Source organism: Hemitrygon akajei, chromosome 7, assembly GCF_048418815.1.
Source record: "Hemitrygon akajei chromosome 7, sHemAka1.3, whole genome shotgun sequence".
Taxonomy (NCBI): domain Eukaryota; kingdom Metazoa; phylum Chordata; class Chondrichthyes; order Myliobatiformes; family Dasyatidae; genus Hemitrygon; species Hemitrygon akajei.
Window position 1 is genome coordinate 116,312,190 of NC_133130.1, and position 486,736 is coordinate 116,798,925.

The 486,736-nt window shown below is 43.3% G+C and overlaps 4 protein-coding genes across 10 annotated transcripts; 3 read left to right on the forward strand and 1 right to left on the reverse strand.

Annotated features, from left to right (window-relative positions):
* The first annotated feature begins 11,035 nt into the window (after positions 1 to 11,035).
* Positions 11,036 to 53,082, forward strand: krtcap3 (keratinocyte associated protein 3). Its single transcript, XM_073051814.1, has 7 exons — positions 11,036 to 11,139; positions 28,300 to 28,484; positions 31,063 to 31,122; positions 33,948 to 34,148; positions 35,771 to 35,905; positions 40,810 to 40,907; positions 49,963 to 53,082. The coding sequence occupies exons 1-6, from the start codon at positions 11,127 to 11,129 to the stop codon at positions 40,897 to 40,899; spliced, it is 684 nt and encodes a 227-aa protein (XP_072907915.1). The 5' UTR covers positions 11,036 to 11,126; the 3' UTR covers positions 40,900 to 40,907; positions 49,963 to 53,082.
* A 7,002-nt stretch (positions 53,083 to 60,084) lies between these two features.
* Positions 60,085 to 334,874, forward strand: LOC140730856 (kinesin-like protein KIF13B). Of its 2 annotated transcripts, none has more exons than XM_073051815.1 (40): positions 60,085 to 60,405; positions 117,928 to 118,021; positions 184,538 to 184,550; positions 193,337 to 193,397; positions 197,794 to 197,886; positions 198,214 to 198,394; positions 205,727 to 205,814; positions 216,319 to 216,453; positions 219,914 to 220,026; positions 222,781 to 222,892; positions 229,957 to 230,169; positions 242,330 to 242,440; positions 243,428 to 243,562; positions 248,076 to 248,206; positions 250,230 to 250,316; positions 252,421 to 252,605; positions 252,750 to 252,957; positions 256,144 to 256,306; positions 257,297 to 257,443; positions 261,587 to 261,736; positions 268,056 to 268,196; positions 269,969 to 270,142; positions 271,258 to 271,415; positions 272,368 to 272,500; positions 281,786 to 281,932; positions 282,400 to 282,429; positions 283,406 to 283,505; positions 287,799 to 287,925; positions 289,695 to 289,750; positions 291,188 to 291,312; positions 294,930 to 295,106; positions 298,253 to 298,345; positions 300,600 to 300,752; positions 305,508 to 305,585; positions 308,918 to 308,971; positions 311,720 to 311,837; positions 317,891 to 318,024; positions 321,227 to 321,283; positions 322,540 to 323,692; positions 330,565 to 334,874. In XM_073051815.1, exons 1-40 carry the CDS (start codon positions 60,351 to 60,353, stop codon positions 330,870 to 330,872), a joined length of 5,991 nt encoding a protein of 1,996 aa, XP_072907916.1. In that variant the 5' UTR covers positions 60,085 to 60,350; the 3' UTR covers positions 330,873 to 334,874. The 2 variants fall into 2 exon arrangements, with proteins under 2 accessions (XP_072907916.1, XP_072907917.1); XM_073051816.1 differs by lacking the exon at positions 60,085 to 60,405 and adding an exon at positions 100,255 to 100,386.
* Positions 334,875 to 340,077: 5,203 nt separating this feature from the next.
* Positions 340,078 to 410,234, reverse strand: hmbox1a (homeobox containing 1a). 5 transcript variants are annotated; one of them, XM_073051822.1, is made up of 11 exons: positions 410,030 to 410,234; positions 402,109 to 402,254; positions 385,272 to 385,424; positions 383,103 to 383,582; positions 379,896 to 379,981; positions 376,108 to 376,218; positions 373,323 to 373,476; positions 371,147 to 371,229; positions 370,408 to 370,503; positions 357,529 to 357,623; positions 340,078 to 353,885 (listed from the first exon to the last, which is right to left on the reverse strand). In XM_073051822.1, exons 4-11 carry the CDS (start codon positions 383,570 to 383,572, stop codon positions 353,745 to 353,747), a joined length of 1,236 nt encoding a protein of 411 aa, XP_072907923.1. In that variant the 5' UTR covers positions 383,573 to 383,582; positions 385,272 to 385,424; positions 402,109 to 402,254; positions 410,030 to 410,234; the 3' UTR covers positions 340,078 to 353,744. The 5 variants fall into 5 exon arrangements, with proteins under 5 accessions (XP_072907923.1, XP_072907927.1, XP_072907926.1 ...); XM_073051826.1 differs by lacking the exon at positions 402,109 to 402,254 and having other exon boundaries at positions 357,529 to 357,617; XM_073051825.1 differs by lacking the exon at positions 402,109 to 402,254 and having other exon boundaries at positions 357,529 to 357,620.
* Positions 410,235 to 410,371: 137 nt separating this feature from the next.
* On the forward strand, positions 410,372 to 477,935 carry ints9 (integrator complex subunit 9). Of its 2 annotated transcripts, none has more exons than XM_073051828.1 (17): positions 410,372 to 410,486; positions 423,478 to 423,605; positions 426,034 to 426,094; positions 430,339 to 430,401; positions 436,913 to 437,052; positions 438,571 to 438,657; positions 442,169 to 442,289; positions 443,614 to 443,748; positions 447,848 to 447,959; positions 450,172 to 450,352; positions 452,706 to 452,766; positions 455,685 to 455,856; positions 459,497 to 459,621; positions 460,921 to 461,088; positions 468,125 to 468,223; positions 474,356 to 474,493; positions 476,616 to 477,935. In XM_073051828.1, exons 1-17 carry the CDS (start codon positions 410,478 to 410,480, stop codon positions 476,790 to 476,792), a joined length of 1,977 nt encoding a protein of 658 aa, XP_072907929.1. In that variant the 5' UTR covers positions 410,372 to 410,477; the 3' UTR covers positions 476,793 to 477,935. The 2 variants fall into 2 exon arrangements, with proteins under 2 accessions (XP_072907929.1, XP_072907930.1); XM_073051829.1 differs by lacking the exon at positions 410,372 to 410,486 and adding an exon at positions 412,499 to 412,517.
* The last annotated feature ends 8,801 nt before the right edge of the window (positions 477,936 to 486,736 follow it).

The window sequence follows — 486,736 nt, forward strand, 5'->3', positions numbered from 1 at the left end:
TCTGCATCGTGGGCACTAGCCTTCCCACTATTGAGGACATCTTTAACATGGGATGCCTCAATAAGGTGGCGACTGTCATGAAACACCCTCACCATCCAGGCCATGCCCTCTTCTCATTGCTGCCATCAAGGTGGTGGTACAGAAGCCTGAAAATGCACTCTTTCTGCTTCAGGAACAGTTTCTACCCCTCCACCATCAGATTTCATGAACACTACCTTACGATTTGCTTTAAAAAATTTTTTATTGTAATTTATTTTATGTATTGCACTGTATTAATGCCACAAAGCCACAAATTTCACAACATACGTACATGATAATAAACCTGATTTTTATCCACACATGCAGTCTTTCGCAATTATAGCAGGGATTCCGCTGCACTTCAAATCCCGTAGTTTTATTTATCAAGTGATGTATTGATAAAGTTGTGGTAAGTTCAACTGTTCAAATTTCTTTCTTAAATTCCATTGTTTGAACATGTTGCGGAGCGACATTGATTGCAAAGATTCAACCTTGTGGAGTTTAGAACAATGATGGGCACTGATAAACTCATTGGCAAAAAGAATACCTTGTCTTACCATGGACCATTCTATTTAACCACCACTCCCGTGCTTTTTAAGCTAAAGTCAGGTTTAAATTTGACAACACTTTAAGTTGACAGTCGTATTGTGGTTTTCGGATACCTCTTTTCCTCCCTGGAATGTCATTCAACCTTCTAACTCTAAAATACAGTATCTGGTCTTGCTTTACACAGGGATATCTCCTTCCCTCTGCAATTCCCCTGTTCATTCACTCCTCCCCATGAATCTCCCTCCTGGCACTCATCCCTTCAAGAGGCCTAAGTGCTAAACGTGACCATTCACTTCCTCCCTCACCCGCATTCAGGAGCCTCAAACAATCACTCCAGGCGAGGTAACTCTTGACCCGCGAATCGGTTGGGGTCATCTATTGCGTTTGTTGCTCCTCTGAAACCTATCGTAAATTGGGGGACCACTTCGTCAAGCACCTCTGCCCAACAGCCACTGATGAAACTCCCCACTGGCCAAACATTTTAATTCCAATTCCCGTTCCGATGTGTCACTCCATGGTCTATTGTGCCAAGATGAGGTCACTCTCAGAATGGAGGAGCAGTACCTTGTGTTCCCATTGGGTAGCCTCCAACCTGATGGCATGGAATATCAACGATTTATCCTTCTGGTTTAAAAAAAAAATTACCCCCCTCCCCAACCACTATTCCACATTCTGGCCTTTTACCTCTTCTCACTTCCCCGTGGGTCCCCTCCTCCTTCCCTGGTCCACTCTCCTCTCCTATCAGATTCCTTCTTATCCAGCACTTGACCTTTCCCACCCACCTGGCTTCACCTATCACTTTACATCTATCCTCTTTCCCCTCCCCCACCTTTTTACTCTGGAGTCTTACCCCTTCTCAGTCCTGAAGAAGAGTCTTGGCCCAAAACGTGGACTGTTTATTTCTTTTCCTAAATGATGTCTGATTTGCTGAGTTTGTCCAGCATTTTGTGTGTGATACTGTTCACACAGATTGGTTCATTACACAATATATTGAGGAAGTACAGGGTAAAACAATTCAGAATAAAGCACAACAGTTACAGAGAAAGTGTAGTGCAAGTAGACAATAATGTGCAAGAACAAGAAATAAGGATGTCCGTAAGGCACAGGAGCAGAATTATGCCATTTGGCCCGTCAAGTCTGCTCCATCATTCATTCATGGCTGATCCTTTCCTCCCCCTCCCCCCCCCCCGCACCCCTCAGCCTCATTCGCTGGCCTTCTCCCCATAACCTTTGATGCAATGATCAATCAAGAACCTATCAAGCCCTGCCTTAAATACACCCAACGACCTGGCCTCCATAGCTGCCTGTGGTAATAAATTCCACAAACTCACCACGATCTGGCTAAATAAATTTCTCCACATCTTGGTTTTACATGGACGCCCCTCTAGCCTGATGCTGTGCCCTCTTGTCCTAGACTCCCCCATCATGGGAAACATCCTCTCCAGATTGACTGTTCTGACCTTTCAACATTCAAAAGGTTTCAATGGAATTACCCCCGACCCCACCCTTCTAAATTCCGCAAGTATAGCCCCAGAGCTATCAAATGTTCCTCGTATGACAACCCTCTCATTCTTGGAATCAACCTTATGAACCTCCTCTGAACCCTTTGCTATGCCAGCACATCATTTCTTGATGAAGAACCCAGAACTGTTCACAATACTCAAGGTGAGGCCTCATCAGTGCCTTATAAAACCTCAGCATCACATCCTTGTTCTTGTGTTCAAGACCTATTGAATGCTAACATTGTATTTGCCTTCCTCACCACTGACTCTACCTACAAGTTAACCATTCGGGTCTTCTGCACAAGGATTCCCAAGTCTCTTTGCAACTCAGATTATTGGATTTTCTCTCCATTTAGAAAATAGTCTGCTCATTCATTTCTTCTAACAAAGTGCACGCCCATGCATTTTCAAACATTGTATTTCATTTGCCCATTCTCCTAATCTAAATCCTTCTGCAAGTCTTCAGTACTACCTGTCTCTCCACTAATCTTCATGTCATCTGCAAACTTTGCAACAAAGTTATCTATTCCATCATCTAACTCATTAATATACAGCATAAAAAGAAGTGATCCCTGCAGAATACCACTAGTCACTGGCAGCCAAACAGAAAAGGATCCCACTCACTTCCTCTTACCAATCATGTCAGTATTCCTCCTACCAATCTAACCATGCAAGTAACTTTCCTGTGATACCATGGGCTCTTAACTTGGTAAGGTGTTGCACTTTGTCAAAGGCCTTCTGAAAGTCCAAATATACAACATCCACTGCATCCCCTTTATCGATCCTACTTGTAATCTTCTCAAAGAATTCCAAGATTTTCCCTTAAGGAAACCATACTGACTTTGTCCTATCTTGTCCTGTGTCACCAAGTACTCCATAACCTCATCCTTAACAATTGACTCCAACATCTTCCCAAACACTGAGGTTGGGCTAACTGGTCTATAATTTCTTTTCTGCTGCCTTCTTCCTTTCTTAAAGAGTGGAGTGACATTTGCAGTTCTCCAGTTCTCTGGCACCATGCCAGAGTCCAATGAATTTTGAAAGATCATTACTAATAGATAGATAGATAGATACTTTATTCATCCCCATGGGGAAATTCAACTTTTTTCCAATGTCCCATACACTTGTTGTAGCAAAACTAATTACATACAATACTTAACTCAGTAAAAATATGATATGCATCTAAATCACTATCTCAAAAAGCATTAATAATAGCTTTTTAAAAGTTCTTAAGTCCTGGCGGTTGAATTGTAAAGCCTAATGGCATTGGGGAGTATTGACCTCTTCATCCTGTCTGAGGAGCATTGTATCGACAGTAACCTGTCGCTGAAACTGCTTCTCTGTCTCTGGATGGTGCTATGTAGAGGATGTTCAGAGTTTTCCATAATTGACCGTAGCCTACTTAGCGCCCTTCGCTCAGCTACCGATGTTAAACTCTCCAGTACTTTGCCCACGACAGAGCCCGCCTTCCTTACCAGCTTATTAAGACGTGAGGCGTCCCTCTTCTTAATGCTTCCTCCCCAACACGCCACCACAAAGAAGAGGGCGCTCTCCACAACTGACCTATAGAACATCTTCAGCATCTCACTACAGACATTGAATGACGCCAAACTTCTAAGGAAGTACAGTCGACTCTGTGCCTTCCTGCACAAGGCATCTGTGTTGGCAGTCCAGTCTAGCTTCTCGTCTAACTGTACTCCCAGATACTTGTAGGTCTTAACCTGCTCCACACATTCTCCATTAATGATCACTGGCTCCATATGAGGCCTAGATCTCCTAAAGTCCACCACCATCTCCTTGGTCTTGGTGATATTGAGACGCAGGTAGTTTGAGTTGCACCATATCACAAAGTCCTGTATCAGTTTCCTATACTACTCCTCCTCCTGTCCATTCCTGACACACCCCACTATGGCCGTGTCATCAGCAAACCTCTGCACATGGCAGGACTCCGAGTTATATTGGAAGTCTGATGTGTACAGGGTGAACAGGACCGGAGAGAGTACGGTTCCCTGCGGCGCTCCTGTGCTGCTGACCACCGTGTCAGACCTACAGTCTCCCAACCGCACATACTGAGGTCTATCTGTCAAGTAGTCCACTATCCAATCCACCATGTGAGAGTCTACTCCCATCTCCGTTAGTTTGTGCCTTAAGATCTTGGGCTGGATGGTGTTAAAGGCACTAGAGAAGTCAAGGAATGTAATCCTCACAGCACAACTGACCCCCTCTAGGTGAGAGAGTGATTTGTGCAGCAAATACGTGATAGCATCCTCCACTCCCACCTTCTCCTTATACGCAAACTGAAGAGGATCCTGGGCGTGCCTGGTTTGTGGCCTCAGATTCTGTATTATCAGCCGCTCCATGGTCCTCCATACTTTCTATTGCTACCTCCTTTAGAACCCAAGGGTGCAGTTCATCTGGTCCGGGTGACTTAAGCACCCATAGGTCTTTCAGCTTTTTGTGCACCTTCTCCCTTGTAATAGTAACTGCACTCACTTCTCTTCCCTCACACCCTTCAACACCTGGCACACTGCTAGTGTCTTCCACACTGGAGACTAATGGAAAATACTCATTTAATTCATCAGCCATTTCCCTGCCGCCGCCCCCCCCCCCACATTATTTCTCCTGCCTCATTTTCTAGTGGTCCTATATCCACTATCATCTCTCTTTTATTTTCTCATACTTGAAGAAGCCTTTATTATCCACTTTGATATTGCTGGCTAAATATTTTTCATCTTTTCCTTCCTAATGATTCTTTTAGTTGCTTTCTGTAGGCTTTTAAAAGCTTTCCAATCCTGTCTTTACACTAATTTTGCTTCGTTTTATGCCCTCTTTTGCTTGTATGTTAGCTTTAACTTCCTTTGTCAGCCGTAATTGTACTATTTTGCCATTTGAGTATTTCTTCATTTTTAGAATACATCTATCCTGCACCTTCCTCATTTTTCCCAGAAACTCACACCATTGCTGTTCTGCTGTCATCCCTGCCAGCATCTCCTTTCAAATTACCTTGGCTAACTCCTCTCTCATACCGCTGTAATTTCCTTTACTCCACTGAAATACTACAACAATGGCAGAGCAGACTCGATGAACCAAATTGGCCCAATTCTGCTCTCTGTAATTGAATTGACTTTATTACTTTCATCCTTCACATACATGAGGAGTAAAAATTTTTAAGTTAAATCTCTGTCTAAATTTGCAATTTATAGTAATTTGTAATAAATAGAATGTAGAGCAGGACAGTCAATATAGCATAGAAATACAATTGCATCAGCGTGAATTAATCAGTCTGGATGAAGAAGCTGTCCCCCTGTTGGTCCTGGCTTTTATGCTGCGGTACTGTTTCCCGGATGGTAGCAGCTAGAACGGTTTGTGGTTGGGGTGACTCAGGTCCCCAATGTTCCTTCGGGGCCCTTTTACACACTTGTCTCTGTAAGTATCCCGAATAGTGGGAAGTTCACACCTACAGATACGCTGGGCTGTGTCGTGGTTTCTCGTGCGCCACAAATGACCAGGAGATGGAGAAGATTCTTCAAGAAGGGTTAAACTTTAATTTGCAAATCAAAGCTGAGACAGTCATTGAACTAGTCGCTGATTGCCCACCGATCCTTTGGACGCAGCATTTTTTATAGCAATCTCCTGGTCCAGTTGCATTAGCATATGTAATCGGTCTATAGTTGTGTATCACAAGTACATCCTGCCACTATTGTTTCTACCCATTGACTTAATCATGTTCTAATCTACATCTCTTAGCTACCTCTCATTAACACACCATTGTCTTCTACATTCTTAAGATTTCATTCTCCTACTAAATTGGGTACATGCATAGCAAATAGCAATTTTCAAAACTGACTACATAGTTTTGATTACACAGCAAAATTTATACTTTTATACTCCAATAGCTGTCCGCACCACTCTCTGCAGAGCCCTGCAATTGAGGGAGGTACAGTTCCCACACCAGGCAGTGATGCAGCCAGTCAGAATGGTCTCAATTGTGCCCCTGTAGAAAGTTCTTAGGATTTGGGGGCCCATACCAAACTTCGTCAACAGTGCCTCTTTCATTTCAGATGGTTGTGCCATTTTCTCCCGCACATCTGGTGTGTACAGACCACTTAAAGTCCTCAGTGATGTGGATGCTGAGGAGCTTAAAGCTGTTCACCCTGTCAACACCAGATCCATTGATTTCAATAGGGGTTAGCCCGTCTCCGTTCCTCCTGTAATCCACAACCAGCTCCTTTGTTTTTGCGACATTGAGAGAGAGATTGTCCTCTTGGCGCCTCTGTGTCAGGGTGATGATCTCTTCTCTGTAGGCTGCTTCGTTATTATTTGACATAAGGCCAATCAATGTAGCAGCGTCAGTGTGGTAAACCATGTAAATCTGCCTGGACACGCCCCTCTGCTGACTGCTCCTGTGGCTCCTCCCACAGACCCCTGCTGACTGCTCCTGTGGCTCCTCCCACAGACCCCTGCTGACTGCTCCTGTGACTCCTCCCACAGACCCCTGCTGACTGCTCCTGTGGCTCCTCCCACAGACCCCTGCTGACTGCTCCTGTGGCTCCTCCCACAGACCCTGCTGACTGCTCCTGTGACTCCTCCCACAGACCCCCTGCTGACTGCTCCTGTGGCTCCTCCCACAGACCCCCTGCTGACTGCTCCTGTGGCTCCTCCCACAGACCCCTGCTGACTGCTCCTGTGGCTCCTCCCACAGACCCTGCTGACTGCTCCTGTGGCCCCTCCCACAGACCCCTGCTGACTCCTCCCACAGACCCCCGCTGACAGCTCCTGTGGCTCCTCCCACAGACCCCTGCTGACTGCTCCTGTGGCTCCTCCCACAGACCCCCCGCTGACTGCTCCTGTGGCTCCTCCCACAGACCCACTGCTCCTGTGGCTCCTCCCACAGACCCCTGCTGACTGCTCCTGTGGCTCCTCCCACAGACCCCCTGCTGACTGCTCCTGTGGCTCCTCCCACAGACCCCCCGCTGACTGCTCCTGTGGCTCCTCCCACAGACCCCTGCTGACTGCTCCTGTGGCTCCTCCCACAGACCCACTGCTCCTGTGGCTCCTCCCACAGACCCCTGCTGACTGCTCCTGTGGCTCCTCCCACAGACCCCCTGCTGACAGCTCCTGTGGCTCCTCCCACAGACCCCTGGATAAAGGTGATTGTGTCACTGCTCCTCCCACAGTCCAGGGCGGTCATCCGGAACGGACGTGGTCTGTTTTACTGCTAATAAAAGCCTTTCAGTATTTACTCTACTTCCAGTATTTTGGAGTTATTGATAGTGCATCAGCCAGCAAATTTAATTAGCAGATTGGAGCTGTGGATGGCAACACAGTCATGGGTATACAGAGTAAAGGAGAGGGCTTAGGACATAGCCCTGAGGGGTGGAGTTGAGGGAGCCCACTCTTGCCACCTGCCAGCTATCTGACAGGAAGTCCAGGATCCAGCTGCACAAGGCAGGATCAAGGCCGAGGAGACTGAGCTCAAGGGTGTTACTGTCTAGGAGACCATTCAGTAATCCAACAGTGAGGTGGAAGCTGTCCTTGAGGATGGTGGTACATGCTTCCGGGCTTTTGTAACTTTACAAAGTGGGAGAGGTGAGAAGAGAGGATGTCTGGGGTGGGCAGGGTGAAGATGAGGACCAACATACTGTAAATTATCGTGAACTTCAATCAGCAAGTTATAAATAAATTACATGGGCAAAAAAAAACAGCAAAATAAACATGGTGACAGATTGAGAGAGAGAAAGGGTGAAAATAGTCTTGAATAATGACCAGGTTTTGCAGGTCTGTTCTCGATCCTGATGGCAGTGGGGAAGAAGCTGTAGTTGAATCCTGAGGCGTGGGTTGTCAGGCTCCTGTACCTCTCGTTATCTAACTCTCACAATGCTTGGTGAAGCCTTTGACTACCTATCTTGGTATCTTCTGGGGCATGGTGTGAGTTTTTGTTTGATAACCCTCTTGCAAAGGTCTCTGGGATGGTTTTGTTTTGCAATATAAATAGTGATTCATATGTATGAATGAAAGGAACGCTTGTGACTGCTTCATTATATCTGTTTTAACATTAGGTTGGGCTGATATCTTTAGTGATGCCTCCATACACAGCCAAAGTTCACATGTACAGTGATAAACCTTGGGCAATTCTGGTAAAACAGTTGCACAGGAAATAAGCTGAACTGGCAAAACATTAATAAGTTAAAAGGAATGCTGTGATTATTTTTTTTGTTGCAAAATTCCCATGGGGGGGGGAGCGATCTAACCTGTCACTAAAGGGATTACTGGGATACACCTGTAAGTTGGTGATGAGCTGAGCCATTAGACTGTGTTTAGCTCGGAGTCCAGAACTGAACATTATGCATCTTACTGACCGATCCTTGTATAGATTTATTATTGCCACATTGTACTGAGGTACAGGCAAAAACTGTACACTGAAAAAAAAGTCATTTCAACATCCATTGAGCGAGAACAAAGGAAAATAGCAGAACACAAAATAAACTGTTACAAATTCAGAGGGCGTGCAGTACACGTCAATCTTGATGGGCTGGGCCATTGCCTGGGTTTAATGCTGGGTAAAGGTGAGTTATGATGAATGTAGTTTTTTTTTGCTCACACCCTCTCATTCTCCCCAGTACAACCACTCCTCTTCCTGGCTCGTTTTGCAGGCACACGAGGTCAGAGACTATTGAGTTAGCATTAACTGGTTCTTTGTAGTCCTTCCTCCTCTGGCACAGAACTCATGTCAGCACGGAGCCAGTGCAGTTCAGAGGGGGTGCCGCACTGTCGGACGTATTTACAGGTCTGGCTTTGTGCTCAGTTACAGCAGCAGAGTGTTCTGCTGTCAAGGATGCCATTGCATCATTAAAAGGGCTGAGCTGTTCTCTCTATCTTGTGTGTTGACTCACTTCACAAAGATGTCACCTGTCCATTGTCACGATGCTGTGTGCTACCTGACTGCCAGCAGAGACACCCTGAAGTCATAAACAGTCAACACTTCTGCTGAATGTATCTCGTTACTAAGGGCTGAGTGAGATCGGAATTTATAATCCATGCAAGGGAAGGTCCAACCAGATAAAAGGGATGTGCTTGATTTAAGCCGCATTTCATGCATTGGATCACAGTGAGCATGCCGAAATACAAATTTGCAGTGCTTTTCAGTTGGAGATTATTTGTTTAGGATAGGTTAATATGACTAAATCTACTGAAGACCCGAACTTAATGCTACGTACTCCATCTACTTACTCAACTGAATGAGGAGGAACTCATGAAAACTGCGAGGCCTCGATAATGGGAGAGTCTAGAATTAAAGGTCAGAAAGATGTCACTTAGAACAGAGCTGAGGAGAAATTTCTTTAGGAATTTCAGAAAGATGTCACTTAGAACAGAGCTGAGGAGAAATTTCTTTAGGAATTTCAGAAAGATGTCACTTAGAACAGAGCTGAGGAGAAATTTCTTTAGGAATTTCAGAAAGATGTCACTTAGAACAGAGCTGAGGAGAAATTTCTTTAGGAATTTCAGAAAGATGTCACTTAGAACAGAGCTGAGGAGGAATTTCTTTAGCCAGATGGTAGTGATTTTGTGGAATTCATTGCTGAAGATGGCTGTGGAAGCCAGGCCATGGGTATATTTAAAGCAGAGGCTGATAGATTCTTGTTTAGTAAGGGTGTCATAGGTTATGGGGAGAAGGCAGGATGATGGGGTTGAGAGGGATTAAAACAAATCAACCATGATCAAATGGAGATGACTCGATGGGCCAAATGGCCTAATTCTCCTCTTATGTCTTATGGCCTTATTCCATTTAATAGCCGTGTAAAATAAAATAAACTATATCTTTTAATGTAGATTAGACCAACGGAATCAGTCCAGTCTGCTGCACCTTTCAATATGATATTCAAAGTTCAAACAAGGATATATTTACCATATGCTACCTTGCAATTAGTTTTACAAATTGTATTGCAGAAATACAATAAAACGTTATGGTGAGCACTGTATGAATAGGTAATGACTGACGAACAACCAATGCGGAAAAGAATGAACACAGGAGATTGTGTAGATGCTGGAAACCCAGAGCAGCTGGAGGGACTCAGCAGGTCAGGCAGCATCGATGGAGTGTGCAAGGCAACCTTGTCATTTGGTATTAGTGACAATAATACACCAATACCCTTAGGATTTTGTGCTTCCATGAGATTACCCTCATTCTTCTAAGCACTTATATAAAAACCATTTATGATGGGGGAGCCCATCCATCCTAGGAATTAGCCTTGGTGGACTGAGAACAGGTGCTTGATGATGGCACCGGGTGGAGGAGAGAGGGGAGTGGAGTGGGGAAACAGAAGCAGATGACAGCAGACAGCCAGTGAGTAAAGTAATGGGAATCAGATGGAGAGGGTGGGTGAAGGTTGCTGACAACTCCGGGATTTTGTGGGAGATGAGCAGGAACTGAAAGGGCTGCTATTACTAGATAGCAGAGATGTGAATGGGATGGGGGGTGGAAGAAGAGTGACAAAGATTGGTGGTGATGTTTTGGGAGGCACGGGTGGGGAAGGTGGTAGTAAAGAACATGAGGTGGATCAGAAGAGGAGGGTTATCTGAAACTGGAAAATGCAGAGTTGGTGCCACTCGACCGCATTTTGGACTCCCCTTCTCGTTGCACCGGACACCTCCCCTCTCAGTTCTCAGTCCGATGTAGGGTCCCAATCCCAGATGTGGACAGTTCCTTTGCCTCCACCGACGCTGCTCGACCAGCTGAGTTTTTGTTTCGATTTCCCGTATCTGCATTTTGTCTCTTGACTTCCATCTGCGTCAGCTTCAATTCTGTTTCTGCCTTTAGAATTAGATGGGGTGATGTTTTGCCAGTGCTTTTCCGCCGGCCGGTGTCTCCCATTCCACCGCCTTGCTCTGCCAGTACTCCGCTCTGCCAGTACTCCGCTCTGCGGAAGTGGCTTCAGGCTCTCCGGGGTCACTTCCGGCGTCGCGGTGAGCGGTGACGTCAGCACGGTACCTACCTGGTCAAGGTGCGGCGGCGACCGGCGGCTGTTCCCTGGGGTCGCGGCTCGGAGCAGTGGCGACATGTGCGGTTTCGGTGAGTACCCTGGAGGGAACGAGGGCAGGCTGAGCCACTCCCCCCTGACTTCAAGCCCGGCCCTCAACTTTTGTATGCGGAGCAATTCCTTCGCCAATGTAACGAGTTACTTTTATAAATACGACAGGGGGTTAAAGAGCAGAGTTTCTGATCTGTGGTGCTCGAAACGTAACCAAGCGGCTGACAGTGTGAAAGCAACAGCGAGAGGCTTCACAGTTTTGTTTACAACACAGATCAGCTGCGCTCTTCGTTCCCCACTGGGAAATTTTGCTTTGTGTATCAAGTTGTTTGATCAGGAATGGGAGAATATTCCGTGTCGCCCGGCTTCCTTTGTCACTGGGTAAAACTGTTGCGTTTCCTAAGATTGGGTTGATGAGGGTGCTTTGACACAAACCTCACCTCAGCAAGATCTTGCATCTTACTGTTATCTGTGTTGCATGTTCTATGTAATTCTGCAACCAATTCTGTTTTACCTTATTCTAGTTCGATGTCCTGTGTCGTAATCTGCTCTGTATGAACATTATGCCAGAGAAGCTTTTCACTGTATCTCAGTACATGTGACAATAATTAACCAATTCCGTTCTGATCCTGTAGGATCCAATTTTGCGGTAACACCTGTCCAGGTTACCCACCCCTCCCCATTTTAGTCTTTACTGTCACGTAAATCCACATGCTTCTCAAATGCCTTTAATGTATAAAAGGAACAAGATCTGCAAAGCTGCCCCATTGCAAAAATAAGCTGCAGTAAAGTCTTCTTCAAAGGAAGGATAAGCAAAGGCCAGAACATTTGGGAGAACGAGGTGCGGAGGGCCAGTGTCACAGTGGACCCTGTGACATTTGGGAGAACGAGGTGCGGAGGGCCAGTGTCACAGTGGACCCAGTGACATTTGGGAGAACGAGGTGCGGAGGGCCAGTGTCACAGTGGTCCCTGTGACATTTGGGAGAACGAGGTGCTGAGGGCCAGTGTCACAGTGGACCCTGTGACATTTGGGAGAACGAGGTTCGGAGGGCCAGTGTCACAGTGGACCCTGTGACATTTGGGAGAACGAGGTTCGGAGGGCCAGTGTCACAGTGGACCCTGTGACATTTGGGAGAACGAGGTTCGGAGGGCCAGTGTCACAGTGGACCCTGTGACATTTGGGAGAACGAGGTGCGGAGAGCCAGTGTCACAGTGGACCCTGTGACATTTGGGAGAACGAGGTGCGGAGGGCCAGTGTCACAGTGGACCCTGTGACATTTGGGAGAACGAGGTGCGGAGGGCCAGTGTCACAGTGGACCCTGTGAAGTTTGGGAGAACGAGGTGCTGAGGGCCAGTGTCACAGTGGACTCTGTGACATTTGGGAGAACGAGGTGCAGAGGGTCAGTGTCACAGTGGACCCTGTGACATTTGGGAGAACGAGGTGCGGAGGGTCAGTGTCACAGTGGACCCTGTGACATTTGGGAGAACGAGGTTCAGAGGGCCAGTGTCACAGTGGACCCTGTGACATTTGGGAGAACGAGGTGCGGAGGGCCAGTGTCACAGTGGACCCTGTGACATTTGGGAGAACGAGGTGCGGAGGGCCAGTGTCGCAGTGGACCCTGTGACATTTGGGAGAACGAGGTTCGGAGGGCCAGTGTCACAGTGGACCCTGTGACATTTGGGAGAAGAGGTTCGGAGGGCCAGTGTCACAGTGGACCCTGTGACATTTGGGAGAACGAGGTTCGGAGGGCCAGTGTCACAGTGGACCCTGTGACATTTGGGAGAACGAGGTGCGGAGGGCCAGTGTCACAGTGGACCCTGTGACATTTGGGAGAACGAGGTGCTGAGGGCCAGTGTCACAGTGGACCCTGTGACATTTGGGAGAACGAGGTGCGGAGGGCCAGTGTCACAGTGGACCCTGTGACATTTGGGAGAACGAGGTGCTGAGGGCCAGTGTCACAGTGGACCCTGTGACATTTGGGAGAACGAGGTGCTGAGGGCCAGTGTCACAGTGGACCCTGTGACATTTGGGAGAACGAGGTGCGGAGGGCCAGTGTCACAGTGGACCCTGTGACATTTGGGAGAATGAGGTGCGGAGGGCCAGTGTCGCAGTGGACCCTGTGACATTTGGGAGAATGAGGTGCGGAGGGCCAGTGTCACAGTGGACCCTGTGACATTTGGGAGAACGAGGTGCTGAGGGCCAGTGTCACAGTGGACCCTGTGACATTTGGTAGAACGAGGTGCGGAGGGTCAGTGTCACAGTGGACCCTGTGACATTTGGGAGAACGAGGTGCGGAGGGCCAGTGTCGCAGTTGACCCTGTGACATTTGGGAGAACGAGGTTCTGAGGGCCAGTGTCACACTGGACCCTGTGAAGTTTGGGAGAACGAGGTGCTGAGGGTCAGTGTCACAGTGGACCCTGTGACATTTGGGAGAACGAGGTTCGGAGGGCCAGTGTCACAGTGGACCCTGTGACATTTGGGAGAACGAGGTGCGGAGGGCCAGTGTCACAGTGGACCCTGTGACATTTGGGAGAACGAGGTGCGGAGGGCCAGTGTCGCAGTGGACCCTGTGACATTTGGGAGAACGAGGTTCGGAGGGCCAGTGTCACAGTGGACCCTGTGACATTTGGGAGAACGAGGTGCGGAGGGCCAGTGTCACAGTGGACCCTGTGACATTTGGGAGAACGAGGTTCGGAGGTCCAGTGTCACAGTGGACCCTGTGACATTTGGGAGAAGGAGGTGCGGAGGGCCAGTGTCACAGTGGACCCTGTGACATTTGGGAGAAGGAGGTGCGGAGGGCCAGTGTCACAGTGGACCCTGTGACATTTGGGAGAACGAGGTGCGGAGGGCCAGTGTCACAGTGGACCCTGTGACATTTGGGAGAACGAGGTGCGGAGGGCCAGTGTCACAGTGGACCCTGTGAAGTTTGGGAGAACGAGGTGCGGAGGGCCAGTGTCACAGTGGACCCTGTGAAGTTTGGGAGAACGAGGTGCGGAGGGCCAGTGTCACAGTGGACCCTGTGACATTTGGGAGAACGAGGTGCGGAGGGCCAGTGTCACAGTGGACCCTGTGACATTTGGGAGAACGAGGTTCGGAGGTCCAGTGTCACAGTGGACCCTGTGACATTTGGGAGAAGGAGGTGCGGAGGGCCAGTGTCACAGTGGACCCTGTGACATTTGGGAGAAGGAGGTGCGGAGGGCCAGTGTCACAGTGGACCCTGTGACATTTGGGAGAACGAGGTGCGGAGGGCCAGTGTCACAGTGGACCCTGTGACATTTGGGAGAACGAGGTGCGGAGGGCCAGTGTCACAGTGGACCCTGTGAAGTTTGGGAGAACGAGGTGCGGAGGGCCAGTGTCACAGTGGACCCTGTGAAGTTTGGGAGAACGAGGTGCGGAGGGCCAGTGTCACAGTGGACCCTGTGACATTTGGGAGAACGAGGTTCGGAGGGCCAGTGTCGCAGTGGACCCTGTGACATTTGGGAGAACGAGGTTCGGAGGGCCAGTGTCACAGTGGACCCTGTGAAGTTTGGGAGAACGAGGTGCGGAGGGCCAGTGTCACAGTGGACCCTGTGAAGTTTGGGAGAACGAGGTGCGGAGGGCCAGTGTCACAGTGGACCCTGTGACATTTGGGAGAACGAGGTTCGGAGGGCCAGTGTCGCAGTGGACCCTGTGACATTTGGGAGAACGAGGTTCGGAGGGCCAGTGTCACAGTGGACCCTGTGAAGTTTGGGAGAACGAGGTTCGGAGGGCCAGTGTCACAGTGGACCCTGTGAAGTTTGGGAGAACGAGGTTCGGAGGGCCAGTGTCGCAGTGGACCCTGTGAAGTTTGGGAGAACGAGGTTCGGAGGGCCAGTGTCACAGTGGACCCTGTGAAGTTTGGGAGAACGAGGTTCGGAGGGCCAGTGTCGCAGTGGACCCTGTGACATTTGGGAGAACGAGGTTCGGAGGGCCAGTGTCACAGTGGACCCTGTGACATTTGGGAGAACGAGGTTCGGAGGGCCAGTGTCACAGTGGACCCTGTGAAGTTTGGGAGAACGAGGTTCGGAGGGCCAGTGTCACAGTGGACCCTGTGAAGTTTGGGAGAACGAGGTTCGGAGGGCCAGTGTCACAGTGGACCCTGTGAAGTTTGGGAGAACGAGGTTCGGAGGGCCAGTGTCACAGTGGACCCTGTGAAGTTTGGGAGAACGAGGTTCGGAGGGCCAGTGTCGCAGTGGACCCTGTGAAGTTTGGGAGAACGAGGTTCGGAGGGCCAGTGTCGCAGTGGACCCTGTGACATTTGGGAGAACGAGGTGCGGAGGGCCAGTGTCACAGTGGACCCTGTGACATTTGGGAGAACGAGGTTCGGAGGGCCAGTGTCACAGTGGACCCTGTGACATTTGGGAGAACGAGGTTCGGAGGGCCAGTGTCACAGTGGACCCTGTGAAGTTTGGGAGAACGAGGTTCGGAGGGCCAGTGTCACAGTGGACCCTGTGACATTTGGGAGAACGAGGTTCGGAGGGCCAGTGTCACAGTGGACCCTGTGACATTTGGGAGAACGAGGTTCGGAGGGCCAGTGTCACAGTGGACCCTGTGAAGTTTGGGAGAACGAGGTTCGGAGGGCCAGTGTCACAGTGGACCCTGTGAAGTTTGGGAGAACGAGGTTCGGAGGGCCAGTGTCACAGTGGACCCTGTGAAGTTTGGGAGAACGAGGTTCGGAGGGCCAGTGTCACAGTGGACCCTGTGAAGTTTGGGAGAACGAGGTTCGGAGGGCCAGTGTCGCAGTGGACCCTGTGAAGTTTGGGAGAACGAGGTTCGGAGGGCCAGTGTCACAGTGGACCCTGTGAAGTTTGGGAGAACGAGGTTCGGAGGGCCAGTGTCGCAGTGGACCCTGTGACATTTGGGAGAACGAGGTTCGGAGGGCCAGTGTCACAGTGGACCCTGTGACATTTGGGAGAACGAGGTTCGGAGGGCCAGTGTCACAGTGGACCCTGTGAAGTTTGGGAGAACGAGGTTCGGAGGGCCAGTGTCACAGTGGACCCTGTGAAGTTTGGGAGAACGAGGTGCGGAGGGCCAGTGTCACAGTGGACCCTGTGAAGTTTGGGAGAACGAGGTGCGGAGGGCCAGTGTCACAGTGGACCCTGTGACATTTGGGAGAACGAGGTTCGGAGGGCCAGTGTCGCAGTGGACCCTGTGACATTTGGGAGAACGAGGTGCGGAGGGCCAGTGTCACAGTGGACCCTGTGACATTTGGGAGAACGAGGTGCGGAGGGCCAGTGTCACAGTGGACCCTGTGAAGTTTGGGAGAACGAGGTGCGGAGGGCCAGTGTCACAGTGGACCCTGTGACATTTGGGAGAACGAGGTGCGGAGGGCCAGTGTCACAGTGGACCCTGTGAAATACGTGATGCGGATAGGAATGTAGCACAGGATTCCGGAATTTGGATTTATCTGTCACACGTGCATCAAAACATAAAGCGGAATCTGTTCAACCAACGCACACAAGGATTTGCTGGGGGCAGACCCCAAGTGGAGGGGAACATGAGGGGAAACTTCTTCACTCAGAGGGTGGTGAGAGTGTGGAACGAGCTGGCAGTGGAAGTGCTGGATGCGGGTTTGATTTCAACATTCAAGAGAAGATTTTATACGGAAATGGATGGGTGAGGGTTTGGAGGAAATTGGTCAGGGTGCAGGTCGATTGGGACTAGGCAGATTAATGGTTCAGCATGGGCCAGATGGGCCGAAGGTCCGGTTTCTGTACTGGAGACAGCCTGCAAATGCCCCTGTGCTTCTGGCACCAACAAGCATGCCCACAACTTTCTAACCCTAACCCTAACTTGTTTGGAATGTGTGAGGAGGCCCACACAGCCCTGGAGAGAATTACAAACTCTTTTACAGGCAGCCTCAGGAATTGAATCTCCATCTTACAGCTGGCTCTGTAAAGCATTGTGCTAACTGGGTCAATTCAGTCATTTCTTCCCCCTCCCTCCCCCCCCACCCTGGATTGTAGGAGGTTGAAGGGTGACCTCAAAAACTTCTATAGCTGTACCGTGGAGAGCATTCTGACAGGCTGCATCACTGTCTGGTATGTGGGGGCTACTGCACAGGACCGAAAGAAGCTGCAGAAGGTTGTAAATCTAGTCAGCTCCATCTTGGGTACTAGCCTACACAGTACCCAGGACATCTTCAGGGAGCGGTGTCTCAGAAAGACAGTGTCCATTATTAAGGACCTCCAGCACCCAGGGCATGCCCTTTTCTCACTGTTACCATCAGGTAGGAAGTACAGAAGCCTGAAGGTGCACACTCAGTGATTCAGGAACAGCTTCTTCCCCTCTGTCATCAGATTCCTAAATGGACATTGAACCCTTGGACACTACCTCACTTTTAAAATATATATTATTCTGTTTCCGCACATTCTTTAATCTATTCATTATAGGTACACTGTAATTGATTCACTTATTTTTGTTCTTTTATACTGCGTCTAGCATCGAACTGCTGCTGCTAAGTTAACAAATTTCGCGACACAGGCCGGTGATAATAAACCTGATTCTGATTTCAGTGTTTAACATCTTGAGGGTGTACTACAGATAAGATGGATGATTAATTTACTTACTGCCAGTTATGCCTGGTGGCATTTAGGGCAGCAATGATGGTCCTCCATCTCTGTCAGTGTGTTCATTGTGCTAGTCATGTCCTTGGTTTTCACTATTGTCAGTCGTGCACGTCCCGGGTGGAGACTCAGGAATACCGTCACACTCCGATGAAGAAAGGTTCTTCATTGTAGTTTCCGTAACAGTTCTGTTTGAGCAGTCGGGGTTGTTAGCCCCGAGCTGAACCTGGACAACCGATGAACCACTCTTCATCTGGCCTCTACCCTTTGACCTGTTTGGCACGGGTGACCCTACCAGGAGCCCTGACTCCAGCCAGTGTAGCTCATCGGGTCATAGAGGCACGCAGGCCTCCGTACCACGACAAGGTTGCTGTCCTGGTCTTGGCAAAACTGATCCAAAATCAAAACAAAACAGTTGCTGCTTTCCTTGCGATGGCTACAGTGTTGTCATGCGCGATGCACCCTCCGCTCCAATCAAATGATTGCTCCGAAGAGTCGATTCTTTAGCAAACATACAACCTGGGAGCGATACGAAGTGGTCAGCAAAGATGTGTCCTCTGCTGGTCCCAAGCCATGAAGTGAGCATGATTACGTAATTTATTCCCTTCGCTTTTACCGCTCCCCCGCTAACGTGACTGGCTAACGTGCAACACAATATGCAAAACAGATAGAAAAGATGCATGCCTCCTACATTCCAGCCCCCTAATTATTATACTATATTAATTACAGTTAGCTGTTGCGTGAAGACACAAGACGTGAAATCTCAACATTTACACATGCCCCCTATGGTAAGCAGGTGGATTGTGATCCTCCCCTGCCAAACCAGATTGCCCCTCTTGAATGCATTCAGGAAGATCTGTCTTGAATCCAAGCACAACACTGCAGTCCCGTTAACTGTCAGCTCTGGCTGGGCGAATTTTCTTCCCGTCTCCTTTCAATGGTCCAACCCACCATTGTTCTGGTTGCATAGAGTCCAACATTAACACTGCAAGTCAGTTGCAATGGCTCGATCTTTGACACATTCACCCCCATCAGTGGCTCGATTTTGGCAAATAAACATGCTTCAGGTGAGACCATTCCTGAAGATCTCTGATGAGGAATGTTCTCCTTGCTCCTGTGTGTAGACATCAGGCAGTTCACTGCGGTTTTCATTGTCCCTTCCAATCCTGAAATGAAGTAGCTATTTACAACTTTCTCTTGGCCCACGGTGCATAAGAGAATGAATGGGTGTTCCTTTTGCTGTCAGGTTGAGCTTGTTCATGAGGCTCACTGTGCAGAACACTGCTGTACTTCCTTGATCTAGAAAAGCATAAGTTACCATTGTCTCGTTACTCTTCTTAGACTTCACCTGAACTGGAAGTTTACAATCATGATCACCAGCCTCTCTAAGGCCAGTAGATACCAGGGTGGTACTCGCTGCTGTGTTTGCTTCATTCATGGTTTATAATGAATCTACATCAGCTCCAGGCTCAGTTTCAGCTTCACGTTCCACAGTAGCCACAGAAGTGGCAAAACAGCTTCCTTTAGCTTGAGAATCAATTAGTGATCCAGTTCTGTGCACACCTTCACTTACTGTCAGTGATGTAGCTTTGTATCTTTTTCCAAACACTGGGTGTGTAGCAATCCTTACTTGCCTTTCGATAAAATCCACAATGTCAGTGACGGTAACCTTATGGTTGTACCTTTCTTGCAGTTTATACACTGCCAGTCTCCATTCTTTTCGAAATTCATTGGGCAATTTATTTACGACCATCTTAGTGTTTGCACTTTAACTCTTGCCTGTAATTTCTTCCTGCAACTTCAGCTGCTCCATCTGCCTTCGAAGTTGCTCTGCCTGTTCTTCCTGGTTTCTCGGAAGCTGTTCTGACTTCTTGTCCGAGTCGTGCTTATCCCTCAAACTCCAATGAATTGCGTCTAACTCAGCGAAATCGGCCCCCATTCTAATGTGGTATCAGACACGCGGATTGCTCTGCCAGCGGCTGCAGAACATACTTCACGTGTATTAGGCACACTGTCTTCAGCTTTGTGTGCAGCCACAGCCTGTTCTCCCCCCCAGGGAACTGACCATGATGGTTTAATTTCTCTCTCAGTCTTGGCTTCAAGGTCACTGCTTCCAGTTGAACTCATTTTGTCTTCCAAGTGCACAAACAAGACAAAATAATGGAAGTTTCATTTCAGCTCTTTAACAAAGGAAATTCAATTCCTCAGTTCTTCAGCTTTTCAACAGGAACAAGGGTTGAATAATTCAGGCAAACACCATTAGAGATCTCTCTATCCAACTCAGTTGGACACAACAATGTTGACCACCTCAGAACTGTGTTTCAATTCTAAATACATAGGGTGAAATAATAAAAAAGGTTGTTATTTGCCTCAGGCTCCTCCAGGCCGGTACTTCCAATTTCTCGGACACATCCGAGTGCTGATGTTCATTTGGTATCATTGTCACAATCTCTGCTGACAAAATGTAGTGACAAAACTGATCTAAAATGCAAACAAGACAGTTGCTACTACCCTGCGACCGACACAGGGTTGTTACACGTGACACGGCCCTCAGCTCCAGTGAAATGATTGTTCCAAAGAGTCAAATTTCTTATTTCGATCCTTTATTAGCAAGTGTACAATCTTGAAACGAAAGTGGTCAGCAAAGATACGACCTCTTTGGGTCCCAGGCGACAACCTGCCATGAAGTAATCGAGTACTTGGCTTATTCCCTTCACTTCTACCACGACCTCTGTAAGGAGACTAGCTACTGTAACAAACACACAACACAATACCTGGCTCCTTCAGTCCTCTTGGAGGAGATAAGGCGATGTTCACTGTCTTTTACCCAATTTAAGGGAATCTAAAATGAAAGGGCACAGTTTGATGGTGAGAGAGGAAAGATTTATAAGGGACATGCTTTTTTTTTAAAGATAAGTTGGTGGATATGTGGAATGAGCTGCCAGAGACAAGTATAGTTATGATGTTTAAAAGATACTTGGACATGTAGAAAGAGAAAGAATCATATAGTCTGGATAGAGGCTCTTGGGCCCAACTGGACCATATCAGCAGGGTGCCCACCTAAACAAGTCCCATTTGTGCATGTTAACTATACTGGAAACCACTGTTTTTAAAAATAGTATGTTTTATAAGATTTGTCCTTCCTAACAAACTCAGGTACTTTTCACAGTACGTGGTGGTTCATCCCCACTCATTGGCAGAAAGCGGTACAGCATCTAAACTAACGGTGTATCACCTTTCTCTTTTTTCATTGGCTAAGTATTAGCACGTTACCCACGTGATGTAATTGTTTTAATTGTGTAGCCTATTAACTAGTTTATTTCTATCTAAGCGATTTTCCTTATTTTTCAGAGGTGCCATCTTTTGTCTTCACATTCTTTGCTGTTCATTCACCTGTTAGCTTAGTTTTCCAGCTCTTTATTTAGTTTGCTTACTATTTGTATGTCTGTTTGTATTCTAAAATAAGCGGTAATTAGAATTAAGACTGTTAGTCGTTGCTGATGGGGATGACAGCAGAGCAGAGATCACTCAGCTTACCCTCTCGATGGAGAAACGAGGTTCTGCAGATGCTGGAAATCTGGAGCACACACGATGCTGGAGGTCAGGCGGCATCTATAACCCTGATGACGGAACTTGGCCCAACGTTGACTGCTTCAAGATCAAGTTCAAGTCTAATTGTCATTCAGCCATGCATGAATACCACCAAGTGAAAGAGTGTTTCTCTGGGGCCAAGGTGCAAAACACAGTGCCAACAGCACACAGCACAAAGCACATATAAGGTAACACGGACATATGAGATAGCAGTAAAATACAGTCATACAAAAAAAGTATAGTCCATGAATGTTGCTGCAGTCTGCAGTCGGCCTTCTGCCGAGTGACCAGTGGGGCCAGGGCCAGCACCGACCCCAGTGTGGCCGCTCTGGCACTCGGTGTCGCGCCCAACTCCAACACCTCCCCCCACGTGGCTGCAAACAGGCGACACCGCGTCCTGAGGCCTGGTACCCGCTCCGGCCGAGGTCACGCAGCTCCCCCGTCGTTGGCCGATAAACCAGTGAGCTGGACCTGCAGGATTCCACACCACCGGTCTTGCGATTACAAGAAAGCAACTAAGACAGTCTCTCGCTGTTAGACATGCCCTGTCACAGACAGCATCACGGTCCGCAGCAAGACCAGCTCCTTCAGTCTCTCTGCCAATGAGCTACTGGCTGATGCGGTAGCCCCTGCACCTGCAGTACTCTACGTTCTTTATGTCCAGCAGTCATAAGAGATACAGTAGCACCTGCGGTTGACCCAGTCGAAGCTGCTGCATTCGAGTGCACTGGAAGTTTATGTCTCTCCATAGATGCTACCTGAGCGGCTGAGTTCCTCCAGCATTCTGCATGTGTTGCCCCTCAGTGCCCTGGTATTTAAATTACCTGGGGCAAATTCAACAATCATCTCTTCAGTCGATCATTCCAAAGATTCACAGCCCTCTGAGAGAATAATTCCTGCTCCTCACCTCCTTATCCTGAAGCTAGGTGCCCATTTCAAGACATCCGCATCAGGGAAACACGAGAGATTCTGCAGATGTTGAAAGTCCAAGGCGGCACACACGCAATGCTGGAGGAACTCAGCAGGTCAGCCAGCATCTATGGAGGAGAATAGCAATTGTCTTTTTAGGTTGAGGCCCTTCCTCAGGACCATGGTGTCTCCCCATGAGGGATACGCCTTCTCCACAACCACCCGGTCAAGACTGCCCAGAATCTTGCAATTCATTGAAATCACCTCTCATTGTTCTGTCCTTCAATAAGAAATACACTCAGTGGCCGCTTTATTAGGTACACCTGCCCATTAATGTGAATATCTAATCAGCCAATCATGTGGCAGCAACTCAATGAATAAAAGCATGCAGACATGGTCAAGAGGTTCATCTGTTGGTCAAGACCAAACATCAGAATGGGGAAGAAATGTGGTCTAAGTGACTTTGACCGTGGAATGTTTGTTGGTGCCAGATGGGGTGGATTGAGTATCTCAGAAACCATTGATCTCCTGCGATTTCCACACACAATAGCCTCTAGAGTTTACAGAGAATGATGCAAAAACCAAAAATAAACATCCAGTGAGTGGCAGTTCTGTGGGCGAAAATGTCTTGTTAATGAGAGAGGTCAGAGGAGAATGGCCAGACTGGTTCAATCCGACAGGAAGGTGACAGTAACTCAAACAACCACACGTTACACCAGTGCTGTGCAGAAGAGCTTCTATGAGCATGCAGCACATCAAACCTCAAAATGGATGGTCTAATAGAGGCCACTGAGAGCAGGGTCCAACCTGCTCCACTTTCCTTCGTACTTCAACACGTTATCCTGGGGAATTAACCTTCACACTGTTGTTGGCAGAGCTGAAGGAGGAAGACTTTGCTCCTTGAACTTAGAAGCAGGAATGGTTAGAGCGAAGGCTCCCTTTACATCATAGACACAAGAGATTCTGCAGATGCTGGAAATCCAGAGAGTAACACATACTAAACACTGGAGGAGCTCAGCAGGTCAGGCAGCATCTGTCGAGGGAAATAAACAGTTGAGATAGCACTGAAGTAGGCTCTTAGCCCATCTGGTCCGTACCAAACTGTTACTCTGCTGAGTCACTTCGAACCACACTTGGAACATAGTCCTCTATACCCTTCCTATCCATGTACCACCCTCTCCATGAAGAAGTTCCCCTTTGGGTTCCCCTTAAATAATTTATCTTTCACTCTCAACTTCTGACCTCTAGTTCCAGTTCTCCCCCCCCCAAAACATCAATGAAAAAGGCCTGCTTGTATTTCCCCTATCTATCCCCCTCATAATTTTATGTCCTTCGATCAAATCTCCTCTCGTACTCCTGTGCTCCAGCAATGGAGTGGAGGTGGAGAGGATGTTGCCATTGGAGGAAATGTCTAGGACCTGAGGGCACAGCTTCAAAATAGAGGGACGTCCCTTCAGAACAGAGGTGAGGAGGAATTTCTTTAGCCAGAGGGTGGTGAATCTGTGGAATTCATTGCCACAGGCGGCTGTGGAGGACAAGTCATTGGGAATATGTAAAGCGGAGGTTGATAGATTTGTGGTAAGTAAGGGCAGCAAAGGTTATCAGAATCAGGTCTAATATCACCGGCACATGTCTGAAATTTGTTAACTTTGTGGCAGCAGTACAAAGCAATACCTGATAATATAGGGGCAAAAAACTGAATTGTATCTGTGCATATTCAATGGTTAAGCTAAAGTAAGTAGAGCGAACATGGAAATCAAAGTAGTGGTGAGGTAGTGTTCATGGGTTCAATGCCCATTCGGATGGCAGAGGGAAGAAGCTGAGTGTGTGCCTTCAGGCTTCTGTACCTCCTTCCTGATGGTAACAGTGAGAAGGGGGCATGTCCTGCTGATGGGGGTCTTTAATGATGGACGCCGCCTCCCTGACGCACCGCTCCTTGAAAGTATCTTGGATTCTATGGAGGCTCGTACCCATGATGGAGCTGACTAATTTTACAACTTTTTGAAACTGGCTTTGATCCTGTGGAGTAGCCCCAGCAAAGCAGATGGAGGTGCAGCCAGTCAAACTGCTCTCCACAGTACATCTGTGGAAGTTTCCGAGTGCTTTCGGTGACAAACCAAATCTTCTCAAACACCTGGTGAAGTATAGGCGCGCTCTTGCCTGCATCAGTATGTTGGGACAGGTTAGATCCTCTCAGATTTTGACACCCAGGAACTTGAAATTGCTCAGTCTCTCCACTTCTGATCTGTGTGTGATGACTGGTGGGTGTTCCCCTGTCTTACCCTTTCTGAAGAAAGGAAGGAAAATGGGTTTGAGGGAGAAATTAAATCAGCCATGATGGAATGTTGGAGCAGTGTTGATGGGCCAAATGGCCTAATTCTGCTCCTCTAACTCATGGTTGAATGAAGTCTAAACTATTAAACCTTTCTCAACAACTTGGGTCCTGCAACGACAACTGTTGCCTTTGTCAAGTATTGACATAGTTTACCACTATTCCTTAATTAACCCTGCCATGGCTGATTAATATCCCCAATCTCCTGCCTTCTCCCCATGACCTTCGACACCCTGACTAATCAAGGACCTATCAAACACCGCTTTAAATATACCCAGTGAGCCATCAAAGAGCGGAAATGACTTTATGCATGCTCAAGTTCTGAGTGCATCCAAAACTCATCCTAATATGGTTTCATCACCAAGAGAATTCATGAAGAAGGCACGTCAGTGCTTGTATTTCACTTGGATTTTGAGATCTGATGTGTCACCAAAGACATCAGCAAATTTCTACAGAGTACTGTGGAGAGCATTCTAACTGGCTGAGTAGGTTTTTGCAAATAAAATGATGTGAGGTGTTTTATGTTTAAGAAAAACCCTAACAACTCATTTGTGGTGTTCCAGAACCTGAACATGAACTTTATATAATTACATCGTGATGTCAGACCAGCCTCTTAAATTGAACCCCAGCTGCATGTCGGTGGTTGTGAATGATGTACATTTCCACCATTTTCATAACCCTACGCAGGCCCCTTGCAGCTTCTCCACCTCTGCCATCAGAACACAATGAACACTACCTCACTATTTTGCTCTCTTTTTGCACTACTTAATTAATTCTTTCTCTCTCTATCTCTCTTTATCTATCTCTCTCTCTATCGCTATGTGTGTGCGCACGCGCCCTTAACTCCTGGTGGAGTCGTCGGGGCGCCGTCATGACGAGCTGTTTGCACCAATCTTTTTGGTGATTGTTCATCGTACGGCGTGTCTCGGGCATCAGAAACCTGGCAGAGCCCATCCCTCTCCAGGTTTTTTTTTAACGAGGTTCGCGTTGCTAGCTCGACACTCAACCCAGGCACGGATGGAGAGCGTGCAAGGGAGCCGGCCGGATTCGAACTCAGGACCTCTCACCCCGAAGTTCAGCTACACCAGCAGCCAGGTGTGTGTGTGTGTGTGTGTGTGTGTGTGTGTGTGTGTGTGTGTGTGTGTGTGTGTGTGTGTGTGTGTGTGTGTGTGTGTGTGTGTGTGTGTGTGTGTGTGTGTGTGTGTGTGTGTGTGTGTGTGTGTGTGTGTAAGTTGGGGAGTTGGTAATGGGGCAGCAGAATGATTAGGGCTGTTAATCAGGCATATAAACTGATCTAATGAACAGTGAAACCTTCCTCCTAGTACTTGTGTACCTTGGATTATAGTCAATAACCTGTGTTATAAAACATGGTGACAAAGGTTCTTCTCAGGAGTGTAATCAGCAGCAGAAGGCCATGAACACACACTCAGCTCAGTGGCTACTCCTGTGCCTAATAAAGTGGCCATTGAGTATATTCCAGAGCCTATAAAAAGTATTCACCCCTCACCCCTCATGTTTTATTGTTTTATAACATTGAATCTCGGCAAATTTAATTTGGATTTTTTTTAACACTGGCCAATGGAAAAAGACTTTTCATGTCAAATTAAGTGATCTAAATAATTACAAATATAAAACACAATAATTGACTGCATAAGTATTCACCCACTTCAAGTCAGTATTTAGTAGATGTACCTTTGGCAGTAATTACAGTCTGAGTCTGTGTGGATAGGTCTCTATCAGCTTTACACATCTGGACACTGCAATTTTCCCCCATTCTTTTTTTATAAAACTGCTCAAGCTCTGTCAGATTACACGGGGATCATGGGTGAACAGCCCTTTTCAAATCCAGCCACAAATTCTCAATTGGATGGAGGTCTGGACTCTGACTTGGCCACTCCAGGACATTAACTTTGTTGTTTTTAAGCCATTCCTGTGTAGCTTTGGCTTTATACTCAAGGTCATTGTCTTGCTGGAAAACAAATTTTCTCCCAAGTCACAGTTCTCTTGCAGACTGCATTAGGTTTTCCTCCAGGATTTCCCTGTATTTTGCTGCATTCATTTTACCCTCTACCTTCACAAGCCTTCCAGGCCCTGCTACAGTGAAGCATCCCCACAGCATGATGCAGCCACCACCATGCTTCACGGTAGAGATGGTGTGTTCTTGATGATGTGTGGTGTTTGGCTTACACCAAACGTAGCATTTAGTCTGATGGCGAAATAGCTCAGATTTGGTTTCATTTGACCATAGAACCTTCTTCCAGCTGACTTCAGAATCTCCCACATGACTTCTGGCAAACTCTAGCTGAGATTTTATGTGATTTTTTTCCCACAGTGGCTTTCTCTTTGCTACTTTCCCATAAAGCTGTGACTGGTGAAGCACCCGGGCAACAGTTGTTGTTTGTGCAGTCTCTCCCATCTCAGCCACTGAAGCTTGTAACTCCTCCAGAGTTGTCATAGGTCTCTTGGTGGGCTCCCTCACTAGTCTCCTTCTTGCACAGTCACGGTCACTCAGTTTTTGAGGATGGCCTGCTCTCAGCAGATTTACAGTTGTGCCAAATTCTTTCCATTTCTTGATAATTGACTTAACTGTGCTCCAAGGGATATTCAGTGACTTGGAAATTTTCTTTTATCCATCTACTGACTTGTGTTTTCCAATAATCTTTTCACGGAGTTGCTTGGAGTGTTCTTTTGTCTTCATGGTGTAGTTTTTGCCAGGATACTGACTCCCCAGCAGTTGGACCTTCCAGACACAGGTGTATTTTTACTACAATCAATTGAAACACCCTGACTGCACACAGGTGATCTCCATTTAACTAATTAACTTTTAAAACCAACTGGCTGCACCAGTGATGATTTGTTATTTCATATTAAAGGAGGTGGTGAATACTTAAACAATCAATTACTTTGTGTTTTATATTTGTATTTAATTTAGATTACTCTGTAGAGATCTTTTTTCACTTTGACATGAAAGAGTCTTTTTCTGTTGATCAGGGTCAAAAAAGCCAGATTAAATCCACAGTGATTCAATGTTGTAAACCAATAAAACATGAAACTTCCAAGGGTGGGGGGCGGGGTGGGGAGGTGAATTCTTCTTACAGGTGCTGTATATAAATATATAGTGCAAAAAGAGGAACTATTCGTGAGTTCATTGTCTGATAGCAGAGGAGTAGAAGCTGTTCCTGCAGTGTTGAGCGCGAATCTTCCTGCTCCTGTACCTCCTCCCTATTCTATTTATTCATTCTGTTACTAAATGTATTCTAGTTGTAGCTCTGCATTGGGGGAGAAATATGATTGGTGTTGGCATGCACTCTTCTCTCCAGCATCCAGCTGCCATTTGGTATTTGCATTGCACTTTCTTGGCATCTGACCCGTCCCCACATTGTGCCGATGGTTGCAGTGGTCAGTGTGGATAGGATGAGCTGAGGGCCGGCTTCCAGGTTGTAGTAACAGTGCGAGCACTCGAGTTGAGTAAGACGTTCTCCTCGGGTGCCCGCACGGGCCCAGCCAGGACCCACAGTGTGGGTAAGATGATGTGGTGGCCGGGTCTTTTGGTTGTTCTGTCCTACAGCTGCCATTTGTGCTCTGTAGAGTGGCGGAGGTCGCTGTCATGTAGTGCAGCTCCCTCTCGGACAGATTTCCTCCCAGGGCATCTATTGAGTGCAATGCCCCCACAGTTTTTAGATGTGATGTTGAATTTCTTCAGGCTGATTTTGATGTTGTCCATAAAACATTTCCGTGTTGTGTGGCTCTACAACTGAAGTGGAGGTTTCTTATGACCCAACAGATAAAGAGAGTGGGCCCCGACAGCTGATGAGGAAGGGCATCGCCCTGATCTTCATTGGGCACATCAACTTCATCATTGGCGCTATTGTCCACGGTACAATCCTCAGGCACATCTCGAAGCCCAAGGACCAGGTGACCGTTGAGTACTCTGTGGCCAACATCATTTCTGTCATCTCTGGTTTGTTGGTGAGTCATTCTGTTTGCTCTCCCAATGCAAGTAACATCTTCCTGCCTGGGGTTTGGCTGTTGAATTTCTAAGGAGAATTGGTGTATTAGAACCTCCAGACGTTTTCACGAGGTGAGAGAATAGAAGTGCATCGGTATTATTTCTTGCAGTGACCCCACCACCATGCAGTCCCCTTTACGTTAGCCTGGCGGAGACTAATCTGCATCTCGCCTCGTCCGGCAGTGGATGAGGCCGTGGACAGTTGTGTTAGAGGGAGAAAGGAAAGTGAAATTAAACTGGCTGGCAACCGGGATATCCAAGCTGGTACAACAGGCACAGCAAATGTGCTTGAAAAAGCCGTACCCATCTGGGGACATAACCTCTCCTCATTGCTATGATCAGGGAGCCTGAAGATCCACGCTCAATGTTTCTTCCCCATAGCCATCAGATTTCTGAACTGTCCATGAGCCCATAGACACCACCTCACTGTCCCTCTTACACACAACGTATTGGTTTCATTTCATATTGTAACTTAGAATTTTTTTTTTGGTCTTGCCACAAAAGAAGTTTCATGACATGCCATTGAAGATGAACCTGATTGTGATTCTGTACTGGCTGTTTCTGGAGCAGCTTAGGGGACCGGTTTGTCGAGCACTTTTGTTCCGCCCGCTGTGCCGGCCGCAATAATTCCACTTCCTGTTCGCACTGTGCTGTGGCGGTCCAGGGCCTCATCCGCTGCACGTAGAGCAGCACCTCAAATATTGCACTTTGTGTGTTGCTTTGGATTTCCTTAAATACAAATAAGTAAATAGTAGCTTTACTTTAAACATGAGAGATCCTGCAGATGCTGGAAATCCAAAGCAACGCACACAAAACGCTGGAGGAGCTCAGCAGGTCAGGCAGCATCTGCGGAAAATAATAAACAGTCGATGTATCAGGCCGAGACCCTCCTTTAGGACTGGAAAGGAAGGGGGAAGATGATAGATGAAGCCAGGTGGGTGGGAAAGGTGGCTGGAGAAGAAGGAATCTGATAGGAGGGGAGAGTAGACTGGAGGAGAGAGGGAAGAAGGAGGGACTCAGCAGGTGGTGATAGGGAGGTGAGAAGAGGCCAGAGTGTGGAATAGATGAAGAGGGAGGGAGTTTTTTTTTTACCAGAAGGAGAAATTGATATTCATGCCAACAGGTTGGAGGCTACCCAGATGGAATATAAGGTGTTGCTCCTCCAACCTGAGTGTGGCCTCATCGTGGCACACGAGGAGGTCAGAACGGGAATGGGAAAGGGAATTAAAATGTTCGGCTACTGGGAAGCCCTGCTGGTGGAGGACGGAGCGGAGGTGCTCAACGAAGCGGTTCCCGCTAATATGGAGGAGCACTGGACACAATAGACAACCGCGGAAGATTTGCAGACAAAGTGTTGCCTCACTTAGATGGACTGTTTGGGGTCTTCACAGGGACAAGGGAGGAGGTGAATAGGCAGGTGTAGTACTTCGAACACTTGCAGGGATAAGTGCGGGGAGGACGAATAGACAAGGGAAATGAGGAAGGAGCAATCCTTGTGGGGGTGGGGGGGGAGGTAACGATCGGTTTGGGAGCAAGATCCCTTTGGAGGTGGCAAAATTTGCTGAGGACAGTGTGTTGGATGCAGAGGCTGATGGAGTGGTAGGTAGGGACAAGGGGAACTCTATCCCTGTTAAGGCGGCGGGAAGCTAGGAGCAAATTCCCACTAGCATCAACTTAATAATAATGGCCTTTTCAATTTTAGTGATACTCACTCTGCTAACTGACAAATGCTGACCGGGGCACTGGGAAAGGTTCTGGGGAGAAGGTGAGAGGATGGGGTTGAGAGGGAAATGGATCGGCTATGATGGAATGGTGGAGCAGACTTGGTGCTAAATGGCTGAACGGCCTACATCTGTTCCCCCGTCTTATGGTCTTTTGGAGTTTGTATGTTCTCTCTGTGACTGTGTGGGTTTCCACCGGGTGCTCTGGTTTCCTCCCACAGTCCAAACGTGTACAGGTTAGCAGGTTAATTGGTCACATGGGAGTACTTGAGTGGTGCAGGCTTGTTGGGCAGGGAGGGCTTCTTACTATGCTGTATCTCTAAATAAATATCCTTGCTGTCTTTTCAGTCCTCTCCAACATCAGCTAGAGGTTGCAAAGATAACTCCTTGAGAGGATAAAGGGACTTGTCCTGAAACGTTAACTTTTTATTCCCCTCCATAGATGCTGCCTGAGCTGCTCCAGCATTTAGTGTGCGCTGTGCGGAATCCATGCATGTCTGGGGGTACACATTCCAACGCGTTGTCGGGGTTCTTGCATGGTCTCACATCATTGCTGCAAAGCAACTCTTACAAGATGCTGAAGGAACTCTGCAGGTCAGGTAGCATCTACGGGCGTGAATAAACAGGACTTGGCCTGAAATGTCGACTGTTTATTCATTTCCATAGTTGCTGCCTGACCTGCTGAGTTCCTCCAGTATTCTGTGTGTGACGGTTTGGATTTCCAGTATCTGCAGACTTTTCTTGTGTTTTTTTGATTTGGGTTGGGGTTTGGGTTAACTTGAGGCATGGCTAACTTTTATTCTCTTTAATTGAACAGAGTATTGCAAGTGGGATCATTGCGATCTTAGTCTCACGAAACCTGCTCAAAGTAAGGCTGGTAAGTGCAAAGTTGTTTCCTGTGCACTCTGAACTGAAACTGTGAACAGGCCTTCTATAAATAGTGTGATATTGATGGTGTCATTATCCCAGCCATATTGCACAACAAGTCTGGTGTTTGCATAAGGTGTGGTCTCCTGCATCTGTTACTAATCCGATGAGTTAATGCCTTATCTCTGGCAGACCTCTGCTAAATTATACCCCTTAATACTTCAATAACCAGCAGAGCTTATTCTATTCCTTTTATTAGTTCCCGGTGCCCATTGTCATTGTCCTGATGTCCATTTTTGTCTTTAGATTTTGGAAGGAATGACTTATTGGGTATGATCGGCTGTTCCAGATTTGGCAACTACTTTTAAAGGACTGAATGCTCCATTGTGACCTGACTGTTCAGCCCAGCGGCTCTGTGTCTCATCTGTGCTGACGTCTTCACTCTTTCTCGGGTCATTCTTGGTATTTCCTCTCGAACACTCAGTCGTAAAATCCTTTATTCTACTCCAGCCTACCTTGCCCGATGTGTCCCCTACAAAAAGCAGGATCTCCCAGTGGCCACCCCTTTCAACTCTGCTTCTCATTCCCATTCCAACATGTCAATCCTCTACTGTCGCGATGAGGCCACACTCTGGTTGGAGGAACAACACCTTATATTCTATCTGGGTAGCCTCCAACCTGATGGCATGAACATCAATTTCTCGAACTTCTGTTTATTGCCCCCTCCTTCACCGTTTCCCCCATTCCTGTTACCCTCCCTCACCTTATCTCCTTACCTGCCCTCCACCTCCCTCTGGTGCTCCTCCCCTTCCCTTTCTTTCTTCCATGGCCTTCTGTCCTCTCCTATCAGACACCCCCTTCTCCAGCCCTTTATCTCTTCACCAATCATCTTCCCAGCTCTTTTCTACACCCCTCCCCTGTTTCACCTATCACCTGTCTTCTTCCTCCCTTCCGCCACCTTCTTACTCTGACTTCTCCCGTTCCTTTCCAGCCCTGATGAAGGGTCTCGGCCCAAAGTGTCGACTGGTTACACCTTTGCAAAGACGTTGCCTGGCCTGCATTTTGAGTGTGTTGCTTGGATTTCCAACATCTGTAGATGTTCTTCTGTTTGCTTAAATCCCCTACAAACTTGAAAACTCTGCAAAAAAAAAAACTAGTGGATACGGCCCAGTCCATCACAGGTAAAGCCCTCCCCACCATTGAGCACATCTACAAGCAGTGCTATCCCAGGAAAGGAGAATCCTTCATCTGGAACCCCACTGCTGCCATCAGGAAGGAGGTACAGGAGCCTCAGGACTCACACCACCAGGTTCAGGACCAGTTATCACCCCTCAACCGTCAGGCTCCTGAACCGGAGGGGATAACTTCACTCCATTTCAACACTGAACTGTTCCCACAACCTATGAACTCACTATTAAGGACTCTACAACTCATCTTCTCAATATTTATTGCTTATTTATTTTGTTAATTTATGATTTTCTTTTTTTTTTGTATTTGCAAAGTTTGTTGTCTTTTGCACGCCAGTTGTCCGTCCTTGCTGTGTGTAGTTTTTCATTGATTCTATTGTGCTGCTTTGTATTGACTGTGAATGCCCGCAAGGAAATGCATCTTCGGGGTAGAATATGGTGACATACGTGTACTTTGATCATAACTTTGAACTTGAACATTTTTTCACAGACTGAAGGCACTCTTTCACCTCACCCACTACTCTTTCAGATCATAGATCCATCGCTGTCACATTGCAATATTCATGTCCTCACACGTTGTTCTCTTCCACTGAACCTACCGCTCTAGCTGATTGTACTTCACTTCACTGTGTCAGTTTACCTGCAGTCTACGTCCATAGACCCCTCAAGCTGACAGGCTGGCTAAGAAGCTGTTTGGTGTGCTGGGCTTCACCTGTCGGGCGATGGGGTTCCAGAGCCACAAGATAATGTCGCAGCTTTATAAAACCCTGGGCAGACCACACTTGGAATATCGTGTTCAGTTCTGGTCACCTCATTATAGGAAGCTTTAGAGAGGGTCTAGAGATTTACCTGGATGCTGTCTGGACTAGGGAGCATGTCTAGTGAGGATAGGACAAGGCCTTTTCTCTTTGGACCAAAGGATGATGAGAGGTGACTTGATAGACCGCACACGATGATAAGAGGCATAGATAGAATGGACGGCCAGCACCTTTTCCCCAGGGGAGAAGTGGTTAATACAAGGGAGAATAACTTTAAGGTGTTTTGAGGAAGGTGGAGGGGGAATATTAGAGGCAGGTTTTTTACACAGAGCGTGGTTATTACATAGGACACACTGCCAGAGGTAGTGGGAGAGGCAGATACACTCGGGACATTTAAAAGGCTCTTGGGTGGGCACATGGATGAAAGGAAAATGGAAGATTATGTGGGAGGGGAAGGTTAGGTTGATCGTAGAGTAGGTAAGAGTTGGCACGACAACATGGGCCAATGAGCCTGTACTGTTCGATATCATCTGTTTAGCTGGATGGTGGTGAATCTGTGGAATTCTTTGCCACAGATGGATGTGGAGGTCAAGTCACTGGGTATATTTAAAGCAGAGTTTGATAGGTTCTTGATTAGTAAGGGCGTCAAAGGTTACAGGGAGAAGGTGGAAGAATGGGGAAAATAATGTGTAAAGGAGGGAAAATAAATCGGCCGTGATAGAATGGTGGAGTAGACTGAATGGCCTAATTCTGTACTGATGGTCTGTGGCTTTCTGATGAATGCTGAGGCAGGTGAGCTGTTCAACTGGTCCCTGAAACGTCATGGTAGGGGTAATTATTGGAGTCCTGTGTGTACTGATCTTGCTAACTTTCTGATTTTCTCTCCACAGCACTGGGGACTGTTGGTGAGCTCTCTGTTAAACACGTTGACGTCACTGGCCTGTGCTGCTGGGCTGATTCTGGCCATTGTACTGACCGTATCTCAAGGAGGCAGGAACCTGATCTCCGGCTGCAACTCCACCATGGTGCCAGCTGTTTCTGGCAGGTCGATGACAATCGACAACTGCCCCTTTGATACAACCCGCATCTACGTAAGTAACTGACCGTTGCACAGTGGTATGTAATATGAAGATAAGAGAATGGTGCTTGACCCTCCAAGTCTACTCCCACAGCGGTCATCGACTAACTACAGCACAGACAAAGGCTCTTCGGCCCATCTCATCCATGCTGAACTGTTATTCTAACTGACCTGCACCTGGATCACAGCCCTCTATATCCCTCCTATCCACATGCGTCTCCAGAATTCTCTTAAATGTTGCAAGCAAACCCACGTCGTCCACTTCTGCTGACAGCTCGTTCCACACAAGTACCCCACCCTCTGACTACAAAGCTCCCCCGTAAGCATTTCACCCTTAACCCATGACCTCTAATAATCCCACCCAACCTCAGGGGGGAAGCCTGCTTGCATTTACCCTATCGATACCCTCATAATTTTGTATACCTCTGTCAAATCCCCCTCATTCTTCTCCACTCTAAGGAATAAAGTCCAACCTATTCATCCTTCCGTTATAACTCAGGTCCTCCAGAGCCGGCAACATTCTTGCAAATTCTCTCTGCACTATTTCAACCTTATTTACATCTTTCCCATAGGTGGGAGACCAAAACTGCGCACGGTACTCCAACTTGGGCCTCGCCAATGTCTTATTCAACTTCAACAAAACATCCCACCTCCTGTATTCAGGACATTGGTTTATGAAGGCCAGTGTGCTGAAAGCTTTCTTTACAACGCTGTCTACCTGTGACACCACTTTCCATTCATTATGGACCTGTGCTCCCAGATCCCTCTTGTTCTACCACAGTCCTCAGTGCTCTGTCATCCAGTGCGTAAGACCTTTTCATGGCTGGTCCTGTCGAAGTGCAACGCCTCACACTTGTCTGCATTAAATTCCATCTGCCATTTTCCAGCTGGTCCAGATCCCTCGTATTGACATCTTTCCTGTAGGTGGGTGAACAAAACTGCACACAGTACTCCAAATTACACTCACCAACATCTTACACAACTCCAACAAAACATCCCAACTCCTGTATTCAATACTTCGATTTATGAATGCCAAAGTGCCAAAAGCTTTCTTTACAACCCTGTCTGCCTGTACCTACACTCCAGGGAATAATGTTCAACCTTATACGATCTTTCTATATAACTCAGGTCCTCAAGCCTCTGCAACGTCATTGTAAATCTTCTGATTGCTCTTTCAATCTTATGGATATCTTTCCTATAGGTAGGTGACCAGAACTGCACACGATACTCCAAATTATTCCTCACCAATATCATACACAAACTCAACATAAAATGCCAAATCCTGTACTCACTACTGTGATTTATGAAGGCCAATGTTCCAAAAGTTCTCTTTATGACCTTAACTACCAATGACATTGCTTTGTGTTGCTAGACCCCTCTGTTCTACCACACTCCTCAGTACCCTACCATTTGCTGTGTGAGCCCTACCCTAGTTTGTCCTCACAAAGCATAGCACTTGTCTGCATTAAATTCCATCTGCCATTTTTCAGACTGGTCCAGATCCCATTGCAAGCCTTGATAGCCTTCATCACTGTCCACTGCACCCCAAATCTTTGCTGATCCAGTTTTCTATGACTGCTGGTAAGTCTTGTGTTTTGTTTGATCTGACAGCTCTCCCTCTCTGTCCCTTTCCAGGATACCACTCTGGCGTTATGGATCCCATCAATGATGCTGGCCACAGTGGAGGGTATCCTCTCCATCCGTTGCCTCGTTGTGGCAATGATTCTTCGTGGGATTGGCCCCTGTGGGCAGAACGACATGGTGGACCGGGTGAGTTGGGTATCGGGGGCTGAGGAGGCATGTGATGTTTATACCCTCTTCCCCTTCTACACCACGACTGTGCCGTAGACATTCCTCATAAGGTGGGAGGAGAGAGATAGGATATTCAGCTGACTGGCAACAAAACTAAAGAGCTGGTTATTGACTTCAGGAAGGGGGGGGGGGGCAGTGCATATGCTCCTGACCACATCAAATTTTTAAATCTCTCTCTCTCTCTCTCTCTCTCTCTCTCTCTCTCTCTCTCTCTCTCTCTCTCTCTCACTCACTCACTCACTCACTCACTCACTCACTCACTCACTCACTCACTCACTCACTCACTCACTCACTCTCTCTCTCCCCCTCTCCCCCTCTCCCCCTCCCCTCTCCCCCTCCCTCTCTCCCTCTCTCTCTCCCCCTCTCTCTCCCCCTCTCTCTCTCCCACTCTCCCCTCTCCCCCTCCCTCTCCCCCTCTCCCCCTCTCCCCCTCTCTCCCTCTTCCCCTCTCTCCTTCTCCCCCTCTCCCCCCTCCCCCTCTCCCCCTCTCCCTCTCCCCCTCTCCCCCTCTCTCCCTCTCCCCCTCTCTCCCTCTCTCCCTCTCTCCCTCTCCCCCTCTCTCCCTCTCCCCCTCTCCCCCTCTCTCCCTCTCTCCCTCTCCCCTTCTCTCCCTCTTCCCCTCTCCCCATCACATCACATCACATCACATGCTTAGGGCAGCAGTAAAGACCCTCCCTCTCTGGCGTGCTTCCCTCACTACTGTGAGTCACACAGGTCCTGGATGGAGGCTCGGGAATACCGTCACGCTCAGACGTAGAAGGATTCTTCATGCAGTTTCCCTGACAGTTTGGTTTGACCAGTCAGGGTTGTTAACCGCGAGCTGCAGCCCTGAACCTGGAGGATCAGTGGGCCACTCGTAGTCTGGCCTCTGCACTTTAACCCGTTTGGCATGGGTGACCCTACCAACACCAAAGGACAAAGCCCTGACTCCAGCCAACACAGCTCTCTGGGTCATTGAGGCCCGCCAGCCTCCAAACCATGGCAAGGTTGTGGTCCTATCCTTCTCCAACCATATGGACCCTGTGGCTAAGAAAGCTTACCAACTTCCTCAGGAGTTGGAGGAAATTTGGCATATTCCCTTTGACCTGCAGTAGTTTTTTATTGTCGCTCAGCGGCCTGGTATGCCAGCTGCAGTGGTCGAAGTGACAGGAAACTGCAAGAGGATTGTGGACACGGCTCAACACATCACAGAAACCAGACTTCTTGCTGTCTTGGGAAAGCAGTCAGCGTAATCGAAGACCCCTCCCACCCTATACATTCTGTCCTCTTCCCCCACCCCTCCAATTGGGCAGAAGATAGTGTAGGTTTCTGCAAAGAAAGTAAAGCATGTTTAACAAAACCCATGACACATTTTATCTGTAAAACCCACACAACAAAAGCGTGCTAAAAACCACAGGTGAGCCACCAGGCCCGGGCCCTGTGTTCTATGGGTGGAGGAACCGCAGGTGCCTCTGGCTCGTCTAGAGGGGCCTTGACACGTTCATGGTCATGTTGTAATGCCAGGGGCACGGCAGCGGAATGATCCAGATCTCGGTCTGCAGGACCTCTTTTGGAGCTGCAGCAGGACCCATGGGAGACGCTCGTATTAACACTCACCAGTCAGGAAGGCCCTCAGAGCTGCCTTTAAGGAACGGTGAAACCACTCACATGGGCCTTTGGACTGTGGGTGATACGCCGCGGTGTGATGTAGCCTAACGACAAGGTTCTGGGCCATCGCAGCCCGGTGGTCCGAAATGAATTGGGGACCGCGGTCAGAGGAAATATCAGCAAGGGTACCAAACCGGGCAACCCAGTGCCGACGAAAGCCCGAGCCGTGTCTGGTGCCATCGTCGATGCTAGAGGGATGACCTCTGGCCTGCTGGTAGTGAGGTCCACCATGGTAAGGAGGTGCGTGAAACCGTGGGAGAGGGGAAGAGGACCAATAAGGTCCACGTTGACATGGTCAAACTGTCACTCAGGGACTGCAAAAGGTGCCACTGATGCCTGAACGTGAGGGTTAATTTTTGCCTCCCGGCACTCCACACAGACTACAGTCCAATCAAGCACGGCCTTTCTAAGGCCTTTAGTGCAACCAGCTTTTGTGAGGCCTTCTGGCCCAGGTGCGAGAGGTCACCTACGCAGTTGAAAACAGTTAGTCTCCACTTTGCAGCCACAATGGGACGAGGGCACAGGAGAAAAACCCCACCTTCCCCGAACTTAACGTCAGCCAACTGCAGGCCTGTGACTGCTGTTTGGTAAACCCAGATATCTGGATCAATAACTTGGTCGGCTGCCATGTTGTCATGGTCAACCCCCATGTGTATGGCCTCAGTGGCTGGCCGTGAGAGGCAATCAGCCAAGGCATTATTTTTTCCACATTGATATGTTGTACATCAGTTGTGAACGCAGATATGTAGGCTAGGTGGTGTTGCTGCCGTGCAGACCAAAGGTCTGATATTTTGGCCATCGTGTGCATGAGGGGTTTGTGGTGAACAAATGGCAACCCTCTGGACGAAAAGGAAGGTGGCAGACAGCCGGACGGAGACCGAGAAGCTCACAGTCAGACTTCCCTTCGGGGGATAGAGTTGCCGGCTGAAGAAGGCCAGTGGTTGCCACAGGCCTCCGACCAGCTGCTCATGCGCAGCCACGACACCACGCGAGGTGTCAGAAGCAATGGCTATGGGTACGTTGGGGAGTGGGTGTGCCAGTAGGGTCACGTTAGAAAGAGCTCGTTTGCTATCATCATGTCCACTGACCAGTCAAGCACTTGATTAGGGTTATTGCTTTCAAGCACACTGTACAGGGGAGCATAAGCTCAGCAGCACACGGAATGAAGTGGTGATAGAAATTCACCTTATGTAAAAACTCCAGTAGTTTTTTAGTAGTGCGGGGCGGTGGGAAATCCATAATAGCCACTACTTTTGATGGGAGGGGTTTCGCAGCTTCTGTCAATGGTTGACAGCTCCCACAGGCATTTAGCAGGGTTAATAATCATCCCGTGTTGGCTTAAGCAATGGAAAGGTGTGCGGAGATGAGATACGTGTTCACATTTCGATGCACTGGCAACCAGTATGTCATCAGCTAAGCATAAAGCAAATCTCAGTCTTTTAACACAGAGCCCCATTGACTTTGGGAAAAAATTTGACTTTCTGTCTGAATGTGTTGGAAAGACCTGGATGTGTGGGACTGGGTAACGATGAGGGGTGGTGGCCTCGTTAAGGTGTCTGTAATCGCCACATGGGTGGCAGCCACCATCGGACTTGGGGACCTTATGGAGGGGTGAAGCCCAGCGGCTGTTGGACCAGCGTACAATGCCAAGCCTTTCCACGTTGGCAAACTCAGCCTCGTGGTTGCCAGCTCTTCTGGGTCCAGTCTACGCTCGCGGGCACGGACTGTCAGGCCAGTTGTGGGAATGTGGTGTTCAACCCCTTGTTTTGTGATGGTAGTGGAGAATGTGGGCTTGGTGAGGTTTGGGAGTTCACCCAGCAATCGAGTAAACTCCGATGGGATGGAGCATGCACTTGACCGAGTAGTCGAGGGGAATTTTCTGAGGGAGCAGGGTAACGACCCAAAGTCCTTGACAGCCACAAGCCGGCAGTTCTTCAGATTGACTAACAGCCCGTGGGTACTCTGGGAATCTGCAGTGAGCCAGGATGAAATCCCATGTGTAGTGTTTCCCACTGAAGCAGAGTGTCACCCATTGTGTCCTGCGTCTGGATCCTGCTGCCACTGGCCTAACCAGCGAGGTTTGTCACTCTTTGCCTTCTCATCAGTAGGTGATGCTGGCAGCACACTCACTTGAGCACCTGTGTCACACAGGAAACGTTGCCCTGAAAGGGTATCTGTGATGAACGGTGGATGACCGTGGCAGCTGGAACCCACGGTGTTCACAGACCTCCGATGTCCCGATGAGCTGGCACTGTCGAAACTTCAAAGTGGTCGGCACTTCCTAGCGTTCGTACCGAAGTGAGGCGTGGTAAAACCACAGGCCTGGCGTCGTCTGCTTTGTAGTTGCATGTGCCATTATGTTGGGGGCCTTGCTGACTGGGCTTATTGAGGTAGAGAAAGGAGGGGGAATGATGCATCGCTGCCTAGTTGAGTGTAGACTGTCAGCCATTTTACAAGTTCCCGATAGACCTTCTCAGGTACATTGGTGAGGGATGTGTGAACTTCATCAGGCATTTGCTGCATGAAGAGTTCTTTAAAAATAAAACAAGGGTGGTGATTTCCCAGGAGAAGCAGCATGTGGGCCATCAGCTCTGACAACCTAGCATCGCCAAGGCCAGGCAAGGAGAGCAACTGTTTGGCGCGGTCAGACTCCGATAGTCCGAAAGTTTGTAAAAGGTGAGTTTTCGGTGATCGGTAATTATCGTGTCTAGGTGGGTGTTCGAGTGGCCTCACCACTCTCACAGCCGTAGAGTTACTGAGCGACGTTACCACATAGAAACATTTGGTGTTGTCAGCAGTGATTTCTCACAGCGTGAATTGGGCCTCCCATTAATCCAAAACCAAGTGACGGCATTTTGCTCCCAAAACTCCAGCAGTTTCAAAGCGACTGTGTTGGTCGACATGTTCATTAACTCCAGAATCATCCTTCAAAAAGGCGGCATCCATCATGAAGAATCCTCATCATCCAGGACAAGCCCTCTTCTTATTGCTACCATCAAGGAGGGGGTACAGAAGTCTGAAGACGCACTCTCAATGTCTTAGGAACAGTTTCTTCCCCTCTGCCGAAAGAGTTCTGAATGGAGCTCACTTTTCCTCTCTCTATTGCAATCTAGAGTAGTTTTTTCAATGTCTTACACTGTACTGCTGACATAAAACAAAAGTTTCAAGTCGTGTGTCAATAAACTTGGTTCTAATTCTGGTTCTGGTTCTGACAGATTGAGGAAGAAGATCCATCGAAAAGGAAGAAATACAGAGAATTGGAAACTTACAAACTCATCAGTGAGAGCAGAGAGGTTCACCTGTAGAAGTGTGGGTAAGTGGTGGCCCCTCACAAGCATGATTCGTTTCATTTTAAAATCTTTTTATTAATTATTATTGAAGATTAACAAAAAAAAGATACATTAAGTCAATATGTCATTTTATACAATAAGGAATTAAATTGGCAAATAACTGATACAAATACAAATACTTTATTGTCACCAAACAATTGATACTAGAGCGTACAATCATCACAGTGATATTTGTTTCTGCGCTTCGCACTCCCTGAAGTACAAATCGAAGTAAATGTAATAAAAATTTAAATTATAAATCATAATTAGAAAATAGAAAAGGGAAAGTACGGTAGTGCAAGTCAGGTCCAGATATTTGGAAGGTACGGCCCAGATCCGGGTCAGGATCTGTTCAGCAGTCTTATCACAGTTGGAAAGAAGCTGTTCCCAAATCTGGCTGTACGGATCTTCGTGGTCCTGAACCTTTTCCTGGAGGGAAGTGGGACAAAAAGTGTGTTGGCTGGGTGGGTCTTGTCCTTGATTATCCCGGCAGCAAACAAAACTAAACAATATATCAATAATAATAAGAGAAAATAAAGTGTTAAGAATATTTTTTTGAAAAAAAAGAAGGGAAAAGAAGAACCACTACTAACTAAAAAAACCCCAAAAAAACCCCCATTGGGAGCACAACCCCGGAGCTAATCATCATACAAGCTTCCATTAAAAAAAACATCAGTCCGCCAACTGAAATCCACTTAAAGAAAAATCGGAAGGAAACCATATTAATTAACTCAAATCAGATGATAGTGGCGGGTGAATGAACCCCACCTTTTCTCAAAATCAAATCGAGGATCAAACGTTCGACTTCTGATTTTTCTCCAAACTGAGACATAACATCACCTGAGAAAACCATCGTATCAAAGTAGGAGCAGAACATCTTTCCATTTCAACAAAATAGCCCTTCTGGCCAATAATGTAACAAATGCAATTACATGTTGGTCTGATGGTGAAATACTATGAATATATTGAGGAATTATACAAAATAAAACTGTCAATTTATTTAAACACTTCATTAAGTGATCGTACCTTTCTTTTCTGGAGGGAATAAAGGAGTTTATTCCTTCATGGATCTGTTCCAAGATGGCCGATTGATGTCTTTTGAGAAATTAGTAACTAAATACTCTCTTACATATTCACATTTCCCGCAATATCTTCAGGTCAGACACTTCTTACAAAAATACTTAAGTAATTTTCCATATATACAAGATTCTGACCTGTTAGATATTATTTTTAAAATGAATCCTTTAGTGAAGGGTTTTATTGGGAAAATTTATAATTTATTGTTACAAAAGCACTATTACCCTTCACTTAAGATTAAGCAAGATTGGGAGAGAGAGTTTAACATGACCCTGATAACAGAAGATTGGTTGCTGATTTTGAAGTTGGTTAACTCTTCTTCGATCTGTGCCAATCACTCTTTGATTCAATTTAAAATTGTACATCGTTACTATTTGACAAAGGAGAGACTGTCTAAAATGTTTTCTAATGTTGGTAGTCAGTGTGACAGATGTAAAACTGAGACAGCCACATTGACACATGTGTTTTGGTCGTGTTCTGTACTGAAACATTTTTGGAAGTCTATTTTCTCAACAGTTTCTAAAGTTTTAAAAACTTAATTTACAACCTAATAAATTGACAGAAGCACGATCCATTGAAGTTATTTCTCTATCTAAGCAATATTGCAAAATTGACCTTTATGTTTCTTTTCCTCATCCCGAATTAATCCAAAATTGGGGGATTGGGTACGTAAAGGAGTTAAATTTGTAGATCAGCTAGATTCTAGCGTCTACAATCTCCTATGTCTCTAGTGGCTGTTTAACTTCTGTTTTTAGCTCAGAGTGTTCTGCAGGATTCTAGTGCCGAACAGGAAAATTTACAAGGCTGTTGCTGGGATTTTCAGGCGACCTCTTCAAAGCGAGTGGCTATACCTACCAGTAGGAAAGATACCAATAAGTTTATAGGAGTACAGAGAAAATTTACAAGGCTGTTGCTGGGATTTTCAGGCGACCTCTTCAAAGCGAGTGGCTATACCTACCAGTAGGAAAGATGCCAATAAGGTTTATAGGAGTACAGAGAAAATTTACAAGGCTGTTGCAGGGACTTGAGAACCCGAGTTACAAGAGAATGGTTGAATAAGTTAGGACTTTACTTCCTGGAGCGCAGGAGAACAAGGGAAGATCTTAAAGAAATGTACAAGATTATGAGGCATATAGATAAGGAGAATGCTCGCAGGATTTTTCCACTGAGATTGGGTGAGACTAGAACTAGAGGCCATGTGTTTAGGGTGAAAGGTAACATGTTTAAGGGCAACATGAGGGGGAACTTAGAGGGTGGTTGAGAGTATGGAACGAGCTGCCAGTGAAAGTGGTGGATATGGGTTCAATTATAACACAAGATAAGTTTTATAGGATGTGGATGGGAGGGGTTTGGTGAGATGTGGTCCCAATGCAAGTAGATGGCACTGGCAGAAGATCAGGTTGCCCTGGACTAGATGGGCTGAAGGGACTTTCAGTGCTGTAGTGCTTCATGAGTATCAACTACCGGTAATTTGTACTTTATTTTAAATGAAAGTGACTCTGGGTCTGATTTCACTGTTTAAATGTGCACAGATAAAAAATGTTGCTGTTCGGAACAAGGATTGTGCTGTGTATTTAATATTTGAGCAATATTGTAAATATACTGTTTGATTAAGTATTCCTGTTTGTTTAAGTAATTAACTACAGCCTATATATGAAAGTACATGAATTGCTTTGGGCATGACGCTCCCCAGTAATACATGTACGCCTCACTTAAATTAAAACGGCACGTTAAACTCACATTTCAGACTTCGGTGACTTTCTTTTAATTAGTTTAATGTTTTGAAGTTACAAAACATAACAGTGGCAATGGGATATTTTTAAAATGAACCTGAGACGATTGCCTACTTCTTGTAGTGCAAGCAACAGATTCAGTGAGGAACAGTTGAGTAATAAAACAGAGTAGTCCTTGCAGAGACAGTCGCGTTTTTAAAAAAAGCAGAAAGCAGAAGAATTCACAGGTTCATAAACAGCGAGTACCGGGTGAAAGTAATCATGAATAAAAGAGCAGAAATGGCTGGCTACATCAGAAAGATTGCCGAGTTTGATTACAAAACGGATAACTGGCTCATGTATACTGAGCAAATTGAGCAGTAATTTAAAGCAAATTAAATCGCCAATGACGAGTCGGTGCCAATTTTGCTGTGTCCATGGGTTTAAAGGCATACAGTTTGCTTCAAAGTGTAACTACTTAAACCAAGCCAGCCAAAATGCAGAAATATTTAAAACCAAAACCATTGATTGCAGAACACTTTGGTTTTAAGAGAGGAATCAAAAGTTAAGGGGAGTCCATTTCAGTGCACGTGGCTGAATTGAAGAGATTGAGCATTATCAGTTCATTAATGGGCTTAATGGTGCACTGGGAGATCATTTAGTTTGTGGACTCTTACAAGAAAGCATTCAAAAATGGCTCTTAACTGAAGCACAGCTTAGATTTAAAAGAGCAGTTGAAATCGCTGTTTCAGCGGAAACTGCGATTGAGTTGCAGTCAGGAATGAAACTGACTGTGAACAAAATTGCAGCAACTAAACTGAAACCAGTCTGGCCCAAATAAATTGTGTTACCACTGTGGCAGGGGCTCATATACACCAGACCAATGCAGGTTTAAAGCTGAAAATTGATATATAAAGAGCATGGCAGACAGACAAAAATAAATGGACTGTACAGGGAAGAGAAAAAGTTAAAAAGTCGCGTTGCAGTTTCAAATCTGCATGCTGTTGATGAACAATCTGATAATGATGAGACCAACACAGGACTGCAAGGTCTTGAGATTTAAAATGTGGAAATAGTAATAGACAAGCAATATGGCTGACACCAGAAGTGAATGACAAATTAATTAAAAATAGCTTGTTTCAGCCATTCCACAAAATGAGCTTGAACGGCATTTCAAAGATACTGAGGTGAAATCTGCAGGTGTCCAACTAAGAACTTATACCAGGTAAAAGACGATTCCCATGAGAATGACATTTGTAACAGTGAAATACAACTACCAACAAGCCACATTGGTCTAGTATATGGTAAAAACAAGACGGCAAGTAATAAAGGGCCAAGGAGACAACTACAACTTGGTTGGAGGTACATCCACTATTTGCATGCCACTTCGCCTGCTAGAGAGTCAACTGAAAGAGAACTAGGAAAGGTGCTGGATGATCCACAGCAGCATTCAAGGATGCCATTGGAAAACTCAAACATATCGAGGGTAAAATAGAGTTAAATGAAAATGCCCCACCCAAGTTCTGTAAAGCCCATCCAGTTCCTGATACCATCTGTGATAAAGTAGCCAGTGAGCTAGGTCACATGGAGGCTGAAGGAATTTATTCCAAGGTTGCTTGGAGCCCATGGGCAATACCAGTGGTCCCAGTGGCCAAGAAGAATGGTTGTGTCTGGATCTGTGACGATTTTAAGGCAACCGTCAACCTAGTACTGAAAGTAGATCAATACCCTCTGCCTGGGATCGAGGATGTCTTTGAACACCTTTCTGGAAGAAAACCCTTCAGCATGGGCTTAGCTGAGGCAGACCCACAGTTGGGGATGGAGGAAGAGTCCGAAGTGTTTCTCACCATAAGCACTCACAAGGGGCTTTGTCACTATAATGCATCTGCACGTGCACTCTGGTGGAAAGCTCTGGACCAGGTGCTGCAAGGCCGCCCAGCCACTCAGTATTACCTGGATTCGATCATTGTTAGCAGTAAGGATGACGAGGACATCTTCAGAACCTCAGGAGAGTGTTAAAAAGATTAGGAGATGATGGGCTCAGGCCACAACACAACAAGTGTGAATTCTTTAAACCGAGCATCACTTACTGCGGTCATAACATTGACGCACAAGGATTACACAAGCTGAGAAAATTTAAGCAGTGGCGGATGCTCCAAGGCCAAAGGACGAGTTATAGTTGCAGTCAGTTTTAGGATTTGTCAACTACTGGTTCCTGCCAAACCTGGCTACTGTGCTGCAGTCCTTGAACTCATCACTGCAGATCAGGAAGACGTGGCAATGAGCAAAGCAGTGTGAGGTGGTTTCAAAAAGGCAAAGGAAATGGAGACGTCAGACACTACACTCACACATTATGATCCACATCGTAAAGTGAAGTTTGCCTGCGGTGTCTCGCTTTATGGGATTGGTGCGGTCATGTCACATGTTCGAGTAATGGAAGTGAATGCCCCATAGCCTTTGCATTGTGTTCCCTTCCCACTACAGAGAAAAACTAGGCACAAACTGACAGACAGGGCTTGAATCTGGTGTGGGGTCTAAAACCTTTCAACCAGTACTTGTATGGGAGAGAGTTTAGCCTTGTCACTGATCATCAACCACTGGCGTCCATTTTCAATCCACAGAAGGGTGTTCCAGTAACAACAGCAGCATGAATCAGCTCTGTTTCTTGGAGGACACAACTAAAAGATTGAATTCAAGATGATGACTATTGATGGAAATGCTGATGGATTGTCCCGTTTGCCCTTGGGAAAGGAAATACTGGAAACATTTACAAAAGAGGATATTCCTCTGGACGTATTCTCCATAACACAAATGGGAAATCTCCCTGTAGCAGCAGAGATGGTCAAAAGGGAAACCAGAGAAGAACCCAAGATGACTGGAATGTGCAGCAGAAACTCCAGTTCCCCCATTTTTACCGGCACCCTTGATGAAGGTTGCTTTCTGTGGGAACTGAGAGTTTTTGTAGCATGAAAGCTCAGAGCTAAAGTGTTGGAGGAGCTACGTGCCAGTCACCTAGGTGCCATGAAAATGAAAACACTGGTGCGAAGCTTCGTCTGGTGGCCTGGAATAGATCAGTAGACTGAGCAGCTCGCCATGCCCTGTTCAGGATGTCCACACATCCAGAAGATGCCAACAGCAGTGCCTGTCCATCCCTGGGAATCGCCTACATTGACCTGCCCGAGGATTCATGTGGGTTTTGCCAGACCATTCATGGGCACAAATTCCGAGGTGGTCGTGGATGCAGCTACGAAGTGGCCGGCAGTGTTCCCCGTAGTCTCCGCGACATCCTCGCACACTGCTGATGTGTTGAGACGCCTCTCTGCCTTGACAATGGACCACAGTTTGTGGTGGAACAGTTTCAGTCATTCCTGAAATGGAATGGAATAAGACATATCTACGTTGTATCACCCAGTTGGTCCAGAGTCTAAAATCAACTCCTGCAGTCAGCATGGAGGAGACTCTCGATCCTGAGATTGTTTCACAGCCACGAGTCTCACTTGCCAAGCAGAGTGACTCCCCCTTGTTGGGAAAGATGTTGGTCCACAAGAGTAAGAAATCCTCCACAGCGATTCATTCTTTAGACCTGAATGGGACCTCGGGTCAAAAATGATGAGTTCGGAGAAGGACATAAAGATACGGAAGGCGCTGGCGAGGAGGGCTGTGAACGACATGAAGGAAATCTGGAGGTTGAACCTGACCAGAGGCTCAAAGAGGATCTTCATAGCAGTCATAGAGTCCGTTCTCACATACGGATGTGAGACGTGGACTCTCACCAAGACCATGCGAAAGTCACTAGATGGTTGCCATACACGAATGCTCCGGATGGCTCTTGACGTGAGTTGGCAACAGCACACGACAAACGTCGAGCTCTATGACGACCTATCAATGCTCACTACTAAAATCGAGGCAAGAAGACTGCAACTCGTGGGGTACCGTCTATGCCACCCTGAGCTACCTGCCAGCCTAGTCATCACATGGGAGCCCAAGCATGGGAGGAGGAGCCCCGGGCGCCCTCCCAAGACTATGGTCAACACGCTCCTAGAAGATAGCGGCACGGCTAATGTAGATGAGCTGAACACACTGATGAGGGAGAGGGAGGAGTGGAGAGTCCATCATCGTGTCCGATGCTGGCCCCCTAGGCCTGAGTTGATGTAGTAGTAGGATTAGGGACAACTTAAAATTTACTATGCTGTGGTGGTGATATTTTGTTGTATTATATAGTATACAGTGCATTAGTTTAGATGAATCCTATATTGAGTTGGTGTTTATAGCCAAGCAGAGGTTAATATTTGTGTTTTTAATATTTCAGTAATATTTGACTAATATTGTAAATATATTGTTTCATTAAGCTTTCTTGTTTGTTTAAATAATTCACTACAGGTTATAAGTAACAATACGTGAACTGCACACGTCTTGATCACTACCACGTGATATGTGTGTGCCTTGCTTAAAATAAAATACGATATTAGACTCACATTTCGGACCCCATCTTATTTTTTAATTAATGTAATGTTTTAGAGTTACAAAACACTAACAGTTTGTATCAATATTTATGTAAGATCTGAAGGCCTGATGAAAGGCCTCGGCCCGAAACGTTTACTGTTCATTCATTTCCATTGGTGCTGCGTGACCTGCTGAGTTCCTCCAGCATTTGGATTTACGGGATCTGCATAATCTCTTTGCTTAGGCCTTTCATTGCGATGAGTTTCATAACTCATCGGGGTGATTGATAAGTTTGTGGCCTAAGGTAGAAGGAGATGAATTATTAACTTCAAACTTTCTGCATAATGACTCAGAGTTTACCTGCACGTACATGTAACAAGAGCTGGATATCTCATCTCCTTCTACCTTAGGCCACAAACTTGTCAATCACCCATTTGTGGACACTTTCTGGAGGTCCAAGATCCGTATGCTCCACGACCGCTGGACTAAGTGTGTCAATGTAGGAGGGGATTATGTTGAAAAATAAATGTGCTGGGCTTTCTAAAACGGACTCCTTCTACCTTAGGCCACAAACTTATCAATCACCCTTCTTATTCCTGCATTCAACCACCAGTCAGTATTAGGTTAGGTTTGCCAAGTTCCTGGCATTTGACTGGTTTCATTAAACCCCACCAAGTGAGATGTTTGTGTAGTAAAATTTTACAAAAACTATTGAAAATACTCAACAGGTCAGGCAGCATCTGCAGAGACTGAAGCAAAGTTAATGTCTTTACATCAGAACTTATCTTTAATGAAAGAACAATAAATATTGGAGCATTACTATGGCGTGTGGCCCCTCAAACCTCCTGCATGATTCATCTAGATTGTGGGTGGTAAAGATCATGAACAGTTGGGACCCAAATACGGATTCTGGTCACTGATCAGCAGCGGGCAAAGGCCCTCTTTGCTTGCAGTCCAACAACCAATCCTTGGCAGATGCCAGTATGTTCCCCCAGTTCTGCTGGCTACAACCTTTTCTCCCAGCTTCCAAAGCCTTCTGAAAATCCAAATATGCCACATCTGTTGGTTCACTCTTTATCGGTTCTATTAATCACATCCACAGAGTACTTGGGGGGGTGGGTGGGGAGGGAAGTAGTACAGTCAGTGCTTCGGCTGTGTGGGAGGGAAGGGTTAGATTGATCTTGGAGTAGCTTAAAAGGTCAGTGCAATATCGTGGGCTGAAATGTTCCGTGTTCTGTGTTCAAAAATGATTTTCCTTGCTAAATCTGCTAAATATTATTTTCATGATCAACTGTTAGCACAAGCTGGTAACTCCCTGGTTTTCATCCCTCCCTTTTTTTTAAAATAGTGGGATCACATTTTCTACCCTACTGATTCTGGTCAATTCCAGAATCTTTGAAATTCTGGAAGATGACAACAAGGGCATTTGCTTTCTGTGTGACCATCCCTTCCAAAGCACTACGATGTAGGTTATTGCTGAGACTCGCCAGGTGCGGGAGGGGCTCAGCAGGTCAGTCCCAATGAAGGGTCTTGACCAGACATCAACTCTTCATTTCCCTCCAGAGATGCTGCCTGACCCACTAAGTTCCTCTGGTGCTCCAGGTTCCAGCAACTCTGCCCCGACGTAGATTGGTATTGGTGCTGGTTCGTTATTGCCTCATGTATTAGTTCCCTGGGATTTATTGGCTTTTATTCCTACCAATTTCTCTTTTTCCCCACATTCTATTTCTGTCCATTGCTCATCCCAGCTCAAGGGGCTAACACTCACTAACCTGAAGACGTGTTAACTCTCTTTCTCTCTCCACAGATGCTGCCTGACTCGCTGGGAATTTCCACCTTTCCGTTTCCTCTTCAGACTTCCAGCAACATTTCATGTTTGTACAGTTTATGTGAGATAATTGACGTTGACAGTTCTTGGATATTTTTAAGGGGAAGGGGATTGTCAGAGTTTTTAATGTATTCTTAAAAAAGCCTTTGGTTTCCTATTTCGCTTTTTAAATGTGTTTTTGAAGAAAATCTACGGGTGAGACATTTTGAGGGATCGTTGTCCAAGCAATCGGACTTTGGTCTAGCAGTATTACCTCATCACCTGCTGTCATGATGAAGCCTGTGGATACCTGTTTACGCTGATGTTAGTTCCGTGGAGATGCTCCTCGATGAATTGCCCTTGCAATTTGGTCGCCAGTCTTGTAGGATCTATTCTCCTTCCCCCATCCACGATTGTTCCACCTCCCTCTCCCCAACTTTCTCAGGCTCCCCTGCCCTGCCCTGTCTCGGTTCGCGTGTGGAAACAGGTTTGCTGTTGCTCCTGTTGTGGCCTTTCTAGTTCAGATTCAAATTTATTTATGTATCGGCTGTGCGTGCAGCGAAGTGCGTCGTTTGCGTTAACAACCCACACAACCTGAGGGCGCATAGTGGGCAGCCCGTTTGTCACCACACAGTCTGGTGCCAACACAGCATGTCCACAATGTTCAGCAGGACAACAGCAGCAAAGCGAGCCCCCTTCCTCCCACTCCCACTCACCGACAGGCCTCCTACCCCCAGGACCTTCTCACTGTAACGTTACACTCACCGACAGGCCTCCTACCCCCCAGGACCTTCTCACTGTGACGTTACACACACTGACAGGCCTCCTACCCCCAGGACCTTCTCACTGTAACGTTACACTCACCGACAGGCCTCCTACCCCCAGGACCTTCTCACTGTGACGTTACACTCACCGACAGGCCTCCTACCCCCCAGGACCTTCTCACTGTAACGTTACACACACCGACAGGCCTCCTACCCCCAGGACCTTCTCACTGTAACGTTACACTCACCGACAGGCCTCCAACCCCCAGGACCTTCTCACTGTAACATTACACACACCGACAGGCCTCCTACCCCCAGGACCTTCTCACTGTAACATTACACTCACCGACAGGCCTCCTACCCCCCAGGACCTTCTCACTGTGACGTTACACTCACCGACAGGCCTCCTACCCCCAGGACCTTCTCACTGTGACGTTACACTCACCGACAGGCCTCCTACCCCCAGGACCTTCTCACTGTGACGTTACACACACCGACAGGCCTCCTACCCCCAGGACCTTCTCACTGTGACGTTACACACACCGACAGGCCTCCTACCCCCAGGACCTTCTCACTGTGACGTTACACTCACCGACAGGCCTCCTACCCCCAGGACCTTCTCACTGTAACGTTACACACACCGACAGGCCTCCTACCCCCAGGACCTTCTCACTGTAACGTTACACACACCGACAGGCCTCCTACCCCCAGGACCTTCTCACTGTGACGTTACACTCACCGACAGGCCTCCTACCCCCAGGACCTTCTCACTGTAACGTTACACACACCGACAGGCCTCCTACCCCCAGGACCTTCTCACTGTAACATTACACTCACCGACAGGCCTCCTACCCCCAGGACCTTCTCACTGTAACATTACACTCACCGACAGGCCTCCTACCCCCCAGGACCTTCTCACTGTGACGTTACACTCACCGACAGGCCTCCTACCCCCAGGACCTTCTCACTGTGACGTTACACTCACCGACAGGCCTCCTACCCCCAGGACCTTCTCACTGTGACGTTACACACACCGACAGGCCTCCTACCCCCAGGACCTTCTCACTGTGACGTTACACACACCGACAGGCCTCCTACCCCCAGGACCTTCTCACTGTGACGTTACACTCACCGACAGGCCTCCTACCCCCAGGACCTTCTCACTGTAACGTTACACACACCGACAGGCCTCCTACCCCCAGGACCTTCTCACTGTAACGTGAGATTCTGCAGGGGCTGGAAACCCAGAGCAGCTGGAGGAACAGCACGTTTCCAGCCGAGACCTGTGATCAAATCTTGGCCCGAAGGGTTGACTGTTCCCCTCTGTGCTTACTGTTGAGTTGGGCAGGTGGTGACAGAGCGCTAGCGGTCTTGACACAAACGACGCATTTGGCTGTGTGTTTCGATATACACGTGATAAATAAAACAGAACCTGAGTTTTTCAGCTTCTGGGTTTCAGGCGGACCGAGACCCAGAACTCTCGGTGCTGAGTTGAGGCAGCAAAAGCCTGATCCATTTGTTCTGCGGTTCTACCATCGGGATTAGGATTTAGTCTTCACTGGAAGAATTACCAGGATGGGGGGGAGCCTTTTTTATAATTGTACAAGGGTTTTGGGGAGACTAAACGTGGAGTACTTAGGTAGCTGGAGGAACTCAATGGGTCAGGCAGCATCTGTGGTGGCAGATTAGACATTTTGGGTTGAGAATCTTCATCTGGACTGAAAAAGTAGAGGGGGGAGGTAGCCAGTATAAGAGGAGTGAAACGGAGGAGTAAGAGCTGGCATGGATCCAGGTGAGGTGCTGGTAGGCTGATGGGGAGGGCTCTCTGTACCTTGGTCATTGTGGTTCTAAGTTTACTGGGTTGCTTCCTGGGCTGATGGGGGTTGTGTTATAAAGGAAGGATTAACCAGTGGATACACCATCTGGGTGGATATCAAAACCCCTGCAATTGTTCCTTTAAGACCAGCTGGTGAGTCACCGGACGGGCTTGCTTGGCAAGGGAGCAGTTGAGAAGTGGTCGAGCAGGTTCCTGGGTTTGGTGCACGCTGACTTGGCTAATCGAAGAGCAGTGAACCTCACCGCCTTGGGGTAGGGAGGGGAGGGCATAGCAGTCCCGGTGGGTGTCATGGTGACAGACTATGATAGTACTACGTCAGCTAAGACTTGGGACCAAGGCATGAAGTGATTCCAGAGGTGATGCCAAATTCATATATATTTGACTTTATATGAAACAATGTAGGAATTTTATGAAGCAGGTGCAGATATTAAATGTTAGCACTGTTCATTTTTGTTGTGAATGTACAGTTAATTCATTGTGTTAAATGTCATTGTTTCAAATAAAGATTGCTAATGGATATTCTGTGCAATTTCAAGTTTTGCTTGGTTTGATTTCAGATTTTAAGGCAAGATTGAATTAGCTCTTTTTCTAAATTAGACTGGGAGTTGGTTTTGATGTGATGGTGGAGCAAAGACTCAGCTCCAGACCTGAGGTACTTCTGAACTAACTGCTTCCCTTGGTTGGGAGTTATTACTGTGGGGTCTGAAGCCGCTTCGACCAGACAAAGAATCAGAATTAGGTTTATTATCACCGAGGCCCGTTGTCTGGGAGTCCAGTGGCGAAGTCAATGTCTGCGAGTCTGCTGGAGGCTGGAGGACTCTTTACTTGCACGGGTGGGAGGGAGGAACGGGGCTTGATTCGCTGGGGTTGCTTTGTTGTTTGTTGTTTTCTCTGTTCTCCTGCCGGGCATTGTGGAATGAGTGGCCACACTCGCGGGCTGCCCCGATCATACCCTTGGTTGCTGACGCCAAGGACACACTTCAGTGTATGCTTCGATGTGCACGTGAGAAGTAAATCTGAATCTTGCATCCGGCATACGTTGTGAAATTCATTGTTTTGTGGCAGAGGAGGAGAAGATAGTCCCAAAACGTTTGAGTGTGCATCTTCAGGCTCTTGCACCTCCTCCTTGGTGGCAGTAATGAGAGGACAGCATGTCTGCGGTGGTGGGAGGCATTAATGATGAATGCCACCTTCTTGGAACACCACCCTTCAGAGATATCCTCGATGACTTGTGCCCAGAGGAGCTGACTGACGCTCTGCAGCTTTTCTCAATCCTACACATCGGAGCCTTCGCACCAGACGGTATTGCAACCAGTCAGAATGCTCCCCACAGTACAGCCGTAGAAATTTACCAGAGTCTTTCGTGACTTACTAAACCTCAAACACCTAATGAAATAAAGTCCCTGGCGTGCCTTCTTCGTAACTGCATGAATATGTTGGATCCAGTATAGATCTTCAAAGGTGTTGACCCCCAGCAACTTGGAATTTGCTCATCATTTCTACTGCTAACCCTTCAATGAGGACTGGTGTGTGTTCCCGTGACGTCCCCTTCCTATAATCCACAATAAATTCCTTGATCTTCCTCGCACTGAGTGCAGCTTACCTCCCTAACAAATCATTGGATGTAGTTAAGGTAGAGATTGATGGTTCTTGATTGGTGAGAGTGTTCTGGGTTCTGGGTGGAAGAATGGGGATGAACAAAAATCAGCCATGATTGAATGCAGTCGATGGGCTGAACGGCCTCACTCTGCTCCTAGATCTTGTGGTTCTATGGTCTTTTTTTCACTCTGTGAACGAAGCATTTAAGATTTCAAGGGGATATTGTGGTTCCTGGCATAACCACCAGATGGCAGAGAGGTCACTAAAACAATTCCCGTGCATATTGTAATCTTACCCAATTACAGAAATCTATCTGACTGAAACCTGACTATGGAAATTAGTCTGTAAATTTTAAAAGATTTTTTCAGGATAGTAATAATGATTAGTGGTATTCATTAATGAGTTTACAGAGGGTATATTCCAATGTACGGGAGCAAGATATCTTTACTATGCACTGTACCAGCAGTTATGGTCGAAATGACAATAAAAGTGACTTGACTTGATATATCAGCTAGGTGAGTGGTGTCAAAGCAATAAACTTGTACTTAAGTCAGTAGGACCAAAGAACTGATTGTGGACTTAAGGAGGGGCAAGATGAGGGATCACAACCAATCCTCATAGAGGGTCAGACGTGGAAAGAGTGAGCAATTTCAAGTTCCTGGGTGTCAACATCTCTGAGGATCTATCCTGGGCACCTTTAAGGAGTCCTGTATACACAAAACAAGTAATCCAAAAGGGGAGCAAAATAGAAACTCTATATATTTCTTATTGTAATTTATAAATTTTTAATGTATTGCACTGTACTGCTGTTGCAAAACAACAAAAAAACTCAGGACATGAGCCAGTGATATTAAACCTGATTTTTGTTTCCCTGCGTGTTTGTGTATCTGTTTACATAACAGGAAGTAAAATATGAGATGGATAGTTTTACAAAATTTAGCTTGCGGACAGCTTTCAGGAAATAACCCTTCTCTAACCTTCCCACTGCCTCAGTAAAGCAGCCACCGTAATCAAAGACCCCACTCACCCCTCTTCTCCCCCTCTCCCACTGGGCAGAAGGTACAAAAGCCTGAAACTACATGCCACCAGGCTCAAGGACAGCGCCTAATCCACGGTTTTAATACAAGATAGAGGCCTGTCCCCACAGTCTGCCTCGTTATGACCTTAAACCTTATTGTTCACTCGCACTGCACTTTTCTGCAACTGTTCTGCATTCTGTTATTGTTCTTCCTTACTCTACGCTGTGTAGTGATGTGATCTATATAAGCAGTGTGCAAGACAAGCTTTTCAGGGCATCGTGGTACAGGTGACGACAATAAACCAACACCAATACCCATCCGTGCATTGTCTTTGCTGCCCTCTAGTGATAAGTTCCACCATATGCAAGTACAACTTTTCATTCAAAAAGTTTTGGATTTAAAAATTAAAAGATTTTTGGTGAGTATGGAATTCCTTCTCAAATTTGTCTTTCTCTGCCTTTTGCCTGATGATGTTTCTGAAAAATTCTGTGGATTAGTTAGCTTCATTTATTGCCATATTACCCAGGGTCAAATTAAATCCCTTGCTCACATGAAGCTGACAGAATGAAGAGTTTACATGTTAAGAATGTAAGGATGAGCACAAAACAGAATGGTGCAAAGTAGAGGAGGAAAAGCTCCATTCATAATGAAGTCATAGAAAAGTACAGCACGGAAACGGGCTTTTTGGCCCATCTAGTCCATGCCAAACCCATCAACCTGAACCTGGACCACAGCTCTCCATAACCCTATCATCCATGTACCCATCTAAACTTCTCAAACACTGAACTTGAGCTCTCCGTATCCCTATCATCCATGTACCCATCTAAACTTCTCTTAAACACTGAACTTGAGCTCTCCGTATCCCTATCATCCATGTACCCATCTAAACTTCTCAAACACTGAACTTGAGCTCTCCATATCCCTATCATCCATGTACCCATCTAAACTTCTCTTAAACACTGAACTTGAGCTCTCCATATCCCTATCATCCATGTACCCATCTAAACTTCTCAAACACTGAACTTGAGCTCTCCGTATCCCTATCATCCATGTACCCATCTAAACTTCTCTTAAACACTGAACTTGAGCTCTCCATATCCCTATCATCCATGTACCCATCTAAACTTCTCTTAAACACTGAACTTGAGCTCTCCATATCCCTATCATCCATGTACCCATCTAAACTTCTCTTAAACACTGAACTTGAGCTCTCCATATCCCTATCATCCATGTACCCATCTAAACTTCTCTTAAACACTGAACTTGAGCTCTCCATATCCCTATCATCCATGTACCCATCTAAACTTCTCTTAAACACTGAACTTGAGCTCTCCATATCCCTATCATCCATGTACCCATCTAAACTTCTCTTAAACACTGAACTTGAGCTCTCCATATCCCTATCATCCATGTACCCATCTAAACTTCTCTTAAACACTGAACTTGAGCTCTCCATATCCCTATCATCCATGTACCCATCTAAACTTCTCTTAAACACTGAACTTGAGCTCTCCATATCCCTATCATCCATGTACCCATCTAAACTTCTCTTAAACACTGAACTTGAGCTCTCCATATCCCTATCATCCATGTACCCATCTAAACTTCTCTTAAACACTGAACTTGAGCTCTCCATATCCCTATCATCCATGTACCCATCTAAACTTCTCTTAAACACTGAACTTGAGCTCTCCATATCCCTATCATCCATGTACCCATCTAAACTTCTCTTAAACACTGAACTTGAGCTCTCCATATCCCTATCATCCATGTACCCATCTAAACTTCTCTTAAACACTGAACTTGAGCTCTCCATATCCCTATCATCCATGTACCCATCTAAACTTCTCTTAAACACTGAACTTGAGCTCTCCATATCCCTATCATCCATATACCCATCTAAACTTCTCTTAAACACTGAACTTGAGCTCTCTATATCCCTATCATCCATGTACCCATCTAAACTTCTCTTAAACACTGAACTTGAGCTCTCCGTATCCCTATCATCCATGTACCCATCTAAACTTCTCAAACACTGAACTTGAGCTCTCCATATCCCTATCATCCATGTACCCATCTAAACTTCTCTTAAACACTGAACTTGAGCTCTCCGTATCCCTATCATCCATGTACCCATCTAAACTTCTCAAACACTGAACTTGAGCTCTCCATATCCCTATCATCCATGTACCCATCTAAACTTCTCTTAAACACTGAACTTGAGCTCTCCGTATCCCTATCATCCATGTACCCATCTAAACTTCTCTTAAACACTGAACTTGAGCTCTCCATATCCCTATCATCCATGTACCCATCTAAACTTCTCTTAAACACTGAACTTGAGCTCTCCGTATCCCTATCGTCCATGTACCCATCTAAACTTCTCTTAAACACTGAACTTGAGCTCTCCATATCCCTAACATCCATGTACCCATCTAAACTTCTCAAACACTGAACTTGAGCTCACATGGACCACTCGTGATGGAAGCTCATTCCACACTCTCACCACCCTCTGAGTGAAGTTTTCCCTCAAGTTCCTCTTAAAACTTTTCACCTTTCACCCTTAACCCACGATCGCTGGTTGTGGAAAAAAGCTTGCTTGCATTTACCCCATCATAATTTTGTATACCTCTATCAAATCTGCCCTCAATCTTCTATATTCTAAAGAATACAGTCCTAACCTATTCAATCTTTTCTTTTAACTCAGGTCCTCCAGATCTGGCAACATCCTTCTGAATTTTCTCTGCATCCTTTCAACCTCATGCCTTTCCTGTAGTTAGGTAACTGAAACTGCCTACGATTCTCCAAATTAGGCCTCACCAACATCTTGTACAACTTCAACATAACATCCCAGCACCCGTACTCAATACTTTATGAAGGCCAGTGTGCCAAAAGCTTTCTTCACGACCCTACCTACCTGTGACACCACTGCCAATGATTTTACACCTGTATTTCCAGATTGCTTTGTTCTGCCAGACTCTTCAGTGCCCTACCATTCTCTGTGTAGGATCTACTGAAGTGCAAAACCTTGCATTTGTCTGCATTGAATTCCATCTGCCATTTTCCAGCTGATGCTGATCCCTCTGCAAGCCATGATGGCCTTCCTCGCTGTCCACTACGTCCCCAATCTTGGTGTCATCTGCACGTGTGCAGAAACGGGAAGAACCAGCAGAGAGTAATGAGTGTCGAGTCGTGGTTCAACGGAAGGTCAAGGCTCATCCAGATTGGGAGCCTGGGATGTGTTGCTACTCAAATGACAGGCAAGTAATGGCACGTGTGGGTGAAAGCATTGGGAAGTAAATGGTAGACTGTGAGGTCTTTGTTTTGGCAGTCTTCAACAGATAAGAAGCAGTCCCTTTGTCCCTCGTGTCCCTGCTGATCATCAACCAACAGGCAGAATACATAAAGACGGATGTTCTTTACTTGGATTTTCATTAGTCCATTGACACGATGCTGCTTAACAAGATAAGAGCCCACGATATTGCAGGGAAGATGCAAGACAATTGACTTGACTAGCAGGAGGCAAAGAGTGGGGCTAAAGGGAGCATTGTGAACAGTTTGGGACCCTTGTCTAAGAAAAGATGTGCCGGTATTGGAGAAGGTCCAGAGGAGGATCACGAGAATGATCCCAGGAATGAAAGGATTAATATATGAGGAGTGTTTGATGGCTCTGGGCCTGTACGCAGCAGAGTTTAGAAGACTGAGTGGGGGAACCTTATTGAAACCTATTGAATATTGGAAGGTCTAGATGGAGTGGATGTGGAGAGGATGTGTCCTATAGTGGGAGAGTCCAGGATCAGAGTAGAGGGACGTCTGTTTAGAACAGAGATGAGGAAGAATTTCTTTAAGAAGAATTCTGTGGAATTCGTTGCCCCAGGCAACGTGGAGGCCAAGGCAGAGGTTGATAGATTCTTGATTAGTCAGGGCATGAAGGGATGGGCCGAGAGGGAAATGGAGCAGGCTCGGTTCACCAAGTAGTCTAATCCTGTCCCTATACTTGAAAATCATCTGATTATCTGGCATTCTGCTCGTAGCCCCCTACGCTGGTGATTCAAGAATCTGCACGTTGTGAGAATGCCCACATGCCCTCTCGTACAGCGTTCCAATTTTCAGTCGCATCCGAGCAAAACCAGTCTTCTTCTGCGCGTGGAAAAGAGTAAAGTGTCCATGTGTCAGATTCCCTCCGTTGTCTTTAACTTAAAAGTCTTCTGCCTTCTGGTTATCGGCACTTTTGTTAAGGGCAATGTTTTGTTGCTATTTACCCTGTCGGTGCCTGCTTCCCGGTCCAAGCCCAGGCTGAATAACAGGGAAGCGGATTTTATGAACAGATAAAGGAAAATAAGAATTGTTAATTTACTGGGTAAGTGGACAAAGCGGGGGATGAGATTTATTCTGCTAGATGCTTGTACTAAGTGAATGGGCTGAATAGCCACCTTCATGTTTGCAAGCCTATGATTCACATCCTGGAAAGCTTGCAGAAAGAAAATCGCCCACAGTATTTTTTCCCATTTTAAACGCCGTCAACCCCCAATACACGTACATAACCCAATAAATGCCAATGCATTTCTAATCTCCGGAAATTACCGAACGGTGTCGCCCCAGCGCTTCATATCCTCCGGAAATAGCCGATCCCGGACTCCCCTCCGGAAACTGCCGATCCCGGGACTCTCCCCGGAAACAAGCTGATCCCGCGTTTTCCGCTCGGAAGCGTTGATTCCACGCGTCCCCTCCGGAAACAGCCGATCGCACTTCTCCGCCCTGGAAACGGCCGATCCGGAGACAGCCGAGCCCGCGCCTCCGCTCCGGAAACAGCCGAAGCCTTCGGTCCTCCGGAGATAGCCGAAGTCTTTAGCTCGGCCCCTCCAGCCGCCCCTCCTCCCCCCTCTCTCTGCCGCCGGCCTCCGGTTCGCCGCCCGCTGTCATGGCGAAGGGTCACGGCTTAAAACTCGCGCAACGGAACAGGTGAACCGGAGGAGAGGAAATAAAATCACCTCAGGAGGCAAAAGTTGGGAGTTTGCCGCCGCCACGACGTTTAAATCATTGGTGGTCCAGTTTCTGTACAGTTTTATATTTTATTTTAAACTCAGTGCGGTTGCTTTGAAAGAAGGGCTGAAGGAAAAGTTCTGTCTGGAGTGGGAGCTGTGAGCCTCATATCGTGCCAGCCGCGACATGTCCGAGTCCAACGTGAAGGTGGCGGTGAGGATTCGCCCCATGAACAGGAGAGGTAGATGTTCCACGTTATCACCGTCGAGAATCGTTTGCCCCGCTTTATATCCTCCTCTTGGCTTTGATTTGTTCACGTTAGTAGGAGGAAAAGCCAGGCTTAGGCTTATAAGAGTGTCCTTCACCATACAAAGTTTGCCCTCTCCTGATGAGTCCGCGTATAATTAAAATATTAAATGACTTTCGGTAATCTTCATAAATATTGCATTGAATGTAGCTTGCAAAGACGATTGCGTTGCTGATTTTTTTTTAAATAGGAGAAACGAAGCACTCGACTAAAATTACTGCCTCGATTCACAAAGTCACACTTAAATGTCTGAAATTGCAATAAGTTAAATAGTTTCTGACGTATCAATTTATTGTTTGGGGGGGGGGGAGGAAGGGTTTTATTTTAAAAGTTTGGGTGGAGGAAGAAAAAAACCCGAAGGTAAGCTGAGTCAGTGCATGAATAGAAGGTGTTTCTGTTTCTGTTGATCACCTGCTGACTGGATTCTGGCTATTAAACTTGAGGGGTTTGTGTCCTTTGAGTTCTGCCCTGCTAAAGTTCCTTTCCTAGTGTTGAAATTATGGAATTGAAACAATTGTTAGCAGTCGTATGAGCCAGAAGTCCATGTTGGTTTCAGGATCTGCTTTCTTATATTTATCTGTACATCTGGAAGCTTTTCACATTTGGCTTTGATCATCCCCGTTTTTTGTGTTTGTTTTCTGTTTAATTTTTAACAATGCGTAAAAGAAACAGGATTTCTTCCTGATTGCAACACTTTTCCTTGTGAATGGAAAAACTATACAGTTCCTCAGCTGACTAAGTTGCTTTTGTGCTTTGACCAGAGATTTCCTGCTGAAGCTTTTGTCTCTTTTAATTAAAAATTGTAAGGAGGAACGATGTGTCACAGGCCAAAAATCCAACAGAAATTCTCCTTTATGGGAGACGAGCCAGTAGTCAAAAGCAAATTCCAAAGAAGTGAATTTTAAATCAAAATATATTTCCACCTGTACTCCTTGTACCGAAACAAAAATTAGTATTTACATAGTGCTTTAGTGAAATCCTTCAAGATATTTGCAGGAGTGACACTTGACAGCCAAAACTGTGGTCCTTGCCTGCTTTAAAGGCCTTTCGACTTCTCCTTATTGCTCATTCTGAAGCTTACACAGCATCACTTCCACTTTGAGTGTACAACAGAAGCATTGATTTTTTTTTAAGCCAAGCCATCCCAATGTACTAAAGCAGGTTATGGAGCCATACCAGAATATGTTGTGAATTTGTTGTTTTGTAGCAGCAATACATAAAATAGACTAAAGATTACTATAACAATGTATATACAAAAACGATTAGTGCAAAAAGATTAGAATAGTGGGGCCGTGTTTATGGGATCACGGACCATTAAGAAATCTGATTGAGGAGTGACAGAAGCTGTTCCTAGATCACTGAGTATGCACCCTCGGGTTCCTGTACATTCTCCCTGATGATGGTAGTAATGAGAAGAGAATATGTCTTGGGTGATGTGGGTCGCCGCCTTGGGGCTTTGCTTTTCGATGATGGGGAGGCTTGTGCCCATGATGGAACTGGTTCAGTTTACAAACTCTGCAGCTTTCCTGATCCTGTGCACAGAGTTCTCGAACACTGCACCATGACAAACTATTGATCTGCCTAGTCCAATTGGCCTGCCCTCACACCAACCAAGTACCTATCCAAATTTCTCTTAAATGTTGAAATCAACCCCGCATCCATCACTTTCATTGGCAGCTCGTTCTACACTCCCACCACTCTTGAGTGAAGAAGGTCCTCCTCATGTTCCCCTTAAACATTTCACCTTTCACCCTTAACCCATGATCTCTAGTTTTAGTCTCACTCAACCTCGGTGGTAAAAGCCTGCTTGCATTTACCCTATCTGTACTCCTCATAATTTTGTATACCTCTATCAAATCCTCCCTCAATGTTCTTTGTTCTCGAGAATAAAGTCCTAACCTCTTAAACCTTTCCCAAAAGCTCAGGTCCTCAAGTCCTGGCAGCATCCTTGTAAACTTTCTCTGCATTCTTTCAGTCTTATTTACATCTTTCCTGTAGGTAGGTGACTAGAACTTTATACAATACTTCAAAGTGGGTCTCATCAACGTCTTCTACAGTTTCAACATAATGTCCCAACTCCTGTACTCAGTAAATTGATTTATGAAGGCTAATGTGCCAAATGCTTTCTTTATGACCCTATCTACCTGTGATGCCACTTTCAAGGAATTGTGACTCTGTATTCTGTTCGACTGCACTCCTCAGTGCCTTAACATTCCCTGTGTAAGATCTACCCTGTTTGGTCCTACCGAAGTGCAATACCTCACAGGTTTGTATTAAATTCCATCTGCTACTTTTCAGCCCATTTTTTCCAACTGGTCCAGATTCCACTGCAAGCTTTGATAGTCTTCCTCACTGTCCACTACACCTCCAATCTTGGTGTCATCTGTAGATTTGCTGATTCAGTTTACCACATTATCATCGAGATTATTAATATCAATGACAAACGGCACTCCACTAGTCACAGACCTCCAGTCAGAGAGGCAACCCTCCACTACCACTCTCTGGCTTCTTCTGTGAAGCCAATGTCTAACCCAGTTTTCTACCTCATCTTGAATGCCAAGCAACTCAACCTTCTTGGCCTATCTCCTATGTGGGATCTTGTCAAATGCCTTGCTGCAGTCCATGTAAGCAACATCCACTGCCTTGCCTTCTTCAACTTGCCTGGTAACTTCCTTGCAAAGCTCTAAGCTTTGTTAGACATGACTTGCTGCACACACAGCCATGTTGACTCTCCCTAATCAGTCCCCACCTATCCAAATACGATTATGGAACAGTACAGCACAGGGACAGGCCCTTTGGCCACAATGTTGTGCCAAACCAGCTAAAAAGTAAATATAAAACCCCAAAAAACTAATCTGTTTTGCCTTTTATTCCTCACTAAGACGCCTTACCACCTGCCGTTCACCTCCCCTTGGATCCCTCCTTCCTTTCCTCCTATTGTCCTCTCTGCTCTCCTAACAGATTCCTCCGTATCCAGCACTTTATCTTTCCTGCCCACCTGCCTTCACCTATCACCACCTAGCTGTCCTCCTTCCCCTCCCCTCACCTTTTCATTCTGGCATCCAGCCTCTACCTTTCCAGTCTTGAAGAAAAGTCTCGACCCAAAATGTTTATTCATTTCCATAGATGCTGCCGGACCTGTTGAGTTCCTTTAGCACTTTGTGTGTGTTGCACATGTATACAATGTCTCGCAAGAATATTCAGCCGCCAACCCTTTGTACACAAATGAGTATTACAACTAGGGATTCAGATCAATTTAACTGAGAATTTTTCTTTGTGAATCACATGCTCCTTTTTATCCCCAGAGTAGAGGCCCAAACAACAGGGGAAAATTGTAAAGCTTTACTTAGTTGAGCCACCTTCTGTAGCTGTTAAATCCGGTAGTCTTTTTGGATAAATCTCTTATTAACTTTGTACAATATGATGTTGCAAGATTTGCAGATTCCTTCTTGCAAAATTGCTCAAGCCGGGTTAGTTTGCGAGTGGCAGAGGACAGCAATATTGAGGTCTTGCCAGAGATGTTTGATTGGGTTAAGGTCAGGACTTTGACTGGTCCACTCAAGGACATCAGTTTTCTTCATTTGAAGTCATCCTGTAGTTGCTCTGGCAGTGTGCTTTGGGTTGTTGTCCTGCTGAAAGATGAGCTTTCTCCCCAGTTCATGCTTTTTGTCAGAGGCGAGCATGTTTTTATCCAGGATCTTTCTGTATTTAGCAGCATTGTTCTTCCCATCAATCCTGACCAGATTTTCAGTTTGTGCTACTGAAAAACATCACCATACCTCCTGGCTGATGCAGAATACATGTCCAAAATGTTCCAACTTAGTCTCATCCGACCACAAGACCATTTTCCACAACTTTATAGTATCTTCTAAGTGATGCTTTGCAAAGTATTTACTGGCAAGGATATGCTTGTGTACCATAGTGCTTCGTGGGAATCCAAATGCTGGTTAAATGCTGTGAGAATACCTGCTTCCAGGAATTGTATTCCAGGTTTCAGACAACCTCTGGGTAAGAGGGAATGTTTCTCAAGTCACCTGTATATCACCTAACCTTTAAACCTATGGTCTCTGGTTGACAACTGTACTAAAGGAAAATGCTTCTTGCTCTCTACTTTATCTTTGCCCCTCACAATTTTTTACACCCCAGTTTTATTAGACTGTAAGACCATGAGATATATGAGCAGAATTTGGCCCATTGAGTCTGCTCCACTATTTCATCATGGCTGATCCATTTTCCCTCTCAGCCCCATTCTCCTGCCTTCTCCTCATATCCCTTCATGCCCTGACTAATCAAGAATCTTATCAACCTCTGCCTTAATTATATATAAAGACTTGTCATCCACAGCTGCCTGTGGCAAAGAATTCCAAGATTCACCACTCTGGCCAAAGAAATTCCTCCTTGTCTCCTTTCTAAATGGATAAATGGATGTCCTCTGGTCTTAGACTTCATCCACTATAGGATCCACATCCACTCTTTCGAGACCTTTCAACATTCGATAGAGTTCAATGAGATTTCCCACCCCTTTCACTCCAGAATTCCAGTGAGTACAGGCTCAGAGCCATTAAACACTCCTCATATGATATGATATTGTGGTTTCTCTTCTGCCGTCATCAATGATGCCCTCACTCGCATCTCCTCCATTTCCCGCACTTCAGCCCTCACCCCATCCTCCTGTCACCACAACAGGGACTGAGTTCCCTTTGTCCTCACCTACCACCCCACCAGCCTCTGGATCCATTATATTATCCTGCGCAACTTCCGCCACCTTCAACAGGACCCCACCACTAAGCACATCTTTCCCTCTCTGCTTTCCGCAGGGATTGTTCCCTCCGTGACTGCCTGGTCCACACGTCCCTCCCCACAGATCTCCCACCTGGCACTTACCCCTGCAAGTGTAATTGCTACACCTGTCCCTATACCTCCTCTCTTACCACCATTCAGGGCCCCCAACAGTCCTTCCAGGTGAGGCAACACTTCACTTGTGAGTCTGTTGGGGTAATCTATTGCATCTGGTGCTCCCGGTGCGGCCTCCTCTACATCGGTGAGACCCGACGCAGATTGGGGGACTGCTTCGTCAAGCACCTCCACTCCGTCCATCACAACAGACAGGATCTCCCAGTTGCCACCCACTTCAACTCTCCTTCACATTCCCATTCGGATATGTCCATACATGGCCTCCTCTACTGCCGTGATAAGGCCAAACTCAGGTTGGAGGAGCAACACCTCATATACCGTCTGGGTAGTCTCCAGCCCCTTGGCATGAACATTGAATTCTCTAACTTCTGGTAATTCCCTCCCCCTCCCTTCCCCCATCCCACTTTCACTCTGTCCTCCTCCTCCAGCTGCCTATCACCCCTCTCATGATTCTGCCTTCTTCTACTACACATAGTGCTTTCCCCTTACATTCCTTCTTCACCTTTCCTGCCTATCCCCTCCTTGCTTCCCCTCCCCAACCCCTTGATCTTTCCCCTTACTGGTTTTTCACCTGGCACCTACCATCCTTCTCCTTCCCACCTTCTTTATAGGGCCCCTGCCCCCTCCTTCTTCAGTCCTGACGAGGGTCTCGGTCCGAAATGTTGACTGCTCATTTCCACGGATGCTGCCCGACCTGCTGAGTTCATCCAGCTTGTTGTACGTGTTGCTTTGACCCCAGCATCTGCAGTGTACTTTGTGTGTGCTTCATATGATATGCCTTTCAATCCCAGAATTATTTTCGTGAACCTTCTTTGGACTCACTCCAATGTCAGCACATCCTTTCTTTGATAAGGGCCCAAAACTGCTGACAATACTCCACATGAGGTCTCACCAGTTCCTTGTAAAGCTTCGAGATTACACCTTTTCTTTTAGATTGTCCTCACGAAATGAATGCTACCATCACTTTTGCCTTCCTCACCACAGACTCGATCTGCAAACTAACCTTTAGGGAATATTGAATTTTCTCTCCATTTACAAAATAGTCTGTGCTTTTGTTTCTTCTATTATAGACCATGACCTTAAACTTCCTGACCCTGTATTCCATCTGCCAGTTCACCTAGTCTGCACAAGTCCTTTTATAGCCTCTCTGCTTCCTCCATACTACTCGCCCCTTCCTACTATCATGTTGTCCACAAAACCATCAATTCCATCATCCAGATCATTGACATACAATGTAAAAAAGAAGCAATTCCAACACGAGCCCCTGTGGAACACCTCTATTACCAGCAGCCAACCAGAAAAGGCTCCTTTTATTCCTACCCTTTGCCTCCTGCCAATCAGCCAATGCTCTATCCATGCTAGTGTCTTTCCTGTAATATCATGGGCTCTTAACTTATTGTTCCCCTCTCATTCCTTACCTCTGTACTCTAAGAAAACAATCCCAGCCTATGAAATTTCTCCATCCCAGCGAATTTGCGCTGCACCTTTTCCGGAGCAGTCCTTCTGGCAGTGTGAAGACCAGAACTGTACACAGTCATCCATTTGTGGTTATGGTTAAACTGTTATGCACAGTTGAACTATAACCTTGTTGCTCTTACATTCCCTGACCTGGCTGACGAGAACAAGGATCCCGTGTGCCTGACATCAAGGAGTTTCTTTTCTACACTGCCGTTTGCATCTGTGATAGACCAATATATATTTTGTACTTTCACAGACACGCATTCTAAACTTTGTTCCTCGCAGTCCTTCCTAATTTGAGTCACAGGGACATTGAGAGGTACAGCCTGGAAACAGACCAATCAGCCAATCATTGACACCAATCTTGCATTCAATCCTTTTCTTAATTCCTCCACATTTTCAACAGCTTCCCTACACGGTAGGGGCAATTACCAGATTTAGATCCATTTATTTATCATGTGTACATTGAAATAGACGGTGAAATGTGTCGTGTGCATCAACGACCAGCAGTGGGGATGACCTGCGAGTGTCGCTGCACATTCCAGTGCTGGCATAGCATGCCCACAGTGTTCAGCAGAAGAGCACAAGGAACCACCCACCCGCACACAGAGACCATTTTACAGTGACCGAATTAACTTCTGAACCCACATGTCTCCGGGATGTGAGAGGAAACTGGAATAACAGGAAGAATGTGCAAACTCCGCTCAGATGGTACTGGAGGTCGGGATTGGGCCCAGGTTTCTGGCACATTGAGACAGCGTCTCTACGAGTTGTACTGCCCTCTGCTCCACTCAGTATGATACTCCTACCTCTGTACCAATTTCACTCAGCAGAGATTAAATCAAACTCAACTAGTTGCTGTCTGCTTTGGCTTGTCACAAAGGAGTGAAAAAATATATTAATTTCACTTCTTTCTCTCCCTCCAAATGTAAAGATTAAAGATTAGTCACATGAAATGCATTGTTTGCTTCAATGACCAACACAGTCTGAGGATCGTGTTAGGGGCAGGGCTCAAGTGTTGCTATCCCTCTGGCACCAACATAGCATGCCGGCAACTCAGTAATCTTAACCCTAATCGTACATCTTTAGAATGTGGGAGGAAATCGAAGCAACCCAAAGGATCACACATACAATGAAAAGCGTTGTTTGTATCAACGACCAACATGGTCTGAATGTGTGCTGGTGGGCAGCCCAAAAATGATGCCGTGCCTCGGACATAGCACGCCCACAAATTCCTAACCCTAACCCGTACATCTTTAGAATGTGGGAGCACCCAGGGGAAATGCACAGGGTCACGGAGAATGTACAAACTCCTTATAGTCGGTGACAGGAATCGAACCCTGATCTGTGACTGCAAAGCACTGCAGTAATGACCGTGCTACCAAGGATTACAACATCTCTGATTGAAGAGTGCTTCCACTACTATTCCTGTGTGCTCTGTATTCTCAGGCCAACTTTGCTTAAATCTTCTTCAATCACACGCGTGAGCTTTTCAGAGATACAGTGTGTGCTTTTGAAGAAGGTGCCTCCTACCTCAGAACTGTTCACTAAGAATCTAAAAGCCTCCAACTATACTGTGCTTCACAACAGCCATTAATTCTCCTCAAAGATATACAAGGAAACGGGCCTCTTGTCCCAACTTGTCATAGAGTAATACAGCACAGAAATAGGCCCTTTGGCCCAGCTCATTCATGCCAACCAGGTTGTCTACTTGAACTAGTCCCATTTCCCCACTTTCAGCCCTTATCCTTGTAAATCTTTCCAATCCATGCACTGTTATAATTGCACCCATCTCTACCACTTCCCCTGCCAGCCCATTTCATGTACCCACCACTCCCTGTGTGGAAAAAGTTGTGCTCAGACCTTTCTGTTTTTACCCTCACTGGTACTGATGTTGTCCTTGCTGAAATCTTTAACTAACTGTCTCAAAACAGATTAAATCTGCATCCCGCAACTTCACCTGAAGGGAAACGTTTCTCACGTTGCTTCTTAAAACTTTGTACACCTCAGTTTTGTTCCCTTTCGCTCCCCACCCTCGCCCTTCTCCGTGTCTGGATGAGTTCTGCGTTAGGTACTAGAAGTCAATGAGTCATTTTACAATATTGTAATAAGCTTTAAAAGGTTTAACTGACTTTTTACTACCTTGAAGCATTTGTTTATAGTATGATCTGTCTGGATACTTCTCACTGTACATGTTGACAATGATAAATTAGTGCCAAAGTTAATTTTATTCACTTTTATACATTTATTCCTGCTGCTCTCTGTAAGGAGTATGTTCTCCCTATTACCACATAGGTTTCCTCCAGATGCTCCAGTTTCCTCCCACTGTGCAAAGGTGTACTGATTCAAAGGTTAATTGGCCATTGTAAATTGTCCTGTGGTTAAATTAGGGTTTGTTGGGTGGCACAGCTCGAAGGGCCTGAAGGTGGCATTCTGCAGTGTATCTCAAAGTTCAAAGTAAATTTATTATCGAAGTATATATGTAACCTAGAGAATCATTTTCTTCTGGAAATGCTCAGTAAATCTATAGAATAATAACCATAATAGGATCAATGAAAGACCACCAATCTTTGGCTAGATCAACATCTTCAATACAGTAACACACACAAAATGCTGGTGGAACACAGCAGGTCAGGCAGCATCTATAAGGAGGAGCACTGTAGACGTTTCGGGCCAAGACCCTTCGTCAGGACCTCAGCAGTGCTTCTCTCTATAGATGCTGCCTGACCTGCTGTGTTCCACCAGCATTTTGTGTGTGCTGTTTGAATTTCCAGCATCTGCAGATTTCCTCATGTTTGCTCTTCAATACAGTATATATCAGAAAGAAAAGATTTGCGAATCCATGTTTCATCTTTAATACCATCAAAATGGACGTAACTTCTGAAAGAGTTCTGAAGTGTTTGCAGGTGTTTGCAGATGACTCCCTTCATAGAAATTGACAGAGAATTTTGTATATAAACTCCATTTAAAGCACTTCCTCCTGCATTCGAAAGTTTGCAAAGATGTCAGCCTCTACACTTTTCTTCCTTATCTGCAGCCCAGCCAAGGAAGTTTGTACTTTTCCAGTAACGTCCATACAGTGATTTCAGGGCCTTGAATTGAAAGATTTATTTCATTGATATGGTTTAAAATATCTGCCAGGTAAGCCAACCCATGGATACAGTCCTTATTTTCAAACTGTTCCAAGAATGGGTTTCTTTTTCTTCTGTCCTTAGTTTGAACAAGCCCTTCAAGACTTGGCCTCTGGAAAGCCAGCAAACTTCTGTGTGGTAGAGAAGCACTTCGTATTCTGCACCCATTTGTTGACAAAAGTCTTTTAAAACTGTGATTATTCAGAGACCTGCATCTTAAAAAAAATTGATGTCTTTTATGGCTGTGGACAAAACTTCTTTCAAGGTTGTTGGAAGAGTCTTTGTTACCAGTGCACGTCTGTGTGTAAAAAAAAAATAAGAGTGACGGCGACGTGAGGAGCTTCCTTTTTCAGTAAAGTAGCAAAACCAGATGCAATACCAAGCATCGCAGGAGTTCCATCTCTGCAGGGTATGAAGTTTTTCTTTACAGTCAAAGTTTTGTTTGGCAAAAAAAACTTTACCATTTCTGAAACATCGACGGCCTTTGTAGTTTCCAAAATAAGAATTCTTTGATGGCGTCAGCATGCGCATAATGAACAAAAACAAGGAGCTGACTACATTGAGATATGTCTGTAGTTTTCAACCAGTTGCATACTGAATGGGAATTGAGGCTGTTAATGCCTCAATGATCTGATCCAAAATGTTAAAGAAATATTAACTATTCTAGATCGTATCATGTTATTTGATATGGGAACTGCTTCCAGTTTTTCCCTCTGTTCCAGTCCGCAAACCAGCTCCACCATTTTCAGTGCATATGGCTTTACTAAAGTCTCACCAATAGTGTGTTTAAAGAGCAAACACGAGGAAATCTGCAGATGCTGGAAGTTCAAACAACAACACACACAAAATGCTGGTGGAGCACAGCAGGCCAGGCAGCATCTATAAGGAAAGCACTGTCGACGTTTCAGGCCAAGACCCTTCGTCAGGACTAACTAACTGAAAGGAAAGATACTAAGAGATTTGAAAGTAGTGGGGGGAGGGGGAAATGCGAAATGATAGGAGAAGACCGGAGGGGGTGGGATGAAGCTAAGAGCTGGAAAGGTGATTGGCGAAAGTGATAGAGAGCTGGAGAAGGGAAAAGATCATGGGGTGGGAGGCTCCTCCCCCCCCCCCCCCCCCCACTTTCTTTCTCCCGAGGCCTCCTGTCCCATGATCTTTTCCCTTCTCCAGCTCTCTATCACTTTTGCCAATCACCTTTCCAGCTCTTAGCTTCATCCCACCCCCTCTGGTCCTTTATCATTTCGCATTTCCCCCTCCCCCACTACTTTCAAATCTCTTAGTACCTTTCCTTTCAGTTAGTCCTGACGAAGGGTCTCAGCCCGAAACGTCGACAGCGCTTCTCCCTATAGATGCTGCCTGGCCTGCTGTGTTCCACCAGCATTTTGTGTGTGTTCCAATAGTGTGTGGCTTCTTTTGCTTGGCAATCTGATAAGCAACTTTATAGGATGCTTCAAGATAATGTTTTGTGAAATGGCAGATTCACAAGTTTTGGAAGTGTCCCAACATTGTTGAATTGAAATTTCTTCACAGAAGTAAAACAGAATCTAGATCCTTTTTCAGAATGGACTTGTGTGAGGTGCTCTTCCAGTTTTTCTGGCTTCATACCTTTTTCGCAAGAATTTTTCTGCACAGAAAACACTGCTGTTTGTCCTGTTCGGTCCATTAATGCATATGAAACCATAGTTGTCATCATACTTCCTTTTCTTCAACATTTCAGCTTCCATTGGGTCGGCAACAAATATAACATAAATAAAGCTGAAATAAAATATTTGATTCAAATGACATTTTTTGAAACTCAGTATTTTTGTATGATTTTTAAGTAATTTGATAAATCTGCAAAGAACTAAGTAACCTGTATGTTAACTAAGTGAAGTGTAAGATATTCAAGAAATTTGTATGCCACATAAGTAAGATAAGACAGCTTTTATAAATTATCCGAAGTTTTAACACTTCTAATGGCTTTTAGATACTCAGATAGACTCGAGGATTACAGCAGTAGCTCGGGTGTCATGCCCTGCCTGGAATTTGGCTATTGTTGTATGTGGAGACTCTTGGTATTACAGAAGGCTGAGTGGCCTTACAGAGTGTTAAGAATTCTCAATTGCACTGTCCTGTTTTGCAAAACATTAACAGACAATAAAAATGACTCACCACTTTCTACACGTTGACCGACAAGCAATTGTAGATGGGGAATAATGGAGAGCAACATGGGTGTCTGGGTCATAAATGAGGGAGCAGGTGACTTCACCGTTTGGTGACTGAACGACTACCTGGTGCAGGGCTGCCCGATCATTGTCCAACTACGTTGTACAAGACAGTCAGAGAGATTGTGATTACATTTGCAGGTCTAACAACTGCCTTAATTTTGAAGTAGTGACGAGCGTGCCATAAACAATATTTTGTGTTTACAGTATTGATATGAAAATATCTGCAATTTTTATTGGTGACAAAGTCACATGAAGCGTGGTTTGTTGTCTACATTCATAATTGATGGAAAATCTAAATTTCAGTTTGAGGTTGGTGAAATTAAAGATGTAAATTTCTTCCCATCAAAGTGCACAGACTCTGCCCCCTTGGAATCTATCCACAGACCCCTGGTTAAGAGCGCCTGCTCTAGGGCTAATGTGCAAATCACACTACATCCAGCCGCACACAGCACATGCTGTCACTAAATAAGGTTAGCACAAGTCTCTGAATGTCATGGCCTGAAGACTGATGGTTCATGGGATGTTATCCTGGAGCTAAGTTTCTGCAAGAACAAGCATGCAGCAGTCCTCCTCTTGCATTGGGTCAGCCGCAAATGCTGACATATTCTCAAGCTGGTAGTGGCATACGTTGGCATCAAGATTTTATTTAAATAAAAATAATACAAAATATTCTGGATGATCTTATTTATGTGGAAAGACTGTGCTGCAGGGGCATCATCTCAAAGAGTTGCTGGAGACGTGCAGGGAGAATACAACAGCTTGCAAACAAACACTGTGGTGTTTTCAGCATCAGAAACACCAAGTCAGCAACTTCTTGACAAAAAGTTGACTGTGATGTTGCCCAACTGCTCACATTGTAAACACTCTTCAGTTCAAAATGAGAGAGAAAGAGATGGCATTAACATGTTTTTTCACTTCTTTGTGATATGCCAAAGCATCTAGTAACTGAATGAGTTTGGTTTTATTTCTGCTGTAGTGAAATTTAGTATTGATTTGGGCACGTCAAACTCCCACACGTACAAAGGTGAGACTAAACTGCATTTTTCTTGCACCATCCATGAGCCAAGAGTTTCTAAATACTTCACATTAGTTGAACTACTTTTTGGATAAACTGTCACAATTATGATGCCGTTAATTTGGGTAATCTGTTGTGATTGAGGATGACTTTATCTCCAGTGTTTTTGGTTCTTAAGTGACTGATGAAGTCATTGTGGGATAGATGGGGCAGAAAGTGCCTGATGGGATGGGTGGATGCGTGAATAATTGTAAGTTGGTGGCTTCCAAGTACTGTGAATGAATAAAATCAAGATCCTTGGTAATGCTCCTTCTCCTCTGAACTTTCATGGGCCAGACAATGCCAGCAGGTACAGTGGGGGTCTTACATTTTTTTCCCCCAAGGTGGCTTTGCGGACATCCTTGAATCTTTTCCTCTGACCACCTGGTAATCTCTTGCCTGGTGTTGGGTTTCTGAGCAATGTGCTTGCCCGTTGCACCCAACTGAGTGTAACTGGGGCTTTGGCACTGTGTATGTCCGTGTGGGATGTGTCACTGATAGTGAACTTGGAGAGTTTTGTGGCAATGATGTTGGTGCAGATATCTTTCTAGTGCCTTGAAGTGCTTTTCATTGTTAATACAGGTCTCACAAGCCTATTGAATGGGCGGGATCAAAGCTACTTCAAGGCCATGATTTTTGTGCTGGGTCTGAGATCTTAACCCTCAAGTAACTTTCCCTCAGTTAGCTGATGGCGTGAAGGCACTGGTAAGATTTACCATTAACATTCGCTGTCACCGAGAAATTGCTCTGCAGATACAATTTGAATTCCACGTTTTTAGCATCTTGTTGTGAACCTTTGTTATTAAAGGTGCAGTGGGGGCAGATAGGTAGAGGGTATTTTTCTTGTAGATGTGGAATGTAAGGCCCATCCCATCGTATACTTCAGAGAACGATGACCTGGCACTCTGCAAAAACAGAAGCATGCTCAGAATGCTGCTGTGCGCATATGGAAGTAACTCCCTCCGATCTAGCGGAGTGTGATAATGACTTGGCAGTTTTCTGATGGGTTGTTGATTAAAGCTGGTCATTAGGAGTAACTCCTGGTTTTTCCTCAAAGAGTTCCTTCACATCTTTTCTTTATCTCGTTGAGCAAGGTTGAGGATGCATTGCTTTGGTCCAAATCTTAGCCCTGTGGTGATAAGGCCTAACCATGCTGCAGATTGATAAGACAACTGGATGGTTGGCTTGCACTGTTATATGCTGTTACTGCATGAATTTCATCTTCGAATGACCTTCCTGATGTTCAGGATCATCTTTGCTTGCCCTTCCGCATATTAGACCATAACAGCATAAGCCATAGGAGCAGAATTAGGCCATTTGGCCCATTCAGTTTGCTCTGCTATTCCATCATGGCGGATTGATTCTCCTTCTCAAAACCATTCTTCTGTCATCTCCCTGTAACTTTTGATGTCCTGACTAACAAAGAACCTATTAACCCCTGCTTTAAATATACCCAATGACTTGGCTTCCACATCTGTCTATGGCAATGAATTCCTCAGATTCACCACCACATATTCTGAGACTGTGCCCTCTGGTCCTAGACTCGCCTACTACAGGAAACATCCTATTCTCATTCACTATCTTGGCTGTTTAATATTCCCTCTCATGCTTCAAAATTTTAATGAGTACAGGCCCAAAGCCATCAAGTGCTCCTCGTATCCTCATTCTCATGAACATCGTCTAGACCCTTTCCAATGCCAGCATATCTTTTCTTAGATAAGGAGTCCAAAACTGCTCACTATGCTCCAAATGCAGTCTGATCAATGCTGTATAAAGCCTCAGCTATTTGTTTATTCATACTCCTCCGTATTCCAAGATGATAGATTTCCCCTGAGATTTTGAGAATGTCCTTGGGATGTTTTCTCCGGAGGGTTCACCGACAGAGTTCATAATGAAGTCCTCATTTTACAGGTCTGGTATCAGAATCAGGTTTATTTTCACTGGCGTATATTGTGAAATTTGTTTTGTGGCAACAGTACAGTGCAATACATTAAAAAGTTACAGAAATAAATAAATAACGCAAAGGACGAGAAATTAGATGGTGTTGATGGACCATTCAGAGATTTGCTGTAAATGCCATTGTAGTTTAACTGAGCACTCATTCTGTATCAGTTCGGTGAACTTTTCTCATCTGACTTAAAACTCTTCATCTGTTGAGGCAGGACTGTGAGCAAAGGTGAATTACTTTGCTTTGACTGGTGATAAATCTGTATTAATTCTTCACAATGCTCTGCATGCACAGAATTTATTTCCATTAATAGTTGCCTGGAAACTCTTTGTCATCATTACATTGGGATTATTAGCCCTTTGCCGTACATGTGCATCATGAAATCTTGAGCATTCCACACAGACACTCAGGGAATTTATTGAAATATGAGTTAATTTATTTGCATACATCTCCCATTGCTCTTTATAACTGACCTTGACATTCTGAATCAAGATTCACCTGATTCCTCTGTGACAATAATGTTAAAAGCTGCCCTTTTCTATCTGGTAATCCAACAAATTTCAAGCTGGTCAAATTAAAAAAATAAGTAACAAGTGTAAAACAACTTATTGCATGACGGTCTGAGTGTTTGAGAGTCTGATTAGCAAAGTAGAATTGACATTAGATGTCCCTTTCTGAATATCCAAAATGTGGTCTTGTTAAGCGGGAATTTGTGTTACTTGTCATTTGTGCTTGCTGAGTTTGAGCAAGAGCTGAAAAAAAATTAACAAGTAAAAGTTAATAAGTCACATATAAGGTCATAGATAAGGCATTAGGGTTTATTGATGTAGAGGCAATAATGGAGGTATTTATGGAGAAAAGAAGGATGGTTCCTTCACGATTTTACTATTTCATTGATTTTAATCTGAGCCCAGATACTGAGATTAGAGTGTTTCAGTGGTGAGGATGATATTTTTGAATGCAAATTAGTTTCAGTGAGGGATTAATTTAAAGCTTCGGCCCTTTGTCAGTTCCACCTGTCACCTTCCAGATTCTGACTTCAGATTTACTTGTTACAAGCACACTGAAACATAGTAAAATGTGTTGTTTGCATTAACAACCAATACAGCTGAAGATTGTGCTGGGGCAGTCCTCTTTCTTTTCATCCCCCCCCCCCCCCACCCATTGGCTTATGACTTCCCCCTTGCATGGATCCACCTGTTACCTACCAGCTCTTACTCCACCCCTTCCTTCCAACTTTCATACCAGCAATCTCCCCTCTTTCCAGTCCAGGTAAAGGGTCTCAACACAAATATCGATTGTCCATTTTTCTCTGTGGATGCTGCCTGATCCACTGAGCTCCTTCAGAGCTTTGTATTTAGCTCCAGATTCCAGCGTCAGAAGGCTCTTGTCTCAGAAGTGCAGTCTTGTTAAGTATAGGCAGCATTCCTGTACTGTTATCAACACCACAAATCAGTGCTGGTGAAATATTTATTCCTTTTTCCCCCTCATGTTTACCAGTCTTAACAGGTTTCTGATACTGCCTATGAACTACTGGCTGAATTGACATTAGTTTTATTTTGTATTTTCCTCCTCCTACCCCCCACCCCACCAAAGCCCTCAGCTGACTGCAGCAGTTATTTTCTTACCCCATCAGCTGCATTGTGTACAGTAGTCTTTAGTGGGGTAAATGGGAAATGAACTCCAAATCATCCAATTGCACTTTTAAAAACTCTTCCTTGCAACAATGTGTTGGGAATTCTGTTAATGAGGCTTGTTTCAGTTCTTGATAGTTTCCACCAAATATCTGACATTTTATTGTTGTCCAAGTCGAGTGTAATATGATTAATGCAATAATTTTACAATGCAGCAGCCTCTAGTCGGGGTTTGATCCTTGCCATTGTCTATAAGGAGTTTTTATGATCTCCCAGTGGCCATGTGGGTTTCCTCCTGCATTCCAGATACTCTGCGATTAGTGTCGGTGAGTTGCACTCAAGTGTGGCAACGTGATGGCTGCCCAATACAGTCCTCACAGATTTGATGCAAATGACACATTTCACTGTATGTTTTGACAAATAAAATCTGACAATTAAAGCTGATTTTTAATGGACACACAGACGCAAAGAAAACCCTCCCCTCAGCAGCATCGTAGACATGTAGCATGAGATAAGCAGTATTCACAGGAAAAGTATAAATATGAAATTGAAGCTTGGTCTTCTGGTTCTATACACCATCGTGGCTGGAAAATGTGCACTAAGCTTTTTTTTTGACTCCACTGTTCAAGGACTTGGACAGAAGAGATAAATAATAATCTAATTGATTTTCTTTGTTAGTTTTTCTCCGCCCTTCTTTCTTTATGATGATCACTGATTAATTTTGCCTCGAACAAGATATTTTGAATATCGGTTACTGAATATATTGTATTTAGAAATTCAGCATGGTTAACAGAGTTCAGGCCCAACGAGTCCATGCTGCCCAGTTAAGCTACTAACCCGTACCACTTCGGGATGTGGGAGGAAACCCACAGTCGCGGGCAGAACATATAAACAATTACAGCCAGTGGCAGCAATTGATGACAGGTTGCTGGTACTATAAGGCATTGTCCTAAGCTCTATGCTACCTTGCTGCCCAATATTGGTGGTACCTTCAACTACTGAGGGCCATCAGTGTAATTTTTAATGGGCTGAAATCCAAAGAATTAGCAAAGGTTTGGGAAACATCATATACAAGTTTTATTATTCAGATTTTTTTCAGCAGGTAAGCTGAATTGTCAGTAAATGTGCTAATTTAAGGATGTTAAGGAAATCACTCCTGCATTGTAATTATTCTGGGTTTGACTGATAATTACATGATGGGAAATTATGAGAATTGTGTAACTTGTTTGATCAGTTTAACACAAGCAGGATTCTTTCATTATGGCAATAATGTGGAACATTTCTGAAGCTACTAATAATGAACAGTGGGATTTAAAGGTGCAAATTACGACGTGTGAGTTGTTATTACTGCTGTGTTCTTCAGGAAGGTGGTTAGGCTCAATTCCAAGATGAGGATTAGCTTTATTTTTCACATATACTGTGCATCAAATCATTAAAACATATAGGGAAATGCCTTATTTTGCATCAACAACAAACACAGTCCTAGGATACGTTAGTGACAGCCCACAAGTATCGCCATGCTTTGGACTCCAATGTAGCATGACCAAAACTTCTGGACCCTAACCCAAACGTTGTTGGAGCTCCCGGAGAAAACCATAGTCACAGGGAGAACGGGCAAACTCCTTACAGATAGTAGTGGGAATTGAACCCTAGTTGCTAACGTTGCAAAGCATTACTCTGATACTGTGCCGGTTCACGGCTTTGTATCATTTTTTCAGAGATCACTGCGGGGAATTTCCATGGCCTAATGGGTAAATGGGTTGGCATTGTTTAAACTTATCCCTCACTCACCCTTGCTAAAAATAGATTATCTGGTCATTGTGGGAACCATTTGTATAAATTGACTACAAGGTAACAAACCTTCAAAACATATTTCATTGTTTGTAAGGTGTTTTTGGATGGCCTGGTACAGATCTGGAAGGCAGCATATAAATTTAAAACTCTCTTCAAAAATATGTGGTCAGGAAATTGACAGTGATTATTGGCCAGTGACTCATGCTGAATTTGTGTGGACTTTGCAATAGGTCTGCTCATGCCAATGCCATACCAGAAATCAGTTATGACCCTCGTGATAAATCAAGAAATCTGGGGTTCCCCAGAGAGCAAGAGCTCATTCATTAAGAGGGGAGGGAGGGAGGGAGTTGAGGCACAGTAGCGATGTTAAGATACTGCTTGATGTGCTTGAGTACTGCTTCATAAATATTTTATTTCTCTGGTTGTGAGTTGCTAACAAACACAAATACTGGATGCCGGGAATGTGGAGCAATAAACGTTAAGTTTATTGTGCAAGGTTGACTCTTTACACATCTTTATAGATGCTACTTGATTTGGTGAGTTCCTCCAGCATTTTCTATGTTGCGAAAGACTTGCAGCATTTGCAGAATCTCCTGGATTTATGTGTCGCGTTTATTGCTATCTACACAAGTACATGTATGCACAGGTGCAAACAAACGCAGCAGCATCATAGGCACAGAACATCAAATAAGCAGCATTCTCAAGAAAAACATCAATTCATAATTATAAACCATTTTTACAAGAAATAGCAAAATTAGAATTAATAAAGCAATGGCCATTTTAGCGCAAAGTGGTGAAATTGGTCAAAGTGTTGCTGCACTGTAGTTCTCCTGAATTGGTTGTTTCAAACACCTAATGATCGAAGGGAATTAACTGTTCTTGAACCAGGCTTGGGACTTCTGGTTTCTGTACCTCCTGCCCAATAGCAAAGAGGGCATTCATTGCCTGATGGTGAGGATCTTTGATGATAGACATTGCTTTCCTGTAGCTATTACCAATAATGGGGAGAGACGTGCCCATGATGTATTGGGCAGAGTTCAGTACTCTACAGTTTTCAATGTTCCCGCACGTTTGAATTATCAAACCAGACCATGTTGCAACCAGTCAGGAGACATCTGAACCAGGGAAGGTGCAGAAAAGATTTACCAGGAAGCTGCCTGAATTTTGTTGAGAACCTGTCTTATGAGGATAGCTTTGAATCAAAGGAGGATGAGAGGTTAGAGGTGTAAAAAATGATAAAAGGCATAGATTGAGTGGAAATCCAAGCAACATGCACAAAATGCTGGAGAAACTCAGCAAGCCAGGCAGCATCTATGGAAAAAAGTAAATAGTTGATGTTTTGGGCTGAGACCCTTCTTCAGGACAGGAAAGGAAGGGGAGCTCAGAGTGAGAAGGGAGGAAGAAGTACAGGGTGGCAGGTGATAGGTGAAACCAGTAGAGGGGAAGGGGGTGATGTAAAGAGCTGGGAAGTTGAAAGAGGTAAAGGGTTGGAGGAGGGAGAATCTTGATAAAGGAGAGAAGGCAATGGAAGAAAGGGAAAAGGGAGGAACACCAGAGGGAGATTATGTGCAGTTAGAGATAAGGTGAGAGAGGAAATGGGAAAGGGGAGTGCTAAAGGAGAGGGGAAGACAGTTACCAGAAACTCAAGAAATTGATGTTCATGCCATCAGGTTGGAGATTACCTAGACAGAATAAAAGGTGTTGCTCTTCCAACCTGAGTGTAGCCTAAATGCAACAGTAGAGGAGGTCTGACTGATGAGTCAGAATGGGAATGGAAAGTGGAATTTAAGTGGGTGGTTACAGGGAAAATCTGCTTTTCCTGGCAGACAGAGTGTAGCTGCTTGGCGAAGCAGTCTCCCAATTTACGTCGGGTCTTACAGATATACAGGAGGCCACACTGGGAGCACCGTATACAGTAGGTGACCCCAACAGATTCTCAGGTGAAGTGTCACCTCACTTGGAAGGACTGTTTGGGGCCCTGAATGATAGTGAGGGCACTCGTGTGGATCCCAGCTATGTTTGCCTTTTTGTCGGCTATGTGGAACAGTCCGTGTTCCAAGCCTACACTGGTATGGCTTCCCAACTCTTCCCATGAGACATCAATGACTACATTGCTGCTGCTTCCTGCTCCCATGATGAGCTCATTGACTTCATCAAATTTGCCTCCAATTTCCACCCTGCCCTCAAATTTACGTGGTCCATTTCTGACACTTTCCTCCCCTTTCTCATTCTCTGTCTCCATCTCTGGAGACAGTCTATTGACTGACTGATATATTTTGTAAACCCCCTGATTCTCACGGTTACCTGGGCTATACCTCCCATTCTAACACATCAGTCCATGGCCTCCTCTACTGCCTTGATGAGGCCATACTTGGGTTGGAGGAGCAACACCTGTCTGGATAGCCTTCAACCTGATGGCATGAACATCAATTTCTTGAATTTCTGGCAATTGACCCCCACCCCTCACCATTCCCCATTCCTGTTTCCATCTTTCTCCTTATCTCCTTACCTGTGCATTGCCTCACTTTGGTGCTCTCCCCCCCGTCCCTTTCTTCCATAGTCTATCTTCGATCACCAATCTCTTATCTCTTTCACCAATCAGCTTTCCAGCTCTTTTCTTCACCCCTTCCCCCTTTCCCAGTTTCACCTATCACCTCCCAGCTTGTACAACTTCTTCCCCTCCCTCTGCCTTCTTACTCTGACTTCTCCCCTTCCTTTCCAATCCCGAAGAAGGGTCTTGGCCTGAAATGTTGAGAGTTTACTCTTTTCCAGAGATGCTGAGTTCCTTCTCCATTTTGTGGGTGATGAATCACTTCTCTAAATGACTGTTTAACTAAATCTAACAGCTTTCAATCACTTAATTATATTCAATGAGTCTGATAGTTTGTGGGCAGACACTACATTAGTGACACCACCTAATTTTCCAACAATTGAAATCTTGGGTTGCTAATTTAGTATTTAACTGTGTGATGACTAGAGGAAATCTAGAAAATTAGATGACCAAATGAAAGGAAAACTGAAGCTCAGGTAATTTTTGTAGTGTACATTTTTTCCCCCATTCAGTTTCTTTCTTCACTCATAGGCATTAACAATAAGTAGGAATAGAAGAACACACCTTTAGAACAGAGCTGAAGAGGATATTCTTCAGCCAGAGGATGGTGAATCTGTGGAATTCATTGCCATAGATGGCTGAAAAGGCTAAGTCATTGAGCATATGTAAAGCAGAAGCTCATGGGTTCTTGGTTAGTAGGGGCAGAATGGCGGGAATGCCCCTGTGTCTTATGGTCTTGTTTCGAGGCTTCGAGATAGTGAAGTTATATACCTTCACTTTATGCCTTCTATATCTACATTACATGCTTTCTACACCACGTTACAGTACTGTGATGTTATGCTTTATATTCCATACCTTTTAATGAACATGGCAGTACTTTGTGAATCATCAGCACAAGGCTCATTGTTTGCATGATATTTTGCATGTGAATCAAGATGGCAGCTTAAGCCTAAAGTATTTTGCAATATTTGGCACCTTGCCTTGTCCGCTGTAATTGGAAGCGAGTGAGGTCTCAAAGCTTGTATATTGAGTATTCTGGTCCCTCAGCTGGAGGAAGGATGGCATTAAGCAGGTAAAGGTATTGTAAAAATTTACAAGGACATTTCTGGGATTGGAGGGCTCACTTTGTGAGGAGCGGCTGGATAGGCCAGATCTTTTTCTGTGGAGTGTACGATGTGAAGGGGTGATTTTATAGTATAAAGTTATGAGGGGTGTAAACAAGTTGGACAGTAACTGTCTTTTTCCCATGTTAAGAGAATTTAAAATCAGAGGGCGCAGATTTAAAAAGAGAGAGGAAAGAATTAGAGAGACCTGAGAGGCAACTTTTTCACACAGGTGGTATGAGGAGCAATCCGCTGGAGGAAACTGTAGAGGCAGGTACAATTACTACATCAAAAAGATATTTCAGCAGGCACGTGGATGGGAAAGGTTTTAGAGGGATTATGGGCAAAACACAGGCAAATAGAACCGGCTCAGATAAGCATCTTGGTTAACCTAGATGAGTTGGATTGAAGGGCCTGTTTCTGCGCTGCATGGTTCTCACTATTTCTTCCTATCTTTTATTTAGAGATACTGCATGGTAACAGCCCCTTCCAGCCCAGTGTGCCCACACTACCCATGTGACCAATTAGTCTACTAACCTGCATGTCTTTGGAATGTGGGAGGAAACTGGAGCACACCGGGGAATCCCACACATTGCCGGGGGAACATACAAATTCCTTACAGACAGCGGTGGAATTGAACCCTGGTCACTGGTGCTGCAATAGTTTTACGCGATTGCGGCGCCCCAGATAATCACACGTAGTGAAGTTGAATTATGTGCCTTAGTAGTAGCTTAGTTGTGGAAGTTGTTGCTTTGGTCAATGTTTGCTGATGGAATTGGGTGATTTTCCATGTTTACATTTCTATTAACTACTTTATCTCAAGACTCTGTGGCTGAACACAGCTGAAGTGCTATCTATAAATTTGTCAATGATTCCACTATAGCTAGGATCTCAGATGCTGATGAATGATGTAGAGGAGTGAGATAGTTCGGCTAGTTGAGTAGTGTTGGAACAACAACTTCTCACTCAACATGAGCAAACAAAGGAAATGGTTGTGGATTTCAGGAAGGGGATGTTGAGGGAACACACACCAGACCTCAGTGAGAGGTCAGCACTGGAAAGGCTGAGCAGCTTCAATTTCCTGGATATTAGCATCTCAAAGGATCTATCTTGGGGCCCAAATGCATCAGTGCTATCTTGAAGAAGGCACGCCAGTAGCTCTACTTTGAGAAAATTTGGTATGACATCAAAACTCGCAAATTTCTACAGATGTACTGAGGAGAGCATCTGGTATGGAGGCTTCAAATGCACAGGATCGCAGGAGGCTGCAAAGGGTTAGAGAAACAGCCAGCTCCATCATGGGCACAATCCTCCCCAGCACTGAAGATATCTAAAAGAGGCAGTGTTTCAAGAAGGTACCATCCATCACAATGTCATGGTCTCTTCCCATCTTGGGGAGGAAGTACAGGAACCAGAAAATCCGTACAACGTGACTCAGAAATAGCTCCTTACCCTCCCCCTTCAAATTTCTGAATGATCCATGATTCATTATTTCTTTTTCTTGCACTACATTTTAAAAATATTTTTAATAAGTATCTCACTGAAATGCTGCTGCAAAACAGCAAATTTTCCATTGTACGTCAGTGTTAATAATTCTGATTTCTCCAGAACAGGTTTAAAATATTTTATCCTCAAGTATGACATTATGGACACTAATAGCTTTTGGAGCATTCCCTGATTTGCTATTTTATTAGCTTTTGAGATTGGGCTACATACCTCAGCCCAAGGATTAGACCTGGAACTATTGTACTCTATTGTTTGGTTTAAAACTGCGTGAAGTCTGCTGTTGCAGATTGAGTGTCCCCTGCTACAAACAATTCAAATGAGGTCAGGTGCCAAGAGTATTTTACAGATGAAAAATAAGTAGCAGGGAGAAATGGAGAGAAATAAAGATATCATATACAAACTAAATTAGAGGCTTAAAATGTGAAAGTTAATGATCACGATGTTGCAAAATGATCTGTCCCTGAATTTTTCCACTTGCACTGATGATTGTGGCATACTCAATGAGGATATCTATTCCACTAAACACATTAGTTCAGTCCAATATGTTTCAATGCACAGCTTACAAAAAGTAGTGTATACAGCCCATCCCATCACAGGAGAAGCCCTCCCCACCACTGAGCACGTCTACAAGGAGCACTGCCACAAAAAAGTAGCATCCATTATCAAGGACCCCCACCATCCAGGCAGTTCTGTCTTCTCACTGGTGACATCAAGGAGGAGGTACAGGAACCTTTGGTCCCATGGCGCCAGGTTTAGGAACAATTATTACCCCTCAACTATCAGGCTACTGAACCAGCGTGGGTAAGTTCACTCACCTCAACACTGAACTGATTTACTTTGTATTTAGAACAGCAGTCTTCACTGCACTCTACTATTACAGTTGATTTTGCTGTGGAGCCAGTGTAGCAAGGCATCTTTTAATGAAGTTGCTGAGTGTGATGTGAGATTCCAGGGAATTTTTCCAGGCAGAATTAGACAGTTTGCAAAGAAATAGACTGTTGTTTTCTGTGCTGAAAAGACCAAGTCAGCTTCAACAGACAAAAATTGATTGATCTGTGCCCAAATGCTGACAGAGGCATTAAGCTCCCATGCATTACGAATTTCTAATTTCTTGGCTATAACATTACACTTGAAGAGGAATGAAATTGTGTTTGTTCACTCAGAGTGTCGTAAATCATTCTCTAAATGAATACTTTGGTGGTATGGTCATTGTTGTCATATAGTAGCACACAAAGTTGTACAGACTCCTTGAGATTGAGCCTGTATTTCAGTGATGCTAATTAAGAGATCAATATGAAACTATAGACGAGGAGAGCACTACTTCGACTAGTGCCATGGAACATTCTCATATTCGATAGTCTAGATATCAGAATTTTTATAATTACTCTGACAGTGTCTCTCACCTCAACACTGAACTGATTCCACAACCTGTGGCCTCATTTTTAATGACTCAACATCTGAGTTCTCAGTATGATTGATCTGTTTGTCAGAGTGTCTCAGTTGTTTTCTTTATTTGCACAGTTTTTCTTTTGCACATTGGTTGCTTGTCAGTTGTAATTTAAGTAGTTTTTCATTGATTCTATTGTATTTCTTTGTAGTGCAAATGCCCACAAGCAAATGAATCTCTTGGCAGTATATGGTGATGTATACTGTTTGTACTGAGATAATAAATTTACCTTGAGCTTTATAGTCCTGCAAAAGCTACAATAACTTCTGTGTAACACACGCAAAATGCTGGAGGAACTCAGCAGGCCAAGCAGCATCTGTGGAGAAAAAGTACAGTGGAAGTTTCAGGCTGAAACCCTTCGGCAGGACTGGAGAAAAAAAAGCTGAGCAGTAGATTTGAAAGGTAGGGGAGGGAGAAACACAAGGCAATAGGTGAAACTGGGGGTGGGGGGGGGAACCAAGTAAGGAGCTGGGAAGTTGATTGGTGAAAGAAGGGGGAGTCCGATAGGAGAGAACAGAAGGCCATGGAAACAAAAAAAGGTGGGGAAGAGCACCAGAAGGAGGCAATGGACAGGCAATGAGATAAGGTGAGAGAGGGAAAAGGGGATGGGGAATGGTGAAGGGGGTAGGGGCAGAGCCATTAGCAGAAGTTTGAGAAATTAGTGTTCATGCCATCAGGTTGGAGGCTACCGAGTTCAGAATATAAGGTGATGTTCCTCCAATCTGACTGTGACCTCATCGCAACAGTAGAGGAGGCCATGGATTGACATATTGGAATAGGAATGGGAAGTGGAATTAAAATGGGTGGCCACTGTGAGATCACGCTTTTTCTGGTAGACAGAGCGTAGGTGCTCAGCGAAGCAGTCTCCCAACGTATGTCACACTACGGCCACACTAGAAGCACCGGACACAGTATTTGACCCAACAGACTCACAGGTGAAGTGTCACCTCACCTGGAAAGACTGTTTGGGGCCCTGGTTGGTAGTGAGGGAGGAGGAGTCGAGGCAGGTGTAACACTTGTTCTGCTTTCAAGGATAAGTGCCAGGAGGGAGATCAGTGAGAAGGGGTCTCTGTGGAAAGCAGAAAGTGAGGGGTGGGAAATGTGTTCTTAGTGGTGGGATCCCGTTGGAGAGGCAGAAGATTCGGATAATTATGTGCTACAAGCGGAGGCTGGTGAGATGGTAGGTGAGAACAAGAGGAGCCCTATCTCTGGTAGGGTGGCGAGCGGATGGGATGAGGGCAGATGTGCATGAAATGGAAGAGCTGTGGATGGGGGCAGCGTTGATGGTGGAGGAAGGGAAGCTTGCTCTTTGAAAAAGGAGGTACCGGTAATCTCCTTTGTTCTAGAATGAAAAGCCTCATCCTAAGAGCAGTTGTGGCGAGACGGAGGAATTGAGAGATGGGTATGGTGTTTTTACAAGTAACAGGGTGGGATGAGCTATAGTCCAGGTAGCTGTGAGAGTTTGTGGGTTTATAATAGACACCAGTAGATAAGCTGTCTCCAGAGATAGACAGTGAGATCAAGAAAGGGGAGGGAGGTGTCCCTCCTTTTAAATCTACTCCTCATCTTTTTACTTTCTCCAGTCCTGCCGAATGTTCTCAGCCCAAAACGTTGACTCTACTTTTTTTCCATAGATGCAGCCTGGCCTGCTGAGTTCCTCCAACATTTTGTGTGTGTTGCTTGGATTTCCAACATCTACAGATTTTCTTTTGTTTGTAATAACTTTTGTGTTACAGTTGCTGAACTCCAAAGCAAACTGGACAACGTTATCACTTAATTGGTATTGTAATGGTGATGGTATAATCAGTTATATTCTGTGCTATTACATCCTCTACTCTTCATGACCTTTAACCTCCTTTACTGAGTCTGTAGCCATCACTCAAGCTGCTTGTCTTGCCCTGCGCTGGGGGAAGGTTCAAATCAATGGAAATGGGTGGATCTATCTCTAAGTTTAGAATTTCACATACTATAGAACTAGCAATTAACTCTGACTTCGACTAATGCTGAGCCTGAAGTGGGTTTGAGCTAATATGGTCATGCTAGATGATGATATGTGGCCTGTTTCTGCAAATTTCACCATCTGTTGTCTTCTAATTACAAATCTCTTCAGTGCTTGATGAAACTTCAGTGTTTTGGTGAGATACTGGACACACACAAACCAAATACTAGCATCGGGGCACCTTCAAAACGTGGTGCCTTAAAGAGGCAGCATCCATCATTAAGGACCTGTTTACCCAGGATGTGCCCTCTTCTCATTGCTACCATCAAAGAGGAGCTACAGGAGCCTCAGCATTTCAGGAAATGCTTCTTCCCCTCCGCCATCAGATTTCTGAATGGACAATGAAACCATGACACTCAGTATTTTTCCCCCTCTCTTTCTGAACTACTGTTTAATTAATATTAATAATTAATAATTTAATACTGTCTGGGGTGTCCAGGGAGGGGTAGCACCTCTGGTGAAGAGGCTAGTTGTGTCCATTCCAGGGCAGCTCCTTCACCTTTGGTCCCCACTAGACACTCTGGTCTCACCTGTGGCTCCAAGCCGCTGTTTGCATGCACTCAGTACGCTGCTTCGCCAGGTGCGCTAAACCTGGTGAGGACAGCTGGTGGGCCTCAGACCCTGGTGAAATAGGGACATTTCTGTTCTAGCACGTGAAGTCTTCTCCACTGGACTGAGCGGGTGAGATCCAGTGCCATTAAGGCAGCTCTGCGGCACTTGGAGAGTGAAGGGCATGTTAAGGCACAGAAGTAGAAGTCATGGTTATCCACCGCAACCAAGGAAGACCCCAGATTGTGACGACTACTCATACCGCTGGAGCTGGACTCGAACTGTCCCATGCATCAGCTTTTCCACTTTTAAAAACTCTCCCATACAATTTTCACTATCGTTGTTGGATACAACAGACAACCAACACACTGCCATGTTTTTTTTGATTGACTGTAAATGAATAAAATTAGCTTTCATACAATACTTTCGATGGTTCAAGTTTATTGTCATATGACTGCTTACGACCAAATGAAACAATGTCCCTCTGGACCACAGTGCAGCCACAAAACCTATAATATCGAGCACATAAACAGAAGTGTTACCATAAATAAGTTAATAAAATCTATTTCAAACTGCACACAGTACGGTGCAGGTAAACTGTACAGTATGCAGTAGGCAGGTCGCTGACCTATTGATGAGACCTCAGTGGTGGCAGGGCAGGGTGTTCATTAGTATAACAGCCTGAGGGAAGAAGCTGTTGCCCAGTCTGACGGTCCTTGCCCTGATTCTTCTGTACCTCCTTCCTGATGGTAGTGGGGATCCTCAGCAATGCTTTGGGGCCCTTGGTCTGCAGTGCTCCAAGTGAATGTCACAAATAATGGGAATGGGAAAACCTCCCTGCGGTTTTTACTCTCCTCTGTTGGATGTTGCCATGCAGCTTTCGTACCACACAATGACGCAGCCAGACAGGACACACTCGATGGTGCACCTGTTGTTGGAATGGGGGCAGGGAGCCCCCATTTCAGTCTCCTCAGAAAGTGAAGACGCTGCTATGCCGTGTTGACTAGAGAGGAGGTGATGTGGATCCCGGTGGGATAGTCTATTACCTGTACACCAAGGAACTTTGTGCCTTTCAGTCTTGGCACAGCAGAACTATTGATGTGCAAGCAATGGAAGGTGGTCAACTTGTGCCTTCCTGAAGTCCAGAATCATTTCTTTTATCTTGTCAATGCTGAGACTCTGGTGGTTGTTGTTGCTTCTCTCTATGCAAACTCATCTTTGTTGTTGATGAGGCCAGCTACTAACATCAGTGAACTAGATGATGTGGTTAGAGCTGAATCTGGCAGTGCAGTCGTGAGTCAACAGAGTGAACATCAACAGACTGAGCACACAACCCTGAGGGAAACCAGCACTCAGCGTGATGTTGCTGCAAGCTCAGACTGACTGGGGCCGTTCTGTTTTTTAAAAAAAATCCAAGATCCAATTACAGAGAGGTGAGTTGAGTCTCAAAGAGGACAGTTTACCCACCAGCCTCTGAGGGATGATTGTATTAAATTCTGATCTGAAGTTGATAGACAGCATCCAGGGCTATGAGGCATCGTTTTCTAGGTGGCGCACGACAGAGTGGAGGACCGAGGCTATGACTTCATCGGTGCACTGGTTTGAGTGGTAGGTGAACTGGAAAGGGTCCATTGCAGCTGGAAGATGGCATTTTATATGATCCTTTACTAGCTGCTTAAAGCATTTCATGATTTCATTTCATTGCTGCTGGGGTGATAATTGTTTAAGCCAGTTACCGTTGTTCTGTTGGGCCTCGGAATGGTGGCTGCCTTGAAGCCTGCAGGGACAGTGGACTGTTTCAAAGAGATGTTAAAGATGTCAGTTAATACTTCTGTTGGCTGATCCTCACAGTCCCTCAGCATCTGACCAGGTAAGTTGTCCGGCCCCGCAGCTTTGCTTGGGTTTAGATAGATAGATAGATAGATACTTTATTCATCCCCATGGGCAAATTCAACTTTTTTTCCAATGTCCCATACACTTGTTGTAGCAAAACTAATAACATACAATACTTAACTCAGTAAAAAAATATGATATGCATCTAAATCACTATCTCAAACAGCATTAATAATAGCTTTTAAAAAGTTCTTAAGTCCTGGCGGTTGAATTGTAAAGCCTAATGGCATTGGGGAGTATTGACCTCTTCATCCTGTCTGAGGAGCATTGCATCGATAGTAACCTGTCGCTGAAACTGCTTCTCTGTCTCTGGATGGTGCTATGTAGAGGATGTTCAGAGTTTTCCATAATTGACCGTAGCCTACTCAGCGCCCTTGGCTCAGCTACCAGCTGCAGCCAGAGAGTGTATCCATTCCTCAGGGAGAAGAAGGGGCTTTCCTCAATGTCACATCGTTCAACGCATTAAATCGTGCATAGAAGACATTGGTTCTAACAGAAAGGGGTGTGCCACTGTCATTGACGTGCTTGGTGGGCAGGTAGTCTGTTATAGTTTGAATACCCTACCACATGTGCCATGTGTCTCTGTTGTCACAAAGGTGTTTGAATTTTCTGTGCATACTCGGGCGTTGCTTTCCTGATGGCATGGGAGAGTGCGGCTCTTGCTGACCTTAGAGATGTTCTATCTCCTGATCTGAAGGCAGTGTCCCGATCCCTAAGCAGTGCATGAACCTCTACAGTCAGCCATAGTTTCTGGTTTGCCCTGACAGTGTAGTGTTTAATTACAGTAACATCTTCGATGCATTTTCCTATGCAACCAGTCACCGATCCTGCATATTCGTTAATGTGATGATTGCATCTTCCAAATCTTCACTTTCATTGTAACATTCAAGATGATTATCGATACCTTCAAATTCTTCATAATTCCTACTTGTTGAAGTAGTGAAATAATTTTATTTTCACTCCTGGCCTATTCGGTCATCTCCAAGCTTGAAACCGCAGTGAGCAAAACAGTTCTAAATTCTCGCTGCTGATTTCTCACCAACTAAGTGACAAGAATTACATTTTTTTTAACACAAACATGCAAATGATGCTATTTAAAATAGTGCTTTTTATATTTATGTGTATATATTGTAATTTATAGTTTTTATTATGTAATGCTGCCGCAAAGCAACAAATTTCATGACATGCAGCATACCGGTGATATTAATTCTGATTCTGAATCCCCCCCCCCCCCCCCCCCACCTTTTTCTGAACACCAGTGAATGAGTACAGGCCTAGTGCAATCAAATGCTCCTTATACATTAACCCTTTTGTTTCTGTGATTTTTCTTGTGAACCTTCTCTGGAACCTCTCTAGCAATCTCAAAAGCTGGTGGAGCAGTTTCTGTTTTTACTTTTGCTCTTCATAGCCAGGGAAGGTTTTAATGTTCAGTGTGGTTATCCTCTTTTTTTTCCCTGTCATTCTGCCCCATCTGTTCAAAGTTCAAAGTAAGTTTATTATTGAAGAACATGTATGTCACTATATGCAATCCTGAGATTTATTGTCTTGCGGGTGTACTCAATAAATCTATAGAATAATAACCACAGCAGAATCAATGAAAGACCACACCAACATGGTTATTCAACCATTGTGCCAAAGACAACAAAATAAATAAGCCATAAATATTGAACACATGAGTTGAAGAGTCCTTGAAAGTAAGTCCATAGGTTGTGGGAACATCTCAGTGATGAGGCAAGTGAAATTGAGTTAAGTTATCCCCTTTGGTTCAAGATACTGATGGTTGAGGGATAATAACTGTTCCTAAACCTGGTAGTGAGTGCTGAGCTTCCTTACCACCTTCCTGTTGGCAGCAGTGAGAAGAGAACATGTCCTCGGTGGTGGGAGTCCCTGATGATGGATGCTGCTTACTTGTGATCCGTGTATATGGGCTCAGTCATGGGATGGGCTTTACCCATGATGGACTAGACTATATCCACTACTTTTGTAGGGTTTTCCTTTCAAGGGGATTGATGCTTCCATACCAGGCTGTGATGCAACCAGTCAATATACTCTCCACTAAACATCTATCGAAGTTTGTCAAAGTTTTAGTTGTTATGCCGAATCTTTGCAAACTCCTAAGGAAGTAGAGGCACTGCCATGTTTTCTTCATAATTGCACTTGCATGTTGGGCCCAGAACAGATTTCTGAAATGATAACACCAAGGAATTTAAAGTTGCTGACCCTCTCCATCTCTGATCCTCCGATGAAGACTGGCTTATGGTTTCCTCCTCCTGAATCAATAATCAGCTCCTTGGTCTTGCTGACATTGAGTAAGAGGCTGCTGTTGTGACACCAGTCAGCCATATTTTCAGTCTCCCTCCTATATGCAGATTTATCACCACCACTGGTGTCGTCATCAAACTTGGCATTGGAGTTGTGCTTAGCCTCACCGTCAGAGTTGTAATGTGAGTAGGCAGGAGACTAAGCACACAGTCTTATGGTGCACCATAGCTTATAGAGATTGTGGAGAAGATATTGTTGCCAATCTGAACTGACTGGGGTTTGCAAGTGAGGAAGTCGAAGATTCAATTGCACAAGGATGTATTGACGCCATGGTCTTGAAGTTTATTGATTAGTTTTGAGGGGATGGTAATACTGAGCTGTATTCAATGAAGAGCATCTTGATGTATACATCTTTGATATCCAGATGTTGCAGGGTTGAGTGAAGAGCCAATGAGATGGTATCTGCTCTGGATCTGTTGTGTCAGTAGGCAAATTGGAGCCGATCCAAGTTGCTTTACAGAGAGGAGTTGATATGTTTCATCACCAACCTCTCAAAACACTTAATCACAGTGAATGCGAGTGCTACTGGATGATAGACATTGATGCAGGTCACCACATTCTCCTTCAGCACTGGTATAATTGAAGCTTGCTTGAAGCAGGTGGGTACCTTAGTCAGCTGAAACAAGACGTTAAAGATTTCAATGAACACTCCAGCCAATTGATCAGCACATGGTTTTAGTACTTGGCTAGGTTCCCTGTCTGGGCCAGATGATTTCATAAGTTCAGTCTCCTGAAGGCTGCTTGCATGTCAGCCTCAGACTGGAATCACAAGGCCATCAGGGGCTGTGGAGTTTGTGTTGGTTCCTCCATGTTTTGACTGTCAAAACAAGCACAGAAGATCATTGATCCCACCTGAAAGTGAAACCTTGTTCTTGCCTCTGTTGCTTGATTTTACTTTATAAGAGGTGATAACAATCAAGCCCTGCCACAATTGTCGAGCATCCTTTCCAATGTAGGAGCTAACATCTACTCTGGCCGTTGATATCTGTGCATGTGCCTTCTTTCCTCTGCTGGGAATACTTTGTTGTTGCAACTGATTAAATTGTTAAATTTAATGAAGCTGTTTTAGAATACTTGGTGCATATGGAATACAGTATAGATCATTTAACTCAGTTGGGCTTTATACTTTATTAGAAAATAGCTAAATCAGTGCCAGGCAATAGAAGTATATTTCACACTGGGTCTTTAAAGTCAAACCTTCTTGAAACGTCATCACTGATTTTGTGTGCTACTTGTGTACTGCTGTACCACTAACAGCATTAAGTTCCCTTAGCTGGTGTACCACAAACACTAGCTTAGGAAACTTAACATCTCAGTGCGTATCCTGATGAGTTTTTACTCGGCCATCATTGAGAGTGTTGTGACCACCTCTATCACCTTTTGGTTTCCTGTTACCTAATCCGTCGACAAGTCCAGGCTGTAGCAAGTGGTCCACTCAGCGGAGAAGATCAGTCGTTGTCAGCTATTGACATTAAAAGACCTAGATTCATTACCAGAGCAAAGAAAACAGTTGAAAAAATTGCTGCTGTTTCCACCCACCCTAGCAGTCTCTAAATTGCCATCAGGGAGACGCCACAAGTCCCATCACCACCAGGACTACGTCATCTCTGATGCTTCTTTCCTGTGGCTATCCAGCTTCTTAACAAAACTCATTCAGATGTAATAGCCCAACTGTTCCTTGACCACATCCATTAGATGGTCTTTCCTGCTTTCCTTGTTCTGCTGATAATTATTGAATCTGTTCATGTATTCACATTTATTTAAGTTTGATTATTGACATTTGTGCATGTGACCGTTCTAATTGTTGATTGCTCAAGGCTGTTTGCACTACTGTCTTGTAAACTGTTGCTCGCTGTTATGTTGTCCTGTGCTTTGCGTGAAACCACAGTAAATTCTGGTATGTATTACATACTGGCAATAACGTGATAAGTGACCATTTAGTTTGCTTTGGTGTGTGTTTGAGGAATAAACATAATTAAGGACATGAAGAGAATTTCCTGTTAGGTAAAAAACTATGGTACTGAATCAGTTACATTTCTTTCTGTGAGGCCTTTGAGTTGCAGTTTAATCTTGTCTGAGGCATGACACAACCAACAATAGCTACACAGCTATGCATTACCTCCATGCTAGAGGCAACCCCTCCTATTTAACCTGATCCTAATCACAGGACAAGTTACGATGATTGAATAACCTACTAACTCGTACATCTTTTGGATTGAGAGGAAACCGGAGCACTGGGAGGCAACCCATGCGTTCACGGGGAGGAACATAACTCCTTGCAGATGGTGTTGGAATTGAACTCTGAACTCTGACGTCCTGAGCTAACTGCTGCACTGCCATGGCACCCTAGTTTACCAGGATGCTTCCTGCATTAGAGCGCATGAGCTAGAACGAGGTTGGACAAGCTTGGGTTATTTTTTCTTGAGTGTTGAAGGCCTGATTGGATTTTATTATTATGAGAGGCATAGATGGGGTAGAGAGAGTCATTTGCCAGGGTGGAAATGTCAAGCATTAAACACAGAGGACATGTATTTATGGGATCAAGTGGAATGTTTAAAGGAGATGTATGAGATGAGTATTTTTACATAACCAGTGGTAGGTGACTGGAACAGGCTACTGGGGGAGTGGTGCAAGCAGATATGACAGTCTTGTGTAAGAGGCTGTTAGATGCATGAATATGCAAGAATGGCGGGATGTAGATCATGTAGAGTTGGAAGAGAATTAATTTAATTCATGGCTGACATTGTGGGCTGAGGGGCTGGTATCCATGTTGTGTTGTTCAATGCAGAGTTGGTGTTTAGGTCAGTGACTTTCCCTACTATACACAAAGGCCAATGGTTGCTGAGAAAGGTACCTGCAGACAGAGTTTAAAAAATAAAAAGTGGAGTGCAGGAGAGAGTGAACATGCGAGAGATTTTTTTTGAACTTAGTCGCTTTTAATGCTTTTTCATTTATATTGGGAAAGGTTATCAAGTTCTCTTCTAACTCCAAAATTTACCTGTCACGTAAAATAATTAGTTGCCATCTTCAATTCCTTTTTGTTTTTCTTTTTTTGTAATATTTCTTTTGTTGAACTTCATCGTCAAACATTTCCATAAGATGTATTTCAGACATAGTACATATATATCATATAATCATATATGTCACAAATCTCCACAAAGTATTTATCTGAGGTATACACTTGTAGAAAAGAGTGGAAAGAAAAAACAAGCAAAAGGAAAGAACTATGTACAAGTAGGGAGTAATTTTTTTTTACAACCGATTCATTGATTTGTGAGAATAAAATCAGGCCTATGAGGCATTATGTACTTAAACCATTTTACCCAGTATGAATCAAATTGTTCCAGCTTATGATTAACAGATGCTGTTATCTTCTCCATTTTGTAAATGTCCATTGTAATGTCCATCCATGTATTTAAAGTTGGGCTCTCCTGTGATAACCATTTCTTAGTAAGAGTCTTTTTACCAGCCACCAACAGTATATTCATTAAATATTTATCTCTTTTCAACCATTCTTGAGGTATATATCCAAAATATATGGTCTTACTCTCTAAGGGTATTTCACATTTAAAGATGTCTTGTAGGGCATTGTGTATCCCCCTCCAATAGTTTTTGATAACAGGGTAATCCCAAAAAATATGATAATGATTTGCATTTTGATTTCCACAATTTCACAATATGGTCAATTATCAGGATGCAAGATCAACATAGATAAAACCCAATTACTTTCATATTACTATAGCCCACCAAGAGAAATTGAAAGTCGATACCCCTGGGCATGGCACACAGAGTCTTTCAAATATTTGGGCATCATTATGCCAAAAGATTTGGCAAAATTATCAGAATGTAATTATCAGCCTTTATATATAAAAAAAATTAAGGAAGACGTGGCAAGATGGAACCTGATTCCTTTTTTCAGTCTCAGTTCAAGGATTGAGTCTATTAAAATGAATATACTGCCCAGACTGTTATATCTCTTTCAGACCCTACCAATAGAGATTAATCAAAATCAATTCAATGAATGGAACAAGATGCTATCAAAGTATATTTGGCAGGGTTAAAGGCCTAGAGTTCATCTCAAAACTTTGCAATTAGCAAAGGAAAAGGGGGGATGGGGCCTACCTTCTCTTAGAGATTATTATTTTGTGGGTTAAGGTTTTGATGAAGCATTGTGGAACGTCCAGGTGGTCTTTTGCAAACTTGAGGCATGCAGCAATATTTTCTTTTGGAATGCAGTGGTTTCTTTCTTGGTGTCCTTCCAAGAATACCACTCTTGTTCAGTATTTTCTTACAGTGGACATACGAACAGAGGTTTTAACAAGTTCTAGAGATTTCAGCAGGTGTTTTTGCTATTACCCTTGGGTTCTTTTTCACCTCCTTCAGCCATGGATGTTGTACTCTTGGTGTGATCTTTGCAGGACGCCTACTCGTAGAGAGAGTAGCACCAGTACTGAATTTCCTCCATTTGTAAACAATTTCTCTTACTGTGGTCTGATGGGCACTCAGGTCTTTAAAAATGCTTTGTTTTAGCCTTTTCCAGCTTCATGCTTCTCTACAAATCTAAGATCCTCTGAAAGTTGTTTTGATCAAGTCATGGTTCGCATAAGCAGATCTTTCTTTAGAAGAGCAGGTTCTATTAGTAATCTGACTTTGTGTGTCTGTTTTATAGGGCAGGGCACCTCTACAACCCACATCTCCAATCTCATCTCCTTGATTGGACGCCAGACTCCAAATATCTTTTGTAGAAGGCATTATCCCAGAGGTTCATATACCTTTTTTGAACCTAGACTGTGATTGTTTAAATGGTGTACTCAGTATTGATGAGAAGTAGTACAATTGTTTTTATGTTATTAGTTTATACAGATTGTGTTTATCTATTATTGTGACTTAACTGAAGATCATATTTTATGAGTAATGTAGAAAACAGGGTGATTGCAAAGATTCACAAACTTTTTCTTGTAAGTGTTATGATGTTTGCTCTATCAGTATGTAACCCCCTGGGTCGCCTCAGGCTCGCTCAGCTCGTTCTTGTCTAGGGGGAGCAGCCTTCGGCCCTGCCAAACTGGGTAATCAGCTGGTGTGGATGCTGTGTGATGTCCCCGCCTCGCCAAAGAACAGACAGGACACCATATGTGATTAAATGAGTACAATTTATAAAGGTTACTATAACTAAGTGATTAATAACGATACAGTGTATATGAAGAAAAAAAATAAAGAAAAGGCGCCAAACTTATCAAAGTCCAAACCACTTCGTGCACAACCGTTGGAGCTCAATTACTGAAGTCTTCTGGCCACCATTCGATCCCCTCCAAACCTGTTGACTCGCAGCTTAGGACCATCAGAAGTGGTCAACCAAGCACATCTAGCTTCATCTCCTCTCCTCGGGGTACATCCTGGCCTTGGACCCCTGCTTGGGGTCCGTTCCTCGCCCAGTTTACAGCATCGTGTCCTCTCTCTCTCAACCCCCTGCGCCGATCTCCCCAAAAGCCCGCCAACAATAGCTTACAGACTCAGCAGAAAGAACAACATTAATCCCAATTGGTTTACAAAGGAATACAATTCTCGTTATTAGTAAATTTTAATCCAAACAAGCTTCCTGCACTCTCTCGCAACAAAGAAGCATTCCTACTTTTAACAAAACAAAGAAGCCATTTTGATTACATACACAGTAACAAAGAAAAAGAAGAAATCCCCTTTACAAGTACAAGGTTCATGGATCTTTGAGTATTTCCAGTGATTGTGTTTTTATTTACAGCAGAATCTTGAATGAGATGAAGAGATTGGGGTGTGTCTGTATTGAAGATATGCTGAAAGTGGTAGTTTATTCATTTCCATAGATGCCTCCTGACATGCTGAGTTTCTCCAGCATTTTGTGTGTATTGCTCTGAAGGTGGTGTAGTTCAAGTTCAGTTTATTGTCATTCAACTGTACACTTCTATCACCAAATGAAAGAACGTACTTAATGGACTAACATGTACAATATAGTCAATCTATCTCTCACATAACACAAAGTATTATTACCACAAATAAATTAACAAATAATAAAGTGGATTTACAGACAAGTTTAAAAAGTAAATAGTATAACACTACTGGCTCTTCATACTTGATTAGTCCTGGGTCATGGTAGGGAGTTCATTAGTCTTATGGACTGGAGGAAGAAGCTGTTTTCCCATCCTAACTGTTCTTGTTCCAGTGCCACGGTACCTCCTGATAGTAAAGGGTCAAAGAGACTGATGGATGGAATGGTTCATTGATAAATGCTAAGGACCTTGTGTATGCAGTGCTCCTGATGAATATCTCCCGATGCGTGGAAGACAAATCCCAGTGATCCTCTCAGCAGTCATCGCCATCCTTTGTAGGGACTTGTGGTCAGATGTCCTGCTATTCCTGCACCACACAGTGCAACTGGTCAGGACATCAATGGTGCTCCTTTGAAAATTAGATGAAATGTGGTGCTGGCAGGGGGCCTCAATTGCTTCAATCCTCTGAGGAAATGGAGATGCTGCTGAGCTCTCTAGACCAAAGAGGTGGTGTTGAGGGACTGTGTGCACTCCCTTGATGCTCCTAACTCTTTACATGGAGTGAGGAGCCTGTGCCTTCCTAAAGTCTACAGTTATCTCCTTGGTCTTGTCCATCTTGAGTTGTTCCCTCACCATTGTACCAGATGCTTTACCTGCTCTCTGTACACTGTCTTCTCATCGTTAATGACACCACAGTGGTTGGTCTCATCAGCAGTGAATTTGATGATTGGGTTTGAACTGAATCTAGCAGTGCAGTCATGTGAACACAGCAGACTGAGCAGCTATGCTTTGGAGGGACACCATAGAGAGATGGCAAACGGTTTTGGGTAAGTGAAGTTGGAAGTAGACTGCGTTATTTGATTCTTGCATTGTACAATACTTTGTATATGTCCTTTTCTCTCTTTCAGTTGTCTTGTGAGGACTTTGTCCTCGTTTCAACAACAAGGCAAGTGAAGCTCATTATTTGCTTAGTTAATAACAGAACAATTTGCATATTGTCATGAGGAATGCCATACAAAATAGCTGAGGCCAGTTTAGTGTAACTTGAGCAGGTAATCATGTGAAGCACAGAATGTTAGTTTAAATGCCATCAATATTTGACTTTCAAAATAGGTACCTATTATTTATTGTTTTTCTTTTTATTTACATGAATTTCCTCATTCTAGTAATAATTTCATCCTCTTATTTCTGATACTGTTCTAGAGAATCTTTGTTATATCCTTTTTGTTAAACTTAGTTCAAGTTTATTGTCATTTGACTGTACATACATACAACTAAACGAAGAAGCATTTCTCCAGACCACAGTGCAGCCAAAAATTGTATATTGCGTACAGTGCACAAAACTAAATATTACCATAAATAAGTAAATAAAATACAATTCAAAGTGTGTGTAGTGCATAGCACAGGTGAACAGTACAGAAAACAGCTTGCTGTCCTTGTGATGAGACCTCAGTGGTGGTGGGTTATTCATTAGTCGCATGGCCTGAGCGAAGAAGCTGTTACTTAGTCTGACAGTCCTGGATCTGATGCTCCTGTGCCATCTTCCTGATGGTAGTTGGGCAAATTTATTGTTAGATGGGTGGTAGGGATCCTCAAAGATGCTTTGGACCCTTCTACAAAGGTCCTGATAAATGCCAAAATACAGGTAAGGGAGACCCAGGTGATCCTGTAGGAGATTTTTCACTCTCCTTTGTAGGGTCTTGTGGTCCAATACCCTGTAGCTTCCGTACCACACAGTGATGCAACCAGGCAGGACACTCTCGACAATGCTCCTGTAGAAAGTTGTTAGAATGGGGGTGGGAATCCTCAAAATTCAGGCGCTGCTGTGCCTTCTTGACTAATTAGGAGGCGTTGTGGTCCAGGTTAGATCATCCATTATGTGTACATAAAGGAACTTTGTGCTCTTCACTTTATCTTTGGCAGAGCCATTGATATGCAATGGAGGCAGATCAAACTGTGTCTTCCTGAAGTCCACAATCATCTCTTTTGTCTTGTCCACATTGAGTTTCAGGTTGTTGTTCTCATATCACTTCACCATTCTCTCTACCTCCTCTGTATGCTGACTCATTACTGTTGTATCATCAGTGAACTTGTGATGCGGTTTGAGCTGGATCTGGAATGGGAGCTGTGAGCCAGTGGGGTGAACAGCAGCAGGCTGAGCACACAGTGTTCGGTGTGATGGAGCTTGAGATGTTGCTGCCAACTCAGACTGACTGGGGTCTTTCCATCAAGAAGTCCAAGATCCAGTTACACAGAGGGTTGTTGAGTTCCAACGAGGACAGTTTACCTACCAGCCTCTGAGGGATGATTGTATTAAATGCTGATCTGAAGTTGATAGGCAGCATCCAGGCGTCTGTTAGCTGCCATAGTCCTGGACTGCAGACAGTAAGTTGTTTTGATTGTTAAGACAAATATTGCTTTAGCAAAAACATTGTCTCCTTGATTTGCTTGTACATACTAAATACATTGATCGTGACTCAAAATTTAGCTAGATTGCCTTACAATGTCAAAGTTGGATTTCTCTATTGAATAAGATGTACAATTTTTCAGCTTTTCATTCTTCAGCAATTCCTTCTTTAAAGATTTTGGAGTGTATTTAATGTCTCATTTTGATCTTCCTGACTATCATATTCTTAGATGCATGTCATCTGGATCTGTGCTGCTTCACTTCCAGTTGCAAAACTTCAATTGCAGATGTCATTCTGTTTTGAAATGGCTTCGTTTTGATTCCAGACTAAGTTGGTTTTTAGCCAGGGATTCTGCACAATCTAAAACACAGATTCTGCTAATGCTAGAAATTCCAGAGTAACACACACAATGCTGGAGGAACTCAGCAGGTCAGGTAACGTCTATGGAAAAGACTAATTAGTTGACATTTTGGGCTGAGACCCTGCATCATGAAGTTCCTCTGGCTTTTTGTTTCTCTGCTCAATCCAATGTGGTTTGGCAGACTTGGCTTTGATTGCAACATTGGTTTGTAACAACATAATACATAAATGCTTCATTGAATCAGTGTTAACCTACAGCATCCTGGCATGGTTCAGACTAATGGGCACTATCAACCTCAGCCGACTCAACAGAATTGTTGTAAAATAAGAATAAGTAGTAAAATCGTTGGCCAGGAACAAGAGTCACTCAGCAGCATCCACATGAGACGGACAATAAAGAATGCTCAGCAAATAGTAGAGGACATTATACACACACACTTCACACATACTACACTCTCAAGCCATTTGGATACCACTACAGGTCCCTGCCCATCAACACCAGAACAGACTTAACCAGTTTTGTGCCTTCCTCCATTCGCTGCCTCAACACCCAATTTTGAATATATAGTATGCATAGCACCTTAGACAGTAAAAACAGTCAGGTTTATTATCTGTATTTGTATTTTAAATTACATTCATTTTTAGTATTATTTATTGTGAGTATTTTATATTGTGTTTTAACTATAATGTAGTGTGGTGTTGTGCATCTTAAGATCTGTGATGTTGTCTTTATCACCGCACAAACAAAGTTCCTCTTGGAAAATAAAGTGAATTGAATTGAATAGCACCGAGACAAACTGAGGAATGTGGATCTATAGAACGTGATTCCATTTTCTACTTTTCACCAAATTAGTTGACTGCAGGTAAAGTGCTTGATCTCTCTGCAGTTGGATTGAAGAAGGGAACCTATGCAGGTCCTTCCCAGGTTACAGCAGTGTTCTGGTCTTCTGAGCTGTTTGTGACCAGGACAGTTTGCAAGTCAGAAATGCAGCCATGAGCATTGTTCCCACAAGGCTTTAGGTCTCCCACACGCTCACTTGTATGTATAACCGGTACCTTAATTGGCCATTTGTAAACAGTGGAGGGCCTGTTTTGGTTTCTAGATTGCTACCCAGTGTTTGGACCAAGGTGGCCAGCATGAACCTGTATATTGCTTTAATATTTTTCAGATCCTGACTTGTGTTCTGCATGGAATTGGTGTCTTCTGAAATGTCCAAATAGGAATGTGAATTAGAGACACGAGAGTGCAGATGCTGGAATCTGGAACAGTAAACAATTTGCTGGATGAGCTTGTGGTTTGGCAGTATCTGTGGAGAGAAATGGTTTTCTCAATCTGAAACGTTGACTGTTCATTTCTCTTCACATGTGCCAACTGACCATCTGAGTTCCTACAGGATCTTGTGTGTTTCTAGGAATGTAAACTGTTCTTTAATTTCCAAGTCCTGCTTCTAAGTAATCATAATGTAGATTAAGTTGTGCTAGTTGGTTACAGAACCGAATGATTGAAGGGAAGAACCTGTCAGCATTGGTCCAAGAGCCAGTTCATGAAAAGCTGAGTATGAAATTTGAGTTGAAAGGATCTTTTAACAATGTACAATGTAACTTTTAGTGAACTTTATTTATTTTTAACCTCTCCCTTTTCTGTGCTATTGTGTTAAGCTCTGAGAGAGCATGGGTGAGGGAGAAAACTTACTACAAAGTAAAATACCACAGATGCTGCAAATCTGAAATTTAAAAAAAAACAACTGGAGCTACTAGGGTCAGAGATAAACAGAAATGATTAACACTGGCGGGTCAGGCAGACAGAAGAACCTGCTTTCTCTCCATGGTTTCTACGTTAGCTGTTAAACATTTCCAGTAAAATGTTGGTTTTATTTGGACAAAGAGCCTATGGGTGAAGAAATCCATTCTACCCATCAAGCGTAGAAGTGAGAGCCAATGTTGCTGGCTCTCTGCAATGGTCACTCCCTTCTCCGTGGCACTGAGGCTATGAAGACTGCCCCGATGCCTGTTAATACGATGAACTACTGAGCAAGGCTACTCCGGGCTGTTGTTCTCTTTAATTGTTTGCAAGATTTGTTTTTTTCCCCTTTCTCTTGCGCATTGGGTGTTGGTCTTATTTTTTTCTTTAATTGGGTTCTTTCAAGTTTCTTGCTTTGTGGCTACCTGTATACAAACAAAAATGTATACATTCTTAATTTGAATGAGTAAAGCATAGTTCAATGTAATTTTTACCCCTTCAGCAGATCCATCATCCTATGTTTGTTTCCCCCCCACCTCTTTATATGTATTTCTGTTTCTGTTCCACCCCCCCCCCCCCAAATTTGTTTGTCTCTCGTGCTCCTTTTTTTCCTTCACTGCCGGGGGTGGTGTAGATGCAGATACGTTAGGAGTTTTTCAGAGACATTTAGATAGGCATGTGAATGTGAGGAAAGTGGAAGCATATGAATATTGTGTAGGCAGAAGAAATTAGTTTGATTACTAATGTAGTTGGTTTGCCACAAGATTGTGGACTGAAGGAGCTGTGCCTGTGCCGTACTGTTCTATGTAAAAATCTGAGATGTTTTAAGCTATTGGCCACTGCCTACAGAAGTAGCAGAAATTGGCACAAAAATATTCCAGTTGCATCATTGCAGTGTGTTGATATATCAAATACTTATGCCCTCGGGCTCTGAGTTTATTTATTCACCTACAGCATATCCTGTACATACCAAAAAAATTCTTTATACTTGGCCTCATTCTCTCTCTATTCTCTGTGCTCCCCCTGTGTCAATTGTCAATTGGATTAAGTTCTGTTGGCCATGAAATAAAGATAGTTTTGCGTGCTGCATCTGAAAAACTCTGGTCAAGGACATTTTTTAGCAAATTACTTGGTGATCAATTGTCTCGCTACTAATAGCTTATCGCACACAGTGTACTGTCTAGCAAATGGGCAAATTTGATAATTGAACATTACTACCCATTTGCAGCATGATGCTCATCCCCAGATATTGAACAAAACCCGTCATTATACGTTCTATTACTGGAGAATGAGATAATATGTGGAAGAATTCTCAGGCTGCCGGAGTTGGGTTTTGTAAGTGTAATCGGAAATTGGTAACATTATTTTGCTTGTTTAAAAAGTTTATTTTTGTGCTGTTTGCTGGTCTGGTGACATTTACAAATAGCACATGACACCATAATACATAGGAACAGAATTAGACCATTCAGCCCATTGATGGAATGGCAGAGAGGCTCAAAGTTAAGTTCAAAGTAAATTTATTATCAAAGTACACGTATGTCACCATATACAACCCTGATTCGTTTTCTTGCAGGCATTCTGAATAAGTCTAACAACCATAATAGAATCAATGAAAGACTGCAACAACTGAGTGTACAACCAGTGTGCAAAAGACAATAAACCGTGCAAATACAAAAAGAAATAAGAAATAATATTCTTAATAAATAAATTAGCAATAAATATTGGGAACATGAATTAAAGTCCTTGAAAATGAGTCCTTTTGAGGTTGTGGGAACATTTTGGTGATGGGGCAAGTGAAGAAGAGCGAAGTTATCCCCTTTCATTCAAGAATATGATGGTTGAGGGGTAATACTGTTCCTGACCCTGGTGGCACGAGTCCTGAGGCTCCTGTACCACCTCCCTGATGGCAGCAGCAAGAAGAGAGTATGATCTGAGTGGTGGGGGTCCCTGATGAGGGGTGCTGCTTTCTTATGACATCGCACTGTTTAGATGTGCTCAGTGTTGTAGAGGACTTTACCCATGATGGACTGCGCCACATCCATGACATTTTGTAGGCTTTTCTCTTCAAAGGCATTGGTATTTTCATACCAGGCTGTGATGCAACCGGTCAATATACTCTCCACCACACATCTATAGAAGTTTCTCAAAGTTTTAGAAATGCTGAATCTTTGCAAGCTCCTAAGAAGTAGAGGTGCCGTCATGCTTTCTTCGAAATTGCTGTTGCCTGCTGTGCCCAGGACAGGTCTCCCAAAATGATAACACCGAGGAATTTAAAGTTGCTGACCCTCTCCATCTTTGATCCTCCAATAAGGTTTGGCTCCTGGACCTCCAATTTCCTCCTCATGAAGTCAATAATCAACTCCTTGGTCTTGCTGACATTGAGTGAGAGGTTCTTGTTGTGGTACCACTCAATCTGCCTCCTATAGGCTGATTTATCATCACCTTTGATTCAGCCTATGACAGTCAGCAAACTTGTATATGGCATTGGAGCTGTACTTGGCCTCACAGTCATAAATGTAAAATGGGTTGACAGAGGAGGAAGAGTGGCACTGCTGGTAAAAAAATGAAATCAAGGTAGAAAGAGATGGCAGAAGATCAGAAGATGTATAATCCTTCAACCAAACATAAATAATGGAAAAACCTGCAAGGGTAAGAAGTCACTGATAAGAGTTATTTACAGGCCTCCAAGCAATAGCTAGGATGTGGCTACAAATTGCAGTGGGAAATAGAAAAAGCAATGTTACATTAGTCATGGGGATTTTCAATATGGAGATAGACTGCAGAAATCAACTTAATGCTGGATTCCAAGAGAGAATTTGTGGAGTGCCTCTGAGATGGCTTTTTGGAGCAGTGTATGGTTGTGCACACAAGGGGATCAGCAATTCTAGTTGGGATGCTCTGTAATGAACCAATTATTGATTAGGGAGCCTAAGGTAAAGGAATCCTGAGGAAATGGTGATCATAATGTGATCATGTGCTGAGTAGTTATGTGGATTTTTCCAGCACATTTTCAATCTGAGTCTCGGTCTGGAAAGGACCCAACTGTGTGGTCCCAGTACCTAAGAAGGGCCAGCTGGAATCCTTGAATGACTATCGACGAGTGGCCCTGTCCTTGCACATCATGAAGCCCTGAGAGAGGCTGGTCCTGGCTTGCCTCCAACCCCTGGTCAGATCAGCCCTGGATCCCCTGCAGTTTGCCTACCAGGAGTGCAATGGGGTCAATGATGCTGTCATCTGCCTGCTGAACAGAGCCTACTCCCATTTGGATAAGCAGGACAGCACTGTGAGATCATGTTTTTCGATCTCTCAAGTACCTTCAATTCTATACAGCCATCATTGCTGGGGGTAAAGCTCCAACCAATGCAGATTGGCACTTCCATTGTATCCTGCATAATGGACTGCCTGACTGACAGACCACAGTATGTGTGGCTTCAGAGCTGTGTGTCGGACATGGCTATAAGCAGCACTGGGACCCCCACATAGGGCTGTATTGACTCCCTTTCTGTTTACCCCTGTATACCTTTAGATACAACGCCGAGTCATGTCATCTGCAGAAATTCTCTGATGACTCAGCAGTGGTTGGGTGTATAGAAGGAGGATGGGAGGATGAATACAGGGTCCTGGTGGAGGACTTTGTCAAATGGTGCAAGCTGAATCATCCACAGCTCAATATCAGTAAGACAAAAAAGATGGTGATGAACTTTAGGAAGACTAAGCCGATACTGCTCCCCATTACTATTGATGGTGAGGATGTGGATGTGGTGAGACAAGTACCTGGGGCTGCACCTGGATGACAGACTTGAGTGGAGCACCAACCTAGACACTGTGTACAAGAAGGGCCGGAATCACCTCTACTTCCTGAGGAGACTGAGGTTGTTTGGAGTATGCAAACCTGTCCTTCACGTGTTCTACCAGTCTGTTGTCACCAGTGCAATCTGCTATGCAGTGGTGTACTGGGGCAATGGCATCAACAAGTTTGGTGCCAACAGGCTCAATAAACTGATTAGAAATGGTGGCTCTGTAGGAGTCAAACTGGACACACTGGAGGCTGTGGTAGAACAAAGGATCCCACAGAAAATCCAGACAGTGTTTCTCACCCTCTACATGCCACCTTGGCTGAACAGAGGAGCACTTTCAGTAATAGACTAAGACAACTGTGCTGCTCCAAAGAGCGCTGTATGAGGTCATTAGGCTCTATAATGAGTCAACTTTAGCCGGGGAAGTGATGACCCCCTCCTGTTCGACTGTTTGTGGTAACTTATTTTTATTCTTTCTTACTTCTCTTCTAATATTTATCTCTGTGCACTTGTAATGCTACTGTGATGCTAGTTTCCTTTGGGATCAATAAAGTATCTACCTAGAATTCACCCTGCAATATCAGAAAGAGAAGCTAAAGTCAGATGTATTGGTAGTACAGTGGAGTAAAGGGAATTACAGAGACATGAGAGAGGAACTGACAACAAACTGATTGAAAGGGCATACCAGCAGTGGTTGGATATTCTGGGAGCAGTTCGGAAGGCATAGTATAGATATATCCCAAAGAAGAGGAAGTATTCTCAAGGAAGGATGACGCAACCATGGATGATAAGGGAAGACAAGGCCAACATAAAAGCAAAACAGAGGGCATACAATAGAGCAAAAATTAGTGGGAAGTTGGAAGATTGGGAAATTTTAAAAAACCAACAGAAGGCAACTTAAAAAAAAATGTTATAAAAACCATGAAGATGAAGGTAAGTTGGCCAGTAATATCAAAAGTGATACCAAAGTATTTTCAGATATATAAAGAGTAAAAGAGAGGTGAGAATAGACATTTGGACTGTTGGAAAATGATGCCGGAGAGATAGTAACAGGGGACAAGGAAATGACGGATGAACTGATTAAGTATTTTACATCAGTCTTCACTGAGGTAGTATGCCGCAAGTTCGAGAGTGTTAGGTGGCAGAAGTGAGTGCAGTTGTTATTTCTACAGAGATGGTGTTTGGGAAACTGAAAGGTCTGAAGGTGGATAAGTCAGCTGGACATGATGGACTAAATCCTAGGGTTCTAAAAGAGGTAGCTGAAGAAATTGTAGAGGCATTAGCAATGATCTTTCAAGAATCATTAGATTCTGGCATGGTTCTGGAGGACTGGAAGTTTGGAAATGTCACTCCACTCTTCAAGAAGGGAGAGAGAGACAGAAGAAAGGAAATTACAGGCCAGTGAGCCTGACCTCAATGGTTGGGAAAATTTTGGAGTTGGTTTTTAAGGATGAGGTTTCAGGGTACTTGGAGGCGCATGACAAAATAGGCCAGAGTCAGCGTTGTTTCCTTAAGGGGAAATATTACCTGACAAATCTATTGGAATTTTATTTTTTTATTTTTAAAATTTTTTTAAATTAGTTTTTTCTATACATTTTACAAATTAAAAAACCCCAAATCACAATAAGGAACATTAATACAGTGCAAAATTAAGCATACAATGACAATATGCTACAAAGGAAGAGAATTTAACAAAAAAGCACCTAAATTAAAGACAAGTAAACTTGGTATCCTCCCCAAGCCCCACAACACAAAAAAAAACTCCAGACCAACCACAACACAATATAGAGAATATAAATCAGGACAATCAAACTCCCAGACTGTGAATACACTTAGCAACAGAGGATAGTAATGCCTACTACCAGAAAAAAAAGGGAGTTGAAAGCAAGGGACTGAAAAGAAAAAAAAACCCTAGTCAAGAGGAAGGTTATGAAAGTACTCGATAAAAGGTCCCCAGACCTTATGGAACTTTAGATCCGAATTAAGAACTGAATAATGAATTTTGTCGAGGTCCAAGCAGGCCATAATGTCGTTAAGCCATTGAGCATGGGTGGGCGGGGCAACATCTCTCCATCTAAGGAGGATCAAGCGTCTAGCCAGGAGAGAGGCAAAGGATAATATTCGGCACTTGGTCGAACTCAGACGTAAATCTGTCTCGCTCCAGAAACCGAACTAGGCAATTAAGGGGTTTGGTTCTAGGTGCTGATTCAGAATATACGATAACGTAGTGAAGACATCTTTCCAAAATTTCTCCAAGCTAGGACAGAACCAGTACATATGAATGAGAGAGGCCACGCCCCTCTTGCATTTATCACAGAGCGGACTAATGTTAGGGTAGAATCGAGATAGTTTAGATTTAGACATATGGGCTCTATGAACAATCTTAAACTGTAAAAGGCAATGGCGAGCACAAAGGGAGGTTGAGTTAACCGATTTGAGAATCGAGTCCCAGCTCTCATCAGATAAGGAGGTATTTAAATCCTGCTCCCAGGCCATTTTAATTTTATCCACAGGGGCCCGTCGTAAGGCTGCTAATTTATCTCGAATAATTGATATTAAACCTTTACCTAGTGGATTAATGGAAAGAAATAAGTCCATAGCATTTTTCGCAGGCATTTCAGGAAAGTTAGGAATTAAAGGAGCAATAAAGTGTCTATTTTGGAGATATCTAAAAAAAATGAGCATTGGGCAGATTGAACTTAACAGAGAGCTGCTGAAAGGAAGCGAAGCGATTATCAATGAAAAGATCTTCAAAATGTCTAATGCCCTTCCTATACCAAACATGGAATGCTGAATCGTACATAGTAGGTAAAAAAAAGGTGATTATGTACGATAGGGCTGGAAACGGAAAAGCCATGGAAACCATAGCATTTCCTAAACTGAGCCCATATACGCAAAGTGTGTCTAACAAGAGGATTAGCTATTAATCTGGACAGACTACTAGGGAGTGCAGAGCCAAGAAGTGCAGAGACAGATAATTCTTTAGTGGAGCTCAACTCCATTGTCACCCAATTAGGGCACTCAGGTTGGCCGTGGAAGAAAGACCAAAAGGTAGCACAACGTATATTAGCTGCCCAATAATATAAACGAAAGTTAGGTAAAGCCATGCCACCCTCTTTTTTAGATTTTTGGAGATGGATTTTATTAATTCTAGAGTGCTTATTCTTCCACAGATATGACAAAATAATAGAGTCTAAGGAATCAAAAAAAGATTTAGGAATAAAAATTGGGATAGATTGAAATAAGTATAAGAATTTGGGGAGAACATACATTTTAACAACATTAATACGACCTACCAAAGACATAGATAGAGGTGACCATTGTACCAGACTCTGTTTTATAGTATATGAAAGATTGGCAAAGTTTTCATGAAAGAGATCTTTAAACTTCCTTGTGACTGTAATTCCAAGATAAGTAAATTGATTATGGACTACTTTAAAAGGGAGATCACGAAATGTTAGTTCTTGTGCTTCTTTATTAATTGGGAAAAGTTCACTCTTATGTAAATTAAGTTTATGGCCAGAGATCTGGCTAAACTAGTCAAGAAGTGAAAACATTAGAGGTAAGGATGTAGATGGATTTGAGAGAAAGAGTAATAATTCATCAGCATAAAGAGGAACTTTATGCTCAACACCCCCTCTCCAAATCCCGGTCAATTTAGGACAATTTCGAAATGCTATCGCCAAAGGTTCTATAGCCAAATCGAAGAGAAAGGGACTTAAGGGGCATCCCTGACGGGTGCCACGTTTGAGATTAAATACCTGGGATTTCTGAAAATTAGTTAAAACAGAAGCAGTAGGACACAGGTACAGCAATTTGATCCAAGAGATGAAACTTTGACCAAGGTCAAATTTTTCTAAGACTGCAAAAAGGTAGTTCTACTCTATACGATCAAATGCTTTCTCCGCATCGAGGGAAATAACACATTCAGGAATCCCAGTTGGAGGTGAGTATAAGATATTAAATAAACGCCGAATGTTAAAAAAAGGGAGACGGTTTTTAATAAAACCTGATTGGTCATCAGAGATAATGGAGGGAATAACGGTTTCTAATCTGTGAGCCAAAACTTTAGCTAAGATCTTTACATCAACATTGAGCAAAGAAATCGGCCTATACAAGGAACACTCTGTTGAGTCTTTGCCCTTTTTTAATAGAAGAATAATAGATGCCTCATTGAAAGAGGGTGGCAATTTGCCGTAATTAAACGAGTCAGATAATACTGAAAGTAACTGAGGAGAAAGAAGTGAAGAGAATGATTTATAAAATTCTACAGGGAACCTATCGGGTCCAGGAGATTTTCCTGAGGATAGTGCAGAGATTGCAAAAGATATTTCTTCTGATGATATAGGCGCATTAAGTTTGGCTTTAAAATCAGATGAAAGTGAGGGAATATTCAGATTCTTTAAAAATTGATCAACAGAGATATTGTCATTCAAAGATTCAGAGGAATAAAGCCGAGAATAAAAATTTTTAAATGCGTCATTAATTTCTAAATGATCCGATGTAAAGTCTCCGCTCTCCTTCCGGATCTTTGTAATATGTTGTTTGGCTTTGGAACGCCTCAGCTGATTGGCTAGAAATTTACCAGACTTATCCCCATGAATGTAAAAGCGACTCTTGCTTTCGAGAAGTTGGCGTTCGACAGGTTGAGTAGACAGAAGATTAAATTTAGTTTGGAGTTCAACATGCTTCTTGTATAGTTCAGGGTTCTTAGTTTGAGCATATAGTTGATCCAATTCTTTTATCTGGTTAATGAGGTCTAATCGATCTGCACAGGATCTTCTGTTGAGATTTGCTGTGTAAGAGATTATTTGACCCCTCAGATATGCTTTCATGGCATCCCAGACAATCTGGGATGACATTTCAGGTGATGTATTAGTGTTAAAATAAAAGGTTATCTTGTAGCGGGGTGCTACGCGCAGCGCTGAAATTACGACACGGAGTCGATTAACTGCAGCCACAGAATCAGTTTATTTCAAAAACACAGTCTTGCTTTAAAGCCTGTCTCCCCCACCTGATACTTCGAGAGGCACGTAACTGAAACCCCTTGAGGCTATCTCCCTTTGTCTCTGGCTCTGGCTAATTGTCAGCCGGTTCGAGTGAGCTAGTAATTGGGTCGCCACAATCTGATCCTTAATAAATTTTAGAAAATCATCATCCGATAATAAAGTTGAATCAAACCACCAGTGTTTATTCCTCTGAGAGAGACCAGGAAAGTTCAGAGAGAGAGTAATTGGGGCATGGTCAGAAATCAGTATACTCTGATAGTCACAAGAGTAGGCAAATGGAATAAGTTGGTTGTCGAGTAAGAAATAGTCAATTCTAGTGAAGGTATGGTGAACATGTGAAAAAAAAGAATAATCTCTCTCAGTAGGATGAAGGAAACGCCATATATCAGAGATACCAAAATTAGAGAGAAACGATTGGATAGCTAAGGCAGATTTAGTAGGTGATCTGGTAACAGAGGACGATCGATCCAGATTAGGATCTAACCAACAGTTGAAGTCACCACCCAGTATAAGAGAGTATGAGTTTAAGTCTGGTAGTGAGGAAAAAAAACGTTCAAAAAAGTTAACATCATCAAAGTTGGGGGCACACAGGTTTGCTAGTGCAACTTTAGTGTTATATAGTTTACCAGAAACAATAATAAAACGGCCATTTGTATCAGATATTTTATTATGGAGTTCAAAAGGAATATTTGAGTTAATAAGAATGTAGACTCCCCTAGCTTTAGCGGCATAGGATGAATGAAAATGCTGACCCGCCCACTTTGACAGAAGCCAGGAGTTATCAAAACAACGAATATGAGTTTCTTGGAGGAAAGCAATGTCAGCTTTGAGTTGTTTAATATGTGAGAATACCTTCCTCCTTTTAACAGGGTGATTCAATCCCTTTACATTCCAGCTCACGAATTTAAGTGCACTAGCCATTATCAATTACTAATGCATAAAAGGCAGCAGGCATATAAAAAGTCAAGCAATACAATAGCAGTCTGGGAGCAGAAATGTAAACATAGATTCGTAAAATCAAAACATAAACATGTCCTGAGCAATAAAGAAAAACAATAAATACAGTGAGTGATGTTGGAACTGGAAAATCCACCTCACCCACACAACCCAAAACTAGGCGGCTACCAAAAAAAGCAGCTAGCTCTACCAAAAAAATTAACCCAAATATAACTTCCAGATCTGTGTCATTAACAGCAGTTCCGTATAAATACTATAGCAAATAGTAACTAGTTTATGCACTAGAAAACATAACTACAAATTGGAACATCTTCTGCAGAAATATAAAACTTAATACAGAGAAAATCGGAAGAAAACCAAAACTAACCTACCCACGAAAAATTATGGAAGAATAAAGTAAGAGAAAGGGGAAAAAAAAGGGAGGAAGGGGAAAATTATAAATTCAAGAAGAGTACTTATCAACCATTTACAGAGAGGAGAAAAAAAATCAAAGATTAAAAAAAGGTGAAAAGAAAAAAAAAGTAAATAAATAAAAATAAAAATAAATCAGCAATTAAACTGTGAACCAACAAACAGGGAGGCCTTCAATAAAGACTTCAAACCTCCAAAACAAGTTAGAGTCAGTTGTAGAACTCTATAGATAAAGTTATACAAGAATAAAATAGATTACACAAGTACTATTTAAACGTCCATAGGGAAACATTAAGCACAGAATGTCTATTTAAAAAAGACACACCAAATCCAGGGAGAGATTGTCAACAGCCCTTAGAGTTTCAATGAATAATGTCTGAGTGATTCAAGTAAAGTCTGAGTCCAGAAAAAGTAATTTTACTACGAGAAGTACTTATCCACCATTTTAGGAGGTCCGATCGGGTTCCGAAGATGACTGGATAGCCGGAAGACTTGCCACAAATGCCTCAGCCTCCTTCACTGACTTAAGCCACTTATATTTTCCAGTATTAAGCGTGATTCGTAAATCGGCAGGAGTGCGAAGAGACGTTTAAAACCACAATCATAAAGCACTTTCATTACGCCTTTAAACTCAGCGCGCATCTTTAAGGTCTGGGGTGCAAAATCTTCCACAAAGCGAATTATTGTATTTTGGAAAGTAAAAGTACCTCTGCGACGTGCCTCCATAATCAGACGGTGTTTTACCTGGTATTGATGAAAGCACAAAATTACCGGTCGCGGGCAGGAGCCCAGAATTCCGGGGGAAACGTAGACCCTGTGTGCCCTTTCGAGCTCAGGTGGGTTCGGAAGCAAATCTTACCTGAATATCTCACAGAGAAACTCGGCGAAAAAATTCACGGTTGATCCCTGTTCGGTGGCCTCTGGCAACCCAAGAATTCGGAGGTTACAACGTCTGCTGCGATTTTCGAGATCCACTATTTTGGAAAGGAGTTTGTTACATTTTTCCTCTAGGCTGGAACAGAGAGTCTCCAAGTATCGAACACGACTTTCTAAATCTTCAGAAGTCGAATCGATGCGAGATAAGTGTTCAGCATGTTCGTCCACTCTATCGTTGATCCGATCCAGTTTGGCTTCCAGCTGTTTGAAAGCGGTTCTAAATTCCTTTAAAATATCGTCTCGGAGTTGTTCCAGCGCAGCGAGGGTCTCAGCCGACAGAACCGGAACTTCCTTTCTCCCGGATTTAGAACTCTTGCTAGACATTGTAAGGTAGATGTGTTCACAGGCAAGTAAAAGAAACCAAAAAAGTTCCTAACTAAGGTTTAAAAAATGGAGACATTTAGTGCAAAGATAGCGACAATATCGGAACAAAAGTTCGGAGCAGCTAAGCAATCGCCATCTTACCGGAAGTACCCTATTGGAAATTTTTAAAGAAATCACAAGCAGGTCTTTTGTACTTGGTCTACAACTGTTTTAATAAATCCGTGGCAACCATGGTGTATTCATTCAGGTTCATAGAACACGTTAAATGATATTGGCCATTGACCCATTGATTTACATAGAACAGTACAGCATGATGTTGTGCCGACCCTTTAACCTACTTCAAGATTAATCGCACCCTTCCCTCCTGCATAGCCCTCTGTTTCCCTTTCACCCATGTGCCTACCTCGATCTCTTGAATATCCCTAATGTATCTGCCTCTCCCAATACCCCGGCGCCCACCACTTTGAGTAAATTACCTGCCTCTGGCATTTCTCCTTATACTTTCCTCCCAACACTTTAAAATTATGCCCCCTGCAGATTTGATGGTTACCAATGCATGTTTACATATGTCTATGAGTTTCCAGATTTCCAAGAAAAACTTGCTCTGAGCTTAGGTAACTTAGGTTGAACCAGTCAGAAACAGTGGATTGTGGGTTTCCATAGTGGCACTGTTGCACCCTGGATTGATAACTTGTACTTCTGTGTTCAGAAATTTTAGGAATGTTTTCAATGTTTCCAAATACCCAATATGGGCAAATAACTAATGCCAGTCACTTCCCCACAAACACGAGAAAATGTGTATATGCTTGACATCCAAAGCATCACACACACAATGCTTTAGGAACTCAGCAAGCCAGGCAGCATTTCTGTGAAAGAGTAAACAGTTGATGTTGTGGGCCAAGACCCTTCATCAGTCCTGTAGTCTCGGCCCAAAATGTTGACCGTTTAGTCTTTCCCATAGATGCTTCCTGGTCAGCTGGGTTCCTCCAGCATTTTGTGTGTGTTGCTCAGCATTGCTTCCTTGGTTTTGTATTCTAAATGAATGCTAACATTGCATTTGCTTCCCTTACCACCCATTCAGCCTGCAAGTTAACCTTTAGGGAATCCTGCACAAGGATTCTCAAGTCCATTTGCATCTCTGATTTTGAACTTGCTCCCCATTTACAAAATAGTCCACCCCTTTACTCCTTCTGCCAAAGTGCATGACAGTGCACTCCCCTACATTATATTTGATCTGCCACTTCTTTGCCCATTCCCCCAATCTGTCTATGCCCTTCTGCAGCCTCCCTGCCCTTTCACCTATCTTTATATTGTCTGCAAACTTGGCAACAAAGCCATCAATTTTATCATCCAAATTATTGACATACAACGTGAAAAGAAGCAGTGCAGACATTAACCCCTGTGGCACGTCACTTGTCACCAGCAGCCAACCAGAAAAGGGCCCCTTTATTCCCACTTCTTGCCTTCTGCCAGTCAGCCGATCTTTTATCCATCCTAGTACCTTTCTTGTAATACCATGGGCTCTTATGTTGTTAAGTACCCTCCTGTGCAGTGCTGTCTCAAAGGCCTTCTGAAAATCCAAATAAGCAAAATCCACTGACTCTCTTTTGTGTATCCTGTCTGTATTTTCCTCAATGAATTCCAACAGATTTGTCAGGCAAAATTTCCCCTTGAGAAAACCATGCTGACTTTCGCCTATTTTATCATGTGCCTTCAGGTATCCTTAAACTTCATCTTTAATGATAGACTGCACTGCCTTCCTGGCCACTGATGTCCAGCTAACTGGCCTGTGATTTCCTTTCTTCTGTCTCCCTCCCTCCCTTCTTAAAGACTGGAGTGACATTTTCAGTTTTCCTGTCCTCAGGAACCATTCCAGTATCTAATGATCCTTGAAAGTTCATTACTAATGCTTTCACAATCTCTTCAGTCACCTCCTTTGGAACCCTGGAGTGTAGTCCATCTGGTCCAAGTTACTTATCTACCTTCAGACCCTTCAGCTTCCCAAGTACCTTCTCCCAAGTAATAGCAACGAGACTCACTCCTGTCTCCTAACATTCTCAAATTTCTGGCATACAGCTGGTGTTTTCCATAGTGAAGACTGGTGCAAAATACTTAAGGTTGTCTGCTATTTCTTTGTCCTCATTTTTTATTTACCTCTTCAGCATCATTTTCTGGTGGTCTGGTATCCACTCTTGCCTCTCTTTTATTTACTTTATGTATCTGAAAATACCTTTGGTACCCTCTGATATTATTGGTTAGGCTGCATTCATAATTCATCTTTTCTCTCCTAGTGCTTTTTTAGTTGCCTTCTGTGAGTCCCCTTAACTTCTGACTAATTTTTGCTATATTGTATGCCCTCTGTTGCTTTTTTACTGTCTTTGACTTCCCTAGTCACCCACGGTTGTATAGCCTGGATGGTGAGGATTCTTTATTTTTAAATATAAGGACAGCCAGAGTGATCTGCCCAAATGTCTTTGAAGTGTAATTGTATCTGCCTCAAACACTTGCAGTTTATTCCATATGTGAAAAACTTTTCCTTTAGGTCTCTTAAGTCTATCCTGTCCCAGTTTAAATCTATGCCCTCCAGTGTTTGAATGAGTTTCCCTTAGAAAATGACTGTGTGCATTCACCTTATTTATGATTCTCATGATTTTGTACTTGAAGGTGATGCCGTTGATCCTATCCTCAGTGAAATCTAAATGTGCATCTTCATCTTAAGTGCAAGAGGCCTTGGAGTTCAGGAGTGCAAACCCATTTTCAATTTTTCATTCCATAGCCAATGTTGCATTGGGACCTGTATTAACTCTTGCATCATTGTTGGATGATCCCAGCAGAGGCTGAATGCTTTGCTTTGCTGCTAACAGGATAAGTTTGGTGCTGCATTTGAAAGAGTACTGAATTTTCTTTCAAAGTCAAATGAAATTCAATGCAAAGTACATATGTGTTACTGTACAGTACCTTGAGATTAATTTTCTTGCTGGCATTTAGAGATGAACAAAAGACAAATTGTGCAAATAATAAAAAAAATACTGTGAACATGAGTTGTAGAGCCTTGACAGTGAGTCCATAGGTTGTTGACTAAGTTCAGTGTTGGGGTGAGTGAAGTTATCCCTCCCAGTTCAGGAGCCTGATGGTTGTAGGGTATTAACTGTTCCTGAACCTGGTGGTGTGGATCTGAGAGTCCTGTACCTTCTGCTTGATGGCAGAAGTGAGAAGAGAGTATGGCCTGGATGGTAGCGATTCTTTATTTTTAAATATAAGGATTGTTATAGACCTCTTGTGTGCCTCTAATCTCGTAAGGTCCCAGAAATTTATCAAGACTAGAAATTGTACAAAAAACATGCAAATTAGGAATAGGAAAATCAAAAAAGCATGAAGACTAAAGATGTGGTTAAGGTGAAGAGATGAGGTAGGGAGTTTCAATGAGCTGAATGGAATATGAGTCAGTAATAAGGACACAGTGTATTCTGCTGTGAGAAAGATGGAGATAAAGATTAGTTGTGTTTGTCACATGTACATTAAAAAATCAAAACATGCAGTGAAATGCTTTGTTTATGTCAACAAGCAACATAGTCCAAGGATGTACTGGAGCAACCCACAAGTGTCCCTGTGCTTCCAGTGCCCAGATAGCATATCCACAACTTACTAACCCTGTCTAACTCCTTGTAGACAGCAGCAGGAATTGAACCTTGATTGCTAGTACTGTAAAGCATTACACTAACTGCAACACTATCATGCCACCCCAAAGAGCGTAGGAAGTGCATGCGAGAACATAATGAGATGCAGATCATAGAATGAAGTGTGGTCACATAATAGGAAAGTGATCACCTGCATTTATAGAATACATTTTAGATCCTTTTATGTTGGGGATTCCTTAAAATACCATTACCAAAGATTGAGAGTCTATCCTTTGGACCTCAAAGAGTTTTATTTCAGTCTCACATCTGTTTTAGTAAATAATGCATAATTTTTCTTCATTTTAGAGATTGATTTGAAGACCAAATGTATTGTGGATGTGGAAGGCAATCAGACCATCCTAACTCCAGCTAATGCAAACCTCAGCAAAGGAGATGCCAGGTAAGGTCTAATCCATGTTTTGGATAAGTGCTAGTTTGCTTGCTGATGATATGTTTTCCAGTGTACTGCGGGTTTAAAGAGACTTCTGAGTCACCCAGTTGTTAGATGAGAGCAAAATTTTGAAATACTACTTTAAACTGTTGCATGCAGCATCTTAATTCTCAAAATGAACTCTTTGGGATCAGAGCACTTTTCCTTCCAACTGCATGTTAGTATACACTGATTGCTATCTGCCTGTAGACTAATTCTGTTTCTAAACTGAATTAATCGAGCTGTATAAGTGTTCTTGTAATTTCTTCCTATTTTCAGAAGTTGAGAATTTTTAGAAAGCCAAAGGTTTTTGAAGGTCAATGCATTAGATCTGCATCTCTTGCTGTTCCAAGAAAAACAACCCAGTTTGTTTAATAATATAATTGAAAATAATATATAGCTTAAAGTGATATTTGAAAGCTGTATTCTTTATAACATAATTGTGAATTATGCATCATAAATCTATGAACTCTGATATTACCATTGCTGTATTTGTTAAGTTCTTTTCAAAACTGCTTAGTAAGTGGAGCACCCAGACCTGCACACAATACAACTTGGACAGCGTTAAGGCAGGAGCTCACAGTGGCTGTGATACTCACAGCACAGAAGTGCCAGGTGGTCACTTAATCTTGACTTGAGTCCCCATTCGTTAATGTCTTGGGAGTCAGCAAATCAATTGGACCAGCTGAGATCTGAGCAGGTTGGCAACTGACTGTCCTGTGGCCAGTGACTTGCTTCCCAACACCCAAGGCACAAATTAGGAACAGTTTCCTCCAATTTACTGGATCAGTGTAGTGCTATCAGTTCTCAACTGTATTCAGAGCAAAGCTGTCCATTGATTGGCATCCATCAAGCATTCCAAGCATTGATTTGCTCCACCACTAGTGTATTTGGCTGTGGTCTGCAAATGATCTGTAGTACTTGCCCATTACTCCCTCCTCCCTAACCTGTGAGTACGATCATCAAGAAGAACAAAGGCAACATGGGAGACGTGTAGGTTCTCCTCCAAGTTGCACATAATTACAACTTAGCCCTTCATCAGTGGGTCTAAATCCCAGCGTCTCCATGCAAAGACACCGAGAAAACTTTAGTCAGAGGAACTACAGCAGTTCATGGAAATGGCTGACTACCACCTTCACAAAGCCATTTAGGGATAGCTGGTGATGCCCAGATCCCAAAATGAATAAAATAGCAGAAGAGATTATGCAGATGTTGGATATCCAGAGCAACACACAAGAAATCCTGGAGGAACTCAGCAGGTCTGTGGAAAGCGACCCTTCATCAGGATTCAATAAAATAAAAATTAATCCCTGCTATCTGTTACTGTGTACTTTTGAGCAAGGGATTCACTTGTGTGATGATGGACACAAAGGTTGTGTCCATCATTAAGGACCCCCATCACCCAGGTCATGCCTTGTTCTCATTGCTGCCATCAGGAAGGAGGTACAGAACCCTGAAGGCACGCATTCATTGATTCAGGAACAGCTGCTTGCCCTCTGCCACCCAATTTCTAAATGGACATTGAACCCATGACCGTTATATATTTTTTCTGTTGCATTGCACTGCTACTGCAAAGACGACAAATTTCACAACATATGCCAGGGATATTAAATCTGATTCTGATGTGAACATCACTCTGGAAAAAAATCTTTAAATATCAGTGCTTTTCTGTTCATAATCCAAAGATTAGCTTTGTCAATATCTGATACATTGAAGCAGAGTCTCATATTTGGTATTAAAAAGTGCATAAGTTATAAACCAAAGAGAATGCGAAATAAATAATTGTGTCAAATTATAACTAATGTGTGAGAAATTTGAAAATGGTAGAATTGTACACTTTACTAAATCTATTGGTTTGTTCTTTTATTTATTGTTTTTTGGATCTTTTTTTAGATCCCTGATTTAGAAAACAATTCAAGGTATCTCTCACTATTCTTGCCTATAATGTTACATCAACATGTTTATGCCCTACAGTTACATATGTTTGGTTGCTTAGTTGCTCCCTGCTTCTAGTTTATTACCCAGTTACCTTGTTGGCTCGTATGTTTTGTCATCCACTCTTTTTCCTATCTTGAAGCTCAATGTGCCTTTTGTGGCTCGGGGAGGAGTTGTGTCCAGCTGGAGACTGATCATTGCTGCTTGTAGATCCACATGAGAGTGCAATTGTTTTAGTTCTGCCTCCCTAAGGAAAAACACTTTCATGTAACTGAGTTCAGAAAGTAGCTGTGTGAAACCTATTAAGACCAGTCCATTTTCTTGTAATTTATCACAGAGGTCAGAGAAATTTCTGAGTGGTAGTCCCACCGGGCTAGTTTCCCAGGATCACAATAGCAGTGAAAAATTAGAGCAGAAAGAAACTATAAATGTTGGTAAATTAGTACAAGACTTAATTAAAGCACAACACGGTATTATTGCATTTTTTTTTCAATTTGGATTTCATGCCTCCAATTTATAATGATTGCTCATTGCCTTGAGTACAGCCGTGTTCCTCTGTAAAACTAATGACCACACGTGGTTTTCTTAATTTTATTGTTATCACTGAATGTGCAATAATGGTTGAGGTCCAGCACAATAATTGTTTTGTACAGGATATTCAGTGTTGGCTTTCAGAGGAGTCTCCTGATCTGAGGGAGTTGGAAGGAATGCATGTTAGGCTTATTATTGAGATGTTTTATTTTAATTTTTAAATGTCCTAGCTTGGCAAGATTACTGAGAAATTCAAGCAATATATTGTAAAATAGAATTCAAATAATTAAAAATGCTCTTATTAAGACCATAATACAGGGGAACAGAATTGGAACATTCAGGCCATTGAATCTGTTTGGCCATTCCATCATGGCTGGTTTATACTGTAAAGCCCATACTGTGAAAGGGATGGATGGTTTGGAGTTTGTAAAATGTGTGCAGGATAGTTTTTTGCAGCAATACATAGAGGTACCAACTAGAGAAGGGGCAGTGTTGGATCTTCTGTTAGGGAATGAAGTAGGTCAGGTGACGGAGGTATGTGTTGGGGAGTACTTCGGGTCCAGTGATCATAGTGCCATTAGTTTCAATATAATTATGGAGAAGGATGGGACTGGACCCAGGGTTGAGATTTTTGATTGGAGAAAGGCTAACTTTGAGGAGATGTGAAAGGATTTAGGAGTGGATTGGGACAATTTGTTTTATGGGAAGGATGTAATAGAGAAATGGAGGCCATTTAAAGGTGAAATTTTGAGGGTGCAGAATCTTTATGTTCCTGTTAGGTTGAAAGGAAAGGTTAAAAGTTTGAGAGAGCCATGATTTTCAAGGGATATTGGAAACTTGGTTAGGGAAAAGAGAGATATCTACAATAAATATAGGCAGCATGGAGTAAATGAGGTGCTCAAGGAATATAAAGAATGTAAGAAGAATCTTAAGAAATAAATTAGATAAGCTAAAAGAAGATACGAGGTTGCTTTGGCAAGTAAGGTAAAAATAAATCCGAAGGGTTTCTACAGTTATATTAATAGCAAAAGGCTAGTGAGGGATAAAATTGGTCCCTTAGAGAATCAGAGTGGACAGCTATGTGTGGAGCCGAAAGAGATGGAGGAGATTTTGAACAATTTCTTTTCTTTGGTATTCACTAAGGAGAAGGATATTGAATTGTGTAAGGTAAGGGAAATAAGTAGGGAAGTTATGGAGACTATGATGATTAAAGAGGAGGAAGTACTGGCGCTTAAGGAATAAAAGTGGATAAATCTCCAGGTCCTGACAGGATATCCCCTAGGATCTTGAGGGAAGATAGTGTAGAAATAGCAGGGGCTCTGGCAGAAATATTTCAAATGTCATTAGAAATGGGATGGTGCCAGAGGATTGGTGTATTGCTCATGTGGTTCCATTGTTTAAAAAGGGTTCTAAGAGTAAACCTAGCAATTATCGGCCTGTCAGTTTGGCGTCGGTGGTGGGTAAATTAATGGAAACTATTCTTAGAAATGGTATATTGTTACGAACCCCGTAACTGGGTCACTTACCAGCAAAGATGGAGACGTCCGTTGAAGTCTGATGATACTATTTTTAACAGTATTTATTAGTAAAAATACACAAAAATAATATCAATGCAAATATACAGATAATATACGTCGTCAATACTAAATCTAAAACTGTGGGTATAATAATAATCAATAAGAAATAAGCTCTATCATTTTCTAGGGGATAATGTATTGTCCGATGGAAATATAAAGTTCAGTCAGTTCATGCAGGCTGCAGCCTTTGGGGACCGCTGGGTTGCAGTGGTTGGAGAGAGAGAGAGATTTGGAGAAAAAACTTGCCGGCTTTCCTTTTATGATTTCGATCCGTCGGAGTCTCGTTGGTGTGGCCGTTCACTTGTGGCCTCTCCTTTAGCTAAATCGTTCTTCCGTGATAAGCCCGCCACCCTGGCAAGGGAGGACACACACGAGCCCCCACCGGCTGTCGCTATTAAACGCTGTCACGGGATCTCTGGCGTTTCTCCTGGTGCGTCTAAAGGGGTTGTTCCCCAGACCCCTCTTTTATCCTTACTCACAGGGTCTCAGATGTCAATCAGGTTGGGATGATGCAATCCCTCAACCAGCCCACTCTGGTTGTCCCCTGAGGGGTTTCAATGAATAGTTCAGTACTCAATACACAATTCCGTCTCCAAGAGACAATGGCCGTTATCAGTGGTTCCGTTTCGCTGAGGTCAGGACACATTCCAAACCTTGTGTATTCTGGACGTCTCTCTCTCATTTCCTGGGTCTCAGACCCGAATTAATAGCGATCTTGCGATTCTCAAAAAGGAGGGGGTGACTTTGTACCCTTCGGCCCCTCAGAGTTGCGTCACATTCGTAACACCCCCTTCCTTCTAAGATTTTTACCACAGGTAAAAATTAATTAATACAGAGTCTTACAGGATTTCAGAATCTAACACAATACAAAAGAGTTTTTTTTCACTACAGAGTAATACAGTTATACATTCCAAACGTAGCCCATTTGCTGAATTTTCACCCAATTCTTTATTTTTAAGCAAGTCGTTAGTTTTATCTTCAGGACCCTTCATTCTATTAGTTTTCAATTTAAGATCTGTAAGTGATCCCTCTTTGTCCAAACAGCATTTCAAACTCTGCTTCTTCACAGCACACTCTTGAATAACAATCGCGTGTGGGGCACCTTTACATTCCAAATCAACCTGTAATTGATTCGCAGGCACCGTGTTAACAGGCCATTGTCCCTTCAGCCTGGCTACTGCTTCTGACACCAATCCAGACTTTAAATTTTCTTCATTCAATTTCGGAACTACACTTTTCCCTTTTCCTTCAATAATAATATTCACCTCACCACCTTTTATCTCCTCACTAACTTTTAACACACCTTCGAACACAAACAACTGGGAATTCTCACTTCCCACTAGTACCAAGGCTAACCCTTTTTTCACTGAACCAAGTCCATCTGACCCACAAGGACTGCATTCCTTTTCAACTGAATCAAATACCTCAAGACTTTTTCTGAGTTCCATTACTAGGTTCAGTACCACGTGCATCCACATCTTGAACACACTCAAACGGGACATCTGCCTCTTCCAGGCTTTCAATACCCGTACCCTTTTCAAATTCTAAGTTCCCCTGATCCTCCCAGTTATTCTGTGGGCAACTCCCTTCCGGAGTAAACTCCACCCTGCGGGCTGAGACAACCTCATCTGCCAACCCAGCAGACTTCTTCAAGGTAATGGCATCCTTTTCATCTAGGACTGCCCTCATTTCATTATCGGGAACACATTTAATATTTTCAACTTCTTGAAACTGTTCTGTCAAACCAGACAGATCATCCATGTCCAACCCTGGACCTTCTAACAGCCTTATCCGTTTCTCATTTTTACTCTGTGCCTCTATAAATTTCCTCCTGGCTAAGGGCAGGTCTACCTCCTTTCCCTTACTCTCTTTCACCTCCCTATTCTCTGTTTTACCATCCCCTAACCTCTCTTGGTACAGGGTCGGTAAAAACGTCTCAGCCAAATCGATACTGATCTCTTTCTCAGCTGCCTTTCTCGACATGCTGCGAGTGGTCGCGCATGCGGGAGAGATCTTGGAATCTAGGGGTGGGTCCTCAACACTTACAGGCTGGCTCGTCAGCTCCATGGCCGACCAAACGTCACCACCAGCTAAATCGTTACCCAGAAGGAGGTCTACGTCAGTTCTCGGGAATTCTGATCGCACCCCTATTTCAACTGGTCCAGATACCAGCTCTCAATTTATAATGATCCTATGCAAAGGCACAGCTTCTGTCCCTTTTCCTATGCCTCTCAAAGCTACCTCTCCAGTCTTGAGACCAAAATCTAGTACCGTACTGCGAATCAATGACAGCTCAGCTCCAGTGTCTCTCCAGATCCGCACTGGAACTGGTGTGTCTCCCTCTTTCACAGACACGGTTCCTTCTGAAATAAATTTCTCAAGCCCCTCGCGTATTCTGTCTACCTGGGGCTTTCTCGTCGATTTACTGATCACCACAATACATCCTGTAGGGACTGCTGCTCTCCCTTTTCCTACCTCCTTCCTCGGAGCAAGGCACTGAGATGCCATATGACCCACCTTTCCACAATTAAAACAGGTCAAGCCAGGACCTCTGCTGCCGTCTTGCCTTTCCTCCTCCTTAATTTTACCGCTAGCTCCTGGCTGAATCTCTGCCTCAGCCGGCGGGCTTTCTCTACCGTTCCCACGGTCTTTCTGGTAACTTTTATTCGAGGAAAACTTTGTCTTGTGGGTTAGGGCATATTCATCTGCGAACCTAGCAAATTCGGATATGGACTTATTCGGCTTCTCATTCAAATACATCCGGATATCATCCGAAACACAACCTTTAAATTCCTCAATCAGAAATAACTCCCTGAGACGCCAAAAATCCTCTTCCACCATTTCTGCTGCACACCAGCGATCCAAGAGCACAGCCTTCTCATAGGCAAACTCTGCATACGTCTGATTCCACCCTTTCTTTAAATTTCTGAACTTTTGTCTATAGGCCTCAGGTACCAATTCGTAGGTCCGAAGAATGGCCTCCTTTACTTTCTCATAATTCTCAGACGACTCCTCCTTCATGGACAACGCCGCATATGCCCGTTGTGCCTTCCCTTTTAACACACTTAGTAACAACGCCACCCACTGATCTTTGGGCCACTTCTGACTCATTGCCACCTTTTCAAAATGCAAGAAATAACTATCAACATCTGTCTCCTGGAATGGAGGTACTAACCTAAACTCCCTACTAACATTAAATCTCTCCTCTCGGTCTGGCCCTTGAGCTCTTCGCTCTTGCCTTAACTTCTCCAGGTCCATCTCATGTTGCCTCTGTTTCTCCTTCTCCCTTTGGTTCTCAGCTCTTTCCCTCTCCTTTTCAGCCCTTTCCTTCTCTTTTTCAGCTGCTTCCAGCTGTTTTAACTTAATTTCATGCTCCCTCTGCTTCTCAGCTCTTTCCTGCTCTTTTTCAGCTGCTTCCAGCTGTTTTAACTTAATTTCATGTTCCAACCTTAATTTCTCCAACTCTAACTGAGCCGTCCCCCTAGCTGGTACCTTTTCAGGGATATTTTCCAATACCTCAGCCGAAAACACATTCTTCACAATATAATGCTGAATTATGGCCCTCCGCACCTCCCGCTTTTTCATCGACAACCTCACCTCTGCGAGATTTAGTCCTTTCGCAATATTTATCAAGTCCGACTTTGTGGCAGCCTCTAGCGCCTCCAGAGTCGGGTTTTCTATGAATTCGTCTACGTCCATCTTTGCTGGTTTCCCGTCAGGTTACCCGCGCAACCAGATCCAAGTTTGGACTTAAAAGCCCGATTCACTGGCCCTCCAATTTGGTATCAAATCCTGAGACGAGGCCCCACGTTGTTACGAACCCCGTAACTGGGTCACTTACCAGCAAAGATGGAGACGTCCGTTGAAGTCTGATGATACTATTTTTAACAGTATTTATTAGTAAAAATACACAAAAATAATATCAATGCAAATATACAGATAATATACGTCGTCAATACTAAATCTAAAACTGTGGGTATAATAATAATCAATAAGAAATAAGCTCTATCATTGTCTAGGGGATAATGTATTGTCCGATGGAAATATAAAGTTCACTCAGTTCATGCAGGCTGCAGCCTTTGGGGACCGCTGGGTTGCAGTGGTTGGAGAGAGAGAGAGATTTGGAGAAAAAACTTGCCGGCTTTCCTTTTATGATTTCGATCCGTCGGAGTCTCGTTGGTGTGGCCGTTCACTTGTGGCCTCTCCTTTAGCTAAACCGTTCTTCCGTGATAAGCCCGCTACCCTGGCAAGGGAGGACACACACGAGCCCCCACCGGCTGTCGCTATTAAACGCTGTCACGGGATCTCTGGCGTTTCTCCTGGTGCGTCTAAAGGGGTTGTTCCCCAGACCCCTCTTTTATCCTTACTCACGGGGTCTCAGATGTCAATCAGGTTGGGATGATGCAATCCCTCAACCAGCCCACTCTGGTCGTCCCCTGAGGGGTTTCAATGAATAGTACAGTACTCAATACACAATTCCGTCTCCAAGAGACAATGGCCGTTATCAGTGGTTCCGTTTCGCTGAGGTCAGGACACATTCCAAACCTTGTGTATTCTGGACGTCTCTCTCTCATTTCCTGGGTCTCAGACCCGAATTAATAGCGATCTTGCGATTCTCAAAAAGGAGGGGGTGACTTTGTACCCTTCGGCCCCTCAGAGTTGCATCACATTCGTAACAATATATAATTATCTGGATAGACAGTGTCTGATTAGGAACAGTCAACATGGATTTGTGCATGGAAGGTCATGTTTGACAAATCTTATTGAATTTTTTTGAAGAAGTTACTAGGAAAGTTGACGAGGGTAAAGCAGTGGAAGTTGTCTATATGGACTTCAGTAAGGCTCTTGACAAGGTTCCGCACGGAAGGTTAGTTAGGAAGGTTCAATCGTTAGGTATTAATATTAAAGTAGTAAAATGAATTCAACAGTGGCTGGATGGGAGATGCCAGAGAGTAGTGGTGGATAACTGTTTGTCAGGTTGGAGGCCGGTGACTAGTGGTGTGCCTCAGGGATCTGTACTAGGTCCAATGTTGTTTGTCATATACATTAATGATCTGGATGATGGGGTGGTAAATTGGGTCAGTAAGTATGCAGATGATACTAAGGTAGGTGGTGTTGTGGATAATGAAGTAGGTTTTCAAAGCTTGCAGAGAGATTTAGACCAGTTAGAAGAGTGGGCTGAATGATGGCAGATGGAGTTTAATGCTGATAAGTGTGAGGTGCTACATTTTGGTAGGAATAATCCAAATAGGACATACATGGTAAATGGTAGGGCATTGAAGAATGCAGTAGAACAGAGTGATCTAGGAATAATGGTGCATAGTTCCCTGAAGGTGAAATCTCATATGGGTAGGGTGGTGAAGAAGGCTTTTGGTATGTTGGCCTTTATAAATCAGAGCATTGAGTATAGGAGTTGGGATGTAATGTTAAAATTGTACAAGGCATTGGTAAGGCCGAATTTGGAGTATTGTGTACAGTTCTGGTCACCGAATTATAGGAAAGATGTCAACAAAATAGAGAGAGTACAGAGAAGATTTACTAGAATGTTACCTGGGTTTCAGCACCCAAGTTACAGAGGAAGGTTGAACAAGTTAGGTCTTTATTCTTTGGAGCGTAGAAGGTTGAGGGGGGACTTGATAGAGGTATTTAAAATTATGAGGGGGATAGATAGAGTTGACGTGGATAGGCTTTTTCCATTGAGAGTGGGGGAGATTCAAACAAGAGGACATGAGTTGAGAGTTAGGGGGCAAAAGTTTAAGGGTAACACGAGGGGGAATTTCTTTACTCAGAGAATGGTAGCTGTGTGGAACGAGCTTCCAGTAGAAGTGGTAGAGGCAGGTTCGGTATTGTCATTTAAAGTAAAATTGCATAGGTATATGGACAGGAAAGGAATGGAGGGTTATGGGCTGAGTGCGGGCCAGTGGGACTAGGTGAGAGTAAGTGTTCGGCACGGACTAGAAGGGCCGAGATGGGCTGTTTCCATGCTGTAATTGTTATTTGGTTATTATGCCTCTCAATCCCATTCTCCTGCCTTCTCCCTGTAATCTTATTATCAAAGTACGTATATGTTACTACTTACTATCTTGAGATTCATCTTCTTGCAGGCATTTACAATAGAATAAAGAAATACAGTAAAATCAATGAAAAAACTATGCACAAAGAAAGACTGACAAACAACCAATATACAAGAAGACAAACAGTGCAAATACACAATAAATAAACAAACAAACAAACCTAACAAGATGAGTGTGAAATCCTTGAAAGTGAGTTCATAGGTTGTGGAATCAGTTCAGAGTTGAGGTGACTGAAGTTATCAGCTCTCTTCCATCCATTTATCAGGAATGCTATGTATGACCTTAGTATTGTTAAGGATCGTTCTCACCTATCCAACAATCTCTTTGACTCCCTACCATTAGGCAGGAGGTATTATAGCATTAGGCCAAGAGCAGTTAGTTTGGGAAACAGCTTTCTCTCCCAGGCTGTGAAAGTACTGAACTTCCTACCACCACTCAGGTCTTATCACGTGGGAAGCACCAGTAGCGTTATATTGTTTACTTTTTGACTTGTGTTGTCAATGTATCTTGTGTTTAAATGCAAATCTTCTGGAATATATTTTGTAATTTGTTTTTTTTGTGTGGTAATATTAGTTTGTGTTGTGTGTGAGTGATATGTACTGTGTTGTGCACGTTGGTCCAGATGAACGATGTTTTATTTGGTGGATGTGTACGGTTGAATGACAATAAACTTGAACTTGAGTTATGTGTGCCCTCATTGAGGGGTGGCTCCTGAGTTTTGCAAAGCAGTTGTATTTTCCAGAGTCTCATTGTGGGAGAGCTATGTTGTATAGCGGTGGTAGATTGATGGTTTTGCAGTTGGTAGGTGTACAGTAAGTGCAATGTTCTGTATGGTTCAGTAAGGGAGTTGACCTTTATTTGGAATTTGGTTTCTCTGCGCATACAAAAGCTCTATTTGCATAGCAATGATGATTTAAGTCTGTGTGAATTTGATTATGAAGGGGCGATGATCAGATTCCCATTAGTTTTTTTTTATTAGCTGTACTCTAGTGGTAAGTTTGTTCATGAGGTGTGAGAAAAATGTTTGTCGAGAATGAGTCTGCAATCCTGGCAAGACACTCATAGCCCAAGTGATTCCTGCCACCTTTTATGCTTCTGGTGGACATAGTTCTTTCATGCTTCTGTCCTTCATGGACAACTACAGCAGACACCTCGGGACACTGAAGAAATACCAGCATCACTTTAAATAAGAGAACCAGTATTGGAATCCCTTCCCAGACAGCTTGCGTCATACCCATTTCATTCAACTGCATGAGCTACTTTGTTTACATGCCTGACACTAGACTGCTGAAATGACCACCCACTTCTGCAATATAACATGCAAGTGATTTGAGAGGCAAATATTCACAAATACATGCAAATATATGCTGCTAAACTACCCATACACCTGCCCCAGCTCCTGCTTTGTACCTGCCCCAGCTCCTGCTTTGTACCTGCCCCCACCCAAACCCCACCCCTTGCGTTCTCCCACTCCTCTTCTCAGCTGGAAGACTATGAATTCCATTCTGGCCTCGTCAGCCATGCCAGACCCTGCAGCTAAGAGGAAGAAGTTGTAAGCTGATTTGCTCATCTGTTTGTAGAATTGTGAATTACACTGAGAAAATGAAGCCAGTTTTTAAATATCTAATGCAGCTTAGTATTTGCTGATACTAAGATTGATTAGATTAAGATTAGCTTTATTTAAGTTATTAGTCAGCTGGGGAAAGAAACAAATTTGTATATTAAAGCTATTTTGAATTCCATGGAGCATGTGGGGATCTTCCGATATCCAGGCAGTCTTTCTTTCTTCTTTCTTTCCTTTTAGTTAGGGATGTTAAGGGGGGAAGGGTTAAGGGGAGGGGGGGTGGGCTGATATATATAATTTTTCCACTATTCTATTCTATGTAATTATCTTAAAAAATCGAATAAAGAGAATTAAAAAAAGATTAGCTTTACTTGTCACGTGTAGATTGTTTGTACCAGATCAGTGACGGTTGTGCTGGGGGCAGCCCACAAATGTTGCCAGGCCACCGGTGCCAATGTAGCATGCCACCAACACACTAACCCTAACCAGTAGGTCTCTGTCTGGGTTTGGTAGGTTAATTGATCACCATAAATTGCCCCGAGTATGTTGGCGAATGGTAGAATTAGGGTGAATTGTTGAGAATGTGGGGAGAATTAAAACAAAAAGCATTAACATAGAATTAGTGTACAATACTTGATCAGTATATGGGATGAAGGGACTACTTCCGTTCAAGATTGTTTGTTGTCATTCATCAGTGTAAAGGAGACTGAAGTGATTGTTACTCTGGATCCAATGCAGCACAAGTATACAATAACCATAAAAACACTACATTTAAATATAAAATCAATCCTATAAAACACAATGTACAAGTAATTGTTTTGTACATGGACCTATTGTATGTAGAGAAAGCAGGTGATGGGGGTTAATAGGTGGAGGTGTTGATCAGCCTAATGGCTTGGGGGAAGTCACTGCTTTGACCCTGTGGTCCTGCCTGTAGATGTGACGTAGACTCTTCCTTGATGGGAGTGGGATAAACAGTTCATGAACATGCTGTATCTCTCTCTGCTTCTGACTACTCACAATAAGAGTGGGGAAGAAGAGTTGTTTCACAAAACGGGATGACAAAAATGCAGAAATATTTTTAAAATTTTGCAACTGTTATGAATGTACCACAGCTCTGAGGGGCCGAAGGGTGCGGGGTAGCCCCCTCCTTTGTGAGAATCGCAAGATCACTATTGAGTCAATTCAGGAGACCCAGGAAATGAGAGAAAGACATGCAGAATCCACAAGGCGTTAGAATGTGCCTTGGCCTCCGAGAGGCGGACCCATTGATGCCGGCTATTGTCTCTTGGAGACGGACTTGTGTATTGCATCCTGTACGATGCAATCAAAGCCCCAGGCAATGAACCAAGGAGGAGGTTGGTGGAGGGATTGCATCATCCCCAACCTGATTGACACCTGAGACCCTGTGAGTCAGGATAAAAAGAGGGTCTGTGGGAACAGCCCCTCAGACGCACCAGAAGAAACGCTAGCAATCCCGTAATAGCGAAAGCTGGTGGAAGGCCACGTGCGTCTGCTTCCATTTGCCCGGAATCGGTGACCTTTGCCACGGAAAAACGGTTTTTAGCTAACAACGGGAACTCAACTCTCAACGACTCTCGAAGGATTGACATCATAAACAGAATGGGCAAGTTTTAACCCGTTTCTCTCTCTCCATCTCCAACAATTGCCACACAGGGTCCCCAACGGCGGCAGCCTGTATGAACTGAACGAACTATATATTTCCATCGGACAATTCATTATCCCCTAGACAACGATACAGCTTATTTCTTATTGATTATTATTATACCCGCGCTTTTAGATTTAGTATTGACGACGAATATTATCTGTGTGTTTGCATTGATATTATTTTTGTGTATTTCTATCAATAAATACTGTTAAAAATAGTATCATCAGACTTCAATGGACCTCTCTATCTTTGCTGGTAAGTGACCAAGTTACGGGGTACGTAACACAACATAACGTGGATTTAGCAATACACCTATTTGTATATTTACATATGCAAACAAGCCCCCATGTAAGACCATAAGACATTGGAGAATTAGGCCATTTGGTTCATCAACTCTTCTGTACCATTCCGTTATGGCTGATTAAATATCCATCCCCTTTTTCCTGCTTTCTCCCTGTAACCTGTGATGCCCTTACTAACCAAGAACCTATCAGCCTCTGCTTTAAATGTACTCAATGCATTAGCCTCCACAGATTCGCTACCCTTTGGCTGAAGGAATTCCTGTCTTTGTATTCTACATGGAGATCCCTCTTGTCTGAGGCTGTGCCCTCAGGCCCTAGACTAGCCCAGTATCAGAAACATCCTCTCGGCATCCATATACCCAGACCTTTCAATATTTCTTTGAGACCCCCCACCTCATTCTTCTAAACTGCTGCGAGTACAGACCCAGAATCATCAAACACTCCTCATTGGTTAACCCTTTCACTCCCAAAATTATTTTGTGAACCTTTTCTGGACCCTCTCCAATGTCAGCACATCTTTTCTTAGATAAGGGCTCAAAGCTGCTCTCAATACTTCGTGAGGCCTCAGTATTACATCCTTGCTCTAAAATTCCAGTCCTCTTGAAATGCAGGCTAGCATTGTATTTGCATTTCTTACCACCGATTCAACTTGCAAATTGACCTTTAGCAGGTGATCCCAACCTGCAACCCATTGGTTAATGCTAGGGGTCAATGATGTTTAAAAAGGTTGGGGACCCTGCTTTAAGAAATCCTGCGCAAGAACTCCCAAGTCCCTTTGCAACTCTGATTGCCTTCCTTGCCACCAACTCAATCTGCAAGTTAACCTTTAGGGAATCCTGCAAGTTGACCTTTAAGGACTCCCAAGTACAGTACTGTACAAAAGTCTAAACCACATGTATAGCTAGGGTGCCCAGGACCTTTGCACAGTACTCTATATTGGTTAAGACGTGAAGGTGTTTGGGAAACAGAAGTAAGAGTACTTAGCTTTATATTGGCTCAGTAGTATTAAGTGTTGTTTGGTAAATGGAAAGACATAATATACAATACTGTGCAAAAGTCTTCAGCACCCTGGCTATATAGATGTGTCTTAGACTTTTGCATAGTACTGCATATGGAAACAGCATAGAAAACTAAATTGTACAGATACATGGATGATTAAAATCAGTCATACATTTTAATGGGGCCATAATAAAACCAATCAAACATCTGCCTTGAAGTTAAAAGGTTGTCCATGCCCAAGAGAAAAACACCTGACACCAGAATGAGGCAGAATGTACATGGATGCTCAGAAGCCAAGTTTGACCTGAATTAAAGGGGGTCACATCAGAAATTCATTCTTTTTAAAAAAAATGAAGATTTGCTCGTAATACAAAACTGAAGTTTGGAAGTGTGAAGTGAATTTCCTGTTTCTTCCCCTCCATCACCCCTGATGCTGTGACAAAGAACATAATCATCAAAAGAAGTGCATTACTGCCAAGCTCTTAGCTGGAAGTCATTTAGCTAATGACAGTAAATCAAAGGGCACGGTTACTAATTGTGAGCAGGTCTTTTGTGGCTTGTGTGTATTTGGTATCAAAGCATTGTCATATCAGTGGTGTTTGTCAGCGTTCAACATTTACCTTAAACAGGTAATGCCCATTACTCACAGGGCAAAATTATTTTTGCAAGAATTCTTTAGTGTTCCTAACTCTTTAAAATTAAGATGTAAAATGAAAATTCAGACTTTGAATTACATCTCTCATTCTAAAGCAGGTCCGTCAAATTTAGACAAATGTACATGATTAGATTTTTGTGTTTAATGCAGTTTTATTTGATTAGAGATGTATAGGACACAATGTTATGGAATGATGGAATCTTAATCACTGATCAAAGATACAACTGTACAAATTGTTACTCAGTGTTTTTAGGGCAAATGTCAGGAAGTACTCTGCATACAATGATAAATATTTAAGTGGTCAGGTGGGCTAATGGATGCAATAATTTGGAATCAATTCACAGGAAAACGTTTTAATGAGTCTATTTTAAGTTTAATGGCACTAGGGAATTAAATAATCTTATTTCTCTGTGCAAGTTGATAGGTGTTTTTTTATATCATATGATTTATCTATATTCTAAATAGTTTGTGTCAGGAACAAATCAGAAAATCTGCAGATGCTGGAAATCCAAGCAACACGCACAAAATGCTGGAGGAACTCAGCAGGCCAGGCAGTATCAATGGAAAAAAGCACAGTCAACATTTTGGCTGGAAACGTCGACTGTGCTTTTTTCCATAGATGCTGCCTGGCCTGCTGAGTTCCTCCAGCATTTTGGGTGTGTTGCTTGGGTCATGAACAAACAGCTTTTATAGTGCAACAGTGCTTAATTTGTATTATTTGTAGAATTGGTTTGCATCAGTTTTTTAAATTGTTGTAGTCAAGGCCCTAAGACATGGGAGCAGAACTAAGCCATTCGCCCCATCAAGTCTGCTCCACAATTTCATCATGGCTGATCCATTTCCCTCTCAACTCCATTCTTCTGCCTTCTCTCCATAACCTTTCACATCCTGACTAGTCAAGAGCCTGTGCCTTAAATGCGTCCAGTGACCTGGCGAAGAACTCCACAGAATCACCACTCTCTGGCTGAAGAAATTCCTTCTCATCCCTGTACTAAACGGACGTTCCTCTATTTTGAGGCTGTGCCCTCTGATCTTTGACACCCTCACCAAAGTACAGTTCTTTACGGGAATGGGACCCCCTCTTGGGGTTTCACAACTGGCCGTTGTTCGGCACGCCAAGGGCTCGGCCTAAGAGCACAGCTCGCCTTCGTGGGTTGAGATCTCATGGCTCTGGTGACGGGTGGATCAGAAGTCAGTGTCATGGCAGGAGATGGCTGTGTCGTCAGAAGATCTACGGCTGTGTGCCCAGAGACCCGAGATCTTTGGGCACAGAGCTTGAAAGACTTTTAACATCGTAAACCAGCGAGTTGTTTGTTATGTCTCCCTTCTTGCTGGAAGAACTTCTTTCTCCATTATTAGGGGGAGAGAGCGAGCCTGTGGTATGTCGAATACCGGGTGAACAGTGTAGTCCTTGGAATACTGCAAGTCTGTGTCTTTGCTGTTGCCTTGCACGCTTGAGTGCTCGGTGGTGGGTGCTGATGCTTTTTTTTAATGCTGGTGGGGGGAGGGGGGATTGTTTGCTGCCACTTATGCGTGGGAGGGAGGGGACTTTAGGGTTCTAACATTTAACTGTCGTTCATTCTTTGGGGGCAGTCTGTTTTTTGTGGATGGTTGCAAAGAAAAATTTCAGGATGTATATTGTATACATTTCTCTGACATTAAATGTACCTTTTGAAACGTTTGAAAGGAAACATCCTCTTCACAAGTATTCTATCTAGGCCTTCCAATATTCAATAGGTTTCAATGAGGTACTCCCTCATTTTTCTAAATTCCAGTTTGTATAGGCCCAGAGCCTTCAATCGTTGTGCATATGACAACGCTTTAATTCTCGGAATCTTTCTTGTGAACCTCCCCTGAGCCGTCGCCAAAGTCAGCACATCTTTTACATCCTGCAAATTAACCTTTAGTGATTCCTGCACAAAGACACTCGAATCCCTTTGTATCTCGGGATTTTTGAATTTTCTTCCCATTTTGAAAATAGTCTATGCTTTTTTTCCTTCTACCAAAGTGCATGACCATACACTTCCCAGCACTGTATTCCATCTGCCACCTCTCTGCCCATTCTCCTAATCTGTCTAAATCCTTTTTCAGCCTCTCTGCTTTCTCAATACCACCTGCCTATCCACCTATCTTTTGTATCGTTTGCAAACTTTGCAACAAAGCCACCAATTTCACCATCCAAATTGTTTGCATACAACAAAAATAAAAAGAAATGGTCCCAACAGTGACACCTTTGGAAGACCACTAGTCACCGGCAGCCAAGCAGAAAAGGCTCCCTTTATTCCTGCTCTTTGCCTCCTGCCAATCAGCCAACACTATTCATGTTGGAATCTTTCCTGTAATACTGTGGCTTCTCAACCTGTTAAGCAGCCTTGTGTGTGGCACCTTGTCAAAGACCTTTTGAAATTCCAAGTCCACAACATCTACTGATTCTCCTTTGTCTATCCTGCTTGTTAATTTTTCAAAGAATTCCAACAGATTTGTCAGACAGACAAGATTTTCCCTGAAGGGAATCATCCTGACTTTGGCTTATTTTGTCATGTGCCTCCAAATATCTCAAAACCACATCCTTAACAATTGACTCCAGCATCTTCCCAACCACTGAGGTCAGACTAACTGGCCGATAATTTCCTTTCTTCTGCCTCCTTCCCTTTTTGAAGAGTGGTGTAACAGTAGCAATTTTCCAGTCCTCCTGAATCATGCCTGAATCTATTGATTCTTGAAGGATCATTACTTGTGCCTCCACAGTATCTTCAGCTACCTCTTTCAGAACCTTTCAAGTCCAGGTGACTTATCTACCTTCAGACCTCTTCCCAAGCACTCCCAAGCACTCACTTCTGCCCCCTGACATCCTCAAACTTCTGGCATACTGGTAGTGTCTTCCACAGTGAAGACTGATGCAAAATACTTAATCAGTTTGTCCACCATTTCCTTGCCCCCCCATTATATGTAAAAACTTTTGAAACAATTTTTGATATTATTGGCTAACTTACCTTCATATTTCATCTTTTTACCCCTTTATGGGCTTTTTAGTTGTTTTCTGTTAGTTTAAAAAAAATTTCAATCCTCTAACTTCCCATTAATTTTTACTTTATTATATGCCCCCCTAATCTGCTTTTATGTTGGCTTTGACTTCCTCTGTCACCGACAGTTGTGTCATCCTTCCTTTAGATTACTTCCTGTTCTTTGGGATGTATCTATCCTGCACCTTCAAAATTGCTTCTAGAATCTCCAGACACTGCTGCTCTGCTGTCATCCCTGCTAGTGTCCCTTCCAATCAGTTTTCTGCCACTTCACCTCTCATGCTTCTGTTATTCCCTTCACTGTACTACCAATACATCTGACTTTAGTTTCTTCCTCTCAAATGGCAGCTATCATACTCTGATCACCGTTTCCTTTACCTTGAGGTACACCCGTTGAAGGGTTGGGCGGCGGGAGGGGAAGTGGTCGGTGCTTGTGCGTGGCGGGGGAGTTGGAGGGACTTCGGGGTTCTAACGTTTTAACTGTCATTCATTCCTTGGAGCACTCCTCTGTTTTCGTGGATGTTTGCAAAGAAAAAGAATTTCAGGATATATATTGTATACATTTCTCTGACATTAAATGTACCTATTAAAACCTGCCTATTGGAACCTAATCGTATTGAAGCCAAATTACACAACACCCAATCCAGAGTTGCTGATCCCCTAGTGGGCTCAACCACCAGCTGCTCCAAAAAGCCATCTCATCGTCATTCTGCAAATTCTCTCCCTTGGGATCCAGCATCAACCTGATTTTCCCAGTCTATCTGCATATTGGCTAACATAACACGGCTTTTTGACGTGTTTTTTCTATCTCCCACTGAAATTTGTAGCCACATCCTAGCTACTGTTCGAAGGTCTGTAAGTAATTCCCATCAGGTTCTTCTTACTCTTGGAGTTTCTTAACTCTACCCACAAGTGTTCCTCCAGCATTTTGCTTTCTGGTGCATAACTTTAGGTAATCTGAATGTGGCTAGAGTGGTTGGGAAAGTTGTATGGAAGCTGTATTGATTTACAAAGAAACCAGGAGGCCGCGTTGAAATTTTATGAAATGTGGTTAGACCACAGCTGAAGAATTGCTTTGATTCTGACTGGCACTTTAGGAAGGATGTGACGATTCTAGATAACATGTAAAAGAGATTTAAAGAAAGAGTTCCAGGGATGTGGAATTTCAATGAAGAGAAGTTGAGAATGTTCCATTTGAAGCAAAGAAGATTGGGAGAAGAAAATCAAAAGAAACTGCAGATGCCAGAAATCTGAAATAAAAACAGAAGATGTTCAAAACACTCAGCAGCTCAGCAAGCATCTGTGGAAGGTAACCACATTGAGATATCAGTTTGTGAGGAGATTTGAAGGTGGTCTCTTGTCTTGATAGTGTAAATAGGAAGAAGTCATTAGTAGATGGTTCAAAATTTGAAGGGCAGTCATTTAAAGTGAAGAGCAGAGTGGTTGGAAAAACTAAAAGAAATTCAAAGAATGGTGATTACTAGAAACTTGCTGCCTGAGACGATAGTGAAACACAGTCAGAGCTTTAAAGAGGATTGGGAGGGCATTTTGAGGAGAAAAAACATGAATTTGGGGACCGAACAGAACTAAATACATTGCTCCACAGGATGCTGGCATAGTTTCAGTGGACTTGAAACTCTCAATTCCTTATTATTTTCTGAAATTAACATTTTACACTTTTGAAAGTCATTTACTAATCTGGGGTTACAATGGTGCGTTTATGGATGGATTAGAACTCTTGAAGGTCAGGTTTTGTTATTCTTGAATGTTGGTCCATTGCCTCCTCTACTGCCACGATGAATCCTCTCAGGTTGGAGGAGCAACACTTCATATTTCATCTAAGTACCCTCTATCTTCAAATGGTTTTGTTGCCTTTCCAGGTACACCATTGGAGTCTGACACTATATGATAGGGAAAGTATTCTGGAGACATGAGGCTGCAGACACTGAAACTTGGAGTAACAAGCACAGTGGTCGAGGAACTCAGCAGAGCAGACAGCATCTGTAGAGGGAAATGGACACGCAACATTTCAGATTGGGATCTTTTATCTGGGAAATAACAGTGGCATAAGTCAACTTTGAGAACTCACCAAGAATGTCATTCAGTTGATGGAAGGAGTTGATTTATTAACTTCACTCTCTATTCCATATATTACCATATTATTATTTTCTCCTCAAATCCAGTCCTACTATATTGGCCAGGCTCTTGTCTAGTCTATTTCCTCACCCTGCTAATGTGTAGCCAAAGAGCAGCCTGTGAACTGGTTGTTTGTGAATTTCTGTTGATCAGCCTGAAGGGCTTTAAAAATTTGTATTTGGGAATCTGGATGATCCACTTGTCCTCAAATCTTGAAGTAATTTTAAGAAAAAGGTAATGTGGTATTGCTGTCTATTTATTTGAATAGTGTTTGAGTGGAAAGGCAAAGAGATGGAATTTTAATCCTGCCACAATTGTATCACTAGTTACTGAAACTCCATAATGCAAATTGCGGGTTTGAAATTATTAACTCATTTGTCTCATCTTATGCAAGTTACCTCCTGATGCATTTGATCAGGACTCTGAATTCACCTACTACTGTCTGGTGCAGGCTACTTAATTATCATGGATTTAACCTGTGTCCAAATCAGAATTCATGTACATCAGAGAGGCACGGCCTCAGGAAAAAAAATGTAACTTCAAAATGTTGGAGGAACTCGCAAATCAGGCAGCATCTGTGGAACGGAATAAACAGTCAATGTTTTGGGCTGAGACCCTTCATCAGGACTCTGTCAGAAACTTCGACTGTTTATACTTATCCAAAGGTATCGCCTGTTCTGTTGCGTTCCTCCAGCATTTTGTGTGTGCTGTACCGGATTTCCAGCATCTGTAGAATTGCTTGTGCTAGTAACCTCCATTTCTTTTGGCAATCACTTGAGAGCAGGGAACAAAATGTGTCTGAAATACTTGGCTCTAATTTGTGTTTTGATGTCTGCTTTGGGAAAAGTTAATTCCTTTGGGTTTGCTGGTGGCTGGGGGAGCAGTGATTGGGAACTGATTGTATTGGTTATTAAATAGATGAAGGGGGTGCTGAGGACTAACAATGAAATCTGGAGCATTAAAGAAATGATGTTTGTATATTCAAAGATTCCAATTACATTTATTATCAAAGTCTGTATGCAGTATACAACCCCTGAGATACGTCTTCCCATAAATAGTCACGAAGCAAAGAAAGAAAATCATGGAATCCATTCAAAGAAAAACATCAAACCACCCCCAACCCCTAATGGGCAGAAAAAGAACAAGTAGCACAAAATGGCAAAAAAGGAGCATAAAACACCAAATCACAAACCATCGAAACACATACAGTTCAGTTCAGTCGAGCTCTGTGTCGTTTATTATCTTTAGGCTGCAGAGCCCAAAGTCTGCGCTGATCAATGTTGCCCAAAGTAGCAACAAAAAAAAAGAGCAGCCAGAAACACATGATAATGTCCAATTCACAACTGCGTCAATTAAATCTTGCCCAAGACCCAGGACTCGGCAGCATCAAACTAGAGATCAGCGAGAAGTGGTCAGTGGTGGGCTTGCACCCCATCTCCAGCCCACACACTTTGCGCGAACCCCTTCGGAGACAGCAAAGCGCCAGATTGCTCAATTGGCCTGAAAACACACCATCAAACTACATGCCTCTGTTGCTTCTGGCAGCTTATGTCATAAACCTATCACTTTACGTGCGGGAAAATGTTGCCTTTCGGGTTCCTCTTTAAATTTGTATCCCTCTTAATTTAAATCTATGTCCTCTGGTTTCAGACTCCCCTACTCTGGGAGAAAAAGACTGTGACCATCCATGATTTTATAAACCTCTATAAGGTCACCTTTCAGCTTCCTATGCTCTCAGGGAAAACTACCCCTGACTATCCAGCTTATCCTTATAACTTGAGTCCTCCAGTCCCAGTAACATCCTTGTGAAAATTCTCTGCACCCTTTCCAGCTTAGTGATATCTTTCCTTTACCTAAGCTACCAGAAATGTGCACAATGCACACCAACAGCTTGAACAGTTGCAACCTGATGTCCTATCTCTTATCCTTTGGGTGATGAAGGTATGTGTGCCAAACACCCCCTTTATTGCCCTGTCTAATTGTCTGAACACTTTCAGTGAACTATGCACCTGTACTCCTAGGTCACGGAGTACTACAGCACAGAAAGAGGCTCTTTGGCCCATTGAGCTGTGCCAACCTGCTATTTTGCCTAGTCCCATCAACTGGCACCCTCTATACCCCTCCCATCCATGTACTTCTCCCGATTTCACTTAAATGTTGTAATCAAACCTGCATCCACCACTTTTGCTGGCAGCTCATTCCACACCCGCCCCATCCCCTGAGTGAAGAAGTTCCCCCTCATATTGCCTTAAACATTTTACTTTTCACCCTTAACCATTGAACTTTAGCTCTAGTATTATTGGTCTTTGTATTACTTTATTATAAAGTCTTGACAATAGAAGAAAAAAGAAATAAGCAAGACCTTTGTTCAAAAACTGGAAGTAATGTCAACATTGTGTGTGCTGTGTCAACAATATAAAATTGAATTTCTTTACATATTACAGCAAAGGTTAGGGAAATAAGATTTATGTCAAGGAAGGGTGGGGAAAAATTTGGAAGTAGTTGGCTGATCATCAGAGAAAAATGTGAGATATCCAAGCTGGCCTGCATTGGAGAGATGACATGAAAGAACATGATTATAGGGTGGTGAATTGTACTATTTCTCTGCATTAGTGACTGTTGGAATGTGATTACTAACTTATTTTATTGAGACAAGAATTAATGCTTATCTTAAGCAATGTGTTTGTAAGACACTTTCCCAAAGCTGTCATCCTTGAGGCAAGATTTGACTTGTAAATTGCATTTGCAATCTACTCCAAAATTTTTGTTCCCTGATTGTTGGGTCCCCTGGAGGGAGGGAGGGATGGATCCCAACATCGCATTTCAATATAATTTATTGAATTTACAGATGCAGCGCAGTAGCAAGCCTTTCTAGCCCCAGGAGCCCATGCTGCCCAGTTCTACCCGTGTGACCATTTAACCTACTATCCTGTATGTCTTTGGAATGTGGGAGGAAACCCATGCAGTCATGGGAGAGCATGCAACCTCCTTACAGTCAGCAGTGGAATTGAACCTGGGTCATTGGCGTTGTAATAGTATTACGCTAACTGCTACACTACAGCGCAACCCCGCAAGCACGCCAGTTTACTGCCCAGTGGTACAGTTCAGTTTTGGGGATTGGACGTAGTTTGAAGATCTCAGGTTCTCAGTCATGCTTTAATGAAAAGTTCTTAAAATCTAAATTGTGTAATATCCAAGGGATCCTATCAGCCCAATTAATCTGTTGGAAAGGAAATCCTGATCTTCTACTCTGGTGGACATGATGTGTCTTGCACAATTCCATTCTAACATGCTTTGATCAGTTGATATTTGCCCAATAATTTTGTCCCAGATGAACCTTTACCACAGATAATTAATTGGTAGGCCTGTAGTTGCCTTGTTCACTTATTGCTCATTTCTGAAATAATAATGTGCTTTTCTTTCCTACTTTCAATCTTGATCCTGAACCAAGAGAGCTTTGGAAAATTCAGACTGGTGGCTCAGTTAAACACAAACCTTTTAATTTTCTGTTCAGATTTTTGCAAACAGGCATAAATAACCATCAAGTTTTAAAGATTTGTTTTTTTCATTGTTTTCTCCATTTCTACTTTGTGTTGAATCAACAAATTTCCTTTTTTTGCTCCCAGATTGTTGTGCCTGAACAAGCTTGACATGTTTCATTTCCTCCACTCTCTCCCCATTTCCCTGAAAATACTTTCCTTCAGCTATGTCTTGAATGCTGCAGTTGATTGAATTTACCTTTATCCTTAGCAGCATTTTATCAAATCTCCAAGAGCTTCTATCAGCATTTTCCGACTTAGATAGCTGATGAATTTCAGTGCTGTAGGTTGAGGACAGAGCTGAAGTTTTCATGGAAATCTCTGCTGAATCTTCTCCTAAAGTGCGGTACTCTGAATTGGATTTCATTTCTACTAATATTCTTTTTCTTCTCAGTTTGTAACATTGATCATAGATTGGTCAGTTACATTTACAGGTATTAATTTGCCTCTCATCACTTGGAAGTTTACGTGAATTTTAAAACTGTTCTATGATTTTTTTTCCTCAGTCAGTATCTTAGGTTCCTTCATTCAGATGATGGACGAGACATTTAGATATGTTGCTATCTTATGAAGTGAGTTTAAGTACTGTACTAATTGGACATAAATGATAGTTTTGCCAAAATTACCACTCTTGGATGTTTGAAGCTTTTAAAAGCACAGGGATTAGTAGGCATGAAGAGTCGTGTTTCCTTGAGTAACTTTGCAGACATTTAAATAATTAGCTGACTGTATATAGTATGAAGGTTGAACCTTGCAGTGACTAAGCTAGATATTTTTTTAAAAATTATCATTTGGAAAGATAGTAAAATGTAATCCCTCGGAAATCCTTAGTTGTGATATTCGCAATTTTGCAAATAAAGAGGTTTGATATTGAACAGGCAGTGTATCTTGTGTGCCTAAGCATCTTCAACATTACAGCATCCCTGCAGGACAACCCTACAGAGTCCTCCTTTATCAGTTTACACTCAGGCTTGTGAGCAATGCTTTCTGCTCCTTACAGCGTGTCACCAGTCAGGCTAAAACCATGGTGTTCTGGTTTGCAGTGAACTGCAAAGTTTGAGGTTATTCTCCCACAACAGATTTTCGATCTGAGCTCCTCCATTGATCATGGATATTGAGTCCCAGGTGTTTAAATTTCAGTCGATGCACAAGCCAGGGCAGTACTATATAGGGAGCAAGCTGTTGTCCACACGGCAGGTTCCTCCTCTCCATGCAGCTGCTGAACAGCAGAGACCGATGCAGTTTGGCACCAGTGGCGTCAGTGTTGAATTCAACGTCGGTCTGCCTTAGTGATTTCAGCTCTGGCTTTTTCCTTGGGGTTTAGTCACAAGGCGTTTCTTATGAGTGGGTATAGCCGTGATGTAGTGGAGGCTTGAGATCAGAGTTTTCCGTCTCCGAGATGGGCTGACATCCACTGCTGCCAAGCCTCCATCTGACCGAAGTGACTGCTTTTAAGGCTGTAGTAACTAAGCCAAACATGAAGGCTAGGAGGTGGACTTAGTTGTCAGAGGCTATTTGAGATGCACGCCATTGGGAGCATTTAATAGGTAGTGGGAGCTTGTCCCCACTACCACCCCTGCATATGACAACCTTAAGAAAACTAAGAATTTGATCTAGCAAAGAGGAATCCTAGATTGAACTGATCCTCTCACTTGAGTGAGAGATGACTGACTAAACCAGGCGAGTTTTTGCTAGTTTTGAAACCAATGACAATGCAGCAAGTTCTATTTTCAGTTGTTTTGTGGTCAATGTTAATTGTGTTGCACCAATTCTACACTGTAACATTGTGATAGTTGGTGCAGTTATCACATTTGACCTGCTCAAGCTATCACTTGCAAACTTAATACTTTATGGGTAGGTGTTTGCAATGAAAACTTCAATAAGTCAGTAGAATACTTTAAGACGTTGAAGCAGAATTAGGCAATTTGGCCTGTCAAACCTGCTGTGCCGTTTACAGAAAAAAAAGATGTAAAAGGAGGAATACGAAGGTAGTGTTCATGGTCTGATGTTGGAGGGGAAGAAGCTGTTCCTAAAATGTTGAGTTTGGGTCTTAAGACTTTTGTGCCTTTTCCCTGATGGTAGTAATGAGGAGGGCATGTCCTGGATGGGTGAGGGCCCTTCGTGAAGGCTGCCGCCTTGAGGCACCGCAACTACTTATGAGCAGCAAAAGAAAGGAAACTACTAAATACTTCCTTTCTAAATAGCAATCACTGCTAGCAATGGAGAGGCGAGTAGAGGCAGAGGTGAGAGATGAGAGAGGGGCGTGGTGGCACAGGAAAGGCATGGTTGGGGAAAACAAACGTAGATCCACTGTGATTCTAGTTAGGCAGTGATAAGATGACTTTATAAAATTGCAGTTCAACTCTGCTCTTTGGATGAGCTAAATTGCAATTTTGATTCGCTGTAACTCATTTATAAATCTATCTCATGGAGATGACCTGATAGAGGTGTATAAGAGGCATTGATCGTATGGGTAGTCAGAGGCTTTTTCCCAGGGCTGAAATGGTTAGCATGAGAGGCACATGTATAAGGTGCTGGGAAGTAGGTACAGAGGAGATGTCAGGGGTAAGTTTTTCTTATGCAGAGTGGTGAGTGCGTGGAATGGGCTGCTGATGGCAGCGGAAACGACAGGGTCTTTTAAGAGACTCCTGGATGGCTACATGGAGCTCAGAAAAACAGAGGGCTATGGGTAACCCTAGGTAATTTCTAAGGTAAGGACATGTTCGGCACAGCTTTGTGGGCTGAAGGGCCTGTATTGTTCTGTAGGTTTTCTATGTATTTCATGCTCTCAGGTGTTTGGAGGTGTTGTGATCTTATCCAGATCAGTGTACCTGATCATTTTTCTTTGAAGTTGCCTGAGTTGGGGCTTGAAGTTGCCTCAGTTGGTGCTCTCTCTCTACAGCAATCTCTGCTCTTGCTTCAAGCATGAGTTAGTTCCAATTTGTGAAGCCTTAGCGCTCATATCTGTGAAGCTCAGCATAGAGAGAGAGGCAGCAAGGAAACGAGTCTTTTAGCCCACTGCTCATGCTGAACATCTACACTAATCCCATTTTTTTATTTGCATCAGTGCCATACTTTCCCATCAACACTATTGTTCTGGATTTCTACCAATCACCTATATACTGGGGAATTTGCAGCGGCCATTCAACATACACGTCTTTGGGATGTGGGAGAAAAACTGGAGCACCCATGAGTTCACAAAATGTGCGAACTGCATATGACAGTACCCACGGCCAGGATTGAACTTGGGTCTTTTGTACTGTGAGGTAGCAGCACTACTACCTGGAGCTCATGTACATACATGGGTATAATTCAAACGTAATTTCTGTCATTTGTAGATTTCAGTTTGCAGAATTAAACTTTTAAAACACTCAATTTGTTTACTTTATGAAGGCCATCCAGCCCATGATACTACCATTTGGAAGGAGGTACAGGGGTCTTGGGTGCCATTCCGCAGGTTCAGGAACAGTTATTACCCTTCAACCATCAGGTTTCCTGAACCAGTAGGGATAACTTCACTCACCTCAACATGAAGTTGTTCCACAACTTATGGGCTCACTTTCAGTAACTCTACAAACTCGGGTGCTCGGTTTTATTTATTTATTTTTATTTGCACCATTTGTCATCTTCTACACATTGGTTGTTTGTCAGACTTTGTTAATGTACTGAAAACTCCATCATACTTTATTTTCCTGTAAATGTTTGCAAGAAAATGAATCTCAAAGTAGTATATAATAACAAATACCTACTTTGATAATACATTTGCTTTGACTGTTGCCAGCAAATTTCTGAAGAAGTGAATAGTTTGAGAAGGCGTTCTGTGCTTTTATACTTGGGGAAGGGGTGAAAGACAGTGAAATGAAGAAGATTTGTGGGTATTGAAATTGTATAATCTGAGGGTGAATGAAAAATTCAGCTCTTATGTTTGTCATTGCCAATTGTCATAAACTGATCCAGTCTTCAGCTGCTGCATTTGAAGTTTTGTTCTTCCATTTTCTGACTGCCAAGTGCCACTTCCTCTGCCGAAACTCTGTTGCCTTGGTTACGATGCCAGCTGTCAGCACGTTGGGAGCACAAAGAGAGGCTGGATACTGAGGCTGTAGATTTAGAAACATTAGTTTGAAATCATTTAGTCACTGTAAACTTAATGTAAATATGATTAGTCTACTGTTGAATATACCTGGCTCACTTAGTGCTTTTTTTTTGAAAAATAAGGGCCCAAATTAAAATATAACATAGCAGCTCACATTTGCTAGGGCCACCTGCTGTGCTTATGAAAATGTAGAGCTGTGTGCTTTTTGTTTTGTAGAGATTAGGAGACCAGTCTCTCAGTCCATTAAATGCAGCACCTCTAGGGAATGTGAGCATTCCAGTTTCTAGGTATTGTGGTAAAAGGATTAGAATAAATAACTGAAATGTAATATTAGTCTTTGGCTCATGATTTTATGCCAACTTTTTAACCTACTCCAAGATCAATCTAACCCACATAGTTCTCCATTTTTCTTCATTATTTGTCTTAAGAGTCTAAAATGCTCCTAATGTATCTGCCTCTACCACCACCCTTGATAGGGCATTCCACGCACCCAACGCACTTTGTGTTTAAAAGAAAGATACCTCTGACATGCCCCCTATAGTTTTATGCAATCTCCCTAAAATTGTCTTCTCTTGTATTACACATTGCTGCCCTACATGTTACGCAGTCTTTGAGCACAATAGGTGTACTGTGTTCAATTTTGAATTGATGGATGAAGAATGTTAGGTAATAGTAGATAGTGAAGATATATAGTTAGGATGTTGCCTATTATTAAAATTTTGAATTACGGTGTTGAATTATGAATATGAAAATACAACCTGAACATTTGAGGCCTTTAGTTAGTTGATAACAGGGTGAATTTATAGAAATGTTTAAAATTATACAACAGTGGATAAAAACAAGTGGCTTCCAATAATTCCTTATTTGGATTCAATTATTCATGGATGGTGGCTGTTGAGAGAGATGCTGGCATTTTTACTGTCTACCTCTAATTGTCCAAGCCCTTTCCTCTAGATGACAGATTTCCCTGAAAGAATTTTTTTTTCCTTTTTTGGGACAATAATCCAATCATTTCATGGTAGCATTACTGAGATTTGATTTTTGCTTAAGATTTAAAGATTAGTTTTATTTATTGCATGCATATTGAAACATACAGTGAAATGCATCATTTACATCAATGACCAACATAATCAGAGGATTGTGCTGGTTGCAGCCCGCAAATGTCGCAGTGCTTCTGGCATCAACACAACAACACAGCAAGCCCACAACTTCCTAACCCGAGTCCGTCCATCTTTGGAATGTGAGAGAAACTGGTGTGCTGAGAAGAAGCTCACATAATCATGAATGCCTGATTACATTTGCTTCAAGATCACTGACGAGCGCAGAATGCAACTACACACAGATCAACTGAGAGGCCCTTAATCTCGTATGGAGAGTACCCCTACCTCTACAGACACAAGTTTACTCTAGTGACAAACCACCAGCCCCTTGTGTCCATCTTTAATCCCAGGAAGGGAATCCAATGATGTCAGCTACAGCTTGCCACATCTTCCACTGTTGTCAACTGAAGAAGAAAAGTCTTCATTTTGTGACCCAGTGGAAGAATTCCACACAGAATTGGTGGACCAGCTACTAGTAACAAATTCTGAAATACGAGGAATGATCTGACATTGTCAAAAGTCTATGACATCACCATGCAAGGATGGCTAGCTCATGGTAATCCTACGTTTCCAAAGTTCTCAGTGAGATAAGACCAACTGTTGGTATGTCAAAGAACGCTGATGTGTGGATCTCGTGTGATGGTTCCCTCTAAACTGCGCATCAGAGTTTTAGAGAATCTGCATGAAGGACACCTAGGTACAGTCAAGATGAAGAGTTTCGCCCGGTGCTACGCGTGGTGGCCAAGAAAGGTTCGACAGTTGAAGACTTGACCAAAATCTGCTTGGGATGCCACAAAGTTCAAAATACACCCCCAAAGGCACCTTTACACCCATGGGAGTGGCTGTCTTCACCATGGCAAAGAGTGCATGTTGACTTTGTTGGGCCATTCATGAACTCCATGTTTCTGAATGTTGTGGATGCTCATTCGAAATGGCCTGAGGTCATACCAGTGAAGTCAACTACATCAGAAAAGATTGTTTCTGCTCTAGGGACTATCTTCTCCAGAAATGGCTACCAGAACAAATTGAGTGACAGTGGACCACAATTCATTTTTGAAGAGTTCAGCCTATTCATGATGAAAAATGGCATCAAACATTTCAAGTCAGCTCCTCACCACCCAGTAACAAATGGGTTAGCTGAAAGGGTTGTCCATATGTTCAGGTAGTCCATTAAAACTAGGGACAAGGAGGAGATTCCTCTACAGCACAAGGTGGACAACTTCCTTTTTGTGTATTGGAACTCTGTTCATATGATGACAAATCAGACCGATGTGGTTCATGAGCAGGAATCTGAGATTTTGCATAGACCTCCTGAAACCAAATTTATGGGGAATAAACAGTTCAGTCAGTTGCCAGGTAAATCAGCAAGGAGCTTTGAGGTTGGACAGGAAGTCCTAGCACGTGATTATCAAGAAGAAAAGTGGACATCCGGTAGGGTAGCTCCAAGAACTGGACCACTGCTGTATACAGTGGATGTTGGAGATCATACACGGAAACATCATGTGGACCAGATACTGGATGCTCAGCCAAAGAACACACCTGAGTCAACTGTATCCAACAAGACAGACACATACAGCCACCGAACTTGCCTCTCAGTGATGATCATGTCACCAACAGCAACATGACATCTGCAGCAGGGAAAATTGTCTATAACAAGACACCTGCCAAGCCTGATGCCACTCCGCTGGTCCAGCGGCACTAACCTGAAAGAAAGTGCCATCCAGAAGACTGGATCTTTAGTATAGTGAAGTTAGTCATACAAACATGCTTTCACAATAACAAGCAATACACACAAAATGTTGGTGGAACGCAGCAGGCCAGGCAGCATCTGTAGGGAGAAGCACTGTCGACGTTTCGGGCCGAGACTCTTCGTCAGGACTAACTGAAAGGAAAGTTAGTAAGAGATTTGAAACTAGAAGGGGGAGGGGGAAATGCGAAATGATAGGATAAGACCGGAGGGGGTGGGGTGAAGCTGAGAGCTGGAAAGGTGATTGGCAAAAGTGACACAGAGCTGGAGAAGTGAAAGGATCATGGGACGGGAGGCCTAGGGAGAAAGAAAGGGGGAGGGGAGCATCAGAGGGAGATGGAGAACAGGCAGAGTGATGGGCAAAGAGAGAGGAAAAAAAGAGAGGAGGGGGAAAAAAACTAAATATATCAGGGATGGGGTAAGAAGGGGAGAAGGGGCATTAACGGAAGTTAGAGAAGTCAATGTTCATGGCATCAGGGTAGAGGCTACATTTCCCCCTCCCCCTCCTACTTTCAAATCTCTTACTATCTTTCCTTTCAGTTAGTCCTGACGAAGGGTCTTGGCCCGAAACGTCAACAGTGCTTCTCCCTATAGATGCTGCCTGGCCTGCTGTGTTCCACCAGCATTTTGTGTGTGTTGCTTGAATTTCCAGCATCTGCAGATTTCCTCGTGTTTGCTTTTCACAATAACACTATGGTTTGTTAACAGGGAATTGAATGTTTTGTTACCTATGCAGTGTTATGTTACATTAATCTAAAGAGAGGGAAGTGTAATGTTTGGATCTATTTCTTTTGGTGCAGTGACTCCCCTTTAGCACTAATTATTGACTGGTAACTTACTCATGCCCATTGATCTGTTGTTCTCTCTGCAAAGTGAATATACATGTTAACTTCTTCAAGTGTGTGCCTTAATTGATGTGTCGTTGTACAGACACAACACTTCAGTCACCTTTTTCTTGATTAGCTGGATGATGAATTCCCGCAGGGAAGAGTCAAGGATGAGGATGGATGATGATGCTGTCATAGAAGTGGATATAAATCATGCAAATGATGGAGGGAAGATTAACATCTGAACAGAGGTCCCAATCAAACAGAAGGCCTATGTCAGCTGGATTTGGGATGGTCTGTAGAAAGATAAATGGGATTTATCTTTCCCAGATTTATTTTGGTTGGACAAACTTGGGTTGTTTTTTCTGAAGTGGAAGAGGCTAAGGGGGGATGTGATAGAGTTTATAAGATTATGAGAGGCATAGGTAGAGCACCTTTTTTCCCCAAGGTTAAAATATCTAATACTAGAAGGCATGCATTTAAGGTGAGAGTGAGTTAATTTCAAAGGAGATGTGAGGGGCAAGTTTTTTTTACACAGAGTGGTGGGTGGCTGGAATGCACTGCTTGGCGTGGTGGTGAAGGCAGAAACAGTAGGGATTTTTAACAGACATTTTGATAGGCGGTTGAATGCAAGAAAAGTGAAAGGGTATGGACATTGTGTCAGCAGAAGAGTTCAGTTTAATTGGTTTGGTACATCATTATGGGCCAAAGTGCCTGCTCCTGTGCTGTACTGTTCGATGTTTTGTATGTTCTATTTTGTAATAGCTGTGAGAAATCTGAACTGAATGCAAGACATGGAATCCACAGCACTGACTGTTAAGGTACTGGGGAATGTGATACAGCTCAGAGTCAGATTTGGTAAAATGCATTGTTTGTGTTAACAACCAACACAACTTAAATATGTGTTCGGAGCAGGCTGCCATCCATTCTGGCAATATAGCATGGCCACAATGTTCAGCAAATCAACACCAGCAGCAACAACAACAGCAAAACAAACTCCTTTCTTCCCACACAGACAGTTCTACAACCCCAGAAAAGGCTGTCACTGGGATTCCTGCTTCCAGTGGCCTCTCGGACGTTGGGCCTTTAACTTCTCCAGTAGATGCGCAGACCCAGTGATTGAGGCTCAGGGCCTCAACTTCCATTCTCATTGACTTTGCTCTTTGACCTTCTGGCCTTTGATCTTTGGTATTGAATCCCAAACCCCAGGCCTCAAACTCTGTCTAGATTAATTATTTTACCTAGAGAAGTATATCTAGCCTCCATGTGCAGTATAATGCTGTAGATAAGGTTCACCACAGATATCTTTTTGAGCTACTTGATGATGGTGCAGAGAGGGGAATCAGAATCCATATAGCTGAGATGTGTATCTGCAGACTGGTGGGAATGGAACCAGTTTAAAGTAATTCAACAGTAATGAATAAAAAAAGGATTGGAGGAAAATGCCATTATCAATTGCAAGATAATACTTTGGATTGGCTGACAATCCCAGACTACAATCTCAATATATGTTGCAAATGTTTTGAATGCAACATGCCAAGCCTGCATTTGGAAGCCACGTTTTCCAGAAAACACAAGCTATGGGTATAATGAGGATTTATTCATTGATTACAATATCTGCGAGTATCTGGAAGCACGATCCCAGCAGATAAGGGAAGAGCCAAGACATGTTAGATGATAACTGGGCTATTCTTCTAGTTGATTTGCTGTTTGAATTACATCAGAAGGGTTTGGTTGAATTACTGTTTTTCTGGGAACTCCAGACCATGGGTGACCCTACCAGGAGCGAAGCTCTAAATAGCATCGCTCTAGGGATTTCAGGAACTCTCAAGCCTCTCCACGATGACGAGGTGATGATCCTTGGAGAAGAGAATCTATAGTAATTGTGCTATCTACTATTAATCATCCAGCCAAGATATCAGCCACGGTATTGGTTGTCCTTCTATAAACAGCATTGTGACCTCAGGTGTAGAAATATAAGTTGTCTTGTGAATATTTATTTAGTTATTTTCATTGGAATCTTTTACATTTCTAGTCATCCTACTTTAGTCATTTCTGTTGGTGACAACTTATTCTCTCTGTTCCCCTCTTGATTTAATCCTCCCATTATTTTGTGTGTGTGTGTGTGTGTATGTATGTGTGTGTATATATATATATATATATATATATATATATATATATATATATATATATATATATATATATATATATATATATATATATATATATATAATATATATTTAAGATTGCAGTTTCCTCACTGAAGGAATTGGCAAGATTAATGGACAATATATCATCAGCATTTCTCTCACAGTGTACACATTTTAAGCAATAGAATATATGGAAGCCTGGAATAGAAATTCCTAGGATCATTCCAAGCTGTGATAGCTGATCTCTGCCATGCTACTCAACAGGAATCATCTTTCCATTCAGCCCATATCCGCAGGCCAATTGGGCTATACATTTGCCTGCAATAAAGGCTGCCCCAAACGTGGAGGCATTCATAGATGACAGTGATTTACCATTACACCTTCGAGACCTTCCTAGCAATTTCCCACTGGGAGCATCCAGCTAAAACCCTGCAGGATCTCTTTGACTTCCATTTACTATGAACATGCTTCATGCAAGCGTCATTTGTCACCAGTTTGACCAGTCTGTCAAACCTCTTGAACAATTCATTCTCTCTCTCTTGCACTGGAGTGCATTTGTTCATTATGTAGTAACACATTCCTGGAGCTGGGAAAAGTGTTCTTCTATGTATGGTAATGTACTGTCCTTTGAGCTGGCTGTAGTGATTGCACCTCTGAGCCCAGTAAAATGATAAATTTTAAGACACACTTGAGGCCAATTGACATGTCATTTCTGTTCTGGTGAAAAAAAAATCTCCTTAACTAATCCAAGTATTTTGTCGGACTTGGCTCACAGCCCTTCAGGCCATGGCTGTTCAAGACATCAACCAAGTACCTTTCCACCCTACCCATCCTTTTATGCAGTGAGTTTCAGACTCTTATGACTATGTAAGTCAAGAGATGTGGGAGATCATTTTGTGTCCTGCCTCTTATTTTAATCAGTGCCGCTGATTTTTAACCCTTCTGCTAAGGGTCACATGCCCTTGCTTCTTTTTCCAATTTGGGCCCCTTGTCATTTAAAAAAAAGATTATTTAGAGATACAGCACAGAACAAGCCCTTCCTGCCCACCAAGCCACACCACCCAGCAACCCACTGATTTAACCCTAGCCTAATCACAGGATAACTTACAATGGCCATTTAACCCACTAACTGCTACATCTTTGGAGTGTGGGAGGAAAGTAAAGCTCTGGTGAAAACCAATGCTCAGAAGGGAAGAACGTACAAGCTTTTGTACACACTAAATTTGACAAGGGCACAACATTACAGAGCAAAACTTGCGATGAGTTCTGCAATTGGAATTTTTGACTATCATGGGACTTTCACAAATTTCTTTGGGGTAATCCACAAAGTTATTTTAATACCAATTATAACACAGTAAAGCATTTTACAGGCTTCTATGTTTTGTAAGTTGAAAGGCATTTTGTTCTGGAGCTTTAAAAAAGGTTTTGAGTTCCCAGTAGACAAATATATTGGATCATTGGCGGCAGTCTTTCGATGTTGCAGAATTGCAAGTTTTATGGGTTCCTATGTCTAATCAAAGAACTGCAGACACTTTGGCAGATGTCACAGGAACGTGGGAAGGCAGGGAAGCCACAAAGCCACGGCTGTCCGTTCTTTATATGTCAGCCAACTGGGTTTGCCAGTTTTTGAGTCTCAGAGAGAAACACCATGGAAACGAGCGTTTTGACCCACTAAGTCTGTGTCGCCCATCAACCACCCTGTTATACTTTAATCCCATTTTTACTCCCCTTCGCCCCCTCACATTCGAATAAACTCCTCCGGATTCTATCGCTTGCCCTATTTTAGGAACAGTCAGTTCACCTACCAATCTGAAACCTCAAAGTTGGTTGCTGTTTTTCTGCTGTGTACCAACTTTAGTAGCAGAAGTGTGATCACTCGTTGAGTATGATGTTCTCATAAGGCTTTATTCCCTTGATGGAAAATAGCTGTACTGGTCTTTGTTTAACGTGGGGAGGCTGATGCATGGGCAGCCACAACTGAGTCTTTCATGGATCAGGGTCAGGGTCCAGTGACATGGAACGCAAGACAACTGGGGGCCCTTCACTGGTGCAGCCTTCCTCCACCTTCCATGCCACTGTAATGTGTCATCGTCTTCTGCCAGCTCCACTGTTGTAGTCCTGGTTGGATCGCTCCTTGTCTAGAACCTCCCCCTGATCTTACTGCCATGAAGGACCCTACCAGGAGCTAAGCTACAGATGGCATTGTTCTTGGGATCTCAGACGATCACAAGCTTCTCCACCATGACAAGGTAACAGTCCTCTGAGAAGAACCAGCTTTACTGAGGCCGTGGGAAGTATAGGCAGAGCCCATGAGCGTTCATTGCTTTCCAAGACGTGCTAAGCTGTGCTGACAACTCTAGTTTCTTGCAGTGGTGGATAGTGCAGATGCCATACCAAGCTGTGATGCATTCAGATAGTATGCTTTCTGTGGTGCATCAATAAAAATTGATAACGGATCGATGGGGACAAGCCAAATTTCTGTATTCTGAGCAAGTAGAGTCATTGGTGAGGTTTGTTGGCTGTGGTGTCTGTGAGTTTGGAACTGAACAGACTATCCTATGAACTTGAAGCTGTCCACACTTTCAACCTCAACACTGATGTAGGCAGGAGCATGTCCACTGCTGCCCTTCCTATAGTCACTGTTCTGCTGATATTGAAGAAAGGTTTCTGTTATGGTACCATGTTTTCAAGGTCTCTATCTCTTTCCTGTACTCTGACACATGAGAGATTTGACACACAAGAGATTCTGCAGATGTTGGAACTCCAGAGCAACATACACAAAATGCTGGAGGAACTCAACAGGTCAGGCAGCATCTATGGAAATGAGTAAACAGTCGACATTTGCACAGAGACTCTTCATCGGAACCTGCTGAGTTCCTCCAGCATATTGTGTGATTATTTGAGATGTGGCCTACTGTGGTGGTATCATCTGTGTACTTATAGATAGAGTTAAAGTAGATTCCGGCATGACTGTTCAGGGAGTAGAGTAGGGGGCTGAGGACACAACCTTCTGAAGCACCAGTGTTTGGGATAATTATGTCAGAGGTGTTGCTGAATATCCTTACTGATTGTGGTCTGTATGTTAGGAAGCTGAGGGTCTAGTTGCAGATTGACTCCCAGGTCTTGGAATTTGATGAGTTTGCTTAGAATGATAGTATTGAAGACAGAGTTGTAGTCAATGAATAAGCGTCCAACATGGGTGTCTTTGCTGGCTAGATGTTCCAGAGATGAATGTAGAGCTAAGGAAATGGTGTCTGCCATAGAACTGTTCTTACAGTAGGCAAATTGCAATGGGTTGAGATTGTCTGGGCTTTTAATACGTGCACTTTCATGATGTTGGAGCCACTTGGTGGTAGTTATTAAGCAAGTTGCTTTGTTTTTTGTAGGTACCAGGATAATAGTGGTCATGGAATAAAATAAAATACAGTTGCTGGAAATCTTGAATAAAAACAGAAAATACTGGAAGCATTCAGCAGGTTGGGCAGCTTCTGTGGAAGGAGAAACATTTCAGATGTGTTAAATCTGTTTCTGGTTCGATATTTACTGTTCCCTACATTATCAGTTTACATTGGATATTTCTTTCACTATTTACTTTGCTGAGTCTGAAGACAGATCTTTGGGTCTTGTGACATTCAGGATTAGCCTAGGGTTGCAAGTTTAGGGAGATAATTAGGACTATTTATGGTTTTATCCTTTGTGCAAGCAAAGTCACCTGTATTCTTGTTACTGTGGCTAGTGTTATTTTGTTGTGGAGGCTTAAATACATTCAATTTACATATTTTTGCTATAATCCCTTTGACTCTTTAGGGTGGGTATCCTCAATTTACAAATCTACTTTTGCTATATTGAATAGTGTATCAATCCCTATTCATTGGAATACACTGTACCAAAATACCCATAATACATTCTGCATTGCTTTTTTAATTCCAAAATTTTGCTTCACAGATGTTTTTAGAAATGTACCCCTTCCATTAATCAAGGAATGGGTGTAGTCTGATATTGGATGGCACTGTCCAGAGGCAGAAAGTCTACTTTTAATGTCTTCATAGCCAGTAAAAAAAAACTGACACTGTGTACAACAGTTTGGATTACAAAGGGCTGTATGCTCAGCCCATTTTATGGAATGGTAGTAGTTATGGTGCTTTACAATGGGAAGCCAAACTCAAGGCTTTGATAAGACTGATGCGGGTCCTAGAAGTTCCAGGTGCTGTCCCTGGATCTGCCTGTTAAAAACTTGTGTTCATATTGCCTTACAATTATTGCGATTCTGAGCATACTTTCTGAATTGTCGTCTTGCAAAATAAGATACTGTACTGGGATTTTTCTGGCAATAATGGAAAAATCTATTTTTTAAAGCACGGGAAAGCAGCATCCATCATTAAAGATCCGTACCATCCAGACCATGCTCTCATCTCACTCCTGCCATTGGACAGGAAGTTGCACACGACCAGGTTCAGGAACAGTTATTACCCTTCAATCATTAGGCTTCTGAACCGGAGTGGATAAATTCACTCACCTCAACTCTGAACTGATGCCACAATCTACAGACTCCCTTCCAAGGACTCTACAACTCGTGTTTTCAGTATTATTTTTTTCTTATTTGCACAATTTGCTGCCTTTTGCACATTGATGGTCTGTCAGTCTTTGTTTCTGTATAGTTTTTCATACGCCAGAGCATGGTAACATACACATACTTTGGTAACTTTTGAATCTGAGATGTCATATGTGGCTCTAGTTCCTTTTCTAAGAATAGCAACTTTGTCACTGTTAGGATATTGGCAAAGATTTTTGCAGATCCCTGGATTTGGAGTGGCAAAGAGTGCACTCATGTCAGTGTCACTCCAATATTTCAGCTAGTATGCCAGCTGGAAATGATTACTGTTCCTAGTTTGCCTAATTGATCTTCAGGTCTCCTCCAGTGTTGTTGGGTTGGTAATATGCTCCTCGACCAAATGAATAGTGTTAAGTAAAAAAATTGTTCACCCAGTCGTCAAAATGAATATGGTTATCAACATTTATGTTAGCAACTGGGAGAGTAATAACTCTTGGTATGTTAATTCTTTAGTAGTCAATATACTACACTATATTATATAGTTAATGTATAAAACATAGTTTAGTATTTAACACTTTAGTAGTTATACTAAACTATACACACAGTGTCCACTTCATTAGGTACAGGTAGTATATAATAAAATGGCCACTGAGTGTATTTATATATGTTTGTGTTCTTCTGCTGCTGTAGCCCATCCACTTCAAGGTTTGTGTGTTGTGCATTCAGAGAAGCTCTTCTGCACACCTCTGTAGTAATGTGTAGTTATTTGAGTCACTGTCGCTTTCTGTCAGCTTGAACCAGTCTGACCATTCTCCTCTGACCTCCCTCATTAACAAGGCATTTCACCCACAGAACTGCTGCTCACTGGATGTTTTTTTTTGTTTTTTGCACCATTCTCTGTCAACACTAGAGACAGTTGTGTGTGAAAATCCCAGGAAATCAGAAATTTTTGAGATATTCAGAACCCTGTCTGGCACCAACAATCATTCCATGGTCAAAGTCACTTGGATCATATTTCTTTCCCATTCTGATGTTTTGCCTGAACAGCAACGGACCCTTTTGACCATGCCTGCATGCTTTTATGCATTGAGTTGCTGCCACATATTTGCATTAATGAGCCTAATAAAGTGGCCACAGAGTGTATATTAACCACTAAATAATTTAGTGGTGGATCTTTTGAAAAATGCCATTTTAGTTCTAACAGCTTTCAATGACGAGACAAGTAGCTATAGATGGGTAAATCCTAACAGTGCAGCTAAATTATTTCACTGCTTGGAGTTTAGTTTATTTGATTAACCAGGTCTATTATTATGGTAAATGTGTGTGAATGCTGCTTTTTTACAGTAATAGACGTGGTTGTCTTTCTTTGGCACGTCTCCCAGAAGTCGGATAAAATGTATGGAGAGCAGAAAAAAGTTTAACTTGACTAAATAATCATGGTTTTAAAAAAAAGAGAATGAAAAGGGATGTTGTAAAGTGGTTATTTGCTAGAATTCTTAAGGGACGGACAATATTCAATATTGTTTAATCTACATAGGTTAGAGTTAGAGAACCCGGGATGCAGTTTAAAAGGCTGCAGAATTATTATAAAATGATCACTTTTGTAGTTGAATGATATGGAGGTCTTTTCTGCTGCCATCTTCAGAAATGAAGACATGAACTGACTCAATCTTCAGTGGTGTAAAGCTGCAGATATTCCAAATTAAATCTTTCCAAACAGTGAATTTGATAGAAGACTGCTTTGTTGTGTGAACGTAATGACAGCTAGGAAGAGTAAGTAATGAAGCAGTAAGTGGACTCAGAGATCTGGTGTAAAAGGAGACTTTGTGTATTGTGAAGATCTCCTGTATTTTGTTTCGTTATGAATCAACACAATGAGTTGGAAACTGACCTTGAAACACAAAAAGTGGAGCCTGGGTCTCAACTAACAGAGAGATTCAGTGGGTTCTTTAATCTGTGAATGCATATGGTTCAGAAAATTGACTCTGACATTGATTTAAATGTTCTTTCCAGTGGACATCTATAAGTTTTTGCCTCTCAGTAATGGGCATTATTTCAACTGGGTACGTACAAACTAGGCTCAGGAAAGCTCCGTTACATTTATTAGAAATTGGTCACAAGCTACAGTTAAGGATTTGATTGTTTTGTTTAATTCAGAGCAGTATACAGGTATGTGTTGTATTGGCATTTCATTATTTATGATTTTCAATTTCACTGGACAGCAAATTTTTCAAAAGTGTTGCTTCCTCTGAATTTTTTTTTGTTTATGATAGCTTGAAGATTAACACATATTATTTCAGACTACTTGTATCACGTAGGAATTTGGAGAAACAACAAATTAACTTTTATTGAATATAATGTATTTAATTGCATAATGGTGCTGATGCTTTGCAATAGTTCAACTAAGTTAAAAATATTTTGTTAATGGTTTTCATTTGTATTCAGTGTCTGAGGCTTCTCGCTTAAGTGTCCAACAATAATTCACCAGCATTGATGGATTCCAGTTGCTCTGGTATCTTTTCTCCATGACAGCAATCTCCTGGTGAAACCTTTCACCGTGCTCGTCACTAATGGCACCAAGATTTGCAGGGAAGAAGTTGAAATGGGAATGCAGAAAATGAATCTTTAGTGACATGTTGCATTTCATGGTTTTATATGCTTGAAGCATGCTTTCAACCAGCTGCATGTAGTTTGGTGCTCTGTAGATGCCGAGAAAATTTTCAACAACTTCCTTGAATGCCTTTCATGTGATTTTCTCCAGTCCCACTAGAAATTCTTCAAATTGCCTGTCATTGATGACCTGTTTGATTTGTGGACCAACAAAAATGCTTTCCTTTATCTTGGCATCAGTTATTCTGGGAAGCATCTGTCTCAAATATCAAAATCCTTCATAGAAATTTTTGGGTCTGGTGATAGCAAATTCCATCCTTACAGTCCTGAACCCAATAATTATTACTAAAGCCTGTCCTGCTCTGTAGCAGCCACGCTGCCTAAGCATGCCCAAGCATCCCCCGGACAAGATAGGAAACTTACATTGTAGGCAACTTTTTAATTGACTTGAATTATGAATTTAAATAATAAACAAAAGTTTTTTTTAAAAATGATGCGTGATAGGGAAAATTCATGGTGATTTTCATGATCAGTAGCCCAGAATTCATAAGGTACACCTAAAGGTATTCGGGAAGCAAAATCTTTGTTATCCAGTGTTATTGGTTCTGTTTTTAGCTTTATAATAGCTTTAATCTAACCATAAAGTAGCAGTTAAGTTGTGTTGCGGATCTGGTGCAAGTAACTATTTTTTGGTAATTATTAGTTTATTTGTATAATCACATGTAAAGTTGTTCTAGACTTTAGGTAATTCACAACATGTTGCTGTGAACAATGGTGTTGGCAGGGTTTTCTGTACTGCGAAAATACAGCACAGAGCATTTCCAAAAGAGAAGCACCACACGAAGCAAGAATGATCCAATTTCCACACCGTCTATTTGTTTTTGTAATTGATAGGCTTTTGTCTTTGCATTGTACTGCTGCTGCAACACAACATATTTTGTGTCACATGCCAGTGCTAATAAATCTGATTCTGAGAAAGTTTGACCTACGTAATAACGATATTGGAAAGCAGTTTTTTCTACTGTAAGTATTCTGGGTTAATTTACTGCAGTCAGATTTCATACTCTGAAGCATTTAGGACTTTGGTAGTTCTAGTCTTAGCTGATTTTCTGGACTATTGGATATTATTCCCATTTGCCCAAGCAGACCTCCTACTTTTTTACATGTTACACAGTAGCATAAACTTTCCTAGTGAACCTGGTGAGTTTTAAGAGAGTAGGAAATATGTAAGTACTTTGGACCTGACCCCTGCTGCAGACCTACCCACATCCTGGTGTTCTAGACCCTGCACCCCCAGTGGTCAGCTCAGAAGCAGCAATATAGATCAACCCTTTTGTTCTGACATCACACACTTCTCTCAGATTGGCTCAGTCCAAAAAATGAGTGAGCCAGATCCATCAGGATTCTGAATAATCAGATCCTAGATTAACAAGACTGTGTCTCTCGGATGTCTATGTCCTTCCTTTATTTGCAAATCTCCTTTCTATATTTGTGAAACATCAGCTTTACAACTTGCATATTTTAGAAGTTTCTCAATTTATTTTGTGTGATGAAGTGCTTGCAAGCACAGTGATTGTTTAGCAGATGCAGCACTTGGAGGGGAACATAAATAGTCCAGTCACTCTTTCATAGGCTGGGTGCATTATAGCATTCTTCGGCTGATGTCCTGAACACCTTTGGTGAGCAATTACTAAATGTCAGATTGAAAGTTTAACAACTGACCAGCATCAATGACAGTTTACAAATGAGTTCCAAACTTTTACCTTTCTCTGCATACACAAGTGCTTCGTAATTTCACTACTGATGGCCCATACTCCCACTGCTAGTCCTAAACTCCCTCATTGATAATCTTCATTGTATACCCTAACTTCCCTTTGGTAGCCTGACATTTAGGTCAGGGGTCACCAACCTTTTTTGCACCACGGACCGGTTTAATTTTGACAATATTCTTGCGTACCGTGGTGGGGGGGTGTGGGTGTTAATCAGGACCGGAATATAGATGATAGGTCAACTATAAGTCACTTATAAATGGCTAATACACTCAATTTTGTTTCTAAAAGGGTTTATCCAACGAATTTAATATTAAGCACACAGCACATATTTTCCTCATATGAACATATAAAATCTTTGCAACACACCAGTGAGAGGACAAGGTGAGGGCCAGAGGTCCCCGTGCCGGGGCCGCGGCGGTCAGAGTCTGGAGAAAGCAACAGACCGACCGAGGAGTGCGACAGGGCGCGTGCCCGCCCCCCTTGTAGATAGGTAGGATCTACCTGCCGACAAAAGTTTGGCTCGAGGGATGACTTTCAGTAGATCGCAGCGAGGTAGCTGCTCTGCTACTTACGAAACCCTGAGCCCGAATTAGGTCGTCTGTGAATATTTTAGCACTGGGTTCCCCGCGAACATTCAGTGTGCTAAACAGGTTTAGAGGCGGTTCCCATCTGTCCGTGCTCCAGGCCAGTAGCAGCGGCACTTCTCGCTAGTAGCACGAGGCCGCCGGTTGCCTGAGGCCAACCAGTGATCCCTGGCGCAAGGGTATCACTGTGTTTAGGCAATTGATGACCTCTCGTGGGTAATGACCTCGTGTGTGTACAAGTTCAACAGTGGGCGTGACAGGGAATGAGGAAAGGTGCAGCTGACTCGTATCATTTCATATTGACAAATCATACCGTTCCTTTGCGGCCCGGTAGTGCATGCTTTGCGGTCCAGTGGTTGGGGACCACTGACTTAGGTAGTTAAAGCTGCTTTGATCCAAGTTCCAAGCAACTCAGTGCTGGTTTGCATCATGATAACTCTTGGATTCCATGAATCATGCACAGCACTTGCTCAAAGACTGATATGAACTTAATAAGCTATAATGTAACCGCCCCAACCTCCCTATCTATTACCCCAGTCACTGCACTGTACTTTTCCTTCCAAATGTTGAGTTTGCTAAGTTGAGTGAACTAAAGCTCTTGTTACATTGAGCAAGCGATGGTTTTTCTCTTTAGAATGATCAAGGATGAGAGGTGGCTTGATGGAGGTGTTCAAGATGACAAGAGGGGTACAACAAGTGGGCAGCCAGAGACTTTTCTCCAAGACAGAAGTGGCCAATATGAGGGGGTATAATTTTAAGATGACTAGAGGAAAGTACCAGGGGAATGTCCATGGTAGATTTTTAACACAAAGTTGTAAATGGTGGAATGTGCTGCCAGGGGTGGTAGTGGAGGCAGATACATTATGAATATTTAAGTGACTCATAGATGATAGAAAAATGGCAAGATATGTAGAAGGGAAGTGGTAGATTGACCTTAGGATAGGTTAAAAGGTTGGCCTAGCATGGGCCAAATGGCTTGTGCTGTGCTTTACTGTTCTCTGTTCTTTATATGTAAGCCTCATCCTCTCAAGTTTAGATAGCTAAATTAATAGGAGGGGTATAGAAGGCTGTGATTCTGGTGTGGGCTGATGAGACTTGGCAGAATGGGCTAGATAGGCCAAAGGGCCTGTTTCTGTGCTTTAGTACACCATGACACTGTTTTAGCAAAAATGTCAAAATGGTTTAGGCTAGAGCTGGCCTCTGAGTGTGCCTAAATGCAAGCACCTTCTTGGGGTTCAGTTATCAAGGTTTGGGGGTTCCTGGTTAGTTGCTGTAGTTGTACAGTTTCTCATTAGCTTTAAGATCATCTGCAATCCCATAGGAAGGTCATGTAAAGGTCTAACTGCTGCTGAATCCATTACACCAGTGGTTCCCAACCTTTTTTTGGCCATGCCCCACCTAATCACCTCTAAAATCCTGATGCCCCCCTGTGGTGATATATAATTCTTATTATTCAAAAAGTGAACTCCTATTCACCTGGAGGAAGCCTAAAAGACCATTAACTTGGTTTAAACAAGCTTCCAAAGAACATGGCATTCATGAAAGAGAAAAATAAAAGAACCAAAGGACTGTTAAAGTTCTGAGGAAGAAATTACTAAGAAATTGTAAAAAAAAAGAACATTAAGTGATATTAAAATAATAATAATAATAATAACAACTAAATAAAACAATGCCGATTCGTTTTTACAGCATACAAAGACAGATACACCGTTTAAAAGAGATGACGCAATGTACACACCTTCACACCACCAAGAACCGAAAGCTACTGCAAAAAGCAGCATTGGCGCGACCTCGTACGAGTTTCTTACGCGTTTGGACTTGTTCATTCGTTCCTTCCTACATCAGTCAATTCATTAATTTAATTATGAAAGCCATTTGATGGTTGTAATGATGGTGATACACTATATATACAGTACATACGCAATTACACATGTACACACAAATATTTTTATGTATGCATGCTGTATATACACATATGTATTAACTCGCACACACACTCATACTCACGCAGACTTACTAGAAAAAATTCACTGTTAATAACTCATTCTCGAATTGCCCCCCTTAAAAATCAAATTACCCCACGTTGGGAACCACTGCATTACACTGATGATACTGTTGCATTGTGTGCCAGTGTATTTTAAAAGAAACAATAGAAGTTGTACAGAACAACGCACACAAAATGCTGGAGGAACTCAGCAGGCCAGGCAGCATCTATGGAAAAGAGTCAACAGTTGACGTCCTGATGCAAGGTGTCGGCCTGAAAACATTGAGTCCTGATGAAGAATGTCTGCCTGAACTTTTGACTGTTTGCTTTCCATAGACACTACCTGGTCTGCTGAGTTCCTCCAGCATTTTTATGTGTGTTGCTTTGAATTTCCAGAATCTACAGATTTTCTTATAGAAGTTGTACAAGTTTTTTCCAGATTTAGTAAACAAATGTTTACTCAATTTATTGCCCTGGTCCTGGTTTGATGAGAAATAGTATGAAAGTCAATTACAATTTCATCCGTTTCTTGCCTGTTTTGTCAGTTTGTCATATTTTTGTAATCATTACTTAATTCCAAATGGTAGGTGTTTGTGAAGTTCTTAATTGTGAACTTAGTTTTTGAGTTATCCTTTACGTGGGATTTTCTTGTATCCTGAACAGTTTAATCTGACACAAAAGGGATATTAGTTGAACATTTTGGCTCTGTGAGGAAGGAAGACATTGGTCTATGAAATAAATTTTATAAATGTTTCCCTTAACCTATTTACTTGTATTATTATGTACAAATACAGCACAGTAACAGGCCCTCCTGGCCCAATTACACCCATGTGACCAATTCACCTACTAACCCAACTGTTGTCATCCTATTAGTGATGCTGGTTGCCAAGCTGAGATGTGCAGAATTTTGCTGCTTAACTGAGGGAGCCTGAAATAAAATCAAAAATGCTGGAAACATTCACCAGGTCAGGCAATATCTGAGGAGCCTGCTTTTGGATACCCTCACAGTATGTTATGGAGTGCAAACTTTTGTCCATGTAGCAGGCTCCTCCTCTTCAGGAAGCTGATGAATCCAAAGGAAAGGTAGAGACTGATACAGTTTGGCACCAGTGGCATCGCAGGAGTTGCCATTCAACATTGAACTCAATGTAGGACTACAGCCTCGGGGACTCTAGATCTGGGTTTTTCTTTGGGGTTTTTACTCCCAAAGCCTTCCCCATGAGTGGGTATAGCCGCAAGGCAGTGGAGGTTTGAGATCAGAGTTTTCCTTCTAAGAAAGCTGCCAACCCCAGCTGACGAGCCCCATCTGCCCAAAACATTTGGATTTTAAGGCACCAGTAACCTACCTTCTTCCTTTCGAAGACCCATCAGTAGAAACAGTTCCGCTTGGCTTAGTAGCTAAGCCACAAGTGAGGGCCAGGAGCCGGCCATGATTGTCAGAGGCTATTTGAGACACACCATTAGGAACATTTAATAGGTAATGGGAGCTTATCCCCACTATCTCCCTGGCTACCACAACCTTAAGGAACCAAATCTATATTTAGAAACATTCTTAATATTGTTTAATTCCTGAGATATTGGTACTGTCATATGCATATTTACAATAATCAAAAGTCCTACCCTTAGACTATGCAGAACTGCTTTAGCTTGCAAACTGCGTGCAATTTAGGACTTGGCTTGGAGCACTTGTATCTTGAGTTTGGAGATTGTGGTTTCAAATCCCACAATAATCTAAAATCATGATTTAGTATTGCATTACTGACTATCTAAACGGTGGTTTCTTTGTGAGTTTGACTTTTTCACAGGATAAATTACATGGTTTGAAGTGCACTAGCTGTGTGAAATTCAAATCCACAATGTTTGCTCACCCCATCTTACTGCCATCTTAACAGTGATAGAGTTTCTTACCTACCAGTTCATGAGCCTCTGCATCAAACACATTATCTTTTGCAACTTCTGCTATCTCCAAACATCTCCAAAGAGATCATACCACCAAACAACTTCACTTTCCCACCATGTTGGTCCATGGCCGCCTCTTTTGCCACGATGAGACCATTCTCAGGATGGAGGAGCAACAACTCGTATTCTGTCTGGGTAGCCTCCAACCTAATAGCATGGACATTGATTTCTCCTTTTAGATAAAAAAAAAACCCTCTTCCTTCTCTCTTCTATATCCCACTCTTCTCACCTGCCTGTCACCTCTCCCTAATGCTCTTCCTTCTTCCCCCTTCTCCCGTGGCCCCCTCTCCTCTCCTGTCAGATTCCTTCCTCTCCCTTTACCTTTCCCATCCATCTGGCTTTACCTTTCATGTTCAAGTTATCTTCCTACCCCTCCTCCCACCTATTTTATTCTGGCACCTTTTCCCTTCCTTTTCAGTCCTGAAGGAGTGTCTTGGCCTGAATTGTCAACGATTTATTAATTTCCATAGATGCTACCTGACCTGAGTTCCTCCAACATTTTGTCCAACTAGTATGACTGTAAACGAGGAAATCTGCAGATGCTGGAAATTCAAACAACAACACACACAAAATGCTGGTGGAACACAGCAGGCCAGGCAGCATCTATAAGGAGAAGCACTGTCGACGTTTTGGGCCGAGACCCTTCGTCAGGACAGTATGACTGTATGTTTCCATTGTCCACCTCCCCTGCCTCAGCACATCTGCTGCAACCTTTTCTGTGCCTTTGTTACCCGGCATAGAAAATTTACAAGGCTGTTGTCAGGACTTGAGGACCTGACTTAAAGGGAAAGGTTGAATAGGTTCGGACTTTATTCCCTGGAGTGCAGAAAAATGAGGGAAGATTTGATAGAGGTATACAAAATTATGAGGGGTATAGAATGGGTAAATGCAAACAGGCTTTTTCCACTGAAGTTGTGTGAGACTAGAACCAGAGGTCATGAGTTAAGGATGAGAGGTGAAATGTTTAAGGGGAACCTGAGAGGTAACTACTTCACTCAGGATGGTAGAGTGTGGAACGAGCTGCCAGCTGGAAGTCGTGAATGTGGGCTCGATTTCAAAATTTAAGAAACATTTGGATAGGTAGATGATGGAGGGGTATGGAGTGCTATGGTCAATGGGACTAGGTAGATTAAGATATCAGCATGGATTAGATAGGCTGGAGGGCCTGTTTCTGTGCTGTAGTGTTCTGAGTCTATGATGATTTCAAAACAGTCCTTGTTTTTTTCCCCAGAGATAATCTTAACTGTATTCTGTTAACTGCTTTTAGCCACACTTAATTGTCAAACCTCGCCACCATTCTGCCTCATCAGCCCCATTCCTTTGTATTGTGTTGATAACAAAGCAAATGAACAAACTTCCAGACTGCTTTCACTGGTTGTGTTGGCTAAGGAACCTATCAGTAGTAAAATTGATATAATTATCTTTGCTCTGGTAATGTGGCAGCTAGTGTAACTCTATTACAGTGCCAGCAGAAAGATTGGGGTTCAATTCCTGGCACTCTGTCAGGAGTTTGTATGTACTCCCCGTGACATTCTAAAGGCATATAGGTAAGGTTAGTGATTTGTGGGTGTTTTGTGTTGGCACTGGAAGCTTACTTGCTGCTTCAGCGCACTTCTCACTGGTTTGATTTGATGCAAATAACGCATTTCAATAATACTGTACATGTGACAAATAAAGCTAATCTTGAATCTTCAGAAGTTGCCAAGCTGTTCTCTCAGACCAGTTTATCTCGTGCTTGAAGTGGCTCACATTAGGGATTCAGTGCTTGGATTCTGCTCTGCCTCCATCGTGACTCCTTATTTGCATTGCACTGAGCTTGGAGATTTTTACTTCCTCCCCCGTAAATGTCTGACCTACCAAAGCATAGCAACTTCCCTTTCAACCTGCCCACAGAACTGAATTGTTAAAAGTAGAAATGCTGGTTTGGAAGTTGGCCTAATACTGGACTGATTTTCAGTCTCAATAAAGATTTTTTTAAATCAAAATATACTTTATTCAAAAATAAAATTATGTACAATAAACCATTCAATGACTCTCGGTCCTTTACAAATGTTTCCATTACAGTCTTTACATTCCCACACTTTTGCCACCCACGTGGCACTCTTTCCATATTTACATACACTTCTTCAGGGGTATACACCCCGCCCCCCCCACCCCTCAACTCCTGCGGGAGAAGAACCCTAGACTGTGGCCCTTCCCCACTGGGCCCTTGCGGTGGCTGCACCAAGTTTGAGTGCGTCCTTAGAAAAGAGATTGGCCTGCTTGAGGTTGGGGTTGGCACTCCTGTATAGGATTGTCAGCTACGAGACCAGTCAAGTATTAAATAAATCACCAATTACATAATGTGAAGTAACTTAGCTTTCTTGTTCTAACTTCCTACTTGGTGGTTATTGACAGTCAAGAAATTGTGATATTCAAGGGATCATGCTGGAGAGCGATTCGAACCATGCCAAGCTTCCATGATTGTATTGATCGTCATTGGTATTTGTATGAAAATGAAAGAACTGCCGCAATTGGAAATCTAAACTGATAAAAGAAAATGCTTGGATGACTGGCAGGCTGAAGGCTAACTTCTGTTTCACTGTTATAGGACTACTGAATGGTCTCCTAAAGACCTCACAATCTTATCTCATCATGAACCTTGCACCTTATTGTCTGTATGCACTGCGCTTTATTCTGTTTCCCTTGTAATGAATTAATCTGTATGAACAGTATGGAAGGCAGGATTCTCCTGGTACCATTGTGCATATGCCAACAGTAAGCCAATTTACCAGCACTGGAAACAATTCAGTTACTCTTTGCACAAATAGTGTATCAGCATTTTCTCTCTGTTTTGGACTACAGGCAGTCCCTGGGTTACGTACGAGTTCCGTTCCTGAGTCCGTCTTTAAGTCGGATTTGTACATAAGTTGGAACAAGTACATCCGGTATTATTTAGCGTCAGTTCGTCAAACATTTGTCTTAGTATATAGTATATATTTTACTTTTCTATGCATATAAAACACTTAAGAGGTGTATGTATTCCAATAATTAAACCACTGTGTTGCTTAGTAATAATTGTAGCTTTCATCGGGGCAGGGCGTTTCACATGCTCCACTATTCTCACTTTATCAGTTATCCTTTAAAATTGTTCCGATCGTTGTCCGACGATAACAACGCTTTTCCAATGACCGATGGCATTCCACCTCTTTCCAAATGCTTTATTATTTCCACTTTATTTTCAATTGTGATGGCTTCCCGTCAATGGAACAGAAATGCTGCGGGAGGTGGGTCCCGAGCTCCGCCGGCTCCCGAGGTCCGCTGGGTCCTAAGGACCACTGTACTGAGACAGGTTAAATGGGACAAGTGTGAGGTGTGGGCTGTGCTGGATTTGGGTATTTGATCCTCCACAATATTCCACATGGGTATTTAAACTGGAGGTGGCAGTGTTTTTTTTTACAAGGTCGAGTTGTGAGCTCAACATTAACCCAGTACAGATGGTACGGGAATCACTGGATCAACATCAACCTGGCACGGGAGTGGTCTGTCACTAGATCGAACTCGCTGATCTCACTGCGCCACCAGCCGACTGGAACAGGGGTAGGGGGGGCGGGGTCAGGGTGAATCTTAGTAAGAAAAATTTAAGCCAAATACAAAGTTAAACACTCAACACAGTGTCAATGGCAACGACTTAAAATGGCAGACAGCGTTGCGATCCAACTTAAAATGGTGGACGGCGTCGAGATCTGACTTAAAATGGCAGACGGCGTTCTCCTTCCTCGGTCCGTAAGTACGAGTTGTCTTTAAGTCGGATGTTCGTAATTCGGGGACTACCTGTAGTCAGTTAGTCAGGAATTGCTATACCTGGCTTAGTAATTGAAAGAGTTTAGGTCTTAATCCAGAAATACAATTGGAAGAAGAGTAGGCTGTGCTTTTCAATTAGATTATGGCTTAATTTGATTTCCCACACAATCCTCCCATCCTCCTTTTTCCTTGGGGTCTAAATTCTTTCAATCTCTGCTTCAAATATACTCAACAACTGAGTATCCCCAGGTCTCTAAAGTAGATAATTTCAGACTTGCAGTCCCAGGTGAAGAGGCCTTCCCATTCCTTACTGGTAAATGGCTGACCCATGTTCCTGAGAATGCACCTTTGACTACTGAGGGATTTTTGTACTCTGGACACATAGTAATAGTGTGATCACTCAAGTTGAGTACGATGTTCTCCTCAGGAATTATTCCTGCAATGGAGGTTGCCTGTGCATGATTTTGTTTAACATGGGGACAGATGCATAGGCAGCTGTCACACAGTCCTCGAGGGTTCGGGGTCAAGGCCCAGTGACATGGAATGTAAGACAACTGGGGACCCTTCACTGCTGTAGCCTTCCTCTGCTTTCACTGCTATTGTGATGTGTCATTATCTTCCACCAGCTCCACCATTGAGGTCTTCAATTGATCGCTCTTTGCCTGGAACCTTCCCCTTGACCTTACTGCCGTGGGTGGCTCTACCAGGAGCCAAGCGTCAGATGGTATTGTTTTCAGGATCTCTGAACTCACAAGCCTCTCCACCGCAACAAGGTGACAACCTCAGAGAACACCAGTTGCACCTGCAGCTATCCTGTTTTGTGTTATTTAGTTAAAATTTTCTTGCAGCATTTTAATGGCACCTGTTCATATGTAAGTGAATGTGGTTGCTCCTGTGGCTCCACCAATGTACCACAAACGAGCATGATTGTTGATTGTCGTTCCTCATGATCGAGGAAGGAATTGGTTTGGGCAAGGTAAGAACAGCCTGATCCTCTTGTGGAATGTTTTAAGACCATAAGACGTAGGAGAAGAATTAGGACATCTGGCCCATCTAGTCTGCTCTGCCATTCAATCATGGCTGATCCTTTCCCCCCTCTCATTCCCTGGCCTTCTCCCCCATATCTTGTCCAATCAAGAACCTATCAATCTCTGCCTTAAATATACCTAATGACATGGCCTCTGCAGCTGCCTGTGGTAACAAATTCCACAAATTCACCCTTTGGGTGGAGAAATTTCTCGGTACCACTGTTTTAAATGGTCACAACTCTATCCGGAGGCTGTGCCCTCTTGTCCCAGACACCCTCACCATGGGAAACATCCTTTCCACATCCATTGATTGTTTAGGCCTTTTAACATTTGAAAGGTTTCAATGAGATTCTCCCCCCCCCCCCCCCCCCCACCACATCCTTCTGAATTCCAGCAAGAACAGACCCAAAGCCATCAAATGTTCCTCGTATGATAACGCTTTCATTGCCGGAATCATCCTTGTGAACCTCCTCTGAATCCTCTCCAATACTAGCAGATCTTTTCTTCAATGAGGAGCTAAGAACTGCTTACAGTACTCAAGGTGAGGCTTCACCAGTGCCTTATAAAGCCTCAGCATCACATCTCTCTTGTATTCTAGACCTCTTGAAATGAATGCTAACATTGCATTTGTCATCCTCATCGCTGACTTAACCTGCAAGTTAACCTTCAGGGTGTTCTGCACAAGGCTCTCAAGTCCCTTTGCATCTCAGATTTTTGGATTTTCTCCTTGTTGATAAATTATCCTGCACATTTATTTCTACTACCAAACCATGTATTTTTGAACATTATATTTCATTTGCCACTTTCTTGCCCATTCTCCTAATCTGCCTAAGTCCTTCTGCAGCCTACCTGTTTCCTCAACACTACTTGCTCCTCCACCAATCTTTGTATCATCTGCAAACTTAGCAACAAAGCCATCTATTCCATCATCTAAATCATGAAAAGAAATGGTCCCTACATTGATCCCTGCAGAACACCCTAGTCACTGGCAGCCAAACAGATAAGGATCCTTTTATTCCCACTCGCTTCCTCCTACCAATCTAACCATGCCAGTAATTTTCGTGTGATACTGTGGGCTCTTAACTTGGTAAGCAGCCTTGTGTGGCAGATTGTTAAAGATCTTCTGAAAGGCCAAATATGCAACATCCATTGCATCCCCTTTATCTATCCTACTTGTAATCTCCTCAAAGAATTCTAACAGTTTCGTGATGCAAGATTTTCCCTTAAGGAAACCATGCTGACTTTGTCCTATCTTTTCCTGTGTCACCAAGTACTCTATAACCTCACCTTAACAACTGACTCCGACATCTTCCTAACCACTGAGGTGCTAACTGGTCTATAATTTCCTTTCTCCTCATTTTTAGAGTGGAGTGATATTTGCAATTTTCCAGTCTTCTGGTGCCATGCCAGAGTCCAATGATTTTAGAAAGATCTTTGCTAATGCCTCCACAATCTCTAACGCTATCTCTTTCAGAACCCTAGGGTGCAGTTCATCTGGTCCAGGTGACTTATGCACCCTTGGGTCTTTCAGCTTTTTGAGCACCTTCTCCCTTGTAACAGTAACTGCACTCACTTCTCTTCCCTCACACCCTTCAACATCTGGCACACTGCTAGTGTCTTCCACAGTGAAGACTGATGCAAAATATTCATTTAGTTCATCTGCTATCTCCTTGACCTCTGTTATTATTTCTCCGGCTTCATTTTCTAGTGGTCCTATATCCACTATCTTCTCTTTTTTTTCATACTTGAAGAAGCTTTTACTATCTACTTTGATGTTGTTTGCTAGCTTGCTTTCATATTTCATCTTTTCCCACTACTGATTCTTTTATTTACTCTGTGTAGGTTTTTAAAAGCTTCCAAATCCTCTATCCTTCCTGTTAGTTTTGCATCAATTTGAGTTGGCAGCTTTATCACTTTTATGCCTAATCTAAATTTATTGAATCAGCTTCCTTAGCTTAGACATTGTTTTCTAAATTTAATAATAAAATCAGCCCCAATAATTTAGCAAGTATCTGCTGGTAGAAATTGAATAAGTTTCTCACTGATAAACTCAATACAAGTAAAGATCATTTGAACTTTTTCAGACCTTTTTGCTCCTCTTCCTTTCAGACTTTTCAAGTTTCTGACTTGTGAAAGAAGGTATTGTGTTTACTCTTTTACTTGTATTCTTAAGGCCTTTTGAGCCTTACCCAGAATTTTGCCTGAATGATCATCTTATACTTTGCTCTTTTGGTTAAAGGAATCCATACCTCCATGAATTCTTTCCTCTGCCAAACAAAATTAGAATAATAGGGTTGAGAAATGGTTAACAGACAGGAAACAATAGGAGTAACCATTGTTGTGTTGGATGGTTGTGTCCAGTGGGATACTGAAAAGTAAATGCTTAGGCCTCATCTGTTCATGCTGTATATCAACAATTTAGCTGAGGGAATCAAATTAACAATTCTGTATTTGCTACTAACTCAAAACTAAGTGCAAATGTGAGTTGTAATTAGGATGTAATCACCATAGTGGAAAACAATATGTCAAGTGAAGTACAGTGGTGGGTGAGGTTAATCACTTTGCTAGAGAAAACGGATTAACTAACCTCACTCCTCCGTCCCCCCAATCAGACAAGTTGCTGATTTATATCATGAATAGATGAGGCTCAAGCATTTCCTTCTCACTACTGCACTAGTCACAGCCTGCAAATCTGAAAAAGCCTACCCTTATCAATCATCAACAATACCTCAAAAAACTCAAGCAAGTTTGTAAAACATAGATGACACATCAAACCTGCACAAGTTTCTAAGAAAGTAGAGGCACTGTCATACCTTCTTTGTAATTATACTTGAGTGCTGTTTGCAAGGCAGATCCTAAGATATGATAGCTCACAAGAATTTAAAGATACTGACTCTTTTCACCTCTGATCCCTTAATGAGGACTGGTTCATGGACCAACGGCTTCTTCCTCCTGTAGTTGAAAATCAGTTCCTTGTTTTTGCTGACATTGAATGAGAGGTGGTTGTTGTGGCACCACTCAGCCAGATTTTCCATCTCCCTCTGAAATGCTGATTTGTTGCCACCCTTGATTCAGCCAACAACTGGTATCGTAAGGAAGCCATGGAGCTGTGCGTAGCCTCACAGTCGTAAGTGTAAAGCAGGTAGAGCACGGGACTAAGCACGCAGCCTTGCAATAGAGATTGTGGAGGAGATGTTGTTGCCAATCCAAACTGATTGGGGTCTGCAAGTGAGGAAATCGAGGATCCATTTGCAGTTCTGAAGCATTGATTCTCTTCAGTTCTAGTTTTTGGCTGTCACTTCCCTTGTTTGAAAGCATCTGTGTACTTCAGAATGTTCCTGTATGAATTTTGCTATGCCACTGTTTATTTTGACTAACAACAGGGTGCCACTTTATACAAGTTGGATCAATGCTGTAAGGTTGTGATTTATGCTGTGTAGAAGGCAGAACTGCTCCCTCTCTCCCCAGATGTGTTGTAAGTCTCCAACACTTTATTTCAGTCAGTCATGGAACACTGCAGCACAGAAACAGGCCCTTCAGCCCGTCTAGTCCCTGCTGGGCTGTTATTCTGCTTAGTTCTATCGACCTGCACCTGTATCATAGCCCTCTGTACCCCTCCCATCTATGTACTTATCTTCAATGTTGAAATTAAACCGGTATCCACCACTTCCACTGGCAGCTTGTTGCACACTGTCACCACCTGCTGAGTGAAGAGTATTTTGTAGTGTTTTGCTTTTCAGCCCAAATCCATCGGATTATCAATTTATGGTTCAGATTGACTAAGGTTTCACTTACTAGTGCTAAGCAACAAAATGTTTAGAAACAACAATAAAAATATGTAGAAGGCAGCAGATTGAACAAGGCTGTCCTATGATTTGCTAATGCTGATTTTACAAGGAAGCAGGTAAGTGAAAGGCGTTGGTCATGAACATTGATCCAAAGGCTTAATACTTCCTTATTACAACATTATTATTTACTCTCACCTCTACAATTGTCTTCAGTCAGAGCCCAATATGTCTTCCAATGTAGCACATTAAGAGGAAGGGCAGTGTCATAAAGGAACATTCGCAATTCAGGCTCACTTAACCTAATTTTGAATTGCCAAGGGTGGGAATTCAATACCCAACTAAAACCTGCACACACTTTTAATTCATCGTTGGTAAATGGACCATTAGGCATAAAAAATGTAAAGTCTGGAGTTCTCCCCTTAAAGATCTGCTCTTTAAATAATTTGTAATATAAATTAATTCTGAACCTTTGCAAATTTGAAATAGAATTAATTATTGATCCTGCAAGGATCAGAAGATCTTCCATCTGCAGACCCCAGAAAATTAATCTCTCCCATTTCCCGCACATCTGCCCTCACCCCATCCACCCGCCACCCCACTCGGGATAGGGTTCCCCTTGTCCTTACCTACCACCCCACCAGCCTCCAGGTCCAACGTATAATTCTCTGTAACTTCCGCCACCTCCAACGGGATCCCACTACCAAGCACATCTTTCCCTCCCCCCCTTCTGCTTTTCGCAGTGATCGCTCCCTACGCGGCTCCCTTATCCACTCGTCCCTCCCATCCCTTCCCACCGATCTCCCTCCTGGCACTTATCCTTGTAAACGGAACAAGTGCTACACCTGCCCTCACACTTACTCCCTCACCACCATTCAGGGCCCCAGACAGTCCTTCTAGGTGAGGCGACAGTTCACCTGTGAGTCAGCTGGTGTGGTATACTGCGTCCGGTGCTCCCGGTGTAGCCTTTTTATATATTGGTGAGACCCGACGCAGACTGGGAGACCGTTTCGCTGAACACCTACGCTCGGTCCACCAGAAAAAGCAGGATCTCCCAGTGGCCACACATTTTAATTCCACATCCCATTCCCATTCTGATATGTCTATCCATGGCCTCCTCTACTGTCAAAATGAATCCAAACTCAGGTTGGAGGAACAACACCTTATATACCGGCTGGGTAGCCTCCAACCTGATGGCATGAGCATTGACTTCTCTAACTTCCGTTAATGCCCCTCCTCCACTTCTTACCCTATCCCTGACATATTTAGTTGTTTGCCTGTTCTCCATCTCCCTCTGGTGCTTCCCCCCCCCCCCCCCCCCACCTTTCTCCCGAGGCTTCCCGTCCCATGATCCTTTCCCTTCTCCAGCTCTGTATCACTTTCACCAATCACCTTTCCAGCTCTTGGCTTCATCCCACCCCCTCCAGTCTTCTCCTATAATTTCGCATTTCCCCCTCCCCCCACTACTTTCAAATCTCTTACTATCTTTCCTTTCGGTTAGTCCTGACGAAGGATCTTGGCCCGAAACATCGACAGCACTTCTCCCTATAGATGCTGCCTGGCCTGCTGTGTTCCACCAGCATTTTGTGTGTGTTGTTAATTATTGATGAGTTTTCTGTCCCCAATCTGACTTCAAGATATAATGGTTGGTTAAATTCCTATTGACATTGAAACACAGATGCATGAAGCTTCCAATTTTTAAAAATCCTATCTTCCTCAGTTCATTGTATTCCTCCTTTGTTGGTGTTGTATAGGTATTTTTCCATGTGCTGGGTGTCTCAGTCATTCAGTGGCCATCGATAGTTCTGGCAAACTATTTGATCTGGAGATTGAAGGTTGCCCAGAAAGCCCTTTTGGGCTTCTATTTATAAAATGCTACTAATTTTACTGTCTGTAGTCCAAAAGAATTGATGTTAATTGCAGTCGTCCATGAATTGATGTTAAAGTGATCATAGACTGGAAATCTTGACCTTTAATACAGTTGCATTTATTTTTTTAAGAGTGTGATGCACCAAGATGGTTGAAAACTATACTGTGTCCGGGTCTGTTAATTGATTAAACTGTTCTTTGCTCCATTAGACTTCCATACACATCTATAACTTTCCAAGCAGGCAGGTGTGTGAATGTGTATTTGCTTCTTACATTCACTGACACTTTCCTGAGCTCAGAACAGAATGATGCCTCAACAAGACAGTCACTATTACACTGTGAAATTTTGAGTAATCCACATCACCTGTTGGAATGGGTTTGTACATCCTGACAGGTGAGGTGAGAGCAACAGTTAAAGATGTATTGAATTTAAGGAAAGCGTTGAAATTGATGACTTAAATATAAAATTGTGAGCACTTGCCAGTGTGGAAGAAAGGAAGTTCCGTCACTCCTATGGATACACTAGACTCTTCATTGTATACTCAGAATGCATTTTATTAGGTATACCTGTACACTTGCTAGTTAATGCAAATATCTCATTAGCCAATCATGTGGCAGCAACTCAATGCATAAAAGTATACAGACGTGGCCAAGAGGTTCAGTTGTTACTGCACCACCAGGTTTAGGAACAGTTATTATCCTTTAGCCGTCAGGCTCCTGAACCAGCATGGATAACTTCACTTACCTCAGCACTGAACTGATACTACAACTTTCTTTCAAGGCCCCTACAGCTCATGTTCTCTGTATTATTGGTTTATTCATTTATTATCAGCTCAAGCTGGTAAAACCTGATATACATGCATGCTCATTTATCAGACAATTCTAGTGGGTGTTCAGTATTGTGGCTTTCTGAAGATTTACATATATACTGTGTAGCCCTAATTATTTAATATTATTATGTAGTGCCTTTGGGATGATACCAGTTGTAGATATTACTGTCGGGGCAATGTATAGTCTTTCAATTTCCTCTTTTAATTCAGCATATTTCTGGTGTTTTGTACTTATTAATTTATTTAAATTGTGTGTTTGGAATGGCTTATATCTAGAAATAATTTATTCTTGTTTATCCTGTATTATTATATCTGGACAGTTAATATAAACTGCCCTATCTATAATAACTGATCAGTCATAATATAATTATTGGTATTCCGACTCTAAAACTGGATCAGGCTTGTATTTTTAGTAAGGTGTGATTTCATTTATGAATTTGTATTTTAAAGCAAGATTTTGATGAATGGTGTTTGCTGCTTGATTGTGCCTGTGTTATTCAGATTGTGTTAAACTGCTGAATTTGAACTTTGAAGTTTCTTGGGACTCCTATTGTAATTAAATTAATTGGAGCTATATTACTATAATTTGATACCTGTGGTTTGAAAGCGAGAAACAAGAACAAAGTCTAATTCCAGTAGTAAAGGATTTTGTGGTTATGTTAACATGTATGTATCGTAATATTAACACCTTCTCTAACAACATTAGCATTGTCCTATACAAGGAAAATGTGATGTAGAAAAAGTAAATTCCCAAGTTTTGATTTGGATTTTCTTACTGAGGTCAGTGTCAAAACTAAGAAAGTAGACAGCTGCCAGTTATTGACCCATCGCTGTTGTGAGATGGAGCAAGAACCTGGAGCATCTGCAGGATGCGCTGGAACACATCATCAGTGACGTAACCTGGGGCCCATGGGTGTTTTGGGTTAGACACCCCTGCCCAGTTGATCAGGCTCTGGCGTGTGTCCCAGCAGCATTAGTCCATGGGCCACATCTCTTGATCCATAGCCACCTGGAGGCTTGCTCATGAAACCATGGTGTGAGTGGACATATGATACACAGAGAGTACCTAAGGTCAGGCTCAATTGGTGGCCAGAGGCAACTTCTATGCCTCCACAGTCAAGGTCTTCCTGATAATATTTGAATCTGTTGTTTTTAAATAAAAATATTCTTATTAGGAAGCCAGTACCATTTGTGTCCTTCAGCACAGTGTGGAGGTTATTTCCTCTGCAGTATTGTGGTGCCATATTATATACTTAAGCCCTCCCTGACAAAGTGATACTGCAACTCAGCAAAAGAAATTAAGTTCCCCTTTGAAGCAGTCAGTGAGCTATTTCAGGAATGCTGAAGGCTCTCTGTTGTGTGAGTGCGTTAACAGTAGCTGCTTGTTTTCATTTGCTTCTTGAGTAGGAAAGCGGTAGGAGAGAAATTACATCTTCTGGAGGAGAATTGAAGAATGTAGCCTTATTTAAATGAAGTAATGAAAATAAAGTATGTGGACTGAGTCTCGGACCAGAGGGTACTGCCTCAGAATAGAAGAACGTGCAGTTAGAACAGAAATAAGTAGGAATTTCTTTAGCCAGAGGGTAGTGAATCTGTGGAATTCATTGCCACAAACAATTATTGGGTGTATTTAAAGTGGAGGTTGATAGGTTCTTGATTAGTCAGGGCAACTACAATTACTGGGAGACAGTAGAATGAGGTTGAGAAGGATAGTTAATCAACCATGATGGAATGGCGGAGCAAACTCAAAGCAGGTGCCAAATGGCCTAATTTTGTTCTTAGGTCTTATGGCCAATTTCTTGTCAAACTTGGTAACATACTGTTCTTTTAAAAAATCTCTTTTTTTTAAATCAAGTAACACAGATTGTTTTTAATGGAAACTGTCTTGAAAGAAAAGGTGAACTCTGATTATGATGAAATAAAACTAAGAAAGCAAAAAAAACTGCATGTTGTAACGACAAAATAATGGAAAATGCTGGGAGATATTTGATATCCTTCAGGTAGTATTGCCAGAGACAGAAATAGATTGCTGACCATGGACTAGAATGCAGTTGAGATAGAATGGGTTTAATTTAATATATAAACACTCAGAGATTCTGCAGATACGGTCAAGTCATATCTGTGGAGGGAGGAATATGTTTATTCCTCTTCATCCTCCCTTCCCCACTCACCCATTTTCCCTCTCACCTGGCTTCACCTATCACCTGCCAACTCCTTCCCCTCCCCTTATTCTGGGTTCTTCTTCCTTCCTTTCCAGTCCTGAAGAAGAGTCTCTACCCAGAACACTGTTATTCCCCTCTGTAGATGTTGGCTGACAGTACTACTGAGTCCCTTTAGCCTCTTGTGTGTGTTAAATTGATATGTGCGGCTTAAAGCTCTGAGCTAAATCTTGACAAGCAAGTAACTTTCTCCTGTAACTCACCAATGGTGCGAGTGCCTTCTCCCCAGGTACTCCATTCCTCGCAGGAACCAACCTTGACCTTGTTACTTTCCACAAATCACTTCCATCTTTCATCCGCTACAAACAGATTAATTTCAATGCCGTCACTGATAATGAATGACTCTGAGTGCTGTGGTTTATTTCATTTTTAAATAGTGAGACTGGCCATTTAAGGTGAGGGTGCACGAGTGAGAAACTTGGCTTTGTTTCAGGAATTAGCACCTGAGCTGGTTGATGTGACGTTGGTGGTACACTGCCTCATTTAAAGCACAACAGTCCCTTTGGGTTTGTGTCACCATGTCTTGCATGGAATGGATGAATCCACAGTTTCTAAGCAATCCTGCTAACTGAAACCATAAAACGGTGCTGCGAAGCATTACCTCTTTAGCTGATTTACTGCAAATGAATTTGATATGTTCTCTCAGCTTTGGTGTTTGTGCATCTAAGGAGCAGGCACTCAGATTGTTTCTGGAAAATCATGCACATACAATCAGTGGCCACTTTATAATCTTCCTCCTGTACCTAATAAAGTGACATTGAGTGACATTTGTGGTCTTCTGCTGTAGCCCATCCACTTCAAGGTCCGTCCGATGTGTTGTGTTCAGAGATACTTTCTGCACGTAGTTATTTCAGTTGCTGTTGTCTTCCTGTCTGCTTGAATCAGTCTGACCTCTCTCATTAACAAAGCATTTTTGACCATACAACTGCCGCTCACTGGATGTTTCTTTTTGTTTTTCACGCCATTTTCTGTAAACTCTAGAGACTGTTGTGTGTGAAAATCCCAGGAGTTCAGCAGTTTCTGAGATACTCAAACCATCCTGTCTGACAGCATCAATCATTCCACAGTCAAAGTTACTTAATCACATTTCTGTCCATTCTGATGTTTGGTCTGGACAACAATCGAACCTCTTGACCATGTCTGCAGGCTTTCACGCTCTTAGCTGGTGCCACGTGATTGGCTGATGAGATATTTGCAGTAACGAACAGATGGCAGGTGTACCTAATAAAGTGGCCACTGAGTATAGATTCTTGTTGCATCTTTGAGCCACAAGGTAAGACACAATCTCTTTGTCAATGAAGCTTGACTATCCAGTTTATTCTATGTTGAGTCTTGTGCGGTAAATAACACTTGATCAATCTTTATTTATATGAAACACAGATATGTTTGTATCTGCATGGTGTTGTCATAATTGTGCAGGCTAAATTTCCATTCCTATTTCTTTCCTGATCAGTTATAATTTTGAGAATAAGTCAATAGATACATCTACCTGCATAGAAATCTTGGCTTGTAGCCCCCAGTTGCACAATCATGAAACTGATTACTATTTACATAGGAGGTACTGATACCAGTCTGTGAAATGAATGCAGCATATACAAGGGACTTTTATCTTAAACAAAGTTCCCCTGTTTGCACACATGGTGGAGTCAGTTGTGGACAGCAATGGTGGTTTTCCAAGTTACCGTTTGTCATGAAGAATCAGTTCATGTAGTGTCTTGGTCATTATGTAGCACAGCAGGATTTGTTTGGTCAATCAGGCTTGTGAAAGCACTTCGAAAGAGCTGTCCAGTTGCCTCAGCCATGCTTATCCACAACCTTGTGTTGTATTTGAAAGATGTTAGACCATAAGATATTAAACATAGGAACAGAATTAGCCATTCATTCCATTGAGTCTGCTACACTATTCCATCACGGCTGATTCATTATCCCTCTCAACCATATTCTCCTGCCTTTTTCCCGTAACCTTTGATGCCCTCACTAATCAAGAAACTATCAGCCTCCACTTTAAATATACCCAGTGACTTGGCCTTTAGAGCTGTCTGTGGCAATGAATTCCACAGATTCACCACCCTCTGGCTAAAGAAATTCCTCCTCAGCTCTGTTCAAAATGGATGCCCCTCTATTCTGAGGCTGTGTCCCCTGGTTCTGGACTCTCCCAGTATAGGAAATATCCGCTCCACGTCCACTTGGTCTACGCCTTTCTATTCAGCCCCTGCCCCCTCATTCTTCTAAGCTCCAGAGAGTACATGCATAGAGCCATCAAATACTTCTCATACACTAACCCTTTCAATCCCAGGATCATTCTTGTGAACTTCCTCTGGACCCTCTCCAATGTCAGCACATCCTTTTCTTAGATAAAACTGCTCACAGTACTCCATGTGTAGTTTGGCCAATGCCTTCTAAAGCCTCTGGTTTTGTTTTGTTTGTAAAAGTTGTGGGTGTTCTGGTACATTACTTTAGTCTATCCACACACTTATTGCACACAGTGAAGTTAATATGTGCAATGCAGTGCACAGCTTACAAACCGGTACTGTTCCAGACTTATCTAACCAGCAGTTTTGACGTTCTTTGTGTTGTGTTCAGTTCTGCAATTTCTGTAATTATTTGTCCAAGTCTAGAAAATCATTCATCCAGACAGTTTAGCTGTTTATTTCAAACTGTTCAACACAATCTGAAAAGTACTTTCAGTAAGTCACCTTTGGACTTTATTTTGGTTGTGCATGGTGATCGGTTTTTTAGTAGTTTATTTTGACTTCTCTGACCAAAACAGATTACTGTCCCTTCTCCAGCCTTACTTTTCTCTCAAGTTTTTGTGGCCAGTATTTGTTAGAATTGCTTGTGTTAATTCCCCTCAGTCAAACTTCAGCCTCTCTTATAATATCCAAAAATAACCCTTATTAAAGTCAGCAATGACATCCTATGTGACTGAAGATATGACATTGTCTCGGCGTTTCTGTTGGCATTGACATGGTTATGCACACCATCCTCCAAAATCTTACTCTGTCATCGAGTGGAGTAGGACAGCAAATACCTGGCTCTGTTGTTATCTGTCCAGGAAATTACACAATGCTCCCTGCTCTTAATGCTTCGGATCTGTTTTTTTAATTGAGATACGGCATGAAATAGGCCTTTCCGCCTTTCAAGCCATGCCGTTCAGCAATCCCCTGATTTAATGACCAATTAACCTACCAACCGGAACATCAATGGACTCTGGGAGGAAACTGGAGCACCGAGAGGAAACCCATGTGGTCACGGGGGAGAACATACAAACTCCTTACAGGCAGCAGCTGGAACTGAACCTGAGTCACCTGTACTGTAAACCACACTACGTGATTATGCCACCCCAGAGTCTGACCCACAGTTATAATTTCAATTCAGTGACAAAGGTTCTTCGACCCAAAGTGTTAGCAGAACTGGCCAGCTGAGCATTTTCAGCAGCTGTAGTTCTTAAAATTATTTTCATGCCCCAATGATCCCTCCTCCTAACTGCATGTGTTCGTCAGGAAGAGCTTTGCTTTTCACAGCTTTAACAGGGTGGCATGGTAGCGAGACTCTGTTACAATTCAGGGCATCAGAGTTCAGAATTCAATCCTGGTGTCCTGTGAATGCCCTCCCTGTGTGTGGAATGTGTGGGTTTTCTCCATGTGCCCTGACTTCCTGCCACAGCCCAAAGATGTACTGGTTTGTAGACTGATCGGTCATTGTATATTGTCCTGTGATTAGGTTAGGGTTAAATCGACAGTTGTTGGGAACTGCTGGGCCATGCGGCTCAATGGGCTGGAATGGTTTGGTCTGCGACTTATCAATAAATAAATGGAAGTCACAATATGGCCCATATTCTGGGAATGCAGGGGTCACCTGTACATCCTAATATTAATTCCATCACTCTGTTTGGCATGAGCACAAGAGATTCTGCAGATCCTGGAAATCCAGAGTAACACCAACAAAATGCTGGGCAAACTCAACAAGTCAGGCAGCATCTATGGAGTCCTGCTGAAGGATATCAGTCCAAAATGTCGACCATTTATTCCCCTCCATAAATTGCTGCCTGATCTGTTGAGTTCTTCCTGTATTTTGTATGTGTATTACTCCACTTGGCTACTACTTGAAAGTCAACTAGATTGTTCTCAACATTGGTCTTTTGTATTTAATCATTCATAGAATATGAACATAATCATGCTACAGTGAGGTAGTGGATTTCATCCTTGTTTGACATTCAGTTTCAAGGATTCTTTGTCGATATTTATTCCTCATTTATTTATTATTTTTCTTTTGGATTTGCAGTTTTTCTTTTGCACCTTGGTTGTTGGTCCTGTTGGGATGGCCTTTCATTGATTCCATTGTTTCTTGGGTTTACTGTGTATGCCTGCAAGAAATGAATCTCAAGGTTGTATATATTGATATATACGCACTTTGATAAGTTTACTGTGAACTTTGATTCCCTTATCCATTGTTTCAGTTATTGCTAATGCATTTTTCAGGATATTGATAACACTGGCAAGAGTAGTATTTGTCACCCATTCCTAGCAACACCCACAAAGTGCTGGAGTAACTCAGCAGGTCTTAGCCTGAAACGTCGACTCTTTATTCTTCACCATTGATGCTGCCTGATCTGCTGCGTTCTTCCAGTGTTGTGCGGGGTTGCTCAAGATTTCCAGCATCTGCAGAATTTCAGATTCAGATTGATGTATCTATCACACGTACATCGAAACATGCATTGAACTGCATCGTTTCTGTTAGCAACCAACACAACCAAGGGTGTGCTAGGGCAGCCTGCAAGTGTCATCACATATTGCAGCACCATCATAGTATGGACCACAATTTTCAGCAGAACAACACAAGCAAAATAAACAACAACCACAACAACAGAACAGCACCAACAAAGAAAGCCTCTTTCCTTCATCCCAGCCACTCACACACACAGATAGGCCCCCGACCCCGGGGCAGGCTGCTTCCGGGCCTCCAGTCTACAGTAATAAGTTTATTTCAAAATCAGTGATTTGCAGAGCTTGACTGTAAATTGGATCTGATTGTTGAGCCTTGTAGTTACATTGAACAGTACAGCAATGGTACAGGCCCTTCAGCCCACAAAGTTGTGGCAATTCTTTAACTACTACAAGATCAATCTAGCCCTTCCCTCCTGTATATCCCTCTAATAATCTATCCTCTAAGAGTCTCTTAAATGACCTGAATGTACCTGCCTCTACCACTGTTCTTGGCCTGGTGTTCCACACAGTAGTTAGTTGAAATCTGGTGGTTGTTGTGCACTTGTGTTTTTCCCATCAATAGTTTTGTATTATTCAATACAGTGGATTATTGTTGCAACTGGCAATTTTGAATGTAAGTGTGCTGGTATAACATGCATTTTAACACATTGTACATTTGTAACTAGCATGTAATTTTTTTCACTGATTTGTGTATTGCTAGAGCCAAGAATTATTTTTCACAAGTGCAGATCTTCAGTGATCCATGCAAGAGCAGGACAGTAGTATTGCATGTTTATTTATACGGACTTCATGTGCAGAATATAATTAATTTTTTCATTTTTCTTTCCACCGCTTGAAAAAATATGGATAACATGATTAAACAGGAGCCAACCAAAGGTAGGCAGCAATTTGTTTCTCTGGTGTTAGTTGGGGGATGGGGAAGAAGGATGTCTGTATCCAGTGTTGGGGTGGGGAGGGGGAAGTGGGATGTCTGTATCCAGTGTTGGGGTGGGAGGGGGAAGTGGGATGTCTGTATCCAGTGTTGGGGTGGGGAGGAGGGGGGATGTCTGTTTCCAGTGTTGGGGGGAGGAGGAAGTGGGATGTCTGTTTCCAGTGTTGGGGGGAAGGAGGAAGTGGGATGTATGTTTCCAGTGTTGGGGGGAAGGAGGAAGTAGGATGTCTGTTTCCAGTGTTGGGGGGAAGGAGGAAGTAGGATGTCTGTTTCCAGTGTTGGGGGGAAGGAGGAAGTAGGATGTCTGTTTCCAGTGTTGGGGGGAAGGAGGAAGTGGGATGTCTGTTTCCAGTGTTGGGGGGAAGGAGGAAGTGGGATGTATGTTTCCAGTGTTGGGGGGAAGGAGGAAGTAGGATGTCTGTTTCCAGTGTTGGGGGGAAGGAGGAAGTGGGATGTATGTTTCCAGTGTTGGGGGGAAGGAGGAAGTGGGATGTATGTTTCCAGTGTTGGGGGAGGGAGGAAGTAGGATGTCTGTTTCCAGTGTTGGGGGGAGGAGGAAGTGGGATGTCTGATTCCAGTGTTGCGGGGGAGAAGGAAGTGAGATGTCTGTTTCCAGTGTTGGGGGAAACAGAAAGTGGGATGTCTGTTTCCAGTGTTGGGGGGGGGGGGGAGGAGGAAGTGGGATGTCTGTTTCCAGTGTTTGCGTGGAGGGGGAAGTGGGATGTCTGTTTCCAGTGTTGGGGTGGAGGGGGAAGTGGGATGTCTGTTTCCAGTGTTGGGGGAAGGAGGAAGTGCGATGTCTGTTTCCAGTGTTTGGGTGGAGGGGGAAGTGGGATGTCTGTTTCCAGTGTTTGGGTGGAGGGGGAAGTGGGATGTCTGTTTCCAGTGTTGGGGGGGAGGAGGAAGTGGGATGTCTGTTTCCAGTGTTGGGGGGAGGGGGAAGTGGGATGTCTGTTTCCAGTGTTGGGGTGGAGGGGGAAGTAGGATGTCTGTTTCCAGTGTTTGGGGGGAGGGGGAAGTGGGATGTCTGTTTCCAGTGTTGGGGGGGAAGGAGGAAGTAGGATGTCTGTTTCCAGTGTTGGGGGGAGGAGGAAGTGGGATGTCTGATTCCAGTGTTGCGGGGGGAGAAGGAAGTGAGATGTCTGTTTCCAGTGTTGGGGGAAACAGAAAGTGGGATGTCTGTTTCCAGTGTTGGGGGGGGGGGGAGGAGGAAGTGGGATGTCTGTTTCCAGTGTTTGCGTGGAGGGGGAAGTGGGATGTCTGTTTCCAGTGTTGGGGTGGAGGGGGAAGTGGGATGTCTGTTTCCAGTGTTGGGGTGGAGGGGGAAGTGGGATGTCTGTTTCCAGTGTTGGGGTGGAGGGGGAAGTGGGATGTCTGTTTCCAGTGTTGGGGGAAGGAGGAAGTGCGATGTCTGTTTCCAGTGTTTGGGTGGAGGGGGAAGTGGGATGTCTGTTTCCAGTGTTTGGGTGGAGGGGGAAGTGGGATGTCTGTTTCCAGTGTTGGGGGGGAGGAGGAAGTGGGATGTCTGTTTCCAGTGTTGGGGGGAGGGGGAAGTGGGATGTCTGTTTCCAGTGTTGGGGTGGAGGGGGAAGTAGGATGTCTGTTTCCAGTGTTTGGGGGGAGGGGGAAGTGGGATGTCTGTTTCCAGTGTTGGGGGGGAAGGAGGAAGTGGGATGTCTGTTTCTAGTGTTTGGGTGGAGGGGGAAGTGGGATGTCTGTTTCCAGTGTTGGGGTGGAGGGGGAAGTAGGATGTCTGTTTCCAGTGTTTGGGGGGAGGTGGAAGTGGGATGTCTGTTTCCAGTGTTTGGGTGGAGGGGGAAGTGGGATGTCTGTTTCCAGTGTTGGGGTGGAGGGGGAAGTAGGATGTCTGTTTCCAGTGTTTGGGGGGAGGGGGAAGTGGGATGTCTGTTTCCAGTGTTTGGGTGGAGGGGGAAGTGGGATGTCTGTTTCCAGTGTTGGGGGAAGGAGAAAGTGGGATGTCTGTTTCCAGTGTTGGGGGAAGGAGAAAGTGGGATGTCTGTTTCCAGTGTTGGGGGGGGGAGGAGAAAGTGGGATGTCTGTTTCCAGTGTTGGGGGGAGGGGGAAGTGGGATGTCTGTTTCCAGTGTTGGGGGGGGGAGGAGAAAGTGGGATGTCTGTTTCCAGTGTTGGGGGAGGAGGAAGTGGGATGTCTGTTTCCAGTGTTGGGGGAAGGAGGAAGTGGGATGTCTGTTTCCAGTGTTGATGGGGGGAGGGGGAAGTGGGATGTCTGTTTCCAGTGTTTGGGGGGAGGGGGAAGTGGGATGTCTGTTTCCAGTGTTGGGGTGGAGGGGGAAGTAGGATGTCTGTTTCCAGTGTTTGGGGGGAGGGGGAAGTGGGATGTCTGTTTCCAGTGGTGGGGTGGAGGGGAAGTGGGATGTCTGTTTCCAGTGTTGGGGGAAGGAGGAAGTGGGATGTCTGTTTCCTGTGTTGATGGGGGAGGGGGAAGTGGGATGTCTGTTTCCAGTATTGGGGGGGAAGGAGGAAGTGGGATGTCTGTTTCCAGTGTTGGGGGGGGGGGAGGAGGAAGTGGGATGTCTGTTTCCAGTGTTGGGGGAAGGAGGAAGTGGGATGTCTGTTTCCAGTGTTTGGGGGGAGGGGGAAGTGGGATGTCTGTTTCCAGTGTTGGGGGAAACAGAAAGTGGGATGTCTGTTTCCAGTGTTGGGGGAAGGAGAAAGTGGGATGTCTGTTTCCAGTGTTGGGGGAAGGAGAAAGTGGGATGTCTGTTTCCAGTGTTGGGGGAAGGAGAAAGTGGGATGTCTGTTTCCAGTGTTGGGGGAAGGAGAAAGTGGGATGTCTGTTTCCAGTGTTGGGGGGGAGGAGGAAGTGGGATGTATGTTTCCAGTGTTGGGGGAAGGAGGAAGTGGGATGTCTGTTTCCAGTGTTGGGGGAGGGAGGAGGAAGTGGGATGTCTGTTTCCAGTGTTGGGGGGGGGGAGGAGGAAGTGGGATGTATGTTTCCAGTGTTGGGGGAAGGAGAAAGTGGGATGTCTGTTTCCAGTGTTGGGGGAAGGAGGAAGTGGGATGTCTGTTTCCAGTGTTTGGGGGGAGGGGGAAGTGGGATGTCTGTTTCCAGTGTTTGGGTGGAGGGGGAAGTGGGATGTCTGTTTCCAGTGTTGGGGTGGAAGGGGAAGTAGGATGTCTGTTTCCAGTGTTTGGGGGGAGGGGGAAGTGGGATGTCTGTTTCCAGTGTTGGGGGAAGGAGAAAGTGGGATGTCTGTTTCCAGTGTTTGGGGGGAGGGGGAAGTGGGATGTATGTTTCCAGTGTTGGGGGAAGGAGAAAGTGGGATGTCTGTTTCCAGTGTTGGGGGAAGGAGAAAGTGGGATGTCTGTTTCCAGTGTTGGGGGAAGGAGAAAGTGGGATGTCTGTTTCCAGTGTTTGGGGGGAGGGGGAAGTGGGATGTCTGTTTCCAGTGTTTGGGTGGAGGGGGAAGTGGGATGTCTGTTTCCAGTGTTGGGGTGGAAGGGGAAGTAGGATGTCTGTTTCCAGTGTTTGGGGGGAGGGGGAAGTGGGATGTCTGTTTCCAGTGTTGGGGGGAGGGGGAAGTGGGATGTCTGTTTCCAGTGTTGGGGGGGGGGAGGAAGTGGGATGTCTGCTTCCGGTGTTTGGCGGGGGGGGGGGATGAAGTGGGACGTCTGTTTCCAGTGTTGGGGGAAGGAGAAAGTGGGACGTCTGCTTCCGGTGTTTGGCGGGGGGGGGGGGGATGAAGTGGGACGTCTGTTTCCAGTGTTGGGGGAAGGAGAAAGTGGGATGTCTGTTTACAGTGTTGGGGGAAGGAGGAAGTGGGATGTCTGTTTCCAGTGTTGGGGGGAGGGGGAAGTGAGATGTCTGTTTCCAGTGTTTGGGGGGAGGAGGAAGTGGGATGTCTGTTTCCAGTGTTGGGGGGAGGGGGAAGTGAGATGTCTGTTTCCAGTGTTTGGGTGGAGGGGGAAGTGGGATGTCTGTTTCCAGTGTTGGGGGGAGGGGGAAGTGAGATGTCTGTTTCCAGTGTTGGGGGGGAGGAGGAAGTGGGATGTATGTTTCCAGTGTTGGGGGAAGGAGGAAGTGGGATGTCTGTTTCCAGTGTTGGGGGAAGGAGAAAGTGGGATGTCTGTTTCCAGTGTTGGTGGGGGAGGGGGAAGTGGGATGTCTGTTTCCAGTGTTGGGGGAAGGAGAAAGTGGGATGTCTGTTTCCAGTGTTGGGGGAAGGAGAAAGTGGGATGTCTGTTTCCAGTGTTGGGGGAAGGGGGAAGTAGGATGTCTGTTTCCAGTGTTTGGGGGGAGGGGGAAGTGGGATGTCTGTTTCCAGTGTTTGGGTGGAGGGGGAAGTGGGATGTCTGTTTCCAGTGTTGGGGTGGAAGGGGAAGTAGGATGTCTGTTTCCAGTGTTTGGGGGGAGGGGGAAGTGGGATGTCTGTTTCCAGTGTTGGGGGAAGGAGAAAGTGGGATGTCTGTTTCCAGTGTTGGGGGAAGGAGGAAGTGGGATGTCTGTTTCCAGTGTTTGGGGGGAGGGGGAAGTGGGATGTATGTTTCCAGTGTTGGGGGAAGGAGAAAGTGGGATGTCTGTTTCCAGTGTTGGGGGAAGGAGAAAGTGGGATGTCTGTTTCCAGTGTTGGGGGAAGGAGGAAGTGGGATGTCTGTTTCCAGTGTTGGGGTGGAGGGGGAAGTGGGATGTCTGTTTCCAGTGTTTGGGGGGAGGGGGAAGTGGGATGTCTGTTTCCAGTGTTTGGGTGGAGGGGGAAGTGGGATGTCTGTTTCCAGTGTTGGGGTGGAAGGGGAAGTAGGATGTCTGTTTCCAGTGTTTGGGGGGAGGGGGAAGTGGGATGTCTGTTTCCAGTGTTGGGGGGAGGGGGAAGTGGGATGTCTGTTTCCAGTGTTGGGGGGGGGGAGGAAGTGGGATGTCTGTTTCCGGTGTTTGGCGGGGGGGGGGATGAAGTGGGACGTCTGTTTCCAGTGTTGGGGGAAGGAGAAAGTGGGACGTCTGCTTCCGGTGTTTGGCGGGGGGGGGGGGGGATGAAGTGGGACGTCTGTTTCCAGTGTTTGGGGAAGGAGGAAGTGGGATGTCTGTTTACAGTGTTTGGGGAAGGAGGAAGTGGGATGTCTGTTTCCAGTGTTTGGGGGGAGGGGGAAGTGAGATGTCTGTTTCCAGTGTTGGTGGGGGAGGGGGAAGTGGGATGTCTGTTTCCAGTGTTTGGGGGGAGGGGGAAGTGGGATGTCTGTTTCCAGTGTTTGGGGGAAGGAGGAAGTGGGATGTCTGTTTCCAGTGTTTGGGGGGAGGGGGAAGTGGGATGTCTGTTTACAGTGTTTGGGGGGAGGGGGAAGTGGGATGTCTGTTTACAGTGTTTGGGGGAAGGAGGAAGTGGGATGTCTGTTTCCAGTGTTTGGGGGGAGGGGGAAGTGGGATGTCTGTTTACAGTGTTTGGGGGGAGGGGGAAGTGGGATGTCTGTTTCCAGTGTTTGGGGGAAGGAGGAAGTGGGATGTCTGTTTCCAGTGTTTGGGGGGAGGGGGAAGTGGGATGTCTGTTTACAGTGTTTGGGGGGAGGGGGAAGTGGGATGTCTGTTTCCAGTGTTTGGGGGAAGGAGGAAGTGGGATGTCTGTTTCCAGTGTTTGGGGGGAGGAGGAAGTGGGATGTCTGTTTCCAGTGTTGGTGGGGGAGGGGGAAGTGGGATGTCTGTTTCCAGTGTTTGGGGGGAGGGGGAAGTGGGATGTCTGTTTCCAGTGTTTGGGGGAAGGAGGAAGTGGGATGTCTGTTTCCAGTGTTTGGGGGGAGGGGGAAGTGGGATGTCTGTTTACAGTGTTTGGGGGGAGGGGGAAGTGGGATGTCTGTTTACAGTGTTTGGGGGAAGGAGGAAGTGGGATGTCTGTTTCCAGTGTTTGGGGGGAGGGGGAAGTGGGATGTCTGTTTACAGTGTTTGGGGGGAGGAGGAAGTGGGATGTCTGTTTCCAGTGTTGGGGGGGAGGAGGAAGTGGGATGTATGTTTCCAGTGTTGGGGGAAGGAGGAAGTGGGATGTCTGTTTACAGTGTTGGGGGAGGGGGAAGTGGGATGTCTGTTTACAGTGTTGGGGGAAGGAGGAAGTGGGATGTCTGTTTCCAGTGTTTGGGGGAAGGAGGAAGTGGGATGTCTGTTTACAGTGTTGGGGGGGAGGAGGAAGTGGGATGTCTGTTTCCAGTGTTGGGGGGAAGGAGGAAGTGGGATGTCTGTTTCCAGTGTTGGGGGAAGGAGAAAGTGGGATGTCTGTTTCCAGTGTTGGTGGGGGAGGGGGAAGTGGGATGTCTGTTTCCAGTGTTTGGGGGGAGGAGGAAGTGGGATGTCTGTTTCCAGTGTTGGTGGGGGAGGGGGAAGTGGGATGTCTGTTTACAGTGTTGGGGGAAGGAGGAAGTGGGATGTCTGTTTCCAGTGTTTGGGGAAGGAGAAAGTGGGACATCTGCTTCCGGTGTTTGGCTGGGGGGGGGGGGGGGGATGAAGTGTGACGTCTGTTTCCAGTTGGTTACTATATATTTTGCAATGTCATTATCATCCTGCCCTTGAGAAGCTGACTGCAAGAGCAGTTCAAATGTTGAGAGTTCTGCAGGGGGGACCTCTGTGTCAGCTGCAAGGTGCAAGTTATGATTGAGAGGAAATACTCTGCTCTTGCCAAGATGGGAGAAGCTAAAATAATATTTAAGTTCAGCCTGTTCTGGACAAAGCAAACAAAATTCATTCAGTAGTTTTGAAACAGAGTTTTTAATCACCAGTGTAGTGTTTTTTTAGGACATGTTTTCTAGGTGTGCAGTGTATTAGGGCAGCAAGGAGCAGCACAAGCCTCTGAATGAGGGAATGAGGAATGCAGCCAAGCTAGTTTCCAAGTTCTCTTCTTAGTCCCATACTATTCCTGCCCTTTAGGTAACAGCACTGTTGAAGTACAGTTCTGGCTCCAGAGCAGGGACTCCAACCCTTTTTCTTATGCCATGGACCACTACCATTAACCGAGGGGTATGTGGACCCCAAGCTGGGAACTATGTTCTCAAGGGTGACTACCTTGGGACAGTATTGAACTCTTGCCTTGCAGAAGCCCCATACAGAAATGGGAAATATTTTGGCATTAAAATGTTGGGCCTGCAGTTCTAAGTTGTAAACCATTATTTCAAACTTGTACTTCACTAATAATGCAAAAGGAAATTGGCTCAGAAATAATGTAGAATACAGAACTATTGATGGTAGGCTGTTATCAATAATATAATGCAACATGTACATTGGATACAGGCCGGGTTTGAGTATTTTATGCTGAATGGCTGGAAACTAAATTACCTTCTAGACTTAATTGAAAGTTATCCTAGCTTTCCGGTATTATATTTTGATTTTCTATATGAATATCATAAATATAAGATGGAAAATTTTATGTTAAATGTTTGCCTCAAACATTTGGTAGAGGCATACAAAAATATTAGGTGGCTAGGTAGAGCAACACCTAGGGGATGTAAGGTTTTCCCTCCTCCGCTAGCCTGTAGGTCACCCTTGGGCGAGGTGTGTAGCACCTGCTTACCTCACCCCACCAACCCCCTGATCAGGGTCATGTGAAGCCATGGGAGCAGGTGGTGGGAGGTCGTATGAATAGCTGGTGCATATCACAAGTCCTGGTCATGCATCCACTGATGCCAGGCAGACAATCTCTGAAGAGTATTGATAATGGCTGGCGTCATCTGTCTTGTAAAGACACTGCCCAGAAGAAGACAATGGCAAACCACTTCTGTAGAAAAATTTTCAAGAACAATCATGGGCATGGATAGACCATGGTCGTGCACGTCATATGACACGGCACATAATGATGATGATACAGGATTATGAGGGGTATCTATAGGGTAAATGCAAGTGAGCTTTTCCCATTGAAGTTGGGTGAGACTACAACTAGAGGTCCTAGGTTAAGGGGAACCCGAGGGGAAATTTCACTCGGAGGGTTGTGAGTGTGTGGAATGAGCTGACAGCAGATATGATGGATGCAGTCCAGTCTCAATTTTAACACTTGAGATAAATTTGGATATGTACATCGATGGGACGTGTATAGAAAGCTATGGTCTGGCTGTAAAATAACAGTATGGCACAGACTAGATGGGCTGAAGGGCCTGTGTGCTCTGACTCTATGACTATAAATGTTGATTTATGTGATAGACTAGTTAGATAGCTCTTCAAATTGAATATCATGTATATAGCATTAGCTTCATTAGTGTACAGTTTACTGGATTTTATTTTGTTTCCTCATTAGCAGTGATTTTCTCTTTATGATCTGACTTCAAATGTCTTGTGTGGTCACGTACTGTTGGAGTACAGAGAGCCTTACCATTTTGAGTACATGTTAATGGCAGCACATAAGATGTTGGGTGGTAATCTCTTATTAGTTTTGGAATGAATTGTTATCAAGTCATAGTGTTACAGCACAGAAGCAAGCCGTTTGTTCCATCTAGTCCCTGCCAAACTATTAATCTGCCTCATCCAATCAACCTGTACCCAGCCCATAGCCCCCCATACCCCTCCCATCCATGTACTTACCCAAATTTCTCTTTGTGTTGAAAATCCACCACTTCCACAATGAACTGCCAGAGTCTATTGATTGGTATACTGGTTTCAAAACGACATATTTTTAATTTGGATTGGTTGGACGATTGTTTTATGTTATGTATATATTTTTAAACTTTTTACATTTTATAACTCCAAAATGAAAAAAGAGTGATGCATTTATGGTGTCCTTTGTACGTAGGTTTTTGCATACGATCACTGTTTCTGGTCGATGGATGAGTCTGTTAAAGACAAGTATGCAGGTAGGTTGCTCTTATAAAATTGTATTTTACAGTTGTATGGTCAGTTTGCAGTTGTGTGATCAAGTGCGTCATTCACAGTGGAAACAAGACAGCAGCTTTTGCCTTTTTGATGCTGAAAGTCTGCCTTTACTGTCAGCTACTCTCTTTGATTAGATTCCTCAGCCTTCCACACGATAAACAGAAGTGGGTCATTGCTCACAAAGAATTTTAAGTACCTGCTAGGAGCTGTAGTCTGAGGTTATTCATTTTCCACTTTAATTCAGTTTGAGTTCCTATGTTTTCCTCATAGAACTTCTTCAGTTAAGAGTTCTAGATACCCTTCAGTCCCATTTCTCCCTTATTTCTCTATGGCCTTGCTACTTATTTATTTAGAGATGCAACTCCGTAGCAGACCCTCTGGCTCAGTGAGTCCACACTGTGTAATTGCATCTACAGTGCAAAAACCTTAAGAACATGTATATAGCTAGGTTGCACAGTACTGTAGTAATTTTATGTATTGCACTGTAATGGGGGGAAAAAACACATTTCATGACATGTGAGTGATGATAAACTTGATTCTGATATGGGACTCTATTATGGACTGTGAGAGAGAAGGAGGCAGGGAGAGGGGAATCACGGTTAGCAAAAGGGGAAAGGAGAGGGGAGAGAATGGGAGGCACCAGAGAGACATTCTGTAATGATTTTAAAAAATTGTTTTGTATTTAACAACCTTGTGTGATGTCTCAGGGCTGGGTGTGTCTGCACCTGCACCACCCCCACCCCTGGCACTCCTCTGTCACCTGTCCTACACCACTTCCTCTGGGCTTCACCCTCTCCATTCCCAACATCCTTTGCTCCCACCAGATTTCCAAACTTGCTCCCCGTTCCACATTGACAAATACAGTACCGTGCAAAAGCTTTGGGTACCCTAGCTATATACAGTGCGCGTGCCTGTGCTCTGTGACTAATTAACCTGTGAACTCCCAAGTCTTTGCAATGTGGGAGGAAGCCGGAGCACCCAGTGGAGACCCTCACGGTCAATGGGCAAATGTACAGACTCCTTACAGACGGATGTGAATTGAACCGGGGTTGCTGCCACCCTTATTTGTCCCTCGTATGTTTGTCAACTTCCCTGTGATTCTTTTGCTGTCTACCTACACTAAAGGATAATTCACAGTAGCCATTTAACATATCGGGATGTCTGTGGAATTGGGTAAACTGAAGCAAATAGCGGAAGTTTAAGTAGCTGTGGGGGAAGAATGTACGAACTTTGTTCAGACACACCCGAGATCAGCATCCAGTCAGTTCTGTGTAGCACTGATATAGCAGTGTGAACTGCTAAGCCACTGCACCACCCAGTGAAAGCAAAAGACTACAGGTGCTGGAATTCTGAAATAAAAAAGCAAAAAAAGGCATACATACTTAGCAGATAAGGTAGCCTTTCTGGAGTGCTGTCAAGAAAGGAGCACCCTTCATCAAGGACCCCACCATCCAGGCCATGCTCTGTTCTTGCTGCCACCATCAGGAAGGTGCTACAGGAGCCTCAGGACTCACACCACCAGGTTCAGGAACAGTTTTACCCCTCAACCATCAGGCTCTTGAACCAGAGGAGATAACTTCACTCAACTTCACTTGCTCCATCACTGATAGTATATGGTGACATAGATGTACTTTGATAATAAATTTACTTTGAACTTAAAGACCTAAGATTCTGATGTTTCTGTTGTAAGTCATTAATTCTACTCTGTTGTTTAACCGCCAATGTATTTCCAGTGTTTTCAGTTTTAATCACTTGCTCAATATTGATGTAACTTTCTGGTTTGTGACAGTGGCTCATCCTTTAATTCCTGTTAAAATTTCCCCTGTAAAATCAGTTTGTTTTAAAAATGCAACTTATTTTCACCTTTGTTGACAATGATATGTTGACTTATGGAAAGCAAATAGTGATGGTGGTATTATAGCAAAATCTATTTCTAGCAGGAGCCATCATCTTTAAGTTTACCAGTGGAAGTCAGTACTATTAGTCACTGAAACGTAAATTCACCCAAGCAGTACAGTCGGCCCTCCTTATCCGTGGATTCCGCATGCGCGGATTCAACCAACCGCAGATCGGGAAAACCCGGAAGTTCTCTCTCCAGCACTCGTTATTTGAGTATGTACAGACGATCTTGTCATTTTCCCTAAACAATGCAGTATAACAACTATTTACATTGTATTAGGTATTATAAGTAATCTAGAAATCACTTAAAAGTACAGGCAGTCCCCGGGTTATGAATCTGTTCCTGAGTCCGTCTTTAAGTCGGATTTGAAGTCAGAACAGGTACATCCGGTATTATTTAGCGTCAGTTAGTCAAACGTTTTTCTTAGTATATAGTACATATTTTACCTTTCTATGCATATAAAACACTTAAGAAACATACGTATATCAATAATTAAACCACTGCATTGCTTAGTAATAATTGTAGCTTTCATCGGGGCAGGGCCTTTCACATCCTCCATTAAAATTGTTCCGATTGTTGACCGACTGTAACAACGCTTTTCGGATGACCAATGGCATTTCACCTCTTTCCGATCACTTTATTACTTCATCCTTATTTTCAATCGTGATCATGATTATTTTCATGAACAGAAACACTGCAGATTCAGAGCTGCACTGCCAGGTCCTAATGTCCACCGCACTGAGCATGTTAAATAAAGTCTGGGGTTCCGCTGGGTCCTAAAGACCACCTCACTGAGCCAGGTTAAATAAGAGACTTGAGCATCCGCGTTTTTCGGTATCCGCGGAGGTCTCGGAACCAATCCCCCGCGGATAAGGAGGGCCGACTGTATAAATAAATGGTGAAAATACAGATTCTGGACATCTGAAAAGATGAGAAATTTAGAAAACATTCAGGTCCTTGGAGAATTATTCTGTGACCATGTGAATTCCCCCTGGGTGCTGCAGTTCCCTCCTACATTCCAAAGTTGTGCGATTAAGGTTAGTGAGTTGCAGATGCGTATGTTGGCACTGGAAATGTGGCGGTACTTGAGGGCTGCCCAGCAGTATTTGTACATGTGACAAATAAAGCTAATTCCTTAAAGAATTAAAGGTACACATTAGTTGGATGAAAGATTAGGGGTCTCCAAAATATACAAGTTTTGTACAGGTTTACCATCTGAGTTCAGTCAGTTTGGAAGGATTGAGTTCCTGTTGTTGAAGGGCACTCTGGAGAGCTGACAGGGACAGATCTGTTTGATCCAGAGTTCTGAACCTGGAGGTCATCAACCTGAAAACATTGAGCAACAGATAGTGTAGATGGTTCCTATAGTAGGCGAGTCTAAGACTTAAAGGCACAGATCAGGGACATCCCTTTAGAACAGAGATGAGGAGGAATTGCTTTAGCCAGAAGGTGGAGAATCTCTGAAATTTATTGCCATAGATGCCTGTGGAGGCCAAGTCATTGCATATTTTGAAAGTGATAAGTTCTTGATTAGTAAGGGTGTCAATGGTTGGGGGAGAAGGCAGGAGAATGGGATTGAGAGGGGTAGTAAATCAGCCATGATGGGATGGCAGAGCAGCCTCGATGGGCCAAATGGCCTAATTTGCTCCTATGTCTAATGGAAACGGACAAGCTGCTGAGGAATTTAGCAGGTCAGGCAGTGCTTATGGAAGGACACAGGCAGTTGATGTTTTGGATTGAGACCGTTCTTTGAGACTGGAAAGATAAAGGGGAGAAAGCCAGCCTAAAAAAATGTCAGGAGAAGGGGTAGGGCAAGAGTGGGCGGATTATAGATGGAATTAGATGAAAGTCAGGGAGGGTTGGAAAGATGATAGGTGAGGGAGGGAGAAAGTGGCAATAATGCAAAAAGCTGAGTTGTGATAGAAGTGACAAATCTGAAATTTTTTTCACACTCTTTGCTGATTTACTGAATATTCCCAGCACTTTCTGTTTTTATTGTCTTTTTTTTTGAAATTATAGGCTTGGTGAAGTTATATCCTTGCCCTCCTCCTGCCACCTTGAGTGAGGGTGAGATTGAGGTATGAACAGGGAAAACATCCCTCCATCTGGCCCACAAGTCATGCTGTTACAGCATTTTCTCACGTCAGGTTTCCTGAGGCTTGAATGCCCATTCAGCTGCTCTTAAACCTGCAGAGTCGCTGAAATCAAAATTCCTGAGCTTGGGTGTTGACTCGTAGCTCATTCTTCCAGGTTAGATCAGACTCCACAATTGTTCACATCTGCTCTGAACCCCACACCCACTAACTGAACCTTAAACCTCTAGGAACCTGTCATCATTTGAGTTATTGAACAATTCACTTGTCAAATGTGTGAACCTCTCACCGTATGGTTGCCTCTCTCTGTTTGTTTTTGTCATGAATTATACCCCCTTCTGAAAGTTTGCGTAACTCTTTATTTTTTCCATTCTTATCCACCAGGTCAAGATATAGTGTTCAAGTGCCTAGGTGAAAGTTTGCTGCACAATGCCTTCCAAGGATACAATGCTTGTATATTTGCTTATGGCCAGACGGGTAAGCTGCTGCTAAAAGTGTATTTATTTCAGTGAAACCAATTTAAAATACATTCTTTTGTGATAATGAGCAATTTTTGGCTCTCTTATGAAGCTAACTAATTGAATTTTTTTCACTGCTAATATAGAATTCTAATTTGCAGCTTCCGTTATCTGTTTATTAAATCCTTCCATTAAATAGTTTTAACATGAACTGATTTTTTAAAAAACTGCAACTGTATTCCAATAAAATGTTATTTTACACTGATCTAATTCACTGTGGAGCTGGCAAAGTAAGACTGTGGAAGTAAACTGGTTAACTGTCTGTGTGTACCTGCTTAATGGCTAGGTTCGGGAAAATCGTACACAATGATGGGATCAAAGGACAAGCCGGGTTTGATCCCCCGGTTGTGCAGCAAGCTGTTTGAACGTGCATTGCAAGAGGCAAATGAAGAGCAGAGCTTCACAGTTGAAGTGTCGTACATGGAAATCTACAATGAGAAAGTTCGGGACTTGCTTGATCCCAAGGGGTAAATATGTCATAAAAAACAAAGTAGATTTGGAAAGTAGCTGGGGATATCATTGAAACTTACTGAATATTGAAAGGCCTAGATAGAATGAATGTGGAGAGGATGTTTCCAAAAGTGGGAAAGTCTAGGACCCAAGAGCACAGTCTCAGAATATAAAGATACCCCTTTATAATAGAGATAGATAGGAATTTTTTTAACCAAAGGCTGGTAAACCTGTAGAATTCATTGTCACAGATGACTGTGGAGGCTAATTCATTGGGTATATTTAAAATGGAGGTAGATAGGTTCTTCATTAGTCAGGGTGTCCAAGGTTACAGGGAGAAGGCAGGAGAATGGGGTTGAGAGAGATAATAAATCAGCCATGATGCACTGGCGGAGTGAACTCAATGGGCTGAATGGCCAAGTTCTGCTCCTATGTCTTGTGGTCTAGATCAGGAATGTGTGCATTTATGGAGAACATTAATGAATTTTTTAAACCAGGTAAATAGATATCCCAGTAAGTGATGACATTTATTGTAGTTAGATACTGCGCCCATCAGTAATAGCAACAATTTAATTTACAACATTTGTCCCTCCTCTGTGTGGCTAGTTTATATCTACAGCCACAGTTCTGTCCCATCCTAGAAAGAAATTAAATTACAATATATTTACCATGAGAAGTTCTGAGTAAATTTATTATCAAGCCTTGAGATTCATTTTCTTTCTGGCATTGACAGGAAAAATAAAAAATAAATCCAGTAGAATCAGTGAAAAACCACACATGAGCAAAGACCGACAAACAACTGAAGTGCAAAAGAAGACAAACTGTGCAAAGAAAAAAGTGAATTGTAAAGCGTCTTTGAAAGTGGATGTGTAGGTTGTAGAGTCAGTTCAGAGTTGAGGTGAATGAAGTTATCTATACCTGTTCACGAGCCTGATGGTTGAAGGATAATAATTGTTCCAGAGCCTGATGGTGTGGGACCTAAGGCTTCTGTACCTTCTGCCCAATGGTAGTAGCAAGAAGAGAGCATGGCCTGGAAGGTGTGGGTCTTTGATAATGGATGCCACTTTCTTCTGGCAGCACTCCATGTAAATGTACTCATTGCTGGCCAGCTTTGCCTGTGATGGACTGGACTGTATCCACCACTTTTTGTAGCTCTTTCTGTTCCTGGGCATCGCTGTTATCATATTAGATTATGACGCACCCAGTTAGGATGCTCTGGACTGTGCATCTATAGAACTTCTTGATGTCATGTCGAATTTGCAATACTTTTAATTCTGCAATAACTCTTGTCTCTCTACCAACAATAGCAATGTCTCAGCCATGTTCCCATTCCAGTTAATTAAGTATTACAGCTGTAGCTATTCCATTCTACTTCAGCGGTATCCTGTTCAGGCCCACACTGTTTTATTTTTCTGCCTTTATGCTTTGACATGTGCAACAGGAATCTGATCTGTGTGATTTCTTTGATACTTAGACTAAGCCTTTCTTCACTCACTCCATTTTAATGAGATTCCAGTTGCGTATATTGAATAGATTTGTTTTAAACTTCAATACTGCCAAATAATATTTTACCAACATTTTTCTTCCTAGTAGTTCTAAGTTATTAATGAATGTTTAAAAGCATTTAAAATAATCTCAGATAATATTGGAAACCACCAAACACTTCCTCTAATGCAATATTAATCAGGGTGCACTCATGAGGAGAGGCAGAGTGGGAGATCATCAGAGGTATTCTTTTATTACCCTATGTATGGAGCAGCCTTGGTACCAGATTGGGTATTTGGTCTGCTGAAACTCTGGAGTATTATGAGCAATTTTGGGCCCCTTATCTAAGAAAGGATATGCTGGGCATTGGAGAGGGCCCGGAGGAGTTTCATTAGAGTGATTTCAGGAATGAAAGGGTTAATGTACAAGGATGTTTGATTGCTCTTGGTCTGTACTCACTGGAGTTCAGAAGAGTGATGGGGGATCTGATTGAAAACCTTTGAATACTGAAAAGCTTTGATGGAGTGGATATGGAGAGGGTGTTTCCTATTGTGGCAGAGTCTAGAACCAGAGGGCACAGCCTCAAAATTGAAGGAGGTCCCTATAGATCAGATGAGGAGGAATTTCTTTAGTCAGAGAGTGGTGAGTCTATGAAATTTATCATAGACAGCTGTGGAGGCCAAGTTATTGGGTATATATGAGGCAGAAATTGATAGGTTCTTGATTAGTCAGAATGTCAAAGGTTATGGGGAGGAGGCAGGAGACTGGGGTTGAGAGGGTTAATAAATCAGCCACAATGGCAGAGCAGGCTCAAAGGGCTGAATGGCCTAATTCTGCTATGTCTTGTTGTACAGTGTTTAGTGGCATGGTAGTGTAATGGCTAGCACAACACTTTACAGTACAGTAGACCTGGGTTCCATTCCCACCGTTTCTTGTAAGGAGTTTGTACGTTCTCCCCGTGACCACGTGGGTTTCCTCCCACATTCTAAATATGTACTGAGGTTAATTGATCATTGTAAATTGTCCTGTGATTAGTACTCGAGAGGCTTCGATGAGAAGAAGCTGAGGACAAGTTTCACTCCAAGTGAGGTAAGGCCGGGTAAGTTCCTTTCAAAGGAGAAAGTTTCAAAAGTTGAGGCAAGTATTGGGTAGGTCATGGCAGCTGAGATTGAGCCCGTGGTTTGTTCATCCTGCAGCATGTGGGAAATCAGGGATACTTCCAGTGTCCCTGACGACTACGTGTGCAGGAAGTGTGTCCAACTGCAGCTTCTGGCAGACCGCATTGAGCGTCTGCAGCTGCGATTGGATTCATACTCGAGCATCCGTGATGCTGAGAAAGTCGTGAATAGCACATTCAGTGAGTTGGCCACACCGCAGGTAAAGGCTACACAGGCAGAAAGGGAAGGGGTGGCCACTAGACAGCGTAGCAGTAGGCAGGTAGTGCAGGAGTCCCCTGAGGTCATCTCCCTCCTAAACAGATGTACTGTTTTGGATACTGTTGGGGGAGATGTCTCATCAGGGGAAGGCAGCAGCAGCCGAGTTCATTGCACTATGGGTGGCTCTGCGGCACAGGAGAGAAGGAAAAGGACTGGGAGAGCTATAGTGATAGGGGATTCGATTATAAGGGGAATAGATAGGCGTTTCTGCGGCCACAAACAAGACTCCAGGATGGTATGTTGATGTCTCTGAGCGGCTGCAGGACATTCTGGAATGGGAGGGTGAACAGCCAGTGGTTGTGGTTTACATAGGTACCAACGATATAGGTAAAAAACGGGATGAGGTCCTACAAGGTGAATTTAGGGAGTTAGGAGATAAACTAAAAAGTAGCACCACAAAGGTAATAATCTCTGGATTACTACCAGTGCCACGTGCTAGTCAGAGTAGAAATAGGAGGATATTTCAGATGAATACGTGGCTTGAAAAATGGTGCAAGGGGGAGGGATTCAAATTTCTGGGGCATTGGAATCAGTTCTGGGGGAGGTGGGACTAGTATAAACAGGACGGTCTGCACCTGGGCTGGACTGGAACCAATGTCCTAGGGGGAGCGTTTGCTACTGCTGTTCAGGAGGCTTTAAACTAATGTGGCAGGCGGATGGGAACAGGTGCAGAGAGACAGAGAGGTGTAAAATGAGGGTAGAAGCAAAAAGTAGTAAAGTGAAAAGTAAAAGTGGCAGGCAGGCAAATCCAGGACAAAAAGCAAAAAGAGCCACTTTTCAACATAATTGTATAAGGGCTAAGAGTGTTGTAAAAACAAGCCTGAAGGCTTTGTGTGTCAATGCGAGGAGCATTCGTAACAAGGTGGATGAATTGAACGTGCAGATAGTTATTAATGAATATGATATAGTTGGGATCACAAAGACATGGCTCCAGGGTGCCCAAAGATGGGAGCTCAACATCCAGGGATATTTAATATTCAGGAGGGATAGATAGGAAAGAAAAGGAGGTGGGGTAGCATTGCTGTTTAGAGAGAAGATTAACGCAATAGAAAGGAAGGACATTAGCCTGGAGGATGTAGAATCAATATGGGTAGAACTACATAACACTAAGGGGCAGAAAACGCTGGTGGGAGTTGTGTACAGGCCACCTAACAGTTGTAGTGAGGTTGGGGATGGCATTAAACAGGAAATTAGAAATGCGTGCAAAAAAGGAACAGTAGTTATAATGGGTGACTTCAGTCTACATATAGATTGGGTGAACCAAATTGGTAAGGGTGCTGAGGAAGAGGATTTCCTGGAATGTATGCGGGATGGTTTTCTGAACCAACATGTCGAGGAACCAACTAGAGAGCAGGCCATTCTAGATTGGGTATTGAGCAATGAGGAAGGGTTAGTTAGCAATCTTGTCGTACGAGGCCCCTTGGGTAAGAGTGACCATAATATGGTGGAATTCTTCATTAAGATGGAGAGTGGCATAGTTAATTCAGAAACAAAGGTTCTGAACTTAAAGAAGGGTAACTTTGAAGGGATGAGACATGAATTAGCTAAGATAGACTGGCAAATGATACTTAAAGGGTTGATGGTGGATATGCAATGGCAAGCATTTAAAGATCGCATGGATGAACTACAACAATTGTTCATCCCAGTTTGGCAAAAGAATAAACCAGGGAAGGTAGTGCAGCTGTGGCTGACAGGGGAAATTAGGGATAGTATCAAGTCCAAAGAAGAAACATATAAATTAGCAAAAAAAAGCGGCACACCTGAGGACTGGGAGAAATTCAGAGACCAGCAGAGGAGGACAAAGGGCTTAATTAGGAAAGGGAAAAACGATTATGAGAGAAAGCTGGCAGGGAACATAAAAACTGACTGTAAAAGCTTTTATAGATACATGAAAAGAAAAAGATTGGGCAAGACAAATGTAGGTCCTTTACAGTCAGAAACAGGTGAATTGATCATAGGGAACAAAGACATGGCAGAGCAATTGAATAACTACTTTGGTTCTGTCTTCACTAAGGAGGACATAAATAATCTTCTGGAAATAGTAAGGGACCGAGGGTCTAGTGAGATGGAGGAACTGAGGGAAATGGTGTTAGGTAAATTGAAGGGATTAAAGGCAGATAAATCCCCAGGGCCAGATGGTCTGCATCCCAGAGTGCTTAAGGAAGTAGCCCACGAAATAGTGGATGCATTAGTGATAATTTTTCAAAACTCCTTAGATTCTGGATTAGTTCCTGAGGATTGGAGAGTGGCTAATGTAACCCCACATTTTAAAAAAGGAGGGAGAGAGAAACCGGGGAATTATAGACCGGTTAGTCTGACATCGGTGGTGGGGGAAAATGCTAGAGTTGGTTATCAAAGATGTGATAACAGCACATTTGGAAAGAGGTGAAATCATCGGACAAAGTCCGCATGGATTTGTGAAAGGAAAATCATGTCTGACGAATCTTATAGAATTTTTTGAAGATGTAACTAGTAGAGTGGATAGGGGAGAGCCAGTGGATGTGGTGTATTTAGATTTTCAAAAGGTCTTTGACAAGGTCCCACACAGGAGATTAGTGTGCATACTTAAAGCACACGGTTTTGGAGGTATGGTATTGATATGGATAGAGAATTGGTTGGCAGACAAGAAGCAAAGAGTGGAAGTAAACGGGACCTTTTCAGAATGGCAGGCAATGACTAGTGGGGTACGGCAAGGCTCAGTGCTGGGACCCCAGTTGTTTACAATATATATTAATGATTTAGACGAGGGAATTAAATGCAGCATCTCCAAGTTTGCGGGTGACACAAAGCTGGGTGGCGGTGTTAGCTGTGAGGAGGATGCTAAGAGGATGCAGGGTGACTTGGATAGGTTAGATGAGTGGGCAAATTCATGGCAGATGCAATTTAATGTGGATAAATGTGAGGTTATCCACTTTGGTTGCAAGAACAGGAAAACAGATTATTATCTGAACGGTGGCCGATTAGGAAAAGGGGAGATGCAACGAGACCTGGGTGTCATTGTACATCAGTCATTGAAGGTGGGCATGCAGGTACAGCAGGCGGTGAAAAAAGCTAATGGTATGTTGTAGGAAAAGGATTTGAGTACAGGAGTAGGGAGGTTCTACTGCAGTTGTACAAGGCCTTGGTGAGACCGCACCTAGAGTATTGTGTGCAGTTTTGGTCCCCTAATCTGAGGAAAGACATTCTTGCCATAGAGGGAGTACAGAGAAGGTTCATCAGATTGATTCCTGGGATGGCAGGACTTTCATATGAAGAATGACTGGATCGACTAGGCTTATACTCACTGGAATTTAGAAGATTGAGGGGGGATCTTATTGAAACGTATAAAATTCTAAAGGGATTGGACAGGCTAGATGCAGGAAGATTGTTTCCGATGTTGGGGAAATCCAGAACGAGGGGTCACAGTTTAAGGATAAAGGGGAAGCTTTTTAGGACCGAGAAGAGGAAAAACTTCTTCACACAGAGAGTGGTGAATCTGTGGAACTCTCTGCCACAGGAAACAGTTGAGTCCGGTTCATTGGCTATATTTAAGAGGAAGTTAGATATGGCCCTTGTGGCTAAAGGGATCAGGGGGTATGGAGAGAAAGCAGGTACAGGGTTTTGAGTTGGATGATCAGCCATGATCATACTGAATGGCGGTGCAGGCTCGAAGGGCCAAATGGCCTACTCCTGCACCTATTTTCTATGTTTCTATTAGGCTAGGATTAAATCAAGAGATTACTGGGTTTGAAGGGCTAGAAGGCTGTATCTAAATTAAGAAATTTTAATAATAGAATAAAGGGAGGGAAAAAAAGAGAACATTAAATGTTTGGTTTAAATACAAAAAGAACAAAAATAAATCCAGATACAGTTAATTTTGAACCTTCACATTTTATTGGTTCTGTGATGAGCAGTTGAAGCTGATTGATGCCATTGTTAATGATCTTCGTGCCATAAATCACACCTCTAATCTCATTGGATTATGAGACAGGAGTGGAATTAGGCCATTCAGCCTATCAAGTCTGTTCCACCTTTTTATCATGGCTGACTTATTATCCCTCTCTACCCCATTCTCCCGTCTAATCACTTCCCATTATATAGATTCTGGATATTGTGCTTGTAAAAATATATATTGGAAACGTTATTTGGAATGGTAAAGTAATTAAATAAGAGGAAAATTCAGAACAAAAGAACTGAAGTACAATCACTTAGCTGTTTCTTTAAAATTTTAGTTTACTGCTGTGTATGCTAATAATGCCGCAATTCATTATGTTCCAACTTAAACCTTGTCATCTGGTAGGTATATAGGGATTTGGTCTGAACATAACTAATTTCTTTCAGGTTATGTTAGCTTGACTTACAAAGAACATTTGAATCATTTCCTTTATTTGTACCAACTGAGCATCTTGGTTATCTCCCAGTATACCTTTGTTTTGCTTCTTTATACAGCAGTCGACACAGCTTGAAGGTGAGAGAACACAATGTTCTAGGTCCATATGTGGATGGCTTGTCTAAACTGGCTGTGACAAGTTACAAGGTAAGGAAGATAATTAAGTTCCTTGGAACTCTGTGTATGTAGCAGTGGTGGTTCTAAAATTGTTGGTCTAAGCAACTTCTAGGTTACAACTGAATTTCCTTTTCTGGTTAGACAACTGTTTACGTACTCCAGTTAAAATTCAACGCTCAAAATTTCAAATCTATGCTGTTGAATCTATATTTTCTTGCTATTGTGTATTAGAGAAAGGTTGAATAGGTTAGGATTTTATTCCTTTGAGTGTAGTAGAATGAGGGAAGATTTGATAGAGGCATACACAATTAGAGGTATAGTATGGGTAAATGCAAGCAGACTTTTTCCACAGTTTGGGTGAGACTGGAACTAGTAGTCACAGGTTAAAGGTGAAATGTTTAAAAGGATCCTGAGGGGAAACTTCTTCACTGCGAATGTCCAACAAGCTGCTAGTGAAAGTAATGAATGTGCATCCAATTTCAGCGTTTAAGAGAAATTTGGATGAGTACATGTACAAGAAGGGTAAGGAGTGCTATGGTCCAGTGTAGGTTGATGGTACTAGGCAGAATAACAGTTCAGCATGGAATAGGTGAGCTAAAGGGCCTGTTTCTGTGCTGCAGTGCTCTATTACTCTATCAAAGGCAGAGCTTAATTTCATCTCTGTGAAATATAATGATTGAATATTGTATTGACCAGAAGTGAAACATAACTTTTGCTTTAATTATGCATCTCTGGAGGATTTTGAGGCCACTTCCCCATAACATACATCCTTGAGGTTTTGTCTATTCCATACAATGCTATCCCATGTTGTTTGTCATCTTTGATATTTTTTGTGTCCTATTCCCTGTACTGCCCTTACTGAGGTGTAACAGCAACTAGACAGTCAGCTGAACTCCATTCAGAAATGACATGAGAGTCAGGGTATAGTGTTTTGCTTCCTTGGGTGCATGGCAGAGTGAATAAGGAGCGAACTGAAAACAGAATACAGTGCCATTACCACATTGTTTCACTCACAAGGAAATGTGCATGGGTAAGCAAGAGCTTAGTTATGTTTCCTGCAGTAAATATTATAATATTCTGGCAAGTATATACTACAGGTAAATAGTATGCCTAAACCATTAGCATCTAGGTTAGTGTCTGATAAATTCAAAAATAACATTCCATTTCAGCAAAATCTTATTGAAACCTTTAGGTTAACTTTTAAACAATATAACAGTGCTTCTGCTGGTGACCTAATACAGATTTGAAACTCCTCATTAAAATAAAAGCTGAATGTGCTTAGCTTTATATGGTAAAACAAACCAATAGCCCGAATGGCAAAACAGTCCTGTGTTTGTCATCTGTGAGAGGACAACAGTTCTTGCTTCCACAAGCGCATGAATACACTGCAAACATTTGAAGGTGGATTTATTTTGTTTTGTTATCCATATTTAATTTCCCTATAGTAAAAAGTTGCAAATGCAACTCTTATGGATCAGCTCCTTAAGGGTGAATTTGTTTTTTTTAAAATGCCTGGATTTTGTAATTTGCCTAATTTGGCAACTGCATTTTATTGCACATATTGACTTCTTTGTTGAGAGAAAGGTTGTCTGTCACTGTGGGCCCTATATAGTAAAGTTTCGTTTGTTACTCTGTTTGCCAGTAGCTGGCAAAGTTTACTGAAGATTTATTTCACATTTGTAAGATATGAAGCCTGGTGCAGGGTCATTGTTAACTGCTATCAATGGATGGACAGGAGCCATAATTTCTTTTATCCACTTTCATGAAGGTCAGGAGTCTGACTGGCTTCTTCAGCAGTCACGTACCTGAGTCTGCTGCACATTCAAGTGTGATACATTAAAATAGCTTGATAATTTACCAAATATGAAAGGAAGTGAAATGGCCTTCTTCTTGGTGCCAGTAGAGCATTCTCCAGTCTCCTTAGCTGGAAAGAAGAAGAACAGAATGTAAAATGAGAGAAATCCTTTAACATTTCATTCACAGTACTGTGCAAAAGTCTTAGGCAATGTGAAATAAAGTGAAAAGTGACGATGTTTTCAAAAATAATGAAATGAAAAATTTCTAAATATTAAAATGATTTGTATAAAGAGAAGCAAGCAGTAAAACAATATCAAGTCAATATTTGACAATAGACAATAGGTGCAGAAGTAGACCATTCGGCCCTTCGAGCCTGCACCGCCATTTTGAGATCATGGCTGATCATCTACTATCAATACCCGGTTCCTGCCTTGTCCCCATATCCCTTGATTCCCCTATCCATAAGATACCTATCTAGCTCCTTCTTGAAAGCATCCAGAGAATTGGCCTCCACTGCCTTCCGAGGCAGTGCATTCCAGACCCCCACAACTCTCTGGGAGAAGAAGTTTTTCCTTAACTCTGTCCTAAATGACCTACCCCTTATTCTCAAACCATGTCCTCTGGTACTGGACTCTCTCAGCATCTGGAACATATTTCCTGCCTCTATCTTGTCCAATCCCTTAATAATCTTGTATGTTGCAATCAGATCCCCTCTCAATCTCCTTAATTCCAGCGTGTACAAGCCCAGTCTCTCTAACCTCTCTGCGTAAGACAGTCCAGACATCCCAGGAATTAACCTCGTGAATCTACGCTGCACTTCCTCTACAGCCAGGATGTCCTTCCTTAAGCCTGGAGACCAAAACTGTACACAATACTCCAGGTGTGGTCTCACCAGGGCCCTGTACAAATGCAAGAGGATTTCCTTGCTCTTGTACTCAATTCCCTTTGTAATAAAGGCCAACATTCCATTAGCCTTCTTCACTACCTGCTGCACTTGCTCATTCACCTTCAGTGACTGATGAACAAGGACTCCTAGATCTCTTTGTATTCCTCCCTTACCTAACTTTACACCGTTCAGATAATAATCTGCCTTCCTGTTCTTATTCCCAAAGTGGATAACCTCACACTTATTCACATTAAATGTCATCTGCCAAGTATCTGCCCACTCACCCAGCCTATCCAAGTCACCCTGAATTCTCCTAACATCCTCATCACATGTCACACTGCCACCCAGCTTAGTATCATCAGCAAACTTGCTGATGTTATTCTCAATGCCTTCATCTAAATTGTTGACGTAAATCGTAAACAGCTGTGGTCCCAATACCGAGCCCTGTGGCACCCCACTAGTCACCACCTGCCATTCCGAGAAACACCCATTCACTGCTACCCTTTGCTTTCTATCTGCCAACCAGTTTTCTATCCATGTCAATGTCTTCCCCCCAATGCCATGAGGTACACTGTCGTGCAGTTTTATAAGAAAATTGGCTGGTAGGTTGTTCCAAGCATCTGGGAGAACTTACTACAGCTCTTCTGAGGACTTTGGCTGACTTGCTTGCTTCTGTCTCTCCAGGTATTCCCAGACAGCCTCGAAGATGTTGAAATCAGAGCCCTGTGGAGGTCATATCATCTTTTGCAGAACTCTAAACGGGGCAGGAAGTGCTCTGCACTGGCGAGTCAAAATTTGATTTTTTTGTCTCAAACAGGAGGTAGTTTGTCCATAGAAGAGCTGGAGGTAGTTGATCACCTGAGCCATGTGTTTGAGGTCATTGTCTTGCTGCAGAATGATACTGGGACTGATCAGACTTCTTGCTGATGGTATTGCGTAATGGATGAGAATCTGCTTGCGCTCTCAGCATTGAAGATTCCATTAATTCTGACCAGATCACCAATTCCATTTGCAGAAATACAGCCCCAAACCTGTAGGGAACCTCCACCATGCTTCACTGTTGGCTACAGATACTCATCTATGTAGCATTCTCCAGCTCTTCTGTGGACAAAACTGCCTCTTGCTTGAGGCAAAAGGATGTAGATGTGTTCCAGTGGATTCTGTGTGTTCAGAGTTGATAGCAGTGCTGGACGACTTGTGATTCAGAAGGGACATCAGTTTGATGTATCTCTCATCTGCTGCACTTGGATTCTGTGGCCAACCACTGAATTTCTGGTCCTAAACCTTGTCCGTTTCTTTGTTTCTTCAGGAGACCTTGGGCAACACATCTTGAGACTCCTGTCTGCCGCAGAGTTTCTGCTTGGCATAGTCCTTGCTGATGCATCATGACTACCTTGTGTCTTGTTGCTATGCTTACCCTTGCCATGGTGTAAGAATTAATGATTTGAAGGTTAAACTATCACATCTATCACACCTTCACCTTTTAGTCTGGTTGTTCTTCGCCCAGTTTGATTCCTCCTACACCCATTTCTGTTTCAGTTAATCAGTTTAGTTCATTCAACTTACTATGTCATTGATCATACATACTCAGCTTGTTAGCTATCTCTGCTAACAGCCATGTAACAGCCTAGCGGTGAGAATGCCATCTTTACGTCTAGGGTCAGTATGATCTGGGATAAACCAAACAGGAACGTCGTGATATGCCGATTAAAGGAACCTTGATTTGAGTGAATGCTGTGTAAATACCCATACACACTTATCAGTCAGCGAGAAGTAACAGATCCTATACCACATAAAATTGTAAAAAAAGTGTATTTACCAATTTCAGCATTACCAAACAGTTAATAGAAAAGGGTTTATTACAGTTAAACCAGTCCAATGCGCACATATATGTTGGAGCTCGTACTGCAGTATTCAGGGGTGTATCTCTTACTCGAGCACTCGACCTACGGTCTGCTCACGGTCTTTCACAAGCACCCACCACATTCCAAACTTTCCTCGGAGTTCATCTCGAACAAACTGGTTCTCTCTCAGGAGTATTGACCCTTTTGCCTTGGAGCCATTCATCTGCACAAAGCACTTCTGGCAATGGGGACTCTCCTTCCAACTGCATTCTGCGGCATCTTCCCTCGTGCCTCACTCTGCAGCTCCTTCCAAAAAGACCCCAAACCAGACTACTGTCCTTCAGAAAGCTCTTCCCCACTGCTCTCTAGAACCTTCTCTCACATCTCACAATCCTGATTGGATGACTCACATTCCTAAGCTGCACAGCATGGGTCCTTATCTTAGCCAAAGTCAAAATACACTTTCCGACATGGCACATTGCTTTTACAGAAAACTGCTAATATAAACTACCTCACAGCAGATCAGTGGAAGTCTTAACCAGGGCATTACACTCTCCCTCCACCAAAAATAGTCACGTCCTCATGACTATGAAACTTATTAAACCATTATTCAAAATATTCAAATGAAGTTCATGATTTCAGGGCATTCAATCCATTTGTAAATGGCAGTAATATATCTCACTATTGGGATGGACACAACACAGTTTATCTGGTGTGTCATATGCTCACCTATATGGGGGAATTCCTGACTCTCCAAGGCCTTCTAATCAGCACCTTCTTCAGCCTCAGACACTTATTGGGATCTTTCCTGTCTACTAGAGGATGCCTCCCTCGTCTATCACTCGTACCCTCCTGTAACCCAGGACCCCCTTTCCCATAATTAAACTTAGTTTCCTTCAGTTTAAGCAGGTGCTGCCAAATATCTTCAACCGGTGAGACCTCTCTCAGAAAGGTTTTTCCTCTGTCACTCCCATAATGTGAGTGTTTTGGAGCAACCAGCATCAAACTTGTCAGTAGAAAAGACACCTTTGCATTCCAACATCTTCTCGGTTTATCTCCTTTTCCATTCCATGGGTATCGGTGAATCAATAAAATTGAATGACTTCAATGTCAAATTCCTCGATCCAGGAGACCGTTTCTCTTCCATTTTCCCTGGAAAACTAGACACTACCATCACAGGAAAAAGATGGGCAATCAGCATTCCATGTCTGAGGGTAACATCTCTTCCTGAGGTGTTCCTGATAATCACTGTCATCCTGTTTGCCAAAGATTTCTGCAGGTCAGGTCTCACCAGCACTACTACTTCGATATCATTGGAACCATCCACCTGGATGGCCGAGGCGTTGGCATTCCGGCAAATTTGGGGGTTCCTGTCACTCTAGCTACTCCTCCAGGATGTAACATGACAGGTTTAGAGTGGGTTTACTGCACAGTATCTTGTTTCTGCTCATCATCCTGCTTAGGAGGAACTTGCACCTTCCCAAAAGCAGCTCTGAGCACAGGGTGAATGGACAGGGTTTTCAAGAAGTTCTCTCCTTGCATGCTCCCACAGCCTTCTCACAATGGAAATACTTGTTCCCACAAGAATGGGGTCTTCACCCTTTTCAACTGGATCAATAGTCTAAGTTACTCCGATATCTGCTTCCGAAAACTCCAGTTTTAACGACAAGTGCCCATTGTATGGGTACTCATTGGTACTAAGTCCCGGAATCTCAAGGGCACTGAATGGCATCAATGGTAAATGCGTCAAAAACTGGTTGTAAAATGATCTATAAAGCACAGTAACTTGAGAACCTGTGTCAAGAATAGCTCTAGCATAAACACCTTCAATCCATATGGATGATTTGGAGCTTAGTACCACTAAACCTTCAGGAATTGTTTTGCACTTTAGTATTTCCCTTAATACACTGATTGGAGTGTTCTCTATGATACAGCAGCCTGTTCCTTTACAGACAGACAGACATACTTTATTGATCCCGAGGGAAATTGGGTTTCGTTACAGCCGCACCAACCAAGAATAGTGTAGAAATATAGCAATATAAAACCATAAATAATTAAATAATAATAAATAAATAATGCCAAGTGGAAATTAGTCCAGGACCAGCCTATTGGCTCAGGGTGTCTAAAACTCCGAGGGAGGAGTTGTAAAGTTTGATGGCCACAGGCAGGAATGACTTCCTATGATGGTCAGTGTTGCATCTCGTGGAATGAGTTGCTGGGTTGCTCTGTAGTTTTGCTTCTTTTCCTCTCTGTTTGATTAACTGCTGACTTTTCAAAGATTTTCCTGTCCCCCTCAGTCTCGCTTGAAATGTCCATCTTCTCCACAGTTGTAACAGAAAATACTGGCCACCTCTTTAGTGAAGAGACCCTTTACAGCAGCATTCCTCTGCGTCTAAAGTCCTTCAGGTGGTTCAGGTTTCCCAGTAGATGTATCACATTAAGCTGAAACATTAGCAGAGTCCATCAAATCAGCTCAGCTTGAAGGTTTTCCACCTCATTCCTCAAAAGCTCTATCTCTGTGGTATCAGAAGTCACTTTAGCAGCAGAGGCTATCAGTGAGGACACTATTCATGTTTTGAAGATGTCCCACTTCTCAGTCATGCTTTCCTCCTCTCTAACTTCCCTGAGTAACTCGATAAAAGCTGGAGGAGGGCGCATCTTGCAGGTCATTCAGATGTTCAGAAAGTTCAAAGGTTCATGTATTATCAAGAATACAACTCTGAAATTCTTCAGCTCTCTGGGTAGCCAAACATCAGCTTGCCCTGCCCTGCAGCCTGCAGGAGATAGTGCAATCACATCATGTGACAGCACACCCTTCACAACTTGCTCCATCCTCAAGCAATTTCTCTCAAAGACAGTTGAATGCCCCCTTAGTGGCACAAACATTGCAGCAGTTTCTCCAACCTGAAAAGGTGGGCTGACAGCTTCTCTCCTTCCTAGAATGTGTGCCTAAGCGTTATCCTAAGATTGGCTGCGCTTTCAGCAGTGCCAAAAGCATCTTCCAGAGCTTGCAGGTAATTAGCCAATGTGGCTAATGGGTTTTCTGCCTTTAGGAACCTCACCATATCAGCTGCTGGATCCTTTAAACTATCTACCTGTCTCTGTTTTTTCATATTATCTAAGCACGGCCATTCATCCATGAACTGAGATGTCTGCTCATATTCTGAGGTGGCCTCATATTCTTCTTCCCCATCAGGTGTGAGCTTGACTCCAGAGAACACTCTCAGACTATGATAACTTTGGCATTTATCAACTAGTGATGTAATAGCTGAAACCAGCTCAGAACCTCTCAGGGACCCATTAGACTTTTTGCATCAGACAACTCTTTCCCCTCACTTTGCAGAAACAAAAACAACTTATCTTCACAGTCTTTACCCTCAGCTACATACCTGCCTTCTCTAAAAATATGGATTGCTATGACCCCACCTCTCTGGGGTCTCCCAGCCTATCAGATAGTGCAAATTCAGTTATGTCACTGCTAGTCTGCAGTAACATGACATCCTTACCAGCTGATTGAATGGTGTTTTGACCAATCAGTGCAACTTTTCCTAACACTTTTAAAGAACTCCGCACTCTCAGTAGCAGCTTGTTGGGAATTCGGACACCCAGCCTGCTCAGAACACAAGCATTATTTGTGAAGAACCGCTTGGAATCACACTATCCCTGTGGTATCCATAAAAACTATACCTTAATCACCTTCCCTGACACTAGCCTAACCACTGCCTTAAACACACAAACCAATGAATAAATCCCAAAACAGCAATCAGACAGCATCTAAAATACCTTGGTGATGGGCCCCACAAATGTAAACCTCTCGCCAGGGTTCATACACAAACTGAGCTCGATAGCTAACTCGGCTAACAGCCACATGGCTCAACGGTGAGAAGGCCAACCTTCATAAACAATATGTGTCTAGGGTCAGAATGATTTGGGGTTCAATAAAACAGCAACATTGTGGTGTTCAGATTAAAGAAATCTTGGTTTGAGCGAATGCTGTGTAAATACTGCCCATACACAATTGTCAGTCGGCAAGAAATTAACATATCGTATACCGCATAAAATTATAAAGGAAGTATGTTTACCAATTTCAGATTTATCAAACAGTGAAAAGAAGGAAGTCCATTACAGTCAAACCTGTCCATTGTGCACATGACCATTGGAGTTCATACTGAGGTAGTCTCTTCTCGAGCGCTGGACCCACGCTCTGCATGAAAGCACCCACCACATTCTGAACTTCCCCCAAAGTTCATTTCAAGCAAACTGGTGGTCTTTCTGGAGTATTGACCCTTCTTCCTTGGAGCCATTCATCTGCACAAAGTACTTCTTGCAGCTCCACAGCTCCTGCCAAAAAGACCCCAGACTAGACTACTGTCCTTCAGAAAACACTTCTCTAGAACCTGCCCACAATCCTGATTGGATGACTCGCATTCCTAAGCTGCACAGCATGAGTCCTTATCTTAGCCAAAGTCAAAACACACTTTACAGCATGGCACACTGCTTTTACAGAAAACTACTTGTATAGCCTTCTTCACAGCATAGCAGTGGAAATCTTAACCAGGGCATTACGTTTCTACAAAGTAATAAAGTTTTTATTTGAAAAGTGGTTTATTACTTAATACATTACTTTCTTTAAAGAAATACAGAAATTTCTCTAACATTCACTGTTTTTGAAGATGAATGTTCGGAGATCTAAAATTTGCTCTTTTCTACTGATGAAGTAATGTAGAAGACAAATTAAACAAAAACAAAATCTAGGGTGCCTAAGACTTTTGCACAGTTTGGTACATTAATGATCTGGATGGTAATGTGGTAAACTGGGTCAGCATATTTGTGGAGGACACCAAGATTGGGGGTGTAGTGGACAGTGAGGAGAACTTTCAAAGATTCCAGCAGGATCTGGACCAGTTGGAAAAATGGGATGAGATGGAATTTAATGCAGATAAGTGTAATGTTTTGTACTTTGGTAATACCAACGAGGGTAGGTCTAACACGGTGAGCGGTAGGGCATTGAAAAGTAAATTAGAACAGAGGGATCTGAGAATACAGATCCATAATTCATTGGAAGTGACATCACAGATAGATGGGGTAGTAAAAGAGTTTTTGGCGCATTGGCCTTCATAAATAAAAAGTTTTGTAAATCAGGAGTTGAAATGTAATGTTAAAATTGTATAAGACATCAGTGAGGCCAGATTTGTAGTGTTGTGTGCAGTTCTGTCACCTAGCTACAGGATAGATATCAATAAGTTTGAAAGAATGCAGAGAAAATTTACAAGGATGCTGCTGGGACTTAAGGACCTAAGGTAGGGAAAGGTTGAATAGGTTAGGATTTTATTCCCTGGACTGTAGGAAAATGAGAGGAGATTTGATAGAGGTATGCAAAATTATGAAGGGTATCAAGAGGGTAAATGCAAACAAGCTTCTTCCACTGAGGTTGGGTGTGACTGGGATAGAGATCATAAGTTAAGGTGAAAGATGAAATATTTAAGGGGAACTTGAGAGGTAACCTCTTCATTCAGAGGGTGGTGAGAGCGTGGAACGAACTGCCAGTGGAAGTGGCGGATGCAGGTTCGATTTCAACACTTAAGGGAAATTTGGATAGGTACATGGATGGGAGGGCTATGGAGGGCTAGGTGCCAGGCAGAACAACGGCTCAGCATGGACTAGATGGGCCAAAGTTGCCTGTTTCTGTGCTGTAGTGCTCTATGATTCTATGACTCTGTGCTCTGTCATACTCAATGTGATTATTTGTCTTACTACTTAAGAAAAGGGTTGTGTTCTGGGAGCACATGAAAAAATGCCATCAAAGACTGCTGACATATACTACCAAGTTTGGAGTTGTACAGTCAAAAGGAGATCAGATAAGACGTATGAATGTCCATCTAGTTTGGATGAATGGAAAACAGAGATGAGTGGGGTGGTGTGTAGGAGGGGTGAAGAAGCAATTTTGTGGGAGGGAAAATAAATTTTAAGAAAAAAATAATTAGCTTTAATTTCTCTTGTCATTCAGGATATTGAATCTCTGATGTCAGAAGGGAACAAGTCCCGAACAGTTGCTGCAACCAACATGAATGAGGAAAGCAGTCGTTCCCATGCAGTATTCAACATTATTCTGACACACACGCTGTGTGATCTCCAATCTGGGGTAATGATACTGATTTCATTTACTTTAGTTCTTCTTGTGCACCTGTTTCACATCAGACAGACGAAAACCAGTGATCAGTGGCTAGGCAGCAAAATGGGAGAAAAAAGATGGTGTGGAGAAATGGTGAGGCACTGAGAACAAAGCTTTCTGAGTGGGGGGGGGCGGGAGGAGTGATGAGGTAAGGATTGGACGTTTATTGACTATTATTGGAATAGAGGGTCCAAATGAAAGTAAGGATGAGAAAGTGAAAGGGACCTGTGAGGAGTGTGTGATTGCTCTGGGCCTGCACTTGACAAGAGTGAGCGGGGGATCTCATTGAAACTTATTGAATATTGAAAAGCCTAGATAGAATGGATATGGTGGGGATGTTTCATACAGTGGGTGAGCCTGCGACCAGAGGACACAACCTCCGAGTCGAGGAATGTCACTCAGAGTAGTAGATTGGAGACAGGAAGGAATTTTTTTAGCCAGCAGGTAGTGAATCTATGGAATTCATTGCCACAGGTGACTGTGGAGACTGTACCCAGGTCATTGGGTATATTTAAAATGGTGTTTGATCAGTTTTTGATTAAGGGTGTCAAAGGGTACAGGAGAATGGGATTGAGAGGGATAATAAATCAGCCATGATGGAATGGTAGGGCAGACTTGATGAGCTGAATGGCCTAATTCTGCTTTTATGTCCGATGGTCTTAGTTTTATGTCTTAAAATAATAGTTGCCTGTTTACTAGGATAGTGATACAATAATTAATACTCACGCCTCATGTGTCCAGAAACCTAGGTTTGATCTTGATTTTGGGTGTTCCCTTTGCAGAGTTTGTATGTTCTCCTCAGAATTTTGTATTTTTCTTCCACATCCCAACTGGTGGGTTGATTAGTTGCTGTAAAATAGTGTAGGTACTGGCAAGATGGTGGGAAAAAAGTTGATGGGTATGAGAGAGAGAATAAATTGTAGGGCTGCAAAGAAATTAATGGAAAATAGGTCTGATGGGGTTCAGCAATGGGCTGAATGGCCTCTTTGTATCATAGTATATTAAGTAAATGTGATGAAATTATCTGTAGAAATAGATGATCAGGAGCTACCATATTCCTAAGGGACAGATTGTACTTGATCAAGTGGCTACCAAAATGTTTGAGGAAAGATCATTTCCAGGTCTACAGGGAAAGAGTGGGGCAAATAAAGTGAATAGTAGCTGATTTGATAGGCTGAGTGGTGTTGTGATGAAATGATTATATGATTTCCAGTAGGAAGGGATGATAGAAAAAACAATGCAATGGTTGCGATTTAGGAAAGTTTGACAATCATAGATGGATTCATTAAAAAAACACACACGAAATGCTGGGGAGCTCAGCAGCTCAGGCAGCATCTATGGAAAGGAATGAATGGTCGACCTTTTGGGCTCAAACCCTGGATTTCCAGCATCTGCAGAATCTCCTGTGTGTATGGATTAATAAGGATCAGACTATGTGGTTAAGGTGGTGGTTAGAAAGTCTTAATCATAGTTTCTTGGATGTCGAACAGTGTTAAGTAGTTGGCACAATTATTTGGTACTCTATGTACTACATAAACGATTAGAACTAAGATAGCAGGGAAATTTGTTAATAATCAGATTAAAGATCACAGGAAATAGGGAAAATTAAGAACATGGAACCTCTTGTTAGAGGGTTTATAGTCATGCTGAATGGGTGTATGATCAGAATCAGGTTCAATATCACTGACATATGTCGTGATTTTATTTTGAAGCAGCAGGATGGTGCAATACATAGAATAAGCAGGAGAAGTAGGAATTACAGTAAAACTGATAATACCTTGTCTGATTCAGAAGTCCCAGCAGTTAGGTGGATCACCAGATGACATCTCCCTCTATCTTGCTGGGTCCTCATTTCCTGTGCTCACCTCCATCTCACTGGGATCCCAGTACCTGCTGTTGCTTCCATTATATTGGAGCCACAGTTCCCGAGCTCCCAGTTAACTGACCGGAATCCTATTTTCCCGTGCCCTTCTAAACTGGTCTGGTTCACGAGGGAATTTATTGTAATTCTGTGCAACATCTAGAAAAGTCAATTAAAAATGCTGCAACAAACAACCTGCTTGAGAAACTTAGTGGATTGAACACCATCTGAGGGCTGGGGGTGAGGTGGGAGGGGAAGAATTTTCAATGTTTCAGCTGAAAACCTTGCATTTAAGAAACTCTTAGATAGGCACATGGATGATAGGGATTTAGTTCAATTCGGTATTGTATTTGACACAGCCACTGTGGCCCAAGGACCTGTACTGTTCAATGTTTTGTCCTGACCTACGGATGAGACTCAACTCACTGAGTTCCTCCTGTAGATTATTTGTTGCTCTAAATTCCAGCATCAGCTGTCTCTTTTATGTTTGATTTAAAATATATTGGACTATTAATATGAATAATATTCAATAGTCTAGAAAATTTGCTAACTTTATACCACTGAAGTACTTGACATGCCTGCATATACATTTTAATTGAAAAAGGAAAAAAAATTCAAGCAAGCTAGTGGAAGTAAAAAGTTAAAAGATAGATAGATAGATAGATAGATACTTTATTCATCCCCATGGGGAAATTCAACTTTTTTCCAATGTCCCATACACTTGTTGTAGCAAAACTAATTACATACAATACTTAACTCAGTAAAAAAAAATATGATATGCATCTAAATCACCATCTCAAAAAGCATTAATAATAGCTTTAAAAAGTTCTTAAGTCCTGGCGGTAGAATTGTAAAGCCTAATGGCATTGGGGAGTATTGACCTCTTCATCCTGTCTGAGGAGCATTGCATCGATAGTAACCTGTCGCTGAAACTGCTTCTCTGTCTCTGGATGGTGCTATGTAGAGGATGTTCAGAGTTATCCATAATTGACCGTAGCCTACTCAGCGCCCTTCGCTCAGCTACCGATGTTAAACTCTCCAGTACTTTGCCCACGACAGAGCCCGCCTTCCTTACCAGCTTATTAAGACGTGAGGCGTCCCTCTTCTTAATGCTTCCTCCCCAACACGCCACCACAAAGAAGAGGGCGCTCTCCACAACTGACCTATAGAACATCTTCAGCATCTCACTACAGACATTGAATGACGCCAACCTTCTTAGGAAGTACATTCGACTCTGTGCCTTCCTGCACAAGGCATCTGTGTTGGCAGTCCAGTCTAGCTTCTCGTCTAACTGTACTCCCAGATACTTGTAGGTCTTAACCTGCTCCACACATTCTCCATTAATAAGTAGTGATAAGGAAGTAAAAATAGTGGCAAGTGGGTCAGTGCTTTAAAAAGGAGAATAGGAGGAGTAGTGGGTCATTTGGCCCATCGAGTCTGCTCTGGCATTCTATCATGGCTGACTTATCAATCTCATTCTCCTGCATTGAGGAACATAATAGAAGAAGCATTCCTTCCAGAGACCTGGAGCTATTTCTGAAGTCATTCTAATCTCCTCTCTCTCGGCAGACGCTGGGTGAGAAGGTGAGTAAATTGAGCTTGGTGGACCTGGCTGGCAGTGAGAGAGCTGCAAAAACTGGCGCTGCTGGGGATCGTCTAAAGGAAGGAAGCAACATCAACAAGTGAGTTACTTATATGCTTTTACTGTTGAAATACTGATTTCCTCTGTTAATCTAATCACAGGCATGCTGCTGAAGTGGTACCATGGTAAATCTTCAGATGACCTTTTCCAGCATATTTTGTTATTAAGCAAATTTATTATTAGGAGATCCAGCACGGTAACAGGCCATTCTGGCCCAAGAAGCCCGTGTGGCCCAGTTACACCCGTGTGACCAAGTAACCTACTAAACCGTACTTCTTTGGAATGTGGGAGGAAACCCATGCAGTCACAGGGAGAACGAACAACTAGAGAGAGCAGTGGAACTGAACCTGGGTTGATGGTGCTGTAATTACGCTAAGCTACTCGTTGTACTACTGTGCTGCCCCAACACAGATAGGTCGTCTGCCCCTTTCAGGGTAACTTGGGATGGGCAATTGAATGCTTGGCCTGTAAAGTCCACATGTCACGTAGGGGATTGGCTTTTTTGTCGGTCAAAAGCTGCTTCCACCATGTCTGTCATTGGCTCATTTAAAACTTGCGGCCTCTCTTTCCCTGGTTGCCTTGTGTGCCGTGGCACTGGTGTGCGGTTCCAAGCACCTCGGGTGTATGAGAATGGCACGTGAGGGCGGTTCGGCCTCTTCCCTTTTGTCTCTAGAGACTGGTGCTGAAGGACCATGGGGAAGGTATGCTCAAAAACCTAGAAAGCCCCCTCGAACTCTTAGCTAAGTATCTGGTGAATGGTTAGTTTTTAGTTTGTGTAACTTTGGTGGGGGGCTTGGATACTTGGTCGAATCTTGTACTGTTTGTAAATAAATAATTGATAGGCTTATTCATAATCAGTGTCTTCTGTCTCACTCACCAAACCCCATGGGTCTGCTTCCACATTACACCACATCCCTTGAATGAATGAATTATATATAGCTCGAGCTAGTTATACTGTACTTGAGGCAGAATATGGCTAAGTAATGGAACAGAGACATTTCACATCATTTCCCAATGACAGGCCCGCTTCTCACAATTGATCGTGAGCTGCATCATTAACAAAGAAAGATAAAATCAATGGGGAACTTCAGAAAAGTTATATTTGGATTAGGTTTAAGGGCAATTATAAACTGTAGGCTGGAGATAAGCAAATAGGCAGTGATTAAGCAAGCAAAACCATATATTGTTTAGTATTCCATTTCTGAAGTCATTTAAATTTAAATCCTTGGCAGATACGCTGCTGGAATTTTAATTATCAGGTTTTAATTTCAAAGCTCTTGCTTGCTTAATCTGCCTATTTGCTTATCTGCAGCCTACAGTTTATAACTGCCAATTATTTTATTGTCCTTAAACCTCATCCATATCTAATTTTCCTGTTGTAATGTAGAAGAGCTGCTCTTGCCAGGAGTTGCTTATTACTTTATCATTTCCTGTCAGTCTCCCTGTGTACGGATACTCCTGCTCCTAACATCACTTTATGTACACACACACACAATCAATCTATGAATATAAGCTAATCTTACCTATATACATTCAGCTGCCCTCAACAGTTATTGTACATTGTGTTTTATAGGATTGATTTTTTTATTTATTGTGTTTTTGTGCATATTTTGTTTTTATTGCTGCATCAGATCCAGAGAAACAATCAGTTTATTTTCCTTAACTCTTATGTACTAAAGAAAGAAAGAAAGAAAGAAAAAAACATCTTTAGACTTGAGTCTGGCAGCAACTGTGGATGCAGAGTTTGAAAGAAGTTTTATTAGGTGGCTTGTAAGCTTGCCATCGAAAACATCAAGTCTGACACTTAAAGAAGAATATTAGACAATACTGGGTGGCATAGCTAGTAAACCTACTACCTTATCGTGCCTGAGACCTAGGTTGAGTGCTTGGAGTTTGCATTTTGCTCTGTATCTTTCCTTAGAATGCTCTGGTTTCCCCCACATCCCAAAGGCATGCGGGTTGCCTGGTTAATTGGCAGTTGTAAATTGCTCCTGATATGTTGGACAGTCATGGAATCTAGGGGGAATTGATGGGAATGTTTGATTCATTAGTCAGGGGATTGAATTCAAGAGCCGCAGGCTAATGTTGTAGCTCTGTAAAACCCTGATTAGCCCATGCAGGGAATATTGTGTTCATTTCTAGTCCCTCATTGTAGAAAGGATGCCGAAGCTTGAAAGAAGGTGCCGAGAAATTTACCAGGATGCTGCCTGGACTAGAGAGCTATGAAGATAGGTTGAGCGAGCTACGGCTTTTCCCTTTGGAGCGAAGGAGGATGAGACGTGACTTGGAGGCACAGATGGGGTGGATAGCCAGAGATTTATTCCTAGGCGGCCATGGCTAATACCAGGATGAATAGTTTGAAGGTGTTTGGAATAAAGTATAGGAGGGATGTTGGGGGGCAAGTTCTTTACACACAGTGGTGAGTTCGTAAAACTCCCTGCCAGAGGTGATGGTAGCGGCAGATACATCAAGAGTATTTAAGAAACAATTAGGCATGTGGATGATAGAAAAATGGAGGGCTACGTGGCAGGGAAGAGTTAGATTGATCATGGAGTAGGTTATAAGATCAGTACATCATGGCCAAAGGGCCTGTATTCTGGTGTAGTTTTCTATGTTCTATAATGTAGAATTAGTGCGATTCGGTGGCTGATTGTTATTGTAGACTAAGTAGGCTGAGAGACCTATTTCAGTGATACATCTCCCTGAAAGTGTTTAATGGGCTTGCTAGTCATCTTTAACATCTGTTTTAATCTCTGGAACTAACTAATAATGTTTCTTTGTGCTGCTGTTTCAGATCCTTGACAACTCTAGGCCTGGTGATCTCTGCTCTGGCAGATCAGGCTGCTGGTAAAAACAAGAACAAGTTCGTCCCCTACAGAGATTCTGTGCTGACCTGGCTACTCAAGGTAAACTGAGATTGTTTTCCAAGATAGTTAGTATACATGTATTTTGTGGTCTGTAGGAGTCATGGATGTATTCCCAATTTTTATAGTTTGAAGAGTGGAGCCTAAACAGTTGTGGGTTCGGGAGAGTACGGTGACAGTAAGCTGAATGATCTTTCCTCTTTATTCTGAGCCAACTTTAGGGGGTGGGTTTGAGGAAGAAAGTACAAAAATACAGCAATGCATTTGTTCACATCTTGTGCTGGGAAGCTTTGAAATGAACCGACTACCATGCTGCCCTTGCTGTTATAGTGAATGGATTGTGGACAGAAATAAACTGATGATGGTGGGGGAAACAGTAAGAGTATAATCAAGGAGATTGTGTGAAAGCCTGTGTATAGTTAACTTTGCCACAGGGTAGACCCAGAATGAGGACTAACTTCTGTCAGCTGTTATTCAAAACATGTGATGTAACCTGATTTCACATATTGAAACAGGAAGCACAATGAGACGGCACTGAGCACACGCCCTCCAGAAGAATGCTGTGATTATTTGTTTCTCAGTCGAGCTTGTTCTCAAATACAGTTCGGGATGTTTGCTTCCTAGTTTAGGCCATTCTTTACCATCTGTGCCAAAAATGGCTATCATGCACCTGGGGGGGAGATGGCAGGGAAGGAATGGTAAGGGAGGTGGGGGACAAAAAAAAATCATTGTCTTTTCCAGTACAAACTCCGTCCCCTTCAAATGAGCAAGACTCTTTGCAATTCTCACATCGTGTCAGGATGCTGTTCATTGGCTATCGCTCAGCATTTAACACCACCATTCCCACAGTCCTGATCGATAAGCTACAGAACCTGGGTTTCTGTACCTTTGCAATTAGATTCTTGACTTCACCAGAAGACCACAATCTGTGCGATTGGTGATAATAGCTCTTCCTCACTGACAAAGAACACTGACGCACCTCAGGGGTGTGTGCTTAGCCCACTACTCTACTCTCTAGAACCATGACTGTGTGGCTAGGTATAGCTCGACTGCCACCTATAAATTTGCTGATGATACCATCGTTAGTAGGATCTTGGAGATGAGAGGGCGTACAGGAGTGAGATATACTAGCTCATGAGTGGTGTTGTAGGAACAACCTTGCACTCAGTGCCAGTAAGATGAAAAAGCTGATTGTGGACTTCAGAAATGGTAAAACGAGGGAACGCAAACCAATCCTCAGAGAGACCGGAAGTAGAGGGAGTGAGCAATTTCAAGTTCCTGGGTGTCAAGATCGCTGAGGATCTAACCTGGTCCCAACGTATTGATGCAGCTATACAGAAGGCAAGACAGCAACTATACTTCATTCGGCGTTTGAAGGTTTATTACTGAAAACACTCAAACTTCTATAGTTGTGCATTAGAGAGCATTCTGACAGGCTGTATCACTGTTATAGGGTGGCTACTGCACAGGACTGAAAGAAGCTACAGAAAGTATAATATTAGTCAGCTCCATCTCTGTAGTTTCCGAGTCATTTTCTAGGAGCGGTATCTCGGTAACAAATTTCATGACATGGGTCAGTGATATTGATTCTTATTCTGCTGCTTATTTCTCACCAGCTATCAGTCACAAAAATCACACTTTTTTGAATGTAATTACACGTTATTTAAAAACTGTCCACTCTAAGCATGGTGTAGTGTCTAATGGCCACACAAGCACACTCGCCTGACAATAGTTAGAAACTGTTCAAACAGTCTACTGCCCCAACAAAACAGCAGTGTTCCAAATAAACGAAGGGAATCCCGGCTATTTTCTCGATTAGTTTTTGTTCTCTAACAGTTATCTCATAGAAGTGGCTGCCCCGATTAACTGGTGGCCCAATTAACTGGAATCCACTATATTTTGTGTTTCTGCTGCATTAACCCCAAGCTAAGATAAATTACGGTGTATTAATCGATCTAACTATGTGTGAATAGATAAGCCATCTTTTGTATGGTAAAGTACAGCAATCCCATAATGGTGACTATAAACCATTGACAATCAATCCTTTAATCCATAGGATTGTGTTTTTTCAATTCCTATTATTAAAACATGCAAATCAAAATTGTACCTGCTGTATTTTTAAGAATTGGTTCTTGTAAGAATTAGAATCTTTATTTGGGGTCTTGCATAGCAAATTTAATCATAGACTTTTCACAAACTATTTGAATCTGGATTGAGATTAGGAAATCACAGCGCTTGCCTCACTGCCAGGAGTAAGGTGAATTAAGTTTGTTCAGTCGCATTTTCCTGTTCTAAAGCGTTTTTTGTTGTAAAACTGTTCATAATTTTTAAGGCGTGGAGAAATTTTCCTGCTGATCTCGAAGAAAACTACCTACAAAAATCTCAAAAATTTTATGGTTTTGATGTAGGTAAACGAGCCTGATTACCTAACCTGAGCTGTACTGAGCTCAACAATGAGTTTGGTTTGGGTCTAATGTATGCAAGTATAGCACAGGAACAGGTCCTTCAGCCCACAATGTCTGTGCCAACCATCATGCCAAGATGTTCTGAGAGAAGGCTAGGGTTTAATTGTTTTTGGATCATGCTGGTCTGACTCAGTATCGTATCCTGGTCAGGAAAGTTTGCTTGGTTATAACCTTCATAAGTCTGAATAGTATTTGTTGGAGATTACATTTATGATGATATACAGGTCAGATATGGGGAAATAAAAAGTAAAAATGTATGAATTAGCCCACTTTTAATTTTGTATCTGAGCAGACCAGTAGTAGAATTTTTGTTCTGTCAGCTTGCGGGCATTTTTGGCATCTTGCAGAGGTGATGCAGTCATACAGGCGAAACAGCCAATTGCATTGAATAATTCTCAGGGGCAGTAATTTGGAAGAACAGAACTCTCACTTTTAATTAGCTTTGTGTTTTACAGAGAGCAATGAAAAACATTAGGACATACTGACGGATATGGAAGATGAAAATACTAAACTATAAAAAAAACATTAATTGTATTTTGAAACGATTGAGGGGATCAGATTCCCAGAGTATAATTATATACTGAGAGCAAAGAGGTGGTTTACCAGCAAACCTGGCTGAATCTGTTGTTTTTCATCTTGAAATCTCAGTTACATCTTATTTAACATGGAGCAATTTCAGGCTTTATTTACAGTTACTGAAAATTGAATTTCTCAACAGTTCACTGAGTTTGGCTGTTAGCTTGGAAAAATCTACACAACGTCCTTTTAAAGAACAAAAGCAAAAATAGAGCAAAAAATAGTGGGAAGTTGGAGGACTGGGAAGCTTTTTTAAAAACCAACAGAAGGCAACTAAGAAAAGTCATTAAGAAGGAAATGATGGAATACAAAAGTAAGTTAGCCAATAAAAATTGAAAGAAAATGCCAAAAGTTTCTTCAGATCCATTAGATGTAAAAGAGAGGTGAGAGTGGATATCGAACTGCTGGAGAGGTAGTAATGGGGGAATAATGAAATAGCGGATCAACTGAATAAGTATTTTGCATCAGTCTTCACTGTGGAAGATACTAGCAGTATAGTGGAAGTTCTAGGTGTCAGGGGTCATGAAGTGTATGAAGTTGCCATAACTAGAGAGGAAGTTCTTGGGAAACTGAAAAGTCTGAAGGTAGATAAATCAACCTGGACCAGATGGTGTACACTCCAGAATTCTGAAAGAAGTGGCTGAAGCGCTCGAGAAGGCATTAGTAAGGATTTTTCAAGAATCACTAGATTCTAGAATGGTTCTGGAAGATATGAAAATTGCAAATCTCACTCCATTCTTCAAGATGGGAGAAAGGCTGAAAAACAAACAAACTATCAGCCAGTTAGTCTGACCACAGCGGTTGGGAAGATGTTGGAGTTGATTGTTAAGGATGAGATCTCAGGGCAGTTGGAGGCACATAATAAAAATAGGCCATAGTCAGCATGGTTTCCTCAAGGGAAAATCTTGCCTGACAAATCTGTTGGAATTCTTTGAAGAATTAACAAGCTGGATAGATCGGATGATGTGTATTTGAATTTTCAGAAGGCCTTGGACAAGGTGCCGCACATGAGGCTGCTTAACAACCTACGAGCCCGTGGTATGACAGTAAATATCCTAGCATGGATAAAACAGTGGCTGACTGGCAGGAGGCAATGAGTGGGAATAAAGGGAACCATTTTTGGTTGGCTGCCAGTGACTAGTGGTGTTCTACAGGTGTCTGTGTTGGGACCGATTCTTTTTACATGACATGTCAATGATCTGGATGATGGAATTGATGGCTTTGTTGCAAAGTTTGCAGACTTTCAAATATGAAGATAGGTGGAGGGGCACATAATTCTGAGGAAGTAGAGAGACTACAGGAAAACAGATTATGAGAATGGGCTAAGAAATGGCAGATGGAATACAGTGACAGAAAGTGTACAGTCATGCACTTTAGTCGAAGAAATGAAAGTGTTGTCTATTTTCTAAATGGAAAGAAAATACAAAAAACTGAGGTGCAAAGGAACTTGGGAATCCTTGTGCAGGATTCCCTGAAGGTTAATTTGCAGGTTGAGTCTGTGGTGAGGAAGACAAATGCAATGTTATCATTCATTTCAAGAGGACTAGAATATAAAAGCAAGGATGTGATGTCAAGACTTTATAAAGCACTGGTGAGGCCTCACTTGGAGTATTGTGAGCAGGTTTGGGCCCCTTATCTTAGAAAGAATGTGCTGAAACTGGAGAGGGTTCAAAGGAGGTTCACGAAAATGATTCCAGGATTGAATGGCTTGTGTGGCTCTGGGTCTATATTCACTGGAATTCAGAAGAATGAGGGGTGACCTCATTGAAGCCTATCGAATGGTGAAAGGCCTTGATAGAGTGATGTGGAGAGGATGATGGAAGTGTCTAAGACCAGAGGACACAGCCTCAGAATAGAGAGGCATCCTTTTAGAATCAAAATGAGGAAAAAGTTCTTTAGCCAGAGAGTGGTAAATCTATTGAATTCTTTACCACAGGCAGCTGTGGAGGTTGATAGATTCTTGATTGGCCAGGGCATGAAGGAATATGGGAAGAAGGCAGGAGATTGGGGCTGAGAGGGAAGTGGAACAACGATGATGAAATAGTGAAGCAGATTCAATGGGCCAAATGGCCTAATTCTACTCCTCTATATTATGGTCTTTTGGCCTTTTAAAGAACAAGGAATCACTAACAGCAAGCTCTGGATTTCTGCATTAAGCTACACATACTTGTACTCTGAAAGTTATTGTCAGACTTCCTCCACTGTAGCACTGAGTGCTGATCATCTCATTGTCCTCATTGTAAAGACAGGACCTTTAGAGAAATCACCTTTCCAATACCCCGGCAAGCCACCACTCGACGTGTGACCATTTTATTGATTTGGCCAAGGGGTAAATGGAACTTTGTTCAAACTCATGCAAATCGTGGTGCCTTTCATTGCTGGGATGATCAAAATAGAGGCTAAAGATCAACACAAACAAAATGCTGGAGGAACTCAGCATCAGGCAATGTCAGTGGAGAGGTACAAACAGCAGATATTTCATTCAGGCCAAGACCCCTCAATATTTCCAGCATCTGTAGAATCTGTCATCTTTAGAGTTTATATTATTCAGTTTATTGAGAGAATCAGCAGAGACCAGACCCTTCCGACCCAGCAAGCTGCCCTGCCCAGCAACCCACCTATTTAACTCTAGCCAAATCACTTTTAATGTTACGTGGCATTTAAGTGCAGAAATATATCTTTATAAGCTGTTAAAACAATATGTACTCACAAGGTGTCAATTATGCTATAAAGGTATAACTGTACCTTTATACCTTCACTGCAGATGGTAGATCCCACATCACCAAATTCAGGAACAGTTGTAACTGTACAACCATCTGGCTCCTGACCCAGTGTGGATAACTTCACTCATCTCAACACTGAACTCATTCCACAACCTTTCAGCTCACTTTCAAAGACCCTACAACTCATGTCCTCAGTGTTATTTATTTATTGTTGTTACATATTTCTTTTGCATTTGCATAGTTTGTCTTCTTTTGCACATTGGTTTTTTGTCAGTCTTTAATTGTGTGTAATTTTTCATTGATTCTGTTGTATTTCTTTGTTCTACTGTGACTGCCTACAGGAAAATGAATCTCAGCGTAGTATATGGTGAGCCTAAGCACAGCTCCATTGCCCTTAAGTTTGCAGATGACACCACTGGTGAGGTTGAATCGAAGGTGCTGACGAATCAGCAAATAGGAGGAAGATTGAAATTCTGGTTGGGTGGTGCCACAACAGCAACTTCTCACTCAGTGTCAGCAAGACCAAGGAACTGATTTCAGGAGGAGGAAACCAGAGGTCCATGAGCCAGTCCTTGTCGGAGGGTCAGAGGTGGAGAGGGTCAACAACTTTAAATTCCTCAGTGTTATCATTTCAGAGGATCTGTCATGGGTCCAGCACACAAGTGCCATCGTGAAAAAAGTATGATAGCACCTCTATTTTCTAAGGAGTTTACAAAGATTCGGCTTGTCATCTCAAATTTTGACAAATTTCTATCGATGTGTGGTGGAGAGTATATTGACTGGCTGCATCATGGCCTGGTATGGAAACCCTTGTACAGAAAAGCCTACAAAAAATAGTTAATACAGCCCAGTCCATCATGGGTAAAGCCCTCTCCGGCATTTTACGTGGAGCGCTGTTGCAGGACGGCAAATTCCATCATCAGTGACTTCCATCATGCAGGCCATGCTCTTTGCTCACTGCTGCTGTCAGGAAGGACTCACAGCACCAAGTGCAGAAACAGTTATTACCCCTGAACCAGAGGGGATAACTTCACTTGCCCCATCACTGAACTATTCCCACAAACTATGGACTCGCTTTCAAAGACTCTTCATCTCATGCTCTTGATATTCACTGCTTATTTATTTATCTATTCATTTCCCTCTTTTTGCATTTGTGCAGTTTGTCGTTTTGTTTTTGCATATTGGTTGTTTGTCCATCGTATTGGTGTGGCTTTTCATTCTATTGTATTTCTTATATTACTGTCAATGCCTGCAAGCAAATGAATCTCAGGATATTGTATGGTGGTGTATATGTACTTTGATAATAAATTTACTTTGAACTTTTTTCTTCTGCAAAATCTAGGACAGTCTTGGTGGAAATAGCAAAACGGCAATGATAGCGACAGTGAGTCCCTCAGCCGACAATTACGACGAAACGCTGTCAACGCTGAGGTACGCAGACAGAGCCAAAAACATTATTAATCATGCTGTGGTGAATGAAGATCCTAATGCCCGGATCATCCGGGAGCTCCGCGAGGAAGTAGATAAACTGCGGGAACAACTCTCCAGAGCAGAGGTATGATGTGGTAGGAATCCTGGATTTGAAGCAGGGCAGTATTCTGGTTTGTTAGGAATAGCTTGGTAAGATGTGTATTGACTGTTCAAAAGAGGACATGGAAATGGAAGTAAGTGTAAATACTAAACACCATTTCTGATTCTTCACAATGTATTAGCTACACAGAATCTTGTGCTACAGCATGTTTTTACTCGCGTAGTGAATGGTGACGTGTACTTTGTTAATAAATTTACTCTGAACTTCGCACATTTTGATGAAATGCAGTTGACTGATCCAGATGTTGCATATAATTCATGCACCTGGAGGTAATGTATTCAATTATTCAAAACTGCAGAGGCCTAAAGTATAAATTGTTTATTTGCAAAACTGTTTTAATCTGAGTGGCAGAAATGCTGTGGATAGAGCAGCAAAGGGGAATTAAAGGGCTCTAGCGGCCCCTGCTGGCAAACTTTTGCATTCACCTTCTAATTGCAAAATTCGCTTGGCTGTGTGATCCTATACTCAGATATTTATTAAATGATAACTCAGTTGGTCTCTGCTGTTCCTTTGGATTTATTGGTTGCGTGAAGAGAAGGAGCCTGCTATATGACCAACAGCTTTCTCCCCATATTGTACTGCCCTGGCCTACATATCATATAGACAGCTTGGACATAATATCCATGGTTGACCCTGACCAACAGAAGGCCTCAAGATGATTCAATGTAAAGTACTTTTTCTTTAAACTTTGATGTTAATGACTCTGTCCCACTGTGCAAAGAATAGAGTGCATCTAATCTAACTGAGATAATTGCCAATCTTTGCGTCAATGATTCTTCAGAATGGAATACAGCCCAGAAACAGGCCCTTCGGCCCAACTTGTCCATGCTGAACCATTTAAACCATTCGTTCCCATCGACCTGCACTGGAACCACAGCCCTCCCATCCATGTACTTGTATGCACCACTTATGCTGGCAGCTTATTCCACACTTTCCCGACCCTCCAAGTGTAGAAGTTTCCTCTAATGTTCCCGTTAAATTTTTAATCTTTCACCCTTAACCCATGACGTCTGGTTGTCTCATTGACATTGTTGTCTCATCTATTTTCTGAATTCTATCAGAATTTAAGGCTTACACTATATGGTAGATATCTGTACTTAGATGGTGCATAAAATGGGGAAATACCTTTTACTTCTTCTAGAGGTAGTGGTAAATTATGTAATTGTGGTCTATACTTTTGTGTTTCCAATGCTTTTAGAAGTGTAGGTTTATGTGAACATCAGAATAATAATAGTAAAGGCAAGAACAAGCTGTAGCTAGTCAACAGATCATGTGGTATTTTTGATAGGAGACACAATTAACAAGTCAGTGAACTTTCACCAGACCAGGTAACAAGTGTTTTTAAGACTCTGTGAAAATGATATCAGTGTGACGAGGTTAACTGTCACCAAATACTACTATTAGTTGAGAAGAGAATAAAAATGAAACAAGCAAAATTGTTGTGTGAAGTTCAGGAACAGTTATTTACTTTTCAACCACCAGGGTTCTGAACCAGCATGGACAACTGCACTCACCTCAATAAGAAACTGATTCCATAACCTGGGGACATATGATTCTAGGACTCAGTATTATTTATTTATTTATTATTATTATTTGTGCTTTATTTGCATTTGCAATTTGACTTTTGCACATTGCTGTTTGTCAGTGTTTGTAGCTTTTCATTTGGCTTACTGTGAATGGCCACAAGATGAATCTCAGGGTGGTGTATGGTGACTTTATACTTTGAACTATTGAACTCGGTGTATTCCACCTCCTTGAAAGATAAAGTGTTCTTCCTCACAGTTTTATTGGGTTTCATTGAAACTGTTTCAGAGCCTGAAGACACTTCAATTGGGCGTCAGGTGACAATTTAAAATTTCAGATAATCGAAAGTCATCTGAGTCCATTATAATTTTGTAATAACCCATTATGTTGCCCCTTCGGAGTCTTCTCCAAACGAAGAAAAGCAAATTGACCTACAGTGTCACAAGACTCTGCAGACGCTGGAAATCCAGAGAAACACGCACAGAATGTTGGGCGAACTCAGCAGGTTAGGAGGCACCTATGGAGAAGAAAAGAGTCTAATTCATGTTTTAGAAAGTTCTACAACATCCTGATATGGCCAATGAAGACAAGTATGTTGTGTGGATTGCAGATGCTGGAATTTGGAGCAAAAAATAAGCTGGAAGAATTTGGCAGATCAGGCAGTGTCTGTAGTGGGAAACAGAAAGTTAACACGTAGAAAAGAGATGGGAAGTGGGCAGTATAAAGAGGTGATAGAAAGGTGTAGGGCAAGTAATAGAGGAATCCAGCTGAGGAAGGGTCATAGGCAGATGGTGCAGGGAGGGATAGAAATAGTGACGGACACTGGGGGGTGTGGAAATAGCGACGGAGCGGGACTTCCGGTAAGATGGCGATTGTTTAGCTGCTCCGAACCTTTGTTCCGTTACTGTCGCTATCTTTGCACTAAATGTCTTCATTTTTTAAACCTTAGTTAGGAATTATTTCGGTATCTCTTACTTGCCTGTGAATATATCTAACTTACAATGTCTAGCAAGAGTTCTAAACCCGGGAGAAAAGAAACTATGACCCCATTGGACGAGACGCTGGTTGCGCTTGGAAAGCTCCGAGACGAAATCCTAAAGGAATTTAAAACCGCTTTCAAACAGTTAGAAGACAAACTGGATCGGATCAACGATAAAGTGGACAAACATGCTGAACACTTATCTCGCATCGATTCGACTTCTGAAGGTTTAGAGAGTCGTATTCGATACTTGGAGACTCTCTGTTCCAGCTTAGAGGAAAAATCTAATAAACTTCTTTCCAAAATGGTGGATCTCGAAAATTGTAGCAGACGCTGCAACATCAGAATTCTGGGATTACCAGAGGCGACTGAAAAGGGATCAACGGTGAAGTTTTTCGCTGAGTTTCTCTGTGAGTTATTCGGGAAAGATTTGCTTCCGAAGCCGCCCGAGCTCGAACGGGCACACAGAGTTTACGTTCCTCCCGGAATTCTGGGCTCCCGCCCATGACCAGTAATCTTGTGTTTCCATCAATACCAGGTAAAACACAGTCTGATTGTAGAGGCAGGGGGTCGCTTCCTTTCAAGGATACAACCATTCGCTTTGTGGAAGATTTTGCACCCCAGGCCTTAAAGATGCATGCTGAGTTTAAAGACGTAATGAAAGTGCTTTTTGATCGTGGTTTCAAACCTTCCCTTCATAACCTTGCTGATCTACGAATCAAGCTTAATACCGGGAAATTCAAGTGGTTCAAATTAGCGAAGGAAGCTGAAGCGTTTGTGGCAAGTCTTCCGGCTATCCAGTCATCTTCGGAATCTGATTGGACCTCCTAAAATGGTAGATAAGTACTCCTTGTAGTAAAATTACTTTCTTTGGACTCGGAATTCACTTGAATCACTCAGACATTATTCATTGAAACTTTAAGGGCTGTTGACAATCTCTCCCGGGATTTGGTGTGTGTGTGTAATCTATTTTTATTCTTGTATAACTTTACCTACAGAGTTCTACAACTAACTCTAACTTGTTTTGGAGGTTCGAAGTCTTTAGTGAAGGCCTCCCTGTTTGTCAGTTCACAGTTCAACTGCTGATTCATTTTTCCTTTGTCTTAAATATTTATTTATTTTATCTTTTTCTTTTCTTCACCCCTTTTTTCTAATCTCTGAATTTTTTTTCTCCCTTCTCTGTAAACGGTTGATAAATACTCGTCTTGAATTTATAATTTTCCCCTTCCTCTTTTTTCTTTTTCCTCCTTACCTTTTTTTCCCCTTTCTCTTACTTTATTCTTCTATAATTTTTCGCGGATAGGTTAGTTTTGGTTTTCTTCCGATTTTCTCTGTATTAAGTTTTATATTTCTGCAGAAGGTGTTCTAATCTGTAGTTATGTTTTCTAGTGCATAAACTAGTTATTATTTGCTATAGTATTTATACGGAACTGTTGTTAATGACACAGATCTGGAAGTTGTATTTGGGTTAATTTTTTTGGTAGAGCTAGCTACTTGTTTTGGTAGCCGTCTAGTTTTGGGTTGTGCGGGTGGGGTGGATTTTCCAGTTCCAACATCTCTTTATTGCTTAGGACATGTTTATATTTTGACCTTACGAATCTATGTTTACATCTCTGCTCCCAGACTGCTATTGTCCTGCTTGACTTTTTATATGCCTGCTGCCTTTTATGCATTAGTAGTTGATAATGGCTAGTGCACTTAAATTCGTGAGCTGGAATGTAAAGGGATTGAACCACCCTGTTAAAAGGAGGAAGGTATTCTCACATATTAAACAACTCAAAGCTGACATTGCTTTCCTCCAAGAAACTCATATTCGTTGTTCTGATAACTCCCGCCTTCTGTCAAAGTGGGCGGGTCAGCATTTTCATTCATCCTTTGCCGATAAAGCTAGGGGAGTTTCCATTCTTATTAACTCAAATATTCCGAGCCCATATGTCTAAATCAAAACTATCTCGATTCTACCCTGGCATTAGTCCGCTCAGTGATAAATGCAAGAGGGGCGTGGCCTCTCTCATCCATATGTTCTGGTTCTGTCCTAGCTTGGAGAAATTCTGGAAAGATGTCTTCACTACATTATCGGGTATTCTGAATCAGCACCTAGAACCTAACCCCTCAATTGCTCTGTTCGGTTTTTGGGGCGAGACAGATTTATGTCTGGGTCCGACCAAATGCCGAATACTATCCTTTGCCTCTCTCCTGGCGAGACGCTTGATCCTCCTTAGATGGAGAGATGTTGCCCCGCCCACTCATGCGCAATGGCTTAACGACATTATGGCCTGCTTGGACCTCGAAAAAATTCATTATTCAGTTCTTAATTCGGATCTAAAGTTCCATAAGATCTGGGGGCCTTTTATCGAGTACTTTCATAACCTTCCTCCTGACTAGGGTTTTTTTTTCTCTTCTTTTCGGTCCCTTGCTTTCAGCTCCCTTTGTTTTCTGGTAGTAGGCATTATTATCCTCTGTTGCTAAGTGTATTCACAGTCTGGGAGTTTGACTGTCCGGACTTATACTCTTTATACTGTGTGGTGGTTGGTCTGGAGTAGTTGTTTTTTTTCTTGTGTTGTGGGGCTTGGGGAGGACACTAAGCTCACTTGTCTTTAATTTAGGTGCTTTTTTGTTAAATTCTCTTCCTTTGTAGCATATTGTTATTGTATGCTTAATCTTGCACTGTATTAATGCTCCTCATTGGGATTTGGGGTTTTTAATTTTGTAAAATGTTTTGAAAAACTAATTAAAAATTTTTAAAAAACAAATAGCGACGGACGCTGGGGGGTGTGGAAGTAGCGACGGACGCTGGGGGGTGGTGGAAGTAGCGACGGACGCTGGGAGGTGTGGGAGTAGCGACGGACGCTGGGAGGTGTGGAAGTAGCGACGGACGCTGGGAGGTGTGGAAGTAGCGACGGACGCTGGGGGGTGTGGGAGTAGCGACGGACGCTGGGAGGTGTGGGAGTAGCGACGGACGCTGGGAGGTGTGGGAGTAGCGACGGACGCTGGGAGGTGTGGGAGTAGCGACGGACGCTGGGAGGTGTGGAAGTAGCGACGGACGCTGGGAGGTGTGGAAGTAGCGACGGACGCTGGGAGGTGTGGGAGTAGCGACGGACCCTGGGAGGTGTGGAAGTAGCGACGGACGCTGGGACGTGTGGAAGTAGCGACGGACGCTGGGAGGTATGGAAGTAGTGACATGTGTCGTGGTTTTTCGTGCCTCACAAATGACCAGGAGACGCAGAAGATTCTTCAAGAAGGGTTAAACTTTAATTTGCAAATCAAAGCTGAGACAGTCATTGAGCTAGTCGCTGATTGCCCACCGATCCCCGGACACAGCATTTTTTATAGCAATCTCCTGGTCCAGTTGCATTAGCATATGTAATCGATCTATAGTTGCATATTACACGTACCTCACGTACATCATTGTCCCTATTGTTTCTATCAATTGGCTTAATCATGTTCTAATCTACATCTCTTAGCTACCTCTCATTAACACGTCATTGTCTTCTACATTTTTAGGATACATGCATAGCAAATAGCAAGCTCTTTCTGTAGCTACCTCTCATTAACACACCATTGTCTTCCACATTCTTAAGATACATGCATAGCAAATTTCAAAACTGACTTCATAGTTTTGGTAAATTTATACTTTTATACTGTTATGAAACCAGTAACTGGTTTCACTTACCAGCAAAGATAGATATGTCAGTTGAAGTCCAATGGTACTATTTTCAAAAGTTTTATTAATAAAGGGGCACCAAAATTAAGGTTAATACAAACATTCAGATTTCATGCGTCAATACTCAATCTAAAACGCAGGTACATTAATAATCACTCAGAAATAAGCTCTTTCGTTGTCTAGGGTATAATACTGAGTCCAATTGGAAATATAAAGAGTCACTCTGAAGTCTGCAGGCTTTTCCCTTTTGGTTTCACGTGTTGGAGAGAGAGAGAGAGATAAACGGAAAAACTTGCCCAAAACATCCGTGGAATCAGGGGAGCGATCTTCCCCGTTGTTAGTTAAAAGCGATCTTCCGTTGGTTCCAGCCACAAACCCCGCATTCGGAATTTAACGCACGTGGCTTACTTCAAAATGGCTTCCCGTTCCCACGGGAAGCGTTATCGTGCTTCTTGGTGACTCCTTGGTGCGTCTGAGGGTCGTCCTCTTTCAGACCCTTCTTTATACTGCCTCACGGGATCTCAGGTGTCAATCAGGTTGCAGGTGATGCAATCTCTCTCTCAACCAGCCCACTTTGCCCGAGGGCTTTACAATGTCCCTGCGAGTTGGCACGTCTGCAGTTCCCAGGTGTCTCCTGAGAACAATGCCACAGTCGCCAGCTTTTGTCCCAGTGGAATGCGGTATCCAGCACGTCGCTGTCTTTCCATTTCCTGTGTCCATTCAGCCTGTCTCTCTCTCTCTCTTGCTCTCTCTCTCGGGTCATTGACCCCCCTTTCACTAGGGCTCTTGCAATTCTCACAAAGGAGGGGGCTGGTATCATAACACCTCTCCTCTTAAAGGTTTTTTACCAGCGGTTAAAAACACAGAGTGGTACAGAGTCTTACAGAAATTTTGAATCTAACACAATACAGAAGCTTTTCTTTTCACTACAGAGTAATACAGTTATACATTCAAGTCAGCATCTAAACAGGTAACAAGTACAGTGCCCCTTTCCTTTAATACCTTAACCTCACGTGCCATGCTAACGCCTGGCAGCATCAGACTTCAGCTCAATAACCAGCTTATTTATTTGCTTTCTTCAGCAACAAAACTGCGGAGGTGTGATCTTAGCTTAGGTGCATCTACAAAAGTTTATGCGAATACTAATCGTTTCGGTCGGTTTACTTCGCCGGCAAGTCTCCAAAGGTCTGTCTTTATTATTCACAGGCTTTGGCGCAACCCGTAAAAACCTGCTTTGCTGTTTAAAAAAAATGGCATCCCCATTAACCGTCACCTCTTTTCTGGCGAGTCCCCCCGTTGGGACTTTGAGTAATTTGGCGTGGTGAACTCCCGCCCGCCTCGTTCATCGGGGCTATTTTTTCAACACCATGCCCCAAACTGTCAAGACCCTTCAGGCTATTTGTTTTTAATTCCAACTCCTCTTTCAGGTAGCATTTCGAATGCAACCTCTTCACACCCCACCCTGGCGTAACAATAGAGTGGGGGGCCCCGCTATTTCCCGACTCACTCTGTGAGCGATCTGCCAGGTTTAAAATTTCTTCCTTCGACTTGGGAACTACAGACTTTCCGTTTCCTTCAATAACAATCCTCATTCCCCCCTTAAATTCGGCATTAACCTTGGCCCCACTCTCGAATACAAACACCGTGGAACTCACACTTCCCACGGTTACCAAGGTTAACCCTTTTCCTACTGAACCAACCCTATCTGATCCACAAAGACGGCCGCCCCGTCCCCCTGAATCAAACACCTCAGACTTCCCCTGAGCTCTGTTACCAGGTTCAGCACCACGTGCGCCCCCATCTTGGACACACTCAAACGGGACATTGGCCCCTTCCAGGCTTTCAATACCCGTACCTTTTTCAAATTCTAACGTCCCCCGATCCTTCCAGTTACTCTCTAGGCAGCCCCCCGTTGGGGAAGGCGCAACCCTGCGAGCTGAAACAACCTCCTCGGCCATTTCAGCTGACTTCTCCACAGCAAGGATACCCTTCCTCTCTAAGACTGCCCTCATTTCACTCTCGGGACCATCGAGAACACCTTTAGAACTCTGAACTTCTTCAAACAATTCTGCCAAACCAGACAGATTAACCATGTCCAACTCTGGACATTTTAACAACTTTATCCGTTTCTCAACTTTAGTTCCTACCTCTAGGACCTTTCTCTTCACTAAGGGCAGGGCTATTTCCTCTCCCTTACCCCCTTTTACTTTACTGCTTTCTGTTTTACCACCCTCGGAACCCTCATGGTACAGGGTCGGTATAAACATCTTGGCCAGATTACTGCTGGCCCGATTTAAACTGCTCACTGCTTTTCTGGACAGGCTGCGTGTGACCGCGCATGCGCGATAGCTTTGGGTCTCTAGGGGCGGGGCCACCGCACTCGCCCGTCTGCGGGTCGGCATCATAGCTGCCACCGTTTCAAAAAACAAGAAATAACTATCAACATCCGTCTCTTCGAACGGAGGTACTACTCTCAGCTCCCGACTAACATTAAACCGCTCTCTCCTTAGCTCCTCCCTCTCTCTTTCTCTCCCCGCTGCCACTCTCTCGGCTGCTGCTAACTCTCTGATCCGAATTTCATGCTGTCTTTGCCTCTCAGCTTGATCCTGCTCGTTTTCCACCTCTAACCCCTTCGCCAAATTTAACAAGTCTGATTTGGTGCTCACCTCTAGCGCCGCCACAGTCGCGTTTTTCATAAATTCACACACGTCCATTTTTGCTGGTTTTTCTGTCTGGCTACCTGCGTACCAGATCCAAATTATTTTTTTTGACTTACAATCCCGATTGACTGACCTCCCCCTTTTTGGTGTCAAATCCCGAGACGAGAACCCCACTTGTTATGGAACCAGTAACTGGTTTCACTTACCAGCAAAGATAGATATGTCAGTTGAAGTCCAATGGTACTATTTTCAAAAGTTTTATTAATAAAGGGGCACCAAAATTAAGGTTAATACAAACATTCAGATTTCATGCGTCAATACTCAATCTAAAACGCAGGTACATTAATAATCACTCAGAAATAAGCTCTTTCGTTGTCTAGGGTATAATACTGAGTCCAATTGGAAATATAAAGAGTCACTCTGAAGTCTGCAGGCTTTTCCCTTTTGGTTTCACGTGTTGGAGAGAGAGAGAGAGAGATAAACGGAAAAACTTGCCCAAAACATCCGTGGAATCAGGGGAGCGATCTTCCCCGTTGTTAGTTAAAAGCGATCTTCCGTTGGTTCCAGCCACAAACCCCGCATTCGGAATTTAACGCACGTGGCTTACTTCAAAATGGCTTCCCGTTCCCACGGGAAGCGTTATCGTGCTTCTTGGTGACTCCTTGGTGCGTCTGAGGGTCTTCCTCTTTCAGACCCTTCTTTATACTGCCTCACGGGATCTCAGGTGTCAATCAGGTTGCAGGTGATGCAATCTCTCTCTCAACCAGCCCACTTTGCCCGAGGGCTTTACAATGTCCCTGCGAGTTGGCACGTCTGCAGTTCCCAGGTGTCTCCTGAGAACAATGCCACAGTCGCCAGCTTTTGTCCCAGTGGAATGCGGTATCCAGCACGTCGCTGTCTTTCCATTTCCTGTGTCCATTCAGCCTGTCTCTCTCTCTCTCTTGCTCTCTCTCTCGGGTCATTGACCCCCCTTTCACTAGGGCTCTTGCAATTCTCACAAAGGAGGGGGCTGGTATCATAACAATACTCCAATACATGCTGGGAGGTAATTGGTAACGGCAGCAAAAGGCTCCACGTGGTGGAATGTGATAGAAGAGGTTGGTAAGAGCATGGAACCAGATGAGGAAGACTGGGATCAATGGTGTCCCGCAGAAATCAGTCCAGCGACTCTCACTGTTTCTTACGTACAGCAATGTCTTGATAAGGATATGCTTTATTTGTAATATGTATATTGAAGCATACACTTGGTGGCTGCTTTATTAGGCACCTTCTTGTATCTGATAAAGTGGGTATTGAGTGTATGTTTGTAATCTTCTGCTGTTGTAACCCATCCACTTCAAGGTTCAACATGTTGTATGTTCAGAGATGCTCTGCTGCACATCACTGTTATAACGTGGTTATTTGAGTTACTGTCACCTTCCTGTCAGCTTGAACCAGCCAGGCTATTCTCCTCTGACCTCTCTCATTAATTCACACCATTCTCTGTAAACTCTAGAGACTGTTGTGCTTGAAAATCCCATGAGGTCAACAGTTTCTGAGATACACAAACCACCCCTTGTCATTGCATGATCGAAGTCACTGATGTTTAGTCTGAACAGCAAATGAACCTCTTGACCATGCTTTTCTGCATTCAGTCAGTGCCACATATTGGCTGATTAGACGAGCAGATGTAGTGGTGTACTTAATAAAGTGGCCACTCAGTATGTATAGAATCTTGTGTCCTAACCCAAGATAGGATATGCTTACATTGGCAGAAGTCTACCACACTTTGCCAGATTGGTTTCAAGGATATGTAATCTTTCCCTCATGGAAGGATTTACGGTAGCATTTGTACCCTCTTGCATTTAGAAGAACAGGACATAATTTGGTTAGAGTCAAGCTTATTATCACTGACATGTGAAATTTAGTTGCTTTGTAGTAGCAGTACCATGCAATACATAAAAAATTACTAAAAAATTGCAATAAATGGAACAAAATATTGAGATAGTGTTCACGGGTTCATTGTCTGTTCGGAAATCTGATGATGGATGGCAGAAGCTGTTCCTAAGAAGGTAAGCATGTTTCTTCAGACTGCTGCATCACTTCTTTGATGGTAGCAGTGAGAAGAGGGCATGTCCTGGATGGTGAGGGTCCTTAGTGATGGAATCACTTCTTGAAGAGTCCTTGATAGTGCAGGGGAGGGAGGGGGGAAGGTGAGGGACCAGTGCCCATCTATAACCACTGCAGATTTTTTTAAAACATAGAAAATTCTATGGAAGTGCTTTGTTGATGACAGTCAAAAAGTCCAGTTTATTGTCGTACCTACAGGTACATAGACGCACAGGTGCAATGAAAACTTACAGCAGTGTTTATAAGTATATGTTATCATATAAGCAGCATTCACAGGAAAAAACCCAATTAAACAGTGATTGTGCACATTCTTACAAGAACAAATCAGAATTAGAAAAAAAAGTTCCATTGTTGTGAAAGTGATTGTAGTATTGCTAAACTTTAGTGGTAAGTGTTTTGCTGGTTGAAGGGAAGTAGCTGTTCTTGAACTTGGGGTGGACTTAAGTTTCTGTACCACCTGCCCGATGGTGGCATGGCTCGGATAGTGGGGTTCACCATTGGGGAGAAAAACGGTCAAAATTTCATGTCGAAGATCTTTCCTCCAAACAGGAGAAGTGACAAAACAAGTGTGTTTTAAGTTGCAGAGAGTGTGAGCTGTGGTGAGAAAGGGGTATAAAGATCAGAGTAACAACTACCACCACCTTTTCAAAGGCAGTGATCGATGGGCAATTTAACACCAGCCAACCCTGCAAAGCCCACGTCCCTTGGATGAGTATTTAAAAAATAAAGGACCCATTACATAATTAATATTTAGAATTTTCTATTCAAGAGGGCTGTAAAGACAATAAATAATTATTTATTAATAATAAACAATGTGATGGAGGAAGCCAGTAGGTTGAAAGACATCTGTAGGAGGGGAGGAATTGTTGGCATTTCGGCTTGAAATCCTGCATTGCGACTTTGTCCAGAAACATTGACTTCTTCCTTCAGAAACTTCTTCCTTCCCATATTTGCTGCTTGACCCACTGTGTTCCTCCAGCACATCGTTTCTCCAGAATGCAGCATCTGCAGTTGCTTGGTCAGTAAGTACATTCAGGCTGTGGGGTACGAGTTTAGCAAAGGAAAGTGGTTCAGATTGGCCTTGATCATAATGAATGGTGGAGAAGGTATGATGAGCTGAATGGAATCAACTTGTGTTTATTTTGTACATTCTTCACAACGAACATTCATTTGGCTCTTCCGTACCAGGCAATGAAATCTCCAGAGTTGAAGGATCGTTTGGAAGAGTCTGAAAAGCTAATTCAAGAAATGACTGTTACCTGGGAAGACAAACTAAGGAAAACAGAGGCCATTGCACAAGTATGTAATGCAGTATTACTTTCCCTTGAGTGTGCGACTGAAGTCTATGTTGAAACAAAATCTGAGTGGGTTCACCAATGCACTTCCTGTGCTTACATCCTGCCTACACTGGTGAGATCAGGATGTGTAACCTGTTTAATGACACTTCTGATTGTTATTTGATTACTCAGGTGACCAGTGTTGCCTGCACAGTGCATTTCTGGGATTCTACCATCACGTTTTGGTCAGTTTGTTTTCCTTTCATTTGATTTCCTAATCTAAATTTTCATTGATCTCTTCAGTTTCTTTTAGATTTTCAGTCAATGACAAGCACACTATTGTGCTTTATGAATTACCTATGTTACCACAAGTCCTGAACCTATCTTTCTCATATCCATTATTGTTTTTGAGGCAGTTGGTGGTCTAATCAAGGGGTTTAGATAAGATGCAATAACTTTTGTTCTTGTGTGAATCTTTCAAGTCAGTAACTGGTTTGAAATTCAGCCCAATTATGTAATACTCTGAGAGTTACCAAATTGTAACTTGTACATGAATAACAATTAGTTACCATTCAAGGACCAATGACTGAAACAGAGACCATTTAACTCACAGTAATTTGACTTGAGCCTTGTCTATTTCCCATCTCTTGTCCCTTCACTGAATGTTGCATACTCCACTCGTTTCAACGAATCTGATTTCACGATCTATAGACTCAATTTCCAGGTCTCTACTACTCATGTTCTCATTATTATCTATAGTTATCTTTCTGTCTGTCCATCCGTCCATCCATCCTTTTTTGTATTAGTACAGTTTATCTTCATTTGCCCATTGTAGTTTTTCATTGGTTCTATTGGATTGCTTTGTTCGACCATAAATGCCTGCAAAAAATTACTCAAGATAATTTTTGCAGACATGTACGTTATTTGATAATAAATTTTCTTTGAGCACTGGTATTCTCAGTCAGAGACCGTGTTTGTAAATGGATTGTGCCATCTCTCTGTATTACAGGAGCGTCAAAAGCAGCTTGAGAGTCTCGGCATTTCTCTTCAGTCCTCAGGAATCAAAGTAGGGGATGACAAGTGTTTCTTGGTGAATCTGAATGCTGATCCAGCCTTGAATGAGCTGCTTGTTTATTACTTAAAGGTAATATTCCTTGCTGACGTCGTCATTTCTGTCATTATGTTCTCTTTGTTTTTCTTAGGCAGTCCCTTCTGTTCCAAAATCACAAGAAATTCTGCAGATGCAGAGTAACGCAAAAAATGCTGAAGCAACTCTGCAAGTCAGGCAGCATCTATGGAGAGGAATAAACAGTTGACACTTTGGGTCCTGATGAAGTGTCTTGGCCCAAGAAGTTCACTCTTTATTCCTCTCTAGTTGCTGCCTGACCTCTTGAGTTCCTCCAGCACTTTGTGTGTGTTACTCCCCTTCTGCTCCAGTTATGAGAAGTGAAAGATGCAGGAGTCACTGCACATCAGCTACCACATGGGCTTTTTTTGTGTGTGTTACTCCCCTTCTGCTCCAGTTATGAGAAGTGAAAGATGCAGGAGTCACTGCACATCAGCTATCACATGGGCTTGACACCGTGAGGTCTTGATTCAATGGCAAGGAAGTGCAAGAACGTTGGAGATGCTGGAAATCCTGAGTAACACACGCAAAATGCAGGAGGAATTCAACGTGTCAGGCATCATTTAAGGAGAGGAATTAACAGTCAGTGTCTCAGGTTGACACCCTTCATTAGGATTGGAAAGGAAAGGGGAAGTAACCAGAGTGAGCTAGGTGGGAAGAGGGGAAAGGAGTACAAGCTGGCCGGTGAAGCCAGATGAGGGGATAAGGTGGGTTGGGGGAGTGGGATGAAATGAGAAGCTGGGAGGTGATAGGTGGAAAAGGTAAAGGGCTGAAGAAAGAATCTGATAGGAGAGGAATGTGGACAGAGAGGGAAGGAGAGGGGCACATAAAGTAGGTGATAGGGAGCTGAGGAGAATAGAAAGGGCAAGAGGGGAGCCTGGATGGGGAATTGAAAAAGAGAAGAGGATGAGGAGGGAAAAATTACCAGAAGCTAGAAGAAGCTAGAGAACTCACATACACACGCTGATGGAAGCAGATGCATGAATTTGCTCAGATTCTTCTTCAACTGCCATCCTTCTAACCTTCCCACACCCCATCCTTATCCCCTTCCTCTTTCTGTCACCCCTTCCTCAGCTGTTTTTTCCATTTCTCCAAACTTCTTCCCCCTGCTTTCCAGCCTAACACAGTACAACATTCATGGTAGGGGGCAAGATATATACCACAGTGATCTCACAGCCAACAGATCAGATGGACCACCTTTTGCCTTTATCTCTTCTGTCACTTCTTTTCTGTATTCTACCTCATTACTGTTCTTCTTTTGTTCATCCTTTTCTGCTTTGCCTGCACCTTAAGACTAATCAAAGAGTGGCACGATTAGCATAACTCTATTACAGTGCCAGCAATCTGAGTTCAATTCCTGCCACTGCCAGGAAAGAGTTTGTACCACCCTGTGACCACAACGAGTTTCCTCTGGTTAATTGGTCACAAGGGAATGATGAGCGTGTGACGTCATTGGGCAGGAAGGGCCTGTAAGCATACTGTATCTTAAAAAAAGACCTTGTTTCTTTATCCATAGATGTTGTCTGACTTGAATATTCCTGCATTTTCAGCTTTTGTATTGGAACTCATAGAGAGCTGATGATAGGACACTGTCATTTGAGGCTCTTGGATGTTGATAGCTCTCTGCTGTCTTGTATTTTGACATAGTAACTTCACATTGAGTGCAGCTTTGACTGCATACTTTCTAGTAATTTGACCATGTAATTTGAGATTTGACCCCTTTCTCTCAGCTCATGTTCTGAAAACAAGAACGCTCGTCTAGCGTGGACTAATAACAACTTTCCACACCGTGATGCATTTTACCATGGGCAGCTATTTAGGAATATTTATCTTTTGGATTAGGATTGTATATTTATTCCTTTTTTCACTTCATTTTGATTTTCTACTCACGTTTAATTTTTTTTAACAGTCCCTCTATTTTAAATCTTTGAAATTTGTGCAGAGAGTCTCTTGTCACTGCGCCTCCAGAAATACTGCATTGTTCAAGTGCATTGTAATTGTGGGCATACATACCCGGGTTTAAATGCCTTGAAAGTGTACCTTTTTGTAGTACATGTGCAGTGCAGTGCAGTATGGTACAAGTCGAGGATAAATTAACATAAACTTATACATAACTTAGAGTACAAGAGTGCAAAATAAGTTGCACTCGTGCAAGATTGAAAGAGGGAAAAGTGCAGAGTGCAAGCTGGTGTTTGGGTTATTCAGGTTGGTTCAAGAACCTAATGGAAGTAGGGAAGAAGCTTTGGGGGTGTGGTCCTTCAGTCTCTTGTACCTCCTGCCTCAAGAGGAAGGCATGAATGGATGGTGGGAGTCCCTGATGTTGGACGCCGCTTTCCTGAGACATCGCCTGTTGTAGACATCCTCAATGGTAGGGAGTGCTATATCCACGATAGAGCTGGCTGGGTCTGTGTCCTTCTCTGTCTGAAACATTTTGTGTTCCTGTGCACTGGAGTTTCATTGCTGTGATTCAACCAGTGAGAATGCTTTCCATTGTAGATTTGTAGAAGTTTATCAGAGTCTTCAATGACATGCCAAATCTCCTTAAAACGCTTAAGAAAGTAGAAACACAGGTGCACCCTCTTCGTGGTTACTCCTGTGCACTGGTCCCAGGATAGGTTATCTGAGATGGTGATGTCCAGGAACTCGAAGCTGGTCATCCAGGTTGGTTGGCAGACAGGAAGCAAAGAGTGGGAGTAAATGGGACCTTTTCAGAATGGGAAACAGTGACTAGTGGGGTACGGCAAGGCTCAGTGCTGGGACCCCAGTTGTTTACAATATATATTAATGATTTAGACGAGGGAATTAAATGCAGCATCTCCAAGTTTGCGGATGACACAAAGCTGGGCGGTGGTGTTAGCTGTGAGGAGGATGCTAAGAGGATGCAGGGTGACTTGGATAGGTGAGGTGAGTGGGCAAATTCATGGCAGATGCAATTTAATGTGGATAAATGTGAGGTTATCCACTTTGGTTGCAAGAACAGGAAAACAGATTATTATCTGAACGGTGGCCAATTAGGAAAAGGGGAGATGCAACGAGACCTGGGTGTTATTGTACACCAGTCATTGAAGGTGAGCATGCAGGTACAGCAGGCGGTGAAAAAGGCTAATGGTATGTTGGCATTCATAGCAAAAGGATTTGAGTACAGGAGCAGGGAGGTTCTACTGCAGTTGTACAAGGCCTTGGTGAGACCGCACCTAGAGTATTGTGTGCAGTTTTGGTCCCCTAATCTGAGGAAAGACATTCTTGCCATAGAAGGAGAACAAAGAAGGTTCAGCAGATTGATTCCTGGGATGGCAGGACTTTCATATGAAGAATGACTGGATCGACTAGGCTTATACTCACTGGAATTTAGAAGATTGAGGGGGGATCTTATTGAAACGTATAAAATTCTAAAGGGATTGGACAGGCTAGATGCAGGAAGATTGTTTCCGATGTTGGGGAAGTACAGAACGAGGGGTCACAGTTTAAGGATAAAGGGGAAACCTTTTAGGTCCGAGATGAGGAAAAACTTCTTCACACAGAGAGTGGTGAATCTGTGGAACTCTCTGCCACAGAAAACAGTTGAGGCCGGTTCATTGGCTATATTTAAGAGGAAGTTAGATATGGCCCTTGTGGCTAAAGGGATCAGGGGGTATGGAGAGAAAGCAGGTACAGGGTTTTGAGTTGGATGATTAGCCATGATCATACTGAATGGTGGTGCAGGCTCGAAGGGCCGAATGGCCTACTCCTGCACCTATTTTCTATGTTTCTATCCTTTTCACTGCAGATCCTTCAGCAAGGACTGCTGCGAGTTTGCCTGTCTTCACCTTCCTGACATCCACAATCAGTTCTGTGATATTGCTGACATTAAGTGCAAGGTTGTTGTTACAACACCACTCAACTAGCTAATCGATCTCACCTCATTGCCTTCCATAATTCTGCCTTGAACATAGAATATAGAATCCAACAGCAAAACAACAGGTCCTTCAGCCCATTCAGTCCTTGTCACCCTGATCTGCCTTGTCTCATCTTCCTACACCCGGACCATATCTCTTCAAACCTCTCGTATCTATGTACCTGTCCATTGAGTCCATGTCACTCTTATCTGCCTCGCCTCATCTACCTGCATCCAGAACCTATCCCTCCAAGCCTCTCATACCATCTTCTCATAAATGTTACAATTAAAACCTTCATTTCAAAGCTTATTCTACACTCACGCTGTAATGTTGATTCAAGTGGGAGCAATTGGAACATTATAAAGGCTAATATGAAATTTTAATTCAGGAGGATTTGTATGTTTAAAATTTCACACTACAGAAGGAAGATTTTCAGCTGTGCAGCTCTTTGAAGGAGTTAACTAGATAGTCCCATGGCCTTGCCTGTACTCCTGAAATATTGTCTTGATGTATTGATCCAAATGGAAGTTTTAGCATTTTTTCAACTTCTTGAAGTAATCAAACCTCACTGCATTGGCAACTTGTAGGTCTTCTATTTGTTGAAAGCCATGCTTGGACAAGAGGACTTAATTTGTACTTTGTTATTTGTTCAACAGAATCACACTCTGATTGGATCTGATGATTCGCAGGACATACAGCTGTGTGGAATGGGAATACTTCCAGAACATTGTGTCATTGATATCTCTCCAGAGAGACGAGTCATTCTCACACCAAAACAAAACACCAGGTGAAATCTCGATAATCTTCTATAATTGATTTTAAAAATGAACTCGCCCAAACATTATTTCTATCCTGAGGTGTTTATGCAATTGTTGCATCTTGAAATTAAAATATTGTTTTGGAACCAAGAAAGTTAGTCATTTTGGTTTTACCATCTCTTTGGGAGAACATTTGTGTCCTCTGTGATATTACTGAGCTGCTCAAGCAGTAGCTGTGGAGAGAGAAATGGCTAAGATTTCAGCTCAATGACCTTTCACCAGAACTCAGTAAAGTTAGAAGTTAAACTAGTTCAGGTTTGCAGAGAAAGAGGTGTGAGGAAGAAGGAACATTCTGAGGTTTGGGTGGAGATCAGAAGAAACTAAATAACAAATGTTTGTGATGATTATTGAAAATGTGGCAGAGTTATGTCGAGAGGTGTTAAAAATGGGAGGAGTTGGTGAATGAAAGATAAACTGGGGAAAGGAGACAAAGTACTGAATATTGGAAATGTGTGAGACATCATTAGAACAGCTGATCAGAATTTTTTAAATTCAGTGCTCATCTTTGCCTTAAGCAGGTGACTCTTTTAAACAATGATGCCTAATTCTTGACTCCCACATGAGTAATTATCCTCTCCATATTCACCCTACCAAGACCCAATGGGATCTGTGGGAATTCAGGTCCTGTGACTCATCAAAATGGAGAAGGAAGGCCTGGGAACCTACTGAGAACCTTGTGTCTCTTTGGAAGCCGGCAAAAACTTAGCATACCACTTCTATATTACCTTCCTGTTCCAACAAGCCATCCTGTCCATCCTCTGAAAGGTCCTGTGTAGCTGTTACCAGCCAACTCAGAATTCACAGACTTGGTTTGGAAGGTTAAGTCATCCTAAAGCCTTGGGGATCTGGGACAATGTCTTGTGAAGTGAGCTTGATGTATTTCTTTTTGGGATGAGAGGGGACTTGGTAATGGTGTATAAGATGATGAAGTGGACAGCCAGCTCCTTATTCCAGGGGTGGCAATAGCTAATATGAGAGGACATAACTTAAAGGTAATTAGAATAAAGCATAGGGGAAATATTAAAGGTAGTTTTTTTACACAAAAAGTGGGAAGTGCATGGAACACACTCCCAGGGGTTGTGGTAGAGGCAGATACATTAGGGGAGGGAAGGGTTAGATTGAAAGTTGAGTAAGTTAGAAGGTCAGCATATCATTTTGCTGCACTCTATGTTCAGTGTTCAGTGCTGAAGACTACAGGATGTCATGTTAGAAGGTGATGCACTTTCTGTAGAGCTGAACCCTGAAATCACAGTCACCTCATCGTTTTCTCCTGAACCCGCAGTCACCGTTACAGATAAAGGTGCTTTACAGTACCAGTGACCTGAGTTAAATTCCCATCACTGCCTGTACATTCTCCCTGTGACATTGTGGGTTTCTTCCAGATGTTCCAGTTTCCTCCCACAGTCTAAAGACATACCAGTTAGTCAGATCCATCATGGGCATTATCCTCCATAGTTTCCAGGACATCGTCAAGGAGTGATGCCTTTAAAAGGTGCACCCATTATTAAGGACCCCCACCACCCAGAACATGCCCTGTTCTCATTGCTGCCACCCAAGCCTGAAGGCACACACTCAATGATTCAGGAACAGCTTCTTCCCCTCTGCCATCCAATTTCTGAATGGACATTGAACCCATGAACACTACCTCACTACATATTTTTGCACTGGTTATTTAACTATTTAATATATATACTATAATTCCTAGTTATTTCTCTGTTATTATGTATTGTATTGTACTGCTGCTGCAAAGACAACAAATTTTGTGACATTTGCCAGTGATACTAAACCTGATTCTGATTCTGTGCTGTAGTATTCTGTGATGTAAGGTCTTCTGTGGGTGTGACTACCTTGAGGAGCATTCTCTGCATTCTCTCTCTGTTATTCATTCTGATTGCCTAAGGTTATGGTCTCTTTGTTTGTACCTTCCAGTGCATTTGTTCACTTAATGTTTTCACAGTACTGCTGATTGTAACATTTAACTTCTCTCCCCAGAACATTTGTAAATGGCTCCCTTTTAACCTGCCCTACGCAGCTTCATCACGGTGATCGAATCCTCTGGGGTAATAACCACTTCTTCAGGTAACGTAGAGTGGAGTACAGTCATTAGTTTTACTCAGTTTTATTGGTGTGTACAAATTTATCAGTCAGCACAGCTGGAGTTTTCTGTGCATCAACTCAAGCGATTCAAGGACTGTGGTTACCTCCTTGATATAGAGCTTCGGAAAGGATGCCAAAGCAATGCTAAGTAACACACATAAAATGCTGGAGGAAATCAGCAGGACAGGCAGCATCTGTGGAAATGATAAACAGTCGGTGTTTTGGGCTGAGACCCTTCTTCGAAATTACAATACTGCCTGGATTAGAGGCCATGAACTGTAAGATGTTCGTCAGATTCGGTTTGTTTTCTCTGGTGCATCAGAGGCTGAGGGGAGACCTGATAAAAGTTTATAAAATTACCAGTTAGGGTATGTGGTCTGACTTGTTTCTCCCAAGGTCATAGATTTAAGGTGAGTGAGGGTATCATGTAATTAAGATCATGTACGTAAAGAGAGAGGGAGTGAATTTAAAACTCTGGTTTTTCACACAGAGTACTAGTGCCTGGGGCAAGTTTTTAGGTAGATCTGTGGATTTTCAGGAATATGGATTGTGTGTAGGCAAAGTAATTTAAATGTAGAACATAGTATATTGCTCACATAGTATTTTGTGCCGGCCTTTTAATCTACTCTAATGTCCATCTGATCCTGCCATCCTACATAGCCCTCCGTTTTGCTGCTTTAGTTCTGAAATTTAGCTTAATTTGGCATCGTGTAAAGTAAATATATCATGAGGTCAAAGGGCCCGTTCTTTTGCTGTACTGTTCTATGTTCTGTAAGTGAGCGGAGTTCTGAAAAATGTTTGCAAACTTCTGAGATGGTCCTCTCAGGAATCAGTCCGTCTTGATTCCACTGCATTTTAAGGGTTCTCAGTTCACTACCAAATCCTTTGCAGGATCTACTGGTGAGTTCCATATGAGGTAGGGTGAATTGGAGTACTGTATGCTCCTTGTACTGTTTGTGGTTGGTACCTTTTCACATGTTTTTCCACCAGTTTGAGTTATCTTGGGTCACGATGAAGACATCTTAACGTATTTGTTTTGCTGGGTGTTGTTTTCTATGACACAGCTTCAAGTAGGGATGCTTATTCCAGGAGTCAACTCGTCAAAGTTGGTTTAATATGATCAGAGCCTTGATGTTAGGATTTTGTCTTATGAGGTTTATTGATATTTGGTGCTTACACTCTTCCATTGGACCTGGGAGATTTTGCAGAGGCAACACAGAAAATACTGCTGCTGTAGGTCGTCTGTTCCCCTGATGAATATAGGACCATAAATAAGACCTAGGAATCGAAGTCAGCCCATTGAGTCTATTCTGCCATTCCAGGAGGCTAATTTTTAGGCACTGTATTTGTGAATTTTGTCAATAAGCCTCTGCATTAATTAATAGCAATGACTTCTAACTTGGGCGGATTCTCTTATTATGTCTGTTGCAAAAGATACTGGTTAACTATCTTCACCAGAGATTCAAAAGTCATTATGGTACCTGTTCAACTGCATTCTCTGAGATTCAGTCATGGGGGAGGGCGGTGGTAGTAGAAATGGTGTATTTTCAAACAGTAAATGAGAAGTATTACAGCTGTTTTCCATTTAAGGGTTAGCTTTATTTATATATCGAAACATGCAGTGAAATGTGTTGTTTTTTTTTGCATCAGTGACCGACACAGTCCGAGGATGTGCTGGTGGCAGCCCTGTAGGTGTCTCCACACTTCCAGTGCCAACATAGTATGCACACAACTTACTGACCTGTCCACCTTTGGAATGTGGAAGGAAGCCAGAGCACATGGGGGAACCTGACAAGGAGAACCTACAAGACTCCTTAGAGGCAGCGGTAGGAATTGAACCCGAGTTGCTGGCTCTGGAAAATGTTTACTACCGTGATACCCTGACTTTTGTAGAACTGAAACCTCAAGAGTCAGCCATGGTGGAACGGAAGAGCAGACTCAGTGGCCATTTGGGTATCACGGTTCTCCTAATTCTGCTCCTATGTCTTATGATTTTGTAATGAGTATCAGCTGCCAATCCAACAATCGAGTAAGAGTGTCTAAAATTCACCATAGAAATCTTCTTGACCTTTATTTTCTTATTTAGAATAAATCTGCCAAAACCGAAGCCATTGCAGGAAGAAGAGGGGCAGGAAAACTCCATGAAGCAAAGCTCTAGTAGTGAGCAACTGGACGGAGATGGAGACAGTGCTAGTGATGGCTCCAGTGAGAATAATTACAGCTTTGAGTTTGCACAGATGGAGGTCACGATGAAGGCTCTTGGGAACAATGGTAGGGAGGAAGCACTTAATTGTTTAAATTTAGTTTTATAAGCGGCGCACTAAGTTGATGAAATTTGCATGGATGGTTGAGTGCATGTCTTGGTGTGTTACCAATACGAGACAAGGATAATGGCACAGTTCACTGTATTGACAGATGCGATGCAGTCAGTGCTGCAGAGGCTGGAGCGGCAACACCAGGAGGAGAAACGCTCAGCACTGGAACAACAGCGCCTCATGTATGAACGGGAGCTGGAACAGTTACGTAGGCGCTTGTCCCCCGAGAAACATTACCGTAGCATGGAGCGCCTTTCTTTCAGTTCCCCCAGCACTCAGCAGCGCCTCCGTCAGTGGACGGAGGAAAGGTGGGTAAAGGCCTTTGAGGTGAAGTGTGTTTTCATAACTATGCTGATTTGTCCTCTGGAATGGATTACGGTTACTCTGGAATCTATCCTGAAGCTATGCAAAGGTACGATGAAGCATAAATTACCTGGATATTTCGTATTTTTGCATTAATTCACATCCTTCACCCAGTGAAAAAGCGCCATAGCTTTGTCGATAAACAAGAGGCTGCATGTCATCAGCACATGAGACTCTGCAGATGCTAGAAATCCAGAACAATACACACACAATGCTGAAGGAACTCAACAGGTCATGCAATGTTCATAGAAACGAATAAAGAGTTAAATTGAGCTGAGACTGGAAAGGAAAGGGGCAAGAAGCCAGAGTGAGGTGGGGGAGAGGAAGGAGTACAGGAGACCAGGTGAGGGGAAAGGTGGGTTGGTAGGGAACAGGGGATAAAATAAGAAGCTGGGAGAAGTTAGGTAGAAGAGGTAAAGGGCTGAAAAATAGGTAATCCAATAAGAGAGGAAAGTGGACCATTTAAGAAAGAGGAGCACCAGAGGGAGATGATGGGTAGGTGAGGAGAAGGTATGCTGCTTCATACTTTTGCATAACTGCAGGATAGATTCAAGAGAAGAGAAAGGTGGCCGTGAGTATGAGGCCATATTACCTGCCTCGAGAATTCGCAAGCGTCATTGTGGTGAATGTGTATGTCCCGCCGCGTGCCGACGCAACGGTAGCGTGTGACGTCATCAGCTCCGCTGTTGCTAGGCTGCAGACACAGCACCCTGAGGCACTGGTGATAATTACAGGGGACTTCAACCATGTGACTTTGGACAAGACACTACCTGCTTTCTCCCAGTACGTGGATTGCTACACCAGGGGTAATAGGACTATTGACCTACTGTATGCAAACGTAGAGGAGGCATATAGTGCATCCCCACTGCCTTCATTGGGGAAAGCTGATCACAACCTGGTTTCGTTACAGCCCAGATATAAATCAATTGTGATGAGGCATCCCACTACCACACGCTCTTTTAGGAAGTGGACTCCTGAAGCTGAACAGGCCCTGAGAGACTGCTTCGGTACTACTAACTGGGATGTACTGCAAGGGGGGCTCTGTGGGGGCGTTGAGGAGGTCACTGAATGCACAACGGACTATATTAACTTTTGTGTGGATGCAGTTGTCCCTGTTAGAACTGTTCGCTGCTATCCCAATAATAAGCCCTGGATCACTAGTCACATCAAAGGCCTCCTAAACCAGAAGAAGAGGGCCTTTAAAGATGGTGATCGGTTGGAGCTTAAAAGAGTTCAGAAGGAACTCAGAGTACAGATAAGGGGGGCAAAGGAGCAGTATAGGAGGAAGCTAGAACAAAAGCTGCAGAAAAAAAGCATGAAGGAGGTGTGGGATGGGATGAAGATCATCACCGGATGCAGTGCAAAGCGGGGGGCGAACATAAGTGGAGATGTGGAGAAAGCGAACCAGCTGAACAACTTCTTCAACAGGTTCGACAGCTCAATCTCATCCTCACCGCAGAAATCCACACCAGGCTTACTTCCCTCACAGGAAAATAGCCACTCACAGGAGACCTTGCCTACGCCCAGGATTACGGCTGCACAGGTGGTAGGTCAACTGAGGAAGATCTGTACCAGCAAGGCGGCTGGACCGGATGGAGTTTCCCCACGATTACTGAGGGCCTGTGCGACTGAGCTGGGAGAACCACTACAGCGCATCTTCAACATGAGCCTGGAGCAGAGAAGAGTACCCAGACAGTGGAAAACATCCTGTATTGTCCCGGTACCGAAGAAACCACAACCAAAGGAGTTGAATGACTTCAGACCTGTTGCCTTGACGTCGCACGTTATGAAGACCATGGAGCGGCTGATAATACAGAATCTGAGGCCACAAACCAGGCACGCCCAGGATCCTCTTCAGTTTGCGTATAAGGAGAAGGTGGGAGTGGAGGATGCTATCACGTATTTGCTGCACAAATCACTCTCTCACCTAGAGGGGGTCAGTTGTGCTGTGAGGATTACATTCCTTGACTTCTCTAGTGCCTTTAACACCATCCAGCCCAAGATCTTAAGGCACAAACTAACGGAGATGGGAGTAGACTCTCACATGGTGGATTGGATAGTGGACTACTTGACAGATAGACCTCAGTATGTGCGGTTGGGAGACTGTAGGTCTGACACGGTGGTCAGCAGCACAGGAGCGCCGCAGGGAACCGTACTTTCTCCGGTCCTGTTCACCCTGTACACATCAGACTTCCAATATAACTCGGAGTCCTGCCATGTGCAGAAGTTCGCTGATGACACGGCCATAGTGGGGTGTGTCAGGAATGGACAGGAGGAGGAGTATAGGAAACTGATACAGGACTTTGTGATATGGTGCAACTCAAACTACCTGCGTCTCAATATCACCAAGACCAAGGAGATGGTGGTGGACTTTAGGAGATCTAGGCCTCATATGGAGCCAGTGATCATTAATGGAGAATGTGTGGAGCAGGTTAAGACCTACAAGTATCTGGGAGTACAGTTAGACGAGAAGCTAGACTGGACTGCCAACACAGATGCCTTGTGCAGGAAGGCACAGAGTCGACTGTACTTCCTAAGAAGGTTGGCGTCATTCAATGTCTGTAGTGAGATGCTGAAGATGTTCTATAGGTCAGTTGTGGAGAGCGCCCTCTTCTTTGTGGTGGCGTGTTGGGGAGGAAGCATTAAGAAGAGGGACGCCTCACGTCTTAATAAGCTGGTAAGGAAGGCGGGCTCTGTCGTGGGCAAAGTACTGGAGAGTTTAACATTGGTAGCTGAGCGAAGGGCGCTGAGTAGGCTACGGTCAATTATGGATAACTCTGAACATCCTCTACATAGCACCATCCAGAGACAGAGAAGCAGTTTCAGCGACAGGTTACTATCGATACAATGCTCCTCAGACAGGATGAAGAGGTCAATACTCCCCAATGCCATTAGGCTTTACAATTCTACCGCCAGGACTTAAGAACTTTTTAAAAGCTATTATTAATGCTTTTTGAGATAGTGATGTAGATGCATATCATATTTTTTATTGAGTTAAGTATTGTATGTAATTAGTTTTGCTACAACAAGTGTATGGGACATTGGAAAAAAGTTAAATTTCCCCATGGGGATGAATAAAGTATCTATCTATCTATCTATCTATTTGGTTCCACTATTTTTTGTTCCTGCAGGGAGGCGATGCTGAATCACAGTCTCATGAAACTGCAGGAGCAGATTGCCAAAGCGAATCTTTATGCCCGTGAGGCAAATTACATCGCTGAAGAGATGGAGAAGAAGACAGAGTATCAGGTGACTCTACAGATTCCAGCATCCAACCTTGATGCTAACCGAAAGGTAACAAAATTCAAAATAAATTTATTATCAAAGTACATATATGTAACCATTTACAACCCTGAGATTCATTTTCTTGTGGGCATACTGAATAAATCCATAATTGAATAATAACCATAATAGAATCAATGAAAGACCACACCAACTTGGGTGTTCAACCAACATTTGAAAGAAAACAACGTGTAAATACAAAAAGAAATAAATAATAAATAAGTGATTATTTATTGCTATAAATAAATAAATATGGGGAACGTGAAATGAAGAGTTCTTGAAAGTTAGTCCATAGTTAATGGGAATATTTCAATGATGGAGCAAATGAAGTTGAGTAAAGTTATCTTCTTCGGTTCAAGAGCCTGATGGTTGAGGGGTAGTTACTGTTCCTGAACCTGGTAGTGTTGGTCCTGAGAATCCTGTACTTCTGATGGCAGCAATGAAAAGAGAGCATGTCCTGGGTGGTGGGAGTCCTTGATGATGGATGCCGCTTTCCTGCGACAATGCTCTGTGTAGATGTGCTCAGTGGTGGGGAGGGCATTACCTGTAAATATACCAAATGATGAGTGGTTTGATGTGAGCAGCTTAGCAATGGTTATCAGGGCAGGTTTGGTGCCACAGCTGAGCAAGTTTGAAAGGGAGATCAGACAGCTTTTTGCCTGCAGGATCAAATGCAGGTGTCGGTTGATTGCGGAAGTAGGAGGACAAAGGTACATTCATGTTCGCTCAACAAAGGATTTATTTTGATCAGTCTTGAACTGTGGCAGATGTAATTTCCATATTGAGGTTAATGGGATACCTTTGTATAGAATTTCAGTCAGAATTTAGTAAGTTGAAAGATTTTAAAGCCTTTTTCAATTTTTCATCTCACTTCTGTTGTCACGCTTTGTAAGGTGTTAGATGGCACGGTAGTGTAGAGGTTAGCGCAGATGCTTAAATTGCATCAAGAGATGCATCATTTTATTATTATGCTTTTGCAATCATGTTTTCTTTCACCAACAGCGAGATTCTGTTCTCAGTGAGCCAGCGATTCAGGTACGGCGGAAGGGCAAAGGGAAGCAGATTTGGTCACTGGAAAAGCTGGAAAACCGACTTATTGATATGCGTGAGCTTTACCAGGAATGGAAAGATTGTGATGAGGACAATCCGGTAAGTAGAAGATTTGTACTTGCTATACTTGGGAATGTGGGAATGCAGAGAACCAAACGAGGGTATTGTAGGTTCCTACGCCTGAAACTACACTGTCTCCCTCACCACCATTCAGGGTCTGAAACAGTCCTTCCCCATGAGGTGACACTTCGTGGGTCTGCTGGGGTCACCTATTGTTTCTGGTGCCTGCAATACACTGACATAGATTGGGGTGGAGGGCACTTTGTTGAGCACCTTGGATCCACCCACCACTAAAGGCTGGATCTTGCAGTGGCCACTCACTTCAATTCATCTTCCCATTCCCCCTCTGACATGTCTGAGACCATCTTCCTCTAATGCCTTGATGAGGCCACATTAGGTTGGAAAAGCATCATCTTGTGTTCTATCTGGGTATACTCCAATCTGTTGGCATTAACATCAATTTCCTTAACTTCAGGTAACTTCTCCCTTCACTCTTTTTCCATTTCCCATACTGATTTCCCCTTTAACCCCCTTTCTTCTCGCTCTGATATTCACCTCCTTCCCTTTCTTCCATAGTCTACTGTCTTTTCCTATCCGATACCTTTATCTTCAACCCTTTACCTCTTCCGCCTATTAACACTCAGATTTTCACTTCACCAACCACCCACCTTCCCCCTCATGTGGTCTCACCTATCCCTTGCCAGCTTGTACTCCTTCCTCTCCCCCCCATCACCGCTTTCCTTTCCAGTCCTGATGAAGCTCCCACTCCAAAGTGTTGACGGTTTATTCCCCTCCACAGATGCTGCCTGACTTGCTGAGTTCTTCCAGCATTGTGTGCCTGTTGCTCTGGAATTCCAGCATCTGCAGAATTCCTTGAGTGTATGACTTCAGTTTTTGTAGGGCTTCCCAGTGTTCAAAAGATACTGCATATTCATCAGTTCTTCCATCCATCTAACTCTTTTGGTTGTATTAGAATGACACTGCATTTTCTTCTGCAAGGGCATAATGGCTGTGTTTATGGAATAGTAACTCAGAAACCTGGACTAATTATCAGAGATGTATTCAGACCCTACTGGACTTAGAAAATTTAATTACAGTTAATTAAATACAGAACAGAAAGTTATTCTTGGTATTATATTGACCTTAAAACCACTGGATCATCATAAAAATCCATCTGGTGCATGTATGATTGGAAATCTGCCATACTTTGGTGCAAATTGGACCCAGAACAATGTTTCCTTTAGTGGGCGAGTTTAGGACCAGAGGGCACAGCCCCAGGATGGAAGCTTGTCCTTTTAGAACGGAGATGAGGAGGAATTTCTTTAGCCAGAGGTTGGTAAATCTGTGTTATTAATTGCCACAGATGGCTGTGGAGGCCAAGTCATTGGGTATATTTAAAGTGGAGGGTGATAAGTTCTTGGTTAATCAGGCTGTCAAAGGTTATGGGAGAAGGCAGGAGAATGGGGTTCAGAGAGTTAATAAATCAGCCATGATGGAATGGCAGAGCAGACTCAATGTGCCAAATGGCCTAATTCTGCTCCTATGGCTTACGGTCAATACAGCTGACTCGTAAAAGGCTACCACTTTCTTGGTGGTAAAAAGGGATGGATTCTAATTACCGGCTTGGTGAATGCCTCTCCTTGTCATCGAAACAGAAGAGTTGTGCTATGCTATTCTTTGTTCTATGTTATGACTATTGAATGGACCTCTTCGAATGATAAAATTTCTCCTTACCTTGCATCTTGCTGTCTGCCCACACTGCACTTTCTGTGACTGTAACACTTTCTGTTACTGCTTTTCCCTTGGACTACATTGATGCATCATGTAATGAACTGATCTGTACGGATGGCATGTAAAACAGCTTTTCGCTATGCCTTATTTGGTACATGTGACAATAATAAACCAATTATGTTCCAAGAATGGATGAAACGAATCAGAATAGGTTTCTTTAGAATATCCTCTCTATATTTCACATCATTGGTGGTTGGCATTGGTTTGTTATTATCATATGTACCCAGATAGAGTGAAAAGCTTGTCTTGCATACTGTTCATACAGATCAGATCATTTCACAGTCCATTGTCGAGGTAAAAAATAACAATGCAGAATAATGTGTAACAGCTACCCAAAAAAGTGCAGTGCAGGTAAATGATATTAGAATCAGATTGACTTTACTTATCACATGTACAATGAAATGTACAGTGAAATGTGTCGTTTGCATTAACAACCAGCAGGTCCTAAGGATGTGATGGGTGCCACATATTCCGGCACCGATGGAGCGAGTGCCTAGTGTTCAGCAGAAATCATTGGTATTGGTTTATTATTGTCACGTGTGCCAGATAATGCACAGTAAAAAGTTGTTTCACATACCATCCAGGACTCTGTGGAAAAACCTTGCATACTTGAGTCCTGATGAAAAGTCTCTACCCAAAACATTGGCTTCATAGATGCTGCCTGACCGTCTGAGTTCCTCCAGCATTTTGTGTGTTTGTTGCTCTAGATTTCCAAAATCTGCAGTATCTTTTGCATTGTGGTATCTACGTAGTTGATGTTTCAATCTGTTGGTGTTGGGGCGCAGTGCGCATTTGATAGGGATGGATAAGAATAAAACTGGGTTGCTGCACTATTGGTGTCAATAGGTGCTTGATGATCTGTGCAGACTCTGAACCAATGGGCCTGTTTCTGTGCTGTATGACTGTAGTTCTCTTGATGATCTGTGCAGACTCTGAACATGGGCCTGTTTCTGTGCTGTATGACTGTAGTTCTCTTGATGATCTGTGCAGACTGTGAACCCATGGGCCTGTTTCTGTGCTGTGTGACTGTAGTTCTGTTGATGATCTGTGCAGACTCTGAACCCATGAGCCTGTTTCTGTGCTGTGTGACTGTAGTTCTCTTGATGATCTGTGCAGACTGTGAACCCATGGGCCTGTTTCTGTGCTGTGTGACTGTAGTTCTGTTGATGATCTGTGCAGACTCTGAACCCATGAGCCTGTTTCTGTGCTGTATAACTGTAGTTCTCTTGATGATCTGTGCAGACTGTGAACCCATGGGCCTGTTTCTGTGCTGTGTGACTGTAGTTCTCTTGATGATCTGTGCAGACTGTGAACCCATGGGCCTGTTTCTGTGCTGTGTGACTGTAGTTCTCTTGATGATCTGTGCAGACTGTGAACCCATGGGCCTGTTTCTGTGCTGTGTGACTGTAGTTCTCTTGATGATCTGTGCAGACTGTGAACCCATGGGCCTGTTTCTGTGCTGTGTGACTGTAGTTCTGTTGATGATCTGTGCAGACTCTGAACCCATGAGCCTGTTTCTGTGCTGTATAACTGTAGTTCTCTTGATGATCTGTGCAGACTGTGAACCCATGGGCCTGTTTCTGTGCTGTATAACTGTAGTTCTCTTGATGATCTGTGCAGACTGTGAACCCATGAGCCTGTTTCTGTGCTGTGTGACTGTAGTTCTCTTGATCTGAGGCTGTACTTCTTTCAAAGATCCCGTGTGAAACTTGGCTGACATTTGTCCCCAACTCCCTGACTCACTCTCATCCTGCACTGGTCACTTCTCATCTTTTATTGCTGCTGTGTCACATAATTATATGATTGCTTGTTTTATTTTAACAATGTCGGTCACATTATACTGTCTCACACAATCGTGCACCTCGCCTGTGAATCCTCAGGCCAGGTCACTCAGGGACTTGTGTTAATATTATTTTGTGACTGTACATGTGGGATCAGAACTATATGTGCTGTGTGTGACTATATGTACTGTGGTTTGCACCTTGGCCGCAGAAGAGCACTGTTTCATTTATCTATATACATGTGCACGGTTGAATGGCAATGAGCTTGAACTTCAACATATTTGTGAAAGGAATAATTTACACTGTCAGTTTTATATGGATGTCCAGAATTTCCCAAGCTTTGATTAGCATCATGTGGAGTTGAAAGTTTGATGCTCTGTATGTTAAACAAAGAGTCTCCTAACTCTTTAAAAGGAAAGTGATTTTAATGTCTATTCTTAACTTTGATAATCTACCATTCTCCTTTGTAAAACAAAATTGATCTAACAATACAAGAACAGTCTTTGACTGTTTAGAAACACAAAATGCTGGCAGAACTCAGCAGGCCAGTCTTTGACTGTTTAGCTGTTTCATGGGCTGCTGGTTGACTGAATTGATTGTGTGTTTACAGATGATGAGATCCTACTTTAAGCGCGCCGACCCATTCTTTGATGAACAGGAGAACCACAGTTTGATTGGAGTTGCAAATGTTTTCTTGGAGTTGCTGTTCTACGACGTGAAATTACAGTATGCAGTACCCATCATCAATCAGAAGGGGGAGGTAGGTGATGTCAGTATGTCCTTACTGCAAATCTAATTTCTGTACGGATTCCACTTTGTTGAGATTTGCAGTGTGAATGGGAGACTGACAGATGTGATGTGCTGAAATGCTCTGATTTCCTAGAACATGGAGCAGTACATCACAGGAACTCCGTCATATCCATGCTGACCGCGATGCCTGCACATGCCTCATATCTCTCTGTTCCCTTTGTATTTCGGTTCCTTTCTAAATGCCTCTTAAATGTTGCTGTCATGTCTGCTTCTACCTCCTCTTCTGGAACTGTGTTCCAGGCACCTACCAGACTGTGTAATCAAAACCTTACTACTTAAATCCCTTTTAAACTTTCCCCCGTTCACTGTCAACCGAAGCCCTGGAATATTTGACACTTCCACCGTGGGAAAAGACTTATTGTCTATCCTAATTGTGTCCTCATCATTTTATATTCTTCTGTTAGGCCTTTGACAATCTCAAGATTGCAACCCTGGTTTGTCCAGCTTCCTCCTATAGCTAAGGCATATCTAATAACTTTTTACAGCTAACATTAATCACACTAGACAACACATTCTTCAGAATTATTTATTTTTTGTTTATGATAGACTGCTTGGAGTGAGTAGCTGGGTGACAGGAGAAATGGAAATGGGCAGTTTGAGCAGAGCACCCCTGTGGCCATTCCCCTCAAAAACAAGTACACCGCTTTGGATACTTTTGTGGGGGATGACCTCCCTGGAGAATGCCACAGCGACTGGGTCTCAGGCACTGACCATGGGTCTGTGGTGCAGAAGGGAAAGAGAGAGAAGAAGGGAGTGGTAGTGATAGGGGACTTGATAGTGAGGGGAACAGACGGGAGATTCTGTGGATGTGAGCGGGACACCTGGATGGTATGTTGCTTCCTAGGTGCCAGCGTCAGTAATGTCTCAGGTTGTGTAAACAACATTTTGGAGAGGCAGGGAAGCAGCCAGAAGTCTTGGTACATATTGGTAACAATGACATAGGAAGGAAAAACAATGAGTTTCTGAGATGAGAATTTAGAGCTAGGTAGAAAACTAAAGCAGAACCTCCAGGGTAGTAATTTCTGGATTGCTGCCTGTGCCACGCACCAGTGGGGGTAGAAACAGGATGATTTGGCGGATAAATGCGTGGCTGAGAAGCTGGTGCATCAAATCATTGAGGATGCAGAGTCAGAAATGACAACAAATACCGTACTCAAGGTGTTGTATCTGAATGTGCGTAGTATAAGAAATAAGGTGGATGATCTTGTGGCCATCACTGAATTGTGACTGAAGGATGATTGTAGTTGGGAACTGAATATCCAAGGTTACACATTATATCGGAGGGATAGGAAGATAGGCAGAGGGGTGGTGTGGTACTGCTGGTAAAGAATGGCATCAGATCTGTAGAAATATGTGACATAGGATAGGAAAATGCTAAATCCTTGTGGGTCGAGTTAAGAAACTGCAAGGGTAAAAGGACCCTGATGGCTGGGAGGTGGACCACAGGTTGCAACAGGAAGTACATGTTCAGCACAGCATTACGGGCCGAAGGGCCTGTATTGCACTAGGTTTCTATTTTAATATGAAATAGAAAAGGAGAGCCAAAAGGGCAGTGTTATGGTAGTCAAAGGAGATTTTAGCTTGAAGGTCGATAGGGAAAATAAGGTTGGTAATGGATCTCAAGAGAGTGAATTTGTTGAATGCCTAAGAGATGGCTTTTTTGAGCAGTTTGTCATTGAGCCTACTAGGGGATCAGTTATACTGGATTGGGTGTTACGTAATGAACCAGAGGTAATTAGGGAGCTTAAGGTAAAAGAACCCTTAGGAATCAGTGATCAATAAGGACTGGTGTGTGTGCTTCCAACCTCCCCTTCCTGAAGTCCACAATCAGTTCAAAGAGTTCAAGTTCAAAGTGAAATTTATTATCAGAGTACATACATGTCACCACATACAACCTTGAGATTCTCTTTCTGCGGACATACTTAGCAAATCTAATAGCTGCAACGGGATCAATGAACAGCAAACTGTGAAAATACAGATAGAAATAAATAGCAATAAATAACAAGAGTCCTTAAATGAGTGTAATTATCACTTTTTGTTCAGGAGCTGATGGTTTAAGAGTAGTAACTGTTCTTGGGCCTGGAAGTGTGAATCCTGAGGCTCCAGTACCTGTACTTTCTACCTGATGGCAGCAGTGAGAAAAGAGCAAGTCCTGGGTGGTGACAGTTGGTGGTTGGGAGGGTTTTACCCCTGATGTACTGGGCCGAGTCCACTACCTTTTGTAGGATTTTCCACTCAAAGGCATTGGTGTTCCCATACCGGGCTATAATTCCTTGATCTTACAAGTTAAACGCGGCTCCATTCAACCAGCCAATCTTTCTCAGTCCTGTACACCACCTCGTCACCATCTGATATTCTACCAACAGTAGTGATAGAGTGTACATTACACCCTGACCATTTAAAAATTACAATGAGACATTCCCAAAAAATAGATTTCAAGTTTTGAGATCCCTCTTCTCCAATTTGTATGTTAAGTAATTAGTTTTTTCATCCCAGGTAATAGTTTATGACCCAAGTTCATTTCCCATGTACCTGGCTGAGACGATGGATCAGCAGTGGTAATAATATATATCCAAGTTATTAATATTTATGTATTTACACCCTTTTGAATGATGTAAAATGCAATGTTTTCTGCATCATTTTAGAAACCGAGTGGAGTATAGTGTACAGCTATGCTTTGCTGTGCTTATTGTTGCTTGTATTATGTGGACTACGGGTTGTTCTGCTGAACAGTTGTGGGCATGCTACGTTGGTGCCAGAATGTGTGGTGACACAGCAGGGTTGCCCCCACCACATCCTTGGGTTGTGTTGGTTAACGCAAACAATATATTTCACTGGATGTTTTGATGTACATATGATAAATAACTGGCTTGAGGTCTAGTTTCTCACCCTCTGCATGCCAATTTGGCTGAACAGAGGAGCATTTTTAGTAATACTGTAAACTAAGACAACTGCGCTGCTCCAAAGAGTGCTAAATGAGATCATTCTTACCCTTGGTCATTAGGCTCTATAATGAGTCAACCTGTAGCCAGAGATGTGATGACTCCCTGCTGGTAGACTGTTTGTGGTAACTTATTTTTAATTCTTTCTACTTCTCTTCTATTATTTATATCTGTGCACTTGTAATGTGACACTATAATTTCCTTTGGGATTAATAAAGTATCTCAACTATCAAGTCCATTAGAACAGCAGTGATTTGAATTGCAGTGATTGTTATATACCAACTCCTACTTCCCAATCTGCCTATCATCCTTATCTCCTCTTTGGTCCACCGATCATCCACTGACCCTTGTCTCACCCGCCCCCTCTCTATTCTCTGTCCTTGGCTATCTTCCCTCTCTAGTCCTCAACATCAATATTTCCTCCCCCACCCACCACCAACCCCAGATGCTGGTAACACACTCCCCGATTCAGGAACAGCTTCTTCCCTCTGCCATCCAATTTCTGAATGAACATGAACACTATGTCACTACTTTTTTTATTTCTATTTTTGCACTACTTATTTAATTTAACTATATAATATAGGCAGTCCCCGGGTTACGTGCGAGTTCCATTCCTAAGTCCATCTTTAAAGTCGGATTTGTACATAAGTCGGAACAAGAATATCCGGTATTATTTAGCGTCAGTTAGTCAAACGTTTGTCTTAGTATATAGTATATATTTTACCTTTCTATGCATATAAAACACTTAAGAAATGTACGTATTCCAATAATTAAACCACTGTGTTGCTTAGTGATAATTGTAGCTTTCATCGGGGCAGGGCCTTTCACATGCTCCATTATTCTTACTTTATCCGTTATCCTTTAAAATTGTTCCGATTGTTGACCGACTGTAGCCTAATGCTTTTCCAATGACCAATGGCGTTTCACCTCTTTCCAAACGCTTTATTATTTCCACTTTATTTTCAATTGCAATTGCTTCCCGTCAATGGAACAGAAACACTGCAGGTGGCGGCTCCCGAGTTCCGCTGGGTCCTAAGGACCACTGTACTGAGACAGGTTAAATGGGACAAGTGGGGGCTGTGCTGAGTTTGGGTATTTGATCATCCACAATATTCTGTGTGGGAATTTAAACTGGAGGTGGCAGTGTTTTTTTTTTTACGAGGTCGAGTTGCGAGCTCGACATCAACCCAGGATGGATGGTACGGGAGTCACTGGATCGACATCAACCCGGCATGGGAGCGGTCTGTCAGTGGATCGAACTCGGAAACCTCTGTTCTCGAGCCCGGCGCTGATCTCACTGCACCACCAGCCGACCGGAACGGGGGGGGGAGGGAGGCAGGGTCAGGGTGAATCTTACTAAGAAAAATTTAAGCCAAATACAAAGTTAAACACTCAACACAGTGTCAATGGCAACGACTTAAGATGGTGGATGGCGTTGCAATCTGACTTAAAATGGCGGACGGCGTCGCGATCTGACTTAAAATGGCAGACGGCGTTCTCCTTCCTCAGTTTGTAAGTACGAGTTGTCCGTTGGTCGGACGTTCGTAACTCAGGGACTACTTCTATTTATATATTTACTGTAATTCAGTTTTTTTCCTTTTAATATGTATTGCATTGTGTTGCTGCTGCAAAGACAACAAATTTCACAACCTATGCTGGTGATATTAAACCTGATTCTGATCTGCTGGGTTCTTCCAGTAGTTTGTTTTTGCTGCCGATTCTGGCATCTGCACCCTCTCGTGTCTCTGTCTATCGTCAATTTGTAGATACTGCCTGAATCTACCTTATGCCCACCAGGATTTCTATTCAAGTGTAGGGCCCACCTCTTTCTTGGTAAATTTATTGACGTAGAGAGAGGGGGGGCATTTGGCCAGCTTTGAGGCTGTACATCTGTACTTCAGAACAAGGTATAGGCAGAAGTTTGTTGGTATGTTAAAAAGATAAGCTGGCATTTCAGACAAAGGTCATTCATCAGACTAGTGCCCAAATGGCAGCTGGTTTATTGTGTATGTATTAATTGTTCCATTAGGTTTTCGCCATGAATCTCAATGCCACTTTATGTCAGTGGATCTGTTGCTTTATTTAAAATTAGAGCACTGTTCCATTTTGTGCATTTAACGGAGGAATGGCTTTGATCTCTGTTTAATATAACTGATTGTGTGGAGCATTCCCTACATAATAATCTGAGTCTGTAATCGGAAATGTTAAAGGCTATCTCCAATCCTGTTTTTATCTAGTAATTGGTATATGTGTAAGTTAAATTTACAAATTCCTGCTCGTGAGGTACTGGATGTCTTTAAGGAAAGGATGTTATCAATGTGATTGGAGTGTCACATTGCTGCATGAGTGTTCTGATTTCACATTATACAGATGACCATTGCTGGGTGTACTGACAGATGTGCTTTAATTGTCACTATAGAAAGTGACGCTGCCACTCATTCCCAAGGAGGATTACTGGGTTAAAACACTTTAGCTGCACTTCAAGTCAATGTTTGCTCTAATTTGAAAAGACCGGTGAGTGCAGAAATCTTGCACTGTGCAATTTTCCCCCAGTGACAACATGTGCACACTGAATAATTTCTTCAGTAAAGACAGTATAAATGAGCCAGTTCTACAATCTGCAGACAAATCATTGGAAGCTCCACATTAGAAACCAGAAAAGGAAATGTGATTGTGTACGATCGTGGAATATACTTAACATGCCGACGAGGTAGAGGGTGACAAGCTTTTGTGCACAGTTTAAATTCTTTTGTGCGATAGTAGTTTTGCTTCAAGTCACACGTAGCAGCTTCATTTGTTCTACAGAATCTGTCAGAAATTAAGACTATCTTCATCTGTCAGATGTACATCGAAACACAGTGAAATGCGTTGTTTATATCAGTGACCAACGCAGTGCAAAGACGTGCTCGGGAAGGCTAGCGGTGTCGTCATGCTTCAGATGTCAACATAGCATGGCCACAAAGATTTGCCACATCTTCATCGAAACATACAGTGAATTGCTTTATTTGCATCAATGACCAATAGTCCAAGGATGTGCTGGGGGCAGCCCATAAGTGTTACCATGCTTCTGACGACATCACAGCATGCCCCCAACTCAGTAACCCTAACTTAACAGTTGCAGATGCTATGAGTGAGATTGTGTTGTTAAACACAGGTGAGTACCACCTCAGTATTGATAAACTATTAAATAAATAGAGAAAGTTCATTCAAAGTTGTGCTTTTGGTTTGTGAGTGAACCCTGAATGTTAGTTGCATGTACATTTCATTGAATGTGCAGAGTTTATTTAGCAACTGGATGAGATGTGTTATCTGCCCTTCTTTTCTAAGGTTGCAGGACGCTTGCACGTAGAGGTGTTGCGAACAAGTGGTGACTTCAATGATCGCATCGCTGGTGGAGATGATGCACTGGACGATGGGAATGAGAGTGAATCGCATGAACGGGAAACAACACGAAAATTCACCTGCAGAGTACGTGTCGCTGCGTGGGTGCTTTCCATAAACACAAGAGATTCTGCAGATGCTGGAAATCCAGCACAACGTACACGATGTTGGAGGAACTCAGCAAGTCAGGAGAATAAACTGTCAACGTTTCAGGTGGAGATGAGTCTTATCACCTGCCAACTTGTACACCTTCCCCTCCCTTCACCCACCTTCCCCTTCCTTCCAGTCCTGATGAAGGGTCTTGGCCTGAAACATTGACTATTTATTCCTTTCTATAGATGCTGCCTGACATGCTGATTTCCTCCAGCATTTTGTATGTGTTGCTCTGGGTATCCTGCTGGAAATCACTTTTTATGAGACGTTGCAGTCTGAAACTGACTGAGAACAGTATTGTGGGTGAAGCAGTACTGCTGACATTTATTATTTTATGACGTTACAGATACTTTTAGTAATTTAGTTCCCTTCTTTGGAAAGCAGACTTTCATGTTTTGACAAAACTTTTATTGTACATATTCCTATATTATTTATTGATTAAAGCCACGAAAGTTGAGCGAGGTGTCTAAATCCAGAACAATGGTCCATCAGAAAGCAAACACTTAGAGTTGTAGTGAAGAAGGCAGAGTAATAATAGTTAAATTTGAGCATTGATTGCATAGCAGGTAAACTTTTAGTTTTTTCAAGTGTATTTGCCATTCAGTGGCAGAGAGGAGTTGATCATTGATCTGCTTCCATTTGACAGCTTAATACCACAGCTGACATTTTATGCTAAGTGACTATGTACACTAAGAGTTGCACTCACATTTGATAAAGTAGATGACGGGCAGGAGTATGAGGAGCACATGTGGCTATTGATATGGTGCAAACAATTTCTTATTGCTTCACCTCCCCCCCCCCCCCACCCTCTTCAACAACAACAATTAGGGAATGTTAAGTTGTCCGAAAGAGTTTCTCCTCACTGCCCTCTTCTGATACCCATCCCTCCCCTTTTGAACAAGTTCAGAAATCTCCTGATTTAGAGGCATTTTGCCTGTTTGGATGAACTGCACGCATGTTCTCTTGTCAGAACTGACTGAGTCATGGAGTCATATAATCACTCTTCCCATTCCCATTCCCACATGTCGGTCCAGAGCTGCTTTTACTGCCATGCAGGGGCCAGTCTCAGTTTGGAGGAGCATTACCTCGTATTCTGGCTGTGTAGCTTCCACCTTGATGGCATGAAGTTTAACTTCTTTTAACTTCCAATCATCTCTTCTCTCCTCCTTCCCCCCATTTTCTCTATTTTAACATTCTCCATTCTGGCTCCCTGTTACCCTTTCTCTTTTCACCTGCCTAACACATCCTTCTGGTGACCCTCCTCCTTTCCTTTCTCCCATGGTCCACTCTTCTATCAAATTTTTCCTTCTTCACCCCTTTACCTTTTCCACCAAATATCCCCCCCCCTTCCCCACCCACATACCCTCTACCATACCTGGCCTCACCTATCACCACCTTCTAGCTTGTTCTCCTTTCCCTCCCCAACCACCTTATACTGGCTTATTCCCTCTCCGTTTCCAGTCCTGATGAGGGCTCTCGGCCTGAAACATTGACTGTTCATTCCCCTCCATGGACGCTGCCTGGCCTGCTGTGCTCCTCCAGCATTTTGTGTGTGTTGCTTTGGATCTGCAGATTCTCTTGTGTTCCTCTGGCAGCTCATTTCACACTCACACCAACCTCTGAGTAGTTGCTGTATCTTTAAATATTACATGTCTGAAAGTGAAGATCCAAGTAAATATGACTGTGTAAGTATTTTTCTCCACCAGATAAAAATCCTCCAAGCTACGGGCTTGCCTCGACACCTGTCAAACTTTGTTTTCTGCCAGTACACCTTCTGGGATGAAACAGAACCAACCATAGTTGCTCCAGAAGTAGATCCTTCCTCTTTAACTCCAGCTGGAAAAGACCCAGAGTGCATGGTTGTTTTTGACCACTGTAAGGTGAGACCTTAAATCTTGGAACGTCATTTAAGATTCAAGATTATTTATTGACTTTCTTCAATACCAGAGTGTAAAAGAGAACAACATGATTGTTACTGCGAATCCAATGCAGCTTAAAAAAACACAATAAGCATAAAGAACTCAATTGAAAAAATATCAAGCACAATGTGTAAGTAATTGCACATAGACCTTTGACACCTTTACTATTGAAGAATTTATCAACCTCCACTTTAAATATATCCAGTGATTTGGCCTCTGTGAAAATGAATTGCACAGATTCACCACCCTCTGGGTAAAGAGCTTCCTCCACACCTCTGTCCTAAATGGACATTCCTCTGTTCTGAGGCTGTGCCCTCTGGTCTTCAGCTCATCCATTATAGGAAACATTCTCTACACAACTACTCTATATAGGCCTTTCAATATTCAATAGGTTTCAATGAAATGGCCCCTCAATTATCTAAACTCCAGCGACTACATGCCCAGAGCAATCAAACGCTCCTCATACATTAACCCCTTCATTCCCAAAATAGATTTTGTGAACTTCCTGTGGACTCTCTCCAATGCCCAGTGTGTCCTTTTAGATAAGGGATCCAAAACTGCTTACAATACTCTGGGTGCAATCAGACCAGTACCTTATAAAGCATAAGCATTACATTCTTGCTCTTACAAGTTCTGTGATGCATTTGATGTCTCGTGTGAGATCTTAGTTCCTTGAGGGGCATGTATCAGCAGAAAGGATTGGTATCAAAACATTGACAAACAACCCAGAATGCAGGCAGTGAACATCTGGAGGAAATGAGTTGGACCTGTATGTGCAACTGTATATTAAACATCAAGCAGCCCAGAAATAGAAACTCTTCTCTTTCAGTTACACTTAAATAGTGCTGTATGCAATTTGTGTTTCTAATCACAGTTTCCAGCAGTTACAGTTTTGTTATCACTATTGAAGCCAGACTCTAATCAGTTTAAATTCCTCCACTGCTAAGCTCATGAATAAACTTTTGTACCAGACTGTTGAAAGTTTATCCCTTTGAGAAGGATTCTGCCCACTCTGTTGGATGTTGTTACATTGCTTTAAAATCCACCGATAATTATATCTGGTTGCATTTTATCAGGAATTCTCGTTCAGTCTTTCTGAGGACCTGCTGGAATATCTCTCTGAAGGAGCTTTGGCATTCCAAGTCTACGGACATAAACCGTGTGACCCTCGTAAAACCCCTTCCATATGGGACTTGGGAATAATACAAGCCAAAACACGATCACTGCGGGATAGGTGATTATTTAGGATTTAACTTTAAATTTTCATTAGATTATCATTTATTTGAAATTTTCATTAAAATTAGAAAACTACAAACAGGTGATACTGCAAACCAACAAGAACTACCATCTAACCTACCGATGACAACTCTTTGTGCTCTTTTTGTTTATTGCTTTGACGTTCCCTCACCCTGTCTTCGGAGAATTCTTTTATTGTTCAACAATTGGTCACTGAAGGCCTTTCCTAAAATTTATATTTTCTTTCACCAGAGAAATCTATACACATTTAGCAGAGATTTGTATTACTGTGATACAGTATCAAAGTACGCCTCAAGTCCTTCATCCAGACAAGAGTGTGTATATTTCCTGAAATAAATTTGCAAAGCAATGTATTATTGGTTTGTTCAGTTGGGATTGCTCAGTCTTTTTTGTTTACCCTATTTAATTAGCCTTTACTACAACGTTCTATTTCACGTTATTAGCCTGATACATCCTCCTCAGGCTGACCAGAAATTTGTGTTTAAACATGTACATTATTCCCATGAGAAACTATCTGTTAGACATTTTCCAAAGACCAGCAATGCGGTTTCAAGGAATGACTTTGAGCCATGAGTGAACAGGGTTAAGTGCATGTTGATAGGGTTATAAAATATAGAGTAGTGGTAGACCATGTATTTATTCAAAATGCATTGATGTAAATGTACTAACTCAATTCTGCAGCAGCGTAAGCTTGTTCACATTGAACTTCACCGACTAATATTTGATTTTTTTTTTGTTCAATCACACAAAAGTGTGTTAATTCTAATGTAATAATTGGAAGAAAATGTTTAAATGACTCTAGCTTTCATAAGTTATATGAATAACATTATTCATTACCTACCTGAGAGGGTAGTTTCGTTCATCAATGTTTTGTGTATAATATGGTACTAAGTGCAGGTTTTTGTAAATAAAATAATATTCATTACCAGATGGAGTGAGGTGATGCGGAAGATCGAGCTGTGGATCCAGATCTTGGAACTGAATGAGAATGGGGACTATGTTCCTGTGGAGGTAATCCCCTCCAAGGATGTTTCCACAGGTGGCATTTTCCAGCTACGCCAGGTAATGAGAAGAGTCATTCTGACGTCGCCTATTGAGCATCTCTTGGAAGTTTCGGAAGTGTTTCGATCTTAAATGTTGAGGTGAAATGGTAACACACAAAATACTGGAGGAACTCAGCAAGTCAGGCAGCATCTTTGGAGAGGAATAAAAGATTGGTGTTTCAGGCTGAAACCCTCATCATGCAGAGTCTCCTGTGCTTATGGTGGTGATGCAGGGGTTTCTAGTCTGGCAGAAGTACACATTGGCTGAGTTGGATACTTTGCCCATCTCAATGTGTTCTGCTTAGAAAACACTGGTAAGGTAGTGTTTTCACCATCACTAAGGACCCCCACCCAGAACATGTCCTCTTGTCATTACTGCCATCAGAGAATACAGGAGCCTGAAGGCACATAGTCACAGCTTCTTGTGCTCTGCCATCGGATTTCTGAACAGAGAATGAACTCATAAATACTACCTCACTTTTTTTGCACACTTTTTGCACTACTGAATATATTGTATATAATGCATACACAGTGGAATCCAGTGAATTGGGCCATTGGTTAATAGGCACAGCTGCTTATTTGGGACAACTCAGAATCAGGCTTATTATCACCGGCATGTGACGTGAAATTTATTAACTTAGCAGCAGCAGTTTAATGCAATGCATAATCTACCAGAGAGAAAAAATAATAAATAAAATAAAACATAATAATAAATAAACAAGTAAATCAATTAGGTGTATTGAAAAGATTATTTTTAAAATGTGTAAAAACAGAAATACTGTATATATTTTTTTAAAAGGTGAGGTAGCTTCAAAGTCCATTCAGGAATCGGATGGCAGAGGGGAAGAAGCTGTTCCTGAATCGCTGAGTGTGTGCCTTCAGGCTTCTGTACCTCCTACCTGATGGTAACAGTGAGAAAAGGGCATGTCCTGGGTGCTGGGTGGCCTTAATAATGGACGCTGCCTTTCTGAGACACCACTCCCTGAAGATGTTTTAGGTACTTTGTAGGCTAGTACCCAAGATGGAGCTGACTAGATTTACAACCTTAAAGAACAAAAACTAATCGAGAAAATAGCCAGGATTCCCTTCATTTATTTGAGACACTATACCACTTAATTGGGACAGGAAACTGTTGCTGAACTGTTTCTAACTAATGTTATTTGCGTGTTCTCGTGTGGCTGTTAGACACTACACTGTGCTTAGAGCAGTCAGTTTTTTTTAGTAATGTCAGCTACATGTGTTTGTGTTCAAACAGCAGTGATTTTTTTGCCTCAGGTAATTGTTGAGAAATGTACAATAAGACAATTCAAAACTGTTTTGCTCAGTGCATTTTCAAGCATTCAGGCTTGGAGATGCCAGAAACAGCTCAGAGTTAAAATGAAACTATTTCACTACTTCAAGTTAATAGCTATGAAGAATTTGAAGGTATTGACAATCATGTTGAATGTTACAATGAAAATGAATGTTTGGAGGATGCAGTCATCAATAGCATTGTCTGAAGACAGTCCATTATCTACACTAGGTGTCTGAGCTGGTTTTCTTCATTTACAGAAACTCAAAACAACACAGCAACACACACTGAATGATTTCCTCCATCGATAACTATTAGGAACTAATGCACAGTTTTATAGTTCTACAGTAGCATTGATAGTGTCCTACTTTGTTCTATATTTCATTTAAATACATAATTTGTTACTCAGTTAATTGCTACTTTGTCTTTTTTATACCTTTTTAACTATTTCCATGAAACCTGGCCTGCTGAGTTCATCCAGCATTTTGTGTACAATGATGTTTTCGTTTGATTGACTGCAAATGAACAAAAAAATCAGCATAAACACCTAATACAGATAATGATAGATAGATAGATAGATACTTTATTCATCCCCATGGGGAAATTCAACTTTTTTCCAATGTCCCATACACTTGTTGTAGCAAAACTAATTACATACAATACTTAACTCAGTAAAGAATATGATATGCATCTAAATCACTATCTCAAAAAGCATTAATAATAGCTTTTAAAAAGTTCTTAAGTCCTGGCGGTAGAATTGTAAAGCCTAATGGCATTGGGGAGTATTGACCTCTTCATCCTGTCTGAGGAGCATTGCATCGATAGTAACCTGTTGCTGAAACTGCTTCTCTGTCTCTGGATGGTGCTATGTAGAGGATGTTCAGAGTAATGGACTGCCTTCATACAATGCTATCGATGATTACATCCCCCAAATCTTCATTTTCATTGTAACATTCAAGATAATTGTCTATACCTTCAAATTCTTCATAGTTCCTAACTTGCTGAAGTGGTGAAACTGTTTTATTTTCACTCCCGGCTGTTTCTGGCATCTCTAAGCCTGAATGTTTGAGAACTCAGAGAGCAAAGCAGTTCTGAATTGTCTGACTGCTTATTACTTGCCAACAATCAGTGACAAGAATCATTGCTTTCTGAAAATAAACACACACAAGTGATGCTATTTGAAAACTATTCATTGTAGTGTCGAACTGCTACATGACATGCACATGACTGACTCTAATTGGAAGCTGTTCGGCTACAGTCTCCTGTCCCAGTTCATCTGCATAGTGTCCCGAAGAAGTGAAGGTAATCCAGCTATTTTCACAATCTATTTTTGTTCTTCAAATGTTGTCCCAAATAAGTGGCTGTCCCAATTAACCAGAATCCACTCTGTATATATTTATATATTTCTTATTATAATTGATGGTATATTTTATGTATTGCACTGTACTGTTGCTGCAAACCAATAAATTTTACAGCATATGTCAGTGATAATAAACCTGATTTCGACCCAAGTTCAGTTGAACTCTTGGGACTGGGGTTACGGGCTGATGAGGTAAGACTGTAAGCCTCAACACATAAAACGCTGGAGGAACTTAATGGGTCAGGCAGCATCCTATGGAGGAAAATTGTCAGTGTTTTGGGTTGTGATCCTCTGTCTCAACTGGAAAAAAAGAAGGCAGATAGCTATTATAAAAAGGTACAGGAAAGAACATAAGACATAGCAGCGTTATTCAGCCATTTGGCCCATCGAGTCTGCTCCACCTTTCAATCTTGGCTGATCCTGTTCTTCCCCTCCTCAGCCCTCCTTCCTGACCTTCTCTCCATAACCTTTGATCCTGTGGCCAATCAAGAACCTATCAATGTTTGCCTTAAATACACCCAATGACCCAGCCCCCACAGCGGCCTGTGGTAACAAATTCACTGCTCTCTGAGGAAAGAAATTTCTCTGCATCTCTGTTTTGAAAGGGTGCCCAACTATCCTGAGGCAGTGCCCTCTTGTCCTACAGTCCCCCACCATGGGAAACATCCTTACCACATCTGCTCTGTCTAGGCTTTTCAAATTTCAAAAGGTTTCAGTGAGATTTCCCCCCCTCATCCTTCTGAATTCTAGTGAGTACAGACACAGAGGCATCAAACGCTCCTTGTATAATCACCCTTTCATTCCCAGAATCATCCTTGTGAATTGCCTCTGGACCCTCTCCAATGCCAGCATATCTTTTCTAAGATGAAGGGCCCAAAACTGTACACAATACTCAGGGTGAGGCCTCACCAGTGCCTTATAAGGCCTCAGCATCGCATCCCGGCTCTCGTATTCAAGACTTATTGAAATGAATATTAACTTTGCATTTGCTTTCCTCACCACTGACTCTACCTGCAAGGCAACCTTTAGGTTGTTCTGCACAAGGACTCCCAAGTCCCTTTGCTTTGCAGATTTTTTAATTTTCTCTGTTTAGAAAATAGCCTGCACATTTATTTCTACCACCAAAGTGCATGACCATACAACTTCCAACATTGTATTTCATTTGCTACTTTCTTACCCACTCTTCTAATCTGTGTAAGTCCTTTTGCAGCCTTTCTGTTTCCTCAACCTGCCTGTCCACCAATCTTTGTATCATCTGCAAATTTGGTAACAAAGCAATCTGGTCCATCACGTAAATCATTGATATACAACATAAAAGGAAATGGTCCCAACACCGACCCCTGCAAAACACCACTCGTCACTGGCAGCCAACCAGAAAAGGATCCTTTTATTCCTGCTCGCTGCCTCCTACCAATCAGCCAATGGTCTAACCATGTTAATAACGTTTCTGTGATACCACAGGCTCTTAATCATGTGTGGCACCTTGTCAAAGGCCTTATGAAAATCCAAATATACGACATCCAGTGCATCCCCTTTATCTATCCTACTTGTAATCTCCTCAAAAATTTCCAGCGGGCTGTCAGACAAGATTTTCCCTCAAGGAAACCATGTTGACTTTGTCCTATCTTTGTTCTTGACATTTGCTATGTTTCAGTCTTCCAGAACCATTCCAGAATCTGGTGATTCTTGAAAAATCATTACTAATGCCTCCACAATCTCTTCAGCCACCTCTTACAGAACACTGGGGTGTACACCATCCCTGGGGATTTCCAAGTGACATCTACCTTCAGACCTTTCAGTTTCCTAAGAACCTTCTCTCTAGTAATGGTAACTTCACAGACTTCATGACCCCTGACACAGGAACTCCCGCCATACTGTGTTAGTGTCTTCCACAGTAAAGACTAATGCAAAATACTTATTCAGTTCTTCTGCCATTTCCTTGTTCCCCATTACTAGCTCTCCATCATCGTTATCCAGCGGTCCGATATTCACTCTTGCTTCTCTTTTACACTTTATGTATCTGAAGAAACTTTTTGTATCCTCTTTAATATTATTGGCTAGCTTACTTTCATATTCCATCTTTACCTTAATGACATTTTTAGTTGCCTTCTGTTGCTATTTAAAAGCTTCCCAATCTCCTATCTTTGCACTAAGTTTTGCTCTATTATATGCCCTCTCTTCAGCTTTTATGTTGGTTTTGACTTCCTTTGTTAGCCATAGTTGTGTCATCTTGCCTTTAGAATACTCCTTCCTCTTTGGAATGTAAGTATCCTGCGCCTTCTGAATTGCTTCCAGAAATTCCAGCCATTGCTGCTCTGCTGTCATCCCTGCCAGTGTTCTTTTCCAATCAATTCTGGCCAACTCCTATCTCATGCCTCTGTTTTCCTTCACTCCACTGCAATACTGATACATCTGAATTTAGCTTCTCAAATTTCAGGGTGAATTGATCATATTATGATCACTTGCCCCTAGAGATTCTTTTACTTTAAGCTCTAATCAATTCTGGTTCATTGAACAATAGCTGATCCCCTAGTGGGCTCAAACACGAGCTGCTCTTAAATGTTGGCATTCTAGAAATTCCCCCACACCAACCTGATTTTCCCAGCCTATCTGCATATTGAAATCCCCCATGATTATTGTAACATTGCCCTTTTGGCGTGCATTTTCTATCTCCCATTGTAATTTGTAGATTACATCCTTACTATGTTTGGGGCCTGTATATAACTCCTATCAGGGTCTTTTTAATCCTTCCAGTTCCTTAGCTCTATCCACAACAAGTCAACACTTTTCGACCCTATGTCACCTTTTTCTAATGATTTAATTTCTCTTTTTTTTTTTTACCAACAAAGCCACACCACTCTCTCTGCCTTCCTGCCTTTCCTTTCAATACAATGTGGATCCATGGACATTCAGTTCCCAGCTAAAATCTTCTTTCAGCCATGATTCAGTGATGCCTACAACATCATACTTGCCAATCTGTAACTGTGCTACAAGTTCATCGACCTTGTTCCGTGTACTCCGCACATTCAAATATAACTCCTTTAGTCCTCTATTCACTTTTGATTTTGTCCACCTTTTACGCTGCAACTCATCCTCTTGACTGCAATTTTGCCCTATCATCAGCCTCTCCTTGCCAGCAGTCTTACAGCACATTGCTTCTGTTTGTAAACACCAGCCAACTCATTTTCTGCACTATCACTCTGGTTCCCATCCCCCTGCCAAATTAGTTTAAACCCACCCAAACAACACTAGCCAACCTGCCTACAAGGATATTGGACCCCCTTGGGTTCAGTGTAGTCTGTCCTTTTTGTACAGCTCATACTTTCCTTAGAAGAGATCCCAGTGTTCCATAAATCTGAACAGCTTCACCCTGCACCAGTTCCTTAGCTGGTGCACCTGCTAAATCATCCAGTTCTTGTCCTCACTGGCAGGTGGCAGAGTTTGCAATCCGGAGATTACTATGCTGTAGGTCCTGTTTCTCAACTTTCTTCCTAGCTCCCTAAAATCTCTCTTCAGGACCTCCTCACCTTGTGTACCTATGTCATTGGTGCCAATATGTACCAAGACTTCTGCTGCTCACTCTCGCCCCTGAGAATGCCATGTACATGATCCGAGACATTCCTATTCCTGATACCAGGGAGGCATCATACCATCCAGCTGCCTCTATCGCGCTGACAGAACCTCGTCTCTATCCCTCTGACTAAGGAATCTCCTCTCAACACTGCAGTCCTCTTTACTTTTCTGAGCCACAGCACTAGACTCTGTGCCAGAGACCTGGTCACTGTGGCTTCCTGCCCTCCCCCTGATAGGTCATCCCCCTCAATGGTATCTAAAGTTATATACTTATTATGGAGGGGAATGGCCACAGGTGTGCTCTGCACTGGCTGTGCATTTCCCCTCCTTCTCCTGACAGTCACCCAGTTACCTGTCTCCTGCAGTCTAGGGGTGACTGCCTCCCTGTAGCTCCTGCCTATCACCTTCTCATTCTCCTGTATGAGTTGAAGGTCATCCAGCTGCAGCTCCATCCTGAACATGTTCTCTCAGCTGCAGCTCAGTGCGCATGGTGCAGACTGGAGGTCTCCCAGACTTCCCACATCAAAACACTGCCCCTGGAGCCATTCTCACTGTACTATGCAGTAATCAAATGAGGATTGAACAAACAACACAGAGTATAATCTACCTCCCCCAAGCCTGATCTTGCCTCAGTTTGATAATAACTATGCAGCCCAACATTCTGTTGGCTTTGTTCTACTGAGGGTGGGATGTTGGTGGGACATTATGACAGTGCCAGTGGTCTGGGTTCAATTCCACCACTGTGTAAGGAGTTTGTATGTTCTCCTTGTGACCACATGCGTTTCCCCCCCAGTACTTCGGTTTCATCCCATATTGCAAACACATCCAGACTGGTAGGTTAATTGGTCACATGAGTGTAAATGGCAGGTGTGGGCTCGTTGGCCGGAAGGGCCTGTTATTGTGCGAAATAATCACCTCTAAATAAATAATAACATTTAATTGGGCCAATTAAGCATCAGCACTGTGAAGTTTCAGTTTCACTCGTACCTATTTCAGCACAATTCCCTGTATAATTATGGTTACTTTACCTATCTGATTTTCTGTTTATCTGGGTTGATCATTTCTTAGTGTCTCCAGAATCAGATTCAGGTTTTTTATCACCAACATGTGTCATGAAATTTGTTAACTTAGCAGTGGCAGTACGTGATAATGTAGAAAGAAAAATAAGTTAGTAAATCAATTAAAGTAAAGAAGCAGTTTCTGAATTGCTGAGTGTGTGCCTTCAGGCTTCTGTACCTCCTCCTTAGATGATAACAATGAGAAGAGGGCATGTCCTGGGTAGTGGGGTCCTTACTAATGGACTCTGCCTTTCTGAGGCATCACTCCTTGATGATGTCTTGGATACTACAGAGGTTGGTACCCAAGATGGAGCTGACTAATTTTACAACTTTCTGTAGCTTTTTCATGAGACAGTGATGCAGCCAGTCAGAATGCTCTCCACAGTAAATCTGTAGAAGTTTTTGAGTGTTTCAGTTGACAAGCCAAAGCTCTTCAAACTCCTAATGAAATATAGCTGCTGCCTTGCCTTTTTTTATAGCTGCATCAATATATTGGGACCAGGTTAGATCCTCAGAGACCTTGACATTTCTCACTCTCTCTACTTCTGATCCCTGTATGAGGATCCCTTCCTAAAGTCTACAATCAGCTCTTTTGTCTACAGACATTGAATGCCATGTTGTTGATGCGACACCACTCAACTAGCTGGTATATCTCACTCCTGTACGCCCTCTCATCTCCATCTGAGATTCTACCAGCAATGATTGTATTATCAGCAAATTTATAGATGGCATTTGAGCTATACCATTGATTCTGTCTTATAACACTGTGTGCAAATTTTGCTGCTTTGCATTGGGCCTGCATTTATGTTGTAACTGAGCAACATTGCCCATTACAGCTGTGAGCTTAGGGGACACATCGATCCTTTCTTTCACACACAGCACAAAATCACTGGTGGAGTTAAGCCATAGACAAGAGAGTATCTGCAGATGCTGGTAATCTAAGCAACACACAAAATGCTAGAGGAAATCAGCAACTATGGAAAAGAGTAAACAGTCGACGAGACCCTTCAGTGATCCTGCCGAAGGGTCTCGGCCAGAATGTCAACTGTACTTTTTTCCATGGATGTTGCCTGGCCTGCTGAGTCCCTCCAAAAGTTTGTGTGAGTTAAGCCATAGTTAAGGTGTACAGTGACGTATCTGCTGGTTTATAGTTAGCTCATGACCATTTATTTTCAAATGTGTTTTGGAGTATCATAGCAACATGTCACTGTATCCATAGATATCAAAGTAACAATTATTGTATTAAAAATTAAAACAAAGTGCTGGTGCTTGAAATCTGGAACAAAATCTCAGAATAAATGCAGCAGGTTGGGCATATCTCAGGAGAAGAATAAACAGTCGACAAACAGGAGATGAATGGTCTTGGCCATTGTCTTTGACTGGAAAGAGAGATGCAAGTTAATTTTCAGTAGGAGACAAGGAGAGAGGGAAACAGTGTCTGAGATGAGGTATGTCAATTGCAACTGGTTATGAGCACATGTATTTCGGTCTGTATGATGAGTTGTTAACAATAATATAGTGAAGTGTGCCTGTCAGTTAGATTTGTATGAGTGGGACATGAAAAACTGAGCCAGTGTTATCAAAATATGGAAAATGATGTTGAATCTAAGCAGATAAGGAACATTCTGTTGACAGAAAAAGACTTACCGTCCAGTCCTGATACAGGTTTTCAACCTGAAACGTTGGCAGTTCACTTCCCCTCACAGATGCTGCCCGACCTGCAGTTCCTCCAGCATGTCTTTGCGGCTCCAGGTTCCAGCATCTGCAATCTCTTCTGGTTCAGTTTAACACTTCCGATGAGCAAACCTTAGACTTGGAAAAAAAGAAAAATAAATTGGTCTGGGTTGCAGTGAAATCAAAGGAATATTCTAAATTATCTTGACTATTATTTAAGTATTCTCCAATTTATTTCTAATTATCCCTACATGAGGTTGAAATATGACTGTTAGAGATGCTCACTTTTCTGAGAATGAGTAGCTCCGTCAGCCTTAAAGATGAGAATGTGATCCTTTGCCCTTTCAGGGTCAGTCTCGACGGGTACAAGTGGAGGTACGGTCAGTTCAAGATTCCGGCACGTTGCCATTAATTGCTGAGGAAGTGTTGTCTATTGCTGTGGGATGTGTCAAAATGAGACCCGCTAGAACTCAGAAATATCAAGATGCCCACTTGGTAAGAGGCTACTGCAAGTAACAATAATATTAAGTTTATAAATTACAGATGGTCACAGAAATACACAACATTGGATTCAAATATCATTGTCAAAACAACTGGTTATCGATTTTAACAGTACTTGATAAATTTAGACTTTGGAAGATCTCAGTTGTCTTCATGACAAGAGTAATGTTATAACTAAAACAATCATCGTAAATGTTGTTTCATTTGATACCTCTGCTGCTGAATTTATTCTTGCCTTGATCTTGATTCTGATTGCAATCTGTAAATGTCAAGACCATCTGCCATGATTAACTGTAATAAATGTCAGTTTTGCATTTCGGTTTGAAAACTAACTCATTCTTTGAGCTATAATTTGATCGTATTGATCTTATAACTTTATCCTAGATTGCTTATTCAAGCAATAAGAATGCATAGCTGAGATATACTAACAATCCTTTGAAATTTCATTTTGTTTTAAACAGGAAGAAGATGATGATATGGACAGTTACCAGGTATAGATTGGTTGTTTATAAATGCTATTTTTTGTTGCTTTTATTGGAAGTGGTTTATTATTGTCACATGTACCGAGGTACAGTGTAAAGCTTGTCATAGTCCTAGAACACCACAGCATAGAAGTTGGCCATTCTGCCCATTAATCTGCTTAGTCCCATTGACCTGCACCCAGACCATAGCCGTTAGATACATTACATAGACTACACAGATTACATTACATAGCTGGACCATTGACATCATGTAGGAATATTACAGAGACATAGTAACATCATTTATGTAAAGATACCCTAATGATGTCTTGCGTACTGTTCATCCAGATCAACACATTGAGGTAGTTCAAAGTAAAAACAATAACAGAATGTAGAATAAAATGTAACAACTTTACAGAAAGTGCAGTTAATAAGATGCATGGTCATAACCAAGTAGATTGTGAGGACAAGAGTCATCTGCAGCTACACCAGTCCCCTAAAATCTCTCAGTTTCAATTGCAAAATTCAATCTTATTGATCTTGAGAGACAGCATGGTAACAGGCCCTTCTATCCCAGTGAGCCTGCACCGACCAAGTACACCCATGTGACCAATTAACCTACTAACCCATACATCTTTGGAATGAGGGAGGAAACCCATGCGGTCACAGGGAAGAACGAACAAACTCCTTACAGACAATGACAGGAAAATATCTTTACAAGGGGAGACTATAAAATTCATGTACTTAAGGAGATCTTAAAGACTTTTTTTTTGCAAAGGGTGATTAATCTGTGGGATGTGCTGTCAGAGGTGGTTGAATTAGATTCAATGACTTCATTTAACAGACATTTAGACAGACTCTTAAATGGACAGTGTTTGTAAAGATATGGTCCTAATCCAGGAAGATGGCATTAATGCAGATGGGCAAAAAGGACAGCATAGATGTGGTGTTTTTGTGCTACACAACTCTATGACACCATTAAGATAGGTTTTCCTTCTTTTTACAGGAGAGAGATTTGGAGAAGCTCCGTCGGAAGTGGCTGAGTACTTTGACAAAGAGACAGGAATACCTTGACAAGCAGCTCCAGAAACTCAATTGTAAACCTAGTACGTGAAGTAATTTTTAATAACTGATCTATTTCAGTTAAAAACTAAGCACAAGAGATACTGCAGATGCTGGAAATGTAGAGCAACGCATACAAAATGCTAGGAGAACTCGGCAGGTCAGGCAGCAGTGTCAATATTTCGAGCCAAGACCCTTCTTCAGGACTGGAAAGGAAGCTGGAGCATGCCAGAATGAAAAGGTGGGGTGGGGGGGGGGGGTGCGAAGGAGAACTAACTGGAAAGTGATAGGTGAAGCCACATGGGTGGGAAAGGTAAAGGACTGGAAAAGATGGAATCTGATGGAAGGGAAGAGTGCGCCATGGGAGAAAGGGAAGTAGGAGAGGTTCCAGGAGAAGGTGATAGGCAGGTGAGGGGAAGAGGTAAGAGGCCAGAGTGGGGACTAGATGAAGAGAGAAGGGAGAGGGAAAATTGTTAGAGCCTACCTAGACAGATTATGAGGTGAAGCTCCTCCACCTGAGAGTGGCCGCACCATAGCAAAAGAGGCAGCAATGGACCAATATGGGGGAATGGGAGTGGGGATAGGAATTAAAATAGTTGGCCACTGGAAAATTCTGCTTTTGGTGGACAGAGTGGAGGCGCCCAATAAAGTGGTCTCCCAGTTTTTAGGTCTCACCAATGTAGAGGAGGCCGCATTGGGAGCACCAGGTACAAGACAACCCCAACGGATTTACAGGTGCAGTTTTGCTTCACCTGGAAGGACTCGATCACTATTTTTTATTACTTTACAATTTATAGATTAAGTGCTTAATTTAGTCAGTCCAGTTCTTGCTGATGAGTTCATCTACCAGAGGCCACACGAGAGGTTATCATCTGTGAACATGAACAGCAGCAGCAAGTTTCTCAGTGTATTACAGCCGGTGATTTTGTTCCCTCCTCACCCATTATCCAGACCACTGGATCTACCATTCCTTTGCAGAATATGCTTACAAGGGAAGACTATAAAGCTTGATGTCGACTATACTCCTCTCCACAGACACTGCCCGACCTGTTGAGTTCATCCAACATTCTGTGTGTGTTGCTCTGGACTTCCAGCACCTGCAGAATCTCCTGTGTATAAGACTGTGAAGTTCTTGCATTTGGAAAGTACATGAAGTAAGCAAACAGTGAAATATGGAAGATGCTGCCTGATCTCGCAGAGCGGGCAGCCCATCTGCATTCGGTTTCTTCCATGAAGTTGTGAGACTGGATTGGAAAAAATGCAAGTGAACCGAATGTTTTGCATCCCAGCTGGCAGGAAGGGTCAAAGAGAAGGCAGTAGGTGCTGTGAGAAGAGAAACATGCTTTGTTGGAGATTTGAAGAGTGAACCAGGAGTTGCAGAGGAAAGGTCCATTCTGTCAGCTGAAGTGGGAGAGGAAGGGAAGATGCACACTGGCACCATGGGCATTGATTTAGTATTGAGAGCAAAGAGAAAGAAATGAACAGCTGTGTTTGGAAGCGTCATCAGCAATAATGGAGAGAAGCCATGGTTATGAAGGTAGGAAGATGTCATGGAAGTACAGTAGAGAAATGGTCACCATTTGAAGAGATTTAACAGATGTGGAGAAACTGGTTGAACTGAATCCTTTGTAGGAAGCAGGCTGGGTGAGAGATGTGGTCAGGAGAGCAATGGGAATATGTGTGCTTGTATCACGTTGTGAATCTCAGAGGATAGTGAACTTAGATTATTGTTTGTGTCTGTGTATCGAGTGGGTGGAAGGGAGGTGAGGGGCTCCTATTGCCATTGTTATATTGTGGTTGTGACTTGTGTTGTTCTGAACATTGTGGGCATGCTATGTGGGCACTGGAATGTGTGGCAACACTTGCAAATTGCCCCTCAGTATGTCCTAAAGAACCATAAGACATAGGAGCAGAATTAGGCCACTTAGTCCATCGAGTCTGCTCTGCCATTCCATCACGGCTGGTTTATTATCCCTTTCAACCCCATTCACCTGCCTTCACCTTCAACCAAGAAGCTATCAACCTCTACTTTAAATATACTCAAAGACTTGGTCTCCACAGCTGTCCATGACAATAAATTTGCACAGATTCACCACCTTCTGGAAGAAATTCCTTCTCATCACTGTTTTAAGTGGATGTCCCTTTATTCTGAGGTTATGTTCTCTGATCTTAGACTCACCCACTATAGGAAACATCCTCCCCACGTCTACTCTGTCTAGGGCTTTCAGTGTTCCATTGGTTGCAGTGAGATTCCCACTCATTCCTTTAAACTCCAGTGAGTACAGGCCCAAAGTCATCAAACGCTCCTTATATGTTAACCCATTCATTCACAGAATCATTCTCATGAACCTCCTCTGAACCCTTTTTTTTAGATAAGGGGCCCAAAACTGTTCATAATACTCTGGTCTGACCAATGCCTTTATAAAGTCTCAGCATCACATCCTTGCTCTTATATTCTTGTACCCTAGAAATGAATGTTAACATTGCATTTGCCTTCCTTACCGCTGATTCAAGCTGCAAGTTAATGTTTAGAGAATCCTGCACAAAGCAAAAGTACTCCCAAATCCCTTTGCGCCCCTGATTTTAGAATTTTCCCCCGCTTAGAGAAGTTTATATACCTTCTACCAAAGTGCATGGCTACAGTATATTCCATCTGCCACTTCCCTGCCCATTCTCATAATTTGTCTGTTCTTCTGCAAACACCCTGCTTCCTCAACACCGCCTGCCCCTCCACTTATCTTTTTTTATCTGCAAACTTAACCACAAAGCAATCAATTCCTTCATAAAACATGAAAGAGGCAGTCCGAATACCAACCACTGTGGAACACCACTAGTCACTGGCAGCCAACAGAGAAGTCTCCCTTTATTCCCACACTTTGCCCCCTGCTAGTCAGCCAATCTTTTATCCATGATAGTACCTTTCCTGTAATACCATTGGCTCTTATCTTGTTAAACAGTCTCTCGTGTGGCACGTTATCAAGGTACTTCTGGAAATCCTAGTAAACAACATCACTGTCTCCTCTTTGTCTATCCAGCCTGTTACTTCCTTCAGGAGTTCTATCAGGTTTGTCAGGCAAGATTTTTCCATAAGGAAAGCATGCTGACTTCGGGCTATTTTATCGTGCACATCCAAGTATCCCAAAATCTTCTAATCAACTCCAACATCATCCCAACCACTGAAGTCAGGCTAACTGGCCTATGGTTTCCTTTCTTCTGCCTCCCTCCCTTTTTGAAGAATGGAATGACATTTGCAATTTCCCATTCTTCTGGAACCATTCCAGAATCTAGTGCTTCTTGAAAGGTCATTACTAATGCCTCCACAATTTCTTCAGCCAACTCTTTCAGAACCCTGGGGTGGTCCATCTGGTCCAGGTGACTTGCTACCTTCAGACCTTTTAGCTGCTCAAGCGCATTCTCCTCAATAATGACTACTCTGGCATTCTGCTAGTGTCTATCACGCAAAGTATGAATTGTGTTCTTCCACCTTTTCTTAGTCCTCCATTACTACCTCTCCAGAGTCATTTTGCAGTGGTCCAATGTTCACTCTTGTCTCTTTTACTCTTTATATATTTAAAAAAAGCTTTAGGTATCCTCTTTTATATTATTGGCTAGCTTATCTTCATGTTTCATCTTTTTGCTCTTTTTTTAGTTGCCTTCTGATGGTTTTTAAAAGCTTCCCAATCCTCTATTTTCCAACTGATTTTTGCTATATTATATGCCCTGTCTTTTGTTTTTATGTTGTCTTTGTCTTCCCTTGTTAGCCATAGTTGCCTCATCCTCTTGTTTAGAAAACTTTTTTTCATCTTTGGGATGAATCTGCTACACCTTCTGAATTGCCCCTAGGAACTCCCAGCTGCGGCTGTTCTGCCATCATCCCTGCTAGTGTTCCCTTCCAGTGCTTGGGTTGTGTTGGTTGTTAATGCAAACAACGTATTTCACTTTTTTTTAAGGTTCAAATTATTCCTCCCCATTTTTATTTACTGTATATTTTCCCAGATGTAAGGCTTTATTGGACAAGTTGGTGATGTTTTCCATTCTGGGTTTGTAACTCATACAGTCCCCAAATAGATTCTGCATTTCCCTCTAATGTATTCTGATCATCTATGTCTTGTTCCCTACTCAGTTTGTAGCTCATGCAGTCCCCTAATATATTCTGCATTTCCCTCTAAAGTATTCTGATCATCTGTCCACTCCCCACTTGGTTTGTAGTTCATGTACTCCCCTCATACATTCTGCATTTCCCTGCAGAGTATTCTGATCATCTGTCCTGTTCCATACTCAGTTTGTAGAATGTGATTTGGAAGGTATAACTGATCTCAGTGGCCTGTGTCTTACAGATAAGTCTGAGGATGATGCGGATCGTGAGGCACAGTTGCTGGAGCGAAGATTGACTCTAACAGAAGAGAGGAATGCAGTCATGGTCCCAACAGCTGGGAGTGGAATCCCAGGCTCCCCGGCAAAATGGTTTGTCCCAGAAACATTTTCAAAGAATTTTGTTTATTTGAAAGTTAACTTCCAAGTATTGGCTTGATGTTGTTCTCTTGACTTCCATTGAATATAAAGTCATGAGGTAACTGGAACAATTAGCTAAATGTGTACTAATAACAGCAGAGAATGCTGGCTAGCTTCCAAGTGACAGGTGGCATCTACAGAGAAAGAAAAATAGTATTTCAGATTTGTTCTGATGAAGAGTTATTGTCTGAAAACCTTTTTCCTCTTTCTCCAATCAGTTGTATTTGCTTAGCTGTTGTAAGTGGAGGATTAACTTTTCAATGTTGCAAATTTTATGTTTTAAAATGTCCTGACTTGTTTCTTTGGAAAAAAAAATTTGGATAATTAACATTTTTCTTAAAACTTATAAATAATTAGTTATGGGTCAAATTTATTTTCCTCACATTGAACCTTGAAGCTAGATGCTTAAGAACATAGGACATTACGTCACAGTTCAGTCTCTTAGCCCCACAATGTTGTGCCAACCTTTTAACCTACTCCAAGATCAAGCTAACCCTTGCCTCCTACATAACTTTCCATTTTTCAGTTATCCATGTGTCTATCTAAGGGTCTATTAAGTCTCTAATGTATCTTCCTCTGCCACTACCCCTCCACACACCCAGCCCTTCGTGTGAAGAAAAAAACCAACCTCTGACAGCACCCCCACATACTTCCCTTCATTCACCATATAATTACTCCCCCCCCCCCCCCCCCCCGCCCCGTCATATTCGCCATTTCCACCCTGGGAAAGGTCTCTGACTATCCATTCAATCTGTGCCTCTTACCATGTTGTACATCTCAATCAAGTCATCTTTCACCTTCCTTCTCTCCAAAGAGAGCAGCTGTAGCTCACTCTATACCTTTCCTCATAAGACATGCTCTCTAATCCAGGCAGTATCCTGCTAAATCTCCTCTTCACCCCCTCTAAAGCTTCTGCATCCTTCCTATGAGGAGGTGACCAGAACTGAACAGAATACTCCAAATATGGTTTTACCAGGGTTCATTAAGGTTGTTATAGCTGGGGATGGTGGGGTGGGGGGAGGGGGGGTTAGTGTAGATAAGCTTCCACTTCCCATTAAATGATCCTGATGACATGCATTTCAAATAGCTCTGACAGCTAACTCCAGCTGCTGGCCTTCACATGAGACTTAGCTACTGACAAGAGAAGGGGTAAAGGCAGGTTATTGGTGCTTTAAAACCAGTCACTCTGGGCAGCCGTGGTTGGCAGCTCATTCGGGAGAAGGAAAATTCTGATACCCAGCCTCTGTTACCCACTCATGGGAAGGCTTCAGGAGTAAAAACCCCAGGGAAAAATCTGGAGCTGGAGTCACTAAGGTAGTTCTACATTGAGTTCAGTGCTGACTGGCGATGCTGCTGGTGCCAGACTGTATCGGTTTCTGCCATTCCTTTGGATTCATCGGCTGTGAGCAGATGGGGAGCCTGCTACATGGGAAACGGCTCCATATCGGCTTGGCTTGGCTTGTGCATCGACTGAGGGCGCTGCACCAGCAGCGTGGGACGCAACATCCATGGTTGACCCTGACCAATGGAGGGCCTCGAATAGCTCTAATCAGGGTTTTATAGAGCTGCGTCGTTATCTTGCAGTTTTTGAACTCAATCCCCTGACTAATGAAGGGCAACACCTTGTTCACTTTCTTAACAGCCCTTTAAAGAAATCATTAATTACTTCTGTATTTCTGTGAAAATTACTGCATTTAACGTTGATGTGCCCTTTGTTGCAGGAGCCCGGCTGCTGGAATGGAAACACATGTTCCTGTTATTTTTCTTGATTTAAACAGTAAGTCCTTGCCACCGACACATAAAACAAGAGAAATTAACAAAAAACTGGTAGCTTGCATCAAGTCAGTGAGCACTCTTAAATTTTTTTTGGCAAGTACTCTGTGCTTTTATGGGCAAATGTGTAGAACTTGCTGGAATTAATGAGTGGGGGACATTAATTTTCATTTTTCTAGATTCCAGTCACTGTTTATATGCTGCTTTAGGCATGGTAATTTAAGAATGGGCTCTGGAGATTAGATTGGTTCCAAACTATGGGGAAATCTTGAAAATTCCAAGTTCTTACTCCAATCCTTAGTTTGTTTCCATGAACTACTGGAAAAGTGCTTAAAGTTTTCCGCAGGCTTGTGCCAGGGGGAATTTGAATCCACACTTTAGACTTTTTTTTCCTACTTGAGGCATTTCCAGAATTAATATTTCCCGAGCTAATTTCTCCCTTCACCCACAGGGCAGGGGTGCATTAAGCTTTCTTCTTGGTCTCAAATGCCATTTGCTCTAAGTCAGCTTCTTCATTTTTAAATGAGTGGGAAGAAGACAGAGTAATAGCACAGGATGGGCCACGCAACCCAACTCACCCTTGCCAAATAATTATCTGATCCCATTTGCCTATCATTGGCCCACATCCCTCTATTTTTCCTATCCATGTACATGTCTTTTAAGTGTTGTAATTGCATGAGCCTCGAGCAACTTGTTCCGTATTTTCACCAGATTCTGCGTGAACAAATTGCCTCCTAAGTTCCTTTTGAATTTTTCCACCCTCACCTTAGATCTGTGTCCTCTAGTTCTTGATTCCCTTACTCTGGGGGAAATAGTCTATGACCATTCTCCCTTTCTCTGCTGTATATAATTTTCTAAGGCATTGGAAAGCTGTCTTCTGGAAAGTGCTACAGGGCTGTGAAAACAACAACTGCACACCATCTTAAAAGTTTTTCCCCTGGGCAGTTAATCTGATCAGCCATTCTATTCATTCCCCCCCCCCCCCCCCCCATCAAATACATCAGTCACTGTAAACACTGTAACCCACATTCTATAATGCTGTTTACATTGCAAGTACGTGCTGGTATTTATGCACATTTTTATTTCATATTCAATTAACCTCTAATTCTATTTTAATATAATTCTTTATTCTTCATTGTTGAATTTTTTTGTTGTATGTCGCGCCAACACACTGCAGCAAATCCCTAATACACATAAATGTATATGGTGAATAAAATAGATCCGTGATCAAGCCAGTGCCCAAGTCCTTTAGTGTGTAAGCTGGTAGGCTAGTTCTGAATTCTGGACAAGAAAGAGGAGTGGAATTAATTGAGGAATGATGTAGCTATCAATATAAAAGGCAAACTTATTGTTCCTCATAGACCTTGTGCTTTTAACTTAGCTATTGATTATTTGTGCTGTATCTCTGTTTCTCTCTGCTCTTTCTCATACCCACCTTTAGCAAATGACTTCAGCTCCCAGGAAGATCTTGACGGACCGGAACCTGGTGGTCTGGATGCCAGCCTTGTAGATGAAGATGTCGATGAAATTTTAGAACTGCAAATTGCAAAGCATCATGATACAGAGGTGATGTAACTTTATAACACCTTTAAAATGCTGAACCTTTTGTGTTCATCGTGTAACCTCGTGATCTGAAAATGAAGTGCTCCTCAAAACGTGGGAGAAAGTTAGGTTGCAGGAAGTAAAAGGCAGGAAACTTGAGGGATTAGGGAACGTCGGAGGAGAATCATGAAATTGACATCAAGAGTTGGAATCAAAAGGGAACAGGAATCATCTAGTTTTGTGATGTGTAGAACCAAGTTTTGGTTTTATTTCAGAAAAAGAATTTTATGACAGTTGGAGGTCTTTCATTGTTATGGATCATAGATAAATAGATAATTTATTGATCCCAAAGGAAATTACAGTGTAGCATTACAAGTGCAGAGAGATATAAATATACAAATATTAGAAGAGAAGTAAGAAAGAATAAAAAATAAGTTAGCTCAAACAGTCTATCAGGAGGGTGTTGTCATCACTTCCCCGGCTATAGGTGGACTCATTATAGAGCCTAATGACCAGGGGTAATAATAACCTTGTATAGCGCTCTTTGGAGCAGCGCAGTTGTCTTAGTCTTTTACTAAATGTGCTCCTCTGGCCAGCCAAGGTGGCATGTAGAGGGTGAGAAACACTGTCCAGAATTGCCAGGGTTTTCTGTAGGGTCCTTTGTTCTACCACAGCCTGCAGTGTGCCCAGTTTGACTCCTATGTTTACAGATATTTTTAATCTTTCCCTCTCCCAGTGTAGAGTGCCCTCCTGCTTCAAATCATCCACCATTGTCCCTGTACCAAAAAAGACCAAGGTAAAATGCCTGAACGACTGGCATCCTGTCATGCTCACCTCAATAATAAGCAAATGCTTTGAGAGGCTGGTCAAGGATTACATCTGCAGCATGCTACCACCCAAACTGGACCCCCTACAATCCATCTATCAACACAACCAGTCGACAGATGATACAACAGCCACTGCTCTGCATACTGTTCTTACACATCTGGAGAAGAAGGATGCCTATGTGAGAATGCTGTTCTTGGACTACAGTTCAGCATTCAACACCATAGTTCCATCCAGGCTTGACAAGAAGCTCAGAGACCTCAGTCTTGACCCTGCCTTGTGCAGCTGGATCCTGGACTTCCTGTCAGGTTGCCAGCAGGTTGAAAGAGTGGGCTCCCTCACCTCCAACCCTCTGACTCTCAACACAGGAGCCCCTCAGGGCTGTGTACTGAATTTCCTCCTTTAATCCCTGTATACCCATGACTGTATCGTTACTCACAGCTCCAATCTTCTAATTAAATTTGCCGATGACACTACATTGATTAGCCTTATCTCAAACATTAACGAGGTGGCCTACAGGGAAGAAGTCATCTCTCTGTCACAGTGGTGTCAGGGAAACAACCTCTCCCTCAATGTCGCAAAAACAAAGGAGCTGGTTGTGGACGACAGGAGGAATGGAGACAGGCTAACCCCTATAGACATCAATGGATCTGGGGTTGAGAGATGAACAGCTTCGAGTTCCTTGGCATCCACATCACCGAGGCCCTCATGTGGTCTGTACACACCAGCTATGTGGTGAAAAAGGCACAACAGCACCTCTTTCAGCTCAGACGGTTGAGGAAGTTTGTATGGGCCCCCAAATCCTAAGAACTTCCTACAGGGGTACAATTGAGAGCATCCTGACTGGCTTCATCACTGCCTGGTATGGGAATTGTACCTCCCTTAATCGTAGGACTCTGCAGAGAGTGGTGCGGACAGCCCAGCACATCTATAGTTGTGAACTTCCCATGATTCAGGATTTTTACAAGGACAGGTGTGTAAAAAGGGCCCGTAGGATCATTGGGGAGCAAAGCCATCCCAACCACAATCTATTCCAGCTGCTACCATCTGGGAAGTAGTACCACAGCATAAAAGCCAGGACCAACATGCTCCGGGACAGCTTCTTCCACCAGGCCATCAGACTGATGAACTTCTGCCGATTTGAGTGTACTCTATATTACACTGACTGTTCTATTTATTATAAATTACAATGATTGCACATTGCACATTTAGATGGAGTTGTAATGTAAAGATTTTTGCTCCTCATGAATGTGAAGGATGTAAGAAATAAAGTCAGTTCAATTCAATCAATAATCAGCTTATTGAGCTTGTTGGCATCACTCATCTTGATGCCATTGCCCCAGCACACCACCGCATAAAAGATTGTACATGTCCATATAAAAATAATTACAAAACCAATCACAGAGTCTAATTTTTTCTTTTAAATTGTAAGCATGCAGAAGAATAGAATTAATGGAATTGGGATTGGGTTTCCTTTATCCATTCCTTACTTACACCCAAACGATAATATGCTATGTTCGGCACCGCTGTCCAGCTGAATCAGGAGCAGGCTTATCACTGGTGTATGTCGTGAAATTTGTTTTGCAGCAGGGGTATAGTGCAATACACACAAAAAAAACTACAAATTAATATATGTATTACAAATATTGCTGTATAAATTACATATATAATAGTATTTAAAAAAAATTTTTTTTTATTTAATTGCATTTTTAAGTAATTACAAGTATGGAAAAAAAAGTATATGTCCCTTCCCCCCTCCCCTTAACCCCTCCCCCCTAGTTTCCCTATATAAAAAAAGAGAAATTAAGAAAGGCTCTGAAGATGAAACAATTGGTTACTTGGGGAAAGAAATAAATATATATACTAAAGTTATTAAGAACTCCATGGAGCATGTGGAGACCTTCCAACAACCAGGCACTCTTTCTTTCTTTTTTTTTCTTTCTTAATTTCTCTTAATTTATAGTATTTTTGTGTATTGCACACTACAGCTGTTACCACACCCCCACCCACACACACAATCCCACCCCAAAAGCATCAAATGTGTGTCTTCAGGCTCCTGTACTCTGTAATGTTAGTATTAAGAAGAGAGCATGCCCTCTATTGAGGGGTGTCCTTAGTGATGGAGGCACGCCTTCTGAAGATATCTTCAATGCTGGGGAGGTTCGTGTTCATGATGAAGCTGGCAGAGTTTGCAACCCACAACAGCTTTTTCTAGTTCTGTGCAGTGGCCCCTCCATACCAATCAGGTTAGAATGCTCTCCACGGTACATCTGTAGAAATTTGCAGGAGTCTTTGATATACCAAGTCTTCTCAAACTCATAATGAAATATAGCCACTGTTGTGCCTTCTTTGTAATTCTATGTTGAACTTTGGAGATGTTACCACCCAGAAACTTAAAGCTGCTTGCCCTTTCCACTGCTGACCCTTCGATGAGGACTAGAGGGTGTTCCCTCGACTTCTCCTTCCTGAAATCCACAATCGATTCCTTGTTCTTTTGTTGTTGTAAAACCACTCAACCAGTTGATCTACCTCACTCCTGTACACTGTGAAATTATTCCTTGTTTAATGCACAGGAAGACTTATTGTATGTATTTGGTTTGCTTATTAATATTTTGAGTTATTTGTGGTAAGTATAAACAGAAAATGAGAGAAAACTCTTTGTTGGAACTCTAACATGAAACATTAATTCTTTCACTTTCCACTGATGCTGTATTTTGAGGATTGTCCATTTTTATCTCCGATTCCCAGCATCTGCAGTGTTCCGTCTTGCGCGTGGTAAATACTGCTTATTTTTGTTTTGGAATTGCTGCCAATAGGTGAAAGCAGAGGCTTCGTGGGACTCCAATGTCCATGACTGTGCGTCACTGAGCAAAGGAACACCAGCTGACGAGCGTGTTTTCCTCATCGTGAAGGCGGCGGTGAAGCTGAGTCATCCTGCCGACATGCAGCTGGTGCTGCGTAAGCGCATCTGTGTGAACGTCTATAGCCGGCAGGTACAGTCAAATCAACGGGTCATGATAACATTGTAGCAACACACGCACCGTGCTGGAGGAACTCAGCCGGCCAGGGAGTGTCTATAGAAAAGAGTACACGCAACATTTCCTTAAGACACAGGAGCAAAATTAGGCCATTCAGCCCATCGAGTCTGGTCCACAGTTCCATCTTGGCTGATCCCAGATCCCATTCAGCCCCATACACCTGCCTTCTCGCCATGCCCTTTGATACCCTGACCGATCAGGAAGCTATCAACTTCCGCCTTGAATATACCCGCAGACTTGGCCTCCATCGTAGTTTGTGGCAGAACATTCCATAGAATCACTACTTTCTGGCTAAAAAGAATTCCTCCTTACTTCTGTTCTAAAGGGTTGCCCCTCAGTTTTGAGGCTGTGCCCTCTAGTTCTGGATACCTCCACCATAGGAAACATCCTGTCCACATCCACTCTATCTAGTCCTTTCAAGATTCAGTAGGTTACAATGAGATCCCCCAGCATTCTTCTAAATCCCAGTGAGTACAGGCTAAAACTACCAAACCCTCCTCGTATGTTAACCCCTTCATTCCAGGAATCATCCTCATGAACCTCCTCTGGACTCTTCAATGACAACATATCCTTTCTGAGATATGGGGCCCAAAACTGTTGAACATATTTCAAGTGTGGCCTGACTATGTCTTATAAAGCTTTAGCATTATCTCCTTGCCCTTGAAATAAATGCCCACTTTGTGTTTGCCTTCTTTACCATAGACTCAACCTGTAATTAACTTTCTGGGAGTCTTGCACAGACTCCAAAGTCCCTCTGCACCTCTGATGTTTGAACCTTCTCCCCTTTTAAATAATAGTCTACACTTTTGTTACTTTTACCAAATGCATGATCATTTCCCAACACTATATTCCGCCTGCTTTTTTTTTACCCATTCTTCAAATTTGTCTAAGTCCTGCTGCAATCACATTGCTTCCTCAGCACTACCTACCCCTCAATGTATTTTTATATCTTTGGCAAACTTTGCCACAAAGCTATCAATTCCATTATCTAAATCATTGATAAACAATATGAAAAGTAGCGGTCCCAATACTGACCCCTGAGGAACACCACTAGTCACCGACAGCCAAACAGAAAAGGCCCCCTTTATTCCCACTCGCTGCTTCCTGTCTGTCAGCCGTTCCTCTGTCCATGCTGGTATATTTCCTGTAACGTCATACGATGTTATCTTGTTAAACAGACTCGTGTGGCACTTTGTCAAATGCCTTCTGAAAATCCAAGTAAATGACATCCACTGCCTCTCCTTTGTCCACCCTGCTTGTTACTTCCTCAAAGAACTCTAACAGATTTCTCAGGGAAGATTTTCCTTCACAGAAACCATGCTGATTTTGACTTATTTTATCATTATTCTCCAAGTACCCTGAAACCCCATCCTTAATAATAGACTCCAACATTTTCCCAGCCACTGAGGTTAGGCTAACTGGCCTATAATTTTCTTTCTGTTGCCTTCCTCCCTTCTTAAAGAGAGGAGTGGCATTTGCAGTCTTCCAGTCCTCTGGAACTATGCCAGAATCAAGTGATTCTTGAAAGATCATGAAGTCCTGATGAAGAGTCTTGGCCGAAAAGTCGACTGTACTCTTCCATCGATGCTGCCTGGCCTGCTGAGTTCCTCCAGCATTTTGTGTGTGTTGCTTTGATTTCCAGCATCTGCACATTTTCTCTTTCCATGATAAAATTGTACTTCATTATACTTGGTGAATTCAGTGGTGTGCTGGCTAATTTCCTACTGTGGGAGAGTCTAGGACCGGAGGACATAGTCTCAGAATACAAGGATGTCCTTTTAAACAGGGGGTTCCCAACCTGGGATCCACAGATCTCTCAGTTAATGGTAGGGGTCAGTGGCATAAAAAAGATTAAGAACCCCTGCGTTAGACAGAGGTGAGGATTTTGTTTTTTGTCTGATGGTAGTGAATCAGTGGAATTCTTTGCCACAGATGGCTGTGAAGGCCAAGTTATTGGTTATATTTAAGGCAGAGTTTGTGAAATTTTTGATTATGGTGTCAAATATTGTGGGGAGAGGACAGAAGAATAGGGTGAGAGGGATAATAAATCAGCCATTATAGAATGGCAGAACAGGCTTGATGGCCTGAGTGCCTTAAATTCAGATCTCATCTCTTAAGGTCGAATTTAAATTTAAAAAATTAAGACTGATTTCTCTAGTGGCTGTATTTCCTAGTATGAATTACTCTTGGTTAAGGGATTGGAAAAGTCTGCCGTAAATACTCCTGATTGATGGCTAGTGGCCATGTCGGAAAGTCTGCTGGCGGATATTAATTTGAGTATATTGAGGGTTTAATCTGTAACTTTGTTAGCTTTTTTATTTAATTTTTTAAATTTAATTTTTGATTTAGTTTATTCTTTATAATTATTGAATGTTGTTGATTTTTGTTGCATGTTGTGCAATGGCCAATGCACCACAGCAAATTCCTAATATACGTAAATAGAGTTGTTAAAATAATACATGGAAAATATAGTTGATCCTCGATGACCAACGCACAAAGATGCTGGAGTAACTCAGTGGGTCAGGTAGCACCAAATCAGGGAGATGGACAGTTAATGCTTCAGCTCAAAGCCCTTCATCAGCTCCAGATTAATCAGGTGTCCTGAAGAAGGATCTTGACCCTAAACGTCAGATGTCCACTTCCCTCTATCAAGGTTGCCTGACGTGCTGAATTCCTCCAGCTATCTGAATATTGCTCCAGATTTTCAACATCTGCAGTCTCCTGCACCTGCACTAATTCATGACCTGGTTCTGTTGGTCCTAATGAGAAAAGTATCAGGAAACTTGTTGAAACTTTGTGCTGGGAAGTTGTACGGTTCTGTATGTTTAAGCATTACAGACTCCATCTGAGGACTTTGGGTCAATCAAACATTGTAAAATCTGGGGTAGTTTCATACACTCCATAATCAGGCAAACGATAACCCTAGTTCAATAGATTTTATTTGGTGTTTCAGTTATGGTGATGGGTTCTGCCGGAGTGGTACATGGCTAATCCAGAGCACTAGGAGCATAGCATTGGGGTAATTTGCCCCTTAACCTTGATCTGGTAGGCTGGTGTGCAATGTACTGACATGCCACTTATACCAAGAAATATCATTACAGGGTTTTGCACAAAATTTCTTGAGAAGAATGTCCCACAGAGGTACACTGAATGCATGTGGAGTGACATTTGAGATTGTCTCCAATATCCCAGAGGTATTTAAACATTGTGTTTCTGATGATATTTCCTGAACTATTTTTAATGCTCTTTGTATTAATGGACTTTTACTAATTTACTAATATTAATATTGTACTGATTTTCTGTCTGGAATGACTTGATAACCTAGCAGCTAGCCCAACACTTTACAGTGTGAGCAGTAAGATCGGGTTTAAGTTCGCCCACTCTCTGCAGGAGTTTGTCATGTCCTTGTGGGTTTCCTCCAGGTGCTCCAGTTCCCTCCCACATTCCAGAGACGGGTTAGAATTTAGGAAGTTGTGGGTGTCGAGGTTTCTCGTGCCCCACAAACAACCAGGAGACGCAGAAGGTTCTTCAAGAAGTATTAAACTTTAATTTGCAAATCAAAGCTGAGACAGTCATTGAGCTAGTCGCTGATTGCCCACCGACCCTTGTACATAGCATTTTTTATAGCAATCTCCTGGTTTAGTTGCATTAGCATATCCAATCGGTCTACAGTTGCGTATCACAAGTACATCCACCACTATTGTTTATACCCATTGATTTAATCATGTTCTAATCTACATCTCTTAGCTAGCCTCTCATTAACACACCATTGTCTTCTACATTCTTAAGATTTCATTCTCCTACTAAATTGGATAACGTACATAGCAAATAGCAAACTCGAAGCTGACTACATAGTTTTGGTTACACAGCAAACAATGCAACTTTTATACTCCAATATGGGCAAGCCCATGTTGGCACTGCCCAGCACAATCCTCGCTGTACAAAATGAAGCACTTTGCTGTATGTTTTGATGTACATGTGACGAATAAAGCTAATCTTAAAATAAAGTCCATGGTAATCATTGAAAGAGGGTCTTTGGGAAGGCTGGTTTAACGCAAGTGAATTTACTAAGTAAACCGGCGGCTGCCTGTGAGGTATGTGACGATCATTTACTCTGGAAGTCAAGCGGGGAAATTCGAAGCCCTTCCCCACTGATCTCCATCTTGGTTCTTATCCCTGCAAGTGGAGGAAGAGCCTCACCTGCCCATTCACCTCCTCCCTCACCTTCGTTCAGAGCCCTGAACAGTCCTTCCTGGTGAGGCAACACTTCACCTGCAAGTCTGTCACAGTCAGCTACTGCTTCTGGTGCAGCCTCATCTACATCAGTGAGACCCATGTAGATTGGGCATCCGCTCTGTCTGTAACGAGCAGAATTTTTTTGGTGACCAACCATTTTAATTCCAATCCCCATTCCCCTCCTATTCTGCCATGTCATTACATGGCATTCTGTGCTGCCACAATGAGGCCACTGGCAGGTTGGAGGAGCAACACCTCATAGTCCGTCTGGCAAGCCTCCAACCTGATTGCATGAACATTAATTTCTCTTACTTCCCCCTTCTCTCGTCCATTCCCCACTCTGGCTCTTCTCACCTGCCTATCACCTCTCCCTGATGCCACTCCTCCTTCCCAATTGTTGATTACCCCTCTTATCGAACTACTTTGTGCTTACTCACTCCTTTGAACAACTTTCTGTTAGATTTCTTCATTTTTGCGAGTCTATGAAAAATATTTATTCCTTCTGGCCTCTCCAGGAAGTTAAAGTCTGATGTTACTGCTGGTGGTGGTGTCCATCGTGTCCAATGATAACTGGAAACCTGTTGTATGGGAGAGTTTTTAAAGTGGAAAAAGCCGGGGTGCTGGGGCAGTTCCTATCCAGTGGCACAAACAAGTGTGTCAAACTGGGGTGTTCTTTGGATGACCATGAGGTCTTCTGTGCCTCGTCAGGCCTTTCTCTCTCTAATGTACAGAATGTTACATTACCGCCTTCCTGGCCATTGGATCTCACTGTAGTCTCATTCGCCCAGTCTGCTGGAGCTGACTCTCATGCTAGGACAGGTGCATGTCCCTATCTCACCATTGTATGAGGCCATCAGCTACCCTTGCATGATTTAGCCCACCTGTCAAAGCGGTGTACCGGGGTGTGGCTACTGTCACATGCAAACAGCTACTTGGAGCCATGGGTGAGAGCTGAGTGTTCAGTGGGGACCAAAGGTGAGTGATCTGCCTCTGGATGGACATAACAAGCCCCTTCATTAGAGGTACTACCCCATCATAGACATACCATACTCCCCTGATGATCCTGGTATCAATTCATTAAATGTTCTCCAAACCTTCGTATCTTCTGACTTCCCCATTGTATTCCAGCTGTGGGAGGACTAGGAAGTATTCAGTAAAGCTTTAGTATACCTCTTAATCCTTTCCAAGATGAACTAATCCTTACTGTTTCAGGATGCTCAGGCATCTGAAGACCGTGAAACCCTGGCACGGATGGCAGCAGAACTGGAAAATGCGGAGTCTGCTGAGAAGGAAGCCTACATTGAGAAATACCTGCGCAGTGTACTGGCAGTAGAGAACATCCTTACACTGGACCGCCTACGCCAGGTGAATGTCAATGATAATGTCTGAAACACTTTAAACTGCTGTTCATGACTTCTTCTGTTGTTGTTTCTACTTCAGCATTTTCATGATGTGTGCAGGTAAGGAAGGTTAGAATCCAAACCAGATTTAGCATTAAGACAAACAAGGTATTAAATATCTTACTTGCAATTTTGTGTCATTAGAAAGCAGTTCTGTAAAAATAGATGAACTACATTTTCATTAGGTTTAATTGTTTGTTGGTAATTTTTTTAGTATTTTTAAATCAATATGCATTTCTGCAATCCTGAAATTTAAGGGTGTGCAGCAATAATAATAATTAATATTTTCAAGTTTAACCGGCAGGTAATCACCCATTTCATCAGATTCTGCCTTTGCTAGAGTCTGCAACTCCCAAATCAGCCTCGTCAGCCACCTCAAAAGTCCATGATAGAGCAGAAGCAACAGTTCTTCAATCCTATAGAACTATCTGAGAAAGGAGCACAAAGGTAGTACAGACAACCCTGATGAAGGGTCTCAGCCCAAAATGTCAACTGTTTATTCCCCTCCATAGATGCTGCCTGATCTGTTGAGTTCTTCCAGCATTTTGTCTGTGTGGCTCAAGTTTTCCAGTGTCTCTTGCGTATCTGTGAATCCATCCATTATGGCCTTCTGTGTTACAGAAATTCATCCTTCCAGTATTCACAAATCACCATCAAAAATTTGAGATGTAGAATATGACCTTCTCCCACAAAATTGGTGTGAAAAGGAAATAAATCAACAGGAAATTTGGTAGGTGATGACCTGGCCTGACAGGAAATTGCAACACAGACCAATTTCTAGGAACACAAATACGAGGGACTTCTGTAAGGTTTATGTTTTGGCTCAGAGACCGGTGGAAGGATTTCACTGGAGGTATAAAGAAACTGCTTGATAAGCAGTTAAAAGAATAATTAAAAGTGATGTTTAATGTTAAATCTGTTTCATGAGTTTGAGCTGAGCAGAGATTAAATTAGAAGTGAACCTGATTGTGCATCGGTGTAGTTGTTGATTTAAAAGAAAATATCTGGAGTGTATGAACTTTATTTTCTGCAAATTGTTTTTGTTTATTTTTAAATGCTCTAAACTGTTAGCTTCCACTGCAGAGCACTATTATTTAAAGGGACACAAACCAGACTGAACAGGAAGGCCTATTGTCTCTGCCTACTCCTGCCCCACTGAATTCACATCCTCAAACAGCTATTCCAGTTTTTCCTTTTGGTTCTGTCCCATCCCTTCCCTTTCCACCTGCATCAGTAACACTTCTCATGCTCTCAATCTGCTCAGTAACTCGGTTCCCTGGTCCTGACCGCCTCATTTTCACCATGGGTGCTTAGTCCTTTTGCACCTCTATCCCTCACCAACATCTCCTCCATATCCCAAACATCCACGCTCACCCCATCTTCCCACCGACTTTACAGTGATAGAATTCCTCTTGTCCTTAACTACCACTGCACGAGCCTCCATGTGCAACACATCCTCCTCCACAACTTGCGCCATCACCAAAGGGATCCTTCTACTAAACATATCTTTACCTCCAGCTCCACCCCCTCCACTTTCTGCAGGAATTGCTCCCACTGCAATTCACTTGTCCATTCATTCCTCCCCATTAATCTTCCTTCCGGCACTTATCCCTGGAAGCAGCCTAAGTGCTACACCTGCCCGTTTGCCTCCATTCAGGGCTCCAAACAGTCCTTTTAAGTGGGGCAACACTTCACCTGCGAATCTGCTAGGGTCATCCATTGTGTCTGGTACACCTGATGTGGCCTCATTTACTTTGGCGAGACTGGTCATAAATTGGGGGATTGTTGCGTTGCGCAGCTCCGCACCATCCGCCAAACTTTCTAATTCTGATTCCCATTCCCTTTCCGACATGTTGGTCCATGGCCACCTCTTGTGCCGGGATAAGTCACTCTCAGTGTTGAGGAGCAACACCTTTATTCCGCCCGGGTTGCTTCCAACCTGATGGTATGAATTCAATTTCTCCTTCAGGTGAAAATGTTTTCCCTCCCCCCCCCCCCACCCCCCCACATCCCTCTTCTTCTATTCCCCACTCTGAGCTTGTACCCCTTCTCACCTGCTTATCACCTTCTTCTGGGTCCTCTCTTCCGTGTTCAAGTGTTCACCAAATGACTTTCATCTCCAATCCCATTGAAGGCACTAACTACACACACAAAATGCTGGTGGAACACAGCAGGCCAGGCAGCATCTATAGGGAGAAGCACTGTCGACATTTCGGGCCGAGACCTTGCTTCTCCCTATAGATGCTGCCTGGCCTGCTGTGTTCCACCAGCATTTTGTGTGTGTTGTTTGAATTTCCAGCATCTGCAGATTTCCTGGTGTTTGCTCTTTAAAGGCACTAACTTCTGTTTTTATTGGAGTCATTGTTTGGATTGTCCACTTACTTATTAATTTGTCAGCATTCTACATTTGTACATTAGTTTGTCCTTTTGCAAGTTACTCTTCTGGTAATTTCTTCCATTTCCTATTCTGGCTCCCCTCTTACCCCTTCTCTTCCACTCACCTGCCTGTCACCTTCCCCCTGGTGCCCCTCCTCCTTCCCTTTCTCCCATGGTCCACTTGCCTCTCCTATCAGATTTCTCCTTCTTCAGCCTTTTAATTGTTCCACCTATCACCTCCCAGGGTCTTACTTTATCTTCACACCCCCCGCCCACCCTCCTTCCCCCACACTTGGCTTCACCAGCTTGTACCCTTCCCCTTCCCCCATCTCTTTTTTTCCCTCCTCCTTTCATTCCAGTGCTTACGAACAGTCTCAGCCCAAAACATCAACTGTTTATTCCTCTCTGTAGATGTTGCCTGACTTGCTGAGTTCCTCCAGTATGTTGTATGTGTAAATCTGGATTTCCAACATCTGCAAAATCTCTTAGGTTACTCTTATCCTGATTAAGCTAGAAAAAGGAAAAAGAAGGATCTGTTTTTGCAAGGGCATCAAAACTGCCACAATTAAGAGTCATAAAGCACTACAGTACAGAGACAGGCCCTTTGGTCCTTCTAATACGTGCTGAAACATTAATCTGCATAGTCCCATTGACCTCACCCCTCCCATCCATGCATCCAAATTTTTCTTGAATGTTGAAATTGACCCTGCATCTACCACTTCTGCTGGCAGCTTGTTCCACACTCTGAATGAAGAAGCTCCCCCTCAGGTTAAAGGTTTCCTCTTTCGCCATTAACCCATAATCTTAGTGGATAAAGCCTACATTGGTGGATGTTGTGTACTTAGATTTTCAGAAGATCTTTATCAAGGTGCCACACATGAGGTTGCTTAATAAGCTAAGAGCTTACAGGAAAGATTCTATCATGGATAAAGCATTGGCTGATTGACAGGAGGCAAAGAGTGGGAATAAAAGGGGCCTTTTCTGGTGACTAGGGCAAATGAAATGGCAGATGGAATACAGTGCAGGGAAGTGTATGATTGTGCACTTTGGTAGAAGAAATGACAATGTTTACGATTTTCTGAATGGAGAGAAAATGCAAAAATATGAGGTGCAAAGGTACTTGGGCGTCCTTGTGCAGGATTCCCTAAAGGTTAATTTGCAGGTTGAATCGGTGGTGAGGAAGGCAAATGCAATGTTAGCATTCATTTCAAGAGGACGAGAATATATAAAAGCAAGGCTATAATGCTGAGGATTTATGAAGCACTGTTGAAGCATCAGTTGGAATGTTGTGAGCAGTTTTGGGCCCCTTAGCTTAGAAAGGATGGGCTGACATTGGAGAGGATTCAAAGGAGATTCATGAAAATGATTCCAGGATTGAATGGCTTGTTATATGAAGACCATTTGATCGCTCTGGGCTTATATTCACTGGAATTCATAAGAATGACAGGTGACCTCATTGAAACCTATCGAATGTTGAAAGACCTTGATAGAGTCGATGTGGAGAGGATGTTTCTTATGATGGGGGAGTCTAAGACCAGAGGACACAGCCTCAGAATAGATAAGGAATTTCTTATATCTTATGGTCTTATATCCCTCATAATTTTGTATACCTCTATCAAATCTCCTCTCAATTTTCTACATTCTATGGAAAGAAGTTCTAATTTATTCAACCTTTTCCTGTAACTCAGGATCTTAAATCCCAGTGACATCCTTGTAAATTTTCTCTATACTCTTTCAAATCATATTTACATCTTTCCTCTAGGTGACCAAAACTGGACTCAGAACTTCAAATTAGGCCTCACCAATGTCTTATACAATGTCAACATAACATCCCATCTCCTGAAGTCAGTGCTTTGACTTATGAAGGTCAATGTGCCAAAAGCTTTCTTAACTATCCTGTCCACCTGTGACACCACTTTCAAGGAACGATGAATCTAAACATTGGATTGTTGAGAGACTAGAATGCATTGTTTTGGGTAACAGTGGATGCAGATTCTGTTCTGATACTCAGGGTATGTTCTTAAAATTAAAGAGTTTGCAAAGTTTTGTGGAAAATGTGTTCCTTTAAAGAGCTAGTATGGATTTAATATGCTGAATGACGGTCAGGCTTTATAATCAAGGCGATAGAAGTAATGAGACGAGCTGAGGGTGAAGCTATTGGTAGAGAATATCCTGGAGTTTTGGGAAAATATATCTTTTTTTCTGTCTAGCTGAAAAGCCAGTGCTTGCTTACATGCTGAAATGTTAATTTTGCATTGTGGAACTGCAGATTTCTCTGTGCTGTCCAGTCCTGTCTTGTCCTGATTGTGTGTTGTGTTGTTTTTCTGCTGTGCTTCATGAACAGGAGGTTGCAGTAAAAGAACAATTGAATGCAAAGCGTAAATTGACCAGAAGATGCAGCAGTTCTCCAAACGTCAACCGGGTATGAGCTCAAGTTAATTTTTCCTGTTGTGGCCACGTGAAGCTGCTTTTCACTGTATTGCTGAGGCCATTCTTCAGTGTGTGAGTTCAGATTGCAGGATTAGTAACTTTAGTGTACTAAACAAAATTCTTTCTGAAGGATATTTATCCTCATGGGGGGAGGAAGTGGCGGTAGTACGATAGCGTAGTTATTAGTGTAATACTATCACAGTGCCAACAGCCTGGGTTCAATTCCCACTTCTGTCTGTAAGGAGTTTGAATGTTCTCCCCGCCAGCGCATGGGTTTCTTCCAAATGCTCCGGTTTCCTCCCCCCGTTCCAAGGAAATACGGGTTAGAGGGTTAATTGGGCAGCACGAGCTCACTGAGCCAGAATGGCCTGTTGCCGTGCTCTATCTCTAAATGAAATAAAATTTAAATTTCACAAGACTTAGTTTTAGGAGCGCATCTGTGGATTTGGGCATAAAGAAGGTAAAGAAGAGTTTTATCTGGCTTTATAAAGTAATTAATATAAATATAAGCTTTTGTTGTTGATGAGAATGACTTCATTTTCTGTTCAGTTTGTTTGCAACTAAAGAACACTTATTTCCAAGAGATGAGACACTAGAGGTGGTTTATTTACTATGTATATTATCAGAAACAGTGCTGGTGAAAGAATGCATAATAATGCTCCTCCAAATGTAAGGAACTGGTGTTAGGAAGTAAGTAGTAGCCTTCGTAGAAATAGTGAAAGAGGCAGAATTCCTCATTGTTCCTAAAAGGTAAGTAGATGAATGTTTTGCCATTAACTTTTATCGAAAAGTAGAAAAATGAGAAGACATGAATTGAGTAGATAGCCCCTTCTGTGCTTGGTATGGGACTCCTTCATTGCCGTGTGCCTCTGTGAGTGAAGCATCCTTCTTGGTACTCACACGTAACCATGTACTCCAGTGGCAGTAAAGCATCTCGCCACAGTATTGGCAAGCTAGGCATGGATTGTGACTGCACGTCAATGAACTGGCAGAGTTTCAAGTTCAGTCTTAAAGTACAGTGGTATCACAATTTCTTATTAGTACTGAACTTACCACTGATTTATGATATTAAGAGAGTTGTATAGTCTGTGTAATGTAGTTCATACTATCCACAGAGCATGGCTGTCAACTGATTCCAGTTCTGAAGCATAATTAATGTGGCAGCAAATCACATTAATTAAGTTAATTAATAAAATGTATTCCTTAATTTTGGTCATCCACTGAGAGCCCGTACCGTACTCTCACCACCCTCTGAATGAAGACGTTTCCCTTCGTGTTCTCCTCAAATAGTTCACCTTTTATCCTTAACCTCGTATGACCCCCAGTTGTAGACCCACCCAACCTCAATGGAAAAAGCCTGCCTGCATTATCCTATCTATACCCTTATAATTTTGTATACCTCTAACAAATCTCCCCTCATTCTAGTACGGTCTAGGGAGTAAAGTCTTAACCTATTCAGTCTTTCCCTATAACTCAGGTCCTCAAGTCCCTTGTAAATTTCCTCTATACTCTTTCAGTTTTAGTGTTAATCGTTCCTGTAGTTAGGTGACCAGAGCTGTACACAATACTCCAAATTAGGCATCGCCGATATTGAACTAAATTTAAAAAAATCTAATTTATTGGTATTTTATTATTTAACAATATAATTAGAATTGCAAATTAATTTCCATTAATTCTTCAGCAGTCCTGCCACAGAAATAAATTCCTGTGTAAGGAACGGCCATGAGGGCTAATTCTTTAATAATTCATCATGTACAAGGTGCGCTGTTCAAATCTGCAGAAGATTTTTTTGATGAGTATATCCTTCCCATAACTTCAACTGGCTTAAGTAGGGGCAAGACACTGATTGTTCCCCTCTGTTGTAAAACATGATGTTAGCAATTCCGACAGCTCAGTGCGTGATTGACTGTGGAGGTACAGTCCCTTCACTGTATGGATGAATTGGTTCAAGAAGGCTACCTCTGGGACTGCTGAGTGTAGGAAAAAATGTTGGCCTTGCCAGCGATGTCCATATCCAGCTGACTGGATTGAGGGGAAAAGATACTCATCTTGTTCGCTTTTGAAGTCACAACTTGTGTAACATGTTCTGTTTACATTAGATGAGGAAGCATTTTGTAAAGCATCACGCTAACTGCTCTGCTGTAGTACCACCCTGTTAAATAGGTTGGCACTGTTTTCCATTTCTCTGGAGTGAAGAAGGCTGAGGGGGTGACCTTGTATGGGTATACAAATTCATGAGGGGCGTAGAGATCGGGTAAATCATTTTCTAACTGTCCTATGATTACAGTCAGTGCCTGCTAGTGAAACAGTTAAATAGATATTTAAAATGGATGTAAAACACAATTTCTAACTAATTTTCACTGTCACCATTCAAATTAAGATACTTAGAATTGTACAGTATGGAAGCAGATCCTTGTCCATACTGATCAACATGCTTATCTTCACTAATCTAGTTTGTTTACATTGTTACATTGGCCTATAATCCTCTGAAGTCCCTCTTCTTTCCAGTAAACTGTTCAAAATGCCTCTTAATCTTGTAGTTATACCTGCCTCTACTACTTCCTCTATCAGCGTTCCATATATCCACCACCTTATGGAAAAATTAGCCTCTTGGTTCCCCTTTTACCTGAAAAATATGCCCTCCCTCTGGTTTTAGACTCCTTTTCCCTGTAATGAAGACTATGACCATTTACATAATCTATGCCCCTTGTGATTTTGTATACCCATTTAGGTTACCCCTCGGCCTCCTTTGCTCTAGGGAGACCAGTGCCAGCCTGAGGTATTGCAGTTAGCATAACACTTTACAGCACCAGCGATCGCGACTGGGGTTCCATCCCTGCTACTGTCTGTTAGGAGTTTGCACGTTCTCTACAGGGCTGTCGCTCCATACTCCAGAGATGTACTAGTTAGGGTTAGTGAGTTGTGGCACGCTATGTTGGTGCCAGGCATGGTGACACTTGTGGGTTGCTCCTAGCACAATCCTCAGACTGTATTGGCCATTAATGCAAACAACTCATTCCACTGTGTGTTTTGATGGGCATGTGACAAATAAAGCTGATTTTTAAAAGATGTAGAATCATCTTCTCTCGTTTAAACATTTAGACGTACTATGATGCCCGAATAATATCAGAATCAGGTTTATTATCACCAGCATGTGTCAGATATAAAATAGATTAAAATAGTGCAAAAGCAGAAATAATGTACATTTTTTTAAAAAGTGAGTTAGTGTCCATTTGGGAATCGCCTGGCAGAGGTGTAGGAGCTGTTCCTGAATCATTTAAAATTCCTGTAACATGTGTCTTTCTTGATCTTTTTTCTTTAAAGTTATCTGGGAGCCGTCATGACCTCAACACAAGATCGAGCCTTGAACGTAACAAGGTAACCACATTTTAACTCGAGTATAACACAGAATATTTGTTAATCTGCTCCAATCAATAATTCCCTTCATGAACAAAATCAAATTTTGATTATTACAGTCCTGATTAACTGAATTCAGAGTAAGATTATAAAAAGTAAGAACAGCACCAGGCCATTCGGCTCATTAAGCCATCTTCATCTTTTAGCAAGATGTGGCAAATCTAACTTGCACCATTTTTTTTTGTCCCATCCCATAATCCTCAATTCCCTTGTCTCAACATCTATCCACCTCAGCTTCAAGAATTCAGCATTCCCAGGTCTAGGATAAGGAATTCTAAACACTCGCAGCCCTTTGATAGAAGAAATTCTTCCTCATCTTGGTCTTAAGTGAGATTTGCCTCTTCACACTATGCCTTCTGGTCTGTGAAAAGAAATGTGCTCCCTTCATCTGCCCAGTCTCTGAAGAAAATTACTTCTGCATTAGCATCTCAAATAGTTCTGTTCAACTTTCAAGAGATGTAGATGCTGTCGATTTATAAATTTTGCAAACTGATGAGATTAAACTAGTGGTCACCAACCTTTTTAAGCCCAAGATCCCCTACCTCAGCCTTAGTTCAAGGCAAGATCGACCCCAGATCAATTAGTTACACGCATGCGCACCAGGGCAGAAAAGACTGGAAGTAAAACCCCGCGACCCGGAAGTAGAAATAATATATAAACACTGGGGATGCCCGCCCTTTTTTTTTGTACCGCGGACCAGTTTAATATTGATAATATTCTTGCGGACCGGCCGACGGGGGCACGAGGGGGGCTGTTAAGCACGACCGGAATACAGCGATACTCGAAGCAGGTTCCTTATGTCCAGTCTCTTCTAGTTTTCGCGGCTCTCGGCTTCTGCCCCACTTGCTCACGTTTCTTCCGCTGAGAAAACTCAGCGGGTTCGTCTTTAAGTGCTGGGTGCTTGGACTCAGGGTACTGAAGCAGTTTTGAGACATTGCCGAACTCGGCCTTCTGCCCGCCCGCTGCCAGACGCCTTGGCCGGGTGCGGCTGCTTGTGGGTGGGGTGAGAGGACAAGGTCAGGGCCGGAGGTTTGTGTACCGGGGCCGCGGCAGTCACAGTCCGGAGTGCGCGGCCGACCGAGCGGGGAGTGTGACAGAGTGCCCGCCCGCCCCCCTTGTTGGATCTATCGGCCGGCAAATGTTTGTCTCAGTAGATCGCAGCATGGTAGCTGCTCTGATACTTAAAAAACACTGAGCCCGAATTAGGTCGTCTGCAAATACTTTAGCACCGGGTTCCCCACGAACATTCGGTGTGCTAAACAGGTTCAGAGGCAGCGCTCCAGGCCAGTAGTAACGGCACTTCCCACCGGCCGCCCGAAGCCAACCGGTGATCCCTGGTGCGAGGGTATCACTGCGTTTAGTCGCCTGATGACTTCACGTGGGTTCAATTTCAACAGTGGGCTGACAGGGAATGAGGAAAAGTGCAGCTGACTCATATCGTTTTCCCGCGGCCCAGTGGTTGGGGACCAGTGAATTACACCGTGTAGTGCAGGAGAGCTATGCGCACGCGCACTGGACAGAAAGAACGAAACTAAAACCCCGCAACCCGGAAACAATCTCTCAACAGTATTTGTCTATTTATTTTTCATTGCTTTTCGGAATCAACTGGGAAAGTCTCAAAGATGGACTAGTCGATCGCGATCAACGGGTTGGCGACCACTAGATTAAACTCATCATAGTGGCTAGTGCAATGGTTTACAGAGCCAGAGCTGGTGGTTCAGTTCCTGCCACTGTCTACGGAGTCTGTGTATTCTTCCCACGTGGGTTTCCTCCTGCATTCCGAAGGGTTACGGTTAGTGAATTGTGGGCTTGCTGTGTTGGTGCCACTTGCAGGCTGCCCTCCACCCCCAACACATACTTGAACTGTGTTAGTCATTGATGCATATGACACATTTCACTGTATGTTTTGATGTTTAGAAGTACATGTGACAAATAAAGCCAATCTTTAATCTGTCAATTTCTCCTTTTCCTGTTGTCAAACCTTTCATCCGTTTGTGTGCATTGTTATTACAGTGTCAGGTTCCATACCAACTACCTTTCATTACTTGGCAAACAATCAGTAAATATTGAAAAGTGATTGCCTATCGAATTTTATTCTGTGTCAATTACAATATGTATTAATCAAAACCACTGCAATATCTTGAGTGTCAGTTAGTGTTTTCTCCAGATTTCATTGTTTTAGAACAGAGAATACTACAGCATAGTCCAGGCCCTTCAGCCCACAGTGTGCCAACCTTTCAACCTAACCCTTCCCTTCCACATAGCCCTCCATTTTTCTATCATCCATGTGCCTACCTAAGAGTCTCTAAATACCCCTAATATATCTGGCTCTACCACCACCCCTGGCAGCATCTTGCATGTCTCATATCACTCTGTGTAGTTTTTTTTAAAAAAGTTACCAATGACATCCTCTTTCCCTCCCCCCCCCCCATACTTTCCTCCAGTCACCTTAAAATTATCCCCCCCCCCCCCCCCCAACCCCGGTTATAGCCATTGCCACCATGGGCACAAGTCTCTGGCTATCCGCTTTATCTATGTCTCTTATCATTTTCTACACTTCAATGAAGTTGCCACTTCATTGAATTGGGTGGGGTGGGGGGGCATTTACTTTACAACTTAGTTTATCATCTTCCTTATTTTGTCCCTTAAAGCAGGGAGCCAAAAGATCAAGGTAAAATGGTAAATGAATCCTGTGTTTTTCCTGGGCAGAGCCGATGGGAGAGTCACCAGGACATATCCATGGCTGCGCTGCAGACAAACAAGAGGACGCCTCCACATCGCTCCCCAGTGTCCCGCTATTCGTTGCCACCCCAGTCACAAGATGCAGGTGAGAACTGGACAGAGAGGATACTTTGAGCAAATTTACGGTTATTTCAAGGGATTTCAGGCAAGCTGAAACATCTGAGTCATAAAGTTTTGAAGCAAGTGGAATTTCAGCTCTGTGAAGGGGAATAAACAGTCAATGTTTCGGGTCAAGTCATTTCATCTGTCCTGATAAGGGTCTCAGCATGAAACTTTGACTGTTTATTCTCCCTCCATAGATGCTGCCTGACTTACTGAGTCCCTCCAGAACTTTGTGTGTTGCTCAAGATTTCCAGCATTTGCAGAATCTGCTATGTTTATGAATCATATCTCTGTTTCATAGAACAGCACAGTACAGGAACAGTCCCTTCAGCCCATGTTGTCTGTGCAGAACAGGATGCTAATTCAAGTGACCAATTCATCTTCCTGCACCCCAATTTTCCCTGCTTGTTCATAGTTGTAGAGTAGTACAGCAAGAGACAAGACCTTTCGGCCCATCTTGTCCATGCCGGTCTTGCTCTGCTTTGTTCCATCAGCCCGTCTAAATGCCTTCAGCATGGCTGCTGGATCTGCTTCCCTGGCAGTGTGTTTCAGGCACTCACTGCTCTGAGTCAAAACAAAACCCGTCTCAAGAATCTCCTCTAAATCTGTGGAATTCTTTGCCTGGTTACATCAGATACTGCATGAAGACTTGTTTGCTGTAGTGCTCTAGACATTCATGATATGGTCAGATTCTTCAAAAGGTTCGAGACAGCCATTCGAACCAGAGCTTTTGTACATTCAAAGGAGATCTTAGATCTGATGGCTGAAAGATTGAGTGTAGCACAAGCACATTTCCTAGATTCATATGCCAAGAGATGTAGACAAGTTGAATACAAAAATCCTACATTACTTATTGGTAGGAAGAGTAGGAGAACCATTTTTAAATGGTGAGAATCTAATACCGTAGATTCCGGACTACAGAGCGCACCTGATTAAAAGCTGCTGGCTCTAATTTTAGAAAGAAAATCAATTTTTTACTTGTACAGGCCGCACCGGATTTTCGGCCGCAGGTGTCCCACGTTGTAATATGAGATATTTACACAGAAAGATATTACACGTGAGGATTTTTTAACTTTTAATTAAATCCATATGGTAACATAAACAAATACATATTGCAAATGCTTTTTTCGAACCGTGCCTGTAACGCGGCTACTTTTAAATATACGTTGCGTATACTTTTTTACTGAACAACATTCCAATATCTCCTAACGACTGGTAAAAAATATATATACTGCAGCCTACCAGGAAAAGTTATTGATCGCCTTTAACTTAAAAGCAGCGTTTTGGCTCCGCTGCTTGCCCCCCGCCGTCCCGTTTATCGCAAACCGGCGTTTTCCCACAAGACGCGGCGAAACCGGGTGTGACGTCATAGCATCCCGCGATGTAGTACAGAAAACAAATATAGTTAAAACACTTCTAACTTTAACTAACAAATGAATTACTAAGCGAAAATATTATAAACTAAATAACTGCCATAAAGGCAGCACAATGCTTTTCTTCGAGTGTTTTCCATGTTGATGAGGGTGAGTACAAATGACTGATTTACAATAATTTAATTGTGAAAGTGCGCTTGATTTATCGTACAATTTCATTGGACCTCTGTGAACTACTCATCAATTTTATTGGTCTACTGTTACGAGGCAAAATGTTTTTGGCGGCATGAAAAAAATAATGCATTAGCCGCTCCGTATTAAAGGCCGCAGAGTTCAAAGCTGTTCAAAATGTGGGAAAAAAGTAGCGGCTTAAAATCCGGAATCTACGGTAATTAGCAAATAGAAAGATTTTGGTGTGTTAGCTCATGAAATACAAGCAGGCTTTTTCCACTGAAGTTGGGTGGGATGACAGCCAGGGGTCATGGGTTATAGGTGAAAAGTTTAAGGGGAAAGTAAAGGGAAACTTCTTCGCTCTGAAGGTTGTGAGAATGTGGAATGAGCTGCCATCGCAAGTAGTGATGCAAGGGCCGATGTGAGTAGGCAGTTTAAATGGTTTGGCATTGAATAGATGGGCCAAAGGGCCTGTTTGTGCTGTACTTTTCTATGATTCTATGAGTCAAACAGCCAAGTCATTAGATACATTTAAAGCAGAGGTTTTATAGGTTCCTGATTAATGAGAATGTAAAGGTTACAGGGGGCAGGAGAATGGGTTTGAGAGGGATGATAGAGTGGTAGAGTAGACTCCATGTGCCAAATGGCCAAATTCTGCTCCTGTGTGTTGTGCTGTAAACTTCCCCCTCATCTTATCCCTACAATATGTCCTCTAGCATTTGACTTTTCCACCCTGGGAAGCAGGCTCTATCTCTGCTCCTCATAATTCTATGTTTTTGTCAGGTTGCCCCTCAGTTTATGATGCTCCAGAGAAAATTACATAAGTTTGTTCAACTTCTCCTTATAGTTGGTAACCTTAGTTTACTATTCAAATTGTTTCATATGGTACATTACCCTATTTAAAAAAAAATAAAACTTGCATCCCTAAAGAAAAGAACAGTGCAGATGCATTGTACTTTACAAACCTCTACCTGAGCTGAGGAACATGCACACAGTGGTAACTTTATTAGGTACAGGTGGGGAACCTAGTTTGTATGCATAAACTAAAGACTGATAAACACTGAAAATAAGTCTTTAGTGCAGAAGAATATCCTTATAATCCACAAAACTACCAACCTAGTGAGTATATTCACGTGGTAAATGTCACAGCAATTCCAGAATCCGGTTTAACATCCCTGATATATGTAATGAAATATGTTGTTCTGCGGCAGCAGTACATAATAAAAAGGTGTAAATTACAATAAATTAAATGAGCCAAGCAAAAAGAGAGCAAAAAAATAAAAACATGAAATAGCAAGGAAGTCTACATGGGTTGATTGTCCATTCAGAATCTGATGGCAGAGGGGAAGAAGCTGTTCCAGTTGCCTAACTTTGATTAGTAGGCTAGAAGGCATCCATTTGTTCGAGGTTTGGATGCCAGTGACACGCTACCAGGGACGTGGTGGAAGCAGATACAACATTTAAAAGGCATTTAGGCAGGCACATTGACAGTCAAAGAATTTGAGGGATATAATCCACGTGCAGACAGATGGGATCATTAGCATCGTATTCAGACATCATAGTTCTACATACAACAGTACAGCGCAGTACAGGCCCTTTTACCTTGCTCCAAGATCAATCTAACCTTTCCCTCCAACACAGCCCTCCATTTTTTTAATCATCTAGGAGCCTATAAAATGTCCTTAATGTATCTGCCTGTACCATAACCCCCAGTAGCCTGCTCAGGCACCCGCCAGTCTTTGTTTATATATTAACGAAAAACACCTACCTCTAACATCTCCCTCAAACTTGCCTTACTCGGGTGTCCTGATTCTTCTAGTCCTTCTGGTGGTGGTTCTGTGCTAGTTTATTGATCTGGAGTTCAGTCTAAATGTAGAACATTACAGGTCTTTCTGCCCACAATGCTGACCTTTTAACCTACTCTAAGATCAGCCGAACCCTTTTCTCCTACGTTGTCCTCCATTTTTCTGTCCCTGTGCCTATCTGAGAATTTCTTAAATGCCCTAATGTATCTGCCTCTACCATCACCCCTACCAGTGTTTTTCAAGCACTTCTCATCTCTGTGTTAAGAATGTACCTCTGATACCCCGCTCACACCGTAATTTCATCGAGTCACCTTAAAATCACGTCCCTTAATATTAGCCATTTTCATCCTGGGGTAAGTCCTAGGCTGTCCTCTTAATTTATGCCTCATATCATCCTGTACATCTCTATCAAGTCACCCCTCATCCTCCTCCGCTCCAAAGAGAAAAGCCCTCGCTCGCTCAACCTGTCTTCATAAGACATGTTCTCTAATCCAGTCAGCATCCAGCTCTCTAAAGCTTCCACGGTTTTCCTATAATGAGGTGACCAGAACTGAACACAGTACTCCAAGTGTGGCCTGACCAGGGCTCTATGGAGCTGCAATATAGCCTTGTAGCTCTTGAATTCTCTTTAAGCATTATAAGTTTCTTTAGAGATTTAAAAACCAGTATTAGTGCTTCTATGTGTCTGCTGTTTGTGTCCTGAGAACAGAGGTTTGGGGCTTCAAGAATAGCCTTATCGAGTAATTGCAGTGCATTCTGTGAAGACCATTGGCTTGGAGCTCTACAGTTAAAATGGTGGGTGGATTGCCTCATTGTGAACATGTTTGGAGCAACATTCATCTAGGCACGTGGAGAGTATTTCATCAGAACCCTGGCTTGTGTCTTGTATATGTGAGAAGGTTTTAGGAACTCAGTTACTTGCTGCAGACAACCAGCCTGTTTATGAATCACAGCAGTTAACTCCCTTGCTGGATCCAGTAGAATGATGTAAATGTGACAATATTTCATCAATAATATTGAACTTGGCCTGTCTGAAAAACATTGCTGTGCTAGAACTAACAGTTTCATATTTCCCCCATGCCACTGTGCTGGAACAATGGAATCTGTGTTATGGTAAGGAATTTCAATCATATGTCAACGTCGATCCAGATTTACACCCAGTACAGGTTGGTTGCTTCACATTGGCTGCTCATCCCTCTTCCTATGTGTCTTTTTGTTTTGTTCACAACTTTTTAATCAATGAAAGGAGATCATAATTCTGCAGTCAGTTTTTAAATGAACTGACCACACTCGCTGAAGGAATTGGCGAGCTGAATGACTCAGTGTCTCAGGTTTTAGTGTGAGAATGCCAATCAAAGAATTAGAGTATCTGCTCATCACCAAAATGGATCTTCTGTAGTCCGTAGAACACAGTACAGGCCCTTTGGTCCACGATGTTCTGTTGAACCTCTGACTGACTACAAAATCAACCTAACCCTTCCCTCCCATGTGGCCCTCCATCAATTTTCCGGGAAATCGGAGTCTCTCTGGTGCTGTTGTGCTTTACTGCCATTGGAAAAAGATAAGCAAACACTTAATTTAAATAAAATGACAATCTTACTGCAATTTCAAAAAGGATCTTGGAAAATAACTTTTTACTTTGGCATCACTGCATTGATCTCTCATACCAAAAAGGGGAACTCTTGATTTCTCAGCCTCCCTTGCTGTGGCCCTTGCACTTTTATTGTCTGCCTGCACTGTGCTTTTTCTGTAACTTTATTTTGCTTTCCTGTTTATTTCTTTTGATGTGTGCATGGAATGATCTGACTGGATTGCATGCAAGTAAAAGCTGTCCACTGTATGTCAGTGCATGTGGTAATAACCCAGTCTCGCCAACATCTCTTTAACGTAGCTTCATCTTCAAATGTCTTTCTGCCGAGAAGTCTATACCTCGGGTCAGTACTCAAGTCTTTCACTTTGTTCTGCTGTCATGGGGTGCTTCTGAAGGTACTACAGTACAAATGTTTTTTTTAAGATAGACCTGAGTTATAGTGAAAGGTTGAATAGGTTAGGACTTTATTCCTTGGAATGTAGAAGATTGAGGGGAGATTTGACAAGGTAAACAAAATTATGAGGGTATAGATAAGATAAATGCAAGCAGGCTTTTTCCACTGAGATTGGGTGAGACTGGAACTGGAGGTCATAAGTTAAGAGTGCAAGGTAAAATGTTTAAGGGGAACACGAGGAGGAACTTTTTTACTCGGAGGGTGATGTGAGTGTAGAACAAGCTGAAGGCTTGATTTCAACATTTCAGAGAAGTTTGGCTGAGTAGGTGGATGGGAGGGGTAAGGAGGGTGGTGGTTGATGGGATGAGGCAGAATGACAGTTTGGCATGCACGAGTGGGACAAAGAGCCTGTTTCTCTGCTGTCGTGCTCTCACTATATTTCTTTTGTATTTGAGAATGATTCTTTAAGAACGCTGCATCTTCATCGAGATGAGGGCCATATTTGATGTTGACGTATTGCTCACAGCATGGAAGGACACCTTAGGAATGAATTGGTGGGAAAGTGATTGTATTCGGGATGGATCCCCTTTTGATGAATATGATGCGATGCTGGTTGCAGAGAAAACTTCCTTGTGTCCATCCTCACCATCTTGCTTATAGGGAAATTTATGAAATAATGTCGGTGTTGTCATCTTTTCTCAGACTCGTTGTCAGTGCTGGCAGCCTCGTACTTGAATCCAGTGAAGGCCTTTGTACCTCAGATGCCCAAACTTCTCAAATCACTTTTCCCTCTACGGGATGAGGAGAAGAGAAGGTCTGCTTCTCTGCCAAGTCAGGTGAGGAATTGAAATGCATGCATGCTGAAATATTCTTTATACGTAGATTTAGTGCATTTTCTTTTCATGGTTGGTGTAGTAAGGACTCAAGTGACTCTGCTGTCTGTGAAGGGAGCTAATTGAAATCAGAAATGCAAGTCTGGCAGCTACTGTGGAAAGAGAAATAGAGGTAATGTTTCAATGGACAGCACGGTAGCGTAGCAGCTAATGTAATAGTTTACGGTGCCAGCAAATCATTGAGGAATTTGTACATTCTCCCCATGACCACGTGTACTCCCTCTGGGTGCTCCACTTGCCTCTCACAATCCAAAAAGATGTCCTGGTTGGGGTTAGTATGTAGTGGGCATGCTATGTTGGCTCTGGAAGCACGGGGGCACTTGCACAATCCTCAGACTGTGTTGGCCATTCATGCATTTCACTGTACGTTTTGATGTACATGCGACAGATAAAGCTAATCCTTACAGTGAGAAACTGTCTAATTTTAAATTGCAGAGAAGGTGAAATTAGGGCAGTTAACTGTGGTCAGAAATCCAGATGTCTTTTTGTTGTGAATTAAAAGGACTATTTATACTTCTTGCAACTGTTTTGGAAGAGATTATGCAGTTGTCTATCCCAGTCTCTAGTTTCCATGTCAGTGATCTAGAACCACAGTGTTTCCAAGTGACCAGTCTATTTAAAAACAAATAGCTTGCTGGAATGACACCCATCCGTCATCTTAAATATATACACCTGGCTGTCAATGTACACCATTTCCAGCAAGATGCTCATTCTGAAGGACAGGTACAGAAGGCAGATCCACCCTGCACATTATCCTTTCCTGGAGCTGTGTTTAACCTCTACACTGTTGGATCAGAATCCTCCCAGCACCCTCTCAACACAGTGGTTGACGGTGCCATCTCTCCAGTTATTACGTAGGGCTAACAAGTATTTCCTCCCCATTGATGATTTTGGCTTTGACTGAATTGTAAACTAAAATCAAGTGCCGAGTATTGGCAAGTTACCATGAACATGGCAGGTTCAAACAGCAGGTACTCTCCTGATATGTCCTTCAAACCAGGCTGTGTAGCAATGAGGTATCAATCAGTTTTTACCAATGATAATATTTGCAGAATGGAATACGAAAAGCTCTGGGAAACGTTTTCTGAATTTGATTGGGAATATACATTGATTGTGCTGACTGAGTTTTCAATTTGGACCGAAATGTCCCTGAAGTAAATGAAGACTACCTCAAACTTCAGAGTACATTTATTATGAAAGTATGTAGACCATATACAACAGTGCAATTCATCTTCTTGCAGTCAGTCACAAAACAAAGATACACAATAGAATCCACAGAAAAACCCACACAGCAAAGACTGTCACACAACTAACATATGTGTGTGGAAATGGTGCCGACAAAAAAGAGTAAACAAATAATACACAGAAGAAGGGCCACAGAGTCCCCGAAAGTGAGTTGAGCCAGTTCGGTGCTGAGGTACATAAAGCCTCTATGTTAGGAAATTTCTTTTTCCACACTAGATTCAGATGTTAGCAGACTCTATGTGACACGGGGAGCTGTCGCTCCGGAGAGCAATGACTCGACGTACGATCAGTACACACACCCTGTTTATACTTGATTCTAATGGGTATGGTGTTTTCAACGTTTCCATATTTGATATTCTCCTACAATCTAAAGGGAAAACACCCAAGTCACATAGCTTCGTGGTGTACAGCTGTAGGCTAGAGGTCTGCATCACTTAGTCTTGTGTCTACAGCAGTAGCTAGAGGGCTACACCAAGATCTTCTGCTGGTCCAGACACACAATTCTATAGTGTCATAAAGGTATTTACCTGACCTAGCTGGCCAGAAATCCTCCACGCTCACGGGGCAGTGAGCCGAATGCTAGTTTGTCCTTTGCTCTCTGCCTTAACGCATTAACCTTTATAATCTGGCACGGCACTTAAATTGGCTAAACATTGGTTTGTTTTTCACTCTGGGGGCCCAGGCCCCACCACTTCAATATGGCTGGAAGTTTCAATCCGGCCTGAAGTCCAGTCCAGCATGGCTGCCCTAGCCGTGCCTGCATTCTCGACAGGCAAGTTCACTGAATCATTCAGGATACCACAAAAACATCGGCTTGTACAGACGGTCCAAAAGCGCAACACCCAGAGGAATTACAGGCTGCAGATTGCAGTGATCACAGTCCAGAAAAAGTATATTTAATAGAATAGTTAGTAGTTTTGATAGCTCTGCAAGATGCTGCTGTGTTTTGCCAGCGCTATCTTGGAATCTTTCACTAAAGGTCAGGGGGATATTAATATCCCTAATATTTAGTTAATTTTACAGTTTTCTCATTTTTATGCTGCTGTTAGTTTTTTTTTTCCATTCTACTCCACCCCACCGATCCCCACCCTGCCCCACCAACCTCCTCTCTGGAGTGGAATATGCAGTCAATGCACCAGAGCTGTGGTTAGATTGGGAAGTGACTGACTGGTGCCTTGTGACTTTATTCATCAAGTGCAGTGCCTTCACTTGGCTGGTTTTAATAAATCAGTGCTGATTATAGACAGAGCACACAGAAACAGGCAACATGTCCCAGCCAGCCTCTTGCTCCTCATCTTCATCGTTGTATCATGTCATATGACGTAGGTGAGATGTATCTCCACTCTCCCTCCCATCTGTACTAACCTCATTTAATAGCACTTGATCAGCAGCCTGCCTACATTTAATTTAGGACAAAACATAATGAGAGCATTTTATATAGGATCTTCACAAATTCTTCATGAGAATTTTACAGTTTAGAAACGAGCCCTTTGAACCCTCGTGTTAATCTCACTTGTCTGTATTAATTCCATATCCCTCTGGGCCCTACTCATTTATGAATCTGTCCAGATGCCTCTTCAATGTTATTACTGTCCCCACCTCCTTTGTCAGCTCATTCCAGATAAGTAATTACTTTTTGTGTCTAACATTTATCTCTTTTAAATCTCATGCCCTTAAACCTATGCCCTCTAATGTTAGACACCCCTATCCACTGGCTCTGTACCCTGCTTTATATTCACTGAATATTATTTAAAATGCAGTTATTGTTTTGATGTTGTGACATCTTTTGTTTTTTGATAAACAAGAATTTTAAGTGGCAATGTGAGGAATTAGTGTTATGTTCTGACTTTTTGAGTAGTATTGAGTTTGTGATAAGTAATGATAATATTTCTTTCTGTAGCCTGTTCCCCAGATTTTAGTGCATTCCGCTAGCCTCGATGTTGAGCAGAACAAAGATGTAAGTATAAAACCTGGGTTTGCAAAGGTTCAGTGCTACATCACATGCTTTTGTAATATCTTTGACTCTTCACTGTATTTTCACTAAATTATGAAAGATGGCCAACATTTATAATCATCACATGTCTCTGTGCGCTTAATAATATGTATTTGTAGGCCTGAGAAAATGACTTGGGTCTGCCTTGCAAGTTTGAAAAGCTTATGTGGGTTTGTGTGCCGTGGGTGAAAGGGAAGGTCCAGGAGAGATGTTTAGACTTTCAAGGATGGGAGAAACAAAGCGATGACACTGAGAGGCTAACAATGCTTCAGAACTACTGTGGGTGCCTGCAAGAAAATGAATTTCAAGGTAGTATATGGTTACATATAGTATTTTGATAATTAATTTACTTTAAACTTTTTCAAATCTGATCTCTCTGAGCTTGTTAGCTGGAATGTAGAGTAATCTGAGAAGCCTACCTTAGACTTTGGGAATTGGGCCACACAGTCGCATAGCAGTGCCAGCTGTCAGATTGGGGTCCATTTCCTGCCACTGTCTGTAAGTACAAATGGAGTTTTCCCATGATCGTGTGGGTTTTCTCTGGTTTCCACCCATGTCCCGAAGACACGAGTTAGGGTTAGTGAGATTCTGTGTTGGCGCAGGAAGCATAGTGACCTCAGCACATCCTCACTGACTTGATTTGACGCAAACAATGCATTTCACTGCATGTCTCAATGTACAAATGACAAATAAAGCTCACCTTTAATCTTTACCTGTGGTGTGTGGTACAAGACCAGTCAAAGATTGAAGATTATCAACCATTTCTTGTATTCGCTACTAAATCTCCTTCAAGAATATTCTTTACTTAACCTGTATAATGAGGATCTCACTCTTGTGTTTGGCTGTTGGTTTGCCGACATAATGGTGACTGCAGTTGAACTGAAGTTTTCAAACCTCTGAGTTGCAATATATTTGTAAGTAGATTTTTTAAAATTGCTTTTGAACGATTGTTTCATTTAAGGAATTAGCTCATTACAAACAAGCAAACCTATTTTTTTTCCAAATATTGGTCAGGTATACCTCTTTCACATTACCTCATGAACTGGCCCTTATGGTATCTTCTTCCACCTTGGAGGACGATGAGCATTGTGTCAGGTTTACTAATGGTGTTAGCATCATGGGTACCCCATGTACTTCATGCTGGTGGGGTTAGTGACGAGGTGGGTGTGAAATGCACTGTCACCTTGCGAAAACGTCGTGTCTCTCTACATTTCCATCAGGCTCATGAAGAGAAAGCACCTTGTGTCCCAATGGCGACGACAAAACCCGTCCACCCTACAAACTCTGGAAACGTTCCACTGAAGAGCGAGCTTGCTGACACACCCTCCCAGAAACCCCACGAAGAACCTCAAAGTCCTTCCAGTGAGGCTTCGAGCGGCTACTTCTCACACAGCGTTTCCACAGCGACCCTCTTCGAGACGAGCATGTCGGCAAGCAGTGATGTCAACTCTCTCCTGTCCAGACAAGTAACCTCAGACGTGGACATCTCCGTCCAGTCGGGAAACCGAGAAGTATTGCTCTGTGAGGGCTTGGCGCAGTCAGGCACTGAGTTAGAGGCGAGCCCCAGTTCTGCAGGAGGTGCTGTCAATGGAGTTGAGAATCTGCAGTATCACAGTAATGAAACGAGAGATGATGCTTCTCAGACCTCCATTGAAGTTGGAAGTCAAACCCAACTGCAAAACACAGACACGGAAGTTGGAAAGGACTGTGGAAGCTTTCACAGTCAATCACTAAACCCCGAGGAAACAGTGGCAGGAGAAGACGGGGAATGGTTCTCACCCTCTGAGATAACTGAACAACTCTCGACAGAAATGGTCAGCACTCTAATGCCCACCAAAATGTCCGCACCACATACCATCCAGACTGACACATTTACAGATATATCACCCGTGCAGAAGCCGGCATCACCGTTAACCGAGTCAAAACCCGAGGTGAAAAATGTGGAGGCAGAGCCCAAATATGTGACTTCCAATCCCTTCAAAATTCAAAGGGTGAGGACGTCTGAACTGAAATCGTTCACTGGCATTTTGAGTGATGAAAATACTTGCCAAGATTCTGAAGGTCACCTTGAAGTCAGCACGGTGCCAACAGAACTGTGCCCGCCTCAATCCTTGGACTCTGCTGTGGTGGGGGCGCCGGAGACTGGGAGTGTTTCCGGGACTGTAAGCGCAAGGGATAACGATTGTGAGTTACCAAGTGACAAACTTGAAGTGGTTTCAGATTCCGAGGAAGCTGCTGAGACGATCCCTGAATGGCTAAAAGATGGGGAATATGTCTTAGTCGGTACAAACAAGACTGGTACTGTCAGGTATATCGGACCCACGGAATTTGCTGATGGAATTTGGATTGGAATTGAGCTGGATGTTCCGGCAGGTAAGTGACTGAGAGTAGTTTTAGATGGTTTTGTAACTAAAGGAGAATTTCAGTGTTTGAAAAGTACTTTAATTTTTCAACTCAGTTTCACTTGGTTCTGGTATATCATTTTCCTTTCTATTTTCTGGTTCTGGTGCTTATTACGGTTTCTTTGTTTTATAATTTAATTTTCTTTTTCAGCAATACAACCCACAAAATACTGTTGTCCATAATTGATAAATTTTATTCTAATAGATAATAAATTCAGGAAGGTATTATTAATCAATTGTGTTGATGGATTGATCACCTACGCTCTGTCGCCTTATCGATTGGTCACCTACACGCTCTCACCCACCTTACTGATTGGTCACCTACACTCTGTCACCTTATTGATTGGTCACCTACACGCTCTCACCCACCTTACAGATTGGTCACCTACGCTCTGTCACCTTTTTGATTGGTCACCTACATGCTCTCACCCACCTTACTGATTGGTCACCTACACCCTCTTACCCACCTTACTGATTGGTCACCTACGCTCTGTCGCCTTACTGATTGGTCACCTACGCTCTGTCACCTTATCGATTGGCCACCTACGCTCTGTCACCTTATCGATTGGCCACCTACGCTCTGTCACCTTATCGATTGGCCACCTACGCTCTGTTGCCTTACTGATTGGTCACTTACGCTCTGTCGCTTTACTGATTGGTCACCTACGCTCTGTCGCCTTACTGATTGGTCATCTACGCTCTGTCGCCTTACTGATTGGTCACCTATGCTCTGTCACCTTACTGATTGGTCACCTATGCTCTGTCGCCTTACTGATTGGTCATCTACGCTCTGTTGCCTTACTGATTGGTCATCTACGCTCTGTTGCCTTACTGATTAGTCACTTACGCTCTGTCGCCTTACTGATTGGTCACCTATGCTCTGTTGCCTTATCAATTTGACTTTGTCCAGTAGTCAGGCATTCAGCAAGCAACAATTGTATGTCACTGTTAAAGCCATGAACTGTTGCACTCCAGCATTGTTTATCAGTTTGAGATGCTGCTGACGGGGCCAGTGTACAACTCAACTTGTTCATTCAAATGATACATCACAAACTGCTCAAGCAAGTATTTAAACTGTAAAATCAACTAAGGTTAAACAGATTTGTTTCTCTAAAACTCCCCTGCCTTGCTTTCTCCTCCCAGTTTCCTTTTGTGTCAGAATTATCTGCTGAACTGTATTAGCAACATCCTTTGCCTTTACCACACCCCCAATCCCATGGATGGAAGGTAAAGTCACTTTCTATAAGTATCAGTCACATGAGGGCAGAGCAGTTTGTTTTTCCACTTGCAACTCATCTTGCAATCAAGGGTTTTTATAACAGTGAATTGTTTTATAATTTGAGTCAAAATCAGGTTTATTATCACTGACGTACATTTGCAAGAAAAAGTTTGTGAATCCTTTTTTTGTACCTGATTTTCTGTATCAATTACTCATAAAATGTGGTCTGATCTTCATCAAAGCCACAATAATAGACAAATGCAATCTGCCTAAACTAATAACACACAAATAATTGTACTTTACATGTCTTTATTGAACACATTGTTTAATTGAGAAATCTTAGATCATTCCTCCATACAAAACTGTTTCAGTTCATCAGTATTTCTGGGATACCTTACATGAACAACTCTCTTCAGGTCATGGCACAGTATCTCAATTGGGTTAAGGTCTGGACTCTGACTTGACCATTCCAAAACACACTGTCTTCCTTTTAAACCATTCTGTTGTTGATTAACTCTTGTGTTTTGGATCACTGTCTTGTCGCATCATCCAACTTCTATTAAGCTTCAGGTGATGGACTGCTTACCCTGTCATTCTCCAGTAAAATGTCTTAATACAACTTTGAATTCATTGTTCCCTTAACGATTGCAAGCTGTCCAGGCTCTAGGCAGCAAAGCAGCCCCAAACTATAATACATGTTCCTTCCACCATGCTTCACAGATGGGATGTGGTTTTGGTGTTGGTGTGCTGTGCCCTTTCTCCTCCATGGTGTGCATTTCTGTCAGAAAGTTAAACTCCTGTTTCACCTGTCCACAGAACATTGTCCCAGAAGCACTGTGAAATATCCAGGTGATCTTTTGCAAACTTGAGACATGCAGCAGTGTTTTATTTTTGGAGAGCAGTGGTTTCCTCTGTGGGGTCCTTCCATGAACACCATTCTTGTTCAGTGTTTCTCTTATACTGAACACATGAACAGAGACTTTAGCAAGATCTAAAGATTTCTACATGTCTTTTGCTGTTATCCTCGGTTCTTTTTCACCTCCTTCAGCATTGCACCTTATGTTATTGTTGTGACCTTTACAGGATGCCCTCTCCCAGGGTACTGGTTTCCCTCCATTCGTAGGCAATTTCTCTTACTATGGACTGATGAACACTCAGGTCTTTAGAAACAAATGAGAGAAAATCTGCAGATGCTGGAAATCCAAGCAACACACACAAAATGCTGGTGGAACTCAGCAGGCCAGGCAGCATCTATGAAAAAGAGTAGAGTTGATAATTTGTGGTGAAACCCTTTGGCCAGACTGGGAGCAGTGGGGATTGCAGAGGGGGGAGTGGTGAGAGAGAGTGTCACTGAACTCACGTCGAAGGGAAGATTTAAACTTCTTCAGGGTAGGCATCCCTGGAAGAGACTTCACAGTGTCATAATCCAATCACAAACGAGAGAAAATCTGCACATGCTGGAAATCCAAGTAACACACACAAAATGCTGGAGGAACTCAGCAGGCCAGGCAACATCTACGGAAAAGAGAACAGTCGACGTTTTGGGCCAAAACCTTTTAGTGGGAAGGGTTTGCAGGTCTTTGGAATTGCTTTTTTTTAGCCTTTTCCAGCTTTATGCATCTCTATAATTCTTCTTCCAAAGTCCTCTGAAAGTTGTTTTGATTGAGGCATGGTGCACATAAACAGGTTTTTCTTGAGAAGAGCAAGCTTTATTAGTAATCTGATTTCATGTGTCTGTTTTATAGGGCAGGGCACCTCTACAACCCACATCTCCAGTATCATCTCATTGATTGGAATACCTGACTCCAAATTGCTTTTATAGAAGGCATTACCCCAGAGGTTTACATACTTTATTTTTGACCCTAGACTGTGATTGTTTAAGCGGTGTACCCAATATTGATGAGAAATACAATTGTTTGTAGTTTGGGCAGATTGTGTATGCCTATTATTGTGACTGATGAAGATCAGACCACATTTTATGAGTAATTAATGCAGAAAATCAGATGATTGTACAGGGTTCACAAACTTTTCCTTGCAACTGTATGTCATGAAATCTGTTGTTTTGTGCCTCAGTACATTGCAATATGTAAAATAAATGATAAATTATAAATAAGAGATGCATATAAAAAACTAAATATGCAGAAAGAGAACAAAAATAGTGAAGTATAGTGTCTGTGGGTTCATTGTCCATTCAGAAATCTGATGGTGGAGGGGAAGAAGCTGTTCCTGACTCGTGTGTGTACCTTCAAGCTTCTGTACCTCCTTCCTGATGGTAACAGTGAGAAGAGGCCATGCCCTGGGTGATGGGGGTCCTTAATGATGGTTGCTGCCTTCCTGAGGCATCCATTTTGAAGGTGTCCTCGATGCTGAGGCGTCTGGTCCCCATGATGGAGCTTGCCAAGTTTGCAACCCATTACAGCTTTTTTTTGATCCTGTGAAGTGGCCTTCAGATAGTGATGCTACTGTCAGAATGCTCTCCACAGTACATCTGTAGAAATTTGATGACATACCAAATTAGGGATCCATTTGTGCAAAACTGATACCTTTTCATTTTCAAATAATTTTCTTATGAACCCTTCCTCCATTCTTCCAGAAACTGAGTGTGAGAATAGATTCGCTTTGAGTGAAATGTAAAAGAATGGATAATGGGGAAGTTATTTTTTTTCTTCCCTGAATGTCAGTGTGGGAAATCAGTAATGTGAGTGTTAGGTAACTGTCTTTGGTGTCATTTTAATGAAATATTTAATGGTGCTGGTTAAATCAGTTGGAGCAGAAATCTGATGGGAACATTGAGCAGAAGGTTACTTTGGAAATGAAGGGAATCAGTTTGGAACATGCTTTTCAGGTTGAAAATGGGACAACATTGTCTACTAAGTCAACCCCTTAGTTCAGTCCCTTTCTACCTACATCCTCCACACTTCACGTACTCGTGGTCTGCTCAACAACTTTCAATTCCCTGGCCCTGATCACCTGATTTTCACCATAGATGTCCAGTCCCTATACAATTCTATCCCCCATCAAGAAGACCTTAAGGCTCTCTGCTTCTTTCTCAACAACAGACCCAACCAGTTCCTCTCCTCCACCACCACCCTCTGCTGACGGAATTTATCTTCACACTCAACAATTACTCTTCCAGTTCCGCACATTTTCTCCAGACTCAAGGGGCACCCAATGGGCACCAGCTATGCCAACCTTTTCGTTGGCTACATGGAACAGTCCACGTTGCAAGCTGGTCCTGGTAATGCTCCCCAATTCTTCTTCCGCTCTATTGACAACTGCATTGGCGCTGCCTCATGCACACGTGCTGAGCTCATCGATTTCATCAACTTTGCCTCCAACTTCAACTCTGCCCTTAAATTCACTTGGTCTGCTTCTGACACCTCTCTCCCCTTTCTCAATCTCTCTGTCTCCATCTCTGGGGACAAACTGCCTATGACATCTTTTTTTTATAAGTCAGCATGGTTTCCTTAAGGGAAAATCTTGCCTGACAAATCTGTTGAAATTTTTTGAAGAAATAACAAGCAGGATAGACAAAGCTGAATTTGGTACATGTTGTGTACCTGGATTTTCAGAGGGCCTTTGACAAGGTGCTGCGCATGAGGCTGCTGAACAAGAGCCCAGGGGTATTACAGGAAAGATACTAGCATGGAAAGAACATTAGCTGATTGGCAGGAAGCAAAGATTGGGAATAAAAAGATCCTTTTCAGATTGGCTGCTGGTAACTAGTGGTGTTCTATGTATGGGGTGTATACTGTGTGAATTCTGTCCTGTATCTGTCACCCTTTTTGATTTTGGCCCCCAGTTACACTTTGACTGATCCCCCGGCTGCATTTCTGCCCTTCCATCTGTCTATCCTTCCTCACAGTCTTACTACGCACTTCATCTAGTTGTATACCAAATGCCCCATCCTCAGCTGTATCACTCTGGTTCCCACCCTCTTCCCAAATTACTTTAAACCATCCCCAACAGTTCCAGGAAACCTGTCCACAAAGATATTGGTCTACCTCGGGTTCAGGTTATATCTTCCCCAGAGGGATCCCAATGACCCAGAAATATGAAACCCTGCCTCCTGCATCAATTCTTCAGCCACACATTCATCTGCCAAATCATCCTATTCTTACCATCATTGGCATGTGGCACAGGCAGCAATCCAGAGATTACTACCTGGAGGTCCTGCTTTTCAACTTTCTGACTAACTCCCTATATTCTATCTAAAGGACCTCCTCCCTTTTCCTACCTGTGTCATTGGTGCCAATGTGTACCATGGCTTCCAGCTGTTCACCCTTGCATCCGTCTGCACCCACGCTCTGCTTTCCCTCCGTGACTCCCTTGTCCATTCATCCCTTCCCACTAATCTCCCTCTCCCTGCAAGTGACAGAAATGCCACTCACCAACCAGTCCTTCCAGGAGAGACCGTACTTTACCTGTGAATCTGTTGAATTGCCTGCTACATCCAGAACTCCTGATGTGGCCTCCTCCACATTGGTAAGACTGGGGAAATGTTGTGTTGAGCACCTTCACTCTATCTGCAAAAAGCAGGATTTCCCAACCATTCAATTTCAACGTGTTGGCCCATGGCCTCATCTTGTACCACTATCAAGATGGAGGAGCGCCATCTTATATTTCATCTAGAGATCCTCAACCTGGTGGCATGAACATAGATTAATGCAACTTCTGGTAATTTTTCCCCTTCCCCACTCTGGCCCCCTCTTACCCCTTTTCACCTCCCTCTGGAGCCCCTCCTTCTTCCTAGAAATCTGAAACCTTGGTCCCTCTCCTCTATCAGCTTCTCACTCATCCCCCCTTCCCCATTCTCTTGGTCTCACCTATCGCCTGCCAGCTTGTCCTCCTTCCCCTCCCTCCATCACCTTATTCTGGCTTCTCCCTTCCTCTCCAATCCTGAAGGGTCTTGGCCCAAAACGTCGACGGTTTATTCATTTCCATAAATGCTACCTGACCTGCTTGAGTTCCCCAGCATTTTGTGTGTGTTGCTCTAAAAGCTTCTCACTCCTTTGTTGTTGCTCAATGATATTGAGGAAGTGACTGGATTATTCTGTTGAAAATATCATTGGGGTCTCTCTCTTCTCTCCCCACCTCCCCCCCCCCCCGCATTCAGGGCATATATCAGAAGTGCCTCCAGCATTGTCAAAGACCCCCTCCCACCCTTCCCACAATCTCTTTTGTACACCCTGTCTGAATGCCCTGCCGCTGTTCCCCCCACCCCCCCAACACACACAGACACTCTCATCCTACCCTGGTCACTTCTTCATCTTTTATTGCTGCTGTGTCATATATTTATACAATTGCTTGTTTTATTTTAACAATATCAGTAACATTATACTGCCCCACGTAAGCATGCACCTCACACTTTGTGTCAACCTGTCAATCCTCAGGCCAGGTCCCTCAGGGACTTGTGTTAATATTATTTTGTGACTGTAATTAGTGGATTGTAACTATGGTATATGTGGTGTGTGTGACTATACTGTGGGTTGCACCCTGGCCCCAGAGGAACGCGGTTTCATTTATTTATATATATGTGCATGGTTGAATGACTATAAACTTGAGTTTGTTCGGGGTTTTTAGCTGTAAGCTAGTGTTACAATGGCATCCGTTTTCTATTTCAGGAAAGAATGACGGCTCAGTCGGTGGGAAGCAGTATTTCCGATGTAATCCAGGCTACGGAGTGTTAGTGAGGCCCAGCCGGGTCACCAGAGCCAGTGGCTCAGCCAAGCGCCGCAGCACAGGCCACCGCATACAACTGGCTGCCGCCTCGGAGAATCGGAGAAGTGGGAGTTTCTCCAAATCTAATCCAAACCTGTCTGCTCTCACCACACTTGCCAAGTCAGAGGGTGGAGCAGGACTTCGATCGGGGGACAAGCCTCCGAGGAAGAGTGAGCATAGAAAATCCTGGTCGTCCGACCAAAAACCGTAGTGAGAAATGGAAATGAACTGGTGAATCCAATGTCTAGAGCTCATTGGCGAGGTTTAGGAACCGGACATCCAGACGTGCTGACTTCGATCTCGACCCCGTGCCTTTTCTGAGTGACCTGTCTGATGAACCAAATGTTACTCCGTCCTTGATTTTAAATTTATTTTTCCTTTCTGTGTCTGGGGTTTCTCTTCCGCTGGTAAAACAAATCTGAACCTTTTAACCTGAAGGATAGATCTGTTTTGAGTTCAGAGGTGAACTTGCTAACTTTTCTTTCTATCTGTTTGGAAAATGTAGTGAGAGAGAAGAACAAATCTGGACCAAGTATTTAATTGTTACTGGTTGAACCCATGGCCAGTCCAATGCCTTGTTAAAGTACAATCAGTTCTTTGAGTAATTCTGGATTGAAAATTAGGCGCCAGGTTGTGTCTAGTTTTGTATATCATGTGTGGCCTGATCAATCCCCTTTTTAATTTCCCATTAAACTTCAATGGAATGGGACTGTATATTTACATGTTACTGTCTTTTAAAATGTAAATTAGGATTAGGAAAGAATACCAGATACACCACTAGAAGTAGTTCATCGCAATTCCGAAGAGTGCAGAGATTGTAGAGGATCAATTCGTGATGGGTTATGCATTGATCCATTTCCCAAAATGCTGGGAATGTAGTTTATAAAATCCCCTCCCTTACCTCAGAGAAATGGAAAATGAGCCATTGCGATGTGACCTAATACAGATCAATGCATCAGCTCCTGCTTCTGTGAAACTCTGCTAAATTGGAGCATTTGCTTTGAATGCATGGGTTGAATCTATTATGAATGAATGGTTTAGAACCTGAAAAATATAATGTTGAGCAATCGTACAAAAAGTGTTAGCGGGAACATTAGAATTCCTATTTCTGAACCTGGTCAGTAGAGATTTACTCAAGTAGGGCTTAAAGGTGATGCAATAATATGAGAAACTACATCTTGAGGCCACTTTCAATCTGTTTGTATGGAACTCCAAGTAATTTTTAAACATCAGAAAAATTTTAATAAAGGTAATGATTTTCATGATTTAAAAATTTGAGCAATATGCACATCCAGTGTGAGGCTTTTAGATTAATATTTTGAATGTTATGTTGTTTTCACCTTGAACATTCGGTCCATTACTCTTGGATCAATTCCAGAGTGAAGAATCTGTTTTGTGTTGATTGAGGTTGGTGATTGTGCTTTGTATAAACACAGGAGTTTCTGCAGAGGCTAAAAATACAGAGTAACACACACAAACTTTATGGAGGAACTCAGTGGTTCAGGCAGCATCTATAGAGGAGAATAAACAGCTGATGTTTCAGGTCACAGCCCAGAAAGTCAACTGTTTATTCCCCTCCATTGATACTACCTGCCCTGCTGAGTTCCTCCAGCATTTTTAGTGTGATGTTTTGTATCAATGTTTGGCAATGTTAGCAGTCTCTGGGGATATTTTACAAACGTCCTGTAATATGTGTATAGGCCTCCAATTCACAATCTAGTTCTGTTTTTAATTAAAATATAGTTTTAAGAGTTTTCTGTATTGATAGGGAAAGATCGGGCAAAATGATTTGCTCTTAAAATTATCCTGCCTATAGTCCAGGTCTCATTGGACTACACTGGTTTAATTATTACTGTGTAATGTATGGGCTGCCATTTGTTGAAGTCCATCTCCAGAGACACCATTAGCCAGAATTAATGCATGTGATACCCGAAAGATTACTTGTTGGAATAAATTCCTCCTGAAGATATAATTAAATGAAGTGTTATTCAGTGCTGAAAGACTCATCATTAGAAAGTTTAGTCCTTCACTGGTGCATTGGTTAGCACAGCTGAGTCAGTTTGCTCATCACATATGTGGCTAATACTAATGACATTAGATGGCTTCAGTCAGGGAGAAAAGTTTCAGTGAATGTGTCCTGCTGGTTAGTGGATGTAGTTCGTGCGTCAAATGACTGTCCTGCATTATCCAGGCTCATGTTTAACCCTTCTGATTATATGATGTCTGTGAGGAAAGTGTGTGTGTGTGTAAGAGAGAAGAATAAAGAGAATTAACATTCACAGCAGAAAGCATCAGATAGAACAGAACAGATTAACCAAAACCACACACACGTTCTGTAGTCACTGAATGTTAATTGAAAGATGTGCTACATCTCCCAAGTGGTGTTTGGCACTAAAATGGTCATGCATTGTTCTGCAGTGCCAGCTGAGAAGTGCACACACTTGGTTGCTGTTTCTCAAAAATAAAATTTAAATGACTGTTGATGTCAGAGTGTCACATGTGCTTGCTTAGATGAAGATGTTTGCAAATGCTGAAATGCTTTGTTCTGGCTGTATGAATCCAAGCGGTAGAACATCTGATTCCAAAAATCTGGTTTTCACCTGAATAGAACAGTTCAGCACAAGTAGATAGAGAACCTTTGGCCCACGACGTTGTGCTAACCTACTTTAGGATCTATCTAACCCTTGCCTCCCATTTTCTACTTGTTGGAAATGCTGCTAGTTCTCCAATGTTCCTCCTTCTGGCCAGGCCAAGTTGTTATGTGTGCTGTTGTTCAGTGGTGTCTGCTGTGTGTTTCAAGTGAATCATGCTGGAGTGAAGTTCCACACCAACACCATACATAAAGGACTTTCTGGGGTTGACCTGTAGGTCGCCTTAGTGGTGCACAATTGATATGATAAATCAAGTTTGCTGACAATACATCTGTCCACAAATATCAGATATTGATGGTAAAACCATAGTGTTAGAGACTGTCCACTCTTTTGTATGAATTATTATTAGGTGTGCTTTCATGCCGTTAGATTTTTTGCTAACAGTAGGCCAATTCAGTTTTTATTGCTAAAACAAGCATTGAATACGCACAGAAGGCAAAACACCAGCATTCTGGATTGAGCTGCCTTTTTGCGAGTATTGGTAACTCTTTAATCTTTGCCATCAAGTTTTGTTCAGTGCTTATATTAAAAGCTTTCACCTAAATAGTTGCCAATAAAATAATGAACTTGATCGGCTCTTGGAATACTCCTGTAAGTTTCTTTTCTTTGAGGGATTTTGGAACAGTGACCAAGATCATGTCCTTATAGCTGACCCAAAACATGGTCAGTGTCTTTCTAGTTCAATATGCCCATACGTTAAAGCCTTTTGCTACATTTACTTGAACACATCTTCATCTACTCTGCTTTGGAAGGCACTATTATTTTAAGACCAGTAGAAATGTGTGCAATTCTGAACCAACTACAACGCAACAGATGATCCAACATTTGGAATTACCCAGAGAGAAACAAGTTGAGAAGCAGGAGTTCAGTATGCAGCTGATTTAAGGCTGTGGGCTCCTTGGTGTACAACAGGAAGAGAATTCTGGCGGTCTACACACGAGAAGAATAGTGTATAAATAAGCAGAATTAGTAAACAAGTTGATATTTTTGTTTTGAGCTGGCTATATAAATGTATTGGGTCCAAACATTGTGTCTTATTCCATTTTCTAAAACCTGAGGCCCACGATGCCGTAAACAAATTGTGCTACTCTGCAACGTTGCGACTCCATTGTAGCCTGACAGTCGGGCTTGATTAAAATAGCTGTTTATTCATGTTTGCAGCTCAGTAGAGCAATAGCATAGAGATCTTAATGTGTTCATTTTAAAAAGAAAAATGACTTTTACTACTGATATCGAAGGGGTTTGGTGTATGACTAAAGTAAATCTTTCATATTTTAAGGCTCAACATTAGTGTCGAGTTTGGCAAAGGAATTAATTTAACACTAATTGCAGTTTGAAGTAATTACGGAGTTCTGTACTACTTGTTAATCTGTATATCTGCTGGGATTGTATATAGAAAGCACAATCTGAAAATCTGAATGTATGTAATAATTTGGGTATTTAAGGGCTCAATTAAATTGGTGCTTTGCCTTATTGCCTGTCAAAATTTCTATTGTACACTTAATATTCTGTAAAATAACAATTCTGGCTGAAAAATAATAAAAGTATAAATAAATGTACAATATGTATTTTTTCTGTCTGTTGCTGAGGTTTTAGCAATTGAAGGATTGGATGCTTGTGACAAGGGGATCTCAAAGGTGTACAATATTGAAATGTGTAGAAAAATCTTTCCAGATAGAAACATAGAAAAACCTGCAGCACAATACAGGCCCTTCGGCCCACAATACTATGCCGAACATGTCCTTACCTTTACAAATTACCTTGGGTTACCCATAGTCCTCTGTTTTTCTAAGCTCCATGTACCTATCCAGGAGTCTCTTAAAAGACCCTATCATATCCACCTCCACCACTGTTGCCAGCAGCCCATTCCACACACTCATCACTCTGTGTAAAAAATAAAAAACAATTTACCCTTGACATCTCCAAAAAGACAGGACGTAGGCAAATGGGTGACAGTCAAGAGAGGCAGGGGGAGCATACAGAGAGAGAAGAGCACCTCTGTGGCCGTTCCCATCAAAAATAAGTATACCGTTTTGGATACTGTTGGTGGGGATGACCTACCAGGAACAAGCTGCAGTGGTCCTGTCTCTGGCACTGAGGTTGGACCCTCGACTAGGAAGGGGAGGAGGGAAGAGAAGAGAGCGGTAGTGATAGGGGATTCTATAGTCAGGGGGGCGGATAGGAGATTTTGTGGGGAAGATCGGGAGTCTCAGATGGTATGTTGCTTCCCTGGTGCCGGGGTCCGAGACATCTCCGATTGGGTGCAGGTTATTCTCGAGAGGGAGGGCAAGAATCCAGATGTTGTGGCCCATGTAGGGACCAATGACGTGGGTAGGATGAGTGAAGTGGTCCTGCGTAGGGAGTTCAGGGAGTTAGGTGCGAAGCTGAAGAGCAGCACCTCCAGGGTAACAATCTCAGGATTGCTACCTGTGCCACGTGCGAGTGAGGCAAGGAACAGGAGGATTATAAAGATTAATACGTGGCTGAGAGGATGGTGCAGGAGGGAGGGCTTCAGGTTTGTAGATAATTGGGCTTTGTTCCAGGGAAGGTGGGATCTGTTCCGAAGGGACGGTTTACACCTGAACTGGAGCGGTACTAACATTCTTGCAGGGAAGTTTGCTAGAGCTTCTTGGGGGGGTTTAAACTAAATTTGCAGGGGGCAGGGATGCAGAATGCAAGAGAGGATAGCGAGAGGAAGAATAAAGGACAGGTGGGGACTACACGGTTCCAGAATATTAAGTGTGTAGTTGAGGAAGGTGGGGCGGAACAAGTGATAAGGAGGACACATGTACAGAGGGATGGTCTGACGGAACATGGAGTTAAATGTGTTGAAAGAATAAGTAAATGTAGGAAGGACAACAAAGTTCTAGGGGCGTATAACCCGATGGGAGTTTGGGGAGCTGGGTTAAGCACAATAGGCAGCGATTCAAACAGAGGGGAGAAATGGGTTAAAAATTCTATATCTGAATGCACGAAGTGTCAGAAATAAGGCGGATGAGCTTGAAGCCCAGGTGCGAATGGGTAACTATGATGTTGTTGGGATAACGGAGACATGGCTGCAGGGAGATCAAACCTAGGAAATGAATGTACAAGGGTATACGTGCTATCGTAGGGACAGAAATGTGGGCAGAGGGGGTGGGGTGGCCCTGTTGGTGAGGAATGAGATTCAGTCCTTTGCAAGGGGGGACATAGGGTCAGGAGAAGTAGAGTCTGTGTGGATAGAACTGAGGAACAGTAAGGGCAAAAGGACCCAAATGGGTGTTGTCTACAGGCCACCAAACAGTAGCATGGATATTGGGTGCAAGTTGAATAGGGAGTTAACATTGACATGTGGCAAAGGTAATGTCGCAGTAGTTATGGGGGATTTCAACATGCAGGTGAACTGGGAGAATCAGGTTGGTGCTGGACCACAGGATAGGGAGTTTGTAGAGTGCCTACGGGATGCATTCTTGGAACAACTTGTACGAGAGCCGACCAGGGACAAGACTATTCTGGATTTAGTGTTATGCGATGAACAGGATTTGATAAACAATTTCGCAGTAAAGGAACCATTAGGAGGTAGTGATCACAATATGATAAGCTTTTATCTGCAATTTGAAAAGGATAAGGGCAGCTCGGAGGTGTCAGTGTTGCAGATGAACAGGGGAAACTATGGAGCCATGAGGGAGGAGCTGGCACAAGTTGACTGGATGGATAGCCTAGCAGAAAAGACAGTGGAACAGCAATGGCAGGTATTCTTGGGAATAATGCATAAGGTGCCAAATCAGTTCATCCCCAAGAGAAGGAAGGATTCAAAGGGGGGAAAGGGGCCTCAGTGGTTGACAAAGGAAGTCAGAGACTGCATAGCATTAAAAAAAAAGGAAATATGACAGAGCTAAGGTGAGTGGGAGGACAGATGATTGGGAAGTTTTTAAGGAACAACAGAACTTAACTAAAAAGACAATACGGGCAGAAAAAATGAGGTACGAACGCAAGCTAGCCAGGAATATAAAGGAAGATAGCAAAAGCTTTTTTAGGTATGTGAAGAGAAGGAAGATAGTTAAGAACAATTTTGGGCCCTTGAAGAATGAATTGGGTGAAATTGTTATGGGAAACAGAAATGGCAGAAGAATTTAATGAGTACTTTAGATCTGTTTTCACTAAGGAAGACACAAGCAATCTCCCAGATGTACGGATGGGCCAACAACATAGGGTAACAGAAGAAATGAAACAGATTGACATTCGGAAGGAAACGGTGATGAGAAGACTGATGGGACTGAAGGCTGACAAATCCCCAGGTCCAGATGGTCTGCACCCTAGGGTACTAAAGGAGGTGGCCCTGGAAATTGCGGATGCATTGGTAATCATTTTCCAATGTTCCTTAGATTCAGGATCAGTTCCTGAGGATTGGAGAATGGCTAATGTTATCCCACTTTTTAAGAAAGGAGGGAGGGAGAAAACAGAGAACTATCGACCTGTCAGCCTGACATCGGTGGTGGGAAAGATGCTAGAGTCCATTATTAAGGATGAAATAGTGGCATATCTAGATAGCAGTGATAGGATTGGGCCGAGCCAGCATGGATTTACCAAGGGTAAATCATGCTTGACTAATCTGTTGGGAGTTTTTCGAGGATGTAACCAGGAAGTTAGACGGGGGAGATCCAGTGGATGTAGTGTACCTCGATTTTCAGAAACCATTTGATAAGGTCCCACATAGAAGATTGGTGGGTAAAATCAAAGATCAGGGCATCGGGGGGAAGGCATTGACATGGATAGAAAACTGGTTGGCAGATAGAAAGCAAAGGGTAGCGGTGAATGGGTGTTTCTCGGAATGGCAGGTGGTGACTAGTGGGGTGCCACAGGGCTCAGTATTGGGACCACAGCTGTTTACCATTTACGTTAATGATTTGGATGAAGGCATAGAAAATAACATCAGCAAATTTGCTGATGATACTAAGCTGGGTTGCAGTGTGACGTGTGATGAGGATGTTAGGAGAATTCAGGGTGACTTGGATAGGCTGGGTGAGTGGGCAGATGGCGTTTAATGTGAATAAGTGTGAGGTTATCCACTTTGGGAGAAAGAACAGGAAGGCAGATTATTATCTGAACGGTATAGAGTTGGGTAAGGGAGTAATACAAAGAGATCTAGGAGTCCTTGTTCATCAGTCACTGAAGGTGAATGAGCAAGTGCAGCAGGCAGTGAAGAAGGCTAATGGAATGTTGGCCTTTATTACAAAGGGAATTGAGTACAAGAGCAAGGAAATCCTCTTGCATTTGTACAGAGCCCTGGTGAGACCACACCTGGAGTATTGTGTACAGTTTTGGTCTCCAGGGTTAAGGAAGGACATCCTGGCTGTAGAGGAAGTGCAGCGTAGATTCACGAGGTTAATTCCTGGGATGTCTGGACTGTCTTACGCAGAGAGGTTAGAGAGACTGGGCTTGTACATGCTGGAATTAAGGAAATTGAGAGGGGATCTGATTGAAACATATAAGATTATTAAGGGATTGGACAAGATAGAGGCAGGAAATATGTTCCAGATGCTGGGAGAGTCCAGTACCAGAGGGCATGGCTTGAGAATAAGGGGTAGGTCATTTAGGACAGAGTTAAGGAAAAACTTCTTCTCCCAGAGAGTTGTGGGGGTCTGGAATGCACTGCCTCGGAAGGTAGTGTAGGCCAATTCTCTGGATGCTTTCAAGAAGGAGCTAGATAGGTATCTTATGGATAGGGGAATCAAGGGATATGGGGACAAAGCAGGAACCGGGTATTGATAGGAATTGATCAGCCATGATCTCAAAATGGCGGTGCAGGCTCGAAGGGCCGAATGGTCTACTTCTGCACCTATTGTCTATTGTCTATCTCCTCTGTACTTACTTCCAAGCACCTTAAAACTGTGCCCTCTTGTGCTAGCCATTTCAGTCCTGGGAAGAAGCCTCTGACTAGCCACATGATCAATGCCTCTCATCATCTTATACACCTCTATCAGGTCACCTCTCATCCTCTGTCACTCCAAGGAAAAAAGGCCAAGTTCACTCAACCTATTTTCATAAGGCATGCTCCCCAATCCAGGCAACATCCTTGTAAATCTCCTCTGCACCCTTTCAATGGTTTCTGCATCCTTCCTGTAGTGAGGTGACCAGAACTGAACACAGTACTGCAAGTGGGGTCTGACCAGGGTCCGATATAGCTGCAACATTACCTCTCGGCTCTTAAAACTCAATCCCATGATTGATGAAGGCCAATGCACCATATGCTTTCTTACCACAGATGCTGGAAGTCTTGTACGGAATCACAGAATGGGTTGGGCAGCAGAGAAATGGGTATTGTTTCAGATTATTCTGATGAAAAATTTCTCTCTGCAGAGGAGGCTTATGATACACTATTTCCAATGCAATAATCTTGACTTGTCAGTGAAAACATCACCTAAGAAATTGTGGGATAGCACCTCTTTGACCTACTACCATCAGGAAGGTGGTACAGGAGCCCTGGGTAATGGCTTCTTCCCTCAGCCAGTGAGACTACTACCAACTTTGAAGTCTTGTCACTGGTGCAGTGAGCTGTTCACATGAATTTGAATTATATTTGATTAACATATCACACATAATGTTACTACTGATAGTGTTATGGATGCACTGTGATCCAGAGGAATGAAGTTACTGTAGCTTCGGTTGTCAGTACTTACTGTTCGTGCTGCTAATTTAAACAGTCGTGCATTTACAGTCATTTCTGGAAAATTGGTAATGTCTCGCCATGAAGAGATATCAAAACAAACAACCCACTTTTAAAAATAACAAGACAATTTAAATTAGTTTATTTTTCCTACTTAGTACAATACAGAGATTTAACCAAAATTTTACAAAATAATAATTTGTTAAAACAAACTGTACAAACAGCATCATGACATCTTTACTTTTTTTTGCAGAACAGTCCAAAAAAGTCCAAAATTAGTCCAAAAAAGGCACTAATCCAGAATAGGAACAGAAAACATATACAGGACTCAAATGAAAATACACCTGTTCAGCATATTACATTTGTTAAAAAAACTAAGGCTTTTAAATATTATCCTGTTCAGCTTCCAGTTTGGACCATTTTAATGTAGAAGTGTCACATTTCCTACATCACCTCCCTCAGCCCTTTTCACCCCTCCATACCCCTGCCAAACAAATCTGTCAAAGCCTGCTTTTTAGATGTGGGTACCAACATTCATCGCTTCACCTAGCCTGGCTATGGGAACACAGTGGCTAAACTAAATTGATTATATTCAGCCGTTTGACTGGGATAAAATCACCTGCTTGATGTGGCTTTTGTGAGAATGTACCAGCTGATTTTGTATAGTCCACAGTGTTTTACCTGACTGTATGGTTCCCATTTCAGGTGACTATGAGGATAGAATCTGGGAGTTGTGGGAAACAAAAGAAAGACATGTTTTCAGAGATCACACTTCAAGGGTCAAACCATGTTAGCTTGAAGCTGCTACTTATGTTGGAAAAACACAACATGATACTTGTCATCCACACTTGGTCAATTCAAATGCTGAGAATAGGCTAGAGCCGTGGTGAAACAGCTGTGGCAATAACTTGGCTGCAAGGAAAAGGACCCAGAAATCTGAATTGGCCCAATTCCTTGGCACAGATGAGCGGATCTCACTGCTAAGCCGTAGGAGGAATAAAATTGGTGTGGATATGCATGGGATGATCATGCTTTAACCAGGACGATCACGGTTCCTTTTTGAACTGTGACAAGGGAGGCGGTGAAGCTTCCGGACACCAGCAACTAATGTGTGCTCAAGAATGCTTTTAGAACAGGAAGGACAAAGTAAATTTCATCCACTTCACCACAATGCTGAGGTAGGGCCAGAAACATTCATCACTTTCCCTTTAGTAGGGGGGGCATCATCAGCAAAGTGAGGGGAGAGGGTAAAAACATGGAATGTACTGGGGACTGATTAAGGCCGAATCCTTTGGAACTTTTAAAAGAGAAATTTAAATAAATTAGATAAATAAGTGGGTTTATTTCCTGTACTGGGACTGATGGAGCTGACTTGATGGGCTGAACGGTGATCTGCTACACCCAACAACCACCAGCTGTGCTGTGCCAGTTCTGTGTTCTAAGATGATTTGCTTCTCTGGGTACCTGTGATTCCCACTCTCAAACAGGTTGAGCAGTAATTGGCTTCAGTCATTAAAGAGGATAGTAGCAGATTTTTATAACTTCTGATTTTGAAGTCATACTCCTGTTTTAGGATTGAAGAGGCCTTCCATATCAGCTTTCAAGTAGAGTGATTGTAATGACTGGTTCTGAAAACTAAACTCTCGCCCCTTTGTCTCTCAACTCCTGAGTACGGGGATGGGGGGAGTGGAAGTGCTTGGATGTCCCCGTACCAACCTCGAGAAACTAATTTCAACAAGATCACTCAGTCCCTTATTGACTCCCCTTTAAGAGTAATTTTCCTCAAATGAATGCAACCTGTTTGTCACCACCAGTAAAAATACAACGTGGAAGATGAGAAATCTGGCATTTCATGTTTTTTCTTAAAATGCAGCATATTTCCTTTCTGCTTAGCAGAAAAATACATCAACTTATTACAGGTCAAACCAAAGAACAGTGTCTCTACTGCAGGTAAGATTGTACTAAATCTTCTGGAAGGTGCAAGGAAGTAGTTAGCCAGAAGGTTATGATCAATTGGTAATCTGACAGGACCACAGTGATGAACCTATTGCCTTCACTACTTCTACTGTCTCTAGAAGCAACAGTCCAAACCATGACAAAAAGCACTTTAATGGTAAATGGCTTGCATTGTCACTCATGGAGCATAGCTTTCATTGTGTTCCTGCTTTTTCATATAAATTACTAAAGGACACAACTTGCAGGATTTGTAACAACAGTTACACCAGCTCATGTTTGTGATGTTTCATGTAACCACATCAAATTGTTGAAACTAAACACCACCAGGTTGAATATTATTAATCAATAATATAAAATGTTTAACTGTCCAGTGTTCAGGATAGGTAGTTTATCTGAAGTTTCCTGCCTCTTGCTATCTGCTGTATTGTGGCTCTATTCTAACGTTCAGTATGTAACAAGGACACAGGCCAAGCCACATTTGTTCACCACCTCGTAAAACCTTAACATCAATGAGCATTAAATGTTAAGTAGGAGAAATTATAAACACAAAAGATTTTACTGATGCTGAAACTGCAGTGACAGATAAAATGCTGGGGGAACTCAGCAGGTCAGGCAGCATCTATGGAGAGGAATAAATAGTTCACACATGAAGGGTTTTGGCCCACAATGCAACTGTTTCTTCCTCTTCACAGTTGCTGTCTGGCCCTGTGTGTTAGGAGTCTGTGGTAGTCCAGATCTCAGTGGGTTTGTTACCCTGAAGGATGTTAGTGAATCAAGTCAGTCACATAGTTCCAGAGGGATTTAAACTCCTTCATCTTTCATTGGTTATCAGGAATATTATTGTAACCAGGTCAAGTGCCATTTGGGAATGGGGTGGGAGTAAGGACAACTCCTGCAGAAAATCAGGATGTCTGGTGATATTGATGTTTTGGCGTTATCAAGGGACTGGAATTAAAAACCCTGGCGATGGATGAAACCAGACCAGTGGGTAGCCCGGCCGGTCCATTGGCACTCTCTGCCTTCAGGTGGCGTGCAGCCCCTAGAAAGCACAGTGCTGGGTTAATGGTCAGATCTGCCTCCTGAAAGGTACGGATCTCTCCCTGTGAAATTTCAGGGCAGCGGCTCTACGTGGCTGTGCAGTGATAATGGAGCCACATTCCAATGGTTTGATCTGCTCAAGTACTTTAATGTGACATTCACAAAACAAGTATTAAATTGAATTGAATCAGTCTACAATGTCTCGTCCTGTACCCCTAGTTTTGTAATCTTGGATTACACTTCGGAAGTACTGAGTATGTTTTTAAAACAGAGCAACAGAGCCAGAGATATTGGATGTCATTTTGCTTCTGGAAGTGCAAAACGTAAAGCAAAGGAAGCAAAAGAAAGAAGAGACCAACTTGTGATATCAAAAACACGAATATTTTGATGTTCATGGAGATGGTGATGGTGCTATAAAGACTGAAGCTGGAAATATAGGAACAACTAGTACTAGTGCGGCAGAAGGCACGATACAGCAACAGCCAGCGTCCATTGAGTGCGAAAGAACAAGAATTCTAACGATACTGGTGAATGGCCAGACAATCTAGATGATTGTGATCGTGAATATTGAATAGCCAAGGGAAGTGATGAATGTCAACACGCTGAGAGTGATTTCTCTTCATCCATGCGATTGTATGGCAATGAAAAGGAACCTCAGCACTGTTAGAAGTCTTACTTTACATATGTTCATAAACCTACAAACAAGAAACATGCAAGAAATTGGTTCTGCTATTCAGAAAGCAAGGGAAGCCTATTCTGTTTCCCATGCGAGGTTATGGCTTCAGGATGTTCATCAAAGTTTAGTGACTGGAAAAATGCAAGCAATCTATTACGTCCACATGAAGAAAGTTCCTCACATAGACAAGCTTTAATTTCACCGTCAATGCGCAAAAACAAAGCTAAACGTGTGGATTCCCACCTCGTGAAAAAAATGGAGACTGAACAAAAGTACTGGCGCACACTTCTAGAGAGAATAATTGAAGTTGTAAAGTTTTTAGCAGAATGAGGCCTTTCATTTCGTGGTAGTGATGAAACTGCTGGCTCTCCTCATAATGGAAATTACTTGGGGTTGTTAGAATTACTGGCCAGGTTTGACCTTTTTCTGGCAGAGCATATAAATGCTCGTGCAAACCAAGGAAGGGGGCATAAATCATACCCATCTAAAACAACATGTGAGGAATTCATCAGTCTGATTGGATCCAGCATACTGGATCACATTATTGGTGAAGTGAGGAAATACAAGTATTATTCTGTTTCATTGGATTCTGCTCCAGATGTATTTAATGTGGACCAGCTGACTTTGACTGCGCTATGTTTTGCAGTCTGGACCAGCTGAAAGGTTTGTGAAGTTTTTGGATATGGAAGGTCACAGTGCTGAACAGCTCGCTCAAAGTTTACTTGACTTTTTAAAGGAAAATGACATTGATATAAGAGACTGCCGTGGTCAAAGTTATGACAATGCCAGCAACAGGAGTGGCAAGTATAGTGGCTTACAAGCACGAATTAAAGAGCTGAATGAGTTTGCGGATTACATTCCATGTTTTGCATATTCACTAAATTTGGTTGGAAAATGTGCTGCTGAATGTTGTCAAGAAGCATTAATTTTCTTTCAATTTGTAGAAAGCCTATACACATTTTTTTCTGTTTCTACTTATCGGTGGGATCTCCTTTCTGCTGCATTATCTGATGGTGATGCTCATTTGCCCATTGTGAAAGGAATGTCAGATATCAGGTGGTCAGCTCGTGCAGATGCAACAAAAGCACTTTTACACAGCTTTTCTGCAATAAAACGAGTCTTGGATGACATTTCAAATAACAACGATCAGAAGGCAGAGTGTCGACAACAGGCTTGTGGACTACTTTCAACCATGATGAAGCTGGAGACAGGAATAATGGGTCGTATTGTGGGATCAAGTACTACAGCGTTTTCAGATGACCAGTACTACTTTGCAATCTTCTGGCCAAGACTTGAACACAGGTTGTGCACTCTATGAATCCTTGCATGGCTATATTCAATTAAATCATCATACGCGCAATTTTGCTTGTGTTTTCTTCGAGTTTGCTGTTGATAATCTTCACACTTAGTCAGATCGTTGGCTTTTTGCTCAATGTCTGAAAAAGTAGACCGGATAGCTTTATAACATATGCTACAGGCCCTGCACTAGCTTAATCTGGCCCTGGATGAAGGTATATGAGATTGGTGAGCAATGCTATGCAACCTTCAAGGATGAGAGACTGGAGGAAGATCCACCAGCAAAGAAATTCCATGACCCAATGAAAACCAACAAGCTGAAAACATTCAGTGATACGTGTACGAAGAGAGAAGTGAAATCAAATGGGAGAGGGATTATCTTGAAAGCAGACAGGTCCTTGTTTGGACGCATCATAGTGATGGCACAAGGGCGCAGTCTACGTATGGAGGATATCCTTTCTCATCCCCCTGGATCATTGCCCTGGGCCCTGTCCACATCAGAAGGGTTGCTGAGAAAGACAAATAAAGCTACTTTAGCCACAACCTTGCAGAAAAATGTAGCAGCAGAAGAGCAACTCCCAGGAAACTGCGGCAGTGGTTGATGGAATGAACTTGGTCCAAAGAGTGAAAGGTGATCAAGTTACTTTCAGAGATGTTGCCACAACAATTCTGGGTGTGGCTCTGAGGGAAGGCAGTCAGAGTAGCAGAATCGATGTTGTGTTCGACACAGACAAGGAGAACTCTATCAAGAATAGTGAAAGACCTCTACGGAGTGAAGAGACTGGTCACGAGTTGCAAGGTATCACAGGCACACCGATGGTGAGGCAGTGGAGGAGCCTCTTGACCAAAGTCAGTAACAAAAATAGTCTCATTAGCTTCATAGCCCATGAATGGAGGAAGGCGGAGTACAGAGCAAAGCTACAGGAGAAGATCCTGTATGCAGCTGTGAATGACAAATATTACAGAATCACATCTCAAGACAGTGAGGTGGTGTCAGCTCTTCAGTGTCAACAAGAAGAAGCAGATGGCCACCTACTTCTCCATGCTGCCCGTGCCACAAGAGAGGGATACCAATCCGTAGTGATCGGCTCAGAAGACACAGATGTCTTTATCATGTCTTTAGCATTTTGTGACAAGATTGAGGCCCTGTTATTCCAGAAGTGTGGCACTAGAACCCGTACAAGGCTTGTAGACATCAGGAAGGTTGCTGCCACTGTTGACATAGAGGTTTATTGGGCTCTCATTGGGTTGCACGCATATACAGGATGTGACACTGTAAGCGCTTTTGCAGGCTAAGGGAAGACAAGTGCCCTAAAACTCAGGACACATTCTTAGGGTTGGGTCAGGAATGGGAGCTCTCCCCAGAACTGATGGACAAACTGGAGGCATTTACATGTCACCTGTTTGCCCCAAAAGCATAGACCACCAAGGTCAATGAGCTCAGGTAACTCCTTTTCTGTCCCACCATGCAAGGACTGCTTAACAAAACATGCACAGCGGGCCAACTACCAGGCTGGTATATGGAGAAGGACCCACAAGTGCCAGGCCCTGTTGGCAGAGGATGGAAGATGGAGAGAGAAGAGGAAGCTGAACAGTTGGTGGTGCACTGGATGTAAGGCCAGCCAAGCACCCAATGCCATCCTGGATCTACTGGCCTGTAACTGTCCAAAAGCACACATAAAGCTATCACCGGTGCAATGCTATCACGTATTTTCTAACTCCAGAGATGTATACCTTGCCATAAATCACTTTTAGCATTATTCCCCGCAGATGGCACTGACCAACCCTACTGGCTCTCTGACTATACCTGACCAGCTGACTTCCTCCAGCATTTTGTGTATGTTGCTCAAGACTTCCAGCATCTGCAGAATCTCGTGTTTATGAGAAACACAGCCCTTCATCTGCTCCTCCACAAGGGCTTTCATGTTGGAGCCACTGTCCTGCACTGATCCCATTACCTGACTGGTTACAGCTCAACCTGGAATAAGCCCCGAATGGAGTCTACACAGAGAAAACTCAACATTCACCAGTCTCGAGGACCCAAAGTGCCTGGCTGATCTCAGCCTCTCACACCTGGATCTAGTCATGCTACCTGAGTAGTGCTAGTGGAACCTATGCAAGATTAAGGAAGAGTCTTTGAGGATCATGACCTATGGGTCCAAGGTCTATAGAGCAGTCCTCCTTCCTAATTTACTGTATGGACCCTACAGTAGGCATCAGAAAGCCCTAGAAAAATACAAGTCCTTACAAAGGATTCTGAGGACCATCTGGAAGGACAGGAACACTAACACCAGTGTAGTGGAGGCGGTCAACATGAACAGCATCTCCACCATGATAAACCTCACCAACTCTGAAAGAGCAAGGTCATGTCATCTGGATCCCCAACTCAAGTCTCCCCAGACACATCCTTTACTTACAGTTGAAGGAAGGTGGGCAAAGGGAACACTTCCAAAGATAACATCAAAATCAGCCCGAAGAAATTCAGCATCACATCTAAAAACTGTGGGAACATTGCACTCAATAGATGCACTGGGAGGAAATCTGTTCAAGAGGGAGCTGCACTACACGAGAGCGACCTCCTCTGTGCCACAGAGAACAAGCGGCAGCTTCGAAAGGAGAGTCTGAACGGACAAAAGACCCAACCACTGACCACAGCCACCACTCACACACTGCACCAGAATATGTGGATCTCGCATCGGCCTCTACAGCCAGCTGAGGACCCACCAATAGACAGAGGAATTTCATACTCTAATTGAGTGATTGCACTACTGCTAAACATCCCAGACAGGTGAGTGATCCTCTCGGTCTGCACTGTCGGGCCTGTAAGGGGTTGAACGTTTCAGTGAGATCAACTCGCATTCTTCTAGATCACGGATCACCCAGACTGCTGAAACTCTCCAGCCTACTACCCTGGGAATTCTCCCACTCGTTCTATCATGTAACTATATCATTTTACACAGCCTATAAGCTCATTCGGCCCATCAAGTCTATGCTAGCTATCAGAAATCCCATCAGTCCCAACTCAACAACTCCTCCCTGTCTCTCCGACAATGCAGGTGGGAGAGAAGCCAGTTCCAGTGAGCTATGGCAAATGTGGTCCTAACCAAGTTAACAGTGCTCTAGAGATCATGGTAGGGTAAATTATTGAATACTATAGGCAAGCTGAGAATAAAATTATCCTCGTTTTTTCACCCAATCAATTACACAGTCGAACCCACAGCAGCCCCAAGTTTCTGATCATATTAAGTTAGTTTCACCTGCAAAAGTGCATCTTGTTTGTGAATACAAACATCTAATTGAGAAGTTATGATTTTTTAGTTTATTTGGAATTTTATAGTAATCAGCAGCATTTAATTGATATCTTTAAGCAAGTTAATCCTTGACGTTATAAGGTACACATAACTTTAACGTTCTTTGCTAACATGGTGGCTTCAGTGTTTGTACAATAACTCAGGTACTCAGTGCTTATAGAAGAGGTAGGTGGAGCTCAAAATAAAAGGAGAAAACTGACAGCCCGGCTATTAAAGCTCTAGAGCAGGGGTTCCCAACCTGGGGTCCATGGACCCTTTGGTTGATGGTAAGGGTCCATGGCATAAAAAAGGTCGGGAACCCCTGCTCTTGAGATTTTACACTCTTTCCAATATTCTATCAATGAATGGCACTGTAGAAAACCTTCAACCATCAAAAGCAGATCAATTTGCCTTTCATCCCATCACTGACTGAGCACAAAATGGATACTGCATGTAACTTCCTAAGTATGGTTCATGACTATTGACGTGAAATTCTCTGTGAACCTGGAAAGAAGGAATAACGTATCTCCATATTTTCCCAGCTGCTTAGATGACAACTAAATCTCTCTTTTTGATAGCAATCTGTCTGCCCCAGCGTCCACACTTGCAAAACCAATGCAAGACACTGAGACACAAGAGGCTGTAGATGCTGGAACGTGAAGCTGCAGATTCTGCTTGAGGTGAAGCAGTACCTGAGGGAGGAAAGGAACTGTTGGTGTGGAGCCAAACTCTTGTTATGTGAAAATTCAAATTAATCAGATGTCAGGATTGATGCAGAGTTTCAACCCAAAACATTTACAATTCCTAAACATAAGAGATTCTGCAGATGCTGGAAATCTACAGTAACAGGCACAAAATGCTGGAGGAAGTCCGCAGGTCAGGCAGAGTTCCATTCAAGGAGAGGAATAAACAGCCAGTGTTTCGGGCCGAGACCCTTAATCAGGACTTGATGTGTCCTGCTAAGGTCTTGGCCAGAAATGTTGACAGTTTATTCATTTCCATGTCTGACTTGCTGAGTTCCTCCAGCATTTTTTGTGTGCTGTTCTTACATCTCCACTATGTTTTGTGTTTAGAACATCTAATATTCCTCATCCCCTTTTCCCAACAGATGCTGCTTTATCTGCTGAATTCTTCCTGCAAATTGTTGCTTAACGCAAGAAGTTGTTCTGAAATGATGCTTCAATCTTGTGGTTCTGATGGCACCTCCCTCAAAACATATATCAACAACAGGCCCTTTAGAGCATCGAGATTACATTGACTATCAAATACCACTAACTCCCATACCAATCCCATTCTAACACTCAATGGTAGTGATGTCTTCAATATGAAATCAATGCCTATTGGCTAAGGAACAAAAATGGTTTAAGTAGACTGCTCCCCTTTGTAGTCTGAATCACCACTGACAGTTGGAGGAGATTGCCAAGTCTTGCTGCATCTACGAGGACCACACATATTCTAAGTCATTTAGGGAACAAAAGAAAAGATGCCTGCATTTAATGTGTGATTGGGAAGAGGGAGACAAAGCAGATGCATTTTAACCTATATCCCAAGAAATTGTGGAATGAAAGGGTGTGAAGCAGCATAACTGCCCACAGATGCCCAAGAGTGATTGAAAATGCTCATTATGATAGATGGTGTTTATAGAGAGATGCTTTTTAAATTTTTTGTTGTATCTCCAACTTTTCTTTATTCTGATAAGATGTTCAGCCTGAAATCTCTCCTATTTTCTCTCTATGGTTACTACCCGGCCTGATGAGTATTTCCAGCATCGGCAGTATTTTACTTTGAAAGTAATGGTTCCATTAGACAGGGAATTTATCTCGGCGTCAGTATGACTGCATCTACTCTACAACTCTGCCCAAGTTTGATTATACACATTCCCAAACCTGTATTCCACACTAGAACTGCATTTTCCGAGTTGGGCTAAGTAAACATTCCTTTTTCAGACAGGCAGGCAGGCAACGTTAATCTATGTTACCACACGGCAATAAGATCTCTTAACTTTCATCTCTTCCCTCCCCCAACTCTCCTGGGAAGTGGAGAGTCCCTCTATGCTTCAGTCCCCACGCCACACACAACTTGTGCAGGCGTTGATCTGGTGGAGAAACTGCCATGGTCCCCACCCTCACCCACTGAGAACCATAAGAAAACTCACAATCACAATTCATTCAGTGCAATCTGAGGGGCCCGTCCGTCGTAAAGACTTACAGGGTAAGACTCGTTTCTGAGAATTCCTCTGTGAGTGATGGCTTGCATGAAGCCATGGAATGAAACAGAACTGATGAGCTAACCATGACTCTCGAAGTTTCCTTGGACCATGCAACAACTGGGCTGATCTCCCTTTAGCTCAAAGTGGCTCATCAGTGATGTGTTAGTTGATCTACATGATAATGACTTCCTCTTGCCACTTTAACAGAATGATCATCAACTGCAGCAATTGGGTATTGAGCAATGAGGAAGGGGTAGTTAGCAATCTTGTCGTGCGAGGCCCCTTGGGTAAGAGTGACCATAATATGGTGGAATTCTTCATTAAGATGGAAAGTGACATACGGTAGTTAATTCAGAAACAAAGGTTCTGAACTTAAAGAAGGGTAACTTTGAAGGTATGAGACGTGAATTAGCTAAGATAGACTGGCAAATGATACTTAAAGGGTTGGCAAGCATTTAAAGATCGCATGGATGAACTACAACAATTGTTCATCCCAGTTTGGCAAAAGAACAAACCAGGGAAGGTAGTGCATCCGTGGCTGACAAGGGAAATTAGGGATAGTATCAAGTCCAAAGAAGAAACATATAAATTAGCAAAAAAAAGCGGCACACCTGAGGACTGGGAGAAATTCAGAGACCAGCAGAGGAGGACAAAGGGCTTAATTAGGAAAGGGAAAAAAAATTATGAGAGAAAGCTGGCAGGGAACATAAAAACTGACTGTAAATGCTTTTATAGATACATGAAAAGAAAAAGATTGGGCAAGACAAATGTAGGTCCTTTACAGTCAGAAACAGGTGAATTGATCATAGGGAACAAAGACATGGCAGAGCAATTGAATAACTACTTTGGTTCTGTCTTCACTAAGGAGGACATAAATAATCTTCCGGAAATAGTAAGGGACCGAGGGTCTAGTGAGATGGAGGAACTGAGGGAAATACATGTTAGTAGGGAAATGGTGTTAGGTAAATTGAAGGGATTAAAGGCAGATAAATCCCCAGGGCCAGATGGTCTGCATCCCAGAGTGCTTAAGGAAGTAGCCCAAGAAATAGTGGATGCATTAGTGATAATTTTTCAAAACTCCTTAGATTCTGGATTAGTTCCTGAGGATTGGAGGGTGGCTAATGTAACCCCACTTTTTAAAAAAGGAGGGAGAGAGAAACCGGGAACTATACACCGGTTAGTCTGACATCGGTGGTGGGGAAAATGCTAGAGTCGGTTATCAAAGATGTAATAACAGCTCATTTGGAAAGAGGTGAAATCATCGGACAAAGTCCGCATGGATTTGTGAAAGGAAAATCATGTCTGACGAATCTTATAGAATTTTTTGAGAGCCAGTGGATGTGGTATATTTAGATTTTCAAAAGGCTTTTCACAAGGTCCCACACAGGAGATTAGTGTGCAAACTTAAAACACACGGTATTGGAGGTATGGTATTGCTGTGGATAGAGAATTGGTTGGCAGACAGGAAGCAAAGAGTGGAAGTAAACGGGACCTTTTCAGAATGGCAGGCAGTGACTAGTGGGGTACCGCAAGGCTCAGTGCTGGGACCCCAGTTGTTTACAATATATATTAATGATTTAGACGAGGGAATTAAATGCAGCATCTCCAAGTTTGCGGATGACACAAATTCTGGGCGGCGGTGTTAGCTGTGAGGAGGATGCTAAGAGGATGCAGGGTGACTTGGATAGGTTAGGTGAGTGGGCAAATTCATGGCAGATGCAATTTAATGTGAATAAATGTGAGGTTATCCACTTTGGTTGTAGGAACAGGAAAACAGATTATTATCTGAACGGTGGCTGATTAGGAAAAGGGGAGATGCAAAGAGACCTGGGTGTCATTGTACACCAGTCATTGAAGGTGGGCATGCAGGTACAGCAGGCGGTGAAAAAGGCAAATGGTATGTTGGCATTCATGGCAAAAGGATTTGAGTACAGGAGTAGGGAGGTTCTACTGCAGTTGTACAAGGCCTTGGTGAGACCGCACCTAGAATATTGTGTGCAGTTTTGGACCCCTAATCTGAGGAAAGACATTCTTGCCATAGAGGGAGTACAGAGAAGGTTCACCAGATTGATTCCTGGGATGGCAGGACTTTCATATGAAGAAAGACTGGATCGACTAGGCTTATACTCACTGGAATTTAGAAGACTGAGGGGGGATCTTATTGAAACGTATAAAATTCTAAAGGGATTGGACAGGCTAGATGCAGGAAGATCGTTTCCAATATTGGGGAAGTCCAGAACGAGGGGTCACAGTTTAAGGATAAAGGGGAAGCCATTTAGGACTGAGATGAGGAAAAACTTCTTCACACAGAGAGTGGTGAATCTGTGGAATTCTCTGCCACAGAAAACAGTTGAGGCCAGTTCATTGGCTATATTTAAGAGGAAGTTAGATATGGCCTTTGTGGCTAAAGGGATCAGGGGGTATGGAGAGAAAGCAGATACAGGGTTCTGAGTTGGATGATCAGCCATGATCATACTGAATGGCGGTGCAGGCTCGAAGGGCCGAATGGCCTACTCCTGCACCTATGTTTCTGTAATCAGGCAATCTGTCACGTTTGGCTCCTATGATTCTCACTGTTGGTCTGGTAACAGTGGTGTGTTAATACATATAGTAGGTCTAGTTCAGTTGTTCTTCCTTTGGACATTAGCAGCGACCGTCCCCCATCTCAGCGACTGCATGTTCAGATCTACTGTCAATTCTTGCGTTGGTATGGAAGACAAACACTGCACCCTCCAGAACGCTTCCTTCCTCCCTGCAAGCACGGACATGAGCCTGCAGTCCTCTATTTTACTTCCAACAGTCAGATGTGTACCTGCACCAGCCAGAGTTCAGTTCCCACACTGGTAACAGAAGCTACAGCCGGATACAAAAATTCCAGGCAGGCTTGGGTGAGAGGGGTGTATTTGGAAATGGAAGTTGCCATCTGTTCATCCACAGCGCTGGAAAGCCGGAACAAGGGAGACACTTACGGAGCAGCGGGCCGGCAGAGGCTGAGGAGACCTGTTGAGCTAAGACAGCAGAGGCCTGTTAAGCATTGTCTTGAGGTTCCAGGCATCGGGCTCGGGCACGTGTCATGCTGGGATGAGAGGACCGCAGGAATGTTCCCTACTGCAGCAGCTTCTCCATGCAGGACTGTGGAGGGCTGCTGAGGGAGAGGCACAATTTCTGCCCAAGGCTCCGAGCAGGATAACTTACTGCAATCGAATGAAGAGCACCCTATTAACTAGTTCAAAATAAGATCACGCACAGATATATTGAGATTACATTAAGGATAGGGTAGTCCAATGATGTACCAAATCTCAGTTGTTTCATCACACGATTTCAGTCATCTTCGACCACTTCCCTCTTTATCTCACCACCTCCTTGTCTGGCTAGGGCCAGGATGGAGTGATTGACTGCGGCCATTTCAACAGCGAGCGAGATGGGATCTTGCTGGGGATCACTGTGACTTGTGTTGTCATCCTGTGTTTAGAGAATAAATCATTCATCAGGCGAATCGCGAATACGTCAAGATCAAATTTCTTCTCTCTTTGCTCCTGCTCCCTTATAAAGTCCATGACGCATGTGGGAGTTACAATGAGATAGGGAAGCATTTACTGTAATTCCCTCCAAAATCTCTGCCCCCCTCCATCCTCCCAACAAACTACCCATACTTAAAAAGATTGTGTTGATTTACTGCTGTTGCTGAGTAGGGCCAACAAGAATTTAAACTTTGGCCCTTGCTAATTTATACACTCAGTAGCCACTTTATTAGGTGTCCCTTTCAGCCTGTCTGGCCGTTCTCCTCTGACCTCTCTTATTAAAAAGGTGTTTTCGCCCACAGAACTGCCACTCCCTGGATGTTTTTTGTTTCTTGCACCAATCTAGAGACTATTGTGTGTGAAAATACCTGGAGATCCGCAGTTTCTGAGATACTTAAACCACCCCGTCTGGAACCATGGTCAAGTCACTTCCCCATTCTGATGTTTGTCCTGAACAACTGAACCTCTTGACCATGATTTTATGCAGAGTTGTTGCCACAATTGGCTGATTAGATATTAACGAGGTGTACCTAATAAAGTAGCTTCTGCATACATCTCAGCACATGGATGCATCACAATACGGTAACCTTTTGCAAATTCTCCACCAAATTATTGACAGTAAAACAGAATCTGTGCAGTTACAGCTTAGCAGAGGTGACTGGGCAGAGGCAAGGCAATAAAAATGGACTTAGATCTGTAGACAAGGAACGGATTAAAGTCAGTCGAGAGGCCCTCATCCCAAACACTGGCAAAGCTACAATAATAATCCTGAGGAGAGAGCAATGGGCTTCCTTTTGTAAGGTTGTGGTTTTCTTAGCTACCTCACTGGCATAATTGTGTATTGTGGTCTTTAAATTTGCAGGCTTACCACATAGTACTTGGTCTATGTGGTCTCCTGAACTGGTTTCAAAAAGCCGAGGGAATTGTGAAGTGATTTTACACTGGGCTAGCTTTCATTTTTGGCTTTGAACCCCTCCTGGAACATTAAATGAGGGTAGAGAGTCATGATGGCCCAACTGTTCAGTTCTGGCCACCTCATTATAGAAAAGATTAGAAGCTTTAGAGAGGGTGCAGAGAAGATTTACCTGAATTAGAGCACGTTTTATGAGGTTAACTGAGAAGGAGAATGAGAGGCGACTTGATAAAGGTGCACAAGATGGCAAGAGGCATAGAGTGAACAGCCAGAGACATTTTTCCCATGGTGGAAATGGTTAATATGAGGCAGCCTAACTTTAAGGTGACTGATGGAAAGTATAAGGGGGATATCAGAAGTGTTCTTTTAAAAACGCAGAGCGGTGGGTGTGTGGAAGTGTGGAGGTAGAGGCAGAGACATTAGGAACATTTAAGAAATTCTTAAATATAGATTAAAAAATGGTGGGCGATGTGGAAGGGAAGAGTTAGATTGATCTTGGAATAGGTTAATTCCTGGGCTGACGGACCTGTACAGTGCTGTTCTATCGAGTGTGTGGCACAGACTTAACGATCCAGCTAGCCTTTGGGTTTTATCTCTTCCCTTACCAGAGGGATATTAGTGAGCAGCTGAGAATGATACAAATGCCTTGCAGTGGTCATGGTTAAGTTGTCACACAAGTTAGCAGATTCAACTAAAAAGCTATCACGGTGAAAATGGACATTTATAAAACACCAGCTAGGCATTTCAGTTCTGGACACTGCAATATAGAAGAGATGTAGCCATTTACTGGAATGGCTTGGGGAATTAAGAGCTCCAGTTTTATGGGGATACTGGGGTATGAGGAACTTCGAACAGAACAGATTTAATAGATATATTTAAAATAATTAGTGGTTTACAGAATAAATAAGAAGTCACTGTAGTAGCAGAGGAGTGGTGGATGGCAAACATTCAGGAAGAGAAACAGGGATTACTCTGGGAAGATGAGCCTTACTTTGGTGCTTTGTGAGGACAGGCACGCCTCAGAAAATGACAAAGATTTTGAGGAGGTGACAAAACACACTGATGAAGGTGGTACAGTGGGTGTGATGTACATGGATTTTACTAAGGCATTTGATAAGGTTCCCCATGAAAGGTTCATGCAGAAAGTCACGAGTCAAGGGATCCAGAGAAATTAGGCAGCATGGATTCAGAATTGCTTTGTCGATAGAAGGCAGAGGGTAGGAGGAGATGTAGCATATTCTGCCTGGAAATCCATGATGAGTGGTGTTCCACAACAATCTGTTCTGGGACACCAGTTATCTGTAACTTTTAGAAATCAATTGTTTGAGAGGTTAGTAAATTTGCAGATGACACAAAGGTCGGAGGCGCTGGGGATGGTGTAGAAGGTTGTCATTGGTTACAACGGGACATTGACAGGATGCAGAGCTGGGCTGAGAAGTGGCAGATGCAGTTCAATCCATAAGTGTGAAGTGATTAATTTTGGAAGGTTGAACTGGAGGGCAGATCACAGGCTAATGACAGGGTTCTTCACAGTGTGAAGGGACAGCGAGACCTTGGGGTCCACTTCCATAGATTTGTCAAAGTTGCCATGCAAGTTGATAGAGTGGTATATAGTGTGTTGGCCTTCATTAATTAGGGACTGAGTTCAAGTGTACAGGTTCAAGGTAATGTTTCAGCTTTATAAAACTCGAGTTAGACCACACTTGGAGTATTGTGTTAATTTCTGGTCACCTCATTATAGAAAAGGTATGGAAGCTTGAGAGAGGATTCGGAGATCTACCAGGATTTTGCCCGGGTTCGAGAACCTGTCATGTGGAAAGATCGAGTGAGCTAGGCCCTTTTCTCTTCGGACAGGAGGATGAGACGTGACTTCATCAAGGTCTACAAGATCATCAGAAGCATTAGATGGACAGCCACAGCACCAGATAGGTGAGTGGGTAAAATTTTATGGAGACATCAGGGGAAGGTTTTTTTTTGTTTTAAAAACATAGGGAATGCCTGGAATGCATTGCTTGAGATGGTGATAAAGGCAGATATATTAGGGACTTTCAAGAGTGGTAGATAGAAGCACGTATAGGGTTATAAACTATGTCGGAAGGTGGGGTCAGCACATTGTGGGCCGAAGGGCCCATACTGTTCTATGTTTTGAACCATTTCCAGGGCAGAAGGGTCAGCAACCAAAGAGCACCAGTTTTAATGGAAATGGAAAGCACAAGAAAAAACTACTTTTAATCTGCAGCATGCTGACAGTAGATTAGATAGTAACTTGCAAAAACAGAATTCAATCAACTACTCAAAGAAAATATTTACAGGACTTGAGTCAAGAGCAGGTAAATAGACAGTACATCAAGGGCATCCCCTATGGGGAAATGTCCTCTTTTGCTGTGTCACTTTATGATCTATACCTCCTTGGATACAGATAGTGTCCACAGGGCTTGAGGTAGACTTGCACTGTTGGAGCAATGTTAATTCGTTAAGTTGTACATGTGCAGTCAGATGTCAATAAACTCAAATTTTCATTAAGAAATCCACTGCAGTTTCCTGTCTATCTCACGGTTTCCCAAACCTCTACCCAAGCTCTTGATGTGATGAGAAGATTACTTAAGTGGAGGTGTGCAGATAGCTGAGAAAGAAAACTAAATTCTAATGGAATATAAGTAACAACCTCTACCTGCTCCAGGAAATCACTCCCATCGATATCATCACTATTGGAATATCCACCTGGGCTCTGTACATCGATACCATGCGTTTCTAGGATTGCTGCTTCTTTGAAAAAGCAAAATTTCTATAAGAAAACATTGCTATACAAAAAAAAACAAAGCATTTAGAAGACTCAGGAGCTTCCAGGAAGCCCAGAAAACCCAGCCATCTGTAATAGAGTCATAGGGTCATATAAGACAGAAACAGGCCCTTTCAAACATCTAGTCCATGCCAAACTATTACTCCACCTAGTCCGATTGACCCGCACCAGGTCATAATCCTCCATACTCCTCCCATCCATGTACCCATCCAAATTTCTCTTCAATGTTGAAATGCATCCAACACTTCTGCCGGCAGCTCGTTCCACACTTTCACCACCCTCTGAGTGGAGACATTCCCATTCATATTCCCCTTAAACATTTCACCTTTCACCCTTACCCCATGACCTTTAGTTCTCATCTTACCCAAACCTCACTAGAAAAGGCCTACTAGAATTTACCCTACCTGTAACCTCATCAGTTTGTATACCTCTATCAACTCTCCTCTCATTCTCCTACACTCTAGGGAATAAAGTCCTAACCTATTCAACCTTTCCCGATAACTCAGGTCCTCAAGTCCCAGCACCATCCTTGTAAATTTTCTCTGAACTCTTTAAACCATACTTATTCCTTTCATGTAGGTAGGTGACCAAAACGGTTCACAATACTCCAAATTAGGCCTCACTAAAACCTTATACAATTTCAATGTGACATCCCAACTCCTCTGCTCAATACTTGGACAGGGATTATTTACAGTGGAAAGTAGTACCTTCCAGCCCTTTGAGCCACCCATTGAATCACGGGACTTCGATTGTACACAGACCGTCCGCAGCCCTTTGTACCCCTCCTATCCACATACCTCTACAAATTTCTCTTAAATGTTCAAATCAAACCCACATCCACCACTAATCATGGGACAATTTATAATGACCAATTAACCTACCCGGTGCATCGTTGGACTGAGAGGAAACTGGAGCACCCAGGGGAAACCCACACATCCCACGTGGAGGACTCCTGATAGAACAGTGCTGGAATTGAACTGCAAACTTCAAAACACCCCCAGCTGTAAAGTGCAGCACTGACCGCTAAGCTACTGTGGCGCACATACAACTCACTGAACTCCAGACAACAACTAAAAGGATGTCAAGTCGAGACTTTTCCCCAGGGTAGAAATGGCTAATACAGGGGGCCATAACTTTTAAGGTGTCGGGAGAAAAGTAAGGGAGGGGGGGTGGGATGTCTGGTAAAGTGTTTTTTTTAAAAACACAGAGAAATGGTGGGAGCACTGTAGAGGTGCTGGTAGAAGCAGATCCATTAGGGACATTTAAGAGAGATAGGTAAATGGAAGAAAAAAAACAAGAGAGGGCTATGTAGGAGGGAAACATTAGATGGACTTGGAGCAGATTAGGAAACTGGCACATTGTGGGCAGAGGGGACAACACTATGCTGTATCGCTCAGTATTCTATGCAGAGAAAGGGAAAGTGAAACGTCATTCGACCCGCTGTCGGTCAGCGTTGGCCACGGGTGTTGCATCCCTGCTGTCTACGTGATACACAAGCCGGGGCAGTACGACACGGAGAGCAAGCTGTGGCCCGAGCAGCAGGCTCCCCCCTTCACACAGCTGATGAATCCAAAGGAATGGCAGGAACCAACACAGTTTGGCACCAGTGGCGTCACAAGAGTTGTCAGTAAGCACTGAACTCAATGTAGGACTGCCTTAGGGACTCCAGTTCCAGAATTTTCCTTGGGATTTACCCCCCAAGTCTTCTATAAATGTGTATAGCCCCAAGGCAGCAGAGGATTGATATCAGAGTCTTCTTTCTCCTATACGAGCTGCCAACCGCAGCTGACGAGCTCCATCTACCCAGTTGGACTTGGTTGTCAGAGGCCATTTCAGATGCATGCCATTGGGAGCATTTACCAGGTAGTGCCACCCCCAGCTATAACAACCTTCAGGAACCAAAGAAAAAGTAGAAACATCTATGACAGGGTGGGAAGGTATGAGAGATTTACAGTGTGCATTGATTAAAGAAAATGGAAGGCCACGTTGGAGGGAAAGGTGAGACTGATCTTGGAGTAGATTAAAAGGTTCGTGGGCCGGAAGAGTCTGCGTACAAAATTCAGCTTTAAAAAAAACCAAGTAATTGCAACTGGGAAATAATCAGGAATCTCATGCTTGGAGAGAGGGATTTATAAATATTGTGCAGATTATATTGCAAGTCAGTAGTAAATCTTGGAATGAAATTTAATGAGGGGACCTCCAGACAAACTCCAGGGACCTTCAGTCTCCTGGATAACCACATCTGCACCAGGTCCACCGAGATGCAGATCTTCAGACAAGGTGTTAAGGAACTGGAGCTGCAGCTCGATGACCTTTGGCTCACACAGAAGACTGAGGAAGTGATAGATAGAAGCTACAGGGAAGTAGTCACCCCTGCAGGAGGCAGGTGACTGTCAGGAGAAGAAAGGGAGATGGATAGCCAGTGCAGAGTACCCCTGTGGCCTTTCCCCTCGATAATAAGTATATCATTTTGGACACTGTTGAGGGGGATGATCTACTGGGGGGAGTGGCAGTGACCGGGTCTCTGGCGCTGTGGTTCAGAATAGAAGAGAGATGAAGAAGACTGCCGTAGTAATAGGAGATTCCATAGTTGGAGAGATAGAGATGAGATTCTGTGGACGTGATTGAGACACTATGTCTCAGATTGGGTCCATGCCATTCTCAAGAGGGCAGGGGTGAGCAGCCAGGAGTCTTGGTACATACTGGCACCAGTAGGAAAGGCGAGGAGGTCCTGAAGAGAGATTTCAGGGAGCTAAGTAGAAAGCTGAAAAGCAGAAGCAGAACCTCCAGGGTAGTAATCTGAGGGTAAGAATTCAATGATTTGGCAGGTAAAAGCACGGCTGAGGAACTGGTGCAGGGTTTCAGATTCATGGACCAATGGGATCCCTTCTGGGGAAGGTATGACCTGTACAAAAGGTACGGGTTACACCTGAACCCAAGGGGGACCAATACCCTTGTGGGCAGGCTTGTTCAGGAGGGTTTAAATTACAGTTTGCAGAGGGATTGGAACCAGAGTGATAGGGCTGAGGATGGGGCAACTGGTTTACAAACAGAGGCAGGTTGCAGTGAGACTGCTAGCAGGAAGAGGTTGATGACAGGGCAAAGTTAGTTGAGTTGCAATGTAAGGGGGACATATTCGAAAAAGGTGAAAACAGAGCTGAAGGTGTTATATTTGAATGCACACAGTATATGGAATAAGGTAGCTGAACTTGTAGCATAGCTACAGATTGGCACATATGATGTTGTGGGCATTACTGAATTACGGCTGAAAGAAGACTACAGTCGGGACCTTAACATCCAAGGATACATGTTGTATTGAAAGGAGAGGCAGATAGGTGGGGGGGGGGGGGGTGGCGTGGCTCTGATGGTAAAAATTGAACTCAAATGCTTAGAAAGAGATGTCATAGGATCCGAAGATGTACAATTGTTGTGGGTAGAGCTAAAGAACTACAAGGGTAAAAGACCCTATGGGAGTTATATACAGACCTCTGAACAGTAGCAAAGATGTGGTCTACAAATTGCAACGGGACATAGAAAAGGCATGTCAAAAGGGAAATGTTACAATAAAGCATGTTCAAAAGGGAAAAAGAATTTCAGGATGTATAATTCTATACATTTCTCTGACATTAAGTGTACTTATCTAGTCATGGAGGATTTCAATTTAGGAAAATCTGGTTGGTGCAGGATCCTAAGAGAGGGAAATCGTAGAATGGCTTTTTAAGAGCAGCTTGTAGTTGAGCCCATTAGGGGATGAGTTGTACTGAAATAGGTGTTGTGTAATGAACAGGAACTGATTAGAGAGCTTACAGTAAAGAAACCCTTAGGAAGCAGTGATCGTAACATGCTAGAATTCACCCTGCAATTGGAGGAAGAGAAACTAAAATCAGATGTATCAGTATTACAGAGGAATAAAGGGAATTACAGATGCACAGTGGAGAAGCTGGCCTAAGTTGATCGGAAGGGGACACTAGCAGAGATGATGGCAGAGCAGCAATGGCTGGAGTTTCAGGGAGCGGTTCAGAAGATGAAAGATAGATACATCACAAATAAGAAATAAGCTAAAGGCAGGATGACACAACTGTAGCTGACAAGAGAAGTCAAAGCCAAAATAAAAGCCAAAGAGAGGACATATAGTAGAGGAAAAATTAATGGGAAGTTAAAAGGATTGGGAAGCTTTTAAAAAACAACAGAAGGCAACTAATAAAAGACATAAAGAGGGAAGAGATGGAATACGAAGATAAGCTGGCCAATAATATTAAAGGTGGTACCAAAAGTTTCTTCAGATATATAAAGAGTAAAAGTGATGCAGGAATAGATATCTCACTGTGGAAAATGATGCTAGAGAGATAGTAATGGGTAATGAGGAAATGGCAGACGAACTGATTAAGTATTTTGCATCAGTCTTCACTGCGGAAGACACTGGCAGTGTGCTGGAAATTCGAAAGTTTCAGGGGGGGCATGAGTGAGTGAACTTTCCATAACTGAAAGATCTGAAGGTAGATAAGCCTCGTGGACCAGATGCTCTACTGCAAAGGGTTCTGAAAGAGGTGGCTGAAGAGTTTCTGGAGGCATTGGTAATGACCTTCCAAGAATCAATATAATTTGGAATGGTTCTGGAGGACTAGAAAATTACACATCTCAAGAAAGGAGAGAGGCAGAAGAAAGGAAATTATACTCCAGTTAGTCTGACGTCATTGGTTAGGAAGATGTTGGAGTCGATTGTTAAGGATGTGGTTTCAGGGTATTTGGAGCCACATGATAAAATAAACTGATGTCAGCATGGTTTCCTTAAGTGAAAGTCTTGCCTGACAAATCTGTTGGAATTCTTTGAAGAAATAACACGCAGGACAGACAAAGGAGAGTTGGTCGATGCTGTACACGTAGATTTTCCAAAGGCCTTTGACAATATGCCATACATACTGCTTAACAAGCAAAGAGCCCATGGTATTACAGGAAAGATACTAGCATACATAGAGCAGGATGATTTGCAGGAGACAGAGTGGGAATAAAGGGAGCCTTTGCTGGTTGGCTACCAACGACTAGTAGTGTTCCACAGGGGTCTGGGTTGGGACTGCTTCTTCTTACGTTGTATGCCAATGGTCTGAACCACAGAATTGAATGCTATGTGGCCAAGTTTGCTGAAGATACATGGAAAGGCAGATAGTGTTGAGGAAATAGGAAGGCTGCAAAATGACTTAAGACAGATTAGGAGAACAGGCAAAGAAGTGGCTGAAGAAATACAGTGTTGGGATGTGTATGGTCATGCACTTTGGTAGATAATAAATAAAAGGGTTGACTATTTTCAAAATGGAGAAAAAATTCAAAAATCTGGGATGCAAAGGGACTTGGGAGTACTCATGCAGGATTCCCTAAATGTTAATCTGCAGGTTGAGTCAATGGTGAGGAAGGCAAATGCAAAGTTAGCATTCATTATAAGAGGACTAGAACATAAAAGCAAGGATATAATGTTGAGTCTTTATAAATCACTGGCGAGGTCTCACTGGAGTATTGTGAGCAGTTTGGGGTCCCTTATCTAAGAAAGGATGTGCTGACATTGGAGTGTTCAAAGGAGGTTCACTAAAATGATTCTGGGATTGAAAGGCTCTTTGGGCCTGTACTGACTGGAATTCAGAAGAATGGGGTGTTTGGGGGGGGGGGGGGTCCTCATTAAAAATGGCCGCGATTGCGTGGACGTGGAGATATTTCCTATGGTGGGGAATCTAGAGGACACAACTCAGAAAAGAGGGACTTCCATTTAGAATGGAGATGAGGAGGAATTTCTTTAGCCAGAGAGTGGTGAATCTGTGGAATTCATTGCCACAGCGGTCGTGGCAGCCAAGTCATTGAGAATATTTAAGGCAGAGGTTGATAGATTCTTGATTAGTCAGGGCATGAAGGAATCTGGGGAAATGCAGGATATTGGAGCTGAGAGGGAAATGGATCAGCCATGATGAAATGGGCCTAATTTTGCTCCTATACCTTTTTGTCTTATGGTCCAGCATTTGATGGGTCTGGGCCTGTATTCGCTGAAGTTTGGAAAAACGAGAGAACAGTGATGAGGAGGAATTTCATTAGCCAGAAGGTAGTGAATCTGTGGAATTCATTGCCACAGACTGCTACGAAGGCCAAGTCACTGAGTTTATTTAAAGTGGAGATTGATAAGTTCGTGATTCATCAGGGCATCAAAGATTATGGGTAGAAGGCTGGAGAGTGGGGTTGAGAGGGATAATAAATCAGCCATGATGGATTGGCTTAATTCTGCTCCTGTGTCTATTGTCCTTATAGCCACTCTGAGGGCTGCTTAGATTTTAGTAAAATGGTAAAAAATGGGAACAGAGGAACCCTTGAACCTGTTTATCAAACAATAAGGTTGATATTGATCCTGCATCTCATCTCACTCCCCACCCATGCTCTCTTCTTATTGCTACCATCAGGGAGGAGGTTCAGGAGCCTGAACACTTTAGGAATAGCTTCTTCCCCTTCACCATCAGATTTCTGAACGTACAATGAACACTCTTTTTGCACTATTAAATACATATATTAATTATATATTTCTTATTGTAATTTAGAGATTTTTTAAAAAAAGTATTGCAGTGTACTGCTTCCATAAAAAACATATTTCACGACATATGTTAGTGATATTAAACCTGATTCAGATTCCGATCGTCTGAATTCTTACTTTCCAAAGTCCGTAAGCTGGAGGAGCAGAATTAGGCCTCCACAGCTGTCTATGGCAATTGATTAACTAACATCCCCAGTTCCGGAGTCTTCCGCCTAAAGCAGTCTCTCTCCTGCGTCCCAGTGATACCCACCTCTCTACTAAACAAATTGTTTTAAGCTCTTTTTAATGTGCTGTTACACCAGAAATATTTCTAACCCAGGTGACAACAGTGTGAAAATTAATTCACAGGTCAGAAAATATGAGCAGGAAGTGTTGGAACCATTCCGCAGGTCAGGCAGCACCTGTGGAGAGAGAAAGACTGTTAATCCTTCTAGCCAATGACTTCTGTAATTCTGTGGCTCCCTTCACAGATGCTGCCTGTTTTTTTGGTTATTTCCAACATTTTATATTTTCATTTCACATTTTAAGTGTGGTCTTTGCTTCCAACTTAGAGAAATACTAAATGGTCATGTTTTTAAAGTGAAGGTGAGAGGTCAGAATTGCATTGATAAGACAATAGGACATAGGAGCAGATGCCCATGGAGTCTGCTCTGCCATTCCATCGTGGCTGATTTATGATGTTGTTCTTTAGCTGAGGGTAAAATTGAAGCAATGCAGATGTTCAGTCTCCTATGCACTTCTGTTTTGCTCTACGCAGAGAGAACAGAACAACATGCCGGTAAATTCTGCAGCAATATTTCCTTCTAGCGGTGTGCCTGTGACAGAACTCATGTTAGTGAGCTGTGCCAAGTGGAGAGGAGGCATGAATCGGGAAGATAAACATCATGTAAAGCTCCCTGGAAAATGCAGACTCGAAAACAAATTAAGCTCAACACAGGCAACCTCTCTGGTTAGGAAACCTCAAAGCTTGGACATGCAAAGCAATGACTTGGACAAGAATGGACCACAACCACTCACTGCAGCCAGATGATAACAAGTAGACTCCTACAAGTTTTCCCAAAAATAAATCCACTCATAGTATTGCTAATAATGTAAAGAGGACAACAGAATTGCTGGTGGAAGGGCAGGAAGGGTTTAGTGCCACAGAGGCAAAAAGCAAGAGAACAGGCTCTTCAGCCCAATCTCTCTATGCAACCAAGATGCCCAAAGCTAATCTCCATTTCCCAGGTTTGCTCCAGTAGAGCCATGCAGTATGGAAAAGTCTCTCTAGAGCAAACGAGGATGACTTGATTCAGGTGTATCAGTTGATAGAGCTTTCGAGAAGACGCAGGGCAGATTCATCAGGATGAGGAATATGCTTTCTGGATGTAGAGAGCATATCTTATGAATATAGGCTGAGCAAACTCGGGCTTTTCTCTTTGGAGTGAAGGAGGATGAGAGGTGATTTGATAGAGGTGTACAAGATGATATGACGCATTGAAAGAGTGAACAGCCAGAGACTTTTTCCCCAGAGCAACAATGCGCAATACAGGAGGGTATAACGTCGAAGTGATTGCTGGGAAGTATGGAGGGATGTCAAAGGTAGGTTTTTCTTTATATAGAGTGATGAGTGAGCAGAAAGCACTGCCAGGAGGTGAAAGTGGAGGCAGGTACATTAGGGATATGCAAGAGATTCTTAGAGAAACACGTGGATGAATGAGAAATGGAGGGAAGGGTTAGATTGAGCTTGAGGTAGGTTATAAAGATAAGGATTAGCTTTATTTGTCACATGTTCATTGAAACATTGAACCATGCAGTGAAATTGATCCTATCACTGGGGTAGTCTACAAGTGTTGCCAAGCTTCTGTGCCAACGTAGCATGCCCACAACTCACTACAAATAACTGTACATCTTTTGGAATGTGGGAGGAAACTGGAGGCTCCAGAGGAAACCCATGCAATCGTTGGAAGAACGTACAAGCTCCTTGCAGACAGCAATAAGTTAATCGGTAAAGTTATTGCACTAACTACTATGCTTCAAAGCCCCCCTAAAAGATTGATACAACATAGTGATCTGAAGAGCCTGTACTATTCTATAACTATATGAGAACTTTGTGCTTACAACTATCAGGAATGGCCGAAAGGATTGGGCATTTCTTTTCAGAGAGGAAGGCTTTCGGAGGATATTTTAGATTGGGGTGTATCTGATGTCATTAATAAAGTTTTTATACAAATAGAAGCTATTGCTTTAATCCAAGAACAATAAGTGCAGCTGTACCAGAGGAAACACCTAGAGAAAAGTAGCTTAGATACATTTGAAACGGAAAGCAATGAGAAACAGTGGAAAAATGGGTTGAAAGGCTGATTATGGAAAATGAGAGAGTGTTCATGGTGTATGAACAACACCAAGTAAATTAAATTGGTAAATTGGTTTATTATTGTAACACCTACTGAGGTACAATAAAAACATCGTTTTGCATGCCATCCATACAGATCAGATCATTACAGCAGTGCATTGAGGTAGTACAAGGGAAAACAATAATAGAATACAGAATAAAGTGTTACAGTTACAGAGAAAGTGCAACGCAGGCAGAGAATAAGGTGCAAGGCCATAACGAGGTAGATTGTGAGATCGAGAACAGTATCAATGAGACACGAGAACGCAGATGCCAGAAACAGAAGTGACAAAAAAAATCTGCTTAAGGAAGATTGAGCAGCATCACCAGTGATGCTGGACCTGCTGAGTTGTGTCAGCAGATAATACAGATGGGTAAATAACAGTCAACACTGACAGTGTGGCCCAAGAGCACGTTTCTGTGCTGTATAACTATGAGATGTTATTCCTTGAATTTACTTTGGGCTTCATTGGAACAATGAGGCCAGGAACACTGATCAGAACAATACCATAAAACTGAAGAGCAGAATTAGGCCATTCGGCCCATCAAGTCTGTTCCACCATTTCAATCATGGCTGATTTTTCCTCCTCTCAACCCCATTCACCTGCCTTCTCTCCATAACCTTTGTCACCCTGATTAATTAAGAACTATAAACCTCCACTTTAAATATACCCAGTAACTTGGGCTCCAAAGCTATCTGCGACAATCAATTGCAGATTCACCTCCCCCGGCTAAAGAAATTCTTCATCACCCCTTTTCTAAAGGGACATCCCTTTATTCTGAGGCTGTGTCCTCCAGTCCTAGACTCTCCCACTGCTCCAGATCCAATGGCGATAAGATGGAGAATTAAAATGGAAGCTTGGGGTCACGCTGGTTAACTGAAGCAAAGTATTTTGCGAAGTGATTATCCAATCTGTATTTGATTTATGTAATGTACCATGAGGTCAGTACTGAAGGCAGTGCACTCAATTGGACACAATTGAGAGCCCTGTTGATTATTGCAGACGGGAAGCTACAGTGAAGAATGTATCTCAGAGGTACTGGTGTGGAAGGCAGGGAAACTGGGAGAATGGACTGGAAGCAGGGTGTGAGGAGTTAAAAATCAGGGTAGCCATGGGATTGTAATAGATATTGGTCACTAACTCATCTGGTGAGAAGTTGAGAAGGGGAAGGATCAGAGACAGACCATCTGGATGTAATAGATTTGGATTTTAACGTTTCTTCTGATAAACTGTCAAAGATGACATCTCATGGTGCAGGAGGTAATACATTATAGCTACTAAAGAGGGCATGATGTTAAGGTGATTGGAAGAAAGTATAGGGGAGAATGTGGTGGGTGCGTGGAACACGCTGTCCAGGTGTGGTGGTAGAGGCAGATATATTATAGATATTTAAAAGACTCATTATAGGAAGGATGTGGAAGCTTTAGAGAGGATGCAGAGCAGATTTATCAGGACACTGCTAGGATTAGACAGCATCTCTTATGAGGAAAGGCCGAACAAACTTTTCTCTTTGGAGTGAAGAGGGAGAAGAGCTAACTTGATAGATGATATGATATGAAGCATAGATCAAGTGGACAGCCAGAGACTTTTCCCTAGGGCAAAATTGGCTAATAAAAAGGGGGCATCATTTTAAAGTGATTAGAGGAAAGTACAGGGAGTACAAGAGAGTGGTAGGTAGATGGAACACGCTGCCAAGGATGGTGGTGTTGGCAGGTAGAGTAGGGATATTTAATAAACACATGTATGAAAAAAAAATGGTGGGCTATATGGGAGGGAAGGGCTATGTTGATCTTAGTAGGTAAAGTATCATCAAAACATTATGGACTGGAGGACTTATACTGTGCTGTCATGTTGTATGAAAAACATAGTAAGATTCAAGGCAGTTCAGAGAACCTTTACTAGGACGGTACCAGACATGGATGAATTATTTTTGGAGAGAGATAAGTCAAAAAGTTTGGGTTAGTATTCATTGAAGATTGAAGGGCATTTAGTGCACCAGTCAGTGTAGATAACTGTGGAATGTCTCCCTATGTAAGGGAGCTGGGACCACAGGGCATAGCCTCAGAATAAGGGGATGACAATTTAAGACTGAAAGGAAGAGGAATTTCTTCTCTCAAAGAGTTGAGAGTTTTCAAAATTTGCTGTTCCAAAAAACTGGAGGCTCAGAGGATATTCAAAGGTGAGCTAGACTTTAAATCAGTAAATTAATCTAAGATGATGGTGACTGAGTGGGAAATTAGTCTACAGGAAAGTTGGATTTTTCATGGTCTTAGTGAATGTCAGTGTAAGCTCAAGGGGCTGAATAGCCTTACCTTCGTTCTGTTTTTATGGTCTTATGTAAGTGAGGGCAGGGGGAAGATTGGAAGGAAAGCTGATGAAACATTTGAGTTCAGGAAGCAGCACCAATCCTCCACAAACAGTGAAGGGAGGGAGGGAGTAGGGCAGGAACAAGGATTGACTTAAGAACAGAGAATGCTGGGACACTCAGCAGGTCAGACAGCATCTGTGGAGAGAGAAGCAGAGTTAATATTTTGTGTTTCATCATCAGAAACTGTAGCCCACAAAGAGGCAGGAAGAGTTGAACCCATGTGGTCTCCCTAATTCGGAGTAAGGAAGTGGAGATGAAGAAGTCAATCAACACAAGAACAAGTTCAGCCAAACAAAAGAGGTTGATGATGGAGGTTGTCAGGCCAGTCCACTATTCAAAGAAGACATGAAGGGTCCTAAATCCATCCTGGTATGATGGAGTTATAGAAGAACTTGATGTTTATGGAAGAGATGAGACCAGGAAACAGGAAGTAGTAGGTTTAATGGGAACAGATCAGACAAGGTGGGCAGAAGTAGGAAACGACTAAAATGATGGGTCTACCAGAACTTGTTCTGTCCACCTTATCCCACCCCATTCTCTGCACCTTGAAGCTCGTTGATAATTCATTTTCACCCTTTCCTGATGATAGAAGACTCCGCTTTTCTGTTCACAAATGCTGATGAACTTGCTCAGTATTAACAGCATTTTTAACTTTTAATTCAGATTTCCGTTATCTGCAATTTTTGACTACTTGATCAACACGTTAGCCTGACTGGAAAAAAAGCTGGCAGGATAGTCCAATAAGTAGATAAAAAAAGACAAATAGCACGTTGGCCTTTACTGTGGAAGGATTGGAATTTAAGAATGGGAGGGCTTTGTCACAGTTGGTGAGGCCACATTCAGAATACTGTGCACAGTTCCGGGGTCCTTACCAAAACAAAATGACATATTAGTACCGGGGAGGTTCACCAGGCTCATTCTTGGGAGTGAACAGCTAGATAGTTTGGGTTTGTATTCTTTGGAGTTCAGAAAAACGAGGGGCAACCTGATAGATAAAGTATTAAGGGGGAGCTTTGCAGGGTAGATGTGATATTTTAACTGGTGGGGAGTCCCAAACATGGGGACATAGATGCAAAATAAGAGGCAATTTTTTTTTAAAAAAAGTGTGGTAGAAATGTCCTCTCTCAGAGGTGCTGAATCTCTAGAATTCTCTGTCCCCCGAGGGTGGTGAAGGCCAGTTCGTTTGATACATTTAAGGTAAGACAGATAAGTGTTTGAACGGTCGAGGAACTGACAGTTCTGGGGAAGAGGTCGTGAGGTGAGACATCAGCCATGATTATACTGAATGGCGGAGTGGCCTGCTTCTGCTCCTATCTCCCTGTGCGGCTTATGTTTGTGCTGCACACTCTGTATCATTTTGCATCATATAAAACACCCTTTGCATGGAAGGAGCTTTCTTTATGGGAGCTCTTTCATTAAACTGCATCATCTTCAACAACATTACCAATGTTTGCTCTCCTCTTGATCTCCTTCCTCCGATTGGCAAACCAATTGTAGACTTTCAGGGCAGTTACACGCTCAGAATCTGTCAGCTTTCTGCCTGCAACAACAGGAAACTCCATTACTCCCAATTCTCCGCAAGATAGGAGGCCACGTTCTCATAGTGAGGGCAGTCAGGACCAGAACAGAACTGTCTGGGTCAATGATACTATTTACAGTCGGTGACCACTTTATTAGGTACCCCCTGTACCTAACAAAGTGGCCACTGGGTGTGTGTTCATGGTCTTCTCTTGCTGGAGCCCATCCATTTCAAGGTTCAACATGTTCAGAGATGCCCTTTTACACACCACAGTTGGGAGCGTGCGGCTGACCCCCTCTCAGTAACAAGATGTTTTCACCCACAGAAATGCCGCTCACTGGATGTTTTTTGTTTATCGCATCATTCTTTGCTGTGTGTGAATATACCAAGAAACCTGCAGTTTATAAATTCTCAAATCACCCCTTCTGGCATCAACAATCACTCCCACAGTCAAAGTCACTCAAATCACTTTTCCTCCCCATTCTGACGTTTAGTCTGAACAACAGAACCTCTTGACCACGTCTGTATACTTTCACACACTAAGTTGCTGCCACATGACTGGCTAGTTAGATATTTGCACTAATGAACAAGTGTATCGAATAAAGTGGCTGTCTGTATTGCCGGTGTACAAAACGGTTCACCTTTTGAACACGCAACTCTTTACCTGGCTTCTGGATGACTGCATTACAAGCATTTGAAATCTCCTCTCTCTTAGCTTCATCTGGGTATTGGTTTTCATTGAAGTAACTGCAATGAAGAAACAAGTTACAAAACTCTACAATATCCAACAGGTGGAACTGAAAACAGATTTACTGCACTGTGCAATTCTATTGGACTATGCCCCAAGACAAACTGGTTAATACAAGGGCTCATAACATTAGAGAGAGATTGATCTTGGAGGAGGTTAAAGCATTGGCACAACATTGTGAGCCAAAAGGCCTATACTGTACTGTAATGTTCTATTGACACAAGACCAGTGATTATAAGTAATTGATTCTAATAATGTGGTTATAAATCTGTAGATTAGGTACAAATTGAAAGAGCTGGAAAATGAAGCAATAATCCTGGCCTTTTTAAGCAGTGCACTGTGGGTCTTGTATTCACAGTGTGCAGGCTTGCACTTCGTAGCTGTGCTAAGTGTTGTGATAAGCTGGATGTGGATCTGTGAGGGTGCCACAGTGAGCCAAGGCTAAGTCAGCCAATAGAGTCGTTAAGCACAGAAACAGGCTCTTTGGCCCATCTAGTCCATGCCGAACAATCATTCTGCCTAGTACCATCGACTGCAGAATAGCCCTCCATACCCTACCTCCATACATGTACCGATCCAAACTTCTCTTAAGATGCCTAGAGCACAAAAAAGAGCTAACTGGTAATTTTCAGTCAACCTACTACCCGCTGTACTGTTCACTGCAGAAGCACTGGGTTCATTTAAAAGTACAGCAATATTTATGCTGATATTGTGGATGAAAGTTCAAGGAAAGGCCTTCATTCAGCACCTAACCACAAGTGTGGGTAAGCATTTAGAATACAAACGAAAAGGGAATATCTGCTGGAGGAACTCAGCAGAATAGGTAGCATCTTTGGAGGGAAATGTACAGTCAATGTTTGGGTCAAGGCCCTTCACCTGGACTGAAAGAGCAGAGGGGAGTGAACCAGTATATAGAGCAGGGGGAAGGGATGCTGCAAAAGTTGGCAGGTGATAGGTGGATCAGGGTGAGAAAGGGTGAAATGCTGGGAATCCAGAGCAACACACACAAAATGCTGAGGGAACTCAGCACGTCAGGCAGAAACACTTCATCGGGAGGGGGTGAAATGCAGGTTTGGGAGGAAGGGGTGGAGATAGCGACAGAGACGATAGTGAAGGCAACAAAGGATGATAGATGATGGAACCTGACAGGAGAGGAAGGTGGTGCAGGACTTGTCAAAGACCTTTATGTCCAAGTAGACAGCATCCACTGCCCTGTCTTCAGCAACTTTCCTCGAAAAACTCTTAACTTTCTATTTCCCATTCTGGCATGTCTGTCTATGGCCTCCTCCACTGCAATAACAAGGCAAAATTCAGGTTGGAAGAGCAACTACTCATATTCCATCTGGGTAGCCTCCAACCTAATGGCATGAGCAACAATTTATTCAACTTCCAGTAATTTATCCCCCCCTTCTCTTTTTGCATTCTGGCTCTCCTCTTATCCCTTATTTTTTCCTGCCCATCACCCTTCCTTATCCCATGGTGCACTCTCCCCTCCTATCAGATTCCCTCTTCTTCAACCCTTTACCTTTTCCACCTATCACCTCCCAGCTTCTCACTTCACCCCCCCCCTTCCTTCTCACCTGGTTTCACCTATCACCTTGTACTCCTTCCCCTCCCCCCCCATCTTCTTATTCTGGCTTCTAACCCCTTCCTTTCCAGTACCAATGAACAATCTCGGCCCAAAACGTTGACAATTTATTCCTCTCCACAGATGCTGCCTGACCTGCTGAGTTCCTCCAGTGTTTTGAGTGTGTTGCTCACTGTTTCAGTTTGATGTTATGCCCCATGGATCTGGGAATCTGTCAAGGAAAAGACTTCCTCTCTATTCCCTTTGTTATCCTTTTCAAGACTTGCACGTTATGGGTGGAGTCTGCGCTTTAGCTGACAAATCCTTGGCTTGTCCAACCTACAGGAAATGCCAACAAAACAACTGTAGCTTCTGAGAAGACATGGATCTTAAAAGAGAGACTACAAGAGTTGATGAGGAAGATGGAAGGGCTTTAGGTAGGTACCTTTCCATCACAGTGAGGCATTCCTTAAAAGAGAGACTACAAGAGTTGATGAGGAAGATGGAAGGGCTTTAGGTAGGTACCTTTCCATCACAGTGAGGCATTCCTTGCGCCAGGTGAAGCGACTACCCCTGCGGAGCCGGAAGTTGCCCGGATTTGCGACATTGGCCGGTGTTGACTGCTTCCACTCGGGGTCTTCTGTGGTGGAGGAGGCAGGCCTCATGTTTAAGGTGGCTCCTCCAAAACACAACAAATAAGACAGCCACTTAATCACAATCAAGGTCGAAAGAGACTGCTGATGCAGCAATCTGGAAGAAAACACAGAATGCTGGAAGTGGGTCCAACAGCATTATCCATGGAGACAAAAGGTGTATGTTGACATTTCAAGTCGAGTGTGTGTGTGGGAAGTCAGTACTAGGAATGTGGTGTTGGATTGGAGTGTAGAATTATTATTTTCCTTGTAGTTTAACTTTCCAATGCTTGAATTTTTAATTAATCACCTAAATACATGCAATTGTTCAGTGAACTTTTCACTAATTTGCTGTTATCTCTATTCCTGTCCAAGAAGACCACTACTACTTTCAGTCTTGACTTCTTCTTTGTTCTCTTGATGCGTCCTTAGAACCGTAAGACATAAGAGCTGAATTATGCTATTTGGCCCATCGAGTTTGCTCTGCCGTTCCATCATTCCTCTCAACCCCATTCCCCCACTATTTCTCTGTCACTTTTGACACCCTGTTTAATCAAGAACCTATCAATCTCCACTTTAAATATACCCAATGACTTGGTCTCCACAGCTGTCCGTAGCAATGAATTCCACAGATTCACCACCCTCAGTTAAGAAATTCCTCCTTATCTCTGCTCTAAAGGGACATCCTTGTATTCTGAGGTTGTACCCTCTGGTTCAAGACACCCCCACAACTGGAAACATCCTCTCCACAACCACTCCATCTAAGCCTTGCAATATTTGATAGGTTTCAATGAGATCCTTCTAACACTGTTTCTCTTTTGCTCTTGTACTATGTAATAAAATGGCTATAAATAACAAATTTTATGAATCATTCTTGACTTCTGAAGAACCTTTGGATTGCAAAAGCATCAGGGTCCAAGAGGATTACCCGGGAAAACTGCACACACAGTCGCCTGTCCACCTAGTTATCTTTTCCATTTACATCCCCCCCCCGTCCCTTCCCTGTTTCTATCTGCCCATTATCCACACCCCACCTGGTTCCATCGATTACTTTATCAGCCTCTGTTCCAATTCTCCTTCCCCCTACCTGGTTCCATCTGTCCATTATCCCATCAGCCATTTGGAATTTTGTGTTCAGTTCTGATCACCTCATTATAGGAAGAATGTCGAAGCTTTAGAGGATGCAGATGAGATTTACCAAGGTTCAAAGCACACCATATACAACCTTGACTTGAGAATGCTTCAGGATGTTACCTGTATTAGAGAGCATGTCTAATTGAGTAAGTTAGGGCTTTTCCCTTTCAAGTGAAGAAACAGGGAAGAAGAGCTTACAAAGGTGTATATAAGATTATGAGAAACATAGATAAAGTGGACAGCCAGCAACTTTTTCCCCAGGGCAGCAATGGCCAACACCAGAGGACATCAGTTTAAGATGAGTAGACAGAAGTTTATGGGAGGTATCAGAAGTAGCTAGTGTGTTTTTTAAAAAACAGAGTGCTGGGTGCCAGGAAAACATTGCTGGGAGCAGTGGCAGAGGTGGATACAATGAGACTCTTGCATGAGCATATGGATGAAAGAAAAATGGAGGGTTCAGGGCTGTGTAGGAGGGAAGGGTTAGATTGATGGTGCAGTAGGTTTATATAGTTCAGCACGCCACCATGTGCTAAAGGAGCTATACTGAGCTGCTCTGATCTATGTTTTATCTTCTCCCTATCTGGTTCCACACACTCTTTTTGATCGTCTACAGCAGGGTCTTGACTCAAAACGGCAACCGACACCTCTTGCTCCCACGGATACCGCTTGACCCACTAAGTTCTTCCAGCATTCTGCCTTTGATTGGAAGGGAGCGTGTTTATGATTCACTCCTGACTACCCACTACCCCACTTTCTCACTGGTTCCAACTTTCAAAGACAGTTTCTAAATAGACACAGAAATACATGTTTTTATTTCCATCGATCCTCAAAGTCAACTAACTGAGACAATATTTGAAACTTCCTAGTTTTAGGCTTAAGAACAGCTTTATCCCACTAACCATTCCCAGCCACAATTCAGCAATCACTATTGGAACTTTGACCTCCCTTCAATCTCCTTTCTTGCAAAAGCTATCGTGCCTGAATGCAAGCTGCATGTTACCTGGTTCAAATTAAAATTGAATGCAATCATTGCCTTTTCTTCTTCCAATCTTGGTGGTGTTCTGTAAACCTATATTGTCCGATCACTTCAATGCCTCCATAATGAACAATGGGCATGAAATATAAACAGCTAAACTGGGTTTCTACAGCTACATGTGTCTGCCTTTCAAACTGAGGGTGGCTGTGTCTGAAATTTGCACTGTCTTTGGCATTAAGAACATTCTATGAGCTCTGCATTCAATATCTATTGTATCCAAATCTCATCTCAATTCAGGAACATCAGTGTACAAGGGTAGGACAAACACAATGAATACTGAGGGATAGGAGGACCTTGGTATATGAGGGTAGGGAACATACTGTGAATGGTGGGGACCATAAAGTAGACACGAAGACAGCAGAACAGATAGACGAGGCGGTGAATAAGCCACATCGAGCAGCTGCCTTCATTTGCTGGGGCGTGGAATGGAAGAACAGGATGATATCCCCAATGTTCATAGCCAGACACCAGAACACATAATTTGTGATTTGAGTGTTAAATGCAATACCTGGGCTCATTTTCTCCAGAAGGTACCATCGGTACAGCGTCCGTTTCTTGGGCTCACAAATGTCCAGTCCTTGCTGCAAAAGCCATTGGGAAATGAAACTTCGGCTCATCCCTGAAAGCACACAAAGCGCATTCCCACTTAATGTCCTTGGACACAGATGCATATCTCTGGGTTATCTAGCACCTTCTCTCGTGGCAGCTCATGCCCAAGTCTGTCCCCGTCAGACCCAGTGACAGATCTCTGGTGCCTTCCTAACACTGATGATACCCCGACTGTATGAGCCCACGTCTTCACGCCATCTATAATATATCAACTTTATTCGCCATATACATTTACATGCATTAGGAGTTCACTGTGGTGTGTTGGTCACAGCATAACATGCAACAAAAGAGAAAAGCAATAACATTCAATGATTCCAAGAACAAAGAGTTATATAAAAGTAAACTTAGAGGTTATAGTAGAGACATGGAATAAAACGAGCATAAGTGCATAAACGCCAGTGTGTACTTAGACCATAAGACTCATCAGTAGAGCCCACTTCACCATTCCAACATGACTAACTTATTATCCCTCTCAACCCCATTCTCTTGCCTTCTCTCCATAACCTTTGACACCCTTACTAAGAATTTATCATCCTCCACTTGAAATATATCCAGTGACCTGGCCCCCATAGCCATTTGTCATAACGAATTCCACAGATTCACCACCCTCTGGCAAAAGAAATTCCTCCTCATTTCTGTCCTCCTACCCTGAGGCTCTGCCCTTTGGTCCTAGCATAGGAAACAACCTCTCCTTACAATGTAATCAGCACCATAAGGAGGGGTTTTAAGTGTTTATAGTGCAGTGACTGAGGTAATGAATAGAGGGGGTGGGTTTGGCTAACTAGATCAGGATGGTTGATCAGATTAACTGCCAAGGAGAAGAAACTTTTAAGACCATGTGAAGTTTCTGTCCTAATAGCCCTTCAGTGCTTTCCAGAGGGGAATTTTTAGAAAATGCAGTTTACAGGATGGGTAGTATCTGCAATGATTTTCCTGCTTGCTTCTTTGTCCTGGACACGTACAGATCTGTGTGCTACAACCAAGGATGATCAGATATCTAACATACACACGTTTCTGTGGTGGAATCAGTGGAATTGGACAGGGATCAAATTCTTCTTCTCCTAGCATGTTTACAAAAACTAACCTGTAACCACTGAGAAAAAGCATGCTAACTGAATAATTAGAACTGCAACAGGAGGTTTAATGGATTTTGGGGTGGTAAAGAATGAACTTAATAAATAAACTTCACTTACAAAAGTAACTATTTATGTGGTACTTCCATATTTCAGACAATGGTGGTAATGTTAATGCCAGAACTACCATGGAACTAACAGCAATATGAGGACGTCCACGCACATGTAGCCAAAATGTAAATACTGGTGTTATATTTCTTGACCCTAAGCTTTGCTGCAGGGTGTCACTCGAAGCCCTCACAGTCAGGCTAAAATCAATTTAAATTAATACCAATTATTAAGTAACTTGAAAGAGATGTAGGGTCTAAATGATACCAGAATGGCATGCAAAGCCGGTCTATAAATTAACAGATGATACCACTGCTGTTGGTGTGGACATGGGGGGATAGACTGGCTGTCCCAGTGGTGTCGCAACAACAACTTTGCTCTCATCGTCAGCGAGACTAAGGGATTGATAGCGGATTTCCGGAGGGGACGTTGAGAGAACATGCACCTGCCCTCACTGAGGGACTAGCAGTGGAAAAGGTGGGCAGCTTTTCACATTTTTTGATGTACAGTGGAGAGCATGTTGGCTGGTTGCATCACAACCAGGTAAGGAGACTCCAAAGCACAGGATCCCAAGAGGCTGCAGAGCATTGTAAACTCAGCCAGCTCCCTCACGGGCACGAACCTCCCCACCATCGAGGACATTTTCAAGAGACAGTGCCTCAAGAAGGCAGCATTCGCCACTAAGAGCCCTCATCATCTGGGACAAGCCCTCTTCTTGTTACTACCATCGAGGAGGAAGTACAGGAGCCTGAAGACCCACACTCAACATTTTAGGAACAGCTTCTTCCCCTCCACCATCAGATTTCTGAACGGTCCATGAAACAATGAACACTACCTCACTATTCCTTAATTCCACACTACTTTGTAATATATCACAATTTTTGTGTCTTTGGCACTCTTACTGTTGCAACAAAGCAAAAAAAATTCATGCCATACAGGACAGTGATAATAAATGTGATTCTGATTCTAATTACAGCTTGATTTATTATATGTAGTATAATAGCCTGATATTAATATATTTATAATATATTTGCTAAATACTGTATATATTGAAATAGGCGATAATCAAAAAGTGCGTCCCAATCTTCAGTCAGCACTCTGTGCAATGTTTAAATAATTAATTCTAAAAATACTTCTCGGTTTGCTGCATGTAATTTACTTAATGTGGTAGTTTGTTCAGCCAGCATTTCTATTACAGCAGAAATCTTCCTTACCTTCCCACCCAGTAACAGAGCCTCCTATTTATTTACTTCCTCTTTGCCCACAACAACCCTCACTTCCCTTTCTCTGCATAGAACATAGAGCAAGGTACAGTAAAGTCCTGGCCCTTCAGCCCACAATGCGCCTCACACCTTTTAACCTCACGTATTGCCCTCCATCTTTCTTTCAGCCACATGCCTATCCAAGAGGTTTTTTTTTAAAAAAGGTTCCTGATGTATCTGCCTCTACCCCCACTCCTGGCAGCGCATCCCAACACTCACCACCCTCTGTGTAAACAAACCTACCTCCGACATCCCCCCGTGCTTTCCTCCAATTCCCTTAAAATTATGCCCTCTCTCACTACATAGTTATACCCTGGAATAAGTCTCAATGTCTCTTACCATCTTATACACCTCAGTTGAGCCACCCCTCATTCTCCTTTGCTCCAATGAGAAAAGCCCAAGCTCACTCAACTTATCCTGACAGGGCTACACGGGAACAAAGAGTTAGATCCTGGAGTAGGTTAAAAGCTAGGCACAATATTGTGGCGTGTACTGTGCTGTAATGTTTTATGTCCTATGTTCATTTAACTTATCATTAACCTAATAAGCCCACATTAATTTACATTGGCTTCCAAACATGCTGCATTTTGGTGTCAGTACATGCAAGTGAACACAGCAGGAATTTTACATAAACACAGGAGATTCAGCAGATGCTGGAAATCCAAAGCAACACACACAAAATGCTGGAGAAACTCAGCAGGTCAGGCAGCATCTATGGAGAAGAATTAAGCTGTTCATTTTGGACAGAGACCCTTTTTCAAGACTGAAAAGGAAAGGGGGAAGAAGGTTGGTAGGGGGGAAGGGAAGGAGGATAGCTAAAGACAGGTGGGTGGGGAAGGTCAAGGGCTGAAGGAGGAATCTGATAGGAGAGGAGAGTGGACCATAGAAAAAAGGGAAGGAGGAGGGGCCCCAGGGAGGCAAAAGGCAGGTGAGAAGAGGTAAGAGGTCAGTGTGGGGAATAGAAGAAGAGGGATGGGGGAAGGAAAACAATTTTTATCCGAAGGAGAAACTGATGCTCGTGGCATCAGGTTGAAGTGTTGCTCCTCCTCCCTGAGAGTGGCCTCATCATAGCACAAGAGGAAGCCATGGACCGACACTGGAATTAAAAATGTTTGGCCACTAGGAAATTCCCCTTTAGGTGATGGAGCGGAGGTGCTTGACAAAGTGGTCCTAAGGAATTTTACATACTCTCTGTTAAAAATGTACGTGGAATTCAAGCACGGGCTGGTCAGTTGCCTCCTCACCTGTGACCTGGCCCACGATCGTCTGGGAAATCATCCGATTGGAAAGAAAGTTCTTAATCTCCTCTTTAACAGTGGTGCCGTCTCTCCTACAGAATGAAAACAACAGTAGGGATTGGGACGGAGGAGGTTTGGAGGATGAATAAAGAAATAACATTAAAATATGTTTCCTAGATGCCTTTTGATTAGAATTTAGCTTCAAGCAATTTGAAATTAGTTTGTTACTATCACATAAATAAAAAAAACCTTAGTTTTATAAGCTCATTTCATTTATGGCATTGCATTAAGGTAGTACAAGGGAAAACAATAACAGTGCAGTTACAGAGCAAGTGCAATACAGGGAGGCCATGAAGAGCAAGGATCAAGACAAGGTAGATTGCAATGACGAAGTCAGTAATGAGGCTCAAACAACCAGGGCAGTACGGCATGTTCCCAGTGACCCTTGCCACAGAAACCATCCCACGCAGGTGCACCACAGCTTGATATGGCAACTGCTCTGCCCAAGGTCACAAGAAACTGCAGAGAGTTTTGAATACAGCTCAGTCTATTATGCTATTACCGTCTATAATGGGGCTTTATAAGGCATTGGTCAGACCGCACTTGAAGTACTGAGCAGTTTTGGGCCCCCTATGTAAAAGATGTGCCAGATTGGAGGGGATCCAGAGGAGGTTCATGAGAATGATTTCAGGAGTGAAAGGGTTAATGCATTTGGTAAGTTTATAAGAATGAGGGGAGCTCTCATTGAAACCCATCGAATATTGAAAGGCCTAAACGGAGTGGATATGGAAAGGATATTTACTATAGGTAGTGACTCTAGGACTACAGGCTCCAGCCTCCGAATAGAGCAGGATTTATTATGCCATGGACCCCTATCATTAACCAGGGTTCCACGCTGTCCAGGTTAGCAAACCCTGGAATTGAGGGAACGTCCATTTAGAACAGAGATGAGGAGGAATTTCTTTAGACAGAGGGTGGTCAATCTGTGGAATTCATTGCCACAGGCAGCAGTGGGGGCCAAGTCATTGGGTAATCTTCAAGCGGAAGTAGGTAGGTTCTTGATTAGTCAAGATTATGGTTATGCGGAGAAGGCAGAAGAATGGGTTGAAAGGGATAATAAATTGGCCATGATGGAAAGGTGGAGCAGAGTCGATGGCCTAATTCTGCTCCTATGTCTTATAGGAAACCAGCCTCCATCCAGGGACTCTGTCTACACGTCCTGCTGCCTTGGGAAAGCAGCCAACATAATCAAAGATGCCTTCCCACTCTGGACAATCTCTGTTCTCCCCACTTTTATCTTTGATAAAAAAGCCTGAGAACACAGACAACCAGGCTCAAGGTCAGCTTCTATTCCACTGTGAAAATTCTTAACTGGACCTCTTGTACGATAAAGATGAACTGGTGTTACGTCAACCTACGTTGCTGGCACTTGCACCTTACTTGCCTACCTCTTGTTGTTTGTCTTTTCCAACTCCCTCTATGTATTACGTACAGAAAGATCTGCTTGGATGCCACGCAAAACAAAGCTTTTCTCTGTACCTCCTTATATAGGACAATAATAAATAGTTCCCTAGTAAACATTTCCACATTCCTCAAACGCCCTCATCACATGCGTCAATTTCACAGTCCCAAAATAGCTTGCACTCGTCTCCTGAAGCCTCTTGAGCCGGTTAGGTGGATGCAGAAATGAAAAATGCACACTACACAAGTGGGGGCACTATAGAGAAACACCAGCAAGGCAATTAGCACTCAAACTACCACTCTGTAACATACTTAATCCTTTGTTTTCTATCACTTACTCTGTGCTTGGTAAGAGTCTATCAACGTCAGATTTGAGATTCAAATTTATCACATGTACATCAAAACATACAGTGAAGTGCGTTAAGAACCAAAACACCCGAGGGTGGGCTGGGGCAGCCCGCGTTGTGTCGCTGACATAGCATGCCCACGATGCATGGCAGGACAATGTAGAACACAACAAAACACCCGAGGGTGTGCTGGGGCAGCCCGCGTTGTGTCGCTGACATAGCATGCCCACGATGCATGGCGGGACAATGTAGAACACAACAAAACACCCGAGGGTGGGCTGGGGCAGCCCGCGTTGTGTCGCTGACATAGCATGCCCACGATGCATGGCGGGACAATGTAGAACACAACAAAACACCCGAGGGTGGGCTGGGGCAGCCCGCGTTGTGTCGCTGACATAGCATGCCCACGATGCATGGCGGGACAATGTAGAACACAACAAAACACCCGAGGGTGGGCTGGGGCAGCCCGCGTTGTGTCGCTGACATAGCATGCCCACGATGCATGGCGGGACAATGTAGAACACAACAAAACACCCGAGGGTGGGCTGGGGCAGCCCGCGTTGTGTCGCTGACATAGCATGCCCACGATGCATGGCGGGACAATGTAGAACACAACAAAACACCCGAGGGTGGGCTGGGGCAGCCCGCGTTGTGTCGCTGACATAGCATGCCCACGATGCATGGCGGGACAATGTAGAACACAACAGAACACCCGAGGGTGGGCTGGGGCAGCCCGCGTTGTGTCGCTGACATAGCATGCCCACGATGCATGGCGGGACAATGTAGAACACAACAAAACACCCGAGGGTGGGCTGGGGCAGCCCGCGTTGTGTCGCTGACATAGCATGCCCACGATGCATGGCGGGACAATGTAGAACACAACAAAACACCCGAGGGTGGGCTGGGGCAGCCCGCGTTGTGTCGCTGACATAGCATGCCCACGATGCATGGCAGGACAATGTAGAACACAACAAAACACCCGAGGGTGGGCTGGGGCAGCCCGCGTTGTGTCGCTGACATAGCATGCCCACGATGCATGGCGGGACAATGTAGAACACAACAAAACACCCGAGGGTGTGCTGGGGCAGCCCGCGTTGTGTCGCTGACATAGCATGCCCACGATGCATGGCAGGACAATGTAGAACACAACAGAACACCCGAGGGTGTGCTGGGGCAGCCCGCGTTGTGTCGCTGACATAGCATGCCCACGATGCATGGCAGGACAATGTAGAACACAACAAAACTGAACAACAGCAGCAAAATAAGCCCCAATCCTCCGTAAGCACACACATACACACATAGTCCTCCAACCCCAGGGCAGGCCAGTTTAAAGTCTGCTTACCTCTTTAGCTTCTTCTGTACATTGTACCTCAACAAAATGATCTAACAGTCACTTTGAACTGACCTCATGAGCTCCTCAACTCTTTCCTCCAGGTCCATGTCTTCCTCCACTGGATGGAAGTTGCACGTCCTCTGGCTGATGTTACTGTGGAAACGGCTGGGTGACAGCCTACCATTGACCACGGACAGTTTCTCGTTGCTATTGCTCTCCCGCCCATTCAAGTGAGCGCTGCACGGGGGTGGGGAGGTATCATAGCTGTTGCTTGGCGATGGCGACGTGGCGCTGTACGGGGTCTGCGTGGCAGCGGTGACAGAGGAGGACGAGGCAGTGAAGTGGTTGCTACTGCCGGAGGAAGAGTGGCTGTTGCCGTGGCAGTGCCGCTTGCCAAATTTTTCCGCATGCTCCTGGTCAAGACGGTCCAAGGTCTCCAGAGCATGGATGATGTCCCGTTTGGTCATCCCGCTCCGACGGAGTCGCTGAAGCAAATCGATCTGCTCAATGGTAAACCGAGGCTCGTCCGTGTAGTGTGACATTATGGTGCAGCTGCAGGGAACACGGAAAGGACGCTTAGTTGAACTGTGCGAGAAAGAGACCTCCCAATGTCTACATTGCTCATGCCATCATAAATAATAACTCTTAGGTATCGGTGATGATCCTGAGGCCCTCTTTGAATAGAATTCAAATAACAGAGTGGAATTATATCCAACAATTACCAATACATCAGTATTTAATACTCCGCCAATACCAGTAGGTCAGTACACAGTAGAGGCACTGGGTTGTGCTGGAGGGTGCAAGAGAAAAATGAAGGATGAACACATTTAGGTGATGATGTGTTTTTATGGTGTGCCAATTCTCTTGTGCAGGTCATCTTGATTAATTCCTTCAGACTGCTTGCACTGTGCAACCTGTAATTACTGAAATAAAATAAGCTCTGAAATAAGGATTCACCCAAGCATCATTAAATGCTGTCCTGATACTGCAACCTCAGAAGGATATAACGTGTATCTGGCATTTTCACTTTGAACCTTGCGAGAATGTACCGAGTGCACATGCAGCCAACTGATCAGGTGGTGAATTTATTGGGGCTCCTTCGCACGGGAAGCTCTCTCTTTGTCAGGTGGGCTACTTTCACTTCTTCCACACCATAAATTATCCATTAGGTACCATTGCTAAAGCGACTCAGTCAAAACTTTTAAAGCATACTATCCCACTGGCATTCTTACACCAATCATACGCAACACATTTCAGAGGCAAATCCGACAGGAGCATTCCCCCCCTAATCCCACCTCTCATAAAATCCTCAACTCTTCAGAGTGCACCATAACATGACTAGAAAATCCATTTCATGTTTAAAAGCCAACTAACTTTTCAGATACCACAGTAGGGCAGCGCTATTACAGCTCAGGGCTTTCTGGAGATCAGTTCCACCACCATCTGCATGGAGTTTGTACATTCTCCTCATGAACCACGTGGGTTTCCTCCAATGTCCTCCCACAGTCCGAAGACGCACTGGCTAGTAAGTTCATTGGTTATTGTCAGTTACCATGTGATTAGGCTAGGGTTAAATAGCTGGGTTGTTGGGCAGTGTGGCTTGTTGGGCCGGAATGACCTGCTCCGCACAATAAATAAACTATTTGTTGGCTCCAACCTTAGTACTAAAAGACCAAATGTCCATATGATACTGCTGCAACAAAGACTGATTTATCATTTATGAAATGATCTTCACATGAATAACTTGATTGGTTCTGATGTTTTGGTTGGACTGCAACTGATTTTTGGATGAAGATTTAAGCACTGGGCCGAAATTGGAAAGGTCGAGTTCAGGCCAAATCGAGCCTTCGGGGTCCAGGCCCCGGAGCGCATCGAGATGATTGAACCCGATGTTTGGAGGTCAACTTAGGCTCTGAGCCAGATTGAAAAGGTCAGCGTGTCGGGGCCCAAGGACAGGGAGGGGATGGTTCAGCTCACTGCTCCATGATGCTTACTCAGCTCTTCTCTGAACTATGGGTCTCGGGCTCTCTTTGTGGACTTCGTTCAGAACACTATTCGTTTGCATGTTTTTTTTACTTTTCTCTAAACATTGGGTGTTCGACAGTCTTTTTTTTCTAAATTGGATCTTTTGGGTTTCTTTGTTTTGTGGCCGCCTGTAGGAGACGAATCTCAAGGTTGTATAATGTATACATACTTTGATAATAAATGTACATTGAACTTTAAACTTTGATGATTTCTTACCTTTTCTGTCCACATTTGTACTATGTCAAGAGGCCCATGGAACTTTCAGCCGCTGACACCAAGTCTGTGCAATGGTGAAATTGCTCATGGAACGCAGGGCAGAGGGTAATGGTCCACCAGCTCAGAAGTAAACGTAGTGCAGTTAAGAAGCACCTGTAACCAAGTCCAACAACTATAATGTGACGTATCCTGTTAACTTTAGAATCACTTTATTGCCAATATTTGAAACATACCAGAATTGATTGTGGTTCGGTGCCAAGCATAAAACACAGGATCATAACAGACAACACAACAAAAACCAACAGTTTACAAGACGACAGAGCAAATAGTCATGAGCAATGAACAACTGGCAAAATGGTCACGTGCACGTCAACAATCAAACTTAAATAAATGTGAACAGAACAGAAAAGACCATTTAACAGATGTTAATGCAGGGGCAGTAGGGTATTAGATCTGAGAAGCTGGATAGCTACAAGAAAGAAGGTTCGGAGATGACGTAGTCCTGGTGGTGACGGACTGATAGCACCGCTCTGATGGCAATTTAGTGATTAGGTGACTGCTCGGGTGGATGGAGTCAGCGGTAATTTTCCCAGCTTTCTTCTTTGCTCTGTACAACTGCTTGTTAATGCAAATATTCAATTGGCCAATCGTGTGGCAGAAGCCCAAAGCACAAAAGCATGCAGGCGTGATCAAGAGGTTCAGTTCTTGTTCAGACCAAACATCAGAGTGGGAAAGAAACCTGATCTAAGTGACTTTGCCCGTTGAATGATTGTTGGTGCCAGATGGGGTGGTTTGAGTATCTCAGAAACTGCTGAACTCCTGGGATTTTCACACACAACAGTCTCTAGAGTTTACAGAGAATGGTGCGAAAATACCTTGTTAATGAGAGAGGTCACAGGAATACGGCCAGACTGGTTCAAACCAACTGGGAGACGATAGCAACTCAAATAACTACATTTTACAACAATGGTGTGCAGAAGTCCAGCCTTGAAGCAGATGGGCTACAGGACTAGAAGACCATGAACATACACTCAGAGGCCCTATTATTAGGTACAGAAGATACCTAATAAAGTGGCCACTGGGTGTATGTACTCCATTATCAATGCTGTTTGGGGGCTCCCATTAATGCTTTTTGTCTCGTTGGTTCTTTACTTAACCAACCTTGATTATATATGATCATTTCTCAATATTATCATCTGTATTCTTTACTATACCCTTTCTTGAAATTTTTGACCACTGTTCTTAAAATTAATTAACCTGGGATATTTCATTCCTGACTTTGATTACATTTCAACAATTTGAAAGGTATATCTGATGTTACCCATTTTTTCCTGTGTGTCTTGAATGCACTGATCACTTCATAAATGCTAGATGCATTCAGATTAGAAAATCTAAAAAGTGCAAATGCTGAAAATCCGAAATAAAAACAAGCAGCATTTGAAACGTTAGCAGGTCCTTCCTAGCTGTGGCCATCAAACTTTACAACTCCTCCCTCGGAGTGTCAGACACCCTGAGCCAATAGGCTGGTCCTGGACTTATTTCGACTTGGCATAATTAACTTATTATTTAATTATTTATGGTTTTATATTGCTATATTTCTTCACTATTCTTGGTTGGTGCGACTGTAACAAAACCCAATTTCCCCTCGGGATCAATAAAGTATGTCTGTCTGTCTGTCAGACAGTATCTGTGGCAAGAAAAACAGTTAACATCTACGTTCTGGGAATCTTCATTATAATCAGGAAAATCAAGTTTTTTAAAAATCTGTCTCTCTATTCCTTATAGTCATTTCCAATCTGAGTTATAAGGAAAGATTGAATAGGTTAGAACTTTATTCCTTGGAAGATAAAACATTGATGAGATTTGATAGAGATATACAAAATTATGAGGGGTATAGATAGGGTAAATGCAAGCTGGCTTTTTCCATTGAGGTTGAGTGGGACTAGAAATAGAGGTCATGGGTTAAGGGTGAAAGGTCATGTTTAAGTGAAACACGAGGGGAAATAACTCCACTCAGAGGGTCAAGAGTGTGGAAAAAGCTACCAGTACAAGTGATGCATGCAAGCTTGATTTCAATGTTTAAGAGAAATTTGGATATGTACGTGGATGGCAGGTTGATTGGAGTAGGTAGTTTAAATGGTTTGGCCCAGACTAGATGGGCCAAAGGGCCTGTTTCTGTGCTGTACTTTGCTACAACTCTACAAATATGGTATCATTGCTCTCCGTAGTACTAACAAGCTCGCTTGTTCATGCACTTTATTCCTCTCTTCTATTCTTGTATACTAGTATCCATCCTTGTGGCAGTTCAGTTGAGGTTTTCTCCAAGCACACCAGTGAACCTCACTGCAAAGACACGGTCCCAGTCATACTGAGGTGCACTGCTTTCTAGAGGTGCAGTTTGTTTCGTAGGAACATCACTTCTTGTACATAAGCTGTGTATTTTTTAATATAATTTCCTGCACAAATTAATTTGGATTTCGACTTCAAGATCAGGAGTTCATCTTTTAGCAAATGAGAGGTCCATTCAAGAGTTTGGTAACAGTGGGATACAGCTGTCCTTCAGACTCCGCGTCACTGCTGCTCTCAGACTGAGGTAAAATAACGTGAGGGCTGCAGAATTAACTGTTTACTTCCCAAATGTGCAATTTCCTATAGTACTGCATTGCTGCACTTTACCCTGTCCACCATCGTCAAATCCTTTGTCCATAGAAGGACTCCACACCTGAAAAATCACCACTCCCTAGCAGTTTCCACTATGAAGTTCCAGTTCGAGAAAGGAACTCACCAAAGGCTCCTGCTCTTACAGCCTCTTTGGGATGGCTACCCACTTGGGAATTTAAACTCTCTTTACCAGCTGGGTGGAATGTATAATCAACAAAACTCTTGGCTTGCTTAAAATGATTTCATCTCATACATACACACACATATACATATATACACACCCACACTAACAAGGTCCACACCAATGTTTGGGGAACCAGGACCATCTGGGGAGAAACCGGCTACCGGAACAAATCATAAATGGATGAGACTGGATAACAAGGAATTAATGGAATGCTACCTTAAGAGCAACCTGTACGAAAGAGGACACATCAAGCACACTTGGGGACTCTGGTAACAACTAAGACAGTTATCCACATTCATGGAAAAACAACTGGTTACCCAGCAATCAAACACTGTCAGAGGATTGCTATCACATCTCGAATTGGAAGACATACAATCACGATGCACCAAGCAGTTATCACCGCAAATCCGAGCCAATCAGGAAATGTGAGTAAAACCCCATCTCTACAACTCCCAGATGACGCAAAGGTAATAGCATCATCTTGTACATGGGAAATGTAAGTTCGAATATCACCTCGGGCCAACTAGAGAGAGGTTACTAGCTAAATTGGCAATTGTCAATCAACAAACTAAGCTCCCCAGACTTAGTGAAAAATTTCCATCAGTCAGAAGCAGCCAATAGTCCAACAGAACTGAGACCAATAACCTGATACATGCACTGGCAGCAGTAGTCCTAGAAATGCTGGGCTGCAAAATGAAATACAGTGGAGAGTACTGTTATAACACTCCCTCCCACCCCACCCCGGAGATGACAATTGGAAGCCAAGATGAAAACCAAAAGGGCGGAGGTCAGCAGACTAACTGAGCTGTGGAAGGGTAGGAAGACCAAAGACTCATCGCGGCTACTAAGGAAGTACAGAGGTATATCCATTGCCGAAGCCCTGGAAACCATCAAGCAACAGTTAACAGCTCTGGCTGCTAGACCATAGAGGGACACTGAGGACTTAGAGACCAAGCAAATAAATGCACTCTTCTCCACAGTTTCAAAGCAACAACATGCCAGTATCTGAACCAACCAAAACAGCAACTGGAAGAGTCTATGGGAGAAAGAAGCGTAGATGTCCAGCAATGGGTAGCAAGTACAAAGAACTGGACATCACCAGGGCCTGACATGACCCACACCCACTGGCTGAAGAAGCTAACAGCATTACATACACTGCTGGCATGCTGGATTTTATAACAAGAGGAATTGAGTACAGGAGTAAAGAGATCCTTCTGCAGCTGTACAGGGCCCTGGTGAGACCCCACCTGGAGTATTGTGTGCAATTTTGGTCTCCAAATTTGAGGAAGGACATTCTTGCTATTGTGCAGCGTAGGTTCACAAGGTTAATTCCCAGAATGGCGGGACTGTCATATGTTGAAAGATTGGAGCGACTGGGCTTGTATACACTGGAATTTAGAAGGATGAGAGGGGATCTGATTGAAACATATAAGATTATTAAAGGATTGGACACGCTGGAGGCAGGAAGCATGTTCCCGCTGATGGGTGAGTCCAGAACTAGAGGCCACAGTTTAAGAATAAGGGGTAGGCCATTTAGAACAGAGATGTGGAAAAACTTTTTCACCCAGAGAGTGGTGGATATGTGGAATGCTCTGCCCCAGAAGGCAGTGGAGGCCAAGTCTCTGGATGCATTCAAGAGAGAGTTAGATAGAGCTCTTATAGATAGCATGGTCAAGGGATATGGGGAGAGGGCAGGAACGGGGTACTGATTGTGTATGATCAGCCATGATCACAGTGAATGGCGGTGCTGGCTAGAAGGGCCGACTGGCCTACTCCTGCACCTACTGTCTATTGTCAAATGAACCAGCTGCTTGAAGCAGGCTCCCACCCTGACTAACTAACTCAAGGAAGGACAATACTCATAATGAAGGACCATCAAACTACCGCTTATAACCTGCCTGTCAACAACATGGAAGCTCCTATCAGGCATCATAGGCAGCAGGCTGAAAGAACGTGGGTAAACTCCTGAGCCCTGCTCAAAGGGGGATTGCCGATTGATCCAGAGGTTCCAAGCACCAACTACTGGTAGACAAAGCAGTCATGGGAGACTCCAACACCGGGCAAACCAACTTAAGCATAGCCTGGATCAACTACCAGAAAGCATTATGACACAATGTCCCACAGATTGATCCTGGAATGCCTGTCTTTTGGTTTGGAAAAGTACAAGGTAAACAAGAACCAAGGACCTTCATCAAGAACTCAAATGGAGGACAATGCTAGAAGTTAACTCAATATTTCTCGTAGCTACAAGTTTCTGCTGTTTCATTGACCCATTCTGGTTTAAATAAACTAGCAGTTCTTTTGCACTTCACACCTTTTGCTTCTTTGGAATTAGACAGTGATTCAATAATAGAACATAGAACAGTACAGCACAGTACAGGCCCTTCGGCCCACAATGTTGTGCCGACCCTCAAACCCTGCCTCCCATATAACCCCCTACACCTGTCTAGTACTCTTAAACTTCACTAGTGTATCTGCCTCCACCACTGACTCAGGCAGTGCATTCCACGCACCAACCACTCTCTGAGTGAAAAACCTTCCTCTAATATCCCCCTTGAACTTCCCTCCTCTTACCTTAAAGCCATGTCCTCTTGTACTGAGCAGTGGTGCCCTGGGGAAGAGGCGCTGGCTGTCCACTCTGTCTATTCCTCTTAATATCCTGTGCACCTCTATCATGTCTCCTCTCATCCTCCTTCTCTCCAAAGAGTAAAGCCCTAGCTCCCTTAATCTCTGATCATAATGCATACTCTCTAAACCAGGCAGCATCCTGGTAAATCTCCTCTGTACCCTTTCCAATGCTTCCACATCCTTCCCATACTGAGGCGACCAGAAGTGGACGCAGCATTCCAAGTGTGGCCTAACTGGAGTTTTATAGAGCTGCATCATTACATCGCGTCTCTTAAACTCTATCCCTCGATTTATGAAAGCTAACACCCCATAAGCTTTCTTAACTACCCTATCTACCTGTGAGGCAACTTTCAGGGATCTGTGGACATGTACCCCCAGATCCCTCTGCTCCTCCACACTACCAAGTATCCTGCCATTTACTTTATACTCTGCCTTGGAGTTTGTCCTTCCAAAGTGTACCACCTCACACTTCTCCAGGTTGAACTCCATCTGCCACTTCTCAGCCCACTTCTGCATCCTATCAATGTCTCTCTGCAATCTTTGACAATCCTCAACACTATCTACAACACCACCAACCTTTGTGTCGTCTGCAAACTTACCAACCCACCCTTCTAACCCCACATCCAGGTCGTTAATAAAAATCACAAAAAGTAGAGGTCCCAGAACAGATCCTTGCGGGACACCACTAGTCACAACCCTTCAATCTGAATGCACTCCCTCCACCACGACCCTCTGCCTTCTGCAGGCAAGCCAATTCTGAATCCACCTGACCAAACTTCCCTGGATCCCATGCCTTCTGACTTTCTGAATAAGCCTACCGTGTGGAACCTTGTCAAATGCCTTACATGTAGATCACATCCACTGCACTACCCTCATCTATATGCCTGGTCACCTCCTCAAAGAACTCTATCAGGCTTGTTAGGCACGATCTGCCCTTCACAAAGCCATGCTGACTGTCCCTGATCAGACCATGACTCTCTAAATGCCCATAGATCCTATCTCTAAGAATCTTTTCCAACAGCTTTCCCATCACAGACGTAAGGCTCACTGGTCTATAATTACCTGGACTATCCCTACTACCTTTTTTGAACAAGGGGACAACATTCGCCTCCCTCCAATCCTCCGGTACCATTCCCATGGACAACGAGGACATAAAGATCCTAGCCAGAGGTTCAGCAATCTCTTCCCTTGCCTCGTGGAGCAGCCTGGGGAATATTCCATCAGGCCCCGGGGACTTATCCGTCCTAATGTATTTTAACAACTCCAACACCTCCTCTCCCTTAATATCAACATGCTCCAGAACATCAACCTCACTCATATTGTCCTCACCGTCATCAAGTTCCCTCTCAGTGGTGAATACCGAAGAGAAGTATTCATTGAGGACCTCGCTCACTTCCACAGCCTCCAGGCACAACTTCCCACTTTTATCTCTAATCGGTCCTACCTTCACTCCTGTCATCCTTTTGTTCTTCATATAATTGGAGAATGCCTTGGGGTTTTCCTTTACCCTACTCGCCAAGGCCTTCTCATGCCCCCTTCTTGCTCTTCTCAACCCCTTCTTAAGCTCCTTTCTTGCTACCCTATATTCCTCAATAGACCCATCTGATCCTTGCTTCCTAAACCTCATGTATGCTGTCTTCTTCCACCTGACTAGATTTTCCACTTCACTTGTCACCCATGGTTCCTTTATCCTACCATTCTTTATCTTCCTCACTGGGACAAATTTATCCCTAACATCCTGCAAGAGATCCTTAAACATCGACCACATGTCCATAGTACATTTCCCTGCAAAAACATCATCCCAATTCACACCCGCAAGTTCTAGCCTTATAGCCTCATAATTTGCCCTTCCCCAATTAAAAATTTTCCTGTCCTCTCTGATTATATCCTTTTCCATGATAATGCTAAAGGCCAGGGAGTGGTGATCACTGTCCCCCAGATGCTCACCCACTGAAAGATCTGTGACCTGACCCGGTTCGTTACCTAATACTAGATCTAGTATGGCATTTCCCCTAGTCGGTCTGTCAACATACTGTGACAGGAATCCATCCTGGACACACTTAACAAACTCTGCCCCATCTAAACCCCTTGGAACTAATCAAGTGCCAATCAATATTAGGGAAGTTAAAGTCACCCATGATAACAACCCTGTTATTTTTGCACCTTTCAAAAATCTGCCTCCCAATCTGCTCCTCGGTATCTCTGCTGCTACCAGGGGGCCTATAGAATACCCCCAGTAGAGTAACTGCTCCCTTCCTGTTTCTGACTTCCACCCATACTGTCTCAAAAGAGGACCCTGCTACATTACCCACCCCTTCTGCAGCTGAAATAGTATCCTTGACCAGTAATGCCACCCCTCCTCCCCTTTTCCCCTCTCTCTATCCCTTTTAAAGCACTGAAATCCAGGAATATTGAGAATTTCTTGAATAAAAACAATATAAATAAACCAGCTCTAAAACCTGCAGACAAATTATCGCAATCTGCACGTGTTCAATATTACCCTCATAATAATAATAATAATAATACTAAGTACTTTATTGATCCTGAGTGGGAAATTCTTTCGTTACAGCAGTAACATTTAAAAACTCACTTGCAAACTTAACTAATAATAATGTACAGAATAATACACAATAATGTACCAATGTGCAATCACAATGTATGAAATAATAAAACAGAGACTATTGTACTGACGCGTGTTCTCCTGTCACACAGAGATGAACTGTTGCTTATTGCATTTGGTAGGAGAGATTTTCTGTAACGATCCTTATGACAGCAGAGCTGAATGAGTCTGTTTGAAAAGCTGCGCAATCAGTGGGTCAAGAGGATGATATGCCAGATTGTCCATAATGGATAACAGTTTGCTTTGTGACCTCCTCTCCACCACTAACTCAATAAGGTCCAGATTGTGGCCAAGGACTGATCCAGCCTTTTTGATGAGTTTCTTTAGTCTTTTTGCATCACCAACACCGATGCTGCTCCCCCAACATAAAGCAGCAAAGAAGGCTGCACTCACTACAACAGACTGGTAAAAAATCTCCAACATCCTGCTGCACACATTGAAGGATCTCAGCTTTCTTAGAAAATAGTCTGTTCATCCCCTTCTTGTAAACAGCCAGGGTGTTGGTTTTCCAGACAAGTCTGTTGTTGAGGTGAACACCCAAGTATTTGTACTCCTCCACCAACACAACCTCTTCTCCCAGAATCGACACAGGACTCGTCACAGTCCTCTTCCTCCTCAAATCAAACACCATCTCCCCGGTTTTGGCCACATTCAGGAGCAGGAGATTCCTCCCGCACCACTCCACAAACTTGTCCACCAGTCTGTACTCCATCTCCTGCCCATCTGATACACCCAACCACTGCAGAGTCATCGGAGAACTTCTGCAAGTGGAACGACATTAGACTGGAAAAGGAGATGTGATTGTGCCGAGGTAGAGGCTGACAACTTTGTGTGTGCAGTTTAAGTTCCTTTGTGTGCTAGAGCAAAAGGTGTGTGCATATGCACACCTTAGAGAGAACATTGCTCTGACCCCAAATTTTCCTCGAGATTTACTCTTGAAGCAAAAATTAGTTGTAAAGGAAAGGATTGGGGAGCTTTTAAAAACCAACAGAAGGCAACTAAAAACATCCATAAGGAAAGAAAAGCTGAAATGTGAAGGTAAGTTAGCCAGTAATATAAAAGAGGATACCAAAAGCTTATTCAGATGAAGAGTAAAGGAGATAAGCAAGTCAATATTAGACTCTGGAAAATGATGGACAAAGAAATGGAGGACAAACTTTCAGACTTAGGGTTTTTATATTCTATGTTTTGTTTTAATTACCCTTCCTGGTTCAAATATACTATATTTGGTATTATTATATCTTTCTTTTGTTTTATAATATGAATTTTCTTGAACTCTGTATTCTTCTATGTAGAAATTCATAAAAATATTGAAAAGAAAGAATTACCCTTCCTTTTCCATTCTGTTGTATGAGCGGAGGGTGTTTGGGGGGGGGGGATGTTCTGTTAGTTTTTTTGTGCAGGGAAGGGGTTGTTCCTGTTCCATTTTGTGTGGGGGGAGAGGTTGATAATTGGGATGCTGTTCTTTTTTGTACCGGGGGAAATGGGTTTGACGTTTCTCTCTGAATTACCGTCATATTCTGTCTTTGTTTCATGGCCGTCTGGAGAAACACAAATTTCAGAGCTATATATGGATACAAGCTTTGATAATAAATTAACCTTAAGTATTTTGTATCAGTCTTCACCATGGACGATGAGCAGAATGTCAGAAATACGAGAGTATCAGGAGGCAGAAGAAAGGAAACTGTAGGCCAGTTAGCCTGACCTCAGTAGTTGGAAAGATGTTGGAGTCCATTAACAAGAATGAGGTTTCAGAGTACCTGGAGTCACGTGACAAACCAGAGAAGAGCCCACGGTATTACAGAAAACATACTAGCGTGGATAGAAGATTGGCTGACTGGCAGGAGAGAAAGAATCGGAGTAAAAGGGGCCTTTTCTGGTTGACTACTGGTGTGCTACAGGGATCAGTGTTGGGACCGCCTCTTTTCATCTTCTATGCCAATGATTTGGATGAAGGGATTATGGCCAGGTTTGCGAACAATACGAATATCGGTGGGGGACAGATAGTGTTGAGGAAGCAAGTTGTCTGCAGACAGATTGGAGAATGGGCAAAGAATTGGGAGATGAAATATAATGTAGGGAAGTGCATGGTCATGCACTTTGACAGAAAGAATAAAAGGAGAGGAGTTTTCTAAATGGGGAGAAAATTCAAAAATCAGAGGTGCAAAGGGACTTGGATGCCCTTGTGCAGGATTCCCTAAAGGTTAACTTGCAGGTTGAGTCTATAGTAAGGAAGGCAAATGAAATGTTAGTATTCATTTCGAGAGGACTAGAAGCGAGGATGTGATGTTGAAGCTTTACAAGCACTGGTCAGACTGCACTTGGAGAATTGTGAACAGTTTTGGGCCCCTTATCTAAGAAGGGATCTGCTGGCATCGGAGGAGTTCCAGAGGAGTCCACAAGAATGATTCCGGGAATGAAACGGCTAATGTATGAGGGGTGTGTGATGGCCCTGGGCCTATACTCACTAGTGGGACGATCTCATTAAAGTGTATTGAATATTGGAAGGCCTAGATAGAGTGGATAAGGACAGAATGTTTTCTATAGCGCCGAGGACCAGAGAACACAGCTTCAGAATAGAACGATGTCCCTTTAGAACAGAGATGAGGAGGAATTTCTTTAGCCAGAAGGTGGTGAATCTGTGGAATTCATTGCCACAGATAGCGGTGGAGGCCATGTCTTTAGTCAAAGCGGCAAAAGACAAGCATCAAAGGTTACAGGGTGAAAGTAGATGAATGGAATTTGGAGGAATAATAAATCAGCCATGACAGATTGGCAGTGCAGACTCAATGGGCTGAATGGTCTAATTCTGCTCCTATGTCTTAAGGTCTTACTGATGCCACAGCCTCCTGCCCCCACCCACTTCCAACTGTAAGTGACTATCAAACAAAGGAGACCAAGTACTTTTCCCTGGTGCATTGCACTGTTTCTAGCTCAGGCACCAGTTCAACATTCAAGGAGTCAGCATTCCTAGAGACACATGCAAATCCACCTCCCCAGGCTGCAGCAACGAACAGATCATTCTCCCCACCAACCTCAATAACATCTTTTTATATCACGATATGCAGATTCAACATCAAAATTCAGTATATGAATCCAAACCAAAAAAATGATAATTGACATAAATCAGCTCCTCTGCTCTCTCCACAGATGTTTCCTGACCTGAGTATTTCCATAGTTCCTGTTTTCTTTTTCATTTTTTATACATTAATTTGTCAATTTTGCATTCACTTTATACATGGGCCATTTTTTTTTACTAACTAATCCATTAAAAATTCAATTATGATCTAATGTTGGCCGTATAGAAAAAGAAAATAGATTAAAAAAAATATTAGACACTTTATGCCTGAAGCTTACACAGACCACAATATTGGAGGAAGAAACCACTGCCATCTTCCCCTTGATTTCCAAGCCGGCCACATTCCCAATATTAGCACTTTATTTAAGACAACAAACATTGTTCAGTTTCAAACATCTTTAAACCATACCCACATTACTCCAGTTCTGACTTGGCATATTGCTCAGAGTTATACCACCAGTTCAGATAACCACTCACATTTGATTAATTGTAGGCTCTTGCTACTATCGACTAGAAGATTGTTTACAGTTTAATTTCTAGGTTGAATTACACATGCTTTTTTGATGTATATCTACCTCACTGGAACTTGCAACACTGCGTAAATTCTGAAAGTTAGCACTGCCAACTTTCAGAAAGGGTAAGATGAGGAAAGACAAACCAATCCACAAAAAGGACCAGAAGTGGAGAGAGTGAGCAATTTCAAGTTCCTGGGTGTCAATATCTCTGAGGATCTAACCTGGTCCCAACGTATTGATGCAGCTATACAGAAGGCAAGACAATAGCTTGATTTCATTAGGAGTTTGAGGAGATTTGGTTTGTCACGTAAACACTTGAAAACTTCTGTAGTTTACCGTGGAGAGCATTCTGACTGGCTACATCACTTTTTAGTATGGGGGAGCTACTGCACAGGATTAAAGTAAGCTGCAGTAAATTGTAAAATTAGTCAGCTCCATCATGGGTACTAGCCTCCATAGTATCCAAGACATCTTCAAGGAGCGGTGCCTCAGAAAGGCGGTGTCCCTCATTAAGGACCCCCACCAGCCAGGACATGCCCTCTTCCCACTGTTATCTCCCGGGAGGAGGCACAGAAGCCTGAAGGCACACACTCAGCGATCCAGCAACAGCTTCTTCAAAGTTCAAGGTAAAATTTACTGGAGTACATACATTCATTAGAGTACATAATGTCACCATGTGCAACCCTGAGATTCTCCTTCTGTGGGCATACTTAGCAAATCTATAGAACGATAACTGTAAACAGGATCAATGGACATCAAACTGTGCAAATAAATAGCAATAATGAGCACGAAATAACAAGATAACAGAGTCCTTAAATGAGTATAGTTATTGCCTTTTGTTCAAAAGCCTGATGGCTGAGGGATAGTAACTGCCCAAGCCCTGAGGCTTCTGTATCTGATGGCAGCAGCGAGAAAAGAGCATTGCCTGGGTGGTGAGCTTCTATGATGATGGATGCTATTTTTTCTACAGCAACGTTTCATGTAGATGTGCTCAGTGGTTTTACCCATGATGTACTGGGCTGAATCCATTACCTTTTGTATGATTTTCCACTCAAAGGCATTGGTGTTGCCATACCAGGCCGTAATGCAGCCCGTCAGCACACTTTCCACCACACGTCTATAGAAGTTAACCAAGCTTTTTGATGACATGCCAAAATCTCTGCAGACTCCTGATGAGGTCGAGGCACCGGAGTGCTTTCTTTTCAATTATAATTATATAATGGGTCCAGGACAGGGGATGTTTTTCCCGTCTAGCGTCCAATTTCTAAATGGACATTGAACCCATGAACACTATCTCATCACTTTATTTTTAATTTCTGCTTTTGCACTACCTATTTTACTTTAACTATTTAATATACATATATAGTTGCAAGAAAAAGATTGAGAACCCTTTGCAATTACCTGGTTTTCTACATTAATTATTCATAAAATGAAGCATGGTGAAACATCCAGAAAATCTTTTGTAAACTTGAGATGTGCAGCAATGTCTTTTTTTTGGAAAGAAATCGTTTCCTCCATGGTGTCCCTCCATGAACAACATTTAGTGTTTTCTTGTAATGGACACATGAACAAAGACTTTAGCAGAGATTTCTGCAGGTCTTTTGCTGTTACCCTAGGGTTCTTTTTCACCTCCTTCAGCACGGCACGTTGTGCTCTTGGTGTGATCTTTGCAGGACACCCACTGCTAGGGAGAGTAGCAACAGTACTGCATTTCCTCCATTTGTAGACAATTTCCCTTACTGTGGACTGATGAACACCCAGGTCTTCAGAAATGCTGGTTTAGCCTGTTCCAGCTTCATGCATCTCCACAATTCTTCTTCTCCTTCTAAGGTCTTCTGAAAGTTGTTTTTATCGAGGCATGGTGCACATTAACAGGTCTTTCTTGAGAAGAGCAAGCTCTATCAGTAACCTCACTGTTGTCTTTTTTATAGGGCAGGGCACCTCTACAACCCACACCTTTCAATCTCATCTCATTGATTGGAATACCTGACTCCAAATAGCTTTTGTAGAAGGCATTACCCCAGAGGTTCACATTCTTTTTTCAACACAGACAGTGATTGTTTAAATGGGGTACTCAATATTGACGAGATGTACAATTGTTTGCGTATTATTAGTTTTGGCAGATTGTGTTTGTCTATTATTGTGACTTAGATGAAGATCAGATCACATTTTATGAGTAATTAATGCAGAAAAACAATTGCAAAAGGCTCACAAACTTTTTCTTGCAATTGCATACTTAGGATAATTTTATTTCCCCCCCCTACATTTATCATGTGTTGTACTGTACTGCTGCTGCAACGTTAAAAAAATTCACGACATATGCCTGTGAAATTCAATCTGATTTGGATTCTGATCTGATAATATGCACATTATTAATGTCAAATGTGCAAGTACTCAGTGAAGCCCTAAATGGACTCTCCAGCTTGTCATGTCCGTGTCAACCTTGATGCCAAATTAAACTAAATCCCTCAGGTCATGCTTGACCTGTTAGATCAGAAGCAACATCAGGCCATTCAGCCCAAAGAGTCCGATCCACTATTTCATCATGGCTGATCCCAGATCCAATACAACCCCCTACACCTGCCCTCTCACCAAATCCCTTGATGTTCCAACAAATCAGGAATTTATCAACTTCCGCTTTAAATATACCCTCGGACTCGGTCTGTGGCAGAGCATTCCACAGATTCACTGCTCTCTGGATAACAAAAATTCCTCCTTACTTCTGTTCTAAAATGTTGCCCCTCAATTTTGAAGCTGTACTCTCTGGTTCCACAAATGCCCACCAGAGGAAACATCCTATCTACATCCACCTTAACTAGTTCTTTCAATATTCGGTAGTTTTCAATGACAGCCCCATACATTCTTCTAAATTCCAGTGAGTACAGGCCCAAAGCTGCCAGGCACTCCCCATATGTTAACCCCTTCATTCCTGGAATCATCCTCTTGAACCTTCTCTGGACTTCCTCCAATGACAACACAACCTTTGAGGTAAGGGGCCCAAAACTGTTAACAATACTCCAAGTGCGGCCTGACTAGTCTTAAAAAGCTTCAGCTTTATCTCCTTGCTTTTATATTCTAGTCCCCTTGAAACAAATGCCAACACTGCATTTCCTTCTTTACCACAGACTCAACCTTCTGGGAGTCTTGCACAAGTCCCTCTGCACCTCTGACGTTTGAACCTTCTCCCCATTTAGATAATCAGCTGCACTATTGTTCCTTTACCAAAATGCACTATCATACATTTCCCAACACTGTATTGCATCTGCTACTTTTTTGCCCATTCTTCTAATTTGTCCAAGCCCTATAGCAATCACATTGCTTCCTCAGCACTATCCACCTCTCCGCCTATCTTTGTACCATCTGCAAACTCTACCACAAAGCCATCAATTCCACTATCTAAATAATTGATAAACAATGGGAAAAGTAGTGGCCCGATACTGACCACTGAAGAACACTTCAGTCACTAACAACCAAGTTAGTAACTTCTAATCACTAACAACCAACCAGAAAAGGCCTCCTTTATTCCCACTTGCTGCCTCCTGCCTGTAGTCATTCCTCTATACATGCCGGTATTTTTCCTGTAAAACCATTGGATTTTATCATCTTAAGGAGCCTCATGTGAGACATCTATCAAATGCCTTCTGAAAACCTAAGTAAATGACATCCATTGCCTCTCCTCTGTCCACCTTGCTGTTACTTCCTCGAAGAATTCTAACAGATTTGACAGGCAAGATTTCCCTTTACGGAAACCATGTAGACTTTAACTTATTTTATCATTATTTTTTCAAAACCTTGTCCTTATTAATCGACTCCAACACTTTCCCAACCACTGAGGTTAGGCTAACTGGCCTATAATTTCCTCTCTTTTGTCTTCCTCCCTTCTTAAAGAGTGGAGTGACATTTGCAATCTTCCAGTCCTCTGGGACCATGCCAGAATCAAGTGATTCTTGAAAGATCATGACCAATGCATCCGTTAGCTCCTCAGCAACCTCTCTCAGGACTGGGATGCAGTCCATCTGGTCCAAGTGACTTATCCACCGTAAGACCTTTCAGTTTGCCTAGCACATTTTCCTCTGTAATAGAAAGGACACTCACAGACCTCTGGCATACAGCTCGAGTCTTCCACAGTAAAGGCTGAAACAAAGTAGTTATTACACTCATCTGCCATTTCTTTGACCCATTACTACCTCTCCAGCATCATTTTCTAGTAGTCCAATACTAACTCTCACCTCCCTTTTACTCTGTATATAACTGAAAAAACTTCTGGTATCCTGCTTTATATTATCAGCTTCATGCCTTCATATTTCATCTTTTCCCTTCTTATAGCTCTTAGTTGCCTTTTGTTGGATTTTAAAAACTTACCAATTATCCAACTTCCCACTCATTTTTGCTACCTTATATGCCTTTTTCCTTGGCTTTTCTAGTCCTTAACTTCAATTGTCAGTCACGGGTGCCTAGCCTGCCATTTGAGAACTACTTCGGCAGGATACATCTATCTTGCACCTTGTGAACTATTCCCAGAAACTTCAGCCACCTTAGTTCTGCCATTATCCCTGCCAGTAACCCCCTCCAATCCACCCGACAAGCCCCTCTCTCATGCCTCTGTAATTCCCTTTATTCCAATGCAATACTGACGCGTGTAACTTGCGCTTCTCCCTGTTAAATTGCAGTATGAATTTAATCATGTTATAATCACTGCCTCCTAGTGGTTCCTTTACGTTAAGCTGACTAATAAAATCTGGGTTATTACACACCACCCAATCTAAGGCAGGCTTTCCCCAAGATTCTCCAGCACTGTGTGTGTGTTGCTCTGGATTTCCTGCTTCCGCAGAATCTCGTGTTTAAAACTAAATCCATGTTTCGTGGATTATTTAGCTGCTGAGGTCAAGAAGGCAGACAACCTGAAGATTCTTGAGGTGAACATCATTGACAGCCAGTCCTGGTCCAACCAAGAAAACTCACCTGTGTCTCTACTTCCTCAGGAGGCTAAAGAAATTCAGCATTTCTCCTTTTAAAAACTGGTGTATCACAGAAAACAGAGGGTTGTAGAGTCAGCCAGCTCCACCATAGACACTAGCCTCCACAACATCGAGGGCACTTTCGACAGACAATGCCACAAAAAGGCAGCATCCACTATTAAGAATGCTCACCATCCAAGAAAAGCCCTCTTCTCATTGCTACCAGCAGAAAGGGGTACAGGAACCTGAAGATATATACTCCACCATCTTCTTCACGTTTCTGAATGGTCCGTGAACACTACCTCACGATTTTTACTCTTTTTGTGTACATATACACGCTGTTGAGCAGAGTCAAAAAAAGCCCAATTAAATCCACTGTGATTCAACATTGTTAAAACAATAAAACATGAAAACTTCCAAGGGGGATGAATATTTTTTAAAGGCAGTATAAATCAAGGTATTGAAACAGGAGATGGGATGTTATGCTGAAGTTGAAGAAGACGTTGGTGAGGCCTAATTTGGAGTATTATGTGCAGTTTTGGTCATTTACCTGCAGGAAAGAGGTAAAAAAGGTTGAAAGAGTGCAGAGAAAATTTACAAGGATGTTGCCAGGACCAGAGGACCTGAGTTAGAAGGATAGATTGATTGGGTTAGGACTTTATTCCTTGAAACACAGAAGACTGAGAGGAAATTTGATACAGGTATGCAAAATTATGAGAGGTATAAACTGGATAAATGTAAGCAGGCTTTTTCCACTGAGGTTGGGCGGAACTACAGTTAGAGCTCATGGGTTAAGGGTGAAAGGTGAAAACTTTAAGGGGGACCTTTTTCACTCAGAGGGTGGTGAGAGTGTGGAATGAGCTGCCAGCACAAATGGTGCATGCAAGCTCAATCTCAATGTTGAAGTGAAGTTTGGATAAGTACATGGATGATAGGGGTATGAAGGGGGCTATGGCTTGGGTGCAGGTCGACAACAGTAGGCAGTTTAATAGCTTGGCACAAACTAAATGGACCGATGGGCCTGCGTCTGGAGTATTTTCCTATGACTCTATAGTAAACCCAATTCTGATAATTACTGAGAAATCCCTTCAATTTAACCAGAAAGGAAATGCAGTGTAGGTGGTTTATAAGAAAGGAGCACACCCGTGTGAGAATAAACTATGATACATACTCAAATATCCAATTTGGTGTAAATTGCAGGTACAACATGAAATAACATTTGACTGTATAGTTATTAAATTATTGAATGATGATCAGAAATCAGGATGACCAATCTAGAGTAACAAATTTCAATGTTCTTACGGCAGCTGACATACTTAAAGTGATCACAAACATTTGAAATTAAACAGATGGATACCACTGCTGAGACCTTTCCAAGCTAATTTATATAATTATTTAAAAAGCTACCCACTTGACTCCAGGCAGATTCTTAATTACCTTCTGCAATGACCATAGAATAAATGTAGGAGGTGAAAGCAAGCTGGTGAGAAACAGCTAACCTTACAGTAAACCTGTAGCAATAAGGTGATGGGGCCAAGGCCCGAGAGCGTATCGAAGAGTCAGGGCCCAGCACCAAGAGCAAGGAACGACCTGAGGTTTTGACAATACAAGTGTTGGGCCGGGGTGTCAAGGCTGGAGGAAGGGTCGGGCCAGTATATTTACTTTATTGTCACCAAACAATTGATACTAGAGCGTACAATCACAGTGATATTTGATTCTGCGCTTTGTGCTCCCTGGAGTACAAATCAAAGTAAATATAATAAGAATTTAAATTATGAATCATAATTAGAAAATAGAAAAGGGAAAGTAAGGTAGTGCAAGTCGGGTCCGGATATTTGGAAGGTACGGCCCAGATCCGGGTCAGGATCCGTTCAGGCTCCGCAAGGTTTACTCATCTCTGTGCTGAACTGAGACCGCAGTGATGACTGTTTAGTGGCTGTGGAATCACTAGCACATTGTGTATTCAATGGTCTTTTTAAAAAAAATATAGGTTCTATTGGCTTTCTTTGTTTTGTGGCTGCCTGTAAGGACACAAATCTCAAGCTTGTAGGTAGCATATAAAGTGAGATAATCAATGTAGTTTGATTTTGAAGAAATTTAAGTCATTTTCATCCCTGGATAAACAGTCTGTGGTGAAAAGATTAAACAAAGGCTGAATCACGGCCACGTTATTAGGTGCAGGAGTGGAACCCAGTTGGTCTTCCACTGCTGTAGCCCATCCACTTCAAGGTTTGACGTGTTGTGTGTTCAGAGACGTTCTTCCACACCCCACTGTTGTAATGCGTGGTTATTTGAGTTACTGTCACCTTCCTGTCAGCTTGAAGCAGTCTGGCCGTTCTCCTCTGACCTCGCTCATTAACAAGGCATTTTCACTCACAAAGCTGCCACTGAATGGACGCTGATTTGTTTTTCACGAGGAATAGTGTATAAGAGTAAGGAGGTGTTGATGAGGCTCTATGGGGCACTGGTGAGACCCCATTTGGAATACTGTGTGCAGTTTTCGGCCCCTTATCTTAGAAAGGATGTGCTGATGGAGAGAGTTCAGAGAAGATTCACGAGGATGATTCCTGGAATGCAGGGACTAACATGAGGAGCGTTTGTCGGCTCTTGAATTGTATTCATTAGAGTATAGAGGGGATCTCATAGAAATATTTCAAATGTTGAAAGGGTTGGACAGAGTAGATGTGGAAAGGCTGTTTCCCTTGGTGGGTGAATCCAGGACAAGAGGTCACAGTCTTAGAATTAGAGGGTACCCATTTAAAACAGAGATGAGGAGAAATTTTTTTAGCCAGAGGGTTGTGGATTTATGGAATTCATTGCCACATACAGCTGTGGAGGCTCAATCATTGAAGATTTTTAAGGAGGAGACTGACAGGTATCTGATTAGTCAGGGTATCAAAGGATATGGGAAAAAAGCCAGAAATTGGAACTAGACGGGAGAATAGCTTAGCTCATGGAGGTGTGGCAGAGCAGATTTGATGGGCCGAATGGCCTACTTCTACTCCTTTGTCTTGTGATCAGTCTCTGTAAAGTCTAGAGGGCACTGTGCATGAAAATCCCAGGTCAGCAGTTTCTGAGATACTCAAACCACCCCGTCTAGCACCAACAACCATTCCAAGATCAAAGTCACATCCTCATTCTGATCACAAACAAGTGAAATATTGCAGCTGCTGGAAATCCAAGGAATGCACACAAAATGCTGGAGGAAGAGTTCTTCAGCATTTTGTGCGTGTTGCTTCTCATTCGGATGTTGGGTCTGAACAACAACTGAACTTATCAGGCATGTCCGCATGTCTTTATCCATGGAGTTGTTGTCACAGAATTGGCTGATTAGATATTTGCCTTGACAATCAGATGTACCTAAAAATGATACTGAGTATATATTTCACTTCTTTCATTGTAGTAAGCAACCTGCTAAAGATCACAAAGGCCAGAGATAGGATATCTTACCCTGGCTGACAAGATCTTTTAAATCACAATCTACATTAGACGGGTCATTTAAAAGGTTAAACCCAGAATTCAACATGTAAAATTAACAGAAAAATATCAGAGGCTAAAAGTTTGAAATTTGTTTTTCTTTAAAAATCCATTCTATTGAGTTTCTTTGTTTTGTGGCTGCCTGTATATAGACGAATCTCAGTATACATAGTTTGATAATAAATGTATTTTGAACTTTGAAATAGCACCATAAGACGACAGATCCCTGCCCCCTCCCCCCGAGCATGCTTTTGTAAGTGCTGCACTTCAGATGACACTTCAGTTCTGTTGATATTTTGAGGTGGAATTTAGAGACGTTATGACATTTATTTAAAAGCAGGAGGAAGTTCTCCAAGCCAATACTCCTCTCTTCAACATCTTTTAAAAGGTAGATAGATTATTTGTCATATGTGGTACCTTTGGATGTTAAAATAGGTTTCCACATTTACAAGAAAAGAGGACTGTTAAAATTGTCAGGCTCTGAAGTGCTTTGAACAACACAAAGAGCAGGTAGAACCATCATGACAAACTCATAAAAACTGCAATACAAGGAAAGCCTGGCAAGATTATAGGACTACTTATCAGGGTTAGGGAGTTGTGTATGCAGAAGCATTGTATGTATTATGAAGGGGAAACGTGTACACTATATGGCAAGGGTGTAGGAACAGCTGTCAGCTGTACACTTGATTGAAATAAAGAGAATGCAGGATTTGCAGAAAGATTACATTTACTTTGCTAGTAGCAGACGTAATTTAATACTATCAAATGAGAAATATTGATCAGTGCAAGAAAATATGGGCAGCAGGTATTTAACAGAAATAGAGTCTATGGAGCACTGAGGAAAAAGTGGAGAAGCAATTAAAAGACAAATAGATTACTTCATATAAATAGATAGATGTTTGGGTCATAGATTTATTAGTTATGCTCGGTTTCTCCCCAACACCCAAATCACTATTTTTGGGATATCTGGGCATTGCTGGCAACCCAGCATTTATGGTCCACATTATTTCCTTAAAGCACTGTAAACTTCTGAGAAAGTTCTATAGAGGGAATCGATCTAGCAATGATGAAGGAATGGCAGTATATTCTGATCCCAGGATGATGTATGTACACATTAGAGTACATGCAGCTTGTAGAGTTCCTATGCACTGAAGCCTTTGCGTTTCTTATTGGTAGAAGCTGTGGTTTTGGAGATGCAATTGGAGTCGCCTAGGCAAGTAAATACAGCACACTTTGTAGATGGCATACATTGAGCTAGTGTAAGCCTGTGTCTCATGTAGTGGATGGGGTACCAATCAAGCTGGTTGATCTTGGACCAAGGATTCTCAACCTTTTCCCTAGGTTGGGAACTCATGTTGACATATGAGCAGAATTAGGCCATTTGGCCCATCAAGGCTGCTATGGCATTTGATCATAGTTAATTTAATTTTCCTCCCATTTCCCTGCCTTCTCCCTGTAACCTTTGACACCCTTACTAATGAAGAACCTATCACCCTCTGCATTAAATATATCTAATGACTTGGCCTCCACAGCCTTCTGTGGCAATGAATTCCAGATTCACCAGCCTCTGGCAAAAAAAAATTCCTCATCTCAGTTCTATGCTGAGGCTGTGCCCTATGATCCTAGACTCCCCCACAATAGGAAACATCCTCTCCACACTCACTATGCCTAGGTTTCAATGACACCCCCCCCGCCAATCCCTTTGAACTCCATTGAGCATAGGCCCAGAGCCATCTACCACTTTTCTTGTGTTGATCCTTTCATTCCTAGGATAATTTTTGCGAATCTACTCTGGACGTTCTCTAAAGCCAGCACATTTCCCCCCAGACAGTATCCATCTTGTGCACTATTGGAGCAGCATTCAAGCCAAGCGGGTAGACAGTATCCCAAAGGACACCTGCTTTGTGGCTCAGAGATAATGGAAAGCCTTTGGTGTGCCAAGAGGCAAGACATTGCTGCAGATTACCCAGCCTCTGACATGCTTGTGAAGCTAGTCTAGTTGAGATTCTGGTCAATGGTAAAAATATTGAAAATCAGGCGCGAATTGGCAGCTCATCTAGAAGGAAAACTCTGATCTCAAACCTCCGCTGTCTTGCTGCTGTATCCATTCATGGGGAAGTTCTTTGGGAGTAAACTCTGAGGGAAAAGTCTGGAGCTGGAGTCCCTCAGACAGTTGAGTTCAATGCTGACTGGCAACTCTTGCGCCACTACTGGTACCAAACTGTATCGATCTCTGATGTTCGAGTTCATCAGCTGTGTGGAGAGGTGAGTGTGCTACAAGGGCAACAGCTTGCTCTCCATATCGTACTGCCCAGGTTTGTGTATCCAGACAGCCAGGACGCAACACCCAGGGTCGATCCTGACAGAGGCCTCACTCACTCGCAGTTTAATGTCAAATTCAAAGTTTAGTATCACCACATATCACCAAAATTCATTGTCTTGCAGGCATTACAGGAAAATAAGGAAATAATAGAATGTACTAAAAACTCTACATTAACAAAGACTGACAAATCACCAACGAAGACAAACTGTGCCAATAAAAAAATACTGAGAATGTGAATTGTAAAGAGTCCTTGAAAGTGAGTCTAGAGGTTGTAGAATCAGTTCAGAGTGTGGTGAGTGAAGTTATCCACACCAGTTCAAGAGCGTAATGGCTATCGGGTAATAAACTAGTAGTGTGGGACCTGAGGCATGGACAGAAAGACTCATTTCAGTGCTACATAGCTGTGTAATTTTATGATGGTACAGAAACTTTCTACTTTCCTACTCTACACAGAGTTCTTTGTCTTAGCCATAGGCTCAGGATTATTAACAGAAGCTGCTGAAAAATAACATCTCTAAAGGAGCTTACTAAAGACTATTTCCCCTCCCCCCCCCAAAGAAACAGAAGTCGGCAGAGTTATTTTTTCTTATTCATGCAAATGCAGTTATTTCAAAATACCACATGACTACCGTTGCCACTCCATTCATAGGAAGATTTGTTCAGCTGCTTCCCAACTCGGAGCAACTGCTTTCAGCTATTGTAGAAAGTCAAATCTAAAATCACCGAATTTCTAAGTATTTATTGTCAAAGTACATACATGGCACCATATCCTCCCGAGATTCATTTTCCTGTTAGCATTCACAGCAGATACGATCAAACAGAACAGAATTAACTAAAGACTGCACACAGCAAAGACAGACAATCAAGCAATGTTCAAAAAACGACAAATTGTGCAAATACACAGAAAGAAAAAGATGGTAATATATATTGAGAACTTGAGTTGTAGAGCCAATGAAAGTGAGCCTACAGGTTGTGGAATCAGATCAGCGTTGGGCTGGTTCAGGAGCCTAATGATTGTAGGTTAATAATTGTTCCTGCACCTGGTGTTGTATCTCCTGAGCCTCCTTCCTGATGACAGGACTTTCAAACTGCCTCTGCACACTGCAAGTCTAGGCCATTCGGTCCATCGAGTCTGCTCTGCTACTTCATCATGGCTTATCCATTTCCCTCTAAACCTCATTCTCCTGCCTTCTCCCTATAACCTTTCATGCCCTGACTAATCAAGAACCTTTTGATATGCGTCAAGCTCCCAACTGTAATCTTCCCACAACTCAGTGATGCTGAATTACTGTTATAAAGTCACTTAGTGCGATATACTTGATTAAGGTGTACAAATGATGAAGCACAGATCAAATGGATAGTTAAAGACTTTAGCCCCACAAAATGGCAAATACTGGGGGCATAATTTGAAGGTGATTGGAAGAGAGTATAGTGGGGATTTTTTTTTTAAAAACACACAGAATGGTGGGTGTGTGGAACACCCTGCCAGGGGTGGTGATAGAAGGAGATGCACTGGGGACATTTAAGAACCTGTTAATGAAATTGGAGGGCTATGTAGTGGAGAAGGGTTAGATTGATTTTAGAGGAGGTTAAAAAGTTGGCAGAATGTTGTGGCTCAAAGGACCTGTACTGTGTTGTAATGTTAATCCCTATATATTAAGACAATAAACTATAATACATAGAAGCATTAGACCATTCAGACAACTGAGTCTGCTCTGCCATTCCCATCACTCTTCACCCCATTCTCCTGCTGTCTCCCCATAACCTTAGAAGCTGCCAACCTCCACTTTAAATATACCCATGGGTTGCCCTCCACAGCATTGAAAAAGAGTGATAATACATTATGACATCATGACTCATTGTTAATTATTGTCTTCAGGTGTTTTGCCTCAATAAAGAAACTAAACATATCACTTTTGGGAAATACTGTGCAAAAGTCCTGCATAACTTATTCACCCAAATAACATTTGAGGTACTCGAGAAAGTAACCTTTATTAACTTTATAACAACAATGAGAATCTTGTACCATAAACTGTCAAATCTCATTCAATGGTGGCACCAGTTGTTTAAAGTGTCCCTTATTTATTTTGACGTTTTGAACTTTGGACAAATTATCCCCTGTCCTTTAAGCTGGTCTGTGCAGTATAAAAGAAATAACCTTGCCCTAAGGTTCGTCAGCCCTGTAGCTCAGAGAACACAAAGTTCTGCAACATTTAGGTGAAAAATGGAAGTACAAATAAGACATACGAAACCTACTTCCTATCCATAAATATAAACATACAACCTCTAGCTCCATACAGAAATGAAACGTACCTTCTCAGCTTCCTCTGTGATTAGTGTAAAACCCTCATCCATTTAAATATGAGATAATTCTTTTCAGCAAGAAGTAATTCCTTCATCTAGACGCATACATTTGAACAAAAACCATCAAAAAGTTGTTTCATTCTCCAGTTGAAGACTGAACAACAACGCCTTTGTCTGCCCCACACCCGCCATGATCAACAACACCAAACTCCCACAGAAGGGGCCCCACAAACACAAGGCGACACCGGCGCGCTCGCGAGGGCCGCTGGGACATGTAGTTGAGGACCCCGGGTGCCCTGCGGCGTGACTCGCGCAAGTCTGGTCAAGCGAGAACTACAACACCCGTCGTACCTTGCGCCGGCCGGCGCCTGCGTAACCCGGCCGGTGGCAGTTCACTTCCTTTTGAACTTCAGCTCGCTGGCGCTTCTCATGGAAACTTGGTGCGTGAGAGAGCAGGATGAAACTGGTGAGGAACCGTAACTGTTTCTGTTTATAGCTGTTCAAGGTGGCTGTAGAGTGCTAAAAGAGATATATAAAACCTTTAGGGCCACACATTGGCCCTGTACCCCATTGCTGCTTCAGATTCCAGCGTCTGCAGTGGTTTCTGTCTACAGAGTACTCATTTCTCTCTCCCCCCCCCCCCCCCACTTTTGAGAATCAATAACTAGAGGGCATAGGTTTAAGGTAGAGGGGAGAGAGATTTAATAGGAACCCGAGAGGTAATTTTATCATCCAGAGGATGGTGCGTAGATGGAATGAGCTGCTAGAGGAAGTGGTTGAGGCAGGTAATGTTAACATTACTTAAAAGGCTTTGGAAAGTTTAGAGAGATTGGGCAAATAGGGTTATTTTAGATGGACCTGTTGGGCAGGAGAGCTCTTTTCAGTACTCTCTGACTTTGTTTAGGGAGTGAGAGCAAACTGGTTTATTAAAGTCGCACGTATTGAGGATCAGTGTGAGGCTTGGCTTTGCATGCCATTCAGTACACTGAGGGAAAAGCAATATCACAGTGTAGGAGTTAATACTACAGTTACAGAAGGAGCAGTACAGGCGAACCATGGCCATGGGCCATGGCGAGCGAGGCTGACGTGAACTCAATGCATGGGATCCATAGTGAATTGGCTTCTTGGATTCAGAATTGGCTTGCCCGTAGAAGGCAGGGGGTAGTGGCACTCATTCTAGCTCGACGTCTGTGATGTGCTGCAGGGATCTGTACTTGGACCTCTGCTGCTTGTGATGTATATAAATGACCTGGGTGAAAATGCAGATGTGGGTGGGTTAGTAAGTTTGCAGGTGAATCAAAGATTGTGGATAGCGTAGATGATTGGCAAAAAAAATACAGTGGGATTTAGACCAGTGGCAGATGCTGAGCACCTTTTCACTACGTCTTAACAAACAACTGAGAGTGGATCAATCATAAGCACACTTATTTTACCTGCTGTAAGGGAAGACTATTACCATACAAGAGCTGGTCATAGCTTAGCAAAAACAGATGGCTAAGACACTACTTTTTACACAAGTGTTATCTACCTGTGCCGGTTCAGGGACAGGGTGCATTCTATTAGTCTGCTTAATAAGTGTGCTTGGCATTCTTCCAGTAACCAAATCCCCTTGTCTTTCTGCAGTTTGTCATATAGTCAAGGTCCATCGGCATAATGTTGCACAAACGCTGTTAGCAAAGCACTCTGGTACAATACAGGTTCCTTTTTGTTACAGACAAAAATGTCATTGTGTTACTACAAGTAGAGTATATCTTCAGACAGAAATGGGTAGAGAAATGGCAGATGGAGTTTAACCTGGCCAAATGTGGAGTGTTGCACCTTGGAAGGTCAAATATAAAGAGACAGTACACTGTTGAGACCAAGACCTGACAGTGGCTACGTAGGTTGATAGGGTGGTTAATATGCTATATGGCATGCTCGCCTTTAATAGTCAAGGCATTGAGTTCAAAAGTCAGGAAGTTACGTTGAAGCTTTATAAAATTCTAGTTGGGCCACATGTGCAGTTGTGGTTGCCCCATTATAGAAAGTGTTACGTTTTGTAACTCCAAAAACTAATTGAAAGAAAAGCAAGGAGCCAGGAATAAACGTGTCTACTTAGTTTTTACTTTCAGTGAGGCATGCACTTATGATGTGATGTTCTGATGTATGCCATTCACTTACTTTTACATGTAATCCATAATGAATTATTTAAACAACGAATGCCTAATTGAACATTTATTTACATTATTACTTAAATATTATTGAAATATTAAATACACAACACTTCTCTCTTCTTAGTTATAAGCTCCAACTCAATATAAAATGCATCTCAACGTGTATGTGTAAATGTGTGTGGTATTCTGTATAATACAACTACTGTATGGACATCCACATCATCATAAATTTGAAATTGTCCCATTCAGGACTAAACATTTAATCACTGTGGAGGATTTCTTGCCCTGCTGAGATAATGTCTCTCCTCTCGAGGTGGGGTTAGTGGATCACTTTGCAATGGCAGGTGAGACTTGTGACTGTGAACAATCCCAGGTTCTGGGGCCTCTCTGCGTAATTGACACTGGGACTGCAGGAAGTGGTTCTAACAGCTCTGGACACTTCTTCTGGATGTGTTGGCGTCACAAACAGTGCAAGGCAAGCTGCTGATCTATCCCAGCTACCAGACAAAGCTTTGAGCCAACATTTTGATCACATCTAAATCACCGGCATGTGGCTCCTCCCAACACTTCCACTCTTGGCTTGGATGGTACAAAAACTCTCAATCGATGCATAAGGCAACTTCTGTCAAGGCCAAGTTCATCCTGGCACTGGTAAAAGTGGGTGAACTGAATTGCTGCTGAACATCACAGCTATTTTGGGTTGCCATGTAGACCTGAGACATTGTGGGATCTTTTCTGGTTTCCCTTTGGATTATCTCTGCCATAATTAGGAGTCTTTCAGTTTGGAACCATCTTAGAACATGGGCCAAAGGGCCTGTTCTGTGTTCTTTGTTTTGTCCCTCAACCAACGTCATCTAAAATAGTCATTGTCATGTTGCTGCTTGTGAGATCCCCAGACTTTGCTGGAGCTTTATGAGGTGATGGTGATTGTTTACTAATGCCCCATGTATTGTCATAGTGAAACAGATTTGCTTACGTCCCACCTAGAAAGATGAAACGTTGACTGTTTATTCTTTTCCATAGAAGCTGCCTGATCTGCTGAGTTCCTCCCGCTTTTCCCTGGTTAGGCAGTTCAGATGAGGAGGAATTTCTTTAGGCAGAGGGTGGGGAATCTCTGGAATTCATTGCTACAGATGGCTGTGGGGGCCAAGTCATTGGGTGTATTTAAAGCAGAGGTTGACAGGTTCTTGATTAGTCAGGACGTCAAAGGTTACGGGGTTGAGAGGGAAAATAAATCAGCCATGATCAAGTGGTGGGGCAGCCTCAAAGGACTGAGGTGTCCAATTCTGCTCCTATGATCTCATGGAGATGTACAGACTTTTGGATATAAATGTGTTGCAGGAAAGGGCATGAATGTAAAGCAGAAACCATTCACTGAGAAGGGACAATAGTCTGAATAAGCTTCTCCTATGTATATCAATAGGTTGATAGTTGGGAGGCCAGTTTACACCTCTGGGAGATGACCTATGGAGCCACTGGCTGGGGATATATGAGATGATTTTGAATTGAATGCAGGAAAAGTTCCAGTTTCAGGTGGTGCTGGTGAAGCTCAGAAACTACTTGCTGGTGGTAAATAAAACAAAGAAAACAGCTAAAAACACAAAATGCTGGCAGAACTCAGCAGGCCAGACAGCATCTATGGGAGGTGGTAGTGACAACGTTTCGGGCCGAAACCCTTCATCAGGAGTGAAGTAACATGAGATGGTCGGGGGGGGATAAGAAGTGGGGGGAGGGATGAAGTAGAGAGCTGGGAAGTGATAGGCTGGAGGGAAATGGGCTAGGGGGAAAGTGGAGAATTATGGGAAATAAAAGAGAAAGAAAGGTAGGGCTGGGGGGGAGATTATAGTGAGGGGGGAAAAAAGAGAGAGAAAGAGAACCAGACTAAAATAATAGATAGGGATGGGGTTAAGTGGGGGCAGGGGTATCAACGGAGGTCTGTGAGTTGGATGTTCATGCCGGCAGGTAGGAGGCTACCTAGGCGGGAGATAAGGTATTGCTCCATCGACCTGCGTGTGGCCTCATCTTGACAGTAGAGGAGGCCATGGACAGACATGTTGGAGTGGGAGTGGTCTGTGGAATTGAAGTGTGTGGCCACAGGGAGATCCCGCCGCTGCTGGAGGACTGAGCGCCGGTGTTCGGTGAAACGGTCTCCCAGTCTGCGGCGGGTCTCCCCAGTGTATAAATGGCCACATCGGGAGCACCGGATACAGTATATCACCCCAGTTGACTGGCACCGGTAGCCTCCTACCTGCCGGCATGAACATCCAACTCACAAACTTCTGTTCACCTCCGAGAAGCGTATGGGCTGAATCAAGGCAGTGGGGTCTGGGTCAGAGAGAGTGGAAGGAGCTGATGTTTGGCCAATTCTGGAGCAAATTTGGAGGCAATTTGATTCGGCAGAACTGAGGCAAGGCGAGTGGAGGCGATGTAGAGTTGAGGTTTCGGGAACTGGACCCAGGCCTGAGGTTTGATTGATTTAAGCAACGAGCCGAATTGGAAATGTTGGCTACAGGCCGAATTGAGGGGGGGCACTGGCCCGAGAGTGTATTGAGGTGGCAGGGTCCAGGTCTGAGAGCAAGGTGTGGATGATTTAAGTGCCGGGCCAGATTGAAAGGACAAGGTGCCGGGGGCACGGGACAGTTCAGATCACTGCTCCACGAAGTTTACTCATCTCTGCACCGAACTGTGGCTGTGGTCTGCAACTATCACAGTGTGAACTCTCTTGTGAAGCTTGGTTCTAAATGCTATTTACTCACTTCAATCATTGGCATGTTTTTCTTCTTGCTCTTTTGGGTGTTTGATGGTATTGTTTTGTTTTAATGGGTTCTGTTTAGTTTCTTTGTAGCTGCCTGTAAGAAGACATATCTCAAAGTTGTATGAAGTATTCTTTGATAATAAATGTTCTCTGACTTTGACTATTAGACTGGTATGGGAGAAAAGAAAACCACAGCAGTGGAAACCAGGGTGATATTGGCAAAGCAAAGCTGTGTTTGACCAGATGATTATGTAATGAGCAGAGACAACACGGTTGAGATGAGTAAATACAGCAGACACAATGCTTCAGATCCCACCGTGGCAGCAATGGAATTGCGTTCTGTTCATAATCTGCATCTTTTAACAAAATTATAGCCATTACTTCCGATAACTTATTGTCCATTACACCACTAGTGTTTAGTGCAGCAGTGAAGATCCTGCATCTCCGGTGGTGTTCAGGGCTTCCTCTGGATTTTCACTACTGTCAGTCATACAGTCATAGAAAATAGGCGCAGGAGTAGGCCATTCGGCCCTTCGAGCCTGCACCGCCATTCAGTATGATCGTGGCTGATCATCCAACTCAGAACCCTGTACCTACTTTCTCTCCATACCCCCTGTTCCCTTTAGCCACAAGGGCCATATCTAACTTCCTCTTAAATATAGCCAATGAACCGGCCTCAACTGTTTCCTGTGGCAGAGAATTCCACAGATTCACCACTCTCTGTGTGAAGAAGTTTTTCCTCATCTCGGTCCTAAAAGGCTTCCCCTTTATCCTTAAACTGTGACCCCTTGAGTCCCGGGTGGAGACTCAGGAATACCGTTACACCCAGATGTTGAAGGATTCTTCATTGCTGTTTCTGTAACAATTTTGTTTTACCCATTGGGGTTGTTAGCCCTGAGCTGAACCCTCAAACCTGAAGGATCAGTGGACCGCTCTTAGTCTGGCCTCTACCCTTTGACCTGTTTGGCATGGGTGACCCTACCGAGACCAAAGCGTAAAGCTCCAGCCAGCATAGCTTTCTGGGTCATTGAGACATACGAGCTCTCAAGCACGACAAGGCTGTGGTCCTCTTGGAGGTACATCTGATAACCATAAAGCTGTTGGCTTGTCATAAACAGCTGTTTTCCTTTCCAGAGAGTATATCTGTTTTATTTTCCCTGTCCGATCAGATCCATCAATGTGATGTTAAGAGAAGTCTGGATTGGGACATGGTCCTGGTTTGAATAGATGGGACCAGGCAAAACAGCAGTTGGGATGAACGAGATGGGTCGAAGTGCATGTTTCTGTGCTGTAGTGCTCTTTAACATCTTAATTCCCTCTGAAACAGTCTGGCGAGTAGCCTGATTCAGTTGGAGATGTACTATAAATGCTGGCCTGGTCAGCGAAACCTAGATCCCTGCAGAAATGAATGAATGCATTAAGAAATAATGTCACATGAGGTGGCATTCAGATAACAGTTTTTAAGAAGTGAAATTTTGGGCATCTTTGAATCAACAAGTTGGCACAGGAACAACTGGAAGGGGTGACCTTGACTTCCTGATTGTGTGTTCTCCATGCCGGTGTTTAATTTGAGTAAACACTGGGAAGTCTCACGTGAAATCAAAAGGAAATGCATTTTTTTTCATACAATCTGACCCAATATACAAAGTTCAGCTGCCCATAATCCTATAGTTTGTCATGATTCACAGCATTCTTCAATTGCAGCCTGCTTCGTATTTATGTGTTTGTTTGTCACCTGTACATTGAAACAAATAGTGCATTGAGTCATAGGTACAACTGAAACACAGCCCAGTTAGTCCTGTAAACCAGCCTCCCCTCCGTTGACTCTGTCTACACTTCCCACTGCAACATCAACAAGGACCCCTCGCACCCCGGTCATTCTGTATACTACCCTCTCCTATCGGGCACAAGATACAAAAGCCTCAAAGCAAATAAGAAAGGTAGCTTCTGTCAAACTCTGGAGCGGTGCTCCCGAGGTCTTGTGTTCTCCTGATCTATCTTGTTGTGACTCTTGTGTGTGTTTGTCCACCTGCAATTGTCGTGGTTTCTTGAAATAACCAGGAGACGCAGAAAATTCTTTGAGAAGTTTATGCCTTTATTTGCAAACAAAAGCTGAGACAATTAAAGAGCGTGTAACTAATTGTCCGCCGAGCCCTAGTTCACAGTATTCTTTATAGTAATTTCTTATCTTAGTGGCATTGGCATACCCTGTCTCCTATCTCAGTTACATTAGCATACCCCGTCTCCTATCTCAGTTACATTAGCATACCCCGTCTCCTATCTCAGTTACATTAGCATACCCCGTCTCCTATCTCAGTCGCATTAGCATACCCCGTCTCCTATCTCAGTTGCATTAGCATACCCCGTCTCCTATCTCAGTTACATTAGCATACCCCGTCTCCTATCTCAGTTACGTCAGCATACCCCGTCTCCTATCTCAGTTACCTTAGCATACCCCGTCTCCTATCTCAGTTACATTAGCATACCCCGTCTCCTATCTCAGTTACATTAGCATACCCCGTCTCCTATCTCAGTTACGTCAGCATACCCCGTCTCCTATCTCAGTTACATTAGCATACCCCGTCTCCTATCTCAGTTACATTAGCATACCCTTGTCTCCTATCTCAGTTACATTAGCATACCCCGTCTCCTATCTAAGTTACATTAGCATACCCCGTCTCCTATCTCAGTTACATTAGCATACCCCGTCTCCTATCTCAGTTACATTAGCAACCCTCGTCTCCTATCGCAGTTACATTAGCATACCCTATCTCCTATCTCAGTTACATTAGCATACCCCGTCTCCTATCTCAGTTACATTAGCATACCTCGTCTCCTATCGCAGTTACATCAGCATACCCCGTCTCCTATCGCAGTTACATCAGCATACCCCGTCTCCTATCTCAGTTACATTAGCATACCCCGTCTCCTATCTCAGTTACATTAGCATACCCCGTCTCCTATCTCAGTTACATTAGCATACCCCGTCTCCTATCTCAGTTACATTAGCATACCCCGTCTCCTATCTCAGTTACATTAGCATACCCCGTCTCCTATCTCAGTTACATTAGCATACCCCGTCTCCTATCGCAGTTACATTAGCATACCCCGTCTCCTATCGCAGTTACATTAGCATACCCCGTCTCCTATCGCAGTTACATTAGCATACCCCGTCTCCTATCTCAGTTACATTAGCATACCCCGTCTCCTATCTCAGTTACATTAGCATACCCCGTCTCCTATCTCAGTTACATTAGCATACCCCGTCTCCTATCTCAGTTACATTAGCATACCCCGTCTCCTATCTCAGTTACATTAGCATACCCCGTCTCCTATCTCAGTTACATTAGCATACCCCGTCTCCTATCTCAGTTACATTAGCATACCCCGTCTCCTATCTCAGTTACATTAGCATACCCCGTCTCCTATCTCAGTTACATTAGCATACCCCGTCTCCTATCTCAGTTACATTAGCATACCCCGTCTCCTATCTCAGTTACATTAGCATACCCCGTCTCCTATCTCAGTTACATTAGCATACCCCGTCTCCTATCTCAGTTACATTAGCATACCCCGTCTCCTATCTCAGTTACATTAGCATACCCCGTCTCCTATCTCAGTTACATTAGCATACCCCGTCTCCTATCTCAGTTACATTAGCATACCCCGTCTCCTATCTCAGTTACATTAGCATACCCCGTCTCCTATCTCAGTTACATTAGCATACCCCGTCTCCTATCTCAGTTACATTAGCATACCCCGTCTCCTATCTCAGTTACATTAGCATACCCCGTCTCCTATCTCAGTTACATTAGAATACCCCGTCTCCTATCTCAGTTACATTAGCATACCCCGTCTCCTATCTCAGTTACATTAGCAAACCCCGTCTCCTATCTCAGTTACATTAGCAAACCCCGTCTCCTATCTCAGTTACATTAGCAAACCCCGTCTCCTATCTCAGTTACATTAGCATACCCCGTCTCCTATCTCAGTTACATTAGCATACCCCGTCTCCTATCTCAGTTACATTAGCATACCCCGTCTCCTATCTCAGTTACATTAGCATACCCCGTCTCCTATCTCAGTTACATTAGCATACCCCGTCTCCTATCTCAGTTACATTAGCATACCCCGTCTCCTATATCAGTTACATTAGAATACCCCGTCTCCTATCTCAGTTACTTTAGCAAACCCCGTCTCCTATCTCAGTTACATTAGCATACCCCGTCTCCTATCTCAGTTACATTAGCATACCTCGTCTCCTATCTCAGTTACATTAGCATACCCCGTCTCCTATCTCAGTTACATTAGCATACCCCGTCTCCTATCTCAGTTACATTAGCATACCCCGTCTCCTATCTCAGTTACATTAGCATACCCCGTCTCCTATCTCAGTTACATTAGCATACCCCGTCTCCTATCTCAGTTACATTAGCATACCCCGTCTCCTATCTCAGTTACATTAGCATACCCTTGTCTCCTATCTCAGTTACATTAGCATACCCCGTCTCCTATCTCAGTTACATTAGCATACCCCGTCTCCTATCTCAGTTACATTAGCATACCCCGTCTCCTATCTCAGTTACATTAGCATACCCCGTCTCCTATCTCAGTTACATTAGCAACCCTCGTCTCCTATCGCAGTTACATTAGCATACCCTATCTCCTATCTCAGTTACATTAGCATACCCCGTCTCCTATCTCAGTTACATTAGCATACCCCGTCTCCTATCTCAGTTACATTAGCATACCTCGTCTCCTATCGCAGTTACATCAGCATACCCCGTCTCCTATCGCAGTTACATCAGCATACCCCGTCTCCTATCTCAGTTACATTAGCATACCCCGTCTCCTATCTCAGTTACATTAGCATACCCCGTCTCCTATCGCAGTTACATTAGCATACCCCGTCTCCTATCTCAGTTACATTAGCATACCCCGTCTCCTATCTCAGTTACATTAGCATACCCCGTCTCCTATCTCAGTTACATTAGCATACCCCGTCTCCTATCTCAGTTACATTAGCATACCCCGTCTCCTATCTCAGTTACATTAGCATACCCCGTCTCCTATCTCAGTTACATTAGCATACCCCGTCTCCTATCTCAGTTACATTAGCATACCCCGTCTCCTATCTCAGTTACATTAGCATACCCCGTCTCCTATCTCAGTTACATTAGCAAACCCCGTCTCCTATCTCAGTTACATTAGCATACCCCGTCTCCTATCTCAGTTACATTAGCATACCTCGTCTCCTATCGCAGTTGCATCAGCATACCCTGTCTCCTATCTCAGTTGCATTAGCATACCCCGTCTCCTATCTCAGTTACATTAGCATACCCCGTCTCCTATCGCAGTTACATTAGCATACCCCGTCTCCTATCGCAGTTACATTAGCATACCCCGTCTCCTATCTCAGTTACATTAGCATACCCCGTCTCCTATCTCAGTCACATTAGCATACCCCGTCTCCTATCTCAGTCACATTAGCATACTCTTGTCTCCTATCTCAGTTACATTAGCATACCCCGTCTCCTATCTCAGTTACATTAGCATACCCCGTCTCCTATCTCAGTTACATTAGCATACCCCGTCTCCTATCTCAGTTACATTAGCATACCCCGTCTCCTATCTCAGTTACATTAGCATACCCCGTCTCCTATCTCAGTTACATTAGCATACCCCGTCTCCTATCTCAGTTACATCAGCATACCCCGTCTCCTATCTTAGTTACATCAGCATACCCCGTCTCCTATCTCAGTTACATCAGCATACCCCGTCTCCTATCTCAGTTACATCAGCATACCCCGTCTCCTATCTCAGTTACATCAGCATACCCCGTCTCCTATCTCAGTTACATCAGCACACCCCGTCTCCTATCTCAGTTACATCAGCATACCCCGTCTCCTATCTCAGTTACATCAGCACACCCCGTCTCCTATCTCAGTTACATTAGCACACCCCGTCTCCTATCTCAGTTACATTAGCATACCCCGTCTCCTATCTCAGTTACATTAGCATACCCCGTCTCCTATCTCAGTTACATTAGCAACCCTCGTCTCCTATCGCAGTTACATTAGCATACCCTATCTCCTATCTCAGTTACATTAGCATACCTCGTCTCCTATCTCAGTTACATTAGCATACCCCGTCTCCTATCTCAGTCACATCAGCATACCCCGACTCCTATCTCAGTCACATTAGCATACCCCGTCTCCTATCTCAGTCACATTAGCATACCCCGTCTCCTATCTCAGTTACATTAGCAACCCTCGTCTCCTATCGCAGTTACATTAGCATACCCTATCTCCTATCTCAGTTACATTAGCATACCTCGTCTCCTATCTCAGTTACATTAGCATACCCCGTCTCCTATCTCAGTTACGTTAGCATACCCCGTCTCCTATCTCAGTTACGTTAGCATACCCCGTCTCCTATCTCAGTTACGTTAGCATACCCCGTCTCCTATCTCAGTTACGTTAGCATACCCCGTCTCCTATCTCAGTTACATTAGCATACCCCGTCTCCTATCTCAGTTACATTAGCATACCCCGTCTCCTATCTCAGTTACATTAGCATACCCCGTCTCCTATCTCAGTTACAATAGCAACCCTCGTCTCCTATCTCAGTTACATTAGCATACCCCGTCTCCTATCTCAGTTACATTAGCATACTCCGTCTCCTATCTCAGTTACATTAGCATACCCCGTCTCCTATCTCAGTTACATTAGCATACCCCGTCTCCTATCTCAGTTACATTAGCATACCCCGTCTCCTATCTCAGTTACATTAGCAACCCTCGTCTCCTATCGCAGTTACATTAGCATACCCTATCTCCTATCTCAGTTACATTAGCAACCCTCGTCTCCTATCTCAGTTACATTAGCATACCCCGTCTCCGCTTGCAACGCTTATCACCAGCACATTAGCTTCTCGATTCGCCACCAATATTTCTGATCAGTAGCCCATAGTCTACTACCTGGAACACGTGTCCCCCTTCCCGGCTTTGACTGGTCCCCATACCATCACACCACTCCATAGCCCATACTTGCTCTAGTCTACTCCCTGGAACATGTGTTCCCCTTCCCGGCCTTGACTGGTCCCCATACCATCACACCACTCCACGATCCCGTCTACCACCGTTATCTCTACATGCTTACTTTCACTGTTAGCTACATTCTCAAAGCACTGATGTGTTCAATAGTACAGAGACAATACAGGGATTTCATTCTGGCTAATAAGTTGGATACATAGTAAATATAAGGCTGGTTACATAGTTTTGGTTACACAGCAAACAATGCAACTTTATTCTCCAATACAATGCACTTTCAGAGTAGCTAAAGATTTGTGTTTTTGTTATGTGTGCGTTGAAACATCGAAACGTACAGCAAAATGCATTGTTTTGCATCAAGAACCATCACAGATGGCAGTGAAGGGGCGGCCCACAAGTGTTGCAGCATATTCCAGCGCCAACATAACATACCGTCCGATCTCTGTTACTTTTCTGATCCTTGGGGTTCTTGCAGTGGGCAAGAGTGGTGAGCCATCTTAATTCTTAACAATCGTATATTTATAGTTTAAACAAGCACTAAGTAAGCTAAGTGAAGAGCTGAGAAACAAAGCAGAGGTGAATGAAAAGCCAAGAAGACGAAGATGGTGCCTCTGAAAAATCCATCACCTTTATAACTGAGAAGAGAGAAAGTCCTTAGATGCAAATAAACCTGTCACTGGTTGCACAGTTACGTCATGAGGTAATGTGCTAATACTCAGCCCAGGAAAAATGAGAAAGGCAATAAACCACTGGTTTAATTGCTGTGCCACTTTCTGCCAGTGAGTTGTGATGAACCACCACATACTGTGAAAAATACTTGAGTTTGATTAAAAAGTACAAATGATTAAGCTACAACTTTAGTCTCACATTAAGTAATCTATTATCTTATAAAAAGCACTTTTAAAAAATCTGGTTTCCAACAATACCACAATGTTCAACAGATCAGCACAAGCATAACACTTGTACAAGCCCTTTTCCTACCTCCTACCTACTCACAATCCCAGGACAGGCCACATCCTAGGCCACCTCGCCTGGACTTGGCAGACATTCTGTGGCTATGATATGTTGCTGACTTCTTCATGTTAACTTGGCTCGTTACAGTTGGCTTGTTATACTCTCCAGTGGAATTTCTGATGAAAGAAATCACTATTTCCTTCAGAATTTTGTTTTTAAAAATGGAAAATAGACAGTGCCCGGACTGTAGCTCCTAGTCTCTGGACTCGAATGTGTGTATTTTTATGATTGAACAATTCTCATGTTTATCTACAAAAGAAACTTTATTGTGATTGTTAATGTGAATAATGGGAAAATAATTCCTTTCTAGTATGAAACCAAGTGCACTCATTCCATCTTCCTGCTGTATAAATCTCATTGGCACGGTAACAAGGGGTGATTCTGCATCTATTATTACTTGTTTTCTGATTGCAACAATATGTTTTCTATATTTAGATGTTGTCATTTGAGGAATGGTAACGCGATTCTTCTCTTTCTCCCTCAGTACTGTTTATCTGGTCACCCAACTTTGCCATGCAATGTTCTGAAGTTCAAGTCTACCACCATCATGCTGGACTGTGGGTTGGACATGACATCGGCCCTCCACTTCCTGCCTTTACCCCTTGTCCACAGGTACGTTGTGCTAAGAATTTTTTTGACTATGTTTCAGATAATTACAAAGTGACACTAGAACTGGAATATTATGAGGCTCCATGGTGTAAAATTGCAATGTACATGTTAAAAACAAATAAACTCTTCTCGGGCTTCCGGAAGGGTGCAGGTGTTGACCTGAATTGACGTTTCGATGACAAAATTCTGTCATCTTCAGGGATGATGCCTGGGTAGGTCTAGCCCATGTTATACATTGTCTGTCCTTCCCGATCAGTTGGCCTCATCTAATCACCGTCCCACCTTGCTTACAATTGAATTCCAGTTCTTACTGGGAGTGAGACCTTCGTCTTGGTTAAAATTCTTTTTTCTAGTTTTATTTCAATGGCTTCCTTCACCAGCTGGTCCCAAAATCCATCAACGTGGCGCAGTGGTTTTGTGCCGTCAAAGTCAATCCTATGGCCATTGCAAATGTAATGTTCTGCTACCACCGGTTTCCCCCCCCCCCCCAGACGGACCCACCTCCTACACTCCTTGATGTGGGTTTCCACCGTGCACCCGTCTGGCCGATATACGCTGCTCCGCGTTCGCAGGGAACCCTGTAAACGCCAGCCATCCCAAGTCCTAGATCACCTCCGACCCGCATAAGCTGAAATGTGAGCTTCCTTATGGATCTGTGGATGGTATTTCTTCAGAATCCTGGCAATCCTTCCAGAAACTGTGCAAATATAGGGAAGGGTAGTGAGGGGTTCCCCCTCGTTTTTTCCTTTTAAGGGCCCGATTGATTTCATTCACTTTTTAGCCATTCTGTTGGAACATTGTTGGTCTTATTTCCTCGTGGAGACCCTCTGGGTCCAACATAGTTTTTACACAGTTAATCAAAGTAGAAAGAACTGCTCTACATTGGGAGGCATTATGGTGGCTGTTATTGTTGAGGTACAAGTCCGTGTGAGTGATAGACGCCACGTCAGAGGCTACCGACTGGTTTCTGTCATATTAGTGTCCGGGAACGGGAGGCAACCATACTTCTTCCCCATCGTAAATTGAACGTAGGATGTGTGCTGTTCAGATGGTCGCGGATCAGTCGGAGTGCCTGGAGTCCATGAGCCCACACTACAGAGAAATCGGTGGAAGCAGAACATTGCATTTGTGATGGCCTAACCCTAACCCTAACGGGACAAAACAGCACAAAACTACTATGCCTTGCCAATGGATTTTAGAACCTCCTGGGAAGGAAGCCATTGAAACAGAACTAGAGAAAAATAATTTTAACAAAGATGAAGGTCTCGTTCTGTGTAAGAACTGGAATTCAATTGTAATTAAGGTGAGAGAGCAGAAAGCTGATTGGATGAGGACGAACCAATCAGGAGGGACAGACGATGGGGGTATATTACATCACCAGACTAGACATGCCCAGGCATCATCCCTGATGAAGGTGGCAGAGTTTGTCATCGAAACGGCAGTTATAATCGATCCCTAAACCTGGCTGGAAGCCTGAGAAGAGTTTGTGTGTCATATACACCGGGAAAGTACTTGATCCTTTTTCTCTCTGTACATATTAAGAAAATTGGATTGAGTCCCCAGCTCATAAAGTAAACCAGGAAATTACAGGCTGGTGAGCCTGACATCAGTAATGGGAAAGTTATTGGAAGGTATTCTAAGGGACTGGATGCATGAGTTTGAATAGTCAGGGACTGATTAGGGATACTCAGCATGGCTTTACAGGCAGTAGGTTGTGTCTTACCAATTTTGTAGAATTTTTAGAGGAAGTTACCAGGAAAGTTGATGAAGGTAAGGCAGTGGACTTTAGCAAGGCATTTGACAAGGTCCCACAAGAAGGTTCAGCAGCTTGGCATTCAAAATGAGGTGGTAAGACGTTGGCTTTGTGGGAGAAGCCAGAGAGTGATAGTAGAGGGCTGCCTCTCTGACTGAAGGCCTGAGACTAGTGGAGTGCCGCAGGGATTGGCGCCGGGTCTGTGGTTGTTTATCATCTGTATCAACAATCTGCCTCTTCACTTAGAGAGTCGTGAGAGTGTGGAACGAGCTGCCAGCACAAGGTGCATGAGAGCACAATTTCAATGTTTAAGAGAAGTTTGGACAAGTACATGAATGATAGGAGGGGTATGGGGGGTGCTGGTGGTTATGGTCCAGGTGCAGGTCGGTGGGAATAGGCAGTTTAAATAGATCACCACAGGCTAGATGGGCCAAAGGGCCTGCTTCTGTGCTATACTTTTCTCTGATTCTGTAACCCATGCCGAATTGTTTCTGTTAACCAGAATGGCTAATCAAAATCAATGTTTCAAAACCAGAAATGCTCAGCGGGACATCACCCTGAACTGTTAACTCCTTTTTATTGTCCATAGATGGCCGAGTGTTTCCAGAACGTTTTGTTTGTCTTCAGGTTGCAGGGTTTGGGATTTATTTTGAAACGTTATTTGTATTTCTTCCTCAGCCCCAGACTATCTAAGCTACCAGGATGGATTTCAAAAGATGGAAACACCATTTTAGAAAAGGTATGGAGAAAGGAAATCCATTCTGAGCAGTGTTAATTACTGAGGCCTCTTGGTCGGGGTCAGCTATGAATGTTGTGTCCTAGATGTCTACGTATATGTAAGCCAGTACTCAAGTCAAGACAGCAAGCCGTTGCCCCTGCAGCAGGCTCCCCTTCTCAACACAGCTGATGGATCCAAAGGAACGGCAACCAGCCCTGGGGAAAAGACTGACTGGCCACCTTATCCATACCTCTCATGAGTTTATAAACTTCCATGCGGTCGTCCCTCATTCCCCTGGGAATATGGATTCAGTATCGACAACCTCTCAGGCCTTCTCATCCAGGCAGCATCCTCATACATCTCTTCTGCACCAACTCCAGCTTGACAATGCCTTTTCTATAACAGGGTGACTAATATTGTACAAAGCACTCCAATGCAGCTTCGCCAATGAATTATATGACATAATGTCCCTACTCCTGAACTCGATACCCTGCATGCTAAACTTTTCCACCACCTTGTTTATTTACATGGTGACTTTCAGCAAGTGGCACACCTCTGTTCCACCAACAGTGCTTTGCTGTTCTATGTATGGATCCCACCCTGGTTTGAACGTCCGAAGTGCATCACTTCACACTTTGTTGAAATCCATTTGCCATTTCTCAGCCCATCTCCCTAACTGATCAGGATCTCTGCAATCCATTGGGACCTGCTTCACTATCAACAAGATCCCCTAATTTAGCAACTTGCTATTTATGCAATGTACATTGATATCGGAGATCAGAGGAGAATGGCCAGACCGGTTCAAGCTGATCGGAAGGCAACAGTAACTCAAGTAACCTCGCTTTACAACAGTGGTGTGCAGAAGAGCATCTCTCAATGGTGACATGACAGAGAAATAAAGATAGAAACAGCTTTCTTATTCAAGTTAGAAATGGAAAAGTGTTAAAGGCTGTTGTGGCTTAGATAGTAGTGCTTTAACCCAGTCGAAATGTTGTAGGTTTCAGTCAGGTTGATAGTGTTTTATAGTAGATTTTATGTATTGCTCTACTGCTGCCTCAAAACAATAAATTTCACAATGTATGTCAGCGGTTGTAAACGTAATTCTGGATGCCAGAATCTGGGGCACCTCACTCGTCACAGGCCTCCAGTTGGAGAATCAACCTTCATCCATCACCCTCTGCTTCCTGTCACCGAGCCTGTTCTGAATACACCTTGCTATACTCGGCACAAACTGCTCCTTGACTGTCACTTCAGTCACTTAGTCTGCCCGATCAGGTCTAATATTGCAACGTCGCCAATAGGTTCTTCTGTATATCATGTGAGGAAACTATCTATCATACCAATTTCATCCCATCCAGGCCCTTTACACTCTGGGTAGCTGAATCAATACCGGGAAAATTGAAATCTCCCACGAGCACTACCCTACTATTCTCACAACTACGTGCAACTTCTGCTCCTCAAGTTCTCACTGACTTTTAAGTGTCTATAATATAACATGACCGAGGTCCGTCACATGCAAAGCAATTCCCACCAATGAGTGCATTCACGTGGGACGTTGCCACGGGGAAGCAGCATCCATCATCACTGACTCCCACCCCAATGCAGACTGGGGCGCTCCTTTGCTCTGTCCGCTGCAAAAGGCATAATCTCCTGGAGAGAGGCCACTCATTTCCATTTGCTTCCCATTCCGATATGTCAGTCCATGGCCGCCTCTACTACCACGATGAGGCCAAACTCGGGTAGGAGGAGCAACACCTCATATACCTTCTTGACAGCTTCCCACCCAATGGGATGAACATTGTTTTCTCTAAATTACTTCCACCCTCAGTCTTCTCTTATTTTCTATTCCCATTTATGGTTCCCCTCTCACTGTTCTGCTCAACTGCCCATTACCTTCTTCTGGTGCCCCTCCTCCTCCTCCCTTCCAAGCTCCACTGTCCTCTCCCTTTAGATTCCTCCTCCTTCCACCTCCCAATTTATTTCATCCCTCCCACTCCCCGCCCCCACAAGCTGGTCTCATCTGCCAGCTTGTATTCTTTCCACCCACCTCCTTATTCTTGCTTCTTTGCCCTTGCTTTCCAGTCCTGATTAAGGGCCTGGACTTGTGGAGTTCCTCCAGAATTCTATGTGCGTAGCTCATCTCCCGCTCCATCACGCCAAGCTCGTGCCCTTCTCAGGGCTGCTTGCTGCTGGCACATGACTGTACTACTGTCCAGTTCAAGCCAAATCCTCAGTTTCACTGATTTCGCAACAGCGGTTGGCATCATCAGCAACTACGACGAGACAGCGTACAGACAGGAGGTAGACCAGCTGGAAGAATGGAGCAAACACAGCTACTTGAGTCTCAATGTGAACAAGACCAGAGAAATTATTGTGGACTTTAGGAAGGTGCAGGCTGACCACTCCTCTCTGCAGATACATTACTCCTCCGTGGAGAGACTTTCTGGGAGTGCACATAATGGGCAATCTCACCTGGTCCCTCAACACCACTCCTTTAGTCAAGAAAACACAGCTGTATCTCCACTTCCTGAGGAGATTGGGATGAGTGAGGCTCCTCCCTCCCTCCGTTTTAACCAATTTTTACAGGAGCACCATCGAGACTGTCCTGACCAGCTACATCCCCATCTGGTATGGGATTTACAAGACATCTGACTGCCAGTCCCTATGAAGGATTGCGAGGACTACTGAGAGGATCATTGGCATCTCTCTTCCACCCATTAGAGATATTTATCAGGAATGCTGCATACGTAGGGGCCTTGGCATTGTCAGTGATCCCTCCCGTCCATCTACCATTAAGCAGGAGGTACCGTAGCAGCATGATAAGAGCTGGTAGGATGGGACAGCTTCTTCCCCCAGGCTGTGAGATGACTGAACTCCCTGCCAGCACTCGCCTCTCGCCACACATGAAGTGTCAGTAGTGTTAAACTGCTCACTTTTTTAAGTTGTATGTGCACCTTATTATTTAATTTATTTGTGGTAATATTACATGTTGTGTTATGTGTGTGAGTTGTGTGTACTGTGTTGTGCACCTTGGTCCAGAGGGATGTTTTCTGGTTTGGTGGTAAACATGGTTTCAAAGTACATTTGTTATTGGAAGCATGTACACATTATACAGCCTTGAGATTCGTCTCCTTACAGGCAGCCAGAGAACAAAGAAACGCAATAGAACCCATTAAAAAAGAAGACCACCAAACACCCAATGTGCAGAGAGGGAAATAATAACTTATGCAAAAAATAAAAGTAAGAAATGATCATTCAGAACTGAAGTTCACGGAAGTGAATCCGTGGCCACAGGCAATCAGGAGCCCATTACTTGAGCTAGTTTCTGATTTAATGCTGTGTCGTTATCAGGGTGTAGAGGAAACTGGGAACGGACTGCACTGTAAAGTACTGGCAGCATAAGCATGGTGACATTTAACAAAGCAAACAGATTGCAGGCACACATTAAGACGGGGATAGAGTATTAATAAACAAGGAATGATCCCAAATCACGTTGACGATTGTTGGCTCTTGTGTACAGCAAATGGAGTCATAGAGCTACAGAGCACAAGCTCTATGTCCCGTTTAGTCTATGCTCTCGTGACTGTGAGCAAAGCCTCCACAGAGACACTGAAGCCAGTGGATATGGAAGTGAGACACTCTTGGAAGAAGAGGCCTTCTCGACACAGTATTACATATTTTCTATCTGCTAAAGATCAAAAGTTACAGCAGGACAATTCTATAGTTAGTCTATCTACAATAGTTCCCTTGAATTACATATGGTTTTCAAACACTTCCTCCTTCGCACCCAAACTCCCAGCTGACTCTAGGCCACATTCATGCATATGCAGGCATCTGAGGTCCAAGTGGAGTGTTTCTTTGTTTGCAATTGACCCCAACCTGCAGCTCCACGAAGCCCAGTGTCCTGAGCTAAGTTTTAAATTCAATTTGCAAACCACATTCAATTCTGAAGAATGGCTGCTGTTGAAATTAATATTTGCTATGCCCCCTATCTCCAGAATACACTCTAACAATACCAGACTGGTTGTCTGCCTGGTCCCATCTACCTGAACCTGGACCATAACCCTCCGTATTTCTCTTATTCATGAACAGTATCTATCCAAACTTCTATTATATGTTACAATTAAGATGCAGTATACTGGTTTCTTTATGTATTACAATTTTCAGTTATATAAACAGCATTTTTTTACTGTATTCAATTGGAATTTGCCTGCAAAATCTTGCATATAAATTTAAGTATCGCTAATCTACTCTTTGCATTGCAGGAGCTGAAAGATTGTGCTGGGCGAGTGTTTGTTGATTCTGTACCAGAGTTCTGCTTACCTGAGGTAAAGAGATGTCTGATTGATAACCTGACCATAGAGCCAGCATGGTGGCTGGTGTACAACATTAAATTTCCATTCAGTAAGTGGGAGCTGCAGTAGTGAAGCTGTGGAGGCGTTGGCAGTAACGCGGAGTTACATCAAAAGCTGTTAGCCTGCAGTAACGATTTCTTTTCTGTTTGGTTTCCGCATTATCAGAAGGTTGAGCGAGCTTGTTCTTTTCTGTTTGGAGCACAGGAGATTAGATGTGACTTGATAGAGGTGTACAAGATGATAAGAGGCAGAGATAAGGAGGGCAGCCAGGGCCTTCTTCCCAGGGTAGCAACAGCTAATACCAGAGGACATGATTTTTAAGGAAAGTATCAAGTGGAGAACACCAGAGATTTTAATATACAGAGTGATAGTGCATGGAGCACCCTGCCAGGGGTAGTGGTAGAGGCATTTAAGAGACTCTTAGACTGGTGCATGGATGAAAGTAAAAAGGAGGGCTGTGTGGGAGGGAAGGGTTAGATTGATCTTAGAGTAGGTTAAAAGACGAGTACAACGTGGTGGTTCAAAGGGCCTGTACTGTGCCAAACTACGTTCTTTGTGCTGCCATTCACAAGTAGCTTGCTTTACCCTGCGGCGTGACTGTCCTTCCGCTGAGAGCTGATGTTCAGGATTGAGTCTGGTGGAACTGACTGGACTAGTGCTGTACAGCACAAGTAGCTTGCTTTACCCTGTGGCGTGACTGTCCTTCCGCCGAGAGCTGATGTTCAGGATTGAGTCTGGTGGAATTGACTGGACTAGTGCTGCCATTCACAAGTAGCTTGCTTTACCCTGCGGCGTGACTTTCCTTCCGCCGAGAGCTGCGGTCTGATGTTCAGGATTGAGTCTGGTGGAACTGACTGGACTAGTGCTGTACAGCACAAGTAGCTTGCTTTACCCTGTGGCGTGACTGTCCTTCCGCCGAGAGCTGCGGTCTGATGTTCAGGATTGAGTCTGGTGGAACTGACTGGACTAGTGCTGCCATTCACAAGTAGCTTGCTTTACCCTGCGGCGTGACTGTCCTTCCGCCGAGAGCTGCGGTCTGATGTTCAGGATTGAGTCTGGTGGAACTGACTGGACTAGTGCTGTACAGCACAAGTAGCTTGCTTTACCCTGCGGCGTGACTGTCCTTCCGCCGAGAGCTGCGGTCTGATGTTCAGGATTGAGTCTGGTGGAACTGACTGGACTAGTGCTGTACAGAACAAATCTAAAGGCAAGTTAGTTAACACAAGGGCAGGTTTGGCAGTTCGGTTTTCCAGGATTCAGTAGAGAAGGATTTGAGGAGTTGCACCTCTGATCATGGAGAATATCACAGCTGTGCTTAGACAGGACCTCCCAGAGGGTTCATCAGGCGAGACAGTACGTGTAGGGCTCAGGAATAAGAATAAGAAGGGGGGAATCACGGTGATGCCGATGAACTTTAATTCCCTGATATTGTCCGTGACACCTTTAGTACCGGGGGCGTGTATGAGTCAGAATTTAAGTGTATCCAGGAGGGATTCTTCAAAATCCGTATCAAGTTTAATATCACTAACATATGTCGTAAATTTTGTTGACTTGCAAAGCAGTACAGGTTAATGCATTAAACAATGCGTAAGTTCAAAGTAAATTTATTATCAAAGTACATGTATGTCACCGTATACAACCCAGAGATTCATTTTCTTGCGGGCATACTCAATAAGTCTATATTAGAATAATAATCATAACAGAATCAATGAAAGACCACACCAGCCTGGGTGTTCAAGCAGTGTGCAAAAGACAGCAAATGCAGAAAGAATGAAATAATAATTAATAAACAAACAATATCCAGACCATCAGATGAAGAGTCCTTGAAAGTGAGTCCATAGGTTGTGGGAACATTTCAATGATGGGGCAAGTGAAGTTAACCCTTTTGGTTCAAGAGTCTGATGGTTGAGGAGTAATAACTGTTCCCAAACCTAGTGGTGAGAGTCCTGAGGCTCCTGTATCTTATTCCTGATGGCAGCAGTGAGTGGGGGGGGGGGGGGGGGGGTGTCCCTGATGATACTGATTTTGTGTGGCAACGCTTTGTGTAGTTGTGCTGTGTGGTGTGGATGGCTTTAAACTCTCCGCCACACATCTATAGAAGTTTGTCAGTTTTCGCAAACTCCTAAGGAGGTAGAGGCACGATCATGCTTTCTTCATAACAGTACTACATGGACAGGTGCATCAAAATAATAACACCAAGGAGTTTAAAGTTGCTGACTCTCTCCACCTCTGACCCTCTGATGAGGACTGGATCATGGGCCTCTGATTTGCTGCTCCTGAAGTCAATGTTGATTTTGTTGACAGTGAGTGAGGTTGGTGTTATGGCACCATTCAGCCTCTGAATTTTATTCTCCCTCCTGTATGCTGATTTGTCACCACCTTTGATTCAGCCTACGACAGTGGTGTTGTCAGCAAACTTGAATATGGCATTGAAGCCAGACAGACATAAGTGTAAAGCGAGTAGAACAGAGAGCTGAGCACACAGCCTTGTGCACCTGTGCTGATAGAGATTGTGGAGAAGACGTTGTTGCCAATCCACACTGACTGCCATCTACAAGTGAAAAAATACAGGATCCAGTTGCATAAGGAGGTATTGAGCCCAAGGTCTAGAGCATATCTATTAGTTTTGAGGGGAGATGATATTCAATGCTGAGTTGTAGTCGATAAAGAGCATCCTGATGTATGCGTCTTTGCTGTCCAGATATTCCAGGGTTGAGTGGAAAGCCAATGACATTGTATCTTCTGCGAACTTGTTGTGCCAGTAGGCAATTTGGAATGGATCTAGTTGCTTCTCAGGCAGGAGCTAATTTGCTTCTTCACCAAGCTCTCAAAACATTTCATCACTGTGGATGTGAGTACTACTGGATGACCGTCATTGGGGCAGGTTAGCACGTTCTTAGGCACCAGTATAATTGAAGGCTGCTTGAAGCAAGTGGGTACCTCGGCACATGTCTTTAGTACTTGGCCAGGTACCCCATCTAGGCCAATGCTCTCCAGGGTTCACCCTCCTGAAGGAATCTCGCATGGTGGCCTCAGAGACTGAAATCGCAGGATTATCGAGGACTGTGGGAGTTCCTGGTGGTTCCCCCGTGCTTTGATTGTCGAAGCAAGTATAGAAGGCATTGAGCTTATCTGGAAGCGAAGCCCTGTGCTGCTTGATTTAACTTTATAAGAAATGATAGGATTCAAGTCCTGCCACAACTGTCAAGCATCCTTTTGTTACTTCGTTTAGTACCGAGTTGCCACTTTGCCCCTGACATGGCTTTCCAGAGGTCACACCTGGACCATCTCTCTCAGTCACCGGACTTAAATGTCTCGGATCTGGCCCTCAGCAGATTGAGGATCTCGTGGTTCATCCAGGGCTTCTGGTTGGGGAAGACTCTGCGTGATTTTGTGGGGACACACTCGTCTACAACTGTTTTTATGAAGTCTGTGGCAAGTATGCTGCATTCATTCAGATCCCCAGATGAACCCTTAAACACGGCTCAGTCCACTGACCTGAAGCAATCCCGTGGCCATTCCTCTGCCTCCCCTGATCACCCCTCCGCTCCTTTGTTGTCTTTTTCTCTGGAGTGTTACTTTTCAGCCTTTGCCTGTGTGCAGGTTGGAGAAGGACACTTTAAGTTACAACAATAAATATTTTTTTAAAGCTGCAGTGCAAAAAGAGAGCGAAAGATGAGGTAGTGTTCATGGACGATTCAGAAATCCGACAGTGGAAGGGAAGAAGCTATTTTTAAAACGTTAAGTTTTGGCTCCTACACCTGCTCACGGATGGAAGCAGGAAATAGAGGACATGTTCCGATGGCGGGGGTCCTTATTGTTGGAGGCCACCACCTTGAGGCGTCAGTTATTGAAGATGTCCTCGATAGTGGAACAGTGAGTGCTCGTGGTACAGCTTGGTGAGTCTACAACCCTCTGTAGCTTTTCCCCACCCTGTGCCTCCATACCAGACAGTGATGCAACCAGTCAGAATGCTCTCCATTGTACATTTGTAGAAGTTTGCGGAGTCCTTGGTGACATACCAGATCTCCTCAAGCTCCTAATGAAATATAGCTGTCTTCGAAATTGCATCACGCCGTGTATCAGTAATTGCATCCAAGTGGACCATAGGGCCTGTTTCTGTGACTCAGAGGGAATATACCCCTGACGCCAGACAAAGTGGACGAGATAGGTGCCTTGCAATGGCATTTGCCAGAAAGAAGTCCATGAGGAAAGTTAATTCAGGGAGAAGTAAACGGATATTCTCGGGCATTTTGATATCAAGTGAGAGAAGCCTTGAAGAACTCGTGGCTGGATAAGTCTCCAGAGCCTGATGAAATCCGTCTCCGGTTATTGAAAGAGGAAATTGGTCAGACTTTGGCAGAGATCTTTGTATCCTCTTTAACCACAGGCAAGGTCTCAGAGGATTGGAGAGCAGCCAACGTTCTTCCTTTGGGCAAAGGGACAAAACCAGGATGGTGAGGCAATGTCAGTCGTGGGGAAGCTTTTGTAAGGGATAAGGCCAACTTGCATCTGGAAAAGCACGGGCTTTTTAGGAATAATCAGCATAGGTTTGTGTGCAGAAACTAGACAGAGTTTTGAGGAGATGACTGATGAAGGCAGGGCAGTAGATGTGAGTCTGTATAAATATAAACGATGGTAAAGCATTCTGCAAGGTCTAAAACATGAGGATCCACAGTGATTGGCAAATTGGATTCAAAACTGGGCTGGTCAGAGAAGGCAGAGGATTTTGATTCCAAATCCATATCTCCCTAAAAGTAGCAACGTAAGTAATAAGATAAACCTCCTACATCTCAGAGGGTCTGTCCTGCCCTACACCCTTTGATGCAGCATGAAGAGGGCATGCCAGTGCCTCTACTTCATTTCCAGTTTGACCAGACTCTATCAAATTGCTATGGGTTTATGGTGGAGCTCGTTCTGACTGGTTGCATCCCGGCCTGGTGTGGAGGCTCCAATGCACAGGATCACAAGAGGCTGCAGAGAGCTGGAGGCTCAGCCAGCTTCTTCACAGGACAATCCTCCCCACCACCCAGACCCAGGGCATCTTCGAGGGCCGTTGCCTCAAGAAGGTGTCATGCATTACAAAGTACTCTTACCATCTGGGACATACCCTCTTCTCGTTATTATCAATGAGCATGGGCTGGAAGACCCACACTCGTTGATTCGGAAAGGGCTTCGTCCTCTCTGCCGTCAAATTTCTGAATGGTCCGTGACCACTACCTCAATATTCTTTTTTGTTGCACCATTTAGTTTATAATTTATAGTACTTTTTATGCCTTTGCACTGTACTGCTGCTGCAAAACAACAAATGTAATAAGATACAAGTCATTGATAATGGAAAACATGGCATTCTTACCTTCAGTGATCAGGGCATTGAGTATTAAAAAAAGGGAAGTCATATTACAGCTACATAAAACGTCTGCAGTATCGTGTGTCTTTCTGGTTGATGTATTCCAAGAAGGATGCAGAGGGTTTGGAGAAGCTGCAGAAGAGACTCACCTGGATGTTCCCTGAATTGGGGAAAATTATCTGTAAGGAGAGATGGGACAAACTTGGGTTGTTTTGCTTGAGAGTTGGAGGCTGAGGGGTGAACTGATGTAAGTTTATAAAATCATGACCAGAATAGATTGGGTCTTTCCCAGGGTGGAAATATAGAGGGTGAGGGAGCGTGGAAAGCTTAAGGGAGATGTATGAAGCAAGTTTTGTTTTTCACATAGAGTGGTAAGTGCCTGGAACGTGCTGCAGGTGGAAACAGATACGGTAGCAAAGTTAAGGGGCATTTAGACAGGCAGAGAATGGAGGGATATGGATCATGTGCTGGTAGATGATTGGTCTCTGTTGGTCGGGGTTGCCATGGATGTGGCATCCCAGCTGCCCTAAGTAATCAGCAGGCCAGGGCGGTGCAGCATGGAGAGCAAGTGTTGCTGGTGTGGCAAGCCCCCCCTTTCCACATAGCTGATGAATCCAAAGGAATGGCGGAGACCGATAACTCCGGCGTCGTAGGAGTCGGCAGTCAGTGTTGAACTCAACGTAGGACTGCCTTAGGGGCTCCAGCTCTGGATTTTTCTTGCGATTTACTCCTGAAACCTCCCCCATGAGTGGGCTTAGCTGCAAGGCAGCGTAGGTTTAAAGTTTCCTTCTCCTAGATGAGCTGACGAGCCCCGTCTGCCTGAAGTGGGTGAATTAAAGGTGCTTTGGGCAGTTTAAATTGGTATCATATTCAGCACAGGCATCATAGGCTGAAGGGCCAGTTACTCTGCTTTACCACTCCATGTTAACTTCCCTGTACATCACTTCCAAACAAATCAAATGGTGCGGGTCTATTACTATATAATTTTTAAAACGTAAGCTGTATTTTTATGTGGCAAATAACCACAAATATCACTTTTCTTTTGTCATGTAAATCCGCTCTGTTCTTACCAATAGCATATTTTTTTACTTAGTGGCTTTGTAAATCTATTTCCATTCACAAATTCTATTGCAGACGGAGTTGTTGGACTTGTCCACTGTAGATGTGATCCTGATATCAAATTATCACTGCATGATGGCTTTGCCCTACATCACAGAGCACACTGGCTTCACTGGGACAGTGTATGCAACCGAACCCACAATGCAGATCGGAAGGTACGCGTTTCAGCTCTTTTTTTAAAAAAAAATTATTTATTTTTGCCAGAACTATCTCCTTCCCATCTTTTTAAAGATGTTGACCTTCGCTGGGATCTTACTGCACAAATACTGTTCTCCCGTGTGATGGGAGGGGTTGAAGTCAGATACTGAAAGTATCAAAATGAGAATTATTATCAGAGTACGTACAGGTCATCACATACAACCCTGAGATTCTTTTCTCTAAGGGCATACTTAGCAAATCTATAGGACAGGATCGGTAAACCTCAGCAACTGTAAACAGTAAACTCTGCAAATGCAACTATAAGTAAATAGCAATAAATCAGAAGCATGAAATAACAAGATAAAAGAGTCCTTAAATGAGAGTTGTTATCCCCTTTTGTTCAAGATCCTCATGGTTGAGGTGTAGTAACTGTTCTTGAGCCTGGTGGTGTAAGTCCTGAGGCTCCTGTACTTTCTATCTGATGGCAGCAGAGAGAAAAGAGCCGAGCCTGGGTGGTGAGGATCTTTGATGGATGCTGTTTTTCTACGGCAACGTTTCATGTAGATGTGCTCAATGGTTGGGAGGTTTTATCTGTGATGTACTGGGGCCAAATCCGCTTAGCAGATCGGGCAGCATTTGTGGGAAGAGAAATTGGAAATCAAAGTTAACATCACGGCTTGGAATGGCAGGTGTCTGCCCAGGACAGCAAGAAATTGCAGGAAGTTGTGAACACAGCCCAGTCTCCTCCATTGACTCTGCACTTCTCACTGCATCGGGAAAGAACCCCTCGCATCCCGCTCATTCTTATTCTCCTCTCTCCTGTCAGGCAGCAGATGCAAAAGCCTAATGCAGATATGAAGGACAGCTCCTATTCCACTGTCATGAAACTCAGGAATGATCCCCCGTAAACTCGTATTTTCCCAATCTACCTTATGGCTCTTGCTTTTCACTTCTTTACCTGCAATGCACTTTCAGTGCAGCTAAAGATTAGCTTTGTTTGTCACGGGTACATTGGGACATCGAGACACAGAATGAAACGTGTCATTTGCAAAAACAACCAGCACAGTCCGACAGGGCTGAGGGCAGCACGCCAGTGTCGTCGCGCCCCCAGCATGCCCACAGTTCACCAACCCTAACCGTGTATCTTTGGAGTGTGGGAGGAACCCAGAACACCCAGAGGAAACCCACATGGTCACGCGGAGTACGTGCAGACTCTTTACAGGCGGTGGCGGGAAACCAAACACTGGTGCTGTATGGTGATCGCACTGAGCACTATGCTTTCGTGCTGCTGTGACACTATATTTTCTATTCTGTTTTTTCACTCCATCTCAGTACACATGACAATAACAAACTAGTAATAAAAATGAATTGTCTGCACTTCACCGTATTCACACACGAGCTCTCTCAGTGGGATTGACCTATCGACTGATCAGTGCTCTGAAATCTAAGGGCGACGGCTGTATAAATACTCGCGCCAACATGTGGCAATGCGGTTGATAATTTTTACGTTTCACAAATATGTTTATATACAACAGGTTACTCATGGAGGAGCTCGTGACCTTTATGGAGAGGGTGCCTAAGCCACAGTCTGCCACCTTGTGGAAGAACCAGGAAATGTTCAGGTGCAGTGAGTAAAACCTTCGGCTGATACTACATAATTTGCCTTCATTTTCATAGTTTAGTCCCCTAATTTTGACACCTTTACAATTATTGTTAAATCCCTTCTCAGTTGTGGTTTACAAGTGCATCATATATTTAAGGCGGAGGTTGATTGATTCTTGATTAGTCAGAGAATGAAGGGATACGGGAAGAAGACAGGAGATTGGGGTTGAGAGAGAAATGGATAACAATGATGAAATGTCAGAGTGGACGCGATGGGTCCAATGGCCTAATTCTGCTCCTATATTTTATGGTCTTATGACCACAGGAACTTCTGCAGATGCTGGAAATCCAGATCACCGTACACGAAATGCTCGAGGAGCTCAGCAGGTCAGAACCGCATCTATGGAGAGGAATAAATAGTTGACATTTTGGACTGAGACCCTTCTTCAGGGCCCTGAAATGTCTCCATAGATGCTGCCTGACCTGCCGAGTGTGTTTCAGAAATGCATTCCGTGTTTTTGCCCATTAGGAGGGGTGATTTGATGTTATAAAAGTGCCTGTGATTGAATAACTTCCCATATTATAATTGAAGAAACACAGTGGTATCTGTGATCACGTTGCTGGGGGTCAGGGAAGTAAAGGAATTCTCCAGTTACCATTTACAGTGTAGGAAGACCAGTCAGTGTCTGTGAGATGACTACATCACACGTTTAATTTCTCTATTACACATAGAGCACTACAACCCAGAAACAGGCCCTTCAGCCCATCAAGTCCATTCCAACCTGATCTTCTGTCTAGTGCCGTCGACCTGCACCCGGAACATATCCTTCCAAACCCCTCCTGTCCATATATGTATCCTATCTGCCTTTGAATGTTGCAATTGAAACTGTGCCTACCTCTTCTGTTGGCTGCTCGTTCCACATTCTCACCATTCTCTGAGTGAAGATGTTTCCCTTCAGATTCCCCTCAAAATATTCTTTCCATACTTGGCAACTATACAGACATTTTTCATTCCTTTGCCATCCCACAAATAGATTGAATAATTTCTGCATATTCAAGCTGCATTTATCTGTGAACTGTTACTGTGTGGAAAAATATCATTAACATTACAGACTTTTCCTGGGTTGGAAACTGTAATCAGATCCTTTTTAAGGACTGGTGTTTTTCGACTTCCTGTCGGCCATCTTGCTCCCTAAACCCAAGAACATTCAAGCACGTCCAGTTGAGCTGGTACAGGATCCTTCAGTTCAATATCTTTTCCCGCTACAGTCAGCATTCAGTATGTACTGAAACGCTGCGGTGATAATGTTTGTCCTTAACAGATCATGTCGTGTGTTTCTGCTTGACACAGGTCTCCCACAGTTCATCCATGTGATCCACATCAACAAATCCTTAATTTCTTCTGTTTTTTCTGTGCATCAGTGTAATAAATCTCAGCTGTTACTTCTGGAAAGGCCAGAAGACATAGGAGCAGAATTAGGCCATTTGGCCCATTGAATCTGCTCTGCCATCCCATCATGGCTGATTTATTATCCCTCTCAACCTCATTCTCCTGCCTTCTTTCTGTAACCTTTGACACCCTGGCTAAACCTTCACATGCCGTGCTTATAAAAAGTATTCACTACCATTGGAAGTTTTCATGTTTCATTGTTTTACAGCATTGAATCACAGTGGATTTAATTTGGCTTTTTTTTTTACACTGATTAACAGAAAAAAAGACTCCATTGTGTCTAAGTGAAAACAGATCTCTACAAAGTGATCTAAATTAATTACAAATTTAAAACACAAAATAATTGATTGCGTAAGTATTCACACCCCCCACCCTTTTAATATGACGTGCTAATTCATCGCTGGTGCAGCCAATTGGTTTTAGAAATCCCATAATTATTTAAATGGAGAACCGCTTTTGGAGACCTGTGTGCAGTCAGGGTGTTTCAATTGATTGTAGTAAAAATACACCTGATAGATAGATAGATACCGGTACTTTATTCATCCCCATGGGGAAATTCAACATTTTTTCCAATGTCCCATACACTTATTGTAGCAAAACTAATTACATACAATACTTAACTCAGTAAAAATATGATATGCATCTAAAATCACCCTCTCAAAAAGCATTAATAGCAGCTTTTAAAAAGTTCTTAAGTAGTTTACTTAAATACATTGAGTCCTAACCCCGGCACTTAACATATCTTACTCCTGGCGGTTGAATTGTAAAGCCGAATGGCATTGGGGAGTATCTGGAAGGACCAACTGCTGGGGAGTCAATATCCTGGCAAAAACTACATCATGAAGACAAAAGAACACTCCAAGCAACTCCACAAAAAGGCTATTGAAAAGCACAAGTCAGGAGATGGATACAAGAAAATTTCCAAGTCACTGAATATCGTCTGGAGTATAGTTAAGACAATCATCAAGAAATGGAAAAAAGAGTATCTGCAATAAAGTGCACATTGATTTCTCCAACTCTCCAGTAATATCCCCCTCTCTGTCCTTCTCCTGTTACCCATTCCCCATTCTGGTTATCTTCTTCCCCTTCTCTTCTTCACCACTTCCCATCTCCTCCCTCCCTCCTCTTCTGCACAACTGTGCTGCCCCATGTTAAGCAGCCTCGTGTGTAGCACCTTCTAAAGGCCTTCAAAGGTCTCCTGAAAATCCAGTTTCAATCGACCTGCATATTGAAATCTTCCATGCCTTTTTCTATCTCCTATCACCTCATTATCCCATACATTGTCAAGCTGCAGCTCCAGATCCTTTACACAATCTCTAAGAAGCTGCAGTTTGGTGCAATTCATGCAGATCCAAGTATCAGGGAGTCTGGAGGTCTCTCGAAAGTTCCCTCATCTCACGCAAAGAACTTACCACTAACTCTGGACCCATTCTCAGCGCACTAACGATATACTAACAGAAAAAAGAACTTACTAAAAACTTTCATAGAACTTTCACTTGTGCTTGCCCAAGCTCGTTCTCACCTCAGCTTGTTGAGCCTAAGCCTGCCCACTCTTACACTCTCCGCTCCAACAATGTCTGCTCCTGCAAGAGCCACTTCACTTACATATCGTTTCTTCTTACTGGCGCCTGTGAGTGTCTAATAGCTTATGCTCTGCACCAGGAGTTCCCAATGTTTTTATGCCATGGATCCCTCCCATTAACCAATGGGTCCGTGGACCCCAGGTTGGAAACTCTTACTCTACACAGATCTCCCACAGAGATTCCATTTGGTCCACATCAACGAATCCTTAACTTCTTTCATTTTTGTGAGTTTGCCTTCAATCCATTAGTGATAAATCTCTGCTATTACTTTTTGAAAGACCATAAGACGTAGGAGTAGAATTAGGCCATTTTGCCCGTTGAATCTGCTCAGCCATTCCATCATGGCTGATTTATTTCCCCTCTCAACTCCATTCTCCTGTCTTCTCCCCATCACCTTTGGTACCCTTAATAAAGGTCCACATTTTCTGTTCTCAGGATAAACTGCTGCTCCTGAATGTTGTTTTGCTGTCTCTCAAAGGGTTACATTCTTGTTTCCAGACACTTACCTGCTCCTCTAAAAGATGCTGTGGAGGTTTTGACTTGGAGACGCTGTTACACAATGGCAGAGGTCAACTTGGCCCTGAGTAAAGTTCAGCTCGTGGGGTATTCTCAGAAAATAGTAAGTACCTCTCTGGCATTAAATTAATCTCTTGAGAGAAGGGGAAAAAAACTGCAAAACTGTTTTGCAAAGCTGGCAACAACTAGAAGAGAAAGACTGTATTCGCACTTTTTTTTTGCTCTATGGTTTAAAGATGAGCTTTTTTCACATGCACATCGAATCACAGTGAAATGCATCATTTGTGTGAGGGCCCAACACAGTTTGAGGATTGTGCTGGGAGCAGCCGCAAGGGTCGCTGTGCTTCCAGCGGCCACATAACATGGCCATGACTCACTAACCCTAACCAGTACGTCTTTGGAGTGTTGGAGGAAACTATTGCATTGGAAATTGACCCCAATCACTGAACTTTGGTCACTTATTTGACAATGGCTTTATTTCTGGAGCTAATTTTCACCTGGATCCAGATCACTTTTAGAAATATTTATATTATGTTCTGAATTGGAATAAACAGGTCAAGATATAGCTCTTGATCTGTACCAGTTACCTGACCTTAGTCACAGAAAGAGAAGGGATGGTACAATTCACCATGCAGGAGGCAGGAAAAGTTACCTAATTTCAACTTGTTGATCACTATCAAATGATGACTGTAGGAACGTATAGTATTTAGAGGTGGATTTGGAGCGAGGACATCAATGAAAGATTTTTGGCAGAACAGCCTGCTCAATATTTTGCCCCATTTTGATCATCCATGGCTGTGTGTGGAGGAGGTAAGGGTGGTTATCACTGCAGTAGCGGGCAGGGGAGAGAGAGTTTAGGGGTTGAAACCAATAATATACTCAGTGGCCACCTCATTAGGAACACCTTTGCAATTGCTTTTTAGTGCAGATCGGTCAATACTTTGCAGCAACTCAATGCATAAAACCATTCAGACATGGTCAAGAGGTTCAGTTGCTGTGCAGACCAAGCAGCAGAATGAGGAAGAAATGGGATGGAAGTGACTGACCGTGGAATGATTGTTGGTGCCAGACGGTTCGGTTTGAGTATCTCAGAAACTGCTGATCTCCTGAGATTTTCATGCACAACAGTCTCTAGAGTTTACAGAGAATAGTGCAAAAAACCAAAAAAAAATTCTAGTGAGGAACAGTTTTGTGAGTGAAAATGTCTTGTTAATGAACAAAGTCTGATAAAAATAGCCTGGCTGGTTCAAGCTGACAGGAGAGTGACAGTAACTCAGATAAACTTGTTGAACCTTGAAGTGGATGGGCTACAGCAGCAGGAAACCACACCGGGTTCCACTCTGTACCTAATAAAATGCTCACTGAGTGTATATTTAAATCTGCCTTGTACATCGTAAGTAAAATTCTGTGTTTCTGTGGAATGTCAGGAACTCTTTGGTGCGGTACAGATCACCCCCCTCAGCTCGGGCTACTGTCTGGGAAGTTCTAATTGGATCATCCAGTCGCACTACGAGAAAGTGGCCTATGTCTCGGGGTCCTCGCTGCTCACTACCCACCCACAGGTAACTATTAACGACTGAAGACTAAGCTGCATTCTGCACACTTTTATCCTCCGTTTTACGGTCATTGCATCTCCAAAGGGCATGCTCCATTTGACAGGACACTCAGTTCTGTGAGACCTCAATTCTTTCCTTCAGCCGCACACCCTAACGTGCTGTCCACATCTTTGCCGACCTTCCTTGACCTCTCCGTGCCATTCTTTCTTTACCAACACCAATATTCATACTGGTGTATGTGACAAGAACAAACCAAGACACAGTGAAAAGCTTGCCTTGCATACTGTTCATACAGATTAAATCACTACACCCTACATTGAGGTGGAACAAGGTAAAACAGTAACAATGCAGAATAAAGTGCAACAGCTACTGAAAAGCGCAGAACAGGGAAACGATAAAGTGCAAGGGCATAACAAGATAGACTGTGAGACCAAGAGTCTATCTTATCATACCAGAGGTCCGTTCAAGAATTTCATGAGAGTGGGATAACAGTCTTTGGGTCTGGTAGTACGAGCTTTTGTATCTTCTGCCAGATGAGCGAGGGGAGAGACCAGAATGCTTTCATAGGACATACTCTAACTGGGTTATCTCTGAGGTAAGTGAATAGTACCTTTTACTGAAGTTCAGGGGGCTGTCAATAATCCTAGAGCATTATAGTTCATAGAACACTGCAGCACAGTATAAACCCTTCAGCCCACGTTGTTGTGTCGGCCTTTTAACCTGCTAATATTAATCTAATCCTTCCTTTCTACTTTCCCCTCAATTTTCTATCATCCATATGCCTATCTCAGAGTTATTTAAATGCCCCTAATGTATCTGCCTCTACCACCACCCCTGGCAGGGTGTTCCACACACCCATCACTCTGTGTGTGAAGAACTTGCCTCTGACATCCCCCCCCCTCCCCCCACTTTCCTCCAATCATCTTAAAGTCAGGAGAGACACGCTGAATTTCTTCAGTCCGCTTGGGCAGCATAGTTCACGCTTTGGAGTTAATCACTAGTAGAGGTGGCGTAAAGAGGTTGGTGTTTATTAGATGTTAGTAACTGGATAAAGCCATTTCTCTGACATTAAATGTACCTATTGAAGTCATGGTCCCGGGAATCCTTCACAGGAATCAAGTGAACTTTACTGTCATTTGGCTATATACATGTATACCACCAAAGGAGACAATGTTTCTCCAGGCCAGGGTGTAGAGCACAGTAGTACATACAACACACAATAAGAATTAAACCTACAAATGAATTACACGTAAATAAACAAAGTGAAGTGCATAAATTATTGTAGGGTACAGTACAAATTATCCGGTGACAATTGGAATACGATGCAGCCAAGAGTTCAGAAGCCTAACGGCCTGAGGGAAGAACCTGTTTTCCACCCTGACCATTCTTGCCCTCGTGCATTGGAGCCTCCTGCTTGATGGTAGCAAGTCAAAGAAGATGCTGCAACGATGGGTACTAAGAGCCCTGTGAACACAGCACTCCTGATAAATGGCCATGGAGGTGCCGTCATCACCCATCAACTGGACTCTGAAAACTCACACTCGCTCCTCAATCATACTTTATTGTACTTGTGCACAAGGAGAACAGTGTGGCCCCTGTCACTGAACTCTTCAGAGAATTTTTGTACACAATTCACTAGCAATTACAGATATTGATCATTTGATATATAGTGTATGTTTAAATTGGTGAGTTTTCTTATCTGGGCTATCTACAACCTATCCTTGTCTAGACATTATGTTAACTCTTGCTTTGCCACAACTTCCACAGTGCATTCAGACCAACTAGTAAATTATCAATGAGACTGGAATTGTGCTTGGAGAAATAAAAGGCAGATAAAATGGAAAATATAAACTGTATTAATACATACAAAATGCTGAAGGAACTCAGTAGGTCAGGCAGCATCTATGGAGAGGAATAAAGAGTCGATGTTTTGGGCTGAGACCCTTCATCAGGAGGAACCATCAAATATACCATATTCTTTTGTTAGATTACAAATGCACATTCGTGAAACAGTGGTGTATTTTAATGAAGAAAAGAACAAAGACAATTGAGAATAAACAAGGCTGACATGTTTCACAAGGGATATCCAGGGTCTCTGTCTTTGAAATTCTTTCCCAGGTTTGATGTTAATATTGTAAACTATGACTGTATTGGCACGTGGCCTAGTGGATAAGGCATCGGTCTAGTGATCTGAAGGTCACTGGTTCGAGCCTTGGCTGAGGCAGCATGTTGTGTCTTTGAGCAAGGCACTTAACAACACATTGCTCTGCCAAGCTGTATGGGTCCTAGTGCCCTTCCCTTGGACAACATCGGTGGTGTGGAGAGGGGAAGGCCTGCAGCTTGGGCAACTGCCGGTCTCCCATACAACCCTGCCCAGGCCTGCACCCTGGAAACTCCAGGCGCAGATCCATGGTCTCACGAGACTAACGGATGCCTATTATTATTAAACTATGACTAAAAAATTAGATCAAGTACTGTTCTCAATAAAGTGACAGACTGAATCATTAAGAGAAACCAACAGTTTCTTTAAATTAAATTCATATTTCATGAATCAAACATGCTATCATGTTTTTCTCAAATAATTTTTGAATTTAATGTCTTCTTGGTCTGCCACCTGCACATTTAATTCTGACAACTCCGGATTCCTTATGTGGGAATCAAGAAAGCAACCTCTCCCTCAATGCCACAAAAACAGGGGAGCTGGTTGTGGATTACAGGAGAAATGGAGACGGGCTAACCCCTATTGACATCAATGGATCTGGGGTTGAGAGATGAACAGCTTCAAGTTCGTCAGCGTCCCCATCACCGAGAACCTCACGTGGTCTGTACACACCAGCTGTGTGGTGAAAAAGGCACAACAGCGCCTCTTTCACCTCAGACAGTTGAGGAAGTTTGCTATGGGGCCCCAAATCCTAAGGACTTTCTACAGGGGCACAATTGAGAGCATCCTGACTGGCTGCATCACTGCCTGATATGGGAACTGTACCTCCCTTAATCGTAGGATTCTGTAGAATGTGGTATGGACAGCCCAGTACATCTGTAGTTGTGAACTTCCCATGATTCAGGACGTTTACAAAGACAGGTGTGAGAAAAGGGCCCGTAGGATCATTGAGGACCCGAGTCACCCCAGCCACAATCTATACCAGCTGCTACCATCTGGGAAACGGTACCGCAGCATAAAAGCCAGGACCAACAGGCTTCTTCCACCAGGCCATCAGACTGATGAACTCACACTGATTTGAGTGTATTCTATGTTACATTGACTGTTCCATTTATTATAAATTACTATGATTGCACTTTCCACATTTAGACGGAGATGTAACATAAAGATTTTTACTCATGTATGTGAAGAATGTAAGAAATAAAGTCAATTAAATTTATTACTTACTGGGCCACGGAGCAGCCTTCTGCATCAGTGGAATATTGGCCCTTGATGCCTGAGCTGTGATGGTGGGTTCCACCAACAGGGCAGAGTAGATGACCTAAGACTCCCCTGTTCTCAGGCTTCCGGGAATGATGAGCATACCTTTCTGTCTGATTTGCCATGCCAGCTGATAGAATGGCTAATGGCTGGATGATTGGGTGGTTAAGTAAATGTACGGTGTGTTGGCCTTAGTTAGTTAGAGTAGTAGTGAAGGCAGATACATTAGGGACCTTTTTAAAAAAAAAACTCGGATAGGCACATGGATGATAGCAAAATGGAGGTCTGTGTGAGAGGGAAGGGTTAGAGTAGACTGAAAGTTTGGCACAACATCACGTTATGTTCTATGATTTAATCTGGTTACCTTTAGTTCAAGTTTTATGTGTATGTTTATGGAGTCAGAGAAACAAGCCCTTCGGTCCATCTAGTCTGTGCAGAATCTGGAAGTGGGCCCCACCAGCTTTCCTGGTCATTTTGGGAGTTGAGCTTTGCACTTGGAGAAGCCCAGATATCACTGGAAGAAGCAGTGTAGTCCAAGAGCAGGTGACTGCTGAGCGCAGGCACCTTCCGAGACCCTGGAATATCCAGCCCAATGTAATATTTGGATGATAAACGTTAGACAAGTCAAGATGCTCTAAGTTCAAGTAGGGAGAAACATTTCACGGTATTGTTATTCATTTACAGCCCATGGAACAGACTTCCTTGAAAAACAGCGATGTCCTCATCCTGACTGGACTCACTCAGATCCCTACTGCTAACCCCGATGGCATGCTGGGAGAGTTCTGCAGTAACTTAGGTAATACATTGGAAGGTTACCGTTGTGATTCACCTTCCAGGACGTTGGGCTCAGAATGTTTCATTCTGTGTCTTTGCTGAAATTTATCCTACAGCATTTCCAGTATTGAAACTAAATACTTTGGTCTGTGTTGCCTTCTCGACTACCCAAACAAGAGCAATATAGCACAAATTTAGCGCAGATATTGACCTTTTGTCTACCCGTCCTAGTTAAAAGGATTTCATTCCATCTTGCTCATCTTGTTGGCCTCAGCCAGCACTGTGTTTAGAAATGGACCATCGGTGTACAGGCCATGACACTCGGGGACTTGGGCTAGATTATTAACCATTTTTTGTAATTGTATGTTTTTCTTCTTTCATACTTGTAAGTGTAGTGTGCTATGTGCTGTTGGTACTGTATTTTGCACCTCAGCCGCAGAGGAACGTTGTTTCGTTTGGCTGTATTCATGTATGGTTGAGTGACAATTAAACTGGAACTCTATCTGGACCTTTCAATTCTGTGGTTCCACTGTTGCTGAGCCCAAAGCTTCGGAATTCTTCCTGTGTCTTTTTCTCCTCCTATGAAGTGTTCCTTAAAATTTAAAATTTTTGTTCATTTTGATCAGGGGTTCCCAAGCTGACTCCACAGAACCCTTGTTTGATGGTAAGGGTCCATGACATCAAAAAGGTTGGGAACCCCTGATTTAGGTTGATATTGTTTTCAATGGTTGAGAGTCGAGTTTCTGGTTGATAATTGCTCATCAGTTCAATTGGTTGTTTGATTATATTGGGTGCCTTATAAAAATGCCTACCCCCCTCACTCTCATTGGGCGAAAGATACAACAGCATGAAAGCACGTACCGCCAGGATCAAAGACAGCTTCTATCTTACCATTATCAGATTATTGAACAGTCCTCAAAATATGCCTTGTTAGATCCTTACACCTACACTGCATGTTCTCTGTAACTACTGCACTTTATTTATTTGGAGCAAGCCCTCCCAGCCCAACAGGCTGCACCACCCAGCAGCCCCTGATTTAACCCTCGCTTAATTACAGAACAATTAACCTAGAAATTGGTTTGTCTTTGGGCTGTGGGAGGAACCAGGAAGACCCGGGGAAATCCTACAGATTCCACGAAGAGGAGGTACAGATTCCTCGCAGATGATGTCGAAATTGAACTCCGAATTCGGCGCCCGAGCTAGAGTAGCATTGCGCTAACCACTGCTCCGTAATTTCACTCTCACTGTCGAGTTTAACCTGAATTAATGTGGACCACACTAAACGTCCTTTAAAATCAGTTTATAGAGATAGGAGATTCTTGAAAAATCTACCTCATTATGACGTTGCACCTTATTGTCTACCTGCATTACACTTTCCCTGCAACTGTTCACCTCATTCTGAATTCTGTTATTGTTTTACTTTATTCTACCTCAGCATACTGCGCAATGCGTTGATCTGTACGAACAGTATGCAGTGCAAGTTTTTCACTGTACTCTGGTACAAAATCCAGCAATATCCTTGAGTAGGCTTTCCACACTTTATAGAGTCAAAGAGTGAAATAGTATGGAAACAGGCCCATGCCAGCCCTGCTAGCACCAAGCTGGCCCCATTTGCCTGCTTTTGGTCCATATCCTTCCAAACCAGGGGTGCCCAACCCCTACCATTAACTGAGGGGTTTATGGACCCCAGGGTGGGAACCCCTGCTCTAAACCCTTTTCCATGTAGTCATCTAAAGTCAAAGTTCAAAGTAAATTTATTAGCAAAGTGTATATGTGTGTGTGTGTATAAATATATTATTTATATATATGTATGTATCACACACACACACACACACACACACACATACACACACACACACATCCCCCCCCCCCCCCCCCCCCCCCCGGTACTATCTTGAGATTCATTATCTTGAAGGAACAGGAAAATAAATACAGAAGAATTTATGGGAAGTTATACATAGTAAAGACTAACGAACAACCAAAGTGTAAAAGAAGACAAATTGTGCAAATTGAAATAAATAAACAACCCAAGATCCTGAGTTGTAGAGTCATTGAAAGTGAGTCCATAGGTTGTGGAATCAGTTCAGGGAAGTGCTGAGTGAAATGATCCACCCTGGATCAGGAGCCTGATGGTTGTAGAGTAATAATTGTGGTGTGGGACCTGGAGCTCCTGTACTTCCCACCCGAATCCAAATCTCCCTTAAGTGCTGTTATCTTTTTTAACCTTGTTTCAGCTGTGACCATTCGAAGTGGGGGAAATGTCCTGGTTCCATGCTATCCTTCTGGTGTGATATACGACTTGATGGAGTGTCTGTACCAGTACATCGATTCAGCTGGACTCTCCAGTGTCCCATTTTACTTCATCTCTCCTGTAGCTAACAGCTCGCTAGAGTTCTCCCAGATCTTTGCAGAGTGGTAAGTGTGCAGCAGTTACAGGGAGCAAATTCAGAAATCACAGGTGCGAAGGACTCGGGAGTCCTCATGCAGGGTTTCGTGGAGGTTGAGTCAGTGATAAGGAAGCCAAATGTAACGTTAGCATTCATTTCGAGTGGACTAGAATATAAAACCAAGGATGTTATGCTGAGGCTTTATAAGGTCAGACTGCACCTGGAGTATTGTGAGCAGTTATGAGCCTCTTGTCTAGGAAAGGATGTGAGGGCATTGGAAAAGGTGCAAAGGAGGTGCACAAAGCTATCCCAGGAATGAAGGGGTTAACAGCTCTGGGCCTGTACTCGCTGGTGTTCAGAAGAAAGAGGGATCTTAATGAAACCTATCAACTATTGAAAGGCCTGGATAAAGTGGACTTGGAGAGAATGTTTCCTATAGTGGAGGAGTCTAGGATCAGAATGCATGCATGTCTCTTTAGAACAGAGATGAGGAGGGATTTATGTGGTGGTTACCATAGGCGGCCAAGTCATTAAGCATTTTTAAAGTGGAGTTTGATAGGTTTATTACATGCAGTTGAGTTAAGGACTAGCATTAAATCCGGGGGCAATCAGCCTGGAGAAATGAATGTGAAATTTCACATGGTGCTGTGGAAATTTAAGAGCTGAGAAACGAAGCTAAGGGGTGAACGAACAGCAAAGAATGCGAAGGCAAAAGATGGTGCCTCTGAAAAATACATCTCTTTTATAGTTAAGATAAGGAAAATTCCTCAGATAAACTAAACCGACCAATTATATGAATTGAGTAATGTGCTAGTAATGTTTAGCCAGTGAAAAATGTGGAGGGTAATAAACCATTAGTTTAGCTGCTGTACTGCTTTCTGCCAGTGAGAGGGGAATGAGCCACCACATACTGAAAAATACATGAGCTTGTTAAAAAGAAAAAATGATTAAACTATAACTTTAGTCATGCATTAATTCATCTTATATATAGTATATAAAAGCTGGGTAAAAGTATGGATTGGAGCAGGTGTATGGCGCCAGAAGTGGGTTACCTTGCAGCTGAACTGCCCGGTAACCCACCGATTTTAACCTTGGCCGAGTCACCGCACGATTTACAATGACCAATTAACTACTAACCGGTGCATCTTTGGACTAGTGTGGACCGAAGGGCCTGTAATGTGCTGTAGATTTCTGGGTTCTATGGGAGGAAACCGGGGCACGGGGAGGAGACCCACATGCACACAGGTAGAAATGTATAAACTTCCACATGGAGGGCGCCAAACTCCGATGCCCCGAGCTGTAATAGTGTTGCGCTAACCACTACACTACCACGGCGCCCCAAATTCAGTTAATGGGAATGGAAGAAGGAAAATAGATTCATGTGGAGGAATGCTTAGTCAGTGTAGATGTGATATGCTGAAATATCTACCCTCGGACCGTAACTTTGAGAATATAAATCATTCCTTGAACTGTGGTTCCCTCAGCCATTTCAGTAGGCATTGGAGCAGAATTGGGCCATTTGGCCCATCGAGTCTGCTCTGCCATTTCATCATGGTTGAATTATTCCTCTCGACCCCATTTTCCTGTCTTCTCCCTATAACCTTTGGTGCCCTGACTAATCGAGAACCTATCTACCTCAACTTTAAATATACCCAGTGACATAGCCTCCACAGCTGTGGCCATGAATTCCACAGATTCGCCTCCATTTTCCTCATCTAAAGGAATGTCCTTCTAATCTGATGCTGAGCCTTTGATCATCAACTCCCCCGCGATAGGGATCATCCTTCACCACAGGGGGGTCTGGGGTTATCCATCAGTTCAATCCAGTAAGACGTGTAGACTTGCTTCCCTGTGATTCAAGTGTTAGTATCAAGTACTCTGATACTAACTTTTCAATCCAAACTTATTTAAATTTCCTTAGCACCATGTGGAATTTCACATTCATTTCTACAGTCCAAGGATTTAATGCTCCTTAACAGAACCACTATGTAATGAACGGTACACTCCAAATTTTCCACATTAATCATTTCACACATTTTTTTTGTATAGCTTTTGTTAAGGTATTTATTTTCATCATTGTTAACAATTACAAAATTAACGTGCCGGTGATATTAAATCTGATTCTGATTAACAACCTGTGCTTCCCAGGCCATCGAGGCACTTCTATTAACAATAACGTTGTTCATTGAATATAAGTTCTCCACATGCTGGGATAAAATCTGATCTCTGAACCCCGAATCGTTGATTTACCAGTAACGTAACTACTTTATGGCAGAGCTCCTTTGTACGTACTCTCAGATTTGCACGCCTCACGTTGGTATGTTATCTCGGCAGAATTTGCACTTGCACTTGTTTCACTTTGTTGCCCTTTCTCACTTTAGGCTTTGTCACAATAAACAGTCAAAAGTCTACCTGCCAGAGCCACCATTTCCACACGCAGAGGTAAGGAGCAACTGGGACTTGGCATTTGGCCTTTAGCCATGCAAGAAATTCTGCAGATGCAGGAGATCCAGAGCAACACATAAAATGCTGGAGGAGCTCTCAGCCTGAAACGTCAGTTGTTCTTTCCTCTCCATAGATGCTGCCAGACCTGCTGAGTCCCTCCAGCATTTTGAATGTGCTCCTCTGGATTTCCAACATCTGCAGAATTTCTTGTGTTTATGATTCACTAATTGGTTATTGCCAATTAGAAAAATAAGCCTCGCATTTCTACAGCATCTTTCTCATCTCAGAGATGTCAAGGCAGACGAATGAATACTTTTGAAGTACAGACACCTTGTAGTATATGAACTGGGGCCAGAAGTTCCAAAATCAACATGATCACTAGCCCTTCCGTGGAAATGACATTTCCAGCCCTTCGAGCCATGCTGCCCAGCAACCTCCAATTTAACCCCTGCCTAATCACAGGACAATATATAATAACCAATTAACCTACTAACCCTCTAACCATCTATATAAATGAATAAACAGTCAAAGATTCGGGCTGAGGCAGTCGACTGTTTATTCATTTATATAGGTGGTTAGTAATCTGCTCAGTTCCTCCAACATTTTGTGTGTGTGTGTGGTTTTGGATTTCTAGCATCTGCAGAATCTCTCGTGTTTACAGTTGTGTATCCAGCCTCTCCCCGTAGTTCAATCCAGGCAACGTCCTGGTGAGCCCCCTCTGCACACCCGATAAAGCCTTCATGTAATCCGGCAACCAGAACTGCACACGATACACACACAGCACAACTTTCTCATCCTGCACAAGAAAGTTACCTAACAGTTTTGAGCTATAGAATGGGACTTTACAACCTAATGATTCAGAGGCAAATCGAAGAGAGCTACAGTTGTCACATGGCACAAAGCCTTGTTTCCCGTGTGGAGAAAGTAAAGAGGAATTTCATAAATCATTGTATTGCATACAGGAGTTGGGATGGTATGTTGAAGTCGGTGAGGCTGAATTTGGAATATTGTGTGCAGTTCACCTACCTACAGGAAAGATATCAATAGGATTGGAAAAGCACAGAGAATGCTGCCAGGACTTGATGATCTGAGTTATAGGGAAAAGTTCAAAAGGTTAGGAGTTTATTCCCTGGAGCACAGGAGAACGAGAGAAGATTTGATTAGAGGTATACAAAATGTTGAGGGGTATAGAGGCTTTTCCCACTGAGGCTGGGTGAGACCACAACCAGAGGCCATGGGTGAAGGGTGAAAGGTGAAATGTTTAAGGGGAACGTGAGGGGGTACCGTGTCACTCAGGGTGGTGAGAGTGTGGAACGAGCTGCCACCGGAAGCGGTGGATTCAAGTCCAGTGTCAGCGTTTGGGTAAGGGAGGAATGTGAGACTAGGCGGAGTCACAGTTCATGTTGAACGGTTAGATGGGCCGATATTTCTGTGCTGTAGTGCTTTAGGTCTCTGATTCTGCTTGATCTGACTGACTCAAACTGAACCATGTGCAAGCAGTAACTGGGAAATATGAAACTCCTTATCCACACAGGAGAGGATCTCACTCTCCTGACACAACGTTTTATATTTCAACACAGAGATAACAATAAATAATTAATTTATTGTTTCATTTGCTACAATCACCTGTTTAACATTAACATTTACAATGTATAGTCAGGTAAATTTACAGGATTACATACTTATAATGCAAGCACATCCCAACTAGAACAGCTTTGAATATCCAATACTGGTGCTCCAGACAGCAAATATGCCCTTTTGTTACAAACACAAGAGATTCTGCAGATGTTGGAAATGCAGAGTAATACACACAATATGCTGGAGGAATCTAACAGGTCAGGCAGGATCTATGGAGAGGAATAAACAGTTGATAGTTTGGGCTGAGAGCCACCCTGGCCTGAAACGTTGACTGGCTACTCTTCATAGATGCTGCCTGACTGGCTGAGTTCCTCCAGCATTTTGTGTGTGTGTTACTCTTTTGTTACGTTGAAGGATGGCTCCTTGAATATACAACGAATCAGAGGGTTAAATGACAAAACAGATCTGTCCTTATGTGGCAGTGAATGACAGCAACATTCGTCTACTGTGGTTTCAGTGGGACAAACCACGCCTAACACCTGGCTTTACTAGCCATGAAACTATAAGACATAGGAGCAGAATTAGGCCATTCGGCCCACTGAGTCTGCTCCTCCATTCCATCGCGGCTAATTTGTTTCTCTTAAACTCAGTTTCCTGCCTTCTCCCCGTAACCCTTGACTAAGCAAGAACCTATCAACCTGTGCTGTAAATATACCCAGTGACTTGGCCTCCATTGTCTTTGGCGATGAATTCACTTCCCTCTCTACTGCCACTAACTATCAGATGGAGGTTAAGTTGTGTACAGGTTTGATTTCCTAAACATTGATTCTAATCTTATTTAATCCATAACTGTACAATCCCTAATGGTGCCACTGCATAATGGTTAGTGCGACGCTATTGCAGCTCGGGTTGTTCTGGGGTTTGGAGGTCAATTCCGGCACTATTCTGTATCCAGTCTCTGTACGTCCTCCCCGTGGAACACGTGGGTTTTCTCTGGGTGCTCCAGTTTCCTCCCACAGTTCCAAAGATGTAGCAGGTAGGTTAATTGGTCATTGTAAATTGTCCCGGGATTGAGTAAGTGCTAATCGAGGTTGCTGAGGCGGCTTGGCTCAAAGAGCCAGAAGGGCAAAACTCACACTGTATCATTAACTAAATAAAAAATAAGTAACTCCAGCATGATCCATCACTCGGCCCTACATTATCTGTAGCACAAGGGATCACTTGCTATTCCAGGGTGGGAAGTGGTACACTGAATGGTCAAAACCAACAGTACAATTCCAGGTTTGCTATTGGTTGTTAAATACTGTCTTTCCCACTCCTTCCTTGTCCTATTTCAGCTGATTCAGACCAACAAGTTGAAGCACTACCCCAGCATCCATGGGGAGTTCAGCAATGACTTCAAGCAGCCCTGCGTGGTGTTCACGGGCCACCCGTCCCTCCGATTCGGAGATGTCGTCCACTTTCTGGAGCTGTGGGGCAAATCCAGCCTCAACACCATCATTTTCACAGGTAACTCAGCGGAGTCAGGGGTACTTAGCAGGTGTGCACACAAGGTATTCAGTGCGTGAATTCACGTACTTGTTAGTTTGGACAATAAAGGTACTTGTCAGTAAATGCAGATCATTGTTATAAGAGGTAATTCTTACACATCTGGATTATTGCATGCAGTTCCAGGAGGGGTATTGAGGCTTTGGAGAGGGTGTAGCGAGGGTTTACCAGGATGCTGTCCGCTGGATAAACCTGGGTTGTTTTCTCTGGAGCACCAGGGGCTGAGGGGAGATCTGATGGAGGTTTACAAGATCATGAGAGGCAGAGATAGAGTGGACAGGGAGTATCTGTTCCCCAGGGTAGAAATGTCCAATACCAGGGGGCAGCATTGAAGGTGAGAGGGGGTAAGTTCAAAGGGGATGTGAGCGGTAATTTTTTACCTGGAGTGTCACGGATGCCTGGACTGCACTGCCCAGTCTGGTGGGAGAGGCAAATACATTAGAGGCTCTTAAGAGACATTTGAATAGGCACATGGATGTGAGGAGGATGGAGGGATGTGGACATGGGGTAGGTCGGAGGGATTAGTATTTGGATGGTTTTGATTTGCTTTTTAGCTGATTTGGCACGATATTGTGGGCCAAACGGCCTGTTCCTTTGATGTGCTGTTCTATGAAAGGCAGACGGTCACTTTCAGTGATTCTGAAAAACCTGCTTACACGGATATTGGAGTATCCTGTGTAGGTTTGGTCACCTACCTACAAGAAAGATGTAAATAAGGTTAAAAGAATACAGAGAAAATTCCCAAGGATATTGCTGGGACAGGAGGATTGAATTAGTTAGGACTTTATTCCTTGGGACATAGAAGAATGAGGGAGACTTGATAGAGGTATACAAAGTTATCAGGAGTATGGATAGCGTATACGCAAGCAGGCTTTTTCCACTGAGGCTAGAACTGGAGGTCATGGGTTAAGTTGAAAGGTGAAATGTTTAAGGGGAATCTGAGGAGGAACAGCTTTCATTGAGAGGATGGTGAGAGTGTGGAACGAACTGCCAGCGGAAGTGGTGGGATGCAAGTTCGATTTCAACACTGAAGAGAAACACTTTGGTGGGAGGAGCCATGGTCCAGGTGCAGAATAACAGTTCAGCATGGACTAAATGGGCCGAAGAGCTGGGCCCTGTGCTGTAGTGCTCTATGACTCTGACTCTACACCGTAGGCAAAGCTGAATTCAAACTGAACTCCACGAGCCTGCAAACCATTGCTGTCACGGAGCGCGTTCGCAGGACTGCAGTCTCTCTCTGTCACGGTGGTCACTGACGCAGACTTTGTCGCAGTACACATTGGGAGACTCCCCGTGAACAGACAGAAACAGGAGGCTCAGCTTAGGAACAGCAACAGATCACTGGAGGCACGAGAGAAATCATACTCCTAAACACTCAGCAGGACTCTGCCTGTAGAACACAACAAGAGTCCCTTTAAATAATCATAGAATGCTGGAAACACATACCGATCACAATCAAACCAACAAGAACCTGAGTTTAACGGCTCTAACAATTAGTAAACACAGGCGCTCGAGAAACCCAGAAACCACCGAGCCCTGACGGGCTCAACACAACTGCACACACACAAAATGCTGGAGGAACTCAGCAGGTCAGGCAGCAGCTATGGAAATGAATGTTTTGGGCTGAGACCTTAGATCAAGAATCCTTTTATTTCTTATTGTCTGCTCTGGAAGTGCATGTGGAGGATTTATAACCAGACCAGCGCAAGTCAAGAGTTATTAAAGATCAGCAAAGAGGTTGGGATCTTGGCATTAACTGTTAGAGGGGACAGGCTGATGCTTGGACTACATGTGAGGACAACGGGAAATGCAAACAGGCCGTCATACTGGACATCTGTGGAGGAATCTCGGCTGTGCTACGAGATGACTCTGTCAGTAGAGACGTTGATTGGAGCTTTGGTCAGACACCCATCAGTACAGTTTTTGCTGAAGTGCTTTGTGTGCATGCAAGAGGAACAACAGCAGGACACCAGACCTCCAAGGGTTAAACCATGACTCTCAATGCCAATGTATTATTGACCTACAGTACATGTATGTCTCCATATCCTGTACAACCCTTTCCTTGTGGGTAATCACAGTGAGCACAATACAGTCAATGAAAGATCACACCCAGTGGGGTGGACAACAACCAACATGCAAAACAAACAACAAGCTGTGCAAATACATAAGAACAGACGAAATAGCAGCAGGAGTCGGCCATCTGGCCCGTCGAGCCTGCCCTGCAAGATCATGTCTGATCTGACCATGGACCCATCTCCACCTACCTGCCTTTACCCCTTCACCCTTAATTTCCCTACTATGCAAAAATCTGTCCAATCTTGTCTTAAATATATTTACAGAGGTAGCCTCCACTGCTTCACTGGGCAGAGAATTCCACAGTTTCACCACCCTCTGAGAAAAGCAGTTCCTTCTCATCTCCGTCCTAAATCTACTCCCCTGAATCTTGAGGCAATGTCCCCTAATTCTAGTCTCACCTACCAGCGGAAACAACTTTCAACGGATACTGCCCAACCTGCTGAGTTCATCCAGCTTTTTTGTACGTCTTGATTTGACCACAGCATCTGCAGTGCACTTTGTGTTTATTAGAGGAAACAACTTTCCTGCCTCTTTCTTATCTATCATAATTTTATGTTTTTATAAGATCTCATCTCATTCTTCTGAATTCCAGTGAGTACAGTCCAAAGTGACTCAATCTCTCCTAGTTTAACCCCCTCATCTCTGGAATCAATCTTGTGAACTTCTGAACTTCCTGCGGACCACCTCCAGATCTTTCCTCAAGCAAGGAGACCAGAACTGCGTGCAGCACCGGTGGAGGGAGAGTCTCAATGCAGGGTTCTGACATTAAACTTTAATAATTCCTTCCCCACCCATCCCTTTCCCTCTACGGATGCTGTGTTGTGTATTAAATTTTGTGAAAAGTTAGATGAAAGTCAGAACAGCTCCAAGTGACATATTAACTCTTTGTGAGCTCGCAGCAAGTAAAGCGTCAAGGTGTCTGTACAAGTTAAACGCTGTCAGTTTGTTAATGTCTGATGTTTGCTGATAGTGGCTGGATCATTTCCTAGGCCTCAAAGCACCAGAGGCATCGTGATGTCTGTCGATGGTCTGAATGAACGAACCCATGCCATGAGAACAAAAGACCAAATAGTTTGTCTTGGTGCTTGTGGATTGAACCCCTATTTATTGAGGCACCATTCCCTCAGTTCTTGGGACTTCACCAAGACTGAAGAATCAGGATCGATCGGTGCCTGGGACAGACCCAGGGTGATTTCATGAGTGAGAATCCAGAGTTCCCTCAACAACAGTGGCAAGCAAGTCCCCCAACAATGGCAGCAATTAAGTGGCGGCTGAGAATCGTGAGCCTGGAAGTACTTGTGTCTAGTGTGGTTTACTTGTGCTTTCTATTCTATGATAATAACAACTTAGGTTAACTTACTTCCTTGTGCTTATACATTTCCAGGACACTCGAATTGGTTTGTATCTTTCGGGTGTGATCAGCCCAGCCCATTACAGCTGCTGTGTGACCCACAGTTTACTTGTGATTATGAAAAGACTCTGCCTTGTATTCCTTCTCAAACTGATGCATCTGATCTGCTTCCAGAGCCAGATTTCTCCTACTTGGATGTTTTGGCACCGTACCAACCACTCTCGATGAAGTGTGTCTACTGTCCGATCGACACACGGCTGAACTTCATCCAAGTTTCAAAGTTATTGAAGGAGGTGCAGGTGAGGCGGGAAAATGAGTGGGTGTTGGGCTTTTGTTTGTTCACCATTCAAGATTGTTTACTGTCATTTCCAGCACTCAAACGTAAAGGAGTACAAAATAATTGTGACTCCGGATCTGATGGAGCACGGAAAAAAATAGGATAAAGAATACAATAATTAAAAAGCACAATAAATACAAATATGTAAGATATTGTGTGTGTGTGTATATATATAGAGAGAGAGAAATATAGAACTAAATATATAGATTGATTGTATGTCCATAAAGTGACACCAGGCACAGGAGTGTCTGTATAAAAGGTGACTGACAGGACATGATAAAGTAGTGGTGGTTGGGTGTGTGGAGGAGTGGGTTCGTGGTTGGTGGTGTTGATCAGCCGTACTGCTTGGGGAAAGTAGCTGTTTTTGAATCTGGTGGTCCTGACTTGGGTGCAATGTAGTCTTCTCCCTGATGGGAGTGGGATAAACGGCCCATGAACAGGGTGGGTGGGATCCTTCAATATGTCACTGGCCCTTTTCAGCCACCTTTCTGTATATACTGTCAATGAGGGCACATAGGCTGGTGCTGGTGATGCATTGGGCAGTTCTGACTATACATTGTGGAGCCTTGCCCTCTGCCACAATGCGGTTTCCAAGCACGTTACTGTGAATCTGTAGAGTGATGTGAGCATAGATGTGCGTAGTCCATTTGAGAGTATTCAGAAAGCCTCAGCTAGTGAGGGTGATAGGATGTGCCAGTTCAGTGAGTAAACTAAGATCTTCAGTAACATTGTACCTCTGTTTTGGCTATCTAAGTCTGAAATAGTTTGAGGTAGGTTGCCAGGTCAAGAGTCCATCTTTAAATCACAAAGATGATTAAATAGTTACCTAGTACAATAAACTGACTGTTAATCTCACAGTCTTTCTCGTTATGATCTTGCACCTTATTGTATACCTGCACTGCACTTTGTCTGTAACTACTTCACTTTATTCTGCATTCAGTTACTGTTTTACCTTATTCTACCTCAATGCACTGTGTAGTGTTCTGACCCGTATTAACAAAGTACAAAACAAGCTTGTCACTCGTCCTCATTTCATGTGACAATAATAAATTAATTCCATTTCCATTAAAGGTTTTGAATTGCAATGTGATGAATTGTTTCACTTAGATCTGGATATGGGGAGAAATGTGTGGTGAGATGGCGGAGATGCCCCAGACAGGGCTTCCTTTCCCACAGCCTCATCAATAAATGACAGGAGGTGAGTGTGATAGGGGTGCTTGTTCTTTTCCTCTCACATGACTCCCTTGTTTTATTTTTCCAGCCGTTGCACGTCGTATGTCCAGAGCAGTATACACAGCCTCCTCCAGCCCAGTCCCATCGTACCGATCTGATGATTGACTGCCAGCCCTCACCAATGGCCTACCGGAGGAGTGAGGTACTCACCCTCCCGTTCAAACGGCGCTATGAGAAGATTGAGCTCATGCCTGATGTAAGTGCTTACTTAACATCATCTTTTTTTTTATAACCTCTTCAATATTTTTATCTTTTATTATACTTTTTTTCCACGTATCTTTCCAACAGAGGAATTGGTTGGAGAAGTGGATCAGTCGTCAGTAACGAGCGACACTGGGTGGGAGGGAGGAATGGGGCTTGTTTCACTACTGTTGTAGTTTGTTATGTGCTGATGGGCAATTTGGGCGTGCTACGTTGGCGCCAGAATGTGTGGTGACACTTACGGGCTTTCCCCTGCACATCCTTGGGTCTGTTGGTTCTTTTCTTCCTTTTTAAATCTTTTTATTAATTTTAAACAAACATAAGAAAAGAAAACATTGATTACAAAGAGCTTGAGAGTACATAATTAATAGGCTAGAATACAAGTACAAACAATTAATAATTCACATATAATAGTCTCCCAAACTCATAGTAGGTTGCAAAAAATGGAAAAATAAAACAAACAAAAAAAAACTAACCTAATTGACATGGGCTATTGTATCATATCAAGTATACACAGTAGTGTCAATAACTCCACACCTCTATCCAAATAATTAAAGATGATAAGAATAAGGTTTGGGAAAGGTCAGTTTAACTCGTATGAAAATGTTGGATAAATGGTCTCCAGGTTTCTTCAAATTTGACCGAGGGGTCAAAAATAACACTTCTAATTTTTTCTAAACTCAAATAAGAAATAGTTTGGGAAAACCATTGAAATGTAGTTGGAGGATTAATTTCTTTCCAGTTCAATAGGATAGATCTTCTAGCCATTAATGTGACAAATGCAATCATCTGCCGGGCTGAGGGGGATAAACCGTTGGTAGGCCGAAAATTGCAGCAATAGGATGAGGTTGCAATTTGATATTCAAAATTGTTGAAATAATGCCAAAAATATCTTTACAGTAATTTTGCAAACAGGGGCAAGACCAAAACATGTGAGTTAATGAGGCAACTTCAGAGTGACATCTGTCTCAGATTGGATTAACATGGGAATAAAATTGAGCAAGTTTGTCCTAGGACATATGAGCCCTTTGGACAACCTTGAATTGTATTAGGGCAAGGGTGTGTTGGTTCTTAGTGCAATTAACGCAATTCACTGTATGTTTCAAGGTCCATGTGATAAATATCTGAATCTGAATTGTTTTGCACAGTGTAGGAGAGTGAAGAAATTTTCTACATGTATTTGATATTTTCAAACTGTTCGTCATTCCAAAACATGTTTCTGTCATATGTCATGTCCGTATGTGTGCTGAAGGATTGTTGGAGAATGAGCTGGCAACAAAATGACAGAGAGCAAACCTCCAGTAATCTGTTGAGAAATGCTAACGGTTTGGCATGCAGCTCTGGTAAAAGAAAAGGAATAAAGCAACTGGACTGGTGTGGCAGCTCAACCAGATGCATTTTAGAATGCACCATTGATTACCCATGGCTCCACAACTGATGTTGGAGTTCAACCCATAAGACCTAGGAGCAGAATTAGGCCATTCAGTTCGTCAACCAGCTCTGTCATTTCAGCATCGGGCTGATCTATTATCCCTCTCAACCCCATTTTCATGCCTTCTCCCCATAACATTTGACACCCTTAATAATTAAGTACATGTCAACCCCCACTTTAATGTACCCAGTGATTTGGCCTCCACAGCCATCTGAGGCAATGAATTCCACAGATTCATCATGAAGCTTCCCCTTCATCTCGGTTCTAAAGGAACAACCCTCTGGTCTGAACCTGTGCCCTCTGGTCCTAGCCTTGTACTATGACAAATGCCAACAATTTCATTCTCTCCAATAAATGCTGCTTGATCAGCTTGAATCCTCGTCCAGATTGCTTGTTGCTCCAGATTCCAGCATTTGCAACTTCTGGCATCATCATTCCCAGCCCCCCACCCGATCACTGGGTTCCTGCACTCCCTTTATACTGGTCTGGTTCAAACTTGCTTGAAACTATCAGGACCATGTTACCTGTCAAATGCCCCATTTAAACCTAGGATTCACAGAAAAAATATAATTCTGCTGTGTATGAAGAAAATAAAGTGTAACACATAAAGAAGGTGCAAATGTGATGAAGTGCTAATAGAATAACATTTAATAGTTCATAGATTGACTGCACAGCCAGGGACTTTTTCCCAGCATGGAAATGACTCGTAACAGGGTGCATAATTTTAAGGAGACTTTAGGAAAGTATGGGGGAGGGGGGGGATTTCAGAAGTTGTTTCTTTACACACCGTGCTGGGCGCGTGGAACACTCTGCCAGGGTTGGTAGTGGAGCAGATACAATAGGAGCATTTAAGCGACTCATAGATAAGACACATGGATAGTAGAAAAAATGGAGGGTTGTGTAGGAGGGAAGGGTTAGATTAAAGTGTCTTCACAACATAGTGGACCATAGGACCTGCACAGTGCTGTAATGTTTGATGATCTAGCCCAGAAGTCTGCACCAGCTATGTCCCACGGAAGATGTTTTACTGTACTTCAATGAAAGATGCATATTGTTTCAGTGCAGTGGCTCAGTACTTATCACTACTGTCTCAAAGTGCTACCACTGGTTAACTGGACTCGTTCCTCAATCACACTGTGTCTGCTTATACACAAGGTGAACAGCCTGGCCCCATCTCCACACTGTTCTAAACTCTGAACAAACAAAACACTGTTCTGTACAGAAATTGACTCATTACATACAGATATTGACCAATTGGTAACCTTGTGGATGAACAAATTCCTTATTTGCATATTCAATCACCAATCAGATTATGATAATACAGGAATTAGCGACTAAAAGAATCTACATATGAAAGGTCAGAATTGGTAAAATAACTGACCGATACTAAGTGTCAACCTAGAATATTTTGTTTGCATCCTTGTCTTGGTATGTCAAAGGGCTCCTGTGCCCTGCTCTGTAAAGGGGAGATATGCTGTTAGGGACCTCTCTCTTCTCTGTCGACTGCAAACTATGCCTGGTCGTTATCTTAGCCTTGCCCGGAACTCCGAAAGGGAGCTAATCTCTTAGGCCGCATCCTTGGCGTATTGAGTAATGACCAGTCGTGAAACCCCGACAGTGGGTTCCACTCCTGCAAAGAACCGAAGTCAGCGTGTAACTCTAGGTCAGGGTCTTCAAAAGGACCCTGAAAAGGAAAAATAGATATTAAGGATGGAAATGGAGCTGTTTCTGAAATGCAAGCAAAGGAGTCGCCATTAGGCGCCATCGTCTCCTCCTAAGCTGCTCCTCGATGGAGGAGGAGGCAAGATAACACCACTGTGGTTTACAAGAGAAGTCAAAGCCAACAGTGGTGAATCTGTGGAATTCTTCTGCTCTGATCCGAGGTCAGTTCGCAGGCTGATCAGCATCTGCGAGCAGTTCGAGCAGGCGTCGGGGAGCGAAGCCATGCTCTTCGGCAACTGGCCCGACCGATCCAGCGTCCCCTTCACCATCAGGTCTGATCACGTGAAGGTGTTGGGGATCTGGTTCGGAGGGGCCGAGGCGTGCAACAGGAACAGGCAGCTGTGGAGACCAAGTCTTTATGTATATTTAAGGCAGAGGTTGATAAATTCTTGATTGGTCAGAGCATGAAAGGATACGGGAAAAGGCAGGAGATTGGGGCTGAGAGGAAAATTGGATCAGTCATGATGAAATGGCAGAGCAGACTCAATGGGCCAAATGGCCTAATTCTGCTCCTATGCCTTATTGTCTTATGGTGTTAACACAAAAGCCAAAGGGAGGGCATATAATAGAACAAAAATTAGTGGGAAGTTAGAGGTTTGGGAAGCTTTTGAAAACCAACAGAAGGGAACTCAAAAAGTCATTAAGAAAGGGAAGAAGGAATATGAAGGCAAGCTAGCCAATAATATTAAAGAGGATAACTTGGGTTTTTTTCAGATACATAAAGTGTAAAAGAGAGGTGAGAGTGGATATCGGACCGCTGCAGAGGTAATGGGGGATCAGGAAATGGTGGGCAAACTGAATATGCATTTTGCATCATTCTTCACTGTGGAAGACACTGGCATTATAGTAGAAGCTGGGGTCAGTAGAAGTCAGGGGTCAGAAGTATGTGCTTGCCATTACCAGGGAGAAGGATCTTGGAAAACTGAAAGGTCTAAATGTAGATAAGGCACCTGGACCAGTTGGTGTAAACCCCAGGGTTCTGAAAGAGGTAGCTGAAGGGGTGTGGATGCTCTTTATTGATAATAGCCCAGCACTTTGCACCATCATTCCTACTAAAGGCCACAATAGCCCCTTGTGCAATTGGATCCTGGATTTCCTCTCTTGTATGCCCAGTCAGTTCAGATTGGCAAAAACATCTCCTCCACAATCTCCATCAGCACAGGAGCACCACAGCCCCTTGCTCTCCTTGTTCTACACCTATGACTGTGTGGCTAAGTACAACTCCAACAGTATATACGCGTTTGCTGACGACACCACGGTTGTGGCTGTATCAAAGGGGGTGATGAATCAGCATACAGGAGGGAGATTGAAAACTTGTCTGAGTGGTGTAATAACAACTATCTCACTCAATGTCAGTTAGACCAAGAAACTGATTGTAGACTTCACGAGAGGGAAACTAAAGGTCCATGAGCCAGTAATCATCGGTGGATCCTCACCTAGAAGGACTGTTTAGGACCCTGAATGGTAGTGAGGGAGGAGGTGTCGGGTCAGGTGTAGCACTTGTTCTACTTCCAAGGATAAAGTGCCAGGAGGGAGATCAGTGGGGAGGGACAAATGGACAAGGGAGTCGCGTAGGGAGCAATCCCTGCGGAAAGTAGAAAGTGGAGGGGAGAGGGAAAGATGTGTTTGGTGGTGGGATCTGGTTGGAGGTGGCAGAAGTTTTGGAGAATTATGTGCTGGGCGCAGAGGTTGGTGGGGTGGTAGGTGAGGACAAGAGGAACCCTATCCCTGATAGGGTGGCAGGAGGATGGGGTGAGAGTAGATATACATGAGGTGGGAGGATGGGGTGAGTAGATATACATGAGGTGGGAGGATGGGGTGAGAGTAGATATACATGAGGCGGGAGGATGGGGTGAGAGTAGATATACATGAGACGGGGGGATGGGGTGAGAGTAGATATACATGAGGTGGGAGGATGGGGTGAGAGTGGATATACATGAGGTGGGAGGATGGGGTGAGAGTAGATATACATGAGGTGGGAGGATGGGGTGAGAGTAGATATACATGAGGCGGGAGGATGGGGTGAGAGTAGTTATACATGAGGTGGGAGGATGGGGTGAGAGTAGATATACATGAGGTGGGAGGATGGGGTGAGAGTAGATATACATGAGGCGGGAGGATGGGGTGAGAGTAGATATACATGAGGTGGGAGGATGGGGTGAGAGTAGATATACATGAGGTGGGAGGATGGGGTGAGTAGATATACATGAGGCGGGGGGATGGGGTGAGAGTAGATATACATGAGGTGGGAGGATGGGGTGAGAGTAGATATACATGAGGTGGGAGGATGGGGTGAGAGTAGATATACATGAGGTGGGAGGATGGGGTGAGAGTAGATATACATGAGGCGGGGGGATGGGGTGAGAGTAGATATACATGAGGTGGGGGGATGGGGTGAGAGTAGATATACATGAGGTGGGAGGATGGGGTGAGAGTAGATATACATGAGGTGGGAGGATGGGGTGAGAGTAGATATACATGAGGTGGGAGGATGGGGTGAGAGTAGATATACATGAGGTGGGAGGATGGGGTGAGAGTAGATATACATGAGGTGGGAGGATGGGGTGAGAGTAGATATACATGAGGTGGGAGGATGGGGTGAGAGTAGATATACATGAGGTGGGAGGATGGGGTGAGTAGACATACATGAGGCGGGGGGATGGGGTGAGAGTAGATATACATGAGGTGGGAGGATGGGGTGAGTAGATATACATGAGGTGGGAGGATGGGGTGAGAGTAGATATACATGAGGCGGGAGGATGGGGTGAGTAGATATACATGAGGTGGGAGGATGGGGTGAGAGTAGATATACATGAGGCGGGAGGATGGGGTGAGAGTAGATATACATGAGGCGGGGGATGGGGTGAGTAGATATACATGAGGTGGGAGGATGGGGTGAGTAGATATACATGAGGCGGGGGGATGGGGTGAGAGTAGATATACATGAGGTGGGGGGATGGGGTGAGAGTAGATATACATGAGGTGGGAGGATGGGGTGAGAGTAGATATACATGAGGCGGGAGGATGGGGTGAGAGTAGATATACATGAGGTGGGAGGATGGGGTGAGAGTAGATATACATGAGGTGGGAGGATGGGGTGAGAGTAGATATACATGAGGTGGGAGGATGGGGTGAGAGTAGATATACATGAGGTGGGAGGATGGGGTGAGAGTAGATATACATGAGGTGGGAGGATGGGGTGAGAGCAGATATGCATGAGGCGGGAGGATGGGGTGAAAGTAGAAGTACATGACCTCCTCCCTCACCACCATTCACGGCCCCAAACAGTCCTTCCAGGTGAGGTGACACTTCACCTGTAAGTCTGATGGGGACATATACTGTGTTCAGTGCTCCAGGTGTGGCCTCTTGTATATCAGTGAGACCCAACGTAGATTGGGAGACAGCATCGCTGAGCATCTACGCTCCATCCACCACAACAAGCGGGATCTCCCAGTGGCCACCCATTTTAATTCCACTTCCCATTCCCATTCCGACTCCGACATGTCCATCCACGGCCTCCTCCACTGCTGGGATGAGGCCACACTTAGTTGGAGGAACACCACTTGCAGGACAATCCTTGCTGATCTCATTCGATAAAAACATTGCATTTGTACAACGTGTTTCGAAGTACGTGTGACCAATAAAGCTAATCTCTCTGTTCTTTACCTTCAGTCAGCACTACCACACCAGATTATCTAATTGTTTATCACCTTGAATCTTTTATTGGGGGTTTTCATTGTGCAAGTTGGCTGTCAGCTTGACTGAACTGCAGTGATGACTTCCCTAAAAAAAGCTCTTACTGGCTGTGGTCATGAAAATTGACGTGCAAGTGAAAGGTCTTTCTTTTAACTCTCCTTATCCTGTTACTGCATTACAGCTTGCAGAATCTCTCGTCCCGTCTGAGATCAAACCTGGCATCTCCATGGCAACTGTATCTGCGGTCCTACAGACCAAGGACAACAAGCACATCCTTCGGGTAAGTCGTGTAAAGGGAATGAAGTTGCTGTAGCCCAGTTAATTTAAAGCGGTGACTTATTTTCCGCAATTCCACTTGATCTAATGATTGGTGTATTATTGTCACGGGCTTTGAGACGCAGTGTGAAATGGTTTGTTTGCGTTCACCCGGGACAGAGCATCCCAAATGCAGGTGCATTGTCGAGAAAAAAGAACAATGACAGAATATAGTGCAGACACCCAGACTGGTTGGAGCACACCTGGAATATCGTGTTCAGTTTACTTATTTCACTGTGTAAGCCCTTCCGGCCCTTTCAGCTGTGCTGCCCCGTTAACCCCTATTAACCCTGATCTACTCATGGACAATTTACAATGACCAATTAACTTACCCGGTACGTCTTTGGACTGTGGGAGGAAACGGCAGGACCCAGGGAAAACCCACACATTCCACAAGGAGGAACTACAGAGTCTCCTTAGAGAACGGTGCTGGAATTGAACTCTGGAATGCCCCGAGTTGACCGCTATGCGACAGTGGCGCCCGGTTCCGGTCGCCTCATTATAGGAAGGAAGTGTGCAGAGATGCTGCCTGGACTGGAGGGCATGTCTTAAGGAGAGGTTGAGCAAGCTAGGACTTCTCTTCTTTGCTACGAGGGTTGAGAGGTTACCTAATGAGGTATGTAAGACGATAAGGGACATAGATCAAGTGGACAGCCAGAGAATTTTTCTCGGAGCAGAAATGGCTAATACAGTTTTAAGATGATTGGAGGAAAGTTTAGAGGGATGTCAGAGGTAAGTTCTTTACACGGAGAGTGGTGGGTGTATGAAATGACCTACCAGGGGTAGAGGCAGATACATTAGGGACATTTAAGTGACTCTTTTCATAGAAAAATGGAAGGCTATGTAGGAGGGAAGGGTTAGATTAATGTTGGAGTAGGTTAAAAGGTTGACACGACATTATGGGCCAAAGGGCCTGTACTGTGCTGTAATGTTCTATGTGAAGGGTCTGCCTGTGCAGGCCTGACTGGGTGGGGGAGTGGGGGGGTGTGGAATAAAGCCTGTTACCATCCAACTTATCTCAGCCTTTATAAACACTTTTATAAAGTCACCACTTATTCTCATAAATTGCCAGGAATAAAGATGTAGCCCGGTGAATTTTTGCTAGATGTGCTCCTATTGTGTTTCCCGTATTTACTGTGAAAGCACGCATGGGAATGAACCTCAGGGTTTATATGGTGATGTGCATGTTTGTTTGTTGTGTGCCGTGTCACACAACATGGACGTGGGATTGTTTCTTGGCAAGTTTTTCTGCGGAGGCAGTTTGGGCAGAGTCTTTGTGCAGCAGGTGACCCTGGCCGTTGTCGGTGACCCGGCCATCGTCGGTGACCCTGGCCATTGTCGGTGCTGTTCAGGGACGGCCTTGCCTGGCGTTGGTGGTCACCAGGCCAGGACTTGCGGTGTGCACTGGCTGCTGGTACGAATGTCCGCCACCTGCTCCCGTGGCTTTACGTGGCTGTAGCTGGGCGTGTGCTGCACCTTGCCTGGTGGGGAGGAGTGGCTTAAACCTCCTTTGGTGGAGACCCATCTCCACCCTGCCATCCCAAATACATGTACTTTGATAATAAATTTACTTTAAACTGTGTTTCATCCACATCCCTCCATTCCCTTCATAACCGTGTCCGTCTAAAAGCTTCTGAAATCCTGGCTCTGCTACTCAGTCCTGGCTGCAGGTTCCAGGCACCTGTCACTCTCTGCACGATCTGTACTGAACAGTGACGAGTCAGTGATGACAGTCCCAATGAAGGGTATCGGGCCGATACGTTCACTCGCAAATGCTGCCCGACCCGTTCAGTTCCTCCAGCGTTCTAGTGTGTGTGCAGCTCTGAACATTTGACATTTCAACCCTGGGAAAAAGTTTCTGACCATCTCTGTTGAGTCACGTGGTGGAGATGTATCTCTGCCGAGGAGAAGTGGGCCACTCCTTCCCTCCGCTGGTCTGCAAGTCACCCTTGGGTGGGATCTGGCACCTGCTTAGCCACCCGGCGCCCCATCGGGGTCATGTGGGGCCCTGGGAGCGGCTGGTGGATGGTCGTGCGTGTCCCAGGTCCTGGTTGTGCAGCCACTCCACTCTCTGGAGAGTGTTCCTGGGGGCTGGGGTCACTCATCTGGTGGGGATGCTGCCCAGTGGCGGGCCGTTTCTGTGGGGGAATTTTCCAAGATCAATCATATTCATGGATGAGGAGGAAAGTGAGAGTGGGGGTGGGGGAGTTCCTCCACAGGCAATTTCCCTTCACTACTTCTCAGATTAAAGATAGATGGAAGACCGTGGTCGTCACTGTCATACGATACGGCACAGAATGATGATAATAGCTCTGTCTCTCCCTCTCATGCTTCTCATTCGTAAGGCCAGTGATGTTGTGGGGGTGGGACTGGACTCTCTGATGGTGGTGTCTGAAAAGAGGATGCTGTCCAAGTTGCATGCCATCTTGGACAATGTCTCCCATCCACTCCATAATGTACAGGTTAGGCACAGGAGCACATTCAGCCAGAGACTCATTCCACCGAGATGTAACACTGAGCGTCATAAGAAGTCATTCCCCTGTGGCCATCAAACTTTACAACTCCTCCCTCGGAGTGTCAGACACCCTGGGCCAATAGGCTGGTCCTGGACTTATTTCCACTTGGCATGATTAACTTATTATTATTTAATTATTTATGGTTTTATATTGGTATATTTCTACACTATTCTTGGTTGGTGCGGCTGTAACGAACCCCAATTTCCCTCGGGATCAATAAAGTATGTCTGTCTGTCTGTCTTAAGGGAGAACAATCCAAGATTCTGGAGGGTGGGGGGGCTGTGTTCAGAACTGCAATTTTGAGCAGAGTGGTGGCTATATTAAGCCATGATACATCTAATCAGAATGTTTTCTTTGTGTATCTGTAAAAAAATATATAGTGGTCATTAGGGAAATGCCAAATTTCCTTAGCCTTCTGAGGAGATAGAGGCAGTGCGCAGTAGTGTAGTGAATAGCACAACAGACAACCCAGGTTCAATTCCCGCCATTGCCTGTAAGGAGTTTGTACATTCTCCCTGTGACTGCGTGGGTTTCCGCCCCTGGTCCAAAGGTGTACTGGTCGGTAGGTTAACTGGTCATTGTAAACTGTCCTGTGATTAGGCTCGGGTTAAATTGGGATTTGCTGGGCGGTGCAGCTTGAAGGGCTGGAAGGTCTGTTCCATTCTGTCTCAATAAATAAATAAATGAACAATAAACGAGCACAAAATGCACAAGCCACATGCTTTAGCTTTTTCCCTCTGTCTGTCGACTCTCAAAACCCTTGCCTGCCCAGCCACCAACAACACTGGAAATGGGCAAAGTCACTTGGTGAGTAATTGTGCTGTTCATAAACACAAGAGATTCTGCAGATCCAGAGCAACACACACAAAATTCTGGAGGAACTCAGCAGGTCGGGCAGCATCTATGGAGAGGGAGTCGACGTTTCAAGCCAAGACCTTTCAGTCCTGATGAAGTGTCTTGGCACGAAACGGCAACTGTTTATTCCTCTCCATAGATGCTGCTGAGTCCCTCCAGCATTTGTCTGTCGCTTCTCATATGCACTTTTAAAGAGCTGCTTCAGGACGCGTTTTAAACTGAATGAAGAGGTTGAGTTACTGATGTGGGTAACCAAAGGTCCAGTCTGCATTTTTGCAAGGGCTTTAAAAACTCCCATAGCACAGGCTGCAGGAGAGCAAAATATTCCTGACCACCTAGTCAGTAAGTATTCTCAGTTTACATCACTAAAGTACTCAGCGGTCACTTTATCAGGTACAGGAGTACCAGTGTGGCTTTCTGCTGCTGTAGCCCATCCACTTCAAGGTACGAAACACTGTGCATTCAGAGCTACTCTTCTGTACGCCACAGTTGTAACGCGTGGCTATTTGAGTTACTGTTGCCTTCCTGTCAGCTTGAACCAGTCTGGCCAATCTCCTCCGACCTCCCTCACTAACAAGGTGTTTCCGCCCACAGAAATGCTGCTCACGGGATGATTTTGTTTGTTTTCACATCGTTCTCTGAAAACTCTAGAGAATGCTGTGCATGAAAATCCCAGGAGATCAACAATTTCTGAGATACTCAAATCGCCCTGTCTGGCACCAACATTCGGTCCATAGTCAAAATCACGGAGATCACATTTCTTCCCCATTCTGATATTGGGTCTGAACAACAGCTGAACCTCTTGACCATGTCTGCATGCTCTTATGCATTGAGCCGCTGTACATGATTAGATACTTGCATTTGAGCAGGTGTAAAGGTGTGCCTAATAAAGTGGCCATTGAGTGGATACTGCTGCAGACTATGAGAGTTTCCTGTGCACCAATTTCTTATCGTGTTTTCCTACCCTGCCAGAGGGACTTTTTCCAAATCCATTTGAGTTTCACGGGTTGAGCCAGCATTTAATTGCCCATCTTTAACTGGGCTGGAGAGGGCAGTAATGAGCTGTCCTCTTGAACCACTGGAGATGTTGGTAAACTACGATGCTCTACGGACTCCTCTTTAAGGGAAGGTTGTTGACTGGAAAGCATTCGGAATCCCCTAAAAGTTGTGAAATGCGATTTGTTTCTGTAGGTCTCTCTTTTAGTTCTATGGCCTTTTTCTCCACCTTCTGATTCATTCAGCATGGTTCCATAGCAGTTAACATAATGATTGACAGCACCAGTGGCAATTCCTGCCACTGTCTGTGAGGAGATTGTATGTTCTCCCCGTGACCACATGGGTTTCCTCCGGGTGCTCCGGTTTCCGATGTGCACTTTAGTAAGTCGCGGGCATGTTATGTTGACGGAGGAAGCGTGGTGATATTTGTGGGCTGCCCCCCAGCGTATTCTGGGATTGTGTTGGTCATTGGTTCAAAGAACGCATTTCACTATGTGTTTGGATGTTTCAATGTAGGTGTAACAAATAAAGCGAATCGTTATCTCGAATGCCTTCGCTCCATTAGCCTGAATGATGGAATCAACAGCAATACCTCAGAATGATCTAAACTCACTGACTGTAGTCGTTGACATGCAAGTGTTCTCAGACATTTCATCATTATGTCAACCTGACTTTTGAAATGAACTTTAATTTTACAGCTTATGAAAATCAAAGAGGCTGCAGATGCTGGCGCTGTGAAATAAAAAAACATTATGACCAGAAGACATAGGAGCAGAATTAGGCTATTTCTCCCATTCTGTCTACTTTGCCATTCATTCATAGCTTATTTCTTTTAAACCTGTTTTCCCGCTTTCTCCTGTAGCCCTTTGCCAGTCAAGAGCCTGTCAATTTCTACCATTGACTTGGCCTCCACAACCCTCTGTGGCAACGAATTCCACAGATTCACCACCCTCTGGCTAAAGAAATCCCTCCTCAGTTCAATCTTAAAGGTGCGTCCCTTTATTCTGAGGCTGTGCCCATGGGCCCTGGACTCTCCCACTTTGGAAGCATCCTCTGCATATCCACTCTGGGCCTTTCAGTATTCTGGCTGTTACTGCCTCCTCAGAGGCTCGAGTGTGTTATAGGTATTAGTAATTACAGTATATTTAAATTTGAAATAGTAAATAATTTATGAAGCCCTGACTAATGTAGTGTGTTGCCGCGTTGTTATAAGACCATAAGGCTTAGCAAAATTAGGCCCATTGAGTCTGCTCTGCCATCCCATCATAGCTGATTTATTATCCCTCTCAATCCCATTCTCCTGCCTTCTCCCTGTAACCTTTGACACCCTTACTAATCAAAAACCTATCTAACCTATTCTAAATCCACCCAATGACTTGGCCTCCACAACCTTCTGTGGCAATGAATGCCACAAATTCACCATCGTCTGGCTGAAGAAATTCCTCCTTACTTCAGAACAATCCCTTTATTCTGAGGCTGTGCCCTCAGATCCCAGATTCTTCTGTTATTGAAACATCTCTCCACATCCAATCTATCCAGGCTTTTCAACATCCGGTAAAACCTTACCTCTGTAGTTGATTTCTTCCTTTGCTTGACTGAGGAATTGGCACGGAATAGCTCAGGTTACACTTTATTCATTCAGGAAGTTGGGTGATGTGTCAAGTCGATCTCTGCTGGTCTATTGCTGCATTATACTGAAGGAATTGTAATTGAATGCCCTTTTTGTGCAGTCACTTCCAAGGCCAGTGCAGCAGCCAACCGGCAAGAAGAGGAAACGGATGAATGATGAAATCCCTGAATTCAAGCCTCCCAAACCACTGCTGTGTGGTTCAATCACCATTGATCAGTTTGTACAGAGTCTAGAGAAGGTAAACGTCTATAGTATTGTCTGAGCCAGTTCTTGTAAGTCACTTCTGACAAAACCTAGACTTCAGAATTTATTCTCAAAAGCTCTCTATCTCTATCGAACGTTATGTTGCCGTAAATGCTAATAGTCTGGTCAAGTTTTGGTCACGTGCCCTAGTTATGCAGCTCTTTTGAGATGTTTCGCTATATAAAGATGCTGGAGTAGGATATTATCAGGATGCTGAGCAGTGGTAATCCAGAAAAAGTGTGACGTGATTCACTTTGGGAGGTTGGAACTTCAGGGCTAATGGCAGGAATCTTGGCAGTGTGGAGGGACGGAAGCACCTTGGAGTTCACATCCTCAAAGTCGTAGCGCAAGTTGATGAGGCGTATGGGATGTTGCCTGGATTAGAGGGCATGTCTTATGAGTATGGGTTAAGCAAGCTAGGGATTTTCTCTTTGGAGAGGGGGATGAAACATGATTTGATAGAAGTGTACGAGATGATAAGAGGCATAGATTGAGTGGACAGATGGAGTTTTTTTTCCAGGGTGGAAATGGCTAATACAAAGGGGCATAATTTTAAGGTGCTTGGGAAAAATATAGGTAGGGTGTCTGAGTTGAGAGAGATGGGTGTGTGGTAGAGGCAGATACATTAGGGACGTTTAAGATGCTCTTGGATAGGTGCATGGATGATAGGAAAATGTGGGAGGAAAGGGTTAGATTGATTGTGGAGGAATTTAAAAGGTCAGCACAACATCGTGGGACATACTGTGCTATAAGGTTCCATGTTTTGTCAAATTTTATGCTGCCCTCTATAACCTGATAGTTTCATCAAGCTTTTGGTCAATGTCCTGATTAGATGTTTTGCTATGTAAAGGTGCTGGAGTGGGATGCAGAGCTGGGCTGAGAAGAACCAGGTGGAGTTCAACCCAAAACAGTGTGACGTGATTCACTTTGGAAGGACAGACTTGAAGGCAGAGTACAGAGTTAATGGCTGGATTGTTAACAGTGTGGAGGAACAGGGGGATCTTGGAGTCCACATCCAAAGTTACTTCGCAAGTTAATAGGGTTGGAGAGGGTGTGTGGTGTGTTAGCCTTCATCAGTCGGGGGGTGTAGAAGCTTCAGAGAGGGTGCAGAGGAGACTCACCAGGATGCTGACTGGATTACAGAGCGTGTCTTGTCAAATGAGCTAGGACTCCTCTCTTTGTAGAGAAGGAGGATGAGAGGTGTCTTGATGGATACTTTCCCCAGGGCGGCAAAGCTGATACCAGGTGGTATCCTTCTAAGGTGAATGAAGGAAAGTATAGGGCGGGGGGGTGGGGTTTACATGTCAACGGCAAGCAGCTTACAGAGAGCAGTAGGTACCTGGAATGCCCTGCCGGGGGTGGTAGCTGAGGCAGATACATTAGGGGCGTTTAAGAGACTCACAGACAGGCACATGGAAAGTTATGGTCTGTGCAGGAGGGAAGCGTTAGACTCAGGCAGCCCGCCAGTGTCTTCACACATTCCAGCTCCGTAGGTCAGCAGAGCATCGTGGGCTGAAGGGCCTGTAACATCCTGTACTGTTTTATGTTCTGTGAATATCGAGGGGATGTCAGAGGCCGGTTTTGTACACAGAGTCTGGGAGGTGCCTGGAATGCGCTTCAGGGGTGGTGGGAGTGTCTGGTACAATAGGGACATTCAAGAGACTCTTAGACAGGTATATGGATGAAAGAAAATGGAGGGCTATGTGGGTGGAAAGGGTTTGATTGGTCTTGGGGTAGGTATCTACAGCCCGGTACAGCATTTTGGGCTCAGGGTCACATACTGTGCTGTAATGTTCTATGCTGTATGTGCCTAAGACTTTTGCATTTAAGAGACTCTTCAGTAGACACATGGATGATAGAAAACTGGAGGGCTATGTAGGGTGGAAGGGTTAGATTGATCTTGGAGTGGGTTAAAATGTCGGCACAACGTCGTGGGCCAAAGTTGTCTGATTTGTGTTGTAGTGTTCTATAAAACTTCCGTGTTCCTATCCTGCGACCCAGGGCAAAGTCCAGTACTACACAACCTCGGTACCTTTTCTTTTAAGGGAGAAGGGAGAACTTGCCCCACTGGTGCAGATGCCCCACTTGCAGTAACCTCTCCTGTCCTTCCTCCGTAGCATGGCATCACTGACGTCAAGGTTGAGGACACGCCAGAAGGACACATTGTTCATCTTCAGTCCGAAGACACGCTGATTCAAATCGAGGAAGACTCGACGCACATAATCTGCGACAACAACGAGCCACTTCGGACCAAACTCCGCGATTTAGTCCTCAAATTTCTACAGAAGTTATGAGCAACGTACTGACCTGTCTGTAACTTATTTTAGTGGCTTCTGGATTTGGGGCTCACCCACAGGAACACTGTACAACTTGTCAGTAGCAGCTGGGGTGCACAGATGGGAATGCGAGCTTCTCAAGCCTGATCCACCATTCAATTAGATAATGTGTTTTCCATAGACAGTTCCCGTTATCTGTCTCGGTAGTATGAGTGAGATCATTCGAGTGGAGTATCACGTTGTCTGTTGGTCCCCAGGTGACTAGAGGCTGTACCTGGATCCATGTAACTGGGATGTCAGGGTGGATTTCCTTAATGGAGAAGCCCTGTGCGTGACTGTGACTAACGAAGAGACGCTGATGCATGGGCAGCCACCATACGGTCCTTAACAGATCAGGACCAGGGCCCAGTGGCATGGAATTCAAGACAACTGGGGACCCTTCACTGCTGCAGGCTTCCTCTGCTGTCATTGCATTTTAAATGGTTTGGCACAGCCTAGATGGGCTGAATTGCCTGTTTCTGTGCTGTATTTTTCTATGACTCTATATGTGATTAAGTCACATGAACCAACTGCAGAGCTAAAAAGAGAAACTACTGGGAGCTCTAAGCAATCAGGCAATATCTGTAGAAAGAGATACCATGAATGATTTGGGCCCAACGATAGATCATAGACACAAAATGTTATCTGTTTCTCTTTCCACAGATGCTGACTGACCTGTGGAGTTCTTCCAGCATCCGTAGTCCTTTTTTTATTATCAACCCATAAGAGCTGAATTAGGACATTCATCCCATTAAGTCTGCTCATCATGTGATTGAACCCACGGCGGTTAACTGCTGGTTAATTGGTAACCAACTTGTAACGAAGTGTATGAAGCAATACAGCTATCCTGTTTTCCTTACTGTATCAGTTCTGCCTCACAGTAAAATGTAAAAGACTGTTTCTGGAGTAATTAGGAATGAGAAATAACAAATCCGATGCTCTCTGTAATTTAAAACTGATTAGGTTTCTCTTTTTCCCCCAGTTCTGAAAAAGGGTTTATGGCCCAAAACCTTACATTCTCTTCCCACAGATGTCGTCTGATATGCTGTGTGTTTTTTTTTCTATATTTCTTAGGGTGTTTGTATTAAAGTACAGTTTCCATAAAAAGTTTTCTTGCTAAGAGACCAGAATCAAGTTTTTAATGTTTAGATATAAAAGGACTTTCTGTAAAGCGACGGAAAGGCTGTGTATTCATTCATGGAAGTGGCAATACATCTAGCACAACAAATAGGATCACACCCTCCCCCCCATCCCATCCCACCCCACCCAATCATTTTGCTGTGTAACAGGGTTAGTGGCAGAATTTCTGAGCAGTGTATTCCCTGTTAGGAAGGATGTGGAAGCTTTAGAGAAGCTACAGAGGGGATTCACCAGGATCCCCTGGGTGAGAGAGCATGTCTTGCAGGTTGAGTGAGCAAGGGCTAGGAGACAAACACTACAGTATTTATTTTCCCAGAATGACCATTGGCTAAACTTAATCCAACAAAAAATTTACTTAAGTGAAACTGGCCTTCAAGGGAAAAGTCCTACAGACTGCTGTTGTAGTTCAGCAGTTGTGATTTTATAATGGAAGGAATGATATTTTAATTCACTGCTAATAAATTCCCAATTAACATTGTGAAAATTGCCGTCCTAAGAATTCTTCCCAGTGGAAGTTTGCAGTTTCAATGCTGTCTTAGATTAATTATCAGCAAGCAGTTTGTCCCTTGAGTGAAAATCCTATCACCATTATCATGTCAAGATTGACCATTACCAATAGCTCTTTTGTTTTGCTGTAAATGGGGAAGTTATTTCAGATTCAGATTCACATTTATTTATCACATGTACATCGAAATATTCAGTGAAATGCATCCTTTGCGTTAACAACCAGCACAACCCAAGGAGATACTTGGGGCAACCAGACCCAACATAGCATGTCCACAACGTTCAGTTGAATTGCTTCTGCAATGCTACAATGAAGCTGTATAACATGTTGATAAATAGTATTCTCAGCGCTTCAAAAGAGTGACTTGGGCAAAGCGGACAGCCTGTGTCTAGTCAGATCAGTTAATGCAAAGTGGATCTAACGGCAGGATTACTCATCTAAATGGGTGATTCCCACTAACCACTAGATGGCAGCATCTCATCTGCTCCCTTACACTCAGTGGCCACTTTGTTAGGTACACCTGTACACCTGCTCGTTAATGCAAATATCTAATCAGCTAATTATATGGCTGCAACTCAATGCATAAAATCACACAGACATGGTCAAGAGGTTCAATTGTTGTACAGACCAAACATCAGAATGGGGAAGAAATGTGATCCAAGTGACTTCGACTGTGGAATGATTGTTGGGGCTAGACAGGGTGGTTTGAGTATCTCAGAAACTGCTGATCTCCTGGGATTTGCATGTACAACAGCCTCTGGAGTTTACAGAGAATGGTTTGAAGAAGCAAAAATAATTAGTGGGCAGCAGTCCTACGGGGCAAAAGAAAAACCTTGTTAATGAGAGGTCAAAGGAGAATTGCCAGACTGGTTCAAGCTGACAGGAAGGCAAGTTAAATAACCACATATTATCAACAGTGGTGCGCAGAAGAACATCTCTAGAGTCATAGAAAAGAACAGCACATAAACAAGCCCTTCAGCCCATCTAGTCTGTGCTGAACCATTTAAACTGCCTACTTCCATCAAACTGCACCAGGACTATACCCCTCCCATCCCTGCAGCACTCCACTAGTCACAGGCCTCCAGTCAGAGAGGCAACCATCTCTGGCTTCTCCCACAAAGCCAGCATCTAATCTAATTGACTACCCCATCTTGAAAGCCAAGCGACTGAACCTTCTTGACCAACCTCTTATGTGGGACCTTGTCAAGTTCTTTGCTGAAGTCCATGTGGAAAACATCTGCTGCCTTGCCTTCTTCAACTTTCCTAGTAACATCCTCGAAAAGCTCTATAACATTGGTTAGCCGTGACCTACCACGCATGAAGCCATGCTGACTATCCTTCATCAGACCATGTCTATCCAGATACTCAAATATCTGGTCCCTTAGAGTACCTCTGAATAATTTCCCCACTTCTGATATCAGGCTCACTGGCCTATAATTTCCTAGTTTCTTTTCAGACACTTTCTTAAACAGTGGAAACCAATCCACTGGTACCTCAGGTATTGCTAAGGATGATTCATATATCTGCTAGGTCATGGCAATTGTCTCCCCAGGGTCCGAGGGCTCACCTTGTCAGGCTCTGGGCATGTATCCACCCTAACCTGCCTCAGGACTGCAAACACCTCATCTTCTGTAGTCTGTATCGGGTGCCACTTTGCCTCAGAGTATATAGACTCTGTGTCCGTCTACTGAGTAAATATAGATACAAATGAATCCGTATAAGATCTCCCCTATATCTTTTGGTTCCACACATAGATTACCATCCTGATCTTCCAGAGGAAAAACGTTGTCCCTTGTAATTCCTTTTGCTCTTAACATATCTGTGGACTCCCTTAGGATTCATCTTCACCGTGTCTGCAGAGGTAACCTCCTGCCTTTTTGCCCTCCTGACTTCTTAAGTGTTCTCTTGCATTTCTTATACTCCATAAGCACCTCAATTTTTTTGGCCTATACCTGCTATGCATGTTTTTTTTTTCTTAACCAAGGCCTCAATATCTCTTGAAAACCAAGGTTTCCCACACCTTTTATCTATACCTTTTATTCTGACAGGCACATACATGCTTCGTACTCTCAGAGTTTCACTGTTGAAGGCCTCCCTCTTAACAAGTACACCGTGGCAGAAATAAGCCCGTCCCAATCCACACTTGCCAGAACATATCCGATACCATCAGAATTGGTCTTTCTCCAATTTAGCTTTCAACTTGCAAACTAAACCTATCTTTTTTCCTTATTTCCTTTGAAACTAATGGCATTGTGATCACTGGATGCAAAAAGTTCCCCGATACAAACTTCTATCCCCTGGCCTGTCTCATTCCCAATAGCAGATCAAGTATTGCACACTCTCTCATTAGGAGTTCAACATACTGATTAAGGAAACTTTCCTGAACACATTTGACAAACTCTATCCCATCTAGTCCTTATTGACTGGAGTCTCAGTCAACACGTGGAAAGTTAAAATCACCTACTATCACTACCTTATGTTTCTTGCAACAGCCTGCGATCTCTACAAATTTGTTTCTCTAAATCCCTCAGACTGTTGGGTGGTCTATAAAATAGCCCCATTAACGTGGTCGTACCTTTCTTATTATTCACTTCCACCTGTAACACAGAAGAGTTCTCCATTCTGTCCTGACTGAGCACTGCTGTTTGCACCTGAACTGGAAGGGGACTAATATCCTAATGCATTGTTAATGTTGCATGGTGGGGTTTAAACTAGATTTGCAGGGGAATGGGAACCAGAGTGCCAGAGCAGTTAGTGGAGAGTTTGTGACGGCAGATGTTGGTAAGTCCTCAGACAAAGTCAAGAATCAAAAAGTTGAGCATGGTCTCCGGGGCTGGCTGTATTTCAATGCAAGAAGCATCGTAGGAAAGGCGGATAATAGTGCTGAAGATGAGGTTGCTGGTTTACAAACAGGCAATGTGCAGAGAGGAGAGGCTGTTGATAGGGCAAAATTGCAGTCAACTGGATGGTTTGACAAGGGAGAATACAGGACTGAAGGTGTTGTATCTGAATGCGCATAGTATACAGACTGAAGTAGATGAACTTGCAGGAAATTTGCAGATTGGCAGATATGTTTTAGGCATCACTGAGTCATGGCTGAAAGATTATAGCCGGGAGCTTAATGTCCAATGATACATGTTGTATCAAAAAGATAGGCAGGAAGGCAGATGGAGAGGCATTGCACTGTTGGTTTTAAAATAATGAAATCAAATCATTAGAGGTGACATAGGATTGGAAGGTGTTGAACCATTGTGGGTAGAGCTATGGAACTGTTAGGGTAAAAAGACTCTGATGGGAGTTGTACACAGGCCCCCAAACAGCAGTAAAGATGTGGCCTATAAATGACAGCGGGTAATTGAAAGCGCATGCCAAAAGGACAGTGTTACAATATTCATGAGGGATTTCAATATACCGGTAGATTGGGAAGATCAGGTTGGTGCTGGATTACAGGAGAGGGAATTTCCAGAATGCCTAGAAGATGGGTTTTTAGAGCAGCTTGTGCTTGAGCCCACCAGAAGATCAGCTATTCTGGATTGGGTGCTGTGCAATGAACCGGAATTGATTAATGAGCTCAAGGTAAAAGAACCCCTAGGGGAAAAGAGATCATAATATGATTGAATTCACCCTGAAACTTGAGAAGGAGAAGCTAAAGTCAGATGTACCAATATTACAGTGGAGTGAAGGGAATTACAGACGTATGAGAGAGGAGTTGGCCAGAATTGATTGGAAAAGAACACTGGCAGGGATGATGGCAGAGCAGCAATGGCTGGAATTTCTGGAAACAATTCAGAAGGCACAGGATATATACAGCCCAAAGAGGATGAAGTATTCTAAAGGCAAGGTGACACAATCGTGGCTAGCAAGAGAAGTCAAGGCCAACGTAAAAGCCAAAGACGGTGTATAATAGAGGAAACATTACTGGGAAGTTAGAGGATTAGGAAGATTTTAAAAACCAACCAAAGGCAACTAAGAAAAGTCATTAAGAAGGTAAAGATGGAATACAAAAGTAAGCTAACCGAAAATATTGAAGAAGATACCAAAAGTTTCTTCAGATACATAAAGTGTAAAGAAGCAAGAGTGGGTATCAAACCACTGGAAAATGATGCTGGAAAGGTAGTAATGGGGGATAATGAATTGGGGAAGAACTGAAATATTAGACAATAGACAGTAGGTGCAGGAGGAGGCCATTCGGCCCTTCTAGCCAGCACCGCTATTCACTGTGATCATGGCTGATCATACACAATCAGTACCCCGTTCCTGCCCTCTCCCCATATCCCTTGACCCCGCTATCTATAAGAGCTCTATCTAACTCTCTCTTGAATGCATCCAGAGACTTGGCCTCCACTGCCTTCTGAGGCAGAGCATTCCACATATCCACCACTCTCTGGGTGAAAATTTTTTTCCGCATCCCTGTTCTAAATGGCCTACCCCTTATTCTTAAACTGTGGCCTCCAGTTCTGGACTCACCCATCAGTGGGAATATGCTTCCTGCCTCCAGTGTGTCCAATCCCTTAATAATCTTATATGTTACAATCAGATCCCCTCTCATCTTTCTAAATTCCAGTGTATACAAGCCCAGTTGCTCCAATCTCTCAACATATGACAGTCCCGCCATTCCCAGAATTAACCTTGTGAACCTATGTTGCACTCCCTCAATAGCAAGAATGTCCTTCCTCAAATTTGGAGACCAAAACTGCACACAATACTCCAGGTGGGGTCTCACTAGGGCCCTGTACAACTGCAGAAGGACCTCTTTACTCCTATACTCAATTCCTCTTGTTATAAAAGCCAGCATGCCATTAGCTTTCTTCACTGCCTGCTGTACCTGCATGCTTGCTTTCATTGACTGATGTACAAAAACACCTAGATCTCGTTGTACTTCCCCTTTTCCTAACTTGACTCCATTTAGATAGTAATCTGCCTTCCTGTTCTGGAACCAGTCTTCACTGTGGAAGACATTAGTGGTATGGTAGGAGTTCCATGTGTCGGGGACAGGAAGTGTGTGAAGTTACCATAACTAGAGAGAAGGTTCTTGGGAAACTGAAAGGTCTGAATGTAGATAAATCACCTGAACCAGATGGTGTACACCCCAGGGTTCTGAAAGAGGTGGCTTCAAGAATCACTAACTCTGGAATGGTTCCAGAAGACTGGATAATTGCAAACGTTACTGCACACTTCAAGAGAGGAGAGAGGCGGAAGAAAGGAAACCATAGGCCAGTTAGTCTGAACTCAATGATTGGGAAGATATTGGAATCGACTATTAAGGATGAGGTCTCAGGGTGCTTGGAGGTACATGATAAAATTGACTGTAGTCAGCATGGTTTCCTCAAGGGAAAACCTTGCCCGACAAATCTGTTGGAATTCTTTGGAGAGATAACAAGCAGGATAGACAAAGGAGAATCGGTTTTCAGAAGACCTTTGACAAGGTGGCACACATGAGACTGCTAACAAGCTACGAGCCCATGATATTACAGGAAAGATTCTAGCACGGATAAAGTGTTGGCTGACTGGCAGGAGACAAAGGGTGGAATAAAGGGAGCCTTTCCTGGCTGGCAGATGGAATACAGTGTCGAGAAGCATACGGTCATGCACTTTGGTAGAAGAAATGAAAGTGTTGACTATTTTCTAAATGGAGGGAAAATACAAAAAAAACTGAGGTGCAAAGGGACTTGGGAGTCCTTGTGCAGGATTCCCTAAAGGGTAACTTGCAGGTTGAGTCAGTGGTGAGGAAGGCAAATGCAATGTTAGCATTCATTTCAAGAGGTCTAGAATATAAAAGCAAGATGTTATAAAGCACTGGTGGGGCCTCGCTTGGAGTATTGTGAGCAGGTTTGGGCCCCTTATCTCAGAAAGGATGTGCTGAAACCGGAGAGGGTTCAAAGGGGGTTCACAAAAAATGATTCCAGGATTGAATGGCTTGTCATATGAAGAGCGTTTGATGGCTCTTGTCCTGTATTCACTGGAATTCAGAAGAATGAAGGGTGATTTCATTGAAGCCTATCAAATGCTGAAAAGTCTTGATAGAGTGGACATGGAGAGGATGTTTTCTATAGCGGAATAGTCTAAGACCCGAGGACACAGCCTCAGAATAGAGGGGTGTCCTTTTAAAATGGAGATGAGGAGGAATTTCTTCTGCCAAAGAGTAGTGAATCTGGAATTCTTTGCCACAGGCGGCTGTGGAGGCCAAGTCTTTATGTCTATTTAAAACAGAGGTTGATAGATTCTTGATTGGTCAGGGCATGAAGGGATATGGGGAGATTGCAGCTGAGAGGAAAATTAGATCAGCTATGTTGAAATGGCAGAGCAGATTTGATGGGCCAAATGGCCTATATCTGTTCCTATATCTTATGGTAATGCCACCCCTCATCCTTTAATTCCTCCCACCCTGTTGCACCCAAAACAACGGAATACAGAGCTGTCAGTCCTCCTCCTGCAACCAGGTCTCACTAATGGCTACAACATCGTAATTCCAGGTGTTGATTCATGCCCTGAGCTCATCTGCCCTTCCTACGACACTTCTTGCACTGAAATATACGCAGCTCAGAGCTTTAGTTACACCGTGCTCAACTTTTATGACTCCTGACCTTGTCTGAGGACTTAACAACAACTGTCTCCACCATCTGTTCTGGCACTCCGGTTCCCACCCCCCACCGTGCAGCGCCAGCGAACCTTCCCGCTCGGATATTAGTTCCCCTTCCAGTTCAGGTGCAAACTGTCTCTTCTGTTCTGTTCTGTTCTGTTCCACTTTCTCTGGAAGGGAGCCCAATGATCCAAAATGTTATGTCGTACCTCCTACAACAACTCCTTGGCCATGTGTTAAACTATATAATCTTCCTCTTTCTGTCCTCAATAGCACCTGGCATGGGTAGCAATCCTGAGATCACAACCCTGCCCTGTAGCAACCTAACTCCCTGAACTCACTTTGCAGAACCTCGTCACTCTTCCTCCCTGTGTCATTGGTCCCTGCATGGACCACGACCTCTGGCTGCTCACCTTCCCACTTAACAACGTTGAGGACTTGATTCGAGATGACTCTGACCCTGGCATCCGGGAGGCAACATACCATCCAGGAATCACATTCTCTTCTCTTCCACAGAACCTCCATTCTGTTCCCCGAAATAATGAATTCCCTATTACCACAGTTCACCTCTTCTTCCCCACCCTCTTCCCTTCTGAGTCACAGGCCCAGATCATTGGAAGAGAGCCCAATGATCCAAAATGTTGTGCCTTCCCTCAGTGCCGGAGAGCGGAGCGTTGTATTTTCCTCCGTTAGGTCACCCCCCCCCCCACCCGCCCCCCAGCTAAAGAGGAAAACTTGCCACTGAGGGGGATGGCCACAGGGGTAATCAGCTCAGGCTGTTTAACCCCATTTCCCCTTCCTGACGGTCACTCCGCTTCCTGTATCCTGCACCTTGGGTGTAACCACCTCTGTCTCTCACCCCCCTCAGCCTCCCGAAAGATCTGGAGTTCAGCCAGTTCCAGCTCCAACTCCTGAACGCGGAGTGTCACACCTTGGGTTACCGCAGCAGGAGGTCACTCGGTACAGGAGGCCACTGGGTGCATCGCACCATCAAGCGTATTATCAACCTGAGGGGGGGAAAAGTCAAAGGCGGTATCAAACGGAGTGAGAGGGAGATCGGGTGCGTTTGGAACCCTCAGGGGAGAGTGGGCTGAGGTTAACGGGGAGGGCTTTGCGGTCTGAAAGCTGACAGGGTTTGGTACTCAGATCAGAAGAGAGCAAAAAGACAGAATCTCTTTATTTTTGTCCCCCTCTCTTCCGACCGCATCCTCCCCGGTGCTTTGTACTTTCTGCTTTGTATTGATTCCTTGATTCAGAGTATGCAAAGAAACACCTCAAAATCAGAGAAAGACTCATTCTTCGGTGAGACACGGGGAACATAGACGGTCAAGTGACATATAAAATGTAATAGATTAAGTATGAAATTGCACATTTTAGCATTAGGATATGCAGAATAAACCGGGACACAGGGTGTATTGGGTTCAAGAAGCTGGTAAGTCACGTGGTACCCTGGCTTTGTAGAGGAGGTTTATAATAGGAAGGTCTATTTAATTTTTATAAAACAGTCGGTATAGCAAAAGGCTGATTTTTAAATGGTCAAATAAACTTGTATTCATTATAAAATTATTCACAAGGATAAACGGTGCGATTTGTTCCACTGTTATATTCATGCGTTAGGTAGTGCTCTATTATATGTGTTAAAAACCAATTGCCCTGTTGCCCCCGGGGAGGTGCACTACCAGAACCTTACCCAACCCG

Coding starts and splice junctions, on each gene's coding strand:
- krtcap3 (XM_073051814.1), top strand. Junction 34,149..35,770: donor TTGATACAACCCGCATCTAC/GTAAGTAACTGA, acceptor GTCCCTTTCCAG/GATACCACTCTGGCGTTATG. Junction 35,906..40,809: donor AGAACGACATGGTGGACCGG/GTGAGTTGGGTA, acceptor TGGTTCTGACAG/ATTGAGGAAGAAGATCCATC.
- LOC140730856 (XM_073051815.1), top strand. CDS start 60,351: ATGTCCGAGTCCAACGTGAAGGTGGCGGTGAGGATTCGCCCCATGAAC. Junction 305,586..308,917: donor GTTCTCCAAACGTCAACCGG/GTATGAGCTCAA, acceptor TTTTCTTTAAAG/TTATCTGGGAGCCGTCATGA. Junction 318,025..321,226: donor CTGCTTCTCTGCCAAGTCAG/GTGAGGAATTGA, acceptor TTCTTTCTGTAG/CCTGTTCCCCAGATTTTAGT.
- hmbox1a (XM_073051821.1), bottom strand. CDS start 383,572: ATGTCACACTACACGGACGAGCCTCGGTTTACCATTGAGCAGATCGAT. Junction 373,477..376,107: donor TCTGGAGAAAATGAGCCCAG/GTATTGCATTTA, acceptor TGTGTTTTGGAG/GAGCCACCTTAAACATGAGG. Junction 371,230..373,322: donor TGCCTCACTGTGATGGAAAG/GTACCTACCTAA, acceptor TCTTCATTGCAG/TTACTTCAATGAAAACCAAT.
- ints9 (XM_073051828.1), top strand. Junction 437,053..438,570: donor CCCACAATGCAGATCGGAAG/GTACGCGTTTCA, acceptor TATATACAACAG/GTTACTCATGGAGGAGCTCG. Junction 447,960..450,171: donor AGAGTTCTGCAGTAACTTAG/GTAATACATTGG, acceptor ACCTTGTTTCAG/CTGTGACCATTCGAAGTGGG.